General features: G+C 28.9%; 21 protein-coding genes, 1 long non-coding RNA gene and 1 other non-coding gene across 35 annotated transcripts; 11 read left to right on the plus strand and 12 right to left on the minus strand.

The window, feature by feature from the left end:
* Nucleotides 1-2,833: 2,833 nt before the first annotated feature.
* Nucleotides 2,834-8,554, minus strand: LOC123300948 (macoilin). Its single transcript, XM_044883628.1, has 10 exons — nt 8,325-8,554; nt 6,915-7,056; nt 6,406-6,532; nt 6,201-6,330; nt 5,444-5,910; nt 4,511-5,039; nt 4,136-4,300; nt 3,634-3,920; nt 3,250-3,513; nt 2,834-3,065 (listed from the first exon to the last, which is right to left on the minus strand). Exons 1-9 carry the CDS (start codon nt 8,402-8,404, stop codon nt 3,260-3,262), a joined length of 2,181 nt encoding a protein of 726 aa, XP_044739563.1. The 5' UTR covers nt 8,405-8,554; the 3' UTR covers nt 2,834-3,065; nt 3,250-3,259.
* A 1,287-nt stretch (nt 8,555-9,841) lies between these two features.
* Nucleotides 9,842-12,406, minus strand: LOC123300250 (recQ-mediated genome instability protein 1-like). The gene is made up of 3 exons (XM_044882789.1): nt 11,632-12,406; nt 10,207-10,919; nt 9,842-10,008 (listed from the first exon to the last, which is right to left on the minus strand). Exons 1-3 carry the CDS (start codon nt 12,368-12,370, stop codon nt 9,850-9,852), a joined length of 1,611 nt encoding a protein of 536 aa, XP_044738724.1. The 5' UTR covers nt 12,371-12,406; the 3' UTR covers nt 9,842-9,849.
* Nucleotides 12,407-13,365: 959 nt separating this feature from the next.
* Nucleotides 13,366-65,075, plus strand: LOC123300413 (nucleolar pre-ribosomal-associated protein 1). Its single transcript, XM_044882985.1, has 8 exons — nt 13,366-13,992; nt 14,456-15,701; nt 16,125-16,257; nt 16,321-16,501; nt 17,582-17,824; nt 18,110-18,905; nt 19,825-20,527; nt 65,025-65,075. Exons 1-8 carry the CDS (start codon nt 13,440-13,442, stop codon nt 65,073-65,075), a joined length of 3,906 nt encoding a protein of 1,301 aa, XP_044738920.1. The 5' UTR covers nt 13,366-13,439.
* Nucleotides 24,359-102,125, plus strand: LOC123300563. The gene is made up of 4 exons (XM_044883149.1): nt 24,359-24,585; nt 65,025-65,625; nt 98,039-98,236; nt 99,404-102,125. The coding sequence occupies exons 2-4, from the start codon at nt 65,284-65,286 to the stop codon at nt 101,459-101,461; spliced, it is 2,598 nt and encodes an 865-aa protein (XP_044739084.1). The 5' UTR covers nt 24,359-24,585; nt 65,025-65,283; the 3' UTR covers nt 101,462-102,125.
* A 3,411-nt stretch (nt 102,126-105,536) lies between these two features.
* LOC123300352 (gastrula zinc finger protein XlCGF49.1-like) lies at nt 105,537-107,004 on the plus strand. Of its 2 annotated transcripts, none has more exons than XM_044882917.1 (2): nt 105,537-105,709; nt 105,911-107,004. In XM_044882917.1, exons 1-2 carry the CDS (start codon nt 105,704-105,706, stop codon nt 106,709-106,711), a joined length of 807 nt encoding a protein of 268 aa, XP_044738852.1. In that variant the 5' UTR covers nt 105,537-105,703; the 3' UTR covers nt 106,712-107,004. The 2 variants fall into 2 exon arrangements, with proteins under 2 accessions (XP_044738852.1, XP_044738854.1); XM_044882919.1 differs by having other exon boundaries at nt 105,538-105,836.
* Nucleotides 107,005-107,596: 592 nt separating this feature from the next.
* Nucleotides 107,597-110,110, minus strand: LOC123300415 (CDK5RAP1-like protein). The gene is made up of 7 exons (XM_044882987.1): nt 109,461-110,110; nt 109,254-109,404; nt 108,960-109,089; nt 108,684-108,902; nt 108,151-108,435; nt 107,937-108,086; nt 107,597-107,866 (listed from the first exon to the last, which is right to left on the minus strand). Exons 1-7 carry the CDS (start codon nt 110,014-110,016, stop codon nt 107,597-107,599), a joined length of 1,761 nt encoding a protein of 586 aa, XP_044738922.1. The 5' UTR covers nt 110,017-110,110.
* A 741-nt stretch (nt 110,111-110,851) lies between these two features.
* LOC123300646 (PEST proteolytic signal-containing nuclear protein-like) lies at nt 110,852-113,148 on the plus strand. Its single transcript, XM_044883244.1, has 3 exons — nt 110,852-110,985; nt 111,158-111,569; nt 112,584-113,148. The coding sequence occupies exons 1-3, from the start codon at nt 110,949-110,951 to the stop codon at nt 112,699-112,701; spliced, it is 567 nt and encodes a 188-aa protein (XP_044739179.1). The 5' UTR covers nt 110,852-110,948; the 3' UTR covers nt 112,702-113,148.
* Nucleotides 113,149-114,295: 1,147 nt separating this feature from the next.
* LOC123300681 (NADH dehydrogenase [ubiquinone] 1 alpha subcomplex subunit 13) lies at nt 114,296-114,926 on the minus strand. The gene is made up of 2 exons (XM_044883293.1): nt 114,794-114,926; nt 114,296-114,706 (listed from the first exon to the last, which is right to left on the minus strand). The coding sequence occupies exons 1-2, from the start codon at nt 114,885-114,887 to the stop codon at nt 114,348-114,350; spliced, it is 453 nt and encodes a 150-aa protein (XP_044739228.1). The 5' UTR covers nt 114,888-114,926; the 3' UTR covers nt 114,296-114,347.
* Nucleotides 114,927-117,568: 2,642 nt separating this feature from the next.
* Nucleotides 117,569-133,049, minus strand: LOC123300393 (transcription factor ETV6). Its single transcript, XM_044882964.1, has 3 exons — nt 132,801-133,049; nt 118,295-118,467; nt 117,569-117,842 (listed from the first exon to the last, which is right to left on the minus strand). The coding sequence occupies exons 2-3, from the start codon at nt 118,416-118,418 to the stop codon at nt 117,616-117,618; spliced, it is 351 nt and encodes a 116-aa protein (XP_044738899.1). The 5' UTR covers nt 118,419-118,467; nt 132,801-133,049; the 3' UTR covers nt 117,569-117,615.
* A 13,443-nt stretch (nt 133,050-146,492) lies between these two features.
* Nucleotides 146,493-146,564, plus strand: Trnaw-cca. The gene has a single exon. It is a non-coding gene; the product is annotated as a tRNA-Trp (tRNA).
* A 9,452-nt stretch (nt 146,565-156,016) lies between these two features.
* Nucleotides 156,017-202,090, plus strand: LOC123301651 (serine/threonine-protein kinase SIK3). 4 transcript variants are annotated; one of them, XM_044884484.1, is made up of 14 exons: nt 156,017-156,217; nt 190,179-190,514; nt 190,761-190,892; nt 190,959-191,330; nt 191,400-191,620; nt 192,176-192,398; nt 192,461-192,622; nt 192,691-192,886; nt 192,955-193,225; nt 193,661-193,848; nt 195,020-195,301; nt 196,217-196,876; nt 197,549-197,950; nt 198,382-202,090. In XM_044884484.1, exons 1-14 carry the CDS (start codon nt 156,092-156,094, stop codon nt 199,662-199,664), a joined length of 4,854 nt encoding a protein of 1,617 aa, XP_044740419.1. In that variant the 5' UTR covers nt 156,017-156,091; the 3' UTR covers nt 199,665-202,090. The 4 variants fall into 4 exon arrangements, with proteins under 4 accessions (XP_044740419.1, XP_044740420.1, XP_044740421.1 ...); XM_044884485.1 differs by having other exon boundaries at nt 192,958-193,225; XM_044884486.1 differs by lacking the exon at nt 195,020-195,301.
* Nucleotides 202,091-210,577: 8,487 nt separating this feature from the next.
* On the minus strand, nt 210,578-214,676 carry LOC123300316. The gene is made up of 3 exons (XR_006535380.1): nt 213,937-214,676; nt 213,383-213,385; nt 210,578-210,590 (listed from the first exon to the last, which is right to left on the minus strand). It is a non-coding gene; the product is annotated as an uncharacterized LOC123300316 (long non-coding RNA).
* Nucleotides 214,677-214,680: 4 nt separating this feature from the next.
* On the minus strand, nt 214,681-227,036 carry LOC123300416 (DENN domain-containing protein 2B-like; the record flags this gene model as incomplete). The annotated part of the gene is made up of 6 exons (XM_044882988.1): nt 225,555-227,036; nt 220,699-220,953; nt 217,228-217,983; nt 215,979-216,766; nt 215,552-215,723; nt 214,681-215,067 (listed from the first exon to the last, which is right to left on the minus strand). Coding segments are annotated over exons 1-6 (3,702 nt in total), but the record flags the coding sequence as incomplete, so codon positions are not given.
* Nucleotides 227,037-229,292: 2,256 nt separating this feature from the next.
* On the minus strand, nt 229,293-231,847 carry LOC123299944 (nucleolar complex protein 3 homolog). Its single transcript, XM_044882369.1, has 2 exons — nt 231,732-231,847; nt 229,293-231,668 (listed from the first exon to the last, which is right to left on the minus strand). Exons 1-2 carry the CDS (start codon nt 231,732-231,734, stop codon nt 229,323-229,325), a joined length of 2,349 nt encoding a protein of 782 aa, XP_044738304.1. The 5' UTR covers nt 231,735-231,847; the 3' UTR covers nt 229,293-229,322.
* A 565-nt stretch (nt 231,848-232,412) lies between these two features.
* On the plus strand, nt 232,413-233,354 carry LOC123300419 (zinc finger protein 552-like). Its single transcript, XM_044882991.1, has 2 exons — nt 232,413-232,806; nt 233,197-233,354. Exons 1-2 carry the CDS (start codon nt 232,413-232,415, stop codon nt 233,352-233,354), a joined length of 552 nt encoding a protein of 183 aa, XP_044738926.1.
* Nucleotides 233,355-233,558: 204 nt separating this feature from the next.
* Nucleotides 233,559-239,314, minus strand: LOC123299945 (anaphase-promoting complex subunit 7). The gene is made up of 7 exons (XM_044882370.1): nt 239,246-239,314; nt 238,777-239,181; nt 237,632-237,928; nt 236,625-236,950; nt 236,395-236,509; nt 236,059-236,333; nt 233,559-234,516 (listed from the first exon to the last, which is right to left on the minus strand). Exons 1-7 carry the CDS (start codon nt 239,312-239,314, stop codon nt 234,198-234,200), a joined length of 1,806 nt encoding a protein of 601 aa, XP_044738305.1. The 3' UTR covers nt 233,559-234,197.
* Nucleotides 239,315-240,388: 1,074 nt separating this feature from the next.
* On the plus strand, nt 240,389-243,774 carry LOC123299828 (cyclin-dependent kinase 1). 2 transcript variants are annotated; one of them, XM_044882210.1, is made up of 4 exons: nt 240,389-240,452; nt 241,625-242,065; nt 242,196-242,419; nt 242,682-243,774. In XM_044882210.1, exons 2-4 carry the CDS (start codon nt 241,637-241,639, stop codon nt 242,932-242,934), a joined length of 906 nt encoding a protein of 301 aa, XP_044738145.1. In that variant the 5' UTR covers nt 240,389-240,452; nt 241,625-241,636; the 3' UTR covers nt 242,935-243,774. The 2 variants fall into 2 exon arrangements, with proteins under 2 accessions (XP_044738145.1, XP_044738144.1); XM_044882209.1 differs by lacking the exon at nt 240,389-240,452 and adding an exon at nt 240,897-241,047.
* A 973-nt stretch (nt 243,775-244,747) lies between these two features.
* Nucleotides 244,748-248,281, minus strand: LOC123301528 (merlin). 6 transcript variants are annotated; one of them, XM_044884301.1, is made up of 9 exons: nt 248,098-248,281; nt 247,698-248,030; nt 246,678-246,905; nt 246,252-246,461; nt 245,942-246,178; nt 245,716-245,862; nt 245,488-245,651; nt 245,076-245,144; nt 244,748-245,007 (listed from the first exon to the last, which is right to left on the minus strand). In XM_044884301.1, exons 1-9 carry the CDS (start codon nt 248,215-248,217, stop codon nt 244,797-244,799), a joined length of 1,719 nt encoding a protein of 572 aa, XP_044740236.1. In that variant the 5' UTR covers nt 248,218-248,281; the 3' UTR covers nt 244,748-244,796. The 6 variants fall into 6 exon arrangements, with proteins under 6 accessions (XP_044740236.1, XP_044740234.1, XP_044740235.1 ...); XM_044884299.1 differs by having other exon boundaries at nt 245,076-245,236; nt 245,484-245,651; XM_044884300.1 differs by having other exon boundaries at nt 245,076-245,138; nt 245,479-245,651.
* A 2,339-nt stretch (nt 248,282-250,620) lies between these two features.
* On the minus strand, nt 250,621-259,646 carry LOC123301527 (uncharacterized protein CG7065-like). Its single transcript, XM_044884295.1, has 5 exons — nt 259,439-259,646; nt 256,422-256,616; nt 254,196-254,973; nt 254,007-254,117; nt 250,621-253,642 (listed from the first exon to the last, which is right to left on the minus strand). The coding sequence occupies exons 2-5, from the start codon at nt 256,458-256,460 to the stop codon at nt 250,692-250,694; spliced, it is 3,879 nt and encodes a 1,292-aa protein (XP_044740230.1). The 5' UTR covers nt 256,461-256,616; nt 259,439-259,646; the 3' UTR covers nt 250,621-250,691.
* Nucleotides 259,647-267,649: 8,003 nt separating this feature from the next.
* LOC123300041 (stress-activated protein kinase JNK) lies at nt 267,650-405,246 on the minus strand. 3 transcript variants are annotated; one of them, XM_044882506.1, is made up of 10 exons: nt 404,852-405,246; nt 372,851-373,129; nt 287,534-287,587; nt 276,925-277,391; nt 271,981-272,110; nt 271,213-271,410; nt 270,871-271,135; nt 270,216-270,499; nt 269,079-269,311; nt 267,650-268,865 (listed from the first exon to the last, which is right to left on the minus strand). In XM_044882506.1, the coding sequence occupies exons 4-9, from the start codon at nt 277,038-277,040 to the stop codon at nt 269,120-269,122; spliced, it is 1,185 nt and encodes a 394-aa protein (XP_044738441.1). In that variant the 5' UTR covers nt 277,041-277,391; nt 287,534-287,587; nt 372,851-373,129; nt 404,852-405,246; the 3' UTR covers nt 267,650-268,865; nt 269,079-269,119. The 3 variants fall into 3 exon arrangements, with proteins under 3 accessions (XP_044738441.1, XP_044738442.1, XP_044738443.1); XM_044882508.1 differs by lacking the exons at nt 267,650-268,865; nt 269,079-269,311 and adding an exon at nt 269,813-269,954; XM_044882507.1 differs by lacking the exons at nt 276,925-277,391; nt 287,534-287,587; nt 372,851-373,129; nt 404,852-405,246 and adding an exon at nt 273,433-273,577.
* Nucleotides 391,779-393,424, plus strand: LOC123300042. The gene is made up of 2 exons (XM_044882509.1): nt 391,779-392,158; nt 393,038-393,424. Exons 1-2 carry the CDS (start codon nt 391,825-391,827, stop codon nt 393,418-393,420), a joined length of 717 nt encoding a protein of 238 aa, XP_044738444.1. The 5' UTR covers nt 391,779-391,824; the 3' UTR covers nt 393,421-393,424.
* Nucleotides 405,247-447,433: 42,187 nt separating the features above from the next.
* Nucleotides 447,434-462,373, plus strand: LOC123300421 (serine proteinase stubble). Its single transcript, XM_044882993.1, has 5 exons — nt 447,434-448,643; nt 454,634-454,745; nt 460,356-460,515; nt 460,584-460,828; nt 462,076-462,373. The coding sequence occupies exons 1-5, from the start codon at nt 447,434-447,436 to the stop codon at nt 462,320-462,322; spliced, it is 1,974 nt and encodes a 657-aa protein (XP_044738928.1). The 3' UTR covers nt 462,323-462,373.
* Nucleotides 462,374-470,141: 7,768 nt separating this feature from the next.
* LOC123300424 (prostasin) lies at nt 470,142-479,781 on the plus strand. The gene is made up of 7 exons (XM_044882997.1): nt 470,142-470,232; nt 472,944-473,103; nt 473,211-473,470; nt 473,545-473,680; nt 474,006-474,310; nt 475,127-475,254; nt 479,466-479,781. Exons 1-7 carry the CDS (start codon nt 470,142-470,144, stop codon nt 479,601-479,603), a joined length of 1,218 nt encoding a protein of 405 aa, XP_044738932.1. The 3' UTR covers nt 479,604-479,781.
* Nucleotides 479,782-500,076: the final 20,295 nt, after the last annotated feature.

Below are 500,076 nucleotides of genomic sequence, written 5' to 3' on the forward strand. Positions count from 1 at the left end.
ACCTTGACCGTGACTGCTACTTAAAACTAGTAACATTAATCCGATTATTTTGATATGAATAATATAATTGATCTAATAAATATAAATAAATACTTTTACATTAATATTAATTTTTATCCAGATCGAAAACAAAATAGCTATTTGCGATTTTTACTACTTTACTAGTACCCGGTTTTTGTAGTTTCTTCGCTAAACTACTAAACAAATTGAAAATTACTTACCTTTATTATTAGACAATCAAGCTAAATAGTTATAGCCATTATATCTGTCACCGTAAGATTGTATTTTCCGTCAGATTATAAATTGAGCTTCCAAAAAAGGTTCAAAAACCATCCTAACCCGAGATAATTCGACCCATATTAACGCAATGAATTACTTTTTAACTATTATAGGCGAAGTAAGCAATAATTTCCAAACGGCTGAAAAGGACTCCGATAATTGCATTGCCTAGGGACCCCGGTATGGTTAATCCAACCCTGGTTTTCGTTCATAGTGTAGATAAATCTACCTTTCTCAGATATAAACTCTATACTAAAACAATGGATGAAACAAAGAGGAAAAATCGGTATCCACTTAACTATTTTCTTCTTCGTTGGTATTGTCATATCTTTCCTACCCCGATGGTTTTATAATAAGGACTTTGGGTTATATAAAAATATCATAGACTTAAAGAAAAGATTACCCGCTTAATACTGAATAAAATAATTCAAAAATAGTCGACAATTGAGGCCACTACACATAATCAGTAAAGATTGACAATCATTGTGATTCGAGATCTAGTGGCAGATTGTTCTTAAAGGGGGCACAAAGAACCCCTTGGTCAAGGTATTAGGAACCAATTTGTGGTACCCCTCTTTTGTATTATTATTATTATTAATCATTTTTTTCTATCAACAAATTATTTTCAAATGATTACTCTTCAATCAAAGATATACGAGAGGTGATCTTGATTGATAGTATCAATCGCAAAATAGATTGTCAATCTCGATTGAGCGTGTATGGTGGCTTTTACTGGTGTCACAACATCGAACAGTAGCAGAATAACAAGAGCAATCCATTCTTTATGCTTATGAAAAGACAATTTTTTAGGTACAAACACCTTTTATTGTATAATTTTCATATTATTTTTGTTTTTTAATCTTTTTTTTATACAATTACGTCATGATGACATCATCATTTTGAGAAATACAATGGCGTTGAGTTGTTCTTGGCAAAATCAAAATTCATTAAATGCATAAAATTAGTAAAAAATAAATAAATTAGATAAATAAATCTAGAACCAGGCGTGTGTTTCAAAACGTTTGGAAATTTGAAAGGCTATTTTCAAAATCATGCCTAGCATTCAACAAGGCAGGGTACAGACTCGATATTCCTTTCTTTCAAATGTTGGACAAAATATTCATAAATGTTAAGCTTGCAATTAAAAATTTTCCAGACTCCAATCCTCGAAACAGCCTATCAAATTTCCACTCGTTATGAAATAACTGTCAAATAGTACGCTTGGGATTTAGACCTAAAATAAATAAAAATAAATAAAACACAGTATAATTTTTTTTTTTAAAACAAAAAAGAAAATTTTTTTCCCTTAAAACATAATTACTGTTTTCATGTAAATTACAATTAAGCGTATTTGCAATAATAATAAATCCTTAAAATTAAAAAGTAATTTTCACAAGTATCACAAAATTAATAATGAGAGAAAAACAAACTAAAATTATAATATTATTCGTAAAATTAAAAAAAAAAAAAAATACTGCAAACTGAAAAAAAAATTATTTGATGCAAATAACTTAAAAAAATAATTTTTAATAGAGATCCAATAAAAAGTCGAGATGAAGTGCGGTCCATTGACGTTCAATTTGTTCTCTAATTCGAAATCTAATTAATAAAAGTATCTGGAAATTAATACAAATTTAATGGAAGAATTGGCTTTTCTTTATTAGCTCCGAAGTTTTCAATTCAAAATCCTAAACATAAATTTTCTTAGGATTGTTTTGATCCGATGTATTTTCGGTTAGTGATAGAAAAAAAGAGCAGAATAGTTGCTTGGTAGTAAATATTAGGCGTGAAAAAACTTTTCAGCTTAGAATTTTTTCTGTTTCTTGTATTACCGGTACATAGCCCTTCATAATGAACATAGAAAACAGGTAAAATGAAGAACGGTTAAAAATAAAAATAAAATTAACTACTTTCACTAAACAAGATGAAAAATATTGAACGTCTATGATCCCCTTTAGGCATCCCAAAAACTAATCACATTATATTCTAAAATTAATAAAACAAAATTCTTTTTTTAAATTAATACTCTGCCGAATTTTTTTAAATCAACCGGAAATATTTGATTTTGTTGACAGGATGTTTAAGAGACATTAATTATAAATAAATGATTTTCGAGGAATTAGTTATTATCTAATCGTAAATTTCGATTAGAATTATTTGTTGTTTAAAAAAAGAAAAATTGAATTAACTTTATTTCAAAAGAAAAAAATTTATGGATACACATTTATCTATATAGTGCCCCACATTTCTTTGACGTTAATTTCACATTTTTAACGTATTTGAGAATAGTTTGATTCCAATAAGTTTAAATTATTATGGATAATTTTTTTTTTTTATTTTAAATTTTCCGATACATGGCTATCATCCAAAATCATCGCGTTTAACGGTGGACAACGACCCACAAAAAGTATGTACCCAAGAGTTTTAAAATATGGGACACTATAAAGAGTAAAATATACAAATTTAAACCGTAATAAATTATTAAAATGACTTCATTTTGTAAACAATATTTTGTTTATAATAAATTAAATAAATTAATTTACATCGTGGCAGTTTTCTACGACAAATTAAAAAAGAATAATAAATAAATAAATACAATATTTATAATGTTTAAATATAATACGGATTATACAGGTGATTATTAAGTCGATATCGAAAATCAAAAAATAAAATTATACGCATTTAAAATCACCGTTCTCTGCAGTATATAAACAAAAAAATTTTTCCTTCGAAGGTTGAAAATCATATACAGTAAAACGCCTTCGTGAACATGTTAAGTAATATTCCTAAAAATAAAAAAAATAAATGTATTTTACGATGAAAATATTGACAAGTATTCTGGTCTAGAAATTTGAAGAAATCAATTTTTTAAAGGTTAGACCCTTAAGAATATGACATTAAACGGACTTTTCTGGCAACGAAGTTCGAATTGATCGCCCCCCTCATAAAAATAATAATAAACTAACAAACCTCAAACAATTCACGCTTCTGTTCCCGCTACAAGACTGTTTTTAGGAGTATAGGCTGTGGCATTAGGATCTAATTGGCTGGTTGGAACTGGATGTGACTGTACGTTGACTACCGCTTGACATGGTGGAGTTTCTGCTAATCGTACACGACTTGATACTGAACTTGGAGTTGGACTACCAAATGTATCATTTGGCATTACTGCTAAAACTTGTGCTATTTTTGACTTTAATTCATCGATCTCTTTTTCTTGACATCGTATTAAATCTATAAAAATAAAATTTATTTTTAATTAATGATCTTGTTTTACCTATAAAATGGAGCGTGTTCAGGAGAAAAAATTTTGTAATCAGTTATTCAATTATCAAAAGAGTTCAGATAACTTACTGTCTCGAATTTCCAATTGCCGTTTGGCTTCACCAAGTGCACTGAACAAATCTAATTTAATACGTGTTTCAGCACTGAGTGAATCTTCTAAATGTTGATTTTTATCTTGCATTGCAGATAATGCAGACATTAGAATATCAGCATCGTGCTGTTGTTGTACCGCCGCTGAACGTTCACGCTCATTACTACTCAAACGTTCTTCTGCTGTACGTAACGCACTGCGTAAATCACGTGCTTCACATTCAAGCTCACGACGTCTTGATTTACATTGTTCTGTGCATTCACTTCTGAAAAACAATAAAAGAAATGTCTAGAAAATCTATATCATTTTTCTAAGAAATCATCTGAAATTGATCCGATAAATTACTCTAGAAACTGTACATCCAATTATTAAATGAACCGTAATGTTGATCCAAAAAATACAAAAATCGGATCCATTTGATTGGTCGAATAATTTTTTACACTATCGCTAAAAATTTTTAATTCGAGAAATTTAACATACTTATTATGCTGTTGTGCTTGTTGTTCCTCATGACGTCGCTGTTGTTGAGAACGACGTTCATGCGCTAATTGTGCTTCTACTGCTGCACGTGCTCTTCTCTCTTCACCCGCACGTCTTTCTAATGCTTGTCTTTCTGCTTGACGAGCACCTGTTATAACTTGTATTCTAAAATCAAAACAAAAGATGTGAACACTATTAAATTCTTCCAAATGGGACTGAGTATAAAAGGCTTAAACTAAAATAAAGGCTGTGGACTTTCTGCGTAACGTCGGGTCTGGATGGAATCCTAGGCAGTTTTTTAATAGCAGACCTATGTTATTATTACTCCTAACTTAAATCGAATCTAATCTAGACCTAAATTACTTCTCAACTTACTTATTTTGTAATTCTTCATTATCACGCTGTAATTGTGATACTTCTAATCGTAAACATTTCTCTGTTGATGTGAACGTATTAATTTGTGTACGTAACTCCTGTTCATTATTTCGACTTGTTTGTAATTCATTACGTAATCGTTTTAAATCCCATTCCAATCTTTGTACATATTCATTATTATTATTATTAATATTCGTGCTGCCATCTTTATCATTATTCTCTTTATTGTTATTATTATTATTATTATGTTTATTTTTCTTTTGTGAGTTTTTATTATCACATTTATTTGTTGTTTTATTATTAAAATTATTACATGTTGTTGTTGTTTTTCTCTCTTTTTCTATAATATTGTTGTCATTGTTTGTTGTGATTGTATTTGTTGTATCATCAAATAGTTCATCACTACGTGACATTGTTGTTGATGTTTGTTGATCTGTAGTTGTGTACTCTTGACTACTGATGTCATTATTTATCGGTGATGACGTTTGGGTTGTACCACCATTTAAATGTACATATTTATTTCTATTATCTGTTAATAAAAAAAACAACGATCGTTAATAGGGTATTACCTAACTAAACACAAAGCAACTGTCTGCTATCAAACCGCTTATTAAACAAAAGAGTATTACAAGTGGCTTAATAGATCTTTTTCCCTTAAGTTTGTTATTTCCATAGCAAGACAGCAAAGCCATTCGACTGTGCTCGTCTGAAACTCGCTCGAGTACAGCTAAGAAATGTGGCGAGGCTCTTGCCAGCACACTATCGGTTGAAATACCACCTTCATAGCATAGGGATCTCTGATGATCACACTTATATGAAGGAAAAAGAAAACCTCTACACGTTATTTGCACCTACAGAAACCTGCAGGAAGTCAGGTTAAGAATATCTGGGTCTCAAACCGTCTTTGTTGCACACAAGGTTTTTCTAACTCACCTGCTAATGATGTGGGCGATGCTGCGGACGATGTATTATTTACTTTATCCACAGATTTTCTGTGATTATTTTTTGTATTGTGTGGTATTGTACCATTTTGTATACAATGATTAACCAAAATACCACCATTTTGTTGTGATATTTCCGTTGTATTTTTCCATTTATCTATATTTTGTGTACTATTATTATGCTGTCTGTTCGTATGTTGTGTCGTACTTTTTGATGACGTCACTGTTGTGGTTGTTGTTGTTACTGGTTGTGTAACAATTTCTGTTTGATTTGTTCCAGGCATACATTGTTGTGTACCATTTGATGTAGTTGTATGTGAGTCAACAGGTAAAGCTTGCTGTAATAACTGTGCGTAAAATTCATTCTCTTTTGCGACATCTTTTTGCTTACGTTGTCGTATTCGGTAACCAACGTATGACTTAAAACCAAAACCTAATGTAACTACAGGATATCCAATGCTGAAACAAAATTTGACGATGAAAATATAACAGTTTCGAGATCATCTTCTCAAGATAATCAGGCTGCTCTTCGGGCTCTCCAGGAGTCAAGATTCCAATCTAGGATAGATAGTCTAAGAATGCTTCGAGGAACTGACTTACACAGTCAGATTGAACTAGCAAAATTTGGGCGGCGGTAGAGTTGGTGCATTATTAAGGTCCTGAAACAGCCTCAACTATACTGAGTATAGACGTCCTTTGGAAATGATTTTAAAATATTCGAAACGAAAATCTATTTTAAATATACTAACCAATGAGCTGCAAATGGTCTACAGAGATCAAGATGAAATGGAAGATGTCTTAAATCCTTTAAACGGACCGCAGCTTCCAAATAAACAAATAACATCCATAATATGATTGTCGGTAAACATATACCTTTATCTAAAATTACAAAAGCACAAATTTGTTTGTTAATATCACAATCCAAATCGCATTAAAAATAAATGTTTATCATACCTGTGTGCCAAACATATTGAACCCAGACATAAGTACTGGCAGCGAAAAAAAGCCAGTGAACTGGGATGAAAAAAAAGCACACCATATCTGAAGTAAGAGCTATACACACAAAAAACACTGAAAATGCCTAAAACAAATTTAAACAAAAATTGTTATTGAATTTAAATTAAATAAATGGAAATGACCTGCCAAATTTTCGACGTGCTTTGAACTTGCCTGAAAAGACCCATAAAATGTAGAAATTGATTTCATATTTAACGATTGCTCAAATATTTTCTACGATATCTCTCAAAATCCTACACGAAGCTTAATATTTTTGAGACATTTTCTGGGATATCTCGATAAATACTATTCTCGCCGTCAAATATATGCGATTTTATTTTTTGAGTTTTCCTTACTGAATGTATTCCAAGAAATTGAAACAATCAAAATAAATTAACTAATGCAAGTTTAGAGCACGATAAAAAATTTGTCAGGTCTGGCTCATAGGATACTTGAAGTAAACTTACCAATCCTTGATATTTATAAGAATCGTAGACAGAGCGTACTAATAACCAAAATGGCCAAAGGAACTCAAAGCGGAATTCCAACAAGAAATCTGCTAATATCACTAACAACCATAGTAATAAGAATTTCAAGTACAGCAACGTACTGCAATTTAAACAAAAAATATTTCGATAAAAATATATAATATTTTAAAATATGAACACTCGATTAAAATTCGGTCGTATAATGCAAGTCCTTAGTTTACTAATTAATCTCTAATAAGAGGTGGATTATCCATAAGGTAGACTAGATATGTTCCTACAGGCGCGAGGTTACAGCGATAGCTCGAGCCGGAGAACTGCCCCGAACATTAAACGTGATTTTACAGATTCTAAGAGACACAAAGTTTTGTCTTAATTGGCGCTCGCGCAGGGAAACAGTGTTGTTTACCAAAAAATGTTTCAAACAAAAGTTGTTTAAAAATTAAGATATATCTTTTCGTTTTTGAGTTATCGTGTTCACAGACAGAAGGATGGAAAAACGTAAATGGATTAATTAGATGATTTTATGAACTCCTATATTAAAATTTTGTTCGTATCATCAATATTTCTAAGCGATACAAACTTTGGACTAAAATTAATACCTACCTATACCTTGATATATAATTCATATACACAGGGTCTATAAAAACGATAAATTTTTTAAAATCAAGGTATTCATTTAAATTTCTACAAGATAAAAGTTTCGATTAAAAAATTTCTACAATCAATAAAAAAACAATCAAGTTTTGTTTATAGGTACAACTTTTTTACCCAATAAACAAAAATTTTCAGCGAATGAAAATTTGCTAAAACGGCGATCAAACTTATCATAACTGGCCTAATTTTGAGTTACTTATAAATATTTTGTTTTGAAATAAATCTAATGATATTTTAAGTACGTAAGTAAAATATACGACTCAAAAAATTCATTTTCTGTAAATTATCTAATGAAGTAATGATATATTCGTCCAAGATTAAACTTGGCATTCTGCCATTAAAAAAAATGTGTGAAAATTAAACACATTTTGAATATTTTTAAATTTTTTTTTTTAATTTTTAACATTTACAAATAAAACTAAGAATATTTTCAAAATATAACCTAAAATGAGAATTCCTCCATAATTTTACATATAATAATTTGATATTGATATTAAGAATAATTAAAAAATGATATAAATAATCTAAAAATTAAATTAGATAATTTCAAAAATTGAAAAAAAATAATATCAACAAATAATTGAAATTCATGATTTTAGGCCATTTTGATGGACATATGTTTATAAGTAAACGTTTAGAATGTGATTATACACAATTATTCATCAACAATAACAAATGTTTATGCGTGCTTATCACATTCTGAACATAAAAAAAAACAACCGATTGTGTTTGTACCTTCCGTAAATCCCTTCAGTAATTTTGTTCCGCTTAACCGAACGTCTAATTTTACCACACTCCACATTCCGTCTCTTCATAATTTACAGAAAACACAATTAATTGAATTTTTTTGGGGGCCAGTACGGTCACTCCTTTGGAATGAAGGCCAAATTTTGAAAGCACGATATCATCGAGGCACAATTAATTCTTGCTAGGAAATGTCTTTTGTTGTCAACTTGCCTGATTTGACAAGCTCACGGAAGTTACAAATAGATGGCTCTAAAATTCATCATTTTAATATCGTTTATATTCGAGAGTTCATAACGTTTGCGCGTAAATTCTAATTATTTGTTTGTATAAGGTGTCTCAAAATTAACGCAAGAAATACTTTTATAGATTATAATTAAAATTTTTTATTTATTTTTGAAGTTTGTATTATCTTATATATTATTTCTTTAGCCTGTTTTTCTGCCACTCGCGAAATTTTTCTCATTCCTTAATCAAATTTCATGATTTATCCCTCATTTTAAACCTTATAGTGGCGAAAACTAGACCCACGATCTAAAAATATGCCGAATCGATTTGGTTTTTAAGATATAATTTTGTCCAGTATGTAATTTGTATATCATATCTGTAATAAAATTGCCTATACACAATTAAAAGAAAGCAAAGTACTGTTTATATTTTTTATCACTTATTATTTCTCTAGCATGTTTTTAGCTATATGTTTTCAGCTGTTTTAGAACACTTTTCCACACAAATGGCGTAAAATTCAAATCATGCGTTAATTTCGGGACACCTTTATACGTTTATTATTATACTAAAATAATTATACATATGTAGATTCTTTTTAAATACTAACAATTGATATTTGGCGTAAAATTTTATTGTAATCGTCATAAAAATAAGTTTTTCACATATAAACAAACACGGTGGAAAATTTTATACAATTTAATTTGATAGAAATACAGATAAAACTGCCAAGGAATGATCGTATAGCTTTCGTATAATTTTATTGCATAATTATTTAGAATTATCGACGATCATAAAATTCGCTTAATTCGTGTAAATGGAATAGTACAGTCGACAGATAGTTTCAACTTTGTGATGTTATTGAGGGATGGTTTATTAACATTTTCTCAAGTTTTGGACCTCGAGGACTCTGTAAACCTCACCAACTGGCGATAATTATTCGTATTAATTAAAACAGGAAGTGAACCAATTTTCAGTAGTTCTAATTGAGATTACCAGGGTACCTACCATTTTTCAATGTTGATAAAATCCTTTTAAGTTTATCATTTGTTCTTCAAATTATGACCCTTCCCTTAAATTTTAAGGCATGTGATTCAGAAATCACATAATACGTTGATTTGAATAGCGGGGCTTACAATTAGTTAAATATTTTGAGAGGAAAAGTATAAATAAACTAGAATTTTTTTTGTCAGTTTGGTATAAAAATATTTTTTTATTTATTTATAAAAGTAAATAAATTACTTATTATTAAATTTTAAAGTAGGGATTGCTCCCGAAACAAACAAGTAATTCAAGAAAGTGCATACGAAATTCGTTTTTCTAAATTACTTAAATCAGAATAATAAAATTCTTTGAACCTTGTAACTAATGGTACTGCTCTTGTTTCAGAAAATTCGATGTCCATTAAACAATCAAGTGATAATAATTTAGTTTTTGCATTTTCCAAAGCCTAAAACATATAATTTAATATTTATTATAACGAGTGATTTTTTGAATGGGCTCCATAGATTATTTGGTTTTGCTTCGGGGCCTTTCAGCTCTACTTTCGGCCCTGATTATCAGAAATATTCTTATATTTGCCAGATTTCAAAATATAAGACAATCTAGGACAAAACAAGAAAATGGAATACCCTTTAGTTCTCATTACCTGTAAAAGTTGTTCTTTATGAAAACTACTGGTAGCAATTTCACGTCGAATAGCTGGCATTTGTTCAGCTGTATAGCCGACAAGTTCTTCAATAACACGATTCGAGAAATCAACAATAATTGAACTAGTTGCATCAACAATTTCACATTTTAACATCCATTGTTTATTCGTAAATCGTAATTTATCAACTAAAGTTTTAATTCGTGCTTTAACTGTATACTTTTGTTTTGGTAAATGTGTATTACCCACAAGTTGTTTGATGTACACGAACGGTTTCTTCGATACTATTTTTGGAGTAATTTTATTTTGGTTTTCATTATTTTGAGTATTTAATACTTTTTCATTTGTTGTGGTTGTAAAAATATTGTCATCGATATGATTATCGTCAAAATCAAAGTCAATATTTTCAAATTCTTCATCGATTCTTGCATCAATTTGAGCGATTGTTGATGAATGCGTAATAGAATGTTCGTATTCATCTTGAGCATTATTTTGAGCAGTTGTCGTTGGTTCATTTTCGTATTCTTTTCTGGAATAAATCTGAGCACTATTCCTTGATTGATTTTCAATATTATGTTCATATTCTCTTCTGGCATTATTTTGAGCAATATTTCTTGTTTGATTTTGATTGTTTTGTTGGTTTCTCGTATTGGTTTGAGCAGTATTTCTTGGTGGATTTTCAAAATTTTGTTCAAATTCTTCAATTGGAATATCTGCAAATAAATATACATAATTTAATGAAGAGAGAACAAATATTTGTGGAAACAGAAGTCACCAAAATCTTGTTAATTTGACTAGAAAACAAGTATTTGCTAAGAAATTGCCTCAAATCGATCTTCGTTTTTGTTTATGATGAAATCTCAGAAACTATATATCATTTCATCAAATAAGTACAATTTAAGTATTTTTGGATCATTAAAGTCGCGGAAATCTTGTTTATTTACCTAGTAACCAAGTATTTGTTAGGAAATTGCCTGAAATCGAACTTCGTTTGGGTTTTATGATGAAATCTTAGAAACTATGCATCCTTTCATTAAATTAATACAATTTTCGTATTTTCTGGATCACAAAAGTCACGAAAATCTTGTTCATTTCACTAGTAAACAAGTTTTTGCTAAGAAATTGCCTGAAATGGGATTCGAGAAACCGTTCTTCGTAGGGGTTTTATGACAATATCTCAGAAACTATGCATCATTTCATCGAATAAAAGCGTTTCTAGTATTTTTGGGGTCAAAATTACTATGCTTACTCAATTTTGAATTTTTAAGAAACTTGGAAACAAAACTTTTCTTGAATTTTAGCAAATTTATTGTGGGAAGTACTCCGAAGAAGTTTGAAATCTTGGTAAATAAAGCAGTATTAACTCAAAAAATACAAAAATCGGGGCCATTTTAACGATTGGTAATTTATTTTTTAAATATTTACCTGCCATCATAAAATCGTCATCATCAAAACCATCAATTTGAATATTTTCACTAGCTACGTTCACATTTTGGATCGTTGTATTTACAGTTTCGTTAATTTTCGGATTTGGATTTTCGGGTAAACCAATCATTCGACATAAAATATTTTCGTATGCATTTTTATGCAATAATTCTTCAATTTCACCACCCAATATTTGAACGTTATTTTCCTTTAAAAACAGCACACCATTACGACAATCCACTGGACCGATAATTAATAATTTAATGCCCGGTGTTAAATCCGTATGAATTTTTTTAATTATCCTATACTCCATACCTTTCACCTCCTGGATACCATCACATAGTAACATGTTTAAGACACGATTTGATTTAGGGGTTGCGATAAATGATGGTTGTGTTTCGGCGGTTACTTGTTCATTTGTAGTGTTTACATTTCGAATTACTTGTAATTGTGTATATGCCGGTTTACTTGAATCAATCACGTAGTGCATTTGTAAGGCGTATTTACCGGGAAGTGTAACTTTTTTATATGATTTTAAATTTTCTGGTAAACATCCTACTTCTATATCACGTAAATCGGCACTTAACCATTGCTCGTAAATAATTTGTATGCCATTATTTGTCACTGTGTCCGTGTTATAATTTTCCTTGTACCAAATTATACATGATTTTATCCATTCATCGGATGCATGAATGTATCGTGTTGAAAAATATGATTTTACCTTTTCAAATTCATTCATATTTTTCTTTCGGGGTTTTCACTCCTAAGCAGCATATTAATAACATATAGACTTAAATAAATATAGACCTTCAGTTCTCTTCTATATCATCCCTGGAGCCTGTGACAGTAAAACTGCACTTAGACGGATTTCGTTTAGCATCTGAATCAATACTATTTAACGATAGGTACAATATGGTTTAGGCGTGCCAGCACAGATTATAGTTTTTAATTTAAAATAGATCTACAACTCCCTGTAAAATTTTTACTATTTTCGTTCTCTGAAAGTGCCTTTCTCTAGGTGGCTCTACACATTATATTCGTGGAGGGCCATCTATTAGTTTTGATAATAATTTATCCATTTCAATGGTTGTTGGGGAAACAATATTTTATATATTTTTAAATAAATAAACAATACGTCTTTCAAAATTCGTTTGCTTGTCATTGAAATTCGTTAAATTTCTTTGTGTGTATTCTCAATTGATTGCCTTTATTAACATTTTGTGGATTATTTGTATAGTGACATTATTTAAGTATTTTGGCCGTTTTCATTATGCTCCTGTTCATTAACTAATTAGTGTAATTTAATCGTTTTAGGTGTGTTTCTATTATTTTCCGATTTTTTTTTAATGGATGTACTGAGTTTATTTTAGCGCTTAGGTCTTGTTAATCGTGTTGATTACATTTAGGTAGTGTTTAATTGTGATTATAATTGACTATCAACGAAATAAGTTGGATATCGGGCCTATTATGGTCTCGCCCGAAGACGTCTCGCCTTCGTGAGACAGGTTGTTCTCAAGGAGGGCGCAAAGGACCCCTTGATCTAGGTGCTAGGGACCCATTTTTGGTACCTTTCTTATGTATTACTATGATTATTATTTGCTATTCCCATCACTTCCACCAAATTATTTTGTACGTATTTGTATCAGCAGTCTATATTGAATACAAGTCTGTGGCTAAAAATATCGCACTGGATTTAAGCGACATCTGACTACACTTGCACGAACTAAATACGATTCAAATCAAAGTTTGTAAAAAAATATAACCTAATTTCAGTTTATCTATCACATGTGCGATAAAAATTTTCAACTATGTCCATAAAAAAAGAGAAAAAACGTAAATCCAAGATAAATATTGAATCAAAGGATGCTGATAAAAATGATACTTTAGTTATTCAAGAAAATAGTTACTCTCAATCTTTGTTAGAAGGTAGCATCGACGATGAAATTTCTAAAAGTGAATCGCCTAAAAAACATAAAAAGAAACGCAAACACACGGATAATGATACCATAAATGAATCGAAGGATGTACACGAAGACGATACTCAACTTAATCAAGAAGATATTAACGATCAAACTGTGTTAGAAGGCAGTATCAAAGATGAAATTTCTAAAAATGATTCGCCTAAAAAACATAAAAAGAAACGTAAAATTACTGACCCCACGGATAATGATACCTTAAATGGTATAAATAATTCTAAAAAGGTTAAAGTGGATTTAGTGAACGAAGTAAATGGTGTTGAAGATTCTGAAAATAGTGATGAAAATGAGGAGAAGCATGAGAAATCTACTGAAACGAAACCACGTAGTAATTTCTCAATTGAGAATTTTAAAAAGAAATTACATTCTTCTGATGGTATTGAAGGTAGGTGTTTATAAATTTTTAATGAAGCCAAGTGAAATTTTGAGATCCCAATTAATATTTAAGGAAGAGCCTAAATGGCCGAGCGGTCTAAGGCGTTAGTCTTAGAACGTTAGACTATTTAGTCTTAGGTTGCGGGTTCGAATCCAGGCAGCGGCAGTGTGAACAATATATAATTAATGGGAGTGCAGAATTGATCACATTGTCGTCGTTTGGAAAAGAACGAAGCAACCGACTCCACCCACATCAAAAATGTAATTGTAAATATGTTTGAAATTGAATAAAGAGAGATTAACAAATAATGATGTGGGTGGCCTCTGTGATTAGGCATATGTCACAAAAACGGACGTTAAACTCCCATTATTATTTATATAATATTTAAGGATTTCTGTTAGGCTTGGTATTTCTGGACTCTGCTATTAATAGTCCCGATTTTGTATTCAATATATTTATTTTATAATTACAGCTGTAAAAGAATTTGTGGAACAGTGTGGAGCAAACACTTCACAGGATCTTGCCTTGGATTATATAAACTCCGGTGGAAATATCGTCGAAATTTTACATTTATTGGATACACAAGATAAAAAAAATTTATCGTTAGCTACACCAGTTTTTGAAGCTGTAAACATTCTGTTACTCAAAATTCAATCGAATGCTATCCAAAATGCTCAAAATGCAATCGAAGGTTGTCGCTATTTATTAAATAATTATCTAATTACAATACATTCAGGACTTAGTCCATTTTCTACACTCAAACAGAAACGAGTTACGCTAAAATTATTGACCTCAATTGTTACCCTATCCCCTTTATTAGCCAAAGAAATTCTATTACAATTAAATTTCACCGAACAGATTCTAGAAAATTTAACCCAACAAAATGATGGTTCTTCATTGAATTCCGTTCGTACAGCATTCATACATTTTTTATTATCATTTTTAATCGAAGGAAATTCTTCGAATATACGCAATTTATTAGAGAAAAAAGGTGTTGTCGGTAGTATTTTCGAGGAATTAATATACGATGACTATCAACTTGTTAATCTAGTTTTAACAACATTACAAAGAAATGTTCTCGAAAGTTCTAGTATAACAAAAACATCAAAATTGTATACATTTAGTTCACCCGTATTAAAAAATATTGTCAATTTATATAATTGGAAAGGGCGTAAATATTGGAAAGCAAAAATTCGTAAAAAATCAAATAGTACGGAAAATTTCATTGATGAAAATGAAAAAAATATTGTAATTGAAGTTGTACATAATTTTTTAATTGTTCTTTGTACATCTCGAAAATACGGGATTGTATTTCATGATAAAACGTATGGAACGAGTGGAAAACGATTTAATAATTTAATTTACACAATGTTAGAATGTTTAGAACGACCATGGGAACATAAATACGTTTCTGAATTAGTTATAAAAATTGCATGTGCATGTCCTGATTTATATTCGTTTATAATCGGGAGTGTGGATAATTATTTGGAGCCTAGAGCTTCAATAAAATGGCTTAATGTTATAATGTTTGTAAAAGGGGTTATTACATCGATTAAAAATAATATTTTAATCGAAGATTTAAAAGATTTAAATTCAAAACAATTAATACAATTGACCCAAAACTTATTTACCCCAAATGTCATTCTAAAAGTATTTAGCCAAACCAAAATTATTTCACATGGTGACCCCTATATCCGTGAAATTAACATCGATTTTTTGTTAACCATTTTAAGGAATTTTAATGAGTTTATTAATTCGATACAAAATATAATCACTGATATAAAAAGTTTTAAAACAACGTTGTATGAAAATTTAATAAAAATTTTACCATCTGTAACCGATTTATTTAAAATATGGTCAATACCCGATAACAAAATGGTTTATAAGCAATCACAAATTATTTTTGGAAAATATTTAAATGATTTTAATATTAAAATTGGAATAATTGAATTACTTGAATTGTATTATCAAATATTTCCGCGGTCTCTCGATGACTTGTCTAGTGAATTCACTCCCGAAAACTTTCTTACAGAAAGTTTCGAAGTTATTTTAAAAGCATCCGATTTATTTTTTAAATTAGATTCAAATGCTTTCACACCGGATAAAGAATATTTTCTAAGTTATTTAAATGTTTTATTAAAAAATTCAGATTCTGTACATGTCTTAAAGAAAATTTTAATTCAAACGGGAATTTTCGAGAATAATCAACATGAAATTAATTATTGGTTAGAATTTTGTGAAAATTATAATGCAGGAAATTTATTAGGTACTAGTGTACGATATGCATATAAAAATTTAATTGAATATACAGAGCAAATAAATTTATTAAAAAATCAGATTAATTTCGAATCCGCGACTGAAATTGATGATATTTTCGATGTAATTCAATATTCCTCGAATACAAACATCCAAACTGTGAAACATATAATTGTTACTCCGTTAATTTTAGCTGTATTCGATTTAATTGAGAAAAATGATGAATATACGTTTACAAAATCAGATTGGAAATATTTATCGTGTGTTTTGATTAATATATTCCATGCACAAACATTACCAGAAATTTTCATTCAAATTTTATCGAAATATAATTTAAATAAAAAATATTGTAAGCAAGTTTTGACTTACATAAATTCTTGGAGCTCTACACCAATTCATTTAGATTTCGACAACGAAAATTTTACAATAATTAACGATTTGAGTCAAAGTTTATTATCGGAGGAAATTAATTTGAAATTTGATGAAAATAATAAAGAACAATTTAAAATTAGCACCCTAGAAATGTGTATTTTTTATTTTACACAATTAGTACAAAAAAAAGCTTTAAAATTCGAACAAGTATCTAGTTTTGTGGAAATAACACAAAAAATATTTGAAATATTACATGAAAAAACAAATAAAAATGATTTATTAAAAATTATTTATAATAATCCATTTATTCGAAGTTATTTTATACCGTTTAACTATCGAAAAAATTCGAATATAAAATTTACAACGGAATTTTTATTGAAATTAACGGAAAATTTATTAAAACAATTTAATTTAGATGAATTTCTTAAATCATATCATGAAAAATTTGTTACAAGTATTTTATTAGCTATGAAAAAATATCGAAAATATTTCGATAAAATTGAAAATTTTACATATTTAATTCAAATATTTCAATTAAATAATTCGGAATGTTTACAAATTCTAGAAAATTTAATACTTTTACCAGAAGATGCTTTTGTTGTAAATAATACCCCGTCAGTATTTTATCATTTATTAATATATTGTTTAAAAATTAACTCGAATAAAATTGAATTAAATAATATTCTAACAAAAGATCATTTTAAATCAATTATAAAAATTTATATGTCGTTAAAAGAGGTTAATATCGAATTATTAACAGAAAACTTATTGATTTATTTACAAAAGTATCCACATTTCTTCGATATATTAACAATCGAATTTTTTGAAACACTTTTAAATAAAACACAAATTACGAAAAATGATTCAAAATTAATAGCGTTTTGTGTCGAATCCAATGAAATATTTTTCGAATATGTACGAAAAAATTTCGATAAAATTATTAAAAATAAAGAAATAATCTTACCATTAGTTAATATTAAAGATTTCGAACAAATTCAAACAATTTATGATGAATATGAATATTTAATATTAAAAACAATTGAAAAACCACATAAAGCTGGTGTTTTTACGCGGGAAAATTCAAATAGTTTAATAAAATTAATCGTCGAATGTATGCCGATTGAAAAAGCTGAACAAATTGCGTTAAAAGTGAATAAATATGAAATTGTAGAAGAATTTCATTTGGATTTATTAGAGAAAATTTATATCAAATGTATTGATAAAGATAATTCGAAAATAATTCATAATTACTTACAAACGTTAATTATTTTAGCGATTAATTGTTTTAAACGAAACGATTTATTTAAGATTAAATTAATTTTTATGAAAATGCATAAATTTTTTTATAAGTATAAAAAAATTATTGGAAATTTAAATGAAATTTATTTAAATTCAACATGGTCGAGTTTCATGAAATTTTGTTTAAAATATGGTATTAAACATGATGGACAAATAATTTATCTTCAAACCTTACGAATTTTCTTTCAAAATATATTTAACCCCGAAGATGAGGGAAATCAAGATGAAGGAAAATTACAAACGATTGAAACAATTTATGAAATGATACAAATGCATTCAGAATTTCTAGATGTTATGTTAGATACCAAAAATTATAAATTAAAAATTGAATTATTAAAATTAATAATAATTTTAATAAAATATAATAAAAAAATAATTAATACACAATTAATACCGATTTTATTAGGTGCATATAATTGTACGATAAATGAATCGGATCAATTAATTTTAGCGATTTTATATTTATTTGAACAAAATTCGATAAATTTCGATAAATATAAACCATTTTTATGGGGTGAATTAGCTATAACACATTATTCGGTACGGCATAATATTGAAACGGCTATATGGCGGCAACCTCGAATGCAAAACGTTCTGGAATTAATACAAATGGATGTTGTTTATAATACGATTATGAATTTTGATTGGAAACGTTCGTTTGGTGCTTTGGATGATGGTGATATTGTTAAAATTAATGATATTAATTTATATGAAGATAGATACGTGGAAAATAAACATCGAAAACGTCTTCATAGGCTACGACATCTTGGTGTTGGGGAGGATTTTGAAAAGAATGTACAAATTTATGATTTGAATTTCTTTTTACCATTGTTTAGTCAGTTGCTGTCGTCTGAATCGTTTGTTAAATGTTATTTATTTACACAACATGGATGTTTGGCGTTAACGTTATTGTCGCTAGCTAGTAAATGTCCATTGGTGCGACAAGCTGGATATAATGTTTTAGCACGATTTTATTTTCATCTCGAATCATCTATGTAAGTTTCCAATACGCTTTTATTTTATTTTTTAATACAGTTAATGGCAGGAGTATCCAAAGTTTTTGAAAACTTGATTAAAATGTTTATAATATTCGGCGTTTCGGGGGTTAAAAATAAAATTTCGGGTGATATCATAGAAAATATTCGACGAATCGTGAAATGAACGTGGCTTTTGAATTTTTTGGGTCAATATTACTTTGTATACCATGTTTTATCAAATTCGGAAACAAAAATTTGGATTGTGATTTTTTCGATTTTTTCTAAGGGGTACCCCTTCAGAAAATTTCAAAAAATCGAGATTAAGCTTTTTGTCTCCAATTTTGATAAAATTCAGTACATAAGGTAATTTTGACCCATAAAAAACAAAAATCCGGTTTATTTGATGATTAGATGCATAATTTTTGAAATATCGCCAAATTTCAAGTGAAAACCGATTTCCCGAATCGATTTCAGACGATACCAAAGAAAATATTCGATCTATCGTCAAACTAACCCGATTTTTGCATTTTTTGGGTCAAAATTACTCTATATACGGAGTTTTATTAAATTCGGAAACAAAAATTTGGATTGTGATTTTTTCGATTTTTTCTAAGGGGTACTCCTTCAGAAAATTCCAAAAAATCGAGAATAATTTCTTTGTCTCCAATTTTGATAAAACTCAATATTTAAGGTTATTTTGACCCATAAAAAACAAAAATCCGGTTCATTTGATGATTAGATGCATAATTTTTGAAATATCGCAAAATTTCAAGTGAAAACCGATTTCCCGAATCAATTTTAAACGATACCAAAGAAAATATTCGTCAAACTTAAGAGTATGCCCTTTGCTCCCCAGTCTTTTAAAATATTATTATCATTCAAGGTTATAAGGCCCTTTCTTTTCGTAAATATAAATTTAATAAATTTTTTGTTACAGAAATTCACGAAATTCCAAATTATGGATAGAGTTTATCAATCGAGTACGTTGCGGTTTAGTAAAATTACAAGAGAAAACCAAACAAAAAGATACGGATACTTATCGGATCCCGGTTATATGTGCTGTATTTTTAGCAAGATCAGCAATAATCATGAATCAACCGCTAAACCCGCTGTACATGGCTATCAATAATTTTATATTTGTTAAATCAGTAATTGATTTCACAATAATCCCTGAATTCTTACAAATGTTCCATAGTCCAGAAATCGAGTATAACATTCATCGAAATTGGATATTACAAGTAATCCGTGATGGTTTTAAAACAAATCTCGATTTCCAAATAATGCGTAAATCGATGGCATATAAAATGATACTCGATTTTTATTCGTGTACATTCGCAACCGACGAAACAAAATTATTAATTTTACAAATTTTAGAAAAATCTACACAAATTTCCTACGTTACAAAATATTTATTATTCGAAATCGGAATTCTATCGTGGATGAATAATATTTTACACAATTTCCATAAAACGGATACGGAACAAATTCATTTAATTTTGAAAATCATAAATAACATTTATTTATTAATTAATGAATTCGAAAATTCGAATATGTTACAAGAACAATTGTTGTATATGTTAATAACAATTTCGACATCATTACTTACATCGAAAATATCGATTGATGGATTTTTATTGTTTGTACGTTTATTATTGAATATTTCGAAAAATAATTTACAACGAATTCGTGAGGAACAAGTAGAAAAAATTATTAATTTTTCGAATTGTTTGTTCGATAATACAGATTGTAAATATTTAATGTTGTATGGTTGTAAATATGTTTCGAAAAATTCGATATCGAATGATGTTTCTAGTGAGGATGATAAAGATTTAGCAAAATATTATTTAAAACAGTTTACGATTAGTTGGTTGGAAGCTAATTAATAAATAATGGTTACTAAATTGTTTTGTATTTTGTATGTTTTTTTTAATTAATAATTAATTGTAAATACTTATGTTATGACGAATTATATTTTCTAAAAATTGTACAATTTTTATTATTTGTGACTTTATTCATATTCTATTCATTTTCTGCGTTGCGTGATCAAAGACGAAAAACGGAACCTTTTTAATACCGCTATGTCCGTCTGTTTTACAAAAATCAAATATAAATGAAGTCTGCAATGCTTTTTAATCGATACTTTCGTTATATTTAGGAAATATTCTGGCTTAAAGTCACCTCCAATGACAACGTCTGAAAGCGAAGTCACTTTAAACCTATCGATCTTAAACAAAAGGGTCCCGAAAGAAAATTGATAAGTCATAATCTAAAGCGAAGAAGTGATAATTGAGTGAAATGCACAAGGTTTTCGTCAAAGAGGTCGTTTAGTTATTAACTGGCCAGTTCCCAACAAAATGAAAATTTTTGAAGACGACTCTTACACTCAGCTTTTTGAACCATGCTCTTCAATTTTGCCCTATGATTTTCGTGTCATCTGAGTCGACTTTGATGATGAAGAACTTAGAACAGCAACCCCTCTCCCCACCCTTGGATGAATCCTGTGCACAAGCATAAAACTGGCGTAGAACAGGAGGCTAAAGAAGTCAATATATAAGGTAATTTTTTTTCATAATTTATATTTTTGATTTTGACTAGGCTAAGCATAAAATATAAATGATATAAGCGCGGGAAATTGAAAAAAGTCAATTTTCAATAATTTAGATTTGCTTATTTTACAAAGTATGTATAAATAATATAAACGTTTTGGACAAATAACTTTTCGTTTAAAAAAAAAGTCGTAAAAAATATTTGTTATGCCTTATTTGAATGAATTAAAAAGGAAATGTATTCGAAGGTGTGTTAAGCTAAATAGATGCTTTTTACAAAAATTATGGACACAAAAAATAAAATAATTTTTTTTTCTAAAGAATTGATTGTTGTATGATTGACTATGCCTATTGTATTGATAATAATATTAATAATTGTTAGTTGTCATACTTTGCCGTGTACTATGTTAGTTAGAATAGGACATACTGGCGCATTTCTTTACGAAAAAATTAAATCATAAATTACATAATAAATTAAGTAAATTAATTACGAAAAAACGAAAAAAAAAAAATTAAAAATTATAATAGACTTTTGGGTCAAAATTGCCATAATACGTAAATGGTTTAAAATTTAAAATTTTGGGCAGCTTAAGGGCGAAATATTTCTAAATCTGCCTCTGGGATTCGAAAAAATTTCACAAAAAGCCATTTTCCTATGTAAACGTGCAGGATCCTTTTAATAAATATTATAAATTTTATTATTAAGGCAAGCTTATCCTGTCAAGCGTACATTGCGTGGGTAAAAATGTTCAATTGATTATAATTTCAATTTTCTGCTAAAAATTTCAAATCTAATAAACCCTTCTTGTATACGATTTTCTCTGTCAACTCGATAACTAACATACGAAATTTTCTAAAATCGACACAATACCAACAGCTTTTAAAGAGAAAATTCGTTGAAAGGGAAATTATCTAAAATTTCACTAGTTTTCCATACTCATGTGCCATTATTATTCCATTTAATATGCGTTATAGACAGACAGATGAGAGTGCCCAAGGCACAATGCCAAACCGGTTTCAATGAAAAGGCGGGTATTTCTCCCATACGACCAACAAAGAATAGTACGTTGTGGATACCGAATGTCCCCACTCACTATTTGTAATGGACCACTATGTGGAATGTATTTTACAATTATGAATAGCAAGAATATTGTAAATTTTACGTTCAACATCGGCAGCATTCGGTTTTTTTTTTGTTATATTTATTAATATTATTATTAATAATTTTATTAAAAGTTTATCGTTTTAATTTAGGTAAAGTCATGGTTAAAGCTATTTTTTTATTCGAATCAAAGATTATTAAATTGTTTCGAACGAATTGTGTAATTGTAGATATTTGTCGATACAATAATCTTTTTAGTGTTTATATGCTATTATTGTTGTGTACTTTTCGACAATGCGTATCGTCAACAGGTGGCATTTAAATGTCTAAAACACACTTGTTCAAAACTTGTAGTTGAGGATATGACCTTTAGGATGCAGTCCAATTACTTTCTGATTAAGTAATTTTTACCAGCAATGAAAATCGCGAAGAACTTGTATAATAAAGTATTCATTTTCGATTTAAGAGTGGATATGAGTCAAACATTTTCCGCAAACTGTTCATTTACCTACTGTTTTACTGTATACTACTGTTTTGCCTAAATTGTAGTTTTTGCCTAATTTGTAAACAAACAATTGACTGAGTTAATTGTTGAAATACCATGTATAGACAGTTTTGATGACGCAATCGTTTGTTTTTTGACGTCACGTAAATCAAGAAAGATTTCCACTCTTAAATAGCCACATACACATAAGTGATATTCCCATATTAATACATACGACAAAATTTTCACCTAATTAGCGCCTTCGTGGGTAAACAGTGATGATTACAAGAAAATGTTTCAAACAAAAGTTGTTTATTTTTTTATAAGGAACATTTTTTACATTTAAACATTTGTTCTATCTCTAACGGTTTACCTATGTTGCTCATTTACGAACTCGACCTCACTTTTTACGTCTTAAGCACACTATAAAAATTTCAGCTTGATATCTCTTTTCGTTTTTGAGTAATCGTGATGACAGATGGACAGACGACAGACAGACATACGGAAATAGACTAATTAGGTGATTCTATGAACACCTAAACCAAAATTTTTTTCGTAGCATCAATATTCTTAAGCGTTACAAAATTGGGACTAAACTTAATATACCATGTATATTTCATATACATGGTATAAAAATGTAGGTACTTTGTTTTTTTTTTAAATGTTGGCTTCGATTCGATTTCGGATCCTGTACGCTGTTCAAAATTCTCGACAGATGCCTCTCAGAATACGAAACTGATCGAAGAGGTAAATAAAAGTAAATTTTATAAAACATATTTAAAAATCCCCACACACTACAAACATGCTTCAGTTTGTATTCAGAGTATACTGAGAACGCTTCGCGCGTATACGATATAAAACGCGGATGAGTTCATTTTTATCATCATAATATATATAAATATAAAATTAACATAAAATATATATTTTAACGTACATTTTATAATGTTTTTATTCGAAGCAACAACTTTATATACACAAACAGATCCATGCTATGATTGGTAGAAGTTCTACCTGACGGATTTACTACATACCTATACAACAAACATTTCAAGCTAGCGAGCGAGTCGAGCGATTGAATCGCAGCCATGAAACAAGAATACAATACAAAGTTTTTAACAGTTAGTTTAAAAGAATACATTGTTTTGAAAACACCATTTTAATAAAATTTTCTGTGCATTTTTTTTTTAAATTCTAAATGAAAGTGGTCGAAGTTTTTTGTTTGTTTTGATATGATTTAAAAAAAAGTGGGAAAACAGTGCGTTTTTTCCAAGTGTGTTTTGTTTTGAGAGTAAAATGTTGTTTTAAAAGTGTGAATAATTTTTATTTTATTTTATTTTTTTAAAAGCGGGGTAGTTGAAAATTATTGTTGTTATTATTCCAATTAAGGTATTGTCATGCACTTGTAAACATTGAAGAGTTCTTCTCTTCATTTTCTGAGCTGTGTGTTTTATTGTGTTTGATATAGTGTGTTTGGTGTGTTGTGTGCGGGTTTTTTTTTTTTGATTCCTTCGAGTTTCTTCTTCGATACCCCTCTAAACAGGATTAAATTGTTTTCATAATTTGAAGGTAAATATTTGAACTTACAAATAATTTTAAATTTAATTTATTAATTAATCATTCTTTTGTACGTCTTTTGTGAAAGATTCATAACGATTCTCTGAACGGTTTACAAGAAATTAACTATCAAAATCGGTTTTTTCAATCAAAAAAAGGGCATATTTCTTTTAAGCCGTACAGCGAATCGATATGAATTTTTCACAAAAGACCTATCTATAAATGGATGATTAATTCATGAATAAAATTTTATATTTTCGTTATCATTTTCATTTCAAATCTTTAAGGTATTTCGAAACCGTAAAATGAAACTGAGACCAAAGATTTGAAATTTTATTTATCAATTAATCATCCTTTTAAATCTGTTTTGTGAAAATTTCCTATCGATTCTCTGTATGATTTAGGAGAAATTAACTATCAAAGTCAAGGTTTTTACCAGAAAAAGTTTTTCATTTTTATGCACGGTTCTTAGTTTTAGTATGATTTTAAAACTTAAAACTTGAGGAATAATACCGTCTGCGGTCTCGACCGTCCACGGTATACCGTATACGGTCTATTTAGACGCGGTATGAAATTATTTTTGCCCTTTTATACCGTGGGGACCTTATACCGTGCACGGTATACTTTTTCACGGTATACTCTTTATGCCGTCGATGTTACGAATGTTACATTTTTGTAGAATACGCTCTCCCATCTGTATAATGTATACCGTGGACGAGAGTATACCGCACACGGTATGTTACATTTCTGTAGAATACGCTCTCCCATCTGTATAATGTATACCGGGGACTTCAAATAAGCCTTCCAATCTATATTGTGTATACCGTGGACGAGACTAAGGACTCGACGCACACGGTATAAGGGCTCGGCGGCATAAAGAGTATACCGTGAAAAAGTATACCGTGCACGGTATAAGGGCCCCACGGTATAAAAGGGCAAAAATAATTTCATACCGCGTCTAAATAGACCGTATACGGTATACCGTGGACGGTCGAGACCGTAGACGGTATACCGTACACCGTGGACGGTCTAGACCGTAGACGGTATACCGTATAAACGGTATACCGTATAAACGGTATACCGTATAAACGGTATACCGTATAAACGGTATACCGTATAGACGGTATACCGTATAGACGGTATACCGTATAGACGGTATACCGTGTAGGCGGTATACCGTGTAGGCGGTATACGGTGTAGGCGGTATACCGTGTAGGCGGTATACCGTGTAGGCGGTATACCGTGTAGGCGGTATACCGTGTAGGCGGTATACCGTGTAGGCGGTATACCGTATAGACGGTATACCGTGTAGGCGGTATACCGTGTAGGCGGTATACCGTATAGACGGTATACCGTATAGACCGTACCGTATACCGTATACCGTGGGCGGTCTACACCGTAGACGGTATTGTGCGGATAGCCACTTGCTTTTATGTCAATGGTAACATTTTTAAAAGCACTTACTGACAAAAAAACTAAAATTTATTACGACTTTTTCATATACAACCAAGTAAAAAGGGCTATTTTTAACCGACTTCAAACAAAAAAGGAGTAGGTTATCAATTCGACTGTATTTTTTTTTATGTTTGTTACCTCAGAACTTTCGACTGGGTGAACCGATTTTGATGATTTTTTATCTATTTGAAAGCTAGTGCTTCCCGTGTGCTCTCATTTCATTTTGATTGAGTTCTGATAACGACATTCATGAGAAAATCATAAAAGTCTTAAATTTGCGTTAAGTATGCACGACAAGAGGACGAATAACTCAATATCACGTCAATCGATTTCGATGATTCTTTTTTTAGTGATAAATTAGTTTTTAAGTTCACTAAAGATTTTCTTTTGAAATTAGCACTTTAAGTTCACTAAAGACTTTCTTTTGAAATCGATTTTCTTTTTTTAAAAGTTTTTTTATTATCTTTTGGTATAATTTTTGATTATAAATTAATTTTTAAAAACTAGGTAGATAGACTATAGCTACATAGTAGTTATAGCGTCACTGTATTAAGATTTGAGGTAGGCTTTTGATCTAGACAGTTCATGATCTATTTTTGTTCGATGTTTCAGTGTTACATTGTGGATGGATGTAGGCTAAACATTATAATTTTAGATGTTTAAAATATATACAACACACACATCATTCTAAAAATTTTATATTGTTTGTATAAAATTCAATAATTTTTTAATGATCATGAATTTAATTGGATTTGAGATTTTATATATATTTTGTATAAAATGTTGAGAAATTAATTGAAAAATTTTGATCGGTGTTAGCAACGGAAAAACTGTCTGGAAAACTTTATTATATTAAGTAAAAGGACTTGAAAATGATAGCAAAACTGTCTGGCAAACTCTAATTTATTAACAAAAAGCACATGAAAATGGTTAAAAATATATTATCTTATGAACTTTCCCAAAAAATCACGTTTCATTCTCATTAATGCCTTTTATAAGCAGCTAAATTTTTTAATATCGATTACGGTGTTTAATTTATAGATTAATCGAGCTGTTAAAGTTTGCGTTTTATACCATGTATATGAAATATACGAAGGTATACTAAGTTTAGTCCCAACTTTGTATCGCTTAAAAATATTGATACCATAAACAAAATTTTGGTATAGGTGTTCATAAAATCACCTAATTAGTCCATTTCCGGTTGTCTGTCTGCCTGTCGTCTGTCGTCTGTGGTCTGCCTGTCCGTCTGTCATCGCGATTACTGAAAAAAAAGAGATATCAAGCTGAAATTTTTATAGCGTGTTGAAAAAGTGAGGTCAAGTTCGTAAATGGTCCGTGAGACACATCTTGTAAACCGTTAGAGATAGAACAAAAGTTTAAATGTAAAAAATGTTCCTTATAAAAAAAATGAACAACTTTTATTTAAAACATTTTTTCGTAAACATCACTGTTTACCCGTGAGAGCGCAAATTGTTAAGTATGTATGTTATGGCTGTATCAGTTATATATGTGTGGCATGTATGTATGTGTAATGTGACAAAGTATTCAACACTGTCTATACATGGTATTTCAACAATTAACTCAGTCAATTGTTTGTTTTCACTTGTGTAACATGTAAATCCTATATTAAAGTGTTTTAAAAAGGTATGCTTTATTATGTAACAAGGCTAATTTTCTAAAGATTAATTGGGAAAACTAATATTTACTAGTTAAAAGCATGACATATATTTTCCTAAAAAGAAAATTATAACAAGCGGCTATCGTTTTTCCTTAAAATACGTTTAAAGTGATGAAATGAATGACATTTGTGTGTTATTTCTTCCATAAGTGATTTTCTATAAACCATTAGGCATCAATATTTCAAAAACTATGGCACATATCGAAAAATTTTACTCATAATTTTCGTCTAATTTTCCCAACTTTTAACAGAATCAACCCGCAAAATTTGAAACGTCAGTGTCAAATATTTTCAGAATGACAATTTTTTTGGGAACGTCCTTAATCACAAAATTAGTGGTCTGACATCTAGGTACCAAAGTTATCACGGTTTATTGAATTCTGGAAATTATGTTGTAATCTTTTTATTTTTCTTTAATTTTTATTTAAAAAACTATAAATTGAATGTCTTAATTAATTTAAAAGGGGCTTTTAAAAATAATCTTGGGAATTTAAAAAACATAAATGGTCAAGTGTGCGTTGGTTCAATTTCAAATCTGAAGTACAAGGATGCGGTTGTACACAGTGATGTAATTTTATTTTTAAGTTATTTTTAATTTCCTCAATGAAGAAAACTTGAATACATAGATTTGAAAAAGATATCGAATCGTTTTCTATCGTTGTTATTAAATATTGTTGCTGGAGCTTTTTTGGAGAAAAATTAAATTTTATCTTCGATGTATTACCTCGGTTTTCACTCAGTTTTTCTAAAATTTTCAAAAAGAATATCCTTTGATTAAGAAGGCAAAGCGAATAAGTATTTAAAAAAGTTTAAGATTTGATTGTTTGCCCATTTGCGTGGTAAAATGTTGTCAATGCCACAAAAGAAGAACAGCGTGACAGCTGGTAGTTTAGCGTTTTTTAAAATGGAGAACACGAAGGAAAAATAACTCGTTTTCACTGTATAAGAATTTAATGTTCAAAAGAAGCACTTTTTTAAAGAAAAAACTTATCTGCTGGGTTTGCTAGGCATGGTAATTTCAAGGAGGACTTCGTGGAATTGTCCGACGCTTTCCATTTTGCCGCTTCGAGATTTTTCCCGACTTCCCCTTCTCCTTTAGATCGAGCATTCATGTTAGGACATCAGTTGTCACATGGCAAAATGATTTTACATAACACAATTGTCGGACCAGAGGTGTATAAACAAGCATCTCCTTAGTCCTTACTTTTACGGCTACGGAACCATTAATAAACCAATATTAAACAACACTATTTAATAACAATATAAAGCAAATAAAGAAGATATTTTAAAATCGTGTACCAAATAGAAATAGTTTTAATAATGTTTTGAACAAGAAGTAATCATCCAATCCAATTCGATCCCATCGACCCATGAGAGATGCAGTCCATACAGTTTTAGAGTTGGTATATGTTTTTTAAAATAAAATATTTAAACCATAAAGATAATAATAATAATAATAATGTCGATGTCGTACGGAAAATCCGGTTTTTGTTGTTGATATAATAATAATATAGATGTCACCTTGATCGTTTAATTATCATATAAATTGTAACTAGTATATTCATATACATGAAGGTATACCTTTATAAAATACTTATTATTATAAGAGGTTTAATAGATTTTAAAATACATATTTGTATCGGTATGGGAACACTGTTCTACCATGGGTCACATTTTCAATCGATTATCTTAGTCAAAAAAAGTGGTCAACCTCGTAATCTAACGGAATAAGCTGCATTTTTGTACAAATATTTATTATGAGTACTAATGTCGTGTCAAAAGTCACATATCGCCCTTAGATATTCAAGGTCAAAGGTCGCATTAATCAATTTTACCAACTATACTAACTCTAAACAGAAAAAGTCTATAAAATGGATATTCTACCTTCGGCATTCGTTTAGGGATGTTTATTGGTCACTGATTACAAATCGGGCGTAATCGTAAACTCCCTTTTAACTAAACTTAAATGAATGCTGCTTATATAAATTTTATACCACGGATTCTGATTTGAAAGCTTTTCTTTAAGAACCTTAACAAATTGCACAGAAAAGCGTTAGTAAGATGTTCCCTTTTTCAAATATGAAAAGTGTTGGATGTAAGAATATACATATTTAGCTTTTTTTACGATTCGATAAGTAGATATTTCGAGCTCCCATCAGAACCGTTCCGAAATAAAGTTTTTCATATACGATTCTAGAAAATATCTGAATAACTAACTATTCGATTCAGTTATTAAATGAACCTCATTTATGTATTTTTTGTCAAATCTAGAAAATTTTTTGTCTCCAATTTGGGCAAAAATCATTTCTTTGCGTAATTTTGACACAAAAAATAAAATAATTGGGTCCCGGTAACGATTAAAGAAGTAGCTTCTGAGATATCGACTAAAATCTTGAGAGAGATAACTTCCAACAAAAAAACGCAAAAGTTAAGCACATTTAGAGTATTTCAAGAAACTTCTTGTTTAAGTATCATCAAGGCTCAACACTCAACCGTAACTTATAATAGGTTTAATAGATTTTAAATAAGTTTTTCTATCATATTATTCAGTTGAAATTTATAACTTGTAATTTCGATTGTTTGCTGTCATTAAACCTTTCACTTCTCAGCGTCATATAATTAAATTATTTTCTAACGGAGTTTAGAAGACTCCGTCTCTGATGATATTTATATTTTGCAATTACAACGGTTATTTTTTTTTTTTAAAGAACGAGTATATATTGATAATCCGACCTTCCTTAATCAATTTTTAATCACGATATTTTTATGCAAGAAAAATTGATAGTTTCCTTAATAAATATGTCTGAACAAACCTAAAGGGTACAATAGCTTGGTCTAATTATTGCCGTACTAAATAAAGGAGTATGTTTTGCAAAGTAGAAGATCTCATTTGCGTCAAAGAACATTAAAAAACAAGTGAAAACAAACAATTGACTGAGTTAATTGTTGAAATACCATGCATTGTCAGTGTTGATTTCTTTGTCATATAACACATACAAACATGTGACACATACATAACTGATATTCAAGTATAGTACATACTATAAAATTTCCTAATTGGCGCCCTCACGGGTAAACAGTGATGTTTACCAAAAAATGTTTCAAACAAAAGTTGTTTATTTTTTGATAAGGAAATTTTGTTACATTTAAACTTTTGTTCTATCTCTAACGGTTTACAAGATGGATCCTACGGACCCAAGACCCAATTGACCTATGATGCTCATTTATGAACTCGACCTCACTTTTTACGTCCTGAGTACGCTGTAAAAATTTCAGCTCGATATCTTTTTTCGTTTTTGAGTTATCGTGTCCACAGGACTAATGGACTAATTAGGTTATTCTATGAACACCTATAGCAAAATTTTGTGGGTGGCATCAATATTTTTAAGCGTTACAAACTTGGGACTAAACTTAGTATACCTTGCATATTACATATATGCATGGTATAAAAATGTTGCCAATTTTTTTACTTTAGTTACTATACTAAATATTCGGGCACTTTTATTTTCGGTGCCTCTACCATTTTGTTAAAAAAATGTTATTTTAAACTCGTATTAGTTTTTATTTATTTATTTTTTTGGGTAAGAGTGAAATTAGGCCATGTGTGGTCTAAACATTTGACATCATAATTTCCGTAAATAAAGCATATAAAAATTTACATAAAAATTTAGACAGAATTAACTATAATTTTAATTTATTATTTCTAAAAAAAACCAGACTTAATTAACACACAAACTCCATATGTTAATTAAAAACTAATAGAAAAAAAAAATTAATTGATTTAAACAAAAAAAATGTATAGAAGATCAAAATAAAAATAAATGAAATAATTTATTTAAAAAGATCGATCATGGATTCAAATCGATTGATCTTGTTGTGATGTTAAATTATTATTATTTATGTATATGCAAATGTCAATTTAAGAGATCTATTAAAAATATATAATATTTCAATTATTAGCTTGTAAAACATTGGTTAATATTGTATAGTACGGGGGCTGTGACCATCGAAATTTTGATGATTAGCTACCGTCGGTTTTTAGACTTATAGGTACCCTAAAGTAAAGCTTTGTCTAAAACTCATTACACCTGCTCTGATTCAGAAAGGATTTGGTCATTGCGAACGGTTTTCTATACGAAGTGCTTACCGTTTCTAGGTTCCGGAAAATAATGGTAGAATATCGCTAGTAGTACAACCAGAACATATAATAGTTTGCCGATTCCCAGCGGTATTGTGCTAGTATTAAGGGCTTTTTAAACTAATTTTTAGGAACGATTTGAATATTAAAACATTTCCCATACTACATCAATGAATGTGAGAGAGTACATATACATTAAGCAATGTGTATAAGAAAAAGATACTATTATCTAGTTTTCACATACATTATTTCATTCACCTATTGGATTACTTGATAATACAGTAGAACCTCGATAAGTTAAAGTCCAAGGGAAACACAAAATATTTTAAGTTATAGAGGTTTTAAGTTATCAAGGGTCTATGTTAGGTAAAGGTTAATATAGAGGTATGTACATATTTCTATGTACTCTAGTTAATATAGAGGTATGTACATGTTTCTATGTAGTTACTGAGGGCCTATACAGAGATTATTTATTTAAGTTATAGAGGTTGCGTATTTTAAGTTATAGAGGTTTTGGGCTCTGATGGGAAGGGAACATAGTATTTTTTTGAAATAACAGAGGTTTTTATGTTACCGAGGTTTAAGTTATCGAGGTTCTACTGTATTACACAAATACAATAGAATACAAACACATACAAGCAAACATATAATAGTATCTTTTTTATACACTTTGCTTAATGTATATGTACTCTCTCACACTCATTTCTGTGCTATGGGACATGATTTAAAAAACAAATTGTATTGTTCGCGCGACACTTTATGAAATTTCTTTAACCACAGCTCCGGTACTAATAATAAGTAGTATATATGCGAAAAAACTTAAGTACAGTTGTACATGTACAACTATAATAAAATAGAGTGCCTTTAGGTTAAATAATGGCATGTGATTAATTTAAAATCAAATTGACAATTAATCTTAATTCTAAATGGTATGAAAAAAAATTTTATTTTATTGAAATGATTTTACAGTAATGTTAACCATTTTGGATTAAGTTACACATATATATAAATATTTAAGTCGATAGACCGTTGGACAGTGACAGTTTTGAGGCCTCTGCATTGGAGAAGAGTGAAAATTATTTTAGGGTGCACTAAAAAGGCATACAATTATTAAAACGTATTAATGGAAAAATTTATTTTCAACTTTTCGGGTCCTTATCTTATTTAGTCATTGGCAACCCTTAAGATATTGTTCTTGTGGGTTTTTCTTTTTTTTGAACCCTTTTGTCAGTTTGTTATTCTAAACCAGAAACTTTTAAGTTTTGATCCATAATTATTTATGGATAATCCATATTCTCGTCTGCTCAATTTCTCGCCCTTTCAGTCTTTTAAGTCCTCCCTGATGATTCTTGGATTCATCCACTCCGAATAGGTTCTCTGCTATTGTTTAATTCGTTTAGTAAATCTCTGCTAATGAGAAATATCAAGTACTAGAAGTATTCTGATTCCCCCAATAGTAATTAACACACGGTATATCACAAAACAAAAGTTATTTTATAATGTATGGTTAGTTATAGTTGTAATGTTTTGACTGTATCTTTTAGACCAGAAAATGATTGTGGGTAGATGAAGACCACACCTTTACAGAATATAAAATACATAATATTAAAATATATTATAATAGCTTATTATATTACTCTTTAAAAACATATATCACATACCTAACATTTAAGGTAGTTCAATCATGAAATCACTTTTCTAAGAAATTCAATAAAATTGAACTATATACGATTAATAAAAAAAGTAAAATTAAACTTGGCAAATCCTACTTTTAATACACGTTATAGATGTTATCCAAATTAACCAGTAAGTAAAAACAGTTATCTTTAGTCCAGTTTTGCCTCAACTTATCCACCTTCTCGTATTTAAAGTTGTATATGTGTGTATTAGGTATATGTATAGATACAATGTCTTAGTATTATACACGGTTGTCACAAATAGTGTACGGATATATAAGAGCATTTAAGTTTTTATGGATTTGATTATAAAACGAGTGAATTATCTTAAAATAAATTTTATTCTTGTTTATATATTTGAGATTTGAATCTTGAACGAACACACAATAATTGTATATTATTATTAATGATAATTTAATCAATTAAAATTAAAATAAAAATTAAATTTATTATTATTTTATTGGTATTTTTTGTGACTTTCATTTTATTATATTTGCATGGAGGTAATTAGCATTAAATTAAAATAATTAAGTTTTTTTTTTTAAATTATAAATGTTAATTATTGGGTTTGAATTTGATTTCTGCAACAAGCTAATAAAAAAAAAATTTGAGATTTTTTGATTTTTTGTAGATATTTAGTCATACTTTGATCTGAGTTGGTTCATTTTGGTCGCTAACCCCCTCATTTGTCAGCGACGATAAATAGTACATCACTACCGCCGTTTCCGAGGGAAAAAATTTCTAAATTTCAAAAACTTCAATTGGCTTATAATTTGAGAACGGATAAATATGAGTCAAAAACTTTGGTAGCTTTTACTTCTCTCTTTTTATTTTACTCAAAAGATGATAAATCTAACTTTGTCATTTATTAAATAAAAAAGTATGGTTTCATGTCGTTCGTGGTATATTTATTTACTTACAACTAAATATAATAATTATATTTTATTATTGTACAACTTTTTAAAAAAGCAACATTTTATTTTATTAAAAGAATTTTTAATATGGTAAGCCAGATGGTTTTTAATACCAAAAAATATTTGTACCTGTATAGTTCAGTCGCTGAGAGAAATTGATGACGATAAATGTTTAACAAAAGTTTAATTGCTCGAAATCTTAATAAAAAGAAATAAATACTTAATAAGTAAATTTACAATATTTCAGCCAGAAATTTATTAAGGGTGTATGAGTAATGGTTACTTTGATATATTTTCATTATAAGTACTAAAAATTTGCCTTTATCGATCAGACTAAGATGTGTAATTTTGTCTTTAATATTTTTGTTTGGTTAATGTCATCTCCGTTTCAATTAATATTACATTATTTGTGGTACTGTTCTTTCTTTTTCATACAATAAAATTCATCGTTGTCGCCAGTACGTATTAACACGGCACTGTTTGCTTTTGGTCTTCATACAACAAATATTTAGGGTTCAGTACCGAATTTCCTATAAAGAAAAAAATAACAAGCGGTAGTCGTTATTCCTTAAAATACATTTAAAGTGATGAAATGAATGACATTTGTGTGTTATTTCTTGTATAAGTGATTTTTTCTCAATCTTTAGGCATCAATATTTCAAAAACTATGGTATATATCGAAAAATTTCATTCGTAATTTTCGTCTAATTTTCTCAAGTTCTAACAGAATCCACTCTCAAAATTTAAAACGTAAGTCTCAAATATTTGCATACACTCATTTTTTGTGGGAACGTTCTTAAGAACATCAGTTTGTTTTGCTTGTTTTTGTAGGAACTTGAATATTAGTAGAAACGCAAATGTAAGCAAGATGTCCAGTAGAAAAGAAGGGTCTGAGAATAAGAGATTACCTAGAACCTTTAATGATCTAGTTTTTTACACACTTTATCATTATTTGTGTTAAATACTTCCTTTATTTTGCTTGTTCATTATTACATACAAATAATTTACAATACCAATATAATTCACAAAAATAAAATATATCATTTCATTTCATTTCATTTCAATTGATTCCAAGAAATATATTTACAGTTTTTAATAATGTTTATTGAATTATTTCACTTGCAAGTATTTATAATCAAAAAAATATTTTATACTGACTGACTGTGTACTATGTGATTTTATTATTATAAAAACAAAAACATTATTTTACAATTAAATTTAATTTGTACATTTAATTTAAAAAAAATTGATTGGAAGAATCAAAGAATTCTTTTATTGTATACTTAGCAGTTTTCTACTCGCTTCTTTGGAGGATAATTTTTTTAATATTTTTAGCACCTTGCCTAGAAATTCATTCGGTCTCATGGGAAAAGTTGTAACTGCGTATGGTATTGGTCGATTAAATGACAAAATTTCAGTTGAATTTCAAGAAACTTTGTTTTATTACACATCTAAGGTTCCCGTGTAAAATTCAGGCTTTAATGAGTCAATCAGTGAATTCACTTTATTCAAAGGCACAAGCATTTTAAACTTTTCAGGAAGTACCCTTTTCCAGAATGGGCTAAAAAACCGATCAAATGCGAGTTAGGCTCACCTACTCGTTAGGAAGGGTTCCATACTATCATATAATATATTACAAAACAAGACTGAAGACGCATGCCCAATACCAGCATGATTCGATTTTTATTTTTATTACTTGTTGTTATAGTGGCAATAGTAACGCTGACAGATAGACGGACGGATAACGAAGTCTTAGGAATAGGTTCTGTTCACCGGATACAGTCTTAGATTCAGTTGGTTACCTTACAAATAAGGAATTGGGTTGAGCTTGTATGTGTTTTCCTTTTTTCGTAGCTCTCATTAGAAGATTAACTCTAAATAAGTTCAACTCGCGCTAACTCAATCCAACTTTGTACGAGTTGAGTTCCAGTTTTTTGCATTACGCATTATACATTCTATAACTTGTAGGCAAAAAATGAATACATCTAATAATATTAAATTATTTTCTTTCTTTTTGAACAGAAAACGAGTTTTTTTTGCAAGTTTTTTAGTATAAATAGATAAATAATTCATTTGAAAGTTATGCTAAAAATATAAAAAATTTGAATAGTAAATAAATCAAAACAGTAGTTATTAAATTCAATATTTGATAATAATTCATAATATATTTTAAGTATAGTTTGTTTTCTAAAATTTATGTAAATTTAAATTAAATAATATAAAAATTTCAAAAACTATCATAATAAAATATTATATTTTTTGGCAAACTCTCTACAACATTGTGGATATTCTCAAATTGTAAGTAATGATAAATTTTTATATTAATTATAATACTTCATAAAATTTATAATTTATAATTTATAGTAAAATCTATTTTTGTAAGTTTAATAAAAACATACATATGAACATCTGACAACTTTTTATTGTTCTGCGAAATCAGAAATAAGTAAAAATTTTAGAAAATAAATATAAAATTTATCGCGATATTCATGCTCAGCGATCCCAAAAACCCCCGAGCAACGAGTTTCGACCAATTATATAATGATTTTTTCGAGAACTCCAAGATATGAGGGCACCAGATACCTCGGAGACCAATTCTGACGACATTCGTGTTTAGCAAGCCCAAAAACACTCAAGTGACAAGTTGACGTTCTAACGAATCGAATGCCGAAAACCGCGTTAAAATTCGACTAGCTGTTCAAATTTTTCGAACTTTGTTTCTGCAACTATATAGTATTATCAGATATTTTTTGATTATCTGCCCCTATACCATATCAGCATTGTAATAAACGATATGCATTTCTTACCGTGTATTTTAACTCAAGTAATTCTATCAAATTAATTGATGGGATGCTGATTCGTATGACAACGAAGTTACTTTGAACTATAGATAATGAACAGACATTATTTAAATTTAAAATTTCTTTAAAGGAATTTACTAATTTGATTGTTTTTTCTATCGAACTGTACAATATAATTTATGCATATATATTTATAATAATAAAGTTATAATTATTATATGCATATTATTAAAGTCAATTACATGTTAATTTGTATTCTAAAAACAAGTTAACTGATTACTATAATTAAAAGTTGTAGGTACATTCTTAATACTAATACATACAAACAGACCTAGACATTCTATAAGAAAAGGAAATTAGTAAAACTGTTTTTTTTATCATAAAATATAATTATTATATTATTAGTTTACAAAGAGTTCAGAAAATGTTCAAAGTAGAAAACTGATTACTAATTATGTGTTAGGTAGTAATATCTTTAAAGTGTGATTCTTGGAGGTCATACAATCCAATTGTGATATTTTAGGAATGATAAAACATTGCATTTAGTTAAGAAAATGAAAATGCTACTTTCCTAGTTATCTAAATATTCAATTTTGGTGTTTCTTTCCTCAATTCTTGAAAGAAATGAAGAGGCCTTGAGTTTCAATTGTCGAAACCTACTCTCCTAAGAGAGTAATAATTTCTTTCAATTCCAGAGTTTAATAAGCCTTCTTCTCATTGCGCCATCTCCCTTCGAAGGTTGGCGAACCAACTGCCAATAGTTCTCGTGACATAGCTGCTCTGAAGATTTCTGATAATGTTTTACTGAGCCATCGGTGTAGGTCCTCGAGCCACGAATTCTGCCTTCTCCCTATTGACCTTTTCCCTTTAATCTTCTCTCGATGATCAACCTAAGTATTTCATATCTATCTCCTCTCATTACATTCCAATATACCTTAGTTTGCGCTCTATGATGGTTGGCATCACCTTCTTCTGAAATCTCATCGAGAACTTCGATGCTTCTACAGAGATGGTTTTCCAAATTTTAGCAAACTAGCATGCTTTTGAATCTTGAAATACTTTTTATAGTTAAAATGTTATAAACCTGAAAAAAAGACAAAACTTCGAGGATTTCTTATAATCTTTTTGAATTTTGTCAATGAATTTGTTATGGAATATGGAATGGATCAACTGCTTGAGTTGGTCCTATTTTTTTTACTGGATTAATGTACTTAGTGGGGTTCTATTATCTATACCCCCCTTGAAATCAGTCAAACTCTTTGTACAAATAGATTATTATTAAATAGGTATTGTATATGTAACAGTTTCATAAATTATCCATTTAATTACTTATTAAATCTCTCAACACTTCTTGATATCACAAAATATGTTTTTTTATTTAAGAAAAACAACTACTTTGTATGTTTGTAACTCTCTGAATTAAGTGTTGTTTTATCAATCAACCAACTATATGCTGCTCTGTAATTTTATTATAATAATTCCAAGATTGAATTGTTTTTTAAAAGCATCCGTGTCTAAAAAAATATGTAGTTTAGAAAAAATCTTGTATAGTTTTGTTTGTCAGTATTTTAATTTTGTCGGTATTTTAATTTTGTCGGTATACTTTTTTTGTAAATGAGATTATCATCACCCGATCGATTCAATCATGGTGTTAAACTACTTAATTTTGATTCTTTAGTAATTAATTATTGACAGTTATTTTATGAGAATAATTATAATTTGTGTTCATTACCATATATTTAAATACCCACGAATTTATTTTAAAATTAATAAAACATGTTTAAAAATTAGATTAAAATTGTATATTAAATGTATATATTTAATATAATAAATTCCGCTTCGGAAAACGGCTTAAACACTTCAGAAACATGTCACGAGATCGATAGTTCGATCATTCTAGTCAAGAAATCGTCTCACAAACCAGTCTGTTTTATTTTGTCTTACTTGTTTATTATTTTACTTTCGAAAATTTATCGTGGGAAATTTTGAAGTTTTCGATTTGTTTTTATTAAATGATATAGAAATAAGATTGTGCTCTCAAAGCTATCAAGTTTGACAATAAGTTAATTAATTATAATAGTTCGTTCGCCTTTCTAATATTAAAAAGACAATACAAAATTTCTGTCAACAATTTATTCATATCAAAAATGACAAATCTAAAATCTTCATATAACTGCCATGTATCGAGAAATATATCAGAAAAATATAAAAACATTTATGAGAAGTTATAGATATCTTTTTTCATCACTTGAATTTCTCATCGTCGAACTGATCATGATAAGTCCTTCCTGATAAATCTTGATTATAGCTTGTATTTTACCGAATTAACATATAATTCTGGTGAAAATACAGTCAAACCTGGGTAAGTGAGAACTGGATCATGAGAAAACTTTATAAATGAGAGTAATAGCCAGGACCCGTCATTTTAAGCTCCCAAAACCTCTATTAGCGAGAAACTGAAACCTCTGTAAGAGAGAGTCGTTTTTCCTTCATGGACCTGCGTAAGTGAGACTGTTACTTATCTATACCTCTATAAGCGACAGTCGAGCTTTATTTATTTATATTATTTCGGAGGAACTATAGCTACAATTTACTACATTCGTACTTGCTTTGACTTGTTATTGCTGCGTACCTCTATAAGAGAGAAACGCTACCCGCATGTACCTGCATTAGCGAGAAACTCGGGTTAGTGGGAAACCTCTATCAGCGAGAATGAGATTGTGCTCCCTTGAACTCTCGCTTATCCAGGTTTGACTGTACTCGAATTTATTTCTGAAAATATTTTTCTATTTTCTGGTGAAATTTTTTGTTAACCTTGTATTATCATTTGTAGATTAAAATATAAGTTTTTTAATTTTTAAACGACCTGCTCCAAGTTTTATTCTAAGATGAAGTAGAACCAAACATTTAATTTTGAAACGGTGGAATTAAAGTTGCGCTCTTAATCTATAAAGTAATATAAGCAATATATATCTTGGATATGATTTTCTAAATCTTCGCATTTCACTACATAACATGAAAGTGATTCTAACTGATTTCATAATTTATACATACTTTTAAAAGTATTCAAGAAATAATATTTAGTTATCTATAACGGAATGCATTTTTTAAATAAAAATTATACTATTTTACATTGTTTAAAATATAAAAAAATACAAAGTTATTAAGTACTCAAGATAGAAACTTGATATAAAAAATTTAATATTCTAATGTGAAATGGAACAGTGTTTCTCAACAATTCTTTTTTTATAAACTTTATGTAATATGGACATAAAAAATGGTTCTGTATAATCGAGGAAATATAACCGAAAAAACAGTCTAACTAAGGAATCGACTCCTCACCAATAGATGTTTATGGAAGCCGGTTAAAAATTTTTGCTTAAGTGTACTCAACAAAATCATATTTATGTGAAATTGTGCTTTTTGGATTTACGCCCATAGAGTGAGACAGAAGTACCCTACTTCCGAACACCACATTCTCTTTAGTTTACATTTAAACTATTGTACTTTTAATTCCCAGAATTTTTTGATTTCTGACATTTTACATAAGCATTTGAAAAAAACGAGTTTTTGCCGAAAATTTAAATATAATGATTATTCTGTGATTTTTGTTAAAAATTGGATTTGAAAACCATATGACTTTATATTTTGAACAATTCTAAACACTTTTTGACTCTTGATATTTTTTACCAAACGTCACCGTTTTCGATATATAAGCAAAACTAAAAATATAATAGGAACTTTTAAGAATCACTGACGATCTAAAATACTTAAACAAATCGAATACAAATTTTATCATACAAAAAAATAATTAAATTGTTTTAAAAAATATAAATGATTAGGTATTATTAAAAAAAAACATGAATAATTCCTGTTAACAAGATTTTGAAATTCTATAATCATTAAATTATATGTTAAAACAATTTTTTAATTAATGAAAAATATTTTTTATCAATTAATTAATTAATGATATAATTTCATTCTTATAGAATGTAAATTGATTATTAAAATAATAGTAAAATAAAAAATATTGATATTCCAAAAGCCAAACTTCCCAAAATTTGACTGATATTCTTGCATATTAGTATAAATAAGGCAGAATAGCTGAAACTAAAGGCTAGTTTCTTGAATTAAAGTAGTTACTCCGCAGTGGCAATATATTAAGGAATTTACAGAACTTTAAAACAATGAAATACACGTTATGTTAAAATTTGAAGGCGACAAGAGAACTATATTAGTATTGTGGCTGTAACAGAAACAACTATAGCATTGTGGTTGTAAAAAATTGATCACACACTGAGTATTGTGCATCAGAAGCCTGCGCGGGTACAGTAATAGACAAAAATTATACCTCATTTCACTACAAGCTCATGTACTCTTATCGTGCATATTATCCAAAACTTTTGCCAATATATTGTAGCGAAATAACGTCTTTAATCGTAAAAATGTATATTAAACCTTTCTTATCGATATGTATACCAATGCAAAGTATTGTCCGCAGCGTTCGATTAAAATTTAAGCACGCCTGGCTCCTGGTGTATATTAAAACATTATAAATTGTCAATAAATTTGTATAGATTGGATTTCATTCAACATCCTACACACGCTATGAAATACAATTATTATTGAATATTGATAAACATCTTTTTATGTTGTGAAATGTTTAACAAACCAATGCACAACCTATAATGTTTAGTTTCTTTGTAAAATCAGAATTGAGAAGCGAGAGATAAAATTTTAATTTTGTAGGCGATTTGTTTGCGTTTTGTATGTTGACAAATATCTATTTATTAGGTTTATGTATTTTAAATATACTGTTTGTAAACTACATCGTTAGCCTTAAACTGAGTTTTTACGAACGTTCTTATGTATAAATCAAAGATGAATTGTATATGTGTATACATGAACACAGTCGATCATACTCATCGCTTGAAGTTATACACATACAATACCAATCATACACAGTAACAAATAACTATACCAAACAGTACACATTCCTTCTTTGTTTTATATATAAGAACGTCCATAAAACTCTTCTTACTTCTTATATTTTATATGTCTAACGAAATAGCTTACAATGAGTATATTATAACACATAAACTCGATAGCGACAAGTATACATATACTAAATAGAGATCGTTAAACGTTGGGATTCGGTTCTTTGTTGAAATTTGTCTAAAAACCTGAAAAGACCTCCTAAGGGTAAAATTGAGAAGCTGTTGTTAAGATTACACATAACAACTTTTTCCTTTGCGCAAACTTTCATAACAGGAGTCTTCTCTTCAAGAGGGTTTAGAAAACTTTCGTTTGCACGATAATCTTAATGAAATATCGTCACATTCATGACGATATTCAAATAAAAAGATGATAAAAATGCTAAAATGATTTTGTTCTACACTAAAAACTAAACACAGTTATCTTTCGATCACCACTTGCAATATTTAAGCTGTCGGACAACGGACATTCTTTCTAGTATCGGATACAAGCACCCAAATTTGTTAGTTGTTATTTTGACTTGTTTTAGAATTAAATTTATCGTTCACATATGAATGAAATCTTGAATGTTTTAAATAAATTTTTGCCGAATCATGTTACTATTTAATAAAAAATGATTATAATACCTTCTTAAATCACCTGTAATTTTGTAATTATTTACATGTAAAAAAAAAGATGTTAGAATTGAAATAATATAATTATCAACACCTGTTCAATAAAATTATTTAAATAATAGTTTATTTTGTATAAAATAATAAAAAACACATATTATCTAGATATTAAAATAACCGGTACAAAAGTTGTTCCAAATGATTATCTACTTAAGTATTTTTTGTTCTCATACAGATATAAATTGTTTTAATTGCGCTTTTAGATCAATCTGCCAAGAATTTTTCTATGACTAACCATTTGCCTTTTTCAATTATTATTAACAGAAACTTGTGGACAATAGTTAAGGTATTTCGATACCAAAAAAAAATGATAATGATCCAAGAAAATTTGAAATTTTATTTATCAATTAAGGATGTATGAGCATGGTAGTGGGGGCACAAATTTAAAAATAGATATTTTCAATTTTGATGATAAATTTATATTATTACTTGACGATATAAGACGAAAAGTAAGAATAAAATTTTTCGATATCTGACTTAATTTTCAAAATATCGAAAATTGAAAATTTTGTTTAATTATTTAGCTTTCGATATTTCGAAAACCAAGACACATATCGAAAAATTTTATTCTTATTTTTCGTCTACATTCATGAAGTTATAACAAAATTCATCATCAAAGTTGAAAATAAGATAAAAATAATTTCAACCCTTAATCTACCCTGCTCTTATATCCCTTATATGGACGGTCACACTTAGTTTTTTTCTTTTCTAATTTATTGCTAATATGTTTACTTTCTATTAAAAAGTTTTTTTTAAATTTGTTTTCATTCATTCCAAATGAAAATTATCAAAAACTTCCAAAATATGTCGTTTTTTGAGATTCTTCCATAAGAGTCAATGTATTTTATATCGATTTTTAATGACTTTTTTCTTAAAAATTTGCACGGATACCTAAGCTGAAATTTTAACCACATATTCTTTGAGTAAAAGACTACCTACAAACAAATTTTGAGCCTTTAAATCAAACATTGTTTTCATGCTCATACATCCTTAATTATCCTTTTATCCAAAGTCAATATTTTACCAAAATATGTTTTTCATTTTTATGCACAGTTCTTAATTTTGGTATGATTCTAAAGCTTAAAACTTGAGGAATATTGATAAAAGTTTTTTAAGTAACTGATAAAACATTTTGAAAAGTAAAAAGGGCTGTTTTTCATAATTATAGTAAACCGTACAGAGAATCGACTTGAAATTTATACGGAAGGAGTATTACATACTCATCAATTGACACACAAAACAATTTTTTAACATCAAAAGCATTCGAATAAGTTCTATGTAGGTGAAGAATTTTGTAAATGTCCCAAAAATTTATGGAATTTTTAACAATATTTTGTGTAATAAAACCTTTTTCGTATAAAATTTCGTTGATATTTTACCTTTATATATTTTAAAATTTAATTAAAGCTATTCATTTACGTCTCCGTAATTTAATATTATTATTAAAGATTTGAAAGACATTTATATAAAACTGAATATAATTTATGATAATTGCTTAAAGGCAATTGACAACAGAAACAAGACAACTGAACTTAGTTCTATAAAGTCTAACTAATACTTAAGCTAGCCTCGCTAGCTAACAAATACGATACAATATCATATACCAAATCAATGATCACATAAAACTTATTTTATTTAGCTTATATTACATTACTTAACTATTATACCAAGTTACTTATGTTTATGCATGTGTAAAAGTTAAGCTCAATTCACACGCAGTTGGTGTTCATTTCGGAGGGAGAGAGAACTTATCATTGAAAACAATGATATCTAGTACTTTTACGAGATTGTAAGCTAACTGGCTAACTTATACGAGACTGTAAACAGTTCCCATAGATTCATGTATCAAAGTTTTACTCAGGATAAAAGTTTGCCAAAACACAATTCCTATTAGGCCAAACTTATTTTTTTTTAAATGATTTTTTTCTCATTAGTAAAAAGGAGTTTGCTATAGTAGAAAAAAAATCGCAGGCTAATTTTGGTACACAAAAGTTTCAATGTTCATTTTAGAAGAAGAAACTGTACTGATGATATTTTGGTTTGATAAAATCTCGTTTTGATAAAACATGCTTTTATAAGAGTGTGAATCTGGCTTTATGTAAGCAGATATACTGTGCATGTTTTTAATTAGATCAATGTGCGAACATGTTTTTAAAATAAATGATTGTACAATGATTTTCACAGCTTACAATTAAGTATAATGCAAAAGAATATTTATCTATCTTTTATTGATATAGTAAAACCTGCTTAAGTGGACATTGAACAGGAATATTTAAAGAATATTTTATCTTTAAATAGAACAACTTTTTAACAACATTGAAGCACAATTAAAACCTAAGCAAAATGCATTATCAGTATATATGCCCGACCTCCAAGTATTTAATAGTTTGATTTATTAAAAAAGCGATAGAAAAGTACGTAGGCCAGGATAAATAATTATATTAAATGCTACATGGTAAGAAATACATGGCCTTTACTACAATGCTGGTATGGTATAGAGAAAGATTAAATAGAGCTATCCACCAGAAGTATTGTGAGTATCGCCAATTTGTATGGCCCTGACACCCATACTGTTTTGCATTCGTCTGCCATAACTATTGCTAATGAAAAATTTCTTACCATGTACATTAAAACCATTATACAGTGCCTGAGTTAGCCAAAACGAGACCCTGGTTCGAGACGGTGGTTTGTTATTTTAATGATTATTCTTACAATTTTTTTCATATACAAGTTTGACTGTATTACCATAGTTAAATTTAAAATAATGATAAAATTATTATAAAATAATATATCATCAAGTATGACCATATTTGTATTTAAATTATTATATTCCATTCAATTTGAAATTAAAACTATTTTTTATTAATTAACAATAATATATTTATTAAAGGTGATTGTTCGCGTAGTAAAAACTTTTTACACTCCTTGTTTCATTTTTCCAATCACTATAACTTAAGTTTCTGAGAAAGGGGAAAAAATTACTCTCATGCTTTACTTGAAAGAAATTTTAATCATTAACAGCAGTTTTGACACAAAAATTGAATTAATACGATACTTTCGGTAGTGAAAAATAAATTATGTTTGGGCCATATTTTTCAATTTTATGATCAAAATTAACCTAGCTCTATTAGATGTCGAGGTCTGGTCACGGAATTAAAACTTTTCTCTTAACGCAAAACTTCAGTAACTGAAAGAATCATGTTACTTTCCATGTTACAACCCGTAGATATATAAAATTAAATACAAACAATTGCGATCAATGGTTTTTTATGGTTTTTAACATAAAATGCCCATATTGGCTCGAGTTACTTATATAGAATTGTAAAACAGTATCGACACATTGATCAGTGATCGGTGTGCGGTGTATGTCAAAAAGTTAAAAAGACCTATAAAACTATTGTTTAATGTTTTAAAGAATAATGATATTTAAATATTCTAATGGTGTAGTATTTTCCAATCACACAAAAATAAAATAATACACGCATACACGCGATTATATTTTTTTTTTCGATTTAAAAACAATGAACAATAAGATATTTATACAATTTTACATTTTTTTATTAATATACAACAATTATTACCTATTATAACAAGTGAAAACAAACAATTGACTGAGTTAATTATTGAAATACCATGTATTGATTACACTGTTACATTACACTTACATACATTTCACACATACGTAACTGATATTCCCATATAATACATACTATACAATTTGCGCTCTCACGGGTAAACAGTGATGTTTACGAAAAAAATGTTTCAAACAAAAGTTGTTTATTTTTTGGTAAGGAATATTTTTTACATTTAAACTTTTGTTCTATCTCTAAACGTTTTACAAGATGGGTCCTACGGAGCCAAGACAATGTTGCTCATTTACGAACTTTATCTCACTTTTTACGTCCTAAGTGCGCTGTGTTTCAGCTTGATATCTCTTTTCGTTTTTAAGTTATCGTGATGACAGGCGGACTCACAGACATACAGACGAACAACCGAAAATGTACTAATGAAGTGATTTTATAAACACCTATATCAAAATTTTGTTCATAGGATCAATATTTTAAAGCGTTATACAAACTTGGGACTAAAATTAGTATACCTTGATATATTACATATATACATGGTATAAAAATAGCTGTGGATAATGTAAATAATTTTTTTTTTATGAAACAATGATTTTACAATCATAAAAACTTTAATAAATTTCATTTTATTTGAAAAAGAAATCGAATTAAATTAATAAAAAAATAATTGTTATTGATATGTTATAAAAGTGTCATAATCAAGAGTAAACTATTAAAGACATTATTTTTACTATTTATTAAAGAAAGTTGTATCGGAATATTATTAGTTTTATAGCCTTTCAGTTTCTTGAAGCAAAACGAAGTGAAATGTGTACACAATTTAAAAAAACTTTTTGTTGATCGGTCATTAAGGTGTTTCGATACGCAAAACTAAAGTGTTACCAAAAATCTGAAATTTGTTGTGTCAATTGATGAGTATTTCATATGCCTTCTGTATAAATTTCAAGTCGTTTCTCTGTATAGTAAACGAAAAATTAATTATTAAAGACAGCCCTTTTTACATGGTGGTATAGGCAGAAGTCGTGATAAATGTTGGTTTTTTAGTCAATAAGTGCTTTTAAAAATGTTACCATTTACATAAAAAAACTTTTATCAATATTCCTCAAGTTTTAAGCTTTTAAATCATACCAAAACTAAGAACTGTGCAAAAAAATGAAAAACTTTTTTTTTGGTAAAAACAGTGACTTTGATAGTTAATTTCTCCCAAATCGTACAGAGAATCGATATGAAATTTTTACAAAAGACGTATAAAAGGATGATTAATTGATAAATAAAGTTTCAAATCTTTGATATTATTTTCAATTTACGGTATCGAAATACTATGGATACACTCTTAAGTCAAAATAAACTAAAAATGTTGAACCATTCTAAGTGATATTACTATAATAGTAATTCACATACAATGTTATAGCTATATATCAGTTGCCCCAATAAATGCTTTTAATTCCTGCTTGAAAGAAAAATAAATCTTACTATAAAACCATTCAATATATAAATGAGTATCAAAACAAAGTCAAACTATGTCAAAACTTGGCAACAATTACTCGTTATCAATCTTGTGGAAATTTTGTTCGCAAGATGGCATTAACTAAAAGAAAAAAATGCACAAAAGGTAAATAAATACTTGTTCAAAAGTTTAGAATATATAAAATGCATATAAATTATGCATAAATAAATTTATTCCTTTTGCCACCGTAATTTTAAATAACGAATTTAAATCACGTAAAATATTTTTTGTTATGTACGTGAAATAATTTCAACGAAGAAAAAAAATGAAACCTTTACTCATGATAAGTATGACCTTTAGATGCCAAACCTGTAATTTTCTGGTTAAATCAATGATTATATAGATGTCAAAAATATTTAAAAACTATTAGAAAATGATCTGAATCAATCTGAAGTCAGAATATGATCTCTCCCATCAAACTCTGCAACTTTTGTTTAAGTTATTTTTGGAATGGCTAACTACAAAACAAGCTATTAGAGCCATAACAGATTAAAATGATTATTTCGTGGTGAAGACAATATTTTTTCTTATCAGAAAGTTTATAAAAAGAATTTATGAGTCATAGATTTTTTAACACTTTTAGTTTTAATTCAAAAATAAAATTTAACATTTTAAAAATGGATATTTATTACTCTCTTCAATTCAAACAACTTAAAAATTTTTATTTTTGATTGAGAAAAAAAGGAAATATAATTATTGTACAATAATTTTAACATTTTGTAAATTTATTTCAAGTTTAAAAAGTGTATTGAAATAAATTTTATATGAATCAGTGATTTCAGTGACCCCACGCATAATAATAAAATGGTTTCTGGGAGATTTACTAATACAAACCTAGCTTATTGGATTCTCTGAACTGTTAATTACTTTTTATTTTTCCGCGTGTGTTGTCGCGATCGTCTGTCGCTATATGATTCACTTTATTAATATACCTCTAGAGATTCTTGTAGTGTGTAATTATTCTTGGACTTTTCACCCTATGAAAATTCAGGGAAGTGGCATTTTCATTTTCAAAGATTTGATTACGCGGAAATGATTTTTGTTTTGTATTTTTAATAGGAAAGTAATTGTATGATATTATCCTATTAGTAAAGTGGAATGAAAATTTGGAAAAGATTTTTTTAAGCTTAATAAGGCCTATTATGACAAAATTAAGAGTACGCTATGACTCTACTTCTAAAAATGAAATTTCATCAGGAACGACGGAAACATTAATTTTGTAAATTTGAATTTTATATTCAGGTTATTTTTTTAAAAGTTTCTGCTCTTATATTTCGAAATTGAATAGAAAAGTTAGTTTTTCAGGACTAAACAGAGATTAACTTTGCTTTTTTAGAAAGAACTACATTTTTGTGATAGATTTTTGTTCTATGTAAACCTCAATTTTCGGTTTTAAAAAATCATCCTGTATAATTAAGTATGCTTACTATTTTTAAGGCTTCAAGTAGCAAATTAATGAAATATTTTGCAATTTAAAAGAACTTAATATAAATTTACTTATCTCTTTGTAGTAGCAAAAACCAGATCAAATGTTTTAAAAATAAACCACAAACAAAATTAAATATCTCTGTTTTCATAAGTGTTTCTAAATTTTGAGTGATGTAAGTATTAATATTATTTACATTAGTAATTACAACAAAAATTATTAGACCGTGAGCCCATAATCAAGTTTCAATTTCTATGATGTTTTTTATTTTGATCACTTGTCTAAATGTCTTGTTCTGTTAATAGTTTTTTCGTATTTGACAATGTAAAAACTGCTAAAACATGGAAAAACTTAACTTTCATTATAATATGTATTTCCAATTGATAGACAAACATGATAGATATTTCTCTTAAATAATGGGTACACTGCCTTGTTTATTCTAGATTAAATATGTTATTAGTAACATAACCATCGGCACTTAGAAAATTCATTGAAAGTAAGTTTCTTCCAGCGATATTTCTGCATTTGATGTAGGCTATTTAAATATGTAGTTTTTTCGTTTTGTGGTTTCAGGAAATAAAATAAAATATTTTATTTATATAAATATAAAAAAAATATGTAGTAAGATAAAAAAAAAAATAAGTTATTAAATTATTATTCTTTGTGATTTTTGTGTGGGAGTATCTTTTTTAAGACAACATAAAATATCTATTTTGTTTTTTTGAATTAAAAAAAAAGTCGACAACGTTAACCTTTTGGTGTAACATTTTTTTTAACTTTCATGTTCAGGATTAAAAAGCATTTCATTTGCGAAATTGTTGCTATAGCTGTGCAAAAGCCATGGAGTGTTCATCGATCTATTACCAGATATGGAATAGAGTGAGCTTTTCATTGAGCTTGAAAATCTGGGTTAAGTTTGATGGCTGCGTGCATCTTTAGAACCAAAAATTTTTTGCTTGAAGCATTTTCATCGATGCAACTTATTTTCCGAGTTTTAACTAATGTCAACTTAAAAAAGACCTGTATATTGAATACGAAATTTAAGGTATATCACAAACAGTGGCTTTACAAATTTTGAATAATAACTATAGTTTCCAAAAAAATCGATCGAAATCTAACGCATATGATCATTTTTCAAATTTGGCTTTTAGGATAATTCGTCCTCTATCCACGCATCTCTTAATAACACTAATAACAGCGAATACTCGTAGGTATATGAATGTTATGAATGAGTATTTATGAAATTTAAAAAATCAAATAGACATTAATTTTTATCTCTTTTATATTTTTCATTTCTCTTATTAAGAAATACAACAAATATATATTAGTAACATTATAATAATATTATATTGCAAGTATAGTAACCTTCACAAAAAGAAAATGTCAAATTTTTTAAATTTATATTCTTTATATTTATTCATAATATTATTATAATAAAATATCATAAATATTAAAAAAAAACTACACTAAGCAAACAAACTTTGGAAACAATAAATTCATTAACTTTGTTTATTCATCAAAACTTACCAATTTTGATTGTTTTTAAGTTTCATACCCTATTATATTTTCTCGACGAATTTCTATCGTTCTTGAGAGTTGAGAATTATTTTTAAAGTAATTCTTGTTGCCAAATCTTATGGCTCTCTTTTTACCTTTCATATAAATCTGTTAAATTGAAAAGAACAGAATTTAAAATTCTCAGAATATATATGTACATACTTTAAAATATCAAGAAAGACACATTTGATTCGAAGAAAAAAGTTAATTTTTTTTAAATCGACTAAATCAAGTCTCTTTCGTTTTCGAACTTTGTTTGGTGGGTGTACTCTTGTGATAAATAGAATTGTTTAATGTGTCGACTTATTTAAAAATTTAATGATATTCTAATTTCTTTTTCAATTTCTGGTAGAAGATTATTGTTTTCATCTCGAAAACTGAAATAAATAAATAAATGCCCCTGAAACTATCAATGGCTGGTATTCCAAAGCCAGTCAAATTAGTAAAAGAAACTAAAGGTCAAATTCGTCGATCCAATCATTTGGGTCTCTTCCGTACACTTGGAGGAATAAGTACATATCAAGAAAACCAGAAGAAAAAAAATCCCATTAGTTTGAAAGGTAGAAAAGTCGAATTTCTCCGGTTTATTCAAGGTCAGGAGACTTCAGACCTAAAATAATTTTTGTTTCAATTGATTAACAGACACATCAATCAAAACATAAAGTTATTTTCTTCACCTTCAAGGGCCATTACCGCTAAGGCTTGTTGTTTTTCTTTGTACAAATGAATGTATTTGTTATGAATTATTTCGTGATATTTTCGTATAAATATCACCAGATTCATTATAATTTTTAGTGAAAAAAAGAATAAAATTTATTACTTAATAATATTAATATTAATAATATGTAGCTATAATTAATATGTTAATTTTGTGTTAAATTTATAATGAACTGTACGTGACAAATCATAAAGTCATAAATTAAATTTTGTATATTATAAATTTCTTTTTTACACATTAAGTTTTTAGTGTTGTTTGTGATAAAATTTTGTTTAAAGTCTAGAATTCTTTCTAAGTAGACATCTAGACATTCTCATTCTAAATAAATCTACAAAATATACAAATCAGTAAAAAATTTTATGCTTAATAACTTTTATTACAAGTATTTTTTCCCTAAAATGTACAGTTTAAAAAAAAAATAAATAAAAAAACTAAACAGTATGCGTTTACGCTTATACTTACACTTACATAGTGGTGTTGACAAAACTTGTGGTCGATTTCTTACCTCGATTTTCTCGTGTGGTTTTTATTGAGCCCTGATTATCAAGATCAAGATTCTACTATATGTCATCTAGCTTATCAAAATACACCAACAAGAAAGTTCTTGATTTGATAAAAAAATTTATGAACGCGTACTTTGTACTGGCTAAATCAACCGTGTAAGAACGATTGTACAAAGGTGACATAATCAATGTTCGTTCATACACCTGTTTCATACACACATACGTAACAAGTAAGTAAGTAAATGAACACACAGCTCACAGGTTTGATGATTAAATCATAAATTTTTGCTACTTATAAAATCAACAACATATTTTTTTAAAATAATTATAGGTATAAATATAAAATACGTGATTTTAATAAATATATATATTTCATTCTTCTTTTTATACCTATTTGGTTCGATCATCAACGAATTATAATGATATATGCCAACACAAAAATTATTATTTATTCTGAATAAATTTTTTTAATAACTTTAGGCCATTTTATATAAAATTTAGATAAATCTTTTATTATTTATGTATTTTTTATATGGGAATTGAAATATTGTAAACTCGTTGGTAAATAAAATGGGATAGTAATAATTTATTTGGTCTCTATGTTTTTGCTTAGACTTGAACGTCACTGGAAAATTAGACGAAAGTTTAGAGTAAAATTTTTCGATATATACCATATTGTTTTTGAAATGTCTAAAGATTTAGAGAAAATCACTTATAAAAGAAATAACACAAAAATGCCATTCATTTAATCAATTTAAATGTATTTTATGGAAAAATGAGGGCCGCTTGTTTTAATTTTATTTATAGGGAAATATTTGCCATGTTTTTGACAAATTAATATCAATTTTCCAAATTAATCCTAGGAAAATTAACCATGTTACATAATAAAGTTTACCTTTATAGTTATAGATAAATCTATCGGATTTTGAATTCGATAAATTTTGTTTTAAGCAGGTTTCTTTTGTTCTAAAAAATACAGTCAAGGAATTTTCCGGTTCCGGAACGACCCCAGCGATCTTCTGCACCCGATTTTATATCTAAATTGTTTTGTTCGGTGACGTTTTCTTGAATATCTCTGCTTCTATTAATTGAATTGAGACGAATAAAAAAAAGAATTGTTTGCTAATAATTTCTGCGTCGACCTTGTCTGAAACGAACCCCGAACGTAGCTAAATAATCTGAAAATCTTAAGAAAACCATTGTAACCTCACATTTTTCAATTTTCACTGATAACTTTTCGAAAAATGAAGGAATTGCGTTAAAATAAAGGAATTGAGCTGGAAAAAGATGTAAGGGCGGTAAATTTTTAACCCGACACATAACATCAATTTTGAGAAAAATGATTTTCCTGAAATATTTCAACCATTTTCAAAAATTTGTCATTTGCAAAAACTTATCGAACTATATTTATTGAATTTCAATATAAGATTTATATGTTAAAAACGGAAAATTTAAAACAGCTCAAATCTAAAAATTTAACGTCTTTAGGGGATATTAAAAAATTCCCTTGCTTATAAAAGTCATTAATGAGAATGTATATACATGATTTAAAGATGATCCTAAGAAAACCTGTTTTTTTGGGAATTATCTTCAGTACTTATTTTCCAAGTTTTGGAAATTTCTTACTAATTTAGAATCACGGCGCAACTATATCTTAAATTTAAGCCTAAGCCTTACAATGCCTTACATGTGTGGTTCTATAGTTAAAATCAAAACTACTCAGTGTATTTCGATAAATCTTCTTTCTATAAACAGTATAAATATAATATATAAAATATATATTTTAGATTATTTAATACATATATAATCTTTGTTAAAAACTGGTTCCTTACATGGTTCTATGGCATTTATAAAATATGAATAAAAAATAATATGAATCGTTATTAAAAACTATTTCTATGGACTCACACACAAATCTAATAAATGTATAGTAAAAAGATTTCTTCATCATTCGAATTTATAGATATATTTATATTTTCAATTTCATTTATAAATATAAATATCTTTATTTTTATTAAATCAAAAATGTAATACTATAAAATTGAAACAGGTTTAAAAATGGATCTGTTTTATAAATTGCGTTTTAGTATTGGAATAAACGCAATGAGTTAACGAAAGAAAATTATAAAGAACTCTCCCAGTGATTATTACAAACTTGGAGTAACGATCTTTGAAAGTCCTTGGCTTAAAGTAGAATAAATATGCCGGAAAATACTTTGAAATGTTGATAACCTGCCGGCCAGCTACGATTTCAAAAATTCAATTTCAAACCCCCCCCCCCCAACTTATCCCAACAAAAAATAGCCTATAAAATTAATATTTTGATTCCGGAATGAGGGTTTTTTTCGTCTCTGACAAGAACACAACACTCCAACACGGGATTCGTCCAAGTTTTGGTCAAGAAATTCACGTTTCTTATAAATTATTAAATACAAGCTGAGCCATTTTAATCTATTATGGCTAATAGATCGTTTTGTAGTTAACCAATCAAAAAATAACTTAAACGAAAGTTGCAGAATTTGATGGGAAGACATCAGATTGGACCTAGTTATTATTAACAAGGAAATAAATAAGGAGAGGTGAAGAAGCAAGTAAAAATAGTAAAAGTAAGCAATATTAAGTTTCTCTAATAATAAAAATGAACATTAAAAAAAAGAAGCATTCTCACCTTAAGCTCGAATTATGATGTAAAAACTAAATGACTGGAACGACTGTAAAACAATCTAACAAATAACAAACAAATAAACAAAATGTTAATAAATAAAAACAGAAATATAAACATCTTAATTTTATAATTTATTAAATATTTTATTTTAAAATATAAATTATAAATTCAATTGAATAAAAAGAAGATATAAATCTATGAATAAATTTTTTGATAAATAATTTCGAATCACAAAAACGTCAAATAAAAAACATATCTCTATAAATATAAAATGTTTGAATATAATTATATTGACATTAAAAATTCAATTTAAACAAACATTTATTATAAATAAATAAGTTCGATTTTTTTTTATTTAATTTTATTTGTTTAAAAAAAATTTGATATTGGACGCCACATAACTCCCTTGTACGTACACTTATAAATTATTCAAACTGAAATTCAGATATTCGTTGTGTGCGTAGTCATGGTAGGGACAATAAAATCGATGCCAGCGATTCCAGTGAAAAATTATGGCGTTAAAGGAGGCTGTTATGACTAATTTGCAGTTCTTTACATGTTAAATGTTATAGTAAATGTCAAAATAAAATTATTGAAAAACACTAATTAATTAAACTTAATGCATTAAAAATTGTGAAAATAAAAAATCAAATTGCACAAATATTATTTTTTAAATGTAAATTATCATAATTATTTATTTAAATTTGTGAGACAATAATATTAAATTTTCAATGTAAGTCATCAATGCAATCCATACAATTATATATGCATCCATACAATTCTATAATTAAAGTAGTGTATCGTTACCATGGAAACACCTCCAATAAAACTCACACACGGTGCGAATAGCTAAAATAGATTTTTCTAAGAAATATACGGAACCCGAAACTCGCACTGAAACATATTTAAGAATACTCTCTATTGAATTACCTTTTTGCTTCAAGCCTTTTCCAAACTGAGCTGATTTTGTAAGATCATCGCCAATTTTTTAGTTTTTTCGGGTACAGAACCCTATACTCGTACTTGAAACATTTCTAAGAGCACTCCCCATTAAATTACCTTTCAAACGAAACAAAAAAATCAAAATTGGTTCACCCGTTAAGACGCTACGATGCCACAGATAGACAGACACGAACTTATAATACCCCTTTGGGGTTAAAACAGAGTTATGAAATGTTCAAAATGGATATTTCCGTTAAATATTCCACACCAAATTTTTCTCATAGTTATATATAGAGTACTTCCTTAAATTTGTACAAGGAAGTAAAAAATTGAAACGAAATTCTATTAATCATTTGTAATGATTAATATTAGACTGTTTGAGAGTAAAGGTTTAGCTACTTTATTTTAAGAATATCTTTCAATACTTCATCAATATTTTATTTCAATCAATGATAGTATTTTTTTGTTGTTGTGAAATTATTTATTTTTTTTTTATTTATAAATTAGATTAAATTTTTAATTTTGATTGAAAAAAAATATATAAAGTTAATTTATCTACGCCCGTGAGACAAGGACTACTAAGTCCACTCTTTTCGCGTAGGCTAGCCCCTCGCATTTTCAAAACCACACACATTTTCAACCAGTCAAATTACTATCAAAATCTAAACTATAATAACAAGTTATACTTGTAGTAACTTTTTTAATGTGCTAGTTTTCTCAATAACTCATTTTATTTTCACATTTTAGAGGCGCAGATCAAGTTTTGTATCAATGTTTATACCTTTCTTTCGGGACTTCTCATCCTTTTAATTCTCTTAATGTTATCACCTCGAACTGAAATGGGATTAGGATCAATAAAACAAAAAAAAAACAATTCGTAGTAATAAATACTTCTATCTTTTATTGATCCGAAGAAACAGCTCCGGAAACTTAGATTGTGTACGCCTATATCGGACTAATACATTTTTATAATTCTTCTTTAATAGTTTAATTACAGTAATTAATAATTTCTATAAGTTATTTATAATTATATAATTGTAGATATTTATTAGCTTTACATCATTTAGAAACATAACTGTTCCAGGCTCTATTTATTTCTATAAATAAGAAGATGATTATGCAACGATTATATGGAAGTAATAAATCGATTTATTTATTTTTACGCACAAGATGTTGCAAAACTAAATTTTGCTCTCCAATTTCGATGAAACTCAGTTTATAAGGTAATTTTGACCCATAATTTACAAAAATCGTATTAATAAAACGGTTAGGCCTCTAGTTTCGGTGATATCGAGCCAAAATATGAGAAAATGGGTAATATTTCAAAAACTATGCTTCCAATCATCAAATGAATACGATTTTTGAATTTTTTGGGTCAAAATTACCTTATATACTAAGTTTTATTCAAATCAGAAACCATAAATTTTTTTCGATTTTTTGGAATTTTTTTAAGGGGTACCCCTTTACAAAAAATCGAAAAAATCGGGAAAATTTTTTGCTCTCCAATTTCGATGAAACTCAGTTTATAAGGTAATTTTGACCCATAATTTACAAAAATCGTATTAATATAACGGTTAGGCCTCTAGTTTCGGTGATATCGAGCCAAAATATGAGAAAATGGGTGATATTTCAAAAACTATGCTTCCAATCATCAAATGAATACGATTTTTGAATTTTTTGGGTCAAAATTACCTTATATACTAAGTTTTATCCAAATCCGAAACCATAAATTATTTTCGATTTTTTGGAATTTTTTTAAGGGGTACCCCTTTACAAAAAATCGAAAAAATCGGGAAAATTTTTTTCTCTCCAATTTCGATGAAACTCAGTTTTTAAGGTAATTTTGACCCATAATTTACAAAAATCGTATTAATATAACGGTTAGACCTCTAGTTTCGGAGATATCGAGCTAAAATATGAGAATAATGTTTGGTTTCATTTGTCTGATTTGAAGTGCCTAAGTAAATAAAACCTTTAAAAAATTTTAGTTTTTTTTAAATATCAAAATTTTGATATATATCGGATATATATCAAAATATCCGATATTTTGATATTTATAATAAATATCGGATATTTTCGAACCCTGAAATTAAAGTATTCTGTAAAAATTTAAAAAAGTAAATGTAAAACAATTCATGATAATCTTTTCTGATAAGCCCAGTGAAACGGGCGGGTATCAGGCTAGTGGGATATAATTTAAAATACAAATTAATTTGAAAATATTAAATTACAAACTTTTAAAAGTATGTTGCGAATATATGCTTGATGTTTACAGGTTATTAAAATAATTGAATATGATGTATAATTGTATATATATTTTATTTGTTTTATATAAAATTAATTGAAATAAATTGTAATAAATGTCAATAATTTATTAATATTGAACCTTTTATTAGTTAATTAACTAATAGCTATAATAATCTATGTCAATACAACATGAAATCATATTTAATATTTTAATATCGGTAGAAGAGAATTATTATTATATGTTTAGTTATTATTATTAATAATAATGTGATCTTAAGGAAGCTATGCAGTTATGATTATTTATAAATCCACTACTTTGATTTACGGCTATGGTGAAAGATGGTGGAAGCGATGGGAAGTCAAGGAAGTACACAATTTTACAAATTATTGGCCGAGAATTTAATCGATTTCAATTTAAAGATGCATTAATGAGGCCGGTAAAAAAAACTCTGAAAAACATTTCTAGAAAATGATAACGATTCTTCGAATATTTTAAATTTCCAAATAAAAGCTTTATTATGTTTTTTGTAACTTGATTATAATGTTTTTCGGATTGATTATACGATTAAACGAGATATCAGTGGAAGAAATTGCTGCCCCTTTTAAATGATTTTAGTTGATAACTTTGGAATTAATCGTCAAAGGGCCCCTTTATTTAAAATTTTGAGATATAATACCTCCAAAGAATATGAAAATCGGATCCATTTAACGATTCGGTGAGTAGTTTTTGAAATTTCGCTAAAAATTCTGTACTTGAAGCTCTATTTCCTAAAAGTTCGAAAAAAATACTTATATATTCAACCAATGAGCTTAATCTTAATGTTTTATGATATTCCTAATTACACTAAACATTCCAAATTCTGTTTGATTTCTTCAGGGACGATTTTAGTATTAACAATACTCTGGGCAGTGCCAGATTGAAGCCTTTTTTGTCGCGACTTCGTGAATCATATTGATGCCACATTATGGCGTGCCCTTCCTTACAAATTTGTCTCTTCTCCTTTCTGTTTGTTTTGGTTTTCTTAAATCAACTTTGACGCCCTCTTGTGTGCGGTCCTTTTGAGCGGAAACTTTTTCTTATAAACTCGCTCTTTTCTTTTCTTGTTGTTATTCTTATCTGCGACGCCCATTTTTATCAGGCGATTTTTTGTACGAAATATATACAATTTTCATAAACATTACTGTAACAGCATTAAAACATCCTTAATAATAACGTAATATGCATATGTTCTCATATATATTGTGTAGGTTACATTTATAACATACAAAAATGTAAGCAGTTACATTTATTATAAATAATTGTAATAAATAATAATATTATATAAAATTATTATTATTATTTATTTACTAGTTTTACAAAATAAATTGTACCAGTCAAATATTTTACATATATATGACTGACTTACTCGATTCGACGATACCATATATTAAAAATATTTTACATATTATACCTATCTAAACAAAACCTTTTAGTTTAGAAGGTAAGAGATAGACGTTAGTACATGCTAACTTAAAAATATTGAATCAATCGAGAAATGATTCAGGAACACAATTAATTAGTTCTGTTTATACATGTTTCTGATCCTTAAATTGTCACAATATACTAGAAAGTTGTGGATAATATACTACTACTAGTTGTGGAGAATCATAACTTGGAACGAATTTTTACCGTTTTCGCCATGTTCAAATTAACTTAGAACGATTATAAATTCGTTTAAATTTTAAAGAATTTAATAAAGCTTTACTTATCGTAAACCATATAATTCTGAAACTGATTTGTGGCTTCGTTGTTGCCAGGCTTAAAGTATACTACAATTGCAAAATATCAATTATCTACTAATACAATTTTTCGATTTTTCTTTGAATGCAAAATACATAAATTTAAGGGTATTATTTCATCTATTTTTCACCCAAGTTGGCTCAATTTTTTAGAAACATAAGTTCGTTATAGAAGATCTAATGGTTATAATAACTTTTAAAAACACACCAAAAAACTATAACAATAATTTATAATTTTATTGTTATTATATTATTGGTATCCATAAAACAATAACAATATATATGTACTTATATATTTATATTTATGTAAATTATTGTTTATCGGTTGAGCGATTGTTTAAATCGAGAAGTACCGGCCATTATTACCATTAGATACAGTAGACAAATCAATATAATATATTGATATAATAATTGGTACTGAATATGTAGATGTAAATATTGGAGATTGTTGGATCTAGTGAGCAAAATACTTTTTTGTTTAATCTTGATCAAATCAAAGATATGTTTAATGATGTATGAGCATGACAACAATGTTTGATTTAAAGGCTCAAAATTTGTTTGTAGGTAGTCTTTTACTCAAAGAATATGTGGTTAAAATTTCAGCTTAGGTATCCGTGCAAATTTTTAAGAAAAAAGTCATTAAAAATCGATATAAAATACATTGGCTCTTATGGAGGAATCTCAAAAAACGACATATTTTGGAAGTTTTTGATAATTTTCATTTGGAATGAATGAAAACAAATTAAAAAAAAACTTTTTAATAGAAAGTAAACATATTAGCAATGAATTAGAAAAGAAAAAAAGTGTCACCGTCCATATAAGGGATGTAAGAGCAGGGTAGATTAAGGGTTGAAATTATTTTTATCTTATTTTCAACTTTGATGACGAATTTTGTTATAACTTCATGAATGTAGACGAAAAATAAGAATAAAATTTTTCGATATGTGTCTTGGTTTTCGAAATATCGAAAGCTAAATAATTAAACAAAATTTTCAATTTTCGATATTTTGAAAATTAAGCCAGATATCGAAAAATTTTATTCTTACTTTTCGTCTTATATCGTCAAGTAATAATATAAATTTATCATCAAAATTGAAAATATTTATTTTTAAATTTGTGCCCCCACTACCATGCTCATACATCCTTAACAGGTTTTTAACAGGATTTGATTTTTAGGTGTTTTAACACGGAACAAATCAGAAATTTTTGCTTTAAATTTTCATAAATTCAACACTTTTTCCATAAACAATTATTTAGTCAACTAAATATGATTATTAAATTCAAACCTAGCAAGGGCAGCTGTCCTAAAATGCCCTCTCCTTGATACGCCCTTATTATTTGTCAGCTTGCGTCAAAAATTCTGATTTTTCAACGGGTTTACTATCTTGTAATTATACACGATGACTGTTTCCACATTTTCATAAAACGGATATTAAGTATTAAAATCACCATCCACGCCTTTGTGGCGTATTTTATTTATATAAAGGCACAATACCTGAATATAAAAATAAATTAATGGCGACTATCAAATGGCTTACAATCAAACAACATCATAAAAACATTGGCCGCGCACGTGTGTAGTCTTATGTGTTATATTATGTACTTAAAAAAAATAGCGTTACGTAGGCGCTACACTTTATTTAATAACGTTGAATCAAAACGTGGAATACACCAAGAGCCAGGACACTTTATTTTGTGATTAAAGTTGCTGAGATATCGACTTAATTTGCTTCTATAGATATCACCCCTCGAGAACGATTTAAATCCATATTGCTCCGGGTATGATTCTTCATATAAGATTTTAGGTGAAATCTCAGAAATTACGCGTCAAATCGTTATAGCTACTCGATTTTTGTTATTTTTGGGTTAAGTTAACCCTAGAAAATGATTTTTATCCAAATCGGAGACAAAAAAATTTTTTTCGATTTTTCGCATTTTTTTTAAGGGGTACCCCTTTGAAAAAATCCAGAAAATCGAAAAAATATTCTTGTTTCAAAATTTGATGTAACTTGTTATAATAGGTAATTTTGACCCAAAAAATAAAAAAATCCACTTCATTTAACGTTTAGATGAGTCATTTTTGAGATATCGCCTAAAACTCTATTCAAAAATATTTTATTTCGGAGCCATTCTAGAGATATCTCGAAAAATACTCTTCGAATCATCAAATGAACTGGATTTTATGTTTTTGGATCCAAATTATCTGAAATAATTCAAAGGCACGAAATTTTTGTTGATTTTGTGATGCAACAGCAAGTGGTTTGTTATTTATCGACTGAAATTGCTCCGGGTATGATTCTTCATATAAGATTTTAGGTGAAATCTCAGAAATTACGCGTCAAATCGTTATAGCTACTCGATTTTTGTTATTTTTGGGTTAAAGTTACTCTAGAAAATGATTTTTATCCAAATCACAGACAAAAAAATTTGTTTCGATTTTTCGCATTTTTCTTAAGGGGTACCCCTTTGATAAAATCGAGAAAATCAAAAAAATATTCTTGTTTCAAATTTTGATGAAACTTCATATAATAGGTAATTTTGACCCCAAAAATACAAAAATCCACTTCATTTAACGTTTAGATGAGTAATTTTTGAAATATTGCCTAAAATCTTCTTAAAAATGGGTTTATTTTTTATCCATTCCGGAGAATTTTAGATAAATACTTATCTAATCGTCAAGATAAACTGAATTTAATGTTTTTATGTTCCAAATTACAAGTTTTTTTTTTGTATTAACCGCTATATCAGTCATTGTAGATAGACGATTTTCGTCCATACCTTCAACGCGTCCAATCTTCAAATGGACGTACGATCACAATTAGCCAGCTCTAGCTCTTGGTTTATAAAAAACGAAATAAAAAAAAAGACAATATTGTGTATTTTTATTGAAAAAATATTGATGACAAAATACAATGAATATTTTTATATGTTCGTTATGATCGTTAAATGTTATTTTTGGTAAATCATTAAAAAAAGAATTCAAGGTAGGTATCATCATCATCTGACCGAGTGAATTCTTATTAAACAATATCCTAGCTTTGTGTACGTTAACGTATTACCTACTACATAGCCGAAGTGTGTAGATTACTTCGTCACGAATAATCATGTAAAAGAAATTTAAAAAATATCTATTTAGGTTATTCGATCATCAATACGAAAAGAAATTAATGTAGTACGGGAGAGTAGCTAAAATCGTACCTCATAACTGCAAAGATTCAGTGCAAAATCTGATTTTCTTTTTTACAATTCCCAATTAAGTCCCAAGTTTGAAAATATTGATGCTTCGAACAAAATTGGTATAGGTATTCATAGAATCGCCTAATTAGTCCATTTCCGGTTGTCCGTCCGTCCGTCCGCCCATCTGTGGGCACGATAACTCAAAAACGAAAAAAGATATCAAGCTGAAATTTTTACAGCGTACTCAGGACGTAAAAAGTGAGGTCGAGTTCGCAACAGGTAAATGAGCAACATAGGTCAATTGGGTTTTGAGTCCGTAGAACCCATCTTCTAAAACGGTTAGAGATAGAACAAAAGTTTAAATGTAAAAAATGTTCCTTATCAAAAAATAAACAACTTTTGTTTAAAACATTTTTTCGTAAACATCACTGTTTACTCGTGAAGGCGCAAATTAGGCGTAAATTGTATAGTATGTATTACATAAATTGTATATGTATGTGCAATGTGATAGAGTAATCAACACTATTTATGCATGGTATTTCAAGAATTAACTCAGTCAATTTGTTTTAATCAAAATTATACTAAATAATTACATTTGTTGTGGATTAATCGAAGAACCTTAAAAAGTACAGACTGTTAAAAAAAAAAAAGTGTACATATAATAATAAATACTTACTTAATTTATTAAAAATACGCTCGCTCGCATTGCGCTTAGCGTTATGTATAAGATAACTTTAAGTATAATTCGTGCCAATCAGAAAAAAAACTATATGTAAGTACTTTCTATATAATTTTATGTTTGATTCGTGATTTAAGATGTCGTGTTTTTTGAAGTAAAATTTTAAAATAAAAATTCATTTTACTTACATTATTAATAAAATTGTTATACAATGTTAATGTTTTTATCTCCCTATCGAGAAGAGAGAGAGAAGCTTAAAAAGATTACGTTAATTAAAACAGTATTTGTCTTGAGGAACAATAGCAAATGTTACAATCGCCTTGGGTGACCATTGTGCCAATTAATAAAATTGTTAGTACTTACTGGTAAATGTTTTATCTTCGGGGAGACAGTTTTCAACAGTATTTGTCTGGATGAACAATAGAACATGTTGCAACTGCTCCGAACGATCATTATTGGGCCATGAGATAGTTTTAAGTCGCATTTCCTTCGAAAGCTGGCGATTTCCGAAAAAATGATTTAAACAAAAATAGTTAGTTTTTTTTTTATGAGGATTAACTTTCTAATTTAAAGTGATATTTTATCTCTTACCGTTTAGGATATAAATTGACTATGAAAGAAACCTGAAGAACTAGGTCCAATTTGGTTTTATGAATTGAGGGCTTACATCTCGTGCAATACTCATGTCAGGAGATAAGCCATTGAAGATATCTTATTGTATTTTTGAAAAAGGTTTACCCACGATTCTTATTCCATCAAAATTCAAAAAATGGAAGTACGAATACGATGAAAACTAAAAAGCTTTTCTTTTTGCCATTTGAAAACAAAATTCAAAAAAGACAACTTTTTAAGCAAAATTTCAAGTAATTTTTTCTTATAACAAGTGAAATTTACAAAATTTAAAAACCCCCGACAAATTTTTCGGGTACGGATCCCTAAACTCGCACTTGAAACATATCTAAGAGCACTCTACATTAAATTATCTTTTTCCTTAAAGCCTTTTCCAAACTGCGCCGCTGTTGAAGATCATCAACAGTTTTTTAGTTTTTTCGGTAGGAAACATAGCTAAGAACACTCTTCATTAAATTACCTTTCAAACGAAACAAAAAAAATCAAAATCGGTTCCTCCGTTTAAGCGCTACGATGCCACAGACAGGCAGACAGGCACACACACATTTTAACTCTGTAATTCTAATAAAATTTTTGTTTAATTTTGAAGAAAGTTTTTTTGCTGAATGACAAAAATGATGAAGTTTTTGGCCCAAAAGTATGCCAGAAATCTTCCAAAAAAATTAAAATAAAGAAAAATTACTAAATTTAATCTTTTTTTTATTTTCAGATGATTCAGTGTCGCCATGAAAATGTGGAAAATGAAACTAACATAACATAACACTTCCAAAATGGGATTTTCTGATGAAAATAATAAAAACTTCAAATTCAAATTTTAAAGCTACATTCATCCACAAAATCCCCCCCCCCCCCAACAAAGTGAAGTCAAACGTTTAGTGAAAAGAATTAATAACAAAAAAAAAGTGTTTTGTGCTTGAATTGGTGCAAAAAGTGTGAATTTATGTTGTGAGATATGGTGATGTCCCCCCATGAGCGGGGGCCATAGTCTGCACGCAGCTGCCAGTGGCGGCGATGTGGCTCGTATACGTAGCATATTAACAACACCACGTAGTTATACCGCTGGTTTAACATCATTCTTATTACATCGTTCAACAAATGTTTTACGTCAATCAACAACAACATCTTCGTCATCACCTGGTGCTGCTAATCAGAACAGTCCAACCACTACCGGTAATAATGGTGTTGTGGATGTAAATGAGTTAGATAGCGCTGGATGTACACCATTACAACGTGCAGCGGCTGAAGGTCATGAAGAGATTATACGATTATTATTGGCTCATGGTGCCGATGTCAATCGTAAGGATAGTGTTGTAAGTATTTAATAATTCATTTTTTAATTGTTTTTTATTTCTGAAAAACTCTGACGAAGAGTTTTATAAATATCTTATTTAAAAAGATAAAAAAATTCAAGAAAATTTTCATCCGTCAAGTCAATAGACGATTATTTTTTATTTTTAATAATTAAATTATTACATAAATTCGATTAATAATGTTGTGACATGCTATCTAAATTTAAAAAAGAACGAGAAATGTCATAGAACATCCGGTAGGAACTATGTCCCTTTATACATTATAAATGTAGCACTTTTTTTTATTTACAATGATATATTTCTGAAAATTTAATGCATTAACTTTGGAAGTCAAACTCTTGTTTTATTGTAAAATCTAAACCCCGATAGTACCGCTATCCGGACGTAATGAATATAATTTTTGAGATAAAAACTTTCTAAGCAAAAATAAATCGCTATAAAATTATTCTGTTCTTATTTATTTTTTTCGTACATTTAGTTATTTTTTGTTAAAAATAAAATAAAGTATTCACAGCACATACACACCGGAAGTGCACAAACATTTAACTAAAAGAAAAATACCTTTTTTTTTTAATATAATCATAAAATGATTGTTTTCTAGTACAGTATACATATATAAAATAAATGTAGAACAATATTCACACGTTCTATAGATTTTTTACATTTTGTTGTAATATTATACTAGAATTTATTATAATTAATATTGTAATAATATTAAAAAAATACTTATAATATGGTACAGAGAGATTAGAAAACTGTGTTGCTAACAAAACACTTAATCTAAGACCGTTGTTAAATATTGTAAGTAAGAATTATTTAAGGCACCGTGAATAAAAACATTCAGTCAATTTTAGGATAATTTTGTTAATATTAAAGCAAAATTAGATCAAATTTAGAAATACATTTGTTGTGTTTATGATTTCTTTGCGATTTTTATTATAGCTACTACAATTTGGAAATAATTATCAAATCAAGAAGACCTTTCGTATTTTCTGAAACATTGGCGTTACGGCATTGTAAGAATATGACATTCATAAAAATTAAAAAAAAAAAGTATAGCCAATGTTTGAAATTAAATATCCATAGACCGCAACTTCAACTGAGAAATAATTATCATTATGTCAAAATATATATCAATAAAATTACGTATTACCTACCCTTCTCTCTTTCCCCAGCTTGACGTGGTTTATGGATGCTCCGTTATGGATTATGGCATTTATTTTCTGACCGACTTTTTTCATATGCATGAGCCCTTGGTGAATTGAAGTTAATTGTTGAAATAGACAGTGATGTAACGTATAAATTTAAAATATATACAATACCTGTATACATACTATACAATGATTCTAGCCTAATTTGCATCCTCATGGGTAAACAGTGATGTATACGCAAAAATGTTTAATACAAAAGTTGTTTATTTTCTTATAAGGATCATTTTTTGTACTTAAAATTGTATTCTATCTATAACGGTTTACAAGATGGGTCTTACGAACCCAAGACTCAATTGACCCACGCTGCTTATTTTTAAACTCGGTCTCACTTTTTATGTCCCAAGCACGCTGTACAAACTACAGCTTGATTTCCCTTTTCGTTTGCGAATTATCGTAACACCTATGTGTTACTCTTGGGACTAAACTAAGTATACCTTGGTATATTTCATATATATGCATAGTACAAAAGTAGAGGTTTTCATTTAAGATTGCATATTGCCACCTCAGCCTAGGATCCAGATTATTATCTTCTTAGGTTTTACAAAGTGTTTTTTTTCAAATCGTTCGACCATTTACAGAAATGTTTACAGAACAAATTTTACCATCAATGTTTAAAAATCACTCGTTACTAAACATTATTTTATTTCATCCATATTATAATATTATTTATATTAACTGTAAAAATTTTTCAAAAAAGAAAAAAAATGATCTACATATGTAATAGCAGCTTAGGTACTACACAGCAAGCACTAGTTATTAGTTAATGCAAGCAGCAAAAAACATAAAACAGTTAATTTTTCTTCTATTTTTTTATTTTGTTTAATAATAATTATCATCAATTTAATATATAAAATATATTTTGTTTGAAGTTGACTCTTGAAATTATATGGAGTTTTGTGTGTGCTGTGCGAAGCCTTTGTTTGACCAGTTCTTATAATTATATTTAATGAATACATGTATGAATAGAAAAAGAATTAATTCATTTGTGTTAAATACACGCTTTTAAAAACAACACAAATTTTTAATGCTAACTTTGATTTATGACTTCCATATGCTACAAAAATGGAACGAGTTGCCGAATATTTTCGCGAAATATTGTAAATTAACCCAAATCTAAGCTAAGTCGATTTTAAATTAAGTTGATGTTTCACAAACTAATCATTCAATCGATAAACCAAGCAAATTTTCGTGTTTATTAAACTATTCAGAAGAATTTAAACCCCAAAAAATCACCAGACGTTGAACACCTGAATTCCTTATCGTTCTGAAAGTTATCGCATTTTTTATGATTTTCTGGTTTTTTTCAAAGGACGTTTAAGAAAATTGTAAGTAATCGGGAAAATTTTTTTGTCTCTGATTTGGATAAAAAATCATTTATGAAAATTTTAAGCCAAAAAAATACATTAATAGGATCCCTTTTCACGATTTGGTTAATAAACCACACTTGTTGAATATCGAACACAGTCGAACACGAGGGGAAAATTCACTAAATAAACGATTTTTGCGTTTTTTAGGTCAAAATTACTCTATAAACAAAGTTTTATCAATTTCCGAAACAAATTTTTTTTTTTTAATTTTCTCGATTTATCCCAAAGGTGTACCCTTTGACAAAATTGCAAAGAATCGGGAAAATGTGTTTGTTTCCGATTTTGATAAAAATCATTTTTTAGAGTAATTTTGACCCATAATATTAAAAAATTGGGTTCCCTTGGTAGTTAGACGAGTAACTTATGAAATATCGACTAAAATCGCATACGAAGGGGTAATATTCCGAGGAAAATTCAGACAGTATCTCAGACGTTCGTTTTCCGTTCAATCGTAAAATATTTATTATATAAAATTAATAATTGCTCAAGAAATGTTCAATTAAAGTTCATATTGTCCACTTTGGAATCACATTTGAAATGAAGGCGGGCTTCGATTATTCTCGTGTAACACATGAAAGTCATATGTGAGAAGTTTAAACACATTACTATGATTAGAATTCGATTTTTTTTATATTATTTGCTATAAATTATTTCTAATTAAAGTTGATGCATGATAACCAACGGCGAAAAACACAACAACAAAAAAGAAACACCATAGAATGTTTTAGCGAAAGAAGAACTCGACGAAGATGATTAGTTATTACAAAAAAAAAGACTACCAGTGTGAGCAAGTTAACTTTACACAGATACCTGCACTGTAATATAATTATTATTAGCTGGCAGGTTAAATTAATCACCTATATTTTTTTATTTTATTTTTTTTATTTAACAAAAATAAAAAAAATACTCTCTAATATTAATAGTCGTATAGAAAAAAAAATATCGTGATCGTTATTATCTCATGGAATGAGAAACGATGATGGTATTCGATGGTTTTATATTGAGTCCATTAACTCTCTTAAGTTAGTCCTACAGGTATAAATTACTGTGTGTGCCATTTCAAAGAATCTCATGATGTTGAAAAATCAACAAGGTTGGAAATGCATCGCGTTTATTATAATGCTGGTATGGTACAGAGACAGATACACAAAAAGTATCTCTAACACTTTATATATCTAATTTTTTTTCTTCTTGGGAATGCAGGACCCTAATAAAGTGTTTTTGGTTTTTTCTTGTTTCTTTTGTTGTAGAGCCTTGAAAAAGACCCAATTGAGGTTGAAACGTTGGCAGTTCAACTCAACAGTATGGTTTTGAGTCCCATATTACATTGTATACGTTGCAATGCTACTTGTTTAGTTGTTTTTCCCGCTATGATTTTTGGCATGTTTACGCAATACGCATTATTGAACTACGATCCTATTCAGTATAGGTATAAACGCTATGTTTGTTGTCACACTGCTCGTTACTCTATTATTCTTAACCTATTTTGCCTTTCTAATAAATATTCCTGATATACAATTAGTAGCATCAGTAACATTACAGTGTTAAATAGTACTATTCACCAGAAGTATTGTGGGCATCATCAGTCAGTATGGGCCTGACATACATATACTGACATAAGCTCATGCGCCCTGACTGTTGCTAATGTTCCGATACATTTAATGATAAAATCAACTATGTTTAAAATTATATAGCAAATCAAAATCATCGAAACCAGAAAAATCGATATTCTCTATTATTTAAAGTGTTGTGACACCCGGTAGTATATATATATTTTTTAAAGTTATTTAAAGTTATTAATGAAGGTACCTGTATTACTTACATTCAAACATGATAACTATTAATTATAAAGTTATTTGCATGAAAAAAATATAAATGTTTGAAAGATAAAAACACAATTATTAAATTTTAAATTGGCATTTGTTTTTATTATTCAGGTTAAATTTAATAAAATATTTAAATACCATTTTTAATGTGTTTGCTACTGTTTAGATTCATTATTTCAAATATTCTTATTCTTTGTGAAAATTATCTTTTAGGCAAAATATCTTCTCCCAATTATCAAAAAAAATTAATTTAAAAAAAAGTTATTTCTTTAACATTTTGTATTATTTTACGCCACTTCCATCGATTGTTAGAATACCGCTAACACATTTTGAGTCTTCTCCTACTTTCATAAACGTTTACTTAAAAAATATCGATTTCATAATTTAGTTCTTTTGTTTCGCGGATTGGACATCGCCAATCGCATCGCAATACGCAGTAAAAACAAGTAAGGACGTCTTAACTCGCTTCGCTACTGAGCCAGTTATACCGTATCTTAGACTACAAAGATAACAAGTGAAAACAAACAATTGACTGAGTTAATTGTTGAAATACTATGCATAGTCAGTGTTGATTTCTTTATCACATTACACATACAAACATGTGACACATAAATAACTGATAATCAAGTATAGTACATATTATAAAATTTCCGCCTAATTAGCGTCCTCTCGGGTAGACAGTGATGTTTACGAAAAAATGTTTCAAACAAAAGTTGTTTAATTTTTGATAAAGAACATTTTTTACATTTAAACTTTTGTTCTATCTCTAACGGTTTACAAGATGAATCCTACCGACCCAAGACCCAATTGACCTAAGATGCTCATTTACGAACTTGACCTCACTTTTTACGTCCTGAGTACGCTGTAAAAATTTCAGCTCGATATCTTTTTTCGTTTTTGAGTTATCGTGTCCACAGACGGACGGACGGACGGACAACCGGAAATGGACTAATTAGGTGATTTTATGAACACCTATGACAAAATTTTTTTCCTAGCATCATTATTTTTAAGCGTTACAAACTTGGGACTAAACTTAATATACTATGTATATATTTCATATATGCATGGTATAAAAATTAAAAATACAAAAAAATTAATATTTGTTTTCAATTGTTCTTGTTTACAGAATGAGGTTACTCAAATAAAAACGCTACTTAAGTTAAGAAATAAAAACAACATATGTTGATACTTATTATATATTTTATTATAAGATATTATTTCTATAATTCCTATAATAACTAAAATTATTATTTTTATTTTGTTCTAAATCACCATTCATATAACATATATTATTGACTAATTCGATTAATAATATTATTTTGTATTAAAATATCACATCATCTTTAATATAAAATATAAGTAATTTTATGATGCGAATGCGATCATCATTAACTTACATAAAAATATATGTTTATTATTAACTTTAATAAAAATTATTTCAATAAAATAAATAATATTTTTTAGAAAGTTTTGAAATTGAAAGATAATAACACACAAGTTATTATTTTTATATATCAATTTTTATTTAAATGGATTTAAGATAGTTTTACCTGTAAGTTTAAGTAATCAAGAATTTCGCTAACGATTACCTGGAGTCCTGATTTTGGTCTGTAAATGTTCAAGACTATAATATACGAATCGTTTTTTAAATTTCTTCTTGATACAAAAAAAAGTGAAAACAAACAACAAATTTTGTTCTATCTCTAACGGTTTACAAGATGGGACCTACGGACCCAAGACCCAATTGACCTATGATGCTCATTTACGAACTTGACCTCACTTTTTACGTCCTGAGTATGCTGTAAAAATTTCAGCTCGATATCTTTTTTCGTTTTTGAGTTATCGTCTCCACAGACGGACGGACAACCGGAAATGGACTAATTAGGTGATTTTATGAACACCTATGACAAAATTTTTTTCCTAGCATCATTATTTTTAAGCGTTACAAACTTGAGACTAAACTTAATATACTATGTATATTTCATATATACATGGTATAAAAATAAATGGTGGGAGCGCAATTAAATCATGCAATATATCCACTTGTATTATGTTCTCTATAATTATTTGCGCTCCCACCATATTTATTCTTGTTATTGACTTTTCATAATTCCAAAAGATCTTATATATTTTTTTGCTACATTAACTACATTAATATACAGAGTGGACTATTTTAATATATTATGGCTAATAGATCATTTTGTAGCTAACCAATCAAAAAAAAAACTTAAACAAAAGTTGTAAAGTTTGATGGGGGACATCATGTTTTGACATCAGACTATGGAGACCTAGTTCTTCGTAAAAAATATATACAAAATTTTAGAAAAGTAAATTATATATATTTCAAATAACAAATATTTCTAATCAATATAATTAAATTCATTACCAATAATAATCTCATTTTTGTTTCTATGTTTTAAAGTAATAAAAAAACTATATAAATTATTAATAAAAAGACGGAAATGAAATCTTTGCATGATTATACAAAAATGTGTTTTTTTATTATTAATAAAAATAAAAAAACAAGAATTTATTGATTTAAATAACATGAAATTGGTAATACTATTGGAATTTTTTTTGAAACCCACAAATTTTGGGTCATTCTTTTCAGCTGTGATGTCAGTTTTTCGCTAGTTATCACTTATGTGCTTAATTCCGGGACCAGACTTCCACATTCTTGAAATCTAATAGAGCTAGATTAATTTTGATCATAAATTTGAAAAATATGGCCCAAATTTAGTAGAATTACATACTTGGTTTATCAAAATTGGATAATATTTGGATGTGATAGAGCAAAATTAAATATTTTGAATTTTGATGACGTCATCAAGTTCAAAAATTCGATTTTTTTGATAACACAGGCAATTTTGATCCGATCTTATTGGAATTTTTTTTGAAACCCACTAATTTTAGGTCATTCTTTTCAGCTGTGGTGTCAGTTTTTCGCTAGTTATCACTTATGTGCTTAATTCCGAGACCAGACCTCCACATTCTTGAAACCTAATAGAGCTAGGTTAAATTTGATCATAAATTTGAAAAATATGGCCCTAATTTAGTAGGATTACATACTTTGTTTATCAAAATTGGGTGTTTTTTTTTTATTATTAATAAATATAAAAAAACAAGAATTTATTGATTTAAGGTAGTACCTACACGAAAGTGATATTCCAAGAATTTCTCAAAACTCAGAATATAAAATATTTAATTCATAATACACTTGCTGTTAAAATTAGAAGATGATTTACCATGCCATTCATGAGATATTAGCAATTAAAAGTGACGCAATTTGTACGTGTACATGGGAGAAGTGTATAAAAATACACAAATTTACAAATATTATATTTATTTACCAATGAATGACGTCCACCATCTCTATGAAAAACTAATATAATGTAGAATACTATATTTAGAAAATATATAAAAAAAAATAAAAATTATTTACCATATAGTTTCGATAAAAAACTTAAATAAATAACTCGTTTTAGCGATGATTTTTGTGGAAAGCATATAAAAACTAATGTTAAATGTATATATCAAAGTATGTGTGTGTATACGAATAGAAGATATAATTGTGTGTAACTACAGTCTGTTGAAAATAATATATTGTATATGTATAATAGTCATAGCACAGTTAACGCACTGAATGATAGTATTAGTCCAAAACTTTTTGACTGGACGGTCGCGGAGGAACTACCTTAAATTTTAAATAACATGAAATTGGTAATACGGTCACACACAAAAATTTTTATCAAATAAGAATATAAAAAGCAATATCATTCCTAAAATAAAATGAGTTTTTAACAGTAAATTAATTTTAGTTTTTACGTATTTTTAAACTAAATGAGTAATCAATATATCAATAATATATCAAATCTACAACTTTCATTTTTGAGAATTTATAATCAAAAAAGCGAAATTGACAACATTTAGTTTAATTATTAATGATTTGTCGTAACTTGGAAAAAAAAACATGCTTTTTTTTCAATTCGATAAGTTTCCAGGTCTAAAAGGTAACTTTAGACACTCTTAATGGAAAAACCTTTTATTTTTATCTCTTTTAAATGAAGATAACTTATGGTTCTTCTCAGAAGCATCATTTAAGAATCGTTAACTGCTCATAAACGATAATAAAGTTTTTTAGCAAGAAATTATTGTTGTTAAATTTTATTTCTTTTAAATAAAATTATCTAATAAATCGTAAAATATAAGTATTTTGTCATGCCATTCATAGTTCGTCAAAAGATTAACAATAATTTATTTTATTTATAAATGACATTCAAAAAAAAAAACTTTGAGGTCTAGGGTCATTTGACGGTCTATTCAGAACAGTTGGGAATTTGAGAAACATTTTGACGTTAAAGGAGGCTGTTATGACTAATTTGCAATTCTTTACATGTTAATGTTATAGATAATGTCAAATTAAAATTATTGAAAAACAAATATTATTTTTCAAATGTTAATTATCATAATTATTTATTTAAATTTGTGAGACAATAATATTAAATTTTCAATGTAAGTCATAAATGCAATCCATACAATTATATATGCATCCATACAATTATATAATTAAAGTAGTGTATCGTTACCATGGAAACGCCTCCAATAAAACTCATACACGGTGCGAATACTTAACAATGCTCCCTGACAGAGAATTCTCCGACTGTGTCAAAATTTGCATAGAAGAAAAATTTACCAGACATGAACAGCATTTCAAATTGACAATAGTTCTGATAATAAATATCAAATCCTACACTCGACCCTAGACTTGTCTCATCTTAACTATTTTATCATTGTCATTTAAAATAATTCAAATTCACCGTATGCTTTTGACAAATTTATTTTACAAGAGAAAAAAAATTACTAAAAATAAAAATGTGATGGAGATTATTTTATTTGAAAGAGCAAAAAAAAAAAAAAAAAATACAAATATATGAAATCCGGGCATTGATCCAAAATACAAAATATTGTATATACTGAAAATTTATATTGTTTTCTAAATTTATAGGAAAACAATAGAAAATTATTTTAAAAACATACCTACAATGTGTGGCTGCTGTTTTTCAGGGTCGGATTTTATTATGTTTTTTGACATTCTTATGACTGAGATTAAGTTGGATATTTTTATTTTGTCAATACGGAATTACTTCAAGAAAATAAGATTTTTATCTTGTTGTGAATAAATAAAAAAAACTTTTAACAAAAAGAAAACCGACTTCAAAAGAAAAATTTTTCCAAAACAAATTAAAATGCACTAAAAAGTAAACAAATAATGATAATATAATGGAGTTAAAATTATTGTTATTTTTGGAGTCGGTGTCAGCCAAGCTAATGTAGCAAACTGTTCTTTCAGAGTTGTTTCCTTGGCTGCCACTGACTCCAAAAATAACAATAATTTTAACTCCATTATATTATCATTATTTGTTTACTTTTTAGTGCATTTTAATTTGTTTTGGAAAAATTGTTCTTTTGAAGCCGGTTTTCTTTTTGTTAAAAGTCGATTAAACTTGTATCTACCTCTATCAACATTTACGCGTGTTCTCAGATTTTTCACGGCCAAGTTTTATTGTTTTCTTTTTTTAAATTTTATTAATTCGTTCTCAAAGATATAAACACCGAATTATTTTATAAATAGGTACTATAGTTACGTTAAATTCAGGCCTGGTATAATAAAATTTGTTGGGGATACGGTTAGTTGACAAAACATTAAAATGTTATTTTTAGTTTATTGTCTATTTAATTTTCTGTGGCATTTTATAATAATAAGCAACTTTCTAAAATGAAACTCATATATAAATTGTGTTATGTACACGTTGAGAAAGTTTACAAATATTTTTGGCATATTGTCTTAGAATCAATCGGATGGAACAATTATATGGCGTCATCACTTTCTGGCAAAATTATTTTTTGTTAAGAATCATGTGAAAAAAGTAATATTAATTACACTTTAATGACAAAACAATATTGCGATATCGTTCAAAGGATTTCATAATTTAATTTTAAAATTTTCCACAAAAATAATTACAGATCAATCCCCCTTTTTTTTAGTTGGGTATAAAATTTATGTTCAAAAATTTTCTATATACAGTGTTCGTGACTCGATGAACGTAGCTTAATAGCGTATTCTTTGGACAATTTTAAGTCGAAAGTGTTTTATATTCTTTTGTTCAAAACCGAATCATTAAGGAATTTTGTTTGATAAAAAAATTTCTACATTAATCGTTTTTCTGGCGAGAGTCATTTATTCATTGTGAAATAGAAAATCAAACTAAACTCAAAGCAATTATCTCCTGTCAAATCGGCTATCAATCGGTTAAACAAAAGAGACATCTCTACATATTATAAATGTGAAAGTAAGGATGTTTGTTTGTTTGTTTGTTAAAGATATATATTTAAAACAAAAATTTAATTTAACGTGACATTTAAGTGCTCCAATCTATGCTCATCATTTTGAATCATAAATGAAACATTTCTGTAAAAATTTAAAAATCATAAAAACAATTTATGACCATCTTAGAAAAAAATCGAAAAATCGAGAAAAATTTTGTTGGTTCCAATATCGATAAAACTCAGTATATAAGGTAAGTTTGACCCAAAAAATTCAAAAATCGGGTTTATTTGACGATTGGAAGCGCAGTTTCGGAGAAAATCGAATTTCATATGGAATTTTATACGATATTTCCAAAAATATGCATCCAATCGATAAATAAACCAGATTTTTGAATTTTCTGGGTCAAAATTACCTTTTATACTGAGTTTTATCGAAATTGGAGCCAATAAAAATTTTTCGATTTTTTGCAATTTTTTTAAGGGGTACCCCTTAGAAAAAAATCGAAAAATCGAGAAAAATTTTGTTGGTTCCAATATCGATAAAACTCAGTATATACAGTAAGTTTGACCCAAAAAATTCAAAAATCGGTTTCATTTAACGATTGGAAGCGCAGTATCGGAGAAAATCGAACTTCATATGGAATTTTGGGTGATATCTCAGAAAATATGCATCCAATCGATTAATTAACCAGATTTTTGAATTTTCTGGGTCAAAATTACGTTATATACTGAGTTTTATCGAAATTGGAGAAAATAAATTCTTTTCGATTTTTTGCAATTTTCTCAAACTGTACAAAGAATTTGTGGTAATGATAAACAATTTTTTCGTCAAAAATTATTTAAACATTTCGTTGTGCTCTGAATATTTTCACTAAAATTAGTGAAAATGTTTTTTTTAACACAATCAAATACGAAAACAATTATATCAATCTATAACTACTAAAAACTTTTAACAAGCCAACTAACAACGTAGCGATTATTATAACGATTATAATAATTATGAACTGATTAACTGATTATTCTATGAACCAGATAAACACACAGAACAACAAGAATGCTTATAAATTTTTATACAAATCATAGCTAGCTACATTTGTTGTGGTTTACCACAAATCATTATGACCGCACATACAAAATACCTAATAATTATTTATCTAGAAAAGCGAATCCCAATTAATTCATATTTTATATGTATAGTAGGTCTGAAATTATTAATAATAATATGAAATCTATATGAGTTATATTATAATTTTAACAAATCATAATTTAACGGTATTTATATTGAAAATTATTATTAATAATTTACAATGCTAGGGCCACACGAGCGTTGATTTAAACTTATCGTTGGTAGCATTATAAAGCTTTATCGTACGCTGAAGTTGACGTCCATATGACAAACTCTAGCACAAATTTTTAACTTGCAATACTTGTAAAAATGTTAAGGATGTATGAGCATGGTAGTGGGGGCACAAATTTAAAAATAGATATTTTCAATTTTGATGATAAATTTATATTATTACTTGACGATATAAGACGAAAAGTAAGAATAAAATTTTTCGATATCTGGCTTAATTTTCAAAATATCGAAAATTGAAAATTTTGTTTAATTATTTAGCTTTCGATATTTCGAAAACCAAGACACATATCGAAAAATTTTATTCTTATTTTTCGTCTACATTCATGAAGTTATAACAAAATTCATCATCAAAGTTGAAAATAAGATAAAAATAATTTCAACCCTTAATCTACCCTGCTCTTACATCCCTTATATGGACGGTGACACTTAGTTTTTTTCTTTTCTAATTCATTGCTAATATGTTTACTTTCTATTAAAAAGTTTTTTTTAAATTTGTTTTCATTCATTCCAAATGAAAATTATCAAAAACTTCCAAAATATGTCGTTTTTTGAGATTCCTCCATAAGAGCCAATGTATTTTATATCGATTTTTAATGACTTTTATCTTAAAAATTTGCACGGTTACCTAAGCTGAAATTTTAACCACATATTCTTTGAGTAAAAGACTACCTACAAACAAATTTTGAGCCTTTAAATCAAACATTGTTGTCATGCTCCTACATCCTTAAGAAGTATTGTAATTTTCATATTTTCTAAACGTTCATAATTAATAGAAGTTTTATCTTAACCGTCGACCTCTTGAGATCGAATTATTAAAAAAGCTTTCGTTTCGGATTTTTATCGCAATTTGCGATATTTGTTCATGGAATGCTTTCGATGTATTAAAATTTAAATTATATCTAGCAATTTACAGTACGTACAGAAATGGAAGCACCTTAACGATTCTTTATAATTTTATTTCTATTTAATAAATGTAGTGTAAAAAATAAAAAAGAGTTAGAATCAAATGTAAATGCCGTTAGATAATATCTATTATTTTTAATTTGGCAATGATAATTGAATTTTTTTCGGTATTTAAAAGAATGTTATACAATATACACTAATGACTAGACAAAAAGAAATTCGTATATTATAACGGACAACTCAGCTTATTATTTTAAAGTTACTAATTTGTTAAAAAAAAAAAAAAGTAAGTTATTTTCTTAAATTATTTTAAATATAATTAAATTCGAATTGAAAAAAATATATTAAATAATTTTCTATTTATACGTATGTTTTAATTTTGCAATGAAAATTCAATTATTAAGAAAAGAATAAAAGCAGAAAATAATAATCATCAAGGAAATGACAATAATCAAATTTTGTCTAAAATAATTTTTGGATTCAAACTTTTAGTGAAAGTGTTGAAAAATGGCAGCTTCACAATTATCAAATTCTCCTGGAAGTCCTCCAAAAACAGTTGTCTGGCGCTGAGCATCATATCTCTGGTTTGGATTAACCAACATGAAAAAATCCACAAAATTTCTTTAGTCAAATGATGAATACAGGTGTTAATAGAAGGAATAGTCAAAATTATGATATTTGACAAAATGACAGCTTCCAAAAAAATCAAAACTCTTCAAAAAATTTCCAACATCTAGGTGGTCTAAAATATCGAAGTAATTTTCAGAAATCTCATTTCTTCTTCGATTAATATCTGGAGAAAATATCTAAGAAGATTATGTATAAATTCGAAACTGATCGGTCGAGCCGTTTCGGACAAATCTTGCTCACCGACTGTTTCGGGAAAAACCTGTTAAAAATTTCAAAAGACGTTTACTCTCAGTGAAATTTTTTTTATGCGTTTATCTTCGAGATTATTTATTGGATCAACTTGAAATTTTCAGAGAATATACTTAAATATATGTATATTCCAGAAATGCAAAATCGATTCTTTGAAAATTCTAACTGGGTATAACCCCTTAACGTATACGACAATTAAAAATCAGTCGTTGAAAAAGATGAAAATCGATAAACACGATTTCCATAAATTCGACACTTGAACCAAAGTTAAAACTTAAAATTTCACTATCACAAAAGTAACGTTTATCAGTCAACAAAAAAAGAATCATAGAAATTTCACAGTTTTTTCCAGAAATGCAAAATCGATTCGAAGAATCATAGAAATTTCACTATATTATGTATTATGATTTCCAAAATATTTTATTATAGAAAAAGTTTTACGATTTACTTATAATTTATAGTGATATTTGCTATCATCGTAACTTGATAGCAAATAGCTTGATTAGCCTTGAATTACCATATAATAAAGCACGGTAATTATTAATTGCACCGGTTTCCCCTTCAATAAAATTCCCAGATGTGTATACCTTAATAGTAGAAATATATCTACTTGGAAATCGGATATAAAAATAATGAAGATTAATGAAAGATCTTGTATAAAATAATAAAAAAAAGGTGTTATGGTCTTATAATATTCCATAATAATGTAGAAATAATCCATTCAAACACAAGCTTTACATTACTTTCTTATGCTGGTTTGTTGCTTTGCGATCGCGTTGCGTTGCGACAAATGATAAATTATTTGTTTGTTTTAAAGTAGTAGAATCTAGAATCGATGCAATTAATTTACACAACAAGAATTACTTGCAATACAGAGCGAGGCTGTTTGGTATTGAGTATGCAGAAACTGGATATAATCATGCATTCGCGGATATTTTCAAAGAATGTTATATCTTTACAAATAACAGAACTACAGAGTAAAAATTTTTAAAATATCCTCTACATAATTTTATGTAAATTTGTCCGTCAGTATCGTGTAACGTTTGTGCGGTCGTTATGGAAGTTATTTTGGCATAACTTTTTTTTCAGTTTTTACTTACTTCGTTTTACAGCCGTTTTGGGGTTTTCCCATGCATGATTTCAAATTACCGTCATACTGATAGTCTACGGTTCTGCCACTATTTTTCCATAAAAGTACATGTTGTAACAAGAAAATCGCACTTGAGATTATCCGGTCAGGATTCACTTTTTTCCTGATTATTTCAACCCTAACTCCTATCCTCTCCGAAACAGCCAAAAAGTTTTGTCGTCACTATTTTTATCGGTTTATAAAAAATGGGTGCTTTGACTTATACCGCTGCTTCCAGACGGTTAGGGTGTACTTTCCTCACATATCTACAACCGTCTTTATCTCGAAAATGGACACTCTGCCATATTATATATTTAAACGAGCAATGAAATCTCGTAAACTGCTTCGAGATTTTCATGAAATTTAGCATGCAGTAGGTTTTTGGGGGCGAAAAATGGCTAGGTTTCATTTTTAGAAAACGTCGTTTTATCTGTGTTTTCAGGAAAAACTGAAACATATGACTCTTCGCTTCCTGACATCTATTGGCGAATATATACATTGTACGTGGTTCGTTTCGTATGTATTGTATTGTGTGAAGTTTGTGTGGCTGTGTCAGTTTTGGTTTATATGTAGCTGGTGTGATATATGTATATCGTAGTGATAAAATTTGTGTCTTCTTGTATTATGTCCTTAGATAGAAAAGGCTGCATATTGACTTAGAAACTTATTTACTACGCGGCAGAAAGTTAGGGTTCACGAATTTATTTTACTGGGCATATCCTAGAATACTTTTAGATTTTGCATAGTCAAGGCCGACCATGACCTATTACCACTTACACAATATTGAATAAAAAAGAAGTAGGTACATAGTAGCCATCCATATGTAAGGAGGAGTTTTCAATGTATGGTGAACATGGATGGTAAAAAGCATTTCTTCTTAGTAAGAACAGCTAACACCAACCAACCCATCATGGTTATACCTTAAGTTGTATTGATAATGATAATAATGATAATAATAGCCATCATCATCATCATCAGAGTTTAGGTATTATTATTATTATGATTATTATTATGTTGGTAATCAATAAATTCTTATATGAGGAAAAAAACATGTTTAGCAACTTTATGTGTTTCGTTAAATAATTTTTTTTTAAAAACTTTTTGTGTGTATTTAATAAAGAGATGTATGTGTGTATGCATTTAATGATGCTGTAGGTAAAGAGTGCTTCTTATCTCTTTTGTAAAAAGTTAATGTCTTTTCAATAAAATTATTATAAATTATATTTAAAATTAAGTTTTATCAATGCGCCTGCATTCCTTTAATTTTAAATTACGAATGTCAAACACTTGCACTGGATAAGAAGCATTATTAATAAAAAAGTAATGGCATATGTCAACGAAAAAATGTAACGATGTATGCATGGTTTCCAACTTAAAGATTGAATTAACAATCTAAGCATTCGAAAAGCAACAAATTGGCTAGTTAAATTACGAATGACAGAACTATGACAGAATTTGATTTACCTCGTGATGGAAACTGATGTCCAAGATTTTTGATAATGGCATAATAAATAATTCAATTTAATCAAATTTTGTTTTCTAAAACTAGTCCGTCCTTCAAGGCTAAAATCACTGACACCTGAAGAAATATCGTCAAGAATTTCGCAATTTTTGGAATTATTTCTTTTGCATTTTTACAGCTTCTGTTCGACGCTCAAAGTTGAAAACCTGAATAACAAGATTCTGGACTGTAAAAGATCTAGGATGGTCAGTGCCGAATTTACCATATAGGCGGACTAGGCGGCGCCTATGGGACCCCATAAAAGGCCTTCTTACCTATATCATTAGTCGCCAATTACTGGACCATATAATAAGTCAAATAATTCCTTAAAAACTTTGTCCTGTTCTTCAATTTGCTGTTTTTAACTTTTATTAGTCTTTTAGAAGTATTTGTTATTACGCGCGTTTAATATCACGCAAAAAATTGGTATTTTTTAACTTGTATTTATTTCAAAAACAAGTGAAAACAAACAATTGACTGAGTTAATTGTTGAAATACCATGCATAGTCAGTGTTGATTTCCCAATTGACCTATGATGCTCATTTATGAACTTGACCTCACTTTTTACGTCCTGAGTACGCTGTAAAAATTTCAGCTCGATACCTTTTTTCGTTTTTGAGTTATCGTCTCCACAGACGGACGGACAACCGGAAATGGACTAATTAGGTGATTTTATGAACACCTATGACAAAATTTTTTCCTAGCATCATTATTTTTAAGCGTTACAAACTTGGGACTAAACTTAATATACTATGTATATTTCATATACACATGGTATAATAATATGAATTTGGCTTTATTATTTTTGGAATGTCTTCTAAACTCTTTAACTTATACAAAAATTTAAAAAAACGAAAGAAAACAATAGTTTTGAAAACTGTAGAGACTCTTTATTAGCGCAAACATAAAAACAGATGAATATATATTTCCCATTACGATGTTTTTTAGAAACTTTTATTTAAGATAATTTAAACGGAAATAAACTTTCAATTAAAAAATTTATTGACCGAATAAATTTTGTAAGTAGTTACGTCTATATAATATATTTATTTCTTAATAATGCCTACGATTATAAAATTATAAAAATTTTGTAATTCTTCATCGTTTTTAATTTCACAAAGTGAAAGTTTTTGTTTTAATAATTTTTTTTGTTAAATACACCTTACAAACCAAATTCTTAATAAATTGCATATAAGTGAAATTAAATATATAATTAGAGTGTACAAAAAAATTAATTTTATACAAAAATTTTATATTTCAGTGGGTTTATTTTAATATTAAAAAAAACTCAAATAATTAATTGTAAACAAATGTGTAAGTACTACTGTACTCACTGAATCACTAATAAATTTAGATTATACTACTTAGCTGAGTATGAAACGGAGTGGTTTGAGTTCGAAAGAAAAATTTCACACAACAGATATTCTAATTTTTCTCTAAAATAGATCTGAATATCTCGAATTACCGACTGACCTTGAACAAAATGGTTCAAACTTGATGAAAATCGGCATTGCCTCGTTCTGTCCTCATTTCACAGTCAAATGTAAGAAATGGAATGGAATTATACCGATGATTCCATGTTTTGGTTTCATTTTTATACACGAATTGATAACTTTTAAACTATTTCTTTCTAAATTTGTATGCCACTGGCACAAGAAAAGTTTATTGCCAGTAGGAAAAAAAACTACAAATGTTTCCACAAGGGCTTTCAATAGGGAATAATCCTGATGTCAAATTATCCATATTACCCATAAAAATCTCAAAACTAGACTTGATACCATGACAAAATTTGAAAGTGAAATTAAACTTGATTAAAAAACGAAGAAGTTATTAAGCAATCAAAGATTGCATTCAAAGGTTGCCCATCTCCTGTTAGCAAAACAAACTTTTATATGTAATCTCTATGGCGATATCCACGTATGACGTCACTAGTAGATATCTTCCTCTTTGTTTATTTAGGAATTTTAAACGTTTATCTTACATACTAGTAAAGATTTTCTAAAACCAACTTCACTTTTCTGTTCATGAAGTGAGAATTCTTCATCTGAATAAACAAATTTAGTCCGATCCTTTATTCTCACGTTACCAGTTTTGAAATGAATTTTACCAAAAAATGCATAAATTCTTCGCATAACCTGATTTATAAATTCCATTTTATTTAGATTCTGTATGCTTTGAAACTCTATGTTATTTTTAGTGTGTATTCAGCTATAGAAAATACATTTTTCCGTGAAACTTACAGGGAAACTATTGAATTTTAAACATTTTTTCAAAGGACCTGTACCGTCTAATACTAGATTAATATTACATTATGTTTTATTAGTATTAGACTATATATAAACACTTAATCAACTAATTTTGCACATGTATATGTAATGTGTGTATATACGATTTGCGAATATACATTACATGATCACGATTAATATAAATAATCGCAACTTATATATAAATATATTATTACAATATATATATAGTGTATAAAACAGATTAAAATTTACATATTTAGTTTGTTTATACCAAGTGTTTCACGATTAAGTTCTCATTTCAACAATCTTTTGTATAATAACCGATTTGGCAACAGAAAGTTACTTTATGTTTTGTTTGGCAAGCCATTTCCAGCAACGCTTGAAAATAGGAAATCGGACTAAATTTTTTTATTACTTCATAGTTGAAGAATTCTCACTTTACGAATAGAAAAGTGAAGTTGGTTTTTAAAAATCTTAACTAGTATGCTAGATATGAACGGTTAAAATTTCTAATTGAACAAAGAGGAAGATATCCACTAGTGACGTCATACTTGAATATCGCCATAGAGATAACATATAAAACTTTGTTTTCCTAAAAGGAGATGGGCAACCTTTGAATACAATCTTTGATTGCTCATAATTTCTTCATTTTTTAATCAATTTTAATTTTACTTTCAAATTTTGTCATGATATCAAGTCTAGGTTTACATTCTTATGGGTAGTAATATGTCCAATTCGACATCCGGATTATCCACTATTGTCGAAATTTTGAAATAGAATTGAATTTTTTAATATAAATTGTAGAAATTCAACCACGTAGTGGGACTGTTAATTGACCTTCAAGATTGTTCTATCGAACCCCATTAGATATTATTTGGGGATATGTAAAGTCACTTGTTTACAGCGATATTTCAAAGGCGGTTGTACACTTGAAATACAGCATCCGGCGAGTTTGTGGAAATTGTACATAAAGATTGCGTCATCTACGCGCCAGGCGCTTCGACACTTGACTTTCTGAGATGAGAAGTTTGAAATGAAACATCAATAGGAAGTTCACAAAGATATATTTGACATGGGATATTTTTTCGTGAAACATTCTGTATATGCGGATAAATTTTTTTATATGTTCTTTGTCATGTTATTAAAGATTTAGATTAGAATTAATTATTATTCAGACAAATTATATATTAGAAAATCATTCATTATCTTAACTTGTGTACGTATATGTATTATCAATTAAAATTCAAATTTAAAATTATTTTTGGAAAGTGCTCTGAAACTTATCTGTAGAGTGTCGTAAAAAAAATCACAAATGCATGTACCGTTAAAATAAAGTCAGATTTTATGCAAAATATTATAGTTAACAAAATGTGGCCCGATGGCTTCGCCTCGTGATTTTTAGGATTACTCTGTTAGTTTTAATTGTGTGAATTTAGTTAGAGAATATATAATTCGATTTAATCACATAAAACGGCTTAGCATTCCTTTCCTGTCTCTATTTTCCTGGCCAAAAGTATATAAAGCACTATCGATTTTTATCCTAAAGAATACGCACTAAAGCTATTTCCATCGAGTCATGGGACCCTGTATTTATTTCCGATTCCATCACCATCAAAATTAATTATTTCGCGTTTCGTGTCTACACGGTAAGAAATTTTTTGTGGATATCACTATGCCAGTATCTGTGTGAACGCCATACTGATTTGACCTTTGAACGAATAGTAACACATTAGCAATCGTTATGGCTGACGTATCAATGCAGAGCGTCAGACTAATACTGTTTGACGATACACACAATACTTCTGGTGGATAGCCTTACTCTGTATTTATTTCTATACCATACCAATATTGTGTAATACGCCATGCATTTTTTGTCGTGTACCTAAGTATTTTCAAATTAATCCAATATCAGGAAAAGTCTTATTTTAGCCTTTCAAAAAAATTGTTGCACTTTTTTTCTTTCATTCTCTATTTTTAAAATAAAAGGATACTGATAACAACGCATTTCAATCAGCAAATTGATCGCTACATTTATGACTAAATTAAGCGATATCTTGGCGGTTCGTGATAATTATATAATCGATATATATTTATTAAATAATAACTTAATGAGATGGATTAAATCATTATAGAAAATCTATAAGTACCTATACTGTATAATAAAGCGATAATATACTCATTATAGACATTAAAATTTTATTTGTTTAATTATCTAAACCATGTTTTAAATATGGGAAAAAATAATTCTAATCCATTTTGATTTTTAATTTTTTTTTTTATATAAAATTCATTAATAAAGAATTTTAAATTAAATTGATCATGTTTATCATTATATATTATATTATAGTATAATGCTTATAGATAGTATAATTACACCTAACTGAATACTCCAGGTGCCAGGACACTATTTTCCACTTGTAATTGTGGGAAATCAAAGTGCTTAGGGTCCCGCCAAACAGCTACAATCTGCTTTTATGACAAAATTATTTTTTGCAAATGTCTCTTCTCATTCTCTGCGCATTAATCGATGGCCTAATAATTGTATTTCGTGACAGATATTTTTATAATCTGGACTGTATATGTGAAATATATATCAACGTATACTAATTTTAGTCCCAAGTTTGTAACTCTTAGAAATATTGATGATACTAAAAAAAATTTTGGTATAAGTGTTCATAAAATCACCTTATTAGTCTTTTTCTGTTTGTCTGCCTACGCGTACAGGGCAGACAGACACTCAGGACGTACAAAAGGAAATTGAGTTCGTAAATGAACAACATAGGTCAAATATTTTTTCGTAAACCCGTAATTTACGGGTTGTTTCAACTAGGAATTAACAAAATTGTAAGGCTAAGAATAATTGAGCAAAACATCAATTTACTAAAGCAGTATGTACAATGACATCATATGCCGATGGGCACTGGGACTATAGACCGATGTAAAACAAAACAAAATAGAAAAACTATTAACGATAAATCGAACATTATAATGCGTTTTTTTTTTTTAATAAAACGTTAATTCTTACAGTACTTATAGTCATTATGTCAATGTACTATGTGTTAGAATATTACTGGTTGTGTAATCAATTATTGGGGGAATAGTTTTTCAGATATCGACTAAAATCGTATCAATATCAATTTTTTCAGTCGTATCTCAGAAATTGGTTTCTAAATCGGAAAATCAATTAAACTTTTACCTCTATGGATTATTTAACGTATTTAAGATCCAAAAAACATAAAAAATCAATTCATTTGACAACTATAATGTATTTTTACAAGTATAGCCAGAATAGCTCCGAAATTAAAGCTTTTCGCGGTATTTCTTCGCGATATCTCAAAAATCACACACTTAATCCTTAAATAAATTCAATTTTTTTAATTTTTGGGTCAAATTACACTATATAACAATTTTTTTCTCGATTTTTTCGCAAATTTTTGTAATTATTGGTTTCTATCTATAGGAGATATGGAGATTTTAGTATAATCTATATGAAGAGTTCTCTAAGGACAGTCATTGAGGATAGTTGACACAGCAGTTCAGTTCTACAAATAGTTGTGAATATATTTGGAAATCAAGATTGTAAATTGATTTTGTTTGAAATAAATTGTGTTAAACATTAAAGTATAGCAAAGTTTTCAATGAATTCAACTAGTGATGTTTTATTGTATTGAAATTTCGAACGTTACAATATCTACTTATTAAAAACACAACCTGTACCTTAATCTATTTAAACCATTATGATACTCGTGTAAGAACAGAATCTACAGTTATGCATTAAGTAATCGTATCGTGGTAATGTTTTATTTTTTACAGAATTGGTCATAAAAATTGATCATATTGGGTTATAATATTTCAATCAAGATATTAATTAATTGATTACAAGTACCTGTACTCAAGTACTTAATAGTATTTACTTCCGATATTTAAGTATTTTTTTATTTGATCACTTATTATGATTACAACTTATTGTGTGTGAAGCTTATAAAACGCTTATTTGTAGTATCAAGTAACTGCCATCTTTATGTATAATGGATCTAGGATCGGGCGTGGTATTTGACAGTATAATATGGATGAAAATCCAAGAAACTGTTGTTAAGGTGTTTTGCTACTAATGAACTGAAATTTTGTGTGTCAATTGATAAGTATTTAATATGCGTTCTGCATAAATTTCAAATCGATTCTCGATATACTACCTTTTTACATGGTAGTATATCGAGAAGTCGTAATAAACTTTTATCAATATTCCTCAAGTTTTAAGCTTTAAAATTATAGCAAAATTAAGAACTGAGCATAAAAATTAAAAACTTTTTTTTGGTAAAAACACTGACTTTGATAGGTAATTTCTTCTAAACCGTACAGGGAATCGATATGAATTATTCACAAAAGACGTATAAAAGGATAAGCCTCTCAAATTTCGTTCTAAAATGAAGGTCAAATATCATGACTGATCCTAGACTTAGAGTAACATCACAAGTCCATCTTTATGCAGACGCGCAATATTAATAAAACCGATTTGGTTATATTATATTGGAATTCATAATAACCGTATTGTTTTATGACTTCTAAGAATCTTTTATAATTATCATTCTTTGTTAAATAAGTCATAATAAACAATTTGAATTCACAGTTAAAATCAAAGTTGCTTTTAAGTAACGATGTTCATTTTATAGTCACGCTTCAAGTAGTTTAATTCCAATGAAACTGCAGCTGCTTGTAACGTTTCTAGTTACAGGCTTTTCATTTTCTGAACATTTCCGGGGTATATTTGGTATTTTTGGTATTTTGACTGATGATGCATTTTTTTTTCGATATCTGCCTTAGTTTTCGAAATATCGAAAGCTAAATAATTAAACAAAATTTTCAATTTTCGATATTTTGAAAATTACTCCAGATATCGAAAAATTGTATTCATACTTTTCGTCTTATATTGTCAAGTTATAACATAATTCCGTACTCATACATCCTTTATTAGTCGAGCACAATCGATTTTTTTTCAATAATTTATTAAAACTTTAACTTTTAATAGTTTTTTTTTTTAAATTCCATCGACCAGTTTTGGAGATATCTATGAATTCATATCATCCATCTTTCATTTTCCCGTAAGACCAATGTTAGATATGCCTACTTTTAAAGTCATTTATTTATTTAAATAATCGGGCTACCCCCACTAAAGTTTACATAAATGATTAAGACTCAGTCCAGCTTCATATTTAAAAAGTCAAGCCTCTTATCCAAAAGTGCCCTTCCGCTCGTACATCCTTAAATAATACAAAAATATGAAAAGACTCCTTAAAGCTAAAGTTTTGGCTTTTTTAGTATAAAATTCTATATTCTTTCGATGTGGACTTTTAAAAATATTTACAATTATTTAAACTGGAATTTAATTTAACTTAATTAACTATTCTTAAAAATGTTTTAAGGCTATTTGTCTAAAAAAATAATAAATTATTTTTTAATTATTTTCTCACCTTAGAATTTAACCAAAGTTTTTACATGCTATATAGTTAATTTAGAACAAACCACATAAAAAGTATCAAAATAACTTTTTTTCAGATGTGTTACCTTCATCGAAGGTATTTTTGAATTATTTAATAAAATTAGTAAATTTGTTGCTATAATCATCATCTTACTACAACTCAGCTCGTAAATTATAAAAATTTTATTTTTGAAATCTATGTCAAGGTTCGGTTTTTTTTTCTTTATTAACTGAACCATTCTGTTTTGTAGCATTTTAATTACAGGCTTCTGATATTTACACGATATCAAGATATGAATCATGATAAACATTTAGTTGCACGATATCTTAAGATTTCTGTATTTTTAGCCTATTTTTCAATGAATTTCAATATAGAACGATTTAAAAAATCAGCTTTCTCTTTCTCTTTTTTAGCCATCGGTTAAAAAAAAGTATCTAAAATTTATATAAAAACTGCGAATAAAACTGTTTTCAGCCACAGGTTAAAAAAAAATTTCTCGAATTTTCATACATACTTCACTTAAGAGCGCCAAGGCAAGTTTAGACTTGTGGTTTAAATTATTTTTACCTTATTTTCAACTTTGATAATGAATTTTGTTATAACTTCATGAATTTAGACGAAAAATAACTATACAAGCCTTGGTTTTCGAAATATCGAAAGCTAAATAATTAAACAATATTTTTGATATTTTGAAAATTACTCTAGATATTGAAAATTGTATTCTTACTTTTCGTCTTATCAAGTTATAACATAATTCACCATCAAAATTGAAATTGTAGAGATATTCAGCTCCTCAGAACTCCAATTTAAAATCCAATGAAATGGCAACTATATATCTTTATTTGTATACCCGCAGATAGAAACAGAAAATTAGTTTCATTTTTTAAATGATCATTATCCCCTTATGTATCTTAAAAACACCTCTTGAAAACTAATTTTAATCTGGTAATTTGGATAATAGAAAAACACTTCAATTAGTTAAAAATTCGTAGCTAATATAATGATTCTCGAGATGCCTGAAATTTAAAATACAATTAAACTTGAGTATACCGTTATAGTAAATTCACGTTAGAGTGAATTAAAAGAATTATGATACTACCGTGTAAACTACTTTTAAAAGAATGGAAACATGTAAAAAAAACATCTTAATTGTCATTTGTCACACAAATAACATAAGATACTATTTTTGAATATGCATAACATAAAATTTAATTGCGTATGCGTTCTAAAAGTGCAATCGTTCGTTTATTAAAATAGAAATATTTATTACAACAGATACTTTGAAGATTAAATTAAGTGCGTGTAATAATGGTATTATGTACCTGCCTATGCAATAATGCGTGTGTTTCAAGCCGCTACTCGTTCTCTATTTATGCCACTTTTTGTAGTTTTTGGGTCAAAATGAGTAATTTTGATAATAGACGAATAGTTTTTGGAGATATCGCCAAAAATCTTATCTGAAAACCTTTTTTTATTTCATAGCGATTTTGAAGATGTCTCCAAAATTACTAATCTTTTTTGAATCCTAGATACCTTTTTGGATAGAATCGAAAATCTAGCAAATTTTTCAATTAAATTACAAAATTTCTGAAGTTATCTTCTAGAAAAGTTTCAGAGAATACCTATCGTCTAAAGAAATCCGTAAAGTTTCTGTCGAATATTCGTCCACATGTACTGGTATACATTATACACTAAAGATTACGGAATCCTAAGAACTTGTTTTGAAAAAATTTCATGGTCTAGATATTTTTTATATATGTTTTGCATATAATCGTATTAAATGTTTCGTTTTTTTTTTAATTGCCTAAATAATTTATGCAAATTTATGCAAAACAACAATATCTTAAATTTAGATTATTTTTTTATCTGAAACATGAATCTTGAGACAAATGTATTTAGAAATACATTTATAGAAAATTACTGGAATTCTTAATGCGATTAACGATTACCTACCTGAAAATAAAAAATTTTCATATTACCATATTTAGATTATAATACCTACTTAAAACTGTAACTTGTGTTTAACCTTAGAAAAATTATTCAAATAAGCTTTAATTTTTATGATAAAAGTAAAGTTTCGAGCCCAATTTGTTACGTAAAATCTTATCAAAGAAATTTTAACATAATATTTAAAGATAAAGTAACTAATCCTTGGCGTATCAAAAAAATGAAGGTTCCAAAGAAGCTGATTAATCAAATAATCTCCAAATAGATTGCCTTAGCGCATAGAAAGTTTAAACATATTGGTAAGAAAATGTAATTATCTAACTTAGTAATTATTAATAAAGTCATTAATAAATAATAAGTTCGAAAATTAATATTCCAAATCCCACACAAGACGAAATTTACGGACACTTAAATACTTAGAAATTTATTATTATTAATTGCGTTGTTAAAATTAAAGTTTATTTCCAAAAAATTTTATTCTATTCAGATAAATTTACTAGAATTCATTTTACGCGGAAGAAAAACCGTATTTTTGTTTTAAATAACGTAACTGTTTTATTAAATTATGGATGTTTGTAAACTCTAAGGTGCGATATTAATTTATATAAAATGAAACTCAACCATAAAAAATGTGACACCATAATTTCGAGACTCGAAGTGGTTTAAGTATCTTAATCGTGAAAAAAAACGACTTTGAAGTCTAAATGGAAATATTCATTGTAGACATTCTTAAATCCTTAGAACTTGGGAAAATTAGAAAGTTAAGAGTAAAATTTTTCAATATATGCAATAGTTTTTGAAATATTGATTCCTAAAGATTTAGAGAAAATCACTTATAGAAGAAATAACACACAAATGCCATTCTTTTCATCACTTTAAATGTATTTTATGGAAAAACGAGTTTGCTTTTTCCATGAAAGTCCTTTTATAAGAGCTTTTGTATGATATTAGGGCATGAGTGTTAACCAAAGAACGATTGGACTCGTGTACTCTCCCATCGAGCACTTACTGATGCACAGTTTAATATGTATGGAAGTAAAGAATTGTGCTTTCATAATAATTCATTTTCCATGCCAATCAGTGTATTTAACATTTTAAAATTTATGATTAATACTTTGTAATTATGTAAAATGTTTAATATCAAAATATTTTAATACTAAATCTGTTTATTGACATTTTTTTTTTACATTTCAATAACATACTAATGAACAGAGAAAAATACATTAATTAATATTCAATAATTATTAGAAAAATATACAAATAATACATTAATTATTTAATATTATTAGTTTTTATTGGTTATTACTAAATCATTTTTATTTTTTTAAATTATGTATTTGTTTAAAAAAAAAAGAATTTCAAGGATATTTTTAATTAATAGAAAATATAGGTACTATTTTTACTTCTTTTTAATCGAAAATTCATCAATCATCGTTGTACTTAATTGAATAAAAATATTATTAGTAGTAAATATATCGGTATAATATATACAGGTGTTTCATTTTAATTTATCTCATTAATCACTTAACAGTTTGTTTTAATTGAACACCGCCAAGTTTACTATCAGGGCCGTACCGCCGTACTTTGAACACGACCTTTGACTTATTTTATTAGTTCATATGAGGGACATTGAAGCGTCAATTATATCAAAAGACAATTTGCTGAATTTCAGGTGTAAAGTGTTGATAGTTTTAATATAAAGTTTAAAATATTGGCAATATTTAAATATGTTAATTTATTTTGAGAAGAGATACATAAGTTTGACGTGAAAAAGGCCCCCTTCAGATTTGAAGTAGGCTTAAATATCGAAAAAAATATTTTTGCGGAACGCTAAGGTATAGATAGATTAATAGTTGTTACATAATAGCTATTCTTTGGAAAATTTTAGGGAGTTTCGATACCAAAACAAAAGTGTTATTACCAAAAAACTGAAATTGTTATCAATTAATGAGTATTTATTCGATTGTCTTTACGATTTGCGATAAATTAATTAATAAAAACAGCCCTTTTTTCATGGTGGTATATGAAGAAGTCGTAATAAATATTGGTTTTTTAGTCAATAAATGCTTTTAAAAATGTTTTACCATTTACATAAAAAACTTTTATCAATATTCCTCAAGGTTTAAGCTTTGAAAATCATACCAAAATTGAGAACTGTGCATAAAAATGAAAAACTTTTTTTAATAAAAACACTAACTTTGATAGTTAATTACTTCTAAACCTTACAGAGAATCGATATGAATTTTTCACAAAAGACGTATTAAAAAGATGATTAATTGATAAATAAAATTTCAAATCATTGGTATCATTTTCACTTTACGGTATCGAAATATCTTAAGTCAAAAAAGACTTTATACTTTGTCCAAAACTCAATAGTTAAGAATTTATGGGCACTATCGGATTTGACAAAAAAAGGAGTTTAATGTTTTATTAATTAAAAATGTTTCTTCGTTCACTACTAGAAGGAATATTTCGACCATATTAACAATAGCTTCTTGGTCGGAAAGCTCTGCAGGCTGTTCTGCATTTGCTCTAGGAAAATTACAGATAACATAATATTGAAATTTGATTATTTTACAAAATATCGCCGCTTTTTTCGACTATAATTCTCAGTAGCCTCACCTTCAAAAACTTTGTATTTTAAGTAAAAATAAATAAACATATAATAAGTTTTAAGTACACATTAGACATAATTGTTCTCTTAAAATTCTTTTTTTATAATTTTTACATAAATATTTTTACTAAAAAAATGTTTACATTGAACTTTCAAATTGATTAATTACAGACAGCAAATTACGTTTGAATTTTTCTTTAATACTTAATATTTTGAAGAAAAAATATGTATTCTTAATAATAATTAGTGTCATAAAAATTCAACTTAATAATGATCTAAATATAACAAAAATTTTTTCTACAAATTTAATTAATTCCGTGAAATTGTCTAATTGGTTTGTATTTTGTACTCAAATCGCTTTTAGTACCGTTTAAGAGAGAGCTGTTTAACATCTTTGGGTCGATATTTGAAGAACTCTAAGTAAAAATTTTAAAAATTCGGTCTTTTAAAGTAAAATTGATTTTAACATTATTCAAAACTCATGAATTTTAATGCTTTTGCATTATCTAAATTAATTAAAATAAAAAATAACTTTAATAAAAGAGAAGCGTCTTAACTTTAACTTTACATATTTCTGTTGCTGTTATTAAGTAATAATTAAATGTATCCAAAATATAATTTAATTATAATTAAATTAATTATCTTATTTTTATGGGGTAATTAAAAGAGTGTATGATATCATAATTAATTTAAAACTATAACTTTGACTTTCGTCATTTCATACAATTTTTTTTATTATCTTTTTTAATAATAGATACAAGTCATATAAAATAATGCAGTTTTTGTTGGCATTAAACCAAATGGCATTAATCCATCATAATAATACAATCATAACGAGTAATGTACTTTCGTTTTTTTTCATTTTTATTTCAACAAAAATAAAATTCATTTATGTAGGTAATGTCATATAGTAAGTACACATATTGAGAGGAATCTAATCAATATAGGACGTGATTTCTCCCTTACTTTCAGAGTTCTATTGACGATCTACTGAACGCAATGTATTGCTAAAACACAGACGGCTTAGTTTTAATGATCGTGTAATCGACGATATTTCAACAATTAACTCAGTCAATTGTTTGTTTTCACTTGTTTATATCTATGTTTGTACCTACTCTATGGTATTTTGATGAGAACATAAGTATTTTTTGACAAAAAGAAATGAAAAATCCTTTCTTATGATGCAGTTTATAATTAATTTGATTTATATGAACAAATTTAATGTTCATATTTTACAGAGATGACAGATTTGTACACTTAATTTAATTTTACAAAAAAATATTTTTTGAAGTTAATTTTATGAATCAATTTTACGTCACTCGGTATTGTGTCGTTTTTAAACGGAATCTCAAAAATCATTAGCCGTAGATTTCAGACTGTTTTAACAACTCGTTTTGCAAACTAGCCTGAGACAATAATATTAAATTTTCAATGTAAGTCATAAATGCAATCCATACAATTATATATGCAGCCATACAATTCTATAATTAAAGTAGTGTATCGTTACTATGAAAACGCCTCCAATAAAACTCACGCACGGTGCGAATACTATAATTAGTGCATTTGTTAATTAATAAAATTACGATTTCATTCAAAAAACTTTCTCTCATTTTTAAAAGCACTCAAACAAACCAAATATAATTAATAATTAATTAATAACAAAATAAGAGTAAATTTGTGCAAAAATTAAGTTAGTTTATTTAAAAAATTTAAAATAGTTTTAATTTTTATGTTTCTTTTATTAATTAACCTAAAAACCTGGTAAATAATAATTATAATTTATATATAAATAAATAAATTCTATTTTTTTTTTTTAAGTTTATTTATTCATCAATATTTATTTTATTATTTTTATTTATTCAATTACTTTCTATTTATCGAATCTATTAAAAAAGGTTGAATTGTGTTGAATTCAATTAAAAATACGTTATAACTGTTAATTAAAAACTTTTTACGATACTAAATAGACAGTGGTGAATAAATATACAAACAGATTAAAAAACACTGATGGCTATGAAACAATGTAACATGAAAACATCGAATTTGTAAAAAAATTAAAGCACGCAAGAGATTGTGAATTTGACTGAGAATTTTGGTGAAAATCTTTTTTCCCGTCTATTGATCTCATCGTTGTTTATATATTCCGGTTTTCCTTCATTAAACACACACATAGGGGCTCTGCCCTTCATAAAGACGGCGTATAGACTTATCCTACTAGGAATAAGTTCAAATCACTGTATTATTTCCATATTCCTATCTATAAACTTGAGGGCCAATCAGCCAATCTATAATCAAGCTACATGGAAAGACAGGTGAGGAACACTCTTGTTTCTGCTCCGGGGACCTTGTTCACCTAGCAGCTACGCCACTGTTGCCTTCACAAAATAAAAATAACAAGTGAAAACAAACAATTGATTGAGTTAATTGTTGAAATATAATGTATAGGCAGTGCTGATGGCGCAATCGTGTTATTTTACGGCACGTAAGTAAAGAAAGATATCCACCCTCACATAACTGATATTTGCGCCCTCGCGGGTAAACAGTGATGTTTACGAAAAAATGTTTCAAACAAAAATTGTTTAATTTTTTTAATAAGGAAAATTTTCTACATTTAAACTTTTGTTCTATTTCTAACGGTTTACTGTATGGGTCCCACGGTTGTTTATTTGCGAACTCGACCTCACTTTTTACGTCCAAAGCACGCTATAAAAATTTCAGTTTGATATATCTTTTCGTTTTTGAGTTATCGTTGACAGACAGACGAACAGACGGACGGAGGGACAACCGAAAATGGACTAATTAGGTGATTATATGAACACCTGTACCAAAATTATGTTCTAACGGGACTTAACTTAGTATACCTTGATTTATTTCATATATACATGGTATAAAAACTGATTTAACCAATTGGCAATTAGTGTATTCTATATTATTATTTATTTTATAAGTATAAATTATTTATTATCACTCAGTTCTTTGAAAGGTATATTTTAATCAATAGTAATTAATTAAGTATATATAAATTACTATTTTGCTAAGTATTATAATAGTATTTTAAATTGTTTTAATTAGTTTTATTTTACGTTGTGGGTTTTTAAATATTTACTTTGTAGGTTTGTGTACATTAATTGTTTAAGAGAGTTAGTTCATTGATTTTTTATTTCAATTTTAATTCACGACAAGATTATTTAGCATTTTAATTAATTTCTGTCCAGTTTTGTTCACAATATTTAATTTGCATTTTAAACGCCCAAAACTTTTAATACCTACATTAAAATTTTAAACAACAAATTTGACAATTTCTGGCTATCTCTAGAAAATTCACAATAAAATCTTAGTCATTTTGTCTTCCGAGATAAGTCCCCTTTCGTATTTGGGTTGACTGATCTAGGGTGACATTTAGGAAGATACGCATCTTATCATCAAATGAGCTTTTGCGATTTTGAGCTTTGCGAATTGAATGATAAATTTTTAAGGTGTTGTGAAGAAATTACCCCAAAATTACTTTAGAAAACGCCCACACCCCAAAAAAAGATTGCTTCAAAATTGATGACTTTCTGCAGAATTATTTGTAATTTAATTTTGAAAAATAAACCTTATAATAATACAGTTTTTGTTTTTTTTTTCAGCATGGGAACACTGCGTTACATGAAGCTGCATGGAAAGGGTACAGTCGTACGGTGGCAATATTAGCTGCAGCTGGGGCCAATTTAGAAACAGCAAATAATGGTGGTTTTGCACCATTACATTTATGCTGTCAAAATGGGCATAATCAATCATGTAGAGAATTATTGTTAGCTGGTTGTAATCCTGATTTACAAAATAATGTAAGTTGTTATCACTCATTAATCCTTTTGATTATAACAAGGGCTTAATTGTGAAGGCTGATATCAATCCTTTTATTTTGAAATCCACTAATCTTGGAAAATGCGGGAATCCTAAAAGTGAATTTTTGAAAATTAATGGACTTACGTTAAATTTAACAAAAAATTTGGAAAATATGGCCCAAATTTAGTAGGATTACATACTTCGTTCCTCAAAATTGGATGAAATTTAATTGTGATAGAGCAAAATTAATTTTTTTGGATTTTGATGACGTCATAGAGTTCAAAACATCAATTTTTTTGATATCTTGGCCAAATTTGATCCGATTTGAGCGAAATTTTTTTTGAAACAAACTAATTTTGGGTCATATTTTTTATTTTTCATGTTAGTTATTAGCCAATATTAGCCTTTGTTCGAAATGCGGGGATCCTGATAGTGAATTTTTGAAAATTAATAAACTTACGTTAAATTTAACAAAAAATTTGGAAAATATGACCAAAATTTAGTAGGATTACATACTTTGTCCATCAAAATTGGATAAAATTTGCACGTGATAGAGCAAAATCAATTTTTTTAGATTTTGATGACGTCATAGAGTTCAAAAAATCAATCTTTTGATATCTTGGCCAAATTTGATCCGATCTGAGCGAAATTTTTTTTGAAACCCACTAATTTTGGGTCATATTTTTCATTTTTCATGTTAGTTATTAGCCAATATTAGCCTTTGTTCGAAATGCGAGAAATCTGATAGTGAATTTTTGAAAATTAATGAACTTACGTTAAATTTAACAAAAAATTTGGAAAATATGACCCAAATTTAGTGGGATTACATACTTCGTCCATCAAAATTGGATAAAATTTGCATGTGATAGAGCAAAATCAATTTTTTTAGATTTTAATGACGTCATAGGGTTCAAAAAATCAATCTTTTTAATATCTTGGACAAATTTGATCCGATCTGAGCGCAATTTTTTTTGAAACTCACTAATTTTGGGTCATATTTTCCATTTTTTATGCTAGTTAATCGCTAATATTAGCCTTTGTTCGAAATGCGGAAATTCTAATCGTAATTTTTTGAAATTTATTAAATATGGGGGCCCCTCTGTATTGTATTAATTTATGTAAAAGTGATCATCAATAAATTTATAGATTTCATTTCTTTTTTTCAGTATGGTGATACACCATTACACACATCCGCACGATATGGTCATGCAGGTGTTACACGAATTTTAATATCAGCTCAGTGTCGTGTATCCGATCAAAATAAGAATGACGACACCGCTTTACACATAGCAGCTGCAATGGGTCGGCGAAAATTAACACGTATTCTATTAGAAGCAGGATGTGATAAACATTTACGGAACAAACAAGGAGAAACCGCTAAGGATATCGCTACACGTAAAGATCTAAATGAAATAATTCACATAATCAACACCACCAAATCTTTAGTCAAGAAAAAATCATCCACAACGGATAAAAAATCATCACGTAATAAAAATGACGTCACAGACGGTAGCAGATGTACAAAAGACAAACATCATAAAGATAAGAAATCATCGAAATCGAAAGTTCGATTTGAAAGTTTAAACAAACATTGGTCTCCGTACGGGTGTCATTATTACCCCGATCCAAAATCATTTCCAAAACCAAAATTAGATACATTACCGATCGAACCACTTCGAAAAGGAGAACAATATTATTTAGATTTAGCTGGGAATATTTGTAAGGGGCCGATTGGGGTGGGTTACACATGTTATTGTGCCCCGTTCTTTAAACACATGGAAGAACGTTTGGATCGTGATAAACAAGAATTAAAGGCACATATCGATAAAGCTCATGAACGCTTAGATCATAAAGTCACGAACCTCGAACTCAAAACACAAGGACAAATTTCAGAGCTAACCCGTTGCGTGGCCGCAGAACGTGCTTTATGTGATAAACGACATCAACATTTAGAACAATGGTTATTACGCAGTCGATTCGGACGTCAAAGCGAGCGAGTACGGAAAGTTGAACACAGTCCACCATACGAGTATGGCTCGCAAGAGATATTACAACGATCTAAAAGCCTGGAACTTCTTGATGATTTCGATGATTTTCAAAATCGTAGTGGAAAACAAAATTCACGTAGTATGGAACTCTTGGATGATACAATCAACCATGATGTACCAAATCGTGTTCGAACGATTTTACCCGAACAACATTTTCAATTTAAGAGTCAAGTTATGAAAGAAACAACAGCGAATCAACGATATAAACCACAGTTTGTTCAACAAATCGTCACAGTTGATCATCATGCGAACGAAGAACCATCATCAACACCTCGAAAAACCGTTTCGGAATTAGTTAAAGAAATTCAAATGCATCAAAGAAGTGGTAATATCGATCAATCATCCCCACAATCTGTATATAATAGTTCAGTGATCAATAATCGAACGGAATTACATATCCCAATAAACGATAACACTAATGGCGATCAATCAGAGTCGAGTGATGATGAAGAAGATCAAAATTATCCGAATACATCACGACATTATACGAAAAACGATGATAATATTCATTCAAACTACGAGAATGTTAATCAAAATTACTATAACGATAATAATCCGATGTTTAACGAAGCTCGGACACGAGTTGTTTTTTATAGTCCCACATCACCCACTGATATGCTGATAAATAGTTCCGATAATCCAACACATATAAATGTACAAGATCCATACGATATCAAAAATACAGGGTTGTACGTTTTGGATGACCATTCATCACCGTCACATGACAGGTACAATCAATCCCTACCCCAACCTCCACCAACAATTATCCAACATGTCAACACTACGTTATTAGATAATACGAACAATAATCATCTTGGGGACTTTCACCATCCGATGACAGCTTCGTCATATCATCATCATCGATTTACGAATTCCAGGAAACCAATTGACTTGCAGATGTTAGAAAAAGATGTTCATTCACGAATTGCAAATTTACACATGTTAGATCGTGATTTAAAAAAGGATATAAATGTGATTGAGCATAATGATTCGGGATATTCGACAAAAGTGTACGGGAGTTCACAAGGTAATTCACCAAGTCTGTCGGGTGAAGTTGAGAATATTAATAATGGTAAAACTTTACCGTCACCTCCGTCAACTTCTTCGCCATTGGGACAAAATCGTTCAACTTCTTCAACTAATAATATTCTTCCAGGATCTTCCAGCCTTGTATGATTAAACTAAGTATTTGCATAAAAATTTCATAATTAAGTTGTAGAAATATGGATAAAGAACTGGTGAAACCATAGAAATATTATAAGAATAGAGTGTGCGAGTCACTATGGAGGAAATGTTATGGTAACTCGGCAGCGCGATCGTTCTCCCTCTTATCTCTCTCTTTCGACGCTCTCGCTGTTCTCTCGCTTACTCTGTATAGGTATAATATCAAAACTATGGGATTATTAAAACAAATAATGTCTTCGAAATCGGAATGCCGAATTCCAAAAAACGAGAATTTAGGCTAAATACGTAGAGATGGCAGCACTAGTGCTATTTAAACAGCTATGGCACTTCGTGGATCATCTTAATTTATGATTTTTAGCTCCAGGAAAGGGCGAAAAATAAAAACTAGTCCTATTAATCCTTCAAATAAAACAGCTTATTATGCAATCTCCTAAGAATGAAATAATCATTTTATGGGATCAGTTAAAATCAATAATGTTGAATATTTACAGGTGTTGACACAAATTAAGGAAAGACCTACACACCCTTTAAAATAATTTAATGATATTATTACTAATTAAACAATTTCAATTGAATTGATAACCATCTATGAAAAGAAATAGATTTGTTTATTCAACCGTGCGACAACAATTATTATTATTATTATAAATATTAATTAGCTCTAATATTTATTTTGAGAGTCACAAGTATTGTTTTTATTTGTTTACAAATAATATTAAAAATTGTAAATGTACATATTTTTTTGAAATAAACTTTTAATAATAATTTAAAGACATAATTTTATATATAGAAAAAAAGATTGTTTTAATATTAATTAAAAATTGTAAATAAAAGAAAAAATTATATAATTTTGTTCTTAATAATTATTTTATTGTATTGGCAATTAAAAATGAGTCGAAAATGTATACGATATCGGTATTAATGTTCATAATCATAAATAAAAACGGCTTTAGGAATATTCGGGTGGCGAAGATAATACACCCCTGCACTAGACGCCGTCCAAGTTTAAATTGTATACAATGTGTTTCACAACTTTTTTCCAGTCTCTTTGAAAAACTCATTTACTAATAAGTCGTTGTATACTGGAGGACATGCCCCTGGTATTAAGTAGAAATAATCTAGAAAACACACAACGTTAAAAATTGATTCAGAACGATGTACAGATAGAGAATACAATTTTAAGAAAAAAGTTTCTTAGCAGTTTTTGTTAAAAGTTAAAGTGAGTGAAGCAGCAGACTCGTTGTCATTCCCACAACAAAATTGTCGAATCAAAGAATGGCTACGACAAGCTTGGTTAATGGGACTTCGTGCACTACAGCTAGGGCATTCGAATGTGCTCGCCTGAAACGTACTAGAGTACGACTGAAAAGAGTACCACCTTCATATCATCGGAGTCTCTGATGATCCCACTTATATTGCCTGTATGGAGGGCGATGAAAGCTTCATACATGTTATTTTCACTTCTAGGAACTTTCAGAGTGTGTCCCTTGGATCCATCAATCCTGGGAGAATTCCAGTGAGCCTTAACTTTTTTTTATTGTAAAAATTTCAATTTGACCTACATTAATCGAGAAACTTTCAAAATTATAAACGATAATTAATGAATTCCTATTTCGATTTAATGGGAACAAAGTTTTGAGGCAGCCCATTTACTGAGCACAGATTTATTAATTAAAAGAGATGTCTAAATTATTTCATTGTATAAATTAAACTGTTAAACAAATTTTCATTTAATTTAATGAGGATTTCAAAATGTGATATTCTAGATGAAGAAGCTTCAAAACTGATTCCTACTTTTCACAATTGAAATCAAACAAAACTTATTAAAGGCTGCGTTTGGTCGATACCGGACAATTTGAGCCCCATGTATATGAGGTGCCAAATGTCTGAAGATCACTCCGTAAACAAATCGAGCACTCGTATCGAGAACGACTAAAACCCAGCCAATGTTAATTTTTTCTTAAAAATAAATTTTATAATAATGTCTATAAGTTATAATTTGTACATATAAATAGTTAAGTTTAATAAAATTGTTTAAAACAAAAAAATTATTTTTTGATTGCCAACACAAATATTTAAATTTTAAAAGTAAATATGAAAAGCAAATGCTAATGCATATTGTGATTTTATTAATAATAAAATCAATTAATTTTTATCACAAAAGAAAATGTATTAAATTATTTATCCAAAAAATATTTGTTGTAAAAAATTTGTATGAAATAAAAAATTTAATAAAAAAAAAATTGTACCTTAATAAACGACAATAAAATATTACACGAAAATGTTTTTTTGTTTTTCAATTTTAATAAATTAATAGAGGTAAATAAATGAAAAATTTTCGAATTCCTATATCTGGAGAACTATTGCACCCTCAAAACTTAGGGCAATCTCTACTATGGCAAATTTAGTTAAAAAAAGATTCAATGTAAGAAGACCCCAAAAATATAGGAGATGATAATAAAATGTCACTCGGAGATCGAAAACAATTACGTTGCTTCTGTCTTTGATAAATACTAATTAATCTTTCTTAAATCTTCGATTTAAAACATTTTCTTTAAATCGATTCGTAAATATTAGGTATGCACTTCTATGTACTTGGATTTAGTTGGCTAAGAATATGTTAATTATGCCAAAATATTGTTAAATTTATGAAATTTTTAGGTCAAAATTTTTTTTTGGTCTCCTTTAGACCGAAAATTCCAGTATTGCATATCCAAGAGGTCAAAAATCAATCAAAACATATATGGTTATGGTTATGGGAGGAAATACAGTATAATTTTCAATATAGTATTATGAGTTTATGGTTCTTGAAAAGTGAAAATCCTAAGCAAGCCAATTAGTAGAATGTTTTTAGTATTTTGAATTTCGAGGTACTTATGTACAACGCTTGCGCAGTAAATCGATAGCTAGTTTAACGTTTTTTAGTTGTGTCAAGTATCGTTGTGAGTTTTTAATGAAAAACTTAGATATTTTTAATTGGAATAATACTAAACTATTGAAATTTTTAAAATTTAATAATTTTTGAATATTTTGATGTATAAAACTCATACAATCATCAAAATATTAATATTAAATTAAATACTTTAAAAATAAATTTAACTTTTAAACAATTGAACACTATTCAGACATGCGCAGATCAGAATTAGGCAAATAACGCTTCAGTTAGAGAGTGATAAATTTTTATTTAAAATATAATTAATTTTATTCAAAATTAACTTAAAAAATCTACTAAAACTGCTTATATACAATTTTAACTTTAAGTTTTGTTAAGTGTAATTTTAATTTGATGAAAACCACAGCTATTATATGGGTATAAGTGAGTAAAATAAATATCTATTTTAACTGCTAATTTAACTTGAGATTTGCTCTTATTAATATCTATAATTTACGATATTTTGCTTAATTTCTATGTATTTGAAATAATTTTTGTGCTTTAATAATATTTCAAAGTTTATAAACAAATTCACCATAAATATAAAACAGTTTTTGAAGTTTTGACGCTTGTAGTTTCGAATAGAGTTGCTTTATTTATCTATCAAAAGTTCAAAATGCTTTTTTGGCGTACACCAATTATTCCCTTCATTTGAGTCTATTTATTCATATAGACATCTTGTAAAGTGTAAATAGTTCAAGTTGGTGCCTGGTTAAAATAATAGTTAAAGTTTCTGAGTATTAAATTCTTATCAAAATGTGAAATTCAGCTTCAAAATAAGTCATTATTGCATTTAATCGAAAGAAAACACGCTAAATACGAAAATTAATGCTTTAGCTAAAAGTTGTGAAGGGCAATAGAGGACATTTGCCTGAATCCATGACTTTGGCCTACAATTTTTGATAAACTTTAAGCGTATTATTATATTCCCATCAAACCCTGCAACTATTCTCCTATATTTAAAAAAAATGTACCTTTATGCTGCTTAAAGTTCCCCCCAAGATTTTTCTCTGGCTACGCTAATGATGTTTACTAACAAGGTACCTTCCCGTTCCCGCCAGATGTCTGTTTATGTTTAAAATGTTATAATTGTCAAAATAAAATTGACATTTGAATCAATTTCATAATAAAACTGCATGGTATCGAAATAATATCAATAGAAAATATGACCCTACTTTTATTCTTAACTGTTCTTGACACCATATTACCTGCATGTCGCTGTCAAAAACTATGCTAGGGAAACAAATAAGGTTATTTTAGTAGGTGGCGTGCGTGGGTGGGCATACAGACAAGATTATTTTATGGTGGTAGGTGGTTTGTAATCGTTTTTAATTGTATTTTAAGTTCTTTATTTTTATACGAAATAATGGCATTCTGTTATTTTTGTGAAACCACTTTTTAAGTTTATTATTTTATTTACAAAATTTTTAAATTGTAAGTATTCAAAATAAATGAATTATTAAGAAAAACAAGCGTTGTGGATAAGAAAAACACTTGGAACTTTTTAGATGATGGAACAAATGAGAAATGATGTTGAAATCAAGCAAGAAGATGAACAATTTACACCGGATATTATGTTAAAAGTAGAAACTGTGTACTCAGAAGATGAAAATGATGAAGGAAATCAATCGTGCCTGTCAGCTAGTGATTACACACTAAAAACATTACAACATGAAGGTAAACCTGAAAAAGACCGTCCAATAAAATGTCCTGTATGCGAGCAAACATTCACACAAAAAGGTCATCTACGTGATCACGAACGTAAACATACGGGTGAACGACCATTTAAATGCCTTATATGCGATGCAAGTTTCGCAACAAATTCCGTTTTAAAGAAACATATAATTATTCATACGGGTGTTCGACCATTTAAATGTAATTTCTGTGATCAATCATTTACGACTAGTTCCCATTTAAAACGGCATGAACGAATTCATACCGGAGAGAAACCGTTTAAATGTAGTTTTTGTGATCAAGCATTTACGAATAGTTCACATTTAAAACGTCACGAGCGTGTACATACGGGGGAACGACCGTATAAATGTAGTATGTGTGATAATGCATTCTCACGACGGGGTCTTTTAAATCAACATGAACGTATTCATACGGGGGAAAGACCGTATAAATGTTTGGTTTGTGGGAAAGCGTTTACGACTAGTTCACAGTTAAAACGACATGAAGTGACGCATACACGAGAGAAACCTTACAAATGTAATTTCTGTGAGAAAATGTTTACGACGCCATCAAATTTAAAAGTTCATGAAAAGAAACATATTATGACGCCAATACTTCCACCTGTACCTATGTAGTTTAAAAAAAATAGGGACATGATTATGGGCTTTGTGAAGATATTCGAAAATTATAATCAGGGCGCGATTAACCCATGCCGGGATCCACAGAAAATACTGTTTTTTTAATCTTCGTAAATATCAACTTGGCGCCCTTCTCGTACAAAGTTGTCCATTTCTCTTTTGACTTTGACTTCCCCGGAGGCTCTAGGTAGTTGTCTACTTTGCCGAAGGGCAAAAATATTTGTACACAATCTGTCTTCGTTTGTCCAGCCTGTCTTCGGGTCAGTTATTTGGATTAAATTAATCTAATCTTGGAGTACATAATCATGTTATTTTATTTAAAGTAAATTTTAAAAGAATTTTTTTTTAAAGTCGTTGTTATATGTTGTTAAAAATTTATTTTAATCGATAAAAAGAGATTTTAACAAATTATTTTGTAAAATATGTAAATAATAATAATTATTTTAATTAATTGTGTAAATACTCGAATTATGTACAGATATAGTTAAAAATTTTACGATATTTTTAATACGAATATAGATTGTTTTATTTATAATATCCCTTTTTGAACATTTAGGATTCCGTCTCAAAAGCGTCAAAACTGGACACGTTTTAGAAATACGTTAAATGCTGTTCACATACTGGCATAATTTCCAAACATGATTACAGCTGTTTAAACTAATTCTAACAAACGTCCGTTTAAATCAGTGCTCGGTGCAAATAAGACCGAAGACTTGGACCACCTAAAATGAAATTTCAGTTAGCGGGAATCATCCTAAAAACTCCCCCACAAGGAGGGTTAAAGGATAAAGGACTATGAATCAAGAAAAATATAAGGAACTATCACGGACAAGTAATGACTGGTTATAATACAAGAAATAAAAACTATTAAAACATTTTATTTTACAACTTAAATTCACAATACTCTAAATTATGACTTGAATTTGGTAACAACCTATGATATTCAGTTAAAGTCGTATGATACAATGGTATTCCTTTTAACACTTGTGAATTTGCTGAATTTATTTGGACTACTACATAATCCCCAACTGTAATATTTTTCAGTAAATTACTATTTCCAGAACTTTGAATTGGTATTTCTTCATTTGGTATGATTACTTTTATATTGGCATCATTACGTCCAGCTAAATGTGAAGTTGATCGACGACTTTGCTAAAATTATAATTATGGATTATTATTTTAGTTGTATTAAAGTCGTGGAGGAGGTGATAAGGAAACTTACCCCTTCAATAAGAATTAATTGATGTTGTCCAATTTGTGATTGATTAATTTTTGCTACTTCATTTCGATATAAGTTGATCATTTGATCTAAACGTTTCATTTTAACGTTGTGTGGAACATCATCTTCATATCGTCGATACGCAGTTGTTTTCTAGAAAAGAATTCGAATTAAATAATTCAATCTGTTTTGAAAACAGACTTCCAAAATTATTTACCTCACGCATACTATAAGGAAACAAAAACGCCATATTATATTTTACAGTTTCGATTAAAGATAATGTCTCATTAAATTCTTCATCGGTTTCTCCACAAAAACCACAAATAAAATCACTGGATAAAGCTACGTTTGGAATTATACTTCGTACATGTTCCACTAATTCAAGATACGCTTCACGTGTATAACCACGTCGCATTCGTTCTAAAACTGCGCTGCTGCCAGATTGTGCTGGTAAATGTAAATTATTGCAAATATTCGGCCTTTCACGTATTAAGTGGAGAACCTAAATTTTAAAAGTGGTATTAGGAGTAGTTAGTCTTAACGTCAGATCTTGCGACGTAAGGAATTTTCAACGTATCCGGCTAAAACAGGATATAAGTTGTTTTGTTGCCTGATTTGAGAGGAGTTTGAACTTGCTTGGCTTATAAATAAAAGTAGGCCTGGGCTCTTTCTATGCTTTTAGGAAACTAAAGGCTCTCAAACAAATTCCTTACTCGCATTAACCTGTTCTGCCGTCCTTATAAATAATACCTCATCTGGAAAATCCTTAGGATGTGGTGATGTAAATCGTATTCTCATTTCAGGATCGATAGATGATATTTGATCTAATAAATCAGCAAATCTTCGACCACCTTTTTTAGTTTTATAAACAGTTTTAAAACCTTTTGCAAGATTTGTTTCAATTAATTTATTAGTCGAATCACTTAAATCTCTATAACTATTTACATTTTGACCTAATAACGTGACTTCCTGCAAATAATTATTTTATTAGAACTTGAATATTGCTTCAATTTTAGTATACCTTACTTTAACACCTTGTTGAGACAATAATTTAACTTCTTCGACGATTGAAGTAGTTGGTCGGGATCTTTCTCGACCTCGAGTAAATGGTACGATACAATAAGTGCACATATTATCGCATCCACGCATTATTGATCTAAAATATTAAACACACATGAACTATCGACCGAAATTCTTATATTTTGAAGGGATTTTCGACAGTTTGTATAATTCTCGATTATACCGATTTGTGGTCATCCAGAATTTGCGTGGCGAATTCTGGGGTACAGATATTAAATAAAAATGATATACACAACTTACACAAAGGCAGAGATTGAATTTTCATTAAGACGAACCGGAACAATATCCGCATAAGTTTCATCCATGGACAATAAAACATTAACAGCAGTTTGATTATTATCCGTTAAAGCCAACAATCGAGGTAAATCTCTATAACTATCAGGACCTGCAACTATATTACCAAAATAATAAATTCCAGATCTCTTTCGTCACACTTTTCGGGCTTACCAATATCGACAGCCTTTTCTTTTTCAATAAGTTGATGCTTCAATCGTTCAGCCATACAACCCAGTACCCCAATCTTTAATTCGTATCGACTTTTATTCTTGGCTCGAACATTCTTTAAACCTTTCAAATATTGTAATTTATTCCAAATTTTCTTCTCAGCACCATCTCGAATCGCACACGTAACAACTAATATTACATCCGCATCTTCCATTTCATTCGTTTTTATAAAATTATTCTTTTTTAAAATGGACCATATTACTTCCGTGTCGTTAACATTCATTTGGCATCCGTATATATCAAAATAAACTTTACGATTATTCCCATATTTATGTGTTGACTTTAAATATGGTATTCGATCCGATTTTTTCACAGATTTTTGTGTATATTGTTGTGATAATCCTTGTATAAAATCATTTAAATTGGGTCCTTCGAGTGGTAGTTTCTTTGGGGTATCATTAGAATTTGTTGAACATGTTCGTAAACTATTTCTATATAAACTAAGGGGATTTTTTGATAGTAAATTACAAGTTTTATAAAAGTATCGTAAATGTTTCATTGTTATTTAACGACCTTAGCGATTAAAAACACATGTAGAGGTTAAGTTATAATTATTAATCTTATAATAAATGAGAATATGGCTTTTAATTAAAAAGAAAAGAAATTTGAAGTGAATTTAATTGTAAAATTACATTCTATATGTCGAAATATCGAAAAAATAGAATCATAATTTTCAAAAAACTTATAGGTTATCAATGAGGTCTGTTTACACTATGATATTCTGAATCCAACTTTATAAAAGTAAAAAATCAACCTTTATAAAAGTTGTGGAGTTTTCACGAAACTTTGATTGATATTTAAATCATAGAAAAACTATTTAACCGAAAATTTAAGCTTTCCAAAATACATTAATTATTGGTTTTAATTTTTAATTGCTGAGGAAGTCATAAATAAATGACGAAACGTTCAATTAGCAATTTATTTTAAGAACGACGTTTAAATACTTTAAAACGTAAAAAGTTTGTAAAGAACGTAAAAAATTAATTTTTGTAAAATAGGTTTTTCTTTTGCAAATTAAAGCTAATTTTATTCTCAATAAGATGGAATAGGATTGTCTATGTATCAGAGATTGCAAATAGGGATTGCTTTTGCTATTTGCCGGATTGCTTAAATGCTTACTGGTAAAATCACCGACCTCAAAAGTCAAGATGTTCAAAATTTTGATTAAAAAATTAGTCTAATTTTACATATATGAGAATGGACCGTATTATTTTATATTTTCTAGAAGAAAATAAATAATAAATTTTCATAAAATCTTGTTTGAATCAATATTTTAACAATAAACCTTTTTCAAATATAAATTTTTAATATTTCAATATTCTTCTGTTGGCCATATTTCTTGGACAAAACTGTCAAGCTGTGGAATAAATTTCAAAACGAGTGTAAATAATTGATTTTAATTTTATTTATTCTTAAATATATTTAATAGTAATGAGTAAAAGACATTTAGAAGAATATTCAAAACACGGTATGGCAAAAATTTCTATTTTTCAAAATAAAATTGTTAACTTTTTTACTTAGTAATCTAAAAAATTTAGGTTAAAGTTTTCTCTTTTGTTGCATGCAAATTTTTTTAAAAATTATTATTTATTATTCGATTATAACTTTACCTCACGTCCGGCAGTGTTTACACTTACTAGGGTCCCCATACTCCAGTCACAAATCATATGACGATGATCCAAAACGATCCAGATATTACGAACATTCCAGTCACAGTCATCATCATGCCCGTAAATATGACGATACATCGAAACGATCCGAACGCTATGATTACGAATCATCAAAATCATCACGAAAATCAACGTCATCGAGTAGTGATAACGATGATGACGAACGGAAAGATACAAAATCTGAAGAGTACAAATCATCAAATTTAAAAATAGATCCTAAAAAGAAATTTAAATCAGGAATACAAATTAAGTTGGGACCAGCGAAGTCTAGTACCGAGACCAAACCAAAAATACAAGTTGCATCAGTATTTAATCAAGAGAGTGATGAGGAACCTGAAGAAATGCCTAAAGAAGCACGTATGAAGATGCGTAATATTGGACGGTAAATATTTTTAATCTATCCTAATATATTATAGTTTTCACGAACAAACGACCAAAGCTATCATGAAGAGTTTAACGAAACATTTATTTGATATTTTACGGATTATTTGGAACATTTGTTGATCTTTTACTAGGATATGTTGTCACTTGTATTGATTATAATAGGAAAGGTCATTCGAACTCATCAATCAATCTATTTAAGACAGTTTTTTGCTGGAACTGTGCATATTGCTAGCATTCTTCTACATGTTTGAACATGTTATTGCACGTTCCTTTTTATTAAATGCGCGGCTTTGTTTTGTTACATTAAAAATTTGTTGTTTCATCTTTTTATTCTCTTTGTAATACTTGATTGATTTAGCAGAGGCCAGTAATTAGGTCAGGAAGGTCTGGAACAGACGTCAAGGAGTAGAACGTGCTAGTTTTCCATAATTAATCCTGAAAGTTCTTAAAAAAAAGTCCAACCTAGTTATTTGCCGCTTAATCCTGTCAGTAAATGCCGATTTTTCAGTCATAACTACTCTCTGATTCCAAATCTTTACGTAAATGAATGAGGCTTACCTAGTTGAATTCATGCGGAATCTTTTGTTTTAATATCTCAAACATGTCCTGAAAGAACCCCTATTGAAATTAGGAGTTTTTTTGTGCGGTAAGGGTAAATTTTCCTTCTAAGTAAACTATTATTTAGCTAAATAAGATGAAAGGTACTTGTTTTTTGGAATTTGGACACAAAGGCACGATCATCAGTGTATTTTCATTATTAATCTTGAAAATTTATTTTCAAAATCATTCCAATCTAGTTATTTGACGTCAAGGTTGATTTGTCAGTCGCATATATTCTCTGATTTCAAATCTCTACGTAAATTAGGTCAACCTAGTTGAATTATAGCTTGAAAATCCTTGTTTTGATGTCTCAAATATGTCATGGAAAGACCTTCTATTGAAACTTCTTCAAATCGTTCGTTATTTTTTTTGTTTAATTTTACTGAGCTAAACAAGATGATTTTTATTCCAGTGATACACCAACATCAGCGGGTCCAAATTCATTTGGTAAGACAAAACAAGGATTTTGTCATGCAAAGCGTGTATTTGAGAAGAGTGTTGAAAAAGCCTTAGAAAATTTAAAAGATTAGAGTAATAAATATTTAAAATAAATATAAGAGCTTTTCTATTTTATAAGGAAAAACAATTTGTACATATTATAATAATTCATTTTTCAGTTTAATTCAATTTTATTGTACCAATAATTAATTATAATAACTGACATAATTTATACAGAATATCCACAATAACGGCATTAGAAGAACAAAGTGATATAGAATTCTAAGAAAGGAAATTCCTTTGTAGTTTTTAGATTCGATGAACCATTAACGAGATTAGGATTCGTTAATAATCGTTTTTATTTTAAAGAATTTCTCAATTAATTTCAATTTCATTAATCGAGATGAATGAAGCCCTATCATAACGACGGAATATTCTTCTTAGAATTTTATTCTCCCCTTCTGTTCTTCCGGTGCGGTAGTTTTGGGACACTCCACATTTACTTAACTTCCATAATTAATAATAGTATTTTTTTTGTAAGCTTCATTTGTATTTATGTTTTAATTTTTTATGATTATTCATTTCTTTAAAATTTTTTTATTAAAAATGTAACTGAAATGGTTTTTATTTGAGGAAAAATGTTATAATTTAATAAAATTAATTTTAAACGTAATCTAATTTCTAATAAAACCTTGTGTTTTGAATTTTCTATAGACTCATAAGTCTCGTCGAAAATTTAGTCTCAGTTAGCGCTTTCTATTTTAGTTCTCGATAACCCAAACAAGTTCAAGTCTAATTTTGTCGTAGATAGAGAAAAATGGTGTTCAAAGTTCATGAAATATGATGATTCATTTCGACGTAGAATTTCACCCTCTCCAAAATCCTGCTATTGTCTTTTTTCGAATGCGAAAGTGTAGAAAGTTCTTTTTCATACGGCTCGTGTGATTATGTGTGTTAATTCATGAAATTTTATGATTGGTATCGGCGCAGAATTTCTTGCTCTACAACATATTTGAAATCTCAATATTGATCCTTTTATTTTCTAGCTTTTAATCTATAAATTTTGGGAGTAATGTACTAAAATGCTTCCCTCATTATTAAGACCTTGGTATGATTCAATTTGAACTTTTTGACTATAATGATCACAAGATACTTCTTGAGAAAAAAACTATCTCCATTAGTCTCGTAAAAAGGATGAAAATGATCCAACAAAAAGTTGATGTAGACCAGGGTTGGCGAACCTTTCTGTATCAACGAGCCATTTTTTCTAAAGAAATGTTTAATGGGGAGGCCATAGACGTGCTGTCAAATAATCTAGACGTCGCGATTATTGGGAAAATAGAATTTTTTCAATTCAATTTCTTTCTCAGCAAGCGAAATTTTAACAACCATGCAAATATCTGTATCCAGCTGTATTAGCAACGATGTTATCCCAATTAATTATTTCTTTAAGACGTTTTTTTTTATGACCTATTTTATTCCGTTAAGACCTACACAATATCAAGCAAAAATAGCTAAACGTGCAAATTTAATGACGTAAGTCTTTTCGTCAACAATAATGGGACTTAGGAGGTAAAATTTTAGGGATGTTTAGGCGAATTTAAAAAAAAAACTCGTAATTAACGAAATTTATTATAATTATATTTTAAGTTTACATGAATGTAATCAATTTTAATTTACAATTGTTTCTACATTTTCATATTTTTGCACCACTAAATTACGAAAAAATAAATATTTTTTAAGACCATAATTTAATGTGTGCTCTTTGGGCAAAGGATTTATGATCAGCATGAACATAGTATTCATGGAACGTTGGTTCCACAAGTTTATCTTCTTTTTGTGTTTTGTAAATTGGTTCACCAAATAATGTACCAACTTTCCATCCATCAACATTCTTCATTAATTCACGTTCTTCTTCACGATTTTTACGTAATTGTTTTAAATATTCACGATCTCTTTCGGCTAATAATAATGGGAATAACGCTAATCGTGCTGATCGACTTTCGATTTCATTCTGTTTGATACCTTTGTAGGTGATAAAATAAACGTATAAACTAGCTGCAGTTATTCCTGCAAAACCAGCTAACATACTCCATCCTTAAAAACAAAAAAATAACCTTAAAATTACGTAATCACAAGTTTTGATTTTTAATATTTTTAATCGAAAATTGTTTATTTTTTTACCTGAAAAGAATGTTTTGGCAGGAACTCTTGCATATGGAATTTTTTGATATCCTCCTGGAGGAGGTAAATCCTGTTTTCTGGCGACCGTCGCCATTTTGACAGCAAATATGATTTATAAATTGTTACCTTGTAAACGAACCAAAATTTTATTATTTGAAGGTTATTAACGTCATTTTAGTTTTAAAAGTTGGTGGTGTGTAATATAGATGTCACTAGCGACTTGTTAACTAACTTTGCATGAAAGTTGCATCACCAACTTGTTCATACAAATCTTTTATCAAGCCTTATTCTTTGCCTATATATTTAACTCAACTGATTTCCTGAAAAACTGTGGAAATAAAAGAAAAATTCTCCAAAGAAAAACTGGAAATAATTACCTTGTCTGTATCTAATACAATTATAAAGCAGCTTGGGCGTTAATAAAACAACTTTCTGGGGAGCTAATTTTCTACATGTGGGAAGAAACTGCAGTCAAAATTGAACGGCTCAACAACTTTGGTCATTATAACCGACAGTCACTGTAACCAATATGTACATTTTGATATTTAAGTGAAAGTATGTTTATTATGTGTTATTTTTCTCCATTTTTTGCAATTTTTCTTAAGGGTACTTCTCTTTTAAAAAATCGGTTTCGGAATTTGATAAAACTTGGTTTATAAGGGTAATTTGATGATTGATTTAATATTTTCTTTGTCATCGCTTGAAATCGATTCGGGAAATCGGTCTTTACTTGAAATTTTTCGATATCTCAAAAAGTATGCATCTAATTATCAAATACACCGGGTTTTTGTTTTTTATGGGTCAAAATTGCCTTATATAGTGAGTTTTATTGAAATTGGACATTAAAAATGTTTCTCGACTTTTTGCAATTTTCTGAAGGGGTACCCCTTTAAAAAAATCGAAAAAATCGCGAACAACTTTTGGTTTCGGAATTTGATAAAACTCGGTTTATAGGGTAATTTTGACCCCAAAAATCGGGTGAATTTGACGATAGGTGGAGTATTTTTTATTATATTCCACTAAATCCTATATTTTCGTGAGATTTATAGCGGTATCTCAACAAGAACGATTCATCTGATCGTCATATGTTCAGGATTTTTAAATGTAATGGAATAATAAAAAAATAATAATAATATTTATACATTTTTTATTGACTAGAATATAAAATATATTTACAAAAAGTTTTTCATTTCTTTAATATTTTAAACATTGAAAAATAGGATTCATTTACACAATTCTATACCTCCAAATAAAAATAAATTTTTAATACAACAATATTCAGAGGTCATTTTACAATAATTAGATAACATTCATATTTTATAAATAATACTATTTTACTTTTAAAAACTATTTGATTTCAATTCAAACTTTTTTTTTCAGCGCTCAACGAAACGACGAAAAATGCAGTCACAACTCATTCCAAATAAGACGGTGTTGCCTCAAGCGGATATTGAAACAATCAGCAATTGCAGGGTGAGTTGAATTTATCTGATTTTCTTTTTCTTTGGTAATAAATAAACACCTTAACTGAATTCTATTCAATTTAAAGCAATCCAAAATGAAACAAACATTTAAGACCTCTTAGTGTAGGTACTAGAGACTAACTTGCGATATTCTTCCACGCCTGCGCAATGGATAATCATACTGGTAGCATTTCAACCCTATTTGGATTATTTTAAACTCAATAGAACAAAATTTGAGTCCTTAATAATCAAAATTTTCTATTGTGAAAGTATTTTGTCGTTTCCTTTATTTATTTTCTACCAAAGCTAATTGGTGACCATCAAATTAATCGCAGGACGTCATACAGAAATTTCCCAATTGGTCTTTTTTCAATTGGAAAATTGAATTTTGAAATCAAATAGCTTTAAAGTTGAAAAAAATACTTGTAATGTATTTAATTTGTACTTGATTGGGAATATTTCTTATATAAAATCAGTAACGGATCCGAAAGAGGGTAGGGCTTGCTCATTTGAATTTTTTTATAGTATGTGATGTATTTTTATTTGGTTTTGCCCCACACATCCCTTTTCCGGATCCGTTACTGTTTTGAAAAATACAAATTTAATACCAGTTTTTATTTCATTTGGAATTAATTCGAGAATTTAAAAATATAAATTTATAGTATAGTATCTAAAAATATAAAAATATCTATTTAATTATGTTTAACTGGCGTTATTTCTTAGAACGGATGTTCGTATATCCGTGCTTGTTTAACACATTCTTCCCGTTTTATTTTTAAAGATTTCGTACCCGTATATTTTCCAAGAAAAAGATAAGATATTTTTTTTAAATTACAAAATAACTAAAAAAGTGGCTTCTCATCCAAATTATGTTTAAAAGTTAGTAAAGTCGCGAAAAATTTGATTTGAGATGGCTGGATTTTTGATATTTCTTTTCTTATTGAATTGAGGCTATAATTTAAAGAATGGAATTTTAATTTGCCAGACAGTTCTCAAATGCAAGACGTACTTAAAACGTATTTAAGCTCAATAAGGAAAGAATTATCCGAAAGTCAACCTTTTACAATAACCTCTCAAAAACGTTGCCAGCTTTCGTACTGTGATAAAACGCCTTGGTTGCTGATGCTACCTGGACCGATTTTAGATACTGTACTATAAATTAGTGATAAAATAAATTTTGCTGTAGATAGTTTTGAAAAAAATTATCGATTTACAAAAAATTATTTTAAAGAAAAACTGGAATGCTGAGTTTATAATTTGTTTTAAATCTATTTATAAAAATTAAAAAATAAATTAAGTAATTTTTTCTTCATTAAATATATTTGTTGGTAATTAATAAATTTGTTAAATGTCCTAAATTTATTCGCCACCATTTGCATACATTGCTCGTGCTAAACGTAGTTGAAAATCTTTATAAAGTAACTTGCCACCAACAGGAACACGTGCTAGGAACATATGTAATGACATTAAACATAATGCTTTGCCATTCATTAAAAAACGATCTTTTCGTACATCGCATAAACTATGTGTTCGTGATATAAATGATAGCCATGTTGCAACATCTTGTCTCGACCATTGTCTAGGATCTGCAAAAAAAACAAATTTATTAATTTTTGGAAAATACTTATTTTTGAAGTTAATACTAATTAGGCGCGTTTTGAAAAAGTTATGAGAGCAAAAACTTTGTATTCTTTCATAAAATTTTAGGAGAGTATTTCTGTTACTAAGAATGTAAGAAAATAGATTGACTTTTTGAAAATTCTAAATGGGAATGTCCCTTTTATGAAATTTTATAGTGATAGCCTTATTGGATGTTTTATTCTGTTTTTTTCCTAATGAATAACTCAAAGGTTTTGGGCTCAAAAATTTTACCTCTAAATTTATAATACCTACCTACTATAAGATTTCTAATCATGATTAATACCGGTAAAATGGGCTTGCCGAAGTCATTTTACGATTCGAAAAATCATTTGGGGTAAGTGTTTAAAAACTTTGTCTTATCCTACTGAATTTGTTCATAAATTTAATATGTACTGACCTTGAGGTAAATATGAATCATCTTCTTGGTGAATTGACCTAGGGAATCTCATGCTTGACGACTCCCAATGTGAATGTGGTACTTGAAATGATTCGGTTGCTGCTCTTAATCCTGTAGTCTGCATTATATCGTCCTTTATTTTACTACTATAGTAGCCTATTTTGATAGGAAATCTGAAATAGAAAAAAAATTTAAATTAGTTTTCAATTGAGAAAATTTATTTAAATTTTATCGAAAACTGCTTTAGAGTTATCACGTTTCCACATTTGATCGGGAGACTTTTATTTTAATTTATTTGATGAGTATTTATTTAAATTCTAAAATAAGGTACAGTATTATTTGGTGATATAATTAAATTAATTTCAATATCTCCCAACTTTCTGGTTTATCTCTTGACTTCCTTGAACTTTGAGGTGACTCTAATTTGATTTTTATTGTTTTATCATAAAGTAGATAATTTTTGTACTAAATGCGACGTTGTATTCTTTTGTGGCGCTCCTAGCGGAAATATTTTACCGTTTTTAAGTTAAGAACAAATTATTTTGCATAGGGATAATATCATAGACCTCTATATACATAGGAAACGATTAAGTGAATTCTTGACCGCAGTGACAGAGGTAGAAAGATCTCTATGGATTTATGTCTATGGTATATTGTGTTGGTAATCGAATAACCTTATTTATTGGATGTAAATATTTCAAGACTAAAATAGATAAATGATCTTTAACCCAATTTAATAAAACTTTAAAAATAATTTTTCTGTATTTAATGAGTTGATCAGACACAACTTAAATGACTAATTTAGATGAATGAAAATAGCTGAATCAATTGAATATTTTGTTTTTAAAAACATTATACTTAAGTACTTGGTACTTATAAAGACGGCGTTATCTATACTAATTTCATTTTATGATTTAATTTTTGTTTTGTTTAAATAAAATATGTATCATATATAATTATTAATCATATCTTAAAGATGAGTTAAGTGTTCTCTATATATACCGGAAATATGGTAGTCTATATAATAATTACTTATAATCCGGATACATAAATTAAATAAACATATGTTTTATCAACAAAATAATTCATCGTTTTATATTTTTATTCTTTTCTATATATCGTGCGTTCTCTTTCTTATTTATATTAATATAAATAAATCAACCCCTTTTGAAAATAATACATTGAAATGTATTTTTTAATTAATGAAAAAATTCAAAATTAGATATTATCGAATTAAAAAAAGGGGGTAGTTAAATTTAAAAATTCACCCTTTTTTGGTTTTTATTAATCATGGGTATTAATTAAAATTTTTTGTAAGAGGACTTAAAATAAGCCATCCTGCTATCGTACCTATATGTAATAATAATTAAAACTGCACAATTACACTATTTACTGTGTGTAAGTGATTCTGATCCTTGGTAACTTCTGATTACTGTTCATAGATGGCTTTTTGATATAGGTAATATTTGAAAAAAACATTATTGATTCTTTGATTTCAAAGTTTTCAGTTTTCACTTCCGTCGACCGTCCTCATGACTGACTATCGTTTCTTCTACCATTTTTTTTCGTCAGTTAACGCCAAATAGATTTTAAAATCATATATGTCAATATTTTTTCATAGTGTTAAAATATATTATTAAACTGGTTAAAGATTTTTTGAAATTTTCTTGTATAAATTAGTCAACAAATAATTATCCAATGGACAATTCGAAGTGATGGGTAATACCAGGATAATGCCGGGAATATTGTATTTGTATTTTATATTGTTACTAGCTCAATAACCGCCCGCTTCACTGCGCTTAAAAGTAAAAGCCACCGCTTTATAGCCTCCACTTCTTTTGATTTCACTTATCCTCCTTCCATAACACTCGAAGGGATTGTTTTACACAACTAAATTATATGCACAGTTTTCAATTTTTTAAAGTGTAAAATGATCATAATTCAATGAGTATATCAGAAAAGATGGCCATTAATTGTTTTTCATTTACTATTTTAAATTTTTACAGAAATTTTTAATTTTTGATTCAAAATGATGATCATAGATAGAGCAGTTAAATGTCAGATTAAATTTATAAATTATAGCACTTGTGTTATTCTGATGTATGAGATAGATTGTCGTACAGTTTCATTCAAATCCATCCGGTAATTTTTGCGTGAAAGCGTAATATACAAACAAACAAACATCCTTACTTTCACATTTATAATATATGGATATATTATGGATATAGGGATGGGAATAGTAATATAAATAATAAAATATTTATCCATGATTTAATACAAAATATTTTTAATGACCGATTATTTTTAGTTTTAGGCATAATATTTTACGATAAAAATAAAATTAATGCAACTAATTCACAGATTAGATACAATCTTGACATAATGATTTAACTTAAAAAAAGGTTACCTTAATTTTAAGTGCATTTTTATTCGATTTCCGCTCATCAATTTTAAAGTTGTAGATTATCAATTTAAAAAAAAAAAAATAATAGGCGTTAAAAATAAACAATTTTGTGTACTAAATACCAAAATAGAAATATTTTATATTTATAGCAGTTAGGTATAAATAAATAAATATATCTATAAGCAGGAAGCACGTGGCAATTCCATACAAACACACCCCAATACCAGATATAATTCACAGGGTAACAAAAAAAAAATTATACAACTAAATAAAATATTTATATGGTTTGTTAGAGAAAGAGGAGGTTTAGTTCTTTTTTTAATTTTTATTTTGGCATGAGAAGTTTGAAATTTAAAGCGAAATGATATATATAAATGAATGAACATTTCCTGCCACAAAACTGTATTTAAGGGCTTTTTTTTTTCTTCTGTTAAATGTCCAATTGACAGTTAGTTTTTTTTTTTAGGATATCCGTCACATAGACGTTTTATGACATGTTGGAATTTTATTTATTTTTGTTTTAAATGCTTTTTTAAATAAAATGTATCGATTCTGTGAAGAATTTTTCTAAGAGGAAAAACTTTTGTAATAAGTAAATTGGACACCTGAAACTATTTGTGATTTATGTTTTAAATTTTGATGGTGGATTCTGTTAGAACTTGGGAAAATTAGACGAAAATTAAGAGTAAATTTTTTCGATATATACCATAGTTTTTGAAATATTAATGCCTAAAGATTTAGAGAAAATCACTTATAGAAAAAATAACACAAAAATGTCATTCATTTCATCACTTTAAATGTATTTTATGGAAAAACGAGTTTGATTGCTATGTATGTGTGCATGTCTGTCTGTCTGTGGCATCGTAGCACCTAAATGGATAAACTGATTTTGATTTGTTTTTTGTTTCGTTTGAAAGGTAATTGAATCGAGAGTGTTATTAGCTATGTTTCAAGTGCGAGTTTAGGATTCCGTACCCGAAAAAACTAAATAATTGGGAATGATTTTAAAAATTGGTTCAGTTTGGAAAAGCCTTTAAGGAAAAAACTTGATAGAGTGTCGTAGGAAAATATAGACAGTTTCTAAATAATGAACTGATTAAGAGTTATTCTCTAAGAAAATATTATATTAACTTACGTAAATAATATCGATAATTTTCTTCTTTTTTTCCCAATAAATTTTATAAATAGACAACGGATGATAATTACGTATAAAATTTTATTAATAAACGACCTTTCCAGAATAATATAATATAACAATTGTGTAATTGTTATAAATAATTATTCTATAAAATAAATAAAAGATTATAATAACTTCCTTTTATTTATAATATTATTATTTATTCGAATTTATACATTTTAAATAATATAATCATTGACGTTTAATAATAATCAACAGACATGCTATCTAGCGGTAATTTTTGCAACTAAAGGTTATATGACGTTTATTCAGAATGACAATAAAATAAAATTAAAATAAAAAAAACAATTGATAGTGTCAATATTTAAAGAATAGTTTTTATTGAACCATAAATTAAAATTTGTTGTTTCGCACTCAATATTTTATATTTACAGAGTGGTACAAAAAATTTAAAATCTATTAAATTTCTAGTTAATCTGTTTTGGTCTATTAATGAAATCATTTTCAAATCAAAATGATTACAGATTATATTAATTAAATCGATTACTGATTACATTATAATCAAATTGATTACTGATATTTATGTTTTACTGATTATAATGAATCGATCGCTTATAGAGGTAAAGTGAAGTAGCAGTCTCACTTACGGAGGTCCATGAGGGAAAAACGACTCTCTCTTACAGAGGTTCCTGTTTCTCGCTAATAGAAGTTTTGAGAGCTTAAAATGACGGGTCCTGGCTATTACTCTCACTTATAGAATTTTCTCACTTATCCAGTTTTCACTTACCCAGGTTTGATTGTAGTTTTCACTAAATATTTGTTGTTTTACCTCAATTATTGTTTTTTTATGGTTTTAATGGACCACCCGGTTTGTATTTACCATTTATTTTTTTTGTTAATTTTATTTATTGGTATATTTGTTAAAAATATTCCTCATTTCCGGTAATGTTTTGGTTGCATATTTTTTTATATTTTATATTGATTGACTAGTTGGGTTATTTTGTGAATGTATTTAATTTGTATGTGTTTATATATACTTTGTAGTATACAGTTTTTGAAGGAAACGGATATGTAATTTTGATTTTCAATTACTATTATCATTTTTCCGGTTTTTTTTTAGTCAGCTTTTGCTATCAATACATATTATATCACAATAATTTTTTTAATATTACTTTCATTCAAGGTCATTCTCATACTATAGTTGTAAAATTGATATTTTTCGGCTACGAATTTCGCTCAAATAAGTAGATCTAACGACAAGTTATCTCCCTATATTTTCTCTTTTCTGTCTTAAAGACCATTTTGACTGAACGATTTCTATGATAGAATCTAGCATCGAAAAACGATTTTACAAATGGCAAAAAGGTAGAAATGAGAACACAATTTTGTCATGAAACATGGCAATTTCTCCCGTTTTAGAAGTTTCTGAAAATCGATGCTCGGTCAAACGATTTCACTAAAGGAGTATAATGCACATAGTAATTCAAATTTTTCCACCAAACTTCCAATGATAATTTCAGTGCGATAATTATTTCAGAAGATACAGAATTTTAAATTCAGAGGTGTTAATTTTGCTTAGAAAGCAAATACTTTGGTCCGAAAATCTCGTACAGGAACTTCTTATAGCTGATTTCCAAGAAAACAAACTTTCTTCAAGTACTATTAGCAGATTTGTTGTAAAATAATTTTTAAAATTTTGTTACTTCTCGAAACTTTATATAGAATTTAGGGATAAGATTTCTCACCCTTATAGCCCTCCGTACAAAGCGATAAGAGGTGACAAAAATTTTTGAGCAAAAGATTCCAAAACTAAAAAGTACAAGTTTTCAAATGAGCTATAATGGATCCAAATTTTCACAGAGATAAAGCTGTTTTAAATTTTCCTTTAATATTAAAACACCCGAACCAAAAAAAGGGGTGTTATAAGTTTGTCCGCTATGTGTGTCTGTCTATCTGTCTGTGGCATCGTTGCGTCTAAACGGATGAATCGATTTTGATTTTCTTGGTTTCATTTGAAAGATAATTTAAAGGATAGCGTTCTTAGCTATGTTTCAAATGCGTACCCGGAAAAACTAATTGGTTCCGTTTTTGAGACATGACTATAAAATTAATCTTCTCGAGGTGTCATCTGGAATTTTTCCGATTACCCAATCGTGTAGCGTAGTCTACCTCTGTTTTTAGAACTTCCCAAAAACGATAAATAATAATAAATAAATTTAACATCCTAGAAATAATATCTATAGATCTATAGGTCATAAAATAATAAATTTGTTTTTTGTAAATCTATATATGGCTCTCCAAACAATCATATATTAAATATATTTTTATTATTATTCCAAAGGATAAGGGAAGCGGATATCCTTAAATTATTTTGTATATATACAAATAAAAAACTATTATATTCATTTAAAAAAAAAAAAACGAAATTATTGTTGTATTCAAATCACATCTTTTCAATTTGTGTGTTTGTTTTGTTGTTGATTAATGTGATTATAGGTAGCTATTACCTGATTACTATTTTAATTAATTATTATTAATTAATTATTGTATGTGTGTGTGTAAAACAGAGAGAGAGAATGAAACATATATTTATTTTTTATCTATTTTGATTTCCTATGTTTTTTTATTATTTGTATAATCTTTTATTGATTTGTATTTGAATTCCGTACAATACCCATTAATTTATCGTTTAATTATTCACAAATATACCTAGATACGTTAAAGTTTCGGTTAGGCCTCTTATTCAGGACCGTATACAACCTTCTTAGCAAAAAATATTTAGCTAGATTATAAAATTATTATTAAATAGCTAAAAAGACAGAAATAGCGTTAAAAAATTGTCCGATTTGGGCGTATATCTTTAAAAATACCGCTCTGACCAATTTCTTAACGCGATTTTCGTTTTTCTTGGGTCAAAATTAGTCTAGAAAATGAATTTTATCAAAATCGAAAACAAAATAGTTTTTTCGATTTTTTCGAATTTATCAAAGGGGTACCCCTTAATAAAATCGTAAAAAATCGAGAAAAATAATTTTGTTTCCGATTATGATAAAATTCATTTTCTTGGCTAATTTTGACCCAAGAAAAAAGAAAATCGCGTTAAAAAAATGGTTAGAGCCTTAGTTTTCAAGATATTCTCATAAATCTATTAAACCGATATCGTATCATAGAGATTTGGGCGTATATTTTGAAAACTAAGGCTCTGACCAATTTTTTAACGCGATTTTCGTTTTTCTTGGGTCAAAAGTAGTCTAGAAAATAAATTTTATCAAAATCGAAAACAAAATAGTTTTTTCGATTTTTTCGAATTTATCAAAGGGGTACCCCTTAATAAAATCGTAAAAAATCGAGAAAAATATATTGTTTCCGATTTAGATAAAATTCATTTTCTTGGCTTATTTTGACCCAAGAAAAAAGAATATCGTGTTAAAAAAATGGTCAGAGCCTTAGTTTTCAAGATATTCTCAAAAGTCTATTAACCCAATATCATATTGCAGGGATTCGGGCGTATATCTTGAAAACCAACGCTCTGACCAATTTTTTAACGTGATTTTCGTTTTTCTTGGGTCAAAATTAGTCTAGAAAATGAATTTTATCAAAATCGAAAACAACATAAGTTTTTTCGATTTTTTCGAATTTATCAAAGGGGTACCCCTTAATAAAATCGTAAAAAATCGAAAAAAATATTTTGTTTCCGATTTTGATAAAATTCATTTTCTTGGCTAATTTTGACCCAAGAAAAACGAAAATCGCGTTAAAAAAGTTGTCACAGCTTAAGTTTTCATGAAATTCTCAAAAATTTAGATTTTTATCTACCAGTATTTGTCTTGTCCAATCAATCAAGTACATGTCCGATCAACCTTAAGTAATTATTTCAAACAATATATATGATTTCTTTCTCCAACGATTTAGATATTTATCCGTTTAATACACATGTCAAGAAATGCAGTTATATAAATGACAGAAGGCATGCAGTCAGTCATAATATTATTATGTTTATATGAAATTTTCTAAAAATTTAATGAGTTTTATTGTTTATGTTAGTAATTTATTATGTTAAACTCATCATAGTCGTTCGTATATGTTTGTTAAATATTTCAAATGAAATATCCGTTCTAATTTCTTTATAGTTTTATTTTATACAAACGTCTTAAACATTTCACTCAAATTAAAGTGAAAATGTGTGCCAAAATTTATATTGTCTTCTTTCATCTAATCTGATTGATCTTGGAGGGAAACAATTGAAAATAGTAATAGGTGTATCACGTCCTGTTTGAGGCCGATCTACACTCTAAGTCAAAATAAACGCAAAAGTTGAACCATTTTAAGTGATATTACTATAACAGTACATGCAATTCACATATAATGTTGTAGATCTAACTGTTAAAATGGTAAAACACGTGCATTTTTTGTGACACACAGTGTAGATATTTTAATGACAGAAGGGCAACTTCGATTCAGTAAAATATATCGTATTTTGTATGAAAAATGTCTGAAGAGTACTGAGATGTTGGATCATCAATTTTTCGGATATATATGAACGTATTTATTGTTTTCTTGTTTACTCAAAAATCAATATTTAGATGGGAGACCGCTCGAGATACTTAACATGTTTTTAAGTCACATTTCCTCCGAAAGCCAACAATTTTCGAATAAATATTTTAAATATTAAATGTCAGTTTTTTATGAAGATAAATTTCCTAATTTAAGGTGTTTCTATCTCATACCTTTTTGGGATCTTAATTGACTATTAAAGCAACCCGGAGAACTTGATCAAATCTGATGTCAGAATATGATGTCCCCTCCCCGTTTTGAGTTATTTTATGATTGGTTAGTTAAAAAATGAGCTATTAGCCATAATAGATTAAAAAAGGTACACCTGTATGTAAAATTTAGCTTCCATACGTTTATGGCCACAAAACTCGAGAAGTAGTCGATGGATTACCTTGAAATTTTGACAAGTTATCCCGAAGTTCTCACAGGAATGAATACTTAAAAATAACTGAAAAAGGGATGCTTGTCATATAAATGTCAAATGTGTTTCTCTAGAAATGAGATAAAGTCACAGAAAAACGTGGCCGATTTTTGCTTTTTTCAAATAACGAAAATTTCAAATTTTTAAAAATATAAAAAAAACATAGTAGTTTTTACTTCTGTCGGAAGTCGCCATGACTCCCTATCATTTTATTTTTTTCTTCACGGCATTGAACAGAAGTTTCCGCCCGATAACTGAAAAATGTAGATGAATCTTTATTCAAGCCCTCAAGGCTTCTTACTTCTTCCTGTTAGTCAAACTGTCTCATGAGAACCTCACGTTTCGATGACGTTCGCATGTGTTTGATTATTTACACCACACCGTGATGTGATACAATATCAAACATAGAAAATATGAATGTATAATGGAATCTTTTTTTGTACCACATTGTATATTGGTTTGTTTAACTTCAGTATATTAAAATTAATTGTGGAAATGTCATATTAAAATCGAATTTATCTTGTTATATGTAAAAATAAGAATAAATTTAACAACAATAGAGAAATATACACATAAACTATTTCCTTTTTAAAAAACAACAAATTTCAAGAAAAAGGAACTTCTTCTTTACCGTGTGAAAAAAATATATTTATAAAAAAAATAAAATACAAGCAACAACAAATTTACAATGTTTGAAGAATATACACAAGACCGGAAGTTGTGAATATTTATAATATTATAGTTTTCATTCAATGAATTCACAAGTCATTTAAATAGAATTTCTAAATTATACTACTATATAAGAAATTTCTGAAGTAATAATAATAATATTCTAACAATAGACAATTGTTATATTATTTCTATATTTTTTTAATTACTTTTCTCATAAAATTTTTTTTTCTTTTCTTCAAAACAATGAACTATTGAAAAATAGTAGGATTATTTTTCTTTTGTAAATATTTTTTTTTTTAAATCAATAGTAAAATAATTTACCCGTCAGCACTCGCGTCAAACGTTCGGTTATCTTTACTCGCGTGATGAGAGATTTACTCACGTGTTTTACACATGCGTCAAATATTTCGCGCGTTAAATATTCTATAACTTTGTACATCATAACCTGTACATAATTTTATATAAATTTATTTTAACCATACGACAATCCGTAGATTAAAATGGAATTACGATAACAGGCTTAAGAAGATATGCAAGGATTGAATAATACTATACGGATTTTAATAAAACTTTATAAATACATTCTTTGATTAACAAAGTTTCCAAAAATCACAAAAATTTCTAAGTCATCGGGCTTTTTATTATTATTTTATCGTTCAAAGTTGGCTGAAAAAATGATGAATCATATAGGTTATCCTTTTCAATTGGATATTTCTATATCAAAAAATCTAGAGAGTGTGATAAAAAACTATCTAAAATATGTAAAAAATCTTGTAATTTATAAAAATACCATAAAAATATAAGGTTGTCGATGATATAACAAAATTTTATTTAAATTATGAGTTCATGGAAGATTTAATGAACAGAGACGACTATAGTTAGAGTATTGATGATTGAAGAGCGATATCTATATTATCAAATTTATAAGCATCACTTGTACGCAACATTTTATATATTTTTGTAGTTGGGTGGTATTGTAAAGCCAAAAATAACTAAATAAATAAATAAATAAATAACTCATTACTTCACTACAAAGTATCTATTTGCTCATATTAGATTAAGGCCCAGGCATAGTATTTGATTTCAATACGGCTAGAAATTTGTAATGTAATAAAATGTTAAAAGTCAATTTTAACCTAATTCTAATTGTCCGATTAACACGAAAATTTGATTTATATAAGCCTTGCTTTGCAATTAAAAATTTTACAAATCCTCTGAAAGAGAAATCCGTGAAAATTTAAACAGAGGATAAACGTGTTAGACAGATCTTGGCAACGACGTCTCAAATTTAAAGCGGTTTAAAAAAATTTTAAGCGGATGTTTTTAAGAATGAAAAGTTAAAGTAATAAATTATTTCCAATTCCGGAAGTTACATAATGATTGGCAAGAATCCCATATATTATGACACGAGCATTTCAAAATATATGACTCATCACGTATTTTGACATTGATATACATTTTTCTTTTCCAATTACAAACTTTTTTTATGATTAAATTTTCCTTGTAACATAAGAACCATATGATAACATATAAAAATATAACAACATGTTATATTTACATATAAAATATTAAGTATTTATTTATTTATTTATTTTATAAAATCAAAATGATGTCATATCCGGTAGGAATGAAAATGATTTGTTTAAAAAGTGATTTGTAATTTAATACATTTTATATAATTAAATCATAAAAACATATGATGATGTGATAAATATATATATATAATTCGTTTATGTTATACTTTCAAGTTTTCATGATTATTATAATACACTTTTTATCAAAATTAACTGAATCATACTAAAATTTTAAAATTTCAAGATAGAAAATAATTGTTGTCTTTATCGTTGCATTTAATAAGGGATAATCCTGATGCCGAATTGACCATATTACCCATAAAAATCTTAAACTAATTTGAAAGTGAAATTGAAATTGATTAAAAAACGAAGAAGTTACAAGCAATCAAAGATTGTCCATCTCCTTTTAGCAAAACAAAGTTTTATATGTAATCTCTATGGCGATACCCACGTATGACGTCACTAGTGAGTATCTTCTTATTTGTTTAATTAAGAATTTTATTAAAATTTTTAAAAACTAACTTCACTTTTCTATTTTTAAAGTGAAAATTTATCTTTTTCGGCTGGCAAGCAGTCACGCAGATACTACGCCTACGAGTTAAAAGAAAGGGAGTAAAAATATGATACAGTCCAAAAACCTAGATGAGACTCTGTATTTTTGGCGATATCTCGAGACCATTATCAAATGAAGTGGATTTTGTGTTTCTTAAGGTCACTGACATAAGTATACACAGCTTTTGGCTAGAGGGGCATAAAAATTAAGTTTTGGTTTAGAGCTAGCAAAATTAGAAAGTTTTGGCTTAAAAGTTCCATAAATTCAACAATATGTTGTATAAATGCATACTTAGTAAAATGTATAATAACCCCAGATCCAAGACGGTTACGCCCGTGATTACTGATGATACAAGTAAAATAAAATGTTTATAATTGCAAACAGGTTGTTTATAAAATGATAAGATAATATGACTAATATTATTTTGATGAAAGCCACCCAAAAAAAAATGTATATGTATATTTTAAACCTGATTAATTTTATATTATTTATTTACCTATAAAATTTACACAATATATTATTATTGCTATCTATCAAATATTTACAAAGAAAAAAATTTTTGTTCGATAATAAAACTCCACCTTGAATTATTAGTCAGTTTGATTTCGTTTGAAAATTGACAAAAATATTTGGAATTATATCCGTCTCGCTTCCTCCTCTATGAGCAATACGGGCTTGGATAAAGAGACACACAATAAAGTTGATGACACTCAATAAAGTTATAACAATGGTGTGTATGAATGAAGAACAAAGTGTTAGTTCAATTCAATCAAAGTATGATTCAATTTTTTTAGGTTTATAGTGTACATAATGAATTAACATAATATTTATGTAGGCTTTTCTGTGGTGACTTGTGATCGCATTAACATACAAAATTATAATTATATTCATAACACTTTGTGTTTAATTTTCATAAGTAGAATTATTAGAATATGTTTATGATGATTGCAACAGGTTGTTTAAAAAGTGATAAGATAATAAATGTTAGCTGTTACTTTATATATGTTTATAATATTTTGATGAACGCCAAAAATATCTTAATCCGTTTATTAACATACTAACTCGACGCGTGTCGAATAAAGGCAAAAAAACAGGCTAAAGACTTTACTTTCTTGTTATTTATAGGCAATTTTATTACAGATATGATATACAAATTACATAATGAACAAAATTAAATCTAAATATTATTTCTCTAGACTATTTTTTTCCTAAGCGGTAAATTTTTAGACCGTGAGACCGGTCTAAACATTACTCTTACTTAATATCTCAACTTTCTAAGGAACCCTAGAACGCAGAATATTGAGGGAAAAGACGTATTTCCTTGCAAAAAAAACCATGCCACAAAAATTGATAAAGACGATATCAGACGATATTATAAAATATTATTTGTCAATAACCACAGTCTTTTCCGGTTTTTTTTATTTCAAAATAATGATTTAATTTCCACATCCTCTGAGGAAAAAACAAATTCACAATAAATTTCCCCAATATCGAAAATGAAAATTTTTTTTTGTCCCTTCAGTTTTTTACTCCGCAATCAAATTACCATTTAAAACATGCTGTATATTGGATGTAGTTTAGAATAAAATAATTAAAGATTAAAAAAATAATGATATGGGTAGCCTCTGTTATAGATAGATATTTGAAAAACAGAGGTTAAACCTTAATTATTTCTTTATCGAACTTAGGTGGGATAAAGTATGTTTAACACCCTGTATAGGACAAGTTTCTCTATCCCGGAAGTCATACGATCAGTAATAAAAAAGTATGTGGTAAAATTGACAGATGTTTTTAAAAGTTAACGATATTGATATACTGCAAAGAGTGACATTGGTTACTCCCATAAAAACTTATGCCTGGTTTACTTTCATCACTTTTCTAGGTTTATTTCGGATATTTTTATACCTAATTAGTCATTTAAGTCAAATATTAAATAAATTTAATACACAGAATTTTGTAGAACAGTTCCTGAATTTTTTTGAAACGTAATTAAAAATTTTAATTGAATAATATTATTTAAAAAAAAATTCAATGACCCTAATTACACTAAAAACTTAAGATCGTTAAAAATAATTATCATTAATTATAATAAAATTTAATTACCTAATAGTAAATATGTAGTTAAAATTACAGTGAAACGTGTTCATAACGATGTATTTCAGGTACTAACGAGAGCGATTACAGTAAAGATTAAAACCTAATAAAAATTATTGAGTATTGTATTATTAAAGAAAATATCACCGTTTGAATCAATATTGCGCTAGATATTTTCTTAAGGGTATTAATAATGACTTTTTAAATATTCAATAAGATTAAAATTCACCGGAAAACCTTATTTTATCCAATAAATAAATAGCTTCCGGAAAAGATTAAACGAAAAAATTTAATATAAGATAATGTGCAACATGCTTTTATTGAAATTATAACCCAAAAAGTACAAACTTATTTTTAAATGAAAGGATATTCAATATCTTTTATCTTAAATTATTGATTGATTGATTTTAAAGGTAGAGTTATTATGAGACCATGAAGAAGTCAAGACCACCTTACGCTTTTCTACAATAAATATATTAAAAAAATTATTTTGTACTTTTCTTAACATTATTGCTATCTATGTTTTTATATGGGAAAAAACTTGTACGGGAATCAAACCTATGACCTTGAGGAATTCGTAGCCTATTTACTAAGCCTACTAAGATAATTATTTACTTAGCCTTCTACTAAGTAATAATATTTTGTAAAATTAACAAATAATTAAATGTAGTATTATAAAGATTTTTTTTAAGTCAGTATGGCAGCCATAATCAGGCTTAAATCTTTGAAAAAAAAACTGCAGTAGTTTATTAAACAGTATTGTTCTAAGTTACTATGGTTTTTCCATATCCATCTATTTATTTAACTTCTGCTGAAACTCAGTCCAAGCCTATTATCGTAGTTCAATTCTTAACTATCGGAATTTTAGTAAATAGAATTTCCTAGAATTTTAGTAAATAATTTTCTCACCATTTCCACCATTAAATAATATCAGTTAAAACTTTTGAACAGTTTTCACTGTATTTCTACGAATCGATGGTAATTTTCTAATTAAATAATCATTAATTTCTAATAAAAAGAAATTACATCAAAGTATTTTAATTACACATAAAAAAAGACCGCGAAGTTTAAAAATTTAAAAAAAAAAAATACTTACACAAAAACTTGAAATTAAAGATTCGATCAGCGAAAATAAAACAACACAGAAATCCACAAATAATCCAAAAAAATTAAGCAAAAATTGAAAATCACTTTTAATAAAAGTCAAAATTCAAAAAATAAAATCACACACATTTGTTAGATAAACTCGAAGGAAGGTGTAAAACAGACTGAACTTTGTAGGCCAATAAATGTTGGATATATTTATCAGTCAGTCAGTGAAGTAAGTTCATTGATAAATAAAAGTTATTTTATTATTTTTTTTTAAATAATAATTTTACAAACTGCAAGCCGTTTTTATTACACATACATGAGTTGTATTATATTATTCATTCACATGTGCCATGTGTTATACATTCGACAGAAGGTTTTAAACTGAATACAATTTTTGGGTGCGCCAACGACATAACCAGCCCACAGCATATGTTCTTCCTTTTTAAATACAAAAACATTATATATTTTCTGTATATTATATTTTTACCACAAAAGATACCGAGCGTATAACAAAAAGATATATTTTTACTCCTACCACAATATTATTGAACAGGAGCGTATAGTAAAAAGATGTTTTTCAGTTGTAATAGCGGCAGAAACTTGCCAATTTTAGTATAAATCCATAAGCCCGATTTAGGAGAAAAAAAAAATCGGAAAAAATAAACCGTAAACAATTTCTGTAAAAGTGTCTCATTTTTGAACGCAAGGGCTAAAAACAAAACCCAACCAACTCGTAATTACAATACTCTGGGTCTACAATATAATTTTTGGTCTATTGTTTCCGGGCCTATGTTTTTCAATTACCTCAATGTACCCTTAATAATTAATGTACCCCTCCCCTATGTCACAAAAATTATAAGTGTTATAAAATTCGAAGTGTTATAACTATTACATTATATGTCAATCATATGTAATGTTGTAGTGATAACACTTAGAATGGTTTAAGTTTTGCGTTTATTTTGACTTAAGATACATTGGAAATTGAAAAAAGAGCTTTCAATCATTTCAAATCTAATTCATTCAGGTTTGGATGAATCTTTGTCTAGATAGCGCCAAAAATCTCTCCGAGTTTGGGTGATATCATAGAAAATACTTTACTTATCGTCAAATGAACCCCATTTTTGTGATTTTTTTGTTAAAATTACTCTATAAACCGAGTTTTATCAGATTCTGAAACAAAAAGTTGTTCGCGATTTTTTCCATTTTTTCAAAGGGGTACCCTTAAGAAAATTTCGAAAAATTGAGAAATTTTTTTTCTAAATTTGATAAAACTTTGTATATAAGGTAATTTTGACCCATTAAATACAAAAATTGGGTTATTTTTATGACTGGATGGATAGTTTTTGAGATATTGTCCAAAATTCCATGTGAAGGCCGATTTCTCGGATCGATTTCAAGCAATTTCTGAGAAGATATTTATTTAATAGTCAAAAGTGAATTCACGTGACTTTTGGGCTCTTATTACTCTAGATATGGTAAAAATGACACGAATAACTCATAATAATTCATTTCATTTCACTACAAAATAAGTAGTTCTTGAGATATTAGCGAAAGTCTTCTCCAAATGGAGGCGAAAGTCTTCCCCAGATTTTGGGCAATATCATAAAAAATACTTGTCCAATCGTAAAATGAACTAATGGTGAAAGGAACTGAATTTTCGTGCCTTTTGAGTCATAATAGAAAAACTCTTTAAAAATTAATAAACCTTGTATCCATGTAATAAAATAAAATCGCCACGAAAACAGACAGGTATTAGATACTCCAAGAATACTTCCGAATAATCAGGTTCCAGATTTTATCTATTTGGCTATAGATGCCACTGCAGATTTTTCACCGCTGTAAGAAATAAGAACCGAAAACGATTTGCTTATTTTGAAATACAACTTTTCCAAATTCATTCAACAACCATTTACGTATACGCTCCTGCTCGTAAATATCGAATAACAGCACAAATCGTGACTGACATTCAATATAGGTACTATGCTAAAGAATTTTAAAAGTTTTATTTTTGTTTAAGAGGACCACATCCAAGCAGTTGTGTATGTCTATCTGTCTCAGTCTGTAAGGCGGCCAAGACCTTGTTAACTAACAGACTTTAAGGTATAACAACAAGCCTATCTCTAGGTATTTTTATATAAAATTGTGTTGCTGCACGGGTCAATTGTAATATCTTATATAGCTGACTGCATTGCTAATGCGTTGCTATTGCTATGCTTGTTGCATCTTGCATCCCAATTTAACAGCTGCAAAAATTATTAACACTTGAAAAAAGAAATGTAACAGACTTTTATCCATCTTAATCAATGATAATAGGGATATTTTTGTATAAATATCAATGAAAATATCGTGTTTTTGTTTAAAATGTATCCAAAGTGACAAACACGATTTTTACGGATGAATTACCTTGAAAAATGGTTATATTTTGAAACCATAACGGTCGCAAATTCAAAAATTTAAATTCATTGTGATTTTAAAACCATATACCGTATAGAATTTCTGCATAGTTTTGTGATACGATAAATTTATTGAAATGCAGTAAAATGCTTTAATGGAAAACGGTTTCAGAGTGTTTGCAACTTGGGAAAAATAATTTCAGGATACTTATTGGCCATTGTAAATTTCATAATTGTAATTCATTCTGTGTGAATGCGAAAGAAAGCCTCTCTTACAAACGACAATCTGGGACGGACTGATCTTCATTCAATTGAAGTAAATGAAGTGTCCCCCAGGAATATCCTGAAACTTAATACACCTGTAGTCTTCTGGAGAATCTTTGAAGCAAAGGAAGTACAATAGATTAAACTGATCTCAGTACAAAAGATTTCCTAAAACTTACTCCTAATACAATTTGAGAATATGTCATTATTTTAGCGTTATCTACCATTTAACGAAGTCCTGCTATTAGGGAGAGTCCATAAACTACTTGGCTCAATTCCAGCTTCTTTGGAACCCTTCCTTACTTCCACGTAGCCCACCGTAGCATTAACTATGATTCCCTAAGGATAGAACGTAGTTTACTTGCTTTCAAGTCAAGAACATAAGAGCTTAAACCCAGTACCGTAGCTTAAAATTTCAACTAACCCCCCTCCCTCTCTTGACCGGGCCACGTAGTTTATGGAAGTTCAAAAAACTGTCAATTTCAATTTGTTCATTTTAAAATTGATATCACAACCTAAGAAAAATGTCTAATAAATAAGCGTTACCGATAACAAACCGATAAAAGACTCTAATTTATATTCAAAACTATATCCGTATCCGGTATCTTACATCCCGTACTTACTTAACCCTATTTTAAAAAATCAAGTGCCCATAAAATCTTTAAAAACCAATTATTAAAATTCTTTGGTAAAGAAGCGTCAATTGTTTTACAAACTTAATCATTTAAAAATTATAAGAAAAAAAATTCAAAAATAATAATTGGTAAAGATAAATGTATAATATATTTCCTGTTACCCAAAACAGAATTCATTAATAAAATACATGAATTACAAACGTCTTTAAGATATTACTAATTCAGTTAAGTTAGTATACTTAGTTGTATAATAGTCTATTGTGCAACAAGTAATTGTAAATTATCAATATTTGCTTCTTAGAATGAAGTTAGAAAGACGAACGAAGTTTTTACCTTTTTAGAAGGCATGAAAATTTGTTGGGGAGCAAAAAAATTATTAATCTTTGCCCCCAAAAAACATGAAAATCAATTATTATCTCGTGTAAAGTATAACTTAGTTGCGTCTGGAACATACCTAATAGACAATCTACACGTTTTTTGTGAAATTTTGTATAGCTAATTGCCTTTTAAATCCGGCAATAAAGTAAATTTGGCGCATGCAAATTAGATAAGAGCAATTAGATTTAAAGTATAATCGTGAAATGGATGGATGAATGTTTGTTACTCTTTCACGTAAAAACTACTTAACGGCCTTGGATGATAATTGGCAGAGAGGCTTTTATCTTGGTAAAATGTATGGTTCCCGTTGGATAGATTATTTAAAAATTTTTCATAAAGCAAACAATGGACATGATTTTTTGCATAGGTAGTGGTAGTTTGGGGGTCAGAAAATGACGTAGGCAAATGTTTATTCCGTAAAAATGCACGGTTCCTATGCGATAGCACACAGGAACCGTGCTTTTAAAGGGTTTTGTAAAAGATCGTGAAAAAGTTTTTTAGCGCATTTTTCTCAAAAAGACTTGATTAACGATAAACATAGTAATGATAAAAACTCTCAAAATAGCTCCGTTGGGCGCAGCTAGTAGCAAGTACTCTCTTACCGCACTGAAAAACAGTGCGGTAAAAGAGTACTTAAACTGTATATGATTAAAGAAATAATCATATATTCTTATTTATCATTTGTCGCAATCAAAAATAATATAAAACTATGAAGATTATTTTGTGCATCGAGGAGTACTTCCGCACAAGAATATAAAAAAAACTACTTAAATAATAAATAAATAATAAGAGAAATATTTATTTTAAAAATAATAAATATACCAAACAATCATTATTTAATTGTATAGCTGAGCAAAATTACAAAAAATTGGACTAAAAAGTAGAAAATAATTGTTATTGTGGGTCACTCATATATGACTATTTGTAAAAGTTGGATACGCTCAATTTAAAATATCAATGATGATACTGAGCGCCTCGAACATTTACAAATATTTATGTATGCTTAATACGATAAAATTTTTAATTTAAAACTAAAACACGTATGTGTTTCAAATATAGTGGAAGCACTGAGAAAATCAGGTCTTACTTACCATAAATTACTTTGTCACAAGAATCAAATGTGTGTGCCAAATGGCATTCCGATAGCTTCAGTAGAAGTGGGTGAAATATTGATTGCAAAACAGGATATATACAAGTGAAGTTTAAAAAAAGCTTTTAAAAGTACGAATTCGAGAAAAATTTAAACCTGAAAAATTTCTTTTGACAGTCAAGTAAGCTAGATAGTGGCAATGATTCTAGGAGTTTTTAAGTTTTTACTAGAGTAGAAGTCATTTCCTATGCTTTTAGTTTTTTCAAAACAAACTCGTAATAACCCGAACGGAAGTATTAATGAAAGGGTACTTTTATTGAAAAATATAAACAAAGAATGGAAATTTAATTTATTGAATTAAAAAATTGAAAATTAACTAATTCTTTGGTTTCTTATATGTTGTTATACAGTTTCAATATTTTGGCATATTTGAAAGTGTTAAAAAAATTGATTGTAAAATTTTTACCCTCTCAAACAAACACGCACATACTACTAATTAAGATTGGCTTAGCTTTAAAATCAAGAGGCTATTAGACAAAACTTTACTACGTCTAAAAGAGCAACAAGATGCCAAGATGCAAAAAACTAATAGTTAGTTTAAATGTAATTATGGTGGAAGAGCAAGGCACATTGTATTTTGTTACAAATAGATATGTTTAATGCAATTACTTGCGCTCCCACCAAAAACAAAGCATTTATCATAACCATAGTTTCATTAAACATAACTAAAACTAATACTATTTAATAAACTTTTATATAAGGCAAAGTTAAAATTGATCTATTTTATTCCTTGAAATCGATCAATTTTAATCAATAAGGGACCTACGATAGTAGGATGCTATAATCACGTCAAGAAAATTGTGCGTCAAGAAAAAGTTATTTCCTATTGAAGATTAAAAAACATTATCCACTAATAATTATAATTTTCAAATCGTTAATTAGTAGTTTATAGTTTGCTCTGCTATAAATTCATTATACTCATCAAAATTCCATAATTTTATTCTTATTATTATAATATTTTTTAAGAATATTATTTCTTATTAAAATAAAATGCATTGTTAAAATATTATTTATGAATATAATATGATGTGTATGTATATTTGTTTAGTATCTATTATTATATCAATAGTTTTTTTTTTTTTTAACTATATTTTTATTTCTTCATTCAAAAAGTCGGATTTCCTGTTTAACTTTATGCACTGTAGTCTTTTCTTATGTACTAAGACTAACTAACTTAGTTTAACATACTTAAATTTAAACAGACATTGTAAGATAATTTATAGTAGATATTTTAAATGATGACCCCTCTTCCACAAGTAGGAATTCCCCCAAAATGCCTATCTTGATGATAGATTCGAGATATTATCTGGGGCTGTCCCTTCTCAAGATTGAATCGGAAGGCTTCAGAAATTGTGTAGTTACCCCGACTCGCGAAATCAACACAAGCCTCCAAAGTTGAGTAAATAAGGATATTTTTTGATTATTTGTTTCTTATTCTGGCAAATTGGATAGTTCTGAGCAGCTTTTATCTATCTCCCGAATTTCTAGTTTATCGCCCGAATTCCCGGAACTTGGAACTTGGCTAGCATTTGGCTACTTGTTCTTTTCTCAGATTTTTCTCGCGCCTTGTACTAGCAGAAGTCAGGCTTGAAGCGATGTTCTCATTCTGAGTTCAAGATTGTGCCAGTGTTGGCTTGCAAATTTGGTCCAATCGACAATATCACCCCAAATTATATCTTTCAAAGTTTTGCATAAATTTTTAGGAGTCAATATTCCTAAAAACTTCTATATAATACTTTAAAAAGATATTTTATGAAAAAGATTATAAAATGTATTGTAGTTATTAATCTTATAATTTGTTTCATGTTTATAATAATCATTATCCTTAATAAATATTATATCCTGTTTTTATTTAATATGTAACACACAATAGACTGTAAAGAATGAACTCAGCGCGCAACGCAGTATAAAAAACAGCTTTGTAACTGTAACAGTACATTTCTATATTGTATCTAGTATTTTGCGAATATAAAGAAAAATATCGTTTTTCCATTAAGGTAGTACTATCGGTAATAGACTTTGCATTCAGAATTTAATGAAACTTGGCATAGTTGTCCATTATTATATCATAATTAACCAGTTAAATTTTTAATTTATTAAAATAAGTTCCAAACATTCCAAGAAAATGATTGCGATTCCAGAAATGTTTTGAATTTTACAAGATTTTGTATATAGATTTTGTAATACCTCCTTTACGGATTTTGCTAGCGATAATATAATGATTTGTTATTTTTATTATTATTTTTTTAATTTGAAGTTTTAATCTGACATATTACGAATTGAAATGTTGTATAGAAATCTTATCTTGTTTGATCTAACTAAGAAGAGATTGTAAAGATTAAGGTTTCTTTATAAAAGAGATTATAAGAAAATTTGTCAATCACACAGAGAGATAAAAATACCACAAAAAAATAAATATTAACAAGATAATTATTGTTAAATGTCGACAAATATTTGTAAATAGTATAATATAAATTGTTCTATTCATTTTTACCGTGTACCGGGTATTGCAAAATTCATTAAAAATAATCATTTAATTTTAACCATTGTTTTTCTAAAGTAACATAATTTGATATTTTACTGAATTTTTTTTAAAACAAGTGAATACAAACAATTGACTGAGTTAATTGTTGAAACACCATGTATAGACAGTGTTGATAACGCAATCGTTTGTTTTTAAACGTCATGTAAATAAAGAAAGATAGTCACTCTTAGATAGCCACTCTCTCGGGCAAACAGTGATGTTTACGAAAAAATTTTTCAAACAAAAGTTGCTCATTTACGAACTCTGTTTCACTTTTACGTTCTAAGCACGCTCTTGAACAAATAGAATGGTTTTAATTCGAGTTTCAATTTTTGGAAACTCGAATCAATTTTTTTGGCGACTCTGTTTTTCTTGGCGTAAAGTTAAAGATCAGTTTATGCTCGATTTAATCAAGAATCGTTTCTTGTAGTATGTAAGTGGTAAGTCCTCATTCGCAATAGCTTTAATTTGACTGGTATTCGTTACTTTAATAGTTTAAGACAGTTAAATTATAAATGCAAATATCGTTTTGTCCTTCATTTAATAAAATCGGATATCCGTGGGCCAACCACCACGGATATCCGTCAATGTAATCATACATAGAATCGATATGATTATTTTCATTTTTTTGGTATAGAACTAGTGAGATTTTTGAGATACTTGGTTCATTGAACATGTCACATTATAAATCAAATAGTTAATATCTGAAATTTCCTCTTCTTAAAATTTATTGTTAAACTGATGCCCTGGGTTGGTATCCTGCCTCACACAGATTTGTAAATATTTTTAAAATAAGGATTAATAATATTAGTTTACAGTTTTACAACACACACAAACAGTATTCTCTATTCGGCATATATTTTATTTCTATTATTAGTGTTATATTTTTGGCAGGAAGTGTGACCGGATATACAAACATACATATTATATATACAACAAACACATAACACATACAGTAGAGTAGAAAAAAAATAATAAACTTTAGAAAAATAGAATTGAAATTTTACAGAAAATGACAGGATAACAGCGGGGGTCGATCAATATGTGTCTTAAATAATTTAAGGATTATATAGTTTATTCAAATATACCTACAAAAAAAGATCTAATTGGGTAGGATACAACCCACAAAATTCATCTCTTGTATTTTTATACCATGTATATATGAAATGTATCAAGGTATACTAAGTTTAGACCAAAGTTTGTAACTCTTAAAAATATTGATGCTACGAACAAAATTTTGGTGTAGGTGTTCATGAAGTCACCTAATTAGTCCATTTTCGGTTGTCCGTCTGTCTGTCTGTGGGCACGATAACTCAGAAACGAAAAGAGATATCAAGCTGAAATTATAGTGTGCCTAGGACGTAAAAAGTGAGGCAAAAAGAGAAACATAGATCAATTGGGTCTTGAGTTCTCAGAACTCATCTTGTAAATCGTTGGAGATAGAACAATAGAAGAATTTTTCGTAAACAATACTGTTTACCCGTGAGGGCGCAAATTAGGTTAGAGCGTTATACATGTATTGTATTGTATGAAGTATACATTTATTGTATGTGTGTACTATGTATGTGTTTGTTTATTAATCTTTCCACTGAGGAAGTAAGAAGGAAGATACTTTTATTACTTTGTGTGCAAGAGTGGCTATCTTTCTTTACTAACATGACGTAAAAAGCAAACGATTGCGTTATTAACACTGTCTATATATGGTATTTCAACAAACATATATATATATATATATATATATATATATATATATATATATACAAACCATTAACTTATATGTCCATCCATATATGAATAAAATAGTTTATGGTTTACCAAGGTAACAGTTTGAAATAAAACTCATGCACAGTGCTAATAATCCACTTTTGACCCCAACTAGCTCAAAAACTATGGATTTAAGAATTTTGAACACTTTAAAACTTTTTATGGTATGGTAAGAGGGATCTATTACCAAATTTTCGAACAATAGGGGATAATCTTGAGGTCGAATTGGTCATATTACCCATAAAAATGTAAAACTAGACTTAATACCATGACAAAATTTGAAAGTGAAATTAAAATTGATTAAAAAACGAAGAAGCTATAAGCAAAGATTACATTCAAAGTTTGTCCATCTTCTTTCAGCAAAACAAAGTTTTATATGATATCTCTATGACGATACCCAAGTATGACGTCACTAGTGGATATCTTCCTCTTTGTTTAATTAGGAATTTTTAACGTTCATATATTGAATAACAGTAAAAATTTTTAAAAAACAACTTCATTTTTCTATTTGAGAAATGAGAATTCTTCATCTGAAAAAATTTAGTCCGGTCCTCTATTCGATTGAAAAGCGTTTCGCATTTTATTTGTACATAGTCCTTTGTAGGTATTTCTGAAAGGACTATATATAAAGTTATATTTCGGTACTATGCATGCGGCTTATTAGTTAAAGAATTTCAAAATACAAATTTATTTCTTTAAAAAGGATATTCATTGTAAAGTTATTAGTTAATAGTTAAAATCGTATTTTCTTTATTATAATAAAAACGTTTATATTTTATTATTTCGTGAAATTCTTTTTGGGGTTTGTTTAAAAAAAAAAAAGGCACGGAAGTTGTTAAATATTTTTTCAACAAAAATAGGGGATGATCTATGATTCTATGGTTTTGACTGACGAACACTGTATATTGTGTGTCAGGGTGGTATATTAATTATTATATCCTGTGCCAAATAGATATTTTTAATTGGTATTTTTTTTATGACCTAGCTACATGTGTTAATAACGACCTTACATGTTCGGACACGTAGATGAATATTTTAAGAATATATAATAATAATTATTAGATATTATTTATTACTAAGTTGTCCCAATTACTGATGACGGCTAAGTGTTATAGTTCATTAATTACTGATATATATTTAAAACGGAAAGAATTTTAAGATATAATTTTTATTTCAAATTGATGTAGTCATTAATTAATTATGTAAGAAATATTTTCTAGTAAAGAAAATAGGAAATCGGACTAAATTATCACTTTAGATGAATAATTCTTTTTTCACGAATAGAAAAGTGAAGATGGATTTTAAAAATTTTTACTAGTATGCAAGATATGAACGTTTAAAATTTCTAATTAAACAAAGAGATACCCACTAGTGACGTCATACGTGTTTCAACTTGTTTTACTAAAAAGAGATGGGCAACCTTTGAATGCAATCTTTGATTGTTTATAATTTCTTCGTTTTTTAATCAATTTTAATTTCACTTTCAAATTTTGTCATGGTATATCAAGTCTAGTTTCAAATTTTTATGGACAATGTGGCCAATTCGACATCAGGATTATCCCTTATTATAGCAAGCTATTTTTCATGAAATATGTTTCAACAAATTATTTTTAAATAATTGAAGTAATTTTTTCTAATAAGTGAATTATTCTATTAATGGTTACCTCAAACTTTGGCAGTTCAAAAATTAATTGCATTCGATCGAGTTTACTTATTTTCTCAAGTTTTAATTTATCAATAACTGTAGAAGCGATAGAAAATCAAAGAAGTATGAGTATAGATTTCACTTTTCTTGTTGAGTTCTTCTGAACAGAATATAAATTGCAGGTGTAAATTCTTTCTGAATACATTGTTTTTTTGCGACAAGCTTGAAAATATTCCAAAATATATTTTTTTTTTTGGGATCCCCTAGCTAAAAGCGGTCCTTCCGTATTTAACTTCCGGAAGAGCGACTTCTGTGGCTTGCATTTTTTTGACTTGAAACACTCTTTAAAATCATAAAAATCGCTTTTCCTAAGGTAAATGCGACCGAGAAGACTGTACTATCATCTAGGAAATCCAAAAGAATAGTCAGCACTCCACGGCTAGAATCTTGGATGCCCTAGCGTATTCCACATAAAGCATTGACTTCGCTTCGGCCCTCGTCAAGAAATCCAACTTTCTGGCCTTAAGTTGTAAGACCCTATTTGAGGATGGAATGGATCTTGGCAAATAGCTTATCATTTTTTGAGCACGCTAGTATATCGTTGGGTCATAAAAATATACGAGTATATCCGAATGTTTCTTAATGTTTTGGAACTTTCGAGAATATTCTTGAATTTCCAAGAATCGCTCAAAGATAAAACTACTTTATTCTTCGAATTTCAGTCACTTTTAAAAACATGACAGAATCTTTTGGAACTACCGAAAAATTTATTGAATTTTAAATAACTTGCTATTTAAAGAACCAAAAATGATTAATTTAATTTGTATTTATAAAACAGGACCTGAGTAACGTACACAGGCAAAGCCGGGTATTAAAGCTAGTACTTATACATTTTAAAAAGCGTTAACCTTAACACAAATTTTAAAATTAAAATAATCAAAAAAAGGCTGTTTTATTGTTTTTTTGTAAAACAATGTTATATTATTACCTTTTGTAATAATGAACTTTGTAATAATTAAATCCTTTTTCCTGTAACATGCATAAGTATAAACATATTTATACATTTTATTATTAATATTAATACACGCAATATATAAATAAAAATTATAGATAAAATATCATTAATTTATTAATAAGAAAAGATTATATTGACGTCATTACGTCAAAAAACTTTACTATACACTATTACAGAAAGTTTCTAAGTATTTTTTATTTTTACTTCATAATTTCATTACGTACGAATTAGACTCGTTTTACAGATTTTGCGTTGTAAATATTAAAACAGTCATTTTGTCAACATTATTTTCTTTTTTGTTAAATTGTATTCTACGTTCGAGTAATGGGAAAGTTATTTTTATACCATGTATATATGAAATATACATAGTATATTAAGTTTAGTCCCAAGTTTGTAACGCTTAAAAATAATGATGCTAGGAAAAAAATGTTGTCATAGGTGTTCATAAAATCACCTAATTAGTCCATTTCCGGTTGTCCGTCCGTCCGTCTGTGGACACGATAACTCAAAAAGGAAAAAAGATATCGATCTGAACTTTTTACAGCGTACTCAGGACGTAAAAAGTGAGGTCAAGTTCGTAAATGAGCATCATAGGTCAATTGGGTCTTGCGTGACTACTCTATTTAAATGTAAAATCCGGGCCTGTGCGACTCAAAATAGTTTTCTCGATTCGCAGATTCAAAGGTCGTAGGATTACTATTTATGCAATTTCCACATGTTATCCTAGAACAGCCTGTACTTTAAAAACAATGAAGGAATATAAAAACGAATTAAAAGTTATTTAAAACACTTCCTTTAGAAAAATAATAATAGCTTTAATTTTAAATAAATAATAACAATAACATAAATAATTTAATAAATAGGGTAAATTATCGTATTTGTTACCAGTGTCATGTTATTATTAAAAAATATTAATAATCATAAAAAAAAAAGTAAACACAATTTTTTTTTCTTTAAAATGCAAATGCAACACGCAATTTTTAATTTATTGTCCACAAAGAAAGTTATAGTTATAAAAATTAGTCAAGTATGAAACTATTATTCATTATTGTGAATGATACCGTTTGGAAAGTAACTTGAAAAGGAAAATAAAAACAACTGATGTTATAATAATTAACAGAGGTAATTGTTTAAATACGCTGTATCATGTTCGTAGCCCCGGGAGCCTTCTTTAAAAAAGGTGCTTTCCAGAAACGAAGCAATGAAGTTCGAAAAATTTGAACATTAAGTCGATTTAAAGGCGGGTTTTTGGCATTCGTTTCGCTAGAGCTTCAGGAAATTTTGTGACTTAAATTGGTTTATAAGAAATTAAAAATATACAAATAAATTAACCGTAAATATACTGAATTCAAAATTCAGTTAATAGTAATGAATATGATTCTAAATTTGTAACTCAGAGGTTTTTGGGATCCCTAAACACGAAGATCGTAATAATTGGTCTCCCAAGTACCTGGTGTCCAGGTTAAACGGTATCCCCGTCGTCTCCTGAAATTTTTGGGAACCAAACCTATTATTGTTAACATCAGCCAATTGTTCAATCTTATATGCAATTTACAATACATTCTTGTTATACATTTGGTCTATAGTTGAAATATTACAGCATAAATAAATGCTACATCCATTTTTGATGCATGATATATTTTTATTATTATTATTACAAATGTAGTTGCAATATAAACTTGAAATAATTTCCAATATCTATTTCACTTTACAAGTATTTTTCCTGATATAAATAATATCTAAATTTGACAACGGAACCCTAAAAAGTATTTAAAATTCTATTCTAAGAGCTTCGTAAAAGTTATTTTCATTAATTATAATATTTGTTTAAATTAATTTTAAAAATAAAATGACTTTCTGATTTGAATAATATTTAAAAAATAATTTTATTTTAAATTGATTGTTTTTTAAGATGTTCTTCAACAAGTGACTCCATGGCGCAACGGTAGCGCGTCTGACTCCAGATCAGAAGGTTGCGTGTTCAAATCACGTCGGGGTCAAGTCCAACTTTTTTTTTTCAATTTAAATGTTAAAATCAATGTAAATTTTGAAACTTTTATTTTTACTACAAAGGATTTTAATGATTATCTATCTTATTGGGCTTAAAGTATACAATTTTAAGATTTTAATAACTGAATAATACCGTGATGTATACCTGGCATTACGTAATATAATATAATATTTAAAATAAATAGCTCCTCCATATACAGAACACATAAAAATTCAATGTGAAATTCCTTGCACAAAAATACAGAAAAAAAATTACATAAACATGCGAACAAAGAACGTTTTTGAGATATACGATCATATACCTTTCGATAATCATTTTTTTCACCGCCTAACCGAAAGTACAGTATTTCTAACCGCATTTAACTCCGAGGGGATAACTTTTTTGGCTTTAATTTGTTGGCTGAATAGTATAGGAACATTCCAGTAGGTCACAAAAGTTGTTCTTTCCGGAGTTAAATGCTGCCGGAAAGTTTCAGCAAAAATGGACTGAAAAGATTTTCCCAAAATTGTTTTTTCGTATCAAAATTATTATTTCTTGTTTTTGTGTCGTCTTGTAATCAATGTCTTCCGTCTTGGAATCAATTTTTTTGTTACGTTGCTAGCAAGTTTTATTGGTATAGATCTTATATGATAACCTTGGAAATTCAACTTTCTGGTCTAGGTTCGTAATTTCTGGTATTTAAGAACTTTGTTGGCTTCCCTGCGCCACCACCTTTAAAAGATACAATCTTGAAACTACACAAGAAAATTGTATGTATTCTTTAACTAATAATAAACTATAATTTATAGTCGTATGTTCTGTTCTTCTGTATGTATATTGGAAGTTGCTTGAGTACTTTACTCCAAATTTGTTCATGGTAAAATACGCGATAGACAAATGCACATTTGCGTGTAAATGAGTTTTTTTTCAATATTAGCTTGTTGGTGATTACCATAATTGTACGTTATATAGACAATAAAAGTTTCCAATTATTAAGAAATGAAACTACCTGTGCTTGTGTGTAGACTTGAAGAGTACAGATACATAACTGGATCAGTTATTATTTAAATAAGTCGGCTGGGCCGGATATTACAGTTTATATTTTTGTAAAATCAAAAAATCGTACAAAATATTTTGGTATATAATCTTCTTTTTTGTTAAACAATTTAATCCTTAAAAAATTCTTGGATAATTTGGCACTGTAATTTCCTGCAATTATTATTTTTTTGGTTTCATTTATTATAATTTTTGATGAGTCGATTTTTTGAATAACCAAATTTTATCCAATCAGAATGAATTGTTTGAAAATTTCTAATTTTCGGTAGAGCTTACAGAGTTCAAAAAATCAATTTTTTTTATATCTTGGCTAAATTTGATCCGATCTGAACGAAATTTTTTTTGTATCCCACTAATTTTGGGTCATATTTTTCATTTTTCATGTTAGTAATTCGCTATTGTAAGCCCTTGGTTGAAATGTGAGAATGCTGCTAGCGAAATTTTGAAATCTATTGAACATACGTTAAATTTAACAACAAATTTGGAAAATATGACCCAAATTTAGTAGGATTACATACTTTGTCCATCAAAATTGGATAAAATTTCGATGTAATAGAGCAAAATTAAATATTTTGAATTTTGATGACGTCATCAAGTTCAAAAATTCGATTTTTTTAATAACACAGGCAATTTTGATCCGATCTTATTGGAATTTTTTTTGATACCCACTAATTTTGGGTCATTCTTTTCCGCTGTGATGTCAGTTTTTCGCTAGTTATCACTTATGTGCTTAATTCCGAAACCAGACCTCCACATTCTTGAAACCTAATAGAGCTAGGTTAATTTTGATCATAAATTTGAAAAATATGGCCTAAATTTAGTAGAATTACATACTTTGTTTATCAAAATTGGATAAAATTTCGATGTAATAGAGCAAAATTAAATATTTTGAATTTTGATGACGTCATCAAGTTCAAAAATTCGATTTTTTTAATAACACAGGCAATTTTGATCCGATCTTATTGGAATTTTTTTTGAAACCCACTAATTTTGGGTCATTCTTTTCATTTTTCATATTAGTAATTCGCTATTGTAAGCCCTTGTTTGAAATGTCAGAATGCTGCTAGTGAAATTTTTAAATCTATTGAACATACGTTAAATTTAACAACAAATTTGGAAAATTTGACCCAAATTTAGTTGGATTACATACTTTGTCCATCAAAATTGGATAAAATTTGCGTTTGATAGAGCAAAATTAATTTTTTGGGATTTTGATGACGTCATACAGTTTAAAATAACGTATATGTACAAAATTTAAAATTAAATTGAAAAGCCTTATTCGTGTAGTTGTTTTAATTTATAAATATATTATTAAATTAATATGAATTATGATTACATAGCTTTCTTAAAAAGTATTGTTGTAGAGTTAAATCAAAACGAAGTGGCACCGAGCAAGAGAGAGTGTATGATGGATATGTATATGCACTCGTATCTATACTCTCTCTTGTTCAGTGCCACTTAGTTTTGATAGAACTCTACCTGTTATTATTTTATTTAAAAATAAATTATTTACTGTCTACTAACAAATAACTAAGTCTTATACTTTACTATATTACTATATATACATATTACTATACTATACGCTAATACGTAAACTATAGCATGCTATAGTTTCTAGTTTGACGTCAATGGATTTCGCGGTTATACTAATAAAATTATAAAGAATATGGATTTTTTATTAGCCATGGTTTTTTTTTCAGAATACTTGACAATGAATATGTGTTACTTTCTGTTCGAATTTATTTTTTGTTGTTGTTGTATAAAATGTTTGAATCATTAGGCAACTTGTTTTTCATATCAATAATAATATTGCCTATATTAAAGTATAAATACCAAAACTTGTTCTAACTTCGCTAATTAATTTATCGATCAATAATCGTGAAATTTTATTGAGTAATTAAGGAAATGAAAAACTAAAATTCCATTTTAAAGCTGTTTTCGATATTTAGAACGCCTTGCCTCTACGCGCCCTTCTATAAAAAAAAGCAAAACTTGGTTCACTTTGTGATTGAACAACGAGCTTCTGAGATATCGACTAATTGCTTCTGTACATCAACCTCCCCCCGTATGCAATTTTAGTTGATATATAATAAATTACTTGCCCAATCATTAAAAGGACGTGATTTTCAATCAAATTGGAGAAAAACTTTTTCGATTTTTTGTAATTTTCTTAAGGGTTATCCTTAAGACAAGCGATTTTGGAGTGATTTTAGTCCGTATCTCAAGAAGTATTCGACCAGTCATCAAATGAACCCGATTTTTGTACTTTTTGGGTCAAAAATACCTTATATACTGATTTTTATCGAAATTGGAAATAAAAAATATATTTCGATTTTTTGCAATTTTTTTAAGGGGTACCCCTTTGAAAAATTCGAGAAAATCGCAAAAAATGTTTTTGTTTCGGAATTTAATATAACTTGTTAGATAGGTTAGTTTTGACTCACAAAATACAAAAATCAGGTTCACTTAACGATCAGGTGAGTAGTTTTTGAGATTACGCTAAAAATCTTGTACGAAAAGATCTTATTTCGAAATAATTCTAGATATAACTTGCTGGCATTCATTAGAAAAAAATAAGAACAAATTTTTTGTTTCAGGATTTGTCATATCTGGAACCGCCAACTCAAAGTACGACTTGAATTAAACGACTTTTGTGTACTCAACGCCGATTAGAGGTTTCTCCAACATATGTTAATTCAAAGAGATGTGAAATTGACCATCACGACCACCCATAAGCAATTAAAGGCATACAATTCGAATCAACATAGATAGGTAGGTAATTTACATAAAACTATTTCCTTTTATCTGCCATCAAAAATAAGTGGTTTTGAAATAAATCCTTCTATCAAATGAAAAGAAAGAGAATAAAAATTGAATATCTTATATTTCAGTTACATATGTTAGAGAGAAGACAATATTGATATTTTATGGCGTTTAATTCATGTGTGGTAAAAAAAAGATCGATCGATCACAGAATATAATACGTCACAGATGCGAAGGAGTTATATAAAGTAAGTAGATATATGCATTCTTTTGAAAAAATTACAGAGATGTTAGAAATGATTTATCGTGGCATAATACTCATAGAGCTGCAAAGTCGCCGCCAATCGGTTGATCACAGTAGAGAGAGACCAGATAAAGTACGCGCATATAGCTGTAGAGAGACAAATAAAGTAAGCGCTTTTAACTATTTCCGTCTCTCTTATACGCCTAAAATTTCTACTTCATTCTATCTCTCTCACTGTGATCAATAATTCACTTATTGCGTTTTCTATGTCTATACAGCTCTATGGTATTATCTCTATGATAATAACACTCCAACAAAAAAAAGTGTGGAAGAAAGCATTTGTAGACCTTAAAATGGTGATCCATTTGGGTGCTTTACTGTTTCTGCGTTTCTAGAAAGTATTCCCAAAAACGATATTTACTGATTCTAAAACCATTAATGAGATAAAATTAGGTCCTTTGAACCATATAAATTATAATTTCCAAACAGATTTTCCATTTCTGACATGGATCCAGACATTCTAACAAGTAACTTCCTAGAAATAAAGAAATAATTCAGTTTCTTTGATAGCGGGTAACCCGCGTTAACCATCGCAACCGCTCTCAGATACAAGACTTACATCATCCCTTCAATTTAGTTACGTTAGGTTTCGTACCAAGAGAATTGTTGCAAATCAATCAGTGTTGGAAAAACTGATTTTGATTATCCATCATTTAAAATCACTGATCACAATGTCAGCTCAGAACTATATAATAAAATGTTTTAGATACAATTACAGATTAATTACCATTTTACTTTGTAAAAGATTTGTTTTCGTATGCTTTATGAATAATAATTTGAGTAAGTTAATTAACATAAAATTAATTGTAGGTGTTCTGTGTTCTCATGTAGGTACATTTAGTGTAAATCATTTGTAGGAAGCATGAAATAGACCATAAATTTTGTAATTTGTTTACAAAACAGTTCGTTGACCAAATTGTCATGTAAGTCCAATTAATGACAGTTTACAGATTCCGTAACTAGAATGGGTTTGGGATAAAAAAGCGTCCATAAGCTTAAAATTTCGATTTGAGTTGATATTCATTTATCATTTCTCTTCTGAATATCACCTTAAATGGATATTTATCAACTTTAAGCATGTTGAACAAGTAGCAATTTTCTTAGACGAAAACAATTTTTCAACGGAAACTTTGCCTTTCAAATTTCTTAGTCCGAAGTATTGGCAAATGTTTTTTGATTTAGAATTCAACCCAATTATCTAACCCTATCTGTTATTGTTTCGAAAACAACGAAATAACTTCTTAAAAATAAATAATACCGTAATTAACAAAGTCATTCGCTATTAGCAATAAATGTAAACCTGTCTTAATAAAAGCTACATTTTTTTAAACTAAAAAACAACTAAAATATTTAGTTCAATTATCAGCTTTTAAGGAATCCATCATTATGCAGGTATACAGATAATTATTATGCAAATCTAAATCAATTAGCTGCTACATATGGAATTTGCAAACAATTTATTTCCTTTTTTGGAAAATCATTTAAAAAATGATTCATTAGTTCATTACTAGATATTCAAATCAGTTACAGAAACGTAATTTTTGTAAAGAGTAGGCTAAATTTTATGAGCCAATAAAATATCTGACTTCATACGTATCCTAGTTAAAAGATAATATTGTGATTCAAATATAGGCAACTTACAATGTATTTAAGTTAATCATTGCCTAAAAACATTATTTTGTGTACATGTATGGTTATAATCTCTGACACACGAAAGGTATTTAATAAGTTTAGTCACAAATTTGTAAACTTTTATTTAAGTGTTCACAAAATTATCTCGATTCACTGTTTGATAATGATCTCAAAGATCAAAATATGTCATGTTATTGATGGTAAAGAATGAAATTTCACAAAATAAAGTTCGAAAACACATACGGCATTCCATAAGATTAGTTTCAAATTTGTAAATTTTGATTTAAGTGTCCGTAGACTCATCTAATTAATCAGAAGGTTCGGACTAAGACAAATTAGGATCCCTTTTGTGTCTGCTGAGAAATATAACTGGACTAGGTAACCTAGCTGTTGGAGGTTATCGTCCAGACAAACAAAATTTTGGATTATACGCAGTGAAAGTACCTGGAGACGGAAGTTCCAGCCTTTTATCGTCTAATACCCTCAGCAACAGCTGATTTTTCTATCAAAATAGATAATTCAGTGGATAAAAATGAAAAACCAACCCAAAATATTTTCATTTATGAATATGTTTATGTATGTGTGAATATATTTTACGAAAACACCGAACGTACAAGGAGAAACCATGAGTGAGACTGACGCGTTGTTCACCTGATCACATGATGAGTATAGAGTAAAATATTATTGTTCAATTCCTGAATGGTTCATTCACATAAATAAAATAATTTACTACAACATATACATGCATGTATAAACATTCACATATACAACCAACATCGACTCACTCTGAATCCGACTCCGGCGACGCCATCCACCATCAATCCAGCCAGTCAATACTCTAACATCTACATTCACATCATACAATCTACATACATATCAACACCACCAAAGCGTTTTGGAGTAAAACGAAGGAGCAAGATTTTTAAGAGTAGAAAACACAGGCGCACTACAAACATGTAAAAAAACACATACATACGAACAATCATTGTGAAAATACTATACATGTATATTATGAAACATACAGTTAAAATTGGTTATAGTGACATCGTATAAATTGACTAATATTGTCTTTGAGTGCTTGAATATTTGCTGGAGCATTGACGTAGGCTTTATCTTTAACGTAACCCCAAAGACAACGTCCAATGGTGTTTAATCACACGATCTCGCGGCCAGTCAAAGTCTCCATTTCGACAAGACACACATCCCGAAAATTTTCACGTAATAGTAATATATGTGGCGCCGTACTGCTGATAATAAAAGTCTTTCACGTTCATCGCATCAATTTCCCTCCAAAATAAGTCAGTCAACATCGTTTGATCGCAATCCACTCACTTAAATGGTCGCACCAGCATCATTCCCGAAAAAATACAGCCCAATACATCGCCACTGCAAAAACTGTCACTCGTTGTGGATGGACAGGTTGTTCGAGTATTTCTCTTGGATTTTTGGAATCCTAGATCCGACATTTTAGCTTATTTTATTATTATTCACGTACCCGAACAGATGAAATGTTAAAAAAATGTGATGAAAAATTTCATCAAAAGAATGGCCATATGCAAGAAGTACCGCGACGGATATTTGGCAGATATTCCATTCCAATACAAACCTCTAGAGGAATTCACGTTTGGTCCGATGATGAACAAGTATAGAATATAATAGCAGACCCTAAAATGTCGTGATAATCGGTTTTGGGTGTACAAACAAAACAGTCATTGTGAAAATACGTATGCATTGATGAAGCATCTTCTCTAGGTCTCTCCCGTGTACAACATCCGTTGTCATGAATCAAATATGTTCAAATCAATCTATGTACATATCATTTTACTCCTCTTCTACTTATCTCCACGTCTCTATACTACCGCCTAGGTGATTTTAGTGTGTGTAAGTTGTGTTTTGATGATTTTCGTGTCTTTTTGTTGTCTTTGTCGGGTTTTTTCATTAACTTTCATAATACATAATATGTGAATTTATGTTTGTATTGAGAGTTCTCTTGATGACGTCTCATTTTCTTAGTTTCTACCACGAACTGTACTCGAGGTGTTGGTCTAGCGAAAGAGTAAGGGGAACTTTGTAAGTGAATTGCGTGATCAAAATATGAATAATAAATTTTCCGTAAAAAGATGTTTTGCTTCATGAATATGTGAATTCCCTTTAAGATCATGATCTTACTCAATCTTTTGTTCAGTCACTTACAACTCTTATTATTTATAAAATTGAAAACAAGTTTTCCATTTGCTTGTCACGTGATTCTCTCGCAAAATTCTATCTCACTTTATTTTCCAATTGATATACTTCACAGTCGTCACTCATTCTTATAGTTTCCCATAAAATTCATAATGCTTAAAGCTTTAGATTTTCAAACCGATGCCTTTTTTGACAATCTTCTGACAAAAATACTTACGTCATTTTCCACTCTCGATGTAGGTTCTGTTGACTCGAAAGTAAAACTTTAGGGATTTTCCGCTTTACTCCGTTTTTTGTAGGAAATGGCCTTTAATTTTTTTTTACATCAACTTATTCGAGATTCAAATTTTGATAGAGACAATTCATTTGAGGAGATTGGATTCTTATAGAATAAATGTAAAAATCTAAATTTTTAGATTTTTACGTCCACGGAAGTTTAATAGTCCTCTACTACGATTTAAAGCTCTATATACTTTAGAGATTAATAATCAAAGTTCTTTTAAATAACTAGCTCCTTAAAAAGTTATAAACCCACATCAGCCCGTGATAAATAAATATTACGGTTACTGACAGGACATCTGACATAGCAGGCAAAGAAGTTTTTCTGGATCATTCTGGATTCAATGAGCACTCCAATTTCAGGATCTTCGGATAATTCGTTATCCTTTTATCGATGCTAGACGAATAGACCAAACTGTTTTAAAATAAATGATTTGAATGAATGCCTGAGATTGCGCAAATTTGATATTTCTAGAATATAGTTTCTTGCAAAATCGCCAACTGGCGAAGAACGAAATGAGACTGATAAAATAAGATTAGAAAAACCCGATACCGCTCTTAAGAAATTCTAGGAAATTTTAAGTGGGAAATAATAAAATAGATTATGAATCAAAACCTATCGATTAAATTTTTATACTTATTTAACTACCTTCTACCTACTTAAAAGCTTAATTTGATACTTAAATATGCATACTAGAAAAATTAAAAAACAATCGATGTTTAAAAAAATTTGTTTTATTTACATATAAGAAATAATTAATAGGATTAATACAATATAAAAAAAAGTTGAGTTGATTATATTCTGCACGACTTCTGAATATTATTCATTTAAAAGTTTTAATAGTTATGATGACAATAAAATATTAATTACGAAATTAATTTGACCATCTCTCTACAAAAATTATTATTTCAGATATACATCTTTTTAAAAAGCATTAATTAAAAAAATATTTATTTTCTTGTTCAGTTCATAAATATTTACAGTGGTGTGTTCATAAAACTTTTATTGTTTGAAAAAAATTTTTAACATAAAAAAATTTTTATAATTGAGCTTTATTACATGTTAATAAAGCTCATTAAAAATGAAAATTTGTCTACATAAAAAAAAATATGCATATTTCAATTGTAATGGATTGTAGTAATGACGTAATACGACTGACGTACATTGTATACTAGCGGGACCTGGTGTGCACCAGGGTAACTAATCAGTACATGAAAGTCGACTGTAGTGTTGACATCGAATAAATTCATTTGACGATCATTCACGGGCACTAAAATCATAATAAAAATTTATTTAAATACAAAAAAATAATATAAACATGGCAACAAATTGTGGTAAATTAGATAAGTTAGTGCGTGTCGGATATTACGATTTAGAAAAGACAATTGGTAAAGGTAATTTTGCTGTGGTTCGATTAGCTACCCATGTTATTACTAATACTAAGGTAAGTTTTTTTTCTTGTATTTGACATTTTTATTGAAAGATTTTCATTTCGACTTCAAAACAACCACAATTAATCATCTTTTCAATGGAATATTTTTGAAAATAAAATGAAAACATATATTTTTTTTTGTTAAAATGTAGGATTTTGACAAGTGAAGTAATATTAAGGTTATGTTACAAATTTTTTTTTCTTTGGTCTTTATCAGTTGTTTTTTTTTTTGTTAACATTTTGTGGCTACAATTTGGAAATACATGATTGGAAAAACCTTGGAATGTCTCTCATGCCTCTGTGTGTTCAATTTTTTATCATACCAATTAATTACGGATTGTCATTGGGATAAAGATTTAGATAAAAAGTTATTTAGTCTATGTTGAAAAAAATCGACTCATTTTTTGAGAAATCTTATCATTTGTTTTGATTAGAGAAAAATTATCGGGGTTTATTTTGATTTTTTTTTGTGTGTGTGCAAAACCTTTTTGGAATTATGTAATTCCAAAAAAATACAAAGCCATTTGTTATTAAACAATTGAAATTTGTAATTATCTAATTATCATAAGACATGTGAAAAAAAAAAGATTTTATTGTTATTGTTTTTCAATCAAAATTTTTTGTTTGTATTATTATTGTTTTTTGGGAACTCTTTTTTATACCATGCATATATGTAATATGCAGGGTATATTAAGTTTAGTCCCAAGTTTGTAACGCTTAAAAAATCACTTCATTAGTCCATTTCCGTGTGTCTGCCTGTCTGTCTATCGTCTGTCCGTCTGTCATCACGATAACTCAAAAACGAAAAGTGATATCAAGCTGAAAATTTTACAGCGTACTGAGGACGTAAAAAGTGAGGTCGAGTTCGTAAATGAGCCATATAGGTCATTTGGGTATTGGGTCCGTAGGATCCATCTTGTAAACCGTTGGAGATAGAATAAAAGTTTAAATATAAAAAATATTCCTTATAAAAAAATAACCAACTTTTGTTTGAAACATTTTTTCGTAAATATCACTGTTTACCCGTGAGGGCGCAAATTAGGAATGGGACTATTAGTTATGTATGTGTTATGTGATAGAGTCATCAACACTGTCTATGCATGGTATTTCAACAATTTACTCAGTCAATTGTTTGTTTTCACTTGTTTTAACAATGTTTTTTGGATTAACTAAAAAAGTTTTAGAATTGTGGTGTGTGAATTTTTTATCAAATTATGAACTTTGTGATGTTATATATGTTGAACTATTTTATATAGTATTAAAATTCATCAAGTTATTTTATTATCACTAAGGCGCGTAGTGTGCTGTTGTTTTGTTTTACAAAAAAAAGTAATTTTATTTGTTACGAGTGTGATGGATTTTTTTTTATTGTTTTGGTGTCCTATTTTTCTTGTTGATTAATATTTAGGAATCGTGTTACACTCAACCCAACCCAACAGTGTTAAATATTTCGCCTTTTTTCACCTGAAAAATTACATTCCGGTGCCTCATTTTCTTTTTGCTGTCTTTTGAGGAAGCTGAGAAGTATTTGAACTTTAATTGAAGTGAAAGGATGTCTTCGAGTAAACCGCGTGGATAACGTACCGAAAAGAGATCGTTTACAAATTTTTCGTTTGTTCTTAACCTTTTACTTGTCCAATGATTTGTACCTTTTCTATTTTCTCCTTGAAATCCTTGAAAAAATTGGGGCATCCTAATGTGTCCTGATCTTACGTAAATCTCTTAATTCATAACTCTTGGTAAGAAATTAATTTCGACCGATTTGACAAAATAATAAAGAAAAAGGTGTCTAAAAATCCGAACACCGAAAAAGTAGAAGTAATCATCTTGCATAAGTCCCCTGCAAGAAAGTTTTTACCTGTAAATGCCAAAATATGTTTACGATATGTTTGATATCAAAACCGAAACTTATGGCGATTCGAAAGTCATTGCTTATGGACTTATCGAATAAGTTATCTCTTCTATCTTGGAAAAAACTCACGCCAAAATTTATCGTTCTTTTCGAAATAAACTTGCATTAACAAGACCGAATTAAATTTAAGATGGTACCTGAATTTTCGTAAACTCAAATAATTTCAGTATTTACATGCTATTTATATGTAGGTGTGAAATAGGTATTTCAACAATTAACTATGTTAGTTGTTATAGTTTTTGTTTTAAATGCGATATAGCCTATAAACCTTTGACCTTCCCTAAGATTAGAAAACATAGAATTAAATATTTTTAGATTCAAAATTTTGATGTGTACTCTAGAGACTGTAATAGATTAACAAGTGGACGTGATTGTACCCTTGATTTTTCAACCAGTTTTAACTAGTTTTGATATCATGACTATTATCTATTGTCAAAATTTTAGTTTATGGATAATCTAATAGGAAATGAAACTTGTATGGTAATTTTGAAAAACGATCAGGAAATGCAAAGGTTTTTTATTAAGTGCTGGATTTTTCTTTGATTTTAGGGCTACAATTATTCTAATTTTGAACAAATTTTGTATAGCCGAAAAAAATTAGAAATGTATACAATTCAATAACTGTTTTGGCCAATTTTCTTTTAATAGTTTAAAACAAGTGAAAATAAAGAATTGATTGAGTCAATTGTTGAAATACCCTGTATAGATAGTGTTGAATATCAGTGCTTGAAATATTTTTAGTAAATTAGTAAAAATCAACACATTTATGACAGTCTTTCGTTTCCATTTATGTTTACTAATATTTGAAAAATTTTTTGAAATTTTTTCTAGATAACAAATTATTTCGTTTTCAAAACTCTTAATAACTTATTTTAAGGAATGGGGGGGGGGGGGCTTAAAGAAGATGAATTTTGTATTAGCATTATTTTTTTTTTTTGGAAATATAGCTTAACTACTTAGAGACTTAAAGCTAACTGTCAACCGTGAATGAATGTTTTTTTCTCCTTCGTGAATAATTTTGATGAGATCAACCAGTATTTTGCAAGCATCTTATCTTTTTTTTTTGTGTGTGTTCCAGGTAGTTTGCTTGCAACAGACACATATAATTCTACAAAGTTAATGGCCTTTACTGGAAACTATAAATGCTTTTGTTCTTTTACGTTTCGCGTGTTTTTGAATTCTAGTGATTGAATATGCATCACTTTTGTTTAGTTTTCCCATACATGATTTGGGTCCGTAGTAATTCGACCAATAAATATACTTTTATTTGTTTGACAAATATATTGATAAAATCACAGTCTTTTATGATTTTTTTCGATTAAATGACAGTCGATTTGGGAATCTTAGTTTGCTAAAAATGCCAAGAAATTATCGTTTCCACGGATATTGAAATAAATAGAGTAAAGATGATCCAAAAACCACAAAAATCCAGTTCATTCGATTATAAGATTAATGGTTCTCGAGATGTCGAAAATGTAAGATTAGTAGTTCTCGAGATATTATCGAAAATGTTTTCAAAATATAGGATTTCGAATTTTATCATAGAAAATAATAAACCAATCGTTAAATGAAGTCGATTTTTGTATTTTTCGGGTTAAAATAACCTAAAATATACTCTGTTTTATCGAAATTGAAAACGTAAATATTTTCCTGATTTTTTCGATTTTTTTCTAAGGGGTACCCCTTAGGAAAATGGCAAAAAATCGAAAAATAGTTTTCGACTCTAAATTCGATAAAACTCAGTTCCTAGGGTGAACTTGACCTATAAGAAACAAAAATCGGGTTCATTTGATGATTGGAAGCATAGTTGCTGAGATATCGTCCATAATCTCAAATGACGTGCGATTTCACGGACCGATTTCGATCACTTAATTAGAAAATATTTGCCTAAGAGTCAAATCAGCTAGATTTTCACGACTTTTGGGTCATAATTACCATAGTTAATTAAAAAACCGAGACAACAAAATATATATGTATTAGGGGTAATTAGTTCCCAATGATTGAGTTTGAAAAAAAAGTGCGAATGTCTCGCGATTGATTCAGTAGGGTCAAAAACCTCATTATATATACTTTTTCATTACCATCGCGTCTTATTGCTTACTGACAATAAGACGCGATGATTACTGAACCCTTAATGTGTTATATCCGATATATTCTTAATCAAGTGTTTTTTTAAAGATGATTTTTACAAGTTGAATGGTGTTTGGTAAATCATTGGCATCGAACATTTTTACAACTAATAATGTATATTCTATATATCTATATTCTATATATATTTAATATACCTCTATTAATTCCTATAACACCTAACACCTACTTTTTAAATGATTCGATCATATATTACAATATTGGCCATGGCCGTATATTATCCCACACATCATAAAAAACTATATTAACTGCTTATATTACATATTTAAATGATTTCGATTTAATCACTGGACGAAAAATATTCAAATTTTATTATAAATTGTATAAATGCATGGTGAACTTATGAACAACCTTCATATGTAACCAACCACCTTAATTCAAATTAAGATGAGCATTTCTGTGGGCTGTATTATGCATTTTGTTAAAATATATCCCCTTAAGGACCCACAATAAAAATATTTAGCTAGATTATAAAATTATTAATTAGCTAGACCGGTTTCGATTGCTTTGGCAATCCTCTTCAGTAGCATTAAACCTCTTAAAATTAAAAAAATCTTAAAATAAAAAAAAATATTTACAAATCCGAAAGAGACCGCATCACACTGAAACAAATAATAATAAAATATTACCCTTAAAATTAAAATAAAATTGTTTACCCGATTATAATAATAATAAATCTTTATGTTACACCCTCTAAAACAATGTAACTGCCTGCTTTCACCTGAAACACAATAAAATATTAAGTTTTAATCCTAAGATAGGATTATCGTTATAAATATATCAAAAAACCAAAAAATAAAAAACACAGAAATAAAAATAAAGAGAAAATTGGATTACCAACAAATTAAAAATTTTATCCTCGGTATACCTAAAACAGAATAAATAATTAGAATTTTGAAAAACCTGTAACAAACCAAAATAAAATTAAATGAAAATAAGCAAATTAAAAACAAAAAATAAAAAATAAAAATAGAATTAATTAAAAAACAATAGAATAAGTATTACCAAATGAAGTAAAATGGTGTACCTAAAACAGAAGAAATTATTAATTAGCGTACCTAAAACAGAAGAAATTATTAATTAGTGTACCTAAAACAGAAGAAATTATTAGTTAGTGTACCTAAAACAGAAGAAGTTATTAGTTAGTGTACCTAAAACAGAATAAAATATAAAATGAATAAAAAAATGAAATTGAAGTAAGCAAAATTATAAAACAAATAAAAATACAAGAAAATAAGTTGAAAAAATAAATAAAAATTTTTACCAAATGACAAACTGAAACAAACAAAAATCAAATTAAGTAAAAATGATAAGCAAAAATAAAAAATAAAAATTAAATCAAAAAATAATAATAGGAAAGATAAATAAAAAAGGTGAAAAATAGAATAAAATATCGTATCTCGACACAACACAAATGAAACAGGTAACAAAAAGAAACACTGCCCACAACACAATTTGGGCAGTGTTTCTTTTTGTTACCTGTTTCATTTGTGTTGTGTCGAGATACGATATTTTATTCTATTTTTCACCTTTTTTATTTATCTTTCCTATTATTATTTTTTGATTTAATTTTTATTTTTTATTTTTGCTTATCATTTTTACTTAATTTGATTTTTGTTTGTTTCAGTTTGTCATTTGGTAAAAATTTTTATTTATTTTTTCAACTTATTTTCTTGTATTTTTATTTGTTTTATAATTTTGCTTACTTCAATTTCATTTTTTTATTCATTTTATATTTTATTCTGTTTTAGGTACACTAACTAATAACTTCTTCTGTTTTAGGTACACTAACTAATAATTTCTTCTGTTTTAGGTACACTAATTAATAATTTCTTCTGTTTTAGGTACGCTAATTAATAATTTCTTCTGTTTTAGGTACACCATTTTACTTCATTTGGTAATACTTATTCTATTGTTTTTTAATTAATTCTATTTTTATTTTTTATTTTTTGTTTTTAATTTGCTTATTTTCATTTAATTTTATTTTGGTTTGTTACAGGTTTTTCAAAATTCTAATTATTTATTCTGTTTTAGGTATACCGAGGATAAAATTTTTAATTTGTTGGTAATCCAATTTTCTCTTTATTTTTATTTCTGTGTTTTTTATTTTTTGGTTTTTTGATATATTTATAACGATAATCCTATCTTAGGATTAAAACTTAATATTTTATTGTGTTTCAGGTGAAAGCAGGCAGTTACATTGTTTTAGAGGGTGTAACATAAAGATTTATTATTATTATAATCGGGTAAACAATTTTATTTTAATTTTAAGGGTAATATTTTATTATTATTTGTTTCAGTGTGATGCGGTCTCTTTCGGATTTGTAAATATTTTTTTTATTTTAAGATTTTTTTAATTTTAAGAGGTTTAATGCTACTGAAGAGGATTGCCAAAGCAATCGAAACCGGTCTAGCTAATTAATAATTTTATAATCTAGCTAAATATTTTTATTGTGGGTCCTTAAGGGGATATATTTTAACAAAATGCAACCACCTTAATGTTTTATTTAAACAAAAAGTATATAATATTTGACACTCCGTAATAAACTAGTACCTAATTCATATTACAACCAATTTTTTAATTTATTAGAACGTCTCATGTCACTTTAAAAAAAAACACTGTTACACTGTTACTCTTTAATCACGATTATTATAATTTCATGCGACCTATTATGTCTGTCAACAGCTGTGCAATACTTATCTTCATTATAAAAAAAAATTAGTTAATTATAATTTTTTTAGTCTTTTTTTTTAGAGATTTATTTTTTTATTTAAAAAAAAGTAGATTAACTGTGTTTTAGTTATGAAAATATTTAGCCATCTTAAATGAGATTTTGACATTAATAATATTTTGTTTAAAGGTGTTTATACAGAGTGGTTTTTAAGGTAGTTGCTTCGCGATTAGATTTTTATCATTACGGCTAATAGATCGTCTTGTAGTTAACCACTCAAAAAATAACTGCAGAGTGTGATGGGGGCAACATGTTCTTACTTGTCTTACTCAAGTTCTGAGTATAGACTAAAATAATGAAAAACAAAAAATTCAAATTTTGTCATGAAAATCTCTGTATGGGTGTTAACTTCTTTCGATATCTCTAACCATCTTTGAATCTAGACAAAATACTAAGAATCGACCCTTTTTGTTAATTTGTAGGAGGTTAAGTTTAAAGTTCCGACTTCGGTTAAGTGTCTTAAAAAATGAGACCCATCACTCTCTATGACTGTCTAAAATTTTGGTATAAGTGTTCATAAAATCCATTTCGGTTATCCATTCGCCTTACGATAATTCAAAAACGAAAAGAGATATCAAGCTGATATTTTGATAGCGTGCTTAGGACTTAAAAAGTGAAATCGAGTTCGTAAATGAGAAACATAGATCAAATTGGGTCTTGCGGGTCTGCAGCTTTTGTTAAAAACTTTTTTTAAAACAGCATTGTTTACTTGGGAGGGCGCAAATTAAGCTGAAACATTATAGTTTTACACAGTATGCCATTATATATAGGAATAGTTATGTGTGTGTGACACCACAGTCGTCACAGTGTTGTATATCCACGACTTAACTTAAAATAGCGTAAAAAACCAACGATTCCGTAATTAACATGGCCTATGCATAGTTTTTCAACAATTAACTCAGTCAATTGTTTGTTTTCACCTGTTTTCTTTAGATGTTGTAATATATTTGAGAGAAAGCTTCTTGTAATATAATTCCGCGCAATAATATTACCTTAATTAATTAGAATTATTAATAAAAAGAACAAAAAAAAAATTAAATTGTACATGATTTGAACATAATCAATTGAATATATCTTGAACATTTTCTAAAACATGCTCAAGCTCCTCACACAACCGATCAACGTGATAGCTTCTTACTCTACCTTCCTTATCTTAATATTGCTGTACCTGGTATATATGTAGTATAGTGTATTATTTACAAGTATTTCATGCTTCATTTAAGGATCTCCTAAAGTCACGTGGTATCACCGTTATCAATACTATTATTGTTGGTTTGTGTTTTAGATACATACAAGAAATTTATTACGATCTTAGAATGTAGAATACAGTCGAACGTCGATATCGATGTCGATCGTTCTTTTAACTTGTTTAAGGACGTTCCCAAAAAAATCATGTTTTTTTAGAATCATTTTTAAATTTTTATCACTTTATAAGCACTTTAATTTTTTAAATACATCTTCAGTGTTAAATTTTTAGGTTTGAGCTGTTTAAGTTTACGTTTTTAACCCCTCAACCAAAAAAAACACTGATAAACGCTCTTGGTTATAAATATGGAGTATAAATGCAACGACCTGTCGAAATTTGAAATCAATCCATTGACTACTTTTCGAGTTTTGTGGTAATTAATATACGGAGGCTAAATTTTTTATACTGTTTGTAAATCATATCGTTAGCCATTTATATTATATGAAGAAATATGAGCTCTTATGGACGTTTTTATGTATAAAACAAAGAGGGATTGTATATGTGTACACATGAATGAATACAGCAGGACTCATCCACTTGAAGTTGTACACATATAATACCAATCACACACAGTAACATATAATCATAACACACAGTACATATTCTCTCTTTGTTTTATACATAAGAACGTCCATAAAAACTCATCTTATTTCATATATTTTATATGGCTAACTAGATATACAATTGTTATAAACAACTATTCTTCAAGTTCTTAAGAAGATCTCTCATTCAAGTACTGACTACCCATATTGCTTACTTTCGGTGGCCGATTTTGAACAGGTGTTTCCAAACCATGGTGACCCCACCAAAACTAGATTTTTTCGAAATATTAAATTTCAAAATCACCAGTAGTTTTTTTCGTTATATGTGCACATTTCGAAATTTCTAACATGTTATTTTAATTTCGAATTATAAACAGATTTAACTGTATTAGTTACGTATAGTTTAAAGGTAATTATCTATGTAATTATTAATAACAATTGTTTATAGAAAATTACTTAAATAAAAATTATAATTTTAAACAATGGGAATTTTTTTCATTTGGTTTTTGTATATACCTTACGATATAGGTACTTTCATTTCAAAATCACAATGTTGCCAACTTAAAGAAAGTAGGCGTTAATTTGTATTTGAATGCATAAGGAGCGGTTAATTTATGTATTATTTTCTTATATCCGTGTTTAACTATATGTAGTTCCTAGATCGGTAAAATGAAGAAATGATTGACGGGAAAGAGATAAACTTAAAGCACGTTGGTGGTTTCAGATTTATGAATCCATAAGTTCACATTGAATGAAGAATTGTTCGTCAATATGTTTTAAAATTATGCAGACGGTATACTAGAGCAACCCAGTTATCAAACGAATTCTTCTTTACGAAATTTTAGTCTTGAATTTCTCCAGGTCGTATTAGCAGAAATATTTAGATTATTAGACGCATTAAAATGTTGATTCCACGATCAATTTTTTAACATTAAGGTGATTGTAAACCTACAGTATTGTAAAAAAGTTTTGGTTTATTGCACGGTACACACATATAAACCAAAATCATGCTTTGTAGTGGAGTAATGAGTTATTTTTAGCTTTACAATTCTACGCAATTACAAAAATATGTAATATATTGTGTGCAAGTGATGCTTATAAATTTGATTATATAGATATCGCTCTTCAATCATCAATACTCTAACTATATAGTCGTTTCTGTTCATCAAATGATGGATCTTCGATGAACTCATAATTAAATTAAAATTTTGTTTTATATCATCGACAATCTTATATTTTTATGGCATTTATTATAAACTGCAAGATTGTCTAAATATTTTAGATAGTTTTTTATCATACTCTCTAAATTTTTTGATATAGAAATATCCAATTGAAAAGGATAACCTATATGATTCATCATTTTTTCAGCCAACTTTGAACGATAAAATAATAAAAAGCCCGATAAAACCTAGGCTTTTTTTTGTGGTTTTTGAAAACTTCGTTAATCAAAAAATATATTTATCAAGTTTTATTGAAATCCCTAGTATTATTCAATCCTTGCATATCTTCTTAAACCTATTATCGTAATTCCATTTTAAGCTACGGATTGTCGTATGGCCAAATGATTTTCCCAATACTTCTGCCTGATAAAAATTTGGCAAGCCTGGCTCCTGGTGTATTTAAACATATTTAAACAATAATATTATTATCATACATGGGTATTTGTATAAATTTTACTTATCTTGTGTACGAATTCAAGGATACCGAAAAAAAAACTGTAGTTATCATTTTTTACAGACATCACAGTGTCTCAAATCAATTTAAATCACGTGTATGTGATTTTGATAAAAAATTTATAAGTTTCGTCCAATGCCAAATTTTGTTTGCAAATATATTTTTTAAATCGTATGGTTAAATTGTACGATCAAATTTTTGCAATTTATAAAAAAAACGAAATTAATTCGATTTGATGGAATTTTGTTATTTTTCGAAATGTTTTTAAAATCAAGGAAAAATCAAAACAATATTGTTTAGTATTTTTCTTGGAATGATAAAAATTTGTAATTCTTTGATAAGATAAAAATATAGACGGTTTATTATCTTGGAGTAAAAAAAAATAGTGCTAAGGAAAGGAAAAATTCAGAAAATTGTTGTTAAAAAGAGAGATTAGATAGAGAAACTTTCAAAATATAAAATATTTTCATCTAATTTTCCCATTTTGTCGTGAGGTTAATTGAATGAAATCTATTTATTGATACCCAAATCATTATCAATTTTTTAATGATTTTTCCGGTTATATCTGTGACCTGAATTTTAGGCTTTTATGGATGCCAAAAATAAAGAAATTCAAAATGATCTTTATTTTAGATAGGTAGTGTCTACTCGAGATATCGCCGAAAGTGTTTTTGCCAAAATATTGCGCTTTATCTTAGATTTTGGTTAATACCATAGAAAATATTGAACCCATTGTCAAATGTAATCGATTTTCGTAATTTTGGGTCAGTTTACTCTTTGTACCAAGTTTTATCCAATTCCAAAACATAAATTTGTCTATGGTTTGAGACCACATTCGATAAATTTCGATATATAAGGTAATTATAATTAGGTTAACCCTAAAAAATACAAAAGTCGATCAGAAGATTGTTTAAGCAATAAAATAGGTAAATAAGAGCAAAGGGGACACCAACAATGCAAACAATTTTCACACGATTTTGAAATATTATTATTTGATTCGCTTTTGTTTAAAAAAAGTTATTTAACGGTATTTTTCTCCTGTTATTATAATAATTTAAGTACGGGTATTGTTTAAATTTATTTACCATTAAATTACATCAAATTTGTTGAATTGAGTCTTGTTTTTTTGAATGTTTTTGAATAAATTTATATAAAATTTTTATTGTTTGATTGGAAATTTTGTCTTTTTACTTAAAGGGCTATAAAAATGAATTATTAGTTTTTCTTTAGAAGGATTGGAGTTAGGGTAAGGCGTGTTTCATCGTAGCATGCGTTCAGTCAAGAATATACCATTGGATTACTTTTTGGGGGGTTTTCTTTGGGACTCGTGGCTATATCAACAAATCCTCAACGTCGAAGCATCTAAAAGCGAACATTCGCAAAAATAACCCCCCAATACTTGCGAAAAGTCATAGAAAATTATCTCGGGCGAACAAACTCCTGCCCAGAGGCATATTAAAGTTAGGAAACTCAACTTGAATCATCCTTTATTTGTGATACACCCGGTACTTTGTAAGAACAAATATTTTGAAGAAATATTTCTCTCTAGTGAAAAATAAAATAGCATTAATTAGTCTCTTTTTAAATTACTCATAATATTATAATATTATTTATTGAAGGAAATACAAATGATTTGATTTTTGAAATAATTTAAACAAGGGAAAGTTTTGTTTGTATACAAAATACTTTGTGGTTTATAATATTATTATTTATTCACTTCACTGTACAACAATTGAAGAATGTATAGCAATTTACTATTTTACTCTAGTCAATTAAAAAAAAATCTAATTTCTAAATTTTTTTTTATATTTATTAAGGTCTAGCTTTATCCCGATCGCTTCACTGGGCTTAAAAGTAAAAACCACCGCTTTATAGCATCCACCTGTCTTGATCTAACTTATTCCCCTTCCATAACACTCTAAGGGTTTGTTTTACACAGCTTAAATAAATAAAGTAAAATAATCATAATCCATTGAGTATATCAGAATAGATGGCCATGAATTGTTTGATATTTACTATTTTAAATTTTTTTTCTTTAATTTATGGTCAAAAATAATGATCATAGATAATAACGGGGTTTAACCTCCGTCAGTGTAACCCACATCATCATTTGTTAATCTATATTTATTTAACTTACAAACATATTTACAATTACATATTGATGTGGGTGGAGTCGGTTACTTCGTTCTTATCCAAGCGACGACAATGTGATCAATTCAACCGCCCCCATTAATTTTAATTATTCACACTGCCGCTGCCTGGATTCGAACCCGCAACCTAATGTGCTATTCTGATGTATGAGCTATATTGTTGTACAGTTTCGTTCAAATCCATTTGGTAGTTTTTACGTGAAAGCATAACAAACAAGCAAACATCCTTACTTTCACATTTATAATATATAGAGATTGGATAAATATATTTATTTAACTCTTTAAGCCATCATTCAAATGAACATGTCATACTTGTTGCACTATAAATCTATAATAATTTTTAACATCATAATATACACAAAAGAAGATATTTTATAATCGACATGTATGTATATAAATTATATCATTTGATTAGCACCAACAACACATGAAATAATAATTAAAAATCATATTTTATGTAATTGTCACGTTTCATTCTGTTCCTTTACAAATTAAAATTATTATTATTATTATTATATCTTACTTTAATAATTCCCCAACATAATAATTAGTTAGCTAGCACTACCTGTTGATTTCACTTCACAAAGAGTTATCACAAACAAAATTAAAATACATCTCTATATCATACAGTCTGATTTTTAAAGAAATGAATCGGCAATAAATGTATAGTGAAAGTATAATTTTTTAATGTTTTTGCACTAAAATATTTTATTTCTATTTTACTTAAAAACCAAATGCATATGGATAATCATTTCTTCGGTTGATTGCTTTCTTATTATATTAACACAGGCAAAAGACCTTTATTGTCCTTGATAACTTTTTTCTAAAAATTGTTCTTAAGCGTATTTTCTTTCGATTAAATGCAATCCTCATATATTATAAATGTGAAAGTTAGGATGTTTGTTTGTTTCTTACACTCTTTAAAATAGTAAATGTTAAACAATTCATGACCATTTGATATACACAATGAATTCTGACTATTTTACACTTAAAACAATTGAAAACTGTGCATATATTTTAGCTGTGTAAAACAATTTCTTCAAGTGTTGTGGAAGGGGGATAAGCGAATAAAGAAAGGTAAAGGCTATAAAACGGTGATTTTTTACTTTTAAGTCCAGTGAAGCGGGCGGGTATCAAGCTAGTAATGGATCAACTTTCTAATTTAAAGTGTAATTCTATCTTTTATCTTTTAGGATCTAAGTTGACTCTTAAAGCAACTAGGAGAACTAAATCCAATCTCATGTCAGAACATGATGTCCCCCATCAAACTCTGAAACTTTTATTTAAGGACGTTCATGCGTCAACGATATTAGTAGAGAAATTAAAAACAATATGATAAAGTGATAGTTTAAATGATATAAAATGATTTAAATGAGGAAAAATATCCTGTTATCGAATTAATTTCATTAAATTTTAAGTTTAAAAAGTGACTAAAAGTAAGGTTTAACATGAGACTAAATGGAGAATATAAATAGTTCTTTTTCAAAAATTATATCGATAACCATACTTGAAACTTTTACCAGTTAACTATTATTTAAACTTTTAATAGAATTTCAAAAAAAATTTCTAGTTTCTACTAATTTAAAATTCTTTAAAATTTACATACTGTTTCCCTATGAACGCACATAGCAAAACAGGTACACGCATGAACGTCCTTAAGTTATCTTTTGATTCGTTAACTATAAAATGAGCTGTAATAGCTTAAAATGGTTCACTTTGTATATTTTCTCGAATGCTATTCTGAAATCACCCTGTAAAACAATTGATTAATTATTATGCGCGCGGGGTATACAATTCGACACCTACAGATTTATCAATTGAATTAATTTTATTAAAAAAAAAAAAAAAAAGTGTGCAATTGGTAAATTGATATACAATACCGGAACTAATTTTACTGGACTACTGTTGTTTAAAATTTTATTATTATCATTAATTTTTCTTTTTATAATTTGATTATTATTATATTGTCATTGATTAGATACGCCAAATTAATTTTATTAGATGAATATGACCAAATATTAAAGAATGAAAGTAAGTTTCTTTGATGTCAACAAATGATTAGATTTGCTTTTAATTTTCTCTACTTTAATTTATTAGTCGATTTGAATAAATGAATGAACAGTGTCTACATAAAATATTCAGGCGATATCTCGAAAACTGAACATTAAATGGAAATCTGATATAATTTCGACGCCGATTGAATGCAATTTAATGATAATTCATGAACAGTAGTTTTAACGAAACTTAAACGACTTAAATCAATATAATTTTTTATTGAGCTTTAGAGAGAAAGGATTTTTTTAAATTTTGAAATACTTTGAGGACCATTCTTTTCTTTGCGTTTTAAAATTTACTTTGTAAGAGCCAATCATGCAATGTTCAATAAATATAAGCATGTTTTTTTTTAAATATTTCAAATTTGATGTACACACGCAAATATTGAAACCGAATCACTAAATAATTCAAAATTTTTTGGATGGATCCTACCAAATATTTCTATCTGGCAAAATAATTTCGGACTATTGTAACGTCTAGTTGTGTATTTACGCTTTTGTATGTCCGTGCTTGCAGCAATGTCGAAAATTTTGGATATCTCTCATAACTCAAAAACCATTAGTCATATAATGATTAAATTTTGTATTTAGGACTGTCTAACGTCTAATAACCTTTATTGTACGATAGTCTTATCGAAAATTTTCAAAATTTTAACTTGTTTTAACCCAATAAATTTCCCGAACATGTTAAATATATTTGACTCACTCACTGACTCAATTTTTGTGACCATAAGTGTAAAATTTGTATAAATTATTCACGAATTTTTAGCGTGTTTGGTGTTACTTTTTTATTTTTTGTTAATTTTTATTTAAATTTCATTAACATCAAAAAAAAGTAATCTTTTTTTACTTTTTTAGTTTTTGATTTTAATTGAAATTTCAAACTTGACCCAGATTTCAATTTAAAATGAATGATCATGAGAGATTTATTTGACTTTAATTGATACAAGACTGTCAATAATTAAAATACCACTGAGTATAGTAATATAGTATTCTTTAATTACATAGTATCATTACATCAAATTCAGTATCATAGTTCGGACGTTTACTTAAATTTTCTACGACCTTCTTTGCATTTTGGATTCAAGGAATTAAATTTGGTACATATGTTCATAAGACCATAAACCCTACTGTTCAATTTGCAATTTGTAGATATTACCAGGACTTTTCAGTTTGATAATTTTATCAGTAATGCTTAAAAAAAAAAATTTTAACTATTAATGTTTTACGTTGAGAAACTGTTGTTTTCAGAACTCACTTATAATCCAATTTCTAATAGGGTATTATCGTTAGTCAAAAATAAATCATGAAATTTGAAAAAAAGTTAAAATTTATGTAAAAATATACTTAAATATTCTGATTTCGAGTCATAAAAGCACATTGTTCTTTTAAAATATTAAAATTAAAAATCGTAATTTTTAAACTGTATATCACGTGACCTAAAATGCGGGTAAGTCTTGCTGTGATGTCATAGCGGTATGAGTCATAGATCATCAGTTAGTTCAGTGTAGACAGCTGGGTATAATATATACATAGATAATAAGTATTTATATTTATTATAACCAGATGTCTATGAATATATCTGTCAAACTAATATTTGTGTTATTTCATATTATAGTGATACCCATATTACGTCATCAAATTAGTTCTTCAAATTTATTTCAACTTTTCCCTTTATATTCTGAATATTTTTAAAGATATTTACATTTTTCTTATCTTCTAATTTTGTCAAACATTAATTAATTTGTGAAGTATAAATAAAAATCATTAACAATTCATAATTTTCGTTAAAGAAACTGATCAAAGAAAAAGGTAAATCAATGAATAAAAAGCTTGTATCATATACTGCTTGCTCTGCTATGTATATACACTTATATGTTTATAAATATATAAATAAAATGATATTAGTGAATAAATAATTTATTTTACAATAAATAAATATTAAATATGTAAAATGCTAACACATTTCCTCACCACACAAAACTAATATTAATAATAATAATATATTGATTTTTAATTACATACACTTACATTCACATACTCTGATGGATGATACATACACACATTAACACAAAAGTAAATTATTTAGATATCATTTATACTGATAAGATAACATCATATCATATACATATATGCTACATACAAAGTAATACGTATTGGTATTGTTTTAGGGTTCAGTACACTCAACCCAATAATTGGGTTGATTAAATTTGTCATAGTATCCATAAAAATGTAAAACTAGAGTTGACACCTTAACAATATTTGAATGTTAAATTAAAATTTATTAAAAAAAATAATTTATATGCAATCAAAGATTGTTGTCCGTCTCTCAGAGTTTGTATATGTAACCTCTTTTTGTTTAATTAGGAGCTTTCTGTTTAATTAGGAGATAAAAATTGATGAATTATAGAAAAGATTTGGTAAACAGTGTACTGAACCTTTTATAGATTACAAAACTCATACTCAATCGAATTAAAATTTTTCAGATAAGACACATCCTAATGAATTTTTTGACTTCTATATTCAGTGTGACGTTAAAATAGGTATTTTACTTCTTTTTAGCTACACAAGACGTTTTATCGTTAGCTATAGAATATTATTTAAGCATTCCATCCCATTTAAGGATGTATGAGCATGGTAGTGGGGGCACAAATTTAAAAATAGATATTTTCAATTTTGATGATAAATTTATATTATTACTTGACGATATAAGACGAAAAGTAAGAATAAAAATTTTCGATATCTGGCTTAATTTTCAAAATATCGAAAATTGAAAATTTTGTTTAATTATTTATCTTTCGATATTTCGAAAACCAAGACACATATCGAAAAATTTTATTCTTATTTTTCGTCTACATTCATGAAGTTATAACAAAATTCATCATCAAAGTTGAAAATGAGATAAAAATAATTTCAACCCTTAATCTACCCTGCTCTTACATCCCTTATATGGACGGTGACACTTAGTTTTTTTCTTTTCTAATTCATTGCTAATATGTTTACTTTCTATTAAAAAGTTTTTTTTTAATTTGTTTTCATTCATTCCAAATGAAAATTATCAAAAACTTCCAAAATATGTCGTTTTTTGAGATTCCTCCATAAGAGCCAATGTATTTTATATCGATTTTTAATGACTTTTTTCTTAAAAATTTGCACGGATACCTAAGCTGAAATTTTAACCACATATTCTTTGAGTAAAAGACTACCTACAAACAAATTTTGAGCCTTTAAATCAAACATTGTTGTCATGCTCATACATCCTTAAATCACCATTTGAACTGCTTTCTTTTCGTTCTTCATGATTTGAATAGGTTGAAGTGAATAAACAATAGATTATTATGTGTGGACGAATATAATATTTATCTCAGTCTGTACATAGAGGTTGTGTGGAGTTCACAGTAAAGTTATATTATTTATCACATATATTTGTTAATAATATGTTTAATTAATGCATTAGATTGTTTTAAAAATTATGATTTTAGTGAAAATTTTTTTTACAATCATCCATGAAAATCAAATAATAAATTAACGGTTGAAATTACACAATAGTTCATAAACATTTTATCAATCATCTTGTTAGTCATTTATAATATATGAAGTAACAAGAGTATAATATATGAAATTAGACGTTCTTATGTGTAAAACAAAGAAAACAACACGGCAGTATTGTATATAGCAATCACGTAGTTAGGGGGGTTTGATGTGTCTATTGACAACGATCACACCACATAGGAAACAGAGCCTTAAATGTACGCTATCAATTGACAAACTAAACTTGCCTTGCTATGTGATTGTTATACAACACTGCTATGATTTTTTTCTTTGTTTTATACATAAGAACGTCTTATATCATATATTATACTCTTCTTACTTCATATATTATAAATGGCCAACGAGATGGTTGCCAAACTGTATACATAGTATAAAAATCCACATTGATTAGAAAACAATATCTACATTTTCTGAAATTAATTAATTAATTAATTAATTGTCTGATTAATATGTGAACAAAAAGACTTGTCGCCTCAACAAACCACAATGAACATTGATGATCATACAAGTGTGATAAGTGAACAATATAAGAAAATTTTTACATTATGCAACCAATTGTACATACATGTGCCGCATGTGTGAATAAAAATTTTTTTTTCTGAATCACCATATTTTCTTATAATCTCAATTACATAATAATATGTTGTATTACGTGAATGTGAAATAATTCACACACACGTGTTTTATATTAAAAATTTTGATATGAAGTGTTTATTAAAAGTTACGACATTTTATTTACTTACGTATATTAAATATACTCTCGCGAACAGAGAAATTGGACCATTTTAATTCAAATATTAACAAAATTGCATTTATTTAAGTTTTTCCTAGTTTGCGTCGGGAAAGAAATGAAATTTTCGAAAAAATGTTTAAAACAAAATTTATTAATCGTTTTATAAGGATCTTTTTTTACATTTAAATTTTTGTTCTATTTCTAACAGTTTACAAGCTTGATATATGTGAGTTAACAAGATTCACTCAAGATCCATTTGACCTGTTTATGTTGTTCATTTACGAACTAAACCTCACTTTATACATTCTGAATACGCTATAAAAATTTCAATTCGATATCTCTTTTCGTTTTTCATTTACCGTGCTGACAGACAGACAGGCAGACAAACGAAAATGGGTTAATTAGGTGATTTTATGAACACCTATATCAAAATTTTATTCGTAGTATCAATATTTCTAAGCGGTACAAACTTGGGACTAAAATTAGTATACTTACCTTGATATATTGTAAAAATGTAATTTGACTGTTAATAATATCTAAAATTTTTCAAAATAATAAATGAACTAAAATTAGGGACCTAATTGCGATTTAATTTATACAAATAATATTGTCCATTTTATGATATCCTTTTAACATGTGTTAACCCTTTACTCATTTTCTTTGAAAATATATTTTCCAAATTATTTAAAAAGGTTTATTAAGTGACAATGCATTATTTTTACAATATTTTTTCTATAAAGTTTAAAATTAATCTGTAATTTTATCCTGTAATAAATATGATTGATAATTTTAACTTAAAACTTATTTTTATTTTTGGAGATTGCTTTCAAATATTCAAAATGTATGATTGCATTGCTCTTTAAAGTCATTTTAAACCAATTTATATAAAATCAACCCAACAATTGTACAGATAACAATGAAAACCAAACACAACCCTTTCTCAAATCAAAACTAGTTCATAATAAAATAATAAATCGATCGATACTTAACATATTATACACACAAACATATATAATAAATCTATAAATCACAATAATATATTTATTATAATAAAAACACATAGTATTATAGTATTATAGGTATTAGGTATGTTGTTTGTTGTATGGTAAAAACATATGATTGTTTATGAGAAACCTTGAACTAATAAGAGGTTAATAACAATCATATTATAGGTTTTTATTTTATTTATTTGTATTATTGTTGAAAACAGTAGCAATAATACATATTTTTTTAAGATAAACATTTCTCATATACTTGTAAATAACTAGAGTCAAATTTATTTTATTTTATACAATTTGGTGAAGTAAAAACATGTAAGATTGATCTTGATCTCTTTTCTGGGAAATTGAGTTTGGTAGAAGTTTTAAATAGGATGAGAGTACTCTTTAATGACAATAGGGGATCGATCTCAATTTTTTTATTACTTCAGATGAAAAATTCTCACTTCACGAATAGAAAAGTGAAGTTGTTTATTAAAAATCTTAACTAGTATGTATTAAAATTCCTAATTAAACAAAGAGTAAGAAACCAACTAGTGACGTCATACGTGGGTATCGCTATTGAGATTATATATTAAACTTTGTTTTGCTAAAAAAAGATGGGCAACCTTTGAATGCAATCTTTGATTGCTTATAACTTCTTCGTTTTTTTATTCAATTTTAATTTCACTTTCAAATTTTATCGTGGTATCAAGTCTTATTTTACATTTTTATGGGTAATATGGTCAATTCTACATCAGGATTATCCTCTATTGGTTGACAAAGTATGAAATGCCATATTCGAGAAAAACGTTTTCAAAGTTTCTTGCGTGTATTGTACAATTCAAAGTCCTAATTTTATTTTTACTATGCAGATTAGCATTGAACAATATAAGTTTTCTCAAATGACACTATAATAAGCCTCATCAGATTTTTGTACAAAAGCTCTTAGATTTTTCCAATTTGTAGTTAGCTAAATAGCATATCTTCTAATCTGTATTATGTATAATTACAAGAATTGTACAATTACACAAGTGTTATTGTTATACATTAAAGACAGTATTAGTGAATTTTCTCTTCAAGGAAAATGAGCTCTTGGTTTTGATAGAATTCTACAAAAATTTCTTCAAATATCCAGTAATCCCACCTAGTATATGTCGAAATTAAGAAAGATGCTTTTGGAATGTTTAACCAAGGAAATAGCGAAATATTTTCTACCGGATCGAAAAACCAAAATCCGCAAATCGTAAACTTCAGTTAGTAAAAAAAAAATGCCATTCCCTTCCGCTGAACCCGTAAATACACGGTATATCGAATTATTTAAACTTTGTAACTCGAAGAAAATGTCATTTCCATGCGATGTGTTAATATTACCTCGTATGGAAACTCAGTAACTCATAATTTCAAAAAGCAGAATCCGTAAGTCATTAGTAAAATATAATTGCGCTTTTCTAAGTCGAAATTTTAGCAATTAAATACTCTGTAAGTATCTCAAATTACTTGCCATTTCAATACTCATTGACTCGAAATTTTTTGCATTTGCCTTGGAGTTCGAGTTATCGAAATTCCACTGTAATACGATTAATCGTACTCTAACTCCAGATAAACATAATTAAAATTCGAATCATTAACATGGAGAGCATTGGAGAGGTCGTGTTTTTAGCAAGTTTTTTAATTCTAGAAAAAAATCATCAAAAATATTAGCCGTTTCTTTGTTGAGATATTTTAACGCAAATTAAATAAATACTATTGTTCAACGGAAACGAATATAGTTATTGTGGTTGTGACAGAAGTAACTATAGTAGAAATTTATAAAAAACTAATCACTCACTGAGTGTTAAATGTGTACAAAGTTGAGTTGAAAAATTATACCTTATTTCACTAGAAGTTCTTATACTCTTACCGTGCCATATAATCCAAAACTTTTTGACAAAATTGTTCTTCTTAAAAAAGAATTCATTAAGCTTACGCAGCTCCTACGTTATGAATTTTTAATATGTTTTTTTTTTAGTTATATACGAATCAATTGAATTGTACATAAGTAATTCAAACAAACAATATAATAACAATATATGAATGTAATAATAATAATAATAATAATAACAATAATTTCAATTGAAAATTGTTTACTAATCAGTTGAGTTTATGAGTTGACTGTTAAGTGTGTATACAGTGCACTATACTACAACTTGTTAAATAAATTTCATATGACAAATCATTTTCTTTCTCTATTTTTTCTTTTCATCTACATATATATTTTTTTTTCAATAATTTCAAGATCGTGACGTCTCTTAAACCTTGACATTTTATAAGAAATTTTACACTAATTATTATTTATTTATCTGTTTGTATACTTTCATTTGCAGGCTGTGTACATTACGTGTTTATGTCTTTTATGTGACTGTTCTTATGTACCTGAGTTGAGACTTAAAGTACTGGAAAAGTTTTACAAATAATCATGAAAATATTTTTAAAATTCCGTTTTAGAAACTTTTCAGAATAACATAAGTCTTCTCTCGACAGTCTCGCGAAGTTGTGGTATCTCGCCTCGCCTTAAGGCGGTTTTTTTGTAAGAAGTTTTACGATAATATGTAACATATTTCGATAAAACTCGTTACTCGGAGGCTTTAATGGTCGCTGAATACGATTATGACTACGAAAATGGCACCTGATTTCCTGGATGAAAGGGATGTTCAGGCACGATATATGTTACATTTTCGTAGAGATATTCTTGTTTAACTATTGAATGGATTTTAATGAAACTTTACAATAAATATAGATCCTAAGTCAGAATAACACATAGGCTACATAATAATTTATAAAGAAAGCAAAATAATTTGATTTCATAATAAAAAGCAACATATATTTCGAGTGTTATGCGTGGAGTGCAAGGCATAAGTGAGATCGTGAAAGTGGGCGAGTTATTGCTATTTTACATATAAATCAATATCGACTAAGAAAAAATCTATTTGTAGATTGAATCGCTGAAGTTTGAAGATTGGAGTATATTAAATTTTAATCCCAGAACATGAAGCCTCTACAATCCAATTTTTCGATTTTCATGTTTCAAAAGATTTTATTTTCTCTGTCGATGAGAAAATCATTGACAGATGAATTAAATTTTCAACGCTCGGAAAAGTAATATACCTTTTTTCTGTTCTTAAATTTGCAATTGATTGGAGCCTTCCGAATCATCGTGGAAACGTGAAAACCACGCAAATTTTATCTTTATTTTAGTCAATATTTAAATACTTTTTCATTTCCTCTGAGGCATAAGCGAGAAAATGAGGTCCTCAAATTTTGGCACTACCTTACGGTCCTATATTCTTACAGACGTAATAATTGTTAGCATGTCTCAGATTATTTAAGACGCTTGCATACATTGAATACATATCTACTGATTACAAATTTTTAAACATGAAAATAATGTTTAACAATAAATGAAAATTTTTGAAAAACTCGTGTTGTTACGTAGTAAAAGAGAGGTGGTTTATGTGGTTTATGATGAAATTATTTATTTGAAATACGTAAAGCATGCTTGCACGTGCTGTTTGAAAATGTTTGATAAAAATTTTTCAAACAATTGTGTAGGCAATTACACAGTTAAATAATATATCCCATTCATACAGTAATTAAACCGGTCAAATTAGTCATTATTTTGAATTTTAAATTGATTTGATACATTTAATTAACCTTCTATCATTGTTCCGTCTTTGTCTCATTCAGGTGATGATTCATATTTCATTCAAATCTACTTGGGTTTTTTTATAGCGAAGAAACACATCAGGTAAATTTTCTGAGTAATTTCTTTGCCATACACAAGTTCGTCTTTAATCTTTTGGTGGTCCTGAGCCCACAATCCGTCAGCATTGGACGTTATGAAAATTATGTTCTCTATAACAAAATTTTTTTTATAGTATCAATATTTTAAAGTGTTACAAACTTGGGACTAAACTTAGTATACCTCGGTATATTTCATATACATGATATAAACATAATACAAATGTAAATTTTTATTCTTATTTCAATAGCCTATAATATTTTACTATTCAAGAAAAGTGCATTTTGAAAATGCAAATTTTATGGTCATTAAATTCATAATAATATTACGAAATATACTTAGAAAAACCCGGAATTATCATAATGTTTTTTATTTTCCAAAAAAATTTATTTAAAAAACTTGAATTTATTAATTTGAAATATAATTAGGCCAAATATGTAGTATTCAAATTTCAAAATCATATAATTAATACACTCTTGGACAGAAAAATTAGTTCCTTAAAATTTTCTGTTTTATAGATTTTTACGTTTTTATTGGAAATATGTTTAACAAGGAGAGCAATTTGAGAGGGCCACAATTGACCACAGCCAAGTATTTGTTATTTAATTTTCTTTTAAAGACTTTCCGGTCTCCTGAAAAAAAGTCTCCAGCTATGAGTATTTTTGTAGAAGAAAAATTTATTAGATCCATCTTTGGAAAAATTTTTCAAAATATCTACCCTTGTTAAAACAAACTACCAAAAGCTACCCGAGCCCAAACCTCTAGATCTATAAGTGTCCGAAAATTAGTTCCTTAAAATTTTCTGTTTTTCGGAAACGATTGATCCTAATAACTTTTTTCCTTAGAATATTTCTCATAATCATACTTGTTCAATTTTCTTTTACAAACTTTTCAGCCTCCTGAAAAAAAAGTATCCGGCTATTTTCGGAGAAGGGAAGCCTCTAAAATGTTTGCCCTTGTTTGTGTTTGTACCCGGGCTCAAATCTCTAAATCTATAAGTATTGGATAATTTAATTGTTTCTAGTTTGGTTTTAAAAGCTTTTGCTTAATATAATAATCGAATTTTTTTATTATTTAAATTGAATATTACCTTGAATGTTTATAACTGAACTAAAGTGAACCAAAAGTAGATCATGACCATGAATTCGATAATAATTTAGAACTTCTTTGAAGGTTTTCATATTCATATAACGTTTCATTACAAAGTTACAATTTTAAAGTAATTGAAAACAATTGTGAATAAATAACTGGTTATTTGTCAAATATATGTTACATACATGCTTTTACAGAGTGTTGCAAAAGTATGCTTCGAAACTTTTCGGAACTTACTTCATCAAAATAAGAAAATCAATTCTAGCCGAATAATTGTATCATTTTACATATTTACATTTCACCGTATTTGTCCGTTGATCAATTCTTTGGATTCTTTACGCGTAAAGAAGCATTACAAACTTGGAACTTAACTTAGTGTACCTTGGTATATTTCATATATACATGGTATAAAAACTATTCTAATCGAACACCGCGAAACAAAATTTTAACATCCCCTAAAAATTTGAGACTTTGTTTTGCAAAAAACGAAGGAATCGAAAATATCAAATATCCTGTCAAAAATAAATTTTTGAAAATAATCAATTCATAGCTATGCCAGACAAATTGTGAAAAAATGAAGGGTCTGTATCAAGAACTCTCTTTTAGAGTTAGGAAACATAATTTTGTAACACTTTGTTTAGTGAGCCAATTAATTAACTTGAACACCTGACAATCGAAGGATATCAACACTTGATAAATTAATGAAAAGCACTATAAAGCAATTTCTGCGAACCATTTTTTTCGAGTATTTTTCAAAGTATAATAAATGAATCATAAAGATTTTTAAACTTTGATAAAAGGTTGAGGTTGTTCTATGCGCGCACAGCGTTTAATAACATGTCAATAATATTTTTTTTAAACATATCAAAAAAATTCGTAACCATAAAATCATACAATCGAAAAAAGCATGTTCTAAATCGTATTAAGCTTTTTTGTTTTGTTTTACCTGGACGAATTATGCCATTGCTTGAAATTTTTATCCATGACGCATAGTTTAAATTCACAAAATTTTTTTCCCCAAATTAGAGATAATGTAGATTCCTATTTTGTAGCCTCATACTTGACAGTTTGGTGGCAGTGGAGAGAGTATGTTTTGTCAAATTAAAATTAAAAACAAGGTAAAACTGAGTTAATTGTTGAAATACCATGTATAGACAGTGTTGATTACGCATTCGTTTGTTTTTTTTTCGTCATGTAATGAAAGATAGTTACTCGTACACACAAAGTAATAAGATTATCTTTCCTCTCACTTCCTTAGGTATTATAGTAATAAACAAACAAACACATAAATAATATATGCGCCTTCAGGGGTAAATAGTGATGTTTACGAAAAAATGTTTCAAATAAAAGTTGTTTATTTTTTCATAAATGTGAAACATTTTTCACATTTAAACTTTGATTCTATCCCTAACGGTTTACAAGATGAGTCCTACGGACCCAAGACCTTGACCTATATTGCTCATTTGCGAATTCAACCTCACTTTTTACGCCCTGAGCACGCTGTAAAGCTTGATATCTCTTTTCGTTTTTGAGTTATTGTCTCTACAGACAGACAGGCAGACAACCGGAAATGGACTCTTTCGATGATGTTATGACCTATACAAAAATTTTGTTCGTGGTATCAATATTTTTAAGCATTACAAACTTGGGACTGAACTTAGTATACCTTGATATATATTTCATATATACCTACATTGTATAAAAAGCAAATTTTACCAAGTTTTAAATTGAAGTTCCTTTTTTACGCAGTCGGGTTTTTTATTTTTTAAATTGTATTTTTTATTACTCCTTAAATTTTGGAAATAGTCAAGTAAAATTATTATGAGTTCGATGCACAAGATTTGATAGGCATGATTGAAACCTCTTTTCAATGCTAACAAAGAATCAGACAAGTCGACTTTTAAGTAAGATTTTTAAGAAATTCGTGCTGACTGTCCCTATGTATGCTTGGATCTTGGATTAAAACTACGCAACGGATTTTGATGCAGTTTTTTTATCAGATAAAGTAAATAGATTTTAATAGATAGAATAGATATCATGTATCTGATAGACCTGATAGACATTATAGGCAAAAAATCAGAAAGACGATTTTTAAGGTCACCCGTCTTATGAATTTGACGATACTTTCTTGTCAAAGCATTGTGGGTCTACTAAAATTTAAAAAGAAATTCGTGTATTGCGGACTACATAACATGTAATATTATTTACAAAAAGCTTGTTGAATGAAATTTCGCGTGAGATTTAACAAAAAAAATCATTTGACGTCATAAAAAAAATGATTATATATGTATGGTGTATTATGATCTACATAGTACCTACACTTTTACCAAGGTTATAAAATACGTTTTTTTTTTTATTCCGATTTATTGTGGATTCGATACTACAACAAAAATCATATTAAACCTGTAAACCGGTCAAGTATGAACTATTTTTTTTTTTTTAAATATGGTATATTGGGCTGAGGACATTGTTGAAGGATTTTGAAAGTTTTTTTCTTAAAACAATGAGACGATGGTCGATGTCTGTACGCTGTACAACAGGTTATCTACCTTGATATTAAAAGAATCTTTTATCTGTCAGCTTGTCATTATGTCAGTACCTTATAATTTGGATAAGTTGCTGATTATTATTTACAGTAAAAGTCATCTATAAAATCATTAATGGCTCTTGAAAACAATTATAAACTAGTATTTACAGTGAAAGACAACAATAATGTATTAAATCAGGAAGGTCGATTGGAGTAAAATCTTCTTGAAACCCAAGCGCAATTTTGTATTACAAAACACAGAAAAATTTTCATCATACAGTACTATTCAGGTCCAAATATCATGGTGTCCACATTACTGAGAAACCTAGAAATGTCAGGGAATTCAAATTCTCCTGGAAAAGTTAGAAAAATTCCGTATAAAAGAGAAAAGTAAGGAAATTTTATTAGTTTCGTAACAAACTATTCAACTAGAAAACGTGGAAAAGTCAGCAAATTTTATTTTGGAAAAACAGTGGCCACCATGAAACATGCATTTCAATTTTTTAAGGATACAGAATAATAAAAACCCTACCAATTATATCACAAAAGATCAAAAATCTAAACAGGGTTGTTCAATAAGATGTTACCACGTTAATGAGAGATATTTTAGTCGTAAACATACATATTAGTACTCTTTTATTATGCTCCTAAAATACACGTCTCTCATTTAAGTGGAAAGAACTTTTTGGGGCAATATATTTCTCCCATTTAAGTGGTAACATCTTTTTGTACAAAATGTCTCTCATTTATGCGTTAACATCTTATTGAACAATCCTGTATGTGATAGTTTGGGAAAAAATTTCTAAAACCTACAAAATCTGAAAAAAAATAGTTTCCATGAAATCCAAAGAATGAAAATTTGGATTTTACTCCAGAATGGTACAAAAATAATCATATTTTTTCTGTTAAAATTATTTTTGGGAAACAAGGTTCTTTACAGTTTAGGTATTGAGTTAATAAACAATTGTTACGGAATGCTATAGAAAATTTTATAACGATATATAGTAGTGAAATGAAACATAATACTGACGTAATTTGAAATTCATCCCACACTTTTTTAAAGTATAATATAGTTTTCGAACTAATATAAATGTATAACAACATAACTACACCACTAGTTTTTTTTATCCAACGATTACTAACTTTTTTACCTCCATATAATAAATAAATCATTTTTTAAAAGATATTGAAAATATATTTACATTTTGAAATCTTTTAATACTTCTCAAAAAACAAGATTTGTGTATCAATCAATTATAGTCTAACAGACGGTATAAGATCGATTTTCGTCGATCTGATAACCAGGTGAGACATATTTTTATGAAATTTTATTGATTTTTAAACACTGCTATCATAGTTTTCATACAAACAACTCATGCGTTTGTGTTAACTTCACCACTCTATCCCGTACGGTGTCGTATCACATTCGTGGCACCATTCACCATATTTGATCTCGCGATGAGGTTGAGACAACCTCATATCGGTTGATATTCAGAATTTCTCAGAATCAGATTTCTTTCTTTTTTTAGTATAAAGTGTTAATAATAAATAGTAAAAATATATTCCGTTGGTGTAACAGCTTTATATTATTAAAGTATAATATCTACATAGAGGTGTTGTGGCGGTTTTAAACCATTTCTTGAAATATGAATGCTGATTATGTTGAATTTTTTAATGACAATTCAAACAATATGTAATGTTTCTTATTGATTACTTTTCAAGTAATTATCAAATTATCCAAACATAGAAATTTATAGGTATGTATTTATTTTTTTAATGCTTCCATGTTCCTAATTTAGTTGTGATTTTCATTTATTCGCCTACACACAAAAAATTAATGACTATAGATATAAAAGAACGAACAACCAAATAGTACAAGTCAACAATCCCTACAAAATCCAGCTAATGTCTCCCCTTATCTTTCATCAAAATTTATATAATTTTTTTTTAATGAAAAGAAGTTTTTATGGACGTTCTTATGTACAAAACAAAGAGGGAATGTGTACTTTGTACTATGGTGTGTTATGGTTATGTGTTACTGTGTATTGTATGTGTACAACTTCACAGTGATGAATCTGACCGCCTGTGTTTATGTATACACATGTACAATCTCTCTTTGTTTTATACATAAGAACGTCCATAAGAACTCTTCTTACTTCATATAATAGCTAACGATATCGTTTACAATCAGTATACTACAGAGATTTCGGTGTGTTGAGTTCATATTTGAACCTTAAAACTAAAAAAAAATAAAAATAATAAATGCACTTTTTGTAAATATTATATTTGACCTTTTCGACTAAAAACTACTAGTAGAGTTAATATAATATAAAAAGACTCGTAGGCTGACAAGAGAAATTGATTTTTTTTAGTATGTTCTTGTGAAGTTTTAATATTCAATACCTATGTTTTATAATGTGTAGGCGAGTAAATTATTGTTTCTATGATGGAACGAACAAGGAAGGGCTATTGACCGGGATATGTCCATTCATATTCTGTACAGTATTACCTATATTCTTGAATTTTTTATACCATCAAATTATTTAACACAAAATACATTCGTTTTTGTATTTCCTTTACAACTTCATTATTTTATAAGGCTCCTCTGTTGCTTATTCCTTTTTTTACACTGGGTATACTTAAGTGCAAGTCTTGTGAGTAAATGATCATAGTAAAAAATAATTTTCCTTATTCGCACCGTGCGTGAGTTTTATGGAAGGCGTTTCCATGATAACGATACACTACTTTAATTATAGAATTGTATGGATGCATATATAATTGTATGCATTGCATTTATAACTTACATTTAAAATTTAATATTATTGTCTAACAAATTTTAAGAAATAATTATGATAATTTTCATTTAAAAAATAATATTTGTGCAATTTGATTTCTTTTTTTCATAATTTTTAATGCATTAACTTTAATTAATTAGTGTTTTTCAATAATTTTAATTTTCTATAACATTAACATGTAAAGAATTTCAAATTAATCATAACAGCGTCCTTTATCGCCAAAATTTTTCACTGCAAGCGCCGGCATCGATTTTATTGTCACTACCATGACTACGCACACAACGAATACCATAAATTTAATAAAATCTGATACTAATTTATATCAAAAAGTATGACAAACATATTAAACATATGTACATAAAAACAATAATGATTTTAAAATTCAAATAACACCAATTATAAAATTGGTTTTATATGAAAATGTTATTAATACACAAAAATATTTAATAAGTAAAGATACTAAATAATATTAACATTAACATGTAATAATATAAGTTTTTAAAGTTTTAAGTCGTCATCGTTAAAGCCAGAGTCAGTAGTCCTTCATTCATTGACTGCAATTAATATGATTGACCTGTAAAACCATCTATAATACTGTGTTCTACTCAAATCTATTGAGTTGTACAATTTTATATACAAATTAAACAAACTAGAGCCTAAATATTAGTTAACAATATTATTTTTAGTAAACTTGTTGAATATACAACAAAAGTTGTTTATTTTTGTAAAAGGAACATTTATTACATTTAAGCTTTTGTCCTATCTTTAACGGTTTACAAGATCCAATTGACCTATGTTGCTCATTTACGAACTCAATCTCAGTTTTTACATCCTAAGCATGCTATAAAAATTTCAGCTTGATATCTCTTTTCGTTTTTGAGTTATCGTGTTTACGATAATTTGTTCGTAGAATCAATATTTTTAAGCGTTACAAACTTGGGACTAAATTTAGTATACCTTGATATATTTCATATATACATGGTATAATCATATTGATATCTCATACTGGTTTGCTTTTATTTCAAATTAAAAATGTATAAATCCAATTCGATCACCTTTAAATACTTTTTTAGTTAAAGAAAATAATATCATTTTACTATTTTGAACCTTATTAACTTTATTTCGTACCTTTTTAACTTATTTATCGGTTATAATGTCCAATTTTCATATCGCTTATAATGACTAAAATTATTCTTTCCTAAAATTATTGTATTTTTAATTCAGCGCCTTCTTGTTAATGTGACAACCCTGCCCTCTATAGTCAGCGTCTTATTATCTTAAAAATTAATTAGGTATCATTATTCATTATCATTACATATAACCTATAACGCTAATGTGTGGATGTCATAAATGAAAAGTGTTTAATTAATTATTTATAATTAAAGTTTTATTATTATTTAATAATTAAAGTATTAATTTTAATAATAAAATATTATAACTTATTATAACAGGTATAATAAATTAATCGGACAACAAAAATTACTTGACAGAATTTCAATATTTTTTTTTATTCCATTACCGTCAAACAATGATTTTTATTGAAATCAAAAACAACTTTTTTATTATTTTTACGATTTTACTGCTAATGTTGTCAGTACCTTTAAGAAAAAAACCTAGAAATTCAATTTTTTTGTTGTCCCTCAATTAGTTAGATAATTTGTGTCAAGTAGGCAAATAAAACTTAATTTTCTTAACTTTTCGATCCAAGCCCCAAAATTTTATATCACCAGAGACTAAAATCGAAGTTTTATAAAATGTTTTCTATATTTAAGCTCTATTCTAACATAAATCATACTCTTGATAAAATAACTCAATAGTTTTTAGTCACACTCAAATCATAATAAAATAATATGTTTTATTTACTCCCTTGTACAAAGTAAAGGAAGTATTGTAATCACGAGAAGTGAAAAAAATGCATATTTTATTATTTTATTCATCCCTGAAAGTGATTATTTTTGAGTTTTTTAAACATTAAACACTATATTAACTAATTTTAGTCCCTAGCTTATAATGCTTAGAAATTATTGATGATCCAAAAAATGCAATCACTGACATTCAACACTTTATATACCGGGTATTTCAAAAATAAGTTAGTTGATTGTTTGTTTACACTTGTTTTTACCTATGTTTTGTTGACTTACGATGTATTTTGCATACATTTTCTTCTAATTAGATAAATATTTTTATATTTCACAATTATTTCAAAAGTAAATTAGATTTGTCCTTTAATTAACGATGAAAAGTACATTTTCAGAAGCTTTAAAATGTTTAATTGCAAATATCTCAGTTTAATATATGTGTGACTTAAGATGTTCTTTTCCTGTACCCTTCATTTTGATTAGTCTATAAGCGTACAAGGAAGTTATACAAGAAGGTGTCCACATACAAATTTTTTTTAAGTATACAAAATAATATTATACAGCAAGCATATAGAGAACTCGCACAGCTGTTCACATTTTATTTATTTACATTCATAAAACTATTTACCAATAACTCAGAGAGAAGAACACATAAATATTCACACTAATAATTTATTTTACATAAGTTGTTCTTTTTTTTAACCATAGTGTACACACTATTTACACGGAGTGTAAGTAAAAAGAGATAGCCCTGTTACAACTGTATTAACACCATCCTTTTTTACTTACACTATGTGTATTAGACCAAGCCAAAAAGAACAAGTAGTTTTATAATATTTTGCTATCATTTTTTATTTATTTTGATGATGATAATTTCATCAATGATCTGAATTTTTTTTGGCATTTATCATCAAACATTATCATTATTTTTGTATACTTTATTTGTGTGGCGTAGCGTCATGCATGCGTGGTAAGATTGTAAACCATACAATCTAGCTACTAGAATTATTAAATATCACAGCTCTTGACTCTTTAAATCACGTTTGTAATATTGTCTAAACTATACTCGATCCGATGTCCAATGCCCTGTCAAGTCCTGTGATAACAAGGTTTAATGTAAATACCCGACAACTTCCGGACTAGTTCTCTGCCGGTTAGTCAAAAAACTATCCAGGAATAATTCTTCGACGAGGAATTATTTTACCCGTCAATTAAAGTTGTTGTATTTTTGCTAAAACTCTGTATCTCTGTAGAAGAAATTTTCACCCAAAAAATATAAATATCGAATTCATTGAATCACTGGATGTATATAGTTTCTTAAATATCGCCCAAAATGTTATACGAAACGAAATTTCTCGTATCTATCTCAGGTACAGATGAAATGTGGACTTTTAGGTCCCAATTCCTATAAAATTCCAAAAACCCAAAACAGCAAAAAAGATTCGCGGAGTATAAAAATATTTAGAAAATTATGAGTTTGAAGAATTTATGTTTAAAATGGAGTCAATTTTATTATTAACTTTTCAACGGGTTTTTCAGTCTCGTTATTAATATTGTTGTTATACATGTGATTTGATTATCATAGAATATCATGTGATTATTTTATTTAAGTTTATTAAATACTATTTATGTGACCAACAAGTCTTAACTCGGGATTAAATAAATTTTTGTTACAAAAATGAAATGCTATCCTTTTAGAAAATGATTTTTCATTTCGCAACGATAGATTGCTTCTGAAGAAATAAAATATTTAACGAAGGCTCTTCTCGTTAATGATACATTAAATCGAAAAGAGCTTGGAGACTTTTCGCCTGAGAATTTCTTTTCCTATATATCTATATCTCTCCTGACTTTTGAAACACCCGGTTTTGTAGAAGAAAAAAATGTCAATATTGTCAATTTCTTTTCCAGTAAAGTAATACACTCTTCAGACGATCAATATATTGATCGATCTTGAATCAGTAATATTGTCCTTGTGACCTTGGGATCTAAATATGAAAACCCTTCTTGAAACGAGAAAAAACTGAAAGCATTTAATTAAGAATAATAAAAACTAAAATAGATTCAGTAGTTTGGACATCAATCTGTTCTCGAAATCGAAGTTCTTATCATGAACTCAAAAAAATTAGATTGATTGGCATTGAAAATTTATTAAGAATTCTAATAATATTATAATATAATTTTTTCTTTGATTTTCAGGTAGCAATAAAAATAATAAACAAATGTGCCCTGGATGAAGATAATTTGACGAAAGTGTTCCGCGAAATCTCGTTATTAAAAAAATTACGCCATAAACATATAACACGATTGTATCAAGTAATGGAAACACATAGAAATATATATCTAGTCACAGAATATGCAAGCAAAGGTGAAATATTTGATCATCTAGTTGCCACCGGACGTATGGAAGAAACACAAGCTAGAACAGTATTCCATCAAATTGTATCTGCTGTCGATTATTGTCACAATCAAGGAATCGTTCATAGAGATATCAAAGCTGAAAATTTACTTTTAGATCATAATATGAATATCAAAGTAAGTATCCTTGTTAAATAAAAAATACCCGACCACGAAATAGACCTTTGTCCTGATGTCGATTTCATTGTATCTTTCGTTAAAATTTGAAAATGTGCGAGAATAGACGACAAGATCTGAAATCAAAATTAAGAGTGCTGCCCCGATTTACAAGAAATACAATAACCCCCGAATAGTTTTCGTAGTCGAGTAAATAAGACTTGTATAAAGACTTCATTTAATAATCCAATTTTTCGTTGTTTTTAGTTAGCTGATTTTGGGTTTAGTAATGAATATACAAAAGGTAATTTAATGTCTACTTGGTGTGGATCACCGCCGTATGCCGCGCCAGAATTATTCCTAGGTCAAAAGTACGATGGACCTAAAGCAGATATTTGGGTAAGATTCTAAAAATTTGTGTTATTTGTAATTTGTTTGTTAATTGATTATTTTGATTTTCCACAGAGTCTTGGAGTTGTTTTATACGTTTTAGTTTGTGGAGTTTTACCATTTGAAGGAAATACATTACACGCACTTAGAAATATGGTTTTAGCTGGAAAATTTCGTATTCCTTATTTTATGTCACAAGATTGCGAACATTTAATACGACACATGCTTATTGTGGACCCAGAACGGCGTTTCACAATGGCACAAATAAAAACACATCGATGGTTGGTAATGCATTCAAATCATCCGGATGATACACCGCCTGAACAACAACAAAATCCCACGGGCTTAGACCTGGAGTCCGATAATTGGGAGGAATCAGGAATCAATCACACTGTTGTAGAGCATATGCTACAAGTGCCTGGGATAACTGAAGAAATGATTGTAAATGTTAGTACAAAAAATGTCACCTTTTTTGTGAATTATTGATTATAATTTTAATGAATTTTGAATTTTTAGGCATTAAAAAACGATGCATTCGATCATATATCAGGAATGTATTATCTACTGGTTGATAAATTACATCAACGAACGTTAGCATTTCAATCAACAATCGCACGACAACCAGTTCGAAAGACAAGTATTACAACTGGTATTGTTGATCGGAGTCCAATCAACGATAGTGATGTTGATAACACTGTCACAACAATTAGTGATGTATATAGTCGATCTAGTATGAGGTAAGTCCACAAATATACCCACTACATGGAATTTGTATAATCACAGCTAGGCCATTCGACTGTGCTCGGTTAAAATACTAGAACACAGTCGAGAAGGGTAGTAGGATTCTTCTGGACACTGTTGATTGAATTTCCACGTTCATAACATGGAGATCTCTGATGATCCCACTTGTAGGGCCTGTATGTAGGACGACGAAATCTTAACGGATGTTATTAGCACTCGCAGAGCGTCAGATTTCAAATGTTTGGGTTAGAAACCTTGGATTCATCAAACTGACAGAAATCCTGGTCAAGAAATTATCGGCTTTCTACGTGGCGTCTGGGCTTGACAGAATCATATAGCTTCATCTGCTTCAAATAGCATCTCTTACCTGGAAATGTCTCGCCTTCGGGTTATTTTCAAGAAATACACAGAATATACCTTCATCTAGTTGCTAGTGACCCATGATTATTATTATTGAAGCAGTTTTTTAATTTCTTCTATATGTTGTTGCATTGTTTCGTGGAAAATAGTAAAAAAACCTGATTACTTAGACAGTTTTTCTTTATTTTTAGTGATTCAAAAGAACGTTTACGATTAGACAAATATAGTGAAGATAGTGGTAAAGGTTCCGATGAAATTCGTTCAGACAATGATGCCGATTCATTAGAATATACCGATACGAAAATTCCAATGGATCATGTTATGCATAACAATGAATCAACTGGTTCACCATTTGTTTCAATGCCAACATTACCCGCAGAATATTTGGGTGATAATTCACAGCCACTTGAGAAGGTCCGTATATTTGAAAAAAAAAAATTGGAATTAAACGTCTAAACTATATTTCTATCTTTCAGTTTGGTGATATGGACCTAGAATCAAACGAATCATGTGTACAATTACCTACATATCAACAATCTTCAACATCATCCGAAGAATATTCAATAAATCAATCGAATGATAAATATTTAACGACTAGAAGACATACAGTTGGACCTGGTGATACTGCTCACGAACAAGTTCGTAACATTTTAAACGTAATCAATTCTCAATCATATTTTACAATTAAACATTTTATTTTTCCCAGGTTTTAGAAAATCATTACATTCCACCATATCCTGGTATAACTGACGGAAATACATTATCGAATGACCAGAATGGTATACGATTACTTCCACATACAAATCTTCCAGTAAACTTACCGTTATTACAAAACTTTCCACCACAAAACTTCAGTGGCAAAGATCCGCATCTACTGAAACCACCAACAATTTTGGGAGCCAGTATGTGTTCAATTTTTTTGTGTAAAATGATTATAAAATTTTGATTAATCATTTTGATTTTGTTTTAGTAGGGGGTCTTGGTCGACGAGCATCCGATGGTAGTGCAAATTTACAATTCTTTTATCGTAATAATGATAGTGCTACTGCGGCGGCTATGTCTTGGTCTAATCAAGGATCACGGGAATTACCACAAAATTTCGTACAACAAAATGCTGGCCAATATTTATGCCAAACGGCAAATATGGGTGGTTATAATTTACAACAGATGCATGGAAATGAAACGGATTTAAATTCATCACATACGTTAGAAGAGTTAGCTGATAATAATGCAGTTGCGAGGTAATAATTTTTGGAAATTTGAAAAAAAATTAACCTTAAATTATGCACAGTAAAAATTAAATGACAGTTTAAAAAATATCTCTAAATTTTTAAAAAATATCTGTCCTAAACCCCTCCCCCGTGCGCACGAGCACGGGGCGGGATTTGCTGAGGGGAGGTACAGAGAAATATATTAATCACAAAATCATTCAGTCATTTTTCTTCAGAAGGATGACTTTAATTTAAGTCACCAAATTAGCTCTTAGTAACATTTCTCTCAGGAGATAATTCTAGGGAAATATAAGTACATATCGTTTAGGATGACTGTCGGATGTAACGACAATAGTTTTAGATCCTTTCAATGTCGTTACAACTTGTTTTGACTGTAAATCGTTTTTACTCCGAAACAGATGTGTTCTAATTTGAATTTTTAACAAATATCAGCATATCTTCTAGATATATGCAAAGTCGTGGCAATTCAAAACGTCATACAGTAGCATCTACAGAAGAAGTTCATTCGATACAACAAAATCAATCTCAAAGTGGTGGTGTATCGAGTGGATCCGCTAATAGTTCGTCCAGTTCATCGAGTGGTATACGAACTCGTCGAACTGGATTATTGACTGTTAAAGAAAAACCACCAGGTATGTTCGACGCCGTTTTTATTAAATACTTAGTGTTACATTTATTGTTTTATAAATATTTAAAAAAAAATATATTATATCAAAAATTAACAAAGCTCAAGTTCAAAATGTGAGGGGGAATATTGGAAAGGTAAGTTGTGTTAAAATAACCGCTTTGTTGTAATTTTTTGGGTTTTTTTTTCTTTTAATTTAATTTTTAATGTACATTTTGTTGTTGTTATTTTTTTAAAATAATACAATAATTTTTTTTTATCGCACTTTTCCATTTTCTCCATGAAGCACTAGGTCAAAACGCTACATGCTTTCATTATTGGTCTTCAAAAATTTTAAAATAAACGATTTATTCATTATGAGGGGAAATATGTATTCGTCTTGTGAAAATAGTACACATCGTTCTATTAAAGAGAACTTTAGAAATTTTCACCTAATTTGCAAAAAAAATTAACAACTGACAAAATCATCATCTCCTGGATTGAGTAGTATGCCATTATGACTAGGTTTCATTAAAATCATTTTCATTTTGGAAAAACAGGTTAACCAGCTCGCCTATGTGTACAATTTTCCAAGACGATGACACCGTGGTTCCATATTATAATAAAATTTCTACAGGGGGTTTCATTAAATCATTATGCTACGATTATATTAACAAATTCAACATTTATGTCAATAACTAATTCGAAATATTCTAGAATTCACTTTTAATTCAGTTAGATGACATTTGAGACAAATTCTGAAATTATTTGATCGATTCCAAATATTCGTGATCTTTTTCAAGTGGAAAAATAACGATAGGCTGACAAGTTGACAGACAAGCCTAAATAAAATACGATTGACCATCGAACGAAACCAAATTATAGGAAATTTTCTGTGTCATAAAACGCTGCCTCGTGGAATGCAAAGAAATCGAAGTAAATTCTTGAATATTTCGATACATTTTGGACATAATTCATTCAAGATATAAAAGTCATTGAATTATGATTCACATCGACCCACAAAAATCCACATGAAATTAGTAGCAAACGAATTTAATAAATAAAAAAATTCATTAATTTGAAATATTATTTCATGCCATTTATTATTTATTTTTTATTTGATAAATTTTAAACTTTATTTGTAAAATTTGTTGTTGCTGCATGAATTTGTTGTTTGTTTGTGTATATTCGTTGTTCAGTAATCAACCCAGAAATAGTACGCGAAATTGAGGCTCGAATGAATCGTGGCGATTCAATGTGTAATAGTACAACATTTGTTCAAACACCAACAACATCACCACCAATGGTAACTGGACAAGGACATTATACTGGTCCAATGACAGTGGCATCAAATGTATTAAGTGGTAGCCGTACATTGTACAAACAATATCATCACCCTACTTCTGGGGGTCCTACTCGCAAGCACTCACTACGTCATGCTAAAACTGCACAAGCTTTACCGACTGTACAAGAATTTCAAGGTTTGTTTTACAAAAATCATTTCACAACATTTTTACATGTAAGACCTAAAAATATAGGTACGCGGTTTTATCGACGGAATGATAATATTACCGGTTTTTACCATTATCAGACTGTACACTAAAACAAAAATTGCTGGGAAATCATATTTCTTAGCCAAGCTTAGCACCTTGATTTCTTTAGCTTTAAATTGGTACAGAACAATAATCTGGCGTGTATTTCATTTATATTTGACCAAAATAAAGCCATAATCAACTTAAAAAAGGCTAAGTAAACTTACTTTATGCATTACTGAAGCAGCTGGTTTTTCTTTTATTATTTTTGCTTCAAGTTTTCTTTTTATTTCTTTCCTAATTGATATTTTTGTGTTTTATCTTGCTTTTTATAAATATAGTTTTTAATTAATTCGTTTTTCCTATCAATTACATACGGCGAAAAACTGAAACCATCTTTTCGATCGATTTAACTTGACGTCATATGTAATTGATCAATTTGTGAATATTATTTATAATTTAACATTTTAAAAAAAGGGATTTTCACACTTTTTTTTTTCGTGCACTCAATGAAAAATATATTAAATTTAAATAGCTTTAAAGAAAAAGATCTACAAAATAAGGACACACACACAAATTTTCGAGGTAAGTGTACAACTTAATAGTTGATGTGTGTATTTTTTAATAGTTTCTTAGAAAATTTGATGTTTGTAAAATTGTTAAATGTTAAATAGTTTTAGTGTAGACGATTTTATTACGAAAACCTTAAACATTTCATTTCAATTTTAACGAACATTACGATTACATATTTCACAAAATATCAAAACGATGAATCAAGTTATCTCCTTTTATTTTATAATTAATGATGCCTACCAGTTTCAAAAACAAATAAAATAATTGATTTAAAAAAATCGAATATTTTAGGTCGTGAAACAAAATCACTTGAACGTTATTCACCAGTACGACGTGCTAGTGAAGGTTCAGCACACTCACCAGATTCATGTCGCACACCAACATTACAACAAGAGTATCAACGATTACAACGTAATATCGATCGTGATCGTCAAATCAACAATCATAGAATCACAATAACACCTAGTCCGCCATTATTAAATCCAAATAACAATAATAATAGTATAACAAATAGCAGTAGCACGGGAGTAATAACCACGGAGTCACTTCATAATTGTACCTTAACACCGAATAATAAGATATCTTCATGTAGTCCTAGTCATTTTATCAATTCCAAATCATATTCGTCAGTACCATCGACGGCCGCAATGCCACAGCAATATTCACCAAATCATGTTGTTGGGGTGGGTGTCGTAAGTGTGGGTACAAATTCACCACAATTATTAGGCAATTATACACAACAATTTAGTGGCATTAATCCTCCACCTACTAATTCTGTATCAGCAAATAATATGCAATTAGCACATTCTGGATCGCAAACATATAATTTACAATCGTTAACCGGTGTTCAATCACAGAATCCATCACCTATTTTTGGGCAAAATACATCATTACTTGGATCACCATATTATACACATTCGTCACCATTTATGGCAAGCACTTCAATGCCTGGTAAGTCTTAAAATATTTGCTTTATATTTTATCTTATAGGACTAAATGGAAGCTTTTTGTGGAGAGTAGAATCTCTCAATTTTATGCGAAAAATGTTTTCTTACAAAAATTAGTATCGTAATCCCTATTAAATCATTTTTTTCTCAGTTTTTAAGGCTTTGTATAATTCTAAGTTTATTGAGAATGCCTCTTTTAACAGTATCAACACCTTGCCTCATGTTTTTTCGACTTTATTATGTTAGAAGGTTGAAATATTGTATATGAATTAAGTAGGTATTTAGGAAGTTTCTTTTGGGAATACCAACCTGATCGTTTCCGAGATCATGATTAAAACACGGTGATTTATTCAGTGACGGTTGCAACACCGTTTAAGGAAGACCAAAAACTTAGATTCATAAACATAGAAACTCTTCGTTAGTTAGAAAAAAATGTTTTTTTCTAGAAATTAATTATCTGGGGATTCGGTTATAACTAGAATTCAAGATTTTATTGGCTACTTAGATTCTGGGTAATTTTTAAAGGGGTCAGTTGCGATGTTCTTGTGTTTTGAATGTCAAAACAATCGGGTATTATAATAGGGTGGGACTTTGTATTTAGTTTAATTATTTTAAAAGTTGGACAACCTAAAAAAATAATAATCCTTGAATATAACCTCAAATTTAATTTATTTAGGGTCACCATTACATCACAGTGGTCATCATACGATCAGCGAACATGGTTCACAGCACAATAGTGGGAACAATGGCATTAATGATAACATATTCAGTGTACCAGAAAATAATTTACAATATCAAACAAAACGTGCATGTTACAGCTCAAATAATAGTCCAATGAATTCCGGCAATGTTTCACCATTTTTAAATAGTGCAAATACGAGTACATTGAATTCACCAATACACCATCAAAATTTGGGCATGTCACCATTAAATTTGGGCTTGTATAATACGAGTTCAGGAGGTGTAAATGGTGGAGGCAGTGGTGTTAATTCTGGTGGACATACATCACCTGTTTTATGTGGTGGAAATACAACTTTAGGACAAAGTCCACAATTGAATGTATCATCCATTACACAAGGTTTGTTTTTCTATGTTTATTTCATAGAAAATTTAATATTTTTCGTCGTAAACTAATAATTTAATAATTCAATTAGCTAAAACCAATAGCCAATCCAATAGAGCAAAATATCAAAGGCCTTCATTTTAAAAATGGCCGATAAAACGAAAATAGTTTTAATTTAATCCTAATCGCTCAGTAAGATACTTTCTACCACACTTTTCTGTCGTGCAGGCGGATAAAAAGGATCCAAAAAACATAAAAATCGAGTCCATCTGAAGAGTAGATGAGTAACCATCGAGTTGCCGTCGAAAATGTTTCGATTTTGCAAGAATTTATAAAAAATCAGGGGAAAATATGATAAATTAACTCTGAATTTTTAACTCTATAGTTACCTACATATCAAACAAACCCAAAATGGAGAAGTATAACATTTTTTAATTTATTTACAGGAATAAGTGGTTTAAACACAGCTGGTGGTTCCATAACATTGGGTACACCTTCACCACACTTACAAAAAGATTACACAAATCTCGAAGACAACTCCATGGATACAACGGGATCTTATCAACAACAACAGCAACTGACTCACTTACCATTCAACGCACCAATGATGTTTGGAACACAAACACCAAATATTCATCCCCATCACATGCTAATCCATAATCATCGTAGTTTAACAAATTCACCAATATCGAATCCAGGAAGTCCTGGACTCGACATGATCAAAGAGGAACAAATTAATCACACATATCAACATGTAATGAATCCAAATCAAATAAATTCATCTACAAACACATCCAGTGTGCCTGGCCATCCACAAATATCCGTAACCGATGTCCTGGGTAGTGAAATCACCCTGGTTGCATCCAGTGATACGTCAGAAGATAGTATGGACAGTTTAGAGAATCAAAACGTTACACGATTACCCCAATTTATAATTTCGGAACCAATCGAAAATAGCCCTAGTATTACGAAAGGTACAGGACGTAAAATGAGCTCAGAAACAAATCAATCAGAGTTTTTTAGTACATATAATAAACCGCTAGATGGGAATGGAAGTGATAATGAGAATACTCAAATGGATGATCAATTTAAATACGTTCGACGGAATAGCGATAAATCTTCATGTTATTCCGAGGATAGTTTATCAAACGATAGTTTAAGTCATTACAGTCCTTTATCGAATCCAGAAACAAGTAGTTCACAATCTGTAAAACATCATCAGGGGTTTCTCGAAGATGTAAATAAACATTTTTCAAAAAACTTTGAAAATATGCAAATTTATAATAATTTTAATAATGAAAATAATCAAAGCGTGATAGGGGCTGATGATAATGGTGGAAGTGGTGGTCAAAAAACAACACCTCCAATAAAATTTTCATTAATAAATAGTGATCATAGTGCAATATATAATTTAGATAATTTTAAAACAAATGATTTATATGAGTTAACTTTATCAAAAGGTTGTGCCCATTTAGAATCAACGGATATCCTGGAGATTGTTAAAGAAACAATCAATACACAGGTACCACCAAAATGTTTTGTTTTAAGTAACGATAATAATGTGAATAGTGGCGTTATTGAATATGAAGGTGGTATTCAGATTGAGTTAAAAGTGTGTGAAGATAAAATACAAGAGTCAAAAGGTTTAAAGATGCGTCGTATATCGGGTGATCATTTAATTTATAATCAATTGTGTCAACAATTAATATCGTGTATGACTGTCTCATGATAGTAATTGTAAGTTTTGTGACAAATTTTTTATTTATTTAACAGAAAATTTTTATGGATTATTACATCAGAGAAGGAGTTAGTGTAATTTTTTAATCAATTTATGTATTTTTTTTCTCCATGACGAGAAAAGAGAAAATCCTTCGTATGAAACAGTGTATTAAGGTTGGTTCCACAACTATAGGTCTGTCTTAAATTTTTTGATATAATTTAATTAACTACAGTCTGTCTTTTATTTCAATTTTCTAAAAATATAGTCCACGAGACAGAACTATTTTTGTTAAATGAGTACTTCGTGAGTGGCTTCCTTTCAGCGAGTCTACCAAATTTTCTCTCTACGATTTTTATTCGAAAGTGCTGCATTTTAAAAATAAAGTTTGGTAGATTTGCCAAAAGCAAACTACTCGTGAAGTTTCAAGTATGTTTTGATCATTTAACAAAAAAGGATGCTGTCCCGCGGACTAATAGGTTTATACATCTAATCAAGCTCAAATGAAAATTATTTTTTCGCAATTCTGATATACTACGCTTTTTGCTCCTAGCACAATCGAATCATCACTGTACTGAGTTCCTCTAGACTCTTGTTTTCATCTTAAATTGGGTTTCTTAAGAGTCTTCTTACCCAAATCATTTTTTAAGCAAGATCGAGGTTTAATTTCCGAGCCCCCGTCTTACAAAGCCTCGAAGATAACATCCAAGTGCTTTTTTTTAACCTAAATGAAATTTGTTTTCTCACATTTCGAATGAAAATGTCGTATTCATCTCAAGATTTCGCTCAAAATTTGGATAAATTTCTGAACTATTCTCCAGCGATACCTCTTCTTTCAATCAAAATGTTTCGCAGCATCGGCCTGTTCCTCGTCAGCCTGGTTTTCTGTTTGAAATACTCGACTTAAAGACAAATTCAAAGAATTTACCGAGCTCAAAATAGGCATGGATATGTGGAAATAAAAATTTTGAACTCGCGGATTCTTGTTTTATTTGATATTCTTATCATATTAAAATCAATAAATGTCAACAAATGTCATTTCGTCAGTGGAAATGCGTTTCATAAATGACCACACCCCCTGATTAAAATGTAACACCCTCTCTCGTACGCACGGTTCCTGAATTACACCTTTTTTAACGCCTTCAATAACTTGTTATATTTGAATATTAACTTGAATCAAACTGTTAGGAGATTTTCAACAGAAAATTAACAGAAAAATTAATTAACAGAATATCATTAATTGATTACTTATGATAAAAATCTAATAACTATTTTGTTATAATCGTGAGACGTTTTTTCGAGCATTTAATTTCTTTTCATAGAAAGTACCCTAGAAAGTTTTTATCAAAAGAACTAAGTGGCAGAAAGATTTAGAGCGAAGTACGTTTTAATTATATTCAATGTGTCTACATAAAAAAAAATTGTATGAATGTGTTTTTAGATCGAAAAAAGTGTCAGGATTGTGATTTTGACGCCACTCACAATAATAGCGTCATGATCACGAGTCCTGATTCGAAGTAAATATTTCGTTCTATTTGATCCCTTAGTAAAATTGCATTTATAATTACATCAAAGGATCGATTTTATATTAAAACATAAGCGCACACTAAATATCTTCTATCGTTAAAAATTTAAATCAATGTTTTTACAAACCCGTAACTAAAAATTATTTGTTTTTTGTTATTATTTCAAAATCGTTTCTCATTCAGACGTCCGTTTATGCGTCTGTTCACTTTGAAATGACTGAGTATAGTACGTGGTAAACTATTTTACTTCCAAATTAAGGAATTTTATCCTTATGTTGTTAACTTGAAAGTTGAACCTATTTTTTTTAGGTGTTATAATTTATAAATAGTGGATAGGCCCATTTATCCACATCGAAAATATTTATGTTTTGTATTATATAAAAAAGTTCATTGTGACAGAATTTTGACGAAACAATGGCCATAGTTAGCTTATACAAAAGGCGATTTAGGCTATTACACTTTCTGTAAACACTTTGAGAGTAACGTTACCGTAAATCGTCGTTTGTATTATCTAACCACAACAAATTATAGAACTTATATATCAAAAAAAGAATCCGGTGTTTCACTAATGCATCAAATTTGAAATAATGTCGTAAGCCCTTATTATAAATTCAACTTTTAGTAAGAAAATTTAAATAAGAAATCCCGTATCTTTAAAAATTCGTATTTTCTGTGTCAAAAGTTGTTCCTTGATAAAGTACTGTTCTCCAACAAAATCCGCAACAGCGGTTTTGTTTAGCCGATAATATCGCTACTGGAAAAAATTGCAACTTTTCCAGTAGCAATTTTACAACTATTGCGAGCTTCTGATGTTCTTTTTAAATGCGCCGCCGCAATTATATTGCGATGGACGAAGGGCATTATTAGGTTATTCTTATTTTCAATTTAGACCAAACATTGTGTATTCTTCAAATAATACAGTACACCCGCAGTAATCCGGCCCCTGTCTAATCCGGCACACCTTGTAGTCCGACATAACTATAACGGTAATTACAATGCAGATTTCTTATAAATACATGAATTCTTCGTGGCTGAAATTAGAAAATCTTAATCACTTTGATATGTAATTTGTCGGATTACAAGGCATTCTTTTTCAAAAAGTTCCGGATTACAAGGAGATTTGTGGCAGTACTCTATAGTCCGACAAATTCGATAATTCGACATTACCTTGCAAAACGTTTGTCGGATTATCGCGGGTCCACTGTATATAGGTTCTATGAAAATATACGACTTTTTTTAAATAGTAAATTAATTTCGTTCATATTGAATCAATATTATTGATAGAAAAAGAAGCTAAAATCACATTGTCAATAATTATGTTACTTCAATCTTGTCATAGGATCGAAGATTTTATCAATTTTATGAGCAAATAATCAAAAACTCAAACAGTAAATGAAGATTTTTTGAGACAGTTTGTAAAGTAATTGCCAGTTCATTTAATATGAAAAAATGTGGATGTGTGTCTTATTTTCTCATAAAATTGAAAATCCGTACCCAATTTTTAAAAATTAAATGAAAATTTTCATAGTCTATTCCAGCGTAAATACATTCCATGTATAGTGTAATTAAAAATAAAACTGTAAATATTGAAAATAGTTAAATAAAATTTTAGAAACATGTTAAAATGCCATAGCTAAGTTTTAAAATCCATGAATTGATACTTTTATCTTCACCAAATTCTTCGTAAATACTGAAATCGGCGAGTTGATGATTATTTACTTTCAAATATATACTTGAAACTAGTCTCGCCTTTTACTGTAGATACTTTTGAAGATTTGATTGGCCGAAGCTTTCGGTATCTACAAGAATGAAGAATCAAAAATCGACGATTCAATTCTTTACAACATTACGAAAACATAAAGGTAAAAAAATAACTAATGTTTTCATGATAATTTTAAAAAATAAAATATTTTTTAAGGCAATTTTCTCTAATTCTTATAATCTCACTTGTGAAACTTAGCTTGTTGAAATTTTTTGCACTGAGTTTTGAATTTATTTAATAATTTTGGAGTGAAAAATTTGAATTTTAAATTACAATTTTCGTAGAATATAATTTATGATTATTTTACAAGTTGTGAAAAAAGTTTTCAAGCTTTTTAGTTGACAGCTTTTTATAACAAAATAGGCAAGCTTTTAGATTCAAAATATAGACTAGTGCAAAACATAATTTGAGTGATTGTATTACTTTTTAAAGTTAAGAAATTTTGCAGACGATCCAACGATCGGGAAAAATCAAATAATTAAAAAAAAAAGCTCAAATTTTCCTTTAATTAAATGTTTCTTATTATTAGCTGCTTTTTGTTGTAACCATAGTCATTGGATGTGCGTTTTATCGAAACGAGCGCTCCTGAACAAAATATTTTGGAGATATTCCCAGAGACTTAGCAACCCTATAATTATGGGATAGCCAAAACTCGAGCAAACCAACGACAAAAGCATCCATTGAGATCTTATAGCCTTTCGAAGATAGCTCAGCAGCAAGTTGGATATATTTGTCAAAATTTTGCAACCAAACTACATCTAGGACATTCGGAGCATCCTCAAATGGAATGCAAATGTCTATGATTATAACTTCTTAACTAGTCTCATCCAGAACCACCAGATCAAGACGAGGAGTACTCCGTACGCCGGGTACTTGTCTATTTATACTCAAGGCAGCACCCAGGGGTACACGAGATCCGCGAGCAAGCCCAAATGCACGCAGTTACTAGGCATTCTTGGAAAATTTGCCTTTCTTATGACGTATATAATATATTTTCGATAAAATTAAATCAAGAATTCAATTCTCAGTGAAAATTTCAATAAATTTTTAAAAATTGTAACACAAACACACACGAAACGCGTCAAATGTTTTGCTCAAATCAGTATAAAAGAAATTTTTTTGTAAATAGTAAAAAATACATTCCTCTTTGTTAATTCTTTAATATTAATTTACTTACCGTAGCCATGAAGCGAAAATCCTAGTTTTGTACAATATTAAAATAATTTTTGTAATAATTCCCCAAAATTTAAAAGAAAACTCTTCTAATTTCGTCTTCTTAGTGAATCCAAAACTTCTATATGTAAAACTTTTATAAAAAAAACCATTAAAAAATTTTGAAAAAAAATGTTAGATAATACCAAATAATTTTTAAAAATAAATTAAAACTATTTGCCTTAAATTTCTAATTTTTAAATTTGTATATTAAAATGATAAAAATTGTTTTTATAAATGGAAATGATTTTTCTCATATTTTTAATTGTTTTTAAGAAAAAAAAAACTTATTTGCATAAAACTTGCGTTAAAAGATTTTCTGTATTTTGTGCCATTTTCATTTTTAAAGCTTCCTGCTTATACATGGCCTATGGCCCTCAAATAACCGAAAAGTCTCTGATTCACTTTAAATTCTTAAAAATTTTTGAATGCTAAATTAATTTCTGTCTTGAGCCAATTACAATGGACTTCTGTGTTTTTTGTATGAATTCATATGACGGCTATTTACGCCAGTCGGTGGCACCTCCATGAATGAATAAGGTGATGATTCTTATTGTTTTCACTAGAGCACCTTTCGGATGTTCGGATGTATATTCCTCAAGGATCTAGGATACACGAGTGAGTAAAAAGATCTCGTTCCTCAGATTTTGTAGACTCAACTATCTGCATAGTTAGTTTTTTTAAAGTAAATAACTTTTTACTTTTATGAATTATTTAAACAATTCTACAAATTATACTCAAAAATTTTTTTAAAGAGATATATGAACGTTATTAAAAACAATTAAAATGCATTTCGAAAAGTCTTTCCATTTTATAAAATATTATGAAGAAAAACACAAAATAGTAAAAATGACTGATTGTTATCGATCCTTTATTATTAAATAGTATGTTATATATAGACTATCTCTTTTTATTATTTGTAAATAAAACAATTATAATTATTATGTAGATGATTTCATAACTTTTATGATAAAAAATGTCGAATATTTTTATGAAAAAAATATTTGTATAAAGAAAAAAAAAGAAAAAAAAACTATATTTATCCTATTCTATACAGGGTATCCCAAAATGATCATTTACGAAGAGCAAAACGATATAGAGAATCAATTATAAGCAGAAAGTGGATCCAAAAATTGTAAAGGAACTTTCTGCTTCAAATTTTATCCTCCGTATCGGTTTTCTTTTTGTATGCGGTCATTTTGGAACACCGCATATATATATTTGAACATTTATTACGAGTTTTTGTGTATTTTTCAAGATATGTATATTCTCTAATTAAAAAAACAAAAAATTATATTGCAGTATCCATTTAAGAAAAAAAACAATTTTTAATACTATACAAAAAAAAAAAAAATATTAATTAATATAATTTGTACATATGTATATACCAAACAGAAATATATATAACAATATAAAAATAAACATTACATTCCTAAAAAAAAATATTTGGTTTTTGATTTAATTCGATAAAATTTGCTCTGTGGTTACCCAATATACACCCTCGGAATCACATGGATAAAGAACAATACAACATAAGCTGCACTAAAGGCAATCTTAGATCTGAAAACACTTGGGTGGCACATTTCTCAAGAGTGTATTTGCGGAGATAGGAAAGATGAAAAGCTATCAAGATCCAAGTCTCCTGAGTTGAGGGCCAACAGACTATTTGATAGCAGAAAATAATCTTGAGGAAAGTATCGATGTATACACATACCCCTCAAGGGAAAACTGGGGAAGTAATTGAAGAACAGAAGACTTCAATATACACCGATACCTCTGTAACCCCAACGGGAGGGTGTAGTTTCAGTATACCTCAGAAGAGGCAAGAAGGTTCTTAAGCAATAGTGACATGTGAAGCATGAAGTAAGTGCTGAACTTCTCAATTTTAAGCGATCAAATTTGTTTTTTTCGTTCATTTGGGTGATAAAACATCATCTATTCGAAGTAATTTTCATTGACTTGAATCGATTACAGTAATAAACTAAAGTTAGAAGTTAATTTAATTAAACTCACCCACTGTAATAAACCAAAATTGTTCTTTCCTTTTAATCATATTAAAAAAGTTTTTGTTTATTATTTAAGTTTTTATACAAGAAATTATTATAAACTATTGTAATCGAATTAGTAACAAAAATTTAACTGACCTCCAATCACAATTCGCGTTACTACGTTTCAAAGAATATACAATCCGAAGATAAGGAAAAAATTCCTGTTTATTCGTCGCTTTTCAACGCTGGTGGAAAACACAAATGAAAATGAGATTAGATTTAATAATATTAAGAGGTGAGGGCGATCGAAGAAATTTTTCTACATCTAGAAACAAAAGGAGAAAAATGTATGGGAAAAAATTATTTACAAAGTTTTAAAGATTCCTATCGAAAGTTTCTTGGTAAGATTTGAGGGGAGATTTTTAACCAAAAAGCATAGAAGAAAAATTGAAAAATAAAAAAAATTTTCGTATAAAAAATACGAAACCTTTGTAAAATTATTTGTAGCATTTAAATGTTAATAAAGCGTCAATTAACAATCTAATAAATAACCGAAATAAATCAAAGTTTTTCTGTGTTGTCTGGTATTTCTTGACGATATAAAAAATCGAATATTTCGAACATTAACGTTGTAATAAAAATTCTCATGGAATGTTTTTTAAAACCGTTTAATAAAAATGACAAAGTTCCATTTAATTTACCTTATCATAATTTATATCAAATATTCAGAAAATCAATTAGTAATAAATTTTAACGACGCTTTCAACGAAAGCTTAAATGAATTTCAAAATATCGTGGAAACAACAATAAATCCAGAAGATTTAACAATCGTTAATTTACTTTCCATCCAAAAAGTTAATTTAAAATTAAATCGTACAATAATTATTTTTCAGTCAATTCCCGAAGACTATTATCATCGACCAGAAAATTATGTAATTTATTTTGAAAATTTATTACAACTAGAAAATGATTTAAATATTTTTATAAATAATACGTCATGGAATCCAAGAGCGAAGTTTATATTTTTCACAGAAAATCAAATTGAAAATAAATTAGATATTTCAAAATTGTTTAAAAAACATTTTATTAATCGATTTATAATTTGTGTGTTTAATGGAAAAGAATTGGAGACATTCTCATGGAATGTCAATGATTTAAGTCAAGTATATCATGATGAAAATTATTCCCTTGACTTAACTAGTGAATTATTTCCAAAAAAATTTTACTCCGATTATAATTTACTTACATACAGAATCATTCCAGAGGGGGGAAAACATTTGGCGATTGAACATTTTCTTATGAAAAAAATTACGAAATATTTAAATATTAATATCGAATATGTGAATATTACAAAGTTTCAAGGCGGTCGAAAATTACCAAATGGGACGATAATTGGTAATGTTTTACGAATACAAAATAATACGGCTGACATGATGTGGAGAGTGGTTCTACAAAATTTACATTGTCAGGATTTTGATTGTATACCAACGAGATACGCATTCTTGGACATGAGTTGGATCGTACCTAAAGCGAAGTTAGTTCCCAAAAGTGCAGTGTTAGCGTATTTATTTCCCCCCGAAGTATGGTATGCAATAATTGGATCTACTTTCGGAGTGGTTATCATTTTTATCGGAATCAATAATATTGATAAAAAAGACAATACAAGTAATCTTTTATTATATATTTGGGCATTAATTTTAGGAAATGCATCACCTTTCAATTTTTCTTTGGATAAATTAGGTGTACGATGTTTAGTTTTCTTTTTCCTGGTTTATACCTTTGTGTTAACGGCCACGTTTAATTCAATTTTGATGAAAGTCCTAACAGTTCCAATCCACGAACATCAATTGAGTACTTTATCTGAAATTTTTGACTCAGATTTAAAATTTGCTTTAGCAGATGTTAGTAAATTGTTACTAAAGGATTTTAATTTACCAGATTATAATCGAATAGTCGAAAGTGCCGAAAACTGCGAAGATATTAGGGCATGTATATATCGTACTGCTTTTGTTCGAGATATTGCAAGTTTATCACCTCACGATGAAACCAAATTGGTGTCCTTGTATTTTAATGTATTCGAGAATCAAATTTATTTACTTGAGAAGAAAATTTTTACGATTCCACTTACGATAGTTTTTCGAAAAGGATTACCAATTTTCGAAATAATGAACGATCTATTGATTCGTATGCATGAAAGTGGATTAATTGATTTTGAGTTTAAAGCACTTTTGAGTGAGTTACCTGCAAATGATGTGCCAGAAACTATATCGGATCAAGTTGTTTTTACTTTGGAACATTTACAAAGTCCATTTATAATTTTAGGTATTGGATTATTGGAATCTGTTTTGGTTTTTTTGTTTGAGGTGTTTTTATTGCGACATATTAAACAGTTGTTTTAAATATTTTGTCTTTTTAATTTTTCATTCAAAGACTTACACTTAACATTTCGAGATCTTTTGATTCCTCATATTCCCATCGGAAATTACTCATCGATCAAGAATGACTACCGGACAATCGCATTAAATTAAGTGGTGTAGCATTGGTACCATGCAATACATCATAGACATAGGAAAAGTAGGCAGTAAAAGGTAATATATATTGCATTATTGGTAAGTATAACATGTCAAAAGTGGAATAATGGCTAGCTCAGTCGCCTTCGGTTACAGAATACCTCAGTTCGTATCTAACATTGTCCCGATTACTTTTTAAAAATTAATATTTTATAGCATGGATTTGTCTGTAGATATTAAGTTAATTGACATCAACAGATGCGAGTGAATTAATTGTAAATACAACTCGGTAGCTCAATTGGTAGAAACTCTTAAAAACAACACAAATGATATCAATTTTATTTAATTAATTAAGAAGTTAGTGTGCAAATATATCATACAGTCGACAAAGCACGTTTACAAGTTTATTTTTAGGTTTCTAAAGTAAAAATTTTAAAATTTGGTATTAGGAGAATATGTTAAACAGGTGATAAATAGACGTAGAAGATTTTACATGTCTATGGATATTAAAGTATAAAAAAAAAAAAATAATAATAGGAGGTGTGTCTTTAATATAAAATTATAAATGAGTAAGATATATACATATTGTATTGAACCAAAAAGAGACAAAGTATATTAGTAATATCAGTGCTGACAATCCAACGGCATAAGAACCAAACAATACCAACTTAACATAATTAAATTTATTTTTTTCATATTCTCCTGTTACCAATTCTTATAAAATTTTATTATTTTAACCAAATAAATGTGTAAATAATTCAAAAATATCATATAGGCAAAGCACATTACAAGTAATTTTTAGGTTTCTGAAGTAAAAATTTTAAAATTTGGTATCAGGAGAATATGTTAAACAGGTGATTAATAGACGTAGAAGATTTTACATGTCTATGGTTATTAAAGTATAAAAAATAATAATAATAGGAGGTGTGTCTTTAATATAAAATTATAAATGAGTAAGATATATAGGATATTGTATTGAACCAAAAGAGACAAAGTATATTAGTAATATCAGTGCTGACAATCCAACGGCATAAGAACCAAACAATACCAACTTAACATAATTAAATTTATTTTTTTCATATTCTCCTGATACAATTTCTTATACAATTTTATCTGAGATAAAGAAGATTTATTATATTAAATAATAGATATTTATTACTCTCGTTTAGAAATTTGTTTTTTTAATTCATGTAAATGTTAAGTTTTATTTTAACTTAAAAATATTCTTTTTCAATTGTGAGAAGCTTTAGGAATATAATTTTATTATTAAGGACTGATTAGTTTTCGTGTAATTAATTAGTTTTTCAAAGCGTAACAATTTTACCGGCATTAGCTGGCAAATCAAGTATTTATTTAAAAAGAAAGATAGGTAAGAATCAATTTAATAATTTGTGGCAAGGAAAACATAAAAAAATAATGTAATTTTAAAAATGATTTCAGTCAAAATATTTAAATGATTTCAAAAAAAAATACATCTACGTGCCATCTATGGTAATTATATTGAATTAACGATTAATTTCGATGGTAGTGTCATCTATGGTGTAAACATACTGAACTAACTATTAATTTCGATGGTAGTGCCATCTATGGTAAACCTGCTGAACTAACAATAATTCCGACGGTGTTCATCGGCCATCTATAATAAACCTGTTGAACTAACATTAATTTCGACGGTAATGCCATCTATAGTGAACATGTTGAACTATTTATTAATTTCAACGATGATACCATCTATGTTAAACCTGTTGAACTAACATTAATTTCGAATAGTAGTGCGATCTGTCGCTAATTACTTAAACTAACATTTTAACTCAATTTATAGTTAAAAATTTTAAAAGTTCCTATTCAAAAAAATATATTATATTATAATATTATTATATGTTTAAATAATTGCTTTTTGTGTATTTGAGTAGCATTCAATGAAATAGTTTTTAACAATTCTTATAAAATTTTATTCTTTTAACTACATAAACGTGTAAATTATGAAAAATAACATTTACCAAGTCCATTTATAGATTTTTTTTTTTATCACAGTAAAAGCACATTATTATTAACTTGCTTCCGTGTCCTTCGCTTTGGTCGGATATAGTGACTATAATAATTATTAAGTTTATTGACGAGTAAAGGGAATATATATTGCATTATTGGTAAGTTTAACATGTCAAAAATTGGAGTAATGGCTAGCTCAGTCGCTTTCGGTTAGGGAATACCTCGGTTCGTATCTAACATTGTGCCGATTACTTTTTAATTAAATATCTTATTATGCCCAGATAATGTCACTTTTTTAGATAATTATTATGAACCAAAAGAGATAACAAATAAGTAAGAGAGTGAAGTATATTTTATGTTACTGCATAAAATAACAATTATTCATATTTATTTTAGGTGAAATATGTAAAAATATTTATAATAAAATATCGTTTTTATAAATTTTTCTGGTTGAATTATTGATTATTCAATATTATACCTACCCTTTTATCTTTATCCAAATTTCTATCCCGATTTCAGGAATATAAAATAGAACCTACATTTTTAACAAAATGTTACTACAATTATTCATGTATAGGTAAGTTAAAAGGTGAGTAAAAGAAATACATGAAATGGGTAAGTTTAATGAGTAAAGAAAGCAAAAGAATAAAACTAGGTTTATTAAGAAAATAAGTTTATTGACAAAATGTGGGTAAAAGGTATATGTATTAGATTATTGATTATTATAATATGTCACAGGTGGAGTAGTGGCTACCTCACTCGCCTGCGAGTAAAGAGTACTTCGGTTCGTACCTTGCATCGTCCTGATTAATTTTAAATTAAATATTCATTTTTTTATCAAAAAATATCGAAAAAATCTTCAATTTTTTCAACATTTGTACTAGGAGAACATAAGTGGGAATTAGTAGTTCCTGATAAGGAGAAAGGCGAGTAAGTGTTTTCACCCCGAAAGTCTAAAATTTTATTTTGGCAGAAAGTTATTGGTCTGTCCACTAGAGGTCACACTCACCAAACAGGGTGTGCAGACCACTAACTTTCTGACTTACGAGGTGACAACAATTACCTTGCTATCAGGTACTACTTATTCCGTCCGTCCATGATGTTCTCCTAGTAGAAATGTGAAAAAAATTGAAGTTTTTGAACGAAAAAAAACTAATTTTTTCATCATTTGTACTAGGCAAACATGTTCAACTATAAAAAGAGTGGAAAATTTTTAACGTCAAGAAAAAAAATTCATTTAATCTAAAAGTAACAAAAGTAAATTGCACGAAGACACGAACCAACGTACCTTGGTTTCAAAGTCAATTGCTATAACCACACAGCTACCCGGGTTGTTAATAAGAGTATAATTAACTTAATACTTAATACTTACCTTTACTAAATAATTAATAAATTAATATTTTTTTTCTGGAAGGAAAAATGGGATAGAAGATTTAAAAAATAAGAGAGTTGGGTTAAATAGGTAATTTAAACTATAAAAAGAGTGGAAAATTTTTAACATAAAGAAAAATTCATTTAATATAAAAGTAAAAATGTTGGCCCTACCAGGACATGAACCATCGTACCTTGGATTCATAGGGAAGTGCTATAACCACACAGCTAACTTTGCTTGTTAATAATGATTAACTTAATACTTACCTTTACTAAATAATTAATTGATAATTATTCTCTGAAAGTAAAATTGGGATAGAAAATTAAAAAATAAAACAAAATTTAAAATATATAACGATTTTTATTCATTTATAACAAAAAAAATGTTTTAAATTTTCATGAAAAATCATATTGTACATTTTCATAAAACAAATTAACAGAGATTCTTGTTTTTTTTTTTTATTAAAGTTTTTATGCAAAATAAGTAAAATTCTATCACTTTTATATAATTATAATAATAATAATAATAATAATAAAGGGTGTCCCAAGATTAACGTCTGATTTGAACTTCTTGCGTTAATTTTGGAACATTTCTTCATAAACACAATATATACTTTCTTATAAATACTAAACAGGTAAGGCACAAGAGCTTAATTATTAATTAGTATGATGGATAATTACTATTTTATTATAAATAATAAATGCCGGGCACTGATTACGTAAATTTTAATTGTGCGTATTTATTATACATATAAAAAAAATTTTGAAAACAAATCGTAGCGACAATATCGAAATATTGTCGCGATTGAATCGATAAAATGAAATGAAATTTAAAAAATATAAATAATATGGCCACTCTGTGTGCACATTAAAAAAAATAATAAAGGCCAAACGTTGTATTTGACAATCATTTCAGGACGACCGAAAACTGACAAATACAACGATTGACTCTATTGACTACAAGCGCACGCTAATATTTTTCGGTTGAAATGGCTCATCAGAAATCGTGTTAAAAAAGATGCTCCTGTATGTAAAAGTAAGTTTAAGCACAGGTTAGAATATGAATGTCACATCCCTTGATGACTCACCCCTGTATCATGAAATATGTACGGAGTTATTGAATACTAACTCTGTTTAAGTATTCGAAGCGAATTACATAAATGCCGTTTAGAAATCAATTCGGTAACTTCGGTACCGGAAGTTAAAAAAATTTTTTGAACTCCCGTCAATTTCCGAAGCCCTACTTGATTCTCCTTGAATATGTAATTCTCCTTGAATACTTATGCAGAGTTAGTATCCAGCAACGCCGAACATATTTGCTGATGCAAGGATGAGACACCAAGAAATGTGACATTCATATTCTCACCAGTACTCCCTGTATCGCGCAAAACTGACGAAATAGTGTTTAAACCTTCTGGTGAGCCTTTTTAAGCAAAAAATTTTAGCATGGGCTTGTAGTCTACTAGATCTATAATATTTTATTTAAAAAAAATCAAATTCGTGATAACATATAAAAATAAATTAAAGCTTTTCAAGTAATTTTAGATCAAACAAACAAAAAGGGGTGAAATTCGAGACGATAGTTTCAATTTGATCTGAAAAATTTAATATCTAAAACTAAACTAAACATACACGTACGTATATTACGTAAAAAAATAATTCACTGGTTTCATTAACATGAGGGGATTAGATAAATTATTAACAAACGATTAGAAAATTAAACATTTTAACCTAGAAATCCCGATCTGTTGTGGTTATTTTTCTTGTAACATCATATTAAAAGAAGTACGACAATAATAAATTCATCACAGGTAAATATGTACATAAAAAATTATCAAAAATAATATGCTCGTAATTTTTGGAATCATGTTAAAAGGGCCGATTAGAGTACTTCAAATATTTTAAATGGACTAATAATAATATTACCGGCTTATTGATTCTTTGTAAACATTGAGACGAAAATAACAAATATATATATATTTCATCGGATCATTAGGCCTGATATTTTTAATAAATTTGTGATTAACAAAAATATTTTAAGTAAATAACAAATACAGACCAAAAGCCCGTGAAATAGTTTTGGAGTAGAAGATTTTACGGGCTTTTGGTCTGCTTATATTGTGCCAGCTACAGCTGCCATCATCTAATTATATCACAAGAGGGCTACAATTCTAAAATAGCGAATTAATTATTGGAAATATATCTATTATCAGTCCATTTAAATTTAGAAGTACGGAATCGACACTAAGTGCACTTAAATGCGATATCATAGACTTGAAAACAGTCGAATGGCTTCAAAAATTCAACAAGAATATTGGTAGGTCCAGAATCAGGCGTAGTATTTAACAATCATTTAAGATCGGCTAAAAATTTGAAAGGCTGATGTTCTACTAGGAAACTTTTCATAGCCGGGGGTTTAAAAATGAGCGAAATAATAGACGTCTGACCCTGAACCTGTCGGATATGATTTTCAATTAAAAAAATAAAAGCAATTCGAAAATAAAACTAAAATAAAATGCGATCGATTTAAAAAAATAAAAATAATACTTTTTTCTGAAATTAAAAATGTGTCCAATTTTTTAATTTTTCACCAAACGTTTTCTTTTTATGTTTTTTCAACATAAATGCATCAACTCTCTGTTGAAAATGATCATTATTCTCACATTTATTTCGACGATTCTGATTTTGAATCGATTTTATTTCAGAATCAATGAATGCATTAAACATCGAAGTTTCTGTAAACCATTCTAAAAATAATTGTATACTTTTTGAATTGTTTGATTTAATAAAATGTTCTTTTTCAAATTTTATTCTATCATCACTTTTGTTTTGTGGTTGAAGAATTAAAAACTCTTTGTAGTTACCGCATAAATGTAAAAATGCACCGATAAATGCTTCACTAATTAATAAATTACGTGTATTACGATTTGATGCACTTTTTATTTCATCTGAATTTAATGCTAATTTTAGAAAATTTTGTATACGTGATGGTATTATGGCATTTTCATCACCTACACTTCGTAGTACTGTTGCTTTGTCCAAATCGATAACGATTCCCTGAGAAATAGAAAAAATAAACGATATAATAAAATACAATTTTGAATTCTTATTGGTTCGAACGATGGAGGGCCTCGGTTTTCCTTCAAATAAATTATTCTTTGCAACCGCCGTTCCATTCTATGCATCAAGTACATGATTCAATGACAAAATAATTTATTTACAATGAGATTTTCGAAGATTCTATCCCCAAACTATACTTTAATTAGTAGTTCAGGCGACACGTTGTTTAGGAGTGGTGAATCAACATTTTCTCAACTTTTGGACCTTGAGGACCACGTGCAAAGAGTGGAGGGGGAAAAACTGTTTAAATTTTCGACCTTTCTTCGATTTATCCCTAATAGATTCCTTCCCCAAATCAATGCTAAATATGAAGTAGATCATTTTATTCGATAAATAGAAAAACTAATGTGAAAAGATCAAAGTACGATCAAAAAAAGATCGAATCGGAATTTTATCAATAGAAAAATTTATATTTACTTACATCTTCAATGTCGGTGAAATTTTCACATGCTGTTGTCAACGCTCCAATTAAGTATGGTGTGGGAGCATTTAATACGTCAACCAAATTCGAAGGTAGTACAGAAATAAATGTATGCTGCCATGCAAATGGATATAACATTGTCTGTAACGCTTCCATACACGTCGATAACTTACTGAAACATTAAAAAGAAACAAACTTTATTAGAAATCTTTCAATCGATAGGTTTTGAAATAAGGGGGGTGGGAGGCCGGTGTATTTATAAGTGTAGGTTCTTGGAATTTCGGCTTTTTATTTGTTATTATTATCAACTCTTGCAATAATTTCAAAGATAGCTTTTGACATACTTCAAACAAGCTTGGATAAAATTTCAAGGCTCCTAATCCCAAAACTTACTTAATTAAACTAAAAAGAACCAAATCATACATACCTAATTGTTAAACATAGAAAAATAATTTTCCGTTCCAATAACAACGAACTAAATATTTGTAAAACAATTGTAACACTTAGCGTATCCAACAAAACAGCTAAACCTTCTTCAGACGTACGTGTATCAAAAGGTCGTGAGAATTCCATTTCATATTCTTTAATTTCACATGTAGTTTTTGGCGATTCCCCATTTAATAACGGTGAACTATACGATCGTTGAATATTTTTCTTATTTTGACAAACTACATTCTGTTTATCCCGATTAATTTCATGATTCTTATCAATTGAAACATAATCATCTTCAGCGGTTTTATTACAAATATCACTAGAATTTTCACTATCTATTGATTTCTGAGAAAGATTCTTTGATGACGATGAAGTAGTAATTTCATTATCACTTGAAGGTGGTGGTACAACTTCAATTTCAACCTCTGATTTTAAATATTTAACACGCACCTTACTTCCTGGTTTCGGAAATGGCGTATTATATAATTCTTCTAGAAATGTATTTAGTATAAAATCTGGTAAACCATGACGTGTTTCAATTTCTTTTAAGACTTTATTGAAAAAATCAACCGCTCGAAATGGTGATAGCACACAATAGACAAGTGGGAGATATACAAGTTCACCTTCTGGTAAGACACGTCGACAAAATCCGAAACGACGATCACCATTTTCATTCGTAATGATTAACGTGTACGTGCCACCATATTCTTTTGAATTTAAATTCCAATCCCAGTGATTTGCATCAGGAAAACATAATGATTCGATTCCAGGTGGTATTTTAACCTAAAAAAAATATATTACTTTAATTATTTATAAAATAATTAGGACATGATTTCGATTTTTCGCAAGGAAACTGTTTTTCGATTTTTAAAAATGCAAGGTAAAAATATTTCAATAAACTTGAGGTTTACGATTGTTTATTAAAATATTATTCTATCTAATTCTTAGCGTGCTTCAAATAAAGGAAATGAAGCAACGGATTTATTGGCACGATATCGGTCGTCTCAAATGTCTCTTTCACCTGAGCCTGTCATTTCCATAGCAAGATGTTCCGTAATTTGCCGAATCAAGGAATGGGATGTGATAGGCCAAACTGTGTATAACCCTAGATAGACAAAAATTTGAAAATATTACAATTACAAAATGCCGCAATGATTTTTTTACAGCAGTCTATCAAATTCCCAGCCAGAAATGATCGTCAAATACTATCTCAGGTCTAAAATAAGCAAAAATTTTCTACTTACTTCTTCCGGATATTTATTCTTAATATACGCAGTTTTCGTCGACATATTCAAGCCAACCAATAAACAACAATCAAACAAATGTGGCGAACAATCATTCTGTGAAGTCACTTTTGCATACTTATCAACACGACTCGATACACGTTTCACATACATTTTATGTTTCATCGATAATTTTCTCGATGCTTCCTGATGTCGTACATCAATCTCATGATTGACCTTTTTATGTTTAACAATTTCTTTATTCTCAAAACTCATATCATTCTCGGAATCTAACGAAAATAACTGTTGTGATAATTTCTCAATAAAATATTGATTTTTTTGTAAATTTTTCTCTAAAAATTCATTTTTCTCGATTGCTTTTTGAGACGTAATCGGTGTTGATGTTTGATTTAATTTTGGTGGTGATACTTTTTTAATATTATCATTTTTATCAATGATATCAACATTTTCTAATTTCTGTACTAAGGCACGAACACGTCCAACTGGTGTTGATGTTTCATTGTTTTTTGAGTTGTTTAATAAATTATTATTGTCGTTATTGTTATTATTTTGAGACATTTTATTAGTTAAAGCGTAATATAGTTTATTGTTAATTGAATAATCTAAAGGTGATGTAGTTTTTAAATCGGATGTGTTCTTGTTATTTAAAAAGTTTTTGATTTGTTCATCACATGATGGCGGTGTTGAAGCGGATGATTCAAAATCGGAATCTGTTGATGATGAATTTTGACATATTGGTGATATTGATTTTGGAAACTGTAACAAAATATACAAATTAATAAAAATGTAAAAGCAGTTTAAATAAAAATAAACTTCGATAGTGCTTTGGTAACCAATTAGTACATCGAGTAATTGGTTACCAAAGAACAGGTGATATCATTACTTTTTGTGGATTAGTTCTTGAGAACTACACTCAAAAATAAGTGGAGAATTCATAGAAATTTAAATTTAAAATACATTTCCAAGAAAAATAATCGGACACTTCACGCGAAAGGTTTTACTTTTTTTGAGCTCAAAAATTGTCCTTTAAGATTTGATGAAGAATTTTAATAAAATTAATCACAGATCGTTCATTTCTCTTTAAAATGCGCGATACATCGTTAGGATAATTCCAAAAAGGTCGTATGGCAAAATTTCAAAATAACTTTGAATTGATTCTATTTATTTTTCGATCATCGCGAGTTTTCGTGATCGATTATGAAATATAATAGATCACTAGTTGACCTATGATGCTTTTTGGGCGTTCCAGTAACAAAGAAAAAAAGCTTTAAGTAGGGCAAGTGTGAGTTTAGGGTTCCTTATCCGAAACATTTGTCGAAGGTTTTTTAAATTTTGTAAATTTCAATTTTAAATACAAATAAACATGCTTGCTTTCAAAGTTTATAAAAGATTAAGAAAAACAAATTTGATTTTATGAAAAGCGTGCAATTTTTCTTGCAAGGCAACATAGAAAATTATATAAATTACCTATTTTCATATTATTGAACTCTATAATTATAATCACACATCAAGGATAAATATCTTACAAATCATAGTTTTAATTATTTTTTTTAAACAATTCATATAATTTTTATGATTCATTTACAAACAAACCATTTTGAACATCATTTGATCGAAAATAAGCGATAAAATAAATTCTTTTATATATTTATAGAGAAATCACCTTCGACTTACAAATATAAAACAATAATTTCTTTCATTTTATACCCATAAAGATTTATAAAATAAATAAATCCTTTGTTATAATTTTATAAACAAAGTTATTTCATTCTTGATTTTAAACCACAAATCTCATGTTTTTTTATCTAATCAACGGAAAATATAAACATAAAATTTTACCTTATGTTACGTAAAATATGATTTATAATGATATTCGACCGCGAGCCCATAATGAAACGAGGTTTTAGCTTCAAATGTTACATTTACGAAAATCAGGATTATCGATTTTCTTGTTTTGGTTTTTTTTTTGCCTGCCTTATAAGTTATCGACACCACAATACATAAAATAGTAGCAGGAAGTTTACAAGAGTCGAAAGCATTTCATTTTCAATCCAAGATGGAAACGTGTTTTGTGATATTTCTCAATAAATTGGCCAAAAATACGAAAAATGATTTCCTTTTTCAAATATACGTTACTCGAACCAATGTTAAAATGTCAATTTTTTGTATTACATCATTTATAGGCTCACGGTCGCGGTCAATAATTTCTGTAAAGTTAGTTAAAATAAATATTGTAATTATAAATAGAAAAAGGTTTTCTAATAAAAACCAAAGATCCAAACAATACGAGATAAAAAAACACACACAAACTAGAAATAAATATATTAAAATTAACTTTTAACCTGGCGATAACTAGGTCGATTTCAGTAGCTGAAGGTAAGAGGTTGAGAGGTTTGGGCGGTGCAATGTACAGTAAGGTGTTTCGCCGACACCAGTTAGAATTCGATTCAAATTTAAGGTAAAATAATTACTTATACGACATTTATCAAGTAATTTCAGTTTTTCGAAGTTCGTATTCAGAAATCAAAACCTAGCCGGCTAGAAATATTGAAACAATTGATCTATTTGATATCAGAATCACAATCGCGATCCTCAATAGACAATCCTCAATCGAAACAAGAATACTGAAAATTCGACATCAAAGTTTCTAGTTAACGCCAGATTAAAGTCATAGGCGCCGTAAAGCAATCAAATCTACAGAATGTCGTCTACATTTTAACATACTAAAAGCAACGAGTACATTCTATACATAAAACAAAGCTTGAAGGCCCCAAAATGTAATTTCATAGCTTCAACGATGTGCAACATTAAACAAACTACGTTCTAAGTTAGAAAAAATAGCAGTTCAATACACAATGAAAATATACACAAAAGCTGCGTTTAGCTGAATTTGGCGCACGGAATCGTAATTTAAAATCACAATCCTTAAATCATAATGGACTCTTAGGCGTTTCAACAATATTCACAAAAATTTCCTCTTTCTTTCCAAATTTCAACACCCTTAAATTAACGCTGCTGTTATACCATGGATCATTCTGTATATATACAGGGTGGATCATTTTAATCTATTATGACTAACAACTCGTTTTTTTGCTAACCAATCAAAAAATAACTTAAACAAAAGTTGCAGAGTTTAACGGAGAGAACATCACGTTCTGACATCAAATTGGACCAAAATGAGAAATAACTTTCTAATTTAAAGTGTTATTCTATCTTTTACTGATGTCAGAACATGATGTCCCTCATCAAACTCTTCAATTTTTGTTCTCTCTCTTCAACTACAAAACGAGCTATTAATCATAATAGATTAAAAATTAAAACAATTCTTCCTGTATGAATTTGTTGATACTAACTGAGCGATTCCGAGCGCCAAGTTTGGCTGGACGCGAACAAATACACAAGAAAATAGAAAATGTTTGAAGAAATATCTTTACCGTCAACTGTAGTACTGTAGTAGAGCATGCATCAGTCACAGTGACAGTCGGGCACATAAAATTTTGTTTGATTTGCTACCTGTTGTCCAATTGTATTATCAAAAATATTTTTATCCTGATGTTGATGTATTAATAATTTTTCAAAGGACGTTGTCCGATTTTGTTGACCAAAACTTTTTCTATTATTACAGTTATTATTATTGTTATTCTTATTTTTATTTGGTGAACTATATACGGGTGATAATGTTGTTGATTGCAGTAGTGGCGGGGATGATGATGATACAGGTGTACTCTAAAACAAAATAAAAAGAAAATAAATTAAAAATACATACAAATTTACACACAATTAAAAATTTATTCAATTAACCTAATTATGATTAATTATATTTTAATATTTTTTAATTACTTTAATTAAAAAGAAGAATTGAAAAGTTTTAAATCTTCAAAAAATTTTCAAATGGAATGATTTAACATAAAATTTTGTGAATAAACTTATAATAAATCTGATATGTACACCATATAACTTCCTTGTACGATTGTTAACTAATCAAAATGAATATTTTTTGGAAAACAGAACATCGATAGTTTTCGATATCACTATCAAAAATTATTTTATTTACTTCGTGACATGCTACAAAACGTATTTATTCCCGGAAGTTTTTCAGTATGTTGGTTCCGTAATCGAGATAGATTTTTATGGGAGCCAATGTTTGTCTGAGTGTACTCAACAAAATCATATTCAAGCAAACTTGGCGTAAATCGAAAAAGCATAATTTCGTATGAATATAATTTTGTTGAATACACTCAAGCGAACATTTTTCACCGGCTCCGAAAAAAATCTACTGAAGTCGATTTTTTTTCATGGGTCAGACTGTTTTTCGGTTTTATTTTCTCGATTTCCGATTGTAAGACATCCCAAATATCCTTAAAGAAATCATTCTGTCCAAGAATGGTAAAGAATTTCATCATTTCTAGATTATAATAAGTGTACTGATACAAATGTCGCGATTTATAGATTTTTTTTACCTTCGTATAGTTAGTAATCAAGAGGTAATGTTTCGACTCGAAAATATGAAAGTTGAGGCAACTGAAAATTTCCGTTTTATGTGGAAATGGTTTCAAAGAACAATAATCACACCCGCTTCTTACAACTATTTCACTTAAATTTAAAATAAAAGTTGCTATAACTTTTTTTAAAGTGATTCCTCCTTAATATTTCAATATCAATGAATTATCACCAGACATTATTTTTAGTTTGTAAAGTTAAAATATTAATATTTACTAAAACGAAAGGATGTTATTCCTGTTCAGATAAGATAAAACTATTCCCCATTCAAAAAAATCACTCTTACTATAAATGATTACACCGGATTTTTGGTATATCAACAAATTAATCATTCTCTTGTGGTTTTTCTAGTTCATAAATTTTGCTACAGATAAGAAACTAAGATTTCGTTATGGTTTCCCCAGATCAATGCAACTTTTTATTTCAAAGCAGAGCTGGATTATCCATAAATGTGGAAGTTTTGGAAACAAACATAAAAAATTGTGTAAGTATGCAAAAAAAATACAGTCCATTGAAAATGACATTTATGCGGTTGCTTTTGCTTTCTGATATTCTGATAGCAATTTTGTCATCGGTTTCGCCTGATAATTTTCAAAGTTATTATCCTAAGAAAACGCATTTTAGGGGAGCGTCCTTAAAATAGACTTTATTTTGTGTGTCATAAGTTAGAAATAGTTTTTTTATTTTACTTACACGAAAAAAATATTACTCCTGTTTCGATAAGTTTAAAATTTTCCACATACAAAACACTCTCACAACAAATTAATATCCCGGGGTTTTTTTTTGTCCGTTTCAACAACTATTATTCCAAGTATTTTTAACAATTAGAATTCAAAGTAATTTTCGTATACAAATTAAATTGAACAATACACAACAGTTAAACAGTTCTTTTTTTAATTAAATTATAGTAATGAAGTTAATTTACATATGTAAATTATTTTCCTAACATAATAATAACAAATATACTAAATAATGAATAACATACATCATCAATTCTATTTTAAAAATGATCAACGAATCAACAAACAATGCTTGCCATATACAAGAAAAGTTTGTCCATGAGCAACAGTGCGGCGTGCATAAAGCGAAGCGATCGCAACATGTTTGATTATGTAAAATCAAACTATGTTGAGTGCAACCTATTTTACATTAAAGATGGTACCGAACTTTCATAAAGGGGGTTTTTACATTCTGTGATTCATTTTTTTAAGCAAATTGTCTATAAGAAAATGTAGCTATTGAGTTTTGTACCTGTGATGAAAGGCAATAGCGTAGAGTAAAAATTTTAAGAAATATTCCTCTATAAAACTTTAGCGGAAACCAAACGAAACCACATTTTCTTGCGTTGATTCAAAGTTGTATATGTAATCTCTAGGGCGATGCCCACGTATGACGTCACTAGTCATATCTTGTATACTAATAAAGATTTTTAAAAAACAACTTCACTTTTCAATTCCTGAAGTGAGAATTCTTCATCTGAAGTGATAACAAAAATTTAGCCCGATTCCCTATTTTACTTTACAAAAATTTACTTAACTTGCGCAGCTTCTGTGCGGTTAGTTTTTAAGATTGTATATGGTCTGTGGGAGCAAATGCATAGATATTGCATATTAGGTATATACTCGTCTTAAAAAATTTAGAAACTATTTTTATACATATTTTACTCCCTTGTACAAAAAACGAAAGAAAATTCGATGTTTATTTTTCAACAGATATTGACTAGTTTCGGCATGGCATCTGTATACACGTAAGAAAGAATATTTGGCATAACTCAAAAGCCATAAGAAGTATAATATTTAAATTTTGGATTTATTTAAACTTGATATTTCTACATATATCGAAAATTTTCGATTTTCAGATGCCAATAAAATTAGAGCTGCCAACTCTTCGGTTTTAGATCGGAGTCTTCAATTTTTTAAACATAATCTCCGGTTTTATTGGCCAAAAAAAGTATGATTTTCATGGTTTTAATGATGTGATCTCCGGCCTTTTTGAAATTTGGTAACCCTAATAAAAATATTCATTTTGACTATCTGTTATTTTTAATAATTTATAAGCGTACAAGGTAACCATTTGGTACAAATATCAAATTTATTTATAAATAAAATAAAATTTAGGTCAATTTTTTTATAAGTTATAAATATTATTTCAAATATTCACAAATCAAGAAACAGCTTTTAACAATTTGTAAACGATTCAATAAATTATAAAGTTTCTAAACTTTTTTACCTGAGTATATTGCGTATGTTCTTTATTAAATTTACTATACATAATAAGATTAGATCTTTAAAATGGAATTCCCCGAGTTTTTTTTTAATAAAAGAAGTAATAAAACTAAATCTTTTCATCTAAGAAACTTGTATCATCGGTTTTTTATTTATTTAATTTTAAAAGAGCCCACCTTTATTTACATTTTGATGCTTTAAAAGTTTAAACGAAAATTTTGAATTTTTAAATTTTTTTTTTCTATTTCAGAAACAAGTTTTAATTTGAATAACAGGCGCAAAACAATCGCTTCAAGGTTAAAATTAAATAAAGTGACTTTTTAATTATATATCAAGAACTTCCGGTGCAAAAATCATTTTTATTTAATGAACAAAAGAAAATGTCTTAAAACAAGTGTATTGCAATATTACTCAAATGTTACAATTATTTTATATTTACATTTTTTAAATACAGGGTTATTCAAGTTATTCGATACATCTGCTTTTGACATAAAATACAGGGAGTTCTATTTAATTTGTCCTTTATTCACTTCAAGTTGAATTCCGTTTAAAAACGGATATAATTTTTGAAAATTTATAGTTAAAATTGTTACTTAATTTACAGAAAATACAGGATATTTCGAAAACCGTTAATTTTAAGTGAGTTCTTAATTAAACTCACTTTTATTTCGACATTAGAATCTAAAAATAAACTAATATACAGAATGTTTCATTAAAAAAATACAATTTAGATACTCAAGCCTCTATCTATTCCAGAAACAAAATTTTCTTAAAATCAAGCAGTTTAGCCTTAATCTTTCGTGTCGAATTACGTGAATAATCCTGCATAGGGAAGTTATGATACGAAAGAGAAACACACTTTTCATATTGGAGAAGCTCCCCAAATGTACGTTTTTCAATACTATACATGCTAGAAAAATGCGGTTGTTTGCATTCGACGCGGAATTGCTTAAAAATTCCAGGGACAATCGAAAAACTTCAATTTCATTGCATTACGTTTTGTAGTTCAATTGAGTAAAATTTTTTCAGCTTTTCTTACAAATCTTTTTCTGTGACGCGGTTCAATGTTGAAGGCCGCCATTGAGATTAAGGGGGGAAGGACTACCTCGCGCGTAAAACGAGTCTAAAAAAAAATTTAGCCCCATTTGACGCACTGACTCACTGACTGACATACCGATACAAATTCTAAGGCATTTCTAGTACCCAGTTTTCAGCATTCGACAGAGAATTACTTGAAACCTAAGGGAAATATCGGAAAACTTCAACTTTTTCATTTAAACCGTTGAAAGTGGGATAAACCAATCCAAAATAACGATTTTCTGTGGTATACATGCTAGATAGATAGGATTTTCACCAATCGACTCAAAATAAAGTCAAAATAACCGAATAGTTCGAAAAAATTAAATATAGACATACAGAAATGCGGTTTTTTCCATTTGGTAGGTTTCTTCAAACTAATGAGGTTATTCGATAGACTTTATTTTTTTCTACAATTCCTCCCCCTCTTAAATTATTGGGAGCAAAGCGAGTTTGATGGGAGTATAAGATTTGAATTTGAAAAGAACTCGTGACATGAATATGAATAAATCAAAAATAACTTACTAAATAATGAAGATCAGGTGATGATTTATTATTTTCTAATTTCTTCTCCAACATAACTCTTTCTTCTCGACCACAACTCAAGTTTAATTCATTATTACACGATTTTTGTAAATCAGATCGTTTAATTCTATTATTAAAATTATTATCAGGTACATCAGTAGTCTTAAATTGAAATGGTTCAGCATAAATATGCTGTTCAGCTGTTGGTGGTGGTTTATTACTCGATCGACTATCCATTAAAATATTTTTATCCACAAAAAATTCACTTTTCGATCGTAACGGTGCTGCATATTCGGGTCCAATATTATTTGTACAAATTGGAAAACAATCATTGAAAAATATACTTTTTTGAGACGATTGTGATGTGTCAGACGAAGAAAACATTTGAGCTGGTGGTTTCATTACATCCTTTTTAATATTTTCAACATCCATAATTTTCCGTCGAGAACGTGGTGATTTGATTTTATTTTGTAACAACGCATTCTCTAATTTATCTAACATTAGCCGTGGATCTGTTTTGCTAGTTTTCATTTTTTGTCCCGTATCAATTACGATCGGTTTTTTCTGAGTGGAAATATTTGGTGATGTTGATGAATGAGCAAATGTTCGAGGTGGTTTCTTTGGTGGCGGTCCTTCTGGTAACGGTGATTTTAATGCTTTCTTAAGTGTATCAGTTAAATTATCATCGTTTGGCGGTGTGATAAAACTTGTTAACTTTTTCTTACGATTTTTGATGACTTGAGAATATTCTGGGATTACTTTGATTGGAACACTTACAGGACTACTTGAAGATGATCGTGAACTTGATAATTCTTCACGTCGTTTCGTGATAAATTCTAATTCATCACGTAATAATTTATTATTTTTTAATTTTCTTGGACTAGATGAGATTTTCGGTGATAAATCACTCGGTTTTCGACATTGTTCGAACATACGTATTTTATTCGATAAATTCGTTTTACTTGATAAATTCGATAAGATAACATGATCTTCACTATTATCCGATAATTTCTCACACCGAAACGCGGGGGTACGTTTAATATTACCCTTTTTAATTGGATCACTTAACTGTCTTGATAAAATCGGTTGATAATTTATTAAATTATTATTTTTCACGTCACTTTTTAATAATTCACTCGATGTTTTTGCACGATAAAATTTTGGTGGTGGATTTACAATTGGTTTTGGTGGTGTTATACTTAAATTTAATAAATTCGTTTCGATGGAACCTAACGATGTTGCAGAACGTTTAAGTACAAATCTGTCACATTTTTTCGGATCATTACCAAGTTGTTTTTCTAATTTATTTCGAATTGATTGTACATTATTTGTATTATTATACATTCTTAATTAATATAAAATTAATTAAAAAACATGATGATTAAGTAGAGTTTTTTTTTTGTCTTAGAAAAAAAAAAACAACCTGTGCATTCAAGCAAGGAGTGTAACTTGTACGACACTTTTCACTTCACAAAACATTGAAAGAAAATCTTAAAACTACTATGAAAATAACAAAAAAATAAACTAATAAGAAAACTTTTGCCTTTAAATGAAATAATTGTATACGTGTGTGAGAAAATCTGACATTGTACTTGTCAGTTATAAGATAAAATAACACTTTTTTTTTTAATAACAGTAATGAAATGAGAACGTTCTTCATTTACATAATCAAGTCGACATATGAACTTAATATATAAAAAAAAAACTTTTAACAAAAAGAAAACCGACTTCAAAAGAGAAATTTTTCCAAAACAAATTAAAATGCACTAAAAAGTAATCAAATAATGATAATATAATGGAGTTAAAATTATTGTTATTTTTGGAGTCGGTGTCATCCAAGCTAATGTAGAAAATTGTTCTGTCAGAGTTGTTTTCTTGGCTGACACCGACTCCAAAAATAACAATAATTTTAACTCCATTATATTATCATTATTTGATTACTTTTTAGTGCATTTTAATTTGTTTTGGAAAAATTTCTCTTTTGAAGTCGGTTTTCTTTTTGTTAAAAGTTTTTTTTATTTTATCATTTTTAGTGAATCTGAAGTACACTAACTAATTTTTCACTAAAAAAAGAATCATCGAAGTGATATTGAGTTATTCGTCCTCTTATCGTGCATACTTAATGCAAATTTAAGACTTTTATGATTTTCTCATGGATGCCGTTGTCAGAACCAGACCAAAATGAAATGGGACCAAACGGAAAGCAGCAGCTTTCAAACAGATAAAGAATCATCAAAATCGGTTCACCCAGTCAAAAGTTCTGAGGTAACAAACATAAAAAAAAAAAAAAAAAAAAAAAAAAATACAGTCGAATTGATAACCTCCTCCGTTTTTGTTTGAAGTCGGTTAAAAAAAAAGTCTTTATAAAGAGTGTGCGTTCTTGAAAGAAACCAGATGGTTGAAAAAAGTACAATTTTTTATGCAAATCGATCGAAATTATTAATAAAAATGGATATTAAAAATAATTGTAACATCGTAATAAAAAAATTAAAATTGTGTTTTTTTTCAAAGGATTTTTTTGCATCAATCAGGATTTAAATTTAAAATCCCTACTGAACTAACTGACGTCATTACTTTAAATCATTGAAAATTGGGACTGCCAACTCTCCGGTTTTCAGGACGTTTATCAGGTCTCCGGTTTTCGGAGCACAATCTCCGGTTTTAGTGGAATGATCTCTGGTTTTTTATTTTTATTTTGGGTTTGACATCCCTAATCAAAATTAACTTAAAAACTGAATTTCATTTAAATTGAAAACAAAAATTTTTCATTTTTTCCCAGATTAATAATAGAAATAAGAGCGGTACCGTAAGTGGGTCCCTAATACCTAGACCTTAAAATAATTTATACCCTTTTTGAGAGTCATAACATAAAGCGGTGTGTGTCCCGATGAAGCAAAAGAAGCTATAGAATTTCTGCCCAGACAAGAGAAAATGCAGAAAGCCCATAGTTTCTCTGCCAGGATTGGTCCCCAGATCAAAGGGCACCACATTCCATCTCAAAATTATGTATCTGACTCCTTGTAGGCTTTTAGAGATGCAGATAACATGCGTGGAGGTTCCATCGTCCTCCATATAAGCTCTACGGGGAGATATCACTCATTTGAGATACTCTAATTAAGAATCTGATCGAAAAACTGACAATGGCCTGTCAAAAGATCATCTATATTGTATTAAGATCAAATTTTTGATTTTTGAATCATGAAATTTCGGAAACCATCCAATGTTTTTCAAAAATTAGCCCCCAATTAAAATGTTTTTTTATAAACATTTAATAAAATGCAGTTTTTTGCGCTTGTTTTTTAACAGTGATAATAACTAATCGTTTTCTTGGTTATTCAAAACTTTAAAAATTGATTTCAATTAAAGATAAATTTAAATTTTTAAGAGATAAAGAGTGTAAAGATTAATAAATTGTCTTCATTTAGCTAAGTAAGTTTCCCCGCTGTCTCCATGTAATCAGCACCCCAAATATCAACAATACAGTTTTATTTGAAGTTATAAGGGGTGCCATATGCCTGGAGATACTCATTATAATAGGCGCGCGGTTAGTTCGGAGAAACGCACCCAAACAGAACAAAAGACCATTCAAAAGCAAAGAATAATCAAATAAACCACAAAAGTATTATTAACTCATTCTTTAAATTAAACTTGACCCTTGATCTCTTTTAAATTCGATTCTAATATTAACAACTTAAAATAACTAACAAAGTTAATTGTTAAAATAACCTGTAGACATGCTAACAAATATAAAAATATTTACAATTTTATTTAAGGAATATCGAAATAATCTACAGACGAAATCTTTTGTTTACAAATACTTTTACAATATTTTCCAAAATCATTTTGTATAAAACTAGTTTTAACAATTTTTCCAGTCGGTTTACACACTTTCGGTGGCAATATCGTAGGTTTAAATGCCAATTGACTCGAATCAAATTCCGTAAATAATTCCTCAGAATTAAGTTTCTTTAATTCGGGTGCTAATCCACCATCCCCGCTCGCTGGGCATCCGGAACTTACATACAACGCCATTTTACGTACAATGGGATGATAATGTCGTTGTAACAATATTAATTCCCATAATGCACTGTTACTGGCATTAGTATATTCTGGATCGTCACTAAATGGTAAATAATGACCATCACCTACGGTTGGATCACAATCCAATAATATATCAATGGATTTCGTTAGCTGTAACAAGGTTTTAACAAAACATAAACAAGCTAACGATCCATTATGCATTGCAAGTAACGCCATTGTGCATAAACGTTTTGCAAACGATGCCAATCGTTTTTGGGAAATCTTTTTTCGACGTTTAATTAAAACCATCTCCAACGTTTGTAAAAGTACTGGGTAATCGGAATGACTCGTTCCCGCATGGAATTCAAATAAATTTTTATATAAATGAGCATAAAATCGAAGTGGATCGATATTTAACACATCTCCTTGTCCGCTTAAAATTGTTATAACTGTTAGAACACAATGTAATTGTTCACGATATCCTAGTGATTCATCATCATCTAATAAATTATTAATAACATTTACAAGATCTGTATAAAAATCGATATTTATACAATGCGCGAATTTCGCTAAACCTTCAAGTGTAACACTTAAAATTTTCGTTTTTGGATAATGTTTTAAAATACGAAAATATATTGTGAAAACAAATTGAGTTATTTCCGTAAATAATTTATGTTTTGCCGTTTTACTTTCTTCAGCTTGTGTTTCAAGTAATTCTTTATTTAATTCAGCTAATTTTTTTTTTCGTTTTCGTTCTTTCTTCGACATTTGTTGAATCAAGTTTTGTTTGTGCGACTTTAATTTCTTTTGCTTTAATTCGTTCTCTTTTTCTTGATCCATATTAACATCTTTAATTCGTAAAGCTAACAACGGTTCTAGAACTTCAACATGTAACGATGATTCCGCTTTTAATTTAACTAATAAATTAATTTTCCGAATTATAATTAACGTAATTTCCCCCTTTTTATCCTCTTTAAATATACTTATAATCGAATTACGTACAAGTTCTCGAATATTCGGTAATTTATGATTTAAAAATGGTACAATTACTTGAACGATATTCTGAGAGTAATTAAAATATGGATGGGTCATTAATAGTTCGCACATACATAAAATCGCGGTTTCAGCGAGTTTAATCTCTTGAATTGCCCGTTTTGTGGTATTTCCCTTTTTCGGTGTTAAAATATTCGAAAGTTTTTCCAATTTTTGTAAGTATGTTTTATACGATTGTAATAATTGTGTCTCGAATTTCATTAATTTTAGCGTATCTTTCTTTAATTTAACTTCTTTCGTATCCTGTTCTCGAATTGCATACGATGGTAGCAAGTCCTTAAAAACTTCTAATAAAGAAACTGCTATGAGTTTTTTCGTAAATAAGTAAACTTCAGGTGTAGCTTCATCCATTAAATTAAATAGTAAACGAGTATTGTTAATTTTTCCTTCAGGATCTTCTAACATTCCCGAACAGATTACACCAACTTTTTCCTTGATAAATCTCATTTTCTTTTCACGTAACGCAAGTAATTCAGCAGTTGTTAATGGTTTTTGTTTATCAACTTCTTCGGCATCTTCATAATCAAAATTATCTTCACTATCAGCTTGTTCCTCTTCAATGGTGTCCTCTTGTTTGATTTCGTTATTATTTTCTTCGTCTTCATCAACATCTTCAACTTCTATCATCTGTTCAACGATACCACGATCTGTTTTCACAGGTAACATCATCTTAACTTTTTTCTTATTTGCATTATTAACTGCTAAATCTTCTTCGTATTGTTCTTCTAAATTTTCATCAATACTTGATTTTCGTTTACGTTTTACCGGTTTATCTTTTGTATCAGTAACGCGAATCTTCTTTAACATGGAATATGATCGATTTATGACGGAATTCTTTAAAAAATTTAAATCATCTGTTTCAACCATATCCAGTAAATCTTGTCCATGATCACTTTCCTCATCGTCGGAATATTGTTTCTGAATATTTGCATTTTGTTGTATGTTAATTTGTTTCTGTTTTTGCTTTTTCTTCTTAATTTTTCCTTGTTTTACTAATTTGTTTTTCGTTTGATTATTTCGTTTTGCTTTTGATATTTTCACCTTTAACGAGATAAATACAATTATTATTAAAAGAATTAATATTGTAAAATTATTAATACTTACCATTTTTATAGAAAATTAATTTAATCCTTTAGGAATATAATATTTATTTTCATAAATTATCCGGAAAATGGGTTATGGTTAACACATGTGCGAACTTAAGGGTGCATTCACGAAGCAAAAATATATATTGAGAACAGACTTTTAAACAAATATAGACTGCCAGCCTTTCAATATGGCCGAAAGAGTGATTGTTATTTAAATGTTTTTAAACAATAAATAAAAAATCAATCAATCTTTTTAGTAGACAAATGACCAAGAAGAACTTTCATCATTTTGGTAGGCTTTTTAATAAAAGCTTGATTTAAAAAAAGTTTATATTATCAAATATTTCATACATTTCTTTTTAAATTAAGAGAGAAGACTGCCATTGAGTTCCCCTGTGCCCTTGTCTAATCGATATGTCATTGGCTACATATTGTTTACATTTTTGAAGAGACACAAAATCTCTATGCATCATATGATTATGACATACGAATGACATTGACAAGAACACAGGGGAACTCACTGACAGTTTTCTCTCTCATTCATCATATCGCATCCATTTACAGGCTAAAAGATCCTCGCGTTTTCTATGTGTAATATTCTATGATTACAAATCATCATTAATTAATATAAGTCTGTGGTTTTAAGTAAACAAATTTCCCGAATTCGCCTGATTAACTTTGTGAACTAGTGAAAAAAATGGAAAATAATTCATTTCGTAATGATGATCCTTTGTTGATTCGGGAAGACGACATTAAAGTTGAAAAAAATGAAATATTGGAAGAAAGTGAACCAATTCAACATCCCCAAGGAATACCCCAAGAAAATGATACAGTGAAATATGAAGGAATTTATTTGGGAAAATATGAAAAAATTATATCTGAACAACGATTAAAAACCGAAATAATTATCAAGGATAATATATTGGATGAAAATGGTTGTGGAAATAAAATAAATAAAAACAAACGTTTTTCATGCGAAGCTTGTGATAGAATGTTCACGCACCGAAGTGATTTAATTAAACATCTTCGAATTCACACGGGAGAAAAACCATTCCCATGTGATATTTGCGGTAAAGCGTTTGCGGAGAGAAGTAATTTAAATAGTCATAAACGAACTCATACTGGAGAAAAACCTGTTTCTTGTACAGTGTGTAATAAAAATTTCACCACGCGAAGTGTTTTAAATCGACATAAACGAGTTCATACCGAAGAAAAACCATTTTCATGTGAAGTTTGTAATAAAACATTTACACAATATACCAATTTATTAAAACATAATCGAACACATACGGGAGAACGTCCGTTTTCGTGTGATGTCTGCGAGAAAACATTTAATAAAAAAACGAATTTAGTTAAACATAAACGTCTTCATACCGGAGAAAAACCTTATTCATGTGATGTTTGTGATGTAGCGTTCACAAGTCGAAGCAGTTTAGTTCACCATAAATTCATTCATAATGGAAAGCCATTTTCGTGTAAAGTTTGTGAGAAAACATTTACGAGTCGAAGCAGTTTAGAATATCATGAATTGAATCATACAAGAAAGAAAAATGTTTGTTGTGAAATTTGTGATAAAAAATTCGTTTTACAAAGTGATTTAACTAGGCATAAACGAAGTCACGATGCTGGAAAATTGTGACATTCAAATTTTTGAAGTAATTTATTATTCATGAACAGGACCGGATTTAGAATTTAGTTTCATTTATCCTTCTTTCTTTCGTACTGTTTCGCAAAATTGGCAATGTATCAATTCATTGGCTAATTCTAGTTCCAAATCTTCAAGATAATAGTTTACCAAGATTCCCAGCTTTGAGTTTTAACTGAGACGATTCCAGCTCTCGTACCGACACCCCTTGAATCAACAATCCATGTTTTCTTTTAGTTACATGGGGTGAGTGTGTATGGAGATAGCTCAGTAATAAACACAAATGAATTTAAAGTTTGTAAACTGATTAAGAATAATTTTTTTATATATATTTATAATTTTTTTAATACAGAATGGGGCATATGTAGATATACAGTTCTATTTGGCATTTATTTCTTTATTACAATTTCTCTATTTAATACCTATTCAGTGGTACCCCACTTAATATAATCGTCGACTTTCATTTTCACAATATAGCGTCTAGTCGTCACCATATTACATTTTCATTACTGCCATGGCTTTAATTACACTCGCAAGATTAAGAAAAATCGATTAACGTAAGATTCATGAAAATTGGCCATCCATTTGGTCTGTAGAGTGCAGCAAAGAAACAAACACACTACTTTGCGTCGAGTAAATAAGAACTTCGTCAATCAATTTCTACAAGAAATTCGTATTTAAAAATTTCAAAAATTAAATTAACTATTACAACTGTACATTCACTTACGCCTCACTCTGTATATTACATGCTTTAAATATTACATATTTATATATAAAAAAAAATTAATATAAAATTATTTTTAACAATAAATACAATTAAATTGAAACTAACTAAAATTATTGACTTCCTCCAACTTCTAAATCCATATCAGACCATACAGCTTCCGTTTCACTATCATCACGTTCACTGGCCGTTGCACGCATCGAATCAACACTTTCATATGTTGCATCAATTTCTACAGTCTCTTCCATAATACCAACGCCACCACCACTTGTGTTTGATGTACCACCATCACCACCTGGAGCACCGCGAGATACATCACCCGTAGATGGAGACATACAATAACCGCTAACCGAATCTAATTTATTGGAATTGGTTGATGCATGATCAATTCGATGCATTCCTTCGATTGCACGTCGATTTGTTGGATCTAAACTGGATAGGTAAAAACAAATTTTAACAATCGCTCTCGGATAATTCTACATTCATTAACCTGTGTTCCAACTTAGAATAAAGGAATCGATTCCTATTGGTCATCAAGTTAAAAAAAAAATCGATTTTTTTGATAACACAGCCAAATTTTATCCGATCTGAATGAAATTTTTTTTGAAACCCACTAATTTGGGGTCAATCTTTTCATCTATAATTGTAATTTTACGCTACCAATAACCTTTATGCTATATTTTAAGATCAGGATCCCAGGAATTTGAAACCTATGAAAGGTAGGTTAAATTTGAACACAAACTACGAATCAAACTTAGTAGGATTACATACTTGGTTTGTCAAAATCGGATATAATTTGGATGAGATAGAGCAAAATTAAATTTTTTGGATTTTGGTGACGTCATTAAGTTTAAAAAATTGATTTTTTTGATAACACAGCCAAATTTTATCCAATCTAAATGAAATTTTTTTTGAATCCCACTAATTTTAGGTCAATCTTTTCATATATGATGGTAGTTTTACGCTAGCTTTAACCATTATGCTATATTTTAAGACCAGGACCGCACATGCTTCCAACCTATTACAAGTAGGTTAAATTTGACCACAAATTTGAAAAGTACGACTCAAACTTAGTGGGATTACATACTTGGTTTGTCAAAATCGGATATAATTTGGATGAGATAGAGCAAAATTAAATTTTTTGGATTTTGGTGACGTCATTAAGTTTAAAAAATTGATTTTTTTGATAACACAGCCAAATTTTATCCAATCTAAATGAAATTTTTTTTGAATCCCACTAATTTTAGGTCAATCTTTTCATATATGATGGTAGTTTTACGCTAGCTTTAACCATTATGCTATATTTTAAGACCAGGACCGTACATGCTTCCAACCTATTACAAGTAGATTAAATTTGACCACAAATTTGAAAAGTACGACTCAAACTTAGTGGGATTACATACTTGGTTTGTCAAAATCGGATATAATTTGGATGAGATAGAGCAAAATTAAATTTTTTGGATTTTGGTGACGTCATTAAGTTTAAAAAATTGATTTTTTTGATAACACAGCCAAATTTTATCCGATCTGGATGAAATTTTTTTTGAAACCCACTAATTTGGAGTCAACCTTTTCATCTATGATGCTAGTTTTACTCTACCATTAATCTTTAGGCTATATTTTGCGACCAGGGCCCACATTCTTCTAACCTATTCCAAGTATTTTAAATTTGACAACAAATTTGAAAAGTATGACCCAAACTTAGTAGGGTTACATACTTGGTTTGTTAAAATCGGATATAATTTGGATGAGATAGAGGAAAAGTAAATTTTTTGGATTTTGATGACGCCAATATTATGTTCAAATTTAGGTTTAGAATGTTTATTTATCCCTAGACCCCATGGTCTAGGTGCTAGCGACCCATTTGCGGTACCCCTCTTATGTTTTATTATTATTATTATTAACCTGAGTTCCAGATTGATTTCCTATTACGTGACCCACCCGATATAATTTAGAAAAACCTGAAATACTTACTTAAGTGTTGTCGTATAATGATCCAATGCTTTATCCACGTTATTATTACGAAAATATAAATCACCCAGCATCTGATGTAACCTCCAAGTGGTTTGTAAACGTAATTGTTTTTCCAGTATTTCAATGGCTTGATCCAGCAACGAATCACGTTCATATAATTCCGATAGCAAATAAACAGCTGGTAAATAACTTTCATCTAAACCTAGTGCTTTATTTAAGTAGGTTCGTGCTTTGTAAACTTGTAATGGATCTTTTGCTAACACCATTGCATAAAGCTACAAAAAGAAATTCACAATTAGTGATTATTTTTAAAACAAACGTTTTTTGAAAACTTACTGTGTACGTTCGAGAACTTGGATCTAATGCACATGCGTTGTGTGCGATTGATAAAGCTTCTCGAAGTCGATGAGTCGCAACAAAACAATCAACTAAACCTTTATGAGAATCGTAACTGAAATTAAATAAATACAAGCCCATATAAACGTTTTGAAACCAACTTTGGTCATAAAAAAAAAGAAAGACAAAACAAGATTTTGAAAAACAAAAAAATTAAAAACATCTCTTACCTCGAACTAATTTGCATTGCTTCTCGAAAATGTACAATGGCCTCTTGATATCGTTTTAAATCATACAATATAATACCTTTTAAAATTAATGCTTCAATATTTCTAGGACTAAAATTACATGCTTTTTGTGCATAATATGCAGCTTTTGTCCATTTTTTCAGCGAATGCATATGATATGCTAATGCAATCCAATTTTCCGCTGAATATTCTGATGGTTCAATACTGGGTGATATATATTTTTCGATATCCTTTTGTTTATTTTCTTTATGTAATATTGAAACTAATAAATCTAAGCCACGTTGCATATTACGATCCAAACAGTATGCCTAAGAAAAGATTGAGATCAATATCAAGTTGAAACCACACCTCCCTTAAAAATATGGGAGTAATAGAAGATGACAGAGGGAGTGGTTTTGAAAATAGGTGTCACCACCCTTTCGTAAGTTATGAAGGATTGAAATTATGAAATTTTGTATAAATATTAGTATTCGATTGCAAATTACAAAAAAAAAAACTAGCTCATATAGCCTTAAACGGTGGTGCAAAGTTGGGATGAATTATCACAGATTTCCTATCATCCCCGAGATCTGCCACCTCCCTGCGGAGCTGGAATTAGGAAAAGGAAGGCACGAAATATCAATATTTTTAATTCCGATGCTATCTACTTTCGATATTTATTTTAGGGTATCAAATTCGATGATACGGAATTTCGGAGTGCGGTACCCGTGGCTAAAATAGGCAATTCTATTACAGATATGATATACAAATTACATAATGAATCAAATTAAATCTTAATATTATTTTTCTAGCCTGTTTTTTCCTAACGATAAGCTTGAAAATGAGGGATAAATCATAGAATTTAAGTCAAAGAACAAGGAAAATATCGCGTGGGCAGGAAAAATCAGGCTAGAGAAATAATATAAAAGATATATCGATATTTTTGTAAAATATCGATAATTTTCATTCCCATGCCCATCCCAAGTTGAGTTTTAAATAAAATTACTTACCCTTTGTAAATAGGTCAAAGAATTCTGTAAATCACCAGATTTATATAAACATTCACCAATCAACGTAATTAATTTCACATTATTATTAAGCATGCCTGGTTGATCCAAAGTTTTAAATATTGAGACAGCATTTGAATATTCTTTAATATTTATATAAGAATGAGCTTTAATCCATGATATTAGCCAATCCATGTTACCAATTTTAGTGATAGCATCTAAAATTAATGTGTTCACTTCGACACCACGTTCATTTAAACTTAGTAAACCTTCAACGGCTTCTAATGCCAGTGGGCATTCCTGAAATTATTAAACTTTTATTAGAGTGAACAAATTCAAAAGGTTATTCAAACACTATCGTGTGTTTAGCGTGAGTCTCACGATTATTAGTGTGAATAGAATATTATCCAAGCTTTTTGAGCTTTTCTGTAGATCAGCGAAATGAAAGGCAATTACCGGATTAACCTAAAGACCAAAAAACTGGCAGATCCAGGCTAACGTCGATTTAGTGTAGACCCAACAACGAATTCGTAATCTAAATAAAAAATGCTTTAATTTGGTGTTTTACCCACAGCTTTTCCTCCGTGATTTCTCCCAGGATTGATGGATCCATGGTTTCGGATTAAAACATTCCCAATCTGACGCCTTACAGGTTTCTGCAGGTGCAAATAGCATGAATAAAGGTTTCGTCGTTCTCCATATAGGCCCTACAAGTGGGATCATCAGAGATCTCCATGTTATGAAGGTGATAGTTCAATCAACAGTGTCCTGTCAAGTCTCACAACCCTTCTCAACTGAGCTCTAGTGAGTTTCAGGCAATCACAGTCGAATGCCATTTCTTGATTCAATTATGACGGAGCATCTTGATATGGGAATTCAGCTGAAAGGGACATTCCTTTTAACGCCACAGAGGCTCAGTATCCAGGTCAGTTTCACTTTGTTATTGAGTATCAGGTGATTCAGTTCCTCGAAGCATTCATAGGCTATCATCGATTCGGAATCTCGACCCTTCAAGGGTTCGAAGAGCTGTCTAACCACCTGAGAAGATGCTGATATGTGCCCTACTGTAACCTTTCGTGTTACAGATCTGGACACCCTTCAGCATAGCGAAAATTTCTGGAATCTTTATAAATTATTAAAATACATACCCGAAGGACTTCTTTATAAGCAACAATAGCACTACGTTCGGATCCAGTTTGTTGCCATAATTTCGCTAATGCCATATTCACTTTGGGTGTACGTTGTTTAACCGGTATACTCTGCAAAACCGATAATGCCTCTTCCCATCCTTTCATTTGTATATGACACACATGTATATTATATTTTATATCAATATCGTAAATAAAATCTTTCTGATTGCCTTCTGGTTTCGTTGCACCTTTATATTTTAATATACTCTTTTTAAATTGTAACGCCTTCCTGTAGATTGCTTCAGCACGTCTGTATTGTTTTTCATAAAATAATGAATCCGCATAATAGACATACGCTTGAAATTTTGCCTCGGCTGTGAAACAATTTGAATTGTGTTCGCTGTGTGATAAAACTAAATCAGTCTGAAAAGATTTTCGAATAAATGAAAATTTTTGTGATTGAAAATAAAATGAAAATTATTTATACCAAAGAAATGACGTTTGAATATAATTGTTGATCGTATAACATTTTTATTTGTTCAATTAATCGAGACATTTTTTTTTTATTATTTTATTTTAAAATTTATAAATAAATTAATATTATTCTTTAATTCAATTCAAAATTGACAAGAAACTTCAATTTATTTTTCAATTCAAAATAATGTACCATAAAGTATTTTATTTACAATCACCATAAAGAATAATATCGGTGAAAATATAAAAATAGACTTATAAGTTATAAATATTATTACTAGATATTACCTTTTAAAACCCTACTATCGAAATTTTTTAAATATTATTATCTGAAAATCCGGTCTAGTTGATCTATGCGATAAACTCTTGCTTGCTATGCGATAATCGGACAAAAATTTACATAGAATGTAACAAAGGATGTGAAAATTGTGTTTGAATCTCTTGCTTCTTTGCTTCACTGCATAATTCCTAAAACCTACAAAGCAGAAATCATTTCGTCATTTCTTCATATCGTATATCATTCCCAAGATTATACAAAATTTCGAGATATCGCAACTTGAAAATCGAATAGCTCAAAAGTCACTTGTCGATAGACCCAATATTCAAAGTTCTTAATTGTTTTTTATACCCTGTATATATGAAATTTAAGTTAAGGTATACTCATTTTAGTCCCAAGTCCAAAACCTTTTGAAAAACGAAAAAAAATTCTAGAAATTACTTTCAAAAGGCCGCCATAACTGCGTTGGTTTTTTAAATTTTTCTATGTATTAAAAATAATGCAAACACTGATATCCAATACTTTCTATACAGAGTATTTCCACAATTAACTCAGTCAATTGTTTGTTTTTTTGTTATATTTTCATAGACTATAATGGGGACAAGTCTAGTATGCTCATATCCAAGGATTTTATGTACATTCTAGAATTTTTTATATATGAGGTAAATGTTTCACTTATTAATTGTAAATCTATTTTATTCTAAATTTTTCGAGGAAAATTCGAAAATCCTGAAAATTTTCCAATGAATTAAAAATATTGTAAAACAAATAGGGATTTTTCATTTCTGAATGTTAATGTTAGTGTGATTTGATGTTTAAATTTCTAGTTTAAACTTCAGTTACACATTACTTCAAGTTTATAAATTATTATTTTTTCGCATTTAAGTTGAATTTTTTTTTTTAAAACCATATATTCTTTTATTAATTTGAAACCTTTTGTTGCGTAAGTTTTTCTGAAATTTTATCTTATTAAATATATTAATTAACGTTTAAGGTAGAAATTATTTGATGTTTGATTTGTTTTTTTTATTATTTTGTGTATGGCGTCACGTTAAAAGTTATGATAACGTTAACGGTCGTTTTGTAACTTTGTTTTTTTTCGAAGTTGGATATTGTGATATAAATAAACTTATTTTGATAATAAATTATGTTTATGTAATTAGTAAATAATATTTTTGATAGTATTTAGAATGTTTTTTCGTTTATATGTGATTTTCCATAGTTGATAAATTGTGGCGGGTTAATTTTTAACTTTTTTTACTTGAGCCAAATTTTGGATCCTGTTATGAATGAAACATGTGATTATTTATTTGAATTTCGATTAATTAATGATAGTGGAATCGGTTTTTTAAGTTAAAACTAGTGTTCAAATTGTTATCGGTAAAAATACCGCCTTTGTGTTGTAAGCAAATTATAGTCCGCCCAAAACTTTCTGATTATTTTTGTTTGCTTGACATTGCATAATTTAGTAAAGAAAATTTAATTTTATTCAAGTAAAAGTTCTAAAATTGTTTGATCCAAAGAAATTTTATTAAAAGGTCAGTAAGAGAAAGGAAATCAATTTTTTGAAAAATTAAATTTACGGAAAATTTTTGTAAAAGTGTCACTTTTCAATCGATTTTAAATATAGTCATTTATAGTTACCACCTCTCCTGATTTGAACGAAAGATCTCCCGAAATCGTACAATCTCTTCCGACTCCCGATATCAATATGAATTCTCCAGAATTCAGTAAAAAAAATATATTTTTTGATTAGTTTCATATTTAGATAAATTCGACAATTCTGAGCAGCTTTTAAATTACTTGAAGCATATTTATTGAAATTAATTCCCTATCTCCCGACTTTCTGGTTTATCTCCCAACTTCCCGGAACTTTGAAGTGGTAATCTTATATAGAATGCCTATTTTCTGTTATTCCAAAAAAATTTGACAAAAACAGATGATGAACGAATTTCAGGCGTTTTGGAGACATTTCGTAACGATTTTTCCCCGTTTTATGGGCCATTCACCGACTTTTTGTGATCACTACTGTTCGAATACTGTTTTTCTGGGACACCCTGTCAAGAAGTTTTTTATATCCGTAAATTTTAAATTGGTTTTTGTTTTTGTGTTTAGAGGTAAAGAAATATGGAAGAATTTTTGAAGATTGAAAAAATTGGCGAAGGTACATATGGCGTTGTGTACAAAGGTAAAAATAAACGTACCGGCCAATTTGTGGCGATGAAAAAAATACGATTGGAGTCAGAAGATGAAGGTATACCATCAACTGCTATCCGAGAAATATCACTGTTAAAAGAATTACGTCATCCAAATATTGTAACGTTAGAAGATGTCCTTATGGAAGAAGCACGATTATATTTAATTTTTGAATTTTTATCAATGGATTTAAAAAAGTATATGGATAGTTTGGGTAGTGGGAATATGATGGATCCGGAATTAGTGAAAAGTTATTTGTTCCAAATAACTAATGCCATATTATTTTGTCATAAAAGGCGTGTTTTACATAGAGATTTAAAGCCACAAAATTTATTAATCAACAAAAAAGGCGTTATTAAGGTATATAACGGTTCTTCTGATTTAAGGTAGTTTCCGAGAAAATAAACACTTTTCTTAAGGTCTTTATTTTTGGGAATTACCTTAAATCGTACAAGACGCATTATTATATTCCTTTTCTAATAATTATTAGGTAGCAGATTTTGGTTTGGGACGAACAATTGGTATCCCATTACGTGTATTAACACATGAAGTTGTTACATTATGGTATCGGGCTCCAGAAGTATTACTTGGTGCAACCAGATATTCATGTCCAATTGATATATGGTCGATTGGTTGTATTTTCTCTGAAATGGCAACACGAAAACCACTCTTCCAGGGCGATTCAGAAATCGATCAATTGTTCAGAATTTTCAGGTAAATAAGAATCCCCTATTTGGAAACGAAGTGTATATTGACATCATCCACGGGCCAATCCTATCCTTTTAGTAATTGGGTCAAATTGGTACGGGTTTACGGGTATTTTTTGGTAACCCTTTGATTGGGATCATTCACTGATCCACGGGGATGTGAGGGTTAATTTCGAGTTGTCCGGGTCTCTTATTACATCAGTCCATGGATGGTGTCAGTAGTAGCACCGATTTGGAAATATAACTAATATTTTTGTATGTATGTGCAGAGTTCTTAAAACACCTACAGAAGAAATTTGGCCCGGTGTAACATCATTACCAGATTACAAAGCATCATTTCCAAATTGGACAAAAGATAATTTAGATGCACAAATCAAAAATATGTCAGAAGATGGTAAAGATTTATTACGACAAATGTTAGTGTACGATCCAGCCCGACGTATTAGTGCCCGTGATGCATTAAATCATCCGTACTTTAAAGATGTAGATACTACAATCGGTACTCGAATCATGTGTTCATAATTCTATTCATAGTTTTCGTCGATGATCGTTTAACATATCACATATTTTTTTTGTCTCTTATAAATTCCACAGACTTTAATTTAAAGGCCATTTTTAAATCGTCGACTAAACATGTTCCAAAATGTTTGAAAAATGTCCAAAAGTACAATTTCTATATCGAAATATTGGGAGGACTTAAGAATTAGTTTGTGTTGAATTTACTTTTTACCAAATCCCACAAACTTTTTTTATTTGATAATACATTTATAAAATTTTTTTTACTGATAAGACCTAGGCCCTTAAGATGTAACGATTGTTCGCCATCATCTAATATAGAAAATATATCCAAGTAAATTTAAAAATAAAGAAAATTGTGAATAGTCTTTAAGTAGTGAAATTAATTTTTTTTTAAAGAAAATTTAAGATGTTTTATTAAATGACTTTAGTTAGGGAATATTTTGATCGAAGCTTTCCAGGATTGTCGTATATATCTTCCAAGAACAAAGTTATATTAATTCAACTTGTGACATATGCGACATTCTTTAGATGCCTTCAAGTTTGTTCTTTTTGATTGCATGAGACGATTTTCTTCTTTATAGAAACATGCTAATACAAAAACATATCGAAACTTCGAACTAATTCTGATGGGTTTATAATAATTTTACGCGTTCTTAAACCTTAAAGTTTTGTCATAAATAAATTTATATGATTAATTATGGCGCAGAAATAAGCCTTTCGATAATTGATCGTTTCAAAAAAAGAACAATCTTTATCCATAGGATCATCCCCTTAACAGTATTCATTACGAAAATATATTTAAAAATACAATCAATCCTAATATTGTTTTAAAATAATCACCAGCCGCCATATTTTATAACAAATTTTCAAGGATAAAAGAGTTATATTTTTAAATATGTTTTCGAGTTATTTTCGACCACAAATGATTTTGTTATTGTCATATTTAAAGTTTCAAATTTATATGTGTTTAAAAGAAAACTCTCTGAATTTTGTTTTTCTATTATAATTATAAAACTCTGGTAGTATAATATTTATTTTTAGGTATTTTCAAAATTGTATAGAAAAGATTGAACCAAACTTACTTGGGTATATTTATTAAAATAAAATAAAAATTTGTTTTGAAGATATATAGAAAAATATTTTAATATTAATTGAAAATAATAGCTATAAAAAGGCTGTATTTATTTTTATATCATTTAATAATAATATATCTATACGTATTTAGAATGATGTGTTTTATTTATTTTTTCCTCAAAAATTTTCTAGTTCCCGTAATCGAGTCAATAATACGTAGAACTATAGGTTTTCAATTCTTTCCTTGAAGTCTAATATTTAGAGCTATAGGTTTTCTGTTCCCTCTTTGAAGCATCTTGTCATCTAGAGACAACTCCCGGTGCAATGCAGAAATCAAACAATTGGCCAAACTTTCTCCCTTTCAAAGATGTATGGATTAAAATGAAAAGACTATAAATGTAGTCAATTATTTTACCAGGACGAATATTTAAAACGTGTTTAGTCTCTACTTCAATGATAGGGAAGCAATACCTTAGATTTATGTTTAACGGGTTTATAATTTGCCATAAAATATTTAATTTCTAAAAATATTCCCTTATACTGGAATTCAAGGAAGGACAAGTTGCAGGTGCATAATTTAAAAATATATCGACATAAGGAACTCTATATAATTTTAAGATTTTTGTTTAATAGCAAAAATATATTCATGTTGTATAATTAATTAGTGATTTTTATGGATCAGAAACAACGGTTTTTTTTTTAAAAGTTACAATTTTTTTTGTTGTATATATAAAATATAAGTAAATAAAGCATTTCTAAAAAAAAGAATTTCTATATATATTTATAAGGCACTATAATTCTTCAAAGAAGGCCACTCTAGCTTTAGTGGAACCAGATTTTACTTTTCGTAATGTTGAATATTTATTTTCACCAAGACGTACTTGTTCCTCATGCAATTGATCCAATTCACATTGTTTCTCTTCCACTTTTAACACTTCAATTTCTGTACGTAGATCACGTAGTTGGTTTTGTAAATGTTTTGATTTTTCTAAATATTCAACTCTGAAAACAAGAAATTTATTTTGTATATTGGGGAAAAATTAATTTAAATTAAAATATTCTTTGTATACCTTTCTTTTTCTATTTCAAGTGAAAGTTGTTCTACATCGGCGTTGGCAATTAAATCATAGGATGTTAAATCGGGTGTGACTGGGCTACTAGTTGTAGTATCTATCGGCAAACCTTGTAATTCGGGATTTGAAAGATGTGATGATAATGGCGTTGTGTATTGCTGATATAATGAGGTTACGGGCTGAAAAAAAATTAGTATTAATCCTGGAGCAGAAAGTTTCTCAAAGCAATAATAAAATATAAGAGGGGTGTCGCAAATGTCTTCCTAGCACTTAGATCAAGGGGTCGGGGGTCCTCTGTTCCCTCCTTGAGAACAACCTGTCACCCGAACATTGAATTGTAAATATCTATTAACTTTAACTTAAAATGCTTACTGTAATATTTACGGTGGGTGTGGGAGATAAAGCGTTTCGACTCAGAAAATCAAGAAGTTTCTCTTTAGCTTGTTTTTCAGCTACACGAGCTCGTAGTAATTCATCTTTAAGGCGAGCTGCTTCGGCTGCACGTCTTTCAGATTCTTCGACTAATCGTGCTGTTAACATTTCTGCTTCCCTAGTTTTTCGTTCCAACAAAATCTGTAAAATTAGAAATATAATTTATGCTTAAGAAATAAAACTTTGTTGAAAAAATTAAATTTACCTTTTCTTCTTCAGTTTTCATTGCATTTAAGCGTATTCTAGTGATTTCTTTTTCAGCCTCATTTGCTTTTTGACTTAATAGCATCGCTTCTTCGGTAGCAACACGACTTTGTTCAGCAAGTAATTCAGCAGTCTCTTCAGAACGACGCTATTTAAAAAAAATTTAAATAATTATATCCAATTATATTTGAAATGCTTGTAATTTGTTTTAAAACTAAAAAGATTACCAAAGCTTCGTTGGCCAATCGAATTTCTTCTTGATATTGTAATAAACGTTGTTCCATTTCCGCACGATCACGTTCAGCATTTTCACGTAACTGTTTTTCTCGTGCTAATCGATTTCGTTGTACTAATCTTCGTTGTTTCTCTTCTTTAGCAGCTGCTTTCATTTGTTGCACCTCCATTGAATCGGGTTTACGACGTCGCATAAATAAATCATGATTACCGATACATAAATCTAAAATCTTTAGAAGAATTAAATAGAAATTAATAAACTTCGCATCAAAATATTCTTCCAAAATTGATTTAGATACTTACTAGTTTGTTCATGCGTACTTTTTGTGAAAAAAATACAAAATTTGGTGAAGTTTTATCCACAGGTTTAATAACAAACTTTTTCTCATCAAAACTAATATGACGTATTTCGGACCATGTAAATGTCATTTTTGGCTGTAACTTATTCTCTTTTTCATAAATATTTAAACCTAATGCCGTAACACCTAACCATAGTTCTGTATCTTTCTTATTCTGAAAAAAAAATGGACGTTGGTGATACAAATTTGGAAGTTATGATAACCAGACAAATTTTGTGTAAGTCGAAGGCGAGTTAAATGGAAGCTTAAAAACAAATTTTGTGAAGCCCTAACATCAATATAAGTGTTGAAAGCCTTTTAAAGCACTATTTAAAAAAATATACGCGTACAAAGTTTTTAAAAAGGTGTTTTAACGAAAAGTTTTACTTACACTTATAGGAAAATAATTGACTCCGTACATATCGAGATCTTGTGCGATTTTTAAATATTCCATTTCAGCTTCATCACGGGACATACCTCGATGATCTGCATACCATACTTTAATTCGTTCTTCCCACATATCGGCAGTCATTTGATATTGATCAATCACTCTTTGTGGCAGTAAAGCTTCACTTGCTAATTGACCAGGTTTATATGTTGTTTCATCGTAATCGCCAAACTAATAAAAAAAGATTACTGTATTAATTTTTAAAATCAGGATAATTGTTTAAAGGAATTGTTAATTTGTTAAAAGGAATGAAGCAGCGAATTCGTTGGCACAAGAAGAGATACTTTCAAAAGCCCCTTTCACCTGAGGCTGTCATTCCCATAAGAAGATGTTCCGTAAGTAATCGCATTAAGGAATGGCTATTTAAAGCCCATCTTGATTACTGAAACTTTGCGTAGGGCATGCCACTGGCCAAACAAGGATGGATGAAGCCTACTTAGTAGTCGTAATACGTATTTAAATAATACAAAAATTGATCTAGGAAATTGGTATAAAATCGAAATCAAACTGTGTTTAACCAGTTAGCCAATCGACTTTGTTTGCTTGAAACTCGCTAGATTACAATTTAAAAGGGTGGAGAGACTCTTAACAGGACACTTTCGATTGAATTAACACCTTTATAAGATTGGAATCTCTGATGATCCCACTTTTAGGGCCTACATGGAGAACGATGAAATCCTCATACAAGTTATTTGCACCTGCAGATATCTACAGAGTGTCAGGTTTAGCATGTTTGAATCCGAAATTTTGAATTCATCAATCCTGGGAGAAATTGTGACATCTAGCCAGAGATGTCTAGCCTTCGGGTTGCAGGTTGCTAAGGATCTATTTGCAGTACCCCTCTTATGTTTTGTTATTATGGGCGTATCTAGGAAATGAAATCGAGAGCCTGTTTACAACCCTCTTCGAAATCAAATTCTAGTTACGCCCATGATTTCCTTTGTTATATAAATTACAATATACCTTAGCTTGAACAGCGTAGCTAGCAAGTAAGACTGAAGCTTCTGGCGGACAATAAATATCCATTGATAAAATAGCTTGTTTAACTTGTAAAAAGAATAAGTGTTGTGTGACCTCTTGAACAAGTTCATCGGCAACTTCTTCTGGATAAAATTTTGCTAAAAACATAAACGATGCTAACTGTTGACTAATACCTTGATCCTGTACTTTCTTATCCAATTTTAACCATGATATAAACCCTTTAGCATCCTCATACTGTAACCCAAAATACCAGGTTTCTCTAAGTCCAATAGTACGACATACTAGATCAAATAAATCGCGACCAGTAGCTCGCCACTAAAAACAAACAATTCATATTCAGTACTTTTGATTTTATTAGTCGTCTCAACGATGAATAACTAACCTCTAAATTAAATTCAAGCTCTGCATCTAATGTACAAACTTTGACTGGAAATGATTTGCTAGACTTTTTCCTTCGAAAAGGTGGCATTTTATCCTTCATTTTCGATGAAACTCGAAGCATTTAGATAAAAAATGTTAACATAACATATTTATCAAACATTATTTAAAACTTTTTTTGTTATAATTTATACTTTTAAAAAGAAAATATTTGTACAATTTTTAAGTCAAGTTTATTTAAAATAAAAAAAAAATGGTTTTTATTAAAATTATTTACATGTTACATTTGTGCTAATTTATATTGTAACACTTAATTATTTTTTTTTTTTTACAAATTCATAAACAATGAAATATTTAACAAGTAATTGTATTAAAAAAAATGTAAATTACATTTTGAGGTTATGTAATAATTTACTGTCAAAGTGTTATAACTGATATTATTCACTAATTACGATTATGAATGAATCATATTTTTAAAAATGTTGAACGAGAGGGCACGTATCGGACAAATGTTATACAGTGTCTTCAAGCAACAATTGTTCGATTCCATATTTCCTTTGTTAGGGTAGCCTTAAGATTGTTGATAAAATAGCCATGAATCAGTCAAAAAAAATTCATAAAAACTCCTTGTTTTGATTTTGAAAAGCCATAAAGAATTTTCTTTGTTGAAAGTATGAGGAGTGAAGTATTATAGGAGCGGATTTCTTGATTAACAAGTGAAAACAAACAATTGTCTGAGTTAATTGTTGAAATACCATGTATAGACAGTATTGATTACTCTATCATATTACACATACATACATGTTACACATAACTGATATAGCCATAACATACATGCTATAATTTGCACATAATTTGCGCTCTCACGGGTAACCACTGATGTTACAAAAAAATGTTTCAAATAAAAGTGGTTTATGTTTTTATAAGGAATATTTTTTATATTTAAACTTTTGTTCTATCTCTAACGGTTTACAAGATGGACCCTACGGACCCAAGACCCAATTGACCTAAGTTGCTCATTTACGAGCTTGACCTCACATTTTACGTCCTCAGCACGTCATAAAAATTTCAGCTGGATATCCCTTTTCGTTTTTTGAGAAATCGTGATGACAGACGACAGACAGACAGACAGACAGACAACCGGAAATGGATTATGAACACCTATACCAAAATTTTGTTCGTAGCTTCAATATTTTTAAGCGTTACAAACTTGGGACTAAACTTAATATACTATGTATATTTCATATATACATAGTATAAAAATAATAAATCACTTTTATACTTAAAATTTGTTTAATTGAATTATTATCTTGTTTTTAGATATGATAATATTTTAAATCTAAATTGCTTCAAAATTTTTTAATATTCTATAATATAGTATACAACTTCGGTAAATTTCAGCGGTATTTAAATCGTAAGACTTCTTCAACTTATATTCAGAGAAGTCATCAACCCATGGTTTTGTGTAGGTACTCGAACTGTAAAAAAAAGCAAATTGTTAATAAAAATTAATCGTATTTGTTGAATATATATAGATGGATCTTATATGAAAGTATGAAAGTTTTAAATTATTTTAATTCTTAATTTGTGTTAATTAATACTCTCTTTAATCATTAAACCATGGAATTTAGATATATAATATACCGGATGTCCCAGTAACTGTTCATACAGTAACTGTTGCTATAAGATCTTAACTGTACAGAAATTATTATCGTTCTGTGATAGCCCTTTTATAGTTTATGTTAAATTCAAGTTGAACGAAATTTCAATAGTGTCCTGTCCCATCAGGCCACTCGCAACTCGACTTAAATTTACCGCTCACTCTATTGGGATTTCGTTAAGGGCGACCACCGTAGCCCTTTCTGTAAATTTATTTATCTCATACATTACTTATAACTACGAAAAAATTTATAACGGGTTCTACATTAACAAAATAGGCAACCGTCATTTTCATGCACGAAGCCTTTTGAAGTTAATTAACGGTATTTTGAAGCAATAATTTCTTGGAATGTAGAAATTTAGAATGAAAAACTTAAGATTTCCTTATTCAGAAATTTATGCTCTATATATCGGGAACACCTTGTATTGATTTTATGCAATCAGAACTATATTATTCTAAAAAGTATAGTATACAAATTCTCTGGCATAGCCGAGTAATAACGTTTCCATTCAAAACATGCATTTTTATTAAAATTTTGCTTTAATTTTAGTCAGATCAAGAATCGAACTTGGTCTGCATAAAATATTATACCAATTTTGTCCATGTTATTATTGTCGTCATAATTTAAAAGCCTTTAACTCCAAACAATTTTCAAATGCTTTTTTCTAAGCAATTACCGAATTTGTGTCTTAAAATACACTTTTTTATGATATTAGTAACTCAAAACTTTTTCAACTTACGACCGCAGATTTCTCTGTAATATTATTATCCATTTTGATTCAAAATTTAATGAGGTGGAAATTAATTAAATTCATACTTTTTCAAAAACTTTTAATACGAAAAATTAACTTAAATTCACAAGGTTTGTTTAGTTTTTTTTACAGAAAATAGGTGTTATAATATACATTATTTTTTAAACTTAATTATGAATGCTGTGTTTAATAAAAGTTACGATTATTAAATGATGGAGGACCATAATTATATGAATTCGGATTGTTATAGTTGCCTGGAGGTTGTTGACCCATGTATCCTCCACCAACACCTGGTGGTCCATCATAATTTTGATTCGAGTAATTATTACCAGACGGAGGGTTATCGAACTGTTGTTGTGGGGGTATACCAAATTGATCATATGGATTATTAAACTGATTTCCTAAGTTACCGCCATTATTAAACGGAGGATTTCGATCACCGAAACCACCAATATTATCATATAGATTTGGTTTTGGTGGGCCCTGTTGGAATGGTGGACCTTGTTGGAAATTTGGATTATTTAAAGGAGGTCGCTGTTGGAATGGCATTCCTGGTTGATTAGAATTATTAAAATTGGAGTAATTCGACGACGGTAGATTATTATCGAAATTTGTATTTTGAGAATATGGAGGAAATTCATTTCTAGAAGGTGGTCCAGGTCGATTGTCAAAATCTCGGAATATATTTCCTGTACCACTATCCATGGGTCGATTCATTGGAGGTCGATTATCATGCATATCTATAGGTCGATTAATTGGTCGGTTTTCATGAATATCTATTACAGGTCGATTTATTGGTGGTCGATTATCGTGTAATAAATTCGATGATTTTGTTGGCATATCGCTTAAAACATTTGATGCCGATGTAATTGCATTCGATGAAATTGCATTTTTCTGACCTAATTGACCCATAATATTTGCAATCATTAATTTTGCATCTTTTAAAACTACATTCGGGTCAATTGCACTGCTTGATGTTGACTCTGAAGATTCCTTTTCCTTATTTCGATTATTTTCATCTTCTTTATCCTTTAAATTTTTCGATGCAGCCTTAAAAACATCTTCATATGTATAATCGTCATCTTCGTCTGAGTCAATTTTTACAAAGCCCGAATTATTTGAGTTTTGATTAAATTTATCGGGTACTTCTGGTTTATGAACGGGCGATGTTATATCAACAACGTCATTACATCGTTTTGAAAATGGACTTAAGCTTCGTGAGGATTGTGATGGTGCAATGGATTTTTGTTCAGGTGATGGACTTCGTACTTCACGTTTTTCTTCATCTTTACTTGCTTCTGAGGCAGCTTTTGATGGTTCTAAATTTACAAATTTTCTTAAACGTTCAACTCTTTCCGGTTCATGCGCTTCCAATTTTTTTAGATATGAAATTAAACCATGTTGTTCATCTGTTGATAAATCTTTGAAATTTTGCAATAAAGTCTTTAAATCAGAATCAGATAATCCGTCCATAGCACTCGAATCCATTCCTTGACTTGATTGTAATGTTAAGAGTGCCGATGAAGTCGACATAGCTGTTGATGGGGTGATTGTTTTTACTTTCTCCGTTTCAGAATTTTTCATTTTATCGACATATTGAGCAGTAGTTACATTTTGTCCTGATGATTTAGCTTGTGACATAGCAACGACAGCTCCGATCAATTGTTCCAATTCAGCTTGTGTAACATTTGTACGACCTTGTGTTAATAAAGCAGCCGTTATTTGTTTAGCAATTGCTTCTTTATCAACTTCCCCGATTCCAGGTACACTTAACGGTTTTGGTTTTGAATTATTTATCTGTTTTAATGTCTCCTCACGTTTCCGTTTTCGTTCCGACGATATATGTAATAGTGACGCAATACGTTTTATAGCATTTTTCGCTGGTTTTTCAGCTTGTGGTTCAATCAATCCAGCTAATAATTGTCCTTTTAATTTTTCTTTAACTGTTTCGAATAACACACAATGTACATCATTATCCAAAAGGGTCTCTGCACTATTCGCTTCTGTTTTCTCCATTGCTAAGGCAGTCGATAGCATATCAATAACTTTTGGACCTAATGAGCCTAATTTTTCTTCCAACGCAGTTAACAATCGTAAAACGGCTACGATATTTAATTGTGCATCGTCATCTTCAGGTTCCTCATGCCTTGATTCCATCATATTATGTGACATATATTTTTTGGGCCGCATTTCTTGCATTCTTTGAGGATTGTAGTAATCACGTTTTGAAGGATATCGATCCATGCTATACGCATAATCTGATTCCCAAGGACTGTGTGATCGTTTACGTTCATATCGATCACTACGCTCTCTTGATACGGTCCGCCGTGATTGTGGTTTAAAATCATCATCTTTAACGTCTTCAATAACGATGACATCGTCAGATGAACTTGCTGGCATGTCATTTGATGGACCTCCAGGTTTTCTGGCACCTATTTTAAATTTGATTGGTTGTGGTTGTTCTTCAGGTAAGTTTAATCGTTTTCTAAGTGCATCTTTACGTGCTTTTAACTCACTTTCATGCATTTCTTTCATACGTCTATTCCAAAAATCAATCCATTCTGGTTTAAAATCATGCTTGGATGGATCTTTATGTTCCGCTTGTAATTCTTTATAGCGTCTATTCCAAAATTTTTTCCATTCTTCAGGATATTGTGGGTGTTTTTCAGGATTTTTTTCATGATTACGAAGTACGTGTTCAAGTTCATCTTCAATTTTGATAATACCCTTTTTATATTCTTCCCAACGAGCAGCTTCTAGAGATAATTTCTTACGAATACTTGAATCAGTTTTTTCACGCGCTTGAACGTAATCGTTACGTTTCCACGGGAAACGTCCAGACATAAAACGAGCTCCTTTTGGAGGCGGTGATTTGGATATAGAACGTGATTTATATCTACGCCTAGATCGAAATCTTGAAAATGAACCACTCCTTGAACGTGATCGCCGTCGGTCTCGTTCGTATTTCTCATAAATTTCACGGTCACGTGTTCGACGTTGAACTTGATCGAATTTTGACGAATGTTCAGGTGATGAATCACCACTGAACGATAAACTAGATACTGAAGATAAAGGTGATTTATCAGATCGGCGGGTTGGATTTCTGTTGTTAAAATTAGGCCGTTGTTTGTTTTTGCCTAAAAAAAAGGTTTTATTAAATTTATAAAGTATAGAATGGTCCACATTTTAGTTACAGACAAAATTTCACTATTGTTATGAAAATTCAGTTAATTTAACTATAGATTATAATATATTTTGGTCTCATAAATTTCAAAAATAGACGCAAAGATATTTAAGAAAACGTCAATAAAGAAAACAATGGAAAGGTAAATTGCCCCAAAACCGCGTGCAGAAGGCCGTGCGGCACTTTCCGGAATCGAAAAAATTCTTTTTTCTGTTTTTTACAACGAAAGGCTATATAAATAAATAGCCTTCTTACAAAATCTGGATTACTGACAACTAAATTGTGGGATATTTTGTGTATCTAACATTTTAACGTACCTGGGGCATTTACAATTGGTGGTGACGGACTTCGACGTTTAGTAATTTCAGGCGGTTTACATCCTGGTATTGGTTTAGATGGATCGTGATTAATCTGAGCTTGTTGATCTTCTGTATGGGAAAAAATTATTTTTCAATATCCAAAAAATTAAATTATATTTAAAAACATTTCCGAAGTATCAAACTTACCAGGCGATTCAAAAAGTTTTTCATGAACAAGTTCTTCTAACGTTTCACCATATTTATCAGAGAAATGCACATCTTTCACAACAATTTGCGTGTAACTCTCACGTTTACGCTCAAATGAATCTTTATCGCAAGCATGTGGTACTAAACGTCCAAATCGTTTTTCAATATATTCAGCAATCGATGTTATTAAACTTTGACATACTTTCTTATATTCTTTACACAAACGATACTTTTGCATTTTTTGGTTAATTTTTGGAAAATGACTTTCAATAAATTTCATACGATGATTAAAACTATTTAAATGTGCCATAACTGTACGTGGATCACCACGTTTATCGCATAGAATACAAATATAATGCGGTTCTTTATCATCGTAGCTATGTAACTCAAATAAATACTCCAAGCCAATGAGCGGCGAAGAAGTGAAAGCATCTAATTTCTTTTGTATCTCAGCAATACCGCGTACTTCACCCTCAAATCCAGGCGGTACAGGTTCCCCAGGTGCCAGGCTCATTTCAAGCAACGTTTGATGCGGCGGTGGCGGTAAAGATTGTTCTCGAAAATTTTCTGGTGGGTGTGCTTTTGTTTCCACCATAACTCGTGCATGATCTTTTGAACGTTCATGTTTGTATATTTCACGAGATCCCAACACGGTGACTTGACATGCATGACAACGCCATTGTGGTCCCCGTTCGGTTGGTAATACCGAGAATACTTTGCCATTTGATCCATCTAATAGTCGTGCATTCACCCTTAACAGACGATCTTCAACTATTTCCTGTAAAATATAAAGTATTCTTGAGACTTGTATAAACTGAAAAATTTGAATAAATAAATTCAATTCAAAGTTTGTTGATGAAATTGATATTTGCTGAAAAAAAAACACCTGAAATATACACTATAACAGCACTCCCAGCTGCGAATGGGATAATGAAGCATCTGCGATGATCTGATGCGATCAGCGCTGAGGAAATTAACACTCCACGGTTGCATTTCTCACATTGTTTTTTGTTTAAGACTGTAAAAAGCCGAACAAGAAATCTACCAGAAAATACTCGAATATCATCGATCATATTTGGATTATTTCCACAACTCAAATCATTCAGAATCGCCAAAGATGCTTCAATTGACCCTTCTTTAATATTTTTTCTTGTTCACAGAAATAATTACTTTCGTAAGCTTATTTTTCGTTACTGAGAGTACTGCTTCTATCAATCTGGAAAAGTGATCTGAAAAATATTAGAAACAATTCGATTTACTTAGAAAAATATTATTCTGTTGAAATTATCGTATATAGAAGATTTGCCAAAAGAAATTATTTTATTAAAATACAAAAGATAAATACATTTGTGAATTTTAGGATTAATTTATTTTGATGGAGGGTGTCATACACAAATGAGAAGAATATTCATTTTAATTTTTAGCTCTTACAAATAATACTTACCCTTTATAAATTTTTAAGAAAAGAAAAACGTAATTCCAAAAATAATACCTGTTCACATTACAAATATATAAACTTCATATCACATACTAATTTTTAAAGATAATCCCACTTATTTATAATCTTGATAGGGACGATTCCAGTGTATTCGTAAAATATATCACTTGAAACTAATGCCACATTTAAAATTGAATAATTTCAAATATGCGATTTTCAGTAAAAGTTTCTTCTACCTGTTTTTAGCGAAAGTAAGTTCTCCCCGACTCAAAGAAGACTTTTTTAAAAATTTTCAAAATAATTTTTTATTTTTGCTGTCGATTCTATAGATTAAATTTAAATTTAGCGCCCTAGCGTTTGCTGCATCAATTACTTAAAACTTAATTTCAATTGATATACGTCTAATATGTATCTAAATCTAAGCTAATGAGTAAATGGTTATCCATACATGTTAATCTCGATTGTGAACTATATTCTCGCCAAGAAAAGTTTCTATTTAATATTTTTCGTAGTGACAGGGTGTTATTATTAGAGATTTGATAAGGACTTAATTAAAATGCACTTAACTGTTTCCGTAAGTTTCTAAACTGTACTTAATTCATCTGACGTCGAGGGCAGCACTTACTCTACGTAAAAATCCTGTGTTTGGGATCACTGAATTTAGTTACTAATAATACAAAATTTAAGAATACTTACCGTTTTGAAAAAAACCTAATTTTGAACAATTTTTTTTTTTTTTTTTGAAAGAAAGTTTTATTCTTTCTAGAATTCATGTTTGATTAACATACCTTTAATTCTTCATCTTCTGTGTTATTTTTTCGATCCATTTTGTTGGTTAGTCACCAAATAAAAATTCACGCACACACTTTTTTAAATCACACTTGCGTCAAGAAAATCAGAATCACTGCGTACGCTTAAAAAAAGCACTCCGTATAATTTTTTATTTGTTTGTTCTAAAGACGCCACTTTAGAAACAACGCCAACTGTAATAAAAAGAAAAAAACACATACTTTTAAAAATTGGATAATTTTATAAACGTAATACTCACCCCTTCTTAATTTAAAAACTATTTAAAAGCGAACAAAAGTTTTAAATCAATTAAAAAAAAATTGTTTTTAATTATCCTCTAAGTTTTCTTTAAGATACGAAACTTACCGTTTTATCAGAAATTTTCAAGAAATCGGCGAAATTTTTTATCACAAGTTACACTTAAGTTAGTTTTTAAGAATTGTTAGTTTCAAATCGTTTCGTATTTTCAGCCAGTGACAAATATTTGCATTTTTTGAACGTTTTTACATACTCAATGGTTTTCAAACGATATTAACATTCGACAAACATTGGTTGCATCTAGATGAATTGAGTGTTCGATAACGCTGAATCAGTATCAGTGCCCTATATATAGACAATCCATTTTTTTTTAAACAATACTTTGGGATCGGTTCTAGATCAGCGTTACCGAGAGTACTCGGTTCTGTTAGACGCAGCTATTGTGTACGTACATATGCCAAATAATTGTCCCTAATAACATCAATAATCTGACTACAATTTGCTGTAAAACCAGGTCCGAAATCTCATAATCTTCTTGCAATCAACTTTCAGTTAGATTCCGGGCGTAAATTTACAGCAATTTGAAGTCGAGTTAGTCGGTGCTATTGAGGGAAATGACCATTCCCAGACATTTTCAGATTTTTAAAATTCTCCAATATGTTCAGAATTTGAAGATTTTATAAGTAATTCGACACTCCGAGCTGTAATTAGTGCCACCATATTCAGCCAAAAATTTATTTTTGACAATTAAAGGAGAGAGCTACATTTTGCATTCCTCTTTCTAATAATAGCAACTTTCCGATTGTTACGTTGTTTGATCGATATAATGTCGTCATTATGAAAATAAATATTTTAATTGGAATATAATATGAAATAACTTTTTTTTCTTTCAGTTTATCTAAATATTTGCGATTAAAATTTTCCCTCACAAAATAGATTACGAACTTTGTAATCTTATCAGCATAAATTGATATAAATCGATTTCTCAGATAAGTTCGTCAGTTCCCACTAAATAATTATTGGTAGAAAGAAATTTATAAAAACAAAATTAATTTTATTATGTGCAGAAATTTTGGATTCTTGATGAAAATGAAAAAAAAGTTACAAACACTGAAAAAATTTATTGATTACATTAAAAATTAAAATACAGTTTGTTTTCTTATCGTCAATATTGAGGTTTGATTGACGATGCCTTTCTTAAAACTTAAGTAACCTACCTGTTCAATAAATATTCACTTTATATACATACACGAACATTTTTCAAAAAAAATTAAAATCAAAACAAAACTTAAAAACTTTAATGGGAAGCGACATTTACAACCGATAAATGAGAAATATATAAACGAAAATATACTCCGCAAATTTTAACAACGAGCTTTTACATGCAAAGATATTTCTGCAATTTGAAGGACCTCAAGAACTTCTAATTCTGCACTCCTTGATAAGTAGATCAAAAATCTCCACTGGGCCTATGGGGCAGGTTTTACGCCGTTTGTGTCTGTGGCACAGGCACAAAGGAGTTAATATTCGGGAATTTGAAATATGTTGGGAAAAAGATTTGCATCTTATGAATAAAACTGAGAGGTGAATTTGTCCCATTTAAATATCCCATATAAATATTTGTGCGGGGCATTTTTGGACAGATCTTTAAATATAAAATTATCTTTGGAGATTCTTAATTTACTTATAAAAAGCACTTTTATCAGAATTCATAGTTTCGGAAAGCTCTACAATTGTAAACTTTATATAACATTTAGGGGTAACCTTTTTCAAACCTCCATGCAAAACGGTAAGTGATGATGAAAAATTTTGTTATATACTCTAAAACTAGAAAGTACAAGTTTTTAGGTAAAAGTTTAGGTAACATTATGTTCCTTTAATATGTCATTCTATGCCTTTTACGATGTCATGTCATGGAAAACTCAACGAAAAATATAACAACTTCAAAAGCAAAGTTTTCATGTGCATTCCTTAAGCAGAAAATCAACTTCCTTCTTGATTTTAGTCAAGTATTGTCCCTTCTCATATTTGATTCCGATCAACTCAACCCCAATACTACCCCTTTCTCTTATTTATAGTTTGGGAATAATGGATTGTGTCGCAAGCAGAGCATGTACAGAAATCTATGCAATTTCTATCCGTATATAAGAAAAATGCTCGTCACAAAACACTATCACACACATAACGCTATCAAAATTTCATTGCCAGACCTCGTTATTTCGACAGAAAAAAACGGAATGTTGAAAAAGCTTTTCATCGAGAATACAAAAACCCACTGTCAGATATGTAGGAGTTAAGCAGCATGAACCGTAAAATCTCCGAAAAATTATTGACAAAATTCAATAAGAGGACTCTGATTTTCACCGTATCGATTGAATCGCTATATATAATGCGATTTTTCAATGATAGTAAAAAATTTAGAAGCTATAATTTTATTCCTTCGTTATTTGAGCTTATAATGTAACGAAATCAGCGAGCTCTATGGATGGAATAAGTTGGTCTTTCAAAACCGAAGAGATAAACGTGATAACTACCACGGTTTTCAGAAAATTTCTAAAATATATTTACATGAGACAAACAAATTGTTGAAACATTTTTTACTGAAAAGCAAAAAATGCCTCTTCCATAAGAATCAGAAAACCTGTCAGTATTGATTTTATACACACACATATTTTAGAAATAAACATTTGTAGACAAATTTAACAAAAAAAATGTAATAATTTGATAATTGTAAATAAAATTTATAAAATAAACTCACCGAAAATAAATTAATTCTTCAATAAATTACTTGCAAAAGTAAATTTATTCAATTGAATACATTTTAACAGCATCCATTTTCTTCTTGCTTCATATTTCAATTGACATGTCATTAAAAATGTATTGTATCAAAGAGTAAGTATGTCAATTTGTAAAAAATGTAAGTATTTTTCAACTGTATTGTTCCTCTAAATAATCTTAGAATCTTATTTTCCGAAATTAAAATAGCCAGTTTGTAATTAGATTAGAAAATTTAATGAATTATAAGGCAACTTTTGTTCTGTATTCTGCATACATCACAGACTTGTATACAATACATAGACATAGACGTACATATAGACAGACGACAACGAAAAACAGCGACAAAATTTTCTGATTTGTATTAAAAATACCACAAAAAGGTTTCGATTTGGACACACTCTCTGACGTAATTTGCATTCGTAAAATACAAAAAAATTTTTTTAACTATGGAATTATCACTTTTACTAAGTCACTTGCAAAACGAATAACAACTTGTTAAGTTCGGCCGTTCATAAATATCCTAACTTTTTAAACTTAAAAGTTAAAGGACATATACAAAAAAATAGACTTTGAAACAAATTTAATGTAAATATCTGTTAAGTTATAAAACAAAAATTGAATAATTGTAAACTATGTTGAAATAATATTAGTATCCAATTGTTACCGTCTACATTAAAATAGTTTTAGAATTCACTTACCTTACCATGATGATCCTCATTCCATAGACCATATAACGCAGCAAACTGCACATTTAATTACAAACACTAAACACTATTAAGTATATGAAAATCACTAGCTTTTAATATTTTTCATTTTAAAATTGTTTTTAAAGTTCACAACTTTTTAGTCAAACGAAAGACACTAGTACTATCGTTCATTTATTTTTGAATAGTCGATAATGCAGATCACAATCGATAATACAAAACTAAATTTGAAAACCCAAATTGTCGTTATTATGTTTTTTCTAATACAAACTTTATAATTTATCGAAATAATATTGTCTTTTAGAAACTAAAAATTTTAGATATTATTTTAAACAGATGTTTAAACTTTTTGAAGTTTAAAATTATTCTTTTAGGTGCATAATAATATATAAAGCTGCTTGATTGTTAGTGGTTGCTTTTAATAGTTTTATTTTATTAACTTTATTTTAATTTTACACAGACTGTAGACACAATTTTATTTATAACTATTAAATATTATTATAGATCTGTAAAAAGCTCAATATTTTAAAGTTTTTTTAATTTTAAAATGCACAATATAATTAGTAGAAGAAACACTGATGAATCTTAACTTCAGAAAGACGCTATACTTTCATTTGTTTTTTGTACAAATTACAGGGAGATCATGGCGGGAATTTTAAAAAGTAACGAATCAAATTGTAAACTTATAATATTCGGTAGTCAAACAAGCTAAATCATCAATTCCCGAAATAATATAGTCATTTATAAAACTTACTATAAATTTTGAAAAGAAAAGAAATTTCAAACCTTCGGATAACCTTTTTTATTAAAATTAAAGGTGTTTTAAATCCTAAAGTCTAAAAAATTAAAGTTGTAAAATTACCCGTTGACTTATAGTTCTATTTACTTACCTTTATCTATATTATTTGCAGCTGATAGGACCCATTTTTTTTAAATAATATTTTGAAAAGGGGTGGTTCTTGGTTGACTTATTTTATTTTCGGCTCTGATTAAAAGTTCAAGATTCCTACCTGTAACCAAAATTGACGAAGGGAAATATAATAAAGACTAAAAAAAATCATGTACAGTGTTGTAATTATTTCTTTTTTATTTCTTAATTATAAATAAATTGAAATATAATAAACTAATTGTATTTGTATTATTCCTAATATACTTATAATAATAGTTTTGTGTACACTGTACGGGTTCTCACATGAAAATATTATAGAATCTAAAACAATTTTCATGTAATATTGGAACCAGTTTTTCTCTTTTTTTGGGAAATATAAAATGTGAAAGTGTGTATTTCGATAGCAGAGGATTATATAATATTTTCATATTGAATTTTCTTCATTCATGTCGAAAAGTGTACAAATAATTCTATTATTGTAAAGAACTTAAAATGATTTTTGTTTTTTTATGAAATTATTGCATAATAATTCTAATGTCGAATTTAGGTTTTTTTGTTGTTGTCAAGCTTTTTCTTTTAATTTGGAAGATTTTTGGCTATAGGAAAACTCTGTATTTATTTCGTATTTTATCACTTTCTTGTTTTTTTTTTGTGTACGATTTATTTTGAGCCCGCGAATACAAATTACACAAAAAAATACTAAAACACTAAAAATAAAATCTTTATAACAAGGCTATTTCACAAGTTCACTCCTAAATCTTTAGTTTTTGTACTTCCAAGTTTTGATTTCAACATTTTATTATAATCTATATATGAATCATATTCACTGTATGGACTAGAGCTGCCATGATGGTTGTTTGGATGGTTTCTTTCCCCTAAACACTTGATCAAAAGTTCTACTTCAGTTGTTTCATATTAAGTTCAAGCTGCCATTTCAATTGAGTTGAATAATTTTGGCAAGATAGACCGTCTTTGAATCTCGTAAGAGGTGGATGCTTTTCGAGTCTTTCCATTTCCTATTCATAGATTTATTATTAACCCAGTCGTAAAGGTCTGAGAATAATAATTCTAGATTTGGTCGTGGTTCTTGATCCACATCAAGATGAAATTTGTTCGTCCTTTACAGGAGGAGAGACGTTATTTTTGGTGAAGCAGACGGCTATAGGAGCAGCTTGACTACCTGAGCAGACAAAAACCCAGTGCTTTATGCAACCCATTATATGTTTATCAAATGGCGTATCGATCCAGTAATGTTCCTGATTTTTTTCTCTTAGATACATTAATCTATTTAAGATTATAAAATTCATGAAGAAAAGTGTTTAAAGCACGATTATAGAGATCAAAATTGAACATTCTAATTATAATGAGCATATTCTTTTAATTAAAAATCGGTGTCTTTTTTTGGTTGAAACATGACCCTGGTAGTATATTTCGTATTTAGACATTCAATTTATATTCTAGAAACATTTTTTTTAGAAAACCACGAGAACACAACAAATAAAAGCGAAAAGCCTAAGCTGAGTACAAATGTATACGCGGGCAATTAAAAAAATTAACTTGTCACTTCTTTATTTCAATTCATGTATGATGTATTTCGAAAACTTGAATCATCTCTAACGGTTGAACAATTTCCTTTGTTTTTTAAATGCGTGTTTTTTAATGATTTGTTTTTTTTTTTTTTTTTTTTTAAATATTTAAATACTAGAGAATTCATATTATTATTATTTTTTGTTAAATTTGATTTCTTGCACAAAATACTTTTTTATTTTATTCCTAGTAATGTAGTATTTTTTTTTTACTAATTTTTAAAGAAATATTCAATTTTTTTTACACGTGATTACGTTTATTTTATTTATAATATTTTGGATCGGAGTGTAACATGAAGATAATTATTATTAAATATTTTTTTTTTTATTAATTTTTAATTTATTACTCTATCGTTTATTTATAATTAATTATCATGTATTATTTTTTATTTTATTTTTTTTTCATTTACAGATCTTTAGATTCATAAAAAGATTCTTCATTCGTATTTTTAATTTAGGACTAGTTTAATTTTATATACATTTGAAACTTCTAAAGTTCTTATTCAAGGATCGAGGAGAGAAGCCTTAAACTTAAAAAATACGAGGGGAAGTTTTCAAGTAAGATGTGATCAGTGATCGAATTATATACTAAAATTTTGCACAACTACCTAATCTTGGCTATAGGTTGGATTTATTTACCCTTATTTAAATTAGAAGGCTGAATTTGCTTGCCTATATTTAAATATTCTACGAAATCGTAATTAAACTATTCTACTAATTTTCCGATTGTCTGATAAATTGATGCAACTTGTATATTTTCCTTGGGTTAATTCGATGACTGCCATGAAATTTAGCGCTAGAAGGAGCGGACTGGTGGTAAGCGTTCCACCGGGAACTTATAGAAGGGTCGGCTAAACCCGCAAATAAAGGTAAACGGATTTTACTGACAATGATTTCACCGCCCCTGTGCCAATGTCAATTTCTACCGCAATAAGCTTGAAACTGTTCAGTTTCTCTTGACTAAAAGAAGACCTAATTCTATTTTTAATTTATTTGAGACAACTTAAATTTGTATTTCAAACCATTCACGGAGTAAGTGTCAACAAATGCGTAATCACTAAACGCGTCCTCAAGCGCTCTTCTTGTTAGAACGTAACCAACGGATATTCACCAGACATATTTTGCGTTCTGCTCAATATTCTGGATGAAACAACCATTCATAAAAGTCAAACATCAAGAAAACAGAAATGATTCCGTTTATTTACATTTGGAAATTTACGACATAATCATGTCAGTCATGAATTCGGGATTTAGTTGCTTGGTTTTTGTTACCGAAGAAAAACTGTTAAATAATATTACGAAAAAAAAACTCACCATGTATTCTTGAAAAAAGGATTTCATTGAGGATCATGAAGGGGTAAGGAATTCTTCATGGTTGAAGGAGGATTTTTCAAAATAACATTTCTATTTCTCAAATTCATTGAAACCCCAAATTGAATAATCAGTCCAATTTGTTCCATTTGTTTAACGACTAACACGGAACTCTTAAAAACGTTCCAATACGCACGATATTCAATCTACCTACAACATTTAAATATTTACAAAATGAGTTAAAATTTTTTTTTTTTGTAAAAATAATTTGTGATGATTTGTCATGTTCCATTTTTTATTATTTAAGCGGTGCAAATTTTTTTTGTTTGGTAGTGATTTGAGAATTAATTTATTTCCAATAAAAAATTTTGGGTGTACATGTATAAAAAAATAAATTGCAAAAATTAATAAATAGGCACTTTAATGGACAATTATTATGATTCAAAATATTGATTATTTAAAAAAATTGATACAAGGCCTCATTTTTTTTCAAAGGGGAAACTTTAGAGCTAATAGTTTATAAAATTTGGACTCTTTTCAAATTCATGGATGAAGTTTTTTTTTTTATAAAATAAAAAATGCTTTGCGGGCAAAAAGTAAACAATTTACTTCATTTTTTAACCCTCGACGCAAAAGAAATGGTGTTATAAGTTTCACCGCTATGTGTGTGTGTGCCTGTCTGACTGTGTCCTCGTAGTTCCTAAACGAATGACCCGATTTTAATGTTTTTATTTTAGTTTGAAAGGGAATTGGATCGAGAGTATTCTTAGTTCTATGTTCCAGGAAAATCGGTTTAGATTGGAGAGAGATACAAGAAAAAAACCGCATTTGTCGGGGGCCATTTGTTGTGGAAAGTTTATGGATAAAATCATTTTCAATTCACGAGGAAAATTCAAGACAATCACGATTTTCTTGCTAACACAGCAAGAAGGTTTTCAAAGGTTCAATGTGGCTTATTAGTAATTTGACGATTTGCTCCAATATAGGTCAGCATTTTTTAAAAAATAAATCGAGAATTTCGATGATTTAGAATTTGTTTTGTAAAAATTACGAATGAATAAAAAATGAATTATTTTTCCTCAAACTTGGGGGAAAAAAAGCTCATTTTTTGAATCTTCATGAATCATTGTTTTTTTTTTTTTAGTATACAAATATTTTGGGAGTATTTGACGTATTTGTATTATTTAAATTACAATCCGTAGTACATACTTGTAATTATAAACAAAATTTAACAGTTTTTGAATTTTATTTGTCTCCTAAAGAATTTCGTTTACAAATTATGGTTTCCTATACGTACATTTTTTTCTTCTAAAAAAAATTCCATTTTACACTTTCAATAAAATAAAATAATTCAAATTTTAATAAAATCGTTTGTAATTTATTAATCGTTGTTTATAATAATCAAACCCGATGCTGCACAATTTATTTCAAAGGAGTGTTCTTGCACTTTCTGTTACTGGCTTCTCCTAAACAAAGTTTACTATCAATTTGTAAGTCACAGTTTTTAATTTCTCACTTCGGTGACGGAAGAAAAACCTAATATGAAGGATATTCTTTTTAAAAGATAAGAATTACTCTTAGTCAGTCAGTATGTGACGGTTTTCGAAGCGGAAATCTTCGCTCAATTGAGATATTCCACAATTTTGAATTTATAACAAAGTATAGCAAAGTTAAACCATTATGGCTATCAATTTGTAAGTCACATTAGTTCACCATCCCTGAACTAGGAAGAAAGAAAATCCATCTTTGTTGCCACTAGTCGATAAAATTCTGTCGCCTTTGAGTTTAGTTTCTGAGTGCTAGATCCTATTGATTCTATCTCTGCTCTCCTCGAATGAGTAGAGTCTGTAGTTTCATTTGCTTCTAAAAGATGTTGTTACAAATCTTCAAAAGATTTGTAATCTTGTACTTAGTAGAAGGAATATGTTTAAGGAGAGCGCAACCACTAGCGACTTGATTCTGCGACATGCCCCTTGACTTTCGAATAACTAACATAGAATTTGTTAAATTAATTTTACAAAACTAGTAAATCTTAAAAGAATCGTAGACTAGAATAAAAGTTCGTATAACCAATACGATATATTGCAAATGGAATTATTGATCAAAGTAAAAAAATGTACAGATGTTGCCATCTGTTTGTATTCATTCAGACTTAACAATAATAAGGTGATTATTTTTTGTTTGATTTTTGCTTCATAATCTATTTTTTTTTTTTATGAAATGACTATGTTTTTTTTGTAAATTTTTATTTTTTTATCTACACTATAAAATTGCAACAAAGTTTTTTTTTTATTATTTTTTTTTGTTCTAGTATTAATTAATAATAATAATAATAGAATAATAATTAATTATTTTCCTTAAGTTTAAATTTTTTTTTGTTGTAATTAAAAATGAAATATTTATGTAATTATTTATATACACATGTGATTATAAAAAAAAAAAGATGAAAAATAAAATAACACAAGATAAAATATAATTTAATTATTAATTATTTATAAATTATTTAGTCGATTATTTGCTGTTTTGAAATTACTTAAGATTTTTTGTTGATACAATCCTAAATGAAATCGCCCAAGAGAGAGTCTAAATTCTGTGGCTTGTTTCATTTCGGTTTGTATCAGCTATGCATGCATGGTCAATTTCCAACATATAATGTCTGCGAGAAGTGTTTATTATCTGCTCCGGCACCAAAAATGACCTCAACCACAATTAACGTTTCGGTTACACGACCCTTTACATAATGGCACGTTTGTTAGGGTTACATAGAGCTGTAACGGGAAATGATTTAACGTCCGAACTCTAAGAAAGCAGAAGCTTACTTAATATTCCAGGTCCGTGCACACGGGGAGAGGGGATGAATATAATCCTGTAAATACAGCCATTTATGAAACACACTTCCTGACTGGATAGCTGTTTCGACATTTTTTGACGTTTATTGATTTTTGATATTGATACTATCGAATTGGCTGATGTTGCAAAACATATTTGAATTGAAAGAAGAGTTCAGAAAAATTTTCAAAACCGTGAGCGAAATCTGTGGTGAATACGGAAGCTAAGGCCTTGCGGAAGCTAAGGCTCACGTTAAACAGGCTTAATGCTTGAATTCACAGACTGCGTTACTTCAAATTTACGTGAAAAAGTTTACATAGTTCGAATTGGATAAATCTGAAATTAAAAAAAGCAGGAAGGAAACGACAACTTCGTGTTCAGATTTACAACGATTAACGTGTGGTAGGTCACAGCCATGAAATATTTTTTTTATTAAATCTCCGTTTTCATTTATTTCGAAAGTGATGCAATCCCTTTTTTTATGACACATTCTTACCAACTTAATTTTAGCTAATATCACAGCGCTATTAATTAGAATAGAGACCTTTTGGACTGAAACTTTACAGTGAAATATTGATGAAAAGCTCATTGTCATAGATAATAATAGATAATAAATAAGAATTGTTATTAAAAAAAAAGCTAGCAAAAATATGTTGGAAATTACGAAATTTATATACAAAAAAAAAAAATAAATCGATACTTTTTAGTATCGAAAAACCAAGTCTTAATAGTAATTTCAAAACTTCTTGGAATTTTTTAGTAAAAAATACAATTTTTTTACCACTAAAAAAATGATTTTTAATTTTTTGAAATACAAAAAGTAAAACGTAACAGATATGTGTGAATCAAAAATTAATTAAAAAATCATCATATCTCACACACAATCTATTTAATAACTACAGTCAAAATCGGTTATAACAACATCGCTTATAATGACGAATCGGTAATTACGATGAATTCAATGTCAGATTAACCCATGCTAGGGCTTATAGGCAATGCAATTCTCCGAGGCCCTAGATAGCATCGTTTTTTTCTTAGACTTCATAAATTAAATTGGGACCCTTCCCCTTGTGTGGTATCCTTTTCATAAAAATTTGTCTCTCCTCTCTATTTTTTTTACTCTTTGTAAATTAACTTGACGCCTTTTTCCTACAAATTTGTCTTTTTCTCTTTTAACCATTCCCCGGGGCTTATAAGCCACTACCTACTCTGCCCAATGGTTAACCCGTCAATGGTTAGTCATCTAAAGCGATCAAAATTTACTATTTTGTACATTATTTACAAAAAAGTTTAGGTTAAATTGTTGATTTTAATTTTAAAAATTGTTATCGAAACCCGTCGATGATTCGTTACAAAAAAGGCATCATACCTTTTTTGTAACGATGCCTTGGGCCTAGGGCGGGCGCCATCATCAAATCTGGCACTGGCAACGACCGTCAACAGTTATAAGGATCGTCGTTATATCCGATTTTTGACTGTATAATTAAATAATGAATGAATTGATTAAATAGACAATAATAATTGCTACTAAACACTTAATTTTTATATAAATATTTAACTTGTATTTTTGTTTATTCATTATTATTTTATTTCTTTATTTAAATTTGTAAATAAAAAATAAAAAGCAGTTCACACTAGTTTCTTTGGATTTAAAATATCGGACGATTTGTTGTAAATATTAGCAGTTGTTTTGTGTTGTATAAAGAACATTTTAACAAAGCGGTTTTATGTGTGTGTTTTTCTCTGATATCTCATCGATTGATTTTCCTTTCATTTCATCGATTTTGGTTTTTCCATGTACGCTTTTGATAACATGTTCTATGAATATTATTTGTGATTTGAAGAACACACGTGTGTTTTTGTTGTTTCCAGGGGGAATATATTTTTTATATGGTGATATTCGCTTGAAAAAACATACATTTTCATTGTTCTTATTAATTATGGTCTTCTTTTGAAATATTATTTAATATAATACACAGGCGCGTAGATTTTTTGTTTGAAGATTATTGTTGTATTTATTATTTTATTAAAATTGTTTTTAAATTATTTACTAGTTGATTTTTTTTTTGCTATATTGGAATTTTAATTCTGGAAATGAAAGAAAAAATGGAATTAATAAAGAAATTTAATATTTAAATTAATTGAGTATATACTTTATGGTGTTTTCAAGTATTTGCGGATTCAGTTTTTGGTCCAAGGAGTGCAACTACACCTCGGCTTTCTATGGATACACGCTTGGCACACTTTATGGTTTTTGCATATACTCAATTATTTTGAAATTTGGAAATATTATAAACCAACCTTATTAAATTTAAATGCAATTTAGATTATGTATATATTTTCTACCGCATTCCATTATTCTCTGCACCCGATGAATTCGTGGGTTCTGTTGAGTTAGTTGCATTTGGTGATGGTGCTGTTGCACCACCATGACTGCTCTCATATTCCATTACTTCTTGATAAATTAACTCCTTCCATTGTTCAACAGTATGCTCACGTTCATCGACACTATGATCGTAAGGCCCGGCAGCAGGCTATACAAGAAAATTTTTATTATTAAAAATTATAAAAGACGTAACTGAAAAAGTTAAATCGAATGATAATAGAATCTAGCACAGAATCTAGGATTCTACTTCTAAATAGAATCCTAGATAAATATTTATCTATTTTTAGCTAAGCGAGAATCAAATCGATTTCAATTTAAAGGTCGATTAAAAAAACCTATAAATAAAAAAACAATGCCAAAATTACAACAAATTCTATAAATTTTTGGAAATATTCCGATCATTATTGAAGTTTTATTATTAACTGAGATGAATTTAATTCTCACAATTAACTACTTGAGAAGAAATTGAGTATTTCTGTTTACAAAGGTAGTGGAAGGACTTTGATGATGGGACTCGAGGCCGGATAAACTATTAGTCAGAGTAGGCAACTGCCTAGAGGCCTCGCATCGATTAGGGGCCAGCGAAAGAAAATTTAATTAGAAAATTTGCATCCTCAATTTATAATAGATATTAAACACCCGCGTCTCATTTTACTCACTTCCCTTTATTAACTTGAAAAGATCTGATGATCTTCAAACGGCTGAAAAGGGCCCCGATAAAGTAATTCCTTCCATTGTTCAACAGTATGCTCACATTCATCGATGCTATTATCGTAAAGACCGGCAGCAGGCTATTCAAGAAAATGTTTACAATTAAAATTATAAAAGGTGTAAACCGTTAATGATATACGAATCTGCCACAGAATCGAATGCCCCCTCTGAATAGAATTTTTTTTTGATGCGTTTACCTTGAATATTTATCGGATCAATTTGAAATTTTTGGAGAATATACTTAAATATATTTACATGCAGGAAAAATCTATTCTTTGAAAATTCTAGCTGGATATAACCCCTTAAGGTTTGGAAAATTTGAATTTAAATGAGAAACTTACCGCATTAACTTCACCTTCATCGTACCATACATTTATATATGGGTGTAATAAAGCATCATCAACACTAATTCTTCGTTCTGGATCAATCACCAACATACGTGATAATAAGTCTCGGGCTTGACTTGCTTTTAATCGATTATGTTCTGAGCTATCTGATGGAAATAATACATCAGGGAAAAGTCTTTCAAATGTATAACCAGGATAACGTGGTCGATTCTCCACATAGTTGCGTACAGTTGGTTGTAAACGTGACATAAATTGTTGTGATGGCGTTCCTAATTGTTCTACAAAAAACAAAAGAAACACATTTTAAAATACCTATCAGAGAAGATGCGTTGGTTAATAATAAGAGAGGTATCCCAAATGGGTCCCTAGCAAATAGATCACGGGGTCTTTTAAGTCCTCCTTTAGAACAACCTGTCACCCGAAGGCAAGAGATTCTCTGCTGGGATTTCTCCCATGATTGAGGAATTCAAAGTTTCGGACCCAAGTATTCTAAACCTGACGCTTTGCAGATTTCTGTAAGTGCAAATAACATGTATAGAGGTATAGAGGCTTCTATACATGTTGATTAAGTTATTTCTATCGTAATTGGGGCTTTTTCGAGATATCGTATGAGTTTTCGGATATATTGATGTGAAATACTTATGCTTACCTATAATCTTATTCCATTGATCAATATGATCAGTACCAGGAAATAATACACCACCACGTATCATTTCACCCATAATACATCCAACCGACCATATATCCACATTCTCAGTATAACCCATACCTAAAATAACTTCTGGCGCCCGATAATATCGCGTTACAACATACGGTGTCATCATGAATGTTGTACCGGCTGTTCGTGCTAATCCAAAATCTAATATTTTTAGTGTACAATCTGATTTAACTACAATATTACTAGGTTTGAGATCCTGGAAACATAAAAAGATTTTAAATTAGTTTTTGCTTATAAAGATTTTGGACGAATTTTTGGATAAATGATACTTACTCTATGAATAATTCCTGCCGAATGTAGATGTTTTATTCCACAAAGCATTTGATATAATAAATAACTCATACGCTCATGATCTAAATCCATTTGGATTACTTGACACAAATTTGCATCCATTAATTCCATTACCAGGTACACATCTTGAAATTCTTCTAATGATCTTTGTGGAGTAAACGCATTTAATAATCCAATTATCTAGAAAATTTTACAAAATTACATAATTTGGAAGATTGATGAACTAAAAACATACTGGAAGATGGTAACAGATTTTACTCAATAATTTTCTCCAAAAAATTAGTAATTTGTGTGGTTTTTGATGTATTCTATTAAAAACCTGTAACATGACGTGAAATTTGCATGTGGAAAACGTGAATAACAGATTCGAATTAGCATTTTTTGGGGGCTTTCCACTTTCTTGTCTTTTTCAACCTTTATTTCTATGGACTTCTGATGGTAGGATCTATCATAGACTTAATTCAGAAGTTCTGGACAAGAAATTTAAACCCACTTACCCCTCGGGACTCATACCCAATAAAAGGACCTTAAGGTCAAATTTTGAAATTCCCCAATTTTCGAAAATGAATATGTTCTATATAAAAAATTTCAAGCAGTTTTCGGATGAGTTTTAGAATTTCGAATGTAAAACTTTTCTAGGAGCTTCTACTTCCAGGACTGAAAAGAACTAAGAATGGAAAAAGACTTTTGGGTTTACTTCTACATTTCTGGAATGTAAATTAAAATAAAGCACTTATAAATTTTACTTACATTTTTATGATTTACTAATTTCATTAATTTGAATTCTCGGTACGCCCTTTTCGCATGTGTTACATTTTGAAAAGGCCTACTTAGTTTTTTTATTGCCACATTTTGCTGTGTTATTGTATCGTATGCCGCACTGTAAATAAAAATAAAAACAAATTGAAATAATTGACATTTTTTTGAAATTTGATTACCTATGACCTACGAAAAGCGAAATTAAATTCCGTAGGTAAACTGATAATAATCTTTTTCTCCGGAGGAATGCAAGTACGGAGTGTGTGACGAAAATTGTTCCAGATATTTATTTTGTTCTAATTATTTGTAAATCGTAAAAGTAACGAAAAAAAAGATAGCTCATTTGACTACGAGATAAATATTGCTTGATTTTGATCCGAGAAATCGTGCATCGAATGAGATTTTTGATGATATATCAGAAACCATACATCCAATCAATAAATAAACCCGATTTTTGAATTTTTCTGGTCAAAATTGCCTTATGTAATGAGTTTTATCGATATTGGAAACAAAAATATTTTTTCGATTTTTGGCGATTTTTTTAAGGGGTACCCCTTTGCAAAAATCGAAAAAATCGAAAAATTTTTTTTGCTTCCAATATCGATAAAACTCATTACATAAGGTAATTTTGACCCAAAAAATCCAAAAATCGGGTTTATTTATTGATTGGATGGATAGTTTCTGAGAAAATCGCTCTTCGTATGGAATTTTGGGTGATATTTCAGAAACTACGAATCCAATAATGAAATGAACCCGATTTTTGAACTTTTTGGGTCAAAATTACCTAATTTACTTAGTTTTGTCGAAATTGAAGACATAAAATTTTTCCCGATTTTATGCAATTTTTTTAAGGGGTACCCCTTTGAAAAAATCGAAAAAATCGGAAAATTTTTTTTTTCTACAATTTCGATATAACTCTGTATATAAAGTTATTTGGACCCGGAAAATTCAAAAATCGGGTTAATTTGATTATTGGATGGATAGTTTCTGAGAAAATCGCTCTTCGTATGGTACTTTAAGGGGTTATAAAAATCATTGTGTTGGCAACAATTTTTCGTGACACATCCGGTATATAAAAGATAGAAATACAATAAACTATAAGAAATAAAATTAACTACAAATACCAACAGAAAATTTTTTATATTAAAAAAAAAGCATGCCTCTAATAGAAAGGAAAATAGATGGGGAAACAATGACAACAAAATTTCAAGCCACTTGTTACAAATATGCCGATCTCAAATTGGTTAAAATACGTAATTATTGACAGGAAAATTATGGTCAAGACGTTACAGGCTTTCTTAATTGATCATTTAAACAAAATTCGAATTTAACAAGCTCGTAATTTGACATTTTGTCGCCATTCTTGTAGTAAATAAAACGACTTGAAATTCGATGTCAGTGACTCCCAATCTAAAAGCATTTTTGAATAGAAAATGTACTTACCACACCATTCCCTGTGCACCAACCCCTTTTGGTACTAAATTTGAATATCGTTCAGGAACAACGAATACCGTTTCCCCAAGCGTATCTCGAAATACGTGACGATTAAAAATCATTTTATGTTATGTAATATATTTTCCTTTTTTATATTATTTATTTCGATATATATATAAAAAAATATATTACACTTTATAGAAAATAAAAAATTATAATAAAAATACAATGAAAAACTACGAAAATTTATATAAAAAAAAAAAGGAAAATTCACAAAAGGTGCAACAACAAAACTAAAATTAATTTTAAATTTTCCAACTTGGTTTTTTTTTACTCATGCATGAGTGCATTCGATATAAGCGACAACAATTTTCAATTTATAATAAAAACACTTGATTAATAGCTGCGAAAAAAAAAATAAAAAAATCAAATATTAAAATAAAAAAATAAAAATTTGTTTTTGAGGAATATGAGAGAAAAATTTTTCTTCTATGTACAAAACTATTTAGTCCAGAGTCAGTGGAGCAAAACATATTCCTGGTGGAATAGTAGATATAGACTGTTGGAAAACTGGCTTACTTCAGTAAAATTTAATGAGCAGAAATTTATTGTTCATGGTATCGAAAGGTTGACGACATGTGCGTCCCGAGGGAGCTGTCTTGAACTATTCCAAGAATTCCGTGTCTCTGATTTATCGGCGTAGACAACTGACTTTACATATCCCCAAAGAAAATAATTTAGTGGGGATTGATCGCACGATCTTTAAAGCCATTAAATAAAGTCCATTACGTGAAATTTTTCAGGTACGGAAACCTAAACTCGCACTTGAAACGTATCTAAGAACACTCTCCATTAAATTATCTTTTTCCTTAGAGCCTTCTCAGAACTGAACCGATTTTGAGGATCATCGCATATTTTTTAGTTGGTCCGAGTACAGAATCCTAAACTTACACTTGAAACATAGCTAAAAACACTCCCCATTAAATTACCTTCCAAAAGAAACAAAAAAAATTCAAATAGGATCATCTGTTTAGGCGCTACGATGCCAGAGACAGACAGACAGATACACATAACGGTCAAACTTATAACACCCATTTTTTTGGTGGTTCAAAATGAAAATAAACGTTGATCTTTCGCTGAAAATCAACGAAATATATGATTAAATGATTGAAAATGAACTTAATTGGATAAAAATTCAAATTTGTTGAACTTTTTTGAAGAATATATAAAAATTCGTATTTTAGGACTTTTGTCGTGTCAGTCAATTTTGAGCTCCACAGTTTGGACTAATAATATAGGGATTTAAGATTGATATAAGATGAAAAATTTTTCTTTCATATTTATATTTTATTTGGCAAATACTAAAAAAATTCAATGTACACTTGAAATAATAAAAAAAAAACCGATCAACCGTCAACCGATTTAGTTTTTCTGTCCATTTCTGTTTGTAGATATTCCAAAGGAATGTTAGTCATTTGAAGGTTTTTTTAGTCTGGGAAATTAAAATTGGATTCTTTGATTATTAAATTAAATTACATTTTTTTTTGGGAATTTGCACTGATATTACTGAACACAGAAAACGCAACCGTTCTCAAGTACCAGAAGTACTTCAACTCCAATTTTATTTCAACAAGGAAAGAAATTTCCAAATGACTCGATTTTTGAAATTTTTGATAGAATTTGTGTAATCTGATTTGTGATATCAGATTCGTTTTCAGCGACCAAAAATACCTACAAGAACACAATTTTAAGCGAAAATAAGCATTTCAAAAAAAATTTGGCGTTGTTGCTAAGGCCCTATGCCCCTTTATGACTAGCTTAGTTGGTAGAATGTTCCTTGGGGTATTATAAACACGTTAGAAAAGTTTCATTAAAATCGGTTCGATGATTTGTACTATTATTTCAATAGAATCGCAAATACTTGACACCGATTTGCTTTCAATCGGTTTTCATTCAGCTACGTTGAATTAATTTAATCTCAAGTGTACATTGATGTATATATATAAAAAAATAATTCTTATCTACGAAGCACAACAGAAATACAAAAAAAAATTCAAATAAAAAAATCAAAACTGTCATATGAATAAAAAATATATAAATAACAAAAGATTAAAATTTTTTGATAAAATAATTATTATATTTGCTTGTGCTTTAAGTTCGCTTGTGTGTTGTAATTTAATTATTTATGCATCACAAATAAAATATAATTTAAATATAATTTTCTTTATATTTTTCTCAAGTATTTTTTTCTACTTTTCATTATTTATTACATCTGCTTGGCATAAAACATTATTAAATGAAAAAAGAAAAAAAAAAAAATCAGTTAACCCAATTTATTTTTAGATTAAAATTGGATAATTTTATTTTTTCTGGATTTTAATATTAATTTTTTAAGATTGTTAGAACTAAATTTGATTTGATAGCTTTCTTTGTGTGTTTTGTACAAGCATAAACTTAAGACTCCGTTTTTATTGCACATACAAAAAAAAAAGAGAGTAAATCTCTATTCACAAAATTGACGGAAAATTAGGAAGGGTTGCCCGATTATTTAAAAAAATAAATGACTTCAAAAGAATAAAAGAAGGCATACTTTTCGAAAACCAAGGCAGATATCGAAAATTTTTGAAAAATGAAAATTAAGGTACAAATAATTTCAACCTTAAATCTAAAATTGCCTTGGTGTTCGTACTACCTTAATCGTGTACTTAATGCATAGAATGGAACGACGATTGTAAGTAATGCATTTCTTACGGGCAGGCCGGGGCTTCCGTCGACCACGGAGCTTTGGACTTTTGTCCAGAGTGTTCAGTGGAAAAGACGGAATTGAGCTTAATCCCTTTAAATATTATAAAAGTGAAAGTAAGCTTGTTTGTTTGTTTGCCTGTTTGTTACGCTTTTACGCTAAAACAACTGAATGGAATTTAATGAAACTATACAATAATATAGTTCCTACATTAGAATAAAACATGATATATAATTTAAACAGATATATTTAAAAAAAATTAAATTAAGCCTATGGCATTTCACTACGCCATCTATGAGTATCATTTCGAACCATAAAATAAAGATATCTGTAAAAATGGTGGAAGAAATACAATTTATGGCCACCTGTTCTGATAACACTCAATGAATTAAGACTTTATAACATTTTAAAAAAAGCTTGAAATCTATACATATATTTTTTCTGTATAAAACAATCCCTACTCCTATTTTGGGTGTTATGGAAGGGGGATAAGTGAGAGCAAGGGAGCTATCAAGGTAGTTGATAATACTTGGAAAATCTTTAATCTTCCCGGGTTTCTCGAGAAATAATAGGAAAAACTATCAAATTTCAAGAATTTTCTTTACAATAATCTAACTACAAAATCCAAAAAATTATTTGAGAGCTAAAATAATTGATTACAACTACAAAGAAAATCGCAAACGTTATTTCTAAGTGAATTACAAAAAAAACTAAATTCTACATAAAATCGTCAAAAACTTATTGAGAAAAAAACTTACCACACAATTCCTTGAGCACCAGAACCAATCGGTTTCAAATTTTGATAACGTTTTAAGATCGTGAATTTCGTGTCACCCACCTCAACGGTGTAAAACAATGTAGCGAGCCGAGACATACCGTTCCGGTGCTCGCGTATATATTTAAATACACGTGTTATTGTTAATTTTACCAACAAATTTTTCTTATTTAGGAACGTGTTTAAACAGAAATTCACACAATTAATATTAGTTTCGGCATAAATATTTTTGGTGGAAATTTTTTTGGTTTTAACAACACAACATATTTATTGAAAATTTTTTGTAATGAGAAAGAAGCTTTCAGGCTAAAAACAAAGTTCAATCACACGCACGTATTTTTTTTTTTAATAACACTTTAGTCGTAGTCACAATAACAAATAACAATGGTGTGTGTTGCAGATTCGTTTTTGGGTTTTGTTTTGTTTTGGTATGTTTTATTCTTCTTGTGTCTGAAACAAAAGAAACAAAAAAAATGTGTTATATATACATTTATCATTGTAATATTAATTAGTTTAATTACTTAAATATGAAATAATGGTTTATTTGGCTACATTTTAGTAATTGGATATGTTTTATATAAAAAGATTGCAAAAAATAAATTTAAACAAGTGAAAACTGAAAACAAACAATTGATTGAGTTAATTGTTGAAATACCATGTATAGACAGTGTTGAATATCAGTGCTTGCATTATCTTTTATAAATTAGAAGAGTTTAGAAACCCAACACAATTATTGCGCCCTTTATTTAGTTTTCGAAAATTTTCGAAAAAATGTTCTAGAATTTGTATGTTATTTTTTATAGTTTTGGAGAAAATGAACACCCAAATTTAGTCCTAATTTGCGCCCTGACGGGCAAACATGTTTACGAAAAAATTTTCCAAACAAATGTTGTTTATATTTTCAAAAGGAACATTTTTTACATTTAAACTTTTGTTCTATCTGTAACGGTTTACAATATATGTCCTACGGACCCAAGACCCAAATTGAACTATGTTGTTCATTTACGAACTTAGCCTCAATTTTTGCCTCAAAATAATTCTCTAGAGGAATTTTGATCCATAAAAAACAAAAATTGGGGGTCTTTGAAGATAAGACGAGTAGTTTCTGATTATTCGACTAAATTCATAACTGAAATGTGTCCCGGAGCGATTTCGTCAGTCAGAATTACAGCAACTTGTCGTTTAATCGCTAAATCAACCAGATTTTCGTGTTTATGGATTATTAAGAGAAACTTGAACCAAAAAAACATAAAAATATACCTCATTTGACGATTAGGAGAGGACTTAACGAGACTTTTCTGGGCTTGATCCAGAATGAAAGCTCTTCGTATAGGATTTAGGGGGATATCTCAGAAATAACTCACTTTATCTTTAAATCAAATAGATTTTTGTTGTTTTTGGGTCACAGTTATCCTATATTCCCAGTTTGACTCTTGACCCATCTGGGTTGGAATTTGAGAAATTTAGAAAAGTAGTTTAATTGCAAAAATAACCAAATTCAATGAGTATTCTTCGTCATAACTTTTAACTAATAATGTCGTAGAACCAAGTACAGATCTTTCAAGGACACCCTGTAAAATCGTCAACTTTTACACATTAAAATTACTCGTAAATTCAAAACATTCTGGTTTCTCGCGCAAATCAAAAAGTAAAAGTACACTCGTATTATAAATCTCAAATTCAGAATACAAATTATTATGTTTCACAACATAAAGAACGACAAGTACACACATGTGCAACGAACATGATGACATGACAGAACGTTAAAAGTCAGTCACGATACGATACCGCTGCCAATGCTTTGCTACTGATTATTATTATGTGTGAATGAAAAGATGAGATAATGAGACATACAAAATATGCTAAAACGCCTCACTATATTATTATATACGGGTACATACTATAAGTCTAGGGTCAAACGTGATATTTGATAACAGGAGAGGGGTTTAGTATATAATTCAATCAATAATTTTTTTGTGAGCAATTACAATTTTCACAAGCTTTCATCATTTTCAATATGATTCAAGATGGGAGACTAGTTATTTTTATGAGCTCCCATGATATGGTTATCGAATGAAAGGGCCTACTGAGAAGAATAATGAGATGAAAATGCATTTTTATGGAAAGCGTGATCTGATTTTCCTATGGATTCAACTTTATTTGATATACATACCATTTTTAGTTTAAAAATTAAGGTAGTACGTACACCAAGGCAATTTTAGATCAGGGTTGAAATTATTTGTACCTTATTTTCAACTTTGATAATGAATTTTGTTATAACTTCATGAATGTAGACGCAAACTATGAATAAAATTTTTCGATATCGAAAGCTGAATAATTAAACAAAATTTTCAATTTTCGATATTTTGAAAATTACTTATCCTGCGGTATTTGCAAATTTTCGTAGGGGAAATGACTATAAAAAACTACGCTTGGTCCTAGACCTAACGGTATAGTATAAAATATGTGAGCGTTGTATACCTATATGCATTCCATTCTACATATCATTAGAGAAATGTGTTTGAAACGAAACGACGCGGACGCCCGGCGTCTAGACACACCAATTCTTGATTGCATTTAATATATTGTATTATATGTATTATGTATACCGCGTGATCACTCTAAAATTAACCAACTGAATATCTCAGGTGATTTTATTGTCTGATCTTCGTCAAGAGCCAAATTTTGTTCGTGTCCTAGATTTTTGTCTTTAGAATATATCGATAAGACAAGATGCTTCTGATATCCAAGAAATTATCACAAGGTTAGATCTTTATTTTGAACAATAAAAATCTCAGCAAAAAATACTTCTTAAAGGACAAGCTTTTATTGTACTAAAAAGTAGAAAATAAGTTTTTCTATGAATCACTCATGCATGACTATTGGTGAAGAATGATTCCGAGCGCATCAAGCTTTTAGAGTGTATGAGTGTAATTATTTTCTACTTATTACTACAAAAAAAGTTTTAAAAAAAGTATTAATTATTAAATTTTTAAATTTAATTTAACTTATGTTATTCGTAATCTCCTCAGCAAACTCTTTCATTTGTTACCTATATCAAAAAAGAACTAGTCCTCCATCTTGAGCGATCCTTCTAATACGGCTTACCATGTATTGCCATCCAAACTCCGATTTTTAGAACATGAGGAACAATTTTTGATTTTCACTCTGTACATAAGAAACATTACTATTTGAGTGTTGTATAAAAGTATCATTTCATTTCGTTTGGTTGTATTATGATATTATCTTGTTGTACTGTTGTAAATTAAATAACATATATTTGACAAATGGTATTTGTACATTCAATATATTATTATTTTATTTTATTTTATTGGTCAACATTTTTATTTGCCAAAAATCATTTAAAATTTCAAATTCGCTGCAATGTCTAGATCAATTTTTTTTTGTAATAGTGGACTGGTATTTAGTTCGAAATACGTCTTTTGTGAAAAATTCATATCGATTTTCTGAATGGTTTATGAGAAATTAACTACCAATGTCAATGTTTTTACCAAAAACAGGGCACACTTCTCATAAACCGTACAGGGAATCGATATGAATTTTTCACAAAAGACCTATACAAGGGCGATTTTGATTTATCAATTAAATAAAATTTCAAATTTTTGTTAACATTTTCATTTTAATTCTTTAAGGTTTTCGATAACGTAAATTGAAAATGATACCAAAGATTTTTATTTATCAATTAATCATCCTTTTATACGTCTTTTGGGAAAAATTCATATCGATTCTCTGTATGGTTTAGGAGAAATTAACTATCAAAGTCAGTGTTTTTACCAAAAACAGTTTTTCATTTTTATGCACAGTTCTTAATTTTGGTATGATTTTAAAGCTTAAAACTTGAGGAATATTGATAAAAGTTTTTTTATATAAATGGTAAAACATTTTTAAAAGCACTTATTGACTAAAAATCCAACATTTATTAAAACAGTTTTTCATTTTTATGCACAGTTCTTAATTTTGGTATGATTTTAAAACTTAAAACTTGAGGAATATTGATAAAAGTTTTTTTATATAAATGGTAAAACATTTTTAAAAGCACTTGTTGACTAAAAATCCAACATTTATTACAACTTCTTCATATACCACCATTTAAAAAGGGCTGTTTTTAATAATTAATTTCTCGTAAATCGAACAGCAAATCTACTTGAAATTTATACAGAAGGCGTATTAAACACACAAAATTTCAGGTTTTTGGTAACACTTAACCTTAATTGTTTACATTCATTTATTGTTCGTCGCCAATTTTGATTATTTAACTTAATTATTTCTTTTCTATTTGTATTTAAAAAAAATTTTATTATTTAAAATAATATTTAATTAATTTTTAATAATATTATTATTTTAAATAAAAAATATATAAATATTAGAATTAAATAAGAATATAAACAATTTAATGAACCACGTATTTATATGTAAATTAAAACCACCATGATTCTATGCTTCTAATAACTCATACATACACACCAATATAAGTTGTGTAATTAACCAGTTATTATATAAATAATTATATATTTAAATATAACACGTACGAACGTGTACTCTAGAATGTGTACGATTATCAATCAAATTAAGTTTCTTTCAAAACGAGATAAATCACATATTACAGAGTGTTCGATAAACCAACTAAAAAACTCAATGGGTTCTAAAAAGTAGGAAATAATTTCTATGTGCCCAAAAAGTGATTAAGAAAAGTCATTTTATCGTCAAAAAGCGTGAGGTATTATACCATGTATATATGAAATATACATAGTATATTAAGTTTAGTCCCAAGTTTGTAACGCTTAAAAATAATGATGCTAGGAAATAAATTTTGTCATAGCTGTTCATAAAATCACCTAATTAGTCCATTTCCGGTTGTCCGTCCGTCCGTCCGTCTGTGGACACGATAACTCAAAAACGAAAAAAGATATCGAGCTGAAATTTTTACAGCGTACTCAGGACGTAAAAAGTGAGGTCAAGTTCGTAAATGAGCATCATAGGTAAATTGGGTCTTGGGTCCGTAAGACCCATCTTGTAAACCGTTAGAGATAGAACAAAAGTTTAAATGTAAAAAATGTTCCTTATCAAAAATTAAACAACTTTTGTTTGAAACATTTTTTCGTAAACATCACTGTTTACCCGTGAGGGCGCCAATTAGGCGGAAATTTTATAATATGTACTATACTTGATTATCAGTTATGTATGTGTCACATGTTTGTATGTGTTATGTGATAAAGAAATCAACACTGACTATGCATGGTATTTCAACAATTAACTCAGTCAATTGTTTGTTTTCACTTGTTTTTATTTAAATTTAATTTAAAATCTATGCGTTTTAGGAAAAACAATACATTCATAATATTATATGTTCAATAATCAATTACCAAAGAAACTTCTTGATAGCAGCACGCACATTTTGAGACTCTGTACATAATTTATTTAATTTAAACAGTTGTTTTAAACTTGAAACTTTGTAAAATTCATGAATGTATGTTTTGTTGAATAATTAATTTAACACAAATGTTTAACAATTTTGTAGATCTATAAAGATGATATTATACGCAACGCATAGCATATCATACCAGCAGAGGTGTCGTGTATCAGTAGAATGCTGGTCCTCCTGTAAAGTTAAACTTTAAGACGTCATACAGTTTACAAATAAACCCTTTTTGAAGGTACAGAGTTATTTTACTAATAACATTGAATTAATGTTTATTTTTAGTTTAACAAACACATATAACAGTGATATACATAATTGACTATGATTAATTAACATTAGTAGGTACTGATATTTAACATGACAGACTCAGACAGACATACTGTTGTAGGATGATAGCAGCTATAATATGTATGACATTGACGTATTTAATTACCCAAATATTAGTTACTAGCAGAAATCCGCCTGTTTCGATAAAGATTACCGCGTTATAATTCACACTTATCCTCTCTTTTGTTCACAATTTTTATAAATTTAATTTTTTGGTACGGGACCCTATTTTTTTGTGAAAATTTTAGTTAATTTAGTGTAACTTTCTATGAGTGAAATAATAATTAAAAATTACGAATTTTAGTACAAACTATCATCCCCTTTTTACCACCAAAACGACGGAGTTTCATACAAACTTTCATCCTCTATTTGATCCTCTTAAAGAATGCATTTTCATAAAAACGTGAGACAGTAAACTTTTGTCACGAACTATGAGCTCATTTCTAACATTTTTTATATTTCGAACTTCAAAATGATAATTTTTTCTACCCTTTTTTAACCCCGATAAGCGATGAGTTTCAGTAAAATACGAAACACGTCTTCTATATCAATTCTGTTAAAGAATGTTTATGGAAAATTTGAAGCACATTGGACCAAGGAATCACGTCGTCCTATACAAACTTTACATTATTTTCACCCCCTTAGGGTAGAATTTAGGAAAATTCTTCCTTATCGTATGCCTACGTCATACAAAAAACATACTCTCCAAGTTTCAAGTCCCTACGATCAGCGGTTTACGCTGTCATATACATTAAAGTTATTGTTAATTTTGGAGTCGGTGTCAGCCAGGGAACAACTCTGACAGAACAGTTTGCTACATTAGCTTGGCTGACACCGACTCCAAAAATAACAATAATTTTAACTACATTATATTATCGTTATTTTTTTACTTTTTAGTGCAAATTAATTTATTTTGGAAAAGTTTTTCTTTTGAAGTCGGTCTTCTTTTTGTTTAAAGTTTTTTTATTTTTTATTTTGTGATTTTTAGTGAATCTGAGGTACACTAACTAGTGCGTCAATAAAAAAAGAACCATCGAAATCGCTTGGCGTTATTCGTCCTCTTGCCGTGCATACTTAATGCAAATTTAAGACTTTTATGGTTTTCTCATGGATGCCGTTGTCAGAACTGGACCAAAATAAATTAGTTCTCCTCTTTTTTTGTTTGAAGTCGGTTAAAAAGACAATACAGTAATTGCTGTAGTGAAAAAATGTATCAAAATAATTTACGTCAAAGACATTTTAAAATAAATAAAAAACAAAATTCTTTTGTTGCGATTTTCAGTTAATTATTACAAAAAAAAATACAACTAACAAATATTTATTTTATCTTTGACAAAAAAAAAATACACAATCTAAGTGAGAAAGCGATAGATATTTGGATAAAAATCTGATATTATGATTTTATGTATATGATTTGAAAGTTAGTGCAGATATAGAATATATTTAAAAGTTAAAACTGATGAAGTGACTGAATGCAGTGAAAAAGAATAATGATGGTAAGAACGACAACGTGTTAACTTGGCACGAATCCAATGTTTATACAGACATTGAGGAATTCACCTATTTCTTTTTTACATATGTACATAAACATAGCATACATAAAGCATTAAAATCGGTACGACCGACGGTACGACCGATGTGACGGCTAACGGCGACTATTTACATTCAAAAAATATTTTCATTAATAATATGATCCAAATCTTACTACACCAAATACTATTTAGCTGGTGATCCACATTCTCGCCGAATAAATCCGACAAAGTTGGCACAGGTTTCCATTTTTCAAGTAAGTTATTCGCTAATATTAGCCCTTGTTCGAAATGCGGGAATACTAATAGTGAATTTTTGAAATCTATTGAACTTACGTTAAATTTAACAAAAAATTTGGAAATTATGACTCAACCTTAGTAGGATTACATACTTTGTTCCTCAAAATTGGATGAAATTTAGGGTGATAGAGCAAAATCAATTTTTTTGGATTTTGATGACGTCATAGAGTACAAAAAATCATTTTTTTTGATATCTTGGATAAATTTGATCCGATTTGAGCGAAATTTTTTTTGTAACCAACTAATTTTTGGTCCTATTTTTCATTTTTCATGTTAATTATTCGCTAATATTAACCCTTGTTCGAAATGTGACAATACTAATAGTGAATTTTTGAAATCTATTGAACTTTCGTTAAATTTAACAAAAAATTTGAAAACTATGACTCAAATTTAGTAGGATTACATACTTTGTTTCTCAAAATTGGATAAAATTTACGTGTGATAGAGCAAAATCAATTTTTTTCGATTTTGATGACGTCACAGAGTTCAAAAAATCATTTTTTTTGATATCTTGGCTAAATTTGATCCGATCTAAGTGAAATTTTTTTTGAAACAAACTAATTTTGGGTCATATTTTTCATTTTTCATGTTAGTTATTCGCTTATATTAGCCTTTGTTCGAAATGCGGGAATCCTGATAGTGAATTTTTGAAATCTGTTGAACAAACGCTAAATTTAACTAAAAATTTGGAAATTATGACCCAAATTTAGTTGGATTACATACTTTGTTCCTCAAAATTGAATGAAATTTGCGTGTGATAGAGCAAAATCAATTTTTTCGATTTTGATGACGTCATCAAGTTCAAAAAATCAATTTTTTTTGATATCTTGGCTAAATTTGATCCAATCTGAGCGAAATTTTTTTTGAATCCTACTAATTTTGGGTCATATATTTTATTTTTTATGTTAGTTATTCGCTAATATTAGCCCTTGTTTGAAATGCGGGAATCCTGATAGTGAATTTTGAAATCTATTGATCTTACGTTAAATTTAACAAAAAATTTGGAAATTATGTCTAAAATTTAGTAGGATTACATACTTCGTTCCTCAAAATAGGATGAAATTTACGTCTGACAAAGCAAAATCAATTTTTTTCGATTTTGATGATTTTGATAACTTCTTGACGTAAATTGGTCAAAATTGGAAACGTTGCCACAATTATCTTGTGTATTAAACGGTCAAAATTTCTGAAACTTTTGGATTTAATAGTAAGCCTTTAACATAGAAACTGCAAATGCAAATACCATGCTGCAAGCACCTTAAGGAGACATACTTTTAAACCAACTTGGTTTTAAAATTGTGTTTATTTGAATTACTTTGTAATCACCCATTATGTGATGTTGGTATTTGCATTCCATACAAACATAAATAGCACACGACTATTAAAAAAAAAAGAAACATTGGAAATGTTGGCCAAGAGAAAAATGTCATTTGAATATTGCCAAAAAATGTGCGTGAATTAAGTAATTGTATGGAGTGTTTGTTGTGGCGTACGGACAAAATTTAGCCAAAAGATTTACAACAAGACAACAATATTTTATTATTTAAAAGATGCAAACAGATATATCTATCTGTCTATGTATGTCCTGTCTTGTAGTACGGATGCTAAGCGCTAAAACATCAAATAACCTTGCATTTAATGATTTTTTTGATTGGTTGCAATGCAAGGTCCCCGATGTATAGAACGATACATCGATGGATCCCCCACCCGTCTTTCCTAATAAATAAGAGATAAATAGATAGGGAAAAAGGACTTAAAAAAAGATTATTGTGCTTAGGGGGCCCTCTAAGCTTCGGGGCCCTGGTACACTGCGAAACCTAGCGATATGATAGTTACACCAGTCATTGGTTGTCTAAAAAAAATCAATTTTCCACAAATTACTTGAAAATCATACGTTAACTCTCATTTCGTAAAATACGCGAGACTAAAAACTAAGAAACTTTGGAAAAGTGGAACTCGAGCCACTGATCATAATATACCTTACAAGCCTAACATTTCCTGGCTTACGTTTAGCTTTTGTTTAAAGCTGATTTTGATATATATATATAACGCAATCTTTCCAAGTCATTTCCGAAATAAACGATTTTTCTCTAATACACAGACTCTTTCTTATGCAGAAGCTACTTTTCTAGGTGTAAGAACAATGCAAGGTTGATGGAAATTAACATCCGGACTATTGGCGGTTAATACAATACAGCTTATAGCACGCGATCATTATAATTTATGTACAAAGAACATGTTTTGATTATTAATTGTATTTAATTTGTCATTTTTAATAATCATTAAAATTATTGATTTTCATAAATCTATTAACAATATAAACAATAGCCAAGTGATTTTTATTTGTATGCGGGACAGAATTGAAAGAATGTGGTAATTCTTAGGAATATCAGGTTACTAATTTTTTATTCTTTATGTAATGTGTGGTTATTCATCTTTATTCATCTTTATGCTAAACCATTATAGTATATTATAATATTAAAATAAAAATTTAAAGAATTCCGACATAAAACCAGGTCTGACCAATTCGTACGCTCGTTTAGAATGAACCGATTTTGATTTTTTGTTTATTTGAAAGGTAATTTGATCGAGCTATATCTCAAGAAAATCTGCTTATCCGTTAGAACACCATCAGCTCATTTCTAGTTGTTGTCGGCTACGAAACAGTGAACTCGGTAATGAAAACAGCTAAGAACCTTTTCAGTCAAATTATCTTTAAAGAAAAAATCAAAATCAATTCATCCATTTCGGACCTACAATGCCGCAGTCAGACACACAGATTCATAGATATGTTTAACTTATAATACCCCTCAGAGCAGCAGAGTAATATAGTGGATACAATTCTAAGAATTTTAAAACAAGCAAAGTAGTAGAAAATAAAATTTACTCTCTATCTGATTTGTTTCTGTATATAATAGTTTTTATCTACTACAAAGAGATTTCTATGTTTCAATTTTTTGTCGAAAAAATACAAATTTCATTGATTAAATACATACCAAGATCGGTCCATAATGATGAAGAATAATTATGTTTTGTTTTTAATTTGAAATCTGTAACAAATGAAACAATATATAGACTTATAAGCAACAAAAAATTTATCCATTTTTTATTAAATAGAGCAGGTATTTCGATACCACAAAAATGAAAATGATCCCAAAAATTTTATCTATCAAATAATCATCGTTTTTTTGTGAAAAGTTCACACGTCTTTTGTGAAAAATTCATATCGATTCTCTGAACGGTTTATGAGAAATTCTATTCTAAATTCTATATAATATGACTATCAAAGTCAGTTCTTTTACCAAGAAAAAGTTTTTTTTTTATGCACAGTTCTTAATTTTAGTATGATTATAAAGCTTAAAACTTGAGGAATATTGATAAAAGTTTTTTTACATGGTAACACTTTTAAGGCTGTTTATAATAATTAATTTATCGTAAATCGTACAGAGAATCGACTTGAAATTTATACAAAAAGCGTATTAAATACTCATTAATTAACACACAAAATTTCAGTTTTTTGATAAATCTTCATTGATAAAATTGATTCAGTAAAACTTTCAATTGGTGAATTCGTATTTTAGAAGTATAATGTTTTTTTCTCGGTTTGGAAAAAGTTTGGAAAAGTTTTTCCAAATCGATAAGTTATGTAAACAATTGTTGTTCGCACAGAATACGATGTGTATTTTACATATTCTTATTCCGTGAGAATATATTTGAACTTGATTTTTATATCGATGCTCGTACTTTGTGTACTGCTGCTGTTATGTGTGTATGCTTGGTAGTATCATATATATACTTTTTACTGCAATATTTGCATACAATATATGGCAAAACAAATAATGCATATTTATGGTTCATATTTATATTTGTTACGTGTTTATTTAACAAAATATATTGAGTGTTTGATTAAAAAAAAGTATCTTAAAATGTGCAGAATTACATCAGCTATAGTTTTTGTCTTTATTGGTTAAATTTAAAAGTGTCCATAACTCCTAAATTATTGAGTTTTGGTCAAAAGTATATAAAGCACTTTCGATTTAAAATTGTCCAAAGAATACACTCTAAAGTTATGTCCATCAAGTCACGGAACACCCTGTATATAGATTGTACAAAAAGAACATGTATTCATATGTACGTATAAGTTTCATACTAAGGATATAAATTTTGATAAGATTTTACTATTTAATGACAGCATAGCTAACATAAGTAAAATATACATTAGACCATTAGGATACACAGATAGAACCCAACGGATAGTACAGATAGCAGAAAGACACATATGTGTATTGTTCACTTGAGTGAGTCAAAATTAATTTCTAGTTAAAATAAATAGACCTGAAATTTGCATAATATTTATATAGAAATTCTATGTTCAATATAGTAAAACTTCTTGTATACTATTATTGGTATCTATATATAACAAAGAAATATACAATTTGTAGATAGGTTCTACTGTAATAATAAAAATAAATATATATATACATATAAACTTGAATAAATTTTGTATACATGGTTTAATTATATCAAATAAAATTAGATTGTATTTTAAGGAAAATCTGTTATTTTTAGACAGAATTTAAATTTATAAATATAAAATAATATATACAATTCACTAGTGTCAACGAAAATCATTAAATTACAGTTATTTCTCGTATTTCTACAGCTTCGTATAATTTATAACGGGTTTTTAAACTTTTCAGTGAAAGCATGAAAATTATGATATTAAAAATAATTGTATTGTGTCGTGTTGAGTCCTAAAAATCCAATTGACCTATGTTGCTCATTAACGAACTCAACATCATTTTTTACGGCCTGAGCACGCTATAAAAATTTCAGCTTGATATCTCTTTTCGTTTTTGAGTCAGATAGACAGACAAACGGACAGCCGGAAATAATTAGGTGATTTTATGACCACCTATACCAAAATTTTGTATGCAGCATCAATATTTTTAGGCGTTACAAACTTGGGACCAAACTTGGTAGACTTTGATATATTTCATATATACATGGTAAAAAAAAAATACTACTTCATTAGTGGAGAAAATGATTAATAACTCCAAAACTGTCCATTAATTAATTTCAGTTCTTACTCGAAAAAAAACAAATTTGATTTATTGAAATTAGATTTTTTATCTTATTTGGAATTTTATGACGAAGCTTTCAAGTTTTTGTCGATGAACATCAGTAACATGGTCACTAATTATATATCTATACAAATTAATGAGCATCATAAAACGATTTAATATAAATTAATCAATCTCACCATTTATTTTTTCCCTAATATCTTTTGAATAAATACCAGTAGAGAAAAAAAAGAAGCTTAATTGATTCAACTTTCTTTTTAACAAAATAACAAAGCATGTTATTTAATTAATAACATATATATATAGAACTAGAACGAGCGAACACCTTTAGTAAAATTTTATCTTTTTGTTGATTTGAGTTCACTACGATAAGTAAGTGCTGCTTGCTATATGTGCTACTAACGGTCTATATACAGCACCAACATACCAAGGTGTTAATTAATTTTGACCGCATAACCAAGTACACAAACGTAATAGCAAGTATATGCAGTAAGCTTTCAAAGAAGCTTTCTTTGTGAAGTATGAATGTATACCTTTGTGTATACATTCATACTTGAATAAAAGCTGCAGGGTAGAATGTTGTACCATCATGAAATGTAAAAGTATCTGTCCCTATACCATATCATCATTGTAATAAACGCCATGCATTTCTTACCGTGTAGGATTTTCATCACCCTTAGATGTAATTAGTGGAAGTGAATCAAGGTACATTTAATTGTGATTTTAGGTACATGGTCTTGTATTAAGTACAAATGAAATATAGTTCTTATCTTCAACTGTTAGATGTTCATAGCTTTAAAGAACATGTAAACTGTGATTCAAGGTACAACAGTCTTCCTTTTTATTCTCAAGATGTAGAAGAAAATAGATGGGTTATTCTCCATATTGTAAATGCTTTTATAATGCAAATGGCTTAGGTAGGAATATAGCCTTTTAATATTCAAAAGTGATTTATGTTGATTTAGTTAACTATAAAATTTTACAAGACAAATTCGTTTCGAAACGGATATATAAGTATAATAATGGAAATATAAGTCGAAAATTAGATCCAAAAAATATAAACATTCAGTGACGTACGTAGTAATGAGACTGTAGACCATACTGTCGTTTTGAATTTACTATTTACTAATGTAAGTGGCGTCAAAGTTTTGTACCATATAGTCTTATAAATAACGCCATAGTTATGGATCTTACGGCAACATTATATAGACTATTATCAGTATCTGCCCCTCTACCATACCAGCATTGTAATCAATGTCATGCATTTTTACCGTGTAGAAAGTTCAATTTAATTTTACAACATTTTAAGAGAAACTTTACCTATTTATTTATGTATCTTGCGTATAACTAATAAAACAAATCTACTTTTTATAAGAAGAAAAAGTTGCGCGTAAGCTTTTTACTACTATACGTAATAAATACTTTTATATACATGGAGCTTTATAGTATATAATACACTGAGCTTTATACTATGAATTCTTTTAGTATGGTTAATCCTGTTATCGACACACTATTAAAATACTTTTAAATATAAAACGAATCGTTATGGAAATATAAAAAAAAAATGAAACGAGATTTTATATAACAAAATAGCATGTTGAGTTCAATATCGAATTTTTCGTTATTATTTTTATAGTTGTTATTTGAAATTTGTTATTAAAACTGGAATATTAAAAAAATTCTGAAAATGTAAGTTTTGACTAATCGATCGGTAACATACAGAGTAGATAATTTAAACAAGTGAAAACAAACAATTGACTGAGTTAATTGTTGAAATACCATGCATAGTCAGTGTTGATTTCTTTATCACACTACACATACAAACATGTGACACATACATAACTGATAATCAAGTATAGTACATATTATAAAATTTTCGCCTAATTGGCGCCCTCGCGGGCAAACAGTGATGTTTACAAAAAAATGTTTCAAACAAAAGTTGTTTAATTTTTGATAAGGAACATTTTTTATATTTAAACTTTTGTTCTATCTCTAACGGTTTACAAGATGGGTCCCACGGACCTAAGACCCAATTGACCTATGATGCTCATTTACGAACTTGACCTCACTTTTTACGTCCTGAGTACGCTGTAAAAATTTCAGCTCGATATCTTTTTTCGTTTTTGAGTTATCGTGTCCACAGACGGACGGACTAATTAGGTGATTTTATGAACACCTTTGACATTTTTTTCCTAGCATCATTATTTTTAAGCGTTACAAACTTGGGACTAAACTTAATATACTATGTATATTTCTTATATACATGGTATAAAAAATGAACTTAACCTCTCTAGAGTATTTCATAGAATTCATAAGTATTGTATACATTTCCTGCACAAAGTATTTGCTAGTATAGAATTACTAGCAATTTTGTAGAATTCCTGCATAATATATTAATGGGCAACTTAATAGCTTCAGCAAACTTATAAGTTCCTTCATAAAAATGTTTATTTAAAGATTTTCTCAGGAAGTTTAAAAGTTATCTTCTTCGAAAAAGTCTTCTCTCTGAATTTGCTCGAAGTTAGAAACATGTGCTAAATTCAATGAATATAACTTGATTAGTCATGTGAGTTTTTTTTTGATAATTTTAGACAGTTCAAAAGCTTCAAATTCCCAGTTATCCAGGCATGTGATCACCTACATTCGTTTGATGATTTCACCTGAGTTAACAAAACTATTAATTAAAAATAATTTATTAAAATATTTGTCATAATGATTACACAAAACCAAACATGTTAATCTTGATGTGTGTGTGTAGGTTGGATAAGATTAAAATAATTTATTCCTTCTAAAACACTAAACAGTAACAATAAAACATTTTAGTAATTTATATATGAAAGTTTTTGGAGAATAATAATATTATTATTAAGGCCAACGCCAAACATTCTATTATGTGAGAATAAGCAGCAGCAAAACCTCACAATTTAAATAACATAACCATAAATTTAAATTAGCTTTCTCATTTCCAACGCCTTATTTTATTGTAGTGTTTTAGTTAGAGCATGTAAATAAGGAGCTATATACATACGTATACACTTGTCCTTTTTTCTTAATGTAGTATTATCATTATTATATATATGTAATTTACTTGAATGTCCTCATCAATACCCTCTGGTACAATTCAAACAAGAAACTATAATAACTGGAATTCGGATAATAAATTTTGCTTACAAATATATTTTATTTCAAAGGAGAGTATAAAATGAAATCTTCTTTAAGAACGTTCCCAAAAAATCACATTTTCTTAGGATCATGTTTAAATCGGTTGTTCAATTTTAAAGGTATGCTTTATTATGTAACAAGCCAGATTTTCTTATGATTAATTTGGAAAACTACTGAGCATTAGTTATTAGTTATTTCCTATAAAGAAAATTATAAAAAACGGCTCTCGTTTTTCCATAAAATGCATTTAAAGTGATGAAATGAATGGTATTTGTGTGTTTTTTTTTTTTTTGGTATAAGTGATTTTCTCTAAATCTTTAGGTATCAATATTTCAAAACTATGGTATATATCGAAAAATTGCGTCTAACTTTCCCAAGTTCTAACAGAATCCATTATCAAAATTTGAAAAGTATTTCTCTTCATACACTCATTTTTTTGGGAACGTCTTTAACACGAGTTTATCCAAAAGTAAAGATCCATTTTTATGCGTTTCGTTGCCATTTTCATTGGAACGGCTCTTTTCTGAGATGTCAGACTAAAATTGCTCCAGGACATTGCCTATCGTATACGATTTTAGCCAACATTTCAGAAACTACTCTTCGGCTTTTTTATACTTTTTTATTTAAAATTACACTTATCGGAAACAAGAATAATTTGATTTGTTTAACAATTGGGTATTTTGGCATGGTTCTGTAGAAATTTCGAAAAATACTAATCTAATTAATAATCAATTTAGCCAGATGCTTGTGTTTTTTGGGACCTAATATGCCCTAAATAATCCAAAAATAAAACTTTGATTGATGTGGGGGATATTATCTCTTTCATATGATTTTAACCGATTATTGCCAGGGGTTGGTTGCAGTTTATTTGCTAGAATCCTTTACTGTTACTCTACCAATGGTTCTACAGAAATATTTCAATAATGAACATAGAATCTTGCACTTAAAATATTTTAAGAAAAAAGACCCAACTTAAAATAGATACCAGAATTTATTGATTGTAAAATAAGATTGGGAAATTTTTTGCTTCAAATTTAAAACGGCTGCTGTGCCATTGTTTTTTCAACAGTTTTCATATTGTTGTTTGTATAAAATTGTATAAAAGTGTATGGTTTTGATACCTAATTATGTTTTTCTTTAAATATATAAACTATTCTTCTCACATAATTAGTTCATAACACTTAACTCTGAACTTATTCTATAAGAATAGTCAAACTTTAAAAAATAAGCATCTACCGACCATAAAAACAAATGGAACATATAATAAAAACCAGAACAAAACAAGTTGCAAATCTCAAGAGACAATCTCATTTCTCATGAAAAAATCTCAACTCAGATAGTAAATGTATGGACTTTATTTCATAAAAGGAAATGGCGTCGAGGGACGTAAATCTTCAAGTGAAAATGGTACGAAAGAAAAAAAGCAAGTGAAAACAAACATTTAACTGAGTTAATTATTGAAATACCCTGTATAGACAGTGTTGAATGTCAGTGCTCGCATTATTTTTAATAAATTAGAAAAGTTTAAAAAACCAACACAATTATGGTGGGATGGATTTTCGGTCACCATTTATTTTGGTTTTTGGAAAATTTCGAAAATTTTCGAAGTATTTTTAAGAATGTTTTTTCGTTTATTGAGAATCTTTCACAAGATCAATAGTTGAAGCTACCTACAAATTTTTTTTATATAAAAACTTTTGTTCTATCTCTAACGGTTTACAAGAAAGGGCTCTACGGACCCAAGACCTTGACCTATGTTGCTCATTTAAGAATTTAAACTCACTTTTTACGTCCTGAGCACATTATAAAAACTTTTGAGTTTTCGTGTCCACGGATGGAAGGGAAGACAACCGGAAATGGGCTAATTAGGTGATTTTATGAACACTTATACCAAAATTTTGTTCGTGGCATCAATATTTTTAAGCGTTACAAACTTGGAACTAAACTTTGTATACCTTGATTTATAATTCATGTATACAGGGTATAATTAGATATCCTTGAATGAATGCCATGAAATAGAAGACTCCCCTCTAAGAGATGACATAAATGCATATTTGAAGAAATTCCATCATCGATTCTAGACAGAATAGCTAAACCAATCCTAAGATTCACAAATGAAAATTCTTGAACTTCTTTTAAAACCTTCACAAAATGTGATATTATTCTTGTTGGCGTTTCACGTCAAAGTAATAAAATATATATATAGAATTAACTGAAAATGTTATAAATTCGTTTCACGTAATCTTTTTATAAAAATACTCTTTTATTTACAAAATAAAAATAATGACGTAATGCCTTTAAATGTCTTTACGTCATAAGCTATACAATATCACACATATAGAGTGGAAACTGGACAGTACAAGACAGGGTACAAAACATTTATATACATATATACCATACATAGAAACAATGAACTCGAATAACCAAATACATGAGCAATCAAGTGAATCGATATATCAAAACAGAATGTGTTTAGTATATATAAAATATATGGAGTGTGCCGAAACTACCGCACTAAACGAGCAGAGCGATGAAAAAAGAATAAAATATAAGTTAAATTTCGCCCACTTCTGGCAACGATTGAACTGAAGTTTTGCATTCGTTAGTAATTACTTGATTTTCCCATTCATTTTCACCATATTTGATATATATACAGTGTAGGAAATGATTGTAAAATCAGGGTCAACTAACTAATTTTTTTTTGATAATGAACTGATTTTGATCTAATACGGCTCATTTTGTTCGTAATTGCATTTAGAAAAAACTTTTTTTCGACCCGAATTCGAGTATTGTGTCCAGAGTTCCTAAAACGTATTAAAAAAAGTAAAAGAAGTTAAAAATACAATTCTAAAGGATTTTGGGGTTCCTAAATTCGAATCTGGCCATAGCTGGATCCATATATATACTTAAAAAATGTGAAAGTTCAAAATCGCGGTCGGGAAATTTTGGTAATCGCCAAAAAACATATTCTGGACAACTAAAATCATATTTTTTATTTATTTGTTTTAACCTAGTAGCTAAAAATTGAATTTTCCGTCCGCCACTTTGAAGTTTCACATTTTTATGACCAGATTCGGATTCACCAACCTCGAAAACCGTCAGAACAGCATCTTTATCGTAATATTTATATTTTAACTTCGTTTAATATTATCGATGGTCGAAATAAATATTTTGGCTAAAACGGAATTTTTCAGCTGCCATTTTTCACATTTTTATGATCAGATTGGACCCCGAAAGCCCCCAGAATAGTATTTTCATATTCATTTATTATTTTTAATACATTTTTTAACTTGAGGGCATAAAAGTTGAATTTTATTCTGTCCAGAATTTTATTTTCTATATCACTCTACTCTTCTCATGCGATAGTTTTCGAACACTCTGACGTATGCTATATAATCATACTGACGAAGGAGAATACAATATTAAGTTTATAAAACAAATATATGGGTCTGTTTTCAATTTACGTTTAATAGACCAATAGAGAGACCAATTTTTATTGATGTTTCATGATTTTATTTCACAAGAATAGCAATCTTATCAATCACAAGCTTTAATGTTCAATGTTACAGGGGTAAGTTGGAAGACTTTATTGTTCTGTATGAGTCATTTTCGAAAATAAAAATTAAATTTTTGAATGTTCCAAAACTAGTTGTAATACACCCGCTTCGCTGTACAATTTCAATTTAATAGTCCCACTATGTAACTTCTTTGATAATCGTCTTTAAATTTCTTGTTTGTTTCTGGACCAACTGCTTAAGGCTGTACTTTGTACCCCCGTAGATAATATCTGTTATTGGAGCAGGGCTGCCGTGAAAAAATCCGAGGCCGGAGGATAAATAAGTTCGAAGCCCTACCCTCATTCCTGTTAATTGTAAATAGAGGGGAAAAATTCGTCTAATATTTGAAGTATGTTCCTTTCGATATAAATAATGTATTATTGAATAACTAGCACAATGAAGGAATGGTAATGAAATTGTAATTAATATTTTTTTTTCTCCAAATTTTCGTTTATCAAGTAATGAAAATAGAAATTTTCTAATTAATAATTATTATCAAAATATAAAAAAATCAATTTTATGATCATGTTTTTATATATAAAACGCCATCTATCACAACTTACCAAAGATAATTATTTATACAGCCTTAACTATTATTACATAGATGTCGTGTTTTTGTTACATTATTTTTTGTTACCACAGAGATAGTATTCGTTTTTTAGCATTCTGGGCTGCAAAATAAGCCGAAAATCCCTAAATCTTGGGAAAAATTGATTATAATTATAATTTTCATCATTGTATCTTCGTGGCCCCTTCTTTTAACAGCGGCATGAACAATACGGTGAAATAAGTTTGCTTTGTGTACCTTCAACTTTGAACTAAATATGCACTTTTTCGGGCACTTTTGCAGAGCCAGGGAAAGTGAAAACAATTCGAATAATAAAACCATGTTGGAATGCGTTAGTGTAGGTATTTGCTGATAAATAATATAGATATTTATTATTATTATTATTATTATCATCATTTTAATGTGGACGGACGGATGGATGGATGATGATGACGTCTAAACTAGGTCATTTAATTGTTTTACGTGATTTCTATTAGAATTCTATCATTGGAAAACCACACATATATTACTAAACTGTGCTGTTGTACTGCTGCCAACAACAAAAACACCTTCAACAACAACTGACAATATTACAACAACAATAATCAAATTAAACCAAACTAAATACAGTGGAGTCTCGGTAATCCCGACCTCTGGCTAATCCAACACCCCCTGTAATCCGACTCTTATTTTTTTGAAGTTAACGATTTCATCATTGTATTTGTGATTTGTCAGATTACAAGGAACTCTTCTCTAAAAAAAAAAAATGGGTCTTAGGCAGTACTCTATAATCCCGATAGTCCGACAATGCCTTGCAAAACGTTTTCCAGATTACCGGGGGTCCACTGTACTGTTTGTGAATAGTATTGTACGGCCTAATGTTTAATATTCAAATGCAATATGTAAATATTTTATACTAAAGACTGATCCAAACTTTAAAAACAATTGACTGAGTTAAATGTTAAAATACCTAGTATAGAAAGTTGAATGTCAGTGTTAGCATTATCTTTTATAAATTAGAAGAGTTTAAAAAAATCAACACAATTATTTATTTGCTTTACGAAAATTTTCGAAATTTTTTTAAAGAATTTTTTTCGTTTTTCGAGAATGTTTCACAAGACCACAAGTTGAAGCTACCTGCAAATTTCCTGTTTTGAGTAAGAGTTATTTGCATCCATAACTTTATCTAATTCAATGAGAGCTTATTAAATAGTATTCAATGAGAGCTTATGAATTTATTGTTTATTTACTTTATTAATAATTGTTATATTGATTAAACAAATTATTATTTTATTTATTTAGTAAATTTAAATAAATACTAATTAAATATATTTTATTTAAATACCTACTACAAAATATTAAAATAATAGTTTAAAATATCCAGCATATATAATAATTTATTTTAAAAACAACTGAAAACAAACAATTGACTGAGTTAATTGTTGAAATACCATGTATAGACGGTGTTGATTACTCTATTACATAACACATACATACATGTCACACATACATAATATCCCCATATAATACATACTATACAATTTACGCCTAATTTGCGTCCGCACGGGTAAACATTGATGTTTACGAAAAAATGTTCGTTATTTTTTTATAAGGAATATTTTTTACGTCCTGAGTACGCTGTAAAAATTTCAGCTTGATATCTTTTTTCGTTTTTGAGTTATAAGTTTACAGACAGACGGACAAACGTACAAACAGCCGAAAATGGACTAATTAGGTGATTTTATAAACACCTATACCAAAATTTTATTCATAGTATCAATATTTTTAAGCGTTAAAAACTTGGGACTAAACTTAGTATACCTTGATTTATATTTCATATATTCATGGTATAGCTACTACGCATCTAGTCATTTATGTTATCATAAATACTAGATACGTAGATTCAAAGTAGGTAAAAAATTTACAAATTGAATTATCATATCAACACGGATAATCAATGATGAGTTTGTAGATAAAATAGATGCAAAATGGATGACATTTCAATTCGATGGCATACATACAAATTCAAAAGAAATGGAAAGAAAACGATACGAAATCTTGTTATCATAAAAACCTAATCTCTATCACATAATAAGAGAATCAGTCTTAAAAAAAAATTATCTCCATCGCTTTTCAAAAGATTAAGCTTTTCTTAAAAAAAAAAAGCTTTTTAATTTCATTTAAAAACATTTGCAAAAAAAATGAAAAAATGACGATAAGAGAAAACTTTTTTTTTTATTCTTATAATATTTTTTTTATAAAAATCTCCAAAATAAATATTTGTGAATAAAAAATTACCTCCATGTTGAATCATGTGAGATCACATTTAAAAAGATGTTATGTGTACACTTACTTACTTAATAATGTTATATTCTTGTCAAGTGTTATGAAACGTACAGGAATGTTACAAAAATTTAGTATTATGTAGCTTGAAAAGGTTTTCCTCCTTAAAAAAATAATTTCATTATATCATTGTTTATAAACTAGTCATAATATTAAATGAAAAATGAGGTCTGATTGATTAAGGCCTGTGGTTTCGTAACTCTCTAAACGGGTGAACCTGTTTGTAAGGAAAACGTAATGATTTAATGATAGAAAGATGGATTTTTTCAACTTTTATGCATTATCGTTTTGTAATGTTTCAGCTCACAATCAGGTCTCGAAAAAAGTCGTTCGCAAGAAAAGTTCATATACGATGATTTGCCTGAACTGTACGAGCTCGTTTTTCGTAAAATTGAGGTTACGTATCGGACAAAAATTTACCACACTTTTTTATGACCATAAGTTACACCCTTTTCCAGAATTTTAACTGAATCACTTCATTTTCCGAAAAGTTGTCACAGAAAGTTGAAAATATGAGAAAATATTACCTTTTTCTTGAGGTTTTGAGGTTATTTTGCTATGTTCAGGGTTCGATAGCAGGCAAGGTCGATGCAGAAATTCATAACAAGCAATTCTTGTTTTTATTTGCATCAACCCAATCAATAGAAGCAGAGATTCAAGAAAACATCAAAAAAGAAAACAATTTAGAGATAAATGGTCCTAAAACCGCGGACAGAAGGTCGTCCGGTCCCTTCCGGAACTGAAAACTTAATTTATGTATACCTGCCTTATAAGCCTTCTCCTCAAATCTTCTGAATTTAATATCAAAATACGGTAGATTTACCCAACTTTATGGCATAGATGAAACAGATTCAGGAAAATTAAATAAACCTTTCACCATTTCCTAAAACCTGGTGGAATATCTTTCTTAGGTGTCAAATATCATTCGTTAAACATGAGTTTGACTTTTGTCCCAATTTCCTAGATTAACTTTTATATTATATACGTGTTTCGATTACCAACTATATTTACTGATAATGACTACTTGGTTGTCGAAATCCGTATTTATATAATACAAAAATTGATCTAGAATATTTGGGCCAAAATAGAAATTCACATTTTACTAGATTTATACCCGATTTTTGTAACATCTTTAGTGTACTATACGATTGATATTTGAATTAAGAACAGAATTTCCATGTCAAACTACCAACAATTTGATTGTATGGTGTCAGTCACATAGATGATAGTGTCATGTAGGTATGTATGTCACATATCGATCTTAACATACACACGTAACACTATTATTTAAAAAAACATCCGGTATTTTTTAAGATGTAGATGTATGAAGTATGTAGAAGGAAGTTCTTATATTGATTTAAGACGCGTCAACAAAACAGACTTTTTTGAATGACTATAATAATATTTTCTATGTGTATTTAAGAATGTAATCTACATTTGTGTGGTTTTACTCAACAAAAAAGAAAATTATTCTAGTAAAAGTGAGGTATACTTTACCAAAAAGGGTTCAGAGTTACGAAAAGTAAATGTAATGTTTTATAGAATAGACAATATTGAATTTTATAGTCTTTCTTAAATATATTAGTTTAATAAATATGGTGGGAGCGCAAATAAATGTTTAGTATATAGGGATACTTGATATATTGTATAACTTCCTTGCGTTTCCACCATTAATTCACTGCATGTATGAAAAGACGTTATTTATTTACACAATTCAAGTTAAGGTTTTTCGATACTAAAAAAATGATACTAACAAAAACAATTTTATTTATCAATTAATCATCCTTTTATACGTCTTTCGTGAAAAATTCATATCGATTCTCTGTACGATTTAGGAGAAATTAAGTATCAAAGTCAGTGTTTGTACCTGAAAAATAGTTTTTCAATTTTATGGGAAAAAATTATAGCTTTAAACGAGAACTCAAAAATTTATTCTAGGTAGAACTGTTTCTACATGAAATTTTTCTCTAATATTTAGCTATCCAGTCTTTGATGGCTTTTACAAAAAACTGATCACTATAATTACCGTTTGACATGGATAATTGAATTATGATATGTTGATGAAAAGATTGGCATTATTCCGAGTACAAATTTTTAGTCCACGAAGTATTTTCCAAGAAAAATTTCTAGATAGACAGAAAATATAAACACACAACTCAAAAGCATTGTTAATACACTTTTCGGACGGATTCGGAGTTTTTTATGCTACAGATCCTTAAAATAAAAAATTTACAAATAGTATGATGCTGTCATGTCATCTCTATCAAAAGAAAGATTATCCAACATAAAGAAAACACTCACTTCAGCTTCAGCTTCAACTTCATTCTCATCTCTCATATCACATCAGTGAAGTAAGAATCAAGTAAGGTTTTTTCTTACATATTCAATTTATAAACATAATACACTGACTATGACTTCATCAGAACGCAACGCATATCATATTAAAAATACACTATTTTCAATTTTTTTTTTATATTCAATTTGGTCTCGTGTCAGATGTAGTATTTGACAGTTATATCAGAATAATTGGAAATTTGGTAAGCTGTTGTCAATATCCTAATCTCTCATTTTGCTGAAACTACCATAGCCGGAATATTATCTTTCATGAATCCAGCGAAATTCCGAAGAGAGATTATGGATTTTCCCAAGAAATCACGTTTTCTTAGGATCATCTTTAAATGGTGTCTATTTTATTCTCCATTAAACCCCTTTATAAAAAGGTAAAGTTTTTAATGCTCCTTACGTTAAATTTATAGATTTGAGCTTTTAAAGTTTGCGTTTTTACTTTTGCTACTATTCTAACTTTTAAGATAAATTAAAAAAACTAATTTCCAATAAAGAAAATTATATCTAGCGGCACTCGTTTTTCCTTTTAAAATGATGAAATAAATGACATTTCTGTTAAGAAAATCAATATTTCTATATTTCGAAAAGTTTTATTCTTAATTTTCGTCTAATTTTCCCAAGTTCTAACAAAATCCATCCTCAAAATTTAAGTACATAAAACTTAAGTTTTAAATGTTTTTTACTCTCAAATATTACGTTTTGCTCTAGACCTATAAGTACTAAGTATAAGAAGAGAAGTTCGGAAAATTTAATTAATTGAAGGGTGAGTTTTTAATGGATAAACAAATATTTAATGGGAAAAAATTGTAGGGAAACGTTTTTTTAATGTTTTAATTTTTTTCTTATGTATTTTTTTTCTTTATAAATTAATTAAAAAGGAATATAATTTCCTTTTTTTTTTAGAAGTGTGTGTTTGTTAATTTACCAGTTGAATAGTTTTCTTTGATTGAAGAAATGATACGTCAGATTCTGTTTTTAACGAATGTTTTTACTACGTTTGTGAGAGATTTCTTATTTATTTCGTTCCGTTTTCAATTAAAAGTGATTATTATTTTCATTTTCAAATTTTTTCTTATTCACAGATTTCAAAATTAGAAAATTGATTACTTCCTCGTAAGACTGTCAACCAATGCCAAAATTTGTGAACAAAATTTTCGCAAAAACTTACACGGTAAAGTGTGATCGAAACTTCACTAAACGATAGGTAAAGACTTAAACTATTATAAAAAAAATTATTTTTACTTGTTATCTAATATGTTTTAATTAAAATTAGCGGCGAAAGGACCCCTTAACTTGAGGATATATTTTATATTGTTTAGTTCAATTTTTTATATTGCACGAAAAAAAAACATAATTTAATTCTTACTTAAAAGTGGACGAATTTCATAAATTTTTCTGATGATATATGTTGCAGAAATATTCTTACCTGAAACAAAAAGAATAACATAATTAAAAAATAGACCCAGAATAGTTATCGAAGAAAAAGTAAAAACTCTTATCCGTCTAAACTAATTTTTAATGCAAGAAATATCAGTTATGTTAGTGTTGGCTTATCTGGGATGATCAAATTTTTCTTTAAAATAACTACCACCTTCCCCCGTTAAATACTTGTTATATACATACAAACTGTTAAAAAATTATTAATGATAAATATTTATATCATAACAATGCAGATATTTTGTTCTAGATACTTCTACGAATAAAAAAACACACTAACGAATGCAAAAAAAAAAAAGAAAATTCAGTATTTCTTTCTCTCCGAAAACAAATTGTGAATGCGTACATAATAAATTTATGAAATGTAATTTACCCAAAAAAGTTAAAGAAAGTCAAACACGATGTATTGTGTGTTTGACTAGGAGAGAAGAAATATACACACAAAAAAAATTAAACGATGTATCGAGTTACACACGAGCCAGAAAATAATTTATTTTTCTCTCACGCGAATATTATGATATATGTTAGAAAGTGGGACAGAAAGGGTGCTTTGTTAAATGATTAATACATACTTGAAACTTAGTGAGTGGCTTCCTTTTTGTGGTGCGTTTTTAAATTAGCCAAATAACGTCATATTTAAGATATCGGTCTGAAAAAACGAAGCAGGGAATTTGTCGGACATTATGACCACTTGATAACACTAATAATTATTAAGCAATATTTTATCCGACAAAAATACTGCACCGATGAGCTTATCTATCACCTCGAACATGACGAATTTAAGTATTTTTGTTTTTGAATACGTACATGATTCACTTTTGCTGAATTTTTTAATAATTATTAAGGTTATCAAGAATAATTTGAAAACGTAGCAAGTCGTAAATTGAAGTTTGATAGACTGACGAAAAACGTGACTTATATACTCTGACCAAGAACGTAAGTCTTGGTAAATTAACTTTGAAAATTTTGGCTGTTTTGTATGCCATCAAAATGTACTCCATTTAACGGTCAATCATCTTTTTTTTTGACGAAATGTGCATGATCGAGAAATTTCTAATAGAATTCTTTATCTAAAAAAGGTTTTAAATCGTTTACCACTAGGAAAAATCAACTGCGGATACTTGGTGCCCTGCTGAGAGGAGGAAACGAGAATTCAAGTTCTTTGTGAATCCGAAAGCCTATTTTTCACTTTGATTTGGGATGGACAAATCTCCAACCAGGTGAAATCTTCAAAGTGTTGCTACGTAATATGGTTACATGGTTACAAATGGATTCTTGGAATATCTTTGAAGGACAGAAGGCATAATAGATAATCTCTTTTAAGATTTGCTAACATGTGAATAGACATGACGAAAATAAAAGAAAAACCATAAAAACGAAACAAGAAGATGGATATGCGAATATAATGTGCGAGGATATCGTAAATGTTTTCCTATTTTAAGTGGAGCACACCGACTAGGCTGGTTGCCTAACAAACTACTCTCATCTGAAAGTTGTTTTGTTAAATAGCCGAGCCGACCGACTGGCTGGCAGCATCTATCTTTTCTATTTGGGTAGTCGACAGAGAGACATTGTCAGATTCTTCTCCACCACACACACACAAAAATATTTCACGCATCATCATCATCATCTCCATTATATACCTACCTTCCCAGCTTTTAATACGAATCAGCCAAGTCAGTCATCATAGTCAGCTTTCTCTATCATACATTTGAGTACCAGCCAGGGTGGCGGACGTCACTACTACCTTTTCATAGGGTTATTACGAACACTAACTAAACAACAGTTTTATTCACAACCGCTTTTTAGGTTGACGTCATTGGTCGCCTTGAAAACCATTATCAAATTATTTTATAAAAATTGTATTTAGAAAAAAAATAAATATCATTAAAATCAAAATAGTATTTTATAAGAATCGATCAAGTGTGAAACAAGTGTTCAAATTAATGATCAATACTGAAAGGTGATTACATGAATAGTTACGGTGGCTATTAAAATGTATAGTGTCATTGATAAATATCCGTTCAGAAATTGGTTCCTCAACTCAAAATTTACCCGCGTATACCAAGGTTTTGTGGGATTAAAAGAATCTAAATTACTAAAAAAAACCTTATTTTTGTGATATTTTTTTACCGAGTACTTAATTTTTAAACTTATTGTACATCACAAGAAGAAAAAATCACAAGAATACTTTTTTGAAATTCAAAATTTTGTACTTTATGCAACAACATCAATTCACCCCTTCATGCATGGACTCATGTATGTTGCGAACGAAACAGAGGCATCCACTTGATCGGTTTTTTGACTGGTACTGGTAGTATATTAGTTTTGATTTTAAGAAACGGAATTCTAAAAATCACATGAAAAGGAAATAAAAAAAAGATCTTTTTGTTTACATAGTTTTTTTCATATTTATATTTTGTTTAATGACTTTTATTTTCTACGGATATAAACACTGACATATTGCAATTTTTCATTTTGAAGCATGGTAGAATGAGTGCCGAAAAGTTTTCCCGTTGAATGGGTGCACAAAAATATAGTATATTCTAAAAATACACAATTTATAGATTTTTTTATCCTGAGGAATTCAAACAAAATTTTATTAATTAATTTGATTTAATTGGATATTCGGAATCTGCAAAATACAGCAAATATTTTTGAGTTTGATGTTAATCGATGAACTGTCTGGAAAGTAATCAATAATGGTAATTTTCCTTTAATAATTTTCGTTTTCTGACAATTTCTTTTGCCAAATTGTAGCGTGATCAGCGATTTGCATTTGAGAATACTATTTTACGATAAACAGAGATTTTAGGAAAGATAAAACTATTAAAAAACTATCATGGAACATACAGTACAGTTTGAAAACTAAAATATTCGATGAAATCTTAACAACATGCAATTTTATAGACGTGCCAATTAAATCGAAAGTTTCCGCACAGAACTTTATATATATTAAATAAAACCGCACAAATTGACATCTAGTTATAAAATTATTGAACGATCTTCTTGTTATAAGTACAGTAATCAGAACGGTATTGAGGCAAATGACATCAGCTCAATATCTACTTTTAATATTGAAAAAAGTTATCATGAGTAGAGATTGGATTCAGTAATTTAAAATTTTCTCAAAAACACAAAATATGCTAAAAATAATAGTTATTTTGATGAAAAAAAAAAAAAAAAAAACTTTAAATAAATAGGATAAAAATTGGATCTTTTCTGTTAAAAAAACATTGGAAATTGATTTGATGAATGTAAAGTTCTCTTAAAAAAAGCTTGTATAAAATATTTCCAATTTTGGACAGGAATTAAGTTAATGCCGATTTAAGAATTATTATTTTTGTACCTATGTTAAAAGATTCCTTATTTAAATTTTTACAGAAATTTTGCGAACTTAAAATATAAAAAGTATTATATCTTGAGAATAGCCGGGAATAAAATAAAGTCAAATAAAGGTGAAAGACGTCAATAGCGTCACTGGATGATAAAATTATTACTTGAACAGGGTTCGAACCGGAGATCTCCCAATTACGAATCTAAATCGCAACCCACTAATCTATAAGCTTTGATATCATATATATCAATTTTAACTGTACTAAGCTAATGAATAATTTTAAGTGGTCAAATATAAATCAAATTAAAGACGTTGTTTTTCAAGACACCATGATTTACATTATTAGATTTATTACCTTAAAAAAATTTCTGGTCAGAATATGACGAAAATAATAAAAATTTAATTTTTCAGTGTCATTCAACTTAAGGTAGTACCAGCATGAAATCACTTTTCGACAGATTTGGCCGAATTTTTTTTCTCGGGTTTATAATAGCTTTATTTATGAATTCCTAAAATTTCATAATTTTTGACCGTTTAGATCGCGAGATATTTAAAGACAAAGTTCGCGATTTTGAGGGTCATGTCCCATTTAAAGCATGTAAAATGTCCGGTCTCTCCAACTATTTTTTATGATATTATTATATATTGAAGAAAAAGTAGAAAAAAATGTTTATACAATACAATTCTAAAAAAAAAATTTAGAAATTAATTTTCACTTTCGAGATATTAATTTTGACGTAAATTGATCGAAATTGGGACGTTGGCATAATTATTTCCCATTTTAAACGGTCAAAATTTCTGAAACTTTGGGAATTAATAGTAAGCATTATTAAGTTCTTAAATTTAATTTTTCGTTAAATTCTGTCGAAAAAAAAATTGTACCATTGCTTTAACATAGAAACTGCAAATACCATGCTGGAACATCGTTAAGAGCTTTTGACCTTTTGATCATTTCTTGTAGTACAAATAAAGTATGAAAAATGCATACAATCCGTTCTCATACTATTAACCACCATAAACTTGGTAAAGCTTACTAAAGCTCAACTTATTGATAATAATAATAAGTAAATATATACATTAGATGTACGTACGTCTGAATGTCTATATAAATATCACTTAATGATGCCGCGAGAAACAAGAAAAACGAGACATAATACGATAGAAACAATCCTGATTTTTGATATCCAAACAGATAAATTTTGTTTGGAGTCTTAAGGCTTTTTTATTTCTTCTTGAACGTATAAACCGTTCAGATATTAATAATTAACTTCTCAGAATGATTTTTCCTAATCTGTCTAAAAATCCAAATTGAAATAATTAGCATTCTCTAAGTTTTATGAACAGGACAATTTATTAAGACGACTTTTAAATCAATGAATGGGTGTGCGCAAGGATGCATATCTGCCCGTGTGCGTTAGGTTTTTCTATTTCTTAATTCGAATCGCGCTAATCGAATAAATCGATCAGATATGAATAATAATTATTTTTATTTGAATACCAAAAAGATTTTAAACAATTCAAACGAAACGAAGCGAGACAATATAAATTATTCAATAATATAAACGAAACGAGGCAAAATGATAGAATACTTAGGCAAGATAATACAAGAGACATGTAACTTTCGTCTTGCGGCAACACTAAGTACAGTCGAACAGTATTATTATTATTATTAATAAAATAAAACTTATAATAAGTTGTTAGTATAGTTTATTTTATGAGAGTTGAGTCTGAATACACTGACTACTAACTATTTACTAGCAAGCTGGCGAGCTCAACTCAACTTATGTAATGCATAAAAAGTTCTGGAGTGTAGTATTTATATGTATAGATAAATATAAATGTTTTATATAATACTAGAGTGATACCCACCCGCTTCGCTGGGTTTAAAAGTAAAGAAAGATACAGATTTCTCTCGCTTATCCCATTTCTATAACATTCGAAATAATAGCAAGGATAGTTTTACGCAAAATATATGTATGGTTTTCTATTTTTTTAAATGTATAATTGAGTATATCAGAAAAGATGGCCGTAGAATATTTTATATTGATTTTTTTTACAGATATCTGTAATTTATGGTAATATCAAATGACTACTTTTACAGAAATCTGTAATATATGGTAATGTCAAATTAAATTAATTTTTTTAATTTTTTATTAATACATCTTGATAAATTTTATCTCATGTGTTATTCTGAAGTATGAGCTATATTGCTGTAAAGTTTCATTAAAAACCATTCACTAGTTTTAGCGTGAAAGCGTAACAAACAAACAAACAAACATGCTTACTTTCGCATTTATCTATAAATATATAGGAGACTTTCTATAGATATAGATAGTCACTCATCACGATATCTCTGGAACTATAAGACCTAGAGACTTGAAATTTGGCAGGAATATTCCTTTTGCCAAGTAGAGGTCAGCTAAGAACGGATTTTACGAAATTCCACCCACAAGGGGGGTTGCGGGGGTGTTCATGAATAAAAAATTCATATTTTTCAATTATGGCTTTTAATAGTTCAAAACTTGGTCAGAATGTTTTAAATTACATTTAGAAATTTTTTTAACCTTCGGAGGGTAGAAAGGTGTAGCGAGAAAGTGGGAAGGAAATATCGAATATTTACAAATATACCTAAGTGGGGTATCAAATAAAAGAGCATGACGTGTACATTACAAAACTGTTATCCAACGCAAGGAAATGTGGAGGGAGGGGTGCAAGTGGGGATGTTGCCCAGCAAAGCGGGTAGTTCCCAGCTAGTAATATATAAAGATGTATTATGTTCGAGGAGATTCTAAGTAGTCTAGGTAAGATGGGAATAAAAGGATACACTTACATGGGAATACTAATTTATAATTACTATATTGAGAAAATACACTGATAAAAAACTGTCATGCTGCTCAAAAGAATTGAGTTTACCAATTGACATGATAATACTCGATTTTCTAGATTTTAATGTTTTCCTCGATATTTTAGGAGTTTGTATAGGGAGTGGATCATTTTAATCGATTATGGCTAATAACTCGTTTTGTAACTTGAACAAGAGTTGCAGAGTTTGTTTATATTTCCCAGAAGATATCGTCCATAAAATTCAATACGAGTCGTTTTGGATTTGAATTTCTGTAGAAAATTTTCGGATCGATTTTAGAAGATTCATTAGAAAATACTACTCTAGTAAGCAAAAAAACTTGCATTGGGCTTCAAAGACTAAGGACTCGAATAAAAATTTGTATAGGGAAGCTGCATGAGATTAAATAATATAATGCCACTTAAAGCTGTCGAAGAACTAAAAAAACATATTTTAAAAATGATACGGTTTATTAACAATGGAAATATGTGGTACGGAACGTTATCAAGTTCATTCGATCATGAATTTTTGATATTCATCTGATCATCAATACAAAATAATATTATTGAATGTAATTGATTGACTTTTTGTGAAAACGCAAAGATTCCATTATTTTATTAGAATTGATGATTGATTATATGTCAATCATTTTATGAAAATTGTGAATAAAAATATGCTAAAAAATATTTGTTAGTTACAAGCTAACGTAATTTATGATTTCTCGTTCACGTAAAGAACGATTTTTTTGAGATACAAAATTATTGCCTTGCGACAAAGATAAAACGAAGCTATAAATATTATTTTTAGAAGCTGCTTGAAATCGATTCGGGAATTGACTCTTTTTATATGTTTTTCGTAAACTGAATTTTATGGAAATTGAAAAAGCTAGTGTGTCTCGATTTTTTGTAATTTCTTCGGAAATTCGCTTAAAACGTAAGTTATTAACCGCGTCGACATGTAACTAGACACTTTCTAGCCATTTTTTTTCTTCGAATAATAATAAAAATAAACTCATGTATTAAAATTGATTTTCATATTTAGATAATATTTCTCAATTTCCATAATTCACAATAATAATTATTAAGTCAATTTTCAGGATGATTAGTGATTACTTAATTAAGATTAGTTTGGAATTAGTAATGGAACTAATAACTATGATGCATCATCATAAATTCAATATTAAGATGAACTCCAAAATAATTATATGCAAGTAAATAGACGTTTTACTGGCATGTAGTACACTATAGCTACAGATACACCGTCACGTCACGTCACGTCACTATTAGTTGTTATAATATTCAATCTAGTTAACATCATGTTATGTGTACGATTAGGAAGCGAATACGAACTGATGTTAGGTATTAATTATAGTCCAAGAGATAATGTATGAAAAGTGGAAATATATACCTCAGGGTATTGAGAAAATCACTTATTATGCCAAGAAGTTAGTATGACAGTTATAAGCAAATTCAAATCTTAAAAACAAAGAGTATAACTGAAAACAAACAATTGACTAAGTTAATTGTTGAAATACCATGTTTAAACAGTGTTGATGACGCAATCGTTTGATTTTTACGTCACGTAAGTAAAGAAAGGTATGGGACCTCAGACTGATATTCCCATATAATACATACTATAAACTTTATACCTAAGACCCCACGGGTAAACAGTGACGATCTAGTGAGTGACGGGTAAATATTTCAAACAAAAATTTCAACATGATACAGTGCAACCTTAATATAACGAACCTCAATATAACGAATTCCTCGATTTAACAAAATTTTCGCAAACCCCTTGAATTGTCCATAAGAGTCAATATAAAATATACCTCTACATTTCGAATATTTTTTGCGAACAGTCTCTTTATAACGAATTTTCAGCTATAATAAAAAATTTAAATACTTCTAAATAACGAAATTCGTCAATTCAAAACCTTTATATAACGTATAAAGTTCCACCAATATATGACAGTTAGTATGCTCCATAGTATGTAATTCATGTCGCGAGAGCTTCCGACACTTTTTTCCTCTTTATAACGAATTTTAGACCAACTTAACCTCAATATTACAAACCTCAATATTACAAACCTCTTTAATGAATTACTTGATATAACGAATATTTACTGGTTCCCTTCAGATTTGTTATATCGAGGTTGCACTGTATCTCCTTTCGTTTTTGAGTGTTCAAAGACAGACGGACAACCGAAAATGGACTAATTACGTGATTATATGAACATATGTATCAAAATTTTGGTCGTAGCATACCTTGATATATTTCTTTAGAAAACAAAATTTGGTTAAAAATCCCAATTTTGCAGACCTTTGAATAACAATTTTTTAGCTTCATAGATGTTAGTTTCATATATGAAATGCAATTTTTTCAAGAAATTCGTCATATAAAACCACTGTTATCTATACATACCAATTCGAATTCCATTACGTAAAGTAAGTTATTCATAGGAGAATTTTAGATAAGATTTCTTAAATTACACCTCTTAGACTACATTTACATTTAGTAAATAAAACGTAGCCAATGCACAACCGTAGCAGGTCATTGTACCTGTAGTATTACTACGGTACTACATTTATCGTAGCTACTTCAGAAGGTTGGGTAATACTCGATGCAGCTGAGTATAATATTACATCTACACGTATATAGTTTAGCATATGTGTCATCTATAATTTCAAAATATAAAGCTGGCGTAAATTTTTGAGAGTTAGTTGCAAGAAGTCAGTCGTGTGGAAATAGTCGCATTTTTAACCGTTTGAATATAAATTAATAAATTATTCAAAATATAGAAATTATGATAATTTTGTTTCCATAAATATTCGATAATTATACCATGTATATATGAAATATTCATAGTATATTAAGTTTAGTCCCAAGTTTGTAACGCTTAAAAATAATGATGCTAGGAAAAAAATTATGTCATAGGTGTTCACTAAATCACCTAATTAGTCCATTTCCAGTTGTCCGTCTGTGGACACGATAACTCAAAAACGAAAAAAGATTTCGAGCTGAAATTTTTACAGCGTACTCAGGACGTAAAAAGTGAGGTCAAGGTCAAGAGATAGAACAAAAGTTTAAATGTAAAAAACGTTCCTTATCAAAAATTAAACAACTTTTGTTTGAAACATTTTTTCGTAAACATCACTGTTTACCCGCGAGGGAGCCAATTAGGCGGAAATTTTATAATATGTACTATACTTGATTATCAGTTATGTGTGTGTCACATGTTTGTATGTGTAATGTGATAAAAAAATCAACACTGACTATACATGGTATTTCAACAATTAACTCAGTCAATTGTTTGTTTTCACTTGTTATACCATAAATTTTCTAAGGATGAAAACTTTTTTCCCGATACCATGAAATTTTATAAATATTTAACCCAAAAATTAATAAATTCGACGACGATATTATTTTTCTAAAAAATACTGCTATTCTTTTTCTTGATATAATATTTTAATAAATGCATTCAAAAAATATATTGGAGGGGGGTGTAGTCTAATAAATTATCATATACTATGAAGTTTATACTTCCCCAATTATCGACGCGTTTCCATCATACTCCCCAATTTCAATAAGCTACACAGTGTTAAGAACACCGATAAATTATATATCCAGAATAATTAAATTTAAAAATTATGATTGATTAATGGATTTGTATGTCATTTACATCTTATACACAATATTGTATGAAAATTAAGAGATACGTCTCCCTGATTTGTTAGAAGTTTAAAGCCACATTTGAACTTTTTGTATTTTTAAACAATTCGAGCTAGTTTCTTTATTAAACTGATGATTTCGAAAAAATTACTGGAAATCGATCTGGGATATCGCCCTTCATGAGGGGTTTTGGACAATATCTCAAAAACTATGCGTCCAATTATCAAATGAACACGATTTTTGTATTTTTTGGGTCAAAATTACCCTGTGTACAGAGTTTTATCAAAATTGAAGGCAAATATTTTTTCTCGATTTTCTTCAATTTTTTTAAGGGGTACCCCTTATAAAAAATCGAGAAAATCGAAAAAGATTTTTTGTTACTTTCGTTAAAACTGACAATATAAGGTAATTTCGACCCATTAGAAACAGAAATCGGGTTAATTTGTTGATTGAATGAATAGTTTTCGATATATGGACTAAAATTATATGTACGTAGTGCGATTTCTCGACTCGATTCCATGCAATTTCTCAGAATATGATTTGGTGATAATCAAATCAATTAAATTTTCGTACCTTTTAGCAAACAAAAAAAATTTGGGCAAACTGTTGAACATCTTTTATTTCAACAGTACCTATGTCGAGAACCATCTACTTGTCAAAAGAACTTAATTTTTGTGTTTCCAAAAACACGGACAATTTACAAAAAAAAAGGTTTTTCTTTTAAATTCTAAGCATTTAAAGTCCTGATATTGGAGACATCGATAAAATAAGGTAAAATTGTGAAACATACAAATATTAGTATCAATATTCCACTTTTGAGCAGTTTCAAAGATTTTTGAATACTTAGATTTCCCCAATATTCTACATGTATAATTCCTAACCAAACATATTCTCTGATAATTCCGGACTTTTCCAGTTTTTGCCTACTCTTATGAGATAAATACTATTCAGTAAAATGTGCGAATATTATCAAGCAATTTCCTTCACAATTATCGATTCAATCAATTATAAATTTTTACACCACAGTAACAAAAAAAAGTGTTCAAAAGAAAAGAGGTACCACAGTAAAAAGGTATAAAATCGTTAATTATACACGTTAATTAAAAAATAATAATGATTGATTAATGGTGGCTGATTGTCATTTACAATCAATGCCTAAAAAAAGTATTTTGGTACCTAAATATGAAAATCAATTATACATGGATTTATCCATCCATAAATAAATTAAGATTCGAAGTAGGTATAATAATAAAAAGGTTTCCAATTGGAAAATTTGTATATTTGTATAAATTGACAAGCGTAGCTTTTCCGTTATTTGTACGTCACTAATAAACACCTACTTTCCATACAACGATCTCTTTTCACAGAATGTTTCAGAATTACATTTTTTCATTTTTATTGTTTAAAATTTCATAGAAAGTCGAAATATCTTGGATAGATTTTACATAATATTATAAAATTGATTTGTTTTACAGTTAAATAGATTTTCATGACTTTTGAGACCTAATTACAAGAGAAAATTCAAAAATTAAAGGTAAAAAATATTTTTTTTACTTTAGATATAAGATTTTCCTAACAGAAAATACATTAAACTGGGAAATTTTTATAACTAATTACCATGTAAAAATCAGTATTTGTCATCAATACTCTTCTACAAGATTAAATTTTGAGTTTATTGGGAGTGAAATATTTCCTGAAACATATTCCTGAAATTATCTGTAACATTACATATAATACTAAACCTATTCTACCTAAATTACAATGGTTACCTTTTTATAACCTACATAATTTATTTGAGTTTTATCGAACATAAAAAGGTGCTTCTTTTTTTGTTATACATTTTATTTATTAAAGGAATTTAATCGATATTGGTTTTGTGTGTGAGTTAAATTTTCCATACAAAATAATATTTAAAATATATTAGATGTGACGTCATATTAGATTATACACTAAATTTAACAAGAATATATTATTATCTATACTGTAAATTAGATTTTTATATACCAAGTGTAAATTTTATATTCAAACTTAATAGAATTCGGGCGATATTTCAAAAACTGTATAGTTAATTACTTTATTATTGAATTTTTTCTAAATCGAAATTTGTTTGTCTATATGTGGTCCGAGTGTGTTTGTCTGTCTGTGGCATCGTAGCGCCTGAACGGATGAACCTCCATTCATTTCGAAAAGTGAAATGATAATATAATTAGGTAATTCAAAATAACAAAGTCCACCCAAATATTTTTATTTTAATTAAAATATTTCCAAAAATTTGTCCCAAAAAATGATAGCTCTCTAAGTATCCTTTTCATCTCATCTGTGTCCTTGAAAATCACTTTGGTATTGATTTAAGAAGGAATTTTATAAGTTTATCTGTACGTCTGTGCGTTTCTCAGTGGCATCGTGGCCCTTAAACGGTCGAACTGACTTGGCTGGGATCATTTTATGGCCAAGTTTCCAAAAAACGGGTTAAGAGGAACAAATCGCATTTGTCGGGGGTTTTTTAAATTTTGTAAATTTTACTTGTAGGTCTTCCGACATATAAAGCAAAATTGGTGACAATTTTCCAATTTCGTTTATTTTTTAAATACTAAAATCTGTAAATCCAAGACATAAAACATATGTTTTACAATATTTTCTTCCAAACAAATCCCTTTTCAAAATATCAAAATACACAACCATTATTTTTATCAGTCGATAATATAATTTTCTCTTCTCAATACAAATATTATGATTTATATTTTGATCAGACAACATAACATACAAAAAACTTATGTTCTTTTTGTACCCAAGTGTATACACTATTTACAATTGAGTGTAAGTTGAAAAAGGTGAAGTTAATATACTGTAATAGTATTCTCCTTTTCAACTTACACTCAGTGTACTACATCGAAACATACAGAACAAACTCACAGATATATATACGTACAAAATGGATATAAATTGTCGTGTGCTGGATAACGTGAGAGTACTTTTACTATACGCTAGTATCAGGATTGAATACATTCGTAATCGACCCCTGGGAAATATTTTCCGATGTACCATGTTTGACTATGTACTAGATATGTACAATTTCTATGTAGGAGTGTAGGAGCTTTTTGTATACAAGATGTTGGAGCAAAAGTGGACTGATTTGTTTGTGGAGTAATAATTAGTCATGAAAGTTCATTTCATTTGTATTTTATTGACTTAGAATTAAGAATACTTGCCTTGTATGTATATTAAGTAACGATGCCGAATTTAGGCTGATACTATTTAGGGATTCGGGTGTATTAATTCAGAAGAAAAATAGAAAAAGATCGTGGACTAGGCCCAGAACAGATACCACGTGAAAAAACGTATTGAGGTATCGTAACCCAATGGTAGTGTGGAAATGGGTACAAAACTCTTTAATAATGAAATAATTTCGTTAAAATCTAAGAAAGAATGCTTTTTTCACTTATATTTTAATATTTCCTGTTGTAGCAAAAACTTCGGTATACAAATTATATTAATATTCTAAGCTAAAAAAGCAACGATCTGTCAAAATTTCAAGTTAATCCATCGACTTTTTTTCTATTTTTGCGGCTCTGAACATGCGAAAGCTTGATTTTTAAATAAAGTGATTTTTCTTAGTATTTTAAAAAGCGATACAGACGATAAAGCTCTGAGATAATAATTCATTTGTAATTTTTGAATTTGATATTCTATTATTTACGAGATAGAAGCTATTTGTAATTTTCCATCGATTTTTCATAAAAATCTTTTATCGATATATAAAATTCATTAAATATATGAGTCGCAATTTAAGTTATTATATAAAATTTAGCAAGAATTAGTAATTTTCAACAAGTTGTCCAAAGATTTAAGTCGAAAGGTCAAATAGGTTTGTGAGAACTGTTTTGTAAAATCACAGTTCAAGTAAAACGTGCTTAAAGTTTTAATGTATACTTATTACCAATGTATACTTTATACTCATCAATCATTAGTTAGCGATTCTTAAACCATTTAATTAGGCAAATAATTCCTAGTTCCACAAGTTACTGTTTTGAAGCCTATTTAGAAGTTATTGTTATTACACGCGTTAAATAACACATAAAAAATTTTTGTACTTATAATCTTTTACTATTTATAATTTCAAAAACAATTGAATAAAAATGGTTTTTTTTAGAATCGTAGGAATTGTTCAGCAAAACCACATTTCAAGGAAAAGGTTTAAAAGTTTTTATGTGTGTATATTATTAATATATACTCGATTTCGTTAAAATCGCAATAATTAACACATTCTAAGTCACACAAACACTCATCACATGTTATGATAATCATTTTATTAATCATTTACGGTGGAAAAAAAAACATTAATCATGTGAAATCTGTAAGAAAACTTTTCATATAAGAGATAAACTACAACATAAATGTAGTAAAACCGAGGAAAAACCTGATAATTGTAATAGCACATTTTAAAATAAAAGCTAAAAATTCATAATAAATAGGGTCTATGAAGAATAGTACACTTTATCCGAATGACTTAGTGTGTATTGGTTTGGAAGGAATCTCACTCAAATCCCGGTTAAGTATAAAATTTAATTTTTTTCTATGAATTTATTAATATGATTTATGCAAATTAATTAAATTAATTAATACGAATTATTTATTAAAACAACTCATATTTACTTATTCATTAGGTTAATCTAATTTTACCACCGATAATGACTGTTTAAATTGTATGGATATATATCAGTCCATATGGCAAAGTGTATAGCGAGTCCGACTTGTAATACAAAGGTCGTGAGTTCGGACCCTTCTTAAGTAAAATAATTTTTTTTTCCTACGTACTTTGACTTTGTGTTACAATCTTACGGGTGTTAGTCACTCAAAGTTTTTCATTGGGTTTGTATAGTTAATCACCGATAATATATGTTGATATTGTATGTTCATATAAGATGTGTTATGGCTCGGTGTTAAGCGAGTGCGACTAGAATCTGGGAAATAGAAGCTCTATGGTTCGAGGCTCGGACTAATAAAAATTTTAAATTTTTTCTCTCCACTTCATGTTATGATTTATTCAAATTAATTTCATTAATTTGAATTTCCGCGCTTTTCTGCGGGTGTGGTCAATCAAGCTTATTCATTAGGTCAGTAGTGTTTCATCGTTCATAGTGGACAGTTGGTTACATTTGTGCTTTGTGTTTCACCTTCATTTGACTTCCAAACGTCAAATTTCATTTTCGAATTTGTTTCTGAGTAAGTTTTTTGTTTTAATTTACATTTGTTTTGTAATTTTTCTAATTCTTTGTTTGTATTTTGTAAAATTCTATATTAGAAATAATTTGTTTCATATTTTGTCCAAATATTTTTTTACACAAAGCTTTTAACATTAATTAAAAAAAGTAATGTTTGAATCACTTGCTAATTTTTTCCAATTGAAATCATATTCTAGAATTATTTATTTTATAATTAGTGTATGACTACAAGTTTTTATTTGATTTCAAAATTTTTCGAACCTGCGTTTATTCTCAAGAAGCACAGTTTTAATATTAATAATTATAATTTTTATTTAAGAACGTTCATTCATCAACCTGTTTTGCTATGTGCGTTTATATGGAAACAGTATTTAAATTTAAAATAATTTTGAAATTTTTATTGAAATTCTATTAAAATTTTTAATAATTACTAACTGATAAAAGTTTCAAGTATAGTTATCGAAATAATTTTTGAGAAATATCGATTTATTTGTCCATTTAAACCTATGTTAAAGATTAATTTTTGTCACTTTTTGAATTTAAAATTTAACATTAATTTCGTTTCGATTAATTTATATAATTGTATATTTTTTCTTTCTTAAATCATTCAAAATCATTTAAACTTTTTTATCATCATAATTATTTTTATTTATCTACTTACAAGTCTCATGAATGTACGTTCTTAAACGAATAACTAAATAATTCTACAATCACTTGCACATCCATAATATTAATGAAATGTTTTAATATTATTGTTTTAATCAACAACTCCGTTACTAAATATCGAAAACATTCTATCAAAATAATAAATTAAACTAAATTTGTATTCAATTGATTTCAACACTCCGCTCAATTCAAACAAAACAGATAAACCTATTGACTTAGCAAATTTGTGAAATTTTTGATTTGATAAACCTTTGGTACAAATATCCGCCAGTTGATTTTTTGTAGGTATATAATCAATTTTTAAATTATCATTTTTTAATTCTGATCGAATGAAATGGTATTTAAGATCACGTACATGCGTGAACCTGTTTTGCTATGTTCGTTCATAGGGAAACAGTATGTAAATTTTAAAGAATTTTAAATTAATAGAAATTTTTTTGAAATTCTATTAAAAGTTTAAATAATTATTACCTGGTAAAATCTTGTAAAAAAAAAGTATTGGTATCGATATAATTTTTGAAAAATATCGTATTTATATTTTCCATTTAGTCCCATGTTAAATCTTACTATTAGTCAATTTTTTAAACTCAAAATTCAATGAAAATAATTCGATAACAGGTCATTTTTCATGTCTTAAATCATAGAAAATCATTTAAACTATCGCATTACCATATTGTTTTTTATTTCTCTACTATTATCGTTGATGCATGTACGTCCTTCAATTATTTGGAAATAATATATTTTGAAAATCTAAAAAACAGAATATTGTTGCATTAGCTAGCTGCGGTTTGTAAAATGAATGTTTTAATATTATCGTTAAATCAATAATTTTTGAGGATAATCAAGTATTCAATAAGTTAAGAATTGGGAAAGTAAAAGAAGTAAACATATTGGCCTTAAATACCATTTCATTCGATCAGAATTAAAAAAAGATAATTTAAAAATTGAACATATACCTACAGAGAATCAATTGGCTGATATTTGTACATACACTAATAATAAAATTATTTTTAATTATTTTAATTATTTATCACTAAAATATATTTATTCATTAGGTTGGTCCAGTTTTACCACCGATTATGGCCGTTTAAATTGTAACAAGCATCAAGTCGTGTGGCAGAGAGTATAGCGAGTCCTACTCCTCTTACACAGGTATGGAGTTCAAAATCCAGGTAAGTAAAATTTTTATTTTCTAAATCTCATGTGATAATTTATTCTTAGTAATATAATTAATTTGAGTGTGTGTTTTACTATTCACTATGAATAGCTTATTTATTTGACAATTATCTATTCCCTTCATTTGAATTCCAAATCTTAAATTTCATTTTCGGGTTTGTTTCTAAGTAAGTTTATGTTAATAAAGGTAAATTAAGATTAAATGAGCCATCTTTAATTGTTTATGCATAAATATTATTGAAAATTAAGCAATTTTTAACTTTTATGCCCAGAGATATTTTTGGTTTTTTTCAATTTATTTTACTCTAAATATCAGTTCATTAATTTAAATTTGTAAAATCGGTCTGCCCTACATACTGAGAAGCGACGTTGACTAACTAAGGTTAGTATGATGTTTCTCAGGAAAAACTCGTTCGATTTGTTGCATGTGTTATAACACTATGACAAATTGTGTAGTCAAAAATCAATTTTTTCTCGTTATGTCTGTCTATAAGCCAAGCGCCTCGATAGGGGACTGTATCAACTCATGATGTCGTTCAGACTCATTTGCAACGTGAGCAGTCATCACTTAAAATGAGTTAGGTATATCTAGACAGATAATGTACGGAAAAAATTATCTTGATTACATGGATTTTTCGCCTGTGTTATAGCCTATGACATATTGGATTGGTTTCATTCTGGGGTAAGTCTACTTATAACTGGGTTGACAAATTGCCTAATTTTTCTTTTTAAATTTTTTTTTTTTTCTTTTTTAAATATATTAATTTTAATTTGTAAAATCGGTCTGCCCTACATACTGAGAAGCGACGTTGACTAACTAAGGTTAGTATGATGTTTCTCAGGAAAGACTCGTTCGATTTGTCGCTTGTGTTATAACCTATGACAAATTGTGTAGTCAAAAATCAATTTTTTTTCGTTATGTCTGTCTTGAAGCTAAGCGCCTCGATAGGGGACTGTATCAACTCATGATGTCGTTCAGACTCATTTGCAACGTGAGCAGTCATCACTTAAAATGAGTTAGGTATATCTAGACAGATAATGTACGGAAAAAATTATCTTGATTACATGGATTTTTCGCCTGTGTTATAGCCTATGACAAATTGAATTGGTTTCATTCTGGGGTAAGTCTACTTATAACTAAGTTGATATGGTTAATTCAGATGGACCTTCAGAAATATTTATGCATAAAGATTATTGTAAATTAAGCAATTTTTATTTATTCCTTTTCTTTTTGAAATAATTGAATTTTTTTCCAGAGATATTTATGCTTTTTCATCTCCGACATTGTCATTTGTATAATTCTGTGTTTGTGTTTTGTAAAATTCATATCCTATCCTAGAATTATCTTTTTTTTATCATATCCTATCCTAGAACTTTCTTTAATTGTTTATGTATAAATATTATTGAAAATTAAGCAATTTTAACTTTCTTGCCCAGAGATTTTTTTTTTTTTTTTCAATTTATTTTACTCTAAATATCAGTTCATTAATTTAAATTTGTAAAATCGGTCTGCCCTACATACTGAGAAGCGACGTTGACTAACTAAGGTTAGTATGATGTTTCTCAGGAAAAACTCGTTCGATTTGTTGCATGTGTTATAACACTATGACAAATTGTGTAGTCAAAAATCAATTTTTTCTCGTTATGTCTGTCTATAAGCCAAGCGCCTCGATAGGGGACTGTATCAACTCATGATGTCGTTCAGACTCATTTGCAACGTGAGCAGTCATCACTTAAAATGAGTTAGGTATATCTAGACAGATAATGTACGGAAAAAATTATCTTGATTACATGGATTTTTCGCCTGTGTTATAGCCTATGACATATTGGATTGGTTTCATTCTGGGGTAAGTCTACTTATAACTGGGTTGATAAATTGCCTAATTTTTCTTTTTAAATTTTTTTTATTTTCTTTTTTAAATATATTAATTTTAATTTGTAAAATCGGTCTGCCCTACATACTGAGAAGCGACGTTGACTAACTAAGGTTAGTATGATATTTCTCAGGAAAGACTCGTTCGATTTGTCGCTTGTGTTATAACCTATGACAAATTGTGTAGTCAAAAATCAATTTTTTTTCGTTATGTCTGTCTTGAAGCTAAGCGCCTCGATAGGGGACTGTATCAACTCATGATGTCGTTCAGACTCATTTGCAACGTGAGCAGTCATCACTTAAAATGAGTTAGGTATATCTAGACAGATAATGTACGGAAAAAATTATCTTGATTACATGGATTTTTCGCCTGTGTTATAGCCTATGACAAATTGAATTGGTTTCATTCTGGGGTAAGTCTACTTATAACTAAGTTGATATGGTTAATTCAGATGGACCTTCAGAAATATTTATGCATAAAGATTATTGTAAATTAAGCAATTTTTATTTATTCCTTTTCTTTTTGAAATAATTGAATTTTTTTCCAGAGATATTTATGTTTTTTTTTATCTCTTTCTTATATTTTAGGAATACCTGTCCTGTAATTATATTAAGTGATGTCAAATTTAGGCTGATAGTATTTGGGGATTGTGAATTTTTTTTTTTTTAGAAATTGCGATAATGTTATCCAATTTGTCATGTTCCGGTCACGACAAATTGGATGATTATTTATCTTTTTCTTCTGTTTAAATGTAACCGGATGCACTTAAATAGAAGGAAAAGATCGTGGATTAGGCCTATAGGGGATACCACGTAAAAAAAAACGCGCTGATGTATCCTACCTCAATGGTAGTGTGGAAACGGATACAAATTTCTTTTATAATGATTTTCTTTTACAGTGAGAATTTTGGGTTACAAATGACAATCTTGGCTAAAAATGCAACGATCTGCTAAAATTTCAAGTATATCCATCGAATATAAATAATATCAACAAACATTTAAACAAACAACAGACTTAACAACACACGTGAGTATTTGTTTTATGTTTCTTGTAAATAAGTCATCCAAAACAACATTTATCCAACTCAACAAGATTCAATGGTTTTCGTGATTCAATATTTTGTTTCATATAAATTATATTTGAAGGTATTATCATTCAATGCCGGAAAATATAAAATTTGTAATAAACTTTGTGCTTTTTATTTCTTTATAAATTAATAATTTATTAATTGATCACTAGAAAATAAATATTGGCTTAGGATATCGATTCTAAGTGCTGTTAAATTAGTTGCAAATATTATTTTATTATTTTAACATTTGGACAACTTTTGCTTAAGCATTTTTCTGTATCTTGCGTTTTTTTCTTTCGATTCAATGCAACAATGATATATTTTTGAGTCGCATTTGCTCCGAAATCTTACAATTTTCGAAAGAATATTTTCAATTAATTTCCTAATTTAATCTCTTACATTTTAGGATTAAAATTGATTATTAAAGCAACCCCAAAAACTTAATTCAATCTGAACGAACTACTTTAGCCATAATAGATTAAAATATTCTCTACCCTGTATATCCAGAATTAATGTTAACAGAACATTTTTCCCAATCAGATAAATCAGTCCCTATATGCGTAAAATAGTATAAAATGCGAAATAAAAAACCTTATTTGTATCTTCGATTGTCAAGAAAGAAACAAGTTTTAAGCTTTTTATTATTATTTTTTTTTTTTAAATTTGCACTGAATTCTTAAGATCGTGTTAAATCGATCTTTACCGATGTCATGTTCGATGTCATTTGTAAAATAGTAAAGTGTAAATTGTATTTAGAAAACAGGGTGATTGATTTCATTTGATAAGAAAGAAGAAATATTTACAGGTAAGTCTAGTGTTAGATATCAAATTATTTAATACAATTTTATTACTATTCCTTCATTGTGCTAATTATTAAATAGTATATAATTTATAACGAAAGGCACATAGTTCCCACATGGTGTCCCTTGAAACTTTTAGTTCTTTTAGCGTATTCCATGGAAGTTGACTCATATTTACGGGCGTATATACGAAAAGGGGATGGTATTGTAATACTGATATCAGAAGAAGGAGTATATGGCAGATTTACCATGTTAAGTGGAAGATAGACTACATGCGCGGTGTCAGATCATTTATATCAATAAAATCATATTTTTTTAATATCTGTAATATTTTTTTATTTATATTATTTATTGAAATATTTTATTTATATTTTTTGTATAATTATTATATATTAATTTGTATATTATTTTGTATATTAAGAATTTTTGTTTTTATATTATATAACAATTTTTTATTTTATTATATTTGTTTATATAATATATAAAAGTATTTAATAAATTTCTAATTATTTCATTTTGGTTTTGTTTATAATTTTATTTGACCAGAAATAAAAATTCACAATGCATTTGATCTCTTATTATCCTTTGTCTCAAAATACGTGCATTTTATCCGCTCAAATTAAACAAAAAAATAAAAGTGAAACAAAACACCATCATAAATGAAATCTAAAAAATCCTCATCAATTCGATACCTGGAAAAAAATTTACTCGGGGACAAAGGAAAAAAAGGGATTTTTCGCGATTTTCAGCAAAACGGTAAGTTTTATCATAAAATTATTTCAGACAAAAATTGAAGATCAGTTAATTAAATATAAAAAAAGTCTCAAAACTTTTTTTTCCTAAGGCTTGCCATTTTTGAGACATAACGATTCAAATAGAAAGGACTTGCCCCCACAAAAGTAGTAATACCAACATGTAAAAAATAAATATTAATTAACAACAATCCCAGTATAAATAACCTACTGCACTTCTGCTCGGGAGCTGCACAAATATAAAAACCATATTACAAAACTATTTGTGAATATTAGTTTATTTTGCGTACATATTTCTGCAGTTTATTAACACTAAACTAACATTTAACCCGTCAGCACTCGCGTTATGAGTAATTTTACTCACGCTTTTATTTTTCAAATGGTATTTGTGGTTGAAACTTTTTCCATTTCCATATAATTTTATCTAGTTTCGAAATTTTGCAGATTTTTTTAACCCAATATAACTGTAACTAAAATATTTTTTTCAAGTCCTTCACAAAAAAAAAAAAAATTAATTTTAGAAATTTTGGGTTTGTACGTGTTAGTTAAATCATTAAATGTAAGTCGTATTCAGTAAATTAAAAAATGAATTTTAATTTATTTAGATTATTTCTCTGCTTTAATATTTTTACTTTCAAACATCATCATTCAATAAAAACTAAATCAAACTATTTTTAATTAGCTGATGCATTAAAAAATAAAATTATGTAGCGATTATGATTTACAAAGTTAAAGAATATATAACGCGTGAACTATCTTTCTTCACGCGACTGAAGATAAGCGAACGATCGAAGCTAGTGCTGACGGGTTAAATATATTTTACAATGTGTTAGAACGAGGGAGAGAAGTTTCTGTTCCGCTTATACGAATTCTATACAAAGGAAAATGTTGTACCACGAATAAACATAATGATTTTTCACATGAAAATACACCTTAGTCTTGGTGCTTCCATAATTGGCTACCTTTGTAGGATATCATATTCTGACATTAGATTGGACCTGGTTCGCTGGGTTGCTTTAATAGTCAAAGTTGATCCTCATAAAAAACTAGCACTTTTTATTCCAAACATTTTTTCGAAAATAGATAGTAAGAAAAACAATTGAAACTGTTACGGGACGGCCGGATAAAAGAGAACCTACAAAAGAATGTATATCGAGACTATAAGTGACGAGGGTGATCCAAGGTACACTAGGATGTAATGCATGATAAATTATGTCAATTTTATAATAAAAAATACATTGACAGCTGTTATTTAAATTGTTAAAACGGAAAAAGTGTAAGTGAATAATGGTTTGTTAAAACATATAAATATAAAAAGTGATTCATGGTACAACACTTTTCCCTAAATAGAACGTAATCGAACGAGTTTAAGTTCGTACAACGATAGAACACGCCATCGTTTTTGTCCAACCAACGACCAATAGACAACAACAGACCACATATACCGGCGCGGCATCGGCATGCTTTTACAGTTCACTGTACTCGCAATATTATAAACCAACGCTTCCACCACCACCCAGAGTATATACACCATTTGCAACGACATACATGTGACGTCATACATAATCATTAGAAAGAATGTAATGTTTGACGTATACAAAATGATTTTTTTTTTCATCAGCTAATTTTCAAATATAGGAAAAAAGAGATCTTGGTTTTGTATCGATATTGTAATTTTGTAAAATATGTGTCAGACATTCATACACGCTTTAGCGGTAACAATTTCCGTTTGAACGAAATGAAATTTTATGTCTAAGTTACTTTTGATATTGGAATTGATTAAAGCGAGTCAAAAAATTCGATAATCAGGTTCATTTGAAGATTAGGTATAAAGTTTCGAGTATATAGCAATATCTAGAACAATTTTGGTTGATATTTCTAAAATTAATCGTCAAATGAACACGATTTTTGTAATTTTTGGGTCAAAAATACCTTATATAATGAGTTTTATCAAAATTAGAAACATGAAATTTTCCCGGTTTACTTGCAATTTCTTTTAAGGGGTACCCCGTTGATAAATTCGAAAAAAACGAAAAAATATTTTTGTGACCAATCTCGATATAGCTCACTTTACAAGGTAATTCTTACCTTTAAAAATACAATAATCGGATTCGTTTGATGATAAGATTAATATTATCTCGGATCTATTTTAACTAATTTATGGGAAATGGATCATCCAGTTCCCTGAAATCCTAAAAAAAAAACTTGAGGTTGCTATATCTCATGTACTCCAGAAACAAAAATACATATTCCATAGAAAAATCCGATGTGCTTTGGCCTTCAGATAGCATCAAGCTTTTCCGTCATAATGAAGGTTTAAAACAATTTACGTAGATACATGTACGAACAACGAATCGTAAACACAATATCACAAACACACATATTCGATTCTAGTATTCAACTACATATTGTAAGATTTGGGGCCTGGCGTAGTATTTGATGGTCATTTTTCACAACTTATCCTCGACAAAAATTTGCAAAGTCGAGAAATATTTTATTATCACAAGCTTACAATTGATGAATATTCAATGACAGCGGTAATAACTGAATAAAAAAATTCAAATCATTTCACCCGACACTCAGTAGGGCAGGATGTTTTTGCAAAAAAATAGTTTAAGGTGTTCGAAACCGGAAACAAGAGCGCCACCAGTCAGATGGAAGGTGAAAAATGATACAAAATCCCGAAGACTTATAAATTTGATCTATCAGGATATTGTATAACCTTTTTTTCTCGTTATTCTGAGGCAGAAATTAGTCTCTCCTTTCCAGCCGTTCTGTAATGACTGTCAAATACGTCGAATGACCCTGGACTAGTGTGTATTATAAACTAACAGTCATGTGTAGGTACCTATATGCCATTCTACACCATGGATGAAAAGTATATGTAGGTATATAAAATATAAAATCGATAATTTTCAAGTTCAAATTGCCGGATACTTTAAAAAGTGGTTGTTGTTGTTGTATTATATTGCTTGCGGTTAAAATATAATAAATAATGTAAAGATGTCGTAGACGTATTTATATTATAGGGTGGAATTTAAAGATGTATAGCTGTACAAACTAAAAGAAAACATTAAAAATTAACGGAGTTATCAAAATACGAAGAAAGTTCATACAGTCTAGCAAGTAATTGAAAATAAAAAGTTTTACATGAAAAAAAAAGAGAGTTTATTTTATATATTCTTTTATATAAACTAAAAATGTGAATCGTTACCAAAAAAAAAAAGTCCATTTTGCTCTATCACCATCAAATTTTATTCACCTTTTATAGACAAAGTATGTAATTTTAATAAATTTGGATCAAATTTTGTGAATTTTTGGTAGAATTTAAGATAATTTCATTTGTTTATGAAGCTGAAGTTGGCCGCTAAAAAATACCCTCCAAAAAAAATAGTCGAGAAAATAAAGGATAAAAAAAAACATTATTTGTGACTTAGAATGGAATAATTTAGAACGTTATATTATAAGATCAACTCCCAGTATCATTAAGCTACCCATAAAAAGTGAAATTAATAAGAAAATCTTGGGAAAATCATCCTCTTTGTATTATTATGACCAACAAATTTATTTTGCTTACGCTAGTTTTAAGCTACGTTTAACAATGAGTAATGAAAATAAGATATTCAACAAAAAAAATATTTTTTTATTATATAATTTCGCAATTATAATATAATAAAAATTTACAATAATTGGAAAATTATTTATTAATTTTAGTACAGTTAAGTATATGTCAAAAATAAAAGATAATGAAAGAAACCGCTCTCATGGAATGCGTTTCCTAGGTGTCAAATATCATTGGTAATGCATGAGTTAGTGGCAATCAGGTCATACAAGTTGCCTAATTAATAAGTTTTGAACTCTATCATTCAGCATTTCATAGAATTTAAAATTGATTGTTTATTAACAAATAGAAACACTTGCGCATTTGAATTAAAAAAAAAAACAAGTGAAAACAAACAATTGACTGAGTTAATTGTTGAAATACCATGCATAGTCAGTGTTGATTTCTTTATCACATTACATATACATACATGTGACACATACATAACTGATAATCAAGTATAGTACATATTATAAAATTTCCGCCTAATTGGCGCCCTCACGGGTAAACAGTGATGTTTACGAAAAAATGTTTCAAACAAAAGTTGTTTAATTTTTGATAAGGAACATTTTTTACATTTAAACTTTTGTTCTATCTCTAACGGTTTACAAGATGGGTCCTACGGATCCAAGACCCAATTGACCTATGATGCTCATTTACGAACTTGACCTCACTTTTTACGTCCTGAGTACGCTGTATAAATTTCAACTCGATATCTTTTTTCGTTTTTAAGTTATCGTGTCCACAGACGGACGGACAACCGGAAATGGACTAATTAAGCGATATTATGAACACATATTTAAGTGTTACAATCATCAGTATAAAAGTCATAGCTCTATTTCCTTCGCCTTCGGCAATTCAATAATATTTGACAATATTGTAGCGAGGCAACTACCTTAAGATACTCGCTATATAAGTTTAATAATAATACACAGAACATATTTCGATATCATAATAATGACATAAATGAATATTTATTCCTTTACTGTTATCCGTTACACCACCGTTCAAGGATATTATAGAATGTAGAAAATGAAAGTAAGTATCGGTATCAGTTGCAAATACATGCAAAAGTTGGATAAAGGGTTATATTGTAATATAGTTTTGTATTTGATAGATGGGATAATTTAGCGTGTGTTGAAATGATAGGTAGTTAAATTTCCTATAATTTAGCTAAGTAGGGGAATTTTTCATTTCAAATTCATGGAATTATTCAAAATCGATGCCTATAGATGCTAGTTTAAAAATTTTTCAACATCTTTCTGTAACATGCTATTTCAAGATCGTAAGAATATAATGAAATATTTATATGGTTTTTTTTGGTAGACCCTTTGGAGGTGAAAACTAGGTATGGTAATGATTTGATGGAGAAAATCTTGCTAAAAATTCGATAATTTATAAAAAAAAATGAAACATAAAAATTATTTTTATCAAATAACATGTTACTATAAAAATGGTGGAGGTGCAAATAAATGTGTATTATACAGTAAGATTGGATATGTTCCATAGCTTCATTGCGCTTCCATCATTTATTTACTGCATTTATTAAGATTTAATAGAATAGTTAAGACGGAATGCATTGGAAAAGTTGGGAAACAGCACCGATTTTAATGAAACTTATTGAAATGTGTTTGTAGGATCCCAAGGAACATTCAACCAACTAGTGATAAACGGACATAGAGCCGCACCGGGGAACACATGTAGCCCAAAAATTTGTTTTTAAATGCTTATTTTATCTTAAAATTGTTTTCTTATAGGTATTTTTGGTCGTTGATTGCAAATCCGATGTAGGATTGCACGGATTCAGCCACGTTTTTCGAAAATCGTGCCATTCATTGTGAATAATTTCACTTTTTTGACATAAGTACTTATCGTCCAAATTGCGCTCTAGGGGGTATTTTTGGTCGCAGATTGCGAATTCGATGTCAAATTACACGGATTCTGGCACAGTTACTAAAAAAATTTGTTTTTCTGAACATAGTCTCTTGAAACTACTATTACCTTGATAAAAAATTGTGTAAATGTAAAATTTAGAATTACCAACGTTAATATTGAATATTTTTTGTGCCAAAAAGTAAAATTCTTAGCCAAAAACACACAATTTTAGGACGACGCGAATGAATCCCTGTTATTTGCCATCAGATTTGTTTTCAGCTAGCAAAAATACCTACTAAATAATTTTAAGCCAAAATAAACCTTTCAAAATCGAATCGTTTTTCATTATCGAATTTTATACCAGATAACGAAATATTTATTGATCCTAATAAAACTTTTTACTTATAGAAACTAACGACATTTTCTTTTCTAAAAACAATTATAATTATTTAAGTTCATCTAACACAAAAATGTCAATGTATATTGATTCAAACTCGATTATTTGATGTCCCATAAGATATCGATATCTATCTCCTAAATAAAGTCATCAACTTAGTGTGTAGTATAAAAATTATTCGTGCAGAAATTTCTTCCATGTTTTTTTCGTAACGTAACTTAACGTGTTACACACATTTTCTTAGTCGTGTACTACATTTCAATTGTGGATGACAATAATATAACTGACAATTCCCTGTAGAGTAATTCAATATTATTTATTAAATAAATAACAAGTATACTTATACTATAATACTTAGAATTTTTCGTAATATTTTGTGTATTGGTGGTGAGTTTCGAGTTCGTTGTCTACTGGTAACATGACTTTTCGACTAAATTAGACTTTCACCTATTTCGAGAAGCAACATGCTATGAATAAAGCTTCAGATTAAAATGTAAGAGATAGAATAACACTTCAAATTAAAAATTTGTTTCACATAAAAAAATAACATTTTTTATTAAAAATACTTTTTCGAAAATCGTTTACTTTCGGAGGAAATGGGACTTAAAAGTATGCCATTATTGCATTTCATTGAAATTAATAGTTATCAAAGACCGTAAAAGTCATTCGTCTGCGTTAATACCATAGAATATTATACATAGACAACGCGAGGGATATGGTGAATGAGAGAGAAGACTGTAAGTGAGTTCCCCTGTGGTGTCCTTGTCATAGTCATATGTCATAATCATATGATGCATAGAGATTTATTGTCTCTCCAATAGTACAATATGTAGCCAATTACATATAGCTTAGACAAGGACACAGGGGTAACTTACTAGCAATCTTCTCTCTCATTCATCATATCGCAAGGTTTGAGCCATGTCATTCTCTCTAGTTTAATATTCTATGGTTAATACCATTTAAGTTCAGGTAAATTTTCAAGATCAAGGTTAAATGGCCTTGAAACTAGAATTTAAAGTCATGGACACAGGTGAATATCCTCTATTTCCCTTGACAAATTTTGGAGAAAGTATTTTTCTGTAGCTTTCGTTCGTTTACATGCAATAACATATTTTAAGTGGCATTTCCCACGAAAGCTAACGACTTTAACGAAAAAATGTTAGACTTTTATGAAGATCAACTTTCTAATTTAAAGTGTTATACTACCTCTTACCTTTTAGAATCTAAATTGACTATTAAAGCAACTATAGGTCCAATCTGATGCCAGAACATGATGCCCCTATCAAACTTTGAAACTTCTGTTTCAGTCATTTTTGATTGGTTAATTACAAGACGAGCTATTAGCCATAATAGATTAAGAAAGAGTCAGGTGAAAAGGAGTTTTAAAATAATGGGATAAAAACTTCTTCGTGATTGGTATCAAAAGAAAGGTAATGAAGAACACGTTCAAATATAACTTCACCGTGATCTACTAAAAGAATTTATCGTTAAATTCTAAATATTCATAGCTTGTAAGAACCCATAATTGAACCTTTTCCTCATTTTGATTTAAATAAATTCTCTACGGAACCGTATTGGTATTATTTTTTCCATCAACACACTTTTCCCAAGAAAATAAATTCACATTTCTATATTATACACTTGTCATGTATGTAATCATAGTTATTGACTAATGTGTGAGTTGTATATATTTTTTCAAGAACCATACAAATAATATACACGTTACATTCAAGAAGCTTTAGGTAGGTAGATAGTAGATATTTACACTATTTGTTGTTTTACAATATTTTACAATAAACATTGCAACAGCATGAACTGACGAAGTACAACTGATTGTAGTCAGTTATTCTTGTGTATATAATAAAAGCGCATTGAATTAGGAATATATCAGGCAAGTGTAATATAGAAAAGAAGCCACTCCTTTTGAAAATACTGACTTTGTACTACATTGAATGTATATGTTACTGGTAAAGTCTATAATGTAAGGATTCTATAGAATTCTTGTTCAATTTTATGTAATATCGTATATTTTACATGCCGTGAAAACATTTTTATGTCATTAGGAGATCGGGTAGACTTTAAAATGAAAAAGGTTTAAAATGCAGTTACCTGTGTTCAGAAAATTCATTTAAAGTTGGATTCAACTAACGCGAATCGAGATAGCATTGATTGGAATTAGTAATGATTAAAATTAGGCTCGGTTTTGCAAATTTTTCAAGGCCAAGATCAATATAGTTATCATTTCGACAAGACCAAGCAGCCCAGAATCGAGACTACGACCCAACTCTGTAAGGCCGAGACCAAAGTTATTGTTGGATATAATTAATGTAACTAATTATACAATAAAAGAAGTCTTAGAATTCTTAGAAGTCAAATTTAATCTACTTCTAATTGTTCGATTAACTTGAACGCAAATTAAAGTTCAATGAACATACATTAATTTAATTTTATCCTAGTTTATTGACTTAGATCAAATCGATAACATCTTTATTACCTTAATAATATCTTGAAATATTGATAATAACTTCAACGACTAGATGGTGTAGTGGCTATGTTATTCGCTTTCTATGCGGAAGGTCGTCAGATCGAAATCCAGCTACATTAATAGTAATTTTTTTAAAATTTTTTTTTGCTATTCAAATAGTATACAATTTTTAGATTAGAGAAACTAGAAAATAAAAAGTAAAAAAAACCACACTTTTAGTTATAATGTTTAACTTAAAGCGTGGGGTGCTCGATAATCGTTAAATCAGCTAATTTATAGAATGCATGTAGAGAGCACTCCACTCTTTGAATTTTAATTAAGTTATTTTCAACTTTTAAATGTAATAAAGAATTCTTTTTTAAATTATAATTTATTCTTACAGACAGTTCATTCATACATTTGAACAGTGTTGTTGTAAGTTACTATAGTTTCTTAATATCTATCTACTTATTTGACGTCTATTGAAATACAGTTTAAGCCTGTTATTGTAATTGTATGTAAGGACACCGGTTGTCTCATAGTATTGAATATTTAGATAATTTACAAAATCAATAATATTTTCCAGATTGCCCACAGGTTTTAGTGATTTTATAGAATATTACATTGTCGGTAACATGTATACACTACACACGGTTATAAAATGAAACAACAAAAACAACCCTCTGTTGTTTTCATTAAGGGTTGATGCCCTAAATCAACCTCAGTATGTATCTTGTTTTTCTAAGCGAGGGGATATATTTTTTTATTTTATATCTATACCTATAAGAATTGTACATGTATGTATGTTTATGTGTGTATATATTAGGATATACTTTTACTTCGAATTCACTTGCGATGATGATGCATCACGAGCTAATAAGTTGCAATCTTTTAAGTTAACAATTGTATTTTTGAAAATTAATGTTGGCCAAGACCTAAACAAAAGATTGGGGCCTTTCTTTAGCTACTTTAGATGTAGACTTGGTCTTGCAGTTATTTGTGAGATCAAGATCAAAATCATCAAATTGTCTACCAAAGGTTTTCAGATGTTTTCGACATACAAGTGTAAATAAAATTATAGAAGTATTTTTAGTACGAGTTTTTGCAATAAAAAGGAACTTTGTAAACAAAACTAGATATATGTTAATAAACAAATTAGGTGTATGCTTTGAGCCTAAACAAAGTTTAATAACAAATAAAAATAATTTTAAGCTTACTTGAGATTTTGAAGAAAAATTAGTTGTGGAGTTATTGTATGAAATTTTGTAAATATTGTGGAAATATTCTTACCTAAAACAAAAGAAAATACAATTAGATCGAAATAAAACTTACAAATTAAGATTGGTTTACAAATTTTGTAGAAATAGTTTTTGTATTGCCTCTTTCAAATCAAGTCACATGAGTTATAATATATTCAGTGGGCAGATTTGTTTTCTAGAAACATTTGCTCGTTTGTACATCTTCAAATTAAGCTAGCAAAATGAAAATTTGTACTAAAATTTCTGTACTTCAAAATCGATATAAAATAAGTTGCTCTTATGGAGAAATCTTAAAAAAAATAAATGTTTTGAAAGTTAATTATTTTCGCTTGGAATGAAAAAAAAAAAAAAAAAACTTTTTAATAGAAACATAATATAGAAATGACATAGAAAAGAAAAAAAAATCAAGTGTCTTTCTATATAAGGGATGTATGAGCAGGCTAGATTTAGGGTTGAAATTATTTTTATCTTACTTTCAACTTTGATGATGAATTTTATTATAACTCCATGAATTTAGACGAAAAAAATACAATTATTCGATATCAGCTTTGGTTTACAAAATATTGAAAGTTGTTACTTGTTTATCTGAAATTACTTGATCATGCACGCTTCATACATCTTTAAAAACCGAAATATAATCGTAATTATGCACGAAATGTTTCCCTTGTTCGAAAAATCTGCTAGCTTTATAGAACTTATTTCACGTTTTTTGATTTAACTACCCATACAAAAAGATAACCATGCTCATGCATCGTCCATATATTTTTAATAGTACAATGACTATTTTCTCTTGTATACTATTATACATCGGGAAAACACGTGTGTTGGCTATGTATGTACAATATTACTAGCTTTGTAGCTCTGTATGTGGTTGCTATCTGTATAGCATAGAATAGAATAAAATAGAAGGTAGGTAGGTGAAGCTGACTAACAAACATGACTGTGTTGGCCACCAATAGATCATCATCAATTCAAGTTAATCAATTGACAAATACCTCTCAATTTTGTTATATTTAAGTAATTGAGGTTTTTTATTTTATATATAATAAAATAAAATAACTGTGATTAACTTCATTTTCCATTTTATTACTTATCATGTTTATGTTCTTAATGAAGTGTGTATGCACATACTTTTATTTCGATCGAAAATCACGCATCAATATTTAATTTCATCAATTACATGATATCTTGCTTTATTTTTACCCGACTGCGCTACGCAAAGGAGTGGAAATGTGTTTATCAGTCTATATATGTATTTGTGTTCTAATATGTGGCATACTACAGACCAGACGTTAACGTTTAAGCGTTACAAACTTGGGACTAAATATATGTATATTACATATATGCATGGTATAATAGCCATAACCACTTTTCGATAGAAAAACCATAATAGAAGCGTTTGTCTCTTGTACTGTTAGTAAGTTCTTGTTCTAAGTTTCTATCTTCACCATAGGTTCTTGAATTTTTCTAGTAAGAACAATTATATATGATAAATATGGCCAACGTCATGAATAAAACATTTTCATATAATATGTGAATCTAATAATAGTCGTACACTTACACAAGTTGAGAGATGTATTCAAAACTAAAATCGGAACAATCCGATAAATGCAGTAATAAATTTTATAGTGACCTAGATAATGTAAATGCACTCTAACTCTGCTAACTCTGGTCTCAACCACATATTACATATAAAACTGTATACCATCATACTGTAGTATACCAGCCATTATTAGGTAATAGAAGCAAACTAAAGAACCAAGATGGATCAGAAATGTTTACAAAAAAAGAAAAACTGAAATCTATTTGGAAACCAAAAATAAATGAACATATAGTGAGCTTTTTAGAAAACTATGCTGCAAAATTCATGCACAGGAGTTTATTACGATAATGAGAATGACAATAATGTAAACAAGCAATTGGCTGAGTTAATGGTTGTGAAATACACTGTATAGAAAGTATAGAAATATTATTTTTAATAAATTAGAAAAGTTTAAAAAACCAAAACAATTATGGCGGCCTTTCGACTGCCATTTGTCGAGATTTTCGAAAGTATTTTCTAGAATTCTTTTCGTTTTTGCGACTTAAAAGGAAGTCATTGTTGCATTTAATAGAAAGAAAATGCGCCTTTTGAAAAATGTTAAGACAAGAGTTACCAAGGGTAATAAAAGTCTGTATTAATAACTTAAGTCCAGATAAATCAGAATCATTTATCAAGATAAAGGTCAAATGACCTTGAAACTAGAATTGCAGGTCAAATCTTGGACACAGGCGAATGCTTTTGGCTAAAACGACATATTTTGACATACTTTGTCTTGCGTTTGTTTGGTTTATAGTAAAAAATAGTAAGCCTACTTCAAAATATGTAAATTTTTCTATCAATTACTATCACAAATGAACAAATACTTTCCGTTCGACAAAGTACAAAGCGAATGCTATAATTTTTTTTTCTGAATTGACTACAATGATTTATTATTATTTTCTAAATATATAATAATAATAATAAACCCTACGCTAACAAGTAGAACGCATTGAAAATTATATATAAAATGCATTACACATAAATTTTAGCTTTTGGCTGTATAGAAAACCAAACCGCAGTTTTCATTTGGTTTTTCAAATCAAGAATTCAACTAGTTTACATTAGATAGTTTTTATTTATTTTTCATACAGTGAAAACTTTGATGGAAACAAATGGAAATTCAATTCCATGAGTAGATGCCTTTTAGAACATGCAATTCTAAAAATTGAATTGAAAAATAACAGAACTTGAAATTGTAGCAGATTTTTATTTCTTGATTACATGTCATGATAGTTTTTTTTAATATTTTTTTCAACTAAAAACTAAAACAGACATAGAAAAAGAAAATGATAACAGTAAAAAGGGCGGCTAATCATAACTGAACCGCAAACTGACGAACATGAAGGCTCATTCGCCCGTGAGATAAGTACTTTTCTCACTCAGTATGCGTTGGGAAAATAGTTCATTACCGCATTAAGGTGTCAATGCATTAACGCACTAGTATCGTAATGAATTCATTACCACACTCCAAATTATTGTCAAAATTTAAACTAATAACAAGTTACTTCTGAGATTGTCCAACTCGTGCAAATTTCGCAGGCGTTAGTCTTGTATATAACTATTACAGATCCAATAAATATATATATAAATTGGAAGCGCAAATAAGCTATAAAGTATATCGTTCTTAACCAAGCACGATGAACTTATTGGCGCTCCCACCATATTTATTAAACTAATCGAAAGTAAAAATGTTGAATTTCTTAAATCTGAATCAAATCAAATTGTTTCACCAACGATTAACAACGTAAAATCTACTGGAAATTTTGGAACAAGAAACAAGTCTTCGGAAACTTCGTCTTCGAGTTACAAGTGTCAAAAACTTTGCTCACCTATAATAATCTTATATTTCAATTTTATTGAATTCCCAAGAAAAATCATATCACGATTGAACAATATTGAAGCTTTTTTTGTACCTTTAACTATTGTAAAACAATTTATATCCCTTACAAAAAGGATAGAGCATCTGCCTAACAAAATTTGAATTTCTTCTTTAAATAATATAGACGAAAATGGAAATATAAAACAACAGGAATAAAAAATAGGGAACATTTATTTAGTGATTTCGTTTGTTTAAATTGTTAAAATACCAAGGTAAAATGGATATAATGCTATTTGCATATTTAATATGGCAACAGTTAAAATAAGGATATACTATTGACATACGCGTTTTATCAATACAGAGAGATTCGTAGGTGCATATACAGTTAAACATATCATTTCATATCAGTTTCTTTATCACAAGTCTTTTATTTTAAAACTTTAAATTTATTTATCTTGCTTGAATATTGTCCTTTTATTTTTCAGGATAATTTAATTTTCTCATGGAGTTTACAGAAACAATGAGTATTTTGATACACCAAAACATACCTCGCGAAATCGTTAGTCAAATTCAAATCGTATACAAATCGATAGATCTAAGATATATAACTAATCAGCGAATATTTTTTACAACTGTATACCCACTTTTAACCCACTCTGTACATGTGTACCATAGTGTAGCTGTAGGTATGTATAAATGCGACACATTTCAATTTATTATACAGCGATATATTACAATAACACCACACCGGTGTCAATCATTTGTCGATTTGTTGTCCAAAAATAAAATATGTTACCATGAATTATATTTGAATAATCTGTTATTACCAGATATGTACGAATATACCAGATGTTCTGCAATTTTGGCTGTTTTAGGGTCTTTCCAGTTAAGGTGTTTCAATACCAAATGTGTTACCAAATTTTAAGCTTTAAAACCATTCCAAAATTCGTAACACCATGTCACAGTCAGTACACAGGTTCGCGTCCGATCACCGAAGTTAAGCAACATTGAGTACAGTCAGTACTTGGATGGGTGACCGTTTGCCTTTTTATTAAAAATATAATTTTTTTTTTTTTTTAAGTGAAATTTTTTTTAACGGCATTGTACACTTTTTTGTAATGGATAACAAATGTTCGTTTATGAAATTGTCATGTTTGTGTACGATAGCCCAATAAATAAATATTGTATTCTACCACATAAATGATAGTACTTTTATACTGATAATTAAAGCAATTCGTGCAAAATTATTCCCTAACCATTCCGAAATATCAAAAATGCACAACGTTAATATTCAAGTTTTCACTTCTGCCGGCACTCCCGGAGTGCAACACGTCGTTTTTTTTTTTTTGGTAAAAACACTGACTTTGATATTTAATTTCTCCTAAACTTAAAACTCTCGGTATTTGTATCTTCTTGAAGCCCTCGATACTTTAGAGAAAATTTTATTATAATAGATATTCGTGTGTTTAAATGTGACAGTTTTACTTTGTTTTGATGAGTTGTATTCGAGAGTGAATACCCAAGAGATACCTCTTTACTGGACACCCAGTGTAGATGGTTTTTTTCGGACATTACCCTCACGCTTAACAATATATAAACATAACACATGGGGATGATATATTTTTATTGGTAAATATTAGGTACTGTGTTTTTTAGTTATCCATATATTATTGGATTTATATATGATAAAATGGCGATTGTGGTAAAGTTTGTGGAATAAACATATTTTTATTGGAATTTGATGATGCTTGATTAAATGGACATTTTCTGAATGATACATGGTTTGTGATTTAGATTTCCTCAGCATTTTTTTACTTTCATGGATGTAAAGAAAGTAAGTCGTGTAATTTTTGATAAGTGAAAAGTTATAATTTATAAATATATGATGGATAGTTTTGGATAAACGCTGCATGTGGACAAAAATGCAGGGTTTAAAAAAACTTTGTTTTACCAAATAATCGTAACTATAGTATCACTTTTAGAGAACTGGAGCATAACGAAAAAATGGAGTTGTGTGACAACTCCAAAAGCATTAACCGCCACTGTTCGAATTTTCGATTTGGGATATCTAATTGCACAAAATTGGCTTCATGTGCATCCTTGTAATAAGAGATTACGAAAATATTTGATTTTTGGTGGGAACATACTTGGAGAAAACGATAGACTTTTAATCTCTTTTACTATTTTCAACAGCTTTAAATTGTTTTCACAGTTAAGTCTCCCTATGTTTAATACATTTGAGTGCCCAATTTTTGATAATCCAAAGTTTAAGCTACCCACTCAAAATAATATATATTCTTTATCAATTTTACCCTCTTTTAATTTTAATGAAACTGAAAATATCATAAAGAATGAATTTCTACAAATTACAAAGCTTGAAAGCTCTAGCATAAATATCAAGTCAAGTTCATTTAAATACAAAACTTGATGAAGGAGTTAGCTTAGCTTTTACATAAAGTTCTCATAACAAAGTGATAAAGTATAGAATATTCCAAAAACTTTATTAGAGCACAACATTTACAACGACTTTAATATATACTTCACATTTTCAAAGCTTTATTATTAACTTGATAATGTATAATAAAGCTACCTTTTCAGAGCAATGGAGTATATTGTATGCACATATTATGCATCAAACACCAAAACGATGAATGAGTTTGTTGGTTTGCTTCTTCAATGCTTTGTGTCTATTATTATTTTAGTAGAAAGCTCGTTGAAATATTAATGATATACCTTTTGAGAATATAATTGTAAAGAATTTCTATGAAAATATTTGAAATTTGTACCAACTAAAGTTGTGTATTCGTTCCGTGCATGAGGTTTATTTCAGGGAGTTACCATTGTATGATAAGTCTATGGTGTGAATAAATTAACGATTTAAATTTGATACAGTCAAAATCGAAACGGTCAAATGACGAAAATAAAAGATTCCAAATGAATGAATGTTTACGTTTCGGTTATAAAGAAATATCGTCTATGGCGACCGATATTCGTTGTATTGTGGGCTGATTATGGGCTGTAACGACCAACGCAAGTAAAAAACATTCTTTTCTTTTACATTAGCATACATTTTCAGTTGAAAAACAAAACTATTATAATAATTTGAACTTTATAAACTTTATATGGAATCAATAATTTTTTTGATAACTTTATTCAAACTAAAAGAATTTTTTTTTGAAAATTCATTTTAAAACTTTCAAACATTTGATATTCTTCTTCAAGGAAATGATAAATTTTTTGATAATTTATAAGGATATAAATTTAGTTATAAGTGGTTTTATTGTTGATAGACACAGAGAAAATACATGGTTTATGCTTTAGTTCATACCTAATAAAAAATAGACAGGAAGATAGTGTCATATTTAAGTACCTTAATTGTAGTTTCTAGCTTTCGAAGGGATTTAAAGTATTTCAGTATTGGATGAAATAAAGAAAAAAGTTTTCTCATTTTTTAGGCTTTTAATCTTCGCAGAAATTTCTGAAACACAGCAACATCACGGCAGGAAATTTATTAGAAATGTATTCGTTGTGTGCGTAGTCATGGTAGGGACAATAAAATCGATGCCAGCGCTTTCAGTGAAAATTTTGGCGTTAAAGGAGGTTGTTATGACTAATTTGTAATTCTTTACATGTTAATGTTATAGAAAATGTCAAATTAAAAATATTAAAAAACACAAATTAATTAAACTTAATGCATTAAAAATTGTGAAAATAGGAAATCAAATTGTACAAATATTATTTTTCAAATGTAAATTATCATAATTATTTATTTAAATTTGTGAGACAATAATATTAAATTTTCAATGTAATCATAAATGCAATCCATATGCATCCATGCAATTCTATAATTAAAGTAGTGTATCGTTACCTCCAAAAACTCGCCTCCAAAAAAAACTCACGCACGGTGCGAATAGAAATTAGAAATGTTTAACACAATGCCGGTATGGTATAGAGACAGATATTATAGTATCTATGTTAACATAAGCAATATTGCAGTATTGAATAGAGCTATCCACCAGAAGTATTGTGGGTATCGTCAACCAGTTTGGAACTGACGCCCATAGTGTATTGACTCGTCCGCAATACAGTACACAGAATGGCTTTCACAAATGGACATGGACATGGTGATATCCACAAAAAATTTCTCACCGTGATTCCCATGTTTTTCTACAAAATCGTATCTTTGTTTCAACTGTTTTTGCCACTTAAGACAAAATGCTTGTTTTACGATTAGCATCCAATCAATGAGTAGAGTCAAGAACTTGAAATGAAAAACATAATTTTCGATATGTTAACCAAACCAATTCCTCGTCATTCAAGTTAAATCTAATACACATTTAATCCTCCTTCGAAGGAGAAACAAGAAAATGGTTTACCCTTAACTTTCATCACCTGACGGTCTAATAACTACACATCCCATCATATTAGAATATGGGATATGGAATACATGATGTTTACTTTATTAAAAAGTTAAACAATATATTGTTTAACTTTTTGTGTATTTAAAATACTTTTGTTAAATTTGTGTTATAATAATAACAAATTATTAATAATATCAGGTGTGGTTTATTTTGTTTTTAATTATTAAAATTTTATATTTAGGTACATTATTAATTAATATTTGTTTAAATTTTATATAATAGGTCATTATTTTAAATAATTAAGGAGGTAGCTTACGACTATATTACGATTCTGACTGGTTTTTGGAAACCATCTCAGAATAGGAGATGGTATTTATAGAGGCCTTAAAAAGTGTTTTTTTTTAATTAGGTTCTTAAAAAAATAGTCTAATAAAATAATTTATAAAAAGGGTAATGTATTACTAGAGTTTTTCTAAGGCAAGTTAAGACTATGTCTGTCAAAATGTCAATCAACATGGTTGCTGGATTTGTTATCAAGATTAACCCTATTTGAAAAATTATTAGCATTACTTTGAATTTTTACGAAAACTATCACAGTATGTGAACTTTTTGATGAAAAATAAAATTCGTAGTAAAATGATTCCAGCACATACGATCGTTAAAGTTTATTAGTTTAATATTTTAAATTCGATTTACTTGCATTTCGATTCCAATTTGCATTTAGTTAATTAACTAATCTTTGTAAGAAAACTTTCTCAGTCGATATCACCTACTTTGTACATGATACGATCTATAATTTAAGGTAAAATGTCCGTAAACCTACTCTTTCACAGAATTAAATAATATTTTGAGTATTTGAGACATTTTTTCGAAAATCGTTAGCTTTCTAAGGAAATTCGACTTTAAAATATCTCATTACTGCATTTAATCGAAAGAAAACACGCTAATTACAGAAAAATGCTTAATCCAAAAGTTACCAGGGAGAATGAAAGTCATTCGTCTGTGTTAGTCCTGGTAAACTTTCAAGATCATTTGAAGATCAAAGTGAAATGTCCTTAAAACTAGAATTTCAGGTCAAAGTCAGAGGGCAAAGAATGCCCTTGACAAATTTTGCCTAAACCATTTTTCTGTAGTTAGCGTTTTTTGTTTTTTTTCGATAAATGCAAGAGTGATATATTTTTCAGTCGCATTTTCCTCGAAAGGTAACGATTTTTGAAAAAATGATTCAAATACAAAATGTTAATTTTTTTATGAAGATCAACTTTCTAACTTCTTTTCTTTTCAAAATCTAAAATGACTTTTAAAGCATCCCGGGAAAATTATGTTCTCTCTGATGTCACAACATGATGTCCCCCACCAAACTTGCCATAATCGATTAACATGATCCAATCGGTGTGAGCATATTTTTATGAAATTGACTAGAACGGACACAATACCTATATTTTAATTTATACTGTACAGTTCAGTGGCCGCTAAAGACATTATAATAACATCTATGTACACACTACTTGCAACAACTGATACATGGTAAATATTAAACTGTACATGTTTAAATAGCCTTTACCTCGAAGGTACTACATAAACCAGGTAGGTACTACCTCTGAAGTTCGAACACCAATAGAATGACTGTCATGTTGATGTCGTGTCATGTTGACATTATAATTAATTAACTAATTTACATAAAAATTATATAGCTTGTATTTTTTATGTGTCGTTCGAGTAATTAACGGTATATATACGAATTATCAAAATGTGTTCCAATTAATTTTATACCAGTGTGCTTAAAGGTGTTTTTACCAATTATTTTTACCATATTTGATGGTTTTTTTTTTTTTTTATTAACAGAAGGGGTGACATGATTTTTTTAAGTGCATTGGCTTACCAACTTTAACGATAGCATCATGCAATGACCTTAATAATAAAACACAATTTTGCACATAAAAATGAAATAAAATTTTAATATTAGTTAAAATACCATTAATATTGGAAAAGTGTTAGGGAAAAGTACCTACTTTCTTCGTTATCTACAAAGATTCCCTAGTTCACAAAGACACGAACTGAAAAAAAAAAACAGTGAGAGGTATCGTGGAACATCCGGTGGGAACTAAGTTCTTTTCTTTTGTTTTAAAAATTTAAAAAACAAGCTGTGGATGTGAGAGCCTACGGTGCGATCCTTGAGGTCTACACGAATAACTTCCCAGCATAATTAATAGTTATAGAAAAATAAAATAAAATCTCGACCGAATGTTATGAAATTTATTCGGATTATATTGTCGTTAGGTTAGGGTTAGGTTAGAATGGCTGTCCTGGGGTGGAGCACACTTAGACCATAGGGTCCGTTGTGATACCGAAAAAGGGTTGGTACATCCCCGGCCACTACTCCATGAATCATTTGGCGCTGTTTAAGAACAGTAGGAGAGCTTTGACGTCGACGGACTCCAGGTCGGAGAGGTCGTCAAAAAGAGGCTGGCTCAAGTAAGTCCATTTCCTCATGACAAGATCTGGGCAGTGACAGAGAAGATGAGACATTGTCTCCTCCTCCTCATCACTGTGACAGCTCCTGCAGTAGTCGTCATACACTGCCAGGCACAGGCGTTCAGCACGCCTGCCGCACAACCAATGTCCTGTAATAACCGCCACAACTTTGCGAACAGAGACCCTTGGAAGTGATATAAGATCTTCGGAACGCCTGCGAAATTGCCGTTAAAACGCTTCGATTCAATAAAGTGGATATCATTTTTTGTTTGCGCGATATCGATCAAGAAAAAAATGTCCACGAACTTAGAAAATGACGATACACTTGTTTCCAAATTAGTGTTTATACCTTGTCCTGATCATGAAAAGTAAAGATACGTTGATTTCGATTTCAAAAATCGGAACCATTACAATTTAACTTCCTATACCGGGAAGTTAAAAACCTATTGACTTGAATGGGTTTCACCATCTTCCGCGTGAGTAGCGGGGTCCGTAACCACAAACTACGGCCTCATTGAGACTTCTAATAATATTTCAAGATAACAAACTATGAAAAAAGGTGTCTGTCAGTCTGTTGTTGTGGGACGCTTTTTTGTGTCTAGACACCATCCGTTGAACGCGCGATAAGGAACATATTTCCAAAAAGTACTAGTTGTAAGACAATATGTTCTTTAGATGGTAGCAAGTGAATATTTTCTCAGTTGACTCAAGATTACTTTTTTAAGTATGCGTAAACCTACCTGGAACCCCCACCACGCTGATAGTTTTTACCTACTACTAAGCTACTTTTAAGCTACTTTTGATCAGGTTTTGACTGTAACATATACAATCTGTTAAAAGAAAAGCTATTATAAATAGATTTTCTTCATAATACATCGTAAAATATTTTCAATAAAAGTTTCTATAAAACAAAATATATTATATAAAGTTTTTTAAATTCTCAAATATTTACTTTTTGTCAAAGAAAATAAATATTTGTGCTTGCTTGTTCAACTTAAATTTATCGTACATCCGATTTTAGACTTCGTTCGTATATCAAATTTTCAAACAATTATTGATTTTATTCCACTGAGCTTTATATTTAAATCTATTTTTTTTTATTGAAGCTTAAAGATATATATATTTTTTATGGTTTTAAATATATTTTTATTTGTGATCGATTTTATATGTGTTTCATCGCACTATTTCTATTTTTACTTCCATATACAGATTAAAAGATTGAAATTGTTAATAAAATTGGATATTCGACGTCCATAGGCTCTTAAAAATAATGCACCGTTTATCCTTCAGAAAGGAAGCCTTGAAGTGTTGGCCGAACGAAATGCTTTGTGGCGCGATCAAGAAATATTTGTATAAATATAAGGAATAAAGACGACGATATATTTTCTACTCTTCAATCGATGGTCAACTAGGACAGTAGGTTTAGCCTTAACGACATTAACAAAAATTTTTTTTTATTTGTGTGAATAGAGAATATTCATGAAATTTAAATTTGGTTCAAATATTTTTCTTCCGTAACTTTAATGACTGGACATTTCAACTAAACCATTATTTTAGTAATTAATATCTTTTTAATTACTTAAAATTAATTAATAAAAGTACAAATTCAGTGAGGGCATATAAAAATTTCTAAAACGGAAATTCAAATTTGTATACGGACGTGACATCATAGTACGGGCTTGTCAAATTTGTTGACATACTGTATGATATTAATTACTTACATTTTATATGGTATTTCATTAAATTATATTATTCTACGGCTTTTTATTAGAAAAATTAATAATAACGAGTGTAAATTCTGTGTTGTAAATTCATTTTTTTAAAGTGTAAATTATACATTGTAACTGTCACCAATTGACAGATCACGTACTTATGCGTCATCAAGAGAAAGCGCCAAAAAACTGTGTTTGAATATCTCAAAATTATAATGTAGTTTAAATATTTTTTTACACATAAATACAACATTTTTAAGCAGTATTTATATTTTTTACTTTGTTATAACGGTGTAAACAATGAATTAAAAATATTAAAAAAATACATGAATATTCCCTGCCCGCTCTTGATAACTTTCTCATACATCTCTATATAGAGGTCGTGATGAGGTTCAACTAAGACATTTTTTTCTTATTCAAATGTTCATAAACTGACGCCATTGAGCAAATAAAATATTTTTTATTACGTTTTTGTCAATGAATCTGTTTATAAAGTTGACTTGGTTTAGCTATGAGGTTTTACACTAAATTAATTCAAATGAAATTCAGATATATTTTTGATTGTAAAATAGAATTTCGTTGCCGTGTCAAGGGAAAAATTAAATTTATCTGAATAATTTTAGAAGTTTATGACGAAAAAAACTCGGTAAGATGCTTAACACTATATTAAAAAGTGAGTTCTAGGAGTTCTTCCATTGTTTCCAAAATTGGAAATAATATTGGGACAATATTTTATTATATCTGAGGTGGATTATTTTGGAGGGAAAAATTAAAATTTTTTTTAATTTTTTAAACTATACTTTGTAATTTTTTCCGAATGTAGTGTTATCAACTTTTGGCATTCATTGTGACATTTTCTAAACTTACCCTGAAGTCGTTAAAACTTTGAAAATGTGATAACAAAACACGGTCATGCTAAAGTAGAAGTTATATAATATGGAAATTTTTATAGCCACATTTAAACAATTTTGCTAATGATTTTTATTTCGATGAAAGATTAAAACATTTCATGTTTAGAAATAAAAGTTTATTCATGGACCGTGAGTTCATAATTTTCATAATTCCTTTTTTTTCCTTTCTGAGAGTTGATAAAGGGTAAGTTTGCTGGCAAAGAACGGCAGAAAGCCGTGGGAAAATTCGAAAATCATAAAAACTCTATTTCCATAAATTCCGACACTTGAATCACGATTAAAACTTTTTCTTAACAATATCGATCGAAATAGATATCTCAACAATAATCATGGAAAATTTGGTTCATTATGGACTCACGGTCTTTTATGTAGGTATATATGATACGGAATTCTCAAGAGCACAAAGCTCTTGGATGTAGAGTATATTCGAGTTTTTTTCATCATATCATGCAGAAACAAATTGTATTTTTTGTGTTTTCCGCACTAAATACTAAATAAAAGCAATATATAATTTTTATAAGCTATATAATAAATTAATTCATGATTTATATTTAAAAAATAACAGAAACAAAAACAATGACAGACGATCCAACAGTAATCCGAATGAAATTAGTAATCCGTTCCAAAATTATATATCAAAATGGAAAACTGTTTCGATTTTTTTGGGGTGGGTATTTGAGACACTGTGAAAATCTGTATTGTCTGAAATACTTCTGATTGAAGAGTCTAGCTTTTATCGAAAAAAAAAAATTCAAGGTATTAGGGTACGCTTAGATCGAAATTAAAAAGAGCGATTATTTTATCCACGAAAGACTATTTTTGCAAAGCTAGACAATTTTGGTTTTTATCAGGTTATCGAGGGTCTTTGATTTCGTATTCAGACAGTATAGGTTTTCCAAGCGTAGCCATTTTAGGATAATTTGAGGAGATTGCCAAGCTCGTGTATCGAACAACTTTTATCATTATAGGATTTGAAAAATTTTAAATTGCGCAGCAAAATATAAGTTTGATGAATTGAGATCGATAATTCGAAAGAAAGTTACTCAACACAATTGCCTTGTTGAATATGGTTTTTGGGTGATTTATCTTCTTGGTCGAATATCGTTATCAATGAATATTCATTAATTTTAAGTTTTTAACGCAATTAATGATTTGATGTTGAAATATTTAAATTTTTCATAGAATTCATTTCGTATCTCAATATTTCACAACGGAACCATAATGATAATCTGTTTGGTGTGTGCATTTTGAATATACAGTTCATTCTACATATGATAAATATGTATATAGTCTATTAGTAGCGCATGCGTAGAACATATTCTAGTGGTCGATAAAGGCACTTCTCAAATCCACCTACTATATATTCTCACAAATAATAATATAATATATAGCGAATACATTTCTATATCGAAGGCATATATATAAATTTAGAGATATGTATAATCAACATCAATTTTCCTAGAAATTTGTCTGGGAACAATTGAACTTGTTAAACCAATTATATGCAATACAAATGTACAAAAAGAACCGAATAATAAATCAACTCATTATATTTCTTGGATTTAATTGTGCTTCTTCTGGCTTAATTTTCAAAATATCGAAAATTGCAAATTTTGTTTAATTATTTAGCTTTCGATATTTCGAAAACCAAGAAACATATCGAAAAATTTTATTCTTATTTTTCGTCTACATTCATGAAGTTATAACAAAATTCATCATCAAAGTTGAAAATAAGATAAAAATAATTTCAACCCTTAATCTACCCTGCTCTTACATCCCTTATATGGACGGTGACACTTAGTTTTTTTCTTTTCTAATTCATTGCTAATATGTTTACTTTCTATTAAAAAGTTTTTTTTAAAATTTGTTTTCATTCATTCCAAATGAAAATTATCAAAAACTTCCAAAATATGTCGTTTTTTGAGATTCCTCCATAAGAGCCAATGTATTTTATATCGATTTTTAATGACCTTTTTCTTAAAAATTTGCACGGGTACCAAAGCTGAAATTTTAACCAAGATATAAACGTTTAAAATTTCTAATTAAACAAAGAGGAAGATAGTGACGTCATACGTGGATATCGCCATAGAGATTACATATAAAACTTTGTTTTGGTAAAAGGAGATGGGAAACCTTTGAATTCAATCTTTGATTGCTTATAACTTCTTCGTTTTTTAATCAATTTTAATTTCAATTTCAAATTTTGTCATGGTATCAAGTCTAGTTTTACATTTTTATGGGTAATATGGCCAATTTGATATCAGGATTATAATGAAATTTTAATGATTCATAGTATAATTCAAAAAACACAGTTATACCAAAGTTTTAAGTTTATACTTATATGCCGGGCAAATCAGCATACTTTGCATACTCAATTGTCTCTAGAAGAGGTGTGCCTGGGAAAATGAATATTAGCTTAAGTTTGATTTATGGCTGCAATATAAGTATTATATAAATGAAATAACATACATAGGTACGAAACATTTATCAGTCGGTACTATAGTTAGTAGAATATGGTATAAATGTATAAATGGTTGGGAATTGCAAGAAAATAGTGTAGTTCTTGTATATATTTATTCTATTTTACGTCATATAATCCAATGATTCTGAACACACTGACAATGAAAGAAAGAATAAGCACAAAACGTTATACAATTCTCAGGTACGTATATATATATATTACAAGGTATATACAAGGTACGGTAGATTATTATTATGAGGGTTGCTGAAATTCAATGTGGATACGATTTTAATTAAATCTAGTTAAGGTTTTTGTTACGAAAATTTTTCACATAAACTGTGTAATATTCTGGTATTGTACTCTAGAATTTAAAAAAAATTGAACGTATTTTTAAAGTGTTTTAATTTCTAGAGTATATTCGAATTTCCTTCGAATATTGGGCGGATTCGGTACAAATGATTGCAAAACAGTACATAAGGACCCGTTTCTGGAAACATGATATATATGTGAAGTATAATTTTGTTCGATTTGAAATAGGATCAAAGAAACACAATCATCGTCTTTCTTTAACAAATGAACGAATATTTTACAGAATTTCATTTAAAATACAAGGAGAGAAATAACGTATTTTTGAAAATTGCTCATTAATAGTTTTTATTAAAACTATATCCATTGTAATTTTATCAATCAAAGAAAATATATAATTTTTCAATTCGTATTTTTATTAGTACTTTAACTATGATGGTTCAATTTTTGTTGAACAAGATTATATGTGTTTATAAGCTTTTAGTCTATGAATGAAAGAAATAACGTTTATTTTATATATCTTTATAACCAAAAAGTATATTATTAATAATTGTAATTATTTAATGTATATAATATGACGGTGTATATCTGTGGATACATTTATATTAAAAAAGGTTATTTTTAACTACTATTTACTTTCAATGAGATGTTTTATTAATGATTATTACTTGCACACAGGGTTTTTGTGAAAAACATTTACAAATATACAGTTTTCTGAATACAGTATGTGCAAAAAGTTTGCACAGTACTGTAGCAAACATAGCTAAAAACACTCTCGATTGTCGTCCTATTAGCTCAGTTGGTTAAGGCGTAACCAATTCCGTCCGCGATATGCATAGGATAGCGGTTTTGATTCCCGCCGTCGCAACAAAATTAATTTAATTAATAGTTGTGATGGACTGGTGTAGTGCATGGTATATGCTTGAAGGAGGTGCACTCAGCCTCTGAAATTGAGGAGCTGATAAATGAAATTATCAGCGGAAAGGTGGTAAAACACATATATGGTATCACAATGGGCTCTATAGCTTAAGTGTGTCCTTCGTAGACAGCCAATATAGCCTAGCCTCACCTAACCTAAATAACCTTTCAAACAATCAAAAAATCAAAATTGGTTCATCCGTTTAGAAACTATAATGCCACACACGGATACTCAAATACGTTAAACACCTCTTTTTATTGACCGGGCGTTAAAAAGTCAGAGCTGTATTAAATAAATACTAAAGAAAAGTTATTCAAATCAAGATTAGCATTTCTGTGGGCTGTATTATGCATTTTGTTAAAATATCCCACAGTGAAAATATTCTAATCTAGCTAAATATTTTTATTGTGGATTCTGAAGGGGATATATTTTAACAAAATAAAGAAAAGTTCATTTTATTCCCTTTAAAAAGAATATCTGAATCTGATGATGATTGGAATATTACCTATTATTATTTTTTGACCATAAGTTTTTTCCAGACTCATAAATTTGTCATGAAAGTATAGCGAAACACTTGACCATAAGTTTTTTCCAGACTCATAAATTTGTCATGAAAGTATAGCGAAACACTTTTGGGACACAGTGTACGTATATTTAATTCATATAAATGATTATCTTTTCTATTGAAATCAGAAAGTTTTTCAAAGTTTATGGCTTTATGTAAATAGTAATATCTTTAGAATATTTGGGGTTTGAAATTAAAAAAAAATTATATTTGTATAAGTTTAGTTTCCGATCAAGATATTCGATAATAAATAAAGTTTTCATCAACTTTAGACCAATATTTGATTTGATACTTATAGGATGAACTAAAATATTAAAATCTACACCTCCTAAAATAGCTTTCTCCTACTACATCTAATTATTCGATAATAAATAAAGTTTTCTAAGAATTTTCATCAACTTTAGACCAATATTTGATTTGATACTTATAGGATGAACTAAAATATTAAAATATACACCTCTTAATATAGCTTTCTCCTACTACATCTAATTAATGTATTTTCAAAGTAAAAACTAAGTTATAGGAATCTTTTCGAAGCACTATAAAAGCAATATTAAACTAAACCTCTAAACTTTGAATATCATGAAAAACAATTTATTGTTTATTATTTCCTTAATTTTTTAGCTTAGTTATCCAAAGTTTGTAATAATAATTATAGATTGCTGGTTAAAAACGTTCTTTTAAACCAAAGTGTGATGTTTAATTTTAATAATTAAGATTTGAAAAATACACTTACTTTTGAAGAAAAACTGGGCGTGTACTTTTAAAACGGGCGTGTACTTTTTGAAATGAAGTTTTGGAACATTTGTCTAAATATTCTTACCTGAAACAAAAAGAAATATATAATTAAAATAAAATCGAAATTAGTTCCTAAATATTAGAATTTATTATGCAATATTTTAATTAAGCCAGCCATAGCTACAAGAATGTTTTAATTCATAAAAAGTAATGGGATTTAGGAAGATCGCTCAGAAACAAAAAATTCAATCACAAAATTACTTGGATTAAAGTATATCTTCACTGAGTTTCATCGAAATTGTAGACATAAAAAAATTTTCGATTTTCCACAATTTTCTTAAGAGTACGATGGTATTCATTTGAAACAATAACAAAAAATTACGAACTATTTTATGTTTCGGAATTCGATAAAACTCCTTATTTTGACTCCGAAAGTATAATAATTGAATATATTTTGCGATTGATAGACTATCTACTTTCATTGGTATTGTAAGAACTATAAACCAGTTTCTAAAATACAATCTCAATCAGAAATATGGGTCAAATATCAAGTAGTCGTAGCTGAATATTCGTAGAAATAGATATTTTTTTACATAAATCGTAAAATCGAAGGTACTATTGACTTGTCATAATGATGTTTCAATAATTTTGGAGTACGAAAGTAAGACAAAACAGATACCCCGTGAAAATACCAACCCTCTCCCCTCCCAAATACGAAGTTACATTAAAAGCTGATTGAGTCCAATCAACATTTTAAGCAAATTCGTATTATGGAGTGCTATTTTCGCGGAGCTACAAATAGATGTTGTTCAAAACTATCCTTCCTACATTCACCTTAGTTCTTTAAAATAAAAATTGAGAACTCGAAATCTAATTTTCATAATAACTACAAAAAAAAAAACTTTAACTTCATTCAACATCATGACCTTATTAAAAACCTTACATATAAAAAAGTTTTTGTAAAATAATTCAAACATTAAAAAAAAAAATTAACCTAATTTCTATATCGAATGAACAAAAAATTTATATAACTTTATTTTTTTTAAATAACAATTTTTATTCAGTTATTTTTTTTTTCATTTGATCTCATGTTTTAATGTAACAACAAACAAAAAATAGCATCAAAGTAAATTGAAATAATATTTTAATTCCGTATGTACTGCTTGCTGTTAATAAGAAGAAGTAATGTTATTAACTACCTAAATATTAAGTAGCAGGTAAATTGTATTATACAAGATAAATGCAGTGAAAACTGAGAATAAAATAAATTTATATCACTCAGAAATCAAATGGAAATAGATGGAAAAACTATACAGTAGTTTGTATCTCTTTTCGTGGTAATGGACCGTTGTCCTAATTTTTTTTTAAATTGCTTCAAAGGGCGTTTGAAAATATGAAGAATAAGCATATCAAAAGCTTATATCTTTTATGTCTATCAATCGATTTTAAAGAAATTCATTCGAAGAATAGCGACCAATGTGCGGGATTCTCGACGTTATCTCGAAAAATTTGCACCCAATCATAAAATAAACCCGATTTTTGAACTTTGTGGGTCGAAATTACTTTAGATATTGAGTTTTATAGAAGTTGGAAACAAAAAATTTTCCTCGATTTTTTTGCAATTTTCTTAAGGGTTACTTTTCTAAGGGTACCCCTTAGAAAAATTTAAGAAAATCGAAAAATGTTTTTTATTTAATATTTCAATAAATCATAAATCATAATTTCTGAGATATCGCCCAAAAATCCATTAATTAATCGATTCCACGGATCCATTTTAGGCAATTTCTTTGAGAAAATTTATCTAATAATAAAATTTAGTCTTTGTGGGTTGAAATTATCTTAGATTTTGAGATTTATCGAAATTGGAAACAAAAATTGAAGATTTTACTTCTGACCACTGCAAGGGGTTCTAGAATGGAAAGCGATTCACATTCCATTTTGGTCAAACCCTAATTTTTCGATATTTTCATAAATTTTCGTACTATTTCTCAATCCTGTATAAAACCACTCTTGCACACAATCATTTATGTACTGCGTATATAATTTGTTATTCGTTATAAACAAATTGTTTTCACTGTACAGTAAATAAATAAAATAAATAAAAAATAGCATCAGAATTTTATTTATTTTTTTGTGATACATACTTTTAATTAACTAATTAAAATGTAGATTATTATTATTATTAAAATGTATATTAAATATTATAATTAAAGTGTAACTAACCAAGAATACCAAACCAATCTAAAACCTACAACCTACGAGCTACGACATTTAAATATAGCAAGCACTAACTAACTATTCGTACCGTGCGTGAGTTTTATTGGAGGCGTTTCCATGGTAACGATACACTACTTTAATTATAGAATTGTATGGATGCATATATAATTGTATGGATTGCATTTATCACTTATATTGAAAATTTAATATTATTGTCTCACAAATTTAAATAAATAATTATGATAATTTACATTTAAAAAATAATATTTGTGCAATTTGATTTCTTATTTTAAGTTTAATTAATTAGTGTTTTTCAATAATTTTAGTTTGACATTTTCTATAACATTAACATGTAAAGAATTGCAAATTAGTCATAACAGCCTCCTTTATCGTCAAAATTTTTCACTGGAAGCGCTGGCATCGATTTTATTGTCCCTACCATGACTACGCACACAACGAATAGGTACCTTCTACGTATAAGATGAAGCTCAAACCACACATTGGAATGAAGAAGGAATATAATTTTCAATTTAAAATATGTAGTCAAAAGTCAGACCTTTTACGTATGTTTGAAATATAGTCAAAGTTTGATTTAACGTAAATAGGTATCAAGTAATAATATTCCCATATAATTATAGGACAGTTAAAGATGATACAAGTAAGGGAAAATGAATGTAATCAGTCGTATTTTGCTAAAACCTCATATGAAATGTGTTTCTTAGATGTGAAATATCGTTAGTAATCCATGAGTTACTGACGCAAATGTTTCTCTTTGTTTATAAACAATAAATTGTTAATTCAATAAAACGGTTCATGTTAAAGTTGACACAAATTAAATAAATAAATAAATAGGTTATCAAGATTATATTTCCTGCTGCGTTTTTTCAGCCCGATAGCTTAAATATGCCGTTATCATGTTCATTCGAAAACGTCAAAAATCGCTATTCTTATGTGATTTTTGACGATTTCTTAGAAATTATGCTTTTAATCATTAGTTTTATCCGATTTTTGTATCTTTAGGGTCAAAGTAAGCTTATATACTGAGTTTTATCGACATTGGAAACAAAATAATTTTCTCGATTTTTCACAATTTTTTTAAGGGGTTGAAAAAAATCGAAAAAACCGAAAATTTTTTTTTCTTTCAGAATTTGATGTAACTCGGTTTATAGAGTAATTTTTACCCAAAAAATTCAAAAATCTAGTTTATTTGATGATTAGATGTATCGTTTTCCAGATATGAACCGAAATCGGATTAATTATAGCTTTATCTCCGGAGTCATTTGTCTAATCGTCAAATGAATACGATTTTTGTAATTTTTGGGTCAAAATTACCTTATATATTGAGTTTTATCAAAATTGGAAACAAAAAACTTTTTTCGATTTTTCGTAATTTTTTTAAGGGGTACCCCTTTGAAAAAAATCGAAAAAATCGAAACATTTATTTTTTTTCAGAATTTGATCAAACTCGGTTTTTAGAGTAATTTCGACCCAAAAAATTCAAAAATCTAGTTTATTTGATGATTAGATGTATCGTTTTCAAGATATGAACCGAAATCGGATTAATTATAGCTTTATCTCCGGATTTATGCGTCTAATCGTCAAATGAATACGATTTTTGTAATTTTTGGGTCAAAATTACCTTATATACTGAGTTTTATCAAAATTGGAAACCAAAAAACTTTTATCTCCGGAGTCATTTGTCTAATCGTCAAATGAATACGATTTTTGTAATTTTTGGGTCAAAATTACCTTATATATTGAGTTTTATCAAAATTGGAAACAAAAAACTTTTTTCGATTTTTCGTAATTTTTTTAAGGGGTACCCCTTTGAAAAAAATCGAAAAAATCGAAACATTTATTTTTTTTCAGAATTTGATCAAACTCGGTTTTTAGAGTAATTTCGACCCAAAAAATTCAAAAATCTAGTTTATTTGATGATTAGATGTATCGTTTTCAAGATATGAACCGAAATCGGATTAATTATAGCTTTATCTCCGGATTTATGCGTCTAATCGTCAAATGAATACGATTTTTGTAATTTTTGGGTCAAAATTACCTTATATACTGAGTTTTATCAAAATTGGAAACCAAAAAACTTTTTTCGATTTTTCACAATTTTTTTAAGGGGTACCCCTTTGAAAAAAATCGAAAAAACCGAAAAATTTATTTTCTTTCAGAATTTGATCAAATTCGGTTTTTGGAGTAATTTTGACCCAAAAAATTCAAAAATCTAGTTTATTTTATGATTAGATGTATCGTTTTCAAGATATGAACAGAAATTGGATTAATTATAGCTTTATCTCCGAATTTATTCGTCTAATCGTCAAATGAATACGATTTTTGTAATTTTTGGGTCAAAATTACCTTATATACTGAGTTTAATCGAAATTGGAAACAAGAAACTTTTTTCGATTTTTCGTAATTTTTTTAAGGGGTACCCCTTTGAAAAAAATCGAAAAAACCGAAAATTTTTTTGTCTTTCAGAATTTGATAAAACTCGGTTTATAGAGTAATTTTGACCCAAAAAATTCAAAAATCTAGTTTATTTGATGATAAGATGTATCGTTTTCAAGATATGAACCAAAATCGGTTTAATTATAATACTCACGAAGTTTCAAGTATGTATTAATCATTTAACAAAGTACCCTTTCTGTCTCACGGTCTATAAAGTTTGAGAAAAAATATACAAAACCTCCCACATTTTGAAAAAAAACACCGGTCATTATTTACTCTCAAAATGCTTTTAACATTAAATTTTCAATCCTAAACGTATACATATGTGACATTTTAAATGACTAACACTATAAAATAAAGTATATAAAGTATATATAATACATATAATATATAAATCGTATATATATAATTTAGTGTTTTGTTGTAAGCATTACATTTGTACAATGGTGCTTACGTCAGGGATACTCATTAATTGAGTTACAGAACATTTTACTCACTCATTTTATACTTTAATACATCTTATTACTTGAAATTATTTAAAACATAACGTACCTACCTTCAGCTAGCTACGTAACATAGTAAGGTGAGTAAGTAATACTGTTAGGTATTTTATTTTTTAATTATATATTATTAGGCTAGCAGAAACGGACGAGAACAAATTCGGACTAAGTATTTGTTGATTCTTCTAGAAAACGAAGGAATTGGAATGTAATTCTGATTACTATTACACTTTTAACACGTCAGCATTTGCGTCAACTATTCGGTAATTTTTAGTCACGTGATGAGATATACGCATTCTGCACATGCGTCAAATACTTCACAGATTAAATTTTCTTTAACTTTGTAAATCATATTCTCTACATAATTTAATACAGAATTATATTTGAAGCCGAGTGGGACCAAAATCCCCGTAACGTGAGTGCTGCTGGGTTAAACTTTAACATCATCTGTTCACACAACCACCACGCATTATAAAAACCTCTATTACTGAATAGACTGAATAAAAGTTTCAAATCCTTTAATCTTTTACTCCTTATATTATTTTCAGTTAAACTAGTTACATCCCCTTAATTTATAACTTAGAAAATTAATAATATTTAGTTAAAAACACAATAGGGGGTCGGATTAAATTTTTTATCACTTCAAATGAAGAATTCTCACTGTACGTACAGAAAAGTGAAGTTGGTTTTTTAAAATATTTACTAATATGCAAGATATGAATGTTTAAAATTCCTAATTGAACAAAGAGGAAGATACCCACTAGTGACGTCATATGTGGGTATCGCCATAGAAATTACATTGTTAACTTTGTTTTGCTAAAAGAAAATGGGAAAACTTTGAATTCAATCTTTGATTGCTTATAACTTCTTTGTTTTTGAATCAATTTTAATTTCCCTTTCAAATTTTGTTATTGTCTCAAATCTAATTTTACATTTTTATGGGGTATTACGGCCAATTCGACATCAGAATTATCCACAATTTTCAATTTAGTTAAAAATTCAATATATCTAATTTACATAAATGTTTTTCAGAGCAAACTTTCTTATATTTTCAAATTTTAAGGCAAATAAAAAATCTTGATTTTCTTAAAATGTGGTTGCTTGAATATTGAGCCGTCCATGCTAGACTATACAAAATGCTTTTATGTTGAGGTAGGTAGGTATAGTTAGATAAAACTCCTCACGAGTTTATAATTATTTTCGTAGAATATAATTAATATATTACGATGTGATGGTGTAAATATTAAATTTGAAACTACCGTATGGCAGACACTCAATATTTTATGATTTAAATTATGAATGAGCAACTTCTTACAACAAATTTACTTATAAAATTTTTATGGGGGTAATCATCAATATTGAGATTTAACACGGATAATTAAACACATATAAATGTATTTTTCTAAAAGCGAAGAAAAAGTTAAGAAGAAATGAATTGACACTTTGTTTTTCAATTCAATGACTAGTTCGTAATTATAGCTAACTTTTTTAAACCATGTACTTATATTATCAAAGTATATTAAGTTTAGTCCCAAGTTTGTAACGCCTAAAAATATTGATGCTACAAAACTTCATTGTTCATTTTCTTCAAAACTATAAAAGATAGAGAATTTAAACTTTGTTGGTAGCTTTCAATAGTGAGTCTTGTGAAAGATTTTGAAAAATAAAGGAAAAGTTTTTTTAGAAAATACCAATAGGTAAAATAATCGAGAAAATTCGATTGTCACCCTGTAAATATTTTTAAACTCGTGATATATAAACATTCCTTGACTTCCCAAACTCACTATTCTTAATAATGAGAAGCGAATAATAATTATAAGAAAATTATGAATATAAAGTAAATAAAATTTTTTGTTGATGTATCACAAATAAATATAAAATATAATGAAGTAAGTATTCAGAGTTATGATATTTAAATTAAACCATATAATATCAGTATTTTCCACCTACTGTTTTGGCATAAATCTTGTATGTACATACATAAATACATAATACATACTAACTACTTATAAAACATATTAAGTTTAAGTGTCCTTGGAATTATGTTTTGATTCATAATAATAATAACTTTAAGTTTAAATCACTTCTTTCCGTATTTGTATACAAAATGATTCAAAAGTTTGAGTATGTGTGGTTTAGAATGAAGCCCAGGTATGCTGAACGCCTGGATATGGCAGTGTATCACGACTACAGCAGGAGCTGTCACAGTGGTGACGAGGAGGAGACAATGTCTCATCTTCTCTGTCACTGTTCAGCTCTTGCCATGAGGAGATGGATTTACTTGAGCCAGCCTCTCTTCGACGACCTCTACGAACTAGTCTGTCGACGTCAAAGCTCTCCTGCTGTTCTTAAACAGCTCCAAATGGTTCATGAAGTGGCCGGGGATGGGCCAACTCCAGGACAGCCACTCTCACCATGGGCTAGTGTATGAGAAATTGAAGAATTCGATTGAATAAGGGTGTAAGTGTCTTCACAACCTTTTTGCTCTAATTTACTCTGATACAAATTTTGTCTTAGTAAGTTATACTAAGTTTAGTCCCAAGTTTGTAACGCTTAAAAATATTTATACTACCAACAAAATTTTGGTTCATAAAATCACTTTATTAGTCCATTTTCGGTTGTCTGTCTGTCTGCCTGAGGACACGATAACTGAAAAACGAAAAGAGATATCAGGCTATTTTATAGCGTGGTCGGGACGTAAAAATTGAGGTCGAATTTATATATGAGTAATAATCTTTATAAGACTCCATCACTTCAATTGAAGTAGTCATGGAAAGTCAATTAAGGCAGTCGTGGCTCTGGAAATAATGAAAGTTATATAAGCGCAAAAACCTGCACCATTTCCGGAGATTTTTGTGTTTGTTAAGTGGTCTTGTTAGGCTAAGACTGACTTGGGAAACAAACCCCTAAATTATATGAAATAGGTTATTTTTTTTTAAAATCCATTTGGATGGATTTTTATGACTTTTGAACAATAAGGAGGATAATTTATCCACATTTTTCATTTAATATTTCTTTGTTTTTGAAATATTCAGCTGTAACTACACTTTTTAAACACAGTGTATTGATGTATCTTTACTACAAATAATACACACATATCATAAAATATAAGAATTTCATTCTGTCTGCCTCGATGAAGATAATCGTAATAGTGGGGGTTGGTTATTTTGGCTTTGTTCCAAATATATTGATTTTTTTGAAATAAATATTTTTCAATGTTGTTTTTCGAATGTAACACATTTTTTGTTGCTGTTGTTGTTCTAAACAGTTACGCCCATAATCTATATGGTATTTTGTAATTAAAATCGAAGAATTGGTTCTTCCCCATTTTGATAAGGAGGTTTGATTCTCGAATACTTCCTGATATTTATAAAATCAATCCTTTATTTAAAAATTATTTTGCCAAGGGCAAATCCTTAAGCTTGAGAAATTCTATCAGATTCGATAAAGACATAAGAAAAAATAATTTCTTGATTTAAGGACGTTCTAAAAAAAATTACGTTTTCTTAGGATCATTAATGCCCTTTATAAGCAGGGAAATTTTTAGATATTCCTTTGAGCTGATTTGAGCAGTAAAAGTTTACGTTTTAACATATAAATCCTACATTGAAGTGTTTATAAAGATATGCTTTATTATGTAACAAAGATAGTTTTCTTAAGATTAGTTTGGAAAACTGATTTTCATTAGTTAAAAGCATGACAAATATTTTTCTATAAAGAAAATCATAACAAGCAGCACTCGTTTTTCCATAAAATTCATTTAAAGTGATGAAATGATTGGCATTTTTGTGTTATTTATTCTATAAGTGATTTTCTCTAAATATTTAGGCATCAAAATTTCAAAAAATGTGGTATAAAAAAAATTTTACTATTAATTTCAGTCTAATTTTCCCAAGTTCTACCAGAATCCATCCTCAAAATTCGAAGCGTAAGCCTCAAATATTTTCATACAATCATTTTTTTTTTTTTGGGAATGTTCTTAAAGAAAATTTTTGTAAGAGTTTTCAGAGATTTCTTGACATAAGAGTATGAAGCGAAGATTCATTTTCCTATGAATGACAGAGCCTACAAAAAAGTAACTGTAACGAAAAATAAAATACGATTTCTTGAGAAATGAATTTTTCATAAGGATTTTCCTCATTTTTTAACAAAACTGTTCAATTTCTCAGTCTATTAGGAGGTTGAAGTGAGAAAATAAAAGACCTCTACTTCAATTTTTGTCATTTAGCAACGGGATCCTTTAAAAAAACACTATGAAAAATTAATTTTTGTAAATATTTTAAAAATAATTCAATTTTCAAAATCACTGAACAAATCTCCTTAAGGAATAAATGAATCAAAATATAAGTTAAATGATTTGTTAAAAGTTTTAAAAAGAAATCACAAACTAGAATTATCTAGGGAAACAACATCGTTCCGTATGTACTATACCTTCTTTTCAAAAGCATTCAATGTACATAGAAAAGTTAGTTGTTTTTTGTTTTCGATATAAAATAGACGACAAATCAAATTAAAGACATACTGTATATTTTACAAGTAATTTAATATAAGGAATTTTAGTATGTAAGTATGTGTGTATGTTGGTATGTATGTATGTAGTTTGTGTAAGTACACCTATTCATTTAACTTTGAAACAGTTTCAGTAAATTAATTTAATCGTTATTTTATAAATATAGAGCAAACGAACTTTTTCAATTCAATAAAAAATAAAAATTGTTTCATCAAAATTCAATCATGTTAAGGACGTTCATGCGTGTACCTGTTTTGCTATGTGCGTTCATAGGGAAACAGTATGTAAATTTTACAGAATTTTAAATTAGTAGAAAATAGAAATTTTTTTTGAAATTCTATTAAAAGTTTAAATAATAGTTAACTGGTAAAAGTTTCAAGTATAGTTATCGATATAATTTTTGAAAAATATCGATTTATATTTTCCATTTAGTCTCATGTTAAACCTTACTTTTAGTCACTTTTAAACTTAAAATTTAATGAAATTAATTCTATAACAAGATATTTTTCCAGTTTGAATCATAGAAAATCATTTAAACTATCGCTTTATCATATTGTTTTTAATTTCTCTACTAATATCGTTGACGCATGAACGTCCTTAAGGTGATACTTAAAGTTTAAAATATAAGAATTGAAAAATGATGGATTTTACTTGGATCTGATTATAGTTATTTCATTCGTTAACTTAAATTCGGTTTATTTTACTATTAGACAAATTTTCTCGAGGAAATTGACTAAAAGGGATCCGTGGGATAGATGATTGATTGAATTTTTGGACGATATCTTAGAAATTATGTATCGCATTATAAAATAAACTCGATTTTTGAATTTTTTGGGTCAAAATTACTCTAAAAACCGAGTTTGATCAAATTCTGGAAGAAAATTAATTTTTCGGTTTTTTCGATTTTTTTCAAAGGGGTACCCCTTAAAAAAATTGTGAAAAATCGAGAAAATTTTTTAGTTTCCAATTTTGATAAAACTCAGTATATAAGGTAATTTTGACCCAAAAATTACAAAAATCGTATTCATTTAACGATTAGACGAATAAATCCGGAGATATAACTATAATTAATCCAATTTCGGTTCATATCTTGAAAACGATTCATCTAATCATCGAATAAACTAGATTTTTGAATTTTTTGGGTCAAAATTACTCTAAAAACCGAGTTTGATCAAATTCTAAAAAAAAATAAATTTTTCGATTTTTTCGATTTTTTTCAAAGGGGTACCCCTTAAAAAAATTACGAAAAATCGAAAAAAGTTTTTTGTTTCCAATTTCGATAAAACTCAGTATATAAGGTAATTTTGACCCAAAAGTTACAAAAATCGGATAAAACTAATGATTAGAAGCATAATTTCTTAGAAATCGTCAAAAATCGCATAAGAATAGCGATTTGTGACGTTTTCAAATGAGCATGATAACTCACATCAAAATGTAAGTTAAATAAATAAAGATTAACAAATAATGATGTGGATGGCCTCTGTTATAGGCTTATATGTTAGTGAAACGAAGGTTAAACCCAATTATTATTATTATTACGTCCTGAACACGCTATAAAACTTTCAACTCGATATCTCCTTTTATTTTTTTGGTTATGGTAGTGTAAAACAACGAATATGACAACACAAGTAAATGTCATTTTAAGCATTTTAAGCACACCACAGAACATCCTACTTTAGCAATGAACGGTTGCTTCCAAGTTATTGCGATGCGGTCTATAATAAAACCATTTATTTAAAAGATTACTACAATCAGAGGTAATGGTGAATGTAATTATTCTGTGTACAATTTTCATGTACGTACTCGGAACAACTTGTATTAAATATGTTTACTACTTTCGAAAACTTCCATTTTCATATTATTTTTCATGAATTTTTTGTTTCTATTTTCGATAAAACTCAGTATCAAAGGTAAATTCGACCCATAAAGTTTAAAAATCGGGTTTTTTTTTATGATAGATAAAAAGTTGTTATATAAAGTTGAAAATCTCACCCAAAGGTCGATTTCACGAATGAATTTCAGGAATTTCCTTAGAATCTCCTTAGAATATATTTCTTTTCATTTTCATGTTATTTCTCAAGAATATTCCTTAAATTTCCTTTGATAAGTAGCCACGTTTTTTTAGAGAATTATTGGACGACAATAATAGTGTTTTGTAGACACGTTAAAAATTAGGGGATAACATGGGTTTCGGTTTTAACACAATTATTCCCTATCAAGAACTGAATATGGGAAAAGTGGAGCAAATATTCCGGCAAATATTGGATACACTTAGTATTATGTATGTGGTTGATCGGTGCAACCACATATCATCGGAGAAAATAATCCACAAGGTTTGAGATCACACAAAGAATGCAATTTTTCACATTTTTGAAGGGTTTTTATCTTAAAGGTCTATTTACGGTGGAATAATAAAAGTATTACAATCGAAACAGTTATTTTCGCACCCTATCACAGTTTACGCTTCATTCAAGCCCCCACAGGATCCCTTAGACACACATATAACCTTTTACAAAAGAAAATGACAAAATTCAACATGGATCGATAATAAGTAAAATCTTGTGTTTTTACCCCAAAGATTACCAAAAAATACATTATTTTAAATTTTATTAGTAATAAATTTTATTGAAACTAAATCAAGATTACACAAATATTTATGATTGTATAACGGAAGTCCTGCAGGAAGGTATAAAAGTAGGTCGACTCTACGTATATCTATGTAAGTACAGTAAAAGTGTTTTTAGTTAATTCATACTCACTTTTCCACCATTGAAGGTTTTATTTTCTTTTGTTTTTCAATACACATTTAAAACCTTTATTTTTTGTGTGTGTGTAAAAGTTTCTTTTGTTTAGATCATAAGATTAGCAAAAGCAAGTAACCGCCATCAGAGTAGGTACCAGTATGAGATAGAACAATACATTACGTAAGTACACGGTGTAACATTTTAACTATTAAGTCACATGTTTTTTGCCTTTCCTCGACTTGTAAATGTGTTCTTACGTCACATGTAATATCGTTGCACAGTTTGTAACGCTTAATATTTACCGAGATTACTAGAAATTTATATTTGATATTAAAAATAAAGCACCGTGTAGTTTGTTTATAAGGAAGTTTATGAAGTGATCGAGACTACACGATCATTATCAGAACCTTCAGAAGTATAACCGACCATTGTTTTTTTTGTGTTTTCCACAGAAACAAATCATGTGTGACAAAGCATCCCGTGCTTAATTAATGCTGAATGATGCTTTATTTTCTCACTTTTAAAATGAATACTTTTTTGCAACTTTGACTATAAAATATAGTAATTAATTTTCATGTGATACGGTGTAATTTTCTGTGGTCTGCACCAAAATATTAAAATTCATAAAATTGTGAACAAAAGGTAGGATAAGTGAGGTCCAGGAAAGTGGGGAATATGACACGGTAGTCTTTGTTTTTAGAGTCGAAATTGACCAGCAAATCGGCGGGTAAATCCTAGTCATTAAAAAAATTTAAATCATATTAAGAAGAAAGGTGTCGCCCTATAAGCTCAGTTGGTTAAGGCGTAACAAACTCCGTCCGCGATATGCTTAGGGTAGCGGGTTCGATTTCCGCTGTCGCAACAAAATTAATTTAATTAATAGTTGTGATGGGCTGGTGTAGTGCATCGTATATGCTTGAAGGAGGTGCACTCAGCCTCTGAAATTGAGGAGCTGATGAAAAAAAATGAAATTATCAGCGGAAAGGTGGTCAAATACATATATGGTATCACAAGGGGCACTATAGCCTAAGTGTGTCCTTCGTGGACAGCCAATATAACCTAGCCTAACCTAAGAAGAAAGGTGTGTACCATTTTAAATCCACTTAAAAGCTTTTGACTTGTCAAAACAAAGGAGAAACCAGGAAGAAGACACCATCATCAAATTGAACAAATATTAAAAGAGAACTCTTAACTCTAGATAGGTATATTAAATTTATTAAGTCGTTTGTAATTGACGGTGATGTGATTAATGCATGGATGAAGAAGAAAATGTCTTTGAATTTTCCAGTTCCTCTATATTTCCACCCATTCATATACATATTAGTCACGGTTCTTAATGTCGTATTCATTTGTCGTAAACTATTTACTAAAGAGAACAGAATGAAATATTTTAAATTATATGTAATTATTTTATGTTCTTCGGCATCTTTAGCTTTATCTACAGTACGATTTATAGTCAATGTGTTCTGTTCTGCATAGTGCAAAATTCTATGACACATACGAGTGTACGGCAGTACTTCCTTGATGATTTTTAAGTAAAACTGTCCTTAAAAGGTCTTATCACACAACTGTATTTTACAGAAATAAAGTATTCCATTATTTGAAATATTTTTCGAATATATTAACCATAATATATTAAAATTTAACCATAATTTTTGTGTAATTAAAAATTGATAAAGCAGAACTCTGCATATTTTAATTGGTAGCCCATGAACTATTTTAAACTATGTTATCACATAATAAGAACCATTGCGTTAGGTTAAGATCACCGAGGATTTCTTATGACTTGACAAGACAACCTAGCCTTATTCTTTGAAGTTAATCATTATTTGAGGTGACATGAAACAGGGCCCCCTGCCGAAGATACCTAGAAAATAGTATAGAGTTTTACTGACGGTTTCAAATTGTTGACTAAAATATTAAGTACTTTTTTGTTCACTTGAATAACGAACCTTGATATAATATTAATCGAAATCTTACTACATAGTTTAAATCATTCTGTCCTTAGAAAATAGAAAGTAAAATATGTCATATAGATGTTTGATAAATTATAATGTTCATTTTATTTTCATATTTCTTTTACAGATGTAATTTTAGTTGCCTGTCAAAATGTTAAATTGTTCTAATTTAACAGGATGGACATTTTAACAACGAGCTTTTGTCGATTATCGCGTGTTTTAAAATAATAGGTAGCTAAATTAAAAGGCAATCAAAATAATTTTAACGTAAATTAAAAACCTCGCACAATAAGATATTAAAATGTCTTTTTGTGAACTTTTTGAAACCACCCCCAAAAATGTTCTTCTGATCGTTTTTTCGAAATTTTTTAAAGAGAAGTTTTCGAGCTACGTTTATCAAAGCTACGCATGCATATATCATATTTTTAGTATATGACTATGAAAATGGCTTTCTGTGAAAAATTTGTATATCGAATTCAGTCACATATCATATGAAACATATTAAGAATTCAGATTTTCTCAATACATTGCGTTAATGTTCGAACAACCTTAACTAAGATCCTGAAAGAATTGAAGAAATTTGAAAAAATTAGTTTGTTTTTCTATATTCGATAACCACGCCGTAATTTGTTCCAATCAAGCGGCCTAAAACTTCTCAAAGAACTACTACTATCTTTTCCGAAATCCATTATAAAACAAGTGAAAACAAACAATTGACTGAGTTAATTGTTGAAATACCATGCATAGTCAGTGTTGATTTCTTTATCACATTACACATACAAACATGTGACACATACATAACTGATAATCAAGCATAGTACATATTATAAAATTTCCGCCTAATTGGCGCCCTCACGGGTAAACAGTGATGTTTACGAAAAAATGTTTCAAACAAAAGTTGTTTAATTTTTAATAAGGAACATTTTTTACAATTAAACTTTTGTTCTATCTCTAACGGTTTACAAGATGGGTCCTATGGACCCAAGACCCAATTGACCTATGATGCTCATTTACGAACTTGACCTCACTTTTTACGTCCTGAGTACGCTGAGTTGGTTTTTGAGTTATCGTGTCCACAGACGGACGGACGGACGGACGGACAACCGGAAATGGACTAATTAGGTGATTTTATGAACACCTATGACAACATTTTTTTCCTAGCATCATTATTTTTAAGCGTTACAAACTTGGGACTAAACTTAATATACTATTTATATTTCATATATACATGGTATAAAAACAACAACAAATTCAGAATTATTCACTGGAAATAGAAATAACAAATTGCTCGATCTAAAAAAGTTCGAAAAGTTATTGGTAAGGAACCAAATAACTAGTAAATTTGTTTTGTGCGTATGAAATATATAAATTAATGACAATCCTACGTTTTTCCATTTCATGCACACATATGGTTTCTACAATTCTATACAAATTTAAATGTTACCCTTGAGACCATCTCATAAATTTAAATTAACTTCCAAATACACGAAAAACATACAAAAATCTATGACAAAAATAAAAAAACAAATATCAAATTAATTCAATTAAATCAATATTTATATTATAATCAATAATTTCAACATACAAAAATCATTTTTGCTGATTTATTATAACGTATTTACAGGATGTAACAGAAAATATGATATTGTTATTTAATTTTGTATTTTTCTCAATATAGTGGATTCGCAATTCTATTAACCTAATCATGAACGAATATTTTTGTCAAATTTTTACAAAAGATGAGGAAAGAAACATCGGAAAATTCCACCAAATAAGGCTAGAGAAAATATAGTCTATAAGTGAGACCCACCTCGAATTTGTAAAGTTTGTAGCTCGCGAGAAGAAGAAAGTTTATCCCACTTCAGTGTATTCTTAAATACTAAATTAAATTAGCTCTCCATTAAATTAGCTTTCAAACGAAAAAAAAATCAAAGTCTGTTCATCCGTTAAGGCGCTACGATGCCACAGACAGACAGACAGATACACACATACTGCGGTCATACTCATAACACCCCTTTTAGAAATTAAAATCCTAAACATCTATTCTTCTCTAGGGCATCCATGGGCAAACGTGGCTTAGAGAAGCCACTCAGACTTCTGTAGCAGTGTCAAACAATAATACGAGTAAGACAGAGAGATAACATTTTTTTTTCTACCTATCTTATTACTATTAGAGAAACTGAGATAGGTAGAAGAGTCGTATACCTCTCTCACTTCCTCCTCTATGAGCAATGCAGACTTGCATAAGGAGACACACAATAAACTTTATGGCACACAATAAACTTATAACAATGGTGGCTTTGACTTAAAATAACTCGCCCACGCCTGCTCTAGGGTTCCTAAAAGAACACAAACAACCAAATGTTTATGAACTACAAATATAAAAGTAATTCAATTATATCAATATTTGTTATAAATAATCAATAATTTAATTAACCAACAAAATAAAATTATTTTATTACAAAATAATATAGGTCATCAAATAAAATTATTCGTAATTAATGATATTAAATATAGAAACAACAAAAAAAAAACTTTATTTTACACACAAAGCACAAAAAAAAAAACTCTTTTGTAGTACTAAAATGCTAATGGGAAAATCAATATGGCTGCGGCGCGACGAACGTAGCCATTAAACGCTTTCTGTATAACAAAAATGCTATTACTATTATACGTATAATTATTATATGAAAGGATATATTTTGTTTTATATTTTTTTATAGTGATAGTATCACTTGATTTTGTTACCCGTTTTGGTTTGTACCATAAAACGTATCCAATCGCTGTTAATAAGGTTAAGCCTTCGATATTTCGATAATCGATTTCAACAGTTATTTGCAGGAAACACTAATTTTAAAGCCTTTAATCTTAAGTGTCATCCATTCACTCGCAAACTCTTTAGTTTACTCAATACTGAAAAAATTTTTTAACCTCTTGCGCGGTAGAAGCGAGAAAAAGAGCAAAATCTGCTAGAATCTTCGATACCCATTTCGTTTCGCTTTTTTTTTCATTTTGTTACCTGTAGGAATAAAAACGATTAACAATCAACATCGCATTTGCACTTAAAAAAACATTTTCCTTAAAAAACTGATTATGTCAAAATAAAAAAATATGAAAACGGAAATGTTAATGGGTGAAAATATTATACATAAAAAGAAAAACATTATTATTAATGTTTACAACAAAGATATTATCACAGAAAAAAATATATACCGACAACGGAAATAATAAATGTGATTCATTATGTACGCATGCGTATACTTGTAGTAAGTATTATGAAAATGTAATTTGGGATGGTTATTTTTTAAAGTAGTGTAATAAAAACTCCGGGAAAATGTGATTAAATTTCCGAAATATAAAAAAAAAACTTTTTATTCCACAATAAAGAAATTTTTTATTGAAAATTAGGAAAGAAATCGTTTTTTCTGTTATTGACTCGATTAATTTTCAAGTCCTTCTTCAATTTAATCATATTTTTAACCACCAAATCAAACCAAAAAGCGTCGTTATAAGTTTGACCGTTTTGTGTCTGTGTGTGGCATCGTAGCGAATTGACAGATGAACCGATTTGAATTGTTTTTGTTTTGTTTGTAAGATAATTTAATGGGGAGTGTTCTTAGATACTTCACTTGTAATGAGTAACGAAGCCTTGCTTATACTTCATTGATTCGTTAAAAGACTCAAAAGAGGAAATCGGTTTAGAGTAGAATGAGGTTATATTTCGGTAGCCATAACAGATCGAAAAATTCGTTTCCCATTTTTTGAAACAGCTTCGTTGGTTTTCAATAACAAAAAGGTTGAAATAAAGACCTGATCTTTTAGGTAAACATGCAAATTTTCTGTGGTTTAGAAATATTTCAGGAGTGTGCCTATCCAAAATGGAAGTGGATATCGTGTATTCCAAAAGGACTGTGAATGGACATGTGCCCTTAACTTGCAAATTTCACTTGCTTTTAAATTTTCTCAGACTGAGAGGGAATAGCGAGAAAATGAAGAACTAAAATTTGTAACCATCTAAAAATTTTTCGCACTTTTGCGACAGCTCCTACTGAAATACCATCTAAGTTCGATAAAAATTTTTATTTATCTTTTATAGGTCAAAAGTATTAAAATGGAATCAACAGTCTTAAAAACATATACAAAACAATCATAAATTTTTCTAAACAAATTTTCCCATAAAATTTGTCGTTTCAGAAAAATGTATACACAACTTTCATTTTTTATGAGTGAAAATTTTATTTACAAAAAATATATTTCCACGTTAAAAATACTCTTGTTCGTAAACGTGACAATGAAAATATTTTTTATACAAAGGTCAGTAGACCCTTTTATATACTTAATGGACTGACTTTTTTTTTAAATAAAAAGGTATATTTTTCTTTTAATCTACGCAATTCCTTAAAAAAAAACATTTATCCCTATTGTCGGTAAACATTTACAGATATGATAGGAAAAACATTTTTAATGATAATACTTTTTCTTTCGGAACACATAAGGGCAAGTCAAGTATTTTTTTACGAAGAGTTATTTTTAGATTTAGTATTAAATTCTGTTTGATGCAGGCGTTTACAGGGTTACACATTTATAGGATCAATATACTTATACGAAGTATGAAAAATAGATGAGTTTTCATTATAAATAAGCTTTTAAGGAAAATAATAGTTTATCAAATATAAAAGCACCATTTCATTCGTGGAATCATCAGAGAAAAAAGTTTATCATCTATAAAAGATAGCATTTTGGTTCAAATATATTACACTACGATAATTAAAGATCTCGAACAGCGTACATTAGATAGTCATTAAAAATTGCAAAATATAAACAAGTGAAAACAAACAATTGACTGAGTTAATTGTTGAATACCATGCATAGTCAGTGTTGATTTCTTTATCACATTACACATACAAACATGTGACACATACATAACTGATAATCAAGTATAGTACATATTATAAAATTTCCGCCTAATTGACGCCCTCACGGGTAAACAGTGATGTTTACGAAAAAATGTTTCACACAAAAGTTGTTTAATTTTTGATAAGGAACATTTTTTATATTTAAACTTTTGTTCTATCTCTAACGGTTTACAAGATGGGTCGTACGGACCCAAGACCCAATTGACCTATGATGCTCATTTAAGAACTTGACCTCACTTTTTACGTCCTGAGTACGCTGTAAAAATTTCAGCGCGATATCTTTTTTCGTTTTTGAGTTCTCGTGTACACAGACGGACGGACGGACGGAAATGGACTAATTAGGTGATTTAGTGAACACCTATGACTTAATTTTTTTCCTAGCATCATTATTTTTAAGCGTTACAAACTTGGGACTAAACTTAATATACTATGTATACTTCATATATACGTGATATAAAAAGTATACACTAAGGCACAAGAAACGTCAGTGTTGAAGTCTAATTAAAAAACCATTATAACAAAATTTTATTTTAACATCTAAATAGTTCAATTTTATTGAACAATATAATACCTACCAATTATAAATGTTTAAACGTACAAAATGAGATTTCCTAATAATGTGGTTTTAAATAATAATTCGATTTCATTTAGCAAACAGTAATCCAAGTAATAATGACGTCATAGGTAAAAGCCAATATTAATACCTACTACTTAAATAAATAAACAATAAGTTTTTTAATGAATATATTATAGGGTAAGGTAGCCAGCTCTAGCTATAGCTATAGTAGAACTAAAGAGACCTTTAGATTACCTTGAACACATAAATAAATAAAGGCCATTTCAGATTACTTTACATTAACACGTTATGCGGTTACTATCAAATATTCTATTGATATAGAATGGTCTGTTAAGGATGTATGAGCATGGTAGTGGGGGCACAAATTTAAAAATAGATATTTTCAATTTTGATGATAAATTTATATTATTACTTGACGATATAAGACGAAAAGTAAGAATAAAATTTTTCGATATCTGGCTTAATTTTCAAAATATCGAAAATTGAAAATTTTGTTTAATTATTTAGCTTTCGATATTTCGAAAACCAAGACACATATCGAAAAATTTTATTCTTATTTTTCGTCTACATTCATGAAGTTATAACAAAATTCATCATCAAAGTTGAAAATAAGATAAAAATAATTTCAACCCTTAATCTACCCTGCTCTTACATCCCTTATATGGACGGTGACACTTAGTTTTTTTCTTTTCTAATTCATTGCTAATATGTTTACTTTCTATTAAAAAGTTTTTTTTAAATTTGTTTTCATTCATTCCAAATGAAAATTATCAAAAACTTCTAAAATATGTCGTTTTTTGAGATTCCTCCATAAGAGCCAATGTATTTTATATCGATTTTTAATGACTTTTTTCTTAAAAATTTGCACGGATACCTAAGCTGAAATTTTAACCACATATTCTTTGAGTTAAAGACTACCTACAAACAAATTTTGAGCCTTTAAATCAAACATTGTAGTCATACTCATGAATCCATAACAAGTTTAAGTCCTTAAAACTTGTTTTCTTATCACTGGCTTCATTTTCGAGGCACATTCTATACATTCTAAGATAATTAAGATTAAAATTGTAAAATAAATAAGTTATTAAATATGAAAATTTCTAACATACCGTTTGTTGGTGTTTGCTGATTATTATTAAATTGATATACCAGAAAATGTTTTCAGGCGTTGCTGCTTCTTGTTATGTGAAGCTATAATATTATAATAGGAAACTAAGTAGATGCTACCGTATTTCAGTTGCTACGGCTACGATCCTATGTTGTAATCTGTTACTACCACTAAGAACAACGTTCGTATTTACTACTATATTCACTTCACTACGATGATAATAACGATGACGTTGTTGTATTAATAATAATGATACCAATTTGTGTGAATGTAGCAACATCTGAAAGTAGAAAATTATATATACATAAGTTATTATTATTTAAAAATATGATAGAAATTTTATAAAATATATTAAATTTAAATTCAATTATATTTTATTTTAACAAAGTATGATATTTATTAGTTCGCTACGTTTTAAATATGAAAAGACTGTTGGAATATAACGAAGTTATATCAGAATGCAGAAAATGAGATGAGAATAATTTGCATATAAAATTTCATTTTATAAATATTAGCGTTTTTCCGAAAGAAAAGGAGCTGATGTTGGAATTCTGAAAAAATTTCTTCAAATGTTCATTGATCCTACCTAATAGATGTCAAAAATGACCATCGTTATTTATATATATGTCAGGGTTCGAGGATATATATCATGATATATATCCGATATATATCCGATATATATCACGTGAATTTTTATGATATATATCAATACAAAAATGATTTAAAAAAATTTAATATAATTTAGTAATTTTTGGCGTTTGTTACCGTATTTCTACTTTCCAAATTTTGATGGCATTGGAGTAGAGTTAAAACCTACTAATACTAAGCTCAAATCGTGTCGTGTCAGAAAAAGTTCGTTACTAAAGAGAAAGTTTAAGTAAGATTCAGAATCGGAAGATGATCTAGCTTTATCTTCCTTGCAGTCAAACCAAGCACAATTATGAAATGACATTTTTTTATTTTTTATTTGATAATTAACAGTTTATTACGAATGACTGATGACTGATTTGATAATTAAAAGACTGATTATACTCTAGAGTTATTATTTGTAATGTTTATTTTTTTGTTGCCTAAGTGTAGGTATGACCATTGACTGATAACAATTTATAAAATTGTTTTGTGTTTTAAAGTTGATTTTTATTTATAAAAATCTTATTATTTTTAATTGATTTTGCCTGATCTAGAAGAATATTTTATGTTTTGGTTTCATTTGTCTGATTTTAAGTGCCTAAGTAAATAAAACCTTTAAAAAAATTAAGTTTTTTTTAAATATCAAAATATCATAATCACTGATTGATAACGTATTGAAAAAAAAAGTTAGTAAGCTTTTGTCACAATTTTGTACAAATTTAAACTATTTTTCGCTAGGTTGATTGCACTAATTAAACCAAATCAAAAATAAATCACATATCCCAAATTACCTAAATACGATAATAAAGCCACAAATTTTATTAAATTAATATTACATATTCTGTATATCTATGTAATAATAACAATAACAACAAAAATATTGAGTATTAAATTTGGACAACAAATCTATCTAGTACATTATCTACTAATTATAAGTCCATGCTAGTGTAATAACAGTAACAGTGCAGTGTTTAGATTTAAATAGTTTAAATAGTTATTGAACTGTAAAATAATGATCAAACCGAACCACATATACAACAATACACAGAACTATTATTATCAATTGAAAATAATATAATCTATGATTTTTGGTGGCTCCAAAAACCAATATTCATATAAATATTTAATCACAAACTACAAAATATATTATTTGGTTATATTTTGATTACATTTTTTATTGGTATATAAATTATGATATATAAATTTATCGTTTTCGTCTCGAAAATCCTAATCATGTGTGTGTGATGCAAGTGACAAATTCTCAAAAAATTATTATTATTTCAAAAATCAATAATACATTTAAAAAAATTTGGGATGTGAATTCTAATGAGTTTCTTATACTCAAAGTTTCTTGTAAGTCAAAATCAATTCAAGGATAATCAATATAGAATTAATGAAATGAGTATGAGTATCCTAAATACAAAATTTCAACATTCCACGGCCAATAATTTTTGAGCTATGTCAGATATTAAAAAGGGAAGTAGCGTTGTTAAAACAATCACAAGTCCAAAATTTCTACATTCTAGGACTAATTATTTTTTATTCTGTGAGAATTCTATTTATTTATATACTAACAGTTAGCCAACCCACTTCACTGGATAACTGTAATTTTAAATACAAAGACTATTGCGTTATAAAATTTCACTTTTCCATCATCACTTATCCCCGCTAATTTCGTTGATATTAATTTTTTTTGAAAACAAAATATTGCCCATGCGGCCCATAACGCAGCTTTCTACAGGTGAATCCAATGAAACCCTTGGAAAACTTTTGGAAAAAATTTTTTTTCAATGAATACAATTTACGTCTGACCTCTGAAATTATTGGTCTGACCTTTAAGGCTCGCACAAATGACGGCTTGTTTAATGTTTAATTGCTGATATTAACTACTGTCTGGAAATTATATTTTAATCTAAATTAACCCGGAAATACGTTTAGAAACAAAAAAATTGTAAAAAAACAAAAATAATTTTCATATCGATGTAAAAATAAACTAATTGTAAGCTTTAATCTTCAGTTATTACTTTGAAAACTTTGTTAATGAAAAAAAATTACAAAAATAAAAAATTATATGATGTTTATTTCTTCACTATATACGGTAAAATATTATCAAATTTGTTAAATTATAAACTTTAAAGCTTCTTATTTCGTAAAACTTTTTAAATGTATATGAAGAAAGTTCTTTGAGCTTTGAATTTTAATGTAAACAAATTTTTATATCGCTATGAAAATATTCTAGGTCTTAGATGTGTTACGATTTGTGTTTTTGGAGAGCTGTTTCTCGTTAATAATTTTCATGAGAATAGTCCCACACAATTAATTTATTTTGATAGTTGAGGATTTGATAATTAATTTTTATTGATTTGCTTCTCCGAATTGTAAATATATTTATTGTAATATTTATCATGCAAGTACAGTAATCAAATATATATATATGCAGAGTAATCAAACTATTCAATAAATATTTGACTAATATGCAATACGCATATAAAATATATGTACACAAATGTACAAGATGTTCCAGAAATAGATTTTTGCTAAATTTTGCCTTGATAATAAAAACGTAATATTTTTATTTTTTTACTTTGTGTTTTTATATTTAATAGTTGCTTTGCTCGTAAGGGCATTCCTCCTATCCCCGTGGTGGCCTTGGGCCTTGGCTATGCGTCACAGAATAACATTGCAATGAAAAGGTTGAAGTTTTCCAATTTTTATTGAAGGTTTCAAGCAATTAACTGTCGAATTTAAATGTCATTGAGTCAATAAGTAGGTTAGTTAGTGGTTTAAGTTAAAACCAAGCACTTAATCCATGTAAATTGAAACGGACACTAATTTGAAACTGGAATTGCCAATAGGGGATCCGTTTAAATTTCTTTTTATCACATCAGATGAATAATTCTTACTTCACGAATAGTAAGGTGAAGTTGGTTTTTAAGAATATTTACTAGTATGCAAGTTATGAATATTTAAAATTCCTAATTAAACAAAGAGGAAGATACCTACTAGTGACGTCATACGTGTGTATCGCCATAGAGATTACATATAAAACTTTGTTTTGCTAAAAAGAGGTGGTCATCTTTGAATGCAATCTTTGATTGCTTATAACTTCTTCGTTTTTTAATCAATTTTCATTTCACTTTAAAATTTTGTCATGGTATCAAGTCTAACTTTACATTTTTATGGGTAATTCGACATCAAGATTATCCACTAGCCATGCCAATAGCGATATGTTTATTATACAGTAAATGTTAAACACAATGAACAGAAGTTCGATTTCGAAAAAATCCCAAACGCTTTTGCTAGTATAAAATCTAAAATTCCTCTTTTGCTTCACTGTGTTCCACCATTACTTTTCACAATCGTTTACGACTGTTAACAGATTTATGTAGACAGCCCTAAAATATGATGATGTACGACCTAAAAGGATGTTTTAGTACAGTTGTTGATTTAATTTTAATATACGGGTGGGTTTACGTCCAAGGAATGTCTATGTATATAATATGTATTTATGTATGTAGATATATACATGTGTGTTTGCATCATTAATTTTCATCAATCAAATCCACAGACGCAAACACCATACACATAGAATATGCGAATTCGATGTGGTCGTCGTTGACGCCGTGTCTGTCCAATTCAACCAGTGTTTGCTGTATCGTTTTCAATGAGGTTATAATCAATTTGTTATTTATATGAACGGAAATAATATAAAGGAATTCTATAATATATGTTCATGATGGAATACATTTGGTGTAAATAGTGCTATCAATACATAGTGTAAAACAAAGTTTCTTCCGGCTGTCTGTATCAATCATATCCATATGTATGCTTAGATCTTTAAAACTACGCAACGAATTTTGATGCGGTTTTTTCTAATATATAGAGTGTTTTAAGAGGAAGGCTCTTATGTATATATAATACATGCATAATATTGTAGAATAAGGAGTTGAAGGGGATATGCAACAAAAACTTAAAAAGTTGTGCATCGATTAAGCTCAAATATTGACAAGATATACAACCAGCTTCAAGGATTGTTTTTATCTATTTTTATTTTTCGGGAGAGTAAAAAGATGGAGCGAGAAAGTGGAGATGAATAATCGAATATTTTAAAATAAATCCAAGTAATTCTTCTAATGTCAAAAACTCAAAGTTTTAAATTTAAACTGCAAAAAACTGAAAAAAGTCAGATTGAATACTCCTTTAAGAGGTCCAAATATCATACCAAAAAAGCAGCTTTGCATCACGATTTAATTTGCATTTTTTGTAAGATTTTACTGGCGTATATTTTATTTTTAGAAAAAATTTGATTTCTGCACCCAAAAATAAAGCCGCAGAAATTGTGAAAACAAGTCAGGGTAGGGGAAGTAAAGGCTATAGTACGGACGACTTTGTTTTTAACCCCTTTGTTTTAAAATTTTACCGCTATATGGGTCTGTCTGTGACATCTTAGCGCCTAAACGGAGGAATTGATTTGGAATTTTTTTATTTGAAAGGTAATTTAATGGGGAGTGTTCTTAGCTTTAAAGTTTTAAGTGCGAGTTTAGAGTTCCGTACCCGAAACTTTGTCGGGGATTTTTTAAAATTTTATAAATTTCACTTGTTAAAGTTGAAGTTGCTCAGCAAACACGACATTTATTGACTGTTATGCGGTACAAAGTTCGTCGAGTCAGCTAGTACTGTACAAAATACAAATGACTATCGCCATATTTTTTTAGACAAAAAAAAATATCTAGTGAAAAATTACAAAGCTCGTTTTACACAAAGTTGGCAACATTGAACACACAAAAAAAAACGAAGATGCAATAAAACAAGAAGTTGGATAAATGAAATATTGAAATGTCATAATGAAATATATATACTTTGTGTGTGTGTGTGTGTGTGTGAAATATAATGCGATTAATATTATTACAGCTATGAGCACAACCAAGTACCTAACGATAGATACTAACACCACGCAGGAACCATCGCGCATCGCACCAAACCAGGAAGAAGAAGACAAAAAAACTTTGTTCTCTGAATTTTTTTTATTGAAAAATATTTTTTAATATCAAATTTATATAAAATATTATGGTTGTCTGTCTGTCTGTCTGTGTGATATGGAGAAAATATATAGAGTAGAAGTTCCGTTGTGTGCACGATGAGCTTTATCAAAGTTTGTATTTTTTTAAAGTTTTAACATAAATTATATAAGTTTTTTTTATCGTACAGGAATTACATGCAGCATGTTACAACAGAAGTTCATAAATTTTTGGATGTTTTAAAGTTGTCCCTTGTGTTTTGGTCGGTTGAACTGTTCGTAAAATTCTACTTCTATTTTCAAATCGACCAGCTATTAATTACATTGAAAAGTGGTTTCACTCAAGTGTAATTCAATCAAAGCACTTACCACAATCCGAGTTAAGAAAATCTAATATTTCTTCCCTTAATACATATCTTGAAATTTAGAACAAGATATTATATATTATAAGTATGACCACTATGTGTGTGTGTGTGTGTGTGTGTGTGTGTGTGTGTGTGTGTGTGTGTGTGTCTGTCTGTCTGTGACATTGTAGCACCTAAACGGAAGAACCGATTTTTTTCGTTAAAAGGATAATTAAATGAAGAATGTTCTTAGCTACGTTCCAAGTGTAAGTTTAGGGTTCTGTTCTCTGAACAACTATTAAATAGGTCATGATCCTCAAAATTATTTCATTTTGGAGCAGGCTTTGAGGAAAAGAACCATCGATATTTCAAAAACCAAGGCAGATATCGAAAAATTTTTTGCTTTTTTTCGTCTACATTCATGAAGTTATAACAAAATTCATCATCAAAGTTGAAAATAAGGTACAAATAATTTCAACCACACCTTGGCGTTCGTACTACCTTAACTGGACAGTTGTTACTGTCAATAGTTTTTAAGAGAGGATCGGAATAATGTTGCTAATTTGATGTTAAAAATGAAATTTTGAGCTTTTAAGCTTTTAAGAAATGATGAAGCAAAAACTTAACAATACGAAATATCTCACAAATGGAAAATGCAATAATTTCATAGTTATAAACGAAAACGATAAACAGCATAAATAAATAAAAACATTAATTTTATCATCATTATTCGTTCGTTATCAATTTGTGTTCTTGTGTCTATAATGTATAACAAATCGAGTTTAAAAATAAAAAAATTATATTTTATTCAAATGTAAAATACATCTTTATATTTTATTTACAAGTGTATATAATTCATATCTCTCTGCGTTTGTCGCATGAAAAATGTCAACATTACTACCAGTACTAGGCTAGAATAGATCTGTTCCAAAGATATATGATACTTTACTGCTTGTCACAGAGAAATAGATGAATGAACCAAGTTCTAAAGCTTTATGTAAATAATTATACAAAACTTTATTTTAAAACCATGTATATATGAAATATATATCGTAAGGTATACTAAGTTTAGTCTCAAGTTTGTAACGCTTAAAAATATTGATGCTATGAACAAAATTTTGATACAAGTGTTCATAAAATCATCTAATTAATCCATTTCCGGTTGTCTTTCTGTCTGTGGACACGATAACTAAAAAATGAAAGGAGATATCAAGCTGAAATCGTGAGGCTAAGTTCGTAAATGAGCAACATAAGTCAATTGGGTCTTGGTTCCGTAGCACCCATCTTGCAAACTGTTTGAGATAGAAGTTTCAATGTAAAAAATGTTCTTTATAAACTACACACACGAATATGGCTTTCTAAGAGTTGCTATCATTTTTTACTGCTTACATAACGTAAAATAACAAACAATTGCGTAATCAAAACTGACTAAACACAACATAGTATTTCAACAGTTAACTCAGTCAATTGTTTGATTTCACTTCATCTGACTTCTAGTAAACCAAATAAAAACTATATAATTAATTTTTCGTTTAAGCCACTTCCTATTTTTTTTACACGGCAAATTTCTGTTCTCTATTGGACCAAATAAAAATTAATTTTTCATTTTAGCCACTCCCTATTTTCTTACATATATAATTACATATATAATAGTAAACTCCTAATTTTTAGTAAACCAAATACATAAAATTAATAAAATAAATTTTTCAATTTAGCCACTTCCCATTTTCTTAGACTGTAAACTGCTGACCCCTAGTGAACTAAATAAAAATTAGAGAACTAATTTTTCGTTCTAGAAGCTAATTAAGTTAATTTTTTCTTTAACCACTTCGAATTTTTTTACATAGCCAATTTCTTACCTCTAATAAAGCAAATAAAGATTCTAGAATCTTTTTCTAAATCATTCATCTTTTGAAATGCAAAGTTACTAACATTAAGGATGTATGAGCATGACAACAATGTTTGATTTAAAGGCTCAAAATTTGTTTGTAGGTAGTCTTTTACTCAAAGAATATGTGGTTAAAATTTCAGCTTAGGTAACCGTGCAAATTTCTAAGAAAAAAGTCATTAAAAATCGATATAAAATACATTGGCTCTTATGGAGGAATCTCAAAAAACGACATATTTTAGAAGTTTATGATAATTTTCATTTGGAATGAATGAAAACAAATTTAAAAAAAACTTTTTGATAGAAAGTAAACATATTAGCAATGAATTAAAAAAGAAAAAAACTAAGTGTCACCGTCCATATAAGGGATGTAAGAGCAGGGTAGATTAAGGGTTGAAATTATTTTTATCTTATTTTCAACTTTGATGATGAATTTTTCATGAATGTAGACGAAAAATAAAAATAAAATTTTTCGATATGTGTCTTGGTTTTCGAAATATCGAAAGCTAAATAATTAAACAAAATTTTCAATTTTCGAACTTGATCAATATCTATTTTTAAATTTGTGCCCCCACTACCATGCTCATACATCCTTAAGGGGGTTGGGTTTCAAACTAAATGACAATACTTTATTTTTTTTTTTAAATAAAGTAAAATCATGATGATGATGATCGTCAGTTGTATAGTTTAGTGTTTATGTTATTTGCATAAAATAAACAATGTAACAAACATCAGTTTTATTCCTGTTTTTGATGATACTGTTACTGTTACTGTTACTGCTAGCTATTCCATGTTCTATATTTTAATGACGTTTCATTTATCATTTTACAACGATCATATTTTTTAAAGTATATCATCACTTTCAATACACTGTTCTTAATGGAATATCATATACAATCAAACAGGGTGTCTCAGAATGTTCAAAAATTATATTTTGATCTAGATAGGGTGGTTAAAATCCGAAAAAATTGATTGATGAACTATCACGAGTTCCACGATAGTTTATCAATCAAGGGCTACTATTAGAGAATAACTAACATGAAAAATGAAAAATATAACCCTAAATTAGTGGGTTTTAAAAAAAATTTCACTCAAATTGGATAAAATTTGGCCAAACTATCCAAAAAATTGATTTTTTATACTTTATGACATCATCAAAATCCCAAAAATTTGATTTTGCTCTATCACACTCAAATTTTATCAAATTTTTACAAACCAAACATGTAATACCACCAATTTTGGGTCATGTTTTTCAAATCTTTCATTCAATCAAACGTATCTACAAGAATTTTCATAAATGAGCTATCACGGTTTCTACATTTCGTACAAGGGCTACTATTACAGAATAACTAACATGAAAAATGAAAAAAATGACCCTAAATTAGTGGGTTTCAAAAAAAATTTCATTCAAATTGGATAAAATTTGGCGAAAATATCCAAAAAATTGATTTTTTATACTTTATGACGTCATCAAAATCCCAAAAATTTGATTTTGCTCTATCACACTCAAATTTTATCCAATTTTTACAAATCAAACATGTAATCCCACTAATTTTGGGTCATATTTTTCAAATCTTTCATCCAATTAAACGTATCTACAAGAATTTTCATAAATGAGCTATCACGGTTTCTACATTTCGTACAAGTGCTACAAGTAGAGAATAACTAACATGAAAAATGAAAAAAATGACCCTAAATTAGTGGGTTTCAAAAAAAATTTCATTCAAATTGGATAAAATTTGGCGAAAATATCCAAAAAATTGATTTTTTATACTTTATGACGTCATCAAAATCCCAAAAATTTGATTTTGCTCTATCACACTCAAATTTTATCCAATTTTTACAAACCAAACATGTAATCCTACTAATTTTGGGTCATATTTTTCAAATCTTTCATCCAATTAAACGTATCCACAAGAATATTCAAGAATGAACTATCATGGGTTCCACATTTGATACATGGACTAATATAAGCGAATAACTAACGATCGAAAATGTGTTTTTTCTTCATGGAAACTGTGAGTAAGGTAGTCCAATTGTATTTTATTTTGCAAAGTAATAAAATATCAAGTCCGTTATTTTTTCATAGCAAAATTAATAAAAACATTGCCATTAAAATAAAACTACGGCATTATACTTGTTCCAAACAAGATCATCATACAAGAACAACAACAATACCTAGATAGAAAATATTAAAAGTAAACACACCTGAGAGACTTTACATACCATTAAAATTGATTACATAACATTAACTACTTATCATATTATTATCAACTGGATACCATGGAGAAAACATGTGACAATTATTATATAAAACCAACATCTTATCTATCTCTAAAGAAAAGTGGAGAAGGGAGGGGAGAGCATAGCATCTACCTGTTGTTAAGGATAAAGATATATTGAAAATAATAAAGATATTTGAGACAAAAAGGATATCTTCGTGACTTATTTATAAAATACTATTATAATTAATGAAAATCTTCAACTAATGGCGCAAGAATAGCTCATAATTCGTTGTGTGCGTAGTCATGGTAGGGACAATAAAATCGATGCCAGCGCTTCGAGTGAAAAATTTTGGCGATAAAGGACGCTGTTATGACTAATTTACAGTTCTTTACATGTTAATGTTATAGAAAATGTCAAATTAAAATTATTGAAAAACACTAATTAATTAAACTTAATGCATTAAAAATTGTGAAAACAAGAAATCAAATTGCACAAATATTATTTTTCAAATGTAAATTATCATAATTATTTATTTAAATTTGTGATCATATTAAATTTTCAATGTAAGTCATAAATACAATTCATACAATTATATATGCATCCATACAATTCTATAATTAAAGAAGTGTATCGTTACCATGGTAACGCTTCCTATAAAACTCACGCACGGTGCGAATAGATTAAAATGATCTACCTTGTATATACAAAACATTACAAGTTAAATAAAAACATTCTAAAATTAACTCCATTTTGTATCAAAATCGATGCAATGACGTAACAGAATAATAAACATCGAATTATTAACAAGTTTTCCCATTTTAAAATCGAGTTGAAAGATTACTCAACAATATTTTCTAATGTTCTACAAACAATTCTATGTATCTAATTGAGTACATGTTAACTATTATCTTGAGAAATAAAATATACCGATTGTAAGCAATCTCGTTAGCCATATAAAATATATGAAGTAATAAGAGTTTTTATGGACGTTCTTATGTATAAAACAAAGATAGTATATGTGTTATGGTTATGTGTTACTGTGTGGATTGGTATCTGAACAACTTTAAGGTGATTGTAAAACCTACAGTATTTCATATACCATGGACTACACCAGCCCATCACAACTATTAATTAAATTAATTTTGTTGCAACGGCGGGAATCGAACCCGCTATCCTAAGCATACCGCGGACGGGACTGGTTACGCCTTAACCAACTGAGTTAATAGGGCGAAGAACTCTAGTTACTTCATATAATATAAATGGCTAACGATATGGTTTACAAATTGTATAGATATATAAAATATTATCGGTTATTAATAATTGCTATTGTATTGAGTGTTGAAGTTGTTCACATAACAAGCTGACTCAAGTTTTTACCAACATTATACCATATACCGTGTACATACCATATATACCATCATATACCATGATGGCATATACCAAGCCAACACAAGTGAAGAGCTTTTTTTTATATTAAGGATATGAGCGAGATATATAACACAACAAGAATAAATGCTTTATGAGATGAAATCGATAACTTTTCTCAAGGATAAAACATAACACATCTATATACGTGTATACAAAAAACTTATCCTATGTGTGTGTTATGGGCGATAAACGAATTAACTCATTGCCAAATTATTTCACTCATAGCTCATTATGAATGGATTTTTTGATTTGTGTCCTTTCGTTAGTTATTTGGACTTAATGAAAACTATATTTTGAAGTTAGTTCTCTTTTGGAGAACCCAAGATTATAACCTATTCAAAACTGTATATTTTTAAATTTGTACCTTCTCCCCTACCGTGATTAAATAAAGAACATAAAATTCAACCTTCTAATGACGTTAAACTTTTAGAGCTTAATATTATGACTGAATTTCATTATTATACCATGTATATATGAAATATACATAGTATATTAAGTTTAGTCCCAAGTTCGTAACGCTTAAAAATAATGATGCTAGGAAAAAAATTTTGTCATAGGTGTTCATAAAATCACCTAATTAGTCCATTTCCGGTTGTCCGTCCGTCCGTCCGTCTGTGGACACGATAACTAAAAACGAAAAAAGATATCGAGCTGAAATTTTTACAGCGTACTCAGGACGTAAAAGGTGAGTTCAAGTTCGTAAATGAGCATCATAGGTCAATTGGGTCTTGGGTCCGTAAGACCCTTAATGAAATTAATGTTCCTTATTAAAAATTAAACAACTTTTGTTTGAAACATTTTTTCGTAAACATCACTGTTTACCCGGGAGGGCGCAAATTAGGCGAAAATTTTATAATATGTACTATACTTGAATATCAGTTATGTATGTGTCACATATGTTTGTATGTGTAATGTGATAAAGAAATCAACACTGACTATGCATGGTATTTCAACAATTAACTCAGTCAATTGTTTGTTTTCACTTGTTCATAATAAAATATGATTGTTATGAGTGAAAACACCAAGAAATGGGTAAGTTCGATAGTTGCCAACTAAACAAGTATATGTTTTTCCATACAAAGCCTTATTTATTTATTTATAAATATGTATAGTTTTTGTGTCGTGTATCCGTGTATCTCTGTATCCGTGTATCCGTGTATCCGCAATGTTATGTATATGTAGATTGAATAAACGTCTATAGTATCTATTTTTATGTTGTTTATTATCAAATCGTAATATGACTAAAAATTCTATTCGTAATTTTATATGGAATATTAAAGTGCCTGCGGGAAACACTTTTATCATTTTATTTTTAGATAGAACAAGTGAAAACAGACAATTGACTGAGTTAATTATTGAAATACCATGTATAAACAGTATTGATTTCGTAATCGTTTGTTTTTTTTACATCGTGTAAGTATAGAAAGATAGTCACTTTTAGATAGCCACTGTCGTGAGACTCAAGACCTAAGTGACCTATGTTGCTCATTTACGAACTCGATCACACTTTTTTATTTACTCGATTTCACTCTCGTTTTTGAGTTATCGTGTTTACGGGCAGACAGGCGGGCAGACTTCCGGAAATGGAAAAATTATTATTCACGCATTATCAAATAGAAGGGATTTTTTTTTGTAGATTTCCACGAAACAATGCTTATTTAAAACATTTATTTCGAAAATCGTTAGCTTTTGGAGAAAATTATGTCATTATTGTTAAATTTAGTTGAACGAAAACACATTAGCTATAGAAAAATGTTTTAGCCAATCGAGGAATTTCGCCTGTGTCTATGGCTTTTATCTGAAAATGTAGTTTTAAGGTCAAATGTCTTTGATCTTCAAATGATCTCGAAAATCTACTTGGACTCAAAAGTTAAAAGCACAGACGAAAAACCCTTTATTGTCCTTGATAACTTTTTTTTTAAACAATTTCTAATGCGAGTATTTGATTTTTCATCTTATTTCATTAAATCCCTCTTTATTTTACGCTAAATGAAAAACTACGATTTTTTTCGTAGAAACTTGTTTTAAATTTTCCGGTCAAAAAAAGTACCCTATTAAAAATTCCACAGACAAATAACTATACTTTAAAGACCCTTTTTTAAATAATGAAATAAACATACACAGAAATATTTTTTTAACGATACCAAAATTTTTATAAAGTGTACTTTTTTGAAGTAGAAATATATTTTCTATATTTACATAGAATTTTATGAAAAAACCAGAAGTTTTAAAAATATAATAAATACATTCATACAGCGCAGCGGTGTTTGGTGAAGATACATATACATGCATATAGTATTTTAAAAACAAACGAAATACTCTCTATCTCTGAAAAAGGTACTTGAAAACAAATAGGAAAAAAATAAACTTCAACTTCTCTAGTCTAGTGGACGACGATGTTTTCATATGGAATAAAAAAATAATAATAATTGTGACAAACAGATGCAATGGATACGTAGGTAATAATCCAAAGGAAATCGTTGAAATTATATAAATTTAGATGAATACCTAAATGATTCCGTTACACACAAATCACACATTTGCAATAGATGTGTTATAAGGTTGACCACTATGTGTGTGTGTTTGTCTGTTTGTGGCATCAGAGAGTCTAAACGGATGGACCGATTTTAATTTTTTGTTTCTTTTGAAAGGTAATTTAATGGAGAGTGTTCATAGCTATGTTTCAAGTGTGAGTGTAGGATTCCGTACCGGAAACAACTAAAAAATCTTTTCGTAATCGGTTCCAACGATCCTATTCGTATCCTTACCCGTTCATTCAATAGCGGAATATCAATTTTTTTTAAAGATGAGTTTTATGAATTCAAGATAAGTGGACCTTTCGTTTCACAATCAATCAACGAAAGTTACAGTTCTTTTAAAAATGCTACCACCTCAGGGATTTCCGACCACATATTAGGAAAAATTCTTTATGGGTGATCTCGAATTTAAACCCCAACATAAATTATGATGGTATAATATTTTGACGAGCAACATTTTCTTCAAGTTCATTTCTTCGACAACGTTATGTAAATTTATGGCAAACCTATGGTTATTCATATTCCAATAGTTATGCTCGAGACTTAATAAGAGTTTCAGCAATCCGGTGCTTCCAAATTTGGATACTCGGAAAAGGTGCTTCCGCGATTAACTTGTATGCTTTTTTTTTCAAATCAGCAAATGTTTGTTACCCACCATGTGAAGCAGATGAATACAACGAAATCTTCAATACATAGAAAGTGTCTCATTTCCCTGTACAGTGTCGTTGTGATACTGTAAAAGGGGGATTGAATTCCTTTTCAATAATATAAGCAACACACAAGTCAAGTGTTGTTTATTAAAAAATAAAACTTGCTGCAAATTATTACCATATTTTATCATTTTCATTATTGTGTAGGTGGTAGTTTGTGTGAAATGTTCAACGGTGTGTGTTCGAATGCATCACGGACGTATACAGTTAAAACCGTTAATAACGCGATGCTTAATTATAATACCGGAAAGTTTCATCAACAAGAGACAATGATTCATCAGAATATTTTTCTATCTTCGTTTTAAATTTTCTAGAGTAATTAAGCCTTAAAAACCATTAAAATCCATTTCATTTTCTTAAAGGTAATACGATCTAGAAAATTATACCGGAATTCGAATATCGGAAATCGATTTTCGTATAGGATTTTGGTCAATATCTCAATAATGAAGCATCCGGCTAACAAATGAATACGATTTTTGTAATAATTGGGTCATAATTACCTTAGAAAGTAAGTTTTATCGAAATTGGAAACAAAAAGATTTGCTCGATTTTTCCAAATTTTTTTAAGGGGTACCCCTTAGAAAAAATCTAACAATCACAAAGAACTTTTTGATTTTGATAAAACTCGATATATAGAGTATTTTTGACCCAAAAAATACAAAAATCGAGTTTGTAAATAGATAAGTCGAGTATTTTTTACGATATTGTGCGAAATCCCGTATAAAATTCCATAATTTGAATTTATTCTAAATTTAGGTGTTTTTAGGTCTTCTTTTATCAAACCTTTTTATAAATTTAAAGAAATATATATTGCGGATATTGCTGTAAAGAGTTTTCACTGTATTTCATACACATCTCAGTATATTATGTTTAACCCCAAAAGTAATTGATTCAGAATAATATAAAAACAACAGTTGTTCAGTGTTAGTGTTAGTGTTTGTATATAATTTTTATGTAAATGAAATATCGTAATGAATTTATGAGTTATGAATTGCATAAGTTTATACTTTTAATAATTATGTAAAAGTCTGCAATATTTTCATATTTTTATACGGTTTCAATTTTTTACAAACATTTGGGTGGTTGTTGGTAGTTTTATATATCGTTTTTAAATAAATCTTAAAATAAAACTTTAGGGTTAGTTGTTGAATTTATTAAAAACTTTCGATTCATTACCTGATTCAGATTTGATATATCGGACCATAGTGTTCATAGACTAAGGAACTATTTTTCAAAATAAGGGAAGCTACCATTGCCATCAGAAAAACTTCATAGACTAAGGCACTATTTTTCGAAATAAAGAATGCTACTATGGTCCTCAGAAAAACTGTTCTATTCAGAAAATATTTTAATTCTAAACACGCCCTGAAAGTAGGCAAAATACGAAAAAAAAAAACCAATTTGTTTAACTTATAAAATATCTGATATCGATCTTTGTATGGAACTATGAACTTTTTTACATTTATTTCAAATTTTTTGTGTACTTTATAAGTCAAGGTCTCTCATACATTTATACATTTAGTAACTTTTGTTATGTTAATACATTATACCATCTAACATATGAGAGTGAGACTGTTCACTTCAATGGAAAACGCACATTACGTATTTTCAATTGGACAAAAAGAAATGAAAAATTAACTCAAGTTGGTTACGCCCTAGACTTGATATCTAGGACAACCGGATTCGAATCCCGGCTGCTGTGTAATCTTTTCGAAACGAAATGCATTTTGATTCTTTGGGTCAAGATTATTTTATTAAGTTTTATTGAAATAGGAATTTTACTTTGGAAAAAACGAAAGCATTACAGAAAAATCTTTTAGGTACGGAATTGGTTACATCTAAGTATACAGAGTAATAATTTGGACCCAAAAAATACAAAAATCGGGGTTTTTTGTGGATTGGGAGAATATTTTCTATTGGGCGGATATTTTGGGGAGATTTTCAGCAGTATCTTAAAAACTAAGTGTCAAGATCTAAAATGAATTTGTGTCTTTTTAACCCTCGAACTAAAAAAAAAGGTGTTATAAGTTTGACCGATATGTGTATGTGTCTAATTTAATGAAGAATGATCTTAGCGCGAATTTAGGGTTCTGTAGGCGAAAAACCTAAATAAAGGGCGATGATATTCAAAATTGGTTGAGTTTGGAAAAGGCTTAAAGGAAAACGGTAATTTAATGGAGAGTCTTCTTAGATATGTTTTAAGTGCGAGTTTAGGGTTTCGTACAAGAAAAATTTGCGTGGGGTTTTTAAATTTTTTAAATTTCACTTGTACACTGTATATTCCACAAATAGAGACAAAAAAACTTTCTTGATATTTTTGTTGAAAAAATACAAAAGATCATGGATCATAAAATCGAAAAAATCATAAATAATTTTAATAAACCACAAATATTTGCAAATAGATACATTGTTAGAAAAAAATTATAGAAATACTTAAATGAAACAATAATTTACCAATTTATATTCTCACATTTCATTTTCAGTAATTCTCTAGACACTAATAAAACGAAAAAATGTTAATAATTTTTTTGATTATGTTCAAGCATTATTAGACCAACACGACATGTTTCCTATATTACAACCTTATTACGACAACATGTAAGTTGTACTTGTACGAACTAGATTCGACATTCGTATTATAAGTATATAACATTTAATGTAGGTCAGAAATGAAAACTTTTCTATATGGAACATAAGTTATAATAAAAAAGCTTTTTTTATTAAAAAAAATAAACTGTACAAATTAAACGCCTAACATTTTTATATTATTATTATTATTATTATACTTCCGAGTGTTCTAGGAAAACTCGATATACCAAATTAAAATAGGGCAATATTAAACGATAAAGATATTTTGTGTTTGTTAAGGAAGTTCCCTCACCAGTAATAGAAAAAAATAAATTAGTAGAAAATGATCCAAATTTTGAGTATGTTGTAGTTAACGATACATATTATTAAATCAAAAAAAAAATTTGGGTATCTTATCGATCAATTAAGAGAGTAATTAATTAATTAAAAATACACTAAATAACATGAGGATGGTATGTTATTTACTGTATTTTTAATTAATAAAAACTCTCTTAATTGATCGATAAGATACCCAAATTTTTTTTTTGATTTAATAATATGTATCGTTAACTACAACATACTCAAAATTTGGATCATTTTCTACTAATTTATTTTTTTCTATTACTGGTGAGGGAACTTCCTTAAATATAAGGTTTCAGTTATATGAGCGTTGATTTAAACGCACGTTGAACAGATGTGCCCTCGCGGAATAACAGCGATGTTTACGAAAAAATGTTTCATACAAAAGTTATGTTAATTTTTTTATAAGGAACATTTTTGTTGTTCTACGGACGTGCAAGCGGGCAAACTTTTGAAAATGGACTAATACTTGGGACAAAACTAAATATGATTAACTTGTTATCCAATGTTATTGCTCGAGTATTTCTGAAAAGTATAGTATCCGCAATTAAGGAAGTAATTAACTTTTTTAATTCTGGCCGAGTTATTGCGAGCACTACTGAGTCATTGCCATTTTTAAAAGTGGTCCCAGTAAAACAATTGACTAATAATTCGGCTTTACCTTGAAAATTTTACCACATACGGCTTAATCATGGGTACCAGAATTTTCACATGGACCTTGAGTATGAGCTTCACTACTTGATAAACGTTCATCTCATGCTTCCCATTTTTATTATGACAATTTCCCAGTTAATATCATAGACCTTTTCATCGATTTGATTTTGTTTCGGACAGTTGTCAAAAAAATTTACAGCCTAAGAAAGTTAAATATATTTTAATTTTTTTCAAGCAGTGCCTTTTGACAAGGATAGAAGATATAAGATATGTCATTACTTGATTGAAAACAGTTCCAAACAAAAAAGAATCATTTTGTAAATGAAAAGCTCTATTCCACGAATTTAAATTACATATCCCCTTAGTTTAAACAGTAACAATCCAGATTTAAATTCTGATATTCGTGATTTTTGATGTGTTCATGTTAATGTACACGCATATCTTGTGTCACATATTCTAGTGAGGTGTTACTTAGGAAACATATACAAAATATTGAGTTGCTATTAACGACAGTTACTGTTTAATAACACAAGTCAAATCATTTTTATATATTTTGAACTAAATAGTAAAATTTAGTGAATAGTTAGTATTATTATAATTATTAAAAATTAATATGACTGATTTGGAAAAAATACTTCAGTCGAAAGAGCAAGCCGAGAATGTTGTCGCATTGAAAGGTGATGTCGAACAATTAACGAAAGATGAATCCACGAAAAATGAAGTGTATGTATCGGATATTGGACAAGGTGATCATAAGAAAAATGTATTACCTCAAAATAAAGATATATTAAAGAAATCGAAATATCCACCGGATGAATGTTATGAACCAGCACATCCAACATCGAGTCATGGATGGTTAATGGATGATGAATGTATTGTCAAAGATAAATGGGTGTCCGAAGTCAAGGAAAAATTTCAAGTACCTGTTAAATCAAGTGTAGGAAATGGTAAGCTAATATTTTAATACTATAATCTAAAACGAGAATGCAGAGTGCCTTTTTTAAGTAACCCTTGAAATTCGAGAAATAAGTTTTATCGATTAAAATGCTTCAAACAAAAAATCTTGGGTCTATAGATTTTCGAGAATCAGTCTTCTATCAATCTCATTCTGTCGTTGATCTAATTTGGAAACAAATGAAAACAAACAATTGACTGAGTTAATTGTTGAAATACCATGCATAGTCAGTGTTGATTTCTTTATCACATTACACATACAAACATGTGACACACACATAACTAATATTCAAGTATAGTACATATTATAAAATTTCCGCCTAATAGGCGCCCTCACGGGTAAACAGTGATGTTTACGAAAAAATGTTTCAAACAAAAGTTGTTTAATTTTTGATAAGGAACCTTTTTTACATTGAAACTTTTGATCTATCTCTAACGGTTTACAAGATAGGTCCTACGAACCCATCACCCAATTGACCTATGATGATGCTCATTTTTTTACGTCCTGAGTACGCTGTAAAAATTTCAGCTCGATATCTTTTTTCGTTTTTGAGTTATCGTGTCCACAGACGGACGGACGGACAACCGGAAATGGACTAATTTGGTGATTTTATGAACACCTTTGACATTTTTTTTTCCTACCATCATTACTTGGGACTAAACTTAATATACTATGCATATTTCATATATACATGGTATAAAATGAGGTTTCCGGCATCTTAACAATTCCAATTTTCAAGGTTTTTGACTGCGGACATTTTGTAAAGTGCTCAACGAAAAATAATTGCCTGGCTTTGACAACTTTTTGTACTTTTTACGCGTTCCTAGAATCTCATTGAAAGGCTGAGAAATCTAAACACTTGTTTTTTTAGGTATTCGATATCAATTACAATATAAGAAAGCTATGCGAGAAGCGCTACAAGAAATGGAGGATGAAGATCGTAAACGTAATGAATTAAAAATTGAACCTTACGAATCAGAAAATGATAAAATCGGTAAAAATATTAAATTTAAACCATTATTAGAAGATAAAGAATATTTTTCAAAATTATCATCGAAATATCCATTATATCGAACACCAACAATGACAATATATCGGCATTTATATTTAACCGAACGATCGAGAACTGGTTTAAATACAGCTGGGATACCGGGAATGTCACGTGTTTCAAATCCAGAAATGTTGTGGAATAAATATTGTGGATTTACAACGCCAATTGATCAATTATTGGAAGAGCCTCCTGGAGGATTATAAACGATAAATTTTAAGTTCACTTTTTTTTAAAGTTCATTTTGTATTTTCTTAAAGAAGTAAAATAAATTTTTCATTTAAATAGAAATTTTCATTGATTTAATTTTACAATGGGAATACAGAACTTAATCCCAAGCCCAAAGCGTAATCTAAGCTGGTTTTATCTAGAAAAATTCCTCAAGTAAGCTTCTAGATCGTTGAGAGTCAGTGACTATCAATTATCCGTAAATCGTTAAAAATATTTTGCCCAAGCTTTCGGGAGGAATAAACCGAAAACAATGGCAGATGAGGCTGCATTTTCCCCAACATTATTTTCGAAGAGTGTTCAAAATTACTTCAGTGATGACTAACATGGGTGGAAATTTTTGAGTGAATTGCGCGGATACCATCATATCGAAGAATCCGTTTTTCATCTTATTTAATAAATTTGTAGGGCTTATGTCTATCGTCTTCTGATCCTCTGAAGTTTTATTTCATAGAATTCATTTCACAAAACAAAACATGGTGTACTACGCGTTCGATCTTCCTGTTTGAAAAATTGTAAAAAACAATAAAATTTACTTTTTCCCTTTAGCAACATCTCGCTTGATAATTTATTCAGCAAACATGGCAAACTGCGCTTTGGACCTCAGATAAGTGTAGTCAAAATGTCAGCCACAGAGTGTAACACAATACTTGACACATATTTTTTTCGAAGATAATCGAATTTTAACGATTTTATCCAGTGTGAATGTAAATATTTAACGCAGATTCCCACCGAAAAAAAAAACTAAGTGAAGCCTCAGCCAAAAATAATTCCGTAAGCATACGATAATACATAAATAAATAAATATTATCATAGCAGTTTTTTTCCATTTTTTTATATTCTCGAATAGCTTTTAACTCGACTTTCTATGTATATATAAGTCTGTTGTAAAATAATAATTAGTCGTTTCATCGTGATCTTTGAATTAATTATCTTAAGTTCTCTGTACAAAAAAATTAATTAATTACTAAATTTCAAAGTATACTCACAAATGAAAACAGATATTACAAGGGAAACACCCAAATAATAAGAAGAAACATATTTTTTATGCAAATTAAATGCAAATTGTCAATTTATAAATAAATATATAACAAACAAAAAAAATATATCAAAGAAAATTTAATGAATGTGTTTATTCCATTAAGAGCGCGCGCTGCAACCATCATCATACTACTATAACTAGGGTTGCCAACTATATTTTATAATAACTTTATTTTAGGTAAATATAATTTATACTGTTTTTATAGAAATAAAGTTTTCGAAAAAACTGTTTTTCCAATCTTCCAACTATGATGCGTAACACACTCATGTGAGTAAGAACCGAACTACTCATCGTTATTTGTAATTTAAAACCATAGAGAAAAAAATCATAGAGCTGCAAAGTCGCCACCAAACGTTTGATGGCAGTAAAAAGACGCAGATAAAGTAGGCGCGTATAGCTGTAGAGACACAGATAAAGAAGGAACGCAAAGCTGTCTTCGTCTCTCTTACATGTCTACTATTTTTTCGGAATCGACGAGTCGACGCGGTGAATCAATTTTTAGCTAGAGATATGGTTAACCTCGACTTCAAAAACGACGAAATTGCTCACAAGGAAATTACTGGTTGGAGTCGGTACTTTATTAAAATTATTTTTCAATGTGTTTTTGAACATTTTTCGTCCTTTCTATTTTTGGCAAAAAATTTCATTTTACACTTTTTAGTTTTTGTAGTAGCAAGAGACTTGGGTAGCCAAAATGGAAGACACTTGGGGTTTCATTCGGTATAGATTAACACGCTTGTTGGGTATTTCATGGCGCTGTCTGATTATGAGGGCAAAGCCAAGTGCTAGGTTTTTTGAGTATTCATTTAAATACCAACTTTTTTTTTGCCAAAAAAAATTGGCAACCCTACTCCCAGTGCAGCCTTTATGATACGGTATATTTATAGAAAAGCAACGATACAATAGGCAGACACAGGCAGCTCCAGCATCGAATATTAATATGAAATGTCAGAGAGAAAAGGTTTTTCTGTGCTTTGTATTCGTCTACTACTCGACGTTATGGTGAATTGTTATGAAGCTGGGGTAGTTGAGGAGTCAATCGTTCGTTCGTTGTCTGATGGAGGAATTGGGTGGAAATTAAAATATGATGTTAATAAATATTATTCACTTATATAAAATGTAAATAATGAAAAATGTGAATATTTTATAAAAAAAAGTAGCTTCTGGTTGGCGTCACTTGTGAGATAGTCGTGAGGTTAAAATTAAGTACAATTGATTTAATAAAGCCATCTTTTCTCTGAGCAGAGAAAATTCCTTGCAAATCGCATATGGGTTAGTTATTTATCTTAAAATTTGAAAAACATACGCATTTGCTTAATAGTCTGTCTCGCTCTAAAATATGTAAAAATAATTCCAGATCAGTGTCCCTGATTCATTTCGGATTGACTAGTTTGATTTGCATGAAGACGTAAGAGAAATTTGCGCCCCAATTAAAAACTTTTCGGATTCCATGGCAGAGTAGGCCACAGAGAATTATCGAGGAAAAGGTTGCTAATATATGGCAAGCAATTTTTTGTGGATATCACTATGCCAGTATCGGTTGAACGCCATACTGCGTACTGTATTGAGGGACAAGTAACATAAGTAATAGTTATGCAGTATCGCGTAAAATTCGTACTGGTTGGCAATAAACACAATACTTCTGGTGGATAGCCCTATTCAATACTGTCATATTACATATACTAACATAGATACCATAATTTAAGCCTCTATATCATACCAGCATACATACATTGAAGTAAACGCCATGCATTTCTTACCGTGTAACTTCTCCATTGTCTGTGCATGATAAAATGTGTAACCAAAATCAGCACCATCAGGATAATATTCCCTGACTAGACAACAAAAAATTTAAATTGCCACCCTCTCGTTGATAGAAAATAAATTAGCTTTTTTTTTACATAACTAAATATCACACCCAAGGCAACAACGAATTAACACAAAAATATGAAAAAATATTTTCATAATTACATATTTTTAAAAATACCATTTAAAATGAACAACGAGTGAACTATATCGAATCGAATAAGGGGGTGGTAGGTCGATGGATATGGTGACTGATAATGATGATGTTGACTGTCTGCTTGCTTCTGTTTCCTCTTCGAACTCATTTTCGAGCACACTATTAATAAATTCCACACAGTGTGTTCGAACAAGTCTTAATTGAATTTAAACAGTGCGGTTACAGTCAAATTCATTAAAAATCAATTTATTGAATGAAGTATCGCAGAATATTTATTAGTTTTGTGTAACATATTTTGTTTATCAAACTTTATAATATATGGAAATAAATGTATTTCGAGTTAGAATGAGGGGGCCATGTGGGTGGCTGTTGAACTAAATGTTTGGCTATTTAAAATGTTTTATTTATTTGTGTATCGAAATATTTTCGATAAAAAGTTTTTCCGGTAAATTGTTTTATAATTCATTACAGTGAAACGGCGTTATGTTTTTTATTTTGTGATTCATTGGTAAAGGAGAAAACTTCAAATAATACATTTTTTGATTTTCTGAAGAAATTGAGACACAAAATCACAAAAATCCAGTACATTTCTGTGTCAGAATCAATGTTCGTACGATATTTCGGGCGATATCTCAAGAACTATTGGGTCAAAATTACCTTAAGCACTGAGTATTATCGAAAGTGGAGACGAAAAATTGTTGAACATTTTCTTAAGGAGTAGAAGAAATCGAAAAAATAAAAAACAAGTCTTTGTTTGGGAATTTGATTTAGGTATATCAGGTAATGAACGAATAATTTCTATTATATCGCCTCGAAATTCTATAGTACGAGAAATTTTCCAAATTTTCGGGAACTATTCATGTTTATGCGCAAAGTACAAAATTTTGAATTTTTTCAAAATAAAAACAAGAACTGTTTGTATTTTTTGACCAGTTTTAAACAAAAAAGTACTCTTGTAATTTTTACCTAGATGTTTAGTTTTCGGCCTGAGAATTCTTTAAAAATTAAAAATACAATATTCGATTTTAAGAAAAATGTTTTATTTTTTCAATCTCAGAGGAAATTCGCTTAGCTAACGCAGCTACTGCGCTATGAATGTGATAGGCATATTTGAGAAAGTATGTTGAAAATCGATTATAAATTTTAAAATAGCTCAATAAAAAATATACATTTCCGAAATATTTTAATAAACTATCCTAAAAAAATTCAACCATATAAATTTTCCAACTATTTAATTGAACGGTACACATAGCTACGCAGGGGTGAGACACATGAGGGGATAGAAACGGTATAGTTAAAACAATCTAAGGGTTAAATGCAATATATATATTCTTTATAATATGTATAAATTATTAGCAACAACAATTTTGGCGTTTATTGATATATGTATATTTTACTCCGGTAATATAGCGTGTTTATAAACAATAACACCGTAAATTCCGCTGTATGCCATAATATTATCCATATACGGCATATACAACAAAAAAATGTTTAATGAGAATATTCATTAAACCTCTATGCACAGAATAAAATTGTTTCTAGAGGGATATTAAATTTGAATCTGCAATGTCGCTCAATTGCGCACTTGGATGAAGTTAAACTTATCTCTGAGGATACAGCATCAATACAACTGGTGATCCAAAAGTCTCCTCAAACTACAATCAATAACTTTTAATATTTTTTATCCCGCCGCGAAAATACAACTTAAGTATATTGTATATAGAGGTAGAAAAAATAAATTTTTAAATTGAGCAAAAAAAATATAAAGTATGTCGGGTAATTTATATGTTTGTAATCAAATCTAAAGTTTTCAGTGTAAGAAAAACCCAATTGTAGTAAATCGATTCCAATAAGGTAATTTATTCGAACGAGAATTTTCTATAGTTTATACATTATACGCTTAGTTAATTGTTTTACATATATAAATACAATTTCCTGCTTTAAAGTTTCAACTAAATAAAATTCTAGTGAACTTTTATTCTTAACTTATGTTAATTAGAAATTTTACAGGATGTTAAAAAAATATAAATACCCGATCAAAAAAACTTTTGTTCTTCACTACATAGTATAAAACAAAGTCACTTTTTCTGTCCCTATGTCCCTTTGTACGCTTAAATCTTTGAAACTACGCAACGGATTTTTCTTTTTAGATCACAATTATATCCTTAACATACATATTCCCTAATCGATTTAATTTCAATCTAGAAATATACAGCGTGGGACACACTGTCAAGAGAGCTGTCCTGGGGTGGGACACACTTAGACCATAGGGTCCGTTGTGATACCGAAAGAGGGTTAGCTCATCCCCAGCCACTACTCCATGAAAAATTTGGAGCTGTTTAAGAACAGGAGAAGAGCTTTGACGTCGGCGGACTCCAGGTCGGAGTGGTCGTCAAAGAGAGGCTGGCTCAAGTTGTTTTGCAGCTAACCAATCAAAATATATAAATCCATAACGGTAAGAGATAGAATCACACTTTAGGTTAGAATGTTGATCCTCAGAAAAACTAACAATTTTTTGTTTAAAACATTTTTTCGAAAAGCGCCAGCTTTTGGAGGAAATTCCACTTAAAAATATGCCATTATTGTATTTAATCGAAAGAAAATACGCTTTAAGTTTATCAATAATTGTAGGTCAAAGTCATGGACACAGGCGAATGTCTTCTTTTGCCCTTGACAACTTTTGACTAAAGCATTTTTCCGTAATTAACGTGTTTCCTTTCGATTAAATGCAATAATGAAAAAGCCACATTTCGTCCGAAAGCTGACGATTTTCGAAAAATTTGTTCTATGTGTTCTATGAGGGTCAACTTTCTAATTTATGACTTGGCTATTAAAGAAACCCGAAGAACGGGGTTTAATTTGATTTCAGAACATGAAGTCTCCGACAAACTTAGCTTTAAATTATTTTTTGATTGGTTAACTACAAAATAAACTATTAACCATTATAGATTAAAATGACTCACTCAGTATATTTTTCAAATAAAACTCTTGTTATTTCAAGATGATCAACCGATAGTTAAAAAGTTAAAGTAATATATCTACGTGACTAGAAACTAGCAAGCAAGAGACCTCTAGCTAACGTAGGTACCTAACGACAAGCACAACAACAAAATAATTGTATTTTTATCATCCGTTTCATAGGAATCACTTTCAATCAATTATTATGAGAAAGTTTATAACTTGTCTTGTCATATTAAAATAATTCAATTATAATCCATTTTTTTGTTCAGAAATGAGTGTATGTGACAAATTTATTATCTTATCAAAAACAAATAAACATAATAAATATTATTATGGGAAATTATTATTATATTTGCATTAAATTGAAATATTAAATATTCAAGGAATTCGAGGTTATTCGATTTTAATACTTTTTTTATCTGATTCTACGTTAGTAAGAACAGTGAAGGTTATGACTATCGTATTACTTTCCGAAAATCGTAAAAGGTCACGAGAAATCTTTATTTTGTACAGTGTATCAGATTAAGCCAGCGCGGGGCCTGTAGCAAATTCTTATTGTTTACTCTTCAGAACTCTACCATTGGCATTTTTGTCTACTTTGCTCCATTTTTTATTTTTAGGTAAATATATTTTAACCTAAATATATTTATATATTTACTAAATTATTTTTAGTAAATATACCTGAGACCTTTAACGGGAAGACCCTTCCCATACAAAGTTGCCGTTAATGCCGAACACGCCGTACATTGGCCGATGTTTGGCTGCTAACGCTCGGCTAAACATTGGCATATTTTAATGACTGGTGATAAACAGCCGTCTGTCGGCCGATAGTCACAACTAACACTTGGCCATGCATTGGTAGTTTTGAACGGTCCGTATCTGGGTAGCCGCAAGCGACCAAAAATATTACGATGGAATTCATTTTATAAATGACGCAAGCTTTAGGGGGTGCTACAAAGGTCACAGGTAACGACGAAGCTTAACATGGGATGACGAAGCTTAGCTTTAAGGAAAGCTTAGCGGGCAGGATGTCGAAATCGTTTCGAGACATTTACTCGAAACCCTCGATATTTAATGTTTCGCAATATCTATTAAGTGTCGCATTCTGGCAGTTTTGCAAACGAGACGAATGAACGCTTCTTTTCACCTTTGCGTCGTCTCAAAACATACCTTAGATCAACAATATTTGAAGATCGCCTAAATAATCTAGCCTCGCTCAATTTTTCTGTGCCTTGCAGAATTAACTTCTCGAAAAATAGTGAAGCTGAGTGCTGAGTATCAAATTTCCAGGGAATAAAATGCTCTTTTACTTTATGACCTCTAAAACGATGAAGTAAAGTTTAAACCCCTCCCCCCCCCCTTGGATGATTCTTGCGGACGGATCAGATCCAAACATCCTTAAAATGAAATAAATAATTTATATTCGAAGAATATTCAAGATTAAAGAGTATACGAACTCAATTTGTAATAATCTTTTTAAGCTTTGTAGGTATCGTTGTACATCAAATATTTGAGAAGGGTATCATAATATATTAAATTTAACCCTAAATATGTTACCATCATACATATAAGTCTTATCATGTTCTTCTTATTAGCTACAATTTTAAACGGGGTGAGCTTTTTCAACATAAGAAACGCTCGTGGGCATGTAACGAAAAACGAAAATATATTAAGACGATTCTAAGTTTATAATTGTTTCTGTCTGCTAATAACACACTAATACACCTACTCAAAAATTATTCGAAATGACGTAGATGGTGAAAAATCATTCCTTTATACTTAGAAAAGGTCGCTTTCCCGTTCATGAATAATTGAGATATTATCGTTATTTTAACACTAGCAGTTATTCGATCGCGTCGCTAGAATGAACAGTTTGAAGGGGGACATCATGTTCTGTCATTCGGTTGGACCTAGTTCTTCGGGTTGATCTTCATAAAAAACTAAGATTTTTTTATTTAAAACAATTTATCGAAAATCGTTAGCTTAAAATTTTTTAGGCACAAAATAATCAAGGGCGATAAATGTCATTCGTCCGTGTTAATAACTTTTAAGCACAGGTAAATTTTCAAGATCATTTGAAGATCAAGATCAAATTACCTTGAACCTAGGTCATAGATACAAGCGAATGTCTTCTATTGCCCTTGACAACTTTTGACTAAAGCATTTTTCAGTAGCTAGCGTGTGTTCTTCCGATTAAATGCAATAATTACATATTTTTAAATCGCATTAACACCGAAAACTGACGACTTTCGAAAAAATTTTTTAAATAAAAAATGTTAGTATTTTTATTAGAAATAACTTTCTAATTTAAAGTGTTATTCTATCTCTTACCATTTAGAATCCAAATTGGTTAGTAATGAAACCTACAGAACTAGATCCAATCTAATGCCCCAACATGGTGACCCCGCATCAAACTCTGCAACATTTATTTAAGCTTTTTTGATTGGTTAATTAGTTTTGCTATTTTAACTTGGACCACTCTGTATAAGAAGGAAATTATTTCCATTGTTATTTGACACAGTTTTCCACTACTTCAAATTATATCTAGTTGAAATTTCCACTGGAAATTTGTAGCTGATAAGGAAGTAAAAAGAAAAGTATAATAAATTTAAAAAACACATCAAATTTTTTGTCAAACTTAAAAATGCGGAGTTAATTTATACATGTATACTCATACGTCTTTACCCGACTACCGATGCGGAATTATTTTTACATGTATGGAATGAACCTTGATCTACCATACCTATAGATCCAAAACTAAATATGTATAAACCAAAAAAAATAATAAAAATTAAACAATTTAATATCAAGAAAAACAAACACGATAAATAAATTAATGATGTTTATGCACGCATATCTATCAATCATAAAAAAACCGTACAAATTCACTTTTATATACTTCATTATTTCCATGAATTTGACGTAAAATTTAATCTTAAAAAACATATTCAGTCTTTGGTATACGTACATGTTAAAATATTCATCAAATTTTCTTTAATAACAAGTCAGAAAACCCGTTGAAAAAAACGAACGGATTAGATCTTATAAAATATACAAAAGTACATTTACAGGATGTCCAGTAACTTGATAGACATACCTCAAGAGCATATTCTTTGAAAAATTTTAAGTCGAAAGTGTCTTATATACTTTTTTCCAAAACCCAATAGTTAAGGAGTTATGTGCACTATTAAGTCCACAAGAGGATTAAATTTAATAGTAAACTCATCTGGTAGGCCTTGTAGGCGCTTTCAGATTTGTATTCAGAATTCAGAAGTTAACGTGATGGAAAATTATCGGAGTAGGCTAAAAATGTTTTTTTAGAGAATTTTGCTAACAATTGACGTTAACATTGTAGAGATTGATTTATGCAAAAATGTGGTCAACTACAGAGTGTCAATCATTGATCAGGCTGCATGGTATCAATCGTTTACCGGACCTACAGGACGTAAATCGTTGATCAAGTCAAAATGGTGAAATGACTAACAAATACAATAATACCCTCTACATACGCGATAGGCTAGAAATCAACTTTGAAGTCGGGGTAGCGTAATTCGAAGTATTACTGTATTATAATCTTCCTAAAGGATATTTTTAAAAAAATAACACAAGTTGTTTAGCTTTTTGCGGTTTATCATTGTCCATTGATTTAATATTTCCTTTGTAATACGAAATATTTCAAAATAAGCCACAATTCAAGCTATACAGGGTGTTTCAGAAGAAATGGTTAAAAATTTCGCCTCGTTATCGTTTAGAATAGCCTTATACTCCAAAAAGACAAAAATTGGTCAAATAATAATGAATTTCAAGTTGAAATTTCAAATTTCTGGCAAGAAAGTCAAGAAAAACAAGGCAACTCAAATGGACATTAAAATAAGCGAATCGAATCGACGTTTGGGTGATATGCGGTAACCAGAAAAAAAACACCCAGAAAAAATAGGTACACCGAAAATTTTAAAGACCTGGAGTATTGTTGTAATTACGAGTTGGTTTGGTTGAGTTTGTTGACTATAGAGGAGTTGGCTGGGTTCTGAAATTTTTAGCCCTTGTGTTCAAAAACGGGACACTATTACAGAAATTTTTTCGATCTATTTTTTCCTAATTCCGATCTAAGCATTACTTTTTTTTTAAAACAGAAATAAAATTTTCTCTTATAAATGATTCAAGCAATTTCGCATACAATACCTTATCAAACCTTCAAATCATAACTCAAACTCATGAGTCAATCAAAAATTCTTATTGTTATTTTGTTATCTAAAAATACTCCTCAAGGCCACACAAATTTTGTTCAATTGCTACAATGTTCTTATACTAACAATTATAAAGTGAAAAAAAATTAATTAAAATAAAAAGCAAGTGATATTTTTTTCCACCAAGTTCATGGAAATAAGAAGGTGATTAAACTTTTCAATAAAATACAGAGTGTCTTGGAAATAAAATTCATATAAAACCCTCAAAAATTTAGGAAGATAATTTTTAAATTTGATAATTTGCGCCTAATATATTATTCCAGTGCTAAAAGAATTTCTCATCAAAAATTGATGCTTAGAAAATCGTAACCGCGTCGCACTTCGCTACCGAAATTTTTTCCATAGAAAGCTCCGTACAGACTGCTTAATTTAAAAAAATCCAATTTGAGTATCTAATTTTGTAAAAACAAATTCAAAACCCCACCAACCTCGCTTAAATATCAAAATTTGTGAACAAACTTGCACCATATGCCTCTGAATATTCATCAAAATTTTCAATAAAATATTTCCTGCAAAACTAAGAACCCTGTATGGGTCCATTTTATGGTCACACCCGGTACACATATATATTCATTACTCGCCAATTTCATATAAAACTATAATTTAATTAATTAAGCTCACACTATATTCATGTAAACCGGCCGAATTTTAACCGCCCTTATATAAAAAAAATATGACCCTAATTTTGCAGGCAGCTGTTCAAAATTTTCCAAAAAAAAAAAATTAAATACAACGTGTCAAAAAATGACACATACCTTTTGAAAAAATCAAAAATGTCAAATTGTCCAATTTAAAATGCAATCAAATACAAAAAAGAAACACAATAGTTTCGCAAAACAAATGAAAATAATTGAAATGAAATGATGAAAAACAATTTCGAATTTTCCGAATGAATAAATAATAATGGGGCATTAAGAAGAAAAACTATTTTAGACATTTAAAATACATAAAAGTAAGGTTAAAATATAAAGTAGTTTAATTAATCAATAAAATTTCAAACACTTATAATTTACCTAAAAATTAATTAAAATCAAAATCTCGAATTTCATTAAAAGATTTAATCGAATAACAAACAAAAAAATAACACGATAAAACAAAAATAATTTTAACTACCGGCATTTATTTAGTGAATAAAATTACACCTACAAATAAATCAATAAAAATAAGATGTTATATAAAATTTAAAATCTACAAACCTGTTTAATCTCAAATTATGCTGCATTATGTTTTTTGGATAAAGATTCTCAAAACTTAATTTTTAAGATAGTTATGCTAACAACAACATCTTTATGTCAAACTACAAAAATTTAATCGATTAGATAGGATTGGGATACGAATTATATGATGGATGGAAACTCCACACATTCAAAAAACGTTTTATTTTTTGCTGCACTACAGAAAGTGTTTTACCACACTTCACACAATAAATTTTCACACAAATTATTTATGTTTGCAAAATTTTTCACACAAAAAACATGAGCTTGTTTAAAAAAAAATTGTATGCAATCGAAAAATTGAAACAACACACATAACAATTTTTAGTAGTTAGAGACAAGATATCATTATGCTTGTGGGCTGTTGTAAAGGGGAACGTCAGATCACAACCATATCTGAAAAAGAACTAACTAGTACTGATGCGCACTCTACAATGCGCAATAATCAATGCGCATCCAATAATAAAAAAATGCAGCAATATAACAATGAGAGAAATTATTATTATTATATTTTTTATAACAAAAAAGAAAATATCGCAAAATTTGATAAGGAAATATTTAAAATAACCAAAAAAATTGGTTAATAATCCTTTTAATTTTTCTACTTTCTATATATGTTAGGCAAAACAAAACATTATTCTTCCAAATTTGTGTCATAGGATTTGAAAATCGAAATTGGGTAGTCCTAGAATAAAAAATTTTACGGAATATTCTGTCTATATCGTAATTTAACTCTTCTAAAATAAACAAAAATTAATTATTAACAAATGTAATGTAATTTAAACGCAAATTAAGTTCTTGGAGGTTGTGAACTTCGGTTACTTATATTTATGTTCAATAGGTGGCACTATATATTTTACTTATTGTAGATTACTGTGAAAGTAAAACGAAAGTTTTAAAAATGATTTCTTTTCAGTAATTTCATAATAGATGTTGCTCTTTTTATAAAGAATTTTTATGTTACTGAGTTTTATTTTTTTATGCTCTTTACGTTTTCTCGCTAACTTATTTGTTCGGGAAAAAAATGTATAGCATATGAAAGTCAATTAATTCCCGAGAGACGTCTAAAAGTCTAAAATCTATGTAAAATTATTTTCTCAGATATTTTTTAATCCAGAAATACCGAAAATCGCATTCATATGGACGTCAAATACACGGATTTTAAGATATCACGGCCTTAAATCTACGGATTTTCGATCTGCTGGGACATGTGACCGCTGATATCTCTAGAAAAGTACGCTGGATCGATTTTTCATCGACGGGATCCTTTTCGCTAGGGTGGAATTAGTCTAGAACCATGTTATTGTTAAAATTGGAGACAAAAAACTGTTTTCGAATTTTTGCGATTTTTTTAAGGGGTACCCCTTTGTAAAAATTCGAAAAAAATGGAAAATTTTTTGAAATCCGATTTCAATATAAATCATTTTCTAAGGTAATTTTAACCCAAAAATAACGAAAATCGCATTCATATAGCCGTCGAGTACATGGATTTCAAGATATCACGGAATTTTGGACTTGTGATGCTGATATCTCGAGAACAGTACGCCGGATCGATTTTTATTCGATGGCATCGTTTTTACTGGGGTCGAATTAGTCTAAAACCATGCTATTGTTAAAATTAGAGATAAAATTTTTTTTTTCGAAATTTTGCGATTTTTTTAAGGGCCCTTTTGCCCTTTGCAAAAATTCGAAAAAAATGAAAAACTTTTTTGTATCCGATTTTAATATAAATTATTTTCTAAGGTTATTTTAACCCAAAAATAACGAAAATCGGTTTAATATGGACGTAAAGTACATGGATTTCAAGATATCACGGTTTTAAATCGACGGATTTTCGATTTGGGAAATGTGATGACGCCTGATCGATTTTTCAACGACGGTATCGTTTTCACTGGGGTTGAATTAGTCTAGAACCATTGTTTAAATTGGAGCCCTGAATTTTTTAATCAGATTTTTGCGATTTTGTTAAGAGGTAATATTTTTTGCTTGAAGCATTTTTATCGATAAAACTTATTTCTCGATTTCGAAGCATATGTCAAATTAAAAAAAGACACCGTGTATAGTTATATCATTCGCCTACAACAAGTATTTCAGATCACAAGATAAGATCACTTACAAATTAAAATTGAAATGAATGAATTTAAAACAAAAACGTTTATAGTAAAGATATATAATTAATTAAAAATTTTTTAAAAGTGAAAAAACAACAAAACATTCCTGTTGTTAATTATTATCTGGTTGGTTACACTTAGTATTATTACACTTTACTACGTTCGTTATTTTTACGCATCGCGAAGTCCCAGCAAAAAATTGCCGTTTAATTTACTCTCTTCTATAACTTTATGTAAATTAGAATGTGTATTGTACGTATTGGTCTAGAGTCAAGCGTAGTAATTGAAATTTCAAAAGGATTGAAAGCTTATCGTCAACGTGGTGTCAATTTTTTATATCATGAAAAAAATCAAGCTAGAGCCTAAATGGTCGAGCGGTCTAAGGCGTTTGCCTTTGATTGTTTGTTCATTTAGACTTAGGTTGCGGGTTCGAATCCAGGCAGTGGCAGTGTGAACAATTTATAATTAATGGGTATGCAAAATTGATCACATTGCCGTCGCTTTTATAAGAACGAACTAACCGACTCCACCCACATCAAAATGTAATTGTAAATATGTTTGTAATTAAATAAATATAGATTAACAAATAATGATGTGGATGGAATCTGTTATAGGCGTATATGTCAGAGAAGCGGAGGTTAAACCCCACTATTATTATATTAAATTAATCAAGGTATCCTAAGTTTATTCTCAAAATTTTCAAAATTTTGGTATAGGTCGTGATAAAATCACCTAAACCTGGCTATAAATTATTTGAAGATTGTCCAGGGTGTACATCTGGACCCTATTGAGACCAGCCTATTAAAGAAATTCTTATAAAGACCCAATCAGAACCCTGGCGAGAAATCCAAAGAGACAATAAAATATTTTATAGTCAGTTTTTCCCAAACGGGTTTGGTGTGGATCCTTAATGAGAAATCACACCAAAAAAAAAACAAGAAACTATGGGCTGTTTTTCCCAAATGGGTTTTATACGGGAGTTAAATAGGAATTCCCAACGTAAAAATAAAAAATTATTGTCAGGTTTTTCCATTTGGGTTTTGTGTAGGACCTAAATGGGACCTTCTTAGAATTTCCTCACCGAATCCCAAGTGGGTTTCCCAATTAGGACTGTACATTTTGTTGCGTGACCATCCCTTTAAAGGGCAACCATAATTAGACCCCAATAGGTCTTACTTTAAAATTGATTGTCGGGACGAGTCCTTTTTCGGTTGTCTGCTTATTCTGGCTGTCTACCTGTGAACACGATAACTCAAAAACGAAAAGTGAGGAATTCGTTTATGAACAACATAGGTCAATAGGGGGTCTTCGGCCCGTAGGACCCATCTTGTAAACCATTAAAGATAGAACAAAAGTTTAAATGTAAAAAATTCCTTATAAATAAACTATCGCAGAAGAAACAGTTGTTAGACACGAGAATGACAGCAGTCTCTAAAAATTTCCGTTCTGAAATGATTGTCCAATTCCACATCTGGTCCTAGACTATTACATTTATAGTTGTTAATACTTATTATTATTATTATTATTATTATTAAAGCTACACAATTTAAAATTATAATGTAAATAAAATTCAATGTGATAGCGCAAAAATTTTTACATACGTATGGTGGTGCATCTGTTGTTTTTATATCATAAATTGCCAAAATAACCCGTCACCGAAATGCAACGGTTAAAATAATGATCAATTGGATAATTGTAATACCAATATACAGATAGCAGAGACATCACATTGAAAAAGTAACGAATTAAGTTGTAAACTTATAATATACTATAGCTGAAGCCTGCCACATTCACTGTAGCACATGATGGTAGTATGGAAATAGATGAGAATTTTCTCGAAAAACTCGATTAAAAGAGTTTACAACTTTTAAACAAATTCATTCTTCCATCTCTTGAAGATTAAATATAGATAAAAATCATCCTAGAAGCAGGTTGTATGTATATCGAGTAAAAATTTGAGCTCAACCGATGCAGAGCTTTTTGAATCCATAAGCAATACAAATACGAACATAACATTAATAATAATGTTATATTACGATCATAACAGTAATAAATAGAATGGGTATGGGTATGGGTATTGAAGTTAAAGGGCCATGCTCGAGCATCGCGCCTCGAAGCAATGGTTCAGAGCACCTAACCAAATAGACCCTTGTACTCTATCCCCGCTACGCTTTTCAGTGGCTATTATAACCAACTGATGTACTGAAACCTAGAATTTGCCTAGCGCTGAGTTTCCTCATTTCTTCTGGTTCGACAATGGCCGGACCAAACCATTTCCTTCGCTGCTGTATGAACGCCGGGCAGTAACAGAGAAAGTGGATCAATGTTTCTTCTAAATTTTCTCCGCATCTGTCACACGCGGGAGATTGTCTTTTTCCAATCTGATGTTGGAACTTGTTCAGGTTATCATGCCCTGTGAGTAACTCTACGATGACTCTAATATCAGCTCTGTTTAGTTTCAAGATCTCCTCGGCTCTGTTACCGAGCGAGTTTCCTTTACCCAACAGACTTTTGGCGATTCGACCTCCCTCGTAGATGGTCCATGCCTTTAATTGTTGGTTTTTCAGATTATCTCCTAATCTGTTAAGACCTTTTCGTAATAAATAGAAGAAAGACAAAAAAAAATCTTTTGACCAATTTCTGGTTATGTTTGTAACAATAACTACCTACTATTCTATTGAAATTAAAGTGTTTAAACAACATTATAATTTTTTTTTTAAAGATCATTAGTAATAAAACATAAGCAAGCAATATAAGTATAAAGAAAGACTTTCATTTAAAATTCCTATTGTTTTTAATTTCAATTTCTTTATTTTTAATATGTTTTTATATATACAATTTAAAAATATGTGGATTATTATTAAAAATAATGAAATATTATTAATATATTAATATTTTTTAATTTAACAGTAATAACAGCGTAGTAATTTCGAAAAGCTTCAAAAGATAGTTTGATAGATGTTTTTGACTCTATGCGGTACATAAAAAATCTTTTCCACATTTCTCCAGCCATGCCCGACTCCCGATATTCATATAAATCCTACTTAGTTCAGTAAATAAAAGGATTTTTTGATTTATTTGTTTTCATATTCAGGTAAATTTCACAGTACATTGAAATTATTTGATCCTGATCTTCCACTGATCTTTAAAATTTACCTGGGCCTAATAGTTATTAACACAGAGGAATGAACTATTGTCCTAGCGCATATCTTTCGCTATTATTTTGAGTTAGAGCATATTCTTTCAATTAAATGCATAAATTACATATTTTTAAGTCGCATTTACTCCGAAAGCAATCGATTTTCGAAAAATTGTTAGTTTTTTTTATGAGGATCGACTTTCTAATTTAAAGTGTTTTTCTAACTCTTATCTCTTAGAATCTAAATTGATGACAGAACATGATGTCCCAACTCAAACTCTGCAACTTTTGTTTAGTTATTTTTTGATTGGTTAGCTACAAAAACGACTAAAAGGTTTAAATTCTCCGCTGTATAATCTAGTAAAAGTAATATTTTCATGGAAAGTTTTTCAAAAAGTATACACCGTTTCATACTACTCTAGATTTTAAATAATATATGGTGTTTATTCTATTGTAATTTATTTCTTTTTTTTATCATAATTTCTGTCAAATTTTTATATAGTTAAATTTTTAAACGGCACAACTTGTCACTAAACCATTTTATTCAAACAATACTTGTGTCAAAGAAAATATTAAGTATTTTTTTTATTGTATTTAATTAAGAAACCGCAAATAAGTAAATGTGTACGAAAATTATATGAATAATTACCAAATTTACAACTTATTATTTCTTTAATAATTTGGTGTTTATTTTATAAGAATAAAAGGAAAATTAGTTTTATTGTTTGCATTGTTTCACATGATGAGTAAAATTTTTCTTTAGACTACAGACAGACACTCACAGTGTCTAATTATTAGCCTGAAATAATGAGTAGAATAGTCCTACAACTCCAAGAATTCAAAACAGTCCTTTTTAACTTTCTAAGTAGTCCTTTTAAACGATCTTTTATTGGTCAAACTTGATTAATTTTTGGCTATTAATCTAAGGTATATAAAATGATATAAGTTTCAAAAAGCCTCAAGAACATTTTTTGCATAGGAAAAATTGCAAGTTAAAATCACCTACCAGGCTGTTTTAGCCCCCACCAAATCATGCCAAGCGATGATAACTCGGTTAATTGAATATTAGACTTTAAAATGATGTTGGTTTCAAAGACTATTCTTGAGGCACTAGGCACTTTGAAACCTACACCATTAAATAAAGTCTAATATTCAATCAAACGAAATATCATCGCCTGGCAAGATTTGGAGGTGGCTAAAATAGCCTGGTAGGTGATTTTAATTTGCGATTTTTCCTATGCAAAAAAATGTTCTTGAGGCACTTTCAAACTCCATTTTAAAGTCTTATATTCAAGTCTCATATCCATTTTAAAGTCTCATATTCAATCAAACGAAATATCATCGCCTGGCATGATTTGGAGGGGGCTAAAATAGCCTGGCGGGTGGTTTTAATTTGCAATTTTTCCTATGCAAAAAATGTTCTTGAGCCAGATTAATTCTTTCGCAAAAAAAAAAAAAACAGTATAAAATATTCAAAAGTTTATAAAATTTTGTAAATTTCACTTATTTTTGTAACTTTCCATTATTAAACAGCTCATCTGTTTATTCTTAAGTAATAAAAGTACATAATTGATTTAACAATAACGTATATAATAATTTTTGATCTATCGAATGCATGAAGGATTTTCCTTTATAAAATACAATAAAAAAAAACTTTTAACTTCCTTATTGAAAACTAATAATAATAGACAATATTATTATTACTAATTTATAATAATTTATATAAATTTATTGTATTTGTGAAGACTTATATGATGACATCTTTTTTTATTTACTTATTTACTAGAGTGATACCCACTCGCTTCGCTGAGTTTAAAAGTAAAGATTGTTAAAGATTGTTGTCGCTTATCCCCTTTCTATAACACTAGAAACAATGGTAAGGATTGTTTTACACAGGTAAAATATATGTATTGGTTTTCTATATTTTTAAATGTATAATAGTCGTAATTATTCATTGAGTATATCAGAAAAGATGGCCGTGAAATATTTTATTTTGACTATTTTTACAGAAATCTGTAATTTATGGTTAATGTCAAATGACTACTTTTACAGAAATCTGTAATTTATGGTAATGTCAACTTAAATTTTTTTTATTTTTTAATTAATATATCTTTATAAATTATATCTCATGTGTTATTCTGATATATCAGCTATATTGCTGTACAGTTTTATTAAAAGCCATTCGCTAGTTTAAGTGTGAAAGCGTAACAAACAAACAAACATGTTTACTTTCGCATTTATAATATATAGAGATTTATGTTGAATGATGGGCAATTATTTATATTGAATAAGTATAACTGCCTAAGTTACTATTAATGTATTAAAAAAATAATAATAATTTATTTTTGCAAAAGCTTTCACTTTTATTTATAAAAATATTAAATCATATTTATTAGTAAAATGTTGTTAAACCATCATCGTCCATAAATTATTAACTAAACATGAAATTATATCTTTTTTTATTTAAATAAAATTTCGCTTTATAATATTGAATTATTTGTTAATATTATTAGTAAATTGATAAACAAGTTTCAATTCGAAAAAAATTCGAAAAATCTTTATTCTCTCCTATTTTCATAAAAACTTGTTTAAGCTAATTTTGACACGGCAAAAACAATCCCGTCGCTTAAAATGTCCTCAAATTTATAGTTTTGGAAATATCAGCCCCATAGTGGTGAAACTGGAATTCAGAAAAATTGGACAACGTAATATTTCGAAATATATAAATCGGACATTCAAATGGATGTGATTTTTGTAATATTTGGGTCAAAATGACCTAAGAAAATGATTTTTATGACTATCGGACACCAAAAACTTTTTTGGTTTTTTCGCATTTTTCCAAAGGGGTACCCCTTAAAAAAATCGAAAAAATTCGAAAAATCTTTTTTGTCTCCTATTTTCATAAAAACTTGTTTAAGCTAATTTTGACCCGGCAAAAACAATCCCCTCGGTTAAAATGTGCTCAAATTTATAGTTTTGAAAATATCAGCCCCATAGTGGTGAAACTCGAATTCAGAAAAATTGGACAACGTTATATTTCGAAATATATAAATCGAACATTCAAATGGATGTGATTTTTGTAATATTTGGGTCAAAATGACCTAAGAAAATGATTTTTATGACTATCGGACACCAAAAACTTTTTTGGTTTTTTCGCATTTTTCCAAAGGGGTACCCCTTAAAAAAATCGAAAAAATTCGAAAAATCCTTTTTGTTTCATATTGTCATAAAAACTTGGTTTAAAGCTTATTTTGACCCGGCGAAAACGATCCCGCCGTTTAAAATGTGCTCAGATTAATAGTTTTGAAAATATCAGCCCCATAGTGATGAAACTCGAATTTCGAAAAATTGGCTAACGTAATATTTCGAAATATATAAGTCGGACATTCAAATTGATGTGATTTTTGTAATATTTGGGTCAAATTGACCTAAGAAAATGATTTTTATGACTATCGGACACCAAAAACTTTTTTGGTTTTTTCGCATTTTTCCAAAGGGGTATACCTACCCCTTACAAAAATTCGAAAAATCATTTTTGTCTCCTATTTTCATAAAAACTTGGATTTACGCTAATTTTGACCCGGCGAAAACGATTCCGTCGCTTAAAATGTCCTCAAATTTATAGTTTTGGAAATATCAACCCCGTTGTGGTGAAACTGGAATTCAGAAAAATTGGACAACGTAATATTTCGAAATATATAAGTCGGACATTCAAATTGATGTGATTTTTGTAATATTTGGGTCAAATTGACCTAAGAAAATGATTTTTATGACTATCGGACACCAAAAACTTTTTTAGTTCTTTCGCATTTTACCCTTAGATAAATCGAAAAAATTCGAAAAATCTTATTTGTCTCATATTTTCATAAACTTGGATTTAAGCTAATTTGGACCCGGCGAAAACGATTCCGTCGCTTAAAATATACTCAAATTTATAGTTTTCGAAAAATATTAAATTTCAATAACTGTGTCACAACTCGAAGACAAAAAAATTGCATTCTTATATATGACTCAACAAATCTATGATTGTAGCATTCGTTTTTTAACGGGTTGCATCTATTTTCATGCACTATCGATGCAATTATTACTACATGTTCATTGGAGACATAAAATAATTAACGCTTATTCGAAAACTATAATAATATTCTTAATCAGTTTTTTATCATCATACACATAGATACATTTTCGAATTGGAAACACTAATTTAAACCACAATTTGCGTCTGATTCATAACCAAAACAATTTATTTAATAATAATGAGTCATAATAGTAATTAAAAATATACATATTTCTAAAAAAAAAATAAAATCATAATATATTTACTTTTTAAAAAACAAAATTTTTAATTGTCAATAAATAAATGACTAATTTATAAAAATCAACCAATAAAAATAATTTCTAATTTAGTAACTTACAAAAAAAAAATATGTATAAATTTTTACTTACAATTATTATCTTTAAAGTGTTAATTTCATTTACATATTATTTTTTATATAAAAAAATAAAGAAATAAATAAATATATATAAATAAAAATTACTTTCACTGATAATAAACTACACATTTTGAAATCTGTATTGACTTGACTGTAAGGCAAATTTAAAAAAATTCAATATAAATTTATCAATGTGTTTTTTCCATTTTGACTTGAGCTTATTGCTGTAACTTTGTATTGATCGATTTGTTGTTTAAAACAAAAACATTCACACCTTAAAAAATTTTAAAAAATCATAAAAACACGCTCTTGAAATGAAATACTGATTAAAAAGTATAAAAACATTTTAAATTGAGTTCTAGTTACGCGTTAGAAAAGTCGCGTTACGAGAATTCGTTAGAGAAAGGCGTTCGATGCCTTTCTACATTAAACTATATACAGGTATGCTTTTCAAGTTGACTTATGTCTCAAGCGAAAAATGTTGTGTTTATAGGCGCACACTTTACGCAAACATTAAACTGTAAAACCTAGGTTTTCAAGCTCAATGAAAAGCTCACTCTACTCCATAACAGTTGAGCACTTTAATTTAAAAAGTTGTTGAGTAAAAAAAGAAACATTTTTTGGCTGAAAAGATATACATAATATTGTTTTTTCTTATTAAAATTTTTATTTCGTATAATCTTGTCGAAATCTAGGCACTCTTCGAAGAGAATTTTCCAAAAATCCAAGAAAAGTGGTTTAGTTTTTCTATAAAGACCAATTTTGATGAACAAATGCGCAAAAAGCTAGATTTTTACCATCATTTACTGTCGAAACTATTCGATTTACAAAAGAATGTTTCAAACAAAAAATGTTTGCGTATTTATAAAGAACAACTTTCCAATTTGAAGCTTGTGAGGTTTCAATTGAAATTGAAAACTTAGATCGAATTCGATGTCGATACAAGTGATGAGCCTTTGGAATTAAACTTTTTCGTTTGAAGCATTTTCCACGATTAAATTTATTTATCGAGTTTCGACAAAAAAGACACTCTGTATTATATTCTGTTTAAAAAACGCTCCCCTTATTATTATCACATAATAATTACTTCTCGCAGCCTCCATAATTCAAATTTCCATTTCATTTTATACTTTCGAATACCTAGTAATTTTTAAAATTTTTCTGCTTGATTATTCGGGACTATAATAAGGTAGAATGAATTGTTCGTCATACTAATTAGTTTGATGAAACTTTATTTAACCTTCCAAATTTCATTGTACGATCTCTGTCGGGGAAATTGAGTACAATTTTATAATTTGTCATAATTTTCATGCTTAATTTAATTTGATTAATTAATTAAACTTTGGTTAACATGAACAATCGAAACTATTCACTTAGAATTCTCTTACGCACCAGGTAATCGTGAAGGTCCATTATATGATGTAAATTCGTAATTAGCAAAACTATTTCATTGTTTTATTTATAATTTTCTATCATTAATTTGGTTAGTTATATATCTGAAGTGTATAAAATATAAATTATTGTTTCTATTTTTGTCAAAAAAATAAATTACAAAATATTTTTTTTCTCGAACCATACATTGATAACAATTTTGTAATAATTATTGTAACAAATGATTATGTAAACAGGATGTAGGTTTATGTATGTTCCATTTCCTTTTTTTTACTTTTAGGTGAAAGTATTTATTACTTTAGTCATCAAGACACTGACACTCCAAACGAGGATATCATTTATTTAATTTTTACAACAACAACAAAACAAAAAAAAAAACTTTATTATTTATTTATTTGGGAATTTTTACAATAATTATGTAAAGTGTATAAAAACCATGAGATTATATTTTATTAATTTGTGTGGTGAATGTTTCAGGATGTAAAATTTCGTTGTAAATTCTTAGAATAAATTTTAAGACTATAAATACAATATATTTTTTACTTTATTATATTATAAATATAATAAAGTATTGCGATCGAAAAAAAATCGATATTGGAGTTTCAAAAAGGACCCTGATTCCAAAAAAGTGGTTTATAAAAATATTGCGTCCGTCGGTATGTCGATATGTCTGTTACCAAGCTGGAGCCTTCAATTTTCGAAACTCGGTACATAGGTTCAGTTTGGTCATAATTCCAAACAATTTTTTCCCTAGGCCTTTTTTCAAGGGTACTTCCCTCTAGGCCAAAACAGGATTTTTGGGGTTTTCTCAAAAAGGCTCTAACTATTTCGATCAAACTAGGCACAAGGCTAGACCTTAAGGTGTTCCTAGGATTGGTATAAGCCACATATCCGGGAAAATTCGAGAAAGCCCACACCCTAGGGAAAACCTTTTCAAATATAGGAAAATGGGATTTTCTAGGAAAAGGCTGAGGAGGCAGCAGTGAAACTTCGTATTAGGGTTTATTTCAACAAGGTCCTAGGTTTGATAAAACTAACTTGTGGTCAAGTGGTCAAATCAACCCTATCCAAAATTGATAAAATATTATTTAAACTGCCTTTTTAAGTAACTTTTGTAACTTGGTAATCTTTGCTTAGCCTCACCCTTACCAGACTACATCCTTCTAAATATTATATTAAATCCAATAAATACCTATGCCTGTTTCTCATTACCGCATGTATTCCAAAATAAAGAAATAAATAAAACTTAATTAAACCAAATTCGTGAAGTTAACAAACTGACGCTTTATCTTGTTTTTAAATAATTCTTACAATTATCTGCTTTCAATAAAAATATTACAAGAATAATATATCAATTTTATAATATAATAAAGTCTTGTCCGATATTTCAGACAGTTTATTCGAATTCTAGTTGTTAGCAGTTATATACAAGAAACGAAAAATCATTCAGAAATTCCCATCCTCTCATCTCGAATGTTGCCCATTAAAATACCAATAGCTGTTTAAGAAATATTCATTCTGTTATATCGCAAGGAACATATTATCGTGTTTTGACATGAATAGTTAATTTTTAACCAATTGAGAATGGAAAAACACGAGTAGTATATTTACTTTCGACATTTCGAATCTATTTTTTATCTTTAGTACAAAATAAAAAAACAAACAAATTTTGATTTATAACACCCCACAATTTGTTTACACCAAAAATAATAATAATGTAGGTTACAATTCGAAAGAAAGACCCATAGCCATATAAATAAATAGCTGTTGCAGCAGCACTAATATTCCAAAATCCATTACGTCATTTACTTTTTTGTTTTTTGAAGTATATAAAAATATCATCAACTCTCACCTTGTTTTTTTTTACTACTTGGCGTTGGGTATACTTACAGCATGAAGATGGTGTTCAGAATTATACCGGGTGGATATATGCTTGAAACATGATAAATAAATTTAACCGTGGAAAACACTTCAAGCAAAAAACATGTTGGGTGTGAAGGCGCATCAGCATCGAATTTGATCTTGAAGTTTACGGATGGTTTCAATTAAAACCACACTCTGATTTATAACTGTCGAAATTAGATGAATGCTTTAAAGTAGAAAGTTATTCTATATACAGTCAAACCTGGGTAAGTGAGAACTGGATAAGTGAGAAAACTCTATAAGTGAGAGTAATAGCCAGGACCCGTCATTTTATGCTCCCAAAACTTCTATTAGTGAGAAACAGAAACCTCTTTAACAGAGAGTCGTTTTTGCCTCATGGACCTCCGTAAGTGAGACTGCTACTTATCTATACCTCTATAAGCGACAGTCGTACTTGCTGTGACTTGTTATTACTGCGTACCTGCATTAGCGAGAAACTCGGGTTAGTGAGAAACCTCTATAAGCGAGAATGAAATTGTGCTCCCTTGAACTCCCGCTTATCCAGGTTTGACTGTATATCCAGCTTTTTGTGCGTCAATTTGAACAAAAATGGTCTTTATAGAAAATCAATCATCACTTTATTGGATTTATTGTAAAAATTTTTTCGAAGAGTGTCGAGATTTCGCAAAAAAATTATGTGAATTAACAATTTTGATACGAAAAAAATGTTTAGAACAATAAATGTCCTTTCTTTAATCAATAACAACTTTCTAATTTAAATTGTTAATCTATCGATTACCAGTTATATGGAGTAGATTGAGCTTTTCATTGAGCTTGAAAACCTAGTTCAAGTTTAATGCCAGCGTAAGATGTGCGCCTACACACTTAACATTTTTTGCTTGAAGCATTTTAATCCATACTAGTTATTTCTCATGTTTCAAGCATATGTCAACTTAATTAAAAGAGACACTCTATATATGTAGTGATATCCAATATTTTACCATAGTTAAGCTATAGTTCGATAGTTATAAGCTATACACAATATTAATATAAAATAACAACAACAAAAAAGACTTTCACTTAAAAATTATATTAGTACAAAGAATTATTAAGAAATTGTCTTTTTTTTAAAATATTTTTTCATACAGTTTTTTAATTAATAAAAGGTTAAAATACAAGATCTTCAAATTTTTCTAGATTTTTGTATTTTGGAGTCAGCCAAGGAAACAACTCTGGCAGAACAGTTTTCTACATTAGCTTGGCTGACACCGACTCCAAAAATAACAATAATTTTAACTACATTATATTTTCGTTATTTTTTCACTTTTTAGTGCGTATTAATTTATTTTGGAAAAGTTTTTCTTTTTGAAGTCGGTTTTCTTTTTGTTAAAAGTTTTTTTTATTTCGTGATTTTTAGTAAATCTGAAGTACACTAACTAATTTTTCACTAAAAAAGAATCATCGAAATCGGTTGACGTGATATTGAGTTATTCGTCCTCTTGTCGTGCATAATGAATGCAAATTTAAGTCTTTTATGGTTTTATTATGGATGTCGTTTTCAGAACTAGACCAAAATGAAATGGGACCACACGGGAAGCACCAGCTTTCAAACAGTTAAAGAATTATCAAAATCGATTCACCTAGTCAAAAGTTCTGAGGTAACAAACATAAAAAAAATAACATAAAATAAAAAAATACAGTCAAATTGATAACTTCCTCCGTTTTTGTTTGAAGTCGGTTAAAAAAGAAAGAAAATTCCATCATTTTAAACAGACAATCGTTGTAGGTGGAGAAGATGACATGAAAGTATTATTATTACAAAATAAAAATTCCGTATATTCATTAATTTTGGAACTTTCCATTAATTAATTACCATTGTAGGTAGTACGTTTAGTGTATACATACCTTAATATTTTTGTGGTATCTAAATAAGAGACAAGGCGCCACATACATAAAAAAAAATTTCACTTTAAAAACTTAGTCAGAGTCAAGTCCCACCTTTCATAATATAAACAAGTTTTGTATTTTATTTTTTTCTGTTGTAAATAAATTTATAAATATATATATATCTGTAATGAATGTACACGTATAATTAATTTATTTTAATGACAGTTCAAGGGCATTGTCACTACCACTAGGTGTGTAGAGCAACAGGAGATGGTAGAAGAAGGAAATTGAGGGTCAAATATTATTATTATGGTTTTATTATAGATTAAACTATTTTATACTTCCGAGAGATAATCATGATAGAGAAAAAAATAATGTTCGAGAGAGATTAATGTGAATTTAAAAGTAATGTTCGAGCAAATTTAAGGATGTTGCTTTAAAATCATACCAAAATTAAGAATTGTGCATAAAAATGAAAAACTTTTCTGGAAAAATCATTGACTTTGCTAGTTAAAACCGTACAAAAAATTGATATGAATTTTTCACAAAATACGTATAAAAGGATGATTTATTGATGTCAAATCTTTGATATCATTTTCAATTCACGGTATCGAAATACTTTAAAGAATTGAAATGATAACTTAAAATTTTATTTATCAATTGTATAACTCTTTTGTGAAAAATTCATATCGATTCTCTGTACGGGTTATGAGACCAGTTCTCTGCACGGTTTATGCAAGGTCTATGGTTTCAAATTTTGGATCTCTAAGACCTTAACTACTTTTGACTGTTTCCTTAGAAGATATTTGATACCTCCAAAGAAAAAAATACATATTCAAATGAAATCATGGCTCATAAAGACGAACAAAAGAGCTGTTTACCAAATTTCGATCTGAGGCCAGATTCGGGAGATGTGGTGCCTATGGGAAAATAGAAAGATTTATGAATTCACAAACCTATCAAATGCATTAAATTAGTGGGTGTCACTTAGAGAAGACTATCATAAAACAATAATTGATTGAATTGGGTAGGGAATACTAAAAAATATATATTGTCCGTCTTGCCAAATATATGCCTAACGTATGTGATATTCGCACGATAAGTTGCGTACAACACTTAATTTACCAAGAAACGTAGTGTAGATTTTAATGGGTTAGTTTTTATAATAACAAAAGTAGCCAAATAGATTTATTTTTGTAATAATTTTGCATTTAGAGACGCCTTCCACTATGATCAAACACATCCTCTCTTTAAGTAGTGTTTTATTGGTTTCATTCAAAATGTTATTGAACTGTGATTCGCTAAAGATATATTCATCTATTTTGTTAATTATCTCGCAAAGTAGGCCTCATATCCAAAAGTGGAAAATAACTTTTTCCTTCGTCTTTATGAGCTTATTCTGCAGGATAACGATCTGCAGTCAATAACAGAACGCCCTGTATATGCATCCATACAATTCTATAATTAAAGTAGTGTGTCGTAACCATGGAAACGCCTCCAATAAAACTCACGCACGGTGCGAATATATAAACGGAACTTTTAAAAAGAGTCATTTTTATAAGATCCCCATTTATCTACTGTTCAAGTAGTCTCATATGTTTTGACTTGGCGCTACATAAACAAAAATTTCACTCCAACATTTTTATGTATACTTAAAAATATATAAACTCAGCGCTCAGAGTTATATTTATTGCTACAATAAAAATAAAATAAATATACTTAAATATACAAAATTAATAATAATTATCTTTCAACCTTACCAAACACACAAATAATAAAATATATAAACTTTGTAGGTATGTACTTTTTTTTCTTTCTGATCTGATTCTTACCTATTAACCTATTGTCTTAATTCAGTTTTCTTATTATGCGTGGTGTAATTTGTTATTTGTTTGTTAATGAAATATTAAAATAAGCTGGTGTGAAATTTTCCCTACGACTTCTATGTATAAGTAATTTAAGGTTCAATCATGCATGAAGTTTTCCATTTCTCCAAATCCGTTCCATTTGTAATATCACTCAATCCGAGAATGCCAAGGAAAAATATATCTTATGTTTTTTAGTTGGTAGACTTTTACTCAAAAAATATGTGGTTAAAATTTCAGTTTAAGTATTCATGCAAATTTTTAAGAAAAAAAATCATTGAAAATCGATATAAAAAATTATTGCTATTTTTAAGAAATCTCAAAAAAAACGACATATTTTGAAAGTTTTTTGATAATTTTCCCTTGAAACGAATGAAACAAGTTTTCGAAGATTTCGAAAGTATTCCCAAGAATGTTTCACAAGATCACTAATTGAAGCTATCTTAAAATTTTTAACTTTCTACAATTTTATGGAGAAATGGATACCAATTTTTTGTTATAATTTGCACTTTCACGGATATAAACATTGACGTTTACGAAAAAATGTTTCAAACAAAAGTTGTTTAACATTTAAACTTTTGTTCTTTTCTAATGGCCTACAGCTTGATATTTCTTTTCATTTTTGAGTTATCGTGTTCACAGACGGACAACCGGAAATTGTCTAATTAGGTGGTTTTATGAACACTTATACCAAAATTTTGTTTCTTGAATCAATATTTTTAAGCGTTACAAAGCGTTACAAGTCAAAAATAAATCATGAAATTTGAAAAAAGTTAAAATTTATGTAAAATTATACTTAAATATTCTGATTTCGAGTCATAAAAGCACATTTTCTTTGAAAATATTAAAATTAAAAATCGTAATTTTTAAACTGTATATCACGTGATCTAAAACGCGGGTAAGCCTTGTTGTGATGTCATACCGGTATGAGTCATAGACCATCAGTTAGTTCAGTGTAGACAGCTGGGTATAATATATACATAGATAATATGTATTTATATTTATTATAATCAGATGTCTATGAATATATCTATCAAAATTATTTGTGTTATTTCGTATAGTGATACCCATATTACGTCATCAAATTGGATGCCCACGTTTTTGACAGTTTAAAAAAGGTTTAAAATTTAATTTAAGTTTTTGGCAAGAAAGCGTGTGTATTTTTCCGAAATAAATTTTTGGTGGCTTTTTATTAGCAAAATCAACATTTTGAAGTACTTTTTCAAAAAATAGTGGAATACCCTATTACAATATAGAGGTAACAATTTGTTCACTATCAACAAATGAATGCGCTGCTCTTAAGAAATGAATATGAATGAATTGATTTCAGTGTTAATAAAAAACAATGGGACAAAAAAAAACACAAAAACAGAAAGATTAATATGAGAGTTTATCATGTAAAATGTAAATATAAACACCATACTGGCATCGTCGTAAGTCTGTGGTGTGTGATTTCATTGTCTTTATAGCGCAGAAAAGTATTACCATTGTGTTTTTATACCATGTATATATGAAATATACATAGTATATTAAGTTTAGTCCCAAGTTTGTAACGCTTAAAAATAATGATGCTACTCACCTAATTAGTCCATTTCCGGTTGTCCGTCCGCCCGTCCGTCTGTGGACACGATAACTCAAAAACGAAAAAAGATATCGAGCTGAAATTTTTACAGCGTACTCAGGACGTAAAAAGTGAGGTCAAGTTCGTAAATGAGCATCATAGGTCAATTAGATCTTGTAAACCGTTAGAGATAGAACAAAAGTTTAAATGTAAAAAATGTTCCTTTCTCAAAAATTAAACAACTTTTGTTTGAAACATTTTTTCGTAAACATCACTGTTTACCCGTGAGGGCGCCAATTAAGCGGAAATTTTATAAAATGTACTATATTTGAATATCAGTTATGTATGTGTCACATGTTTGTATGTCTAATGTGATAAAGAAATCAACACTGACTATGCATGGTATTTCAACAATTAATTCAGTCAATTGTTTGTTTTCACTTGTTTATAATATAATATTATATTATATTTAAATTAAAAGTAAATAATAAATTATCTTCAAATATAATTTCACCTAGAAAAATTATTGTTGCAACTTTATATATATTTTAAAACAATAGTTTTTAATAATTTATTTTTGAATTTTGTGATAATCTAAAAAAAAAAAATTTCACTGAATAAAACAATTGAACATCATCCATCAGGCTTAGCTCATTTGTCAAATTGTCAGTTTACATTTTTTTTTTGTTTCCGGTTTTCTTATTAATTTCTTCATTATCAATTTTCATATTCGGTGATGGTACAGACGATCGTAGAAATTTAAGGGATATACACTCATCACTCACTTAAGTTGCTTAATAAGCTATGATCGCTATCTAGTAATTCGCTAATTTATTTCTATGATTAATTCAAGTATCTCCCATAAATTTAGTCATAAATCTTTTGCAAAAAAATGATTGTGGCAAAATTCTCGAATTAGATATTTCTAACTCTAGGCAAACATGAATTTTCTATTTTTGAATATCTAAAAGGTTTGATATTTTACGGCTTAGAAATCAATTTTCTAGTCGTGAACTTAAAATAATGGACACCAGTCAACAAAACTTAATTTTGTTTTGTCACATTGATGCGATAAAATTTTTTTATAGTTTTTGTGATGCTGAATTCGAATTTGATCTAAGAATTTCTCTAATACATAAGGTTTCCGAAATACGTTTACCTAAAGAAGGGAAAAATCCGTTTTTCGATGGTATTTCCTGATGGAAAAATCATTTTGTGAGATAAAATTCATTCCCCGATGAAACATGACTTCGAATTTAGGGGAAAATCAAGTTTTTCTCATATTAAGTGGTGAATTTCTTTAAAACATGACTTGCTGAAGCAATTTTGTGCTCAGATTTGTATTCAGCAAGTCTAGTAAACTCATGCTCCTGTGATAAAATTTGTGTTAACTAGTTTTATTTGTTGAAAATAATTCTTTTAAGGTAAAACCAATATTCACTGAAAAAATTGGCTGCGTTTATCAAGCTTTCATTACGGAAGAAGCTTGTCTAATAAAACTTATAACGGGCAATGACCTGGTATTCTTCCAGAGAGAAGGCAATTTTTTTAAATAAAAAAAATAACCAGTCTTAAGCAAGCTAATCCATCACACAAAAGGCGTTGGTTGTCGTATTTAACATTCATAGTGAAAGTGTTAGTCTTTTTAAAAAAAACATATTTGATTATTATTTGTAATGAAGAACAACAGAAACGAAATAAAATCTATCTTTATCTAAACATTGCTTATTCTATCTTGTATGCATGTTTAATTTTAAATTTTATAAGCCTATCATATCAAGGGTCTTTGTCTCGTTGTGCATGTTGTTCATTACTGTTAATCTTTATAAGCGATAGTCTTAAGATCTAAACACTTGAACAACGGCGAAAAGATATACCTGCGGAGAAAGCAAATATAAACACGCGTGTTTATCACATATCAATAATGTTTTTGTATACTTATTTGAAAAGTTTGAGAATCAAAAATAGACAAACAGATTATCTTTTAGTTTTTTGATATCCAAGCATTTAGTGACAGTAATTTAGCAAAACTAATTATTTTCTTCGTTGATTTTTAGCACCCTTTTAAGCCCACTAAAAGGGTGTCTGTGAAAGTTTCACTTTGTGATCTTCAAATTTTTCAAAATGTGAACTGGGTTCTTCTGTGATTCAGCAATCATTTGGATATTCATCGGCTATCACTCGATTATCTCGATCCAGTTATATATCCTCGTGATTTTTGATATCGGTTTTCCAGATCCCCACTCTTGCTGGCAACTCAACACTATCCTTGAGTATGCGAGCTTTGTAAGTATGGATATAATTGCAACCTTAGTAAATATTGACGTCCCTGAATCAGACACCTGCCCAGTTCAAGTGTAATCCCCATTTAGGATTCGGAGTTTAATATCTGGATAACAGATAGACATATGGCAGAAGAGAAGGTATCAAGAAATAAAGATAAGTAAAGATAAGCTGAGGTTAGGGTGATTTGGTTATGGGGTGGTTGGATTAAAATTCCGAAGACAAAATGGTGGAAAAATTAAAGAAAACGATTACCCAAAAAGTAAACAGGAATGAAAAGTTATATAGGTGTACTAATTTTATAGTCTCAAGTTTCTAACGCTTAGAAATATTGATGATACGAACAAAATTTTGATTTACGTATTCCTGAAATCATTTGTTCATTTCCGATTTTCTACTCGTCAGTCTGTCATCACGATAACTCAAAAACAAAAAGAGATTTCAAGTTAAAATTTTTAGAGCGTGCTCAGAGCGTAAAAAGTAGGGCCCCATCTTTTTAACCTTTAGAGATAGAACGAAACTTTAAATTAAAAAAACTAACAACTTTTGTTTGAAACATTTTATCTTGAGTGAGCAAATTAGTGAAAAACTTTGATGACATTCTACAAAGATATAAAAGATAAAGATGAAAATTTGTAGGGTACTTCAACTAGAAAGCCTTATTAAAGATATATACAGGGTATTTTAACAGTTAGTTCAGTCAATTGTTTATGTTTATTTGTTTTATTTAAAAAAAATAAATTAAGTTCCATAATATTTGATATAAGTGTACATTTATAATTGATTCCTCGTAATTTATTATTAAATTACAGATGAAATGGTGTGATTTAAAAGCATAATATTCAAATGTTTGCATGTGATTAATAACCTTTCTTCTCTTATTAATATTATTTGCATCTTTATTGATTTTACTTTGTCGTAAATAAAAGTATGATTATAATAATTCTCTATATATAATAGATTATCGAAACTTTTTATAAAAAAATAAATAAAATGTAGTAATTATTAATATTTTAATGTAAATTTTCTACAAACAGGTAATCGATAATGTTTTAAGACATTTCTTGTCTTCCGATCTCACATAATAACTTCTCATCATCTCAGCTGATTTTTAATTGAAAGTTTTCTGTTTTTTTGAAAATTTTATTTGTGTTTGATTAATTAATTTTCATAGTTTTTTTGTTGTGATTGAAATATACGTCTTAAATTATTGTTTGTAAAAGTTTGTTTAAAATTAAACAAAACTTTTATCAAATCTTTTGTATAAAAAAGTACTTAAATTTAACAAAATTTGCAAAAAAGAATCTTCATTTACAATTAATTTGCATATAACATGCGGATTTGTACTAGCATTAATAATAATAATAATAATGAAATAAAAATAATCTGCCCAATTTAATAGCTAATATAATAAAAAAAAAAAACTATTTACACAATTTACTTTTTAAGACTTTATAGTTAGACATTTAAAATTTCTATTTTATATATATTTAATGTAATATATAAAATTATATTATAATATAATAATAGTAAGATCTAAGAGAAAAATTAATGTACACTCGTATTCATAATAAAAGGAAATATTTATGGAAGACATGGTCTATTTTATTATGGTTCAGGAGACAGTATATTATACAAGTAATAATAGGTTGGCTGATAAGTCCCCGGTCTGACACATAGATGGCGTCGCTAGTATTAAATGCATATTATTTTTATATAGTACCAACCTTCAAATGATTCGTGTCAAAATTTGACGTCTGTAAGTCAATTAGTTTGTGAGATAGAGCGTCTTTTGTGAAGCAACTTTTGTTATTGTGAAAAAAATGGAAAAAAAGGAATTTCGTGTTTTGATAAAATACTGTTTTCTGAAGGGAAAAAATACAGTGGAAGCAAAAACTTGGCTTGATAATGAGTTTCCGGACTCTGTATTTTTTCCCTTCAGAAAACAGTATTTTATCAAAACACGAAATTCCTTTTTTTCCATTTTTTTCACAATAACAAAAGTTGCTTCACAAAAGACGCTCTATCTCACAAACTAATTGACTTACAGACGTCAAATTTTGACACGAATCATTTGAAGGTTGGTACTATATAAAAATAATATGCATTTAATACTAGCGACGCCATCTATGTGTCAGACCGGGGACTTATCAGCCAACTGTTAATATATATAATCTAACTCCACCCATCTGATAACCAGATGAGATATATATTTTTTATGAAAATTTATTGATTGATAAACACGCCTATTATAGTTTTTCTGTCGAAAACACGCCTATCATAGTTTTTCTGTCTGTTCGTGGCTATTTTTAATTATATTAATTTTAATCAATTTTTTCCATGAACAGTACCAACATTTTGGTAATTAAATTATATTTCTTCTGATACCAATTTCGATTGGTTAACATATCGGTGTAGATCTATTTATACCATGTGAACAGGTAAGTGAATATAAGTAACCACTTCTATCTGTTATAGCCAATCGAAATTGGTATCAATCGAAAGTCTACAAGTGAAATTTACAAAATTTTAAAAACCTGCGATAAATTTTTCGGCTACGGAACTCCGAAAAATCCCACTTAAAACGTATCTAAGAACACTCTCCATTAAATTACCTTTATTCTTAGAGCCTTCACCAAACTGGACCGATTTTGAGGATCATCGCATATTTTTTAGTTGTTCCGAGTAGAGAACTCCAAAATAGAACTTGAAACACAGCTAAGAACACTCCCCATTAAATTAACTTTCAAGGGAAACCAAAAAATCAAAATCTGTTCATCTGTTAAGGCGCTACGATGCCACAGACAGACACACATAGGGTTAAAACTTATGGAAAAATGTCCTTTTTCATACATCTGACGTCTGTTATAGTAGAAGTTGGTTCAATTTTTCTTGAATTATACCTTAACACGGTACATTATAAATGCATATTATGTTATTAATTAAAATGAAAAGAAAAGATTTATTTATTTAAATTAAAATTAATAATAAAATATACTTTTCTTTATTTAATAAATTTATACATATTATTATTTTTTTTTTTTATTTATTTATTTTGAACTTTTTAGATAATATAAGTATATACTCTACTATTAATACCATTGTATGCATGATGGATGCATTATAATATATAATTGGATGACACGGCATAACTCGTACACGATGTACTCGTATTTTAATAACAATTACTATTTTTTATTTATTTATTATTTAAAAATATTATTTTATTTAATAAAAGTGTACACATATATATTATACGTATGTATGCGTAATTTCATGCGTGTTAAATATTAAATTGTTTATTTAAATATATTTTTATATAATAAATTATTATTGAAAGAAAATAAACAAATGTGTTGATTATCATTTTATCTTAATTGATGATAAAATTAAGTCACTTTCATGCTTGGTGTAGTAAATTGAATAAAATTATTTCTAAGTTTGAATAGATTATGTTACTACCAAGCACTCACTCACTAATAAAGATCCGTAAATCTTTTTATTTGAAGTAATTTGTTCACCATAATTCAATTAATCGATTTTATATTCTCAATTATGAATTTCATTTGTCATCAAGTTCAAAAATTCGATTTTTTTAATTACACAGGCAATTTTGATCCGATCTTATTGGAATTGTTTTTGAAACCCACTAATTTTGGGTCATTTTTTTCAGCTGTGATGTCAGTTTTTCGCTAGTTATCACTTATGTACTTAATTCCGGGACCAGACCTCCACATTCTTGAAACCTATTAGTGCTAGGTTATTTTTGACTACAAATTTGAAAAGTATGGCCCAAATTTAGTAGGATTACATACTTGGTTTCTCAAAATTGGATAAAATTTCGATGTAATAGAGCAAAATTAAATATTTTGAATTTTGATGACGTCATCAAGTTCAAAAATTCGATTTTTTTAATAACACAGACAATTTTGATCTGATCTTATTGGAATTTTTTTTGAAACCCACTAATTTTGGGTCATTCTTTTGAGCTGTGATGTCAGTTTTTCGCTAGTTATCACTTATGTGCTTAATTCCGGGACCAGACCTCCACATTCTTGAAACATATTAGTGCTAGGTTAATTTTGACTACAAATTTGAAAAGTATGGCCCAAATTTAGTAGGATTACATACTTGGTTTATCAAAATTGGATAAAATTTCGATGTAATAGAGCAAAATTAAATATTTTGTTTTTAGATGACGTCATCAAGTTCAAAAATTCGATTTTTTTAATAACACAGACAATTTTGATCTGATCTTATTGGAATTTTTTTTTGAAACCCACTAATTTTGGGTCATTCTTTTGAGTTGTGATGTCAGTTTTTCGCTAGTTATCACTTATGTGCTTAATTCCAGGACCAGACATTGTAGGAAATTAGTTATCCATATATTATCGCAACTTAGGCTGCGAAAAATTTGTATTGTGCCGAAAAAATATATCATGATAATTATGTAGCTAAACTTTATTACTTTCCTCCTCTAACGTAGCTCTTGACCAGCTTTTGATTAATCGGCTCCTGGGGGCACGTGGTTTATGGAGGCCCTAAACATTATCTAAGTGTAATTTTTTCTATTTTATTCTTTTTCAGTTTCCAACTTTTAAGGGTTGAAAATCGAAGGGTACATCATTGTTTTTATAAGCTGAATGATCCAGAAAACCAAGCAAATAGCTTACATAGAAATTTTTTATTTTCCTCTTCATTGACTTGACTATTTACAATATTTCTTCTAGAAAATGAAGATGTTCATCTTTAAATTAAATTAAAATTTCCAATAACCTTCAAAAGGTCTTTAAAATTACATTTGTAATGGATATCAATCATAATGATCGGATGATATGCTTTAAAATTATATTATTGAGAGAAATCTAATACTAATATCTACTCAGCGGTTATTTAAAAGAAAAAATCTTTTATAAATGATCATACAAGAGTTTTTATACCCATGCATATATGTAATATGCAAGGTATACTAAGTTTAGTCCCAAGTTTGTAACGCTTAAAAATATTGATGCCACGCACAAAATTTTGCTATAAGTGTTCATAGAATCACCTAATTAGTCCATTTCCGGTTGTCCGTCTGTGGACACGATAACTCAAAAACGAAAAAAGATATTGAGCTGAAGTTTTAACAGCGTACTCAAGACGTAAAAAGTGAAGTAGAGTTCGAAAATGAGCCTCATAGGTCAATTGGGTCTTGAGTCCGTAGGATCCATCTTGTAAACCGTTAGAGATAGAACAAAAGTTTAAATGTAAAAAATGTTCCTTATCAAAAAATAAACAACTTTCGCTTGAAAAATTTTTTCCTAAACATCACTGTTTACCCGTGAGGGCGCCAATTAGGCGGAAATTTTATAGTATGTACCATACTTGAATATCAGTTATGTATGTGTCACATGTATGTATGTGTTTGTTTGTTTTTTTTTAATTTTAGAATACATTTTACATATTATGGAATAGAATCGGATTGGAGATTGATGAATCATTAGGAACTTTTTAGTAACTGTCTACCATTATATAGTTTTGGAAAATGCTCTGAAATCTTTTATCTATGTTCGACATCGGGGCATATGGAAAATTTATCTCAGATCTCAGCCATACAAAGCCTTTAATTTTTGATTACTAAGGTTTCTTTTTTAAGATAATAGAATAATAAACCCAAAAAAATTAAACAGGTGTATGAGATAATATTTTTTTTTTATGATTAATTTTAGAAGTACGTAGTGAGTAGTTACCAACAATTTTAAATTTTCCACTTTCATTAGTGTAACAAAATGATAATTATGTTTTCCTAATGTTTAATAACATTAAATTAGTTATAAGAATAATAAAATAATAAGAGATAATAAAACTATAACTGAAACAAAAACAAAAAAACAATAATATTAAAAGAAGTTACAATGACTACTTTGTTAATTTAAGTGTATATTTTAAGTCGGTTTTCACTTTGTTCATTAATTCTGAGACACATTTTAGTTTATGGACGCTCCCTTAATAATCCAGAAACCTTGTCACCTGAAAATACGTGGTGGTTTACGTCAAATCCGGGAGTTATGATATTTTTGCAGACTTGTTTATGAATAATTTTGACCCAATAAATAATCCAAGTTTGTGACCTCGAGTGCCGAACGCCAATTTGTCGAAAATCGAAAAAGTCGTGAAAATTTGGGATCATTTCAGATTTTGGCGATTATAATCCTAAAGGACTATTTTTTGACTGTATCAATGGATGTAGACTAGATGTAGACTAAATTTGCTACAATATGGGACTAAAACTGTCTCTGTAAACCCAATATTTTCCGAAATATAGCCTTTCAAAGTTTATGATTTTTTCAAACTTCGTAGTTTTTCAATAATCTGTCGTTCTAAATGAATTAAGCCAAAAGTTGTCCTTAAAAATTATGGAAATTCATAATTGAGAATATAAAATCGGTTAATTGAATTATGTATTCTTATTTCTGATGAAAAATTAAACTAAAAGCAAAATGTATTAAATTATTTTCCATATTCGAAGAAGGCGATTATTTCATCTTAAAAAGTTTTATCTTAACAAGATCTGACAAATTCAGTTTAATATCTCAATATGTTTTTTAACCTCGAGTAAATTAGAAACGTAAGCCTCAAATATTTTCATACACTAATTTTTTTTGAAAACGTTCCCAATTAAATAGAATAGAATTGTCAACGGAAGGAACAATTTCGTTCTATTCTTGTTTACTTAATAAGTTATTTATTATCAGGAGACGGTTTGTATGACGGTTTGTAAAAAATTAAGGAAGTTGGACGGAACATTAAGAAAAATTAAGAAATATATTAAATGAAATAAATGGTGTAAACGCATATAAATAATGCATTATATTATCTTAATATGTACTTAGTATGTATTTACTTGCGCTGCCACCATATTTATCAAGAATTGTGAACAGATATTTGAATAGTATTGAGGTATTATTTATTATTATTCAGATATTGTCAGTTAGCTCTACTGTCGAAGGCTTCATCCAGGTCGACGACAGAGGCCTGTCCTAAAGATAGTAGTAAAATTTGTGTTTAGCAGGCGGGTTAAGCACGAAGTGGGCTTAACGGACTTAGAGGGCGGGTTTGTATAGTATAGCTATTAATGAATTGGAGTATTAATAATAGCTGATCAATAATTATAGTAAGTTCACCGGATCATCTAGAGGTATCGAAATCGAATTCGATATTCATAGCTAAGACAGGAGAACGTCTGTCGGGTCAGCTAGTATTGCCTAATGAAAACAAACCGCGAGTTAATGTTTATCAAACTTAAATATAAAATCTTTGAAGCACCACACACCATATGATATATGATTTGGTTGATTATAGAAAGTAAAAAAATACACATCGCGAGGCGCGATACGATATGAAGTGCTTAAATACACTTACTATCTACAACAGAGCGTGGAACAACCATCAAACAGTGGGAGTGGTGGGAGTTGTTAGTGAGTGAACTGAAAACAGATGGATAGAGGACATTTGTTGTTGAAGACTGTTCTTCAATCATGATGATTATGTTACAAACATACACGGGTAGGTATTATTATTAATAAAAAACACTAATACATCACGGTGGTGCTGCTGTGAGTGAACAAAAACGAAGAAGTCATCTTCTTTAAAACAACAACAACAACAAAATTATAAAAACACTACCTAGACATCATCTTCAAAACACCAAAGACCGTAAATTTATTGTGTAATATTAAATATATTTGGGTTTAGTGATTTCAATGCGCGAGTTTTTTTTTATTCTATGTAATATTTTCTAAGTGATTTCAATGAATTTGATTTTGTGTGGTGATATTATTTGGTAAAACAGTGATTTTATTTTTTTTTTTGAGTGAAATATTTGACGGAATATTTTGGATTAATAATTAACAAGAAATATTGAAAGGTTAATATAATTTTTTTTATGTTTTTATAGTTTTAAAATAAGGCTATTAACTTGATAGTCTGGTAATCGGAAAGAATAGACCCCGAAAAAATGATCAAATCGCTGAAATCCCTGAAAATAGATCAAAAATTTTATAGGCTCGGAGTATTCTTTGAATTGGTTGGGTAGAGTTTGTCGACTATAGAGGACTTGATTGGAATCTGTTTTGGCCATTGCATTCGAAAATGGAAAATTATTACAGAAATTTTTTTCGGTCTATTTTTTCCTAAATCCGATTATCTATAAGGTTTAAATTTTCACACTAAGGCTTTTTTTAAGAAAATTTTGAAAAAAACTTTTATAACATGCATTTATTCTGTTGAAATAATTTATAATCAATCGATTTTTGGAAAATTATTGTTTTGAATTTTACGTGTCTCTTATTTCTCAATTCAAAATTGATTGTAATTCTTAAGAGATACAATTTCATTCAATTCCCCAAAAAAGTTCTGCGAAAAGCTTGCATAAGATTCTTACTAAATGATTGTCACTTCAAGTCTCTAGAATTTTATAGTATTCCTGTTTTTGAACTTAGAAGAAAAATAATAATAGACTTTTAATTGAGAAGAAACTAGTTTCACCCTGAATGCTTTAACGGCAAAAATTTTATATTTCATTTTAAGTTCTCTTTTAGAATCCAAATCTGAACCTGATTCCAGCCAATTAGAGTTCCTAGTTATACCATTTTATTATTCAAGTTCAAAAGGTTCTTTCTCAATATATGGTCAAATACTCATTTTGTTCAATTATATTCGACTGAAATTTGACTAGATATGTTTCAAGTAAAAAACTTGAAACATATCAGTAAATTTTTTCTTTTTAAACCAGTTATTTTATTTATTTTCGTAATTTTTTTAATTTCTCAATTTATGTCATTGACACATGACCGTTCTTAAGGGAACCAACAAAAATAATGTGAGTATTGTACACCCAAAAGTACATTGCGGTTTTTGGTCACAAATATCTAAAACCTAAGTAAAAGCTATGATTTATTAATTTGCATATTAATTGTATGCAATTTTTATATCCGGGATTCACAGCTAATGCTTAAGTAGGAATAAATAACTGGTATTAGTTTCATGATATCAATAACATAAAAATACCTATGGAAATAAGTAAATTTATAAAGGTGGTTCATTCGTTATAGTCAAGTCCATAAAAATAGTGAACAATACTAAGACAGTGTATCTATACATATACTCCATATCTCACACAACTGCATATATAATTTATTGTTTGTATTTATTTTTTTAACAAGACCAGTAAAATTTGTTTTCTTGCTACCAAAAATGGTAAGAAAATTAGAGAGAAAATCTCGAGGTAAATAGAAAATTACCTTTTTTTGATACTCCAGCATGTTAATTATGCAGATTTTGATTGTGAAATGTCATTCCATAGACATTTCCTTTTTGTTTTTTTTTTTTAAAATACAGAATACAATTCATTTTATATTTCAATTTTATTGATTTTCTAACTGCCGAACACAAAAATTGAGAAAGCTGGTAGTATTTTATGTACTTTCCTGTGACAGTCTCTTAGTATCCTTCGGTAAATTCTACAAAAAGATATATTTTTTTTTTAAAACTAAACAAATTTTCATGATGAAATATTATTCTTTTGATGTTCTAATCTTGAGATACTAAAAGTGATCTAGTTATGTTCATTTCCATAAAGTTTATTTCAATGCGTCATTAACGCTAACAAAATCAGACAGTGTAAATCAAATTTAATGATTCACTTTTTCTATGAACAAAGGAGAAAGTTATTTTAGGCTATATGATTATCTTCTATTCTATTTAAATCAGTGTGTAGAAAAAAAAATTTCCAAAAGATTTTTCACAATTTATTCAAGCGCATTACTCAAAAGCTTGATTCTTTTGATAGAAGGAAAGCTATTTGGTAATACTTTGTTTGCAATACTTTATTTGTAATAAAAAATCGGAGGTGAGATCAAGAGAAGATATTTATCGATTTGCAAAATTATATTTCTAACAAAAAATCTTTGAGAAAATCTCTTTTGAAATCAACATTTTAAGATGTACGAGTGTGAGGGATAAAAGACTTGATTTTTTTTTATATGAAGTTGGACTAAGTCTATATCAATTCCGTAAATTTTAGGGGAGAGAATTGTATAACGGTATAATGATATCTAGTATAACGGCATACCGGCTAAAGCGACCAGTATTCATTGAAGTTATTAACAACTAAATTACTGGTTATAGCGACCAACTGCCATTGGAATTAGGCAACAATAACGACTCAAATGTGTACATATGCACTTACTCTCACTTTTATATAAATCGCTTATACCGCTTATAACGAATATCGGTTACAACGACAAATTTTTCGAAGCTTTCATGTCGTCTGTAAATTATTATCAATAGTTGCTGACATTTATATTCAGACTTCATTAGAAAAAACAATTTTAAAAGAAAGCCTCTTCTAGAAAGATTTTCTTTCTACTAGATGATCTTTTACATTCAAGATCTCAAATACTTTCCCTAAACATTTCAGCAGCTCTTTGAACATGTTAGTGACTTTTTTGCAGCATAATTTTTGCATAATGCTGTAGAAATGTAGATGATAATAAAACAATGGCGTACTTTCATCAAATTGTAAAAAGATTACTTATTTTATTAAGATTTTCTTCTTATCAAACGATAAAGAATGTTATGCTTGACTAGTACAAATTGGCAAGGTCACTCGAACCTTTAGCCAAATCTTCCATTTGGTATTCAAGTATTTCTTATGGCTCCCACTCGACAATTAAAAAAAAAACCAACAATTAAAGGCATGGACCAGCTACGAGGGAGGGTGCATCGCCAAAAGCCTGTTGGGTGAAGGAAACTCGCTTGGTAACAGAGCCGAGGAGATCTTGAAACTAAACAGAGCTGATATTAGAGTCATCGTAAAGTTACTCATAGTGCATGATAACCTGAACAAGTTCCAACATCAGATTGGAAAAAGACAATCTCCCGCGTGTGACAGATGCGGAGAAAATTCAAAAGAAACATCGATCCACTTTCTTTGTTACTGCCCGACGCTCATACAGCAGCGAAGGAAATGGTTTGGTCCGGCCATAGTCGAACCAGAAGAAATTAAGAAACTCATCGCTAGGCAAATACTGGGTTTCAGTACATCAGTTGGTTATAATAGCCACTGAAAAGCGTAGCGGGGATAGAGTACAAGGGTCTATTTGGCTAGATGCTCTGAACCATTGCTTCGAGGCGCGATGCTCGAGCATGGCCCGCAAACCTCCATACCATACCATACCATTAAAGTATTTCAAAAAAAGTGTGGCTATCAAAAGCTTTCCCCAAAATGTTTAACATCTTTTTGAATATATGTATTTTTTTAAAATTTCTTCAGTGACTTTTTTGCAGTATTAATGTTTGCATGGTATTGTAGAAGTGTAGATGATGATAATATGGCGATGGGGTACTTTCACAATAAGAAAGTATTAATAATAATATAATAATATTTAAAAACTAAACGAAAAGTTGTTTTTCTATATAAATTATTCAATAATCTTTTCTAAAAAAAAACTGAACTGAACTCACCACACATCTTGTTGATTTGATCAAGTTTTTAAAGGAATCTTTTTAAAACAAATTCATTTATTTGTATAATTTTAAGCCATCATGTTTCTCTTATGGTTCACTAATATACACACCTATAGCTATGTGAAGTTCGAGGTCGTTCACCTGTCCCAAGAACATGTGCATACGCTGACTTGACGGTAGTGTTTAGATGATATGAGACTTTAGGATTTACTAAGGTGTTGTACTTGCTTGACCTTCAACAAATTGATTTTTTTATACAGAGCGTTTTTAACGCGTTATGTAATATACGGAAGTTCTGGTAAAGTTTCAATCTAGAGTGCCGAGTTCAGTAGTCAGGGCCATCTATAACCTTCTTGAAGCCCTGAGCACATAAGGATCACTGAGCCTCTGTAGAGATAAAATTTCATTTGATATGCTCACGTCATTACTGACATATACACGGTAAGAAATGCATGGCGTTTACTATAATGCAGATATGATATAGAGACAGATACATATGAGTAGTATCTATGTTAGAATAAATAATATTACAGTATTGAATAGGGCTATCCACCAGAAGTATTGTGATATCGCCAATCAGTATGAGCCTGATAAAAATCTATAAAAGTGACACTCATTGTCGCAGTTCGTCTCATTTTACGAATTTTGATAGTTGACAAATGTAAAAATTTTGCAATTGAAGTATATTATAATTAATGCGTAAAGGGAAATGGTTGAGGACAGGTGGGGCACCCATGGATTCAGGGGCTCTGGGAACTTGCCCAGAGTGCCCAACTAAAAAGAAATGCCTGGCAGTTTCCCAAAACAGTAAAAAAAACCATGCAATTTTCAAACTTTATTCAGTTCTTGGTGATTTTAAGCCTGAAAGGCTAATTTATCTTGAAGGAAAGAATTTTGATCAAAATTTTTGTGTCCCTCGATATTTTAATCATTTTGGTCTATTTTCTGTTGACAAATCAGTTAAAAAGAATGACACAAATGTGGAAAATTAAGATAATGTAAAAGAATGATTGTCTAGAAATTTGTAATTGAAATTCTTTGTACTAGAAACCCTTGCAGCAAAGACGTGGATAATTATTACGAGATTTGCTCACAAAAAAACCATCAGCATCACTACGAATTGAAAATCGCATTCTATCAGTTTCTTCTTATCTACTTAACTTGACACTGAGTTCGAATAAAAAACGATACATTTTGGAAAAACTTTTTTCGTAAACCATTTTACATGAAGAGGACGATTTTGGTCTCAAATGGTTGAAAAATTTAGTTTATTTTAAACGTTGTTAAACTTATCAAACAAGAGAATAAGAAACTGAAAAAAAAATACCATTTTTAATTTTTTGCTTGTTTGAAAATTTTAACTTTAACGCCATCAAAAAGATTATTACAGCTTAATAGAATTTCTATAAAAGTTGGCATTGAATAACTCGCGATGCAAAGATAATTATTGTGGGCGATTTTCTACATTGTCAATATCTACGTAAAGATGGGATGATTTCGAACGGAAATGTGAGCGCACTATCAAAATTATGAGATAAATTTTGAAATATACAGTACAATTAATTAAGCTTCCGAATTTTACTGTTTATAATGATACAGAGATCAATTTTTGTTTTATTTAACATCATTAAAAATAAATAATCATAAATAAATCAAAATTAATTAATCAATAACAATAATAATACATTTTAATTAAAAATCTAGATTACGATCAAATTAATTAATCAATAATAGCAACTATATATACCTATGTATAGTAAATTATATAACTTAAGTATTTAAAATCCATTAAAATAACAAACTCATTTGAATGCAAATCACGTAAATTAAATTAAAATATTTATTGAACCACAAGAAAGTCTATTAAAGAAACCAAAAACCAGTAGTCAATTGATTATTATTTATTTTTACAGCTGATTGATTAATTTTTATATTTAAAAATAATGATTAATTTTTAGAGGAATACTTTGTAGATTTTTTAAAAAGTAATTAAAAATAAATAAAATAAATAATTAGTCAAGTAGATAACCTATTTTTATATTTATAAGTACAGAAAATTGTAAAAAAAAAGTTTCTTTGCACGCATGTTCACTATTTTTTTCCCTAAAACATTCGAAAAAATCAATTTATCTCCCCTCCGGGCGGAAATTGCCAACCTTTGTCCCACTAAACGAAGTTGCCACTTTCCATCGAAGTTACATCCGTCAAGCAGTAAAGAATGTCTCAGATCTCATGTTTATTGTCGTCTGAGCCGAAGCCGAATTTTGCTCCCTAGATGTGTAATATACCATTTTTATTTCTCCATTTCAAAAAAAGGCAATTTTTTCGATTAGAACCTCAAAGTTATCAAATAATTTAAAAAATAGAACACAAATTTAGCAGAATTACATGCTTGGTTTGTTAAAATTGAATTCAGTTTGAGTGTGATAATTTTAGTCGATTTGGATAACAGCAACAAATATAAAAAATCGATTCTTGGGAACACTAATAGTCTAAATCAAACTGTAATAATATATTCATAATAGAAAAGGCACGTCTTTTCTACTGACATGACAGGGCTGACGCGATCTTTGTCTGTCAGCACTTCCTTATGGCATCTATGATGCGTGGTTACATAAAATATCCCCTTTATTGATTTGTTTGATAAAATAATATGATCTTGAAACATTAGGGACTGAACCAGCCGAAATCGAGACAAGTTGTATGATGCAGCAATAGAAAAAGAGAAGTCTCTTTGTGAGAAATGGGATATTGATACAACAATACGTGTAAGAAGACAGCGAAAAATGCCCGAAGAATTGGCTAGAGATAAATAATAGGTATCTTTTGAGCTCATTCTAGATGATCATAAATCTAGTCTTGTTTTCTCAACTACATTTTTTGTCTCCAATTTAAAGCTCAGCTTGAGCCTGTAACTTTATTACACTTTATTTTTAATTAATTTGCGAGTAAAGTTTTTACATAATTCGTTCTTATCCAAGCGACGACAATGTGATTAATTCTGCACCTCCATTAATTATAATTCTTCACACTGCCGCTGCCTGGATTCGAACCCACAACCTAAGCCTAAATAGACAAACAATCTAACGCCTTAGACCGCTCGGCCATTTAGACTCTACATAATATTATATGATTTTCGAATGGGGGGACGCTCTAAAAAGTTATTGTGCCCAAGAGACGAGTTAGGCTCGCTATGCCACTGATAGTATGACATTCTTGTTTGTATATAGAGATCGTGTGGCGTTTCTTTTAGATTTTTTTAGTTATGAATCTAGTTTTTTTGTAGTTGACAACTCATCCAACTAACACTGATTACTTCTTATTTTTATAAACAAAGAAACAATACAAAAAAAACGTAAAAGTTTGGAAACCAAACAAGAAAACAATAAACCACATCATTCATTTAGATACTAAAAGAAATAATCACTTTCTTTTTTATTTTCATATTTAAATTATTTAAAACAATTTCACTTAAAAATTTATTTTTAAAAATATCTTTCTTCATCATACCATACACCAAGAGCCAGAACCATGACCATGCCTAAAATTACAAATGACATTTGTAAAGAATATGAGCTTGGCTGAGATTCAAATGTTTCAAGAATTTGATATTGTCACAAAGTATCATTGGTCACATTCAGGGCCGAAAGTAGAGCTGAAAAGGCCCCGGCGTAAAACTAAATTTGAGAACCCCATCCAAAAATTACTTGCTGTAATTATATTCTGGAAATGTTAAGCAAAAATAATGATACTTTGGTATTAGCAGCTTCATTGAATTTCTCTGTTTTTCTAGCCTTATTTTACTCCACTTGGATAAGTCATTATCGAAATCGAAGTTATGTTAATGTTATATTGAATTAACAAACTTTACTTATATCCTTACACGGATAACAACTTACTTGTGTGTTTAGATTTAAGGAAAAGGAACACTGCTTATGATATCCAAGAATTTTCCAGTATTATAATAGAATTGCATTGAATAAAAACGATTCGAACATGACCAGCGATGAAAATTGATCAGTCGATGTCAAATATAAGCCTTTTTGCCGTTAAGATGGCGCCAATTCGATACTTTGTGACATCTTTCGAAAACCATAAAATCTCCATTTGAAATTTATAATTACGAGTGGAGTATGAAAAGGTTGTTTTTTTAAGAGTTGTCTGAGAGAATTTTTACAACTGGCGATTTACAATTGAAACTGGCTTTTATAGAGAGATTTCGGTCATGTGGCCGAACAGAATCACTATTTTGATAAAAATATTTTCAACAATTTACAAGCGTTGCTCTGGCGTGAGCAACGTCTATGCGAGAGCAATTATCACCTAATTCAAAGATTTTTAAAAAAAATCCGCCTTAAAAGCCGCTCTAGTCTTATTTGCCCAATGTCAGTGCAGTAATCCAAGAAGTTTAGCGTACGTTAAATTTGGTATGTTTGGCTCTTGGTTTAAACTAAAAAGTGATGTAGTTTACAAAATTTAAAGTACTATCATCTCTTTCTTTCTCTAAAATTTGTGTGCATTCGTCCATTAAATATAAATTAATACCAAAAACATAAAAAAGAGTAACGTTTTCTATTTACTTAGTGTAGATAACCCTGACAATGAAATGAAATTTATTTGGTTTCATGGTTTTAGAAAAGTGTGTGATATTTTTGGTGACATCATATCATCCGATTGTAGCATATCTAATTGAAAGAGTATATTTAGAGAACGAAATATGTATTTGACATCTACGGTTTAAATCAATACCCTCTCATAATTATTTCTATATATATTCGCTGTGTTCATAGTCATGGTAGAGGCAATAAAAACGATACCAGCGCTTCCAGTGAAAAATTTTGGCGATAAAGGAGGCTGTTATGATTAATTTGCAATTCTTTACATGTTAATGTTATAGAAAATGTCAAATTAAAATTATTGAAAAACACTAATTAATTAAACTTAATGCATTAAAAATTGTGAAAATAAGAAATCAAATTGCATAAATATTATTTTTCAAATGTAAATTATAATAATTATTTATTTAAATTTGTGAGACAATAATATTAAATTTTCAATGTATGTCATAAATGCAATCCATACAATTATATATGCATCCATACAATTCTATAATTAAAGTAGTGTATCGTTACCATGGAAACGCCTCCAAAAAAACTCACACACGGTGCGAATAGATTATTTCTCTCCTCTGAATGGTTTCTGATTTTAAATACTCTTAAGAACATGAGAATCATAAACGCAGGACTATAAACCGACGGCAAAACCCAAGCAGATTAGTCTAAAGGCTCGACAAATTAAACTAACAACACTAGGTATAGTGAAGGTCATTACTAGATGGATATATTTACTTAAAATATGCATTTTTTTTAAATCGGAGCTTAATGAATATAAAAATTAGTCGAGTTCAAAAAGCTACATAAAATCAGTTCTGCAATTTATTAACAACAAGGGAAAACAAACAATTGACTGAGTTAATTGTTGAAATACCATTCATAAATAGTGCTGATTACTCTATCACATTGCACATACATATACAATTTATATATTAACAAAAGTTGTTTATTTTTTGATAAGGAACATTTTTTACATTTAAACTTTTGTTCTATCTTTAACGGTTTACAAGATGGGTCATACGGACCCATAGGTCAAGACCCAATTGACCTATGTTGCTCATTTACTCGACCTCACTTTTTACGTCCTGAGTACGCTGTAAAAATTTCAGCTTGAAATCTTCTTTCGTTTTTGAGTTATCGTGTCCACAGACGGACGGACAACCGGAATTGGACTAATTAGGTGATTTTATGAACACCTATACCAAAATTTTGTTCGTAGCATCAATATTTTTAAGCGTTACAAACTTGGGACTAAACTTAGTATACCTTGCATATTACATATATGCATGGTATAAAAATATAGCTGTATATCAACGGTATATTTTCAAGAACAAAATAATAAAATCCATTAACATTGGACCATCAAACAAAAACCACATCAAATTTTTGAAGTTTAATGTCAAAACCAATTAAGTTAATTTAAATATTTATATATAAAAAAAAGATAATAATATAATTTATAAAATTGATTAATATTCAAAAAGTATAAGTTAATAATAATAAATATTGATAATATCTAATCATTTTTTTTTAAACATAATAAGTAACTATATATGAACGTTACGAAATTTATAAAAAAAAAAATAACTTTCTAATGTGTTTAAAAAAAAAAGTTATAACTTATAATTTATTTTATTAATAAACTGTTTAAACATTACATTATTATTATATTTTGTTGCATTATCAATATTTAATATTCCTAAGAAGTTGTTGTTTGTTTTAAAACCGAAAATTGAAATCGAACATTTTACGAATAATAATTTATTGAACTAAACAATCTTTTAATCTCGCAAGATACATTTTCTAGTTTGATGTTTTTCTCAGAAGTGAGAAGATGAAGAATTCTGATCGTTTTTCTCAGAAAGATCAGAATCTTACGAAACTCAAAATATTTACCTATATTGTTTATGATTTTATATTCTTCGAGTTCGAATATTCTCTAAAAATGAAAAATTTATCTGGGAATATTTTAGTTAGTATCATTTTAAGCAGTCCTTTTTGGGTTAAGGCGAATTATTTTCAAGTTATCTCTTAAAATTGATCCAGAATACGGCTATGCTCACTTAGTTTTAGGTGATATCTCGGAAACTATATGCGTCTAGTCATAAAATGAACTTGATTTTCGTATTTTTTAGGTCAAAATTACTTTTTTCTACTACTATTTATCGAATATTAAACCAAAATATGCTTTGTGATTTTTTTCAAAGGGGTAGGTTTTCCCTCTTTTGCCAAGTGGATTCTATAACTAAACCACAACTAACCTGAACTTCCATAAACCGCTTCTTTTGAACCTTTCTTCAAATTCGTTAAAATTACTTTGTTTTTGACTATAAAACCTCTATAAGTGTGAAAAATCATTCCAGTACCTGTAAAAAGAGAGAAACTTGATTTAATAGAAAACCTACATAAGCAAAAAAAAATAAAAGGGTTGTCGTGGAACACCTGCTGAGAGGTGTCGTGGGACACCCGCTGGGAACTATGTTCCTTTAGTTATAAATTATTTATTATTATAGTAGAAGGAATGGTAATAAAAATTGTATTTAATGATTTTTTTCATGTTTTTGTTTATCAAGTTATGAAAATAGATATTTTCTTATTAATTATTATTATGAAAATGTAAAAAAATCATAAAACTAATCATTTCAAAATTTTATATCAAATACCATCTAAGAAAAGAGTAATCAGAAGTTACGAAAGATCAGAATTATCAATTACTTAATTGTATAGCTTTAATTATTATTACATAGATGTCATTTTTTTGTTACACTATATTTTGTTACGACAGAGATAAAATATATTTGTTACACAATAATTTATTACGATTTTTTTTTTGGTCTAGCCTCTCTCAACTCGCAAGCAAATCAGAAACGTACTTTCCAAAGAAGATTCCGATCCCATGAATTAAAACTTATCCATATTCAACTGTAATAAGATCAGGGTTCGAAAATATCCGATATTTATTATAAATATCAAAATATCGGATATTTTTGATATATATCCGATATATATCAAAATTTTGATATTTAAAAAAAACTTAATTTTTTTAAAGGTTTTATTTACTTAGGCACTTCAAATCAGACAAATGAAACCAAAACATAAAATATTCTTCTATATCAGGCAAAATCAATTAAAAATAATAAAATTTTTATAAATAAAAATCAACTCTAAAACAAAAAACAATTTTATAAATTGTTAACAGTCAATGGTCATACCTACACTTAGGCAACAAGACAATAAACATTACAAATAATAACTCTAGAGTATAATCAGCCTTTTAATTATCAAATCAGTCATCAGTCATTCGTAATAAACTGTTAATTATCAATAAAAAAATAAAAAATGTCGTTTCATAATTGTGCTTGGTTTGACTGCAAGGAAGATAAAGCTAGATTATCTTCCGATTCTTAATCTTACTTAAACTTACTCTTTAGTAACGAACTTTTTCTGACACGACACGATTTGAGCTTAGTATTAGTAGGTTTTAACTCTACTCCAATGCCATCAAAATTTGGGAAGTAGAAATACGGTAACAAACGCCAAAAATTACTAAATAATATTAAATTTTTTAAAATCATTTTTGTATTGATATATATCATAAAAATTCACGTGATATATATCAATGGATATATATCCTTGAACCCTGAATAAGATTAAACAGAAAGTTGTGAGTCTAGCATGTTGAGGTCATAGCATCACTATTTAGTTTTTTAAGTAATATATGTATTAGTAATATTAATTAATCAATTGGTACTACCAAGTGTTTACTAAGTACCTATGTATGTAAACTACATACGTAATTTTTTTTTTTTGTATAAATTTTTAAATAATATTAAGTATTAAAAAACAATTGATTAAATATTCTAAGCATATTTCAGGAAACAATAAAATATTATTTCATTTTACTTATCTATATTAAGTTTGTTCTTTATTATGAATAAATATCAGAATTTTTCTATAATCGATCATTATTTATTATAACATTGTATGGGGAAAAATGTTGTACCTTGAATCAAAAGTTACAGCATGTTTTTAAAGCCCCTTTTTTCACTGTTCACATGTGCATTTCCTATTTTTTTGATAGCTTAAAAATACGGTAGTTGACTGATGTTAAATTTGCCACACTTCGCATAAAAATGTAAAACAAGTCTTGATACCATAACAAAATTTGAAAGTGAAGGAAATTAAAATTGATTTAAAAAACGAAGAAGTTTTAAGCATTCAAAGATTGTTTCCCATCTCTTTTTAGCAAAACAAATTTTTATTTGTATCTCTATGGTAAAATCGAACAATGACGTCACTATGCCTATAGAAAACGATAGTTGCCTGTTGTCGAAAAAAATGTAAAATTTGACTTGATACCATGACAAAATTTGAGTGTAATATAAGCATTCAAAGATTGTTGCCCATCTCTTTTTATCGAATATCGGAAAATGACGTCACTAACTGGACAATGACGTCATATTCCTTTTTGTTTAATTAGGAATTTTAAACGATCATATTTTCATAAACCATCTTCAGTTTTTCTGCTCGTGCAATGAGAATTCTTCACCTGAAGTGATAAAAAAAATTCAGCCAACAAGTCTTTTAAATATATATCGATAAAATTTTATTAATATATGATTCTTAGTAGAAGACTATAATGTACTATGGATTATACCTTGTTTTAATTTGAATCAAACCTAACGATTTTTAAAAAACTTTACTTAAGAGAAGGATTTACTCTAAGCTATGAAATTTTTATGGTGGAGGTGCGGGAAAAAAGTATTTTTTTATTCAGACAGATATAAAGAAAGATAAAGATTAATACTGACAAGAAACAAAGAATTAATAAAAAATTGGCCGAGAGTCTACATGACCGAGCGGTCTAAGGCGTTTGTCTATTTAGGCTTAGGTTGCGGGTTCGAATCCAGGCAGCGGCAGTGTGAACAATTATAATTAATGGAGGTGCAGAATTGATCACATTGTCGTGGCTTGGATAACAACGAAGTAACCGAATCCACCCACATCAAAATGTAATTGTAAATATGTATGAAGTTAAATAAATAAAGATTACCAAATAATGATGTGGGTGGCCTCTGTTATAGGCGTATATGCCAGAGACACGGAGGTTAAACCCCATTATTATTATTATAAAAAAAAAAAAAACATAAAAAGTAAAATTATGCAAAAAAAACTTGTCAATATTTCATTATAATAGATTTCCAAAAATCGTATGATTCATTTCCAAATAAAAAAAAATATATCGATTACACACTGACAAAATAAAAAGTGATAGTAGGCCACTAAACAAAAACATTGCAAAAAAAAAATGACTACTACAACCATTATACATCACGAAGAAATATTGAAAGTGAATTTTATATTATTTATTTTTAATTTTCTTTTACAGATTTTGTCATCATACACTTACTAGAAGCTATTTTATTCATTGGACATTGGTTAGGTCGCCTGCCTGCCTGCCTGATCAGCCAACAGAGTTTAACAACCAACACATCATTGGCATATCAATTATTTGTAAATAAATAACATTGCTGGCTGCTTATATCAAAATGTAGAAAGTTATTTTTTTTTATAAAAGAAATTATCAAACTATAAATACATATATTGAATAGAAGAAGAAGCAATACAAGCGCAACAACGCAACACAACCAGGTGAAAGTGATCACGTACAAACGAAAAACCAGCAAAGAACGATATTGAAAAGAATTCATTTTGATATGTAAACACGTGTTAATATATCGATCATAATATTCTTCCATTTGTTTTTGTTTTTTTTGACACTTAAAAAAACATGGCGAATTAAAACAAATGAAAGTCACTCTTTTTTTGACACTTAAAAAAACATGGCGGCTTAGCAAAACAAACGAATAACGATACTAAAAAAAATAAAAACTAGTCGAATCACAATGAAACTATCAAATTTATCATCAATTGTATTTATCACAGGTTTATTTTTAACGCAAGCAATTGATTCACCATATTTTAATCGATACGTTCGATTACCAGTTTATCATAGAAAAAATTCACTAATAAATACACCCATAGGGGCGCTGTCGTCAAGTAAAGCTAATCTATATTATAATATACGGCATGACTTGCTACCAAAAGCACAAAGTGGTGTTGTAAATATACATGCAGAGAAACAAGCTCAGGTCCAAGCGAAAAATTTATCTCAAATATTAAGTGTACAACGGACGGGGGAAATAAGTTCGAAAGATTTACTTAAAAAGTCATTAACGATTAATAATGATACACCACCAAGATGGTCGGAATTTTATAGCGAAGAAGAACATTTACGTACATCATCCCCACCACGACAATTATATTATAATAATCGACAACCCGTTACATATCAACAAAATTATCATAATCGATCACCGAAATCATTAACTTTTCCGACGGCTACGGGAGGGAATCATGATTTTATTAATATCAACACAGAAGCGGGATCATTTCAAATTAAACCAGAACAGTTGTTTGTTGAACAATCGCAACGAAATCAACTAGATCAACAAATTACGGCCGCGGCGTCATCAAATTATAATTTTAATACATCGTCGGAAATTGTGCAGAATGAGAATAGCGATTATTGGTCACAACCAGTTTTGAATCATTTTGAAAACCAAGCAGATAATTCGAATACCCGAGGAACAGAGGATAATGCTGCGTCGGTTGATACGAGTAACTCGAGACGATATCCATATATCGGAACAAACGCCCCTTCTCATATTCATAAACATACACCAAGAAATCCATTACCTCCACAACCGTATATAAATGTTCCGCCACCCGGATCTCCGAATTATTTTGCTGGTGGTAATAACCCGGCTTCACCTGGAGTAATTGCATCAGCTTCATCTACCACAGTTCCACGTACGGTTGGGAATAGTTGGCGATCTCGAGGACCACGTGTGATTTTTCCAACCAATAGTATAGGTGGCGTAGGAGGAACACCAAATGCGAATAATGAGTTCGTTACTTTTCGTGATCAACCCGATGATATTACCACAAACGATTGGTTAACGGGTGATGCAAATTTACAGGATTTAAATGCTGGTCCTCCACCCCCGCCACCAACTGGTATTAGTCAACCAGAACAAACCGCAAATGACCGAGGTAAGTTATAACTTTATTCGAATACCACTTACCACTTACCCACAATCAACAGATCTAGCCATATATCCTACTGCCTTCTTCCGCAAATGTTCTCCTTTAACAATAATCAATAACATTAGTCTGTGGAAGAGCTGGGTTTAGGTTACAAGGGAGGCTTCGATATTATAATTACTAATTTGGTTTTACTTTGGCTCAAATGGTAATTGATTATTGAATTTACTAATTGATTTGATGACTTCGACTTCTGATAAAGTTACTATTCATACGAAGCTAACGATTACGTTAAACTGAAACTTTTAGACCATTTTAAACTTGATAGAAATCACATACTAAGACTAACTTGTAATTTCTTTATACTAAATTTGCACCCAAACTTTGTAGGTCTCATGAAACTCCAATTAACCAGTAAAGACAAGTGTATATTTCAAATATTTAATGAAACAATGCAATATAGGAATGAAAAATGATTTTAGTTAGGCCGTCCTTCACTAGTAAAAGCACCGCACACAAATCTTGAAAAAGTCCTGTCGGGAATTAAGCTTAGACTATGTCCTCTTAGGTTTGAATTCTTTGAGTCCTTTTCAAGCTATGCAAACACGAATGTACTATTAGAGTTTCAAAAAATAACTTAAAGAAAAGTTGCAGAATTTGATGGGTGACATCATGTTATGAGTTATCAGATTAGATTGAACTCTCCTGGTTGATTTAATAGTCAATTTACAACCTAAATGGTTAGAGACTCAGAAGACCAGGCTACTAGAACTCAAAAACAGCTCATAAGATGAAGTTGCGTTTGTAATAATTTCAAATTGGTATGCTTTGGATATTAAAATTTTGAAGAATGTGATATCTTCATCCGTGTGTACTCTCTAAAGTTCAAGCAGGTACCCAAACCAGATACAAAAAAACCCTTAGCTATCTCAACTCGACACTCGCGAAAGTTTTCCTACATCTTTTTTCGAAATTCACATTTCGTTATCCCCCAAGAGAACAAGAATAATGATTTTATCAGTGAAACCAATTTATAGCATGATTTCCGGATCTCACCCAAAAATACTTTTGCATAAGGCTTCTCTTCTGGCATATTATTTATGTAAGATAAAATAGAATGATGTGTTAACCACAGATGTACCGTTTACGAATTCACACAAATGCTCTTACAATTTAAGGTATAATGTCCGTAAACCCCGTTAAAAGTTTTCAGTAGATGTTAGGAAAACCTACCACCTTGAGAATTGGAAAATTCAAAATTTTTTGCCCGTTAATTAAAAAAGAGATTCGTCTATTCGCACCGTGCGTGAGTTTTTTTGGAGGCGTTTCCATGGTAACGATACACTACTTTAATTATAGAATTGTATGGATGCATATATAATTGTATGGATTGTATTTATGACTTACATTGAAAATTTAATATTATTGTCTCACAAATTTAAATAAATAATTATGATAAATTTACATTTGAAAAATAATATTTGTGCAATTTGATTTCTTATTTTCATAATTTTTAATGCATTAAGTTTAATTAATTAATGATTTTCAATAATTTTAATTTGACATGTTCTATAACATTAACATGTAAAGAATTGCAAATTAGTCATTACAGCCTCCTTTAATGCCAAAATTTTTCACTGGAAGCGCTAGCATCGATTTTATTGTCCCTACCATGTCTACGCACACAACGAATAGTCAAGTTGGAAAAAGTTGCGTGGGTCAAATTTGACAGTGGACTAAAATTGAGACATTTTAAATTATTTGTCAAAGTATGCGTTTATATGAGCATATTTTTATAAACTTAACTATATATAACGGACATTATACCTTAAAATAATAAAGTGACAATAACCTTAACTCTTGTTCCATTCTCTCGGTCGGTTCAGTTTGATTCGGTATATGTTTTGCACACACTTCACCACATCGCATCATATAAGATATTCTTATTCTTATTCTTATGAACATGCATACATATTGTTTACAATAAAATAATGATTTGTTATGTTAAATTTGCTTTCTCTTGCCTTGGTATTTATTATTATTATTTCTTTGAACTTTCTTTCTTTCATATGTGATGTCTCCTTGTAAATATACATATATATGTACAGGATGTCCCACAGATAGCTACGCAAATTACACCAAAACAAGATTAATACAAGTGAAAACAAACAATTGACTGAATTAATTGTTGAAATACCATGTATAGTCAGTGTTGATTTCTTTATGACATAACACATACATAACTGATAATCAAGTATAGTACATATTATAAAATTTCCGCCTAATTGGCGCCCTCACGGGTAAACAGTGATGTTTACGAAAAAATGTTTCAAGCAAAAGTTGTTTATTTTTTGATAAGGAACATTTTTTACATTTAAACTTTTGTTCTATCTCTAACGGTTTACAAGATGGATCCTACGGACCCAAGAACCAATTGACCTATGATGCTCATTTACAAACTTGACCTCACTTTTTACGTCCTGAGTACGCTGTAAAAATTTCAGCTCGATATCTTTTTTCGTTTTTGGGTTATCGTGTCCACAGACGGACGGACGGACGGACAACCGGAAATGGACAAATTAGGTGATTTTATGAACACCTATGACAAAATATTTTTTCTAGCATCATTATTTTTAAGCGTTACAAACTTGGGACTAAACTTAATATACTATGTATATTTCATATATGCATGGTATAACAAGGAAAATATAAGCTTTAAGAAGAAATTTCGTCCTTTACGAATTTTATTCGATGTAAGCCTCACAAAACACTCGATTCTACACAAAACTAATATACTTTTTAGACCCTTTCGAGACATGTGAATTTTTTTATGTTATCCTCATTAAAGTCTCAAAATTTCTTGCATTATACCCAAAACTCATATACTTTTTAGGCCCTTTCGAGAACATGTGAGAAAATGCGATCTTGAACTAACAATTTGGCCCTTTTAACACTTATCTTTAAAAAACAAACAAACACTTAATCAAAGAGCAAATCCTCATATGTATGATTTTCTTTTGGTTATTTATCAAATTGACATATAGAGCCATTATTACTACGAGATGACGCAGACTTGAACTCCTCGGCAGACAGTAATGCGGCGGATACAGCCGAGGAGTGTATTAGTTCAGGTGGTCAATGTGAATTTTTCGTCACGTGTTGGTTGGGTGGTGGTCTTCTCGATGGCGGTTGTGGTCTTCTATTAACTGGATGCTGTTTTTATAATAATAAACAAAAATTACAACGTGGCACAAAGGAGGCACCATTAGAGGTACCAAAAGTTTTGGAGTATACGGGGCCGAATATTAATGATGCAAGTGAGTTGTTTATTATTTGTTTGCTCGGCTTCTGGAATGTATTGTTTTGTAGTTTTAGTGTTTGTTTGTTCTTCTAAGATTAATTAAATTTTTGTTGCATGCAGATTTTTGGTTATATCGATGTGGTTGTATGTCTTTTTCTAACATTTTTGGTGTATTTTGTTGCTCTTTGGTTGATTTACTAGCATGTTTAGTTATATAATAAACAAGTGAAAACAAACAATTTACTGAGTTAATTGTTGAAATACCATGCATAGTCAGTGTTGATTTCTTTATCACATAACACATACAAACATGTGACACATACGTAACTGATAATCAAGTATAGTAAATATTATAAAATTTCCGCCTAATTGGCGCCCTCACGGGTAAACAGTGATGTTTACGAAAAAATGTTTCAAACAAAAGTTGTTTAATTTTTGATAAGGATCATTTTTTACATTTAAACTTTTGTTCTATCTCTAACGGTTTACAAGATGGGTATACGGATGGGTCAAGACCCAATTGACCTATAATGGTCATTTACGAACTTGACCTCACTTTTTACGTCCTGAGTACGCTGTAAAAATTTCAGGAAATATTGTATCGGACTAAAATCAAGATCAAGATTTAGAAAAATTCTAGTCCATCTTGGGCCGTCATTTTTTCGAAACGAACTTTGTTCTAGACCTGCGTTATTGATCAGCTTAAGAAAAAAAAATGAAGATGATCCTTTAATGTTTTCAAAATATGTCACAAAAACTGGAAAAATGGCAACATTTCATTCTTTTAAAGAAAAGTGCCTCCATCTAGGTACTTCGAAATCTAGTTACTTTTAAAGAAAAGTACCTCATCTATAGGTACTTCGAAATAAAGTTATATAATGAAGTTTTTCTACAATTCTCCCGTTTTATATCATTTCAAAAATTCAATTTAATAAAAAGGATTCTTCATGATTGGGCATAAAATCTGTCCATAGATTCTTTTGTAATTACTTTCTTTAAATTATAAAATTCAATTTTTTGAAATGATATAAAACGGGAAGCATTGTAGAAAATCTTCATCTAGGCTAGATGAAGTATGGTAATTTTTTTTTAACTACATAAAAACCTCCGATTACATCTTTTGTAATTTTTACCTGTGTAATAATATCTTTGATTAGATTTTCTGGTATTTTATTTATTTCCTATTTTTAAGGAAGGATTTCCTTTTTTTTTTTTAAAGAAGACCAATTATTGGAAATTAATTATTTATTTTTACATTACCTTGTACGCATTACCTTAAATAATTTCCTGAATTTTCTTTTTCATAATTTATGAAAATCTTTCATGTTAAATAGCAATCAATAATAATTGAAGTTAAATTCCTTCATAATTTTTTAAGATAAGATTTGTAAAACGCCAAATCATTGGAAGTTTTTATCCGAAACAATAGGAAGAACGATGATTGTGCTAAATAAGGATCTCATTTGGATAAATTATTAATTTTTTGGTTAAATCAACGATTTAAGTTTAGTTTTTAGTCCATTTTTATCAAGTAAGTTAGAAATTGAACTTAAAGGTACATTTATCATGTGTTAGAAAAAAAAATTGTTTTTTACGTTTTAGAAAAAGGGTCATAGCTAAAGTCTGAACTGGACTTTATTCTAAACTCTTCTCTATGCGTTTTAAGAAACTGTAGGGGTAATTTTGATGTCGAACTGGCCATATTGCCCATAAAAATGTAAAACTAGACTTGATACCATGACAAAATTGAAAGTGAAATTAAAAATTGATTAAAAAAACTAAGAAGTTATAAGTAATCAAATATTGCATTCAAAGGTTTGTCCATCTCATTTTAGCAAAAGTTTTATATGTAATTCTATGGCGATACCCACGTATGACGTCACAATGTTAAATTTAACTAACTCTTTGGTAAAAGTAAAGGTTAGTTTTTAAAACCAATATCCATTATACATCACTTTTAATGAATTAAAGTGTATATATTTATAAATATTAATAAAAATAAATTATTTAAAATGCTACCGGTATAATATTATTAAGAATATCATTATTTATTAATAAATATATAATTATAATAATTATTAATTTTGCATGCTAATTTCTAATAATTTATTAAAGCCAAAATATTATATTTCGATATGTTCTCATTACACTTTCATAATATTCAACAAAATTATTCAATTGTTATTATAATGATTATAAATATTACAAAATCAATTATTAAAAATTATTAAATTTGACAATCTGTACGATTTTTATGATTATGAAGCTGCTATTATTTGGGGAATCTACTGTGTAAGAATTTATTTGGCTATAACCATTGCAAATTGAGACATTAATCGCTGCTACACGGAGCTTGCCTTTTTTTCGATTATCGACATGGTCTCGCTGAGTACTATTAACGAGACCTAAAACTTATTCTTACCCGTAAAAGCCCTCCGGCTAATCAAACTTAACCAGTCTATGCTCTTAGACATAATTCAAAGTTTACAAGGTATTAATATCCGACTGCAAACATTTGAAACCTGCGGCTGGCAATAAGTCTCTGATTCGATTAAGAACAATTCAGTTCTAAACTTCGTAAAAATAACAAATTATAAAGATTTCCTGTTTACAAACCTTTCCGATTGCTTTTCATTGCTAAATCAGATTTCCTTTTGTAATATTCCTCCCCTTAATTCTAATTGTTTGTTTGCTTTAGGTTGTGGAATATCACCAGCGAAGCAGACAGCTCAACGTCGTATTGTTGGTGGTGATGAAGCCGGTTTTGGATCATTTCCATGGCAAGCATATATCCGTATTGGAACATCTAGGTAATGACTCATTTTTTTTTGAGATAAGGGTTTGAGTAAAGATTTGAGATAAGTGTTAAGAAGCGTTTTGGTATTTCTTAAGACAAGTTAGTTAATGAGAAAAATTGACCGATAAACAAGCGATGGGGTAGATCCGAAAATATGGTTGTATTTTTTGATTTTTTTAAGCGCTTAGTTTTTGAAATAAAAATTCTTGAAAAATAAAAATGCAATATTCGTTTAGCTAACACATAGCGAATGCATAGGGAGGGAATTCGCTTAGCTAGCACAGCTCCTGCGCTAAGAATTTTTTGTAATTTCTGTTTTAAACAGATATTTACCGTAAAATTGCAGTGTGATGTCTAATCAACATTAAGGACTACAAAAACTATCAATATCAAATAAAAATTAAACTGTAATGACTTTCAGGAAGTTCAGGCTACAATCAGCTCTCTTTTACTATAAAAAACAATGAGCAAAAACCATTTATTTGATGAACAGTAGGCAAGGTAGTTTAAAAGTAATATAATATTAAGTTGAAGTTGAAGTTGATTATATTAAATTATATGGTATGGCTGGTATAAGTAAGAGCACTTCAATTTACCTCACTGTTTCAGATTATAAAGAAGTAAGTTTATTTAAAAACAAGTGAAAACAAACAATTGACTGAGTTAATTGTTGAAATACCATGTATAGGCAGTGTTGATAACTCTGTCACATTTCACATATATACATATCTGACATATTTAACTGATATTCTCATATAATGCGCAAGTGTTGATGCGCAATCGTTTGTTTTTTTTGACGTCATGTAAATAACAAAAGATATTCACTTTGATATTCCTATATTAATACATACTATAAAATTTGTACCTAATTAACGCCCTCGTGGGTAAACGGTGATGTTTACAAAAAAATGTTTCAAACAAAAGTTGTTTATTTTTTTGTAAGGAACATTTTTTACATTTAAACTTTTATTCTATCTCTAACGGTTTACAAGATGGGTACTACGGACCCATGACCCAATTGACCCATGTTGCTCATTTACGAACTTGACCTCACTTTTTACGTCCTAAGCACGCTGTAAAAATTTCAGCTTGATATCTCTTTTCGTTTTTGAGTAATCGTGACCACAGACGGACGGACGGACGGACGGACGGACGGCCGGACGGACGGACGGACAACCGGAAATGGATTAATTAGGTGATTTTATGAACACCTATACCAATTTTTTTTTTGTAGCATCAATATTTTTAGGCGTTACAAACTTGGGACTAAACTTATAATACTATGTATATTTCATATATACATGGTATAAAAACTTTTAAACTGCTACCTGTCTTAAAAGTTAATGGCAATGCACCGTAACCATAACTACTTTCTCCATATAAATATTTTTTAAACGCACGCTTATTATTATTATCATAATAATAAATTTTGATATTTAAATATTCTTTTATTTTTTTAATGAATTGTAGTTAAAAAACAATCATCTTTTTTTTACAAAAGTACGTCACAAGCTCAATTGATTAAGACGTAACCAATTCCGTTCGCGTTATGCTTAGGGTAAATTATTCGATTCCCGCCGTTACAACCAAAATTAATTTAATTAATAGTTGTGATGGGCTGATGTAGTGTAAGGGGGTGTACCTACTCAGCCTTTGAAAATAATTGAGGAGCTGATAAATGAAATTATCAACGGAAAAGGTGGTAAAGCACATATATAGAATCACATTGGGCTCTCTATTCTAAGTGTCTGATCTTCATGGACAGTCAATATAATCTAACCTAAGTATAAAAGCCATTTTTTGGGGCGATGATTCCGTTCAAATACTCTTTTAATACTTAATAAGTATGAAATCTCATAAAACAACATATTTTGAAAGTTTTTGACAATTTTAAACTTGGAATGAATAAAAACAAATTTTAAAAAAACTTTTTAATAGAAAGTAAACATATTAGAATTGACATAGAAAAGAAAAAAACCAAGTGTGTCCATCTATATAAGGGATGTACGAGCACGGTTGAGTAAGGGGTTGAAATTAACTTTATCTTATTTTCTACTTTGACGATGAATTTTATTATAACTTCATGAATGTAGACGCAAAATAAGAATAAAATTTTTTCAATATCTGCCTTTATTTTCGAAATATCAAAAGCTGAATAATTTACGAAAATTTTCAATTTTCAATATATTGAAAATTACGCTGGATATGGAATAATGATTTCATCCAACTCAGAATGAACACTGATATGTTCTAAACTGAGAATAGATGCTGAACTTTTTTCCAAAACTGAATTACGATCGCAGAAGCCCTATTGTATCGGACCGAGGGCGAATCGAGAACGAATTCTGGTCGAAGCTATATAGTGTAGATCGGGTCTTACAAGTTTATAGCAGTTTAGTTCTTTTTGTACAAAGTCAATAACCTTTTCTCAATTCTGTTACCTCGAACATGATTTTAAAACTTAAAACGATATATAGAATAACACTCTGAACGAACTCGTTTTTTAATACAATCTCAATATAATGTAAACATACATTATATCAAATTAATTTGCAATAAAATTATATATTATTAACAACCATAATTATGATTTCATTTTAAAATTAAAAACTCAACTATTATTAATTATTATATTAAGTTATTAAAATTATAAAAATAATATATACAAAATATTAAAAAAAAAAAATTAACTAAGACTTCCACTTTTAATTTCATTTTCATTATATTATAGTTAGGTATTATCTATGACTTTTTAATATGATTATAAATAAATTAAGAACAAGTCAAAAGATCAATATAAATCAGCAGTTTGAGTGTAGAGTTGTTTAGTGGAGAGATAGACTTTCACACAAGTGAAATTTTAAACAACAACAACAGCAAAGTTTTAAATAAAATCAATCAATTTGTTGTATTATATTTTAATAACTTTTTATTTTAATTTTTACATTTCAAAATATTGTTTAAAAATATAATTAATTGTAATCCCATATTTATAAATTTTATAGGGATTAAGGTTTGCATAAACGAAAAACTTGTACTTTAATGTTGTAAATTCTATACGAGACGTAAAAAATCAATCAATTTATTGTATTCTGTTTAAGGTAGTTGCTCCGTGATTGCAATCTATATTAAGGAAGTATGTGCACCAAGGCAATTTTAAATAAAAAGCTTGATGTAATTTATATAAAGTTGGATTAAGTCTAAATCAATTCTGAAAGTTTTAGGGTGGTGGGTGGCATGATTATTTAAATAAATAAAGAACTTCTAAAGTAGGCATATTTAACATTGGTTTTAAGGAAAAATGGTAGTTGGATGTTTTCATGGATTTCTTCAAAACTAATCGATGCTAATTAAAAAAACACTATTTAAAGTTAAAACCTTAATAAACAAGGGAAAGAAATTGACTGAGTTATTTGATGAAATACCATGTAAAGGCAGTATTGATTACACTGTCACAATACACATACATACATGTGACACATAGAATTTGCGCCCTCACGGCTAAACAGTGATGTTTACGAAAAAATGTTTCAAACAAAAGTTGTTTATTTTTTTATAAGGAACATTTTTACATTTTACATTTACTTTTGTTCTATCACTAACGGTTTACAAGAACCGAACCTTGACCTATTTTGCTCATTTACGAATTCGACCTACCATTTTACGCCCTTAGACTTAAGCTGTAAAAATTAAAGCTTGATATCTCTTTTTGTTTTTGAGTTATCGTATTGTTAGACGGACAGACGGATCGACAGGCAAGCGAAAATATACGAATTGGGCGATTTTATGACCACCCATAACAAAAATTTTTTCGTAGCATCAATATTTTTAAGCGTTACAAACTTGGGACTAGACTTAGTATACCTTGATATATATTACAAATATATATATGGTATAATGACTGAAAAAAAAAAAAAAAAACGTTGTGCCCGACTAATTAAGGCTGTATGAGCACGATCGTGGGATGATGAATTTTGTTATAACTTGGCAATATAAGACGAAAAGTAAAAATCAAATTCTTTGATATTTGGGAGTAATTTTTAAAATATCGAAAATTGAAAATTTTGTTTAATTATTTAGCTTCGATATTTCGAAAGCCAAGGCAGAAATCGAAAAATTGTATTCTTATTTTTCGTCTACATTCATGAAGTTGAAGTTGAAAATAAGGTACAAATAATTTCAACCACAAGTCTATACTCTCCTTGGCGCTTGTACTACCTTAACGAATATATTTCCCAACATATATTTGACTCAAGATTTTATGGTTAGTCTCCCAAAAATAATTGAGTTGTCGATTTTTAGTTACATATCCTCCAGAAGTTCAAGTGTGTGTGTATGTTGAACTGAACCATTTATTTATTTATATATATTTTTTTTATAAATAAATTTAAATGTTCTTGCCACTGGTGAAATTGATTCTGAGGTAACGTCAAGGTCGATACTCTAAATTGATGTAAATAAACTGTTTCATTTCAATTTATTTATTATCATTATTATTATTGTTGATATATTTTAAGAGAAGAGAGAAATCATTTTTTAAAAATAAAACTTTTTATTTTTTTAAAATTAAATTATTGTTTGCATGCATCATGCTAAAATTTATTCATGAAATTGTTCAATTTGATTGACAAAAAGGGCACACACACATATTTATATTTAAATGATGCTTTAGGCATATCACGATTCAGCTCAAGTGATATTCGATCGATATTTTCAGATAGCTACTAGAAAATTATATTGTAATTATCGTCGGTAACCTGAAGGAATTCATAGTCTTGGGTTAATTTTATTTGGGGACTCTGTCAGTTGTCAGCCTATTTATTTATTAAATTTTCTCCTCTGAATGATTTGTAAATTATTTGTACGGCAGAAAATGATTTGTATTTAATTCGGAAACGCAATTTTTTGCCCAATTGTAGACGTATAAAGGGTACGATATAAAAAATCGAGAAAAAAAATTGATTTTGATAATTTATGAAACTTGGATTATAAGATAATTTTGATCCAAAAAATTAAAAAATTGGGTTTCTTTAACGGTTGGATGGATAGCTTTTGAGAAATAGATTCAAATACTGCAATTTTGGACGATATCTCAAAAACTACCCGTTCAATCGTCAAAGTGGTGTGAATTTTGTACTTTTTGGGTAAAAATTACCCTAGAAAATAATTTGTACCAAATTTTATTTAATTTTTGACTTCTTTGTACCCCTTTGAAATAATCGAGAAAATCAGAAGAAAAAAAAATATATTGTTTCATAATATGACCAAATTTGATTAATTGAGTAGTAAATTTGACCCAAAAAATTTTAAAATTGGTTTCATATAACGACTAGTTCACTAGTTTTTAAAATATCACCTTAAATTCTAAAGAAAAAACTTTTATTTTGGTTTAAGGACACTTCTCGAAAAATATTCATCTAATCGTCAACAAAAAACTAGTTGATTTCGCAGCAGAGCGAAGTTTCTTAGGTAGCTGCCAAAGGAATTGCTACGGGATTTCAGAAACTAGTTTTTTTAAACTATTAAATATCTGAAAGTTTATACTTGTGCCAGAACAAAGTATCCCCCCTTTTAACAGAACTCCCAATATTTGAGATTATAGATTTATTTTTACTTTTTTTAGGTGTGGTGGCTCTCTTGTATCAAGACGTCATGTAGTTACTGCAGGTCATTGTGTAGCGCGAGCATCTCCTCGACAAGTCCATGTCACACTTGGAGACTATGTTATAAATTCTGCTGTGGAACCATTGCCAGCTTATACATTTGGCGTATCGTCAATTCAGGTAAAATTGTTTATCTTTTTGCCTCTTCAGTTTTGGAAGATACAATTACTTTAAATTTTATTTCCTAGGTGCATCCATATTTCAAATTCACACCACAAGCTGATCGATATGATGTGGCTGTATTACGTTTAGATCGTCCGGCTCATTCGTTACCACATATAGCACCGATTTGTTTACCAACAAGCGGTGAAGATTTTCTTGGACAAGTTGGTGTAGCCGCTGGATGGGGTGCACTTTCACCTGGTTCACGCTTACGCCCACAGACCTTACAGTCAGTTCCAGTTCCTGTTTTAGATAATAGAGTTTGTGAAAGGTAAGGGTTTGCGCTTTACCCGGGAAAAAAATATATAATAATCAAATGTTTGATAAAAAGAAAAGTCTATATGGTAAGTAAAATTGGATGTTGGAAAAATTTTTTAGTTACAATCCTGGATTTTTTTACAGTGTTAATTTGTTGCGGTTTTTAAATCATGATAGAGATTTTTAGCTGTGGATATTAGTCGGCTACAATATGACGTCGATACAGCTGAAATTTTTGAATTATTTGCAATATACGAGTTTGCAAATTTTTATAGTTACACTAACAATAAGGCGGAATTGGATTTCGTGAAGAACGGTTTATATGTCTTAAGAATATTTGTTTTTAAAGTTATTGGATTTCAATGTACTATTTTGAAGTTGGTCTTTTTTTCTCATTTAAAATTTTCTATAATCATTCATTTCTTTTACCAAAAAAAAATAAAATTTAAAATATTTTAAAAATTTGTTGTTTTAGAATTTTACGCAGAATAACCTGAGCCCCAAAATTATAAAGCTTTTTAACTTTATTACAGTTAAACTCCTCTAAAGACATCCCTAACATTTACTTACGCGTTCACATTCAATTCAGGCAACACTTGTTTGAGAAGAAAACTTTCTTACCCTTTTTACATTCTTGTTATCAACAATGACTCACCCGATTGGATCTATTGTGGCTAATAGCTCGTTTTGAAGTTAATCCATCAAAAACTAGCTTAAATAAAAGTTGCAGTGCTTAATTGGGGACATCATGTTCTGACGTCATATTGGACCTAGTTCTTCGGGTTGGTTTTGTTCAAGTTATTTTTGGATTGGTTAACTACGAAATATTAGCCTTCATAGATTAAAATGGTCCAGCCATTTGGAGGCTCAATATCAACGAAAGGAGAAAAGTCATGGAAAAATTGTTATTTTAAGGTCCTATCCTGTGACGTCAATTTAACTAGAAAATGAAAGGACGAGAAAGAATAGAAGAATTTGACGACATAAAGGAGACACATTTTATGGAAAACTTACGAATTACAAATCGTTTGCCCTTAGAAAATGCAAAAAACTGTGAAAGTATACGTTGGGGATAGCTTCAAAGGATATTAGACTCTTATAAAACCAGAAAATGCCTTAGAATAATTAAGTCTATGAATTTCTTCTGCGTTGAATCCCAAAATAGCAAATTTTTGTATTTATTTCCTTTCAAAAGAAAGTTTTTTTCATCTAAAATATATGAAAATATATAAGAAATAAATTATTCGAAAACTGTTTCAGATGGCATCGAGCTAATGGTATAAACGTAGTCATTTACGATGAAATGTTATGCGCTGGCTATAAACACGGCGGTCGAGATTCATGTCAAGGTGATTCTGGCGGTCCGCTTATGTTACAACGAGCTGGCCGTTGGTATTTAATTGGCATTGTTAGTGCGGGATATTCATGTGCACAGCCGGGACAACCAGGAATCTATCATCGAATAGCGCATACTGTTCATTGGTTAGCACGAATGATTGGAATATAGAAAAAAACAAATTTTGTAAAACCGCAAAGTAATTTTATTCAAGTCAAAATGCGCGGCCATAATAATTTATACCAATTGACTTTACAAGAAAAAGGAGGATGTACCGTAAATTATTTTAATTGAGAGAGAATTGTTTTTTTTTTTGTAAATTTTTTAAAGTTTTTTTTTTTAGTGAATTTAACTAATTAATTGTGTGAAATTTGCATTTAAAAACTCATTTTTGTTAAATTATTATTAATTATTTTAAAGTAGTTTTTTTAAATAACTTATTTTTTAATTATTTAAATTAATAATTAATTAAAACAAAGGACGCTTTTTTTAAATTATAGTAAAATTTAAGAAAAAAAGAAATTTGTCGAATACATGTAAAAATCGTTGAAGTCAAACGGAGTGAATTGAAACAGTGAAATGTCTAGAAATAAAACTTCGAAAATAGGTTTTCATTCATTACCATTGCTTCTTACTATTTTTATCTCGAAATATTCACAGAAACAATATTTTCGAAAATTACCAGATATTCCAATGTTTCGACTCACTCGGTTTTACGATATTGATTTTCGATGCTTCAATAATTTAATCGTTTCTAAGAAAATTGTTTTTTATGCGTTAGCTATAGGTTTTAATGTTTGCTTTGTAAGCAAAATGTAGCGCTTAGAATACCGTAAGGAACGGCATAAACAAAGTTTCTTGAGACATTAATTTATGAATTCCTCGAAAGTAAATTACCCGAAAACCCTAAATCACTTGAAACAAAACGAATGATGATGTCAAAATGTCAGTAAATTAAAAAAAGTCAATAAATTTTGTATGTCCCTATTCCTAGGCTAGAAAAAATTTGACTCACACTCTAGGAGAATGATCACCATAGTGAGTGACCCAACAGTAATGATTAAAAACGAATTTTACGATTCATAAAACTGTACTTAATCAACTCGATTATGATTTTTGAAATTTTACCTTTATTTGATCATCGATGAAATTGAAATCAAATTCATTATCATCTAACTTTATATCTTTTTGCGGAATGAACTTTTGGCATAATACAGATCAGATATTGTTGCAAGTAGCAAAACGATTACTATTTTTTAAATCAATGTGCTTTATTTTGTTGCATTTATGCATTTGTTTTATTTCGGAAACTACTTCTGCTTCCGATTTTGTCTTTTGATTTTGTTTTGGGATGTGGTCATATTGACAACATTAGGAACCCAAAAAAGCGGTCTTAAAAAAAGTACCTATACTTGAAAGTGCATTTTACAAAGTAAACAATCATTTTTAATTTACTCTGTGCCCAAATAATAAGGTGACATGGTATTTATTTTGAATATTCTTTATTTATTCTTCCACATCAATTTCACCCCCTTCAAAGTAATCCCCTCCCAATGCAATTCACTTATGCCAACGGATTTTCCAATCTTCTAAACACTGGTTGTAGTCACTTTCCGGGATTGCCTTCAATTCCGTCTTCGCTGCGGCTTGAATCTCATCTATCGTATCAAAACGGTGTCCCCAGAGTGGAACGGTCTTTTGAGCTTGATGGACAGCCAGAAGTCGCAGGGCGCCAGATCAGGTGAATACGATGGTTGCGGAACGATATGGGTTGAGTTTTTGACGAAATGATTACGAATTATGAATGCAGTATGGGATAGTGCATTATCGTGGTGTAAAAACCATGAATTGTCTTTCCACAATTCCGACCATTTTAGGCAGATAGCGTTACGCAAATGACGCATAACGTTCAAATAATATTCCATGTTGACTGTTTAGTCGGCCGGAAGGAATGAATTCATAATGTACAACAAACGCGCGCAGTTTAAATTCAAATGTCACCTTATTTTTTGGACACAGTATTATTTGTCAAAAAGTTTTATTAAAACAATTAACATTCAAATTTAATTATTGCACAAAAAAAGAATTTCAAGTAATTATATGTGAGAATGTAGGAAATTAACTTTCTTATGGAAGGAAGTTTAATTTTTTTGTTTTAAAAAGTATGTAATATTAATTTACCATGTAAATATTTAATGTAAATAACTACCAAAAAATAATGAAAAAAAATTTTACTCTTAAAACACAATACATTTTTAATAATTATGTATTTTTATGTAAATATAAATATTTTAGATTGATTAAATGAACTAGTTGATCTTAGTTGTTTAAGGCCTATCTACATAAAAGACCATGCACAAATTAGATGTAAATCTGCATTTCGGTCAAATTTTGGCAAATGACAGTTTAAGTCATTCAACTTTTCTTTTCATTGTCACAAGTCATGAAAATGACAGGATTTCATGTTATAGCTAAATTAAAGTTGAAAAATGTACTTATTTGTATAATATATGTCTAATTGCCTTTGTGTGTATAGGCAAATACATATACAGATATGTATAACAACATGCATACGTGTGTATTTTAATGTAAGAGTTTTGTTTTTCAATTCTTGCTTTTTTGAAGAATGAATGTTACAAAAGTCAAAGAATCTTGGAGGCCAATTAATAGGTCCATTTAAAAAGTTTACAAGCGACAATTTGCAAGCGTTACTCTCGGGAGAGTCTATTTATTATGAAATGGCAAAGCAAACTAATCACTATCGAGTATACAATACTCGAAAGTTGTCGAGTATTGACAATTACAAACTCACAGATGTGAACCTCTATAAAACATCCTTTATTTTATCATATTTATTCTGTACAATAATACACTATAAACTATCCTTTATAATTCAAATCGAAATTTAAATTTTAGAAAATTTTGAGCATAAGCATCACTTTTTTCTGATAAAAATATAGAGAAAAATTGCATACCATATAATTTTTCATAATTACGATCTCCACAAAGTCGGTACTTAACTTAAAGTATATTAGCAAATATACTTCATAAAATGATTCTTAAACTTTTGACCTGTCCTGAATATAGTTAATTCACTCAACCGTATTTTGGTTATTCTCTCAAGATAGACCCGAAATCTATGAAAGCAAATTGAACATATGAACATATCTGTTAAAGAGATAAATGCCAATAAATGCAGTCTAATAAATGAACAATTTTCATATCTTTAAAATACTAATTAATGTCACAAAATGTGTATAAAAGTAACTGTAGTTACCTTTAGTTATAATAAATTAATTAATTATTAGATAATAATTAAGTAATAACTGATTGTGTGATTATACGAGTATATATCGATATATTATTATTTTATGTTATTTTAGAAAAATTTTATTTAAAAAAAATATTGTTTTCAATAAAGATTTGTAAAAAGAACAATGTATAATAATTATTTTACAAGATTTAATTTAGTTTAACCTATCCCAGTGTCTATAATCAGATCTTGCAAGTTATATTTCACCTATTTCCTGACATTGTCCCACTTCCGAATAATGGGTAAGGTACACATAACCACTTGTAGAACCTTGAAACACTCCAATAGTTTAGAATAACAGGTATCACAATATTACACAACAAACTCTCCGTTACAGAAAATTCACAGGATTTAAATGTTGAGAACACATTGTGCTACGAAAACAAAATCAATGATAAATCAAAGAAAAAATTTCTAATCTTATTTTAGTCCAACTTTTCTGATCTTAGGCAGTCTAACATTATTTAAGTCATAACATGTGATTTTAACTAATCTGCTGTGATTTTAACTTCATTTTTTTTCTGTTTGCACTCTTTTTGGCGTTTTGAGTCCAATCTGTGTAATAATTAACAGACCCTTTGATACTATATTCTCGTATTTCTTAGAATAGAGAAACTGGATTAGTGTGCTAAGATTTTAAAGTAAGGAAGAAATAAGCTACATATTTCATTTGATTACAAGACTTTGAAATTTTTTATGATTTAAAAATCAATTCATAGATAAAACGGGCTATTTATTATACTGTCTTTTGTACGAACTAGCATGTAGGTGGAAGCGCAAGTAAATCCATTAAACACATTCGTTTTCTGAAGTCCTTTTACTCAATTCTAGTAATAGTCTATACCTCTTTATTCTCCCTTTATGGCATCTCTCAGTAAGGAAGCTTTCCGTAATTAGATCCCCAAGGTTGTTAAGAAAAGTTTAGCAAACCCTATACTTTATCTCTGCGATGTTTAAAATTCGAATTAAAGGTTCCGTATCTGTTAAAACTAGAAAAAGTGACTTTCAAACGGCTGAGCAAATTTTCTTGAACCATGGTCAAGAACACTCCCCATCAAATTATCTTTCAAACAAATAAATAAACAAATCAAATTGGGCTCATCCGTTTGGGAACTGCGATGCCATAAACGATTCGATCAGACTTGATTTTTTGTCGGGGGGTTTGTTTTTATTTTTTAATTAATAACTACTCCTGATTCCATTTTCCTAGTTTAAAAGTGTACAAGGAAGTGATAAAGGTTTTTATATATTAAAAACGTTAAATATTATTTTTAAATATATTTTTCCATACAATTGAAAGTTTTCGTGTATAATTTAAACTAGATCTTACATTTATTTATTTATTTACTTTAAAATATAGTTAATATCACATTTACTGCTCTAACTCTTGTATGCGTTCAGCACTTTACTAAAGTAAGTATGCGCTTATTTTTTTTATATAATATAAAATTTATTATTATTGTTGTTATTATTATTATTATTATCATTATCTGTGTTAATGACCTACAGAACTTGTTTTCGCATAAGTAATAAAAATATTTTAATATTAGCATGTACGATAATTATAATTGTATATGTGTGGTGTAAGTATTTTGGGCTTCATTTAAAGATCCGTAGTCAGAAATCGATGAAAAAATGGTATTCAGACCGAGAGCAATTCCAATTCAACCCTCTGCGTTTTGAGTTTATCTATTACCTTTCGGGCAATTTCTTTATTGATTTTTCTTAGTGAATAGGGAGCATCTATAAACTACGTGGCCCGATCAAGAAAGGGGGGGGATTACGTCAAAAGCTACGCTGAGCTGCGTCAAGAGAGACAAAATGAAAGTTATTAACAGTTTAAGTTGTGATATATGGGCATCCGAGGGATAGGTACTTGAAAAGAGAAAAGTATTCCAAAGAGACTGAAATAGAGCTACGTTTTGTTTATGGATACTCCCTTATGAATTATTTTTGTGCGTAAACTTAAAAGCTTTTGGCAAATAAAGTATGTTTCAATCTGTGCCTAAGTTTAATTTCGTGTCTATAATTAGCGAAACACCCAGATTTGTTTGTTTTCAAATTATGGGTGAAGTAACGAGGGAAGACCGATTGTCATTAAGTTCAGACAACTTGGTCAAAATTGGATCAACGTTTGCCCATACTTTAGAACGAAAACAACGTGTAACATATAAAGGAGAGATATTTGGAGAAACTTTAGTTGAAAATTCAAAAAATTTGGTTTTTTAGCCAGCCAATATTTCAATCCTGAATACCTGCTTTCAATTTTCAACTATTTCTTTTTTTAGCCAATTAGCTCACGTAAAGTATTCCTTTTTTGCAGACCTTTGCATCAATGTGCTTTTACGTTATTTTCCAAACAAAAGTTATGGACACAATTCAAAAGTATGGCAGAATTTGACGATCCTAACTCATATAAAAAAATGAAATAATATCGTGAAACTTAGCGTTTCATTCAAGATATTATAAATTCAATTTTCAAATAGATGCAAGTGAACCCATTAGAACCCAAAATATGAGCTACCTACACGCCTGACAATTTATTAGTTTAATGTCATTGCCATCCACACATAATAATTTCGTATAATAATTATAATTTGGGCAAAGGTTAACGTTATGTATCTATACGTATCCAAAAAAAAACAAACAGTACCTTATAATCAAAAATCCAAAAATTAATGAATCGTTATTTAACGGTGAAATAATGTTTCTTTTACATTTTATATGTATAATAAACTAAAATATAAATTAAATTGTATGTATGTATAAAAAGAATACACACAATTGTATTGGCTGAGAGTGTCTGAATTGAATAGAATGGACAGAACATCGGCATCGACTTTGACTTTGACTTGTGACTACTATACTAGTCTGTACAGTTATTTAGTATTTATTCTTGATTAACATTTTTTCAAAACGTTCTAATTCATGTGATTTTAATACACAAGGTATACAATGTGTTCACGAAATACAAAAGATATTATCGTCGTGCCGTCATATCACTGCCATATTTTATTCAATTTTGATAAATTCAGTATGTAATTTCACTAAATTTGATTCCTATTTTTCAAATTTTTGGCCAAATGAAACATAAATTTCAAAAATTAGCCTCCATGGTATCCACATTTGACGTTAGGGGTCACATCAGCGAAAAAGCACTACAATAAACGGAAAATACGACCCAAAGAGAGTGGGTTTCAAAAAAAAAAATTCGTTCAAATGGGATAAAATTTGGCCAAAATATCAGAAAAATTGATTTTTGTACTCTATGACGTCATAAAATTTCAAAAAGTTTTATTTTTTTGTACCATTGCCAAATTTTATCCAATTTTGATAAACCGAGTAAGTTATTCCACTAATGTTGGGTCATATTTTTCAAATTTTTGATCAAATTTAACGTATCACTATTAAATTTCAAAACTTGGGCATTATGGTTTCCACATTTGTCGTAAGGATCCATATTAATGAAAAACCATTACAATGACTGGAGAGTACGACCCAAAATAAATGGATTTCAAAAAAAAGTTCGTTCAAATGGGATAAAATTTGGCCAAAATATCAAGAAAATGGATTTTTGTACTCTATGACGTCATAAAAATCCAAAAATTTTGATTTTTCTGTATCATTGCTAAATTTTAACCAATTTTCATAAACTAAGTATGTAAATCCATTAACTTTGGGTCATATTTTTCAAATTTTTGGTCAAATTTAACGTATCATTAATAAATTTCAAAAAATGACCATCATGGTTTCTACATTTGACTTAAGGGCTCATATAAAGGCAAAACCATTACATGAAATGGAAAGTACGACCCAAAATGAGTGGGTTTCAAAAAAAAATTCATTCAAATCGGATAAAATTTGGCCCAAATATCAAGAAAATTGATTTTTGTACGCTATGACGTCATAAAAATCCAAAAATTTTAATATTTCTGTATCAGTGCCAAATTTTATCCAATTTTGATAAATCCAGTATGAAATTCCACTAATTTGGGGTCATACTTTTCAATTATTTCATCAAATTTAATGTATCTTCAATATCTTTCGAAAATGCATCGTCATTGTATCCACATTTGACAAACAAATAATTAATACAAAAATGGGAAATATAACCCAAACTTTTAATTAATATCGGATAACATTTGATTTGTAAGAAGTTTTTTTCTCCCAATATATAATGTTCCTAAGATTTGTATAAAAAAAAAGTAATATAACAACATTTAAAATATAAAAATTATGAAGAAACTAAGTCAGTATGTAAAATGAAATAGATGACGATGTTTTAAGTTGAATAAAGAGTAGATAGTACTATAATTTTCATTTATAAATAAAACTTCACCTCGTTAACCTGATATGGTTTGAATTTTTTTTTTATTTACTTTATATTTTATTCTTTTTAAAAAACACAAATATTATTACTTATATTTAATAAACAGTTTTGTGTGTGTGTAGTGTTTCAGAAGTGAGATTCCTCTTGATGTTGTGTTTACACATTCGTTCTCTTATCACAAATACACCTGAGAAGCAACAACACCTGAGTTAATTTGTTTATTAATTTAATAAATTAAATAATGTTGTGTTTTGATTAAAAATATTATTTAATGATAAAAATAAATACTTTTTTATTTAAAAAATAGTGAAGTAAAAAAATGTTTACAATTAATAAAAGTATAAGCCATGTTAATTTATCGGAAAAGTTTTAACTTTTCATATTGTGTTTTAAATTGTTTGTTTTTATCAATTTTGTTGGGATCATCTTTTGTGGACGGTAAGTGCTCTTGGTATTTATAGCAATAGTATTTAACGATCTTGACGGCTTTTGCGGCCGACAGAAACTTGGATGGTTTGACATACACCAAGAAACCTCACTTTCTGGCTGAGCGTTGAAGCCACAAAGGTCGCTCTTTTCCGAGTTAAATGTGATCGGAAAGTTTTCAGGAAGGATCAAGAAAAAAAATTGTATTAATACACAAATTAATAAATTAAAATACCGGCTTGGTCAGGCCTGGATTTACATATTGGGCCACAGGGCCATGGTCCTAGAAGGTTAATTGATCGAAAGGTCAAAATATTTTTGCGTAGTTGTGAATTTGATCTTAGACATGGCGAAAAATATTGAAGATCTTGGAAAAATGTTATACTTTTGAATTTCAAAAACAAATTTTCAATCAATTCTTAAGCATATAACATCTTCAGTTCTAATTGTACATGTATTTTGTTAGAACTAGCTGAAGAAACTTGGGGAAGCATTTTCTGTCATTGCACAAAGGCGCCCTTTGAGTAAATCCAGCCCCAGGCTTGGTGGAAGAAACGGGATTGCATTTTGTTTAGAGCTAGCTGAAGAAACTTGCTAGGGAAGCATTTTCTGCCATTGCACAAAGGCGCCCTTTGTGTAAATCCAGTCCTAGACTTGGTGAAAGAAACGGGATATGAAAAAACAGACTTGATGCAAAGTTTTTACAAGAAACCCACTAGTTATTCTCTTTGTTGAATTTGCATTTATAATTTGACCAAAAATATAAAAAATCTGACCCAAAATTGGTGAGACTATTTCAAGAAAGACCTACGTATAGCCTACACAATTTTATAATAAATAAGTTGTTCAAAAATAACCCATCAATTTTTAGCAATTAACTAAAAATTATCAGTTATATTTTTTTAAAAACAGTTATTTATATTTACTTAAATAAAATAAAATATTATGTAGGCCATTAATTTAAGAATAAACTGGATTTTTGTTTTATTGCAAAAAAAAATTGTAAAAAAAAAAAATATAAGTAGCAATAAATAATAAATCTCCTACAGATCAACACCAATTTATTAGAGTGTAAAGATTACCTCTTAAATAAAATAATATTTTGCAAAACACGTTTATAAACTGTAAGGCAATGATTTATCAACGATTGTTCTCGAATTACAGACTTTGTTTTAGAAGTAACTATTAAAATTTGTTTATGGGTATAAGCATAATATGGGCTAAATTTCCATTGAGAAAAAAGCAACAATTTTTTTATTGAAAATCAGCTCAGTAGCAGAGTGACATAAAGCGTCCTTACTAGCGTCCTTAAAAGATTTTGTTTTGCAGCAATAAGGTACTTGTTTTTTGTATACGTATCCCTTATCACCAATAACAAAAAAAACAGCGTATAATTACTTATAATAGCTGTCCGATTTGATGACTTGAACGTATTTTAATTATTATTATTGTTAAATAATTAGATCACTTTATTTAAATAAAGTAGAATAAGTGTCTACTGCATTCATTTATTAATGACATGCAAATAATTTTATGAAAAAAAAAATTTCATTTTAATTACATTTATTTAACTTCCCTTTAAACATTAAAAAATCAAAATAAGGAATCTCACAATAGGTCCTAGACCTTCGAATGTGTATCGATTGTACAGTAAAGCCAAGCTCTTCAATCTAATTTAGCCAAAAAGGGAAGGATTTCTTTGATAGATGTCTTGCCTAAGCAAGCCCATTCTAATTTCTCTATTTTAGATTGTTAATTCACTTTTTTCGTACCACTAAAAATTGAGATTATTCCTGAAAGCAAAATTACTCGGTACCACAATTTATGTTAAGGCATTAACAAAAATTTGTTGATAACTTGTTCATTGTCAATAAAACAGTCTTGGTTTTAATCTAATAAATTCATGTACAAAATCAGTGACATGAATTTGTCAAATAAACACATGAGAAATTTTCAATAAAATAACATAATGATAACTATTATAAAACTTGTAGACATAGTTTAAGTACATTAATTATGGTCCACTAACTTTTATTTATGGCCCACAAACATAAAATTTGTTATAAATGTTTAGCAATAATAAGATTTACACCGTTTCCAAAAAAACCAAGAGAAAAAACTACAGGAAGTACTCACTATAGTTTGTATATTTATAGCTGTTAATAAAAAGACTTTTAACAAAAAGAAAACCGACTTCAAAAGAAAAACTTTTCCAAAACAAATTAATGTGCACTAAAAACTAAAAAAATAACGATAATATAATGTAGTTAAAATTATTGTTATTTTTGGAGTCCATAGGACCACACGGGAAGCACTAGCTTTCAAATAGATAAGGGTTCATCAAAATCGGTTCACCCAATCGAAAATTCTAAGGTAACACACATAAAAAAAATAAAAAAAATACAGTCGAATTGATTACCTCCTCCATTTTGTTTGAAGTCGGTTAAGAATAATGAAAGAGTTGGGGAAAACAGAAAATAACAAATATATGTTTGTGCTACTCTTAAAGTTTCTGCTGTCGACAAAGGCGATTAACGCGGATGTTTTCATAAGTGACTGACCCACGAATATTTTTGGTTACAGAAAATAAGGAATACAGGACTGTGACCATGGTTCAATCGATCATGTTTCGCTGAAATAGACCTTTTTTGAGAACTTTGGATATCTTATAGATGTTATCCTTTATCAAACCTTAATTCAAATTTTATTTTTTCATGTTTCAGGACGTTTAATCTCAACCTTATTTGGGACACCGACTCATTGCAATGTGAATAATGTAAGATATGCGTGTACCCTAAGTTTAGCATGTTGGATTATTGGAGGCAATTCAGAATCGGGATGTGGACAACCATCATGGTTTGTTTCATGTTGTATAGTTAACAAGTAAGTGGAATTCTTTGATTGATTCCAGAAAGATATTTCATTCCAAATTTCATGAAAGAAAAGCATCGTTCATTTTAGAAGTAAAAACCCGGGTATTCTTTTTCCAGATCAAATCATGCATCCTCATCAACGCCCCCGATTATAATAACAACGAAACAAAAAAAGATACCAGAAACAGCGATATTACGAAAACGTGTTGATGATTTTCCGACATACATTTATGAGAACACAGACGAAGAATGTGGTATATCACGTGAGCATAAATTTATACAAAAACGTATTATTGGTGGACAAGAAGCACGATTTGGACAATTTCCATGGCAAGCACATATACGAATATCAGCGTATCAATGTGGCGGAGTATTAGGTAAAAAATTTCGTTTTTTAGTTTATTTTTTTGCCTAAATTGTAACTAAATTTGATTTCAATTTTTCGTTTTAGTATCAAGCAGATATGTTGCAACAGCTGCGCATTGTATTATTCGAGCACCATTACATGATATTCTTGTATACCTTGGCGAATTGGATACTTTGGATACCGGTGTAGTACCAGAATTAGTACCAGCAGAAAAATATAGGTATATTTTCAAATTGACTCAAAATCTTCTAAAGACTAACCAAATTATTACATTTTTTCAAATTTTTGTGTACTTTATATCAAAGTGAAAGTCCTTAATGCATGATACTTTTAAAAGCTTTTGCAATCTTAACACATTATACCACTTAACAAATGAGAGCAAGAATTCATTTCCATAGATTAACGCACATTACTTACACACCTTTCTTTCAACGCATAGAAATATACGAAAAAATTACACAAAAGTTGGAATTTAAGGCCCGGTCAAAATATTTGAGACCTTAAATTTTTTTTAATTTGTAAGAAATAATTGTTATTGATTACAGGGTAATGAAAAAAATAATACATCCATTATTTGAATATCGATTAAGTCAACCAGATCGTTACGATTTAGCTTTATTAAAATTAAACACAGGCCGTGCAAAAGTTCGACATGGTTTACATATCACACCAATATGCTTGCCGGATATGATTCCAGAATTTAATACAGCGAATGAAATTTTTGATAACAATGATGTGAATGCATTATTAGCTGGTAAAATGGCTGTGGTAGCTGGTTGGGGTAAAATATTACCATCAATTGATCAATCTGGTACAAATTTATTACGTTCAGCAACTGTACCTATTTTGGGTTCGTAGAAAACTTTCGTATTTTAAACTGTGAGCCAATAATGAATGAAAAATTTCTATGATTCTTTTTTTTCTGCTTTTGACGATTGATTATATTTTGGTAATAAATGAAATTAGCTGTGGCTAAAGTGTCGAATTAATATGATTCGAGTTTTTCTATTTTGATGACTTTTTCTTTGCCTGCCGTTTTTGTTTAAAGCTGTTATACTTTTTTTTAGCCCATACGTAGTTTTAACCTATTTTGGAACCCCTCTCAAAAATGTTTCTAAGTTACTAATTTTTCATTTACGTTTCCTTTACGTTTAATTTGAAAAGGGTTCAAAAAAGGGCTTTAGTATTTTTGTACTATTTTGTCAGTTTTGTCCTAAAATATGTAATGATGTCAAATGCCATTTATCAGTTTTTTTGCAGCCTGTTTCAGTCAGTCGTTAAATGGTTATCTTTCGAGGTAAATATTTACCAAATTTGATCTTTATCAATCCTTAAAAAGGAAGATAAACACAATCATGGACCTGTACAATCATGGTCGAATTAATAAGATTTGAGCTTTTTTATTTTGACCATTTTTTCTTTGCCTGCCGTATCTTTTCTGCTGTTTTACGTTTTTTAACGCACACGGGCGAAAAAAAAAGATAATTGAAAAAATCTATTTCTATAAATTCGACGTTCGAGTAACGTCTAAATTTTCAATTTTCTGTATTTTCAAGTTTACTTTTAAGAAAATCTCAAAAACAATCCAGGAAATGTCCCCTCATTCTGGCGCACGGACTATTTGGAAAATTTATGTAATTTTAATTAAGGAATTATTTCTTTACAGATGCCGAAGAATGTGTTGCCTGGCACAATAGTAAACAAATAAAAGTTGAATTACATTCAGAAATGATTTGTGCAGGTCATGCTGATGGGAATCAAGATGCATGTTTAGGAGATTCTGGGGGCCCCTTGGTAAGTTAAAAATTTGTTGTATCCTATTTGGATAAGTATTTCTTTAGGCCCTAAAAATGCAAAAATTGAATCTCTTAACATAAATTTGACGATCTGGTGGATATTCTTCGAGATTTCGTCAGAATGGCGAAACAACGTTTATTTTCTATTTTCGTTTACATCTTTTTTCTGAAATATCGACTAAAATCAGTGAATTTTGATCGATATCTCAAAAACTACTCCCCTTTTTGTTAATTTAACCCGATTTTTGATTTCTATAGGTTAAAATTAGTCTAGAAATTGATTTGTATCCAAATCGGAAACAAAATAATTTTTTCGATTTTTTGAAATTTTTTGAAGGGGTACAAATCTTGAAAACCCTTGAAAAATTTCAAAAAAATCGAAAAATTTTTTTTGTTTTTGATTTGGATAAAAATTAGTTTCTAGACTTATTTTGATCCAAAAAATTCAAAAATCGTATTCATTTTACGATCCAACGTCTATTTTCTGAAATATCGACTAAAATTTGCAAATTTTGGTCAATATCTCAAAAACTACTCTCCTATTTGCTAATTTAACCCGATATTTGTTTTCTATAGGTCAAAATTAGTCTAGAAACTGATTTTTATCCAAATCGGAAACAAACAATTTTTTCCGATTTTTTGCAATTTTTTGAAGGGGTACCCCTTGAAAAATTTCCAAAAAATCGAAAATTTTTTGTTGTTTCTGATTTGGATAAAAATCAGTTTCTAGACTAATTTTGATCCAAAAAATTCAAAAATCGTATTCATTTTACGATCCAACGTCTATTATCTGAAATATCGACTAAAATCAGTGAATTTTGCTCAATATCTCAAAAACTTCTCCCCGATTTGTTAATTTAACCCGATTTTTGTAATTTTTAGGTCAAAATTAGTCTAGAAACTGATTTTTATCCAAATTGGAAACAAACAATTTTTTCCGATTTTTTGCAATTTTTTGAAGGGGTACCCCTTGAAAAATTTCCAAAAAATCGAAAATTTTTTTTTGTTTCTGATTTGGATGAAAATCAGTTTCTAGACTAATTTTGATTCAAAAAATTCAAAAATCGTATTCATTTTACGATCCAACGTCTATTATCTGAAATATCGACTAAAATCAGTGAATTTTGCTCAATATCTCAAAAACTTCTCCCCGATTTGTTAATTTAACCCGATTTTTGTAATTTTTAGGTCAAAATTAGTCTAGAAACTGATTTGTTTCCAAATCGGAAACAAAATAATTTTTTCAATTTTTTGAACCGCTTGAAAAAAATCGTAACCAAATTTTTGAGACGGAATTCATTGAAACTTGGTTTCTAAGATAATTTTGATCCAAAAAATACAAAAATCGTGCCCAATTTTTCAATAGACTACGTAATTTTTGTCATATGGCCTAAATTCCTGTTTTGAAAACATTTCTTTCGGAGCTACCCTAGAGATATCTCCAAAAATACTCATTTAATCGCCAAATACTAGCTCCTACATTATTGATTATGCACATTTTGATTGCAAATATTTAATTCCAATGACGGTGAACAAATTTCCTAGTTTTTAATAAACACTGGAAGGATTTAAGGATAATTTTAGCTGACTGTAATTTTAGGATGAATTGATATTGAAACCTATATTTAATTAACAATGATTATGGAAAAATGGAAGTTTGACTTACCTTTATTTTGTGTGCGCTGATCGAGATGAATATATACATACAATGACACTCACTAAATGTCAATGTCTCAAAAAGTCACTCACTCAAAAAAAAAGGATTATTTGTGGCTCTCGATAAATGTACGCGAGTTATGATTTCATTTTTGTGAAATATGAATGACTAAAATGTTGAAAAAAATGTCATTTCCGTCGCGAAAGAACATAAACAGTGGCGTAATCTCCTCTGGAGAAAACAATTTATATCACTGAAGTATCAATCGAAGTATTCAGAATTAAAAAAAGGCTGCTTGTCGAATTATTTCAATATTCAGAACAACGTACTTATGTGAATCATTTTATGCCACTTAAAAATTCGTAAAATCCAATCACTGATCACTATTCACTATTTTATGCCACTTTAAAATTCGTAAAATCCAATCACTGATCACCATTCACTATTTTACGCCACTTTAAAATTCGTAAAATCCAATCACTGATCACTATTCACTATTTTATGCCACTTTAAAATTCGTAAAATCCAATCACTGATCACTATTCACTATTTTATGCCACTTTAAAATTCGTAAAATCCAATCACTGATCACTATTCACTAACCAGCATCTGAAATAATTCGTGACAAGTGCTGTCACCTATTATTCACCAAATTTTATAGAATTAATATCCACCATTTTCAAATTTTCAAAAATGGCTTGGACTATCAAAGGAGCTTGGTCACCCCTAAAATATACTGAAGTATTGGTTTTCACAGCAAAATTAATTACAAATACACTGAACACTAATGTTAATTTAATTAAAATTATATTAATTTTAAATAGCACGATCACCAGGAGATCTTGTTTTGTTACATTTCACGTACACATATTTGTCTCATGAAACCACACAAAAAATACTAATCGTATTACACAAATGACAAAATCAAATCGACAACTTCAATATGTCGAAATTAATGATTGATGCATTAAATCAAAAATGAAAAGGCATTTGATAACCGAAGTGATTTGAAAAAAAAACTATTTACTAATGACGCCAACTTTTGGCGCGCATTTCGCGAAGGTGATCGATACACCCATACGCTTCAAGACCTGAATTTAAACTGTAGCGACACTATCGGTCATTCAACCCACCTAGTTGAATGACCGATAGTGCCTCTATATTTAAAAATACTAATTACTACGTTGCTAAACATGATATTGAATATCCCACAGAGCCCTCTAGGGATTCACAAAAATGGTTCCAAGCTCCCACGAATTTTAAACACAAAAATTTTCTCCCAAAAATTGACCCTTTTAACCCTTTTAATATTATCGAATGGGTTTAGTATGAAATTAGAATCAATGAAGCTACCTACAAATTTTCAATTCACCATCTTTTATAGTTTTTGAGAAAAAGGAAATTAACTAAAAACACAGGCAATTTTGATCCGATCTTATTGGAATTTTTTTTGAAACCCATTAATTTTGGATCATTCTTTTCAGCTGTTATGTCAGTTTTTCGCTAGTTATCACTTATGTGCTTAATTCCGAAACCAGACCTCCACATTCTTGAAATCTAATAGAGCTAGGTTAATTTTGACCACAAGTTTGAAAAGTATGGCCTAAATTTAGTAGGATTACATACTTGGTTTATCAAAATTGGATAAAATTTCGATGTGATAGAGCAAAATTGAATATTTTGAATTTTGATGACGTCATCAAGTTCAAAAATTCGACATTTTTAATAACACAGGCAATTTTCATCCGATCTTATTGGAATTTTTTTTGAAACCCACTAATTTTGGGTCATTCTTTTCAGCTGTGATGTCAGTTTTTCGCTAGTTATCACTTATGTGTTTAATTCCGGGACCAGACCTCCACATTCTTGAAATCTAATAAAGCTAGGTTATTTTTCATCATAAATTTGAAAAATATGGCCTAAATTTAGTAGAATTACATACTTGGTTTATCAAAATTGGATAAAATTTCAATGTAATAAAGCAAAATTAAATATTTTGAATTTTGTTGACGTCATCAAGTTCAAAAATTTGATTTTTTTTAATAACACAGGCAATTTTGATCCGATCTTATTGGAATTTTTTTTGAAACCCACTAATTTTGGGTCATTCTTTTCAGCTGTGATGTATATTTATGTTATGTTTAGTGTATTTTTAATTAATTTATTACTCTCTTAATTGATCGATAAGATACCCAAATTTTTTGATTTAATAATATATATCGTTAACTACAACATACTAAAAATTTGGATCATTTTCTACTAATTTATTTTTTCTATTACTGGTGAGGGACCCTCCTTAAATAAGTCTAATTTAAAAATAAATTTTACGTTTTTTCTCTTATATTTTTTGCTTGAACATACCTAGAGTTCTTAGTTTTTCTATTCTCCATAAATCAACGTGCCCTCCTTTTTGGGCGTCGCCATCCGCTTGACACAATGGCGACGCCCTTGAATCGTATATTTCAACTTTATTGAATTCTTAAGAAAAGCTATTTAACGATTGTACCTAATATAAATTTTTATTAATATAGATATATATTTATGTATTGCAGATAATTAAAATGAATGGTCGATGGACATTGGTTGGTATAACAAGTGCTGGATTTGGTTGCGGTGAACCAAAACAACCTGGAATCTATCATAGTGTTTCAATAACTGCATCCTGGATTCGACACATGATTAATATGTAATTATTATGCTATAATTATAACATGCATATTATATTACTATCAATGGTCCGATGTGCAATTATTGTACACTTGTACCTGTACATAATTAATAAGTAAAATCATATACAGGATGAATATATATATATGCACTGTCAAAAATGTTGGGAAGAATGCACTTAATTAAAAGAAAGAATGGTTTTAAAAAAAAAATGGTGTTCCTTATAGGGTAATGAAGATAAGCCTTTTGGTTGTAAATTAGGTATAAAGACATTTTGATAATTGATATACAAAAATCGACGATAAGCAAAATCGTTCCATTTTTAAAGGAAGGATTCGTAAATTGTAACAGCTGATATATTCATACATTATTCAAGAAAAACTTTCTGTTAAATGAAATAAATTATTAATTGTAGACTTTCAATTATATATTAAGAGCGAAATATACCTCAAAATCCTAGAGATATAAATTGGCAGTTTTCAAATCTCACCGGAAAACGGTTTCTATATTTTGGAGTTTTAGGCTATGTATCAAAATTATCGGTATGAAATTTAAGAATTTGTATGACTCCGTTTTGAATCAGCAAAACAGCAAAAACGGAAGAAATTAAAAGTTAAGCCTTGATATTTCTCCGTAAATTCATTTCCACTCGTTACTCAGTTTTAACGCCTAAAGAACAACTTTGGTTGTCTTTTAATTAAACAAAAATGATTTTGAATTATTACTAAAGATTAGAGTCAAATAAACACATATATAGGCAACTTTCGTGACATAATGGTTTATCATTTGCGTGAGTTGCTGAATAAACTATGTTCTTAAGAATTTTTATACAAGAAATATAGAATTTTTCTTCTAGTATGACCAGAAAAAATGATTAATAAGGTATTTTCAATTCAGTCAGGTTGTTACAGTTTACAAAATTTCCTCCTAAACTAATGCTGTATTAAGGTTTGATGAAACACATATGGATTTAAAAAATTAATTTTAAAACTGAAACATTGAGATTAGAATTCTCATATACATAAATCAAATGGATCTCTTTAATTTAATTTAAACTATTTATAATTATTTATATATATTTATTATTTATTTATTTATAATGAAAAATTGTAATTAATATTAAATAAAATATAAAATTTACAAAAAATCCAATCCAATAAAATTTTAATTTGCATTTACTATTCCTATTTTATTTGTTGAAGATAAAAATTGGATAAGATTCTAAGTCTGTGTAAAGTAAAAACTTAAGGAAATTTTATTGATCTGTTACGTACACATAATTTAATCAAAAAAATAACGCTACGAGCATGTTAATAAGGAACAAGTAAAATTTACAAGATTTAAAAAAACCCCAGAGAAATTTTTCGAGCATGGAACCATAAACTTGCACTTGATACGTATCTAAGAACACTCATCATTAAATTATCTTTTTCCTTAGAGCCTTCTCCAACCTGAACCAATTATGGGTCATCGCCTATTTTGTTGTTCCGGTTACGCAATCCTAAACTCGCACTTGAAACATTGCTGAGAACATTCCCCTAAATTACCTTTCAAAAGAAACAAAAAAATATCCAAATTGATTCATCCGCTTAGGCACTACGATGCCACAGACAGACACACATAGCGGTCAAACTTATCCCAATCTTTTTTTTGGTCCGGTGGTTAAAAAATAGTTTAGTCTGTTTGGATGAAATTAAAAAAACATTTTTATTTAAAGAAATCTTTTAATTTGCCTTTTTCACTAGTTGCATTCGTAATATGTTGTGACATGTTTCGGACTTCATTTTCAACCAGTGTTCCCATTGCTCCCACCATTTTGAAATATAATTTTTACCAACCATTCACAGATACTGCTCCCAAAACTTTCTTATTAGGAATGGAAGATCAAGGGCCATAGATAACTGAACAGCGAGTCAGCCAGAGAAAAGGTACAGCTACTTGACTGAAAATTAATATATTCAGTTTTCAATACGGTATCCTAAAGTCATTAACCCCCACCAAATATAGTAATAATAACAATAATTATCTACGTAACAAACGAAGTTCAGTGATGTGTACTTGAAAAGACAGATGAAACATTATTTTTTGGTGTTTTTTTGTTAAAAAACATAAAATTTATATTATATTTACTAAGCGATCAACCATACATACATGCATACGTACTGCATACAGGTATAAACATTAATAAAAACATTACCTAAATTTAAATCCGGTTATCAAATACTCTACACTGAAGAAGTTAAAAAAAAAAAAACTTTCACCAAAGCATTATAATAAATTATTATTGTATAGAGGAACCTAACTTAACGCCAGCTATAAATGAGTGGGGCTTATATCAGCCTCAAATATACATATATAACTTTAATATACATATTGTATTTGTACTGAATGTATCAAGTACGCACGCGGTAAGAAATGCATGGCGTTTATTACAATGCTGGTATGGTATGGAGATACAGATATAAATAATATTACAGTACTGAATACTGCTATCCATCAGAAGTATTGTGGGTATCGCCAACCAGTATGGGCCTGACTGCATAAACTCGTCCGCCACAACTACTGCTAAAGTTACTTTTTCCTCAATACAATTCATAGTATGTCGTTCAAACCGATACTGACATAGTGATATCCACAAAATATTTCTAACCGTTTTGAATTTTGTACCTAGTAAAGAACCTCATTTTCTAGCTTTTAACCATAAAGTGGCTAATTAATTATTGCAGTATATTACTCTAGAGCTAGACCAAGTTTACTGAATGCATTCAAGGGTTGCAAGTGAAAAATACGGTTGAAATAAAAACTTTATTTTCTGAGAAAACATGAAAATTTTCTGAAGTTTTTGTCAGTCAAAAAGTAATACCATAATAACTTCTAATGGAGAGTAAAAAAAATGGAATGTAAACGAAAAGGAGAGGAGTGTATTGGGGGAGGCCTTTGCCCAGGAAGTGGGCTGATACTGGCCCATATTATACTTCAAATGACCAAGTAAAATTAAAGTATCCTAGAAAATGAAAAATGCATTAAAAATTACTATTGGATATGTACAATTTATTCCAGAACTACATGTAAAGCATTTTTGGCGGAAATACCTATGCAGGAAGAAAAATTTAAGCTGAATTTTTTTGCTCTACAGTTTTGACTACCTCAGAACTGGTGGATATAAAGTATTAACCCAGACTTCGAAAATCGATAGTAGGAAGTTTTAATCCAGATCTTTAACGAAATATCAGCTTTTCGCACGAAGTACACTATACCGTAAGAGTAATCGATAACTCTAAAACATAATTAAATCACAAGCGGGTCGAATTTACACAAAGCACCGCCCCAAGTTTCTTCAGCTAGTTCTGAAACATTATAATACATATACAATTTGAAGACAGCGTATAAATTAGGATTCAAAAATTGTGCAAAATTGTCAAAAGTACAAAATTTTTTCAATATCTTCACCATATTTTGTCATGTCTAACATCAAATTAACATGAACGCAAAAACATGACCTTTCGCTGACTCCAAAATTTGCCGTCTTGGGACATAGCCCAATGTGGCCCAATATATAAATTTAGACCACAAGAATTGATTTTTGAATCACGTTGTAATTATGATGATAAGATGCGTCAGTATTTGTTGTTATAAGAGAAGAATGAACATATGTTTGTCGTATGATATGTATATTATTATAAACAGTGTCACTAAAAATTTGTTAGAAAGTAAAAATAAACTATATATATTTATTTATATACGGATACACTTATACACAATATACATAAAAAAAAAAAACAATTAGTATATATATACTATAAAGAAAGGTGTTAAAGAAATTTATTTTTGGAATCAAAAATTTTTATTTAATTTATTTTTTTTAAGGAAAATATTTCTTTTATAAATTCAATTATTTTCAAAGAAAATTTGGTGAATATTTGGATAAACACACAAAAATAAGGCTACTTCTAACTTCTTCTTCCTCGCTTCAGTCACTTCCGGTCACTACACGGTAAGAAATTCATGGAGTTTACTACAATGCTAGTATGGTATAGAGACAGACACATATAGTGTTTATGTTAGCATAAGTAATATACGATATAGTATGGTTCTATTCACCAGAAGTATTGTGGGTATCACCAACCAGTATGAGCATGTCATTACGAAAAATCGTATAGTTGAACTTTCAACAAAAATATATTCATTTTAAACATATAAGAATCCCTTGACCATTTTTTGAAATCTGTAGGAATCCTTAAACGTATGTAACATATATACGCATGTACATATGAACGTACGAAAGAATAAACGTATGAACGTACGAACGTACGAACGTATCACCGTTTGAACGCATTAAGCCTCCACATTCTTGAAACCTAATAAAGATAGATTAATTTTGACCATAAATCTGAAAAGTATGGCTTAAATTTAATAGGATTCCATACTTGGTTTATCAAAATTGGATAAAATTTGGATGTGATAGAGCAAAATTAAATTTTTTTTATTCTGATGACGTCATAAAGTTCAAAAATTCGATTTTTTTGATAACACAAGCAATTTTATCCGATCTTATTGGAATTTTTTTTGAAACCAACTAATTTTGGGTCATTCTTTTCAGCTGTGATATCAATTTTTCGCTAGCTATCACTTATGTGCTTAATTCCGGGACCAGGCCTCCACATTCTTGAAATCTAATAGAGCTAGGTTAATTCTGATCATAAATCTGAAAAGTATGGCCCAAATTTAGTAGGATTCCATACTTGGTTTATCAAAATTGGATAAAATTTGGATGTGATAGAGCAAAATTAAATTTTTTGGATTCTGATGACGTCATAAAGTTCAAAAATTCGATTTTTTTGAAACATATTTTCTCTCAAGACTGCAATTGAGAGAAGATACGTTTCAAATTTTGAGGATGGATTCTGTTAGAACTAGAGAAAATTAGACGATAATTAAGAATACAATTAATTATTCGATATATACCACAGTTTTTGAAATATTTATGCCTAAGGATATAGAGAAAATGCAACTGCTATTCATTTCATCACTTTAAGTGTATTTTCTGGAAAATCGAGTGACGCTTGTTATAATTTTCATTATAGGAAAATATTTGCCATGTTTATAATTAATGAATATAAGTTTTCCAAATTAATCTTAAGAAAATTAGCCTTGTTACATATACTAAATCATATACCTTTAAAAGCACTTCAAGATAGGATTTACATGTTAAAAACGCAAACTTTATCAAAGACTCAAATCTAAAAATTCAGCACAGTAAGGCGTATTCAAAAAATTTACCTTCTTGTAAAGGATATTAAGGAGAATGCATATACACGATTTAAAGAGGATCCTAAGAAAACGTGATTTTCTGGTCCTTTATCGTCGAACTCCAAAAGAATTCAAATCGTCACGTATTTCAACAATTTCTCCAAGATTATGAGTAAAATAATGTAAAAGCAAATTCATGTATAAAATATCTTTCTTTCATTTATAAAAATATCTTGAATGAAAGCATCTGATGATGATATTATTCTTAAAGTGATAGGCCATAACAAATATATAAAATTCTTACTATATTTAATACCCTCAGATACACATGGTGTAAAAATATAAAAAGAGTTTTAAATCAGAAGAGTATCTTACTGGTGGCTGTTGGTGATAGCGCCAACTTAAAAACAATCACCTCAAGATTTTATATACAATTTGTATTGTTGTTCATCATCGCGTTTTGGTCCAGCAGATGTTGTACACCAAGAACTACCTACAGAGTGCGGCAACCACGTATAGTGATTGATAATATTTTAAACCCGGCAATGAAAGAGTTTTAAGTGATTTTTAATTGTGATTTTAACTTAAAAAAAATAAAAATAAATAAATTATGTTATTGAGTTTGACTTAAAAGTGTCTACATTTCTGCTCTAATAATTTTTGAGAATTGTTCTTGTAACTGGCGACGTTTTTTTAATAAAATAATATGTGCATTGATTATTGTGAAATTTTGTATTGTTAAAAAAAATTAACTTCGTTTTTTTTTTCCATCGTTCGTTCTTCTGTGACAAATTTAATTATCGAACGCGAAAATGACTATGTTACTCTTTGTGAATTTGTTTGATAATCGAAGAACTGTATCGCCATCGTTAATTAAACAAATAACTGTAAATTTTCGTTTAATTTATTTAATTATTTTAATATTTAATGTGACATTAGCTGATATAAATACATCGGATAATGAAATTGTAGAAGGTAAATTAAATTGTTTTCTAATTACTAAAAATTACATTTAATGTGAAATTTAATTTATTAGTTCAAAGAAATTGGCAAAAATACTACCAATAGAAAATTGTGGATTTCAATGTCATAAAACGTCCTTTTTAATATAATGAAAAGCCTGAAAAAAGTGAAGATAGTGGAAAAGTTGCCAAACAGCATCGATTTTGATGAAACTTTTTGTAATTAGTTTATAGGACCCCGAGAAAAAATCGGCCAACTTAACCTAGTCATACGGGGACATGCATATGTAACCCAAAATTTGTTTGGATTAATTATTTTGGCTTAATATAATCATCTAAAAAATGTTTTTGGTCGCTGATTACCTATTCCGAAAATCGTGCCATTTTTATGTCAATCGTGCCAAACTGTGCTCTACGGGATATTTTTGATCGAGAATTACGAATCCGATGTCTAATTACACGGGTTCTGACACGTATTTAGAAAATCGTGCGATTTTTGCCTCAAAATTCCACTTTTTGGTACAACAACAGTAAACTAAGTGCTCCAGAGGGTATTTTTGGTCACTGATTACGAGTCCGAAGACAAATAACCCCGACTTTGTACGGATAACAACGAAATTTTTAATGAAACCGTTTTTCTTCGAATAAACCATTACAGAGCTGAAACTACTTTCGCTTTCATATATGACTACAGTTCAATTGTTGTTTAGTTTTCTGAATGCCTAAAGAGGTGCAGGTAGTTATAACAACATTATGGAAGTGGGCCAACGCCAAAAAGATTATTAAACGTTCAAGGTCTGCCATATACATTACGGAAATTTCCTTTTTTTTCATAATTCTGTCGGCCTTTAAATCATTTTCATGTATTTTTTCATTTTTCAAGGAGTAACATGGAGCAACTTAAAGATTTTGGTTAAAAGTGGCGTTTTCAGGACTTAAACTCACTTTGAGAACTCATGCCATTTGCCATTTTAAGAATCTTTTTCTGCCAACCTTTTGTCGTTTAAAGGACGATTAAACGGAAAGGACGAAAATTAAACTTTTTATAATACTTCAATTTGCACTTAACACTAAGGGACTGAGACTAGGAGGACTAAGAAATTTGCACTTCTAAAAAGACATTTTTAAGACTACTTAATAGTGATAAATAGGCGTAGATACCCTTTTCTAGACTAGATCGGGAAAATGATTTGTATTCCTGAAACGGTAATGATTTTTTTTCTTGATTACGATTAAATATTTTTATTTTCTTTAATTAATCAACCATGAATTTAATAAAATGAAAAACCAATTTCAAAGCAAATTGATTTTAATTAATAATAATCACACGCATTACAAATTCATATAAAAACGTGTTTGAAGGTCGTTATATAAACCTGACCGTTGTCTAGTGTGATATATTGGTCAAACATTGACCTGTAATAATTACATAATATTATTTTTAAGAAACGGAAAAAAATTATTTAATAAAAATCAAATGTCCTTCAATTTTGATTGAATATGTACCGTATAAAATTCTTAATTACCGAGTTCAAGGTTCTTGTTTTATAAGTTCACAAATTTTGTTTGAGAAATGATACTTTGCGATCCATTCAAATAGGATACTTTTTCAGTTAGTTTAAAATTTTTGCATAAATAGGGAATATTCATGAAATTTAAATTTGGTTCAAATATTTTTCTTCCGTAACTTTAATGACTGGACATTTCCACTAAACCATTATTTAAGTAATTAATATCTTTTTAATTACTTAAAATTAATTAATAAAAGTCCAAATTCAGTGAGGGCATTTAAAAATTTCTATAACGGAAATTCAAATTTTTATACGGACGTGACATCATAATACGGGCTTGTCAAATTTGTTGACATACTGTGTGATATTAATTACTTACATTTTATATGGTATTTCATTAAATTATACTATTCTACGGCTTTTTATTAGAAAACTTAATAATAACGAGTGTAAATTCTGTGTTGTAAATTCATTTTTTTTAAGTGTAAATTATACATTGAACTGTCACCAATTGACAGATCACATACTTATACGTCATCAACAGAGAGCGCTAAAAAACTGCGTTTAAATATCTCAAAATTATAATGTATTTTAAATATATTTACACTTAAATACAGCATTTTTAAGCAGTATTTATATTTTTTACTTTGTTTTAACGGTGTAAACAATGAATTAAAAATATAAAAAAAATACATGAATATTCCCTATTGAAGGATAATCAATTAATTTGTAAATACGATTATTTAATTCAAATAAAAAACAATGGTGAAATTACTTTGATAATTTAATTGAAATATAATTAAAAAATGATTTGACTACTAATCGGACTGACAAACAGACTGACGTAAACATATCTTCAAACGAAACATAATATGATGAAATACATATAATTACACATATATTGTTTTTTGGTGATTTTATAAGAAATTAAGTGTAATTTATTTATAAACAGAATAGAAATAATATCTATTATTTATTTACAGTAGAAATATATTTTAATTTGTATAATTATTATGTAATAGATATTATACATGTTTAAAATAATTAAATAAATTACACCAAAAAAAAAGAACTAAAGAAACTTAGAAAAATATACATTAATTATTAAAATATAAATTTTTAACGATGCATATTAAAATCAGACATTTCCTGGTGTCTCATTAAATTAAAATTGTCCAAAAATTCAAATTGTCCAAACGGCTCATTATATGGAACTTTAGACTACCAAGTTTTCTTTTTTTGATTATCAAGTGAAATAGTAATCAAAAATATTTCGCGAAACAGAGTGACAAAAAATAATTCAAAATCCCTGCCATGTAAACATTAGAGCTGCGCCCTTACTAGTTTGAGGGCTTTTTGTAAACAATTTTAAACAATCTAGATACGTTGACTTTGTATCTAACTAGCGGCCACTCACGTTGCTGACCAGTTTTCAAGAAAACAATAATACCGCGTTATAGCCTTCACTTCCCACTAACTCCCTTTTTGTTTAAAATTTAATGGGTTTTCATTTATTGGTACTGAGCCCCAATTTTTTTGAAAATAAAAATCAGCAGCATTTTATTGGTGAAATAATTTTTATAATCAAGTAACGGACTCAAATATGACGAATTTTCTAACAAACTTTCATCTCTATGACTGAACCCCTTTGCGGGATGAATTTCAAAACATCCTTTCTTAAAATTTCAAACTTTTATCTTTAGTAATTTAGGCTGGGCGTTATTAAGTCAGTTGGGTCATCGCCTTTTATATATATTAAGATGAGTTGAAATTCGATATAATAAAATATTTTCCCACTACTTCCACCAAATTTTAAAGATTAATTGTGAAATATGAATAGTTAAAGATGTAGCTAATAAAAGTGACATATAAGATTAAAACTATATATTCTTCTGACTCCCAGAAAATTTTCTTCAAGAAAATAAATAGATCTCAATGTCATTACCACTGCGTCAGCAGAAAATTCAGCATGAAGAGAAGTTCATACGCGAAATAAATGCAATTTATTTTACCCAGTTGCTAAGTGAACTAAAACTTTGTCATAAAAATTTTCAAATTAAATATATTGTTTGAAAAGAAATTGATTAGTGTTAATGGCTTATAATTAATTGAAGATGACACAAAAGAATACCATTCTTTTAATAATAAACAATAGATGTTGTTAAGTTCTATGATAATCAGATGAATGCGTTGTAATTTATAATCTGCAAATTTGTTTTACACCAAGAGCCGTACTTAACAATTTTTTATCGTATGTTTGACTATATATCGAAACAAGTGGAATATTTACTCAACTAAAGTAATAAAGAAAAATTACTTCAACAAATTTTACCAAAACTACAAACATCTCAGGGAAAAATCTCCCAATTTACAACAAATTTGTTAAGACCACTGGAAAGATTATTTATTTTTCTTGAAAATTAGCATTAAAAAACTTTCGTACAAGCTTTTTGTAGCTTAAGCCATCTTTTTCCATAATTAATGTTGTGTAAAGTTAGTATATATCAAATATTTCTATCACAGTCTACGAACATCAAACTACAAACATCTCAGGAAAAAATCTCCAAATTTACAACAAATTTGTTAAGACCACTGGAAAGCTTATTTATTTTTCTTGAAAATTAACAATAAAAAACTTTCCTAACAGCTTTTTGTAGCTTAAGCCATCTTTTTCCATAATTAATGTTGTGTAAAGTTAGTATATACCAAATACTTCTATCACAGTCTACGAACATCAAAATATACCAGACCTGGCTCCTAGTTTATTAATAAAATCTTAGTTTATTATAACCGCTAATTATCATATTTCACAAATTATTTATTTTCACTTATTAATTGCTAATTTCACTATTTATCCACATCATGTACAAAAATAATTGCTTACATTTTTTTTCCCTTTTTTAATAGAAAAAGTATTAAATTTTTACATATTTTTTAATTAATTTATTTACTTTTTTTTTTCGTTTTGTTACAGATTCATTATTTAAAAATATTCAATATATGCCACCAAAGAAACGTTTTTTTGATGAACTAGGATGTAAGTAACAATTTTTGTTTTATTAAATCACTTTTACTTTTTTTTTTTTTTTATAAAATTAATTTGGTAATGTGAAAATTTGGTCATGTTATGAAATTTCAGAAAGTGAACAGTATTATTTATTTTGGGTTTCTAAAATTGTAATATTTATGAATTTCTAAATTTTAATAAATTTATGACTTTACAATTTCGCATCCATTATAAAACACACTGATGTCATCGAAGTCTATATTTGACGATAAGAAGTGTCTTCTTGTAAACAAGATATGATAATTGCTTCGAACCTTATCGTGGTACAACAATTAATCAAAAATTTTCAAGATATCTCAGCAACAATTTAGCAAGAGTTCTATTGACAGTGTCACTGTCTGTTGTAACATGGAGCAATTAATATTTTTATAAAATTCACTCTTAAAATATTTCAAAAAGTTGGTGGAAGCGCAAGGAAATACGAGAAACTAGTAAAAACTGAAAAATAATTCAATATAAAGCTTAAAATTTCTAGCATTTTAGTAGTCAAAAAATAATGTCTTTGTAATATCGTAATGTTTTACGAAAATTCAGGAAAATAGGTATCGTATGTATGGCTAACTTATCAGAAAAAATTACCTACTTTTGGCAAGCTTTTATTATTCTTGTCAGATATTACTAGGAGGCTTGCTTGGATTCAGCAAATACTTTTTCTTACAATCATAAAACAAGTATTTTGGATTCACGACTAATAAAGATATAAGGCGAAAAAAGGTATTAAAAAAAGAATATATCAAAATTAAAGGAAAAATTAATCTTTTTAAAATCGTGTCTTTGTACGACAGTGTACGCTATCAATCATTTAATTAAGTATTCATGGATGCGTTGCTGTAAATTAACGGCAAATAAACAATGTAAAAATTGACATACGGTTCAGTATACTTACAATTAGTAAAAATAAATCACTGCATTTAAGTAAACGCTTTTTCCTGAACTAATTATTATTTGCTTGCTCCCATATAGAGCATATTTTCTTGTAACTAGTCCTCTTTTTAACCGTGTACACTTGCAGGATGTCAAACCAGAGATATTTGGTAGAAATTTGTATAATTTTCATAGCACAGGCCGAGACAAATTAATAAAAATCATCAGATTGGAAAATCTTCTTTTCACGCAAACTTCATTAGGTTTATATGAACGTTATCACGATGGCCATATTACTGGAAAATCTGAAAAGCCTGGAAATGTTAGGAAAATCAAATTCTAGTAGAAAAGTCAGGGAAATGTATGGGAATTCCCGGAAAATAGATAAAAATCAGTAAATTTTATCATTTTTGTAGCAAACTTCTAAAAGTAATTTCATGATTTATTATTTAAAAAAGTTGTGCATTCTTCCAAAGTAATTTAAAACTACTAATTTGGTCAGAAAATTTTTGAATTATTCAACTAGAAATAATGAAAAAAACAGGAAATTTTATTTTGAAAAAACAGTAGCCAAAAACAGGTGAATTGCTTCTCACCACAATGAATTGCTTCTGACCATATAATTTACATTGAAATTGAAACCGAACATTTTTCAATATTTTACAAACCGTAAAAGTTTGTTAAAAACTATTCTCTCTAATTTTCTTGAAAACTTGGTTTGGGTTTGTTTTGAAAAAACGCCATTGAGTTTTACATACCGAATCCTAGATGACATCCACTTGATACTATAATGATTACGTGAAATATATGAGATTCTTATAATGAATTGTATTGTTATATATGCATATTATTATCACATTTTGTTTATGTATATATGAAGTATTACTTTGAAATTGTTTTATTAATTTTAGTGAAGTGAAATTAGAGGTTAATGAATGTAGGTACTACTATACTGTAAGCAATGTGCAATGCTTAAGCAAAAAACATTGCAAAGCAAAATCAACGAATCGAAACACTTGATAATAATAACAAAAATAAAACAACAAGTGATCAAAAGAAATGAATAAAGGAAAAAGTGTAGTGCCTTGAGAATATAATCATATAAATAGCTTATGAGTATTATTCCCTCATACTATGTATTTTCTTTTGAGAACAGTTATATATTAAATCACATATTAATATACAGACTGTGTTCAAAAGCGATGCTAATAGAGAGTCAATTTTAAATAGGGGATAATCCTCATGCGGAATTGGCCATATTACCCAATAAAATGTAAAATTAGACTTGATTCCTTGACAAAATTTGAAAGTGAAATTAAAATTGATTAAAAAATGAAGAAGCTATAAGGAATCAAAGATTGCATTCAAAGGTTGACCATCTCCTTCTAGCAAAAAGAGTTTTATATATAATCTCTATGAATATATCCACGTTTGACGTCATTAGTGGGTATCTTCCTCTTTGTTTAATTAGGAATTTTAAAGGATCATATCTTACATACCAGTATTGATTTTTAGAAACCAACTTCACTAATTTATTCATGAAGGGAGAATTCTTCATCGGAAGCGATAAATTTTTATCCGATCGCCTATGTATATAAAAATATACTACTGCTCAGTTTTCTGGCTAAGGGTCAAAAAGGGCTTGACCGATTCGATTAATTCTGTTTTTGTTATGTTCGTAATGATTTCAGGAAGGTTTAACAACCAAAATATAAAAGAAAACTCAAAAAAACAACTCGTAATTAAGGAAAATCAACTTTGAATAGCATCAGAAACGTGCGTAGAAATCAGAAAATAAAAATTTGTATTTCTATTTTACTTTATCATAAAAGGAAAACCATAAGCAGGTTTGCTTGCGATCTAGAAACTTAACTTTGTCTTTATTCATTCGTATACTGTAAGGTGATATTCCAGGTATAATGCTTTACCCTTTCACAGAAGAACTTTACCTAGATAGGTATTTATTATGATTACAGTAAAGAATGAAATAAAAAATTAACAATTTATTATTATTATTACCTTTCACTTAACATAAATAAATTAAATAAAAACAAAATTGAAATAAGAATTAATTCGTCAAGTGTTTAGATATACAGCGCACACGGTGTATTTTACATGATGAATTTAAATCGTTGGCCAAAGCAGTTCCCCAGGATGCCAACGGTTTTTGGCTAGAAATAGGAATCATCTGGAAACATGGCTACTTCTAACTTATTGTGAAAATCAAAGAAATCTAAGAACAATATATCAAATTAAATAAAGTCATTTGATCTCAAAATTACAACATTTAACATTATTAAGAATGCGTTTTCATGCTAATTAAAAATATGCATGTGTCAAAGTTACGCCAGTTATGGTTTGTAGTCCCTGTTCTTCTTAATCACGCCGTACGCGTACGTTGCCTGGATCATACTGTAAATACTAGTACATAGTATAGATAACATTATAATTACATTCAAATTGAATTACCTATCTTCAATTAGATGCAAAGTAAATAATTTCAATCAAAAAAAACTTTTCTTTTTTTTTCCAAAGTAGATAAAAAACAAAGTAAAAATAAATACACCTTAATTACAGTTATTTCATTAATTTAACTACTTTTTAAAATTAAAACAACAAAAATACACCTTTCATATGTGAATTAATTAACAAAAACAATAACAAATAACATCTTGACCAATAAAAAAACACACATGCATTAAAACAACGAAAATAAATATCGTAAAAAAACAGTGAATCAGTTGTCATCAATCTTACGTATTTACAATGTGTGAACCAATTTACTTTTAAAAAACAACAATTTTTATGTTTCTTTACAAAAATTAACAAAACATCGGATGTGGACGCCATTTGACTACCTTGAATAGTAGACAAAAAATAGTAGACAAAGGTAAATTTGCAAAACTTGGCTACCCTACACGGGTAGTGCAATGTTGGTATGGTATATGGCGTTATTTGCCATATTACAAAACGCATATGATTAGGATACAATCGAAAATATTATTTCGCCTCCCAGGAACTTTAAACGCATTATAGTAACGGCTCTTTTCTGACATTAGCCAGGAAGCAAGCAGAAAAATTCGGCAAAAGCTATGACAGTTAATATGATGAAGAGATTATCACTTATCTCTTCTGATATTTCCAATTGTCATCTCAAGCTGGTAATGAAACTGTCCCACATTCTTTGAGAATCTCTCAGAAGTAAATTTTGTCGACGTCAAAGCTCTACTGCTGCCCTTGAACAACTATCCAAATGAGATAAAGAATATTGAATCCTTGAGGACTGGAATATTCCTTCACCAGCCATAATTATGCACCTTATTGTCATATTGAACACACCTGACTGAAGACACTAAATGTGTCTCATCATGGACCCCGCTGTAACCATACTTAACCTACTGCAAGCTCCAAATGGGTGTCCTGAATAAAAACCATCGGAATAAAGGGCAATAACTAGTAAAAAGAGGAAGATATGATTCGGATGCGAATATGATTACGATATAGTTATTTGGCATTTGTCATACGTGAGGTACCTGGAATATACACGGATACACCCCCACGGTCTGACAGTGCCAAGCACCGCCTAAGAACACCCCCCTCCGGTGGAGCAGGTCACAGGGATACTCCCAGTTAGCGCGCCGAAATATGAATACGATACAATAGAAAATATTATTACGCCTCCAAGACCCCTATAGGCATTATAGTAGCGACTCTTTAAAGACATTAGCCAGGAAGCACAGCCATGCTGAACGCATAGTGCACCAAGACTTCTGCAGAAGCTACCACGGTGAAGAAGATGAAGTTATGATGAATAACCTACATCTTCTGATATTGCCAGTTGTCGTCTCAAGCTATGGTAAGGCTTTTGTCCCAAACTCTTTGAGAATCTCTTAGAAGTAAATTTTGTCGATTTCAAACCTCTTCTACTATCCTTGAACAGCAAAAATAAGAAAAAGAGTATTTGCCTCTTTGGGGGACGAAAGTATCCTTTCCTATCCCTTGGAGCATCAAAACTTCGTCATTCTACGACAAGTATGAACGTACATGCGCCAGTACAGACGTCGTGTCGATTCAAGGAATGCCAAAATTTATATTCCCGTTGAAAAATCAACATCGAATTTGTTCACCACTACAATACTTCTTTTACTATGTTCAAGGAAGTAAAAAATACATAAAAAAAAGGAATTGAAATTATAATATAAATAAAATATTTCTGTGAGTATATTTACAAGAGCACCAGAGTACGTATATACATCATCATGGAGCACTTGACCTGGTTTTTGAAGTTGATCACAAAGTAAAGAGAAGTATCATATTTATTATTTAAAAAAAATAAAAATAAAAAATAAATAAAATAATATAAATAATACTCGTACGACGTATGTGTTCGTTCATTGGACACGCAATATTCGAAATAATAAAAAAAAATTAAAAAATTATATATAACAAGCAACAACCAACATAGGTGATACTTTCTACTTAATTCAAAACTATCCAACTATAGAGAGAATATTAAATCTAACTAACAAAAAATAATGTATAACAATTTATCACAATTTTTATGGAGCGGAAAAGTATATGCATTGTTTTCTTATCATCTAAATATATATCTCATTTTCCCAATTGGATATCTCATAAAGATATCAAAGAAGCTTCGTGACTAGATGTTATAGAAATAGTTATTGGCGACGAAGTGGTATAAAAGCATTATTAACATATTAACGTACGCCTGCGAAATTTGCACAACGAGTGTGTAGCACGTGTTGGATAATCGTAGAAGAACGTAAATAATGCGTTATCATGCATATATCTTACAAAGTTTTATCTACGCCTCTAAAATGTGAAAATAAACGGCAATTATCTTATACAGGGGTTTTTGAGTTGACATATGCTTGAAACTCGAAAAATAACTTTTGTCGACAAAAGTACTTCAAGCAAAAAATGTTGGGTGTGCTGGCGCACATTCTACGGTGTCATAAAACTACCTGGCCTAGCCTTTTAAGCTCACTTTACTCCATTAATGTTAAACGATAGATGAGCACTTTAAAATAGAAAGTTGTTCTGGATTTTTAAAAAAATTCGTACAGTTCAGGCAAAAACGGACTGAATAGTTTTACCCAAAATTGTTTTTTCGTATCAAAATTGTTATTTCCTATAGTCAATCCAATAAAAGTGGTTTGTTTTTCTCAAATAATATCGGTTTGGATTGTTAAAAAACCAATGCCTTATAAAACAATCAAGCTCTTCCCTTGAGATTCTCTCAGGATCCAAAAATGATGAACCTTAGTTGAATTTGGCAACCGATTTGTAGCGAAATTTACAACAATGCAGCGAAAGACAATATAATCCATAACATAATCGAGAGATTCGTGCAAAAATTCCCCTGGAAAAAATCCTGTGATAAAATCCATGATCAAACGTTAACAAAATATGTCTCATTTAAGGATGCTATTTTTGCCATGAAAGGCGAGGTCCATGGTCATAAAATTTACCATGAATTATTTTGGAGAAAATTCATTTAAATACAGTCCAAGTATAACCTCCAGTTATTTAATTCAAAAAAAATTGCCTTTGACATAATTCAATTCATTTTCCGCCTAATTTTACATCGATTTTTCGAAATCGACCAACTACGACTAATTTTTGTTTTCATTTTTTCACCCATGTGTTTGAAATGCACCAAATTCCTTTTAAATGAAAATTTTGGTTGTCTAAACTATGACTGACTTTGACGACCAATAAGTACGGGATTATAACATAAATCTACAATGAGTAATACTCAAAAGAATCTCCAAGTAAATATGAACAGATTTTATCATGGTCAATGTGAATCCATCCGCATCTTTTGAATACTGCATCAGATAAAAGTGAAAGACTTTTTTAAAAAAATTATAAATAAAAAACAAATTTGAACAACATATATACTTTATTTTTGGATTATATGTTTGTAATACAATAATGTAACTATATAAAACATTCCGATATTAAAACAAGACAATTATCATTGTTTTTTTGTTTCACATTTTGATAATAATAAATATAAATAATAATAACTTCAAGAACAAACTACTAAACTAAAAATATATTGAATAAATAATTAGGTGTATAATTTTAAATTAAATGCACGTAGGTATACTTAGTTGTAGTGAAGAGAAAAAAAAATTATTATTATATATATTGTAAGAAATGCTTTCACTTATTTAAATAATAACAATAAATAAAAACGTATAAAAATTAAAAAAATTAAAATGAATTGTTTTTATTAGAAGTATCATTTGATAGTTTTATAATTTGTAGTTTAAGGTTGATCTGATAGAACACTGAAATTTTACAATAGACTCTGAAAATTGTGTTTAACAAGAATTAAACTTCTGAAGTCTGAATGTTAGCTAAATAATAACATCAAAAATGAAAAATTTGACCCAAAATTAATGGGTTTCAAAAAAAATTCCATTCAGATGGGATAAAATTTGGGTGTATTATGAAAAAAATCGAAATTTTGAACTTTATGACGTCATCAAAATCCAAAAAATTTAATTTTGCTCTATCACATCCAAATTATATCCAATTTTAATAAACCAAGTATGGAATTATACTAAATTTGGGGCATACTTTTCAAATTTGTGATCAAAATTAACGTATCTATAAAAGTCTTATGGATAGTGGGGTCCTGGTACCGATATTTTGCACAAAGGTGAATGTTAGCTAAATAATAACATCAAAAATCAAAAGCTTGACCCAAAATTAGTGGGTTTCAAAAAAAATTCCATTCAAATCGGATAAAATTTAGGTGTATAACGAAAAATATCGAAATTTTGAACTTTATGACGTCATCAAAATCCAAAAAATTTAATTTTGCTATATCACATCCAAACTATATCCGATTTTAATAAACAAAGTATGGAATTATACTAAATTTGGGTAGTACTTTTCAAATTTGTGATCAAAATTAACGTATCTATAAAAGTCTTATGGATAGTGGGGTCCTGGTACCGATATTTTGCACAAAGGTGAATGTAAGCTAAATAATAACATCAAAAATCAAAAGCTTGACCCAAAATTAGTGGGTTTCAAAAAAAATTCCATTCAAATCGGATAAAATTTAGGTGTATAACGAAAAATATCGAAATTTTGAACTTTATGACGTCATCAAAACCCACACCCACACCCACACCTACACCCACACCCACACCCACACCCACACCCACACCCACACCCACACCCACACCCACACCCACACCCACACCCACACCCACACCCACACCCACACCCACACCCACACCCACACCCACACCTACACCTACACCCACACCTACACCCACACCCACACCCACACCCACACCCACACCCACACCCACACCCACACCCACACCCACGCCCAGCCTAACCCAGCCTAACCCAACCTAACCCAGCCTAACCCAACCTAACCCAACCTAACCCAACCCAACCCAACCCAACCCAACCCAACCCAACCCAACCAAAAATTACAAAAATTGTGTTTTTTTGAATTTTTTATGATTTTTTCGATTTTTACAAATTGCAAAAAGTGTAAAAAAAGTTTTTGTTTCCGATTTCGATAAAACTAAGTTTATAAGGTAATTTTGACCCGAAAATTACAAAAATCGTGTTTATTTGACCATTAAATGAGTAATTTTCGAGATATTTTATGAATCTGACTATAGAGCCAACATTTTCATTCCGTTCAGTCTCGCTCACACGCGGGAGATAGTCTTTTCCAATCTGATGTTGGAACTTGTTCAGGTTATCATGCCCTGTGAGTAACTCTACGATGAGTCTAATATCAACTCTGTTTAGTTTTTTTTTCTAAACCATCCCTGAACTATAAGGAACAAAACTTTGAAAACTTTGGGAAAAAAAATTTTGAAAATCGGTCCAGCCGTTTTTATATATACAGATTTGGGCCATACTTTTCAAATTTGTGGTCAAATTTAACCTACCTATAAAAGACGTGGGGATATTGGGGTCCTGGTACCCATATTTTACACAAAGATGACTGTTAGCTAAAAAATAACATCAAATATGAAAAATTTGACCTAAAATAAGTGGGTGCCAATAATCGGAGCAAATCCAGTAATTAAAACATCCCTGGTTTTCCTTGAATCCTGATTATAGAAACTCTATTGGAATAAAAAACTTCAAAATATTTGTTTTATACACTCTTCTCCTTCAAGGACTCCAATGCCAATTATAAATCTGACACAACAATACAACCGTTTACAATTGAATTCCAGTTCTTCATATCACAGTCAAAAAAAGAAAAATATATGAAAAATGCATACCAAAAGGAATGCAACATTTCAAGTCCCAACGAAAAAAAGTAATGGAGAGTTTGAGAAATCTTCAAAGTAGATGATAAAATACTTCTTTTATACTTACATTGACAAGAAGTTATAATACTTCCGATTTAAACACCAAACAACATCGAAGAAGTGAAACAAACAATATTTCAATGCCACAAACAACAACTTCAGTTGGTCTATCATACTCCAACTGTGTTTGTGTGCACTCAATAATAACAACAACAACAATAACAAGAACAAAAAACCGCAACAATCAGTTCTTGCACAACAAACAGAATCACAAACATCGCGCGTTGTTGAAGAACGTACATAAAAAAACCGTTGTCATCAACACACACTTTCAAGTGCTCTTTCAAAAAAACTACAAAAAAATGTGGAATAACCAAAACTGTGATATTTTGTGTCTTCCAAAAATAAGTTTGTTTCTATGAAAAGTGATTTTTCATTTTATTTTACGCACAATGGAATTAATAAAACCGCTATTGTTACAAATTTAATATACACGTTACAAGTTGCATTCA

The sequence above is a fragment of the Chrysoperla carnea genome, chromosome 5 (genome assembly GCF_905475395.1).
Source record: "Chrysoperla carnea chromosome 5, inChrCarn1.1, whole genome shotgun sequence".
In the NCBI taxonomy this organism is placed as follows: Eukaryota; Metazoa; Arthropoda; class Insecta; order Neuroptera; family Chrysopidae; genus Chrysoperla; species Chrysoperla carnea.

What these genes read in the sequence shown, in the direction of transcription:
- LOC123300948 (XM_044883628.1), bottom strand. Translation starts at nt 8,404, where the DNA reads ATGAAGAGACGGAATGTGGAGTGTGGTAAAATTAGACGTTCGGTTAAG. An exon ending in TCAATATGTTTGGCACACAG is followed by an intron (nt 6,331 to 6,405) that starts GTATGATAAACA and finishes TTGTAATTTTAG; the next exon opens with ATAAAGGTATATGTTTACCG. An exon ending in GCAATTGGAAATTCGAGACA is followed by an intron (nt 3,514 to 3,633) that starts GTAAGTTATCTG and finishes TTATTTTTATAG; the next exon opens with ATTTAATACGATGTCAAGAA.
- LOC123300250 (XM_044882789.1), bottom strand. Translation starts at nt 12,370, where the DNA reads ATGAATGAATTTGAAAAGGTAAAATCATATTTTTCAACACGATACATT. An exon ending in TGACGATTTTATGATGGCAG is followed by an intron (nt 10,920 to 11,631) that starts GTAAATATTTAA and finishes ATTTATTTGCAG; the next exon opens with ATATTCCAATTGAAGAATTT. An exon ending in ATAAAGAACAACTTTTACAG is followed by an intron (nt 10,009 to 10,206) that starts GTAATGAGAACT and finishes TATATGTTTTAG; the next exon opens with GCTTTGGAAAATGCAAAAAC.
- LOC123300413 (XM_044882985.1), top strand. Translation starts at nt 13,440, where the DNA reads ATGTCCATAAAAAAAGAGAAAAAACGTAAATCCAAGATAAATATTGAA. An exon ending in GAAATTAACATCGATTTTTT is followed by an intron (nt 15,702 to 16,124) that starts GTTAACCATTTT and finishes TGTTTTATTAAA; the next exon opens with AAATTCAGATTCTGTACATG. An exon ending in AGATTGGAAATATTTATCGT is followed by an intron (nt 16,502 to 17,581) that starts GTGTTTTGATTA and finishes TCTTACCATTAG; the next exon opens with TTAATATTAAAGATTTCGAA.
- LOC123300563 (XM_044883149.1), top strand. Translation starts at nt 65,284, where the DNA reads ATGAGCGGGGGCCATAGTCTGCACGCAGCTGCCAGTGGCGGCGATGTG. An exon ending in TCAATCGTAAGGATAGTGTT is followed by an intron (nt 65,626 to 98,038) that starts GTAAGTATTTAA and finishes TTTTTTTTTCAG; the next exon opens with CATGGGAACACTGCGTTACA. An exon ending in ATCCTGATTTACAAAATAAT is followed by an intron (nt 98,237 to 99,403) that starts GTAAGTTGTTAT and finishes TCTTTTTTTCAG; the next exon opens with TATGGTGATACACCATTACA.
- LOC123300415 (XM_044882987.1), bottom strand. Translation starts at nt 110,016, where the DNA reads ATGAAACATTTACGATACTTTTATAAAACTTGTAATTTACTATCAAAA. An exon ending in TGTCTCAACAAGGTGTTAAA is followed by an intron (nt 108,903 to 108,959) that starts GTAAGGTATACT and finishes AATTATTTGCAG; the next exon opens with GAAGTCACGTTATTAGGTCA. An exon ending in CTAAGGATTTTCCAGATGAG is followed by an intron (nt 108,436 to 108,683) that starts GTATTATTTATA and finishes TTTAAAATTTAG; the next exon opens with GTTCTCCACTTAATACGTGA.
- LOC123300646 (XM_044883244.1), top strand. Translation starts at nt 110,949, where the DNA reads ATGAGTAAAAGACATTTAGAAGAATATTCAAAACACG. An exon ending in AGAAGAATATTCAAAACACG is followed by an intron (nt 110,986 to 111,157) that starts GTATGGCAAAAA and finishes TACACTTACTAG; the next exon opens with GGTCCCCATACTCCAGTCAC. An exon ending in AAGATGCGTAATATTGGACG is followed by an intron (nt 111,570 to 112,583) that starts GTAAATATTTTT and finishes TTTTTATTCCAG; the next exon opens with TGATACACCAACATCAGCGG.
- LOC123300681 (XM_044883293.1), bottom strand. Translation starts at nt 114,887, where the DNA reads ATGGCGACGGTCGCCAGAAAACAGGATTTACCTCCTCCAGGAGGATAT. An exon ending in TGCCAAAACATTCTTTTCAG is followed by an intron (nt 114,707 to 114,793) that starts GTAAAAAAATAA and finishes TTTGTTTTTAAG; the next exon opens with GATGGAGTATGTTAGCTGGT.
- LOC123300393 (XM_044882964.1), bottom strand. Translation starts at nt 118,418, where the DNA reads ATGCAGACTACAGGATTAAGAGCAGCAACCGAATCATTTCAAGTACCA. An exon ending in TGATTCATATTTACCTCAAG is followed by an intron (nt 117,843 to 118,294) that starts GTCAGTACATAT and finishes TTTTTTTTGCAG; the next exon opens with ATCCTAGACAATGGTCGAGA.
- LOC123301651 (XM_044884484.1), top strand. Translation starts at nt 156,092, where the DNA reads ATGGCAACAAATTGTGGTAAATTAGATAAGTTAGTGCGTGTCGGATAT. An exon ending in CTGAAGAAATGATTGTAAAT is followed by an intron (nt 191,331 to 191,399) that starts GTTAGTACAAAA and finishes TTGAATTTTTAG; the next exon opens with GCATTAAAAAACGATGCATT. An exon ending in TGTATCATCCATTACACAAG is followed by an intron (nt 197,951 to 198,381) that starts GTTTGTTTTTCT and finishes ATTTATTTACAG; the next exon opens with GAATAAGTGGTTTAAACACA.
- LOC123300419 (XM_044882991.1), top strand. Translation starts at nt 232,413, where the DNA reads ATGGAAAATAATTCATTTCGTAATGATGATCCTTTGTTGATTCGGGAA. An exon ending in TAAAGCGTTTGCGGAGAGAA is followed by an intron (nt 232,807 to 233,196) that starts GTAATTTAAATA and finishes TTTCGTGTAAAG; the next exon opens with TTTGTGAGAAAACATTTACG.
- LOC123299945 (XM_044882370.1), bottom strand. Translation starts at nt 239,314, where the DNA reads ATGTCTCGATTAATTGAACAAATAAAAATGTTATACGATCAACAATTA. An exon ending in ATTCAAACGTCATTTCTTTG is followed by an intron (nt 239,182 to 239,245) that starts GTATAAATAATT and finishes AAATCTTTTCAG; the next exon opens with ACTGATTTAGTTTTATCACA. An exon ending in CAAGTTCTCGAACGTACACA is followed by an intron (nt 236,334 to 236,394) that starts GTAAGTTTTCAA and finishes TTCTTTTTGTAG; the next exon opens with CTTTATGCAATGGTGTTAGC.
- LOC123299828 (XM_044882210.1), top strand. Translation starts at nt 241,637, where the DNA reads ATGGAAGAATTTTTGAAGATTGAAAAAATTGGCGAAGGTACATATGGC. An exon ending in ACAAAAAAGGCGTTATTAAG is followed by an intron (nt 242,066 to 242,195) that starts GTATATAACGGT and finishes AATAATTATTAG; the next exon opens with GTAGCAGATTTTGGTTTGGG. An exon ending in CAATTGTTCAGAATTTTCAG is followed by an intron (nt 242,420 to 242,681) that starts GTAAATAAGAAT and finishes ATGTATGTGCAG; the next exon opens with AGTTCTTAAAACACCTACAG.
- LOC123301528 (XM_044884296.1), bottom strand. Translation starts at nt 248,217, where the DNA reads ATGCTTCGAGTTTCATCGAAAATGAAGGATAAAATGCCACCTTTTCGA. An exon ending in GCTACGCTGTTCAAGCTAAG is followed by an intron (nt 246,906 to 247,697) that starts GTATATTGTAAT and finishes TTTTTTTATTAG; the next exon opens with TTTGGCGATTACGATGAAAC. An exon ending in GATTGGCCAACGAAGCTTTG is followed by an intron (nt 245,863 to 245,941) that starts GTAATCTTTTTA and finishes TTTTTTAAATAG; the next exon opens with CGTCGTTCTGAAGAGACTGC.
- LOC123301527 (XM_044884295.1), bottom strand. Translation starts at nt 256,460, where the DNA reads ATGGATCGAAAAAATAACACAGAAGATGAAGAATTAAAG. An exon ending in CAGAAGATGAAGAATTAAAG is followed by an intron (nt 254,974 to 256,421) that starts GTATGTTAATCA and finishes TATATTTTACAG; the next exon opens with GAAATAGTTGAAGATCGTCT. An exon ending in ACCAATTGTAAATGCCCCAG is followed by an intron (nt 253,643 to 254,006) that starts GTACGTTAAAAT and finishes CCTTTTTTTTAG; the next exon opens with GCAAAAACAAACAACGGCCT.
- LOC123300041 (XM_044882506.1), bottom strand. Translation starts at nt 277,040, where the DNA reads ATGTCTCGGCTCGCTACATTGTTTTACACCGTTGAGGTGGGTGACACG. An exon ending in AATTAGTAAATCATAAAAAT is followed by an intron (nt 271,411 to 271,980) that starts GTAAGTAAAATT and finishes AAAATTTTCTAG; the next exon opens with ATAATTGGATTATTAAATGC. An exon ending in TCAATGGAATAAGATTATAG is followed by an intron (nt 270,500 to 270,870) that starts GTAAGCATAAGT and finishes TGTTTTTTGTAG; the next exon opens with AACAATTAGGAACGCCATCA.
- LOC123300042 (XM_044882509.1), top strand. Translation starts at nt 391,825, where the DNA reads ATGACTGATTTGGAAAAAATACTTCAGTCGAAAGAGCAAGCCGAGAAT. An exon ending in TAAATCAAGTGTAGGAAATG is followed by an intron (nt 392,159 to 393,037) that starts GTAAGCTAATAT and finishes TTGTTTTTTTAG; the next exon opens with GTATTCGATATCAATTACAA.
- LOC123300421 (XM_044882993.1), top strand. Translation starts at nt 447,434, where the DNA reads ATGAAACTATCAAATTTATCATCAATTGTATTTATCACAGGTTTATTT. An exon ending in ACAAACCGCAAATGACCGAG is followed by an intron (nt 448,644 to 454,633) that starts GTAAGTTATAAC and finishes TGTTTGCTTTAG; the next exon opens with GTTGTGGAATATCACCAGCG. An exon ending in ATCCGTATTGGAACATCTAG is followed by an intron (nt 454,746 to 460,355) that starts GTAATGACTCAT and finishes TACTTTTTTTAG; the next exon opens with GTGTGGTGGCTCTCTTGTAT.
- LOC123300424 (XM_044882997.1), top strand. Translation starts at nt 470,142, where the DNA reads ATGTTAATTTATCGGAAAAGTTTTAACTTTTCATATTGTGTTTTAAAT. An exon ending in TCAATGTGGCGGAGTATTAG is followed by an intron (nt 473,471 to 473,544) that starts GTAAAAAATTTC and finishes TTTTCGTTTTAG; the next exon opens with TATCAAGCAGATATGTTGCA. An exon ending in GAGATTCTGGGGGCCCCTTG is followed by an intron (nt 475,255 to 479,465) that starts GTAAGTTAAAAA and finishes TATGTATTGCAG; the next exon opens with ATAATTAAAATGAATGGTCG.